Raw genomic sequence first — 457,027 nt, forward strand, 5'->3', positions numbered from 1 at the left:
TCTGTGGGCAATGATCACCTGACTAAAATGTTCCTGTTGGTTTCAGGGGTTTATTAATATTCCGTGTAGAAACCGGAAAGTGCTGCAGCAGGAAACAAAAGGAATAATGTGCCTCCCTCTTGTGGAGACATTAAGAACAGCACATAGGAAAAAACAACTGGAAATGTTTTGTTCAACTTTTTTTTCATAATTCCCCACAGTCAGTGTTCAGACTGAATATTACAACACGTTTTTACTGTTACTGTGTGTCCAACTCACTTGGATTTAACTACATAAAGGTGGAAAATAACTGTCAGTTACAGTGGAAGGAAAAGTATGTGAGCCCTTTCTAACCACTAAAGTATGATGTGACCTTCGTCTCAGTCACACAGACAGACGGTCTTCCATGCTTTTAGTGAATCTGCATCAGATTTTCAGGACGTCTGTTGTCAATGTCTCTGAGCTGGTAAAGCAGCTTCTCCGCTGGGGTATGGCCTTGGATTTGACTCTAAAAGGAGGAGCTTCTTTGTTTGGATGCCATTCTGTAGTAGACTAAGTTCAGTGTCCTGTTGCAGAAACCAGCTGGTTGACAGATACGCTTGCATCATCCTGTAGGAGACCTGAGGAAACCTGGGAGGTCTTTTTGGCTCCCTGATCTGTCCAGGGTAGGTTTCCATGTACATCCCATCACATTCAGTAGGTTCTTATTTTTCCATAGCTATGGTGCAGGTCTTTGTTGCTATGGTTACAACGATAAATATGTGCCTAGACGCACAAACTACCACACATTGCACCTCAAATTGTACCGAATCTGATTCCTCCTGTCTGTAAGTCCTGTGTTTTAAAGCCCATCCACCTCCTCATGGCCACTTTATTATTTAAACTGTGTCACCAGCACTAACCACTAGGTGTTTTGTGATCATCAGACTTATTCATGATAACCTACTGAGTATGACCATAATAATGATTAATATTGTCCCATCAGTAGAATGATGACATCAGAATTTTCCAAAGCCCCAAATCCTGCCTGTCCCTCCACTGAACTGCTTGGAGGATGTTAAACATGTTGTGGGTCATGTGCTGCATGTTCTTCACTAAGTAGTTTTAGTTTAATCGGTCCACTGAACCTTCTCTGTGCAGCGTTGTTGGGATTCAAGCCACTGGCTCTTTGCTCGGCTCGGTTGATTAAAATTTTTACAGATACAAGACAATTGCATATTGCATGATTATACTCAGTGAACATGAAGGAATTGGTTAGTTTTGAATCAATCTGCAGACATTCTGATGATTAATTGGTCACTGGAGTCATTTTGCAAGCAAATAATGAACATTTTTCATGTGTAAAATCAGACAGGACAGTTTTCAGGGTTTTTTTTTAGGTTTTTAGGTTCTTTTGGAAGTTTTGGCCTTTTCATTTCCACATCCACACATCTTGACAGGAGGCAAAGTTGTGTCAGAAGTTCCTGTTTTTAATTTTTTTGATTAATTGTTTGAAGTCATCCTAAAACCTACGGCCTCTGTCAGTGTAGACTGAACTGAAACAGGTGCTGGATCTGACTGCACCTCGGACTGATCTTATTGTGACGTGGTGTCAGCGGTGCAGAGCTAGAGGCCCATCCTTCCGACCGATCAGAGAACGTCATTCGTTTCTGCTTGATCACTATGTTTTGCAGTTTCTTACTTGTTGTTATTGGGGTGTGCAGGGTGTAGTTGCACATTATAGCTTTAAATAACATGAGTTTTATACTTCAGATTCACCACATTTCAGAGACAAAGACTCTTTACTCGACCAAGTGTCTCAGACAAACATTCATTACTCTGACAGCTTTAGTTACTTTACACACAGTTTGCAAACAGAAGAAAAAATGATCAAATGTTACATTTACAATCATTTTGTCATTTTATAAGTGATGTACAGTCAGGAGGAGCAGCTCAGGGTTCAGTTCGAGTTAAATCATGTCTTCTGGCTAAAAAGACTTTTCACAGAAAACACCAAAGAGTTCACTGTTCCAGCTCCTCAAATATCAGCATTTGTAGCCTCTTCTTGTGATTTTGTAAGCAGCTGTTGGTTTGTGCCTTCACTGAAATTAAAACATGTTTGGCTGATGTGAGCTGAGGTGTGAACATAAAGAAGGATGGACCCTCATCGTCTCCCCTTCCCCTCCCGTTCCCCTCCCCTCCCCTCCCCTCCCCTCCCCTCCCCTCCTCGCTTCCCTCTGTCCTCCCTCTCTCCTTCATTGATCTTCAGCTCCGCTCGGAGTCATGAGGTAAGAATCGACCGCTCCTTCTCTTTCTGCCTCTAACGCGCATTTTCCGCCTCTTCTCTCGGGTAGAATCCGGGTTAACCGGGTCCGTACTTACCGTCGTGGCCTGTCTCGGCCCGGTTCGTCTCGGCTCGGCTGGCGAACGGTGCGTTTAGAGCCAAAAAGATCGTGGTTGATTTGCACCAGCAGGGAGGAGGCTGATGAGTCCGGATTTCAGGTCAGATTTTTGCTTTAAATCCGTTTTTAAGGCTCAGAAATGCGGTTTATACCGTTTATGCGGGTTTTGGGGGGATGGGAGGATGCCACCTGCGTTTTCTCCTTGATGCAGGCAGAGGGACGGAGGATGGAAGATGGAGGAGCTGATGAATCATAGATGTCGTCAAAAAAAACAGCAGCAGGAGCAGCAGCTAAAAAACGTCTCTGAGGTCAAATCTAAACCCGAAAATAGATATTTACTGTCTCAATGCTGCAAAAGCAAGTTGTGCATCACAGAAATTCCTCACATCTGTGTCTGAAACTGAGCCGGGCTGTTTTTGTTTGCTGGCTCTGATTTGAATGTGAGTTTTTGTGTTCTGGCCTTGAACGTCTCATGCGGTCTGTCCCAGTCTGTGCTGGTTTCACTGGGTTCACTGCTTTGTTTTGCATTAGGAGAAAAGCTTGGACCCTGTTAAATATTCATGTGTTCACTGTGCCATCAGCCATTTGTGCTCTGTGTTGCATCATTTAACACGTTTCTGTGTGATGTTTGTGTCTTCATCAGGGATTTTATGTGTTACAGTAGAAACAGATGTTATTGAGGAGTCATCCTATTATATTGCTCTTTGCTGGATTAATTATTCGAATGTTGTCTGATCCCTGGTGGCTCTTGCAGCATTTTGACGTTGCGATTGCCTTGTTTGGCTCAGTCCTCCCTGGAAAGTGTTGATACTCGGAGACAAAGATTTGCCCCCAATGTGAGAAAAGTCTTCCGTCTTTAGTAGAAACCTTCATGGGACTAAACTGAGGGTTTTATGGATGGAAGTGGAAGCTATTGCAGCAAAAGACGTCACCTTTTCTAAGTTCAGGTGATGATCATTTTAAAACGCTGTAAATGTTCTAACAGCATCTGTGGCCTTTATTTATTTATTGTTGTTGTTGTTGTTTTTGTTGTTGTTATGTGGTTGCAGACAAAGACAACGACTGCTGACCTCAGCAGGAAGTTGTAAATATCAGTCATGAGTTGTTGACCTTGACAGATAATATTGGTTTGGATTTGGAAAGCTGCTGGTCCAGGTTTCAGGCCCCAGAAAGATTATAATCCAGTGGTTTTTAAAACCAGGTCCTCCAGGCCCCTGGTCTGCGTGTTTTCCAACTCTCCCTGAACTGCTCACTGCTGATTACCTGCACCAGGTGTGTTCAGCCAATCAGAAGCTGGAACGTACCACTTTGAGGTAGTGGGGAAGACAAAGTGCTCTAACAAACCCATGACCTGGAAGCACCAACTTTCAGCCGAGGTTAAGAGTCGACCATCTTTACTGTGTCTCACTCTTCTCACGGATGCGATGATACAACACGTGACTCGTACAAAAAAAACCCTGTTTCCTTTATTTGCCCACCAACTTGCTTTAGAACCAAAACAATCCAGTATTTAATTATCCAGCATCTTATTTAAATACACCTCAGTACATCTAATATTTTTCTACTTTGCACTGGTGTTAAATCCTCTGCATATTATAATATTTTTCATAATACAATAGGCAGAAATCGAAACACAATCTGTCAGCAGACAGTCACACTGATTCCTAACCACAGAAGAAGAACTGAAGTAGTTTCTGACTAAGGTGAGAGATGATGAATGTGTTTTGGGAAGGTTGCTAACCCATTATCCCCTCATATTGAGGAATTATTATAATGTATAGCATGAATAATACGATGTAACGCAGCCCTGATTCACTGTAGAATCACAGTTGTGTAGTTTGTTTTCAGTGCAGCTAATTAAATATCTGACTGATCAGTGTCATATGTCACGTTAAAATGTAAAGTAAAAAATCAGACAAAGCTTTTTTTGAATGAACTACTGCACCCTGTGATGTTAAAGCAGATTTTTCTTTGATTGTGTCTAAGAATCTTGATTAGTTTGGTTATGCCGCTTTAGGACCTCAGGCTGACGGCGTCTTTATTTCGGCCCATTTTTGTCATTTTGAATCTTTTTTGTGATTTATTTATTAATGTTTGTTTTTTTGTGCCTGTTGTCAGTTGCTGGTTGTCAGGTGTCTGTGTTTTGGTCCTTTTGTTTGTTGTTGTGGATGTTGTGCATCTCCCTTTGGATAGTTTGTGTCCTTTTGAGATTGTCTTTTTGCGACTTTGAAACGAGAATTAATTTACCATTTTACAGATGGGATGTTTTAGCTCAGAGATGCTCATCTGAACTGAAAAGAAAAGCTTCTCAAAGAAATTCAGCCTGTTTTAGACCATCATCTCCATCACTTGAACAGTTTCCATTAATTAGACTCTGTGACATTTCTAATATTTATTTCTCAGCAGCAAAGTGTCGACCTCCATAACTCACAGAAGCAGCAGATTTCTCACATTTCAACCCGTTAACAACAACAACGACGACATGTCGGGCGTGTGTGGAGTCAGAGCTGCGTGTTGTTTGCTGACAGGAAGTGCGAGTGCTGACTCACTCTGTGGTTTGTTGTTGTGGTGAATGAAGTGATGGTCAGGACAAAGCTTCATCCTCCTTCTCTTCCTCCTCTGCTGGATGCTCTGCTCCCGTCTTCAGGTGGCTTCAGGTTTTACTTGTGCTACAGCTGCAGATGAGATTTCCCACCGAATTACTGACAGGTCAGACTGACGGCTGCTGGATTTAAATGCTCTCACATGAAATCCAGCCAATACTAGAAGTGACACGATGCAGTATTTGATGTCTGCTGCAACAAACAATATTATTGACGCAGAATCGCTTTATGTGTATGACGTGTATAGATGCATCAATAAGCGACAAAAACAGATTGTTCTGCCTCCTCTGCAGGAGGTTTGCGACTGTTGAACAGGTGTGAATGCTTTCAGCTCAGGGCTGGTGTCGTACAGGAATGGTACAGTTCTGGATAGTTCCTGTTTCTGCAGACAAGTTCTTCATCAGATGTGTTGGCTCTGTCCTGCTATGTGAAAACTTTCCTTTCACATTGTAAGTATTTTTTTATTATCACGTTGTCTCTGTTTACCGTCACAGTGAATCTGAAATGATCAAAGACTCCTAGTGTTATGGGCTCCACAGTGAAAGCAACACCAGAAGTGGGACATTCTGCCCGGGTCAGACCCTTGACAGAATCTATCGGAGATCTTTTTTTAATCTCCTGAAGGTAGAACTGAAAAACTCAGGAGAGCTGGCAGAGCATCACTGCAGACGTCAGGCAAAAGATTTGCAGCCAAGTATAAAAACTGAGATTTTGATATGTCACTTTTTACTTTTAAGCTGTAATATTTGGTGGAGTATGATTACAAATGCTTCTAATTTCTCCACAGTTCATCCATTATTTTCATCAAACTGAAATTAAAGCTGACATTACGCATTATGAACAAACATAGTTATATTTCAGATCCATGGCTACAGAGCACTGTCCACGTACTTCCGACTAGAGTTGTATAAGGTAATGATGATGTAGGTGCTTTTGCTCATCTCAGACGCTTTAATAGACCCCATTAAATAATTCTAAAAACAAAGCTGTTATTAAATACACTGAGGGGGGGAGATGCCATTTTCTCCCTCTTTGCTCTGCAGCCTAGAGGATGCGGTTGCCACGGTAACCAGACAGTCTCACAGGAAAAGGGGGGAAGAGAATGTGGGGGAGGAGCAGGCGGTGGGAGTGATCGACAGTGTCTTTGTTCAGAGACACAGTTTAACACATGAACATTTATTATGAAGAAGATTAAGCAGGTGTCCAACATGAACCGGTCATGAATGAATTTGAGGCTCTAAACTGACCCAGATAATTAAGGCAGAGATGCACTGACATGAACAAACCTCAAATGTCTCACCAGTCCTAGAGCTTTTGCTGCCTTCTTTACAGAGACGAGCAATTTTTAATTTTATTTTTTAATGATCCTCGATCTTTTTTTTTTTTTTTGATTGTCACTGGTTTCGCTTTGTCTTTCCTTCCTTCTCTGTCTCTCCTGTCTACTTTCATTCTTTCCTTGCTTCCTTTGATCTTCCTCTTACATCTCTTCTAACACTCAGCTCATATTTGGGTCACACACATCGAATCTTTGGTTTCCATAGCAACTGCACCATTAACCAACTCAGTTTACGCTCGTTAAGTCTGGTTCGTTATCCTCTCGGGAGCTGCAAATTATCTTTGCAGCACCCTTTGCTGTCACTGCAGGTGTGTGTGTGTGTGTGTGTGTGTGTGTGTGTGTCTGTGAGAGAAACGGAGTGAAAGAGATGACAGGGATGCAAAAAGAGCCATCCCTTGATGTAGAGATACATCACGATGGTGATGGTGTGACACAATCTCACACACACACACACACACACACACACACCAGGTCTGCAGTATCAAGGGACCTATACAAACAGGATGTCTATACTTGTGAGGACCATTGTTATTTTAGCGCACTGACCTCTAACCTGAAGTGATGCTTACTCCACCCTGAACACACCTGATCTCAGGTCTGTCGTAACATCCTGAACCCTGAGGATTTGCTCCTCAAACAGTTGTTCCTGTACGTTCTGATGTCAAATCGAGTGCTGTTTTTGTGACTAAATGAAGGGGCACATGAATTCACAACGTGTTGTGGTTAGCTGAGGTCCTTTGGGCACATCGTGTCTCCTCTCTGCTGTGCTCTAATAAATTTGTAGCACCTGAGTGACTGGAGCTCTTCATGTGTCCTATAGCCCGGTTTAGACAGATTGTGGCATTTTGTCGTTAAGTCGACTCTTCCTTATTGTGTTATTCACACTGTTTACTGTTCTTTTTACACTGCTTGCAGTGTCTTGTTGCTTAATGTGAAGTCTGAGTTGCATGTCACCTTCAAAACAATATTGTTGAATTTAACTGTAACTTGATTCAGACAGTCATTCATGGTCCTTTTTTACTCGACACACATTTACCTTTGTCTTAGTATCAATCTTTGTGTGCATGTGTCGGCCTCGTGAGGCCCGTTTGGACTTGGAGCATCAGTTGTGCACATGTTCAGAAATAACTATTAAAGGACCAGAAAATTATTGTGCAGATATTTTGATAATCCGTGAAGAGTATTAGTTGTTCGGAGACACTGGTGGAGAGTGTGAGCTCTGCAGTCTGTAGCCTGACAGCACGTCCAATAATAATCATCAGACCAGATTCGGGATTGTCCTCCTGCCCACAAGCCCCCGGGTCACCGCCTAGTAATGATGCAGCAGTGACATTTGGTCCACTGACGCCAGATGTGCTGTGCTGAGCAGAAACCCGACAAGAGCAGTTTGTGGTTCTGTGCAGCTCGACGTTCACACGTCATCTCTGCAGTGAAGGTCACAGGCTGAGCACGTGTAACTTTGACCTCCCAACAACAACCTTTCTGTGTCACAGAGACTGAAATGTACCAGGGACACAGTCCATAACTGTTTAAACTCAGTTGTCTTCTTCATTTAACGGCAGACTATTGAGTGGAAAATGCAATGTCCTCTCCGACTGAGCCTGGAAAGAGCCGCGGGAGAAACTGCGATAACGTGTTATCTAACGCAGACCGTCTGCCACTGAGCTTCCTGTCAGGCTGCTCATGCTGAAAGACATCGATCCAAACTGAAAGTGATCTGACAGATGATTATAGTTCCCTCCCTGAGAGCCATCTGCTGCTGGAGGAGGAGGAGGAAGAAGAGAGGCAGACATGTTGTTACCTCTCAAACACGATGGAGAGCAGAAAATGGAGCAGATGGATGCTGCTGCTTGTGTGGAAATACGCTGGCTTTGCTGTACAGTATGTCTTTATTGCAGGGCTGCACCTAATGATTATGATTTGGTTGATTTTGAGGAAAGATTATTTTACCATTAAGCCCCTTTTTCAATTAGTGTGACAATAATTTACTAAAAATACAAATTAAAATTCATCAATCATTTATATTTAAACATTTTGTCCAATCATCTTCTCTTCAAACAAATATGACACAGTATGAACTACAGGACTTTATTCCCCATAGAAAAACTAGGCTGCTTCAAATACTCCCACACCTTTAGATGATCGCGGTCAAGTTTTTTTGGGCTCGCTGATCAGTGGACACACCAGCCGTCTTACTTCTTACTTGCCCTGCATCAACACACCCTATTTATCGGCCTATATTTACGACACAGTGTTGACACTGTGTTGGTGTAGCGCTTAATAGCGACATCTGCTGGATGACAACACAACGTTTTGGATAAGACAGAGGCTTTTCCAGGGATGAAAATGAAAGCGGAAGTTGCTTCTATTGTTATAAAAATATTAAAACAGTTGTCAGATAAATACACATCCATCCATTATCTTTCAGTCAACAAACAATTTTGAAATTTCAGTTTCTTCACACACATGTCAAGTTTCATCATAAAATCATGAAATGATAAAACAAGCTGCTCCGTTTGTGTTTGTGCTTGAATCATTTGTCAAAGCTGCAGTTGCAAACATTTACAGTTGGATCACCTGCCACCTCATCTGACTTGCTGCTTTTATTATGCGAAATGTGAACAGTTTTAATAAGAAAATCTACGTCAGAAAAAATAGAATGTGTTAACAGTAGTTTCTTTTTCTTTTCATTACAAGCAGAAGCAGCAGCAGCTTCAATTACTAATTTTTCTATTCTGCTGCTTTTTATTTCCATGTTTCCTTTGATTTAAATAATGACTTACAACTTGTTTTGTATCATTGGACGGTTGTTTGTTATCCACTTGCAGGAACAGTTTCTGCATAAATACTACAAAGGGTAGGTCTAGGGGGTGACCGGAGGGGCTTGTTACAGTAAAGCCTGGCCCCCGACTCGCCCTCTCCCCCCTACAGCACAATATTTTAGTTGGTCATTTTGGTGCAGCAACTCTTGAAAATGTTTCCATGAACTAATAGATTTTTAGGCCTTTTAGACCTTTTGTAAATGGATAATGAATGCTCCTAAAAAAAAAATCTGAGCTTTTCCAGATCGGATGGTGGTGGTGTGGACATTCAAACCTCATTTGCACATTGGAGCCAAGTTACTTCATTTTCAGTTTATTCTTATTTTTATTATGTCAAGTTTGCTTTTCACAGAATCCACTTTTTACATTCCGTCATATTTCCAAGCCTGTAATTTTTTTACTTACGTAGGGAAGTTGAGTCAGCGCTTCTACTTGAATAAATGTTTGTGCTTTTGCCTCCTCTGTCGAAGTCCTCACTGCTGTTACAGTGCAGCTAAGATGGGTCGTTGAATATTTGTGTTCTTAGGGTTTGATCAACCACCATTGAAATTCCCAAACTGGTCCAGTACCTGCTGCTGGTTCTGGCTGTGTGTTCTCTAACACACTCCGCCCTTAGAACTCTGAGTCAAACTGTTTGACTAGTAACCAGCTGACGGTTTGTGTCTCTTCTGTGTGTTTCCTACAGGTGGTGCTGCTGAGTGTAAACATGGCCAACGCCGTGGCTTCCTACGACCAGCTGGCCCACCAGGTGGAGGTGCTCCGTAAGGAGAACTCCCACCTGAGGAGGGAGCTGGAGGACAACTCCAACCACCTATCCAAACTGGAGACAGAGACCTTCGGCATGAAGGTCAGTGTGGACTGTGGGGTTACTTTTCTCTAAGGTGTGACAATTACAAATCATGTCATCATGTGTAAGAAAAGTTTCATGGAACGTGTCAGTTCATTTACCTTCTTGGTGGAGGTTGTCAAGGTATCTGCACAACCAATGTTGTCAACTTCTCTCTTTTTTTTTTTTGGCATTATTATCACTGTTTGACTCATGATCATTAGTCTTTGCTTGTTACACCTTCCCTAAACTTTCAGCCATCTTTAAATACATTTTAATTGCATTATTCTTTACAAAAAGGTGATTTTGTGAATAAGGTTTTGATTGATTGATCGTGAGGAAGCCTGCAGATACTCAGGGCTGAACATCATCCCCAGGCAATAGAATAATTCTTACAGGTATGAAGATTAAAAAATAATAATTTCGGTGAATAATAACTGAAAACAATCGCCAGTAACTTTTCTGTGCAGGTTCAGTTTATCAGATTAATAATGTATTAAATTTACTAAACTATAAAAGCAAATGTTGGTTTGGGCCTTTAATGAGTTTACAATTTAAAAAGATTTACCTGAAAATATCAAATATACATGTTTATATTGTGCAGTTCTGGAATCTGAGAAGTGTAACTTTCATTTTCTGTTTTATGGAAAAACTGTTAAAAAAAATATTTATTTCACTCTTTAGTGTGGAGACATTTTAACTCAGTTTGTCAAACTGCATCTGAAATCAGCAGTAAGAGAAATGAAGCTGTAAAAGCAGGGCAAGAGCTGCTGCTGAGCATCACACACACACACACTCACACGTGATGAGACTCTGAATCATGATCACGTGTCCAGATGCATAGAACAGCTGGATTATCCCACTGAGCTCAGCCAGTTTTATCAAAATCAGGACATCTGAGAGTTCACATCAGCGCTGACATGATTCACCTGCAGCAGGTGAGTCTGCACAAAGAGATTTGACCTTTTTCAAAGTGTCTTCGAGCAGCTTCATTCTTCAGACGCTGATGAGGTTGGGAGTAGCTTGTCTCTTGATTTTTGATTCTCCGTCGACTACAGTCAAGTCCAGTAACCTGCGAGTCAAGGTTGTTTATTTCCATTATGATCAGTAATGTAACATGTGCTGTAAATGTCTACACATTTGAAGTACAGTTTGTCTTTATTTTGTCTGGGATGAGTTGATGCTTTATTCTCTGCATCTGGATTTGACCTGTTTTTATGGGATTATTCTCTTTTTCTCCCTCAGCATGTCACCTCAGTCTGTGACGGTGATGAGCTGCTGGATTTTTTGGGTTTAAATTATTATTTTCATTATTATTATAAGTGGAAAAAGAAGCAGGACTTTTTGCGAAATTTCCTCATCAGATAGTGTGTGTGTGTGTGTGTATATCATACAGTATATAATATACAATTAGGTCCGTATATATTTGGATTGTGACACGCTTTGTCATCACCCCAGTGGATTTGAGATGAAACAATTAAGATGTTTCCGAAGTGTCGGCTGTCAGCCTTAATTTAAAAGACGATTTGATGTACTACTTTCATTTTTATTAATGAAACATGAATTTCAGCTGCTCAATAATACATTATCATTAAACAATTGTTCAGTTGTAATATTTGCTCTAAATACTGAAGGAAATATAGCAGAATGCAATGGTTTCCACAGGAACCTGTGTTTTATTGTCAAGATATCAAATGTTGAAATGGAGAAATTGGAAATATTATTTGCTTCTTTATGATTTGAGTTTAATTCTACACTGTGTTTGGTTCAGGACTCTGAACCAGACTTAGCAGCAGGACGTTGCCTGTGCGTTCTGACTCTGTTGTTTCTCCTCTGTGATGCAGGAGGTGTTGAAGCAGCTGCAGAGTAAGCTGGATCAGGAGGCGGGAACTCTCGCTTCGTCAGGGAGGAGCGACGTGCTGCACCAACTAAAAGGTCGGGTTCTGTGTGTTTACAGCGTCTCGCTGTGACCAATCACATTTACAGAGCTAACGTAATTGGCTGTAACTGGTTCTGCCTTGTTATGACTCAATTTAACTAACACAGCAATTAATAATAATGAATTTGTCTGAACCAGAATTGAATTACCTCCAAGTGAGATTAACAGCATGTTTGTACAGCTGTGTGTCTCGTGGGGCCAACACAGAAAGACATACACAGACACTCGCAGTCAAACCAAAGTGCAAATTAGAGTCACCAAATACCGTAACATGCATGTCTTTGGACTGTGGGACAAAGCTGGAGGACCCACAGAAAACCAAACAAGCACAGGGAGAACACGCAAAGTCCCTACAGAAAGGCTGAAGTCAACATGTGCAGCCCATATCCACATTTCTATAATATAATGAAAATATTCATACTTAAAAAAAAAAAAATAATAAAAAATGATACAAAACTTGAAGCTACATTTGTGAAAAACAGAGCCAGTCCTGCGGAAAAGCCTCCTTGATCAGACACATGGAGGTGAATAATTCTCCCTGTTTTCATCCCTCAGAGCTCCACATGGACCTGACCAACTACTATGAACTCAAACACCAGCCTCACAACCTGCGGCTGCTGTTGGACAGCAGTGTCGGCAGCGGCGTGCCAGAGATGGAGGACCGTCTGGCTCTGCCTCCTTCCTCTTGCTCTTCTTCCTCCTCTGTGGCAGCGGTGAGCAGAGCCAGGAGTCCGCTCAGGCCGTTGTCCCGTCAGAGCGCAGCATCCGGCGGGGTGGAGACCGCCGCTGTCATGCTGCCGCCTCATTTCCTGGACGGAGCTCCACCCAAAACAGCAGTGATTACTGGAGCAGACGGACGACTGAGTGACCACCACATGGAGGAGCTGTACAAGGAGAGGTGAGCTGGTGCAGACCAAACAGAGAGTGAGACCTGGATGAACACATGAATCCTCCTGTTCCGCTGCACAGTTGAAAATGTTTTCATCTCCTCACAGTGAAATTGCACGTAGGGGGTTCAAACTGTGACCTTAACATAGTCACAATACATGTTCAGGTGGTACAAGTAACAAAAATGCTCAAAGGGTTTATACAAAAGCTATACTGGTGCAAAAGTTTGCATCCTGCTTAATAATGTAATTAAAAATTTATTCTAAATGTGCAATAAATATATAAAGGGAAGGAAACCTTTGCACCTAACTTTACCTACTGCAATAACACTTTAAGACTTTACGACCCCTGTTTTGTCATAAGGGAACAATTTCTTCTGGTTCGCTGTAAGATTTGTTATTGTAGCATTAGAACATGAGACTGACCCCTTGTGATGTGTCTGTATGAATGTCTGCAGGAACCTCCTGTTGGGGGAGATCGACCGGGAGGAGAGGGAGCGCTGCTGGTACTTCAGCCAGCTGGAGGCGCTGTCGCAGAAGCTGGCCCAGCTGCCTCGAATCGACACGGTGAGGACGCACACGGAAGCAAACGCGAGGGGATAATCTGTAGTGCTGTAAAATAAATAGTTACCAAATCCACAACATATATGAGAGACTGAAACCGGAGGATTGGTACAGTATATATTGTAGATTTTTCATCGAAATTTCTATTGATGTCGGCTCTAAATAAACGATCAGTCGCTGTGAAACTGAATCTCTTTGCAAAAAAAGGACAGTTAGGCATCACCGTGCTTTCTTAGTTTGGTTGGTCTTTTGTCCTCCTTTGTATCTGAGCATCAGATGAAGAGATGATCAAGCTCCTGTCGGTGTCTCTGTGGTTGTAGTTTACTCTGCAGATGGATCGGATCCGGCAGCAGCTGGAGTTTGAGGCCCAGCAGGTTCGATCTGTGATGGAGGAACGCTTTGGCACCAGCGACGAGATGGTTCAGAGGACACAGGTGAGATGGGGGCTTCTGATTGGTCATTTACATCTTCACATCACTTCATGGTAGTGTTACGTTAATCAGGAAAATGGTGTCTTGATTAATATTTGACAAAAGGATTGTGATTTCTGTCTTTGAAGACTCTGAATTAATTCACAGTAATAAAAATCTATTTTGTAAACTGTTAAGAAAGAAGGAAAAAAAAAAGCCAGTTTGCTTTTTTTGTGTGTAAGAAAATTGGCTGTCACGCACATATCAAACTATTAAATTGGCCTTTGTGAGTTAAATAAAGTAAAACCCTGCGTAGATAAAACATAATGCTAAAGAACTAAATAAACTGGAAAGATTTTGCGCATGAATACAACAAACAGCCATGAAATCAAAGAGTCAGTTTTTTTTTATTATCCATCTTTGCAAATGACAGGTTAAAAAGTAGGTTTTAAGTTTGCGTTTCTCATGATCTGCTCTCTGATCCTTTGATACAACCACAATAGTCCGTCTAGAAATTACGTAAGATATCTGATAAACTTCGCTCAAACAGAAATGTTGTAAATTTATAAATAATTACATCATAAATCAGACAGTGAGGGAGTTTTCCATGTTTTCTTTTTTCTTGTTGCAACAAGTATAAGGTTTATCAGAATAATGATTATTTTAATTGAATTGTAGCAGATGAGGTGTAACACAGACAGCTGCTGGTGGAAACATCTGGATGTGTTTTTTTTTTTGCAGATGCGTGTAGCTCGACTGGAGCAGCTGGAGAAAGAGCTGCAGGAAGCCCGAGGAAGTCAGGAGAGTCAGCTACAGGTCAGACAAACCTGTAGTGCACAACAATGCACACGTGCACATCATAAATACAAAAATTCATATAGAACAGAGATGGAGAGTAGACTTTGTGGTTTGAGGACAGATTCATTACGTTCAAAGACAATACAGTGCATCCAGAAAGTTTTCCACACTTTGTTATGTTACGGCTTTATTTCACAATGGATCAAATTCATTATTTTCCTCATAGTTCTACAGACAGTATCCTGTAATGACAACGCGAAAGAAGTTTGTTTGAAAGATTTCAAACAAAAAGCTTCTTTCTCATTTTTATTATGTGGTATTGTTTGTAAAACTTTGAGGAAAAAAAAAGGAATTTGATCCATTTTGGAATAAAGCTGTAACATAACAACATGTGGAAGTAGTTGATCGCTGTGAGGCTGATGTTCGAATAGATGCACTGTAAGTTAAACAACAGCAAACCAACATCTATAAATACATTTTAATGAAAGAAACTTATAACATTGTAATGAATGCAGGTTAAAGGTGGAGATTTGAAGTTTAACACCGAGACAATCTTAGCAGTTCTAATAATAATAATTGTAATAATGTAATAGTTCCAGGCTACAGAGATAATAAGCTCCTCTGCAATACTGCAGCAGGATGAGAGCTGTGCCGTGGACCAGGCCTAATGGTGCCTTTACAGTACAGTCTATTTAAGGGCTTTGCACATGACTGCACAGGCTACTTCATGTGCACATGCTCACGAAATGTGGCTATAGAGACTGTGTGGGGCCATGATTGGGTGGTTGGTTTGAACTCCAGGTGTTTTCTTAATGTGGCAGGTTGTTGAGGGAGAAGATGAAGATCACACAGATGATGTCATTATCAGCTGCTGGTAAATTGTTTTGTAATGAGCACAGAGCATCTTTTGTGCATCACAAATTCTTTTTATCTGTTCTGTCTAAAAAAAAAACCAAAAAACATTTAATCTGGAGGTTAGATTTGAAAGGCAGCTGCTTCGTTGGGTAGATGTTGCTGAGCCCGTTCCTGTTTCCATCTACACTACAGTTACACAGCAGACATACGATCAGTGTTCATGTTGATGCAGTTTCATGTTCTCTGAGCTATGGCTCCATCACAAACTGATCACTGATCACTCTGGATGTCTCGGCTCATTGTCCCGCTCACTAACTTGCTATATATCTGAGCGGAAATCATGCTAAGCCTCTTTTCTTGTTCTTGTAGTTATTGTTCCAAAGTACAGGTTTAGACACAGAGGAATTTTAAAGATCCCAGGCTTTGAAACTATTTGCCTTTCAAATCCTCTGCGTTTAGAAAGTTCTGGAGATGATTATTAAATCATTTTATTCCATTGAACGTGCCATTTCAGCGCAGGTCAGTTTGAGTCCAGTAAAAGCCAAAACCAGGTTTAATGACGTTGGCCAACAGTGCTCATGTTCACAGTCCAGCCTGCCCTCAGAGATTCACTGCAGTCGCTCCCAATCCAACTCTACCTGACGCAGTGAAACTGAGCCCTTGTAGGCCCAGATCCAGAAACCTGCATACAGAGGCTCTGTGAAGGTGGTGGTAAAGGTGTGGAGGGGAACCATGTTGTCCTGAGAGACACAGTAGAAAGACAAAGTTCCTGCAGACCAGTCCAGGTAAATTCCAACCCTGTGGGTGAAGGGTTCAGGTGCGGAGGACTTTAACCTCCTTCTGTTATAGCATGGTGTGTAGCTTCCCTCTGAGCACTCCAAACTCCAGGAGCACTCATTATGTCCCAGTAGGCAACTGGATGTGTCTCCATCTCTGGAGATGCTGTTGTAGGCAACGCCGATGTCAGCACCACCAATCCACTCTACCTCCCAGTACACAGAGTCCAGCAGCCCCTCTCTGCACAGTACCTGTGGGCAGTGCTGAAACCGCTCCGGGTGGTCCAAGTATCGATGGCCCAACCAGTATCGAGTCGCCGTCCGGTTTCCTTCCATCAGATGGAGCTCTGAGTTAGCAGTGTTGGGGTCAAAGGTCAAATAAGTGGCAACTGAGGGAAGCACAAGGAGGCGGAATCAATTACCATTTTCAATGTCATAATCTGTGTGACCAAGTTGGCTATAAGTCAAAGTCCGACTCTATGAGCAGGTGCGACTTGCTGCAGTCTGAAGCTTATTCTGCAAAATCCCAAAATAACTTTTTTAACCAATGCCAGCATTAATCGGCAAAATGCATGAATAAAAAATGATCTACCAAATTGAAATATAAAAATTATTTACAAATTATAAAATCTAATTAAACACAAAACCTGTAATCTTGTTAATGAGCTCTTCCTATAGAAACCTTAATACTATGAAAAATATATTCTACTTATCTCAGACTACGGTGTAAATATATAGGTAATGATCTAGCTATAGGGACGTTTATTTATTTTATTTTTTTTTTTGGACACAGGTTGCAGTTTTCATTTAGCAGTTTTCAGTAAATTTCTATGCAGATGATTCCGTAAAGTTCATTACAGATATTCTGGCACAGAGGAAGCAAATATTAGAGAAAAACTGTGAACTTACAGTTTTTTGGTGACCACAGGTCTCCTCCAGCTTGTCCCCTGCAGCACCAGAAACAAACAACAACTCAGATTATAACACGTCCTTTTGGTGTCGGCGCCTACTTTCTGTCATTCATCTCACCTCATGTTGCCTTTGTTGCCATATCTCAGGCTAAGTAGACTGATCTTAGAGGAGTCCCAGGAAAGAATCTCTGAAGGTCTATCTTCTTCATCCACGTTTATCTTCTCATCTTCTGTTGTATCTCCACCTGTTGAGATTCTTACTTTGAATACACAGGGCTTTAAAAAGTGGTTGAAAGCGTTGAAATCTGTGTGGCCAGAGCCTTTATGTCTAGATTTAGTTTTAAATATTTGTTTTAAGGGAACTGGATGTTGTCTCTGTCTCAGCTACATTTCAGGCCATTTTGCAACTGTGCAGGTTTGATATTAATCAAACTGGGAAATAACTCACTGTGCTGATTTAGTTTTTATATTCTTCTTAAGATGACGATTTATTTGATAGACGACAAATTCTTTACAATAATGTGTTTGCACATTTCCTCCAAAGAGCTCGGTTCACTCCTACAGGTATTTTAAGAACAGCAAAAGCAACTAAAGGCAATGACGGGCTCATAATCAACCTCTGCTGCACGTTCAGCGAATCGTCAAAGTGAGGGGTCCTTATCAGCAAATCTTAAACCCTGGTCTTTTTGACTGACAAAGAAGTTTAGAAGCAGTTTCTGTCACGTTTCAGATTGAGCCTATCAGTAGTTTCACAATTTGACTTTTGGTTGCTATGAAAATTCCTCTAAACCTACAATACCTGTGGTCAGCATGGACATTGTTTCCTCACTTTGCTGCACTTCAGAGAAACTTGTCTCCAATTCGTCCTCTGAAAATTTTAGAACCAGTTCACTGTCCTCTGGTGGATCCGTCCTGCCTTTAATGTCACTGTCCAGTTGTTCCTCCTTCTTAAAGGGTTCTTTAGTGTCTTTGACTTCTTGGACCTCAATTTGGGAGGAGTCTTGGTTGTTGTCTTCTTCTTTTGAAAGACTGATTCTGAATACATTAAATAAGTCGTCTTTAAAGTGACTAAAGTCCTCTTTGAGAAGGGTTAGGGTTCCTGTTGTCCTTTTCTCACTTTGATTTGTCTTGGGAAAATCTTGGACATTCACATCTTTCTCTTTATTCTCTTTTTGGTCACATTTGTGGGTTAAGTCGTCCTCTTGGAGATGTATTTCAGACTCTTTGTATTCCTTTTCTCCTGAATGTTCCTCTACAAGTAAAGTTGATTTTGATTCTGTGGGTTTCTGAGGCCCAAAACCTGTTGTTGAACTAGGAAAACCTTTGGGATGATCGGTCTTTATTGTGAACGTCACCTCACTTTGCTGCGTTTCAGAAAAAGTTGTCCAATCTGACAGATTTCTATCTGTTTCACTGTGCTTTGGCGGATTCCTCCTGTCTTTCACATTGTTGGGTTTGTTATTCTCTGTGATGTTTCCCATAAAACCACTGTGCAGTTGTTCCTCTTTTCTTTCTGTATCAACGTAGCTAACTTCCTGGGTGCCCTGTAATTTGTCTGCAGTCCTTAAAGCTTTTTTGTCTCTCCTTAACAATTTCCTAAACAATCCTCCAGGACTGCTTGTGTTCGATGTGCACATCATCTCGTCACTTTGCTGTTTCTCAGAGAAACCTATCTCAGATTTCTCCTCTGACACCTTTAGATCCAGTTTACTGTCCTCTGATTGATCTATTTGCTCCATGATGTTGTTAATTGTCTCAGCATAGACATTCTCCTCGTCCCTCTCTGTGAGGTTTCCTCTAAAACCACTGTCCAGGGGTTCCTCTTTCTTTCTGTCCTCTACATTTTCAGTCTTTACAAGCTTTTGGTCCCTAACAAACAGATTCTTAAAGGGCTCATTGGTTCTTTCAGTTGTCAGGTCCGTCATCTTGGAAGAGTTTTCCTTGGTGTCTTTCTCCTTTAAACAGTCAGTTCTGATCACGTTAGATGCGTCTTCTTTAAGAAGGCTCAGGTGGTTGTCTGATTTCTCTGCTGTCTGACTTGTGTTCGAATCTGAGGACTTCACATTTTTGTCCTTGGATAAGTGACTCAGGACTTCCTTCAATAGACTGGGCGTACTCCCTGTGGATAGATTTCCTGTCTGTCTTAATGGACGCTCATCAAGCTCTGATTCCGTGTGTTTATCTTTAAACACTTTAAACAAGTCCTCTTTGAGAAGAGTCAGGGGGTCGATCCTTTTCTCCCTTTGGTTTATCTTAAGGTCTTTCATCTTCACATCTGCATGTCCTTTTTGGTCAAGTTTGTGGGCTAACACGTCCTCTTGGAGACATGTTTCAGACTCTCTGTGGTTGTTTTCTTGTGAAGTTTCCCCTACAGTCAGAGCTGATTTTGACTTTCTTGGTTTCTGATCCCCCGAACCTGGTGCTGAACATGGAATACCTGTGGGTCCTCTTGTGTTTGACATGGACATCATCTCCTCACTTTGCTTTGTTTCAGAGAAAGGTGTCCTCTCAGATTTCTCCTCTGGCTGACTCATCCTGTCTTTTATGTTTTTGTCTTCGTTCTGCTCTGAGAAGATTCCCTTACCCCCACTGTCCTCTTGTTTGTCTGTCTTTTCTGGAACTGTGATTATAACTTGTGGTTTGTCCTTATTGTCAGAAGTCCTTAGAGTATTTTGGTCTCTTCTGAACAGATTCTTGAAAAATCCTCCAGGCCTGCTTGTGTTTGATGAGCACACGTTCTCATCACTTTGCCGTATTTCAGTGAAAGTTTTCTCAGATTTCTCCTTCAACACAGCTACACGTAGTCCACAGTCCTCCGGTTGATCTTTCCTTTCCTTAATGAGGTTCATTTTGTCAGCGTTAATTTCCTCCTCAAAATTCTCTTCAGAGTTTCCCCTAAAAGCACAGTCCAGGTGTTCATCTTTCCTTTCTGAAAGCATGTTCTTTACTTCTTGACCATCGTCTACCTTTAATCCATTTTGAAAAGGTTCATTGGTTGTTTCAGCTTTCAGGTCAGTTATCTTGGAACAATCTTCTTTGACCTCTTTCTCCTTTAAACCATCAATTACAGCAACATTAGAGGCATCACCTTTCAGAAGGTTCAAGTTGTCATTTGATTTCTCTGCTGTCCAACTTGTTTTGGAATCGTCGGATATGTCTCTGTCCGTGGATGAGCTAATGTTGACGTTATCTTCTTTGATGTTGACGTCATTTTGTGTCTGAATCACTAGACAACCCTCAGGCTCCAAGTCAGCATCTTTATCTTTGAAGACTTTCAACAATTCCTCTTTGAGAAATGTAAAGGGATTGATTGACCTCTTCTCTCTTTGATTTGTTTTCGTCTTCGCATTCATATCTTTGTCTTCTTGGTCAAACTTGTTAAAATCGTCCCTTTGCAGGTATGTGTCAGGCCCATTCTGGTCATCATTTGGTGAAGGTTCCTCTACAGTCAGAGCTGATTTTGACTCAGTTGGTTTCTGATCCTCCTCTGAACCTTTCGTTGGACATGAAAAACCTCTGGTCCTAGCTGTGTTCCATGTGTGCATTTCAGAGAAGCTCATCTCAGATACATTTCGCTCCACTTCACTGTCCTCTGATTGATTCACTCTGTCACTTATGCTGTGTGCCTTCTGCTTTAAGAGGTTTTTCCCAACCCCGCAGTCCAGTTGGCCCTCTTCCTTTTTCGAAAGCTTGTCTTCCTCTTGAGGACTGCCCCCTAGTTTTTCAGAAGTTGTTAAAGGTTTTTGGTCTTTCCTGAACAGGTTCTTGAAAAAATGTCCAGGCCTGTTGGTGTTTGATGTGCACATCATTTTATAATTTTGCTGTGTTTCAGATTTGTCCTCTGAAGCATTTAGATCCAGTTCACTGTCTTCAGGTTGATCTACCCAGTCTTTTATGGTGGTGTCCATTGTCTCAGTGTTGTTTTTCTTTGTTCTGTTTTCAGGCGATTGTCCTAAAAAAACATTTTCCAGTTGTTCCTCTTTCTTGAAAGCTTCTTCCTTTTTTTTTTTTGTTTTGTTTTGTTTTGAAGCTTTCAGGACTTTTATTTTGGAAGAGTCTTCCTCATTGCCACTTTCCTTAGAAAGACTAGTTGTGAGGACATTAGAGACGTCATCTCGTTTTGGGATTTGTGGACTTCACATCTTCATGATCTGTCTGTGTCCCATTTGAGTAGAGTTAGGAAGTCCATCCTCCTTCCTCCCTTTTGAAGGTGATCTTAGTTCTTCACATCTTTATCGTCTCCTCGGACAAATTCATTTGTTTCAGGTTCAGTCTGTTTGATTTCCTGGGAAGGTTCCTCTTAAAGACTCATTTTCACTTCTGTAATTCTTATTATTTCACTGCACTTTTTTTATCCTTAAGTATTTTTGAGCAAATTACTTATTGTCCACTGTGATCTTGCAGATTCCTCGAGTAAGTCGGTTAATTTCCTACTACACACTTCAAGGAGCACCTGTAAAATCATAAATGTGGAATTAGTGACCGAGTTTACTGTGTTGTTCTATCTACAGTTACGCTAGTTTAGGTTTTGCACAAAGAGCCAATCTCTGCGAGTGAATAACAATAAAAATGGAAACTAAAATAAAAATGGACATCAGTTCATTGGTTAACCAGTCTAATTAACGAATAAAGGGACAAAAAGACATCACTGACAAATACAAATATCCAATAACAATTAAATCGATGAATAAAGTGCAAACAGGACTTGTACTGTACAGTGATATACATGAGACACCCGGGTCTGATTAATTAAAAGCAGTGTTTGTAAAGCTGTTGTGTTCAGGCTTGTGCAAAGTGATCATCTGGTTTGAGTCTCACTGAAATACTTACAGCTCCTCTCTTGTCTGTGTCTGATCATGTAAAGACACGAATTCATCCTTCAACTATCAGATTTAAAACAAAAAGGGAAAAAAAAATCCAACCGTCCATTGGACCATTGTGTGTCCCCTGTAATCTCCGTCTGGCTGTGCTTTAAAAGGATTCAGCCTTCTTCCATTCAGCACAACACGTTTCTGGTTCGACCAGTTTGTCTCCATATTTGACTCCGACAGCAGTGAAGGTGATTGGCTGACGTGTTTCTGCTCTAAAGAAGAGAGAGGGAGTCTCCAGCTGATCTATCAGGGGTTTGGCCTCAAGTTCCAACATGATGGGAGTCATTTAATTATAATCATTTAGTTAATGTGAACAAACATAACGCAGATGAGCTTTTATTGGTGATAGTCAATTCTGTCCCTTATAATAGAAAAATAATAATAGTAAGACAGTGGGGTTTTTCCATACGGGGGGAAATTCAGGTCTTACAGCAACTGTGAAAATGTGAATAAAATAATCCCAACAATTGCGAAAAGTAGAGAGAGTGTTGGTAAAAGACGTGACAAGTCCCTTTGAACTGAACAATTATTATACATTATTAATATATTTAAAAATTATTCAGCGGGTTAAAAGGAAAAGTCATTAAAAATGTTTTAATCGTGTTTTAAAAGTGAGCCAGTCACGTGCACCACTGTTGGTAAAACTGGTTTTATGTGTCAGTCCGGTAAAAAGCCAGTTTTAGGAGGCGACACAAACTCAGGAGTACTGAGAAATCAATCTGCATGCGGCTGATTGGGTCCCAGCAGGACACCACAGCCAGGCAGAGCTCACATCTGCAAGTTAATCAAGTTTCACCTGAGCTCTCCGATTTCCCCCCCAAAGGTCTCCGGGGGGGGGGGGGGGGGAATGGTGAGAAAGCGTGAACTGTTTCTGCTTGTGAATGTTGTTTCCCATGGCTGCAGTCCAACTTTAACGATTGTTTTACCTTCGTTTTGCAATTCTGTTATCGATTGGTCGGCCTAAAGGTGGCACTGTACAGATGGGAATATGAAGTCAAGACTTACTGAGAAACAGGAAACCAAAAACTGCAGCTTGTTGAACTAAGGACCAAAAAGTGGGACCACAAACGCCTCTAGCACTAGGTCCACACGTCTTCCCTCTGGATTGTGTAATCAAACGCCAAGGGCACAAGGATTTCATCAAACTAAATATCTGATTAAATGATTATGTTACACAGCAAATTCCGTTAGTTCAAATCAAGCATAAGATTGTAGACGATTTACTAAAATATTTTAAAATGCTGAATAAAAATACACCAATCCACCACAAAATGGTTACAACCTGATGTTTTTTATATAAAAATATGATCTGGTTTTTGTAAAAATATGATGAACTAACCATGTGTTAAACACGTCAGCACATAAAGTGGTTCAAATCAGCTCCAGCGTTACCAATAGTGACCTTTGACCCTTATTTTTTAATCAATTAATGTTTGTTTTACCAAAATCAGTATTTTTTTAAAAATGCGTCATCTTCTTAGTTGAGTACTTTTACTTTAGGTCAAATGTGCTTGGTACTTTGTGTCTGTCTGTCTGTCTGTGTTGTCCTCGCTCCCCATGGCAACACAGGAACCACAAAGGGAAGTTCAGTTTTATGGCTGCATTTGCAAATCTCAGTTACAGATTTATAGTTTGCACAGATATTGTTGCGTCACCTTTTTGATCTTCCAAACCCAAACATTTTTTTTATGAAACATCTTTTTCAAACATCTTTTTCAGTTTGATGTGATTTATGATTTATTTTATTTATTTTTCGGGTGGTCCATGCTCTACATCAGTCGTCCAGACGAGCTGCTACACTATTCCAGGACAACAAAGTCCAGATTTGATTGAGATGATACACACAAGTACACGCAGTTGTACTTTCTGATGAACAACACTGTAATAACAGGTTGCAGGTTTCAGTTACTGTGCTCTCAGTCATCGGTTCCACATTTCACATTTGGAACAGTAACCTTTTGATGGCAGATGAGGAGAAATTATCCAGTATTTTCAGTACTGTTGTTTATTTTTTCCTCATGACCTTTTCATAATCATCTTTAGTTTCCATGAAGTGAACCTGCTGGTTCTGATTTGTCGGCTGATGTATTAAAATACTCTGCCATAATAAACAGTGTAATTTCTCGCTTTGAAAAGTGTCTTTTCCTAAAATAATATTTTTTTTCTTCAAGTAGGATTTTGAATGCAGGGCTTTTATCTTGCTACTGTTGGAGTTGATGGGGGACTGAGAACTGCCTGCAGTAGTGAACTATATCAGTCAGTATCAAATGCAAGTTGTGCATGTGCTTAAAGGTCGTTTTAAACAGATTTGTAAATCTTGGGGATTCTTTAGATGAAGGTTCTGCATTCCTTATTTAAATTCGCATCCCCCCCCCCCCCCCCATCCATCCTCTTTCTGTCTCGGCTCTGGGTCGTTGCTATGCAGAGAAACAAGGTTGGGTTTTTTTGGGTTTTTTTTTACCCTTTGCTGAGCTGTGCTGTGATTGGCTGTTTCCAGGCTGCAGGATTGGCACCGAGCTGGCGCTTCTGAAATAAAGGGAGCAAGTTTGTTCCTCCTTTCTGTGCTCTGCTTTCCTCTGAGAACAGCAACGGACAGCAGAGACGTGAAAACATCTCTGTCGGTGGGACAGGCAGAGCGTTAATTACCTCCTTAAAGGAGCAGTTCACCCATTTTTTTTTTTAAAGAAATCCCCTTACACACTCATCCATGACTGTTTTGTGTCTTTGTGTCTTTGTCCTGGTTCAGAGACATTTGTCTAACCTGCTCCCTGTTCCACAAATAACCAAGAACAAACCGTCTGCGTGGGAAACTTGTTCCAGTCAAACTTGGAACTGCTGTTTATTCTCAGCTGATTTTACGAGTCAGCACATTGTTCAGTAATAGGGCACTAAAAATGTGCATGTTGTGGGAAACAGTAACCTCACACTGGTATTTTATATCCTACATGGATGTTAACATTTCAGTCATTGATGATCATCTTTACAAGTAGAAGGTGTGTGTGTGTGTGTGTGTGTGTGTGTGTGTGTGTGTGTGTGTGTGTAATATCTTTTGATCGTTTTGTCTCCTAACAGAATAAGTCTTGGTATAATTCTTATAAATGTTAAACTAGGGCACTGTGAGTGTTACATAATGATTTAATAGTGTGTCAGATATGACTTCTTTACATTTGTTGAGGTTGGGGCTGCAGAAGACGACAGTATTTGTGTCCTCGTGAAGGCGCTAGAGAAAAGGCTTTTTAGTATCGATCCTGATTAACGTCTCGGCACATGTGCAGTGGTTGTAGAGTTGTCTCTCTGCAGAGCGGGACCTCCCCCAATGCAGCTGATGGAGGGTCCCTGATAAACTGAACTTATCAGGTTTGTCCATGCCTGCACAGATGCCCGCTGTCGTCCATTTTGTCGTTGTGCTGCAGCTGATTGCGTTTCAGTTCGACAACTCACACTCAGGAGCAGGAAAACATTCCGGTTCGCTTTGTTAACAGGATAGAATTGCACACACATCCCCACACCTCTTTGTCTGCAGACGGTCTTTGGCTGTCAAACACACACATCACACCCTGAGGCGTTGCCATGGAGACGGGGATGAAAGCTTTGATCGGACTCTCTGAGGATTTCAGACTGTGAATCCAAATGAGGCCGTGTGTGAGGATTAACGGGCTGAGAAGTGAAGGGTTTTGTTTCTCCAAAGATCTGGGAGAAGATGCTGATAAAGTTTTAAAAAAGGCATGATGGACTTTTCTTTACACACCTGTGAAGTGAACAGGAATGAGGCTAGATGACGACAGAGGGGCATCTCAGCTGTGACTCGCAACTGTATGGAAGAGGGTTTAGGCTGCAGTATTCCATAGGTCAATTTAACTTTGTGATAATTATGATTTGACAGAAAAATAATATGCAATGAAACCTTCCTGTAGTTTTCCAGCTGAACCACAGCCAGGACAAGAAAATCTTTTAAGAGCAGATTACGACAAATGGACTGAAATTAGTTCCGTTAGTGATGTGGGAAGGTTAAAAGTAGAAGCATCTGTAATGTGTTTTTTTTTTTATATTTAACTCATTGAAAACATAATTTAATTTTGATATAGTTCATTAACCTGCAGAACAAAACTTTGATGCAAATTTTCATTTATTTAAAAAAATCCTCAACATAATAATCTAATAACCCAAAAAGCAACAAATCTCACAATTTATTACTGAAAGTAAGTATTTATAATTATTTTGTGTCTGTGCTCAGACGTGTTCGTGTAAGACACTAAAAGGAAACAATAGGTCAGTGTTTACCTCCTGCTTCACTGGAGTTCAGCCAGATTTTAGACCAAAACCAGCAACTACACCCGCTGCACCCAGAGGCTGAAAACCACATGGAAATAGAACAAATCCCCATAAAGACGTGAACAGTATTAAACTGTTAGAAATACAATGGTTTTAATTACCCACTTATCATGACCCTAGAAAGTGAATTTAACATTAATATCCAATATTTGTAAAATATCCCAAGACAGAGGTACATTTTTAAAATAACCTGATCAGGACTCGGCTACTTTTAACCAGGAAATTAATAAGTACAAGACAATGAATTCGATAATAAAACCATTTACTGATCAGCCACAAAATTAACGCCACATGGTGGTTTAATGTAAAACTGTTTGGCTGAAATTGGTACTTTATCTCCATCTTTGCGAAGCAGCTGTTTTATATCGGTGTATCCTGATACATTCATTCATTAGAATGTCAGCACTGTCCTCATCCTCACGTCCTCCTGTGTGTGTCTGTGTGCAGCTGACTGGAGCAGAGAAGCCTCCTGCTGGAGAACCAGAGATCAACGTGTCATCAGCTGCAGCAGCAGCAGGAACAGAAGCTCCTGCAGACGGAGGCAGCAAGGTACCAACACGCTTAGAAAAGTCAGAGACCACCTGGAAACTCAAAACTCAAGGACACTGAGCTTTGTCCAACAGTTAAAATGCAACTAATGTTATAATATGATTATGAACTAGACAGAATTTTTTTTAAATTTTATTTTACAAGTCACAACTTGTTGTTTCTAAATCCTCACACTGGTCATTTCTTCACTGCATTTATGGAAACATTGTTTAAAAAACAGGGTTTCTATGTACATGTGACGTATGTTTGAGCTAGAGAACAGAACTGTGGGACACAGCAAAGAATCCAGCTTTTGACAGTTTTTCCCTCCTCAGGTGGAGATGGTGTTCTGGCTGCTCTCCATGCTCGCTAACAGAGACAAGGAGGAGATGTCTCGGACTCTGCTGGCTTTGTCCAGCTCTCAGGACAGCTGCATTGCCATGAGAAAGTCCGGCTGCGTACCCCTGCTGGTTCAGATCCTGCACGAAGCTCCAGAAGGGGGGGGTGGTCCCGGGGAGTCGACCCAAAGAAGCTGCAGCCGCGAGGCCAAGTCCAGAGCCAGTGCTGCACTTCACAACATCATCTACTCACAGCAGGATGAGGGCCAGGCACGCCGGGAAATGAGGGTGTTACACATGCTGGAGCAGATTCGTACTTACTGCGACAGTGGCTGGGACTGGATTGAGAGCCACGCTGGGACGCAGTCACCCGGAGGATCCAGAACCACAGGTGAGTCAAGTTCCATCCACAAAAAAAGGGTGACGCCAGGAATCAAGTGTGGAAAATATCACATTTTATTTAGTTTATTTACAGTAGTGCTGGATAAAAACACGTCGCTGAGATCAATATTAAAAACACACAACGAGAACTAAACATTTCTACACGTTTGCGCCTTTGCAGACATCCCTGAACCCGTGGACCCTCAGATCTGTCAGGCCATGTGTGCCACCATGAAGCTTTCCTTTGAGGAGGAGTACCGACGGGCCATGAATGAATTAGGTTTGTGGAAGAAAGCGCTTTAATGTTTCAAACCCCGGACACGTGCTGAGGTTCAGCTGGTGACTGCTTGGTGTTGTCTTCCAGGGGGACTGCAGGTGGTGGCTGATCTGATCCACCTGAACCAGGACATGCACGGCATGCAGAATGACCCCATCAACATGGCGCTGCGACGTTACGCAGGGATGGCTCTGACTAACCTCACGTTTGGCGATGTTGTCAACAAGGTACAGTCAGAGCAGGAGCTTTGGTGCTTTTTTCAGTCCTGCGGGGATCAAATCAAATTAGATTTTAGCTATAAACCCCACAAAATCACCGATCCTAAGACAAAACATGAGACTTCTGACACCTCTGAAAAGAGGTGATGTTTCCTCTGTACTCAGATACTTGCTTTTCATTCCAGATGTTACGTTTAGTCATTTGGCAAATGCTTCAATCCAAAGCAGCATGTAGGTGCAAAAACCTTGCATCTCTACATTTTTAAATGCTCAAACAGATAATGTTTTGTGTTTCATTAACATACTATTTAACCCACCTCCAGTTAGTGATCTTTCATCATTAGAAGTAACAAAATGTAGATGTGGTATGTAACAGCAGCTTTGAAAAAGAGCCTTTTGACGTATTATTATTATTATTATTATTGACTTACCAAATTGACCCAGTCCTGTCGGTTTTCCCGTAGGCCACTCTGTGCTCAAAGAAAAGCTGCCTTCGGGCTCTGGTGGCCCAGCTGGCCTCCGATAACGAGGAGCTTCATCAGGTGGTCTCCAGTATCCTGAGGAATCTGTCCTGGAGAGCAGACATCAACAGCAAAAGAGTCCTCCGAGACATCGACTGTGTGTCTGCACTGATGAGCTGCGCCCTGCAGGCTACTAAGGTAAAAGCCAGTTTGTCTTTTTATGAGATCGATTGTCCTTTAAGCATCAGGTAATCATGATTACATCTACCCGAGTCTCTCACAACACTTGGTGTCTTTCTTGTTTTTCAGGAGTCAACCTTGAAGAGCCTTCTGAGCGCTCTGTGGAACTTGTCAGCTCACAGCATAGAGAATAAGGTGGCGATCTGTTCGGTGGACAATGCTTTGGGTTTCCTGGTCAGCACACTGACGTACCGTTGTCAGACCAACTCGCTCGCCATCATTGAGAGTGGAGGAGGGATCCTCCGAAACGTGTCGAGTCTGGTCGCCACACGAGATGACTACAGGTAGGTTTCAAACGATGATGCTGGCATTAAATATAAAAAAATATTCTAGACCTGTGGTGTTTGGGTTTGACAAAAAAAAAAAAAGAAAGCTCTCAATTATATTTTACGGGAGCAAATGGGTTTTGCTTATGTCACATGATGGTAAGTCAGCAAATTCCTTCCACTAAGGAAGACAAGGAGATGCAGGTAAGTGAGCTGACTTTTTTTAAGTGACATTCTTTTCTCTAAAACATCCTGTAGTGCACTTTACAAGCTTTTTCACAAGCATGAATAGGAAAACAAAAGTCAAACTAACTACCATTAAAAACTGTATTTACTTCACTGGTACTGAAAAAACATAAGCACTAAACCTGGTGTATTTTTTACATCATTTGACAATTTTAGCTGTGCTAAACTGTTTCAGTGATTTGTGGGGGAATGGGGTGAAACAAAACCAGTGGAAGATCATTTGATAATGTCCGGGCATAAAATCTCTTTGGCTTTTTTCTTCACAGGCAAATCCTCAGGGACCACAACTGCCTCCAAACTCTGCTGCAGCACCTACGGTCCCACAGCTTGACCATAGTGAGCAACGCCTGTGGGACACTCTGGAATCTTTCAGCTCGATGTCCAAAAGATCAGGAGCTCCTGTGGGACCTTGGAGCTGTTGGAATGCTGCGGAACCTCATCCACTCCAAGCACAAGATGATAGCCATGGGCAGTGCTGCAGCTTTAAGGAATCTCCTCACCAACAGACCCCTGAAATATAAGGATACTGCAGTCGTATCTCCTGGGTCCTCCATGCCCTCACTCTACATGAGGAAACAGAGGGCTCTCGAAGCAGAGCTGGATGCCAAGCACCTAGCAGAGACCTTTGATACCCTCGAGAAACAGAGCCCCAAGCACCTAACCCTCAACAAGCCACTACGGCAAATTGAAAGTCTGGCAAAGGATTATGCATCAGATTCTGGTTGTTTTGATGATGACGAGGGCCCTAACATCTCCAGCAGCCTGGACACAGGGAGCTTCTCCATGCTCTCCATGTTTCTTACCAACTCTAACTTCCTTCAAAACCAGCCACGTAAAAAGGACAGTGAACCTGAGAGAGATATAGAACCACCTCAGATGGCGGAGAAGAGACATGCACCTACAGACGATGTATCTGCTGCTGCAGAGAAGCTAGCAAAGAAGATCACCAACACAGTTGCCAAGATTGACAGGCTAGTGGAAGACATCACGATGCATACATCCTCTGAAGACAGTTTGAGCCTCAGCTCTGAGGACCACCTGGCAGATTGGCCTTATGGACTAGATGAACTCAATGAAGCCCGTGCAAAGTCATGCTCCCCCTGCCGTCTCTCAGATGCAAGCAGCCTGGCTCACAGAGAACGCCTCAGCAGAGCCCATGCGCTATTACGTCTCAAAACTGCCCACACTAGTGTATCAACAGACAGCCTGAACAGTGGCAGCACCAGTGATGGCTACTGTGGCAGCAAAGATCAGGTGCGACCTGCTCCAAGAGCTCTAATGATGCAGCAGCAACGACCCAACCAGCTTGATCTCAAGGTGGCTCATCAAGAATATCTTAAAGGAGGACCCGCCGTCCTGAATAAGAATAGCCAACAAGATATTCCAGAGAGGGATTCTGTGGACAACAAGGATGTAAAAGCTCTAGAACTGAGCAACACAGAGGTAGAAAAGAGTCAGGACCAACCCATACAAAGCCCTGTCAGTGCTTCCACTAAAGTCTCCTCTGATGTCAGCATGACTTCAATAAAATTGTCTCCTACCTATCAACAGGTCCCGCTTATACAGAATGGGGCCAAGTTTGGTGTAACGAAAACTGCCATCAATGTCCAGGCTGCCCAAGCAATGAGGAGACAAGCATGGGCACCTACTGTGATGACAGGCGGAAGTATTACAAAGTTTTCTCCAATGGCGTCAACCAGGAGTCCCACCATAGGAACACTAGAGACAGTTCAGAAATACTCGGTAGAGAACACCCCAATCTGCTTCTCACGCTGCAGTTCACTGTCCTCCCTCTCTTCTGGAGATGGAGCCCTGGATGGACAAAGTGAAAATGAACTGGAGAGTGACTCCTCCTTAGAAATAATTGAAGTAGAAGATGGAGAGGTGGTCAAAAGGGCTGAAGAAGATGAAACTTTGGAGGATCTTAGTGACAGCCAGCTGCTGATGACTGATTCAAAAACCTTCCCCAGCAAAGAGACAAATCCCATTGAAATCCCCTGTCCTGCCAAAAGGGAGAAAGTGTTCCTTAGAGGAGCGTCTCCAGCCATACTTGAAGACCGATCTCCATCCAGTTCATCTGAGAACTACATCCACGAAACACCGCTGGTAATGAGTCGCTGTAGCTCGGTCAGTTCACTGGGCAGCTTTGAGTCTCCCTCTATTGCCAGTTCAATCCAAAGTGATCCATGCAGCGAGATGATTGATGGAACCATAAGCCCAAGTGATCTTCCTGACAGCCCGGGGCAAACCATGCCCCCCAGCCGAAGTAAAACTCCATGTTGTGTTGAGTCAAATGGAACAGAACCACAGGTTGCAGGACTAACTGGCCAGTGGGAAAACAGCCTGCGGAAATTCATGGAAATTGCAGATCCCAAGGACAGGTTCAATCTTCCTGCTGACCTGGACACCATGATCTACTTCACTGTTGAAAAGCCCACTGAGAACTTCTCCTGTGCTTCAAGCTTAAGTGCACTGCCTCTTCATGAGCATTACATCCAGAAAGATGTGGAGCTTAAATTGACCCCCCTGCTTCAGAAAAATGACAAAAACATCCCTTTCCCTGAAGAGGGTGAGCAAGGACTTGATCATGGTGAGAGATATAGTGAGGGCAACTCAGATGATGACATAGAAATCCTAAAGGAATGCATTAACTCAGCTATGCCCTCCAAGTTCAGAAAAGTAAGACCCTCACTGATGACCACCATCCCTCCTCATATTCTCAATTCCCAGATCCGAAAACCAATACATCTTCCAGTGTACATGATGCTTCCGAATGGTAAAACACAAATGTATCCTGGAAGGAGAATTGTCATCCCACAAAAGGACTTCAAATTTGATGATTCTTCTTTTACCGATTCTGCAGAGGGTACACCAGTTAACTTCTCCAGTACAACATCGCTAAGTGATGAAACGCTTCAGTACCCAGTGAAGGAGAGGGGGGCTAAAGACTGCACAGCTAAAGGAATGAACAAACAAGAACTGCTCAACGACGAGGCAAAGAGGATTGAAGACTTAAGGATATTCTCGCACTTCCACAAACCCAACAGGGTAAACCATCTGCCCGAGGTACAAATGAACCGAACAACAAAACATGTCATTCCCACTCAGAGGGTGCTGATGCAGAGCAAAGAGGTAGCTGATAGAGTGGCAAGTCAAAGAAATCGTGATCAGTCTCCTAACCAACAGAAGAAGAGGCAAAGTCAAGGCCCAGTACGGAGTCTGGAAACGCCAGCTACAAAGCAAAACACAGAGGTCAACCTTAACATGGGGTCTCAGAAAGGCAAAGCAGTTTTTCAACAAATACATTCCTCAGAAGACAGTAATGGCTACTATGATGATACAAATGAAATAGATGAAGCAATTAAACGAACAAGTAGAAAACAAAGCAGGGATGCAAGCAGAAACCCACTCTCCCGGAGCATGACAAATATTGGCAGGACTGACAATTCCCAGTCAAAGCCCAGAGGGTTTCACAGGATTAAACAGAATCTGATTAAGCATGAACCTGCAGCTTGCTATTCGCTGAGCTCCTCTCTTAGTTCACTGAGCGATGCCGAATTTGAGGATAATAAATCTAAAGCTCAGCAAATATGGTACAAAAACAGGCACAACAAAACCCTGAATATGGTGCAACAAACCAGGCAGCTAAACAGCCAATATGAAGAGCAAAGTTCCCCGAGCTCTGTCAGCATGGATTCTGAGGATGACCTCCTTCAGAAATGCATAACGTCTGCCATGCCCAAGCAGAGGAAGAAGCTTGCTGCCAGGAAGAAGAAGGCCGAAAATATGCAAAAACAAGTGGCTTCAGACGGGTGGACCATGGATGAGGCGATGGATAGTGATGACATGGCATGGGATAAAGATTCCGACCTCAATAGTGTTGAATGGAGAGCCATACAGGAAGGTGCCAATTGTGTGGTCACCGAGCTGCAGGCATCAAAGTCATCGTCTGAAGAGACTGAATCAGTCCTGTCTTTTATGACAACATCTAGCTTTACACCCAAAGAAAGAAAGTTTGCTAAAGACAAAAAGGCAAATAAACCTCTAGACTTTGCACAGCGCAAGCCAGTGCCAAACCTACCAGTGGTTTTCAGGGGCAGGACAGTCATCTACACACCGAAAAAAGAGACGGCTCCATCCCAAAGACCTCCTCCCAGAAAAGTACCAACTAAGACGGATGCCCCAAAGAACCCAAACCTTGCCCAGCACAGATCAAAGAGCCTTCATAGATTAGGCCACCCCCAGGACACAGATCTGTCTTTGCCAAAGAGGAGCTCTACCCCACCTCCAAGGATACCAAAAAGTTCATCCTCTGGATCTTCACAAAGCTCTACACCATCCAAACAGTCACAGAAGAAAATAACATCCCCAACTCAGACAAATAAATGTATCCAGAAAAACAATTCCACACCTTCTAGTAGCCCACCAGCAACTAGTCCCCCTGAAAGAAAAGGACGCTCTCCTGTTGTGAATCAAAATGAAAAATCCCCACCACCTAAAACTCAAAAGTCACCTGTTCGAATTCCTTTTATGCAAAGTTCAGTACGGCAACCCAGACCTCTGTCACCGCTGGTGATTAACCAAATAACTGGCAGACAAACCAATCAGGTCAATGGGAAAAAATTACTGCCCGCCAATCGTTTTGACCTGGTCAGGATGACGTCCGTTCATTCAAGTGGCGGCGAGTCTGATCGAAGTGGATTCTTGAGACAGCTGACTTTTATTAAGGAATCAAAGACTGGGCTGAGACGTGATGGCTCAGCACGCAACATGCCTGGATCTCAGAATGGATCTCCACGTAGAGCAGTTCCTGGAGCTTCGGCCGTCTTCCTTTGCTCATCACGCTGTCAGGAACTTAAAGCGGCCGTGCATCCCCCAAGAAAAGTGCAAGTAAAAAGTCCCGGACAAGCACAGGCAGTCCAGAAGCCAGAGCCTGTGCTGCAGAAGCAGGCTACATCCCTCTCTAGAGCAACCTCCAGTGAAAGAGACCCATCTTCAAGACGCCCAGAAAGAAGAACTAGCTCGGAAAGCCCCTGCAGGGTGGCTCGGCGAAATGGGCCTGGCAGAGTGTCTGCTGCCAGGCAGCAACAAGATAAAGATAACTTTAAACGTCATGCCTCATCACCGAGCATAAACATACTTAGCCGAGTGACCAGCCGCTCTTCCCTCCGGTCTTCATCTTCTGATTCCAGTGGAAGAGCAAAAAGCGAGGATGACACAAAGAAAAAAGGGCAGAGATCCACATCTCGGCTAAATGACAGAGTCACCTGGAGGAGGATCAGGGATGAAGACGTGCCTCAGATCTTGAAAACGACTCTACCAGCCAACGCATTGCCTCTGGTGCCTTCTCACAATGGGGAAAAGCCAAAGCTGAAACCTGCATCTCGACATCCAGGAAAACTGCCAACCATTCTGCTTGCATCTCGCAAGACAAGTGATGCAACAGTCCAAACAGAGGATTTTACAAATAAAAAGACCAACTCCAGCACATCTCCCGCTGTCGAAGCTGCACCGGTGATAACAGAGGAAGTGTCAAGACTCACTCTCCTCAGAAAGATTAGTGCCACTTCTGGGGTTAACTTCCAGGATGGAGATTCAGACATCTCCCTGAGGAGCTACAGCACTGTCTCCACAGGAACATCAGATACCCACGTGGGTGGAGCAGTTCATTTCCGCCAGGGATCCCCCAGCAATGCTGTTCGAGTCACTCCGTTCAATTACGTCCCGAGTCCCATGGTCTGCTGTCTGCAAGACTCAACAAGCCCAGCAGCGACGTTCAGTGAGAAGGCAGGAGAAAAAAGTGAGTCGTAGGATGCTTAGTGGATTACTCTACTGAAACCCAGCACTCAGGTGGACAGACAAGGGGTGTGCTGGTCCCTATACCTCGGGTATTGACCCTTTCCTTTTGCAAATCCACTGCATTTAAGTTCTCCCTCTGGACAATTGATCACAGCTTCCACCTTCCATTCCTGCCAAGTTGGATGTATGCAGACAGGTCTGACATGAACAGACCACCAATAACCTTTAGAGATGCACTTCAGAGAAAGATCGTACACAAAATGAAAGCGCATCTTTTTGTACTTTTTTTGTATTTGTAAAATATCCATTGCCTGGTAGAAATGTAGTGAGAACATGAAGCAAAAGACAATGAACTTGATTTGATCTCATAAATCAGAATTACGGAAAAAAAAAAAAAAAAAAAGAACTTTATGCAAACTTCTGAATGATATCTCAGCTGGATCGGTACAAACTGGGTGACTGTTGACAGACTCTCACCAACATCTCAAATACACTGACATGTAAAGTTTTTGTTTTTTTTTAAAACCTACCGTATATTAATGCTTTGGGTCTTCACTACTCAACATATGGTGCACTGTTAGCCTTTCCTGTTACATATGGAGCCCAGTAGTGTTGGATTAGGTGATTTTTGAAAAAGCACTTATTCACATTAAACTGGAGAAAGTTGGGTAAAGTTTGAGCAGCGACAGTTCTTATTAAGTGTGTTCAAACAAGATGGCTGTATTTTTAGTGGTGACAAGAGAAATATGGCTTTTCCTTTTAGTGAAGCACAACTGGAAATGGGGATAAGATTGGGCTCAATCTGTACAGTGTCGGCCCAGCTTATGTGTAGAAGTGGGCAATATGACATACATTTAAATAAATGTACTCAAATTATTAACACCAGAAGAGGTTTTATCACAAATTGTCACCACAACATCTACTGGGCTCTGTTTACATCACTGCTTCAGGAAATATTAGAGCAAACATTGTCATTTTTCAAGCTATCCGCCGATTATGGGTCACACTGTTTTGTAAATAATGCAAATATACAAAATCTTCAACGCTTCCTGGTGGGAAAAAGAATATCCGTTGCTCCCTGACAGCATGCTAATATAGTCCCTGACTGTACACGCTCCTGTGGACACTGGATGATGTTATTTGGTGATCAAATATTTCCGAAAGACAGACGAAAGCATTACTAGCCATCTGTATTCTTGTGCCGCTATGACCCATCATGATTTAAAAAAATAAATAAAAAAGTCAGCACCGAGGAACAAAGCAGCTACATACCTCTGTTAATCAACTGCGATGGCATATTTGTGTTTGCTACTAGATTCAGGTACTGTTGCTGTTGAGTATTTTCTGTCCGCAAACTAAAAGATGACTTGTTTCTATGATGAACAGCCAGGTGTGTGTGCGTACAGAACTTCTACTCTGGAGGTCTTTTTAAATGTGTTAATATCTGCTTAACTGTGTTGCTGTAACAGTAGTGATAGGTGGAGAAGTCTTCTAATATAAAGGCGAACGTTCTCTTAGTTTTACCGTCACTCCTCCACATGTACCTGGAGATCAAAAACACCAGAGTCATGAATGGGATGAAGATTAATCACTGAGGGGCTGTTTATGCCTGAAAAACATGGTTTTGTATCCACTGTTATCAGCCTACAGAATTTCCAAAGCATGTTTTTAGTATAAATACGTCCCAAGTAGCTTCTGACTGCAGGTCTTTCCCACTGGCGATTGTAAACTATTAAAGTATGACATGGACAACTATCTCTGAGCATCAAACACTCATCAATAATATATATTCCCTCAGGAGTAAAGCTTGAGTTTGTAAAATTGTGTTGAAAAATCATTTCAAAGCCTGTGTTTGTATCTGAAAGAAGTTACAGGAAAGATTTGTAGTTTCAGAAAAACAATATGGCTCCGAACTGACAAATTAATTGAGCAGTGTCCGATATGGAATATGTTTTGGTTGGGGATGTTCTTTTGTCAGCACTCAACCTCAGGTGTAAACCAAAAACACTTCAGCCACGTGGAAGTTACAAATACAAATTTAAAATTAATTCAGCTGCTTAGACACGGATAGTAGTTTTTGCTTAAATAGTTTGACAGCGTTTGCAACCAAAACTGCTATGGACTCCTGAGAAACTCATGAGCCAGAACAAGAGAAAATATAGAAGAAAAGTTTGTCATGTTTAAAAAAAAAATTAAACAATGGCAAATCAAAACTATGGCTTAATAATGACAAACTCAATGTTAATTTAAATCAAATTCGAGTGCGACTCCAGGTCAGTACCTGCAAAGATACATATCTAGATTTGCAATAAAAAAATAATTAAAAAATCATTCATCAATTGAAAAATTAATTACTTTGATTTCGTTGTACATTGCCAATAAAATATGTCTGAACTGTTCAGCTGAAGTATTTGGTACATGCAGTTCACATAATACCTAAACAATATGATGTTCTGATGAGAGTCTGGCTGTATTTTGCAATTAAGCATTTTTTTAAATGGAACTTCAGTTTCTCATGCAGCTTGTTCGAAGAATTTTAAAAAAATGACCAACCACAGGCTTTAAAAATAATCATTTTAAAAGCTCAAGCTATTTGTGCCCAATATAACTTTATAAATGAGTGTTTGATACTCACAAGGCAGATTTTGGATGGAGTGTGACTTTAACAGCCCCACAAGGTAAAAGAAGAAATGAGATTTGTCTAAATACATCCAAAGGTAAAATCTCAACCATCAGAAGGTCTTGAAGGATGTTTTCCGCCTGTGACTTTGTTAACGCTTGACTGGAGACTCAAAATCATGTACAAACGAATGAATGAAAATGATGAATTTAAATCCGAACTGAATGTTTAATTATTCTGAGTGAACCTGCAGGTGAGAGCATTTTATCAGGTCCTAGTCAATCAGTGTAAACGAGGCCACAGAGGCGTCGTGGAGCCGTGTGAGTTAGGAAAAGCAGCCGAGGTGTGTCGTCATATTTGTTTTCATCCAATAAAAAGTGACGTGTTTCATTAAACTGCTATATTAATTCATTCATACAGACGAGTGTGTCACTGTGTGGCATAAAACTACAGAGAAGACATGAAGATGCAACATCAAAATGATAATTATTGAAACAAATAAAAAGTATTTGTTCAGATTTAATAGGGAGAACATTTCAGAGAGTGAAGACATATTCAGTAATATGCTGGAAGCAGACAACTCAGCATAAGATCCACGTGTAAAGATGAACGGTGCTTTGGTTTAAGTTGGGTCAACTCCCTTTACACAATTTAATTACTGTTCAGACAAAATGGCCAATGACCATGATATGAAACTGACACAGATCATAAACAAATCCAGGACAAACCTTTAACAGGTTGAAGCAAATTTAAACAGCATTTTCACATCTTCACCTGTGTTGACAGAGAGAGAGTGTGGCAGCATCACACTGTGCAACTCACCTGTGAGCAGCAGGTCAAACAGCAGACAACAAACATCTCAACCTGCAGGAATCAAACCAGCCGACCAACAACCAAATCAAGCATCAGTCAGCTATTAATCAGGTGTTTGGACTCAAACTGAATGTCGCCAAGGCTTCTTAGAATTATACTGTTCAACTAAACCCAAACTAAATTACCACAGCAGCTGATCGACAATCCTGAACCTGACAGAAATGTTGTTTGTCGACAGTTCCACACTATATTTGTTAAATATCTTGTGCAACTTGTAGGAGCTTGTATAAATATGATTAAAATATTAACTTACAGGCTGTTACTGTAGAGAAATTGGAGGTTCTGGACAATTAAAGTGTGATGGAAAAACACATTTAAATTGTTAAAAATTGCTGAAAGGGGTTTTGGCTCCCTGGGAAAGTTGCTATGGTGATAAAACAAGCTCCAGTGGATGTTTCAGTAGAATTCACATGGAGCAGACAAACACCCCATGAAAGAACCGAGGTGATCGTTGAGTCCACATTCAGTCGGAACATTTTAAAGGACTTCAAATCTCATATGTTCGCACCAAATCCTCAGACAGGTAAAACTAACTTTCTCGAACCTGAAAATGTTTACCTTTCTATCATTTTATAAAATAATTATTATTTTTGTAACTGTAACAGCAATTTATAATTTTTTGTTGAAGTTCAGTGTATGATTAAATGTTTTTGAAACAATAACTTGATGCCTTATGGAAGGTATATTATGATGACATGTAATAATCTGTTGTGGGGTTTTGATTTTTAGAGATTACTTTGATTATTTACTATCGCCTCTTTCACTTTCAGTATTATTTGAGTTGTTACTGCTGCCCAAACGATACCTGCTGCTTTTGTTGCGCATTAAAAACGTTTATTGTGAAGCAGCTCATCAGCAACATCCCTCTTCTAAGTTGTGGGGTCAAAGGTCGAAGAATAGCAAGCACTGGGGCTCCTGAAGCCCCATCAGTGTCTGGCTCAAGGTCACTTCTGTAGGTCTTTCCAGGTCCAGCTGACTGCGAGTAAATTCTACACAAGAACATTAAGAAATCCAGGACAGAGAAGTCTGCTGTAAGAGCCGGTAGGTGAGTCAGAGTGATTGACCTTTGACCTCCGCCACATCTCTGTCTAGCTGCTCACCCACAGTCCTCAGCTCCTCCCTCTGTCTTAGCAGCTGTTCTTCAGCCCCCTGCAGCCGCTTGTTCAGCTCCAGATACCGACGGCACTGCTGGAACTTCAGCTCCACGTCGCCATCTGCAGGCTGGCTTGAGTCTAAGGGGGAGGGAAGCATCTTGTAACCCATCTATTTCCACCCCTAAGCATATGAGCATCCAGGCTGTGAGCCTCTCTCTGCAATTTTTGTTGTGAATTTGGGCAATTTATATAAAATTGCATTGCATTCAAAATCAATCTTTAAACTACAGGACAGTCAGTAAACTATATTCAAACTGCAGGAGAACCTCCAGAAAGAACCATGTAGTTGGAAGTTATGTAGATGGCTCTTTAAGAAAATGTCACTATTACTCCAACAGTGATGGGGTCACTAAATCTTTTAAAAAGAAAGAACTATTAATGATTAATTTATTAAACATGACTCCTAATTCATGCAAATCTGCAGAAAAACTCTACTGCTGTCCACTGAATACAAAAGTCTCAATGTTTTGCTACAGTAGGTTCAAATATAAAACTAACTAGAAGTTTAGTAACTGCTTTCTGTTTCATGTTGAATTAGTGCCACATTATACTGTTGTTTAGAAATAACTGACTTTACAGACTAGTATGAGAATATTCAGATCAACCATCCACAAATACAAGCTAAATTGTTACAAATGGTTAGAAAATGCTGCCAGCTACACTGTCTCTGCAGGTCTGTGCACAGTCACCTTGTCCAGTCTGATCCAGGATGCTGAAGACAGGGTCATTGGGAGCAGCTTGCTTGATGTCGTCCAGGATCTGGTCCACAGTGGGGGGATCGGGACGGCTGGGCAGCACGACCCGCTTCTTATTTTTCGAGCCGATATTCATTCTGCAGAACAAACCTGCACCTCAAACAAAAACACGTCCATTTGAACACTTTTTATTAAGAAAAAGCAAATAGCTATTAGAGGATTTAATAAACTGAGGCTATAAAGTCCAACCATTATCAATACATGATGTTATATTTACATTAAATGGCTCTATGACATCTCCCCCAGACCGCATTCACTTTTACCTATGAAGTTAAGATTAAATCAAACGTTGGCAAACATACACATCGTGTAGAATAAATATCGAAACATTTCCAAAACGGCGCGCGTTAAGACTTCATTTCGGCATAAAACAAATCGACCAACTAATATCAATAAAGACACAATTCTAGGAAATGTATCGTTGTGGCTTTTCTTCTGCCTCTGGTTACTGTCTGGCACAACAGACCACGGACGACGTCGCTAACTAGCCAGCGTTGACACGGTCATTAAGGAGCAGCACGGTGCATTATTTGTGAGCCGAATTTCACAGAAAGTCTTTAAGATTATTAAGAAATCATCGGATAAGGTGAAGGAGGGTGATACGTTTGCTGAGAACTCTTATAGTTTAACTTTCCGAAGTGTTTCATAAAACTCGGCATCATGGTTTAACAAGCCGATTTGAAACACTCCAGTTGCTTGTCCGCGTTTACCAGATTCAGTCGCCTCTTTCAAGAGTCCCCGGCGGCTTTCGAGCTCACGTCCAGGACGTTTGTCAGAAATTAAACCGGATAATAAACTATAACTAAACGAGAACCAGTTAGCAAACAGCGGAGCCAGTCAATGCTGCTGGATACGCTCTGCTGTTATGAGCGTCGACACGTCACCAAACACGTCAGTACGTCTACTTACAGCGTGTATCATCATCATCATCATCATCTTCTTCTTCTTATTCTTCTGTGGTTTAATGTGGCGGTTGACATCCAGCGCATACGCGCATCAGCGCCACCTACTGGATTGTTGAGCAGTCGGATGCAGAAAACAAATGAGATTTTCCGAAGTATCTTTCTTTAATATGTAATCGAAAAACTAATTTACATAAAGTTCTTCCCAACGCGGTCTTCTGTCTTTAGTTATCAGCAAAGCCTTTCGTTTTCGTCATTTATTGCATGAATATAACATTTTTGCTACTTGTTTCGCTTGTTTTTTTATGGAGTTTTTTTATGTTTTACTCTGATTCATGCTTTTATCATGTCATTTTTTATTGTAAATCGGGGTCATCATGTAATTTAGGTGTATAAACAAAACACACATTACAGACATGGAATAAAACAAAGCAGGACACAGTGGCACTGATGTGAACCAGCTGGAACCATAAAAGATCCAGGCAAAAAGTACAGCATCTCCCCAACAGTAAAGAACTTCTGCAGCTGGAGTTTTACACCACCTGCAGCCAAGGGTTGCAGATGAAGATAGTAGAGATAATAAATCCAACCTAAACATCACAGCAGCGATTTTGAAATGTCAGCTGCTGTTTCTTTGTCTGTAGGAACAGACTATGACATTTCATGTTTACGCCTGCGTTGACGTTTCCTGCAGGTGGTGCAGCTTTGCAGGTGCAGGTGTTCTGACAGTGAAGAAACAGCTCCACCCCGTGGAGGATCTGCAAACTGCAGAAATATTACTCCTGTGTCTTACTTCCACTTGGCAAAATTAATATAAAAAAAAACAGAGAATAAAGTCACAATGTTCTGAGGGAAACATTTAGAAGATAATAAATTCATTTTACATACATATGTGTACTAAAGTTACACATATTCACAAATACATAAAATGAACATGTGTTCTGAGCCCCCTGACAGAGCTGAGTATTCTGATTTTATTTATTTATTGTTCACTATCATTATTGTAAAGTGGTACTAAAATGCTGTTGTAAGATATAAACTGCTTCCAGCTTCCTCACATCTAAAAAGTATAAATAAATCAAAGGAAAATAACAATAGGACAGTTTTGCTCTCGTTTTTCTGTCTGGTACAGGAATATATCATGTTCGATATAAGAGTCCTTTTTTCCTGTCTGAGTGATGGGATCAGTCAGGATGGCTCCTCGTCCTCTCTGCTGCTACCTGCAGGACTGGAAAAACACGACAAATCAGGGAGATGCAATACTTTCATAATTTCATCCGATTTTCCTCCTTGAAAGAGGCCAAATAGAGACAGTTCCTATAATATGTTTCATATTATTAATTCCAAAAAATAATAATGACTGAGATGACTTTTATCAGAGCAGCTGGTTAGTTAGAAACTTATCTACAAGTAACTAGACAAATCCTATTAATTGTATTATTTGTAATAATTATATTTATTTACTTGAGTTTACAGGGAGAATAATTTTGTAAAGTTTGTACATTTTAACAACTTTCTAAACTGTTGAGAAGTCTGTCACACAAGATCCAAGTCTTAGTCAGAGTGTTGTGCAATGTTGACCTCTGTGATGAAATGAAGCTAAAGTTTAAAGACTCACACAGTGGAAAACCTAAAGCACATGTACCTCAGTACATCTGAGGTACATGGTTCGGCGATGGTGCTACTGGTCTACGTCCTAGAACTCCTGTTTTGGGCAAATCTGCATCACAACAACACAGAAGAAAAAAGCAGGTTTTCTACGTTCAGGCTAATCTTCCTCAAACATGGTCTGACTCCAGACCGGCGGACTCACCGTACTGGTTAACCCAGGAAAGGCTGGAACAGGTAACAGAACAGCTGAATTTGTGAGAGTTCACTCATTTCAGTGAATGAAGTTTATATAGACGTTGAGAGTTCAAGCTCTCCATTCATTGCTGAGTGTTTAAGACAAGTTAAGTTTCTTTTCATGATAATAAAAGTAGAACATGTTGAATTCAGAGCCTGTGGATTTTGGGAAAAAGCGGCTCCGTCTACAGAGTTTACACAAAATGCAACATTTTATCCACAAGTTGCATTTTCTGACTTGATATAAAATTGGAAAGCAGCCCTTTAAATTGAACTTGTGGTTTATTTAATTTTCATGCTTTACTCTATCAGTCTATGGACTAACAGGTGAAAGCAGAAGGGCTCAACGTACCGGTTGTTCTTCGCTCAATGGCACTGGAGCCGGTTTAGCTGCCGAAGTTTCTCCCGATGAACTTGGTAAACTCTTTGTTTCAGAATGAGCGACCAGCGATGCAGGAGTCACCAGAGCTTTATTCTTCACCAGGGTGGACAGGACTGAAGGAGGAGAAGCAAGAATGTATCTAATATTTCAACAATCTTTACACTCATGTGTTAGGGGGCTGGTCTGGTCCGTACCCTCTCTGGTGAGGTTCTCAGCAGCGCTCATGGCCTTCCCGCTCAGGTCGCTGACCATGTTGTCCACTGTGGCTTCATGGCGGAGGAAGATGGGCCGAACGACTCTGTTGTAGATGATCTGGGAGCCGTTCCACGACATCGGGGCCATGCACCACAACAGGAAGAGACACTGGAACCAGAGACCCAAGGATTACTGGACACAGTCTTCATTTAAAGATCAAATGTTTTTCACAGTGGTTGCTGGTTCCACACCTTAAAAGCGTAGTAAAATGGAAACCAGTAGAGGAAAATATCAGAGAAGAACTCGCCCAGACTGAAGACGCCGTACACCACCCAGTACGTCAGCCATTTTGTGTCGTCTTCTTTGCTCAGACTTTCGATGGCTTTGATTCTACAGAAATGAGTGGAAACAAACACAAGATAAGATAAGACAACCATGAAATAACCACAATGGGATGGAAATGTGAACAAAGAGACAAGAAAGAGAAATGTCCTCAAAAAGACGCTAATGTAATTACAAAATCATGTAAAACCAGGACACTAAATACTATCGTCTGTGCTGCAGCGGATCAGAGATTATCGTCCCATTTTAAAATGTATTTCGTGGTTCACGTGGCTGACACCATCTAGTCTTGTCCTCTGGGAATAATATGCACCGTTGCAAAACAACAAAAAGATAATAGACTTGAGTCTGGATGCAGGTCTGCGTTCAGGTGGATGGATGATGAAGCTAAAGCAGGTCACCATCACACGAAGAGATACTCACGAATAATAGGCTGGATAGACGAAACCAATCAGGTTGCAGAGGAGGGAGGCACCATATCCATACACCAGGTAGAGTCCAGTCAGTGAGACGGCACCTGGACACACACAGGAGACAGAGGAGAATTTACACATTATTTCTAATGTCTCTGTCTACTGATTGTTTAAACGTCTTATTCTGTGACATGATCAGTCACTTCATGTGATGCATATGGACACAGTGACTGTACATGCACTTCAGTAGACCTGGTTCCTGCAAATCCACATTTGCATTTCTCCTCCACCTCACAGCTCACAGCTTTTAACTGTACATTGACAGAAAACACTGCTTTCTATCTTTTCTTTTTTGTGTGTGTGTTCGTGTTGCAGCAGAGTGACAGCGCAGGGGGAGAGAAAGAAAAAAAAGAAAGACACACACACACACACACACACACACACACAGCTGACCCACAAAAGGAGCTCTCTGTATCTTAAAATGCTCTAAGGGAAAGCGACTTATTGGAGTTAGCTACATTTTCTCTCAGACCTTGTGTTAAAGATGAGGTGGCATCGCACAGCTAACGATCTCTCCTTTCATTCATTCTTTCACCGAGCTGCGTGTTGCAGCCTTTTGTCACACACAGTTGGACAAAGCCGATGAGTCACCTGGTTACACACTTACATGGCAGAGTGATCCGTGTTGTCTGACAGAAATCTAGCAGGTTAGGGAACCAGGTTTCCCCAATCAGGTGCCCCAACTTCAGAAAACCAGCTTTTCAAGAAACTGTTTACTGAACACAAACCAGGTGTGTAATGTGGCACATCTTCATGCAGTATATACAGTACATGTACTCAGAACTACTTGGTTACTTATTGTAACTACTGTTGCTAAAATGAGACAGGATGCGTGTACTGGAAGTGTGTTTTTATATTACTGTCCTCTTCTCTAAACCGTTTCTATAGGACAGAATGTTACCGGTTTAAACTTCCACATGTTTAAATAATCAACATCTGGTTGATTTTTGGTTTGTTTGTTTTGAACTGGAGACTAAATTTGACCAATTCCCATTTCATGATGCTTGCACCGTTTTTGCTGGGACTGAACAAGAACGACCAGTGAGAGGAACCATGACATTTACAAATTGTACGCTGAGGGGACCATGGGGACAGCAACATGTGGGGGGTAATCAAACCACAAAGCTGTTGGCTTTAATACTCTGCTGATCATATGTAAGAGATTCAGTGCGTAAAGTAACAGTCAGACGTCAAAACTCTGCAGATATTCCGACACAAACTGACAGAGACGGACAGTTCTGTAAAAAGTGTCCTACCTCTGATCAGCGTGTCCTGCTGTTCACTCATGGAAGCCGCTCTGCTCTCTGGGAATAATCTGCTCTAACGTTCCCGCAGTGTGTGTGTGTGTGTGTGTGAGACAATGAGCACCAGGCACTACCCTGACATCATGTCCTGCCTGTCAGCGTGTGTGTAAGAGTGTGTTAGTGATCCACTGTAGGACCATCAGTATGAATAGACTGCTGTTCCCTGCTGCTCTGCTCAAAGCTCCAGCTACCAAACTGGGCCGGGGGGGGGGAGACACATGAGTACCGATCACTTGTGAACACAGTGGGACCCAGATGGATGTGGTCCGACCATCTAAACCTGCTGTGAAGCTCGGTCGAAAACATCAGCTTCTTCTTTTGCATCGTGTGAATTTCTGCAATGGTTACTCAGCATTAATGCCACACGTGAAAGCTCAGAACATCTATGCTACACAGGATTCAGACTTTAAAAACGAACCACAGCACACGCGCTGACCCACAAACCTTCCAGGACACTTACAGACAGCAGCTCTGCGTAGCTGCCATTTGGGGGATTAACTGAATCCTCTTCAGTTTTCCACTGACATGCAACAGGTAGTAACGAAGCTTGTGAATTAAAAGAACAACACAATCACGGCAGGAACCTCCAGAACACATTTGTAAAGAACAGAGCAGAGCGAGGAGCAAGCAGAGACGAAGCTCACGTACCCACTGCGATGACCTTCTTCTTTATCCCGGTTTTCTCCTCCACCTTCCCCAGCAAGTCGGTCACCATATTTTTCTCATTCAGAAACTTTTCAGCTCGGTCTTTGATGGAGGAGAGGACGTCCAGCAGGCCCATGGTCCTCAGTCGCGTCCTCAGGTAACAGAGGAGCTGGGGGAATGTGGATCGTGCGCGAGAGAAACAGTAGCAGAGTGTAATCCTCAGACTGCTACAATCTGCTTTACTGAGGGGGAGAGGGGGAGGGGAGAGCGAGCGAGAGGTGAGTCGGAACCATTAGATCTGAATTTCAGGCCCACATCAGCAGAACTCAACTCATTTAAGGTGCATACGGGTTTTTTGATGCTGCCGTTTCGTTTCAGCAGGTTTTACAACAGCATGGCTCAGCAGTAAAAGAGTCCAGGTGCTACACTGACCTGTCTGCAGCCCAGACCTGTCACCTACGCATATATATGGAGGAGATCCTGAACTGCTGATCAGCCGAAATCATATATCAAGCTAGAATTGTAAAAGTGTCCTTTCAGAATTAAAGCGGTTGATCTTCCCAGCTTGCAAACACAGACCGTTGTTAAAAGACAAAGTAGATGCTGGAAACATGCACCTGTCACGTCGCCTCAAATTCAATATGAACATTACAATACTTTTCAGAAACAATTACATTTCTCAGTGCCAACATTTTATAGGTGTCTTTGTTCAAGCTACAAGAAGCTCAGCTTTCTGTAGTGTTTACATTTTACACAGTGTCCCAACTTTTGTGGAAACTGCCTGCTGCTAACCTGGGGTGTACTGTCTACCACAGGTTTGCTGTTGAACCAGAGGATGTGATGTGGTTTGACAGAGACAGGCCCAAACCTGGTCCCTGAGTGTGACGGCAGGACGACAGCTGCAGCAGAGGAGGGGATGAGCCTCTCTGGAGGAATGCACCCTGCAGGCCGACACACGTCTTCCCGCAGACGACAAACCTCCACCAGTCGGACTGAACGACACAGATCTGCTGAGAGGAGATGAGAGGATACCAAGGCATCAAGTACACATTATTCATCTGCTGCTACGTCTTCTGGGTGAGTGTCTCTGTCTGGGGACAGATTCAGAATCAAATGTGGGACTTTGCTCAGACGTTCATGTTCACACTCTCGGCAGCGCTCACTCTTCTTTCCCACTGTTGCACAATATGCTTTTACTACGAGTGATTTCAACATCCAGTTCCAGCGCTTCATAGGAAAAGGTGTGAAAACGGCAGCAGCTTTAACAACTGGAAATCATTTATTTCACATCAGAATTCACATCATAGAAATACTCCGCTACAAGTAAAAGTACTGCTTCATAAATGTCACTTACTGCTTTAAAAGTATTAGCATAGTTAAAGTAGCAAAAGTGAACGTACTCACGGAGAAACACATTCCGTGTGACATTTCATTAGCATTCACATGGTTTGACTATTTTACTGCAGTAGTTTTTGAAAGTTGCGTTAAATACCGTTATGTATAATATGCACCGTTTAGCCACAACATTACTACCGCCTGGTGGTTTGAATATAGAAATATTTCTTTTTTTATATATTAGAAACTAATAAATGTTGATGTAGACTGGAAAGAAAGCAACATGTCTCACATGACAGTCAGTCACATGTGCTTTAGCGAAAAAGCAAATCGCATGAAAAGTGAGGTCACTACATGTTCTCTGAGACCAGTAACTGAAGGTTACATTCATTCTGCAGCACAGTCCACAGATAGCTGTCATCTTTCTAGTTCTTGGAGTCGGGACAGGCATCAAAAACCCACTTTATGAATCCGTAAAGACCATCACTCAATTTCTGTACAGTATTTATTTATGTCCTGTAATGTAGTTCTCCATCCTGGAGACGGAGGTTGAGGAGCTCAGAACTAATATTCTGTCTTTGTCTGCAGGTTGTGAGCGCCGTCCTCATAGCGGTGGGGGTCTATGCTAAGATCGCCAAGGAGACAGGTTGGTCAAACAGTAACAGACTGATTGTGTGCATTAGCCCTTTACATCTGGAGGAACCGACCTATGACCTGGTTGTTGTCATGACCTGAACTGGTCAAAGTTTGCTCTTTATACTGAAAAGCCAAAAAAGGGTAAAGGGAAACTAACTTCTGTTACTCGTACTATATACTACATATAGATGTCAGGTTGGTCCATCCATGGTTGGACCTCCTCCCCAAACTAGTAAAACAAACTACAATGTGTGTGTTTGTGTGTGTGTGTGTGTGTGTATGTGCACGCATGCACAGATGTGGTCGACACTCTGGCATTGGATCCAGCTCTGCTGCTGATCATCGTGGGCTCGGTGATGTTCCTCATCACCTTCCTAGGATGTTTAGGAGCTCTGCGTAACGCCACCTACCTGCTGAAGACGGTACTCACTTATAAATACCAACACAAAAACATTTAAAAAGTACTCATTTACAGAATCCTACATGTATTATCAGTAAAATGGGCTTTGAAGTATCAGTAGTAGAAGTAGTTTATTGTGCGGTAAAGTTTGTCCTGATTTTAAAACATATAGAGTTTGCATAGTCCTTTGGTTCCCAAACTAGGGTTCGGGGGCCTCCTGGGGGTCACGGGATAAATGTGAGGGTTCGTCACATGATTAATGGGAGAAGAAAGACTCAAATGTCTGTCTTTGCTGAAGCCAATAACAATTCAGACATTGACCAGATAAAACAAAAAAACCTTAATTCTAATTGGATCTTATTATTACAAGTTTCTCTTATTTACAAGATCTGGACCACGTAGTTATGAGTTAGGTATGTCATACTTTTCAGGACCTGCCTTAGAATAATCAGATTTTTAGGATGTCTTCAGTCTTACAGTAGTTCAGTGACAGTTTTCAATACTTCCTAAACTCTGTAGTAAATCAGAACTGTCGAAAGATAATTGGACAGAATTAGCTTTTCAGAAAGTCAACTAAATTAGCTAACTGAGCTTTGCTTTAGGCAGTGTGGCTTTCAATTTTCCATGGCAACGCTGTACTTCCTGTTTCCTGTAGAAGTTGGTCACCAGTTTTTAACGATTAATGTTAATTAATGGACGTACAGATGACTCACTGATTTCTTCGTATCAATAAAGGAAACTTGAAAACGGGATGATTCTCAGGAAAGTTCTGAAGCGTCGCCTACGTTACTAAATGCTGCAAATCAAAGCTCACTTTATAGCCTATTTGTTGTCCACCAAATTATCTATCAGCATTTCTGTTTCACTTAAAGACTTTTTTTTTAGTATTGAAAATGCTGCAGACGTCCGAAAAACCTGATTATTCCAAGGCAGGTTCGGAAATGTTCTCATATTTAGAAGATCGTATCTTGTAATTCCGAGATAGGGTCTCAAACATTTTTGTCTTTGGTTAATGCAATGTGCACGAGTCTTACTTTGCCATAAAAGCATCAGCAAAACACACTTGTATCGACAAAAGTAAAAGTACTTATGAAGCCGCACATTAAATGCAGCTGAATGACGTAGTGTTTACATTTCTAACAAATCTGGCTGCTGGTGTTGCCGCGTTGCTCAGTTCTTACTCTTCAGGTCATCTAGTTGTGTCTTGTTTACTCCTGCAGTTTCTGGGGATCCTGGCAGTCGTCCTCTTCCTGCAGATCGCAGCTGGAATTGTGGGATATCTCTTCACTGATGTGGTAACATCACCTGTGGCGATTCTAGAGTCTGTTGGTGCCCTGGGCAAAAATCTATGTAGCATAAAACCGCTATGCATAAAATATGGGAAAATACAAAAAATACACACCACTCTGCACATAGCACAATAACTTACTACTGATGCAGTAATACACCAGTGATTTATAGTGCACCACATTTCTTTGCATCTAAATTTCATAACTTTCATTCATAACTTGACGTTTAGCTCAGTAGGACACAGCTTCCCTCAGTTACATACTGAAAGCAGCTGATTATCTGCTGCTATTCCTGCTCGCTAAGCTAACACATTGACTTCTGGTGACTCTGCTAACGTAGTTAGCGGAGTTAGCTCATGGTAAATGTCAAAGCGAACAAAAGAAACAACGTGACACTAGTGGAAGTTCTGTTATTCACCTGTGTCTTCACCACAGTTACAGCTCCACTAGCAGCATTTAGCTAACGCTGTTTAATTTATTATATTTATTATTTCAGTGGGTGTTTGTTTTGTAGTGTTGTGTTGCAAACTTTGCACACACAACTTTGTTTTACTATGTAGCGTCTACATAGTTTAAGTTTTGCCCTACTGGCCTGGGGGCTCAGCGTGCCGCTGGCCTTGCCTGCTAGAATGGAGAACCTCTGAAGGTCACACCGATCTGATGGGACGGAAAAGAGCAGGTGGGGGAGAAAGGACTATAATGCTAATATTATTGTTCAGAGTCTGCAAATTACCCCCAAAATGCAAAAAACAAGCTGACTCAGTTTCTTCCCACCACCACCTTAGTTCATGCAGCACTGCGACTTTCTCTGTAACCAAACCTGATGTTGTTGTTCAGGTGATGGAGAGGACGGACAGGCTGATGATGAAAGCCATCGTCCGATACAGGGAGGACCAGGACCTGGAGAATGTCATCGACTTCGTCCAGAAGAAGGTGAAGAAGAGAAAGATTTTTCCAGTCAATCTCAGGGCCAACGCGTAGAGACACACAGACAGACATCTATTCACACTCACATTCACACCTACCAGTACGCTAACATGGATGTCTTTGGACTGTGGGAGGACACCCATGCAAGCATGGGGAGAACATGCAAACTCCACACAGAAAGGCTGCAACCAGCTGGGGATTGGAATTGGGGACCATCTAGCTGTGAGGCAGCAGCGCAAACCACTCCTCCACCGTGCCGCCCACAACTGAAGATTTAAGATTTTATTTTAAGATGTATTATTGTAATGTTTCATTTGAAATTGGAAGTTTGCAGTAGTTTATGAGCAGGGGAAAAAGTTCCTTGATTCTCCAAGAGTTACGTTTTTTTTAAGGTATAAATGCTAAAGTGAGTTACACAAGTCCAACCACCCAAATCTGAAAAAACCCATCACTGTCTTTTGTGATCTGATGCACCTTTATACATAACGTGCAACTCTTGACAGAAGCATCACCAGAATGTGAGACTTGGAAAGTGCCATGAACAGAGAAAGCATGAATTAGCCTGATGGTTTGTTAGCTTTTGGATGCACAGATGCATTATGGGTACTTTCTGTGTCCTTGTGCAGCAACTGATGCACATGACTGGCGACTAAAATCGTGTCTGTTCTGAGCTGCTGTTCTAACAGTTTCAGTGCTGTGGTGTTGAGGGCTACAAGGACTGGTCCCAAAACGTCTACTTCCAGTGTTCAGAGACCAACCCCAGTCTGGAGGCCTGTGGAGTTCCCTTCTCCTGTTGTGTCCGTCTGCAGAACCAGGTCAGAACCAACAGCTGGTGCCCAACAGGCTTCAGAAGCAAAATGTGTTTTCTTTTTGTGGATTAGGATGAAAATGTGCTTTACAGACCTCTCACAGCCCTGATGTGTGTTGTCCCCTGCAGACAGTGTTGAACACCATGTGTGGTTATGGGAAACAGCGAGGGGACGAGCGTTTAGCTCGACAGAGGGTCTTCACCGTCGGCTGCCTGGAGAAAATCGTCTGGTGGGCTAAGAACAACCTGCTGCTGGTGGGCGGCCTGACCTGTGGCCTGCTGCTGCTCGAGGTGACACCAGCTCACATCCACCGTAAATCACGGTCACGCACGATATCGTTGTAGTTTTAATAGCGAGTTGCTGAAAACTGACGAGCGTCAATCTTAGGAGCAAAGGACGCTCTGTGGTTTTGTCTCCGTTAGCATAAAGTTAATGACAGAAAGTGAAAAACACTCATTTCTAATCTTTCCTCTGGCAGGTCGTCATGATCTTCCTGGCTGCTGCTCAGATCTCCTGGATAAACAAAGTCCAAAGGAACAAAAAACTAAATGCAACCAGGAGCAAATCGCAGAGGAAGGACAGCGTGTGGTTTCCTGCTTTCCCAAACTTAGACGAAGAATAGGATCATTTTTCTGACAGACCCGAAGCTGAGGGAGAGACGAGATCTGTTTACAGGGTGAATTCATCGTTTGGATACTTTAGTGAGGAGTGAATGTTTGTCCTGGTCAATTTTAATCTATTCCATCATGTGAAAGCCTTTATATTTTTATGTTAGAACTCGCTGATGTTTGCACACATATCATTAAAACTGAATGTCAATGTTTGAAGTGTTTTCCTGGTGCGACAAATGTTCTGTACTTATTGTGTGTCACCCTGACTAACTAACTAACTACTCGCTCAAACTCAACCCTCTCTGAGAAGATGGCGCTGAGGAGGCTTATGAGACAAGCATGCAAGGTACCAGGACCTTTGGGTGGTCAAACCGGCTGCAAGCCAGTGGACGTGGGCTGTGGGGCCTTTACTGAGCGTTCACTCGGTTTTCACACTGCTACAGGGGCTGGAGGGATCAGAGCCATCAGACACACCACAGAGGCTGCGGAACATCATCTCTGGCTGGTCAACGTGAAGTCTAATTTTAGGAATAAAATAAAAAGACATTAAACACTTTTAGCCAGTGCATGTTATAAAAGGTCAGTTATAAATTTTAGGTTAGTTTAAACTTTTCTTATCAGCCACATTCTGAGATAAAGTGTGAATTTCCCTGGAGGCTGCACTGTGACGAACACCAGAGTAAAACCGCAGAGATCTTCATGTCTCATTACCGTGATACTTTGCAGCTCGGTCTTATATGAGGAGTTTCACATGACACCACTTCATGTTCAGTTTTCCTTTAATGTCCTTGAGGACAGGAAGTCCCAGCAGGACAGGAGACCCCCATCTGTAAGCCTGGTTAATTAATCCCCGTTGTTCCTCTCTCACTCATCAAGTCGTCATTGTGACTTTAATCTGCGGTGGAGGATTAGCGGCAGAGGCACCTGCAGCTGCGTGTCGTTGCAGGGATTCGGTCCTGTGCGTCCTCACGCTCACTTTATTGGATTAACGACTACACGGCCTGTGAGGGGGTTAAAAATAGCTGCGGTGCAGAGACAGAGGAAGTGTCCTTTCTAACATCTCAGTATATTTACATGTTACCAATGTCTATGGAATGTCACCAGCATCATTTTTTCACGTCACCTCGTGCTAATGTGGAGGATTCAGCAACACAAAAGCAGCAGTTCCAAACATTTCCCTCATTCTGAGAGACACAATGTGTGGACGAGCCACCTTTGGGAATTAAAGCTGCAAACACTGCTCATGTGCTGCATTGCATCTCATAAGGAGGCAGCCATGGTGCAAACAAACCCACAGCCAAAACAGGTCAACTGTTTACATTAGGATCTTGATGGACTTGCTAATTACCAGTGCATATGCACAGGTGACGTCAATGTCAGCGTTGCCGTTTACTTTGTGCGTATTAGAAGATTTTGAAGGATGACGTGCTCAAGCAGTGCTCGATGATAAGCACAGTATCACTATGTACGTGCAAACATATAGTTAGGGGAAGCATACGCACGGCTTTAGCACCAGTTGGTGCCTCTTGTATTAGCTAATAGTTGTATCACATCTAGTACTACATTAACACAGCCTTTATTTTGAAATACAAATATATATCACACAAAGTCCAAAAACCCATCTTTCATATATAAAAAAAACAAGATGTGCTCTACGTTTATAATGCAGTTGGATGAAAAGTGTTGAGATAGTTGAAAATGTTGCAGTTTGCCGTTGTGCGTTGGCAGAGGAACAATGAGGTTTCTGGGTTCAGTCAAATTAAGGCAGGTTTTCACAATTAACTCCACTGAGACGATGCAAGTGAACATCAACATCGTAATGATGTCGTCATGTTTAAACTGTAGGTGAGCTTAGAGGAACATTACTGAACAATTATGGAATGTTAAGCTTTTCAAATAATACAAAAACACAAAATAATAAGCTTTAGATTTGCTGCAGGTGAGAAGTTAATATCCCGTCACGTCACACTTTTGGTTGAACCTTAATTGTTAGTAACTCCCAAATCTCAATGCATAAAAGAAGTTAAAGTAATGTACACAAGGTAGATTCTGAAACATTTCGTGGTTGAAACCTGGGAAAAGACCAGTTCATAACCTTTGAGCCCTTTAAACATACTGTTTATGGTTATTGGAGATTGATTTCCTTAATGAATCTGAGAAGATTAGATTGGTAACATTCCTCTCTCCGAGTAAAGTGTGAACTTTTCATGAAGTGACTTTAGTCCATCAGCATATCTGCAGCCTGTCAGCATGTCATTACGGTGTAGCTTGTGATCAGGATGTTAGAAACCTTTAGACCTGAACAGAGTCCAGCAGATGTAAGGAAGAAATAAATTCATAATGTAAAAAATGTAAATTGTACTGGTATAGCACTGCCAGATGTCTCACAGATGTGGATAAACTGTTGGTGACTTTACACAAAAGAAAGATGAAACCCACAATATTTGCTGAAAAACTTGAAAGGGACAAAAGTAATAAATGAAAATCTCACTTTTGATCTTTGATTCACATATTTTTAATAATATAACAATAAACATTGTCCAGATTTGTTTCATCCTTATATTTCTTGTACTTCATTAATTTCTTTAATACTTTAAAAGATCTTTCAAAGAAAACTGTGGGTTTCTTTCTTTTTACATGGAAGCCGACCAACTATTTCATCCACGTCTGAATGAAACAGCCAATAGTCCTAAACTGCCAAAATTTTCATCAATCTTCAACGATTGATCAAAATAGTTTGTAGATTTGTGAATATTTTAGCTCTGGTCTTGAATTTGTTGTGCACATGAACAAATAATATTGTCATTGTATCATATATACTACATTTTTTTCAATAAGTAGCTGACTGTTGTATTTTTAAGGAATGTCAAAGATAAAGTTTTTCCATAGTAGATTTATCTGATGATCTCCTGACCTAAATAATAATGGTTTAATCTATCGAGTGTTAAAAACACATTCACAATTCATGTAAAACCTTAAATTATGAAATTAAAACAGAAAATCATTAAACACGTGAAGCAGGTCGCAGGAATTTTTACAGCAAAATGATTAAAACTAATTACCAATAAAATATTCGTCGATTGACATGAACATTTTAAATTATGAAATAACTTCAGATCAGCACCAAGGTGAGACTCTGGAACATTCCTCTCTGCTCTGAAACAGCTTCACTTGTTATGCTTCGCCACACTCTGCGCTGCCCCTAAATAAAAAGCTGATCAACTTATTAATGAAGCAGAAGTTCTTTGGTGAGTATCTCTGTGTTATTTAATGAGCCTGTGTCACGGAAGGCTTCGACTGCACGTTCCCATGTTTAAGTGTTTGAGCATCTTATAGTAAAAAAATGTCAGAAATACTATCACACTATAACTTTAAAGTAGTTTGGATGGGGAGTATAAATATACGGATAACTATACAAGACCGCACATTAAAAAAAAGACAATATCTTTGACATCCCTTACACGTATTGTACATGTTTGTGTGTACAGACGAGATTGTGCTTTAGACATCTGACAGAACCTTTTACCAGTTTGTTTTTAGCAATGACAACTGCAGACTTGGACATTTTTAGACTTTTGTGAAGCTGGAGAGAAATGCTGCATAAAAGAGATTAAAAATACTGACAAACATAAATTGTGGATAAAAACTTTTTACGTGACACCGTTACGTTTACCAGACATGAATAAATCACTGAAAGCTTTCGCTTTGAAGGTTCATTTTGAAATGAGATCAGCTGAAACCCAAACTAGCATCTGTTCGCGTTACCTGCAAGAATCCCATAAATCCTGCAGCACTTTGTTTCAACAAGAGAAAAAAATAAAGCACGTCGACTTCAAATGAAGCCAGTTCGAGTGCATGCCAGCATGCTGTCAGATACTAAGGAGACAGAAGAAAAAAAAGGTTGAGCCTGGAAGATGAAGAGCACTTGGATTCGGACGCACTGTTGAGTCAGAGGTGGAAACACCGAGGGATGAAAACTGTTGTGAACATAGGAACAGAGAACATCAACTCAAAGATGTGCGTCCACTTGGTAGGTCCCAGATTAAAAAATCTTTAACATTATCTCTCAGGATTCAAATAATCCAAAGGGCCTGAAGCTTATTTCTTTCTTCTTAGGTAAAAAAAAAATGTCTATAGAGCTTATTTGTCCCTAAAGGGGACAAAGTAAAAATTCTGTCACTCAAACACCCTTTTGTAAATGGCAGTAGCTGGTCCCAGAAAGGCAGCACGTAGCCGTAATCCTCTGGATTAGATCAGCTTGATTTCCAAAATGCACATTCCTTATTCAGGATAGCTTGGTGGTTAGCACTGATGCCGCATTTCCACATCTTATGGTCCTTGTGCCCTTTGACCTCTTGGACTTTGTCCTTTGTGATCAGCAGGGCAAAGCTCCCAATGAAGCTTCGGTCCGCTCACACCAAACCATAGGAAGAAGACTCCTGCTCAGAGGGCCCCAGACTCTCCTGGTGTTCTGAGACGAGCTGCTCCATCTCGTCCTATCACACCTGACAGATGTTGTAGTACACAGTGTGCGCGCGTCTTCCGCCTGCTGAGTCGGCCAACACCTCAAACATGCCGTCTTTCTGTGTGTGGATCTCCGTCATTGGCACATCAACACTGTGCGAGTTGTTGTGAGCATGAGGAGTCTGTGTACCATAGGAGGGAACAGGCTGAAAAGGAAACAAAAAAACCATAGTCTCACTGTCAACAATCATGCTCATCAGTGCCCATAAGGAGCCGGGGATTGAACCAACAACTGCGAGACTGGTGGACAGTCCGCTCTACCTTCCTGCGCCACAGTCACCCAGCTCCAATATTTTGTTTTGTATTAATTTATTATGTATTTCTTTCCTCCCACTGCCCAAAGACATGCACGTTTGGTTAACTGGTGAATCTTAATTGCCCGTAGGTGTGAATGTGAGGGTGAATGGTTGTCTGTCTGTGTATGTGTCTCTGTCCAGGGTGGACCCCGCCTCTCGCCCTATGACAGCTGAAATGGGCTCCAGCCCCCCACAACCCTAAACAAGATAAATGTGTAGAGATAATGGAAAGATGACCCAAAGAAAGTGAAAATAGCCCTGTAATAATTCTAAATCAGTTATTAACAACATTTCTATTTCATAGCAATAATCAGAACCAATTTTAGGGCCAGAACTGCCACAAGTAAAAATGTTGTCGGTAATATGTTGAGGATTTTATCTTGGATGTAGTGACCCAGACTTTATGAAATACGGTGTTTGTTTCCCTGTTTTCTTTTCCTCTCTTTTACTGGTGGGAATTTCCTTCCATCTGCTTTTACTTTTGCCTCAAACGCCGCCTTTCATCCATGACTCTGTGGCCTGTGTGACGTCTGTTCTGCATATGATCAAAGCGTGAATTGCAGCGTCAGTGTTTTCACCTTTCCGGCTCCGCTGAGGGGGAAATCTTTTCGACAGAGGTGAGCAACAATTCCTGCTGCCAGGGCGTCACCAAGGACGTTGATCATGGTCCGGAACCTGTCACTGTAGAAACGGATGGGAGGAGAAGACGCCATCAGAGCAGAAACAGTCCAGACGTGGGTCTATGAGCTCTGAGTATGTTTTATACATCATTCAGGCCTTTTCTCCTGTTTTGTCCAGCAGTGTAAATAGTACTTATTCTTTGAGTATATTCATTTAATTTCTTTCTGTTTCTAGTTTCTGTCCAGTTTGACACTTAATAAATCCTGAATAATTATGTTCCATACATGAACGTGCAACACAAACAATGCAGTTACTCACAGGATCCAGTCAATGGCCACAATCAGTGTGATGTCATCTGGCGGTAACCCCACTGATGTCAGTACAATCACCATGGTAACCAGACCAGCCTGGGGGATTCCTGCTGCACCAATGCTGGCAGCTGTAGCAGTGATGCTGCAACGGGAAGAAAACAAATTGAACCTGATCTGTGATGAACTCCATTAATTTCTATCATTTAGCAGGTTTTACATTAGTCGTACAGGAAATAAACAGCGTTCAGCTGGATTTCTTTCCATAACCCGCAGACAAAGCACCAACCACTACAATTCTGGATGTTAGAAGTTAAAACTTTTTGTGATCTGAAACACCACAGCAAGTATTTAAAATATTGTATCATGGTTGGATTAATATCTACAAAACAGACCAGCAGTGTCTTCTAAAGGCGTCTTTTTGTCGCTTCTAAAGTGTTCAGTCCTCTCTGTCTTGATGTCCCGATCACTTTTGGACTTGAGGACATCTGGTCCAGCTCTCACTTGGCTCATGCCCTACTTATCTGGACAGTCAGTGCCTCACCACACGTGTGCTGCAGGACTCAGTCATCGACCCTCTTCTCTCCTCCATCTATACCTCATCCTTGGGTTCCACCAGCTACCAGTAGCACAATCAACCTCCTCCTCAGTTGTGATCAACCAAAAAGGTCATGTGACACCACCTTTCAGATCTCTGCAGTGGCTTTATCAGACTCAAAGCTCTGACTCTCACCTACAGAGGTCAACTCAGCAACACCTTCCCACCTGAACTCCCTCCTCCAGGTCTACAATCCTTCTTCTCCCTACACCACACAGCGATATATCCCAAAGCAAAGCTCTACAGCTCAGTGACCCCACTACCAGCTACCATCTGCAGGCTCAGCAGAGATTCTTCCCAATTGGGAAAATAAGAAAAAACAAAACAAAACTATTTGTTAATGTTCCAGGAGACCAGTCCTGTTCTTCTTGTCCTTTATACTCTGTATGTTCCCACAACCCTCCTGAATTGTCTCAAATACATTTAGAATGTGTGGATGTTGTTGTACCTGATGGTGACCAACTGGCCAAAGTCCAACTCGTAGTCGTTGACCTGAGCAATAAAGATGGTTGCCACAGCTTCGTACAGTGCTGTGCCGTCCATGTTGATGGTGGCTCCCACTGGAAGGACGAAGCGAGCAATCTGCCTCTCGATGCGGCAGTTCTCCAACAAACACTTCATGGTGATGGGAAGCGTGGCGGAGCTGAGGATAGAAATATTATATTCAAACGGACCTGAACAAACCCACAGAGCAGCTAGTAAACCAGGTCTCTGGTGGACTCTGACCTGGAGGAGGTAGCCAGAGCAATCACCATTGCCTGCAGCAGGCCACGTATGTATGTAAAGGGGTTTTTCCTGGTAAGGAGGAAGTAGAAGAGGGGCAGGAGGATGAGACCATGGATGAAGAGTCCAGCTAAGACAGTGATGCCATACCAGCCCAGCTTCTTCCCCAGAGTGCTTGGATCCTGCATGTCCAGGATCTTCCCGGCCACCAGGAAGATGATCCCAAATGGAAAGTACCTGAGGGGGCACAGCAGACAACATTCTGATGATTTTTATCAGACCAGTGTGTCCTGGAGGAAAGACCTTTAAAATGTGAAGGGATCATTGTCTTAAGATGACAAATGTTCTATCGTACTTTACTGTAGTGTTTCCATTTCAGACTACTTTCACTACACTACAATTCAGAGCTAAAAACTTTACTTTCAGTCCACGACATTTAGTTTACAGCTTTTTGGTTAGTAGCTACTTTTTTCAGATGAATCGAATTGACTAATAAATGATGATGTATTCATTTGGATTAACACCCATCAGTACATTAAGTGGTCAAAATCAGCTCAAACATTAACAGCTGGTCCGTTTTGGTTTTTACAACGAGTTGTTGAGTAACTTTAGCCCTAAATTTTCTTTAATTCTTACCATTTTTCTTTGCCATAATTTTCCCCTTTGAGGGTTTGTCTAATAAATGGAGATGAGACTTCAACATTTGTGTGATAAGCAGCACAATCAATATTTCTTTTGGGAATAAAATCTGTGTTATAGACTTGTATGTCCCTCTGTGGTTTGTTGTGTAAAAGTGTAAAAAAATTCACCAGTAAACACCAACATTAGTTTGTCTGCATAGCTGTGACACTTTCTGTGCTCAGGTTTAAAGTCTCGGTAACACAACAGAGGTTAATACACAAACGTGGCTACACATTTTTGACCCCTACGACTTTTGTTTTTGCACTGCAGCAAAACTTTGTGTGCATTTAGAGTACTGGGCTCACCATACAGCGGCGTTGATGATCTTCATCACACACTCGTTGATACACTGACAGACGTTGATCAGTGGAGCTCCTCGTTCTCCCATCCTCCCCAGCAACAGACCTAAAACCACATTCTCTAAAATTGAACACAAACTGAACTCTGCAAGTCTGAATTCAAAGTGTCCAGACAGTTGAGAGCACGTCCTACGTTAATTTAGAGTTTAGAACGTATGTCCAAAACCCCAAATTTACTAAATATAATTTAAGGTCAAAGGCTGGACGTGCACCCTTTGTTAAATGAGAACAAAACAGAACAGTTGAGAAACTTTCTACTATGAAAAGTGTCTGAAAAATGTTGCGGAGCATCCTGAGGGGGAATCTGTAGCAGTGCAGTGAGCTGGAAATAAAACAGGATGTGCTCTAAATGTAGACTGAGGGCTTTGGTCAAATGCATTAGATAATAACTGTAGGAATTAGAACCGTTGTACTCACAGTCCTTTCATTTTAAAGCTAAAAATTATTAATTATTATAAATGTTTATGTTGTATCTCATGAGGTTGTATTTTGTTTTTCACAGAGTTTTTTTTTTTTTGAGAATTAACAGATTCTAAATGCCACGACTCTGTATGTTTTATCTGCTGAGCTGCTGATTTTCCGCTCCTGAAATATAATAATATGACCTATGTATAAAATGAGTTGCCATTTCTTCAGTTAAAGCTGACAGTACACACATCTAGACTGTTCCATTACAGACCCACTTTGGGGCCTTATGGAGCCAAAATGACAAAGAAATGGGCTCATTGTCCAAATAAGAATGGATCTGACTGTATATCAGCCCACGGTTATAAAGACAGAACCAGAACAGCCAAGAACAACAAATTAAATCTGGAATTAACCCCAAAAGGGTGGTGCACTGTGGTCTGGAGGTGGTGAGGAGCCAAAAGCTCAGTGATTACGGGATGTAGAAGGAGGCGGATGCAGGTCCGATTTGGAAAACTGAGGTTTCAAAATTCCATAACTGACACCTCATCATGACAGGTTTAAAAAGATGTCTTAGAAAATGTTATTACACGTATTTAAGGAGATCCTGGACCTTCTCACCCATGGTTGCAGAGAAGATGACGATGCCCAGGACGTTCATCTGTTGGCTGCTGCCAGGACTCATTCTGTACGTGACCTCTGGAGCCGGAGTCAGCTCCAGATACACAGTCCGACCTTGAGGATCGCTCTCGTTGGGGACGACGTAGACAAAGTTTGGCTGGATGGTTCTGGTTGGGACTTTGAGGATGGGAATCAGGTCTGTTTTGTACTAAAAACACTTGATGAGTTAGTATGTGGAGAAATCAAGAGACACATTATTAACAACTGTCCTACATGTGTCTCTACCTTTATTTTTACATTATGTCCTACCTGCTGAAATGTGGCCTCGATCAGATTAGAGGGGACCATGTTTCTGTGGAGGAAAAAAAAAAATGCGATTGGAGTTTTTTAAAACATTGTCAACATGAAGTGACCACGAACTCAAACTCAAAGTTAAACTAAGATGAAATGTGTTTCTTTTAAGCCTCAGATATGTTAATGAAACCCATCCGAACGTGAGCTTAAGTGGAGTAAAACATTAGCTTAAAGAAATCAAAAATAGGAATCAGATTCGGAAACATTTCTGCTTCAGTTTACATGTCACAGCTGCTTGTTTCTGAATCCTCAAAGTTCCTGATCGTTTCCAGGTTTCTTTGCAGTAAAACATCAGGAACCTGCTGCACATTAAAAGAAATTAAAAACCTTTGCTATTGCTGAAAAGCAGCTAGATGTTGCCAGTGTGGACTTGAGCACTCGAAGCTCCTTGCAGCCTGTCCGGGTGACCACGATGGAAGATCCTGCAGAAACCAGAGACCTGGGCCAGGTCCACGCTGCCATTGGACAGCAGGAAGGTAAATAAAGAAGAATGAGGAGGGAAACGGTCCAGGTGACGTGATCGTCCACTGAGGTTAAAGGTCAACAGGATGATGATGCGTTCGTCCGGCTCGTGATCCACCTTCAGAAGTGGTCGTGGGTTTTAAAGGAGGCACAAGAGCACGGTCAGCCAACGTGCTGCAGCAGAGATCACTGACTCGGTTAATCTGTCACTCATCCCGGCAGGATTACTAAAAATACAGCGATCAGCCACGTGTGTAATGGGATTGATGAGTGTGAAACAGAGTGTGTGATGGTGTGTGTTTTCACAACGTGTTGATCTGAGTGACGTTCAGTCCGTTGGAGGCTCAGTCTGTCGAACTCTGTGTCTCACCAGTATGTTGAATATGTTCATTATTTTGTTTACTACAAATCTCTCTTTTAAAAATTAGGTTCCTGTACAACTAAACTGCATGTAAGAGCAAAACTGTAACCTCAAAGAATCAAGATCAAGTCCAGAGTCACCTCTGTGGTTTAAACAACAAAAATATTTTGGTTCATTCAGGCCACAATCTGTCTCTAACCTTCACCAACTGAACACAACCATAAAACAGTTTCACCACCGCAGTCAAACAAGCCCCCCATGACTCTGCTACTTTGTCTATCAGATATCCTGGTCATTACCTGAGGAAGTGAGCACTCCACCTTCTGCAGACAACCGACCAGACACTCAGGCCTCCCAGCTGACCTTTGATCAATCTCACCTGATGAGGTCGAGCAGGGCGTCGGCTGAGGTCATGACGGGCCCCGCTCCCAGCCGGTGGCTCTCCATCTCCGTCCCCACGCCGGGTTTGATGATGATGACGAGCACGATGCCGACCACCACGGCGATAAAGGTGGTCCACAGGTAGTAGGTGACGGTGAGGACGCCCATCCGACAGCAGGCCTTCGACTCCATCGATGAAAGACCCGACATCAAACTGGACACAGGACAGTGAAGGTGTTTAGCCTTTTAGCTTAGCACAAAGGCAGAGAGTAGGTCTGTAGGTTTATTCCAGAGCTGCTGCAGTTAAAGGTGGAGTCCTTCCAATTTACATCCATAAAGCCAAAAATTAGGAACATCTCTGAATCAACCAAGACTTTATACAGCACCTTTCAGTGTTTTACAGATTATTGACATTGAGAATAAATCTAAAGAGAGAATAGGACTAACACAAAGAATCCAATACTTTATGCAGAAAAATCAATGAATGAAATATAACATACATAAAACGCACATAAAATTAATGAAGTACAGTAACAAGAAGCCAGGCTGAAGAGGGTTTGATGTTTTGGAAAAATGTCAGACCAGTGGGCTGCAGCCAAGACTATAAAAACAAAAATATAATAACTCACATTTTACAATGACAGTAATAAAAAACATCATTTAATTTAGAGATTTCCAACTACTTCTGAATAAAGACAGATGTTATGGCATTTAACTGTACCTGTTGTAGCCAGTAGAGCGTATGAAAAGTTATCAAGCAGCTTTATGCTGATGAAAAGCAGTGTCTGAATATGAAAACAATAGAAATTGAATATGTGCCTAAAGGGAAACTGCAGCAGTTTTCTTTTTTAATGCATTTATTGGCATGTTTGTTGTTAACAGTGAGTTGTGAAGAGACGGACAGAATTCATGTAAAGAAAGCAAGAGCGGTCTCGCAACAAAGGTCTCAAGCTGGAACCGAAACATTGTGGTTTTGGAGCACGTGTTGCCACCAACCAAGGAGCTTCATCGCTGAAACGAGGCAGCGCAGATTCAGCTGCCGACATCAGTTAATGCAGAAAACAGACTGATGGTTTCATCAGCAAGCACAACATGAAAATACTAATCTGCACAATCAAATACTAAAGTGCATAAATAGCACTTAGTGGAGTTTAAATGAGCATCAACAAGTTTGTTTAAAGCAGCTCATCCTACATTCTCCCCTACTGATGTGCAGCAGGACATGAACCTACCTGGACGTGATGAGGGGAAGAATGAGCATCTTTAACATCCTCATCAGCAGCTCTCCAGGAAAAGAGAAGTAGATCTTGGCCTGTTGTGAAAAATGAAACATCATCATTTTAAATAATATAATAAGTAATCGTGTCAGTGATTGTTGATTGCAGTGAAATGGTTCAGCATTCAACTCGAAAGATTCCGATTATCCACAGTGAGTCCAGTTGTTTGTGTTTGTTCACAGAGAATTTTTAATGAATTCACTTTTGGAATATTTGAATCTCTACTTGGCGATTTTCAATTGGTCTTATTTTCACGTATTTGTACAATAGTCAACAGTGTCTCTTTACGGTCTTTGTTTGTCTGAGATTTTTCTGTGTCAGTGCCCATTTTATAGAAACACTGGGATGAAAACAGACTTACAAGTCCATACGACAGCTTTACAAAAGACTAAAAGAGACAAAATGACTAAAATGCAAACTATTAAAACACTTCACCATTTACAGTCATTTGGTCATAGTTGTGTCTGTTTTAATCATTAAATGTGTGAGTCACAGCTCATCACAGTTATTTCTAACTGAGAGGATGAAACACCCCGACACTTAGTGAATGGAAGGATTAATGAGTGTGGATTTGGACTGGCTGCAGTCCCTGTCTGTGGTTGGTAACAGTCTCTGACACTTTTCCACACAGGAAGAGGATGAACCTGAAATAAAAATAATGGGTCGGTTTAAGGAAGCTGTTGCTGTTGTAAACGGAAAAGTTCATTCACTATTTTTTGCTAACACTCATCATTTGCAGTGAGGACTGTGCTGAATATCTTCTTCCACTGTCTTTCTTGCCTTTTTAAGCACCTTGCTATTTTCACTTTCTCATTATGGACACAAAGCAATTAGCGAAGCAGCATGGAAATGTTGGTAGAACCAGGAATCACATTGTGTTGCATGCACAGCTCCCTGGTTAGATTATCTGGATGTTTTTTACCTGATGTTTTACTAATTAGGACTGACATTATGTTGCCCTCCAGCTTCCTGTCTGTGCTGGAAGTGGCAATGTGCCAAGCTGGGGACACTAATCTGCTGCTGGTCATCACCTTTTTTTTTAAAACGGCTCAATGTGAAGGAAGGTAAAAATGTAGTAGAAGCACCAGAGAGTCACTACAGTCCAACAAACACCTCTGTTTGTGCAGTGGTACTAATTATGGCAGTTACTGTCTACACAGCCTTGTAGACTGCTAAGCAAAAACACACGGTCTTGACTACCCATCCGAAGAGGTACACCGGAGAAGTTGGAGCCAGGAGAATAAACCAGTCATCAAAAAAGTGCAATCGCAGTAAAAGGTAACAACGTCAGAGCAGATACTGGAAAAGCAAATGAAGAGAAGAAAGCATCACATAAGAAAAATGCCCAGAGGACCAGAGAGCAGGACAACAACAACCTCCCTGAACAAGACCCAGTAACCATCCCAACGGCGTAGCAAGTGAACCCTGACGGGACTTTAAACAAAAAATTATCAACGTGAGAGGTCAGTGAGACATTTAAAGGAAAATTAATGTATCAACACCAAGCAAAGATGAGTCCTTATATATGTCCACATACACACATATATATATATATATATATGTTTAAATATTTCGCCCCAAGCAGCTGTATCCTAAAGGACCCAGTATAGCCGCTAACATTTAATCAGGTGACGCGTACCTGTGTGGACATCTGAGTTCCTCTCAGCATGAAGCCCAGCATGCAGCCGGTCGCTACAGAGATAACAGACAGTGTCAGCAGCCCGTTCCTCTTACAAAAATCCCTGACGTTTCTTATCAGGTCTCCATTCACCACCACCCAGAGAAAGGTTTTGAGTCTGTCCCCCATGGTCCTCCCTGAGGCACCTGGAGCATAGGATTTATGCTCAGACCGCAGGTCCTCTTTGACGGTCGGTAACAGAAGCTCCTCCATGCTCTCCAAGACTTCCTTCTGGTCTTCGGCTGTGTTTTTGTGCGAAGCTGGCAGGGTGACAAACCTGCAAGAGCCAAAGACAAGCTAACCTTTTCCACTGAGGGATTAAATCATCACAGCGCGATCAGAGCCTCTGCAGCTCTGCAGGCCGGCTGCAGGCAGGCAGGCAGACTTACAGGGACTAAGAGGCTTAAAGAGGTGGAATAAAACCTCACACGCCTTTGTTGTAGCATCAGGTCCTGCTGCTGGAGCGATCCTGTTGTTAACGTTTTACTCATTTTGGCTCAACTGCAGGGGTCACAAAGCCAGCAGAGGTCAAAGGATTCTGCAGGTTTAGACAGACCTGTTGGACTCCCTCTTTGAGGTTTATCTTGCAAAGCATTCAACAAGCAGCTATTAAGTGTTTAGAAATGCTACTGTGTAAACTGTTATAGGCTCAGTAACTATTTTGTCAGTGTTATTGCAGGTTTGAAGATCTTTTTTTAAATACCACATAGAACTACTTCAGTTTTATCAGAGAAAACATAAAGGATATCAAGAAAATTTATTTACTGACATCTGTATGATGAGTTATTGAATAAACACAAGCTACTACAGCAGAACATCTGATTTTGACATTTTATCTAGTGTAGAATAGAGGAAGTTATAAATGCATTGTACTATCCTGTGTTGAATAAAGACAGTAACACTTTGCAGGAGACTCAGAACATCTGGGAAAGGTAGGATGTCTGACATCACGCTGAAACCATGCCGACCTCGTCTTCTTCATATCATTCTGGCAGATATTACTTTGATGAAGTTAGTGAAAATGTATTTAAAGCGTCTAAAATAGAGCACGGAGTTCCCCAGGGATCAATTTTAGAACCACTACTATTAAACGTCTAAATGTTCTGCTGGTTGACCAGCAGCTTGTGCAGAGGATGCGAGCTGTTCTCCCTGATGTTCAACAGTTGTCCAGCATCTTCCTCTCCACTACTAACTCCAGAGTTTCCACAGTGGCCCCCAGGACAGAGCCAGCTGTCCTAATCTATTTATTCCATTTATTAGTGTCACTGGTTCTGATGCTGCTGCCCCAGCAGACAGCACCAAAGACATACTGCACTGGACACAACAGACTGGTAACATCTGGCTGCACAGATTAATGGATCTGAGCTTCCTCAGGAAGTTGAGTCTTCTCTGAGCTTTTCTGTAGACAGCTGCTGTGTTGCATGTCCAGTCCAGTCTGCTGTTAAGGTGAACTCCAATATATGTGTATCCCTCCACCACCTCACCCAGAATGGAGTTGGTGGATGGTGTTGACTCTGCTCCTAGTCCTCAACCATCTTGTTGGCTTTAGGCACATTCAAGATAAGGTGATTGTTTCCACACCAGTCCACAAAGCCGTCCACTAAGCCTCTGTACTCTGCCCCCTCACCCCCACCACTGCAGAGTCATCACATAACTTCAGCTGATCACAGGAGTCCGAGATGTACTGGAAATCAGAGGTGTACAGGTGAAGAGGAAGGGGGAGAGGTGCCCCTGAGGTGCTCCTATGTTGCTGATCACCTGCTCTAACATACATACCAGCCTCACAAATTGTGGTCTGTCAAGTAGTCAGCAACCCATGAGGTGATGGAGAGGTCGACCTGTATCTTCTTCAGCTTCTCTCTTAGCAGAACAGGCTGGGTTGTATTCAAAGCACTGGAGAAATCAAAGAACACGATCCTCACAGTGCTGCCTACTTTGTCCAGGTGAGAGAGAGCTCACTGCAGCAGGTAGATGATGGCATCATCCACTCCAACCTGGGGGCAATAAGCAAACTGCAGTGAGTCCAAAGAGTTTCTCAAATGAGGCCTCAAATGTAACAGTACCAGTCTCTCTAGACGTTTCATGATGTGTGATGTGGTCTGTAATCACTGAGGGCAGCGTCAACTAGCTTCTGGAGCTGCTGCTTCTCCTGGCTGCTGAAAACACACAGGTGGGTGAGGGGGGTGGGCATGGGGAAGAGCAGTAGAGGTATATGCTTCGTTCACGCTCGCGTTCAGTAATCTTGTCCGATGGGAAAGATGACAAACTGATAAAAAGTTGGAAGTGCAGAGGAAAGTGATGTGTAGTTATAACCGTGAAAGCGTTCGGATGCTGATTTTGTAGTTTAGCGGTAACTGTGTTGATGACGCCACGCGCTACGTCGGGAGAAGCTGATGGCAGATAATATGGATGCGTGCTCACAGATGGCAGTTCAATGTGCTATTTTATGTGCACTACACATTTATATATGGTTATTTCTCGTTGATGCGGCTTCTCTCATTTTATCCTTATTTTATCCACCAAATAAATTGTTTTTAATCGTTTCATTAATAAGCTTTTATTGTTCTGCGTGCAACGGTCTCACTATTTTACCGTTTTACTGCCCTTTAGTGTGACTTGTGGTAAAACACTTTGAATAGCATCACGCTCTACAAAAAGTGCTGTATAAATAAAGATTGATGGAAGGATTCAATGATTGAATTCACCTGGGAAACTATCAATCTGTGTGTTGGTGAGTGTTAAAAAAGCTGGTTCAGAAAAACATAATTGTTACACGTGCTGGAATCAAACTGCTTCTGCACCGCGGTCAACCTCCAAGTGGACAACATAACAGAGCCATCAGATCCAGTCTGATTGGAGAGAGTTTCGTAAAGGAGCAAATCCTCCTTTATACGAAGTTAAATCAACCAACTGACCAACTGCTGAGTTTCCTCTCTAATCTCAGATGGATCTCTGGTTGATCACATTACAGCCAACCTAAACTGTGGGATTAAACCAGGAGCCTGCACAGGTCCAGATTGTGACGCTGGACAAGCTTGGCCAAACTGTGTCAGTAAAAAAATTTAAATCTTGCGCTTCGGTCCTAATCCAATCAACAATCAGGAAGTGGAGCAGAAGGACGGGAAGCAACTGTCATGTAACAATTGTTAACCTACGGGCAAAGTCTGACATAAATCCTCACACGTCTTAGTAAATTCCCTAGATGTCCTTTAAAAATAGACAAAATTGTTCTTTTAGAAATATTCAAGGAACAGTTCAGACAAATCCTATAGTTAGTTAGTTATAGTCATGCGATGCACTGAGCTCCTTTCCTCCACCAGCAACAGTGTGTTCTTTCTCTCATAGTTGTCTTTGTCCCTCTCCGTCTCCCTCTCTCTGTCCCTTTCTGCAGGTGTCCCCGGCTTTGGAGCTGTGCGTTTTCCAGTGTGCAGCTACTGGTCCTACCAGCAGCACCTGCTGTCAGAAAAATCACAACAGGTTGTATGAGAAAAGACGATCGAATTCATTTTATACTTTGGTTTCAAAAAGACAAAACTGTGTAAAGCTTATCCAGAGGTTTCACTCATGAGGTGCTAGAGAGCAAAAACAGAAGAATGAAGGGAATGTAAAACCAAAAGCAAAAGGTAGCTGCTGCTATTTGCACACAATACATATTTGAAGCCAATTTTTGATTTATAATAATTTATATAACAATAATAATTTGTTTAATTACAACTAATACGACACAAAGCATCATAAATACAAAACTGATCATAATCATAAAGAATACAACAAACATAAATATGGAAATACATTATCTTGAATTATAATAAGAGGGGGGGGGTCTGTGCATTTATCTGAATGCAGAAAACCTTGTGGCAGGTTTACAGAGAACAGTTCTGCTGATTAGTAACAGCAGAAAAAACAGCTGGTCAGCAGGTGTTTGTTAGGTACAATTGCCACTGTTGTGCTATAAATCCTAAAGTGCAGTTCTCTGTGACACAGTGGAAAATGTGTTCATTCACCTCATGGTTAGTGAGGAGATGTTGATCCTCCCTGTAATCAGAATTTTAAAAATGCTTCAGTTCAGTCCCAAGGTTCAGAGGGCAGGTAAAGTATCAAGTCTCTTTTTGAAATGACATTTCAGTCAAGACCACATGTAAAATAAAGGTGCAGCTTCCCCAGGAACCAAGAATGACCACAACAAACCCCCGACAAAGAGAAATGACTCAAAACAATTACCACACTAAATTACTACAAGGGTTACTGGTTTTACATATAGGGGCCTGGTGGATCAATGGGGAGAGCATCGGGTTGGGATGCAGAAGGCCACAGGTTGGAATCCCACCCCCACCCCACCAGGCGTGACCCTGCCCATCCATCAAGGGCATTTTATCCTGAGCCTGGATAAAATGGGATGCAGCAGGAAATGCATCCGGCGTGCGAAATCGCTGTGCTGTGGCAACCACTGAAGGGACAAGCAGAAGCCGTTCTACTGATACTACAAATGATAACACAAAAGGATTGAAAGATTATTGTGACACCAAAGTGACTTCCAACACTCAGAGGTGCAAAATGATGATAAAGACACAGAACGACAGATGTAAAACACATTTGTGTCATTTGAACATTTTGTCTCTTCTCTGTTGTGACATGTCTATGCCAACTGCCTATCCACGAGAGCAGTACACCCCCACCCCCTATGACCTTTGTGTTACACAGAGTGAATTAACACAACTCCAAGGCAGTGTCAACAGGAGCTATATGAAAGTTGACTTAATAGCTGAACAGTTAGCCTGGACTGTTTCAGACTGAGTGCATATAAATGTAGCCTGAGGAGTATTACTTCTTGAAAATATTATACACTACTTCATGTATATTTGTAACCTACAACAGTTCATGTTTTGAAATACACCTGTTCATCACTGTAGCAAGGTGACGCATTTAAGGTCTTGACCAGCAGCAGCATCTCTGTAAAGCTGGTTTTAAAACATGCCATATTTTGGAATGAGCAATGAGGAATGAGTGTTAGAAATTCACTGACAAGTGACTGAGAGGATGAAGTGGAGTGGAAATCAAATAATGCAAATGTTGAATTCCAACAAATATAGGCATACAGTAGATTTTTAAGAATGATTATTTCATCCCCTTACCCCATTTAAGTGTTTTCTTGAGTTCTCATAAAATTTTTTGACAATAACAAAAGTATAGAAAATCGTCAGCCTTATAATTTTAACCACTGGAGATCAGCAAAAACAAGTTTTTCAAAATTTCAAATTAGCAAAACATCATCTCAGTAACTAACATTGATATTATATATTTTAGTGAGCTGAGGTTTCCTTCAGATGGGAATAAATAGTTTGTTCTCAGTAAAAATCTGAAGCAGAAACTAAACCAACAGCTGCTCCACAAGTTTACTTTAGTTTTGCTGAGCGCATCACTGACGTCCTGTCTGTCACCACTTGATAAGGACAAGGACAGCGAGTGCTGCATAGCCGAGGATGAGGAAAAGCACTTTGAGGAGTCGGTCCCGTTTGTCGTCCAGCTCTCGGGACAGGATCTCGAAGAAGGTGACAAAAAGAAAGGTGCCAGCAGCAAGTCCCTGCAGCACTACCGACGCCACACCACCCGCCAGGGTCTGAGCCGACTCGATGCCCATTCCCACCACAATGCCCAGCGGTATCATCAGGCTGACCGTGACGCCTAACTTGGCGGCGTCCTTCATGCCAAGCGATGCCTTGGCCATGCTGACACCGAGGGCGATAGCAGCCAGCGTCTCGTGGACGGCCACACCCAGAAACAGGTTGCCCAGCTTGGCCCCGTCCTCCTGCAGGCCGAGTGCCAGGCCCTCGAACACAGAGTGAGCCGAGAGAGCCAGGACCAGGCTCGCGAGGCGCAAAGGCCCCGCACCAGCCAGCTCAGCCGGGCTGAAGTGTCCGTGCTGGTGTCCATGGGAGTGTTGACTGCCACCTGGGGAGACCCGCGCTGATGAGATGAAGGGGGTTTCATATTCAGAGTCGCTACCAGCCTCTGAGCCACCGGCGTTGATGGTCTCCAGGTCGATGAAGGACGGCTTCTCTTTCCTGAAGGTGAGGACAGCCTGCTCCACGAAGACAGTGAGGAAGAAGCCGAGCATCATCATTGTCTCAGCCAGAGGATAATCGCTGCTGATGTTCAGCTGCTTGAAGACGTCACCCAGCTGAAGAGAGGGAAACAAATCAGTCGGCTGAGAATATATTTAACAAAAAGGATATTTGAGGGACATATCCAGTATCAACTTGTCCCACATTTCCTCAAATTCAACTTCCTGGAGCCTCATAGAGAAAGTGACTATTACCATTACAAAGATTTGATCAATTATACCATTGCATCGATGTGGTGTCTGGTTTAATCCATTTCGTTGTAGCTAGCTTTCTAGCAGGTACACTCAGGGTTCCACATACTGTTTCAGTTTTAGCCCAGTGCACCCAATATATTCAGAGGTCCAAACTGGTACAGATTCAGAAACATGACATGTTTTTCACCTCAAAGCAAAGACAATAAACAGTGCATGGCACCAAGGCTTACTGCAAATACTGTAAACCACCAGCTAAGCTTAAGAGAAAATAAGCTACAGAAAGTCCAGCAGTGGCTGATGACGACATGGCTTAATAAAAAAGACGACAGGTCATTTATTGCTGTTTATTGCTAAAGTGCTGTTATCAAATGTACGACACTGTTACACACCTGGCCCAGCTATAAAATCTCCTCAGCTACTGTCATCATGCTTTAATTTTACCTCCATCTGACCATAAAGAGGAGGATGAGTTCGTGCCATCTGTAAAGCAGCTATATGAGGTGAAAAAAACAAACAAGCCTCCACATACGCCACATGAAAACATGATGAGACTTTAGTCGAGGCTGTGCTTCATTTACCTTGGCTCTGACAGCAGGCAGCAGAGCATTGAAGCACGTTGCGAGGAACACGCCTCCTCCAAATGAGTTACAGAGCGACAGGGCTCTCCTGTATCTGTGCGCCTTCTCGTAGTCGACTAGTAGGAGGCGAACTGGGACCAGTACTCCGGCCAGCATGAGGCTGAACAATCCCAGCAGGCCGAGCAGCTTCGCCACCAGGATCTCCATCCTGAAGCAGCTCTACAGACGCTTAAAATGAAGACAGCGTCATCACACACTCAACCAGTCTGCTGCTTCTATGGTAATCTGCTGCTGCTGGACCGTCTTTGGCTGCTTCTGCTGCAGATGAGACATAGAAAATGTGAGCTGGATGTGAATTGTTAACAGGGAAGTAAGGGAAAAAAACTGAAAACAAGAATAAACCAGTACACTGTTCTAGTACCCCGCTTCCCACCTGGTCGAATGTTCCCTTTCAGGGATCGCCACAGCGAATCATGTGCCTCCATCTAACCGTGTCCTCTGCATCCTCTTCTCTCACACCAACTAACTTCATGTCCTCTCTCACTACATCCATAAATCTCCTCTTTGTTCTTCCTCTAGACCTCCTGCCTGGCAGCTCCAACCTCAGCATCCTTCTACCGATATATTCACAGTTTCTCCTCTGAACATGTCCAAACCACCTCAATCTGTCCTCTCTGACTTTATCTCCAACACATCTAACTTGAGCTGTCCCTCTGATGTCCGTTCCTGATCATGTCCATTATCGTCTTGTAAAAATGGCTCTAGCAGGTTTTACATACAATATGAACCACAGAACATTTGATGTGTATGTTTATGTTCTATGCCATAAAACTCAGTTATCTGGTTATTTGCAGGAGGGAACTTTAATCATGAAACCCCCTCCAACACTCTCCCCACCTTCACACAGTACGTGGACTTTCACACCGGGGGGGAAAAGACACTGGACCTAATGTACCCAAATGTTAAAGAGGCCTACAGCTCTCCTGTCCTTCCGCCCCTGGGCAGGTCTGACCACAACCTGATCGACTTCCTGAATGTGTACAAGCACCTGCTTCAAAGGCAGCTCTTACACTTTATGAAAAGTAATTAGCAGCAAAAATGGCAAATAAAGTAAAAAGTACAAAAATCGACAGTAGCAGAAGTACGATAAAAAGTACAGTACAAGTACCTCACAGTTTCTGTTAAGTGCAGTACTTGAGTAAATGCTATCAGTTACTTTCCTGATTGTATGTGCACAGTATCTTCTGTATGAACAGAGCACTTTGAACTCCATCACTACCGAGATAAAGTTACAAACCAGTAGTTTTGTTCACGTTAACGCAGCCGGAAACGACTTTACGTAACCAGCACAGCTTCCTGCGAGGGATTCAAAATAAAACATCGTCACGCCTCATAACTAACGTTAATGTAATTAACAGTTACGTTAGTCTTTTTGTCATATGTAGTGGTAACAAAACTATCTGCGGCGTATATTCGTACAGCTCCTGACTTTCATCGTTAGAATTGCAGACTAAAGTCGGTTCATGTTTCTGGCTAACAGTGGCTAACTTGACCGCTAGCACCTCTAGTTCTTGTTAGCTCATCAGCAGCCACGAAAGCTAACAGCAGCACACTCCGGTAACAGAGTAAAACACATGTTCACGTCTGTCTTACGCAGGCAAATTCACTACTTCAGCTCAATATAAACACATTAAGTTACAGATTTGAAACCAGAATGACCGTGTTTACCTGCAGTCCCCCACTTCTCGCTAGCAGGTGTATCAAAGTACTTCCTTGACTGCGTCATCGCACCTCCTGGCTGCTAATTGGTGGCTCCCCAATGACGTCAGGTTTGGAACAGAGTAAAGATTACGTTCTTAAAAACAAACTGGGAAACGTTAGTAAGGATGTGGAGAATGGAATAATATTTTAAAACGGCACGTTTTTAAATAAGGATGGATTTGATCAGAAATTAGACATTTTTATCTGGTAAATACCAGCTACAAAAAAGTGACGCATTTCTCCTTAGCTCAAATTATCTAAAAAACCAAACTCAGAACATAATGACAGGTCAGTAAAAACATTGTGTTTAATATCTGAGACATCAGAGGGTGATAAGTTACACAAGAGAACAGTCTGTCACAGTCTGTCACATTGATTCATATATACCTTCATTCAAAAACACCTTTTGTTTTGTGCAGCTGTATTCATTACTGTATGACAAAAATATGAGAACTAATGTACAGAGCAGCATCATTGCATAACATTAAATATGACTGAGGTTCACATAGGTTGGTATGATGTGATTGGTCACAGTAAATACACTCAGAGTGTCTCAGTGAGTGAGAGCCGGAGATGAGCAGATAAACTTGTGTTGAGTTTCGGCTGAGCATCTTGTGAGAATCCCTCTTTTTGGGGTTTGAACCAGTACACATCCTGAGCCGACGTCAGATTCCCTGTCGCCTAGAGGCACTTCCCTTAGTCTGGAGATGGGAACTGACCGACCATTAGCCCACATCCCCCGGCCCGGTTCTCCAGACAGACCTGAGGAGCATGGAGATGAGTTAACTGGTAAGCAGGTGTGTACAGAGGGGAAGGGAGGGGGATTCAGGTGGCTCAAGCCCAATTTCCAAAACTGACCAAAGGCTCTCTCAGATGTCGACTAAAGCCACTCACCAATCCAAAATGGTTTCCTTCCTGCAAACTTCCACAGCCAGGTCACATCCCTTCTGGACTGCACGCTGGGCAGGCTGCTGTTAAACCTGACAGTGGGTAAATATACTGAGATTGGTTTTAATGGAAAAACAGAGGAATTACAAGAAGAATATCCAAAAAAAAAGATCAACTGATAAATAGCTCAAGTTAAAAAGTGATTCATAAAAAAACAATACATACGTCATTTAAAGTACATTGAGTATTTTCTAAAAACTGAATAAGTGAGATGATTAAATGTATTGATTTACGATTATATTGTCCAATCATAAGTAACTAAATTAAATCCTGTATTGTTATTTCCATAACTGTTGTGCTATCTAGAATTCAGTGACAGCCATCAGTAATCGGATTTGGTTTTTAGTAATTTACTGATTGTTTGCATTACAGCCAGTGGGACATAAATAATAACTTAATAGCTAATTCGGTATACTTAATGTTTTAGCAGATCTTTTTTTTAACAATTTCTTTTTCTTTTGTGAATGCAACAATTATTTTGTAAAGCTGTAACCAGCTGTCTCAAACATTTCTCCTGTTCAGCTTGGTCATATAAATACATACATTATATAAATACAACCCCAATTAAAAAAAAGTTGGGATGATGTGTAAAACAAATAACAGAATGCAATGATTTGCAACTCGACCTGTTGATTAACCTAATTAGTTGTCGACTGCTCCTCCATTAGTTTTTGTTTTTTTTGCAGCAATCACTTTTCCAGCCTCTTGTTGCTCCTGTTCAAACTTTTCTGAGATGTGTTGCTGCCATCAAAATTAAAATGAGGCAATTTTCCATGAAATGGTAAAATGTCTCAGTTTCAAAATTTCATATGTTGTTTATTATTATTCTATTGTGAATAAAATATGGGTTGATGAGATTTGGAAATCATTGCATTCTGTTTTATTTAGGTTTTACACATGCTCCAAATTTTTTTGAACTGGGGTTGTACTTGTAAAATCGAATTCCTCCAAGACTTAAGATTTTGTAATTGTACTGTACATGTACAAATACATGTTGAATTTGCATTACTGTTAACAGAAATAAGGAGTGTGCTTCTGTTCTCCTTACAGAAGAGAGCAGGTTCTCTCGGCGCTGGCCCAGCTCGCCACAGATGAGCTGAGGATGTAACAGCGTCTCCTGTAGTGAGTCCAACCATCAAGACACGAGCTGTTGACTGACTTCCCCATCTAAAGCCACAAACAGAGTAGGAAGGGGTGATAAGTTAAAGCTAACAGTGTGGTTTCCCACTGTAGTCTTCTATGAGAGGGAAGGGTAAAACAGCCTTTATGGGGGTTTGGTTTGCAGACTTATAGTAACGTTAGTTCGGACTGAAGGTCAAGATGGAACTTTCTGTTTCACACCCAGAGTGACAGCATTAAAGCTTTGTAAACTTTGTGTTTGGTGTGTTTTGACCCAGAAAAGTCACATTTTCTGAACTGAACGAATCCTAGGAAAAAAAAAAAAAAAAAAGTGCTTAGTTACACCTTGCGCTGGCGAAGCTCTGGGTGGTGTCTGGGTGCTGGATGATCCATCTGAGAAGCGTCTCTGACTCTGAGCTCTTGTGGGAGGCGACTGTGAAGTGACCAGCTCCACGCTGCATCGCTCGGTTTCAGCTCCTCAAACCGAAGGGGAGTCAGACTGTGGAACTGATGGAGGAGAACCAGTCAAAATCAGCACAATGTAAGTGTTTTTATTTCACCGTGGAGAAACTGAGTCTTACCGTCCACACCTTCTCCTTAGGCTGCCTCTCTCCTGACAGACGCACCTGAAATAGGGGATTAAACAGATTCTCTGTGCAGCACATTCACAAAGAAACAATTTAGAATTCAGAATAACAATGTTGTTCCACGATGGAACATAGATTTTGAATGAGCTGCTTCCAGTTGGAAATACGTTTTATAAATTGTGACTGGTACTGTGATGGCTCCAAGGACAAAGAAAAAAATAGATATTGAATGGCAGATATTTAACTGTTTCAGCCCAGTAGCATGAGGGACATTTGCCTCTATCCTTTTCTTATTTGGCCACAGGTATTTGTGAATGTTAAGATAATAGTGCTAAGATCTATTACATACTGTCCTTCATCCTGATCAAACTATGATCAAACTATGAGACCAAGATGTAACACGATCTGTGACCCACTGACCTTCAGTCCTCTGTGTCCACTGCTTCCAGTCCGTGGCAGCTGCCTGCTTTGGTAGTGTGTGTGGCCGTAGCTTGGGGTCACCTGGTCCTGTGGTTCCCCCTCTACATACTCCTGGTAGGGCCGGCGGTTTGGGACGTCTCCTCTTGGGGGGTGAGGCTGAGTCTCCCACAGCAGCTCAGCCTCAATTTCAGTGATGGGGTCCTCCTCCTTCCCCTCTGGCCTGGGGGGGTCAGGGAGGCGAGGCAGAGGTAGGAGGGGTCTGTTCTCATCCTCGTCCACCTTCAAGTCGTCAGGGTCACACCTTCCTAAAAGACAGGAGAAGATACCACATTACTAGTTTATTATGTCAGTTTATTAGGAACACCAACAGTGCTGCAGTAAATCCTCCTCAACACATCCTCAGACTCTCAACCAGACTCCCACATCCCAGATGTTACGTGCCATGGTAGGTGGCTTTCTGTCTGTCGTTGTTTTTCTCTCGTCTTCTTTCCAGGTGATGCAGCTTTGCTGATTGGTCCACATCCATTGGCTGTCCTGAACCATTCTACTGCTACTCTGCCTTACAAAGAGGAGCAGCTCCTTTATCTGAGGCCTTCTTTTGTTGTTGTGAGGTTCTTGCCTGAACCATGCTGTGTTTTGGTCTGTGCGTTTTGATTATGTTGTGGTGGGAGGCTGGATGTAGGTAAGTGGAGGGACCCTTTACATGTGCAACACTTAGGAGAGACTTTGGCAGAGACACTAGGTTAAGAGGTTGGTGCCCTATAGTACTTCTCAACTGGAAGCTGTTTTTTGACAGCCAGGCTTTTGTTTTAACCCTGTTTCCTTACTCATGCAGACAGGCCCTGTTTTCTTTTATTCATTTCTTTGAGTTGGCAAAACCTCCTGGTTCTGTCCTCCCCCACTCATGCCTTCAGTAGTCTTTCTTTTCATACACTCGGAATAAATAAGTCTTGCATTTCTGCCATGGCCTTATTACTTTTTTGGTTGTCCTGTGTAACTGCCCCCTCTTCCCACAGCCCACTATGAAGTGGGGGGTGTAACACCAGGTATCCACCTTTACCTCTGCCACTTCCCATTCACTGATTTCTTCTGTGTTCCAGTTTCCTTGTTATTCTCTTTGTGTTCAACCCTTTAGTCTGGCTTACTTCCCTGTCCGACTCTGCCTACACTTTTGATAGTTTCTTCTGGACTTCACCTGCTTGGTGTTGGCTTGGCCTTAGTTTCAATCTTTCCAAACGAATTGTTGCCTGATATTGTTAGTCTAGACTTTCTGTGTAGGTCATTTTTATTACTTTGCCAACAAGGCTGCAGAGCAGCATTTTAAATACACCAGCCACTCAGCACCTGTACTTTTCATCATGATCATTTAGTTGAGAGGGAACATTTAGCAACGGAGCATAAATAAATTAATGGAAACACCAAGAAGTGTGAATAAGTGCAGAAAATTATATTAGGTCTTTTATACTAAAAGTGTTTTACCTCCTCTGGGGTCGATGATCTCAATAGTAGCACAAGTTCTCTGTCCTAAGATGGCATTTCTTGGGTTTGTCAGGGTGACATTAAATGTCTCATGGTTTTCCTCCAGGCCATCGTCTATCAGGTAAATGTTCCAGGTTTTCAAACTGACCCCTAAAGCAGAGCAGATAATACGTATGTGTCATATTTAGATGACTTCACCAGAGCTGCTGATACAACCAAACATTCAATTCAATAAGAATATTGTAATTTGGTTGGAAGGTTTCCTGTCTAACAGCGAGACAGACAGAGTAACCGTAAAAGTCCTGAACAGAGTAGAGTTTAGTAGAGTCTGACCTGGGTCAAACTGGATCAGACTGGCTGTGCTGTGAGTGAAATCTTTGCTCAGTTTGGCTGATCCTTCTTCCACCTGCACAAACAAGGACAGGAAACAGCAGCACTTTTTAAAATGAAATCCTTAACTTACAGACAGCAAGACTACTGCATGGAGACTGGCGTACCTGGATTGCTACGTAGGATGGGTCCATGCTCGTCCCCCTGCGTTGTATCTGGATCTGAAGTGTCCCCGCTGTCTCACAGGTTCTATAGCAGGTTGCAGAAAACTCGACCCAAGACCAGGACAGCTCCAGTCTGCGGGAGACACTCAGCTGAAACCTTGATGTACACTAAATGCTGCCATGTTTAAGCCGCTGTGAAAAGTTTGTGAATTATCTGGAGCAGAGCTTTTGGAGCTGTGAGGTGCAAGAGGAACAAGAAAGTTGAATGGTTCTAAAGAAAGAGACGTGAGGCTCATAACTCACAAACATCTACACTTCTAGATAGTCTTATTAAATTATTTTCCTTCCTAAATATCCAACGGCAAATCTGCTTAGAACTCTAATCCTGCAAACTGGATTGGATCATAGAGAAATAAGCAGCTTTTTTGATCTTTGATATGTCACGTGAACAAAACATATGAACAAACTCATATGAAATTTTCTGTGAGTTAAATGATACCTGGAGTTGGTTGAATAAATTCTAACTGGATGTTGGGAAGTCAGAATCCTTTGAACAAAAATATGGCTCAAGTCAAAGGCCAGAACTAATTCACCGAAAATACATTGAAACAGTATAGTTCTTGTTTGAAGCAGCGGAATTATGGAAACTGTAGTTCCACAACTTGAAGCACAATTATGCCACAAGTGAAATTAAAGCAAATAAAATTTATATTAATATGAACAGACATCATGCAACAGCGTGAAAATTAAGGCTCAGTTGATCCATTCGTATTTTTGTTTGCTTTGTGATAAACTGTGGACATACAGACAAAGACTCAAGACAAATTCCTGCTATGAGAGGTGGAGGGAAGAGTCTGCAGAAACCACAGATGAACTGGCATATTTTCGGAAATCTAATAAAATACATGAACAGATGAAAAAAGAAGGGAGAATTCTCCACTGCTCTGAGGTAAAGACAAATTTTAGGAAAAAAAAAACTGTTAACATTGTTCATTTATGACAAAGAATTTCAAAATAAAATCTGTTGTATCACAGTGCATGTACCAGAAACATGTGGACACTCGCATGAACTGACAAGAAAACACCTATACATTTATGTATTTTATATTATCTTAACACCTGGGAGAGACATACATGACCAATTTAGGAGCATCTGCACTTAAATTCCTGGAAAAAGGGATCAGCTCCAGCCCCCAGATTTGTCAGGCATTTATTGTTGAAAATAAAGTTTAACGTGCAAATTTGATTTGACTTTTATTTTGTGCTGAACTTTATTTTGTGAAGAACAACAGTCTAAAAATTAACTGTTGTTCTCTGTGTTTTTTGAACCATTTATTTGAATAAAGCTAACAATAATTAAAAAATCATAAGTGTGTTGGTGTTTTCAAATGTTGTCTTGCCGCTGTATAAGTTCTAGGTCATCTCTGACAAACCAGCGCCCTCAGTTTCAGGTGGATCTGGATATATCTGCTCTCTACTTGTTTCCACAAACCCACATTTCAGGCAGCATGGCGTTTCCTGCCGGGTCAGTGAGGATGAACTGGAAGCTGTCATTCGTCACTTCCATGTCTCCCGGGACGACAAACAGCACAGCGCGCTGGTCCACGTCCCACTGGGTGAAACGGCTTTTGATGTAGGCTCCTGGTAGGATGAAAGGACAGAGTCAAAAACCCACTTTCCTAATACATATGACGTGTAGGATGAATCACGACAAGGAAGAGAAAATAAAGAAGGAAAGGTTTCTCTGCAATTTGGGAAAAGATGCCAGTTCAGTGGTTTCTGCAGACTAAGTACAACATTGTACGAATTTAGCCACTGGTATGTGTGAGGTTATGGTTCCTCCTAAATCCTCAGAGTAGGAAGTTGTCTTGACTTTTTGTCTGTATTTCCACAGTTTTCATCACAGAGCAAACAAACAGGTGAAACTAAAAGATTCACAACAAGTTTTCCTCTGCTATGGTAAAACCGTGGACGACAGAAGGGTCGTGTTCCTCAGAGCTTCACTGACTGAATGCAGCCAATTGTTTACTACTTTTCTCTCCTAATCACCAGCAACTCAACATCACATTCACATCTGTTTCAAAATCTCGGAATCTTCTACAGAAATCAAACCAATACACAAACTAATTTTACATTTCTTGGTTGATTTTTAAGTTCAAACTTTTCTTTAAACCAATATAACAAATTTAAATAATGAGACAATTCCACTGAAATGAGTCGACCTCGCTGATTCCTGTTCTGGATGCTTTGTTCAGTCTGCTCCTCTGCTCACACCCTCAGTCTCCTTCTCTTTACCTGGTTCACCTGCTCATTTGCCCCTCCCCTAATGTTCTGTCCGTTTTCCTGCTAGTTCCACCCCCTGACTCTGCCCCATCTTAAACTAAGGAAGAGCTGCATATGTGGGGATTCTCAGAGGGTCTGTGATAAACTTATTACAGCAGATTGAACCTTCTGAGCAGAATTGTGTCTGGGGTTATTTGTCAGCTAGTCCACCTGTCACAGCATTCTCCAGGTATCCAAAGCGCGGAGCTCTGCTGAGGGAGAACTCCAGCTCCTCTGTGGGGCTGTCAGGGTCGGAGGCCTGCAGGTGTTTGTTTGTGATGAAGATGCCATAACGCCCCCCGCCCAGATTGACCACTGTGCTGGGACTCTGCCTGGTGGTGAGACTTGGAGGAGTCCTGTCCACAAGCTCCACCTGAACACAGCACGAGACTTTTATTACAACATGTAGCACGAGTGCTATTAATTAAATGTGTCTGTCACTGACAGTGAAATTGTAAGTCCTAACATCCGAACAGGCATTTGTTAATTCCACAACCTCTGCATCTTCGGTGGCCTCCACCTTTCTGCGGTACAGTCATTGTGTTGGGCATTGTGCCTATTAAATAAAGAATAGAATATAACTTGCAGTTTTCTCTTCCTGCCACTGGATGTTGCTGCTGTCATGTGTAATAATCAGCTGGGACTCAAACGTATCAACACACAGTGAAGAAAACTGTGAAAAAATCATCAACCGGGTTTTATACGGGTCATTTCTTATTTTATTTCCTTCTTCTGGTTAAATAATTTATATATGATATAAATATACTTTAGCTTCCTGTTCATTCTTCAGTATATTGGTGGGAAATCTTTTTTTTCCTTCTTTTCCTGGTTATTGTTTTTCTTTAAACTGATACTGAAACAGCAAAAGGCAGAAAATTAACCTTTTAATTATGTTCTGATTCCATATTGAAAGCTTCGTTGCTTAATTTCAGAATAAAAATCTTTGGCTGTTGGACAAAATCGATCAACTGAGGACGTCACTTTGGTTTAATGATATTTTAACTCTTAGTTTGTTTTAGATTTTACCATAATGTACCACATTAAAAGAAGTTTAACATCAAACCAATGATGTAATTCCAGCACACCGGTGTGATGATAGACTAAATAATAGATATTAGATAGATAATAGATAAGTTGAAATTGTAACTACTTTTCAATGTTCTCAAAGGTCAAGATATCGAACATAAAACTGTCAACAATTCACTGCTACACTGAGATCGTCCTGAGGTTTGTCTGCACACACACTCACTCTGTACAGTTAACACACGAAGCACACTCCCCACAAACACCGTCCAATCCGGACCAGCCTCCAGCCTCTCAGAGACCCAGGACAGTCGGTCAAGCCAGCACGTTAGCCACCTGGCTGCCCATTTGTGTGTGTGCATCCAGAGCGGAGGAGGGAGCATGCAAGTGGGGTAAGGATGGGGTGAGGTCTAGGGGGAGTTGGTCTTGGCTCAACTGCTGCGCTCAGTTTCAAATATTTATGTGTACTTCATCCATCTGAGAGTCGACAGCAGCTTCACATCCAGCAGCAAGCCCTGGGCTCAATGACGACAAGTTCAATACAGTGGGATTTAAATAAAGTGTTAGTTGCAAAGTGTGACAGCTCTATCTTCCAGTGTGGAAATTCAGAGGAGCTACAAACACTTTTCTGCGGTCAGAGGAGCACAGACAGAATGAGACCTTCGAGTAGATTGAAGCTGCTGGAGCTGCATTTGACACTTTATCACATTTGCTTCACTGCATTACTGTAGAGTGCACTTTGTTAGGTTTGGTCCACTGTGCAGGGACCAGCAGCTGATTATTAAACTGGTCCAATGTTTTAACAAATTAAGGTGCAAGGTAAGCTGCAGGTGAGACACTTTAACACCTCTGGTGCAGAAAAAGCTAAAGGACAAACTAAGGGACACTATTCTGCTGAAGCCCATAAGTGTAGTTACTGTCTCTGTGTGTGTTTGGTTCACCTTGAAGTTGAAGACAGCAGGTTCCTCTCTCAACTGTCCAAACTCCAGGTATCCTCTGTTGCTCCCATCAGTTGGCAGGAAGTAGAACCTATCGATCTCAGCCGGGCTGCCAAGGTTGTGTTGGTAAGCCAGGTTCAGCTCATCCACATCAGTCTGGGTGAACCTCAGAGGGGGTGTCAGTGGGACTCCTCTCAGCAGCAGTTTGCCGTAGCGCGGGGGCTGTGTGACCACAAAGCTCAGGTTGGCCGCAGCCGTGTCGGGGTCGTTGAGTTGCAGCTGCTCGGCCGTGATGTTGCCCGTCGAGCCGTCCTGCAGCCGGAGGCCCGTGTTGAGGGTGAGGGTGGGGGGGATGCGGTCGCTTTGCTCAATGGTGAAGCGGAGGGTGCCGCTGTGGGATGAGTCGCCGTTGGTGACGATAAAACTGTGAAGAAAAAAACACAATTTTGTGAGATTGTACACCTTAAAAACTACATTCAGCTGAGGTCAGTAGAAACTTAGCTTTCCTTTGTAGTAACACCATCATCCATCATACTCATGTTAGAAGAAGTGTTTTTTAAGTGCAGTGTTTTTGCTACAATATGAGCAATAAAATAACTAATTTGGCGAATCATCAAGTACATCTTAGTTTTTTGCTAACGAACAAAAGACTCATTCCTTATCAAATGGCAAGAATGTTTTTGCTTTACAAATCAAATTCAGAATCATGAATTTTAACAGAAATAATAAAAACAGTTTGAATAGTTTCAAAGACAGAATAAGTGTTTTATTTTCCCCATAATTAAACAAAGACATTTTACAAAGAAAAATTACATCTTGTTTTTACTTAATTTACTCATGTGTGAATATCTTTAAATCTATGAGCATTAGCTTTACAGATGCTCCTATGAACACTGGAAGGTGAGGTATAGCTTGCTGTAGTCAGTCAACCCGTTATTACAGGTCTGTAAGAGGTCACTTCCTAAAATGCTTTCGATGCAAGTCCAAATCAACAGTTCTTCGTATGAGGCTTCAACTTTCCAAATTATTCACAAGAGTTGTCTTCCAAAGCTTTAGCATTTTTAGCATTTCCTCCTTTTGTTACTTTGCTCGTCCTGCAGCTCCACAGAGGAACAAGGAACGATTACACTATAAAGATACCAGTTGATCTAGAAAACCCCATTTAGCTTTAGATCCAAACTTGAATCCATCTGTGCACAGAACAAGGATGGTGGGTTTTGTGCATGGTGACCTATGACAGGTGTACACAGTCTCAGTATTCATGTAAAAGTGCATGTACTAGCTTAAAGTACTTCACTTCACAAGTACCACTTACAATTCTTTACTGAATCTGAAGTATTAACTACATGCTGTAAAAGGTAAACAAGTACAACGAAGATTTGTTCGACAACTCAAATACATAAAAAAATACATGAGAAATATATTATAATATATATTATAAAATACTTAGCAGAAATACAAATATTAACTTTGTCCTCTGAGGGACACCGACAGCAGCTTTAGTCCTCGATCACTCTCATAAAGAACCATTTCCATCTGAACATCATAGCACACACACACACACACGTATGGTGACTACTGACAGTGCATTGGACCTGAAAGAGAGTGTGTGTATTTTGTCCTCCTCTAAGTCCTCTGCCAACACAATCTGCCTCTCAGCCCTGCAGCCCTGCAGCTGACAATCTGCCCCGGGGCTCAGGACACTCACCGTAACACACACACACACACACACACACACGGGCAGGTCCTGTTGTAACATCTGGCTCCAGTGTCGGGCCATATTTGCCCAGGGACGACCGTCTGTGGCCGGTGCGCTGGCCACCGCAGAGCCAGTGTTGTTGTTATTCTCCTAATAACGTCCATTCATCATCTGCTGTCATGACAAACACACATGAATGATGCACAGGTGTGTTATTTAGATATGGTCACACCTGAGTCAGCCCCCGTCCTAACAGAATACACAGACTCGAACTGTCTGATCTTTTCACTCAAAAAAAATAATTAAAAAATGTACCGTTTATTATCTGCTAATAAGCGTGAAAAAGCAAAGCTATCATCTCTCCTGGATATCCATCACTGAGAAAGTGCATGAGAAGCAAACAGACAGTTTCTTCTCACCTTTGGTTTGCTGTGATAAACAGGAATGATGTACTGAAATAACAGGAGGTGAAACCAAATCTGAGTATTGATCCAAATATCCCATGTTCTATCCCATGTTCTGGTTAAAATCTATAATGTTTATCACCACTTTTAGCTGAAGATTCTTGAAACTGACAAGATGGGATCCTCTACAGAAAAGGTAGTCAATGAGGATTTAAGGAGGCCTGGATAGAGAAAATATCCTCATGTACAGGTCGACAGCATCATGTTTAAGTTGTACTATTATTTAGTTATACTTTACAATAAATGTATATTTAGAAGTAGCATTGTCATTGTATCAACATCTGCACTGTGTGAAGTCAATGACAAATCAAATGACGAAAGATATAATTCAATGCTATTTCAATATTTATTTTCTGTGAAACTCTGAACTGTATTTGGCTTTAAGATCGTTTCGTTTCTGTAGGTGAATTTAGTGGGTAATTTTGTTTTTCGTAGTGGCCTTTCCCATTTCCACTTTTAACCAGTGCCACCGTCTCAGAGCAGAGGTGACAACAGTTTTCCCACAGGAAGGATGAACGTACGTCTCAGTCCAATCCGGATTACAAGCTCGGTTTTCTGTGTCAACCTTCTGCCGTTTAGCACAACCACAAAACACTAACTTACAACTTCACCACTTTTCTTTCACTTCGCACTTTATACATTTCTCTCCACGTCGCTGCTGCTGCTTTCACTCGGAACACAGGTTTTCTACGCCTCTATACAGTGAAGGCTTGTGATAGACTGACATTCTCACCTCGACCAATCTCAGCCCTCAGGCCCAAAGCAATGGCAGCAAGTACTGTCCAATCAGAGGCAGCTAGGATTGTCCCTGTGGCTGAGTAGTGGTGGATAAACTATGTCAGAAAAGAGTCAGCGGTTGAAAAGTAATCACAGCCAAAATGTAATAAAAACTCAGTGATATGTCGATTCCAGCTCTGGGTCCGGACCCGTACCACGGTCCACCTATTAGTGACCGCTGCTCTACAGAGAAAACGTATCACTCTGTTGGATTTTCGGGAACTACAGTCCACTCCAATGCATCAAAACGAAATTTAGGTAGAATTTAGTAAATCATTTGATTTGATCAGATGTAATGTTACAGATGCAATAAAAAAACAGCTCAGATCAGGCTGGAGACCAGATCAGAACTAATTACAGTATATGCATGAGTGAACCACATTTGAACAGGAGATTAATAAAAATTAAAAAGAGCCATCATACACAATCACTGAGGTGATTATTAAATAGTAAAATGAAAACTCATACAAAAATACAATATAAAAACACAACATTTTTGTTAACTGATTTAAAGTTTTAAAATTTAGACCTCAAAAATGTTAAACTACAGCCTCATAAATAACAGCTACAATTACTGCCTGGCGCATTATTCCTCCACTAAGACTCATATTCTGATCAGTTATGTCCTTAAAACCCAATTGTGCCAAATATGTAGAAATTCCCTTGAGGCCTGTCTGAGATATTGGTTTTAGGAATGTGACACCTGAAAACATAATGCATCCAGCCATGGCTGTTTATGGCACAGAGGCATATAAATCCAAGTCAATCTCAGTGAAAAACTAAGAGGTCAAAGGGGGCGAAACGGTGTCAAAATCATATCTATGCGACAAAAATATAGCTACAAAGTACAATGTTGGATCATCGTCGTCGTGTTGATTTGGCACAGTTTTTACACCGGATGCTCTTCCTGACACAACCCTCCACAGTTTCTACCGGGCTTGGACCAGCACTGCACAGCTGGGGAGGGGGAAAAGGGCTGTTGGGGGTTCAGTGTCTTGCCCGGAGACACTTCGACATATAGCCGGGACAGGGGATCGAACCACTGACTGCCTTACCAACTGAGCTACAGCCGCCGCTCAAAAGCTATAATGTAATTCATATAATTTATGATGGAATTCAAGTAGAAGAGGCAAAGAATCAGAGGTAAAACATGGCTGAGATTATGGATGGACAGACTGGGGACAACAAGAACTGTGAATTCTGCAGAGAGCTGGAGGAGAGACATCAGCGAGTTCCCCCCCCCCCTCCCCCCACCTCTCGGCTGTAATCTGACTGGTCTTTCTGGAGCCAGATCGCCAGCCGGTCGGGGCAGCAGAGGTCTGGGTGACAAACCCGGGGTCTGCACACTCTCCAGGTCACACACACGTCTCCTCTGCTGCTGCCAAATTGGCTGGAAGAGCAGATAAACACACTGCAGCAGCGAAAGCTTTCGTCTCCTGATGCTGACGTTTGTTTCCCTCTCATCTCGGTGCCCAGTTTTCTTTCGTCGGCCAAATGTTGTGTGTGATACATTTTTCGGGGCGCAATGCTGACAGAAATATCCTCCTTTCACGATATGTCGGCAGATAATTTGACATTTATGCTCCTGATGTGTGCAGAATTTCATGCTGTGAAGCAAAATAGATTCACTTAACTGAAAAGGCCAAAGTCAAACACAACAGCTGCTCGTAATCGACAGGAGCACTCAAAAAGGGTGTACTGCCTATTATCACGTTTTATGACCACTTCAAAAGTCTTAGGATCACACAGGATAAAACATTTCCTTCTTGATGAGTCCAGTTAAATTGGATCATATTCATTATGGACTCTATGACCTCACGGCTGTGTAGTGTTGGTACATACAGTACTACACACACAGTGACACTGATTTAGGGACCATTTTTAATATTAAGGTTAGCAGTTTAAATATCTGTCATCTAATACCCAACTTCTAACTTTACCACAACAAACGACCATCTAGGCACATGTGGGACATCATAAATGAGCTCATTCGCACAGTTTAGAAAGTTGTGGCCAGAGAATATATTTTTTCTCCTGAACGTCACTATAGTCTCCGTATCAACAGGTTTTCTACTTGTACTGTGCACGTGAGGAACTGAGCAGCTCAGTGTTGATGTTTTTACTGATTATATTTCCTGATCATAATTGTTTCTGTTAATTCATTCAGTGCCTCATATGTTTTGTCTACAGATAATGACAAAAGCAACTTTTCATGTTGATCTGATCGTTATTGTATGTGGTTACTGTGTCAAATAACTTGGATTTGCCAAACAATTTGTTCCTTGAAATTCTAGAAGTTGACATTCAAACGTGTTACTATTGTCTCTATACACTAATCGTACATTTCCTTCATTAAACTACTTTCAGCACTGTGTAATTTTAGTTATGTTTAATTTGCATATGAGAATAAAGAAACACTATATAAAAGCAAGTTAATTAAATTAATTAATTCACAAGGTAAGAACAACAAGTGTGCTGGCACAGCCAAAAAGTCAAAAGGTGATAAAACTCAGAAGCACATAACACAAGAGCAGATAGATCCACATTTTAAAATAAGAAAATTACTAAACAAAAACTAACTAACAACTAATCCTGGATTTTCAAAGACGTAAAATGCTAATAAAGATTGTGTCTGCCAGTGTGTGTACTCACCTGAAGGAGTCCGACTCAGTGTGGTGGCTGTTGTCATGGGTGTAACACACTCTGTGAGCGGCGACGTCCAGCTGTGTGAAGCTGATCAGAGGGACTCCGGGCTGCTGGACGCTGTGGACGAGGCCGTGGCGAGGAGGGAGCGACACAGTGAAGATCAGCTCTTCTGGACGGCTCGCTGAGTCCGACGCCAGTAGGATGTCTGTGTTAAGCACGACCCGCTGACCTTCCCTCAGATGCACGGCCTTGCTCAGCACCACAATGTCACCTGGAGGCCATCAGAGGGCAAAGGTCAAAGCATCAGAAGCAGGAGAAAGACCACATGACATTTGCTTTAGTTTTCAAACAAATCTCTGAATTTACTGTTTACATTTCTGTGTGAAAAAACACTATGTTCTCTTAAATCAACTTGCTCTTTTAAAATAATTACTATATATGGATTCAGTCCATCCTGAGTTATAATATATTAAGATTTTGACAACATTTTTGTGACTTTTTCCTGGAGCTCCTGGTTCGAACATGTCAACTTATCACTTTAAAATGAAATGAAATGCTGATACTGGACCTCAGGATGGGCTGGTGACACCTTAAATCTGCAGTAAACAGAGGACTGCAGACAGAAGTTATTTAAGTCTAGATTAAAGAAATACTGTCTCCACTATACTGATTGATGTTAAACGAGGAGGAAAACCCAAAGGAGAGGAGCCTACGCCCATCCACAGCTGCTCCACCTTCCCTCCGTTAATTATTCACCGGTTGAGGAGGTCGGTTGTTTCTCACCTCAGCTCCTCCAGGATCTGGCGGCTCGGAGCCAGAAGGACCGAGGCCTCACAGCACTGTGTTCACCCGACTGGCAAAGCTGGCACAGTGAGCTGAAGAGTGAGTGTGTGTGTGTGTGTGTGTGTGTGTGTGTGTGTGCGCGTCTGGCAGCTCAATAATATATGAACCACGAATGGCCACCGGGACCACAGAGGGCCAAGGTGTGTGTTTGGATTAGGACATTCTTCCTGTTGTTTGTGTGAAAACTGAAACTTTAGTCTCAAGCTTTAGGATTTCAGTAGTGTCTAATAACACATCACATTGATGTGCAGAGATTCAAATTTTATTTTGTGAACATATTTAACCTACAATAACTGAAAACAGTTGCTCATCTCATCAGAGTGATGATACATGCGGATTTATGTCTGTGTCTAACTAATCAATCCAACATTCTCTCTCTTAATTCGGTGTTTGGTCTCCACCACCTGCTGAGAAAAAGCTGACTCTCCTCACTATAAACCAGAACCATCTCTGACCTTTCTGCACAGTGTGGACGGAGATGAAGAAGCTCTGTGCTGGAGTCTCGTTGTCCAGGTCACTGAGAGTGAAGCGAAAGCTGTCGTGACCTTTGAACCCAGGGGTGTTGGTGGCGGCGGTGTGTTTGTACCACAAACGGTTCATCTCCACGTCATCCTGAGTGAAGTTCTGGCCGGCCCACAGCTCGCTCCAATCCAACTCCGTCTGCACACAAGTCGCACAGCTCAGCAGCATTGCAATGAATGGATCATTCACTCAGTAGTAAGACGTAGTATTTACTACTTTTATACCAGACGTATGATTATAGTGAAAACAATTATCTATAATAGACAAAGCACAAGACAGAGTAAAACTAAGCAAATCCTGGAATCTAAAGTGACCTCCCCACAAACTAAATAAGACACCAGACTCTTGCTCCTCCTGCACGCTGCCTCTGAAACTCAAGATGACCCAGATGCACAGGTTAGCTTCCTCACCTTGAGCTGCAGTTTTCCAAAGCGTGGTGCAGCATTGATGAAGTAATACACCTGCTGTGCAGGTGTATCCAGGTCCTCTGCCTCCAGAGCTACGCTGGAGATCACCCTTCGCTCACCAGAGTCCAAATCCAACCCAGCGTTCCTAAAATACCAACAAAGAAAAAACATGCGTCACAATATGTTCACCGTACATTTACAACTTGGAAGAGGTTTAGATTTAGTTTCTTTCAGTCAGTTTTCTGCACTTTCATCTCTGATTTTGAGACTAATTTGACATGAGCTTCAGTTTAAATTTTATTTGTTTCAGAGTTTACTAAAAAAAAAATACATATCTGCAAACACAACTTTATACACTCTAAGAAATTGAACTCAAAAAACAAAGATGAACTGAAACTAATGAAACCACTGCTGGAAGTAATGGAGGCAATGGAAATTCAGAAAGACTCCAAAAACAAAAATGATCCTATAAGCTGCCAGTGCTGGCTGCTTTTACTGTGATACAGTCATCGAGAAGTTTGTGTGACAGCAGGTTTCTCCAGTGGGACCAACTCCATAACCATGGAGATCTGGGGTGGTGGAGTTTGTGTTGGGGGAGTTGAACATCAGAAACCGTCTGGCTGCTTCCTCACTTGGAAGTAAAATCCACGTAGGAGAAAAACTGCACATCTATTCTGCAAGAACGCAAAAACAAGAAGGCCGGCATCTGCCAAGTCTCTGCATTACTTCTGCCCCGGTGCCCTTTACACTACTAGCTCGGCCTACGCCAGCCCCCCCACGCACACCAACTCCTGAACTGGGGACAGTAAGGTGGGGGGCTGTGGAGGATGTGACAGCATGAGCAGCCCAGTCAAGGATGCAAAATACCAATCACTCAAATGAAAACATTATGGAAGGGGGGGGGGGGGGTCACAGATTTCCTCTAACCACCCACTCATGCAAAACTGGCCACATGAGCACACAAGTCATCCCTCCTTACACCCCCCCTCCCCCCGACTAAGGACTCCCTGACCTAACCAGGACACATCATCATCCTGGGCTCCCAGCAGCACACTGACACTCTGCTACAGTGAGTGCAGGTCCCACACAGACTGAAGTTAAAGTCAAATTTATATCTAATTCTGCAGCTTGTTCAGCAGATGTGAGATTTTACAAATGGTGGTTGGGACATATTTCAACAAGTCTATGCTCTAATTCCAAATTTTAAAAACCTAACATTTAGCCTACTAATGGGGCACAAGTGCAGCTAGAATATTAGCACACCGCACATCAAAATGACAAGGCTGGTGTCTTTGTTGTAACAAGTCTTGTGATTTTACAACATTTTAAGTTTAAAGTTGTAAGTTTTAAGGCTGTTTTGAGATTGCTAAGAATCCTCCCTGGGTAGGTTTCTCCTAGAGACCAGGGATTTCCCTGTACGTGTAACCAGATTTCTAACCAGGACAAAAGTCAACAGACAGGGAAAGCAGCGGGGTGGAGGTCATCACATGGAGCAATGCCTGAACTCACCCTCAGCACCTTTTATCACGATACAGTTACAATCTGTAAGACGTAATCTGATTATTACTCTGCTGTTTTAATAAGTAATCTGAATACAAGTAAACACTGACAGATGTTGTTTTCAGATACATTGTGGCACAGATGGACACAATAGCAGGAGGTTCTGGTTGGACTCTGCACATGAAAAATCCGTGGAGGCAGAAAAATGCTGAAAATTGCCAGACTTTAAATTTCTTCTGATTTCAAATGTCGGCGAAACTTCTTTTGAGAAATTATGTGCAAATTACAAGATAAACAACACATTTTATAAAAATGGAACCAATGAAAATTAAAAGGTACCACTGAGGTTTGGGGTAACTATGGTGGATGTATGGATTTTCAATTCAATTAAAGAATTTAGTGCTGAACCGGGCCTCACACAGTCACATAGTCAATTAAATGCTTAATCCTCATGTTCATGCTTCTGTGTGTGCTTATAGTTATCGTGTGTATGTAGGGACCAGTTTAGAGGTTAGATGTGGGAACATTTTGAGTCAACTTTCTGTGTGTGTGTACTTGAGCAGTCGTGGTTTCTCATCATTGACCGGCAGCACGGTGACCTGAGCCGTCCCCAGGACTGTGTGGACACCATCTGTCAGCCGCAGAGACACAACGTCCTTCAGGGTTTCCGTGTCATCATGCATGTACATGATCTTCATGCCTGTAGAGGGGAGAGGGGGCAGAGGAGTGGAGAGAAACGGGCAGGAGGATGAAAAATACGAGATTCCTCGAAATCCTGTTTGATGTCCCCACGAAAAGTTCTTTCACTGGTCTTTAGAAATAACTAAATCCACAAGTACAAACTTGCATGTGATAGCTGAACCCTGATGCTGTCATTTGTTTACGTTAACAGTTACACCTGTCCTCCTCCCACCTTGTCGGACCTCCTGCAGGGTGAAGGAGGTGACAGGGAGGCTCCTCCGCAGGAGGTCTGCTCCCATCTCCTTGTAGCGGTTCATCTCAGAGCCATAGATGCCGTTGATCAGGCTGCCGTGGGCCGGGGGCTGCACCACCATGAAGGTTAGAAGGTCTGGAGGGGCATCCAGGTCCAGAGCATTTAGTATGGAGGGAGTCAGCTCCCTCATCCCACCCTCCTTCACCTGCAGGAAGAGGACAACAAGAGTTACTATCCAAATCAAGAAGCAACTCCAGGCAGATAATAATAAACATAAAATGTTGGAAAAGGAGTAAGATTAAGTTAGTGTTGACATGGTCGTACCGTGAAGTTGGCGAGCAGCAGAGAAGGTGTCTCATCATTCGTTGGGTTGATGATGATGTAGAGGGGGACGGGGGCAGAGCGGTGCAGCCCGTCGCTCACGCTGATGGACAGCTGGTCCACTGTTGGCTCCATCCCTTTGTGCTCTGACTGGACGTAGTTGATGAAGCCAGAGGTCATGTCAATAAGACCAAAGGATTCTGGGAATAAGGCAAACACTGTATGTTGTTGTCATCTGATGTTTGTTGAGAAACTATTTAGCCTTAAGTTACTCTTTAAACACCAACCACAACCCTGATCCTGACTTGAACCCTGAAAACCAGTGTAGACCTCCAACAGAAAACTAAAATCCTGTTCACACAACTATAGGAAGACATGCGCACAAACAACACACACACTGACCCAGTCGAACTCCTGCGTTGCTCTTCTCAGATCCAGGTGCTGGCAGCGTGTTCTCCAGAAAGCCGTGCATCGGGGGGGTCTCCAGGTGGAAGGTCAGCTGGTTGGAGGGGCTGTCCGGGTCTGACGCCCCAAGGATCCCCACACAGAGACATGCCGAGGAGCCCTCATCCACCACCAACATGGACTCACCTCAACCCACAAGAAAACCACTATCATGGAAACTTCATGAGGGATACTCAGTACAGTTACTCACAATTATTGTCAGTAAATATCTTCAACTTGACTTTAAAGTACTTTTAAGGTGAGGAGTCGCATTTTGACATCTTTGTGAACTTCTACCACCTCAGTTCAACACTCAGAAGCAACCTTAACACCACAGCCATCAGCGAACTCTCTTATCCTTCCCATCGCACAATTTGACAATGGCTTTATTTTATGTATAGTTATAATTAAGCTGTATTTACATATGCTAGTTTTTTTTCTCTTACTTCTCCAGGGATGTAAAGCTAATTTCATTTTAAGGGAAATGTGCCAGAATAATTTTCTTCTGTGCGTTCGTCCATCTCTTACTCGGCTGCTAATGAATCCATCATGTCATCTTCCTTCACGTTCTCGTTAATTAACACAAACCTGAATCTATGCAGCCAGAATGAAACAGTATTCAGTGTATCAGAGTGTGTGTGTGTGTGTGTGTGTGTGAGCATTAACAATGGACAGTCCTGGATCTCGCTGATAAATCTATCTAAAGAAACAAGGTAAAGCTGCATTCCTCTTGTTTCGCAGCGCTAATGCTCTTACTCTGCCTCTTTATTCACTGCTAATTAATTAGACCAAGAAACATACGCACCCCCCCCCCCAAAAAGCCCTGCACAGCTTGCTGCTGAATGAGTGGGGAGATACGCTGGCAGGATTAGAGAGTTATCCTGAAGCTAGTAGCACTGCAGTAATCCGGCCAGAGAGGCGGCGAGTTCACGTCCGCTATTGTAACCGAGGGATGTGCTTCTTTCTGCCGTGTTTTGTAAAGGCGTTCATTGTCCAACATCCATGCTCTCCCAGGAAACACACAGACACATAAGGATGATAATCTCCCCCAGCTGTGTGTGTGTGTGTGTGTGTGTGTACATATAATACCAGCAGACAATAGTGAGATTTCACTTAAACTTGTTGGCGCCAACCTCGTTAGCCGAGAGAAGCTCCCGCTAAATTGTTTGCATGACACTGCAGACACACATTCTGCATGTAAAAAAAACAAAAAAAAAACTATTTACGTCTGAGATTAAGCTTTTTACACCAACTTAAAATGTTGATTATTTGTCTAAAACTGAGAAACAATCAAATTCAGTTTTTATCATCGTGTCTTAATTATTATTTAGTTTAAAAGAGATTTAATATGAAATTAAATGGAAAACGTAACTTCAAAACTTTACTATTATTTAATAATAATGCTACATTATACTTTTTAGTCCACCACAATTCTCAGGGAAATCCCGAACATTTTCCCTCCACATGTATGTAATGACTTCAGATTAATACATATAATAATCAAAGATTAATTATTGACCTGTTATTAGAGTTTAAAAAAACACATTATTGCTGCCTGGGTGAGATACTGCTGTTTATATCAAAATTAGCCTCTTTAACAGATGCAACAATAATTTGTCAATAATTTTAATCCAAAAATTTAAAATGCAGTACATAGTACTTTTAGAGAGTACTTTTACTTCTGACATTTTAATGGAATTCAAATGTTAATCCTAAAGTTTTTTTGATTCTGTAAAATAAAGAAACTACATGAGAAACAAAATTTCAACTTTTCTTTCTGTAAATAGATTTTAGTAAATCTTCAATTAAAGTGTACAGTGAAGTGATAATACAGTAAAGTAACAAAATCTGAATGTATCATTGGTTTTGTTCATGTTTAAATTCAAATAATTTAAGTAGCAGAGATGGTTGAAATCAATTTTTTGATGCTTTTCATTCTGCCACAAGGCTTCGAAGAAACCGATTCACATTGAAACAAATGAAATTGTATTTTTTAAAGGAAAATCATGATTGTATGAACTTGGGAACAAACAAAATGAGCTATGGAGATTTGTTGCAGTTTGAATAAATGTGAATAAATCATCCCTTGTGATCTCTTTCTCTCTCTCCTTCACATACACACAAACACACACCTCTCCCAGTCTTCCCAGTGCATGTCCCAGTGGTCACTGGTCTCCGTTGATAACCACTGAGCTCTCTCCAATCCCTCTTCTTGGCTCTGACTGCAGCGAGAACTGTCATCCCCCCCATGGGGCAGTGTGAGCGTGTGAGAGTGTGTGGTGTACGTTTTGTATGTTCCCACTCCCCCTCCCAGTGCAGAGTGTGTGTTGTACTGATATGTGACAGCGTGCTGTTGGGGTCAGGGTTGCTCCGCTGCATTAAGAGGATTGTGAGCAGTGAAGAGCAGCAACAACACAACACTCACGTTTGTTTTTCTGTCATTGTGAGGACGTATTAACCCTTCCCCCGAACCTCTAACCCAAGTCTGAGTCTCAAACGACCCTTTAATGGAGCGAGAACCAGAAAAAAACCTGTCCTTGCAGTCAGTGTGTTTACCTGCACAGGAGTCGACTGACTCCGTGTACCAGTAAATTCATGTGTACATGCAGCAGATCAGTCATCAGAAACTAAGTTGAAGGGATGACTCACAGGTGTTAAATGGGTAGTGACAGAAGATACGGATTTCATTCTTAATTATTCCTTTTCACAGTTCAACCTGTCTAAATTTCACTAATACAAGAGAGGAAGTAACTTAATCAGACATTTCAGGTCATTTAATCCTCCTTCATCTGGACACTACACTCCAATACTTTCCCTGTCTGCAGACGTTTGTGCTGCATATGGTGTGAAAAGCAGGTCAGAAGTCTGGTTACATGTCTAAATGACAAAGAAGTCAGTGCCCACCAGGAGAAATGTACCTGAGGAAGCCAGGTTCCTCTGATCCCCCTCCCTGATTACAGATAGACAACACAGCAGAGAACAGCTAAAACTATGACAGTGTGAGGGCAGGGGGCCGAGCTGCAGCTACCCAGCTTTTATGTTCTGTCACCACAACAAAAAAAATTTGACACGTCTCATTGATGCTCTGTGCTTTGGGCTGTATCTCCAAATCTTGACGCCGATAATTAAACTAATTTAAATCAGCATCCAGGTGGCCGGGAAAACCTATTAAAATGTTTGAAATCAGCAGTTACTGTGTTTGACTGCTCAATCCAGCGTCACAACAACCCAACTGTTAGTCTGGAGTCTCCGAACAGCTGCAGAGCCAAAGTTCCTTTCTACAGCAGACTAGAGAAACCAAAAAGGTTTCGTGGCACATGATGGAGGTGATTGATTTCTCTTTCACGTTTGAGCTGTGAGATTGAAGAAAAAGAGATCTTACCCAGAGTGATGGAGGGGACTTTGTTGTTAATAGGAAGGACTGTGATGTTCAGGTCATAAACAGGAAGCATTCCATGGAGAGGGACAGGTGGTGGTGGGGCGTCTCCGTGGCAACAGCTGTCTATCCCCCCAGCATCACCATCAGAGATGATGAGGGTGACAGTGTCAAACACAGGGTCTGGTCCAATCTCTCCTCCTGAACACAGAGAGCGACCGAGACTTTTTTAACAAAGAGCTTCTGCAAGTTTTCGGTTTGTGTGAATCAGCAGTTATGACCACAAAAAGTTGAGATTCTTTAACTACAGTAGGATTAGAATGTGCATTTCCTAAAGATATCACTGCTTCAAAATATCAAGCTCTTCCTGATTGGGCACCTGTGCACAATATTTAAATTCTTTAGTGTGTACAGTGTCTGAGAAACTGGTTATTTTCGGCTATAAACACATTATGTCAAATTTACTGAAATTCACCTCTGGTCACCATCTTCCACTGGTGTCCATCATGTGTGCTCACACAAAAACTACAGGGTTTGTATCAAGTGCAGGCTTTGAACGTAGAAAAAGCTGCGGCTCATAACAGCTAACTACGGCCAAGCTGCATAAGGACAACACTTTAAAAAAGTCATGTCCAGAATCACCACACTACAAAGTAACTGACTTGTTTCTGTTTTAGAGGACGGAGTGCAGAACTAAAAGGGTTTGAGCCGAGGAACAAAAAGACCATTTAGACATTATTAATGATTTACAACTTGAGAATACCATGTCCCCTCAACACAGTCTGGTCTCCCATGAGGTTTCCTAACCTGTGTGGACATAGTAGATGTGTCCCTGCAGCAGGTCCTGCTGGGAGAACTTGTCCACAACCAGCCCGGCTCTCTGCAGCTCCCCTCCGCCTGGGCTGCGGGCCAGCATGTAGGTCAGTCTGGAGTCGTCGCTGTCCCGGTCCGTGGCCGACAGGTAGTCCACCGTCACCTGGACCCGGCCCCCTTCCTCGCACCTCAGCTCCCCCAGCAGACCTCCACCCAGCTGGGGAGGCTCATCATTCATTGGCGAGACCTGAGGAAAGCAGGAGAATTAGTCAGATCACACTGCAGTCACAGTTTGTGACTTCACGAGGGAACTGAGAAACTACAGAAATGTTACAACCATGTTTTCAGATTACATCCACCACTAAGAGGACGACCGTCACTCAGACCTTAGAAAATATTCCAGCTACAGTGGGACATTTTCCACTGTACTGTTAGGACGCAGGAAGATACTGGACATAGACTTGAAGAAAAAAGCCTGAGACTGGATTTCTACCTTTCTTTAGACTCTGCTAATGACATGGAGAAGCTGCTGGTTGAAACCATAGCAGCTCTGATGCTGCAGTGAACTAATTTCGCTATCACAGGAAGATGATTCATGAAGTTCTATATGCACCTGTATCAGCAGGACAACGTCGGCGGAGTTCAGACCATCCGTCACCTTCAGACCAAGTTCATCCTCAGTGGTCTCAGAGTCATCATGGATGTACCTGCAACACAGGCAGTCAGTCAATTAGACTTTATTACTACACACTAACTTTCACATAGGTTTGTGTAATTCAAAGTGATTTACACACGACAGATTTCAAACAGCAGAAAATTTAAGCGTCTTCCAACAATCTAAGCAGTTACTAGACGTCTTGCTCTGCATTAAAGAAGAGGGACCATGTTTAGTTTCGTGTACGGCTGAGACGATGAAATCTGAACCAGTTTGTCCAAACAAACAACCATGTTAGCACTGCCAACACTTTATATTCATTGGCACCAAGTGTAATATTTGGAACTGCTTTGTTTGGGTTTGTTTCGCATTACTGATTCTCCATGTGAGAACACCGAGACCAAAAGATTTGTGGTTTAAGAAAAGAAATAATGGACCACTCATTTACAACTCATTTAACTACCCACTTCCAAACGCCAGGTCTGATTGAATGTTTCCTCCTGAGGTTTCGCTTTACGTTTCTGCGGCTTCAGCTGCTGGATCAGCAAACACAATAACAAGGACTCTGTAAACACTAACTCTACTAAAATCCCATGAAAGCGGAGGCAGACTAACAGTTGACAGAGGAAACACTTCATGTGGGTCAATGTTTACATGTCTGCAGTGTGTAATCATGTAAGTGAGGTACCCTAGCATCTCATTAGTGTTGGCTCTCTGTAATATTCACACAACTTTGATCGTGTTTAGGCTCCATGTAACTGCAGCAACGATCCATCAAACAATCAGAACAAGAGCGCGGGTTTGTCATGTCATGTGACTGCAGAGTACTTCTTCTGTTCTTAAAGTAACCATTTATTAAAAGCTAGATGCTTTTTTACATTTTTCATCATTAACTCTTTCTGAAGATCCACATTGTCAGGGCTTTAAACTCAAGCAGGTCCTCAGAAAGAAAGAAATGCGGCTCATAATCACACTCACACTTCCTTTCTGACCTGAGTCGGAGTCCTCTCAGATCCTGCAGGGTGAACCAGTCTCCCTGATGCAGCATCCGGCCCTGGAGGTCCAGCCGGCCGTGACGAGGCGTCCTTTGAACCTCCACCCTCAGCACATCCACCTGGCTGTCCCGGTCTTGGACCAGTAAATGCTCCTCTGTCACGAAGGCACCTCCACCCTCCTCCACCCGCAGCAGGTTGGTGAAAGCCTGGGAACCACACAGAGAACCCCACAATAAGGACCAAACACCTGCATCCTAATTTTCTCTGCCAGCCTTCATGTACTCTGCACCAACTAATCTCACAGCTGGGAGAGCCGAGTCTCTGTTTGACCTCTGACCTCTGGCGCCTGGTCGTCCACAGGAGTGACGGTGATGTTGAAGAGGAGGCCGGAGACGGTGCCACCGTGGTGGTCGCCGACAGAGAAGATGAACTGAACAAACAGCGACTCTGGGCCGATGTCCTCCACAGGAGGCATGAAAGCCACTTTCATGTGGTTCACTGCATGCTGCAGGTAGGAGGAAGTAACATATGAACTTTCAATTGCCCATTACAACACAAATATTTTGGAATTTTTTAAAATGTTGATTTGTGCTGATCTACTTCAAGCTTAACTTGAGTGACACAAACTCTGACAATGATGAAGTTTCTTTGGTGATATCTTTCTCTTTTTAAACATCACTTCAACACCCACCTGCTGAGACTAATACGCTCTTTCAACCCTCAAAACAAGAAAAATCTGTCATTGCCTGTGTCACATTATGTAGGGTTGAAACTTTATTCGTTAATGTGCAGTGTATAGCCAGGTGCTAAGTTTTAAAGAAAGCATAAATATTTCTGCAATTAACATGAAAATGAGTAAAACTGCAGAAATATATAACAGCATAGACATTAAAATGAAAGTCTTTGGCAATGAGATCATCACAGCACAGATATAAGTCCCTATTTCACGAGGCGGTACATTTGTTTTTGTGTGGTTCAAACCTGTGTGAAAGACCTTAACACTGGCACCATGTGGTCTTTCTTCATGGTGGTGGTGCTGTCGGTGTAGAACAGGCGTCCTGCATCCATCAGCCTGGAGAAGAGAGAACATGCTTCAATTTCACTTCAGAGTCAACAGCTCTGAGTTGCTGCAGAACACAAATTAAAAGTCTAAATCAGGTGTATTTTTCTCTGTTGATGGATTTAGACCACGTGCTGCATCTATCAGGTTCAAGAAAGCCCATCCTTACCCAGGATGCAGGGGGCTGAAGCAGGGCTTGGTGATGACGTAGGTCAGGTCAGTGTCTGGATGCTCTCGGTCTGTGAAGTGGAGGTGAGCCTGAGTGATGTAAACCATCTCGGTCTCCTTCACTGTCAGAGAGCGAACGCTGCCGGAAACTTCCACCGGCAGTTGGTCTTTCACCGGGAAAACATGAACCACCACCGTCTGATAAACGGGAGTGGGGTGGGGGGAGGGGCTTATATATAGTATGCTTCAAGTGTACTTTAATATCAGCAAGTACCCGTTAACCACCCTGTCAGTTTCTTTTGGTCATAAATATAACTAATCACATTATGTTTCTTTGTACTACCATGCACTGCACTTACTCTACAATAAGTATCCAACCAGATGGTAACAAATAGAAAATAAAATAAATAAATAACTGTTCTCACACTTGCATCTCGTGAACTGTGAACACTTTTCTTATAGGACTTTGCTTTGATGTTTTTTCCTTGAATTAGATTTTTGCTGCCTTGTACCTCACTTGTAAGTCGCTTTGGATAAAAGCAACTGACAAATGACTAAATGTAAATTAGTTTAAATAAAAATAGTCTTTACTAGACTTAAGTACACTGAATTGTATTATTTTAAAAAACCATTAAGTTATAGTTCATGTATTCAAATACATGTTGCACGAATAAACTTCCATTCTCACTCAAAGTGTATTTTTTAACATTTTACTAATGTTTAATTTCAAGTATATTTTCTTACATATAGTAAATACAAACCACAATTTTAAGTAGTATAGAAATGCACTGAAGTATCTGCAAACGGTCTCTCAAAACAATATTTGCAGATGCAGCAGGATGTCACGTCTTTAACTCACGTATGTCTGGGAGAGGTTGGGGGGCTGGTGACTGTCAGACAGTGTGAAGTCGAAGGAGTCCTCAAACTGTTCCTCTCCTGAGTGCTGGTAGAAGATCTGACCCTGGATCAGGTCCCTCTGCAGGAAACTGTCCACTGGGACTCCTGCATGTGGGGCTATACAGCAGGGGCCACAATGTGATGAGGTACTGCAGATATATTTAGTAGATGTTGACCTGTTTGAGGTTGTTGTCTTAGTTTATTAGGTTTATCTGTCAGAATGTTGTATAGTACAAAATGCATCCATCTCAGACAAAAAGAAAAGTAGTTAAAGCTTTAGCGGGATCATAGGGCAGTTTAGGAAGTGGTGGAAAAATGTAAAGCTACATCAAATCGCGTTAACTTTCGAGGGACATAGTCTTTGTGTTTACCATTTGTCACCAGTTAAACAGCTCCACTCTCACCTGTCCCAAAGGTGGAGGTCTTTCTTAGCAGCTGCCCGGCCCGTGGTGTGTTGACTATCTGGTAGAGGATGTAGTCGTCGCTAGAGTCGAGGTCCGAGGCTGACAGCATGTACTCCTCCAGCCTCACGGTGCTGCCCTCCTGCACTTCGACTGCCACATTGTTGATGAGGAAGGGCGGAGAGTCATCTTTGGGCAGAATGTTAATTGGTAACTTGTGGCGGATGCTGTGGAGGCCATCGCTGATGCGAAAGATGATGTGGTCACGGGTAGTGTCGCTGTCAGAGTGATGGTAGACAACAGCGCCCTCCCTTAGGTCTCGCACATGAAACATAAAGGCCTTCCCACCTGGAAACACAACGTACAGGTAAAATAAAAACATGTAAAGGTCAAAAGAATTAAGTTCAGCTAATGTTAAGTTTATTCAACTTAGTTTTGATTCACAGAAAACTTTACAGCTCACAAAAAACAGGCTGAACTGACTTGAAATCACAGATCTGAAAGATTGAATTGAGAATTAACTTAACTGTTTAAGTTCTTTTAAACATTTTCTTTGTGTCTATTGTAAAAGGACAACATATCATCTATCACACATACAGCCGTGAACTTCATGAGTCTTTGGTACTTGCTGTAGCTGCTATCAAGGATTAAAAAGCTGTTCCATTTATTTAGCCATTAAAGGACTTCTGCCATCGTCCATGGCTGCAGAGGGCTGATCTTCATCTCCATATGCTTTACATTGTTGTCCAGTTTTAAGTGTTTCAAGAGGTTTGAGGTTGTGTTTTTCACAGTGGAAGGAATCCCACCACTTTTTGCAAACTAATTACATGTTACAATGATGTTTTTTTCACCTTTTTCTGCAAACAGAGTCATAGCAATGGGAATATTTCCAGCCACTGAATGTGGGCAGTTACTGCTGACAGTGATGTGCATTGGTTAAAGCATTTAACAAACTGGCTTCAACAACTCCAACTCAAATGCAGGACTGAACATTTCTGTTTCAAACAGAGTGCGGAGTGCGAACTCGCTAACAGTTTGAAGAGTTGGACTGAACATGAAAAACTTGTGCCCCACATTAATGAAATGTAGGGTGTTTCCATCTGTCAGCTCTCTGCTGCTGGCTGGCCTTTTTCTCACTCTCTACTACATGCTAATGCTAACAGTAGAGAGCCACAAGATTGGCGGCCGACTGGCGGACATGTGTTGTTGTCAGCGGACGGCTCTTTTTCCAGCCAACGCTTCGCACTTTGATTCAATTACCGTCTCCAACACATGCGCTGATTTTTTTCTCCCATTGTCACTTGGAAATAACAAGTTTCTCTTAGCGCCTGAAGGCACCGCGAGGCGCTGGCTGGGGTTTGTGCTGTGAACACCGGTGGGGTAAAACATGGCGTCCTTCCCGGTGGCCTGGCCGTTGCCAGGATGGGGGCTTCCTGTCTCCTCGCATGTGCCAGAGAGACAGAAGGGCAAGGTCAGCAGACAGATTGAGAGATGAGCGGTTCGCGAGCCCGAACCTCATTAGCAACTTTACCGAAGGGAACCGGCGACTGGTCCAAGTGATGGAAACAACTTGGTAATTGGGCCCAAAGGTGGCATTGGGCAACAGGCCCATAAAGGAAAAATGAGCTGGGAGGACTTTGCGTGCGTGTGTGTGTGTGTATCACAGAGAGAGAGGGAGTGTGTGGCAGGACAGGCTGCCATCCATTTGGCTGAAGGCGTTGGACGAAGCCTGCAGTGACTGTCCCCATGCTGCAGCATCGAGGGTCAGCAGCATCCCGCTCCTCAGAGACGCAGCTCCACCGCAGCATCTACTAAGGCCTTCCTACAGACTGGGCGCGTGTGCAGAGCCGAGCCAAACTTTGGTCGGCTTCTAAATACGCATCCAAATGGAGGAGATACAATAATGCAGGAGCAGGTGCTGCTGTCCAACATGGGAGGGGGGTGGAAACCTGCCCAGTGGGACAAAAGTTTCAACAACCATCCTACTAACATACTCTGTGGATTTACTGCATCCTCTCTGATGTTTCATGGCAAAAATCGAGTTGATAACAGTGAAAGAGGACAACAGTTCTGTTTACACTGTCCAATAATTTCTACATTCATAAATGAACTATTTATACACCTTCAACATCTTCACTCATTCAACTCTTTTCTGTTGGAGGAAGGTTTTGTCTACCTAAACCTTTTGTCAACTAAATAAGTCTGCAGATTCTTTTTTGTTGTTACATCATCATAAATCTAGTCTATGTCTGTCAAATATGTAGGTCAGATATTTCAGAAATGACTTTTTAACATTTCTTATTGTGTCTAATTGCACTAAGCCAAAAATACACAAAACTAAAATTCCTATATCATCTGCCTCTCACTCCAAACACAAGTACAACAGAAATATTGCTGTTCAATGAGTCACTGAAAGGTTCCACCACATGTCTCCAAATTAAGATAAGTGTATTTAAGCAGCTTTTAGTAGTAAATATGTAAAAAGGTAATCAAATTTAATATATTATCTATAGTTCCAACCACCCAATGCATTGCAATGAATCTGAGGGCCTCTGTATAGTTGTGAGAATGGAAATGCCTGGAAGGCATCACAGCTATTTGTAGAACAAAAAGTCTCAATCCAAAGTAAGAGCACCTTGCATGGCAGGTTAGTATTAACACCAAACTACATTTAAGCTAGTAATATCTAGTAATCCTGCAATAAATCCTCCAGTGCTTTTAGGCAGTGGCAGCTGAATATTTGAACACGAATTGGCCATTATCTCCTACATGAAGAAGTATTGAGCGCAGGACTGTTGGACTAGTTAGTTTGACTTTTGGCTTTGTATTGCAGCTGAATAATTCTAAGGCAGGTTCTGAAGCATTCGGATTACTGCATCATAAACTGATTATATATTCTTACAAGATGAGGTCTCTAGTTTCTTTGGTGAATGTAAGGCGTTTGCAAACCTTTCGAGCCTCTGGAATTACAATAATACATATATATATAAAATAAACTTGTTTTAAGCATCATAAGCAAAACCTCCGGCAAAACACATCAGATTAAATCCATAGTATTTGATATACAGTAGTCTCTAGTAGTAGCAGCAGAATGAGCAATAACAAAATTTAGGCAAGTTTTGAGACTTGAAGTGTATGAATTCCTGAATTATGATAAATTAATCTCTAAATACAGATGACCTTACTAAAAGCCCACTGCAAGTTGCATTTGCAGGTCATGAATGAAATTAGTGACTGTGTCCACATTCAAGAAAGACCACGTGAAAAATCGGCCTGACTGGGAAAAATGTGTTGAAACCAGAATCAATTCAAAACACATGACCTCTTCCTCTGCGGTTCCTTCTGTTTCTATACTTTTAAAACAGCCATGAAAGGTTAACTCCCTGCCCGAAACCCCCCGGGGGATCCCCGTACTCCTACCACATCACCACCCCCCTCAGTGACCCCTCCTCCTAGCTGGTAGCATGAAATCCTGTGGGGACAGTGCATCTGCTCCCTGTGCACGGTGGCATGAAGCAGCATAAGTCCCTCCAATCTGCTCAGCTGTCGCTCCCTGTACGACACAAAGAGGCCGTCTCCCGACATGCTCGGCTGGAAGGGACAGACGTGGACAGAGAGCGCGGCAGCGTCAGCTTCAGTGCTGCCACGGCCCCCTGGCGAAGTGGCCGCGGCCCCATTTTACACCTGATTAGGAAACACATGCAGGGCCACTGGACATATGCTTCCCCAGCCACACCACAGTCCCTGACGGATGGACAACACATGGAGGAAAAAGGGCGGAAAAGGCCAGATGACGTTGTCTAGGACTTCCCAGGGCAGTGTGTGTTGGAATACCAGCCGGGAATTAAAGGACAGAAGATAAAGACAGAGAATCCCTCTGAAGGTGTGCAGACTTTTTTAGTGAAGTAATGGGGAATCAGCAAAGTGCGTATAAATAAAGGTCCATGCTGCTACTTTCAGTCATCATCTACATACAGTTTATGTGCTGCATCCAATGATGATCATGCTGAGGTTTTTTTTTTTTTATTTTAGAAGTAAACAACGAGCTGCTACATACAGTGAATCCAGAAAGCATTCACAACTTCCACATTTTGGTATGTTACGGCCTTATTTCAAACTGGATTAAATTCAAGTTCTACAAACAATATCCTATAATGACAACATCAAAGCAGTTTTTTGTTACCTATTTTTGGGCAGTTCCTCCCATTCTTCTTTGCAGTACCTCTCAACCTCCATCAGGTTGGATGGAGAACATCGGTGCACAGCCAATGTTTCAGATCTCACCAGAGGTGTTTAATCAGGTTCAAGTCTGGACTCTGGCTGGGGCACTCAAGGAAATTTAGAGAGTTGTCCCATAGCCACTTCTTTGTTATCTTAGCTGTCCTGCTGAAAGATGAACCGTCGCATGATCCTGCCACGACCATGATTTATTGGTATTGTCCAGGTGGTGAGCGGTGCCTGGTTTTGGCATTCAGGCAAACAGTTCAATCTTTGTTTCTTCAGAAAAGAGAATTTTGTTTCTCGTGGTCTAAGAGTCCTTCAGACGGGCTGTCATGTGCCAGTTACTGAGAAGTGGTTTCCGTCTGACCACTCTATCATACAGGCCTGAGTGGTGGAGTGTTGCAGAGATTGTTCTTCTGGAGAGCTCTCCTCTCTCCACAGAGAAATGTTGGAGGTCTTTCAGAGTGACCATCAGGTTCTTGGTCACCTCCCTGACTAAGACCCTTCTCTCTCCATCCCTCAATTTGGCCAGCCAGCCCTCTCTAGAAAGAGTCCTGGTGGTTCCAGACTTCTTCCATTTACAGATGATGGAGGCCACTATGCTCATTCGGACCTTCAAAGCTGCAGACATTTTTCTGTACCCTTCCCCAGATCTGTGCCTTGGTAAAATCCTGTCTCTGAGGTCTACAGACAATTCCTTGGACTTCATGTCTTGGTTTGTGCTCTGACATGCACTGTGAACTATTATAGAGACAGGTGTATCCTTTTCTAAATCGTGTCCAATCAACTGAATTTCCCACAGGTGGACTCCAATCAAGTTGTAGAAACATCTCAAGGATGATCAGTGGAAATTTAGCTCAATTTAATGTCACGACAAAGGCCATGAATACTTATGTACATGTGATTTATTTTGTATTTGCTTTTCTTAATAAATTTGCAAAGATTTCAAACAAACATCTTTCACAATGTCATTATGTGATACTGTTTGTAAACGTTTGAGGCAAATAATGAATTTGATACATTTTAGAATAAGGCTGTAACATAACAACATACTTTCTGGAAACACAAATGTAAGCTGTGTTTTATCTATGCTACAAACCATCTAGATGAACCATTGACCTTTAACCCCTCACCTCTGACACTAAGACGTCCGTGTAGAGGTCCATCCACAGCCACCAGGTAGACAGCGTTAATGTTGTCTTTGTCAACTATCTGCAGCTCCTCCCAGGTGATGGGTCGGGACTGACCCTCCAACAGGTCCAGACCTGAAACCCCACAGTTTAAAGTCATTACCTCTTGAGGAGGAAATCTCCACTACATGGTCACAGCTTTCATACTTTAAAAATGAAGACTTCTGCAGACAAACCGGAAAACCTTGACCTTTAAATATAACATTTTCTTGTAAGTTTTCTTATAAACTTCACAGTAGATAAAATAAAAGACCACATGAACGCAATTATTTGTTTCTGATTTTATGGTTTATCAATCAAATCTGCAGATCAAGCCATGTTGAAAATAATCATTAATTTCATTTGTGTTCAACATAATAAAAAATGATGTTTACCACACTGATGCACTGGTAAACAAAATCTTATAAAACAGGGATAATATATATGTCAGAGAGGACATTTTTCTGCATCGAGTACTTTAACTTCAAATACATTTTCTCAGTTACACATATGCACGTCCTCCGCTGAACAGTTTAACAGTGAAAACGTGTTGTAATATTTCTTATTCACCCATGTTCCAGGAAACTCTGGGTGCGTTTGTTTCAGCCGCCCTGATGGAAATGTGGACCATGATGGGCGGGCTGGTCATGTAGGAACCATCTATAGCCTGGAACTCCACCTGAAACATGATAGATGAACAAGATATTTCAGGATATATGATTTGTATATCCTTAAATATTGGACTTGAATATGTTTGCGCAGCCAAATATTAATGTTTAATCACATAAACCAGCTCCTTTAGTTAACTTTGACTCAATTTAATACCAGCTACAATTATGATAAACTATTCCCAGGCTTTTAAACTTATACCAGGCCGTACAAACACTTTTATTTAAACAACTAGTTTAGTTCAGGCAATGCTACAGTTTAGATGTTTCTCATATTACTTTAATAGCAATATGCTGGAGCATTGATCTTACTGTGGTGGTAACTGTTGGGTTCGGCAGGTAATATATTCAAGCTAACGGTTTAGTTTAGCAGCTAAAACAGAACGGACCTGATTTTCTGAGCAGTAAATTGGTTCCGTTTCGTTAGCGGGCTGTGAGTTAGCTCACATTGGCAGCTATAAAGCCTCGGGTTCAGGTTAGCTAAGCTTTTACCAGTTACAACCGTTGAACCAGGTTAGAACAGGTTAAGCTTTCTGTTTGGTGTAGGTTAACTCACCGCTCAAGCTTCCAGATAACAGCACCTGAATGTTGGCTTTGGATTAGATAATGGCGTTAGCTGACTGTTTGGTTTAGCGGGAGAATAAGTCTGGTGGTGTCTATTCAATTTAAGCAACTAATTTAAAAATGTACCCGTCACCTTCACTTTGGCAACAAATACGAAGCTGTTTTTTACAACACTGATACCTTTTTACCTATTTACTTTTCGATCTGCCTTTAATTTGAAGCTCCAGTACCTCATAGTTCCGTCGCTGTGAATGACTGCTGTTGGGAGGCTGGTAGGCCACCTTCATCTCATGGAGGTCCAGCCAGGTAAAAGATTTGATAGGCTTGGTGTGGTCATCCAGGTGGGTGATGTAGCCTTCAGCAGGCTGGGCAGTGATATTAAAGACTAGCCTCGCCTGCGGCGTCTCATGGTCCTTGGCATCCAGGGTGGCAGTGGTGAGTGGGGTGAGGATGAACTGATCCACCTCCAGGATGAAGGAGGCCATGAAGGCAGCCTGGGGTGGCTGGTTCTGCATTGCACCGTGGATCAGAACAGGTAACCACACCGCCTCAGACTGCGAGTGGGGTAAAGGGGACAGAAAGTTGAAGTCTCATGTTTTTCTTGTACATCTTCTTTCCAATTAGTGTCAATCTGCATAACTTGTGTTATGCACATGTACATTTTAAGACAATATATAGCACATAGAAATCAACACATACTGACTCTACTTGTGCTGTTATTTGTAGCATTAAAGAGGAATCAAGTGTTGCTTCAGAAACGATAATCAGACGTGTTAAAAATGACAGGTCTTTGCTGTTTATGTGCTAATAAGAAGAAAAGAAATGACTTCAACGTTTAGGATTGTTGAAGCCTTTTAAACCCCTGCAGAACCTCCTGCTCCACATCCTTCCACATCTACAGAGCTGAGAAAAATACATGAAAGTGTGATGTCACCTTCTTACTGCCAGTAAACCTCTCATCACCTCAGATGCTAATCTCACCTGGATAACGTCCAACTTGTCTTCAGTTTATCAACTTTGTTAAACTAAAGCACTTCTGAGTGGCAACACTACAAGTCTTCTCAAAAAGTTGTTTTCTTCCAACACTGTTTTCTCCAATGTTAGATAAGAGTGATATTAGTTTCTCTTCTTTGGAAGAATAATTTCTTCCAGGGTATTTTCTGAATGTTTTCGTACCTCCAGCAAGGTCCTGGTGGCCTGCTCCCTCATCTCAACCATAATGGGTATGTAATCAATCTCTGGTGATGGAGGACTGAGGTGCTGGTACTTAAGGCCAGAGCGCAGAAAGTCCTGGCAGCTGGTTTTGAGGAAACGAACCTCTTTTGTGTCATAAAGACAGGGTTTGTTTCCAGGACAAATTGCTGCCGTCTCTCTGCCTGAAGGAGAAAAAAGACAGACAGATGCCGAGGATGTATGTTTACAATGAGTGTATAACATTTTGAATCTTTGGGTTTTCTCCCCATTTAGTTCAGGATTAGTATAGTTTAAAGAAACTGCAGCCAAACCAAGGTACATGTTTGAAAAGCCCTTTGTCTAAATAAACCTTGTACAATGTGCCGTAACCGTTTTGTTTGTGACATACCCCTTCTCTGCGAGGAGTCCTGCTCCATCACCACCTGGCCCAATGCAGGGACGTTGGTGTCGGTGGTGATCAGTCTGACAGTGCAGGCCAGGTCAGCTCTGGTTCTGATGTCCAGGGTGGAGCTGTCGATGGCATTGGACAGGCTGTAGAACTCAGGAACTACTAGTGGAATGCTGCCCAACATCACCAGAGTGGACTTTGAGTCCACCACCCGCACTTTCAGAACCATTGTCTCCACCAGCGTGTCTGAAGATGTGAACCTCCACACAGACAGCACACATGTTATAAGAATGTTTTTAGGGTATGAAAACAAAAAACTCCAAAGTTTCACCACCAGAAATAACTATCCGTCGGATTTAGCAACGTTTCTATGGCTTCTGCTATAAAATGAGTAGCGTGCGACTGCCCCCCGTAACGCCAGAGGAGCATATCATTCTCCAGTATTATAGGACATTAGGAACGACCCCTGGTCAATTTTCAGGACTGTAGCCAAGCTAACAAAGAATCATAGCTCTGCTGAGCCCAGTCCCACCTTAACTCTCTGCAGCAATGATTTTGTGACTTTCTTCAAAAAACTAGTCACAAACAAATCATTTATAGGACCCCAACCCTCCAACTATTGCTTTAACATAAACATGTATCTTAGTCTCAATAGCGCCTAGAGCGCTCAAAGATCCTTTAATCTTCATAGAAACATCCATATTAGATTTGAAAAATCATTTGCTAACTACAGTTTGCATGCAAGGCTTATGGCTTAGGTTTGCTGCATTGCAATTATTTCCAAAATCCTCGCAAAAGCAGTTGCAAATTCTGTGACCACCTGCAAAGGAATAACCTTTCTGAAGATGCCCCCTCAGGATTAAGGGTACATCATAGTACATAAACATCAATGGTGAAAGTCAAAAACGAGCAGTACGTTTCACTTTATACTTGGCTCCTTAATGCAGCAGTATTATGAAACACAATGCTAAATTTCTATTGCTATGCAGATAACACCAGGTTTTATTTAACTGTGAAACCAGAACTATAACCTATTTCTGTGGCCAAAGATGGTTTTCTGGTGGCTAAAATGTGAAGAACTGGTTTGAGATTAGGCACCAGCTCCCAACTGTGCCTCAAATAGCCTTGGTGAAAAGTTTTGCTCTGACAGAGAAATAAGAGCATTAAAAGGATTCAAACCATTTGCTGTTGCTAACTGACCTGTAGAGTCTCAGCATCACTGCGTCCTCCTCTAATAAAGGACTGCCATTGTGGACGTATTTCACTTCCTTCTCTAGGAAGCTGCAGTCAAACACCTGCAAACACACAATAAACCCAAGTACTTCCACTGTACTGCTACTGAAACTAAAGGCGGATTCATTTATAGACACTGTTAGCTGTTCTTTTGAACCTTGCGATGGCCATGAAACTGTCCTGTTTGACATTAAACACTTTACCACAGCAAGTGTGACCTCACCTGTGGAGTCAGCCTGCCCACCCTCTGAAAGATGGGTTCATTCGTCACCACCTCCACCTTACAGTCAGCAGTCAACTCCACAGCGATCTTCAGCTCTTTCTCTGTGATGAACACATAGTGACCTCTGGCAACTTCCACGCCCGAATTCACCAGGACCAGACTCCCACAACATGCGCCCATCATCACCACCAGCAGCAGGAACACGGGAGCCATTTTGGAACTGCCAGGGCCTCTTTGTTTACAGGCTCGGGAGTAAAGGTGATCCAGAGAACGATGTGGACCAGAGCTGAAGGAGAATGAAGGCTTGAGTCTTACAGTGTTTTATAGGCTTTCCGTTCAGTCTGAAACAGCCCACATGCATGGGACAGAAGTTTAAATTAATTCTATGAAAATGAATTGAGATAACTACTATTTTTTAGATTGTTTTCCTAAAAGGAAAGGGTGGATGGTACAGTCCGTAACCAGTAGGCCTGGTCAGTATTGAAAGGGCTCTGAATGTCAGATTATGACAGAGACTCAAAATAAGTAAAAATGGGAAAAACATTTTTTTTTAAATCACAAAAAAGTTGCATATTCTCACAACAGGATCACAAAGTTATTCAAAATGAAGTAAACTAAAGTAAAGTGGAGGCAAAACAAATAGAAACAGACAACTCCGTTGTCGAGGTGCTGTAGGGTCGGAGGGTGTCCCTGCCCAAAGTCTACACTTAAACAGTTACTCAAATGATGCTGTGTGTTCGTGAAGTGCCGTCGAGATGATTTTTTTGTGGGCCAACGCATAAGAGGCTAAAATGCAGACTGGCCACTAAATTGAGACATTTTCTCCTTTGCTTCCCCCTCTTCTAACTCTGTTGTTGGTCTCCACGGTCCCTCATCTGTCTGCTGTTTAATGCTGAGCAAGTAGGGCACAGTGGGATCCCTGCTACTACTGAAGACTACAGCGGACAGAAAACGTGCAGCAAAACTAAAACTTGCTAAATAGAGTAGATTTGACAGAGTTTGAGAGTTTGAAATCCTACTACAGTACAAACGGATCAAAAAAGGTGCAAGTTAAAAGAAAATGAGAAAACTCCAATGCTCAGCTTCACATCCTTGGCAGTCCTTGCAAATCAAATCCCTATGCAGGCAAAAGCTGTAACAGCTGTAAACATGACCTCTGACCTTACCTCAGGCATGAATGTGATGAGGTCAAAAACACTTCTGCTCCAACTCGTCTTTAGTGCTTTTGCGATTCCCTAAAATTCAGACTTTTTACTTCTAAATCACTCAGCTCTCAACCCCCTTGCCTGCCCTTTGATACCATCGGAACACCTCTAACTTCTGGCTGTAGCTAATTAGTCCAGCTTCTCCCTGCTGCTCCCTGCTACAGTCCTGTCCGGAAAACACTTTCACCCTCCATTTCACTTCAAACTAAAGCCCACTGCAGGAAACACGGGGTTAATCTGTGTCACCCTGCAGAGGTGCTGGAAATGGCATGGGACAGGCAAAGCGGGGGAGGACAAGGGGAAAGCCATGGAGGGGGGTGGGGTAGTTTCAGCATCAAAGCAGCCTCCAACTGGAGCTGGTGTGTCGCTTCCCATTGAGACAGACAGATGAGCCTTAGTTTGAGGTTTCTGCTCTGTGTGTGTGAAAGCAGACATGATGCTGAAGGATGGGAATATTATTGTGCTTTTACACTGAATCCGAAAATCAGGGAGAGCAGACCACAGTGCACATCTGAACAATCTGGGGTCTTATGCTAATATGTGACTCCCTAGTCAACTTTTTCCAGGTTGACACATCCAGCCAGTAAATGGGAAATTAGTGGTTTTTATTGTTTAGTTGACTTAATACTTTATCATCCAGATGGTTGGAAACGTATTCAGGGATTGCAGAGGTACTTACAAACCAGTACTACAGTTCGGAGACTCTAACAACAAAATAAACAAAAAGAGTTAAGTCAGTTCTGATTTGGAAATTGTGGATTGAAACTGGTTTGACATTGGTGTAGACGTTACATATACTTCTACATCGCATTTTGGGTTATTTAGTTGATTGTGCATTTCGGTCACAAAACTGAACTAATATCTTTGGATATTAGTTGAACAGTAGTGGAAAGAAACTCATGACCTTTAGAAGCTGGATTGTGCCGCCTGCAAACTGCATGGCCCTAGTGTTCACATCCTTTAGACCAGGTCTCCACATACATCCTGCACTGGGGATCCATGACAAAATAAATGTCCAGTCAAAGCCAGAGAGAAATTCTTGTGGCCCTAGACTGGCCCACTGGACTGTACAGGTACTGATGGAAGATAAATTAAATACAGTATCTACGTCAATGCATGATAGTCTGCTGTTTCTTATAGGTAATTAATGAAGGTGCTCAACTTGGTCTGGGTGCCGAATCCTCAAATATCAATAATATCTGGAATCATTTCTTCTTATATTGCCTTTACTCAGCAGTCAAACTTGTACCAGTGTTGCATCCAGGCAAAGGTAAACCATGTCAACCACTGAGCAACAATAAGGGAACTCATAGCCCACACACTGGAACAATCACAAGAGGAAAGGGCTTGAAACTAGACAAACCACGAGACACAGATTACAAAACCACATGGTGCTTCTTAGACCACAAAACCCCAAGTTAGAGCCCCCCAGCCTGACCATTAGCAAAGGGACTGTGCAGTTAAAAAAAAACAAAAAGAAAACACCAAATCAGATCATGGTACATCACCACAGGTAGCTAGTTCTGCGACATCTTGACTTTACTCAACGTAGGTTTTGTTGTAAATTGCAGTGGTGTTTAATAACTACATGTAATTACTGTAAGCAGTGTACTTAAGTACAATTTTGAGCTATTTATACTTTGAGTATTTCCATCTTCTGCTACTTCATACTTTGCTTTCACTACATTTCACATTGTGCTTTAACTCTACTACATGAACAAAAGTTACTAGTTAAATTTCAGATTAAAAACATTTTATTGACCCACTGTGTGAAGTTCACAGCTGCACCAACGCTGTTAGATTCAAAACGTGACCATCCAAACAGACTAAATCAGTAAAATCAGCGTAGACCCCTTTTGGATAAGCTGGGTTAAGACATTCATGGTCCCCAGAGGATGAGTAACCCTGGTTTTACCATAATAAAAACATTTCACAGACACTTTAATCGTATTAATTCTCATTACAGGATTATTTACCACCTAATTTGGTTTAGTTAGTTTGGTCATGGTTTACACAAGTTACCCCACAGTTTTAGCCAAATGTCATAAGAACAGAGAAATCCACTAAAAGGAAGCCATTTCCTACTCTCACCTGGACAGACGGTGGCCTGGTGCCTGGTCTCTGCAGAAACGACGTTGGACAGGAGAGAACGTCTGGTAAACGATCCACCAGCTGCTGCAGTGACTGGAAATGAGTCAGTGCTGCTGAATGGGGAACATGCACTGCAGCCGTGAGGTGGACTCACTGGGTCCTGAATGAAAGACCATAATTAAGTTCAGATCTGACCACAGACAGACCCACACAAGCCTTTGAACAGTGACGCTCACAGTTTTTGGCTCGAGCCGTCTTTAGCTGGTAACTGTGCCAGAGTTTCAAAAACATTATTGTTCACTAGTTTTATCCTGAACATACCAAATAGTCAGTGCTTCTGCTAGAGTCACATGTTCAGATGGTTAACAATGAAGCAGCACAGGACATTAAAGATACTGCTGTAACTGTTACAAATGCTCCTGAAGCTCGTGCTAGTGCTGTTGGGACTGTTACTACTGCTACTGCTGCGAATACTACTACATAAGAAGTAAACACAAAAGTGATGCACGCAGCTGCTTTTCATTGTGGTGATGCAACTGAATGTTGGCTCATGTCAAAGTAACACAATCCCTATGTTAGCAGCAAGGAGAGCAGCTCTGCCAAGTAAAGCATCGTCATCTCAAGTTCATTTTCACCACTTTAGGTCCAAATGATTTAACAAGCATCGACATCAATCAACTTGCCCACTCTGAACACGCTGCAGCTACTCAAGAACTTTTCTACTCAAGAAAAAAGTCAAAAATAGACATTAAATGACAAACAAAAATGACACGAGTGAATACAAATGACACAACAGAATGAGTCAAAGTAATTTAGTCTCTTTCAGTGTGGGGGTCCAATATATTTACCCGTATGTACCCAGGGACCTAAATTTATTCTTGAGTTTCTGAACTGGACATTTATTATCAATGTATTCGTGAAATCGTTTTATTTTTCTGTGCAACTTTGTATCTGTGATGAATTGTTGCAGCTAAACTTGCTCCATTAGCGGTGACAAAGGATTAACAGGCAAAAAAAAAATAAATAAATGAAACCCTTTGACTGTCCACACATTGGGTTCGGCTGCAGGTCTGCTGTACAGCGGGTAGCAGCCGCAGCTCTGCGGGAGCTCAGCCCTGCAGAGAAAGTTTCCACTGAACCCCTGTCGCTCTAATCACATCTGCAGCTTGTAACACTGAAGGCACAGGCTTCCATGAGCCACAAGCCAGTGTTTTAGATGAAAAATCCAAAAGCGTGAATGAAATGAGAGAACAGAAAGAAGGAAATGCCCTCATTTTTCCTCTCATTTGTTTCCATCCAAGGCCTAATAGAGGTGTGTGTGTGTGTGCACACGTTGTGTTAAAGTGTGTGAAGTCGGTTGGCTCTTACCCCCACTTGTTGGAACTTCTGTTTGTCTCCGTCGTCACCTTCTGCACACGCTCAGAGGAAGAGGAATCCTGTCTCTCTCTCTATCACACACACACACACACACACACACTTCACACTCACTGTATGCCACCACCACCCCCAATTCAGCAGCTCAGCGTCACCCCGAGACGTCAGGCATCCAACAACAGAGCAAGAGAGAGGAAGGCAAAGAAAGGGGGTAAACTGTGAGATAGGCAGAACAAAGGGCGAGCCAGTTCCTCTGCTGGTTGACTTTGTCCTAAAGCCAAAACCAGAGAGAGAGAGAGAGCGAGAGAGAGCAGACAGGAAGTATGCTGTGAGGTTTCCAGGACCCCCCCCCAATCTCTCTACATCTAAGTCTCTGCCTTTATTTCTCTCTGTGTGACACACACACATACACGTGAAAACCCACTTTGGTTTTAATTTTACACATCACAGACCTGTACCTGTGATTTAGAGGTGTCGGCTTTAGATTCATGCAGCGTTCTGTTGGCAAACACATGACGCACTAAAGAAAAGAAGGTGATAAAACTAAAATATGGCAGATAAATGAAAAGCGATTTATTTAGAAGTAAAGTTTAGTCCGTTCCTGAAAGGACCTGCTGACGGTGAAGGTGAAACATACAAAACTCTCCAGCATAAGAGAATTTAGCCAGACGTGTGTGAGAGGACAGGGATCTTTTTGTATTTTGTGTTGAATCTGATGTTTCACTCATGTGTCACTAGCACAAAGACTGGAATCAGGTTTTATTAAATAAGGAGTCCTTTGTATTTCCCACAGCACCGCTGCTGCTCTGTTGACCTCATTAATTCCCTGGTTCGCACACAAACATGTCTTTTCCCCACTGAGCTACTGACCTGTTCACCCATCATACCAACACACACACACACAAATCCAGCGTAATGGAAGCAGCAGAACCAGATTCCGATCAACAGTCCATAACAGAAACAGCTGCTTAATGAAGTACAAGTAACAAACTTTAAGTGAATGTCCATCATTTCAGGGACTTGTGTGTCGCCGTCTCTAAAACTCTGATAGTAAGTTAAAGCTTTTGCTCAGCCGGTAGAGGAAGCTAGTCTCGTCATGGCGAGGCCAGTATTTTACATTTAAAGCCTGTTTCCTACTCCAAATGTGGGATGGGTTGTGTTCATGGACACGTTCCACACGTGCAGAGCAACAAACCTGAAGGCAACCAGAACAAGAGGCAGCTCCTTTGTTGTGTGTGAATCCCTGCACAAGAGCAGTGTCAAGGAATTCAGTGCAACCGTCCCACAATAAATCCTCACTTCATGAGAAAGACACGGTCATGAAGTGAGGATTTGATAAAGTGGATTCATTTCAGCTTAAGTTGAATTAATCTGAATTAATTTACTTTGCTGGATACGTGTTTCTCCACATGTTGGTATCTATCAGCTGTTAGTTTAAGTTGAGCATGTTGGGTCTTTCGTTCATTACCAAATTGTACTTCAATGTAGCACGGAAAGAGAAAGGAAACGAAAGTATTCAGCATTATGTCGACTCCCTGCTCTCCAAAGATCAACATCAGCCATTAAAGAAACCGTTTGTTGGCAGGGCGCAGTGGGAGAGAGCTGCATCCTAAAGCATCTAATTTATACTCTATTGGGAAAGAGGTGTGATACAAGGCCACCTACAAAGTAACCATTGGGTCAGCGATTCACGTCTCTTAATGAGCTCACAATTGTGGTGTTTGGACTGCAGCTGAATGAGCATGGGATCGTTCTCTGCCCTGAGCAGTTTGCTGCCGTTTCAGAGTCTGAGCGTTTAAACACATGTTTGTCAGAAAACCAGAGACGAGCAGCAGCAGCAGCTCCGACTGTGGAGGGTCCCATCGCTGGGAAAACCATCCCGGAGGAAGGAAATCTGCTTTCTCTCCCGTCATTTCTCTTCTGACTCATCCACCACGAATGATACAGCTGAAGAATAACGGGAGGAAAACGTGGTAAAAGTAGTCGGACTCTCATCACTGGTCAGGGACTTAGGGTTGTGTGACTTGGTCCAAACGTTGCCACGTCTGATCTGAACTGATGGAATAAAATCATGTGTAGTTCAAGTTTCAATCTCCGGTTTTATTCAAGGACATTTTTATACATTTTGGTTTCACTATGTTGAAATTACAGTGGTGTTTATACAAGTAAAACATCTGTGTGATGAATGCTTCACTACTGGAATACAGACGCCAGAACGATACGACTTCTCCGTCACAAATATTTTGTAGTGTGCTGCAGAATCAGTGACATTTCCCTTTGAATTAACCCTCAGCTCCTCTCCTCCAGCCCAGCACAGATCCACAGACATGAATATTTTCCACTTCACTCAACCTGCTTAAAAAAACATTCATCTTAATTGCCATATAAACCAAACACCTCTTTAATTGACTTTAAATTTATTCAAAATCATTGCAATGCTAAAACGCCAAAGCTATTTATTTTGAAATTTACAAATTACAAAAAGTCAAAATTAAGTTACATACACAGCAAAATGTGACACACTGTGTACAGAGGTGGTACAAGTACATAAACGTAATACTAAAGTAAAGGTGCAAGTATTGGCATCAAAATAATTCTCCACTACCAGTATCACTTTCCCCAGAATCACAATCACAAATGTTTTACACTTAAAATGACTGGAGATTATTTAAAAGGATTACATTTCCTAAAAGAAAAAAAAGAAAAACAAAACAAAATCCACCTTGTGACCTCAGCAGCGAGGGGTCGGACAGTCAAAGTTGCGCAGAAGTTGAAGCGTGTCTGTCAGGATGGATTTGGGTTTATCTGGAGCCAGAAACGTCGCTGCAGCTCTGACTGACTTCCACTCCACTGTCCGGGGCTCTCTGATCACTTCTGACTGCTACCCTTTGCATGGTGACTTTAGACTTTGCCACGGCGTTTGGCCCTCTGCCCACCTCCTCGGCCCTAAGGCCCCTGTCAGCCTAACGCTGCGGCTCCTCCACAGCCTGAAATTAATTTCCCTTCCTCACTGACCCATAATTAAATCCTGGAATGGTCTGTGCTGACGAGTGGAGGCAGGAAAGAAGAAGAACTCAGTTTGACCGAGTTCTTTTATGGACCATGAACTTGATGAACATTTTGTCGTCTTCACGGAGCGTTGGATTCTCTGGGTGTTGAATCTGCAGAGGTGGAGCTGTGCATCGGAGGAAACCGGACTGCGGGCCCCCCTCTGTTGGTGCCAGACACCTTCTAACAGCTCTGTTGGCTGGTGAAGTGAGGATTGCTCCTCACCGCTTTGAAAGAGTTTTCTGGAGTTCAGTAATTATCAGGTAAGCAGTCGACACCCCTACAGTCCGAGCTGAGCCTTTCTGCAGAGCTCCTCTGCAGCCGCAAATAAAGCGAGAGATTAAAGCAGCTCGACTGAAGCTTCTCCACCTGCAATGTGTTGGCAGGAGACTCAGAGCGGCGGGCCGCTGCCAGCCTCGTGGCACCGGTTCAGCTCGATGGCACCGGCCCATGAAGAGACGGAGCTTTTTCCACAGGCTGCGTCCTCCCTCCCAGAGAGGGGAGGACGGCTTTATTAAGTAATTCAAAGGAAAACGCTGAATATTTCTGCCTGCTCAGGGCCTGTGTGGCCCATATGTCAGAGCTGACACAGTCCCATCATTATCAGACATGGAACGAATGCAGGAAAACAGATCCCTTCCCCTTCACACATCTAACATAAGATGTGTGGACAGGTTTGTTTGTCCATTGCATTTTTTTTTTTTTCTATTGCATGTTATTAGCTCAGTTACGCTGAAACAGCTTCAGAGCGAACTGAAACCTTCAGAAGATTAAAGAAGGAGTGTTAAATCTAAAAACCAGGGAAGAGAGACAGATTTAGAGTGACATCCTGGACAACATGGACTGTAGAGTCTACACAAAAATATGGAGGTGAAATAACTTTGTAAAACAAAGTGAACTTCAGGCACTAGTTACTATATATAACCCTTGTTAACATAGCATCAGGGGCAATTCAGGAGAAGTTTCACAAGTACACAAAGGCAGGATCTGGCCCTATGCCCGAAACTGGTATACACGGAGCTATTTCCAGACAGTAACGATCGACTTAATTCATATTTAGAGTTTTTCTCCAGGTTGAGGCATGCGAGTAATGTTTGGCTTAGAAGAACTGAACATGAACATTAGTGGAATAAGAGAATCACTGAGAGCTGCAGTTATATAGTAGAAAGGCATCATAATAAGTATGTTTTTAAAGTATGCGACACATTCAGACATTGGGAAGTGAAATACGCAGCTCAAATGAGGGCAGGTGTGTAGACACGCTGTCCTTGTGGTGGAGCTTCTTCTTCTGTCAGGCCCATTACTTCCATTAACGAGTCGCACTGGTTACACTGGGAACCTGTCAGCTTTAATATGTCAGAACCACTGACTGACTGACACCCACCTCCTCACCCCTCCTACCCCAGGAGAGGATTGAGCAATCTCACACACACACACACACACACACCACGGCCTGAAGCCTGGCCACCAGAGGCAGGTGAGGCAGGACTGAAGGAGGAATCAGACGAGTGGATAAGAAGAAATAGGGGGGGAGGAGGGAGATGGTGTGGGGGTGTCACCTCCTGACCTTCCCTGGCAGCAGTGAGGAGGGAGGGGCTCATCCTCAGATTATGTAAATCAGGCGTCGCTTTGAAACAAAACAAGCCAGACTGGCTGCTAATGTTTCTCCAGTCGTGAAAGGGCGAGACTCCCTGGGAGAAATACCAGGAGAAGGGGAGTAAAGGAGGGGGAGGGAGGAGCAGGGGAATCTGGGTAATGAGCGGGGCATTGCAGGCAGCTCCCCCAGCATTATACATTATCATATTTCCACGTAATTAGTTGGTTTTTCCACATGAAATGAGGAAGCGGCTCGACGGTGCGTTCACTGCCGTGAGGAAAGCCGGCCTTTCCTCCTCCTCCACTGTTACTGAGTGATGACCTTTGACCTTTACTCTCATAGCACTGACCCCCCGACCCGCACCACACACACACATCCTTTACCAGCCTGTAAACAATCACATGTATGGATCTGATTAATATGAGATCGGAAATTGGGAGAAAGAGTTCCCAAGAGCCTCCAGGGACCCCTGGAAGTATGCGTCCTGTATCACTGACATACTCAAAGACACACAGCAGGAAAACCTGGGCACGCAACCAACACAACACATGATTTTAAAGTGGATTCTGAGCTAAAGCTGCAGGCCTGAGAGACCTGCTGATACCCAGCAACAAGCCAAAACGGAATCTGATATTACTGCATCCCTGAAGGGATCCTGCTGCAGAATCTTTAGGTTTCTACTGATCAGAGGGTGAAAAAGTACAGACACAGAAGCAAAAGTGGAAAAACCACCGCTTCAAATTCCTTCAATGCCTTAAAATGCACTTTAAATACCAGTTCTTCACTAATAGGGTGAGAGAGAGGGAGCTTGGAGTAGAGCTGCTGCTCTTTTTTGCTGAAAGGAGCCAACTAAGGTGACGGCATCTGATCCAGGTGCTGCTGGGCACCTTCCACTGGAGGATTCCCAGGTACATCCAACTGATAGGAGGCCCTGACCTAAATCTGAGGCACTGGAGAGACTATAAATCTCAGCTGGCCTTGGAACCCACAAAAGGAGCAGGAAGAGGGACACATGCACATGCTTCTACTGAGACTCAATTCCACATAATCAGAAAAAGGACACACACACAAAAAGGTTCTTTAACCACAAGCTGAAAAACTTCAGCTTATTGACAGTTTGCTGGACCAGGACCAAGACTTTTTACCCTGAATGAACTCACTTTCAGACACACATGGCTCACTTTCTTAGATTTAAAACAAAAGCATTGACGTAGTTATAACTTAAATATGAACCACTGCAATGACATTGATTCAATCATAATTATCTAATTATTCTCCTGCTTTAACAAAATAAAACACACACACACACCTCAGACAGAGAAACAAATGCTGATCATAGTTCCAACTCAGTTCTATTCTGCCTTTGATTCAAAATAAGAGGGCTCTGGTATTGAAGATGACTTCATCCAGGTTTAACACAGTCTGCAAAATCTTTTCAAAGAACTGAATTATCTGCATGAGAAGAAACTGCGTTTTTTTAGTCTGATACTAGACTCAAAAAGGAAGCCAGTATAAGAAAATGGGATTCAATCCTGCTAAAACAACCGATTAGGACTGAACTGCTCTTTTGCAGCTTTTATTTTGCTAATAAACAGCCTTTCACCCTGTGTCACCTCTTCAGAATTATTATTCATCCATCCTACGTCAATATCAGCACAGCTTCACCACAAACTCCTTTAAACTGTTCTGACGTGACATCCCCATGCTCTCCATCCAGCCCTAGGGGTCCTGCTGAAACCATGCCATCAAGCATGTTGGAGGTGGCGCGGCTCAGGCGAACCCAGCCTGGACGGATTGGATGGTTGGACCAGAGGCTACGGGTTGGGTGAGGTGGAGCGGCAGCGGGCTGGATGGCGTGTTCCACAGAGCGCGCTCAGTGAAGCAGGAGGCGAGCAGTAGCTTCAGATTAGCCCGGCGAGGCTGGAGAGGAGTTGGCTGCATTCCGGACTTCATGCATCATCAGCCTGAGTCCTGGCTTGTCCTGCTGGGAGAGAGAGAGAGTGTGTGTGTGTGTGTGTGTGTGTGTGCAGCTCACAGTCTCTCTGCTTTGAACAAGAAGCCATCGCTCTCTCCCCACATGCCGCAAATCGGAATTTTATTAGACAAGTCAGTGTCAGCCACCTCTGATCTGTGATGAGTGATAATGTATTGACTGAATGTTAGATCAATGGCTCAGGTTATCAGCGGGAAGCTCTGAATCTGAACTGATGCTAAAGAGATGCTTTGGTCTCCTGGTTACACCGCAGTTTGATTTGACCTCAAATGTGAGATTTGAATTTTTGTTTATTTGTGAATCGTTCCGATTTAAGCAAGTTTGTACCCGACTTTGTTTTCTTTCTAACCTGCTGCGTTTCCCCTCACAGTGGGTGGAGTGACACTATAGCTGCTGCTGACTTTGCTCCATCTCTGTTGTAGAGGTTTGGGAAAACAAGAAATCGCATAAAATTGCAGATATCGGGGCAACTGTTCAGCATCAGAGAGGGCTCAGAATGAATGTGATTTCAGTCGAATCTGGGTCAGATTTAGTCGTCTGAAACAGATTTCCAGGGGGACTAAAAGCAGGGGAACATTTAAGCACAGCCTTGTCCACTCTCTCCTATATTACACGCTGACGCTTACGTTTGGGTCGGTGATCGACAAACATTTCTGAATGGAAAAAGTCTCATAGGGAGCGGGACAGGGTGGTGGATGGTACAAACATCACACAAGACTTTTCCACAGAAGACCAGAGTTTGACACGTCGTGCGCTTTAATGACTATCGGAACAAAAAGTGGGGCACAGGGTTAGTGAGCAGGTACCTGTGTGGCATTTTGGGTTTATGTCATTTATCTTGTAAAGCTTTTTTGTGCTTAACCGTAAAGCAGGTTTTGAGTCTCTAAAATGCTGTTCCTGTGAGGTAAAAAGCATCAGGAAGCATTATGTGACTCTATAAGAGCCTGTTGGGAACTGACACTGATGTGACACTGTGACACTGATGTATCGCAGCATCAAACCAAAGCAGCAAATGCAGCGTCTACATATAAATGTCTTTGGAAACAGCCGTGTGTGATGCAGCACCATCAGTAAAACTGCACTTTGTTCTTCCCTGTTCTTCTCGGGCACAAGTGTCAATCACATCCATGTTTACTGAGGGTTTCTATGTCTCTTCAGAAGCAGGCGCATGTGTGACTCAGTAAATTTAGTAAAGACAACGTGTGCCCACAGCTGATGCATCGACACAGTTGTTTGCATCTGGCTGCAGCAGTTTGAGGCACAAAGCTTCACTTTTGGGTGGTAAATATGAGGAGAGAAAATGCATTTTCAGATTTACCCAGCTTAGTGTGGACACGTCCGAGCAGGAGGAGGAGGAGGAGCAGGAGGAGAAGGATGTTGGCTGGTGGAGGAGCAGGACGGGGCAGCATGGCGAGGCTCCAGTCCGCTGGCCGGAGACCAGTTGGTGCTTAATCACAGCGAGTGGTCAGCCTCCGCCTTTCACAGCCAGCACGCAGAGAGTGTGTGTGTGTGCGTGTGTGCGTGTGTGTGTGAGATAGAGAGAGGGGGTTGTTAGGGGAGTTAGGGCATCCCCCCTCCCATCGTTCACCCCTCACCTCCCATCCAGCATGAAGGTGTGTAATCTGCAGCCAGGAGGAGGAAGAGGTGGAGGATTATATGGGCCTGCCGTAGATGAGTGTGTGTTGGGGGGGGGCTAGGGGTGGGGATGCAGCGTGACCTGCCAACACCATGAGTGCATGCAGACGGCGGTGGTGAGCCGAGCCAAGGCCGGAGCCGAGCTGCCAACTGAGCTGGGTGACCCGTCCGTCCACCGCTTCTCCCCAGACACTGTGCAGTAGCAAACAGCAGCACAGTGCCAGTGTGTGTGCGTGCATGCGTGCGTTGGAGGGGGGTCTTTAGGGGATGAAAACGTCACATGAAAACAATTTGGCCGGTAAAACACAGCTGCTGCACGGCGTCACATTTACATCCCAGTGAATGTGTTAAATCTTTAGTTTGGTTCCACACTGAACACGTTCAGGCTCAAAGTGGGACTGAATGTAAAACATGAGGCTTTTACTGGTCAGGAGACCAAGTCCAATCACTCAGACACCTTAAAACATTAAGACTGTTTAGCAGTTTTAACAACTTGGTGAAAGTTAGAGAACAGTTTTGATGCGGCTTCATGGAGAAAAACGTAACTTGCTCATTTGCCATCAGTCGTTGCTTGAACGTGCTTGATACAGTGACCATGGAACTAAACATTAGCTAAACTGTGAGGTGTTCAAGGACCCTGCCGAGCTACGTCACATTGAAAGGCCCTGAATGAATAATCTGAATCAATCAAAGAAGATGCTGAACCAGCCCACGTTGTCTAGGGTGTGACATCAGAGACATTAATGAACTGCTTTACTTTTGAGTCTGAAGAGTAAACTTTTACACGACAGCCTGTTTATTTCCTTTAAACAAAACCAGGATCTTTTCTCATTTTTCACTGGTCACAGAGTTTACGGCCAAATGTCCACAGGGACTGACAACAACCAAAAAGACACAAATGACAAGCAAATTCAACACTAAACAGCCAAAAATAGAACATGATACACACACATTAGAGAGGGAATCATAATTGAGAAGACATTGAGGTCTGAGACTGTCCTCCCATCAAATACGACTGTGGGTCATTTGTACAGTTCACCAAAAATGTTCACGTTAGTTCTTAACGTCAACATTAGACTGTTTAGTCGTATTTAGATTCTACAGAACTTTCACATAACAGACAAGAGTCCGACTCCAGTGTGAAACAACTGTTGCTGCAACACAACACAAAGGATGCACTGATTTTTGAGGCAGACAGTATTTATTCAGTACGTAACTAAAGTGTGTCAAATCACTGAAGAGACACACAGAACAATTCAGCTGCAAACAGAGGTTTTGTTCTTACAATCAGCGAAAAGAGGAAAACTAGTCTTCATCAACATAATATGCAGATTAAGCTGCACACGTTCCCTCCTCCTTATATTGGTGAACCCCCCTTGATGAAATAATGAATTTTAGGGGATGCAGAGTCTTGCACACTGTTGTATTTGATGCGGTTTTGGCATTTTTTTGTTAAATATTCATTTGTTTAATTTTTCTGCATTATGATAGTTTGTGTTTAAATGTTTTCATTGAACAGTACAACGAAGTCATTAGAAAAACATAAGACAAACACAATTTTACTATTAATTCATAATTAACAAAAGCTTGTGCAGAACAGAAAAGAAATGAAGAAATATAATATAAAAACTGCTCTCTCCTGCTTTTTGTGACATTCACGAGGCCAACGTGAAGGAGAAGCTGCCCCCTCTGGGCTCCACCTCTGCCTCACACAGGTGTGTGCGGAGGTGACAGATGTTACTGCACCTCTCCAGACATGTTGGATTATAAAAATGAAATCTTCAGTTTTAACTTTCCATGTTGTCTGGAGATTTTACCTCCATTATTGGGGAAATCGGGACTATAAAAGCTGAAAATCTGTCACTTTCCAACATGAACGCAGGGATCGAGGTTGTTGGAATTAAAACCAGCCACTAAATCAGTTTCATGCTGTTGTGCTGTTTGTCTTCAAAGTGAGCAGCGGCAGCAGAAGGGAGGAGGTTAAAAAAGCCGAGATTACACGAAGAAAAAAGAACTTTGATGTGCACATATGCAGATGAGTTTGGAAATGTCAAATTAGCATAGATCTGTGTTGACCCGAGCGGCGGCCTCCCTCGCAGCTACAGGCAGCCGGGATGCCTGACAGCTCGGCCCACGTCCAGACGGCCTGCTTTACATATTAGAGTGGCCTCCCATCACCGCGGGTTACCACCAGCATCCCGTCGCCACGGAGACTGATGGAGACTGACAGGGCGAACGGTCTGACTGATGGAAGGAGCGGATGGATTGATGATGGACAGTGCGTACGGAGAGGGACGTGTGTGTGGGTGGGGACGGGGGGGGGTATTAGCTCTGGGCCTCGCTCGCCAACAGAGGACAATATAAAAACACTTGATTATGTTAATGTGGCTGTTAATTTAATCAGTTACTGGTGGACTGTTCATCAGAAACACAGCAGCTCCGTGCCCCCGAGCCGAGCGGGGAGTTTCTTTGTTATTAATCCTGATTGAGGATCATTATTTAACCTTTAAACTCCGCAGATTTGCGCTGCTAAATCATCTCAATTTGCAAAGATTGATTAAGAAAAACACATCTGTGACTGCAGTGAAAGTAGCAGGAAATATCTGCCATTGTTACTTTTTCAATGTGATTTAAAACCATCATCAGGAGCAGACAGACGTGTCAAAACAACCAGTAAACATGTCTGTCTGCCCCTGATAATTACTATGAGGATATTACTAGTGTTCAATTCATAAATGAATTTTGTTTCATATAAGACTTTTTCAAACCTGAGGATAAACAAAAGGAAGAACAGGCCATAACTCTGAACTTTAATGATCATAATAAGATGAGCATCTAACTTGATCTTCAGACACGTTGATCTGCTGTGGAAACAAGTTAAAATATTTCACAGATCACAAGATCTTCATTTAATAAAATTCGACACATAGCCAGGAGGGACCAGGATTCGGACAACTGCTTTACCGTCTGAGCCACAGCCACAATTTAATATGAACATGCCCACAAAAGTCTGAATTTTACCACCGAGTCACACGACTTTGAAATCAGACCCACAGGTCATTTTCAGTGTCAAAGCGATTCTCAGTGTATTTTAATCCAAACCCTGACGCTTTCCTCTTCATCTTGGGCCAAAACGAAATCACATGGCACTGAGCTACATTGTTAAGGCAGGTACCAACTGGCCCATAGAAAAGCTGGGGATAACAGCAGATGTGGTCTGAATGACCGGCTGACGTTTTTGCCAATAAAAACTAGATTAAAAGCAGAATTAAGGTTTTTGGACTTTGATAATTCACCAAGTTTATAACAGTAAAATATCAAGTAACTTCTGTTTGCATTGGGAGCTGCTCAAAGCTTGATTACTGAACGGGTCTACTGGGGACGGGGGGCCCTGTGGACAGAAATGTGCTGAGTCAAACTACTGCAAAAATAAAGCGATGCAAAATAACCACATAATAATTCACACTACGTGGCCACAAGCTCAACCAAAACATGCAAACAACCAAAAGAACAACAAGAAAACAGGAAATGAACGTAATTAAATGCAACACAATATAAGTTATGCACATGTGCCACAACGAGGCCCCTTCCTCGTTAGTATAGAAATGTGAAACTATGCCAAAAGAATTTCAAATAACTTGAAATATTCCTATTCATCCCACAGAAATGAACCAATCAACACTTACTATTCACACATTTTGCAGTAAAACATTATTTAGTGTTTTCATGTGACAACACTGAGGTTGATGAGTTTTAGGTTTTTAAAGTGTAAAAATCTACAAAACAACAAATTAAAGACTAAATCTCCAGGTTTTAATTAAAATAAAATCCATCCAAATAGTAACACCTGATAAATTGGCCCTGCAGCATAATGAGCACAGCTCCCCCTGCTGGCGAAGCCTCAGATGACAGCAATGAGGAAAATGACCACACACACACACACACACACACACACACACACAGGTTCCCTCCGTTTCATTTGTAAGTTAGATTTTACACAAATCCAGTCCACATTCATTGTTGACAGTCAGATTAATCAGTGATTATTAACCCGCCCTTGATCCTGGTTTCATCAGTTTCTCTGTTAATGTAGGTCACACATCAGCCCGAGGCGGTTTGATCTGGGTCCTAAATAAAACCGCTGAACTGATGTGGAATTATTTTAGAGGAACACTGAACAACTGCCATGTGACAGAGCGGCTCAGATCTGCAACAACGCGTGAGGCAGACGTCAGCATCACAGGGAACACATCTACATTCATACATGGAATTACAATAAAGATTATAGTTCATTAGAAGTAAGAAAAGGATCACAGTGGACAGGAAATGCAGACATGCAGAAAAAAAAAAAACAGATCCTATGGGCTGCTCTGTGTTCTAAACATTATGTCCAAATTCAGATATTTTCTATTATGGCTCCATGTCTGTGATCACAGCAAGTAAATGTTTGTTCAGGTGATACACGTGCAAAGTTTGTTCCCACTAAATTACAGCAGTGAGACTCAGGTTCTGTGGCTCAACACTATAACAGTTTTTATTTCTATCAACAATGTAATAATTCTCAATGTAATGTGCAATGATTTTGTGCCAGTGTGAAATAATTTCATATATTATATAATGCAAACTGAGCAAATGCTGCAAAAAAAATCAGTCATCTCCCCTGATATAAAACATGCAGGTTTACTAACTTACCATCTTTAACTGACTAACACATGATCTCATTCATGCAAAAATGTAAATCACGAGAAAGAATTATTTGTTCCCTTCACTTGTGTTATACTCCACCTGTTTCATCCATCCATTATCTGTAACCTCTTAAGCTATTCAGCATCGGGGGTGGGGGGACTGGAGACCTCCATCTCAGGGCCAACACAGAGCGTTACCCACTCCACTGCCGTGCTGCCCAGTTAAAGGACATTTTTCTCCAACTGCTTTTTCAACTTCAAGGAACTAAAATTAATGTGTAATTGCCCATCTCTCAATGTTTATGCAGAACTGGGTCACAGTAGAAGTACTTGCCCCCCTCCCTGGGACTTGTGTTGTGGCCATAGGTGAAGGTGGGAACCTGACATGTAAACTCAGAGCGGAAGGCATTCAACCAGATTCTACATGCTGTGTTTGAGAACGTGAAACAATTTGGGGTTTGGGTGAAATTGGGTGAGATCAAACTAATATACTCTAATCCACTATCATCTCTACTCACTAATTCAAATGAATCCAAAGCTTGCGTCTTGGAACGTGCTGTTAGGCTTGGTCTTCTTCCCGCTTTGCTTTAGAGCATCTCACAATGGCATGAATGGGGCATCACGGTATTAATGAGGTCAAATTTAGAAGCTATGTCAATTTGTATGCTGATGATTGATTTACTTATCTGATCCAGTTGCTTCAGTACCCAGTCTTCTAATCCTTATGAGTTCATTTAGTCCTTTTTCAGGATGCACAAAGAATTTGGGCAGAAAAGAAATCGTGTGTTGAGGAATTTTTGCCATTTAAATTAGTCACCACACATATTAGCTAAATTGGATTTTAGATTCTCCAAAAGCCCAAATGCCTAATAAATTTAAACATCTAGGAGATGAAACAAACTGAATGTATTTAGCTGGAGGTTGCTGCTGCTTTCATTGATTACCTGCATCTATGCTATTAGAATGATTGCACTTCAGAGGTTCTGGTATTTTTTCCAAAACCTTCCTGAATACTGTACTGACCATTGACTTTTTCTGAACAACTGGATTCAATTATTCTTCCATTTCGCATTGCTAAAATCCACCTACTGAAGAATGTGAATGTGGGCATCCTTCCAGTGTTTAAGCCTTAATAATGGGGGTGCAAAGGCCTTCTGCTACAGGCAGCAGGGTGGGGACATCTCAGAAACTCAGTGATGGTCCTGAAGCATAGTTTTAAAAATCTTCACTGCCTAACATGAGTATACTCATTTACCGTACAACCATCTGTAAACTAGTGGCACTAGGTGCCAGGCAAAAATGAAAGGACACAAAACAGATACAACTTAAAGCTTGTTTTAATGATATAACAGACATATTTTTATTTGGTGTTTCACTTTCATTTTCATATGTCTTTGTAGAGTAAGACAAAATTAAACTGAGGAGATGAATGAGGAAAGAATTGGTATTTTAAAGGAGATCGGTCCTGGTGTTTAATGTAAATATCCGGAAGGCTTCTTGTCGTAGAAACTTTTCCAGATTGCTGCCTCTGCCCGGCAACGTCACATTGTTTATATCCACACGTCTACATTAGGAAACGACCGGAGAAGTGATATTTACACGTGTTATAGCCTAATTAGTGTGATTATTATTGTTATTATTATTGTTGTGGCCCACTATATAAAGTAAAGCTTTTACTTTAAGAGTAAAAACCCATAAATGTAATGCGATTGATACCAGCACAGTCGATGCTCGTTAGACAGCTGAAGGCTCAGGCTAATAATCATTGACTGCAGCATTAGGTATAATTCATATTGAACCTAATCATCAATAAAAACGAGTTTGACCAGGTGTTTGGAGGCAAATATAGGGTCAGAAAACCAGGAGCAACATTTCCAAAGATAAACCAAAGGGATGAGCCTGTTGTCGTGCTGCTGTGTGATGATATGGCTCCACAGTGGCTCTTTAGTCTGTGGAAAGGCAACGTAGTTCTTAGTGGGTTTGAAGTTGAACTAGAGCTGAACCATCCCAGGACTAGCACCGACTTCATGTTGGTTAAATAGAGGGTATGTGTTTATGCTCTATACGATGGACGTTTAATTCCGATGTAAAATGTGACTTTGAAAGTGGAAAGAGGATCAGACACTTCAAATTTATGCTCAGATTTCCTCCGAAACATTGTGAAGTGAAGTGTATATAAATGTCATTAGTAAGAGACAGAAGCGTTACATACTGAGCGATAGGTGTTTAACTCCAGCTACGCCGCAGGGTGAGAGGTCAGTAAAACTGTGAATGAACGAGCGAGCCGCCATCAGTGCATGTGACTTCTGTTTACAGCTGCTGATTGGCCTGTAGTGCAGCAGGGAAAACACTCTGTGACCTTTATCATTCATTAAGTCAACATTTGAAGAATCACACACACAATGGCCAAATGTATGAAGACACCTAAGTTCTGTGTGGTAGGTGAATGTGTCATGTGCAATTCTTCCTCAGGCCTCGTTTCTCTAAACCATAAATGATGGTGATAAAACCTTTATTACACTTTATTACAAACCTTTGGCTTAAAGCTACAAAATGCAACTTCAGTCAGTGCAAACAATAGTCATCCATCCCCTCTGCAGTCGTCCCTCTCTACCATCTGCTACACTTCACCACACTCTGCACAGTGCTTCAGGTATTGGCCACCATCAAACAACTTACGGATCAAATAGAAATCATTGAATTTCTAGGTCAGTTGGACAGAAAACACACACACGTATTTTTGAGCATATTTCTACTGATGAAAATGCACAGTGCAGCTTTAACACGTTTAACAGCGTGTTAAGTTTCTGAGCATCTTTCCACGGAACCTGAGCCTGAAGGAAGAGCCAAATACTCAAATTCATTTTGGTAACTTTGACTTTGTTAACTCTGTTCAACATAAAGTGCCACAGAAATACAAACACATCCGTCATAAGTCAGATTAACAGAAAGATTTACCTCGTCACGTAGAAAAAACAAAACAAAACAACGAATTCACAGGAGGAGCTTTTGCTGCTTTCTGTTACTGTTAAATACTTTTATACACACATTTTGGCTGCTTTTATGGAATAGTGTGCGGACGGGGCTAACTGCCCTGAGAGTGTGGGGGTGAAGGTGCGTGATATACATCTTCTATTTACGAACACTTTGCATGGAATTGTTTGTTATTTGGTCGGGTTCACTTTGATGGATCATTGCAGCCTTGATGTGGAAACAGGAGTGATGCAAGCCCAAGCTGCTGACACGAAGTTGGACGACCATTGCTGAACTTTTTTTTAGGTTTAACCTTTCTCTACGAATGAACTGGAAAATGTGTGTTAATGTTCCAGCTCTGTTACAAGAACCACGTACGGCCATTTAAAATGAGCTTGTCCCTCTGTGATGTTAGGACCCAAACCTGCAGAGTTTCTCACCTGAGGCCTCTCGACATGCCGCCTGTTCAGACTGCCAGCACATCTATTATACATACGTGATGGGGGGAGGGAGTGGGTGAGGGAGGGAGGTCCAGATGTTGCCAGTGAGGCTGGTTGCTTTTGTCACTTGAATGGACAACTCAGCTTAAACACCGTTCATTTATTCATTCTCCATTTTTAATTGATCGGCTGGTGACGTGGATCTCATCCTAACACACACACACACATTCCCATTAATCTAATCTCAAACCACCTTCACCTTAAAACCTAAAATGTTCTCATCTGATTCTACCTCAAACACTGAAACCCAATCTGAACAGTCAAAAAGACATTTGAAGCTGTGGGGACAAAACTGTCCATATAATGTTTACAACCATAGTTTCTCACTAAATCTACTCACAAAACCGTAGAGAAACATCTCCACACAAATCTGTATTTTTGTTAAAGTAAAGTCAATCAAACAACACAAATCCAAGAAGACAAAAAAAAAAACTAGTAAAATGTAAAACAATCAAAATGAGGAAACAAACTCGTGAACAAAACAAATGTCACAAAGAGACACGAAAGCACTAAAGAGAAACATTTAAAAGAAATGAAAAAATATGTTAGATTACAATTAAATGTAGATAGAAAACTGTGCAGTGTAGATACAGAAAATGCTCAAAGACTGTTCCAGTGCTTCTAGTATATATAGGAAGGATGAGGCCTTTGTATCTTTACCTATGGTCCTGATACCAAGTAGAAAAAACTCTAATCCACCACAGACTCCATTCCCTGACCTTATGACCTACAACCAGGTCTGAACAGGTTTTTGAAGCAGTGAGGAGCAGACAAGAGGGAGACACTGCTTCCGCAGTCCAACACCAAGACATACATCTACGGAGAAGCAGAGCCCATGTAGCTTCTGACCACAGCGCCATGTGATTTCCCACTGCGCACAGCTATTATATCATAGAACCTTAGTGTCCAAGCTGCAGAGACATTTCATGTGGGTTTGAGAGATGAATCACTGAATCCGACAAAATCACCATCCAACACAGTGCTACTGTGTTTTGTGGTCACAAAGCTGCAGATCAGAGGCTGCTCTGCAGGCTGAAACGCAGTGAAGAAAAAAGTTTTAAGACCCACAGTAAACGTCTCCTCTGTGATGGTAGTTGTACTAAACAGGACCACTGACTCTAATGTGAATGTGAAACATAACAGGCTGAGACAACACTACAAATGTCAAACATTTAGAGACCAGTAGTCATAGCTGAATATGTGCGAGGACTCACTCTCCGAGAGCAGACATGTCCCACAGCAACACAGCAAGATGAGATTTTCTTTTCTTTTTTTTTACTGAGTGAAGCCTCTGGTTTTCCTTTGTTTTGAATCCAGCTAACACCAGGTTGTAATCATGACATTTCTAAACTGGTTTCCAGTCAGACGTCACTGCTGGAATCTGCAGCACAGCTTGAAGCTACACTCTCATTCCTCAGACAGACTTTTACTGGCTTATATCAGTAATAATATTTGGGACTGTTTTAATTCCTGTTGTGTGTGAATTTTCATTTGTTTGCATCATCATGATCATACTCTAAACATGCGCACACACACACACAAACTGCATATTTACTGTACATTGTGCCAATTGCCGGTGGCTTCCAGCTGCCAACCAGGCTGCTGAAATCCATCTCGTTGTTGGTGCTTTTTTTGTTTTTCTATCATTCACAAATGGAACCCAGCTGTGTCCAGTGTGATGAGCATCCACACACAGACAACACACATCCACCCCCCCCACCCCCACATTACCAGGGCCAGGGGGTCAGCCATCTTCCCAGCACCTCCTATTCACTGAGACCTGCTGGAGAAGATCAGCAGCAACTGGGAGCAGTCTGCAGTAAAAAGGCTCTGTTATGTGCATTTCCCTCCCCATGTCTGTCCGCTCATAATAGAAACATCAGTCACTCATATTGTTCCAGACCAGACTGAGACAGTAGCTGTGACCTGCTGTCTGCAAACAGGCTGCACCGACAGCAGGGAACAAACTGACACTTTGCTTATTTTAAACCATAGCGTGGCTGTGGACACTTGGTCAACACAGCCAGGGTCTCTCTGGAGTTGACCTCTGCTTATTCGGATGATAAGTAATGTATAGAATAGGACCAGCAAAACTAATCAACTGAAAGTAACCAAGCGCTCGTACAGCAGCATGTGGGAGACGGACTGTTTATTGCTGTAAATAAAATCATTTTCACCAAAATCATATGAGCTGGACTAAGCCTCATTCCACAGCCACGAGGAGAAGGAGCACATTCAAACTCTCACCCACCATCATAATCATAATCAGTAATCCTTCAATAACTGATGCCCACACTGCGTCTGCCGAATCACTTTCACAACACGACACGTTCTCCTGCCAACACAGCCCGTCACCGCGAGTCCAAGCCTGATTGAGTTTTGGCTGCGGCTCTGTTTGGGACGAGGATGCTCTTTTGGGAACAAGATCCAACATGTTTCTTGCCCATCAATGGAAACACTTGGAAGCATGACCAAAGGCACCGTCCTGGTCCAAGTCGCTCCCAGCAGGGGGCCACAGGGGCCCCTCAGGATCCCCCGTAGCATCTCTAGCTGCCCTGCTGCTATTGTAAGAACACAACCCACACATGATGTTAGTGATACAGAAATAGAAGTTCAGCATTTCAACTGAACAAAAGATAGAATTATAATCTAGGGTAAAGGTTTTTTTTTAATAACCCACACTTATCCAAATTATTATGGGATGTGTTCAACATTACAATATAAGTGTGTTAAATTCAGGTACATCATCTATTCATGTCTTTATGATCTGGGGGATGGGGGGGTTAACTTGGTAACGTCCAAAGGCCTCAAAAAGTACTGCTTTGACCAGTCCTTTGAATTTACACGGGGTTTCCAGTCAATGAAAACCACAACATAGTATATAAAGCCTCTTCAGGGAATTGGTTGATGGGATTGGACTGGACTTTCCCACATGTGATCAGGGTTTGACTCCAGTGTAAGGAGGTGCTGGCTTTAATGCTGATAGTAAGGAAGCATGTGTGCAGCGTCGCTGTATGTAGGGTTGTAACATTTAGTTTTGACGTCATTCGTCGTATAACCTCATCAACCCTGCGGGTTCTCTGCCGAACCCTGATGCAGACGAGTGCGTTTACATAAAGTCATTCCTGTGGCGTCAAATTGTGATGTCATTGGGTCCAGATAAGACATCGAAGGAATTAAAAAGTTGTGGGACGAGACCTTGTTGGTATTGCTGGAATAATTTGGCATAATAATTTGGAAGGTCAGGTTATTTACTCATGCGATGCTGTAAACACTATTACCCCAAAAACATGGCGGAGATACTAAGTGGATGCAGTTTATATTTTTACTTTCTGTTAGCAGTGATTTAGCACATAGTGCAGTTTAAAACAAAAAACACTGCTAATTGTGGAGACTGTGTGGATTCAGTAGGAATAAAATCCCAAAAAGCAGGTTAGAAAAATTATGAAAGTGGGTCATTGGCACCTGCTACCCCCCCCCCCCCCGAAGATTAAAAAAAAGCATTTTTTGTTTATAGGTGGTCCTCTAATTTTGCTGTGGCATAGAGTTGCATTCTATCGTTTTGGGTGGAGCTTAAACCTGAGCTTAAGGAAAAGTTATGATGTAGTTTTATCAGTGTGCATCCCCACCTACGTAACGAGACACCTGTGTTATTTAAGCCTTTCCCACATTATATGATAAGCCAGTGTTCTGAATGTGCTGTCATTAGTGGAGAAAGTTTCAGCCTGATAATGAGTGCCATCAGTGTTAACAGAAGGAGGAGGAGTGGGGGGTGGGGGGGCTTTCAGCCCTAATACAGCTGACTGTGCTGGTTTGACAGCACTCGTTAATTATCTCATTTTAACACTTATTACCCAGCAGATGTCAACTTATATGAGCAACAGGGGGCTGAAGGAACAAAGACTTTGCTGCTGTGGATCTCTGAGAGCCACACTGCCTGAACCCCAGGGGCTGTCAGAACAGAGCGGGAGGTCTGCAGATAGAGACATGAAGTCCACCCGAACCCTTGGTGGACAAACCCAAACATGCAAGTGCAAGTATGCAATTAGCATATTTGACTGAAAGCTGATTCTTTGACTTGAAACATTAGACATTTTACATCTTAATAACTTTACTGAGCATTTTACTGAGCATGCACATGGACACAGTATGTTACTAGTCCTTCAGAAAGAACCATCTTCATGTTTGTACATTGTCTTGTGCTATAAATGTAATTTTCATACATTTGTACATTGATCTACAGTCATTACACATAACGGCAGAGTGACAGCACGTTTTAGATTTAGATTTTTATTATCATAAACTTTATAAAACTTTGGACAGGTGCATCCGATCTGCTTTATTTCTGCTTGAGATATGTAGAACCTAATAGAATGAGGGAGAAGCCTCAGGGGCATCAAAGCATCCAGAAACCATCCGGCTTGCGTGCGAGGGACTGATCAACGTAACCATTTAATAAGGCTCGTTTTCCTCGGTACCACTGACAGTAATGTCTTTCTAACAACACGTCTGAAGGGTTTTTCCTTCTTGGTGCTGCTCGGGGACACTTCTGTCACTGAGACGAGGGCCTGGGAAACAAACGGAGCTGTTTAGAAGAGGACAAACTCGGGCTAATGACGGTAATTAAAAGCACTTATTAATGAGTGTGTGTTGTGTGGCGACACAGTGGAAATTCCCCAGTGATATTAACTACTATTAATCTGCGCTAATCAGTCCTGTCGCCTTGCAGGATGTTGCCCCCTCCCCCTGTACGGGCCCACTGTCACAGCAGTTAGCGTGGGGCGCTAATCACGGAGGGCCTCCATATTGTCGTCTCCAGTGAGCAGGTGGTGCTGGTCACAGGCGATGACGGATGACTCTTACATGTACATTGAGCCCACAGGCAGGATGTCAGCGAGCCTCGCTGCCTTTAAGTGTTCAAATATAGACGATTTACATCCACTTTTACATTTTTGGAAATATTTGGCCTGAAGCTGCAGAGAATAGAAACTCAGGAACCTGCAGGGCAGACACCGATTTTAAAACAAGCACTCGTGGCTCTGTTCCAGATTCAATTTAAATATTTTAGGGAGCAGGTCCACCCAGTAGCCTTCAGCCAGGAATTGTTTAACATTACCACATGACATATTTTCTGCTTCCTCTCAGCCATGTGAAGCTGAGCAGGGACGGTGTCACCGTTTGGGTTTAATGTAGTCAGCTTCATCACAAAACATTCCTCTGACTGAGCGTGATGAACAAAATGGAAGCAGATTATGAAAATATGTTCATATACTGTAAATATTTAAATCTCCTTTTGAATCTTTAAAGGCCATAATTCCATTCTAAGACAGGAAAACCTGGTTTTACCACAAAAAGACATTTTACACTGTAAAAGTCACCGAATCTGCATGTTCCAGAAAAAGCCTCGCTGATACAGTCTGTATACAGCCATGTGCCACAGTACGTTCTCAGCCTCCTCTCTCTTGGTTTCAGCATTTCCACCAGATGATAAGCCAGCTGCAAAGATTTGTTACCAGTCACACAAGAATATTAGTGAGGTCCATCACTGAAACCATGGAGGGTGCTGCAAAATCCCACCCACCCTGCAGTTACAGCATCCTAGCAAGCGTGGGGGTCCTACCACATGCTCAATCATCGGAGTGACCCCTGATCTAATAACTTTGGACTCTGCCTCCTTCCAACACCCACACAAACAATAACTAATGTCTTTTTAAAGGCCAAACCAACATAAGGAAGAACTCGATGCACTTTACCCAAACTAAAGATTTGACAAAATATCCACAGCTTTAAATACATTACAGTGTTGTTGTCAACATGACGAACACAGTAATGTCCAGAATAACAATGTATGCTGAGCCTTTAAAATTCCTTCGTTACTGGAACTCGAAGAGGTTTCTCGTCTGATTAACAAGGTGCACGTACACCATCATGTGACCTTCCCTGTTGTTTCATGTTTACATGGGTAAAAACAAACCTGGCTGCTAACAACAGTCACACGATCAGATTTCGGGACCCGAGGGAGAAGGAGGAGTGGAGCTGGAGTGGGTTGAAGTCAGCTCTCAGCGAGCTTATGATTAGCCTCAATCACCAGCACCGTAGCCTCTGACCTAAGGGAACGAGACCATGAGGACGGAGCCAGGCGTCCCAGCCAAGCGTTTCCAGTGCAGTGACCCTCAGCATTGTCTCTTTGTGCTGCAGCCACCTCCTTATTGTCTCTGCTGTGAGCTGAAGGTTTGTACGTGTCAGGGTTTTAACTGTGGAGAGGTGACAGGCTCATGAGCAGCAGGAGAGACGAGATAAGGATGAAGAGGTACAATAAGGCTTGTAGGGGGCTGGATCTGTCCACGGCTCCCTGGCAGCAGGGACACTGGTGGAGATGGTCCTCTGAGCTGCAGTATTATTAGAATGCTGCCTTCCTCCTCTGGGTGTTTGCACATGAAAAGCTGTTTTGTTGGAGGAGCGGTGGTATCGGGGCCGGCAGAGGGGTGGGATAATTCTCCCTCTCTTGGGTAGGGGGTGTCTGCGACTGCCAGCCTGCTCAGCTTGTCTGTTAATCTGCCCTCACTGGAAACGGGAAAGGCTGATGGACACGATGCCAAGAGCGGGCCAGCAGGCTGCAGATGGCAACACTTCACCACCACACGTCACTGCATGTTCCTTCCACAACCCTGCGCTTCCAGCTCACTTGGTCTTTATTTTAGAATCCTAATCTCACTGAAATAGAAGCACTGTCCCCATTTTTGTCTCTCTTGTATCGGAGAAGTGACACTTTCAAATCACTCGATTCCTTAAATTCTTTATTCTTTGTGTGAGTTGTTGGAGTTCAGTTTTCTGCAGAAATGTCTTCACTTCAAGCAACATCCGTCCTACTCAATGATCTTGGGCAGTTGTGCATATTAGAGTTTCTCACAATCAGTCCATAGTCTTTACTACTGTAAGTGAATCTTATTGAGGTCAAAGGGGGCAGTGGAGTCATACTGGAGCGCATTATATTAAGAGGTGGCCAAGAAAAACCCACTTATTCTAGAAAATCACTCCAGTACAACTCCACCACCCACTTTGACCTCAATGATAAACAGGTAGAATTATTTCTGATAGTTATATATAAGGTCTTAAAAGTACAATTCACGGCAGAGCTGCTTTATTGCATTGCATTCTATTGCAATTGTGGTCGTAAAGTTGTGCCGGCTCGGTGTATGTTCCACACCAGCACCTCTGACAAAGATGAGAAAAGTTTCTTAATGTGTCAGCTTTAAAAACCAGTAAGACAACTGTCGAAATCAACAGCTCAAAGCTACAGAGCAGGAAACGCATGTTTGTGCTGCTGTAGATGTGCACGCTGAGTCTGTCCAGAACCTCATGAATCATTCGTGAACTTTTTGGCTATTGGAGTTTTGAAATTACTAAACCAAAAGGGGCAACTCCCTCTAGAATTGATAATATTTCCCCTTGTCCCTCATACAACCTGGTTGTACCCTGCGGACCCTGACTTACATGCAGATATTGCCTTGATCATCTTTCATTTATCTCAGAACTCAAAGAAAAGTCTGATTGAAACGTGCACAAGTCGTGTAAGAAACCAAGAACAGCCCTTTTATGGTACATTTAGTAATGTAGCAGATGCTTTTATCCAAAACGACTTACAAGTGATGTTACAATACAAAGTATTAAATAAAGAACTTGGAGCACATTTTATTTTATTTTATGCTGATAGCATCATCTGACAACATAAGATTTTTAATTCTATCCATCTATCCTTGTATCAGTTTAGTGATGTAAATATTTAAGCATCCTTTTCCATTCTGATCAGAATCAGTGAATGTTTACTTTAAAGAGCAGAATTCTGCTTAAAAAAAAAATTGAAATCAGTAGATGGGTTTTTTTGTGAACCCAGGAGAAAAAAAGCTGAGGCTGGATACACAGCAGCAGCAGCAGAAGTGGCATGTTGGAGCCTGGAGTCGGACATCTGCTGGGGGGTTGGTCAACATATGTTGCTACTGCGCCGTCTTCCCACAAAGATGACAATCTGATGTCCCACCAATTAAAAAAAACCTTGAATATAATTCAGCTTGGGGAAAAAAACAAAACCTTACAGCATTGATATGATGGCGTTTGTAGTTTGAACGGGGTAAAGGTGCTGCTGGGACGAGGAGTTTTGGCTCGAGCTCCGAGGTCACTCCATCAGTTTTTATTTATAACACCAACAGCCTCTCCATCAGAACTCTCCAGCTGTGGAAGAGCCCAGATTCTCCTCAACACGTCCTTTCTTGTCAAGGCAAAAGTTCTAACATTTGTGTTTTTTTAATGTCAAAAATGATGGTTAAATATTATGATCTTTATGTTTAAATACCAGAGCTGCCATTCGGAGTCCTTTAATACTGATCATCTGCTGTGTCTGATCTGATCCTTATATTCAGCACAAGTAAATGTACATTAAATCAATATCCGACAGTGAAATAATAGCTGTATGCTAACTAAACCGTTGTGGTAGAGATGCTCTATTTCCTACTACGTACATAACTTTTAAGCTTAAACTGCAAGAAAGGTGATAATTCTACTTTTATTAAGACCATAGTAAGTGGTGGAGTCGTACTGGAGCGCATTATATTTAGGTGGCTCTAATGTTTTGGCCACCCTTTTTAATATGAATGAGGGGCCAAAATAAATCAAAATAACCAGATATTTAACCCAGTTACTTAAGTATAGCCCAACACTGGTATCCACAACCCATGTGAGATCCTAAGCTGCAATGACTGATGTGTGGTATACAGTGACATGATGACGTGGCTCTACTGTGGCACTAACCTGTGGAAAAGCAAAGCGGCTCCTAGGTTCACATGTTAAAACCATATAGCATTGATAACAAGTCAAGGCTTAGTTTTGAGAGCATACTAATGTCACTTCCACTGGCTCTAACACAGTACTGGTAATCAGTCAATGCCAACAACATTTCATATTTCCGATGCTCTGGAAGGCATCAGCATGTAGTATCTGCAACATCCCTCCACAATATTTCTTTCAGTGAACACAGAGCTGCTCATGCACTGCACCGTTAAACCGGTTAACCCAGCAATGTGATTCCCAGTGGCAGGAGGTTCAAGCTCACTGGGCCTCGCTGTTGGCCGATCACATTAATTATGTTAAACAGCAGCTAAAGCGAAAGGGGAGGGGGGCAAACGAGCTGCATCGTATCCCTGAGAAATAAACGGACAGGCTGGTGGCATTCACCAGCCACAGCCTGCAGTCAGCAGACAACAGCAAGATGCAGTCAGTCATCACACCGGTGGAGTTTTTAAAAAAGGTTGGAGGGCATCAGTATAATAAATCGTAGCCTTTGGAGGTTCAATGAACTGTTGTGGCATGTTCCATCTTGTCACACGACAAAGCACCATGTCAAACAATGCGTTGGTGGTGAATGCACATACTGAGGCTGCTGCCGGTGAGAGAAAGAGCAACCTCAAAGCTTCCACTTTCCACTAACGATAAGAGATGGTGCCCTAGATGATTCTCTGGTGGAGTGTTCTAGTCAACACAGTTCGCAGAAATGTGAAAACACGTAAAAAGGGTTAAAGACCGAAGACAGATTCTTTAATTGCATGTTGGATACAAAACATATCTCCCCCACAATCGCATCCCAATACCCGAGGAATTATGTTCATGTTGGAAAAGACTGGATTCAACAACTTCTTCCACGGCATGAAGTAGTAAAACAAAGGTATTTTAAAAATATAAATAAAATTGGTTTAGCTGTAGCTTTGTTGGACTTTAACTGCCAACCACCACAGCACCTGACTAGTCAATTTGTTTTATTTGAAGGAACTTTAAATTTAATTTACTATGTTACTGTACTCATGTGTAAATTAACGGTATTTGTACTTTGCTTGACTGGGTAAAATTGTGTCTGACTTTTCAAACAAAATCCAATGAGCTGAATAATTATGATGCAGTGCAGTAGATCACACTGTCCAACAGTCTATAAAAAAGTTACAGTTCAATGTTTATGTCAGTGAAATCTATATCATTTTACAACCTTGTCCTTTCCTGGTATTGATACAAAGATGATGGGATATGGGGTAAAGATTGTCATATGAGCATCACGAGAGCGATTGTGTACATTAAACGTAAACCCTTAAACCAAACCTTAATGCTCTAAATGACCAAAACATGTACTGCTGATAACATACTGACAGTGATATGATAAATGCCATCACGCGCCATTTACAGGCTCAGCTAAATACTGTAAAAGTGAAACTTAGAAGAAGCCTATTAACAGATCACCTTCAATCCCCACATTGTCCTTTGTGTCCATGTCCTCCCCCCTCTGCACTGTAGTTCCCCCTCCCTCCCATTTTTCGCCTCGGCATCTAATTTTTCTTTCAGCACTTTATCTGGCTGGCACAGCTCTCCGCCTCATGTTGGGATCTCCTATAGTGACCATTTTCAATTAATGTCTTCATTCATCAGCAGGGAGCAGTCTAATTCTGGAAGGACCCGCTCTTCGGAGGAGGAGGCGAGACCACGGCCTCATTCTCCCCCATGTTATATTTTAGAGTGTCGTCTTTGGTTGTACAGAAAACACCAGCGCAGACACCTTAAATACATTTCATCATCAACTTATTTAGCATTTATTGGTGCAACAATTTGTCCGTCCAACAATTCTCACTGATAAATGATTAATGGAATCTCATTGTTTGACTTCATATTTAATGAGCCAAGCTGGACAATCCATTTTCTCTTCAGGGTACCAGGCCCCATGATGTATTAACAGCAATTGTATAGAGCTGTGCGAATCTCTAGGAGACTACTTGATGACCTCTAGACAACCTCATGCTGGTACTTTTAACTAAATGCTCACTTTTGCTGGTGTGAACCATCCATCCATCCTCTTTAACCACAAATCCTGTTCAGGTGGAACCAGATATGGGGGATTGCAGCCTATCCCAGCTGACATTGGGCAAGAAGTAGGGTCAGCCGGACAGGTCACCAGTCTCAGAGGGACCCAACTTGTCAACTTTAAATAAGCCACAAACACAAGGTCAGTGTCAGACATGGCAACAGGTACAAAAACAGGTATAGTTCTGCACAGTCTATAGGCTGCATACACAGGAACAGGGTTTAGAGTTGAAAGCCAGTCAAACAGAAAAGCATTATGGTCCCATGTGGGCTGGGCTGTGAAGTTCTGGCTGTGAAAGGCTGTGACCCCTTTAAATTCAACCTTGATGTGACAGCGAGGTCAAAAAGGCTCAACAAAAATTGCAGGTCTTCAAATCAGGAGCAGCAGGTTTGTTCAAACCTGAGCTTATTTTACAGGAATCACAGGCCAAAGTCTTCCTATAACGACAGCTGGACGATCGGATATCAAAGAAGATTCTGCAGTATTGTTGTCAAGACGGACAGGCTGATTCAGGTGGCCGAGTGCAAGGTGCAGCATTCGACCAAATCAGCAGATGAAAGTCACCTGGGCCGGGACGGCCGCCGAAGCCACCTTGAGAGGAACATTTCAAAGGTAGGAGGAATAAAAGTGAGCTTTCAGGCAGCCTACTCAGGGGAAAGCAGGTATTTTGTGAGCTTCAGTTCCAGTCTCTAATCTGCAGTCACAACAAAGGAGGCATTATACGAAGAAGAGGAAATCTAAGATCCAGCTTTCACCTAAACCTCCCAACACACACACACACTCACCCCAAACCACCATTTCAAAGTACTGGCCCTTACAGCCGATAGAAAGGAGCTCGGCTCCCATCCCTGCATTTGGAACAGTAAACAAGGGGGAAAGACGACGTCTTTTTTTCTTCGAAAGATGATTTAAGGTTTCCAAAATGTTTCTGACAAATGTTCCCAGCAGTCTGTAAACCAAAGTGACGCAGATGAGGTTCCACAACTCCAAGACGTTTGGCATTTACTTCCATAAACTTTGCAGCCATTTTGTGAGTCACTGTGTGCGGCTACAGTATTTTTCATATGGTCTTCTTGGTTGATGCTGCCACTCAGCATTTCCAAAGAGTTTAGTCTTTATGTTATTATCACGTGATGTATCCTGAAAATTCACCAGCTCGTGTGTTGATGTATAAGGTCTCATTCACAGGTACAAGGCAGCTCATACCATTAGTCATTCATCCAGTGTGTGAATATTAGAACATACTAAGAAATAAAATTTTGCCTTGTATTTGTTCCAAGTAATGTTATAAAAGCATAATTCAATGAATATCATTCTCCAATCACGTCACCTCTCAAATGTACCATGACTGTAAATTATGGCAAATTAAATCACATTTAATGGAATTTTATTAAATACATATAGGACAAAACTATTAAAGCAGTGAGTGTTTGTCAGTCAATTTTCGACACAAAGTGAAAACCTCAGACCTTGACACGGCTTCATTTGCTTCATCAGTTCTTGAAAACCAAAGAGAAAAGCTTGTTTCTGCATGTACTTACCATGAGTCTCTTTCCTTGACTTCAGACAAAAGGTTGGCAAGATGGCCGCCAAAACTATTTAAACTCCCTGGATCCACCATGTTTGATGAGCAAGGGGGAGTTATCTTCCTTCTCCCTGTCAGTCTCTTCGTGATAATGTTCTCCGTAAACCAATGGCTAAACCTATTTCATTTAAATGCTCTTTCAATTGAATTTGGTGTAAAAACTGAATACATTTTTTTATTTATTTATCCAGATGGTTAAATTATGTGTGTGTCCCCCGCTGTTGGTATAATCCACTCCTATTAGTTGCAGGCAGGGTATATAAGGCTTGTTAAAGGGACAGTTTCTCCTTGCTGCTCTGTTGCACTGAGAGCTGTCTTGGGAAACGGCTGCATGGTGGGTTTCTACTGTGTTGTTTTAGGAATCTAAAAGATGAAATAAGTACTGATGGTGTGATCAAGCTCCCTGAAGCTTGTCATTAAATTAGTTAACTCAAGGGCAAAGTTTCCTGAGGCTTCATCTACTGCTCTAAAAGAATTAAACATGTTAGGCTAATACAAGGGCAATTTTTCAACCGTTGTAGGACGTAGGCTATTTCCCATACTTTGAATGACGCGCCAAATCGCACATAACACGTATATCTAGACAAGCTCGGATGCTCGCTTCACAAAGAATTTCCTGTGTTAACCAACACGCTCAGAAGCCTCAGGTCACTATAAATAAGCAAATTCACACTGCAGTGGCCGAGTAGCATTTGCTCGTATATATTTTTCGGGACTGAAGATACTGAAGTTAATCACATTTCACTGAAGCCGCCCTTAACATTTAAACATTCCTCCACCCATTCTATCAACCTGTGCCCTGATGTGTTTATTCTGTGCTTGTCTTTAATGAACGAGCTGCTGATATATGTGTGTTTGATGAAGGTGAATGTTCCACTTTACATAGAAACTACGGAGTGTTTGTTTTGTTGCGCCTGGCTAAGACTGCACTGTGCTGGCTGAAGAAATTCTGCAGCGCTGCCAGGATAAGAGGAGCTGCCAGCTGCCGTGTCTCAGCCAAAAAGGTAGCTTCAGCCTCAAAAACCGCAATCAATATTGACTGGATAATATTGATTGATGTTTTATGCTCTCTTTGTGTCATTACAAAGTGTCCAGCAACATTTACTTTCACATGTCATCCACTGATGTCCTGGAACAAGCAGATACAGACTGAGTTAGTTCTGGTGATGTATAATTTTACAGAAGGGGCAACAGCACGACTGTTTCTAGTGTTATTGAAGAAAACCTTTAGGCTCTAAAAGTGTCAGATTGAAGATATGCAAACTTTTGATGGAAGCTCTTCTTTCCACAAAATGGAATTTCAATCATTTGCTTCTGTTTAGCTGATATTTCCTTTGCAGTGTGTGTGTCAAGAGCCACATCTAGAAAAGCTTTGTGGGGAGGTTGCTGGACGAGGTAGATGGTTTGACAAAGCGTGCGATTTAAAAACAGGAGATGTCTGTTTTCAAACTACAAATTACTAATTTGCACAGGCAAAAATATTTTGTGAAATGTAAAGTTAAATAGTATGTTTGAAACCTTTTTTGAAGAACGACAATATGACCTCAGGCCAACTTAGGAACGATATCTGGGGGCAGCGTTTAATATATTTGTGCACTGCGTTGGACCAAAATAATATAGAATATTTCTATTTTATGCTACTTTTACGCCACTTGAATTAGGAGGAAAAATTCAATAGTAAAATTGAAATGTAATAATCTTTTATGATGTTCGGTATTAACAACATCATTTGGCTGGATAACATTAGCTTTTTTGGTAACAACTCTGCTCTGCCATAAATTTCACATTTGAGTTTGTTGAATTAATCTAAATTAGACTTCTGCTCTAATATTAAGAGCATCAAATAGTTTTCTTAGTGGAGTACGTGTGCTTTAATGCTTTGATTTGAAAGCATATTTTGTACTTTCATTTAAGTAAAGGGGTTTTTCTACTGTTTTTTTTTTGTTCCTTAAACAAATACTTGCACTCTTAATTGAGTATTGTGTTTTTTTCTCCAGCCATTACAGCAAATGAACTCATTCTGGAAAAAGCTTTGAAAAATGTGTAATTTTTAATTAATGTCAAACATCTTTAGATTTGATTTGAAGGTGTGCAGATATCCTTGTAACCCCGTAAAAGATGATACCATATTTGATCCCAGATCTTTGAATTGAGTTGAAGTTGCATCAATGCACATCTTGTATCTCCAAACAGGAGATCGCTGGCTAACAGTAACGATATTAAATCAAATCTTGATAAAACTGAGTTACATCTGTTTACAGCCCCACCTACAGTTTCCTGCTCCCCGCTCCTGATTTTGTCCTCGCCACATGTAGATTTTCTCAGGTTGACTTGGTTGTGACTGCGTTTCAAACATGGTGCCAGTGCATTGGTATTCAATGATTAGACTCCAGGATAAGGAGGCAAAGGAGGGAGATTAGGGTGTTTTTTGGTTTTTGCTTTTTAGAGCAGGGTTCTGACAGTGGTTGGGGGGGTTGTTGTCACTGTGTGGGAGGATCCTGGCTGTCAGAAGACATGAGGATGACAGGCTTGGCTGCCACTCACCGCCGCTCTTCCTGATCGCCTATGATGTGCCAAGATGGACATCAGCACAGCCGGGGTGTCCCTGGCTAGCAGCCCCGCCTGTCGGCTCGCATGCCAACACAAACTGCACAATATCTTGTTTTCGGGGAAGAACCGCGGCACTTTTGGCATCAGACGTTGCCTCGGCGTCATTTGGCTGCCGCTCCAGTGTCTTCGGGGCCTGTTTGCAGGGAGCTGCAACGCCCCGTTGCGTGTTTTAACATGAAAAAGTGCCCAACAAATCTCTCCAAAACTTTAATGTTCAGTGCCAACGTGACCGTCAGCTCTCACCCAACAGAATTGATGAGTGCCTTCTGATAATCTATTAAGACACAGCTAAAGGTCACAGGGTAAAAATAGCCTTCAAGGACGCGGCATGGAGTCATCAGGGGGGATAAAGCTGAAAAGGACACACATGAAAGTCCTCATTAATCTGCACATGAAGGTGTTTGTCTGTTATTAAACATCTTTGTCAGTGGCCTGTAACATTTGGTTTTTTCTAGTGGGAATAAACAGGGGGTGGACAAAATAACAGCAACACCTGCGAAATGTATTTCTTTCCCAAGTTTTGTACATACCTAACCAAATATGGTGGGGATCCGAAAAGGAAGAAAAAAGCAATGGATAAGACACCAGCAACAAATCGAGTTTATCTATTGATATGTATTGTATTGAGTTTGTATCTTTAATCTGAGTCCGTTACCCATCCAATTTATAAAAGTTACAATAATTATAATAAACCTTGAGAAGAATTCTGCAGCTTAATTTTCACAGTCTGTAGCTAAACCCTGAATCACATTAAACTAATTTGTCCCCAGAAAACTCTTTGTCAAACATGCTCGTATACAGATACATAAGAAAAAACACTGTGTACCTTTACATTATATTTGCAAATTTACTCGATTGACGTGGGGAAATTTCACCAAAAGGTGATAATTCTGCAGCCGTACTGTAACTTCATTAACAACTCCTAAAATAAAGTCCAGTACGTAGAAGGATCAAGTAAGATTACAAGACTTTAGTTTTGTTTCCTGCTAAACCTCTTAAGAGCAGGAGTCTGAGCTAGAAAAAGAATTATTTCAATCTTAACTCGGCCTTTACAAACTTCATATCATATAAAAGCCCGTGATTTTCGCAGTGCGAAACATTTTGATGCCAGGATCAACATAAGTTCAATTTAATTTAACATGCAACATGAAATCCATAAAAAAGTCAATATGGGACTTTGCCTTTCAGAAGAGCCGAGGATCATGATTAAAAAGAAGTTAAATGATTAAAATATCAGCATCTTGAGGGGCTTGTTTTCTCTGCACCAACTGAGAAAATGACGTCTGACTTTCTCTCCTGCTTCATGCCATAATTACTCGTCTTGTGGGAAAAGAACAGCAGCTCACTTTTCTCAGCTCTTTTTTTTTTCTTTTGTTACACAACGGTTTGTCGCTGCCATGTCAGCAGCAGAGTGCAACACTTCCCAGAGACACTATTATAAAACATCTTAGATTATCCCCAAATTTACGCAGTCCGTCAGTTTCCACCTTCAGTCTGTCCTTTTAGAACAACTGTAAACACTTTAGATTTATTGGTCATATAAAGATCATGTGTTTCATACAATTGAGTCAAATACCCTAAAATGGAGGCTGACAATTAGCACTTCAGCCAGATGAGATTAGTTGTTTTTAAATTGAACATTTTAGAAAGGTGAAGTACGGAAACAGTTTGTCTCAAACATTATGGAGGATTCTTTATTTTCTACCTACTTGGCGTGAGGAAACAGGGTGGATTTAAATGTAGATACAGTCTAATAGACTACAGACAGCCCCAGACAGACCCCTCCAACTTTAACACCCCCTGATTTTATCTTTCGTACAGCCCACAGGTGCAGTGATGGAGGGGGAGGCAGGTCAGAAATATATTGAACCATACAGGGTCACTGTATGGTGCTCTGAGCTGGAGCTGCTCTGAGCTGGAGCTGCTCTGAGCTGGAGCTGCTCTGAGCTGGAGCTGCTCTGAGCTGGAGCTGCTCTGAGCTGGAGCTGCTCTGAGCTGGAGCTGCTCTGAGCTGGAGCTGCTCTGAGCTGGAGCTGCTCTGAGCTGGAGCTGCTCTGAGCTGGAGCTCTCTTCCCTTCCTTTGGTTTTAGCTGTATTTTAACATTAGTTTTGACTTCAGCCTGTGAAACCCAGCTCACCTGGATTCAGGTCAGGTGACTTGACCATTGCAGAACATTGTCTTGTGTTGTTGTTATGTGTCTATCTACACTGTGAAACATGTCCAATGACACTAGTCAATTGACACAGACGCACTAACCTCCTGGATGGCTTTTGTTTTACTGTTATAGAGAGTTTTTTTCACTTCTCCCATCTCTCACACTTGTTTTCTATGATGTTGCAGATGTTTGGTGTTCGTGATCTCACCGGTGCCTTGTTAAATAAAAACAAATGTACCAAATACTTGACTTGGCGGCACCTAATGTTCAGTTTGATTACAATACCCTTTGGCTGTCTCTACATTCAACAATCTCTAACGCTTTCATCTGTTGTGCAGTAAATGAACTGAAGAGGGAATAACACACACCTGGCTGTGGAGCGGATGAGCAGCCAACTGTCCAAATATTTATGACCCACCAAAATTGGGAGTCTGTGAATAAAAGTGAGTGAAATTTAGCAAATTTATTTTTTTCAAACTTTAAACCATTAAATTCAAGCGGACAGTTGACACGTTCATTAAAAATTCACTGTTTTTGTCTATAGAGCGAAAATGATGAAAACTATGTCACTGTTCAGAAATGTATGGACCTGACTGTACAAATGATCTAATCGCTCCACATTGATGGTCATGTCCCTTTGAATGCATTGTCCTAAGCTGTGTAATGATGTTGTTCAGCATAGTGCCATCAGAGAGGTGTTTATTCACTATTTTCTGCTTGTAGATTGTTCTTTGATGTACAGTGCACAGAGCTTTAGGCGCCCTATGAAATCATGAAGATACTAGTTTATTTAATAAAATAAAATGAATGCCTGAGTATCAGTTTGCTCAGCAGCCAACTCTCGAACGTTCAGGCCGTGTGGTGATAATCAAATGTGTTTTTAAAAAAATCGACCAGCAACACGACAGAATGAGCCGAGCTTCACCACCACGTCCAGGCTCGCTGTCAAGCGTTGTGACTGAACATATTGGATCTGAGTGACGGAGAGGCAGATGGTGCTCATGGCTAACGCTCAAAAGCCTCCACACACACCTCCACTCTGGTCCATGTTGCCTGCCAGCCCTTTGGGCTCTGTGGCTGCCTCTACATTCACCATTCAATATGTTTGGGCGACACACACAGTGTGTGTAGAGGCTGCAGCGTAGCAGCTGGTTGTACAGTGGAGGTGTCAGCTCTGGTGTTTGGAGACTCTGCAGTAGAATACATTAACCTCAGTGGTTCAGTGTATTCCACAGAGTCCTGCAGGGACAGACTGTTGGACCTCACTTCTCTATTGTGTTCAACCAAATTCACTGACCTTATGTGCTTCAGCAACAAGGAACAATTCTGTTTTTAACTTCCTGTCAACAGCAAAAGTGAAGTGCAAGAGAACACAATCCCAATCTTAGAGTAGTATAATGGATTTTGACAGATCTAACTGTGTGTTGATAACTGGCAGAAACTGGATAATGGAACTGGAAGTTATACTTTTGTGAGTTTGATTCAGAATCTGTGTTGGGCTGTATATTCAGGAAGATGGAATCTTTCTGATGTTGCAGGGAATAAATCAGTTTGTCATCAGTGATGATTCCTGGATTTCTGACACAGTCACACCTAAGTTGATGCTGATTTCTGTGTTGTGTTGAATGTCTGGTGGGGAGGATTAGAACTTCTTTCTTGGAGAGACTGAGTTGAAGGTGTCTCTCTCTCATCCAAGCAGAGATGTCAGGGAACCAGGCGGAAAGGGCAGAAGGAACTTTATATTCTCTGATCTTCTAAAGTAAAAAAGAGCTGAATATCCACTTTATGTTGCCAATGTGAAACTGCTAAAGGAAAAAGTGCACATGACTACATTAACAAATATATGATTATTATTGCAAAAAGAGGCTGAATCTTATTCCACTCTCACATTAACGGTGTCAGCATTGCTAAGATGCCTCTTCTCAACACCAGTCAAACAATCCAAGTTTATCAAGAGGAAGCAATTATCCCAACATCTTTATGATGAACAATTACAGACTGTAAAACATGCAGGACTTGAATTGATTGCATGCAGTGTGCGTGATAAATGATTCTACCAGGCTCAGGCAGAGTTGCAGACATGTAACGTCATCGCTTTTATGCAGCTTTTTGTTCCTGATCTTTCCGGAAATGATAAATTACATATTTACATATTAGCATCAGTCCCCACTGGATTGTCAATGAGAAGATTCTCTCAAAACCAAAGTCTAAGGAAAACATTTCCTACTTAATCTGCTCTGAGTCAGTGCTGTGAATCTTCTCAGATCCGATTCACTTTCTGAGTCAGATGGTCCTGATTCCTCACCAGCTCTTGTGAGTAATAAGTTCCTGTTTTGGATTTCAAAACCATTTGGACTATTTACACTTCATACTGAGTACAGTGTATACATTGACAGCAGAAAAAAGGAGGAGGGGTGATATTTATTTCTCTGTGTGGCTCTCCTTCTGCAGTCTCAACCACCTGGAACACAAAGGCATCTGACAGCAATCAGGACCAGGGAAAAAATGCATGAAAACAAACACTTTTGTTTGGAGCTCAGGCTTCCTGGCTTTTGTCAAATGTGCCGTTTGAGCAAACCTCTAATGTTCTGCAAGTGCAGATGCTGCAGAGCTAAACATTTAAAATGAGGGGAAGAACAACAATGAAACACACAGGAGATGAATCGAGCAATATCTATTGGACGGAGGGTGGAGGAGAAGAGGGTCATTTAATATGGTTGATGTGGTGGCTGCGGTGGTGGAAGGACAGCTGGTGAGCTACTTAGGGGAAGTGTCCCTGTTAATGTGGCTTCATACAGACACTTGAGTGAGCTTGGTGAGCTGGGAGGGATAGAGGGTCGGTGGGTGGGTGGGTGCTTGGTTGCAGTGCTGGGGGACAGGGTGCTTCTGATGTGCTGCCCAGGGGAACCCCGGTGCTCCCAAAAGAGGAGGTAAAAAGAAAACAGATGTTGACAATCAGGACTTTTTTCCCCTTCCTTTCCAGTTAGTGAGAGGAAGGAAGCAAAATGCACTTATTTGGCTAACTTATTGGATTTTAGGCATAAATTGGAGAAAGGTGTTGAGGCTCATTCTGCTGACAGGATCCTGCTGACAGGATCCTGCTGGCGTTTGGCTGACTGAGGCATCAGTGTGCTGACAGTGTGCTTGTTTGGTCGGTGGAGAGGATTTTACTAGCTTCTTGTTTATGCTGCACACATTTCAAAGTAAAGACATTTTGGATATGCATTCGGGTCACATGGTGGTTGAAAAGCTTGAGGCTTCTGACACCCAACGCAGGACTCCTCCAATAAGATAATGAGCCGAAACACTGGATCTTAACTCTCCTCATCATGTATGGAGTTGGGAGAGGCATCTAAGAAGCCCGCAAGTATCATGAAAGCTGCAAAATATTAAGTTAAGGTTCCAATATTTTTATATTTTGTACGCATTTTTCTATCGTGAAAAATGGAAAGCAGCATGGCATCTTTTAACTCTGACAGAAAATTACTCCGAATGTTTTTTTTGCCTCCTTTTCAATTTCTTTGAGGTTCAACTTTTTCCTTTGCAAACACTTGCAGCCACACCTCAAAATATAATGTAAATCATTTACATCAGTATCTCCGATCTGCACCTGGAATTCTTTATTTCAACTTATTTGCATAAGGATGCGGATAAGTCACAGCTGGACCGATGCCATACATTTTCTGTTATTAATGTAGACAGAAAACACGTGGAAATGGCAGCAGGAGGAGTGAGCGCTGCTCAGGTAACAGATGAGTAGCACGTTTCATTGGAATCGTACGGATTCAAAATAAAGTAGGTTCAACTTTAAAGAGCAAATACAACCCAGGAAGACAACACTGCCTCCTTCAGTCCTAATTTGGGATTTTGTAGAACATAATTACACATGGCCTATGTTAATAATAATTTCTGTGTAAATGTTAAACGTACATGAAAGAAAATGCATAGAGTGTCTTTATTTGTCCAAAGTCGCTCCTTAGGATCCTGTATTCACTTGTTCTTTACAATCTGCACACTACACTTTCACTTTTGGTTCAAGATGACAGAAATGTGAGCGATGTGACACAGAAATCAGCGGAAACATCCAGCATCACATGCTGAGTCTGCTCAGAAATACTGAGTGAGTAAATGAGGGGATGATCAGTAACGTCACACATGAACAGCGTTTTACTTTTTAAGCTTTTATTCATTTATTTAGCTGTGAATATAATACACAAGTACAGGATGGCAGCACACTGTACATGTTCACTTTCAACACAACATTATGAAAGGAAAAACATGTTTAAGGTATAATTGTAAAACATTTATGGTTTTTTGGTGGTTTTTGGGAACAGTGACAGAGCTCGTGGCTATGATCCGAGTTCATTAACCTATTAATAGATACAGTGCTACTCGTGCTTCCCGCGGGTGGAAAATCTCCCAGCCGATTAATCCGTTTAGGGAAAACGACGTCCCTGAACTTGCCTTACAATCATCGCGTTTTGGTGTTTTCTTCAGTAACAACCCGATTAACGGATATTTGTGAGTACACACAACAGTAGGAAGCGAACAGGAACAGTTTGACCCTGAATTCGAGTCAGTAGCTCAGATTTATTGCTAAAACTGTTGTCAGCAAGCTAAACGAGCAGTTGTAAGTTCAGTTGGCTAGTTGGTTTTATAGCATTAATATGGTACTTTATCAGCTCTGCTCTTCAAGTTAGCAATTTTTTTTATTTAAGGTGATAAAACTAAAACATTTACAATAGGTTAGATAACAACCGAGGGAAAGAAACGTTCCGTTAGTTTGCTAACTTTACCGCAGTAGTTCCGTAAACGCTAACTCAGCTAACAGTTGGCATCCTAGAAACTGGAATTCAGGTAAGCTAGCGTTAGCAATCATTTTAGCTATTCGCTATTCAATAAAATAGCTACGTATTTTAGTATTTATAACATTTACATTTGTATTACAGTAGGTGACAGTTGAACAGCTAAACAATGTTCATTTAATGCAATTCTTTTTTAGCTTAGCTAACGATACCATTAAGTTTATTTAACGCTAGCCGCTAAAGGCTAACATTTAGAATTAGCTAAAAATAGTTTTACTTGCCAAAATGTTTAGCTAATACTGTAAATGATCATTTCATATCTCACCTTGAACACTAAACGGGTTTGTGTGTAAAAATTAAGTTTAACAGCTAAAATTATGCAAAAAATGTCTAACATTTGCACCTGTTTACAAGTTAGATTAGCTTAAACAAGCTAGTTTGTTTTAGTTAGTTTGAAGCTTAAATAGCAGTTAAAGTTCATGTCACAGTATTAAAGTAATTAGTTGGTAAAACGGTTCTAATTCAGCTAATAAATTGAATAAAAATAGGTATAAGATAGTTACACTAATGTTTCAGGTGAACCAGTGAATTAGGGGTTATGTGTAAAGACCATTTTGAACAATGTAATACAGGTTAGCTATTTAATAATTCAATTTAACATCTAAAGTGATTTTCTTTTCATTTTATTTACATTTAACTGGAGTAATGATCTTTCCCTAGACATTTTTTAGTTTTAGTTTGAGCTGCTTGCCTGAGCTTAATAGCGAAATGTGCTTCTGTGAATAACATGTAGCGTAGTCGTCTCCACCAATGAGCTCGTTCAGTTTTCCCAAAACCTCTCAATCTCTTTAAAAGTCTGATCATTTACACCTGCTGCTCTGTCTATTTGTGTCACTACTTGCTTGATGGGCTTATTTTTTCAGATTTTCAAGACATCCCCCCCCCCCCTTCCCCACCTGGCCTGGTGTACCTTACCTCCCAACATCCCTCTGTATCTGCGGCTGAATCACATTCCTCCGTTTGGCCGCCACAATGGGACGACTGTTTGATGGCGGTTGTGCTCCGGTTCAGGTATTCCCCCTCTGATTAGGAACCGGAGCTTCACAGAGCCCTCGTACCTCGTTCTCAGTCTTTATAGTCAACCCCCACTCCAACTTAAACACAAACGAACTATGAAATGATCTTTCAAGTTTAATTGTGTTTGTTGGCGTGCGACACAATACGGTGCTGTTGCTTTATTGCTTTGTTAGTCCTGTAAAAAACAAACAGCAAAAAGAGAATAACTCCACTTTAGGTTCTAAAGGATCTTCTGCTTCTGTTTAGTAGAAAACCTTTTACCACAAATTCTGGAAGGAGTGTTTCAAAACCTGAGTCAATATCAAGACAGAGATAAATCTGCTCCGCATCTACAAGCTGAATTCTGTATGGGAAAATACAAGTGGCTGTATTGTAAGTGACATTTCAGGAAAAGGAACCACATTTTCATCTAGCTTAGATATTTTAATGTTGTAATGTAATGATGTAACAGGGCAGAATAAAATAAAAATGTTGCACTTTTTGCAACATTGCACAACACAGTCACATTTTTTTTTTGTATCTAACATAGTTCTGCCCATTTTCATATACAGTATATGAAAACACAAACACATTAAAATGAAAAAAAAAAAAAGATTATATGCCATGATGCCAATTTTACTAAATGTCTTGTGCATAATTTTCAAACACATTGTTGCAGATTTCTAGCCTGACATAGCTGGTAGGATCTTGCTGGTTTGAATGAAGTTGAAAATTGATCCTGTGGTGGGTAAACATGATTAGTTGTCAATCAAAAAGTGCTGAAATTTAAACTAGAGAAAGATGCTAATATGTAATCTGAGATAACAATAGTGGATTGTAAAAATGTACAACATTTTTATTTTAGTACAGTTTCGACTGTGTAAACCTTTTTATGCTACTTGATACATCTGTTTCACTACATTTCAGAGAAAAATATAAGAATATTCAAAACTGTAACTAGTATTTACTATTGTGCTACAAATCTGATAAGCCATCGATAAAAATCAAATATTTTGTTACCAGATTGTAGAAATTTTTACTTCATTAATGAACCATTTTTGTGCTTCATTAATGAAGTTAATGATGAACCCTTTCAGATTTATATTTATTGACCGTAAACGAGGTGTGGAGCAACTCATAAAACATGATATTTCACCAAAGTTTCTTTCACCTATAATAACATGTAACATAAATTTCCTGAAGTGAATAGTTTTAAAATGATGTTGACTTATCTTACTGTAATAGCACAATTAATTTAAACATGGATGGACAGCTTATAATGGCAGAATGACATATCCGGTTATGATTAATTAACCATTTGAAGAAATGCATACTTTTCGTGAGATGTACTTGACATGAAAGTGCCCCCAAATATTTCACTTATCTCCACTACAGTTATGTAACGACTACAAATCGGCTTAAAAAATACACACTGGTATTCATTCATGGTAAACAGTCTATAAAATGAGTTCCATCAGCAGCTACATTATTAGAATACAACTTTAAAGTTAATCCATGAAAAATATAAATTACATAACAATGGCATTTTTCGTAATTAAAAGTACTTTGTCTACTTTTAACTCAAGTAAACATTTAGATGCAATACCTGTAAAGACGTATTTCTACACTGATGTATTGCTACTTTAAGTTGCATGTAGATTTTGAAAACTGCAGTAAACTTACTGATAGAGCGGCGTCATGTGTTTCAGGCAGCGTCCACTCTTCATGGAGCGTGACAAGTCCCCGGCACAGGTCCGCCGTTTCCCTGGGCTTCCACGAGATCCTTCAGTCTGGAGGTATTTATGCCAAAACACTCGAGTTTTTCTGCTGAAGGAGGGATGGAGGGATATGGATGGAGGGATAAGGAAGGGGAGGAAGGATGGAAACCCAAAACAAAACATAGCATGATAGTCTGTAAGCAGTTCCATGTGTCCGGAGGAGTGATCGCCCTGTGGTGCTTCAGGCTTCTGCCCTCTCTCTCTCTGTCTTTCTCTCTCCCCCCCCCTCCCTACCTCCTACCCCTTTCTCTACCTGCCTCCGTCCCATTAAAGTGACCATAAAAAACCACTAGAAGTAGTTTGGAGTCAGTTCAGTTTAGCCCAGGCTGTCTCTTCTTCATCTTCGGCTCCTGCTCCTAGAGATGATGATAATGATAACGAAGAACAAGCCCTAATTAAACCCAAGGAAGGGGGGGGAAAAAAAAGGGAGAAGTGACCCGAGGCGCTCGGCGATGCGGAAAAAAGGCTCATCATTCTGCTCGGCTGTGTGTGTATGTGTGTGTGTGAAGGGGGTGTGTGTTTGTGTGTGGGTTTTTTTTTTTTTCTCTCTCTAAGCAGATGAATGCCGCTCACCTTGCCACGGGGTCTGCATGAGATTGGTTCATTGTCAAGGAGCTTTTTTTTTTTTTTTACCCATGATTCCATATGGTACTGAGCGGGCTACATGTTGCCCAACATGCCAGTGCAAATGTTTTCTCAATTAGGTGTCTTATCTCCGGTGAGCGCACTTGCATCAGATGAAGCTTGCTGACAGCGTAATGGCAGGGAAAACCTCGGAAGGCTCCATCAAATGGCAGCTCTGCTACGACATCTCAGCCAGGACCTGGTGGATGGTAAGTTGGCACAACTGCCCCATTTTCTTTTTTTTTTCTTTCTTTTGTCTTTCTTCTGCTTCCTTCCTTTTTATTCAACCAAAAGAACAACTCCTCCTCCTGCTTCTTCTACTTGTGCTAGAGCTTTCAGAAACATGGCACCACGCAGCAGCTTTGTGTTATTAATCCCAAAAGCCTTGTGGATTTGGGATCCGATCAGACTGTTTGTTGTTTTTAGATGACAGCGTCCCGTCTCTCCCCTCTCTTGTCTCTGCGTCGTCCCGTTAGAGGACGAGTGCCAGCTTAGGTCTGTGGCCGCGACCAGGGTTTGTTCTTTTCTTCTGCTGTCGTGACGCTGAGCTCTGCTCTCTTTCTCTGTTCAGTTTAATTAACAGGAAACTTCTGTGAAAACACAGAAAGTCCTGCTTTGTTTCTGCATGCTCCCCGAGAAAATGCCAGCACTGAACAGCGCGCTCGGCTCCTGAGCTCTGACACATCACTGCCGCCGCTGTGGCAATTACATCGCACCAGGGAACAAACACCCCACCTCCCTCACTCTCACACCCATCTCAGCGGTGGTGTCCCGGGACGAGCTCCGGCTGCAGCGCCGGGCCACATTAAGCAGCTTGTCATGGTCAGCGAGGCCAGCCGACCTTTGACACCCCTGTCACTGCTGTAATGGCTGAGGATGGAGGGGGGTTGAAGTCCGAACAGGCAGACGGGGTTTTAGGGGAGTTTGATGACTCTGCTGAGAGGCATGGATGGGGTGGGGGGGGAGGTCTGGGTGGCTCACAATAGACTATTGTGAACAGCTTGTCCAAATGAGCCAGAGACATGAAAGAGCTCCCAGCAGTAAGAGTTCATTAGAGGACAGCTCATTATTTCAGCCACCGTTATGTTTAGCACCACATCAGTACCATCAGCTCAGTCCAGACTGACACTGGTTCGTTTTGGTGGGTGGATGCAGAGTTTTGGTGCTACAGGTTCTTCTTCAGAGAAGAATTGTCTGCAGCCTAAGAAACAAAGGCGTCTTTATCCTCTTCGTAACAGGACCATGAACTTTGTAAATTCCTCTCAGTCAAACCAAAACTACCACCCCACCCCACCACCGTACCTAGAAAACACACACACACACACACACACACACACACACACACACACACACACACACACACACACACACACACACACACAGAGACACTGGATTTCAACGTTCAGCCCAGCAGCAGCAGCAGGATGGTGGCCGGCTGCTGTGGTGGTCTGACTGGGGTCTGAGGAGTGTGTGCGTGCGTGCGTGCGTGTGTAGACTCAGTTGGTGGGTGGGAAAGTTGTGTTCCCGTGTGTGTTGGTGTGTTTGTGTGTGTGCCAGTGCAGGCGGGGGGTCTTGATACACTGAGTGTCTCAAATGGAGAATTTTAAAAGGAAAATGCTTTGCTTGATTGTCTTTATTGTTTAAATTGTGTTGAAGTTATACATTTTAGTCACTTGCAAATTTTTTTTATTTACTAAGATATTAATATTTTAGTTATTATTAATTGAGCCACAACTAGAGGGTCATATTGTGTGTTTTCTTGCTCATTTGTTGTTGCTGTTAACATGTATCTCAAGTAGGACGTTAATCAAACTACAATTAAAGTTTTTTGTCTGCAGAATGTTACACACCAGGCTTTTATTTAAAAGTCGCTTTCAGTGATGATACTGGCCTTTATAATGTATGATTATTGTGCTACAATTTATAGTTCTTATGTTTAAAGGCATCACTTTTGTTTTTTATAACAATATACATAAAAAAAATGTACCTCTGTTTCTAGTTCAATTTTTATTCCAATCTTCACACATGGAATTAACACCTTTTAAGAATTTTAGTGATTATAAATAAAATAGAAAAATAGAAAAATTACTCTATTGTTTAAAATATAATCAGTTATAAGGAACTATATCCATATCATTTGGAAACAAAAGCTTAAATCTCCCTTTCCTTTCATTATTAATTATTTAAATGATTTAACTTTGAGCGGTCTTTCTTTTACGATTGTAATTATTCATACACCGCTGTCACGAGTAGAAAACTGCCCAATAAAATTCTTGTGCTAAGGCACATTAACACAGACTAAAAATCCCATTAGCAAATCCATGTCATATATTGCCATGTCTTTATTTTTTAGCTTTTATTTTTCCTTTTTCTAATGAAATATCTCTGTTGCTCCTCAACTAAATGATCTCAACGGATAATTAGTCGGATTTAAATCCGTTGCAGCTTCAGTAATTGAAGCAGCAGAAAAGGTTAAACTGGCCAAAAGCACAAAGAGGATTATCTGCCTAAAATGTAAAATAAAAAATCTGGTGTGATTAATCCAGATCATTTCAGTCAGGTCATTTCAGGGAAACAGATCGGTTTTTAATTTAGTGTTATAACAGATTACATTTTTTTTTAAATCTCGTTAATATACAACTAAAAAAACTGCTGTTTGTCGATTTAATTCGTTGTCCTCAGTTATTAAGTTAATGTTGTTGCCTTTGAATCCGTTTTCTCAAAGGACAGTTTTACATGCAGGGTTTTTTATATTTAGTTCCATTAAAATATATCAGAGTAGTGTTCTGTAATGTGACCATTGACTTAATTTCTCTGTGAGCCCTACAAGGGGCTTCTTAAATGTTAAAAATATGAAGGTTTTTTTATTGCACATTTATATTTTACAGATATATTTCTAATTACTTTGTTCAACTTTTATTTAGGATTTTCTTCAGTCAGTTATTTTGAACAATTAATTAACTGCCAGATCTGCTTGTATGAGCAAATCCTAACAATGACATTTAATCTGATATGAATGATATAGTTCTGCCTCTCCACATGACTGCACATCCAGTACAATTATATTAAAACTAAACCTGTTATAATTACAGTTGAATCATTGCCAGTTTGTATATGGTGCCTGTGCATTTTTAGGCTTACAGTAAATGACTGTGAAACCAATTTGCACACTGGTGTGTAGCAGAACTACAGTAAACACACAAGTGTAATCAGATCTTATTAATATTAACTGTTAATGCTGCGGTGTGCAGTTAGAGCCTTACACATGCATTTAAATATGGCAAACAACCACTAGACGACAAAGAAAATGCTTACAAAATTAGAAAAACAATAAGTTCACTTGTGGTTGTGTGAGCCTAAAAACATATGATTAATGTATTTTGTGTTTTAATGTATAAAATGTGTCAGTTAAAGCATTTGGAGCTCAGCAGAATAGGTTGTAAACACAACCTAGTCGAAGAATAAATTTAAAAGGTTGAACAAAATCAAGAACATCAATGATCTTAGACAACAAACCTGCTCCCGCTGACTGTGTGTGTGTGTGTGTGTGTGTGTGTGTGTGTGTGTGTGTGTGTGCGTGTACTCGTGCGTAAAGTGTAAGGACACTGCAGGGGTTAACAGGATTTCTGATGCGCAACAACTGATGTCCCCATAATCCATTTGTCAGTGAACAGGCCCCCCACAAGATACACACACTTTCCCTCATTCCATATACAGTACATATTTGTGCAGAAAGTGTGTGTGTGTGTCTTTGCACATTTAAAAAAACATAAACACCTAGTTTTTAAGACAGTCAAATTAATCTTTTTTTGGACAGTGTAAATCTCATTATCTCGGGTTCTATGTTTGACATTATATTTTTATATTACTCTGTGTACAGGTTTGATTTTGCATTTATGATGATTATAGGTCTGTTTTCCGTTATGTAAGTAATACATTTCCACATGCATGTCCACAAGTGCCATCTTAACCCTTTATAGTCTCTTGAAATGCTTAGAATTTAAAAATTTCAATCCCTGACATAAGACGACTTTTTTCTTTTTTGATTTAAAAAAAAAAAAGTGTGTGATTTAGACGGAAAATCAAAATCAAAGAAGTTACCATATACGGTTCCTCACTCACTCAGGGTAAAAAAAAAAAAAAATTGAATACTATGTGGATCAATTATTGTAGAAATCCACAAATTTAGACGCGATAAAATGCAAAAACAACTGCAACAAGTCAATGCATGTAACCGGAAAAAATTTGTAAACACTGTAAACCAATAAGTATAATTTTAAAAAATCCAGCTTGTAAACACAAACCTTCATAACATAGTAATGTAATCCTGTTAGAAGCCTGCTTTCAAACAGTGACTCTGGTCACCTGTCAAAGTCAATTACAGTCTATTCCTGCTTCATGGTACTTTATGAAGCCTGTGGAACTTAACATATATGGTTCCTTGCCCGATAAACTGTTAAAAACTATAAAATATAGGAGACTTTTTGTGTCTTCAGTAAACATAATTGTCCCGTATGAGCCACGGATAACCTACATAGTAATCAGGCATCTTGTCGACTAATAAGAATATTGAGAAGTTCACACTTGTCAACAAGACTAACAATTACTCATAAACAAAAAGCTACAGGCTGCAAAGGTTCAGTCGTAAAACTGAACCTTGTCTAATAAAACCAGCCATATTTCTGGATAAAAAAGATATCTTTTTTTCACATCCTGACGCTGATTATAGCTTAAATTGTTTGGGTGTAAAAATATCCAGCTTTATACAGTGCTGTTATTCATGGTGAAGAAAAGCATCAAATTCACACATTGAAGAAGCCTGGACCAACATATGTTTAGCATTTTTGCTTCAAAATAAACATACAGTATACACGTACCATTTTTTTTGCATGGACTAATTGTTATTCTTTTTATCCAAGTGTGTGTTTGTGTGTGTATTAGTTAGGGTCGTGATAGCATCAGTTGTTTGTTGAGCCATTTGAAACAAATTTAGTTCAAATTGTGGATTATGACTTGTCTTCCAGAAACTGTGTTTAACCTAAGAGGCAACGCGGCATTAACGAGGTGCATTTTTCTGCATTGCTGTGGCAAATGTACATCTTTAAAGAGCAATGTGACCTACTTTAGACCCACAGGGGAGGTGGTTTTGGTACATCAAGCACGAACATAGTGCACAGCTGTAACTCTAGCGACGTTCACATTCAGTCCCGTCTGTGGTTCAAACAACAAATCCCAAAAAATATAAAGAATAAAAAATATGGTTAAGATATGGGAACGATGGTGGTCCCTTGGTTAGAAGTAAACACGTTGTGTGTGAAGTCACTGTAGCTGTAATAAACCTGAGCAACATATTCATCCCCAATCAAGAGCTGAGAGTCTGAGCAGGACGAGAGAAACCGTTTAAAACGCTGATGTAACTACACTTGCAACATTTTGTATCTTGGCAGAAAAAAACATACTCTGTATCCAAATTTTTGTCGCTTGCCAAATGCGTAAAAATTTCATTATGTTAGGCCCCAATAGATTTAGTAATAGTAAACTAATAATTTGCGTTTTATTTCCATCCTAAATGTATTTGGGTTTGTAAACTTGTGTTTACTGTATGAATGTAAATTTTGTACCAGAGGATTTAGCTTTGACACCAAACTCTGCTGTTTCTTTTTACTGTGTGTGTGTGTGTGTGTGTGTGTGTGTGTGTGTGTGTGTGTGTGTGTGTGTGTGTGTGTGTCTTCAGGTGTTGTAGTACATATGTAAAATAAATTACTATAAAGCTTTTAGTGTCTCCAGACGGAGAAGACTGAAGACTTATCAATGTCCTCAACTGAAGCGACAAGAAAAGTTCAAAGATCTGCGGGTGTGGAGCAGAACCCTGTAGCTGCTCCTCTTCTCTTCTGCAGACTCCATCAGCTGCTACTAGTGTAACACATCAGAATCCCCTGACTTTTTCTGGTTGAGTCGCACCAGGTTTTTACTAAGGAAGTGTACTGTATGTTGGAAAATGGAGGATATCGCTGATTGTGCTGCATCAGGTTTGATGCTTTGTGTTTTAAATTGTCTACAGTGAGTCTGACTCGTAACTGACAAATCCATATTTGTCTGTTTGTTGAAAGCTGAACATACACAAGGATAAAACATATATGTAATAGCTTCAAAAGTAACAATTTGGATGCATGTTTTTCGTTTTGGAAGCTAATCAGATTGTTAAAATGTTGGACAGGTTATTTGTGAGGAAGCCATAGGGATTATTTGTTGTTGCGCTGTAGTATCAGAGTTCCCCACGAACAAGCGTGTGGTCACTGGTCAGGGGTTTGGACCCTGGGCTCAGGCAACACTCTGCTCTGTGAATCAGTGGACTGTAGCAAACTGAGCTCTGGTCTGTGTTTGTGGTTTGTGTGAGGTCCAGTCTGACCAACATACACACAGTTTGTAAACCAACATTAATGAGCTTGGGGGGGAAAACTGGGAGAAACGCATAAGAAATCGTCAGAGGACCCAGATTGAAACTTTAAAGATTACGCTGCATTGCCGTTAAACCCTTTTTGTCAGACTACAGTTGATTTAATTTAATGAGCTTGAAAACATGGAAACGTGAACTTGTGGACTAGTGACACTTTAATAAAAAGAGCCTATATATGTGAATAACAAAACTTACTGATGTCAGCAACAGACGAGTTATCACATTCCAACGATGTGAAGCATCATCTTTAAGTGTAGCCTGAGATAAGAGACATGGCAGGATTGTTTGGAGTCTCTACTTCACCACCATCACTGTGATGGTGGTGAAGTAGAGCCAGCTGATATTTTAATGGAACGACATCTGTAAATTTTAGAGGTGCGTGGGAAGAGGTAGGTTGCCAATAATAGTTTGGGATTTGGTCAGATGTGGAGATATCAGGATTGTGACTGAAGAGATTTAACTAGGTGGAATAGTTGAGCTGATGGTGAGATTTGTAGCTTTAGCCACAGCTTTATTAAGTTTGAATTCCTTGGGAAGAACATGCATAGAAAGAAGAAAACACCATTTGAAGCTTTGTTGCCTTTTGAGGGAAAATGAATTCCCAAGTTTATCAGAGTATGTCGCAGTGTAATGTCAGGATGAAGCAAGCTTCTGCAGCAGGACAATGACCCTAAACATGAATGGAAATCCACTACATAATGACTCAAAACAAAGTGAATCCTCTGTTGGAGTCAGAGCCCAGGCAGAGCCAACAGAACCTAGCTGCTGTCAAAAACGGTGGACTGCCGGAGTAGTGGACCAGAAGTTGGACCTTAAGATGAGGATGGTTAAAATTGGGCAGCAATCTCAAGTGGTTGGGGTTTGAGAAATTGGGCTAGATGTTAAGCTCCAGAAACAGTCCCAAAAGAAGAGCAGGACATGGGGTTTTAGAAATGTGAGTGTTTCTTTAATTTTGAAAAAGACACCACCTTGCTGTTATTTATAGTTTGATCAGTAGTCAGCCGATGGAAAAGACTCATGTTTTCACACTAATTTTATTTTTTTAGCACAGAGTCCACACTGAGACGACACATGGAGGCTATATCCATGTCTGTGTGTGTGTGTGTGTGTGTGTGTGTGTGTGTGTGTGTGTGTGTGTCTTACAGAGCTAGTGTCGCATTGAGCAGAAGATGTTTCCAATTTGGAGACGGCCATGAGCAGGGTAGAGATGATTAGAGAGGAGGAAATTGGGGGATTAGAGTTGTCTGCTTGAACTTCCTGAACACGGCATGTTTTCTCTCTCGCTCTTTCTATTGCTTGCTCTCTCTCTCTCTCGCTCTCTCTCGTAAGCTCTCCTTCTCTCCCTCGCTCCCTCGTTCTCTATATCTCTTGCTCTCTCTCAGTTCATTCATCCTGGCATTCTCTCTTCCTGCCTGTGGTGTGGAAAGTGAGGAGGACACATCGAGTCCTCGAGCTCCTGGTGTGTCTCAGGCTGTCACCCACCTACAGACATGACTCACTCCTCCACTCACCTTTTTACCTTTTCTGTCCCTTCTCTCTTCTGTTTCCTTTTCTCCTGTGTTTACCTTTCATTTCCTCTTTCCCTCATTTGACTTTCCTTTGTACTTGTTTCTCCTTTCCGTCTTTTTTATTGAATCTCCTTTCATCTGCACTGTCCCATCATCTTTCCTTTTTTGTTTTTCTTTCATTTCACTTTTTTTTTACTCTTTTGAGCTTCACTTGTTTTTTTTATTTAGCTTTTTTCTTTTCCTTCATTGTTTAAATTTCTTTACATTTCACTTACTTTCCTACTCAATTCTTTTTATCTTTACCTTTTCCAATCATCTTTACTTTTGTTCAATTTTCCTTCCTTTCTTTCTTGTCAATTTTCATTACTTTTGCTATTTTATGTTTTAACTCATTCCATTCCTACTTTTCTTTCACCTTTCTCCTTTTTTTTATCTTTATTTTGCATGATTTTATTCTTCCTTTCCCTTTTTGAATAATGTATATCTTTGTTTGTCAGTTTTTTTTTGTGCTTTCGGCTTTTCCTGTGAGTTCAGGGTCCACACAGCGGATCATTATTCCGCAAGTTGATTCGGCACCGTTTTTACACCGGTTCCCATTTCCTGACACAACACTCCTGAAGAGACAAGTAGAAGTTTTTGTACATTTCATAGATACACTTATAAAGTATTTACAGTTGACATTTCAGAGATCTGAGTTTTCATATTTTTCCCTTTGTTAGCATAAGTGGAGCGTGTTAAAGTCCGGTGCAGCAGGACGACCTGACCAGGTGCTGTGAGCTGTGATTCTCTATCTAATGCTGAAGAGAATGACTGGCTCTGCAGCTCAAATTTCTCTGTTTTTTTTTTTTTTTTTCTCTGTCCAATAAGTGAGCAGAGGCTCCAGGCTGTAATATCTGCTGCTGTGCTGCTGGTCTTAGTGATGGAAAGCTGAGCTTAAGGCGGCTGCAGGAAAACCCAGTTGACCCGAGAGAGCAAACTGATCACTAGTGCTGCCACAGCCCTAAGAAAGCGATTTTGTTCTTTTATTTCTTATAGTCTTTTTACAGTCATTTCTGTAATTCACTGGTGTGTTTAATTGTGATCCAAACTGACCATCAGTATTAGTAGGACACACAACAATAATTGACATTAAGTGAATGTATAACATGGGATAAGCATTATTCTGCTGCAGGATAATCTCATTAGTAAGATCCAACACTAATGTTGATGATAAGGACCAATTTGCATTTGGCGGGGAGACGATTTCTGTATGTTACTGGCTTTAAGAGCATTAGCATTGTCATGCTGAAACAGGTGAAAGCTGGAAGAACACTCTTATCAGTATCATATTAGAGAGTTAGGATTCTTCGCCACCTTATTGTACAAAGAGGGATTCTGGAGGAAATTAGGTGAGTTTCACCTTAACTAAATCTGAATCTTAGTTAATCCTAACTAACTAGTGGTACTTTATGACGTCGTAACTCTCGTCACTCACACCTGCTTCCAAGCCTTCGGAGAGTCGTGAACAAACGATAGTTGATGATGTGTTAAACCTCGCTCGACACCTGCATGAACCTGTGAGCAGGTGAATCCTTAGCAGTGAGGAGTTGTCCAGCTTCAGCAGTAGAGCAGGTTTTAATTCCTGCTGCTGTGTTTGGCAGCAGATTCGCTGTTTGGCTGCAAAACAGCAGAGACAGAGGAAGAGCTGGAGGAGCTTTGTGTGAGAAAACAAACAAACTGTCAAGGAGAGGCACAAAACACTCTTAGTTTTTTTACACTTTTGTACTCTTCATACATTTTACAGCGTGCACTCAGTAATTTATCTTGAGTAATGAGTTTGAAGGCATACGTCTACTAATAATGCAGTGTTTCATACTTTCACTTTTACTTGAGTATTGGGTTTGGGTACTTCTACCACCTCTTACAAGATGTTAATAAAAGTAAAGATGTTTTAACATGTTTAGAATTTTCCAGTTGTTACACAACAAAAGCAGAGGGCTTAGAGGGTTTTACAGCAGCTATGGAAGTCAACATTTTGCATCTATGCAAAAGTACTACAACCATATCTTAAAAAAAAGTTGTGACAATGTGAAAAACAAATAACAACAGAATGCACTGATGTGCAAATCTCATCAACCCATAATTTATTCACAATAGAACCTAAACAACACATCAGATGTTGAAACTGACACATTTTACCATTTCATGGAAAATATGAGCTCATTTTGGATTTGATGGCAGCTAAAGGTGGAGTAAAGCCATCTTAAAAAAATCAGTTCACCATTGTGTAGCATCCGCTCTTCTTTTAACAACTGTCTGTAAACGTCTCCTTCTTGTCTGATGCAGGATTCAAGCTGCTCAACAGTCCTGGGCCTTTGTTGCCGTATTTTTTGTTTTATGATGCACCAAATGTTTGCTGTTGTGATGGATGCAGCGTTTGGTTCAGCATTGTCTTGCTGAAATCTGCAAGGTCTTCCCTGAAAGAGACGTTGTCTGGATGGGAGCATATGTTGCTCTGAAACCTCTGTGTACTTTTCAGCATTGATGGAGGCTTTGCAGATGTGTAAGCTGCCCACACCATAGACCGTAATGCACATACCATCAGAGATGCAGGTCCACTGATAACAAGCTAGATGGTCCCTCTCCTTTACTCCACAGGACACGGTGTCCAAGCTCCTTGGGGGACGGATATGAAGCACATCAGATCTATTGAAGAAGGTGTTGTTTCCAACAACAATTTCAAATTTTGATTCCTCTGAACACTGAGCTTTGGCCCAGAGAATGTGGCAGCATTTCTGGATCATGTTCACATTTGGCTTCTTCTTTGCATGATACAGCTTTGACTAACATTTGACAGACAGTGGTTTCTGGAAGTGTTCCTGAGCCCATGAAGTGACGTGCAGTAGTGAATCCGGCCTGTTTTTAATGCAGTGCTGCCTCAGGGCCCAAAGATCACATGCATCCAGTTTTGACCTTCAGCCTTGTCCCTTGCTCACAGAGATTCCTCTGGATTCTCTGAATCTTTTGATGATATTATAACAATGGATAGTGGGTGCTTCAAAGTCTTCGCAGTTTATTGTTGAGAAACATTTTTCTGAAATTGTTTCACAATTTTAGATGCAGTTTGTCACAGATTGGTGAACCTCTGTCCATCTTTACATGTGATAAGCTCTGCCTCTCTGAAATGCTCCTTTTCTACCCAGTCATGTTAGTGACCTGTCGCCATTTAACCTAATTAGTTGTCAAATGCTCCTCCATTTATTTTTTTATTTTCAGCAATTACTTTTTTAGCTCTTTTTTGCCCCTATTCCAACTTTTTAAAATGTGTTGCTGCCATCAATTCAAAATGAGCTAATATTTTCCATGAAATGGTAAAATGTCTCAGTTTCAACATCATATATGTTGTTTATGTTCTACTGTGATTAAATTATGGGTTGCAAATAACTGTATTCTATTTTTATTTAGGCTTTCACATTGTCGCAGCTTTTTTTTTTTTTAATTGGGGTTGTAAATATTTTCCACACTTCTTAGTTTGCAGGAGTGTAGGTTTGTTTTGGGATAACCGGTAGAGACGAGGAAAGTACTATGCATACAGCAGCTTGTGTTTTCTGACAAACAAGCCGCGCTAACAGTGAGGACTGTGTTTACTGCTGATTGTGTGTTACTGTATCCAGAGGATCATCCATTTCTCTGGCCTCTGACCTGCTGCTGACGCCTTACCGTCAATTCCATTCACTGAGGCAAACAGACATATGATACCCACACACACACTGACTCAAAGACACACACATGCACTGCTGCATCATTAATTCAAGTGTATTGTTAGTCCAAATGAGCCACAATGAGCCTCTGTTCATTCCATGTTGTTGAGTTCTCACAAACCACTTATGTCATAATTTACATAAAGATGCACATTTTTGCTTTGTGCATACGAAACCTTGAGTAGAAATACAGAAAATGAGGAGTAAAATCCTCTTGTCTGACCTGTAACGGTTGCTGTGTGGATAAAAAGCAAAATGAAACACTTTATAAATGCCGACTTCCAGTGAAGACAGCATTAGACCTGTGTGGAATTATTTATTATTTTTGGCCTGCAATGTTAGCAGGAAACTGAACATTTAGCAATCTTGCTCCTGGTGATCCGACATGCCATTTCTGGCAAGTCTTAAACTTTGCTCAGCTATCTGCAGTGTGAGCGGTTCCACAGTCTGATTCTGCCGCTGGCAGAATATTTATATCTATTATAAATGAGGGTGAACTTGTTCTAATAATACTGGAGAGTATATTTCACATGTTATGGCTAATCCTGCATTATATATAGAGCTATAATGTAAAACAGCTCAGCTGGAAAACAGACACAATATTTGAATCCTGATTCAAATGTGGCACCTGGGTGCCTGGCACATAAGCTAAAACAATTTCTGGCTTCTGTGTTTACTTCCCCGTTTTGTGGGTACAGCCATCTTGTTTCAATAAACTTTATTGGTCACTGCACCAACCAAACAAAGAGCTCCGTTCAGACGTTTTGATCTTTGACTGGAGCTATTTTTACCTTATGGCATTGTGTCATCTTCTTCTTCACTGACTGAGGAATCTGCTCAACCTGCTGTTTTTCTTTTAGGGAGACTTTTGTTTTTCATATATTTTTTTTTAATTTCACACAAAGAAGCAATCTTTCTTTCCTTTGCTCAAATCGGTGCCATGAGAATCCTCCTTCTCCACATCTTTTCCTCTCTACTCCTTTTCTATCTTCTACTCTACTTTCTTTCTCTTGCCTCTCCCTCCTCGGCCTTATTTTTATTTCTTCATCTGTTTCTCTTCCTCGAACACCTGTCCTCCTTTCATTCTCCTCATCCAGTTCCTCTAACTCTTCACTACTCATCCTCCTCTTCCTCACCCCGTCTTTGTCCTCCTCCTCTACCACCTCCTGCTCCATGTCTGTTCCCCCCTGAAGAAACATGGCTACCAGCCAAGACAGCTGCTGCTTCTTCTTCAGGCCGCTTAGTTGGTGTTTGTGTGTGCATGTGTCCTGCTGGGTGGAGAAACAATAGGACAGAAATGATGAAAATGATGATGATGATAAAATCTGTAACAGACTTTTTCCCACCCCCTAAATAACTTTATCTTAGGTCATGCTCATCTTAACAGTTTCTGATTTCCCTGCTGTGACTGTGGCTCTCAGCTACAAATCCATCACTTTTGACTGATGCAGACCTTGATAATATATAGTTCTGTTTAACAACACATGTTCTTTGGAAAAGTAGAGCATCTTTTGAGTTGCACATTAATCCACATTTTAGATTTTGGTGAATATAAACGGTAATGACGGAGGAGCTAATAGAATAGTGCCAGGTGGCAGCCAGCTACAGCAGTGCCTTTTTGAATTTTTGGTATGTTTTGTAAAGTAATATGATTTCCTAAGGCGATGGGGAGACACACTAGGAACTTTTGTTTGAGTCAGGACTTTTGGTGAATGAAACACTTGTGGAACACTGCTGCAGGTCCCCTTTTTATGTTGTCATTACACTTTGGACTCCGTCACTTCCAGGAAACTCAAGTGATCTGGGTAACTCCATCATTTTTTGCCTAATTGCTCGGCATCGCTGTTGTTACAAACTCACATTTGTTTATCTATCCACTTCTCTGATTACCTATCCTCCTTATTATCAGCATTATCTTTATTTATTCTATAATGTAATTTTCCTTCTGCTGCTAATGCAGCTAAATGTCACTTTTGGTAGATCAAAAAAGTGTTGCCTCATGTTTTGAGGCTAGGTAAACATAAAGTAAGTCAAAAATAGCTGCGTTCCATTTTGCTGTGACAGTGGGCGACTTGTTCTGTAGCAGAAAAGGCTGGGAGACCCCCTTAAATGAGTGCTCCTAAACAGCTCATATGATTTTCTCAGCTGATCTACATAAAGGAAGAGCAGTTACCTAACGCCACATGTAAAACTTTTTTTTTGGGAACCACTGCTAGAGACTGAATCTAAATCCATGAATCTCAAACTGACCGAAACAAGCATGAGAAACTGTTTCACATACCATACTTAATTGCTGGAGACATTACGTGATGGCTTTGATCGGAGCACAGGATTTGTTGACATGAAGAGAGACAGTGGAAAATCACCAGAGTTAGAGAGGGACAGGTGTATGGACAGAGCAGCTCCAATTAATCAAGCCTTCCCCTGCTCTGTGAACCTGGATGTCTGTTAAACAAAGCGAGCTTTGTTGCTCTCTGCTCTCTGCTGTGGCTCTTTGTCAGCATCTCAGTATCAAACATGCTTACATGTGACTGGTTTCTACATATGCTGTCCTTCTCTCCGTGTGGATTTGATGTATAGTATCTCGTTCAGTTTTAGTAAGTAAATTTCCCTGCAGCTGCCGATAAACAGTCTCCATATATTTTAATTTCCTACATTACGTTTGGTTAAACTTTATTGAAGCGGAAATACGGTCAGTGTTTTTCAGCTTGTTGCAGTACTGTAAAATATGTACCGACTTTTGCCAGAGTAGTAAACTGGTTTCCACAGCTAAAAACAGCAGTGCAGCATTTGATGAAGCACTTAACTTGCTTATAGTCCACTTGCATGTTAATGTGATTTGGACACCTACAAAGAAATGCAAATTTCTCTCTGCAACAGGAAGCTGTGAAGCAGCAAAAGTTGAAGTCTGGTTGTCAGGAAAAACAGTGCGTTTACATGCACTTAAGTATCCAGGTTATAGTCGGCTGTCTCAGGAAAGCTGGTTTCTTAACTGGAATGTAAATGGGAAAGCTGGTTTCTGATATGGGGGACAGGGATTTGGGAAACTGGATTTCTCTTGGAGAAAGCAAATTTCTCTGCCATGTTTACACGTAACCAGGCTTCTAAACAGCTTTCTCCAATAGAGCATGAGCGTAACAAACGGCTGCAGACAGTAACATGCAGATGAATGAAAGGCTGAATGATAGAGACAGATTATTACAGAGCTTCCTTGTTTTTTAACTGTCCACCCAAAGTATGACTGATAAGAAAACTATCACAAAATGCCTCGCAGAACGCTACGTAAGCCTTTTTACACTGTGCATTTAAAAAAAAATCGGGCCTCTGGTACTGTGGATCAGCTGTCTCTCTCTCCCCCGTCTATCTCATGCTGTCAAAGTTGGTCTGAGGTGGAGAGGAAGGCAGATTCTACTCGTGTAGAATTTTCAGTAACCAGGTTTTAAAATGGTTCCCGGATTACCTGCTGAGCTCATTTCTCTGAGTAACCTAGTTACTTAAATCAGTGCTTTGATGGAGCAAAGCTGAATAGTATCAGAGTATGTGGGGGAGGTTGTGTGACAGTACCTATCTTGAATCCCCAGCTTTTATTGTGTGATGCTGTGAGTAGGACGCATGAATTTGGGCATAACTTATTACTTTTAATCAACAGTTTTTTTTGTTTGTTTGTTTTGTTTTTTTTTTTGTCCTTTCCGCTTATCCCAAGAGTTCAGCGTCACCACAGCAGATCATTGTCCACATGTTGATTTGGCACAGTTTTTTCTTATGCCGGATGCCCTTCCTGACACAACTCTCCCCAATTTCTACCGGGCTTAGACCGGCACTGCACAGCTGGGGAGGGGAAAAGGGCTGTTGGGGGTTCAGTGTCTTGGCCAGGGACACTTCGACATATATAGCCGGGACTGGGGATCATGACCGAAAAACCCTATAGGAACATTTTTTTGAATCATGCTTTTAAAGCTGGTTCGATGCTTTCATGTGTGTGTTTGGCCGGAAGTAGCTTGTATAATTCAAAGGAAGTTAGACCTGCGTCATGGCCTGACTGGATGGATTTCAGTCATTCATCACATTAAGGGCCAATCAGACCCAACTCCAGTTTAGTCCAGAGGTTTTACTCTTGAGGGGAAAAAAGACACAATTATGACCTGAATGCACAAATTCTAAGACAAAATCACACGATAATAACAATTTTGTTAAATGTTTCACTGCACAAATATAAGACAGAACCTTTGTATAAGATTGTAGCTCAAATCCACTGTTGATTTGTGTGTCTGTGCTTTTACACACTCACTCTTTTGTGATTTTAGCAGGAAAAAAAAATTGGAAACAGAATCCAGAAACACCATCTGGTATTTGGGAACTGTGTGTGTGTGTGTGTGTGTGTGTGTGTGTGTGTGTGTGTGTGTGTGTGTGTGTGTGTGTGTGTGTGTGTGTGTGTGTGTGTGTGTTGAAGTGCTCGTTTTCTGTGTGGCACACAGTTCTTGGTCTCCAGCCATTCGGTGTTTGACTGCCAGCAGAGGTGTCAGTCTTCAGTTAAAGGGAGGCAGTGCTGGGTGTTTGCTGTTTGCTCGATTGGCAGAAATGGATTTTTGCCATATTTTTTTTTCTCAGTAAATATCACCTGTTCTGTCACACAGCCGTCACCACTCTGGCCTGGAAACAGCCGAGGAGTTGCAGCAGCCATTAATTTAGAGGATTTGGCTTTTTGTCTGATATTTTCCTTCCCTTCCGCCTGTGTGTGTGTTTTTTTTCTTTTTCTTTTTCGACTCACACTTTGGTTTTGTGTAAACCATAAAACATCATTAATGTAAAATCCAAAAATAAGGTTTATGGATGAACTGTGCAGAAAGGATCAGTATTGATTTATACGGCGGTGAATTGCTTCCACCATATGTTGAGCTTCTCATTGTATCTAGACCCTTCTCTCGCTTTAACGAGATAATCTAATTAGAGTAATACTCTCACAAAGTATTTTCTTGTAGTTATGGTGCAATACAAGTGACTCAATTTTAATTTGAATAATTAGAACAAAACACCAGTTGTTGTTACATCAGATATTTCTGAAAACAACATTCTAATTAAAAATAACTTACCTCTTTTTAACACGTTTGTATGGAAGTTTTGTTCCCTTTATCTAGTTTCAGGACTAGTGTAAATATCTGACCATAAAGCGAAAAAAAAATTTTTTAAACAAGAATTGACTGGAACAGAAACTGAAATAGCATGTAAGGGGATGGAGACATAACTCCAGTTTAGTTTAGCTAGGACTAATGTTCTTTCATCATCCGATGCATCTAAAATGGCTTTGGCCTAATTATTTTCAATCAAAGCTGTGGCTCACACCAGCTGTGGGACACTGTGAAATGTTCCTTTAATCATATCAGCCCTTCCACACAACCACGACAGTGAGATGATCTTTTTTAACCTAATAATGCTTTAGTAGCAATCTGAATGATTAAACAATTAACCAAATGGAACAGCGCTTCCCGCAATTAAAACCAAGAGTGCTACTTAGTTTATTATGATTGGTGTTTGAGGGATTAATAAAAGCAGCCAGATGTTTGCATCTCCTCAGCAGACTGATTACGGAGCAGAGCTGAGCCCTCGTGTTGTGGTCAGTGTTAAGCTGTGTGGTGTCTGGCGAGAACAAGCACTGAAAAACAGAACTCCATCATTTCACAGAGCAGGAACAACAATGTAAGATACTACTCAAAGTCAAAGCTGCACCATGTTTAATGTTATATTAATGAATCACATGATCAGATGTGAGGAGACTTTGTGTGTGACTAACTCTGAAGCTTTGCAGAGTTTTGGTTTGTTGCAGATGTTCAGTCCTGTCTGGTACAGTCCCAGTATTTCACAAAGCAGCTGTTCGCTGCAACCACATCTCCTTAAGACTCTGTTAACGCATTGCACTGCACACATTGCCCGTGTCTCCATACTGAACATATCAATAATATGTTAATAGACAATATTTTTCTTTTCTATCAAAATGGCTGATCCTGCAGAACAACATCCAGTTTGTCTGACTACAGTGTTGTAGGAATATGTGGTTTGTAAACTCTTCTAGCACTTGATTAAAGTTAGAGAGTGATTGTGGCCTGATTTAACAGATTCATTGAACCATTTTCAGCCACCTATCCAAAGTCGGGGCACAGAGGCAGCAAGTTCATCAAGGTAATTCTAGATAGATGTCATTCTTCCCAGCAATACTTTCCAGCTCCTCCCAGGGGATCTCATAGCATTCCCAGGCCAGATAACACATGGTATCTAGCATGTTCTGTGTCTGCCCTGGGTCCTGGACGAGCACAAAATCTTCCACAGGAAGTGACCGAAAAGACACCTGAACCACTTCAGTTTTCACTAAATCTTATGATCATTTATAAGGGTTGAAACTTGTTTGCAGCTCAGCCTCCGTTTCACCGCTACGGTTTTGTACAGTGTCTCCATTGCTGCTGATGGTGCACCAGTCTGCCTGTCAAACTTCATTTGGGTACAAGACCCTGAGATAACTGGGGCAAATGGGGCAAAGCCTCACTCCCAACCTGATAAGAGCAATGGATTGATAAAGAAAAATGTATCCTTCACTTTACACTCTTACACTAATGGCCCCAGCAACCCCCTGTGACCCCACCAGTACAAGAGGTTAGATAATCGATAGATGGACAATCATTCTTCTCACCCAAAGTGGTTTTTGTTTTTTGTGGCCCCAAGTTTACCTACATATACGACTCTGGGTTTAAACAGTGTACTGTGACATTCCTGTTGTGTAAACCCATTAAAAAAAATTTAATTTCATGATTTTGGGACTTTTGCCTCATAGATTAATATATTACTGGACACACCAGTTCACCAACAACTCTAATAGTCTAAAGTACTTGTCCTTTATTCTTTTGACTTTATCTACAGTAGATCTGCTTCAGAGCACCAGTTAAGTCAGAATAGGATTTTAAAGCCTCCTTTGAGAGGGTCCACTGGCACAGAAACTCCTGAGTTTAAGAAGTAGAGGAAAGAGTGTGTGTGTGTGTGGGAGTGATCTGTGCAGTTATTAATTGAAGATACCCCAGCTACACTTTTAATCTCCATGTGAAGACACGATAATTAGTATCAAATTATTTTTAGAGGAGTAAGCTGCTGAAACAGTGTCACAGTAGCACCATATGTTTGGACATCAGAGAACCGTTTAACAGCATCCAAAAAAGCCCAAAAGCCGCAATGTGAAGGAGTGTTTGTCAGCATCTACCTCCAAGGACTCATTCATTAGCAGCAATGTGGAGTGATCACCTCTTTATCAGTGTGTGTGCAAACTCTCAGGTTTGTCCCTTGGCCAGCCCCCCTCCCCCCAATCTAATTAAGTTGATTCAGAGAGGTGCCTGTGTGCATGCAGGACCCCATTACTTACGGCTGTCCGGTTTGGGTGCTCGCCGACCCCGTAAGGCCTGTCGCCGTGTTCTGCTGATACCTCCGACAGGGGGAGCCGCTGACCCCACACCTCCCACTGTCCCACCCTGCCCAGGGGGTGCAAAGGACGAACAGCTGGTGGGGGGCATCTTGGGAAACCTCAGCCTGCTTCATCTCCCCCCCTGCCCCCAGCCCCCCATGCACAGAAATATACAGGAATCAGTTGCCCACAGTGGAATATGTTCTCTTCATTCCTTTACTCTAGTGGGGCTCAACATGGGGTCCCAGGACTCAGATGGTCCTTCAGAGGGGGGGTTTTGACATTACACCTCGGGCGCCCAATAATTGCTTATTTACCATAACTCTGCCATCTTCTCTGGCTCCAGACTTTGTCTTGTTACTGAAATTTTTCTAAACATTGCTGAGAGCTGAGGTCCACATTAGCTGCAAGTCCACACAATGTAACATAAGTATACTGGAAATAGAGCTGTGACATTTGACAAAAGGTAAAAAACAGACTCAGCCAACAGTGGAACCCTTTTACCCCAACACTGTATTGATTTCAAACTGATTTTAAATTGAAAAAGAAAACATTTGAAAAGATATGTATCTAATGTTATTGATTTATTGGATTCAGGAAATAAATTAACATTTTGCATTATTCTGTATCTTAAAATAAAATTAAAAGCACCTCCGTTTGTTGTATAATAACACGTATTTGTATTTTGTTGTAATACTGTTACTAATGAAGAGATCGTTTTGAACGTAAAACCACAAGACGCCTTGATGAATTTGAGCAACATGTGATGACACAGATTTTCATGTGCTGACCAATTCTCAATTTTTAATTTAATAGTTAGGAAGTTCTGGGCCAAACCTAACATAAAGGCTAATAATTCATTTGCATGTGCATCCACAGTAATAGTGTAAGGTTTTTGTTGATGTGATGTGAATGTTGGTGTTTTTAATCACATTATTAATTACTTGGTTGTGTTTACTTTGTGGTTTTTGCTATATGCAAGCTTTGTGCCAAGTTATGCCATTGACATTTGTAGACATTTTAAAGCCACATTTTTATTTTTTTTAATTTTAACATTTTTAAAAAATGTTAATTGAGGTGTGTAGTAGATGGCTGCTGTGTAGTAGGAGTTTACTGTGGAGACACAGATTTTTGTGCACTTTATTGTACAAACACTATATAAAGCTGCAGGTATCGTTGCTGGTTGAGTGCTCGTTACCCTTTTCCACATTCAGGTGCAACACACACAGATACTGTACAAAGAAAGAAATGTTAAAGTTTCGACATTTGGTGCTAAAACAAACATAAGCCTCATTTTCTTCCAATATCAACCTTCTAGGGTTGCTACTCTCCTAGTTCTCCCTCCTCTCACTTTTTCAGCAGGAGGCCCCCTCTCCCCTCCCTCTTAGCTGGGCAGTGTGGAGGGCAGTGAGGGCACAGAGGACCCTAGTGCTGCCTGATGGCGGTCAGGACGGGCCGGGCTCGGCTACAGATGTGATGCCAGCTTTTGCCAGGGGTCACCTTGGAGAGGCCGATGGCAGCATCCGCCCCCTCCCTCGGCCTCCACGCCACATCAGTACAGCTGGCTCCCTGCTTAATCTGCCGGGGGGGGGGTGGGTGGGGGCTAGGAAGCCACATGGATCGTTACATGCGTTCTACATAAAGTTATTGCGTGTTTGTGGAACAAAAACAGCAGAGGCAGTGGTAGAGGGATAAACTGGATGCTCTTGGATCCTCGTTGTTTCGGGTGTGTATGAAAGTCAACTGCGGAGAAATATGCGGCAGAAAATCTGCCACAGTAAACATGTGCCGTATGTTTGAATATTAACGTTCAGTCTGGACCTAATTCTTGATCGTTTATTCGGGGTAGTATGAGGTACGATTGTTAGAAGACCTACAGTGAAAGAACATGAAAAACCATTGCAGAAAAATGTTTCCTCATCGCTCACACACACATTTCCTCTCTACCGAATATGTACATTTACATGCAATATTTAACTCTGCACTATGCTTCAAGTATATCAATATTTTTATTTTGTGTTGTGGCATTTTGCTTTTATCAATAACGTTTCCCTCCACCAATGCTTTGTGCAATATATGATTTTTTTTTTTCGCTCAAAAATGCACATAAACACAGGTTGGTGAAAATTATGCTAATGGAAAACAGAACTCAGAAAAGTCTTGGATTGGCAACACATTTTCAATTTGGTTTCTTATTCAAGTTCGTGTCTGCCACTTTGTTTATTAGAATTGGTGCATCATCAGGCCAAGAAGATACTTTAAAGCACGAAGGAATATTTTCAATAGCTGCATTCAACTCTGAATACGTCTTGCACCACTGTCTAAAAGTCAGGAGAAATTAACTGACTGTATTTTCCACACACAGTCAGCCAGGCCTGGGTCCAGCTCTGGTGTGGCCTGCAGAAGGTGAAGCCGCAGATCTGCTTTTCCAAACTGGATCCATCCTCTCTGCTAATCAGCCGTACATCTGCACATTCCTAATTGTTTCCATCTCCCTTCCTGATTCTCTCCATTTACCATGCTGAGGGCTTTAAGAGGCTGATTCTGTTTTTAATGGAGAAACATTGCAGGGCTTTACTCTGTGGACGTGAAAAAATCCACTTAGGTTTCTGCCGGAGCTCACAAAACCTCCAGCCATTAACTGATCAACTGCAGGATATTACATTTCTTTGTTTCTGTGTGTGGGGGGCTGATATTTGTATTGATAAATCACGTTCACTCTGCTTATTTAGCAGTCGGTTCTCCTTAAAAACGGATTTGGATTGTTTGGAAATGCCTAAAAAAGTAGAAGAGGCATTTAAAAAAGTGAGGCACTGCTATTCGCAGAGTTTCCAGCGTGACTGTTGTCGTTGCAGTTCAGTGATCAGGCAGGTGCAGCTGCAGGTGAGCGAGGCCTCAAACAGGACGGGCTGAAACCAGAGAGGACTGTAGGAGCTCGGTGCTGATGGTCGACTGGGAGCATTAATGAAGCAGATTAGGTGTCCCTGCATGGCCCTGCAGGCCTGCAGAGGCTGGGCAGTCTGCTCCAGCTTCCACACTGTGAACAGAAATGCTCTTCACCGTGATCCAGCTCAGGGTTTTCTTTAGGCTGGGACCACAGTAGAGTTTCTGAGGTCGTGGGCAACTCGTTTTCGAAATGTCAGTCCAGCACCAGTACTGGACAAAGGATTTTATAAAGTTTTAAATTTACGTGTGGTAGAGACGGACGTGTGGTAAACCGTTAACACAGATATGCAGCTTAATTCTTTTTAATGGTCAGAAGCAGACTGAGTCCGACATGATTTCAAATGTATAGTGTCTAAACAGACCCAACATAGCAAACAGCAACATAAAGCTGTTTGCAAGGTCAAGAATAAATCTTAAAGGTATGTTTTAAACAATGTTTACAATAAATCCTTATAGCATCATCTTTGTATTTTTTGTAATGAATTGTATTGTTCAAATTCACAGACACAAAATCCCACATTGAATCTTCTCTACTCAAGTTTTATTGCTTGTCCGTCTGTAACCTAGATTGTCCAGAAACCATCAACATATTAGCCAGACTCACTGCTCAACTGGGTGACACATTTCTTCATTCATATCATATTTTGGGATGCATTTAAAAACAAAAACAAATTTAAGTGCAATGTGAACACTGTTTCCACTATTATCCCAGAATGTAGTAAAGCAAGAAGCACATGAACAGAAAGCATTGCAAATGTTCAACATTCAAGAGACATTTCAGAGCTGTAAATCCACCGAACCTTCCTTTCCTCCGCTCCGGACTGACAAGTTTCAGGCCCCACACTCTGAGCACCAGGATTTGTTTTAGGCTCGAGTCCATCTACTATAAAAGACCCTTTTTGGGGTGAATGGGGAGGTCTGTTAAAGAGGCTGGAGGACAATGAAATGGGAGCAGCAGATTTAATTAATCCAGTGAATGAGGACAAAACAGAAGAGGCAGAGACCCAGCTAGAGATTACAAACCCAGTTTAGTCTTGGCACCAAAACCAGCAGGTCAGCGGGCTTCAGTTTCAGACGGTCCAGCAGAGCTAGATCCGAACAATACCTTCAGTTTTTATAACACTCTGACCGCAGGAAGCTGGTCTGTAACCTTTGGCCTGTGGGTACAGGTGACTCATTGAAAGTGTCAGACCAGTCTCCGTGACAACCCCTGCTGATTTTATCATTTGTGACCAGAATTAAAGTTGTTGACATACACGTAAATGCCATTTAATGGATTGTTGTCTTGGCTGCCGAGGAAAGCGGAAAGTACTTTGATTATAAAAATCATGCCCCGAGCTTGTCCTGTGAGGTCTATTGATCTGTTTGTGACAGGTGATGATGGCTGCTGAGAGACACTCCACTGTGCACCTGCGTTCAAAAACCCCTCTAGGATGTTACAATGTTGCAATTGCAACAATTAACGCACAAGAAAATCCTTAAGTTCCGCTTTAGAATTGAATCTTTTTCAATCACTGCAACTTTTCTGCAGATTCAACCTAAACTTTGTACTATTCATGACACCTTGCACCAGAGCAGCTGATGAGCATTTGTAATGCTGCATGGTGCCACTTTCTTAAAGTAAAACCTGCACCTAAACACAGATTATTGGTCTACATGGAACGAAAGAAGAAATATCTCATCTACAGAATATTTTATAATTTACAGGCGTAGGCAATGTGCTCTCTGTGTTGGCCCTGAGACAGACTGTGCAACACTTAGCAGGTAACGTTAGGGTAGATAAAACATGATTACCTGTTTGCGTGACAATCAGTGGTATTTAGAAATCAGAAAGTCTTAAATCTTAAATGGACTAATAAAGAGTGGATCAAAGAAGTGAAATTGCAATTGAGAAAAGACACCATATCTACATCCATATAGTACTTGTAGCAGTATAAATAGAAACAAGCCTTTGAAAATGTAAGAAAACTTTACTCTGGCTGGTTTAATTTCTTTCACTATTTAAAAGATGCCTGAAATGGAGTCGTATCTTAAGGCAGGTCGATCTGTGCCTCTCTTATGACGTGAGTGATAATTCCCAGTTTGCAGTTGGTGTTAGCGCACAAAGATCACACCGTCTTACAGTTATATACATGAAAATGCTGCATCCAGGTGCAGCAACACACCTGAGGACTAGGTAGACTTGACAACACACTAAACAAAGTACTGCAGATGATTTCAGCTGCAGTGTGAACAGAGCGGCCTTCTTATTTCTGAGGTTGCTTGCTACTTTGAACTGCGAGCCCCTGTTTGCCTCCTACCCCTGTCCTCCTCCTCTTCTTCTTCCTCCTCTTCATCTCCCCTCTCTGAACTGGTGTCAGGTGGACGCTGTAAAAGCAGTGCAATGGATACCTCCTCACCTGCTCCTTCCGTGGGACCCCTGCTGAGAGCAAGCTGTTGTTCTGCAGACTCCTCCCCCTCCCCTTCTCCCTCCTCACCTCAAGCACACCTGTCTATCCCTCAAGAACCCCCACCCCCCTACGTCTACACTGCAAAACCGCCTCTGGCCTGGCACCTCAATTATTGACGAAGCTTAAAGAATGCATGCAGGAAGTTTAGCGGTTGATCTCTCTGGCATTTTACTCAATACTGAACTCATAGTAGAACATTTGAAGCACATAAATAACATTTTTAGTCCCTTTAATTTGAGCCAGCAAGCATCTTAGCTTTCTTTGCATGCATGTTTATTTGTATTAGCAATTAGGTAATTCACAGAGTAATGTGAGTGAGAAAGGAGAAGGGAATCACGTGCATATTGACTCGGCCATTCCTCTTTACAGATGCCTTTGATCTGCTAACACCTAAAGATTCATTGTCACCAAGAACATAAATGTAAACCTTCACACCACATTTTAAAATACTCTGAGTTTCTAAGAGACATTCCTTTATTTTGACTGAACAGAACTAAATCGTCTGCAAACATATGGAGTTTGCACTAGTACGCTATGTCGATGCTACTCGGGCTAAAAAAAATCCCATCTCTCTTCATTTTGACTCTCTTTTCAAGTGCGGAACATGCTTAATGTTGTAGCGTGTACAGGGAAAATGGAACGTTGTAAAAACACTGTCAGTGAAAGAAAACATGGAGGCAGTAGCAACATTTCACAGTGTTGCTAAATGCTGTTAGACTCTATTAATCGTTTTATTTCCCATAATGTTCACTGCTTGATCCGTGGTGAAGCAGCAACTTTATACAGTACAAGAGAATAAGAAAACGAAAAAGACGTACAATTTCTTCTTCTGTTGTTTGTTGTAGATGGCTTGCTTGTCTCTCTTTTTTGTTCTTTCGGGTTTTGGATTTCTGATGTAGGGAGAGGGAACTCTAGGAAAACTAAGAAACATGTCTTACGTGGAAATGCTGTTGTAGAATTTCCCTACACACACACACCTTCCAACATATGAACTTTTAGAAAGATTTAAAAATTGAGTGGGATTGAAGTTGCTAGCACTTTCTTTTCTTTTTTCATCAATTTTCATGTAAACAACCCAGGGCAACCCACTGCATCCAGGGAAAACAGTCTGTGTTCAATAGCTTTGTATTTAAATGATTATTACGCTTTCAGTCCTTCCTAATGCAATCAGATCACACTTTATATAAACTGGTTCTTTACTTAGCTAGTTATCTCTTTTTCTATAAGGCTTCCTGTGATGTGTTTATCAAACTTAAATTTTAGCTACACTGCTTATTATACTAAACGTAATGTCAACTAATGTGCTTATGAAGCCACATTTTACTAATAAGCTTCAAAAGTTCTGTTATGAGAATATAGATCGTAATATACAGGAAAGAAAGTCAGATTTAGAAACTGGTATGACACCAAACACCACAACCCAACCAATCTGTACTACTGTGTGTGAGATGAACCGTTTGTTCATCTTTTAAAAAAGACCTCCATGATTTCTGGTCTCAGAGTTTTTGTGACCTGGCGAAGCCAGAGAGCAGTGCAGGCAACAGCATACAAGCTTAGGAGGGGGGTGGGGGGGGGGCAGGTCTCATTGTTTGGTATCTCTGTAGGACTGTAGCTAATAAAACTAAACTGGGCCTGAGGGGAAGCGGCTGAACTTCCTGTAGCGGTGGTATTTATTTATTCGGAGGATCCGTTTCAGCTCTCTAGAGTCGGCCGTAAACAAAGAGCTCTCGTCCTCCGTCCACATCGGCTGTAGAACTCTGATTTATTTATAATTCCATGAAACCACTCTGCGTTGCAACCCGATCGCTACAAGCTTGTGAAAACGTCGCTTTTCTTCGAGATTTTCTAAAAAGGAAGTACTCCTCTGTACCTTTTTTCCCCCCTTTCTTCCTCCTTTTAATTCCAGCCCTCGGCCACTCAAGCAAATAAATACCTTACTACTTAAACATACATGGGCTAATTAATTTAGCCCATCTGTTCCCCTCTCCGCATCACTTCCATGACACACACGAGTTTCCCCAAACTCATTTGGCTCATGTTGCATCGATAACAGGGACACGGTCAAGGAAAGTGAGGCGTTTCCACACAAAACTGATATAAACAGATCTGACAGTGGAAACTGGAAAAATACTTTGCCAAATGTCTGATGATTCAACTCGTCTTTCACAGTAGACGAGTTGAATCATCAGACATTTGGATGTCCAGCAAAAAGAAGAAAGTATAGACAAATATGTTATGTAGAAGTTAACATATGTGAAGGAAAAGAAACATTTGGCATGTTGAGATTCTGTATGTAAAATAATTTATGATTTAAATTCTGATTAAAACACATCAGACTGAGATAATCTGAAGGCAGTTTTAAGTGTATTTGTTGAGAAGTGAGAAGAACTTAAATTGTCAGTTTCTTTAAAAAAAAAAACAGTATTCATAGTCATCTTAAAAATACAATAGCATCGGGAATGGAATAATTAGTGGATTATCAGAAATGTAATCAGGAACAACAATGGGAACATTTCCAGAATTGTTCAAACATAGTGGGCACAGTGGCATTTTTGTGTTAGATCTGCTTGTTGAATGATCCTGTTTCTGACTAGACTTGTACATTTGTTATCAGCATCAGGTTCACTAGCTTTCAAATACTTTAACTCTGAGAAATCACTTTCTTACCGCAGTAGATATTTTTGGACTCCAGCTTCAGCTTGAGTAAAGAATTTGAAGTGGTTTAATTTTTTTTGGTAGAGTACGTTTTTCTGCAATTACTAGTACTTACTTGAGTATTGACTTTGTTTACTTCCACCTGTAGTTGAAAAGCTCAGGAGAAGCCTACTACGTGAATAATGTATTTGTCTGATTTTTTTTTTATCATTTTGGAGTCATTTTCAAAGCCGACCTTTGTGTGGTTTGAAATAGCTGAGTTTTATAAACACAAAAAATGCACAGTACTGATAAATATGCACAAGTCTTCTGAAATACAAAAATATTGTTTTAATGGCTGCAGCTGCATTCACCACACATTAATAATGTAACTTTATGAATGTGGTAGATAATATTTCAGCAGCAACTTTCAGCAAATTCATGACCTGACACTAGCTGCCTCAAAGACAAAGAAATCTAATGCTAAGCAGCAAAGTGTGTGGTTAGTGGTAAATGTACTAAAACCTGCACTGATCAGAAGCAAGTTTATTGAGCGTCTCATCTGTTGTTGGTGTGTGACACGTGAAGGCCGTCTCTCCTGAGGACCAGACAGTTGCTGCATGTTGCTGAAACATCTGGATGGCCAACAGAGGATTTGCCTTGCTCCCCTCCCATCAATGGATGGAGGGACTAGTGCTGTAATTGTAATATTTTGGGGAAAAGTTTCGAAGGAACTTGATTTAACCCTAAAGAACTCAGTTTTGGAAACTGCCTTTAGGGCTGCTAAAAAATCATTCCCCCAACAGGACTCAAAGAAAGAAAGAGAGCAGGGATCAAACAGGAAATGACATCTGATTCTCTTTTAAGTTCTGAATTGAAAAAACATTTCACTGGCTTTACTTTTATTAAAGTTCTTATCTTAAATGAGTAATGAGAAAAGTACAAAGCAAGTTAAGTGTCGCAGTAGTATTGATAGTACTGTTAGCACTGTAGGTGAAACTTGGCAATAAGTCAAATTGTCAGTACTTTATCTTCTTCGATAGACAAATCAATGACATTTATTTGATTTGTCTGTAAAATATCAGATTTGTGAAAAAAGGTACTAAAGGCACTACTTTGAGTTACCTCACCTGTTCTGACAGCCTGAATCTCAAAGATATTCAGTTTACAATGATAAAAAAAAACAAAAAAACAGCTAATCTAAGTTAGGAGTAAGGAATGTTCCCCTTTGTTTGATGTTATCATGTTATTCTACCATGTAATTAATTGTAAACATCACCAGTTTCAATCAATCTTCTCTTAACCTCTTTCTCACATTTCCTGTCAACTCTTACTGACCACGGTTACATACCATTTATTTTAGAGAAGCTCCTTGTGCTCTCAGACCCTCACTACTACAGGCTTCTTTTGACAGAACTTTGCTAGGAGGGGGTTTGAGTTTTTTCATGCAGTAAACTCTGAATCTGTGAAGCAGCTTTTCTGTTTTTTATTTCATTTTGGATTAAACCGATTCAGCTTCCACCATTGTGTTAGAGCCATGTGTTGAGCCTTAAGGAGCCTTCATTTGTTGTGTTAGTTTGGTCTTGTTGCAGATCCTAAAAGGGCACTGTTCACCTCAGTGGTGTTTTTTAACATCACCTAGTGGACGTTAAAAGGACTGTGTAGGCTAAATGTAACATCATATTCACCCGCAGAGGTGAGTCTGTTTCCTATGTGTCAGTCATTATTCTGTAAAAAGTGAGATGACGGCAGGCTGACCTCGCTGTGTCAGCGCCACATGTTGGCGACATAGCTGTTGCCTTGTTGTTGAGCGTCTCCACTGGTAGCCTGAAGCAGACAAACAGACAGATTCGCCTCCACCTGCTGCAGCCAGGATTGTGTGTGTGTGTGTGTGTGTGTCGTCCCAAGCTGTGGTGAAACACAAGTTGTGATCAATAGTCTCCCAGCCGCATGTTTCTCTCTCTCTGGCAGCTGTTCCAACCAGAGGCTTCAGTATGAATATTCATGATGCTCCGATTCCCAAGATCCTCAGTCCGTCTGCAGCTGGACACACAGAAGAATTTGTTCTAACACAGGAATCTCAAACACCTCAGATGCAGCTTTATAGTTTTCTAGTACGTTGGTACTTGATCTTTTTTCACTTTTCTATAGCAAATGAAATGGCATCCAGCTTTGGTCACGTTTTTAATTTTATCAAAACTTTTATCAGAAACTAACAAAGTAACTTTTGACAACAAGCACAACAGAATGTATGAAAACTACGTAGTGTTTTAAAAAAACTGAACTGACTTGAAGTAATCAGCATCTTAAAACGTATTCATCCCCAACTGTAGCTCCTCATCAGCGAAACCAAAATATCTCTGGCTGAGAAGTTGGTTTAGCAGCTCGCACATTAAAAAGAAGTGTCTTACAATCGCTAACATTCTGTCTCTGTCAGCTAACGTTGCTTTACAATCCAGAGACTTAGACAAGATGACACAAAAGGGCTGGTGCCAGAATGAGAGAGTTCACTGACTATAGGTGAGTTTATGCTGAGACCACATTATACTCACTGTGCCGACTGCCAGCGTGCACTGACTGTATATTCTAGAAAAGTAGATGCATTCACAGTCTTATGTAGTATTATATAGTAGTATATAAGTAGATGATAGTTCCATGTTATTCCACTTTGTGCCTCCTCTCCTGTTCAAATTAGCATTTTGATCTGTGCTCTTTGTACTGGTGTGCAGTCTCTCCGTGCCTGACATATTCTTCACAGTACACGCCCAAGTAGTGTATCCACATAGGAAGATATTTTTTAGAATCTACGTGGTTGATCTTCTTCAGTTCAGTGTGCACCTGCAAATCTGTTGCTATGTTTCTTAGTGGAATCTCTGTTTGGAGGTCATCCTCTAAACGAGCCTCCAATCAGCAGTGACTCAGACTCCAGCTGTGACTCAGAGCAAACCTCATCTTAGACGTAGGCTCTGTTAGTGAGCCAAGATGAATAAGACAGAGGTAGATTCACAAGAAAGATGAGTAGCTGGTGGTTAAGGTGAACTTCTGTTGTGGTCAAAAGAGTTTGGATAGTATTAAAATGTGATGGGTGTTGTTAAGGTGGCGCAGATTATATATAGGGTCACATTAGCAGGTTTTAAGGTGACACGAGGAGGTGTTGGGGGGGGTTGCAGCACTTGATCCATCGTCATTATTCACCTCAGTGTGGGATGAGAGAAAGAAATGAGTAGTTATTGTAACTCCATGTTTACATGTAGGTTTATGGTAAAGTGTTTGGAGTCAGGAAGTGGATAATTAAACTGCTAAAGGCCCCAAAATAAGTTTATTATATATTAGATTCACTTTTTCATACATGACCTTAACAAAGCCATTCTTTGGAAATCCCCTCACCTCCACTCACCTCTTTCTCCCGAGGAGCATCCCACTCCTCCATCTTCCTAATGGGCTTCGGCCTCCCCTCTGGCCTCGGCCGGCCGGATGGGGAGGCCTTAAGGGAGCACAGAGAGGAGAAGAGGAGGAGGCGCTACCCAAATAGAGAACAGCAGCATGTGCTTCTCATTAAGTTCTGCGGAAATAAGTGCTGACCCGCTCGCTCAGGAGGGCACATCCATTTACTGGTTCAGAGCCGAGAATCACAGCTGGGCAGAGAACAGGAGAGGGACAGTGTGAGTCAAGTCAAGCCAGATTTAACTTATATAGCCTGATATCTCCAATCACACATTTGCCTTAAGGTCCTTCACAATCTGCTTCCAGCTTGGAATCAGATAAAACGGGAAAATATAATGTTGTCTAAAGAGACAGACATGCAATAGCACAGAGAAGCTTTACATTATGGACAATCAGGTTGAGAAAATGATGTTGAGCAAGTTCCAGGTACCAACAACAAACCTGAGCTCCACGACCTCCAGGACCTGGACAGATGACAGAAAACACAAACACACCAGAGGAAGAACCCAAGAATCATTCACACGTACCAGAGAAAAGAAAAAAACACACAGAACGAGAGAGAGACAAGGGAGATCAGGATCCAGAACATCTGGAACAAGGCACAGAGAGCCATGAGAGGGAGAGAGAGGTCCCAGGAAGAGGTCCTCCTCTGGGAAGTGGGGGGGGGGATTGATGGGGGGGGGGGATTGATGGGGGGAAGCAGAAGAACATGAGAGAGGAGAGGAAAGGAGTGGAAGGGACAAGAAGATTACTGAGCTGAAAATGCAACTGTGATATGTTTAAGGGGGTCTAGGAGGAATTTAAGGTGGTATTAGATTGTTGTGTGTTATTAGAAGGGAGCTGAGGTAGCAGGATGTGGTTTACAAAGTGGTTAAGGTGGAATGTGGTAGAGTAGAGATGAGCTCAGGTTATAGAAAGTTAGAGATTAGGTTTAGTGCAAATGTACAACATGATTGGTTTGTGACTGTGGTGAGTAGCTTACTAACATGTGGCCCTCTTGATACGATGGACTGTGTTAGTGTAAGAAGTAGTTGAGAGATTCTGTGGCAGCTTTCAGGCGTGATTGAAGTAAAGATGTGTGGAAATGGTTTAGTTGTAGGAGATCACTAAGGTGTTTCATGGGGATGTTTAAGGTGGCAAGGAGGTGTCTGACAAGTTGAAGAGCTCAATGAGGTGACCTTTGCTGTTGAAGGAGGTGGTTTGGATCATGTTTAAACGTGTCGGAGGTGGTTACTGTGATGTGAGGAGTTGTGGGGGTTTCTTAAGGTGGTATAAAGGCACTTAAGTGGATTTGCACAGTTGTATAAACAACACAGAGCAGTGTGTGGCATTGTAGAAGGTGGTTACATTCATATTCAGAAGTGTAGTGTGGTTTCGTAGGCTTCGATGTTTGGAGGGTCACACTAATCCAAGGCAGTTAAGGTGGTATAACACGCTGTAGGAGAACATTAGGGTGGACTGACAAGGTCATTAAGTATATTGGCACAAGCGTAAGCAGGTGAGTGGTTACGGTAGTAGGAGAAGGTGAATGCAGGTGTTAAGGTGGACTTATTTCCTGTAAGTTGATTAAAGATGCGAACAATGTGACAAGTGAAGGGACTGATCCAGATTTTAGGACAAACCTGTTTGGATGTGTGCCTGGGTTATTCCACAGGTACATGCATCATCCACAAACCCCAATCCATCTTCCTCTGCTCCCCATATGTGGGAAGGGGCAAGTGAGTGATGGCGTCCCTGCGTCCCACTTCCTCCTACAGCATCCTTCATCGTCCCCGCTCCCTGCTGTCACCCCCACCATGTTCATCACTCTACTCCACCCCCAGGTCACATGCCTCTATCCACCGAACCCCCCCCATACTAGAATTGGGTCTGTGCACTCGCAAACATTTCATACAGGCAAACATGATGGCAGCAGCAACAATAATGGACCTTTTCCCACTACTTTATAATAATCTATACACTAAACAATAAATTTGGAAAAATGGAAAACAAATCTCCCCAGAAGAATAAAAAGAATAAAATCACCTTTCACAAATCTTTTGTTAGTTACTTAAAACAATGAAAAACTTTCAGCGACAACCATTTCAAGAAGTGATAGTAATATAAATTGAAGACAGATATCCAGAAGATGGAGAATCCCTCAGACATTGTGTTATATTAAAGCGGAGCTAAACCCTCGCAAATATGTAATTTATAACATTATGTCCACCCAAGGCAGGCTCTGGACTTTGGCCTTTTGTGGTACACTCTCCACGTCCGGTTTGGTGGATACACGGAGCAACTTGGAGCTTGAGGAGCCCTGGTGTTTCAGCAAGAAGTTTTCAGCATCTGACTGTTAGAGGAACTGAAACCTTCAAACTTGTGCGATGTGTTGAAGGTGGTCTGAAGAGGAGGAAGTAGGAGGTAGTGAATGTGGTATGAGGAGGTGGTTCAGGTTGGTGGGATCATACGAAGGAGTTGTGGTAGGTGGGTAGAAGTTATTTCAGTGCCCAGAGTTCTGCAGTAAAAGTCCTTTTCATCTTCTCGTGAACCATGTTGGTGTTTTGTTTGTTGAAGTGTTGGATGAATGTGAAAATCTCCTGGTTGAATCATCAATACCAAAAGGTTATTTTGTTTTGCCACTGTAAGATCAATTGTCCACTTGGTGAGAACTTAATTAAACTTCCAGCTCTTTTAGTCTGTGGCCTATGTTTAGCTCAGTCTTGTTGTTTCTTGTGTGAAATATTTGGGTTGGGAAAGTTTAGCTGTGGTTCAGCTCAGGTCTGTGTTGCTGTGATTGTTCCTCTCGTTCATACTGACCAAGAAAAGATGATTTAATGTGAACTATGTGGGACTGAACAACCAGTCCTTTGTGCACGTTATCTGAAGCTAACAAGAACACTTTACTATATCATTAGTACAAAAATCCCTCTTTTTGTTATTACTATTTCAGTGAAGTCAACTGAGAAGCGATTTTACTACTAAACAAATAATTTTACCTTTTAATATCTAAACCCTGATAATAAATTTAAACACAGCTAGATGCATTTTTTGTACTAAAAGAAGACTGAATTTATTTGGGATTTCGATTTGTAATGGCCAAGCACAGTTTCTGTGGAACAGTGTTCGTGCGGGCACCTTCTTGACCTGAGCAGTAGTGAACCTGAATGGGAGCACAGGCTGAACTCTGTTTGAACCTTCTCTTTCTGTGGGCTCAGATGTCACGGATCAGAGTCCGTGGATTTCCACTCTGATGTATTACCATGGAGTCACCAGGAGAGGGAGACATTACATTGTGAATAGAGGCACTCCAGGCCCCGGTCCGCTCAGCTCGTGGTGTCTCATTAATGAATTTAATGCTTTAATCCTCTAGATGATACGAGCTCTTGTCTTTGTGTGTAATTATATATTCTCTCAGTGTTTGTTTTTAATTTAAACCGTGGGAGTCGAGGCCGTTATTAACGCAGACATATTTATTACTTTATCCATGCTCATTAGCAGGAATGTGACTCTTATTTATCTGTAAAACACTGTGCCAGCTGGTTGTAATTCCATGAAAATGTGTTTCTGCTGCTTTTCATAACTGTTGTAAATGTCTCCAATCAGCACCTGACAGCCTTCACAGCGGCTGCTGCACAGCCACAGCACATGTATCTAAAGTTCAGACACAATGCTTGTGTGAATTAGTCATCCGTTCCCACCCCCCTCCCACTTCAAATCACTACAAGGCCACTGGCTATAGTAGATGAAGACATTAAAGGGGAGCGCGCCAGCGCATCAAGAGGATTTGGGGGGAGCCTTCTCCCTAAAAAAGCAGATTTGGCTGCTCGGGCCCCTGACAGCAGCACATGTTGTGGGAAGATAGCGGGCGACGATGGTGTACAAAGGCGGCCCCGAGCCGAGTTGAGCGGCGTGAGGCTCCCTGGCAATCCGCCGCCGCCTTCCTCCACCTTGGCACTGTCTCCCTACGTTAGTCACACCACAGGAGACGGGGCCCGGCCTCCCGACCGCTGCTGAGGGCCACAAAAGGCCCACTGCCCCCTCCCTGACTCAGGAGACAGATATACAGCGTGAGATGAGACGACAGGGCGGTGGCAGCGTTCAATTAAAAAAGCATTAGAGAGGAAAAGACACCGGACACAGTTACGACTTTACATCTGTCGAGGCCCCAACTTTGTCCTTCTACGGGTTCATGGTGGAAAAATAATCTTTCATTAAAATATTCCAAATGTTTAGAATTGGAAAAATCCCTCATAGTTTTCTGACTTACTGCCTTTTTTTCCCTGTAACAACCACGTTTTTACAGACAAAAGATAAAAGATAAATCAAATAAACAGAAACAATCACAAGTTTAACAAAATACAAGTTTTATGTAAAATTGTGCATATGAACTGACAAAACTATTTAAAGTGATTATATGAGGTTTTGCAAAAGGTTTTAACTTACTCCACCAATATGTTTCTCCTTTGGTGAAACATCTCTAGTCATATTCACAATTCACTAATAGCAATTTTTAGTGAGATCAGATGTTGATTCCCTGATACCTCAAACTTAACAGATTGAGTCTCGTAAATGTGTCACAATACGTGAAAAAATTAAATGTTATAGGGCAAAGTGCAGAGCTGGTCCACACACAATCATCATATCAGAAACTGAGTGTCAGGATTTTACAGCAGTTTTTGAGTGAATCATGTTTTTATTTACGGCGCTGTAGGAACCTCCTTTATGGCCTCTGGTGGTTTCTGGACCACAGTTTGGTGACCACTGACTTTCCGCATGTTGGCATTTTAGGAAAACCTTTAGGCTCCAGGATAAAATACTGTTGTGCATCAGATTCAGTCAAATGCACAAGCAGGTGATGAACAGGTTCTCTTGCACCTTATTGTCTGTGATCATATAGAAAAATAGGTGTGGAAAATAGATTAGTGAAGTTAAACATTGCTTTGTCTTCCCTGTTTTTATTAAGAACAGGTTATTTTTAGGTTGACCCAATTCAGTCTGCCTGATGAAAGAGAATTATGCTGTTTCCTTGGTTGCAATTTAGTTACTCCTACAACCAAAAGTAATTTCATTAAACGATCAAATAAAACATGAGGATACAAAATTCAAACATTTATATTTAGTTCTAAAAGGTGTGTTCGGTTTGGTTTAATGAGCACTTTGGTGCTACATTGTGACTGGCTGGTGAAGCAGCTCAGATGTCTAACAAAGCGGCCTTTGGGAAAAAGGTGAAGTTCTGTTTCACAGAACAGTCCTTTACCACTTTAACAGGAAAGGAAGCAAAGGAGAGAAAATAAAGCACGTACACCTGTGATCAGGGGGAGGGGGGGAATCATTAAGTTGAGCAGCATGGAGGAGAAGACGAAGTAATGAGCGTCTGAAAGAGAAAATCATTTTACAAAGCCTCAATGTCGTTTCCGAGTCTTGATCTGCAAGAAGGGAAAAAAAAAAGTGGAGAAATGCATAAAATTTAAGAAGGGCAAAGTTTTCCATTACTGTCGTGTTACTTGGACATCAATTAAAAACTTTGGGCTGGAAGTGTGCTGATCCCTGGAGTTGGCTGGTTGAAGGTTACATTTTTCCCCTGCTTGGATGTAGCTGATGGCTTCCTGGTGTTTGAAGTTGCAAATGAAGCTACGTCTGCCTTTCTGCGCCCCTCAAGGCTTCTCTGCTTCTTATTCTAAATCATCCTCCCCTCAAACCTTCAGCCCACGGTCATCTACCATAGAATAGCATGAACCCATTAGGGCTGGGACACACCAGGCCTAACGCCGTCTCACTCAGCCTAGACTTCATGGTGTGTCCCACACACCACTCCCTCAGGAGAGACCCCCGGTTTGGACGGTGCCGGCACAAAGAGTTCTGTGGCTGTAACTTCTCAGAACCATCCGTGGTGAGGAAATTGTAAGCCACAGTTCAGCTTTGTCGTTCTCTCACACAAGTGCAGAAAGTGCTACGTGCTTATTGGCTTTCGTCTTTGCAGTGTGTTCTGGCCCCACTCGTCAGCCAAGAGGAAGCTGAAGTTACCTGTCACAGTGACTGTTGACTGACTTTGAATCAAGTCATTTCTGTTTGCTTTATTGTTATATGCTATATTGTATTGCAGTGAATGACCTTAAGAAACAAGGTTAATTAGAGAAGCTGAAGTGATTTTGGGTCGTTTGTTTCTTTTTCTCTTTCTGTTTCCATTTGTATCAAGTTACCTCTCAAATTCAGTCAAATGTCGTTTTTAAGTGACGGGTTTAAGCTTTACATTTGTTTCCTGTCCAGTGCCCAACATCTATTGTTCTAATGTGACTGTTTGGCCTTTACCCGTGCTACAGGCCAACGAGCTTCTGATCAATCATCCCGTCCTGTAATTAACTCCACGATCCCATTGGTTTCCCTCCTGCCTCACACCTGTCACAGAATGTGTGTGTGTCTCCAGCTGTGTGTGCAGACTCCCTCGTTTTATGTGAACAGCTGGCAGGTCTCCTCTGTTGTTTTCATATTGTGTTTAGGGTGTTGGGGGGGTGCTGCACATCTGTTTGTGTGTGTGTGTGTATTGAAGCTTTTCGTACCTTGTTACGTTCCAGTGTTGTTGTTGTTCAGGTGAATTCACTCCATTACAAACACAATGCAGCGATTAAAGCAGCTGTCTGTCAGTGCGCTGTTGATCGCAATCCTCACGCTATGTGTTAGATTCAGACAGATTAGAATTATTAGATTTTAAATAATGGATCAATATTAGATGAGATAAATCTGTAATATTCAATTATCAGTTCATTAGGTAAACCAGTCTAATTCCTGCACTAAATCCTCCTTCATGAAGGTAATAATGTGCCGTTTCTGTTCAGGCAGTTTCACAGAGGTGTCATTTGAACTGTGTCATCATTATAGAGGATGCAGTTTCTTGCCTTGTTACACTGAGAGATGCTTGTTATTTAGCCCAATCTTACTAATAGAAATACCTACAACTCAGCAAGAAAATCGAACAGCCTGTTTGGAGCAGAGCTGCCAACTCATTTATTCGTTTGTAGAATTTGTCTTTAATATTACAAACAAGGTGAAACTTTACATCCTTTTTAATCTCACAGAAAACTTTAAAAGAAGTAACTCAGTAGGAGCCACCCTTTAATTTAAATAGAAAAGATAATTTGTCACCTAAATCTGAAGCAGAATAGCTTAACTTTAATTAATTCTCATGTAACAATACACAGTGTGATGAGGCTGAAAATGTGTAATGTGTGTATTTTGTTTAGTTTTGTAATTGTGTTTTACCAGCTTTTGAGTTCAGGTTTTCTTACCGCAGCTCAAATTATAGGCAGAATATAGAGAAGCTGTTCAAAGCAACAAAGGCTGACCACAATAGAACAGCACAGTTCAGCTGCAGCTGAATTTTATTTTTTCTAAAACCTGAAGAAAAGGAAAAGAAACAGTGAATAACAATAAGCTAAAAGTGCAACTTGCATATCAGAAGGTCAGTAAAACTACACGAACATACTACAGCTTTGTCAGTAGAGGCCAAAGAGACTTTTTGCTTATCAGATGTTGAATACATGACATCAGAGACTGAAAGGTAGAATAATACTATAAATAATGGTCCAAAATAAATGGTCCAAAAAAGTCATAGATATAATTATTCTTAATTAAACAAATAAGATGAAAGTTTTGTAAAAATGTTGACTCTTGAATTTGTACAAAATCTGATTGAAATAAACACCTGACACAACACATCTACTGGTCATTTGAAGCAATTTTCAGGAGGCTTCAGACAGGTTTTGGTGTTCTGAGCTGCTAAACTGCACCAGCTCACATACCAGTACTGTAACCTGTATTTTAATTAGTGCTATATATGTAATTTGTTCTCAGGTCTCCTTTTTCTTCTAACCGTGACTGTCCAACCATATTGAGAGGTTTTTACTGTCTGGTTTACTGGTTTGCAGACTGGTTGCCTGGCAGAGAGGAAACAGAAGGAGGTCTGGTGAGGGAGGAGGTTTGGGTGGAGGTTGGAGGAGTCTTTTTTTTTTCAGGGGGTGGAGGGGCCCAGCATATGCCCGGCCCTACTGACAGCTTGCCTACGTTCCCCATCATCTCGCCTGCAGGCTTCCTTCTTCCTCTCAAAGAAGGCAGAATATTTTTTGGGCGCCCCGTCAGGTTGGGTCCTGGTGAAACCTGGTGTGCGTGGGCAATCTGCTGCCGAGGGAAGAGCGAAGGCATTATTAATGTGTGTGTGTGTGTGTGCGTGAGTGATCCTGGTTTAGATATGTAAGACAGAAAGAGGAAGAAGAGACGAGGAAGAATCTGAGGAGCTCGTCTCTTGTTAGGTCGACCTCCGACCCCTCGCTGCTTTCCCTTCAGCACTTAGCAGATATTTTCGTTAGCTTGTATAATGTGAAACGCTCCAACTTTCTCCTCGGCTGGATCCATAAACTGAACAGAGAGTTTGATATCACACTAACTCTCTCTCTCTCTCTCTCTCTCTCTCTCTCTCTCTCTCTCTGAGGGAGGCTGGAGGTGAGAGGAGATGGGAGGATTTTGTTGTTATTCGTATACTGATGAACCGCTGACTCGACTCGTCCTCCATCCCTCCCAGCAGTCGGTCCCTTTTACCTTGACCCCTCCCCTCCACCTCCCCTTGGTCCGTACGGAGATTGGGTCTGCGCCTTCTGATAGTTGCTCCGAAATCTGCTGCGTTTAGTACTGTTAGTTTTACCAGGTGGGAGGAGCTGCAACAAATTATGACATTGTTATTATGATTTAGTCGTTAAAAGCCGGTGAGTTTTCCACATAAGACAGACTGTGGGATTCAGCCAATGACTGTGAAAACCAGCTTCAAACGACCTCCAACGTTCTGACACTGGAGAAGGTTTTTGTTGCGTCTAAGAAAAAAAAAAAAAAGACCTTTTGAGAAACTGAAGATTTGAATATGTGCTTTGAAACATATTGTGTCCATGAATTTTGACAAGAATCTTTGGCAGGCAGCACATTTCCAATGTTGCATGATTTAATTTCCCTATGCCCTCGTCTACCACATGTGCATTAAGCAACTGTTAGTTTGAAATCCAGCAGCAGCAGTTTGATCAGTAGGAGAAAAACTTTGCGTCTTTGACCTTAGGCAGTTAGCAGAAACATGCCTCTCTCATCAGATTGAGCGAACATGAAGCGTTCGGCCCTTTGTGCTTGGGTTAACTGATGAGGGGCTTCAGCAATTTGAGATTTACACCCAGCCCAGCCAGCGTGGTGCCAACGCCGAGGATCAAAGGCCGAACTGCAATGGCTGCATGTGACGTGCACAAAATCTTTCAGAATCTCATTTTCTATTCAGTTTAAAAACTTTCTATATCAGAAACCGTAATTTACAGAAGCAATTACTTGTTTGCAAACTGGATCACTGGTATCAAGAAGACATCAGCACACCCATGTTTCCGTCCACAAGGCCTTGATACTAAATCTAAACTGCAGTGAATCTTTATTATCGTCAGAGCTCAGAAACATGAAACCAGATCCCTCAGGATCAGCACTGGCATATTTGGTGTAGTGGCCAACGTTGGCATCGCAACTTCAGTTTGTTATGACACACTGGATTTTTCACACAGAGAATCGCTGAAAAAGAAGCATCGAAAACCCCAACGACTTCACTCTTTGTTATCAGAATTAAAATGAAAGTCTAAAAGAGCCTGATCAGTATTTTATCCTCATTTGTGTGTGTGTGTTTTTTTTTTGGACTATGCACCACCGGGCAATTTTCAAAGGAGTGAGCAGCCGCCATTTTGATAATATAGCTGGGATTGGTGTTGCTGCGCATTGCATCGCTGAAGCAAAATGTAGTCGTGACCCAGGACCGTGACCCCATACAGCACAGTCTGTGTCACTCAGCTGCTCGTGACATCTGTTACAGGAAGAATGGGAGTTGTACAAGTCTTTGTATTTGATTTTGGATTTTTTGCTTCTATGAGTGGGTTGAGTGGAAGCTTTTTTTAAATAAAATATAAATATTTAAATAACACAGTATATCTGCCAGGATTTTACATACATTTATTGTGAAACAGACCTAATTTGTCATTTTTATTACTTAGCACCTACTTAGTTTTAACTTGTGAGTGGCCAAGACTGATGAGCCAGTCAAAGAACATTTTAGAAATGCTTGGGGAGACAAACAGGACTAATCACAACTCCATACAACATCATTAAATATGGTAAAGGAATATTTTTGCCACATTTGAACTTGTGGCTCTACTCTACTCTCACTATGAAAAAATAAATGGAATGGAATTTGGGATTTGCAGAATTGTCCAGTAATTTTCAGACCGTACCTGGTTTCTCTCATGTAGCTGTTGCATTTGGATGGAAGTGGTTCATTATTAAGCTATTTATTTGCTACTTTAGTGTTTGACCCACGTTGGCTGTGGTGTCTTTGGGTTTAAGTTGATCACTTACAAGCCAGGTTTGAGTTCTCCAGTTAAGAGCACATGAAAACAGCTGTGTTTGCAGCAGAAAAACATCCACTGCTTTCTGTTCTTTGTCTGGCTTGTGCGAGCACGTCGAATGTGACGGCGGACAGCAACAGAAACTCAGTTTGTGTTCAGTGTGTGGTTGTTGGCAGGTGGCTCAGTTTTTGTGTTTGTGGATAAACTTGAAGTAGTCGGGGTGGTGCTGTTCTAAATAATATTGTGCGATGGCATATGTGTCTAACACGTGCTGTACACACACTCGATCTCTCTCACACACACACACTGGCTCATCAATGAAAGTCGGTCAGAGGGTGGGGGGGTTCCGGCCTCTCCCCATGCTCTGCCAGGCCATCTGTTCCTCCTGCCTCGCTCTCACTACACAACTGCCTTCCTGTTTCATCCTCTTTTTCTGTTGTAGTCACACACACACACACACACCAGCCAGTTTAGAAGAGAAGAGTTCTGTAGCATCTGAGTGAGATGAGTTTAGTATCTGAGCGATGATATTCTGGCGCAGACATATATCGCACGTTTTCATGTTCTCAGATGCTGACGAGAACCTGAAACAAGCCACCAAGGTCATCACCGAATGGAGTCTCCAGTTTTTAGTTCTTCAGCAGCAAAAAGTGAGAGGTGACAGTTAACACAAGTGCTACAATAAGAGTGTATCTGTCTGTCATTTTCTCCAGGAGGCTACTTTACATTGTCCAACACAAGAAGACAGGACATCTGCAGGTCTTGACAAATTTCATCGGTAACGTTCAGTAGTTTGGAAGGAAGCTCATTAACTCGACTCTTTGGAGTTATTTGCTGTCTCTTCATCATTTTGTAGTCTCACTTTGGAGTCATTTGATGTGTCTTTGTAGTAGCTGTGCATCTCTTTGTGGACGTAGTCATTTAGCATCTCTGGCATCACATTGCTTTTATTTTGTACTTCCTTACTTACCTTGTTGTAGCTTGTGCTCTATGACTCTGGTGACTCAGGGGCCTTCTCATTCCTCTGGCCCTTGTGATTGTGCTTTTAGGGCTGAGATCCATATGAGGTGCTGCTCGCCATCTCTTTTACTTTAATCCTGGTTTTCCTCAACTCATTTGATATTTTTAATTCTCCTTATCTTTTCTGCTTTTCTGACCTCATCACTCTTTTCTCACGCTCTCCTTCTGGTTTCCCGTCTTTCCCTCCGTATCCCTCTCTCTTTCTGCCTTTCACTTCTTTTTTTTTGTTGTTCACTCTTTCTCTCTCTCTCTCTCTCTCTCTCTCTCTCTCTCTCTCTCTCTCTCTCTCGTAGTGCGAGCTTGGTGCACACTTGGTTTCAGGCCCGGTGCTGTTGGCTGATCTCCAGCCTGGCAGCAGCTCAGTGGGAGCAGGTGGAGCCCCCATCCCCCATCACACACACACTTTGTGGTCCCGCAGTATTTTTTAGCCCAAACCACCGTCGACATCAGCCCGTCTCCATGGTGACGTCCATGTTGGGTTTTTGAATTTCAGCTCACGTGTGATTGGTCGGTTGTTTGGAAGTGTTGTAGGATATAACTCGTATCTCCCACACTAACCTCAAATCCCTCAGATTTTTGTCTCCAGTTTGTTTTCCATCAAACATTAGGTCTTTGTCTCCAATGCTGCATTGACAGCACTTAACCTGTATTTGCTTTGGCATAAAAGCTCAACCTTCTTCTCTGATGCTTTAAAACCAACAGAGGTGGCGTTTGTAGATGTAGGAGTTTGACTTTAACGACTCGGTTTCATCAAATTCTCTGCAAATGCTTTGGTTTTCTTTTCTCCACATTTTCCGATGCTGCATTTGTGCAGCTTTGAAACATCACTAACATGTAAATGTCACAGCACTTCAGGCACACAGCACAAATGGAAGTTCCTCCCATAGCTCATGTTTCAAGGGTAAATCTTTTATGTCGATGAATAAGTCAATGTCCGTGGAAGATTTCATTTTGATAGCTTTGAGTAATTCGACTTCCTCTTGACTTGCACTTGTAACAAGTGCAGTAATGTGGGTAAACTGTTCCTGTAATATGTAAATTTAGCCCAGTTCCATTAAACGTAACATTAGGACAAAGCTGTATATTACAGAAATATGGTGGAGTTTCTCAGCAGGGACACTGGTCACATTTTACTGTATTACAGTCAATTTGTAACATGTTTTTACTTTGTCATTGTGGGTTATTTTGTGTAGATAGATTTAAAGTTTTTAAAGTGACTGTCTATGCACATGGGATTTATAACAGCTAATGGCTTGACAGGCAGTGGACTGTTGCATGAACTGACACTAATGCGATAGCTGATTGTAGATAACTGTACTTCATCACGTGCTGAAATATGTTAAACAGTTATTTGTAGGAAAAGAAGGAGGAAAGCTGTGGTAAAGCTCAAAAGACACTACGTTTGTAGGCAATATTTTGAAGTTTTAAACTAAATTTACATTTGTTAAGCCACATTATACACAAAACAAATCTAAATGATATTCCTCCCCCAAAAGCTTTAGCTCATGTTTCTCCTGTGTGCTCAGTGGATTTCCCAGCCTTACCAGGATCCTGCTTCTACAGCAGAAACACACACAGGATTCTGTACTGTAGATGTCTCTGAACCTGGACAAAGAAAATCTAAATTCCCAACAACATGTCAGCTTTTTATATTGTTATTTTCATAAACTGACTCTGATGTTCTTTATAACAATTATCTTTGGATGAAATGACCAGTAATAATTAATGTTCAATTTTTTGACAACCAGCACACAAACATGTAAATGTTAATTTTCTCCTTAAATTTCCCCTTTAAATGGCTTGATTTAATATTTCTGTTAGGTCAAACGTAAGACTGTCTTCAGTATAACACTGAATGTCTGCTGCCTAGATTTAGACACATTTTCCTAAAATTCACTTTTGGCATCTTTGCAAATGTCTTCACTAGAAATAAACAGAGTGTTCAGAGGGTTCGGACAAAGGGTAGTCAGCAGCATGAGTCTCCAAACCAAACAAACTGCACTGTATTTAAATGTCAATGTTTTACGAGTGTTCAACCAGACTTTAGTCAGAACATGAGCAATTTTACTCTGCAGGCTGTTAATTTGTACTCCTGTCTTACTTTATCCAGTGTGCCTATACTACGCTTATACTCCCAAACTATATTTTGTGTGAAACTAAGGCACAGGTGTAGGTGACACAGAGGATTCACCTGTTGTCATAGAAACAGCTGACATGATGAGATGCTGATAGATCCGGTCTGACTCTGTTTGTGCTTCCAGCTGTTGATGAATCTGAAGGGGAGTTTGCGCTTCAGTGTGAACACAGCCTGGTGTGTGTGAAGAGCCAACACCTGGAGGAGAGGACCAGGCGTGCGTGTGTGTGTGTGTGTGTGTGTGTGTGTGTGTGTGTGTGTGTGTGTGTGTGTGTGTGTGCTTACCATAACCCTGCACACAAACGCAACGGCATCATTTGTTTATTCATAAAGCGATGGCAGTGAAGGACCTCAGAGATGAGCCAACACCCCCCTTGGACATTATAATTACCCATGAGGCAATCACACACATTTATACAGTATTTCTGGACTTGAGAGGACTGTTGTTGACATCATATGTTCACTCACTGCTAATTTTGACCCGAACTGACTCTAACCTTAATCAAACCAAGTCTAAACCCTAAAATTTGAAGAAATGAGAAATAAACAAAAAACATCTTTATAAATAATTTCCCAGCAAACTTAAGATGAGACACACACACACACACACACACACGTATAAACTCAAACTGGTCCTCAAAAAGAAGTAAAGAACATAAACACATACTGTATAAAAATAAAAAATAAAAATCTCTATTTACTCATTAATTTTCGATTAATTATTGAATATTTGTTACAGTTAGAGTTTATGAAAATTGAGTGTTATAAAATAACTACAACTCAGTTCTCAGATTGTGTTTTAGTCTTTTCCCTCATTTAAATTTTAAATACATTTATTGTAAAGTTGATAAAATTATATTCGATGAAACATTTTTTAAACAAACAAACCTCAATAACTAAACTAGTTAGAGCAAATGTAAATTATTCAAATAAGGTTTATGATTTGGTTCCTCTTTGGGCAAATTTTCATTTAAGCAAGAATCAGTGGTTGAATCTTTTCATTTACTTTGTTTTAATGACTTTAATCATTTATTGTTGGATTATCTTAAATAAGAAAGTTTTTGTTGCATTTATATACAATCATCTGTGTACAGTCATCTATGTCATTTTAAAACTGTAATTTTACTGTGATATCAAAAACGGGAAAGGGTGTTTAAAATGGTACTAATGAATAATAGATTCTTTGCTAAAAGAATAAAATAGATTTTTGTAATAGGTCTTTAAGACTGAACACTATGTTTATCATAGTTCATCAATCATCATTTTCAGGATTATTGATGATGTTGGTTGGAATCTAATGAAACATTATATTTTATGTTCATCTTTTTTTACATATAAAATCAAAGTCACTTATCACTTTGCTCTTAGATTAATGTAGGTACAGTCCCGCTGTGTTGTAGTTTGAGTCTGTCTGCTCTAGATGGCGCCTCAGGCTCCTTTACTGACACACTGCTCTTTTCACTTTCAAGCAATTTAACAGTTCAGTTTATAGGAAAATGTGATGTGAGTGGATCGGTGGAGTCAGAGCCATAAAACACCCTTTTATCTACATAATTATAATATTGTACAAATCTAACACTCTGTAATACTCTTCAGTTTTGGAGTAAAACATTATCCCAGATTGCGTTGCATGGACATTAGTGCAGTATTCCAGTAGTGATCAGGCTTTTGGACCATCTTGTTTGTCTGTCTTCAGAAGCTTGAAGAATGTGGGTGACTGCTCCTCGGGTTAAAGGATAACTTCAGCAATCCCCACGCAGCATTGTCTCAACTCACATGAAGTCTCAGTCAGTCGGCAATCTGGATTACTTCACTCTGTGTCATAGACTGAGTCCAAAAACTAATAAAAATGCATGTGTCAGACACAAAATTCCAGTAAGTAATTTGAGCAACATGAGACCAGTAATTCACAATATGTTTGTAGCCTAAACATCCATCAGATACTCAATAAGTTACTGTTAGAGGAACAAGTTAGGCTTCTCATGCTGCACACCAGCTCCAAACTACAAATTAAATTCGATGGAAACTTTGATTCCAGTTGCATCTAATGGTCAAACTGGATCTGAACCAGATGACTGGGATCCAAACGTTGTCTGAAACCTGCTGTTGGAGCGAAATGGCCATAGACACAAACCTACAAATCCCCACTTCTTAGCGAATTTAGCAAACAAACGGAACCAGACGGCTCATTTTCTCAGTGATATAAGAACATGCAGGTTGTTGGATAATCAATATGATCAGTTTTGTGAAGATTAAAACTCAGACCTGACTTCACTGAAAACTGTTAGCAGTTTTAACTGAAGTCTTTTGTGCAGTTAGGTGCAAACGTTTGCATCCCCCTTGATAAATTAAAACTTTACTTTCATTTAGAATTAAGCAACATTAGTATTAGCCGAACATTTTACTATTTACTTTTTTTTATTTAAAAAAAAATGAAGGGATGCAAAATTGTGACCAAAAAACACAGGCAAAATGTCGCACACTGCCTCCTACAAGCAGCATTACTAACCCTTAAACTGGTGTTAACGGTTACACAAAAGACAGGTGGCTGTGGCTCAGGTCAGCCAGGGTTGGCGGGTTGATCCCCGCCTCTTCCTGCCCATATGTTGAAGTGTCCTTAGGCAAGACACCGAGCCTGCGTTGCTCCCAGTGGGTCAGTCCAGGGTTTGCATGGCAGCTGCCATCATTGGTTTGAGAGAGAGAGCGAGCGTGTGTGTGTGTGTGTGTGAAAAGCTACTGTAAAGTGCTTTGGGAACCAGTTCGGTAGAAACTAGCTTTAGAAGTGTGCACCATTCACAATGTAAATAACTTCGCCTGCCACGCATCTGTAATGAGTTGCAATGACTAACCCTTTATTTGCAGTGATCTGCAATCAAGCTTTTAACTTTCTGCTCCTTTTGCCTTTTTTAAAAATAACTTCATCCGGGATTTATAAAGTCAGTCATCTAACAACCAAATTAACTGGATTAGTCAGAGTCAATTGAGACACATAAGAAGAACTTTTTTTTCCCCCGTCTAATATTTACATCGGAGCTGAATATAATGAATTTGTGTTTTCACCCACACATAAAAGCAGAAATGGTAGCTTCTCACTGTGAACCATCGAAACCTCTGTGAAAGTCTTAGGACCTGCCCTTTGTTTCAGGAGTGACTAATCCATGATTACACATTAAGATTATTGATCATATCGAAAACCCGATTTAATTGCTGTAATCTAATTACCTTCTCTTTGTCTTGACCTTCATTGCTGAGACGTTGTTTAGCCAGCTAATAACGTGCAGCCGGAGCCTCAGATGTATTTGAGCGAAGTAAATCTGCAGATTGTCTTGTTAAATCACGCCGGCTGTCTTTCTATTAACATAAAAGCTTCTGTTCATTAACCTCGGACGACTCGCCGCTCTGCGCCTGCAGACAGAAAACCTGCAGAAGAAGAGATCAGCTCAGGTCAACACAAGTCTGCAGACTTTTTTAGAAAAAGCCTTTAACAAACAGGTGCTTCAAAGATAAGTGGGTCTGCTTTACAGCAAGGATTCTGTGGCACAAATTCATTTTAATGAAGACTTGAAATCATGAGTAGAAGCAGCTGCAGATGTTTTCCTGCTCTCTGCGGAGTCTTTCTATAATGTTTCAAAACACGTTTTGACTCAGAAAACACCAAATTTAACACAGCGTCTTTATCCACTGTACATCTTCAACACCACAACCTGCTTAGCTGTGTTAACTTCGTCCTCCCCCATCATCATGTCGGTGGCTGTTCGCTCTCTTTATTTCTTTCTTCTTGATCCTTATTCTTTCATTATGGTGCCTTCTGACTATGGTCCCGTTGTTTGTCCAACCAGAGGAAAAGCCAGATAAGATGTGGTCGGTGACAGGGACGTGGTATCACTCTGATGAAGTTCTTTGCACCAAAATGTAGATAAAGTGATACTTCAGTGACTTACAATTGCAAAGGCAAAAATAAGTCATGTTTCTATACAGCTGAAGTGCAAACGCAAACAGATGTTTTGTTTTGAGGAAATATGTTCATATCTAGTTAAATGTTCCCAGACATTTTTCTTCTTTCGACCAAATTACCCGATCTCTTACTATCTGAGGTCACTGAGCCACCCGATGTCAGTTTGTCTGACTACAGTGTAATTAACCTGTTGTTGGTTGTGTTCAGCCTCACAGCACTCGGTTACATTTAGTTTGTTCCTGGATTAATAGAGAAACATTTGCTTTACACACATAGTTTATTAACCTTTAATCCAAACCACCATCTTTATCAGACCTTAACCAGAGTGTTTTTGTTACCTGAACCACACACTCTGGTCTTTGGTGCGACAGTCCAACCACCTTCTGGTCAGCGGAAGACTTTCACTGAGGGTCAAACTGGAAAAAACTGCTTCAGTCTCCTACATTTGCTTTAATGAGCTGGTTGTTGCTCCGTTAGACTTGTCTATAGCTTGTATTTGTAGCTGAGGCATAACGTTGCACCTTAGTGTAGTGTTGACCGCAGTTTTTCCATGTTGAAATGTCAGACGTTGTTTCATGACAAATGAAAACCAAAAGGCTGAGAGACGAGCCCTTTCTCACCTCTGCAGCCCTGATGAGAACTTTAGTATTTTCTCCTTAACAGCCACAGACGACTAAAAAAGCCTCTAAGCCGTGCAGAGTGAAGCTCCCCCACCCCAGCATCCATTGTGGAGCTGCTCCAGAGTTTTTGATCAGATGACGCTGTCGTCCTCAGCAGATACAGTCGTTTGCCCTGTTACAAAGGATCAGACGTCACTGTTGTTTAGCTTGGTCTCATAGTTAGTATTATTTGATAAAAATGCCAAAATTTGGTCTTCTCTACATTAATGATGAATGCAATGGACACTGCACCTAAATCTCAATGTTGCCACAGTTCTTCACACAGACAGGTGTGTACGGGTGGTTTTACCTGTTGGTGCATATTCTCTTGATTAACTGATTTGTTTGGATGCTCTGACCTCAAAAACGTAAAGCAGTGGGAGCATGCAGATCAGTAACAGTCATTATCTGCACGGTTCCTGCCGCTGAAACATTATCATGTTCATAAAGGAGCATTTACTGCAGTTTTAGACAGATGTTCCTAATAAACTGGCTACTGAGAGGTTGCTGAGGAAGGTAACAGTTGCTAAAAGGGATGAGAGTTGCATGAGTTTATTTCAACACGTGCGGATCAGTCCTCGGCAGGTAACAAGCAGCAGAGTTCAGGTGTGTAACCTCGGGCTGTCTGCGCTGCTGCTGCAGCCGCTGCTGCTGCAGCAGCTCCTGCATGTAAAACCACCGGCGCTGCGTCCCGCTCGGTCCGCTGCAGAGCTCCAGCGTGTCCCCAAATATCTGCACCGACAGCACTTTGTTTTCTCTCTCCCCCCCACACACTCACATGCGCCGACACCACAGTGCAGCACCCGGTCAAACTCCAAGCGGGGTACGGAGCCATGTGTAGCGGCCACAGATCAGCATTAGCACCCGGTGCAGCGACTCCCCCCCTCTGAGGGTCCCGTCCGGCCGGGAGGGAGCGCTCACCGCCGGCTGCTGCAGGAGGCACGCAGGGCTGCTGGACTGAAGCAGCTCCCCGCTGCACGGAGCAGGCTGATCCACTGCTGCTGCTTCCGTGCCGCACCGGACCACGCCGGAACCGGGTTATGTGGATCCAGCGGACAGGAAGGACAAGAAGAGGAGGAGGAGGGGAATTAGGAGGAGAGGGAGGAGGAACTGCGGAGACAAACAAAACACAAACAACTGATGCAACTTCTGGAAAGTGTGTAAGCCGAGCCGAGCCGGGCCACGCCGAGCTAAACAGACAGACAGCAGCCGAGTCCGGACCGCAGTCCAACGTTTATTCTGTGGATTTAACTCAGACCTCCTGGTAACGGACTCTGCAGCCGGAGAGGCGACATGACGCGACCCGAGTAAAGTTTCTCACCTGCACCTCTCACGTTTAGCATGGTACGAAACTCTGAGTGTGTGTGTGTGTGTTTCTGCTGATGAAGGTGCAGCACAGAGAAACCTGCTCAGTCATTGCTGAACTCGCTGATGTTCATGTATCAAACATAGTCTCCGTGTTCGTAGTAGCAGTAGGAGCTCGTATATGTGAGCAGTGAAGGGGAGTGATTGCAGTGAACAAGCGCGCTCTCGTTGGCGCGCGTACACGACGGGACTTGTTTTTTTCGCTTTTGCTGTAATTTCTCATCCAATCAGACGCAACTCTTACGTTCAAATTCCTTAGTTTGGTACAATCATAGTGCAGATTCAGAGCGTGTCGTGACGTGGCATGTCCTGATTGGCTCTATGGGAAAAAGAGGCGGTGTAGAGAAGCGTGGAGTTAAACATTACGCTGATTAGGTCTGTGATATTTAATCTTTTTTGTTGTTGATTTAATATCCTATAGGGAATTTAAAATTATTGCACGTTTTTATTGCAAATATGAATAATAATGATAATAATGATGATGAAGATTTACAGTGTCTCTGCACTGTCCAGTATCTCCCTAACGCCCTGTGGACGTACATACAGGACACTTCTGTTTGTACACTTCACAAGATTCCATCCTAACACTACATCCCTGCAGTCATTTATAATGTGCCTGTTGCACTTATTAATCTCTTCATTTAACTTTATTGCCCTTTAATCTCCTGTAATGTCTATAGAGCATGTGTAGAATATCCCAGTATGGATGGTATAGATTTAATGATCCATTAGGCCTCGATACTCTATGATACTGCTGTGCTGTGTCTCTGGACTTGTGTATGTCTTACATCAGACTCCTTTTCTCAGTCTGTAGGGACGTCCACAGTGTCTGTGGCTTTACGGACGCTTCATTGCATTTAAAGTAACTCCTGTAGTATCTCCACAGACTAATTTTCCTCTTATACCTCTATAAAGACTTTTATAGACTTAATGATGCTTATTGAGGAATTTCCAGATTTGTCTGGACGCTTGTCGTCTAAATGTTATAATTCAAAAGCTCAAACAGTGTAACTGGTATTACAGTGATCAGCCACAGCATTAATACTACCAGTTAGTTTGACTATGAAAATAGGTTTTTAAAAAATATTCTAAACAAGGGGCCTGGTGATGTATCATTAAGGGTTAACTAGCTGTCATCCCACAAAGTGATTAAAATCAGCTCCACCTTTAGCAACAGTGAGCTTTGACCCTACCTTTTAGATTGCTGTACATGTTTTGCCATAATTACCCTAATCAATATATATTTTTAAATATTATTATAAATACAATGAGTTTCTAATAGTTTTTTACTCTTGTACTAGTTGCTGAGTACTTTTACTTGAGTAGAAGATTTCAAGTAGTACTTTTGTCTTTTTAGGCCAATACTAGCACTTTTACTAGAGTATTGTGTTGGTGTACTTCTACCACCTCCGCACACAAGGTATCATATTTTGCTGTGTATAGGGCTGTGTAGCTGCAGACTGCTCAGGGTGGCCATGCCTACCCGGGTCCTCCATGACATCATTAAGAGCATCAGTGCTAATTTAGGGGCTGATCGGTTTATGCTGGTGCATATTTCACTGAGAGCTTAACAGCAGCTGGCCTCTGTCAGGACCCTCTGTGTAGAGGGTGCTGTTAACTGGCTCCATTCACCTTCAGCTTCAGGAGTTCAGACACCTGCAGACACGAGTTCACACTGAACTGCAGGAGAAACACAAATGCACAACAGACGTGAAACACCAGGAACAGTTGCATGCAAAAGTGTGAAGTAAAGAAATGGATGTTTAGACTCTGACTTTTCTATTTTTCCTAAATACTGTTATTTTTTCAACCACCACATTTATCTCAAAACCTTCCTAAACCTCACAACTGAACAGGAGTGTGTGTATTAGCACTTATTAGAATAGTGCCCACTGTTGTGCATGGGCAACTTAATACTGTGAAATGGCCGCAAGTTGTAGAATACATTTTTGTCATTTTCATCTATAATGCTGAAGTTCTACTTTTAAAGTAGTATATCATGTTTTTTCTGTCAGATTGTCAAGTTATTTGCACACAGAAAACAAAACAGTGCAGAGATGCACGAGCACAGTAACAAATAGCATTGACATGTAACAAGTTGCTGGGAGTCTCCGAAAACATCCTGAAATAATAAACTGGATAATATCAGGCCATCAGAGATCAGGAGGTCACCGAGCTGCAGGTTTACATAAACTGAGCTGATTTCTCGATATTCCAATATGATCTCATGATGCCTCAGTGATATTATGTAAGAGTGTGTGAGTGTGTTATGTAAAGTTGATTTGGACTGCTCCAACAGAAAGTGACGGGCCCAGTAATAATTATTTTAAAATATGTGTATACTATAATAATGATAACACTACTACTACTAATAATAATAACAATAAGCCAGTGGTGGAGTCACACAGATTTAAACAGGTATATGGTAAAAAGCAATGCTAATTCAGTGTCCAGTGTCTCAAGCTGTGACTGGATCCTGTCGATCCTCGGAGATCACATGGATCTTTCTGTCAGCTTCTTACGAGTTACAGCTGGATTATAGCGCGCACACACACACACACACACACACGGGGACAGGAAAGTGAGCTCAGCAGGATACGGGAGTGGAGTGCCCGGCAGCGAGGCTGTGAGGGAGCGGAGCGTCAGACGGAACTTGATTCAGCGCAGGAAAATACTGAAAAAACTTGTGCAAAAAACACGCAGGAGTTTGTTGGAGACGCGGAGTCACACGTTCATTTGTTGCGTCCTGTCCGATTGTTTCCACTTCCTTCTCCATAATTGGTAGAAACTCAACCCCAAATATTGTTGCCGCTGCCTGCAGGACCCGTTTAAGTTTCAGAACCGCTCTGTCAAAGCATCAGGGCTGCGGTCAGATCTCCACCTCGCGTCTTCTAATCAATAGGGATCAATCAGCCCACAGTCCGATCAGTTTCATCTCAGTATCCTCCCGAGCGGTGGGATCCCGGAGCACAGTTGAACTCTGCTACACACGCGCGCGCGCGCGCGCACATCAGCGGCATCACCGGATTCCACATGTGAAACTGCGCGCGAAGGGATCGACGTTTCTCCGATCGATAATCGGAGCGTGTGATCAGTTTGTGCTCTGCGGGGTCAGTGCGCACGGTCTGCGGCCACACACACACACCGACGCAGGGAAGAGAGTTCAGGTCCCGGTGCTCGGAGCAGCAGACAGGCTGGGCAGAGGAGCGGAGAGGAGGTGGCGCTCCTCTCTGCGTCCGGGACAACACAGAGTCTCTCTCTCTCTCTCTCTCTCTCTCTCTCTCTCTCTCTCTCTCTCTCTCTCTCTCTCTCTCTCTCTCTCTCTCTCTCTGCTCTTCACCGTCTTCTCCTGTTGGAGATAAATTAACGGAAAGCAGCTGTCGGTTGTTTTAGAGGCGAGGCGGCCGTCTGGCAGCTCAGGGACCCCGTTTTTGCTTTTTTTCGTTCTCCATCGTCAGATCTTTTCTCGGGACTCCGCCGACACAGCTGCTGCACCGCGCCCTCCGTCCCGAGCACCGAGGAGCCGCACCGCCGCACGCGGCCGCAGCGCACCGCAGGACGGAGAGACATGTTGCTGAGGTCTGCCGGTGGCCGCGGCTCTCCGGCCGTTTGAAATGCAGCGTCGGGACGTTTTGGAGGTCTGCACCGTCCACCATCAACACCGGCCGCTCTCGCCTCACCCTCCAGCACCGACTCCACAACGGGCTCCTCTGTGATTTCTTTATTTTTACTAACGGGACTTTTCTCTTTTTGCTGGAGATGTTCTTCGCGTCTGGGTGGAAAGTTGTGCGCTCCCCGGTGGAGGGCCTCTAACAGGTCCGGACTGTAGCTCACCCGAGGCGGGGTCAAAGTTCAGCCCTGGTCGGAAATGTGAAAGCGAAGGGGGCAAAAGGAGGGCTCTAACTCCCCCCTCTCTCACTCTCTCTTCTTTTTTTCTGTTCTTTCCTTTTTACACACATAAACACACAAACTCTCTCTCACACACACAGCCACACACAGCCACACACACACAAACACACACACACACACATAGACACAGCCACTACACACTGCGCACATATACAGGCTGGAGTTACAGTAACCCCCCCACCACAGACACACTCTCTCACACACACACACACACATAAACACACACACACACACCTTTCAGATCTAAGATTAGATCGGACAGATATGTATTCTCCGCTATGTCTAACACAGGTGAGTCTGCTTCCAAACTTTCTAAATGCTCCTAACAGTGTTTGTTCGCAGCTCCTATACGCGGTTTACTGTACACTCAGGGCGGTATGGACTCTATAGACTGCGCCCTATAGTCTGCACACTGCTGCTCGGCTGCAGTTTCTCTTCTCACGCCGGAGCTGTCGTCTTCTCTCCGCTGCGGCACATGGCGGACGGCGCCTGCAAAGTTCTTTTATCCAAATTATTTAGCATAAGCAAAAGAAACGAGTCTGTCGACACATTGTGGGCAACTTTTGCTGCACAGTCTGCGTGTCGTTGTGCTGTTTCTGAGGTGGTTGGAGCCGCTGCTGCGGTTGTTTATCGGCGGGCTGCACGCACTCTCCGTCCCGGCTGCTCCGCTGGTTGAAGGTCCCGTCATGCAGACCGCAGCTCGGACTCTCGGTTTAGGGGGATGTCGGTCCTTTTTTTTTTTTTTTTTTAAAGGAGGTTTCTCTCTTGACTTGTCATTCAAAATTCGAGAGCCAAAATTTCCATACTTCAAGTGTGAACAGCCACAATCTAGAGGCGTAAACTTCTTTCTGTTTTCTTTGCCTTCAACTTTCCAACTCTGGCCGACAGGCTTTGACTTGAGCTCCAGAGAGAGAAACATGGATGTGCAGCACAGGGAAACGGTTTTGGCGGTGTTACTTTCTGGCACATACAGCACTGTTTGTGGGCGTATTGTCTGAAATGGTTTCACATTTGTGCGAAAATCAGGGAGTTGGCGCAGACAGAAGCAGGACCAGTATCAACGGGGTCTGCGGGGGTCTCTGTCCCGGGTTTGTTGCTGGTTGTGTTGAACGTTGATCCCGTTCTGTTAAATCCGAGTAAATCTGATCATTAATTGCTTCCTTCCTGCTGCCGAGGCCTCACAGAGGAACCTCAGGCCTGTCACAAATATGTTGCTCTGCACAAAAAACCGAAGTGTTTGTGTCAGACGTGACCTGACGTGACACAACAGACCTGCAGCAAGCAGCTCCAAAAAAATGTGACTGTGTACCTGCACATCAAAAACAGACTACGTGACATGTGATTTATTTCCGGCCCCACTCCTGCATTTAAATAAAAGCCCTTTGCATCTTTATCAGTAACTTAAATTTGACCTAATTTCCTACTTGAAAAATCCCCTTTCTTTACTGCAGGGTTACGGGTCAGAGGTTAAATAGGAATTAAGAGCTTTTTCTGGGTGTGACCTCGTGCAGATTTTAGCTGCAGATTTTGGCTTCCTCTGGTAGGAATTATCATCCTAATCTCCCTGAAATTACCACAGCTTCTTAAAAATACAGTTAAAATTAAAATCATAAAACTAGCCAAATCAAACCTGAATTAATTGACATATTTAAGATTTCAGCAAATATTTATATCCATCAGATGATTATCAGTAAATTGTATTGGCATGAAATTTAATTAAATGTTTTGTAATTTATTACCGAAATGTGTTCATCTTTATACTCTGATATTTAATTTGAATAATTTGTAAATAAGTAGGTTTTATTATTCCTGGCTGTTGGTAAATATTGAATAATAGTAATTGCTCTGGAACACGTATTTGTGTTATAATCTGCTGTTCAGATTTTTCTTGTCCCAGTTCTTCAGCTTTCTTTTTTCATTTTGCTGCAGCTCCTCTGAATCCAAAATTCCCTACGAAAAAAAGATTTGGCATCTTGATTTTCTGCCTGAAGCATGAGTCTGTTTTGAGACAATCTGAAAACTGCAGGAAGGGACACGAGCTTTAAGGTATAATCTGATTATCAGGCAGTAAAACCAATAATCAGCAGACAGAGTCGACTGACTGTTGGTTTTTACAAATCCTCCTCAGTGAAGGGTCAGAAAAAAAAAACAGTTTTATGGATTTAAACAGTTGTTGATTTTTTTTTTTATTTGTGTTATGGCAATTTTATATATTCTCATTTGTTAATTAATAGTTTTTTCCGATTGTATTAATTTTTGATATTTTTCCACCATTGAAATGATAGTGAGTGTGTTTGTGTGTGTGAGGAGCTCTTTCACACTCTGCTTATCCACCCTCAGATGCAGGAACCTGCCTCAACCAAAATCATTATTTTTATTTGGCAGTAAAACACTCAAATTTATTGTTTAAAGCTTCTTTTGAAGGGAAAACTGTCCCAAAACATCAAACACAGGCAATTTTAGAATTTTAAATCTTTTGAACCTGGACTCATGTTTGCTGATCTTCTGAATTTTGCTCAAATGTCAGATATAAAGTAAAATAAACTATATCGAAATGTGATGTTTCCTACATCACAATTTGATTCAAGACACCATTAAATTCTGCGAGGTTCCCCTCAGTGGGGGTGGGGGTGGGGGGGGCATCGTGAAACAAAAGCCACTGTTTAATTTGGGCAAAATTTAACCATATATAACATCCATCCTGTGGGAAGTTGTGGCAGAGTTTGAGGTGATTGTAAACAACATGTAAAGATGTGATTGATCGTGTTGTTGCAGATTTTGGTTTCTAGCACTTGAGCTTGTATTGATTTTAAATAAATATGGTGGAAGCATTTTGGTTATTACATCAAACTTGGTTTATTAAAACTGAGACCAGAGGAAGAGAAATGTCCACAGTAGGCTGGCAGCCACAGAGAGCCCCTTCTGTCTTTTAATCTGCCGTACGCAGCAAAATTAGTTTTTTTTTTTTTTCCCTTACAATCATAAATCAGGTCTCAAAGGAGCCGCTGAGTCGAATCGTCCAACCACGAATCCCCAGACCTCGACCACAAAGGCTTGAGTTTTACAAACAGTTCTTTGGTGTCATTTGATAATTTACTGTGTAAACTTCCCTTTCTATGAACAAAATATTGCCTGTTCAGCTGTTTTCTGCGTTTAAGCTCTTTGGGTTCTAGTTGTTAAGTCAGTTTTGGATGAAAGGGGTGGTCAGACCCTCCTCTGGCAGTCAAAAACCCCTGGTCCGGTTTTGATTTGTCTCTTGGTGCTTTGGTAAAGTCCTGGAATGCGTGTGTTCATCTCGTGTTTTTGTTTGGTGTCGCTGAAGCTGCTGCCATCCTCCTCCTCCTCATCCACCTACAGCCGTTAGCTGTGAAGCCTTGGCGGCTCATTCGGGCCTCGGCGGCGAGCTGCGGAGCCCGAGCAACATGCTGATAATTCCCTCAGTGTGTCGGTGTCAGTAGATGGGGAGGGAGGGAGGATTACCATTATTGCTGCTCTAAATGAATGTTATTCAGGGGGCTGTTGTTACAGGCCTGTTATTGGGAGCCCATTACATCTGTCTCCAAGGTGCGGGGGGGGGGGGGGGGCGTATAGACTGCCCTTGCAGGTTTAGAAACGCTGATTTCCTCAGAGGGAAAAAAAGAATGACCCCAAAACAGAGGAATAAAGAACCCTGTGGAGCCCCATCACTCGTCTTCACCACGGCGGCCTTTTATTCAGTCCAAGCTCTTTCCAGCTAGTGGAGGAAAAAAATCTGCCACCTGGTTTTAATAAAAACGAGTTTAAATTAAATATCATGTTCCTGACACAGATGCAGCATTAAGATACAGACTCATCGCTGATAAAACAAGGAACATGCACTGGAAACACTGGCATCATTTTAGACCAACTGGCAGAATTTGTTTTGTTTGAAAGACATATTTTTAAGGCCAGATGTGAGAAATTACTTGCTGACGAAGACGTGCACAGCTGAAGTCAACCCACAGCAAAAAGACACAATTTGGTTTTTGATCTAATTTTAAGGCTTCAAAAATCTCTTTGATTTTTAATTCAACAGTCTACGTCGTTGGATAACTTTCTTTAAAACTAGTGAAAAAACACTGGAAACAATTTGATTATTAAAACACATTGAAGGTTTTCAATGTGAACCAGCATGTGTAGCTCGGTGTGCAGGGCACAAATTCTTCAACTCAAGTCAATATGTTATTATAGTTTTTTAACTTGAGTAATGGCTATAAACAGCCTCGTCGAGAAAATGTCAGGTTCCCAGGTCAAATCAGCTTCTGAAAATGATTTTCTGGATTGTAGTGCAGCATTCAGCTTCTTATTTCCAGATATTGCCCCTCAGTTCTATAAAGTTCTATAACAGCTCTTGCACCTTGAGCATGGGCTTCCCTCAGGAGACGATATGATGTGTGCAGATAGATGCTGGCTGATATGCAAATGGTTTATATTTCCACGATGAATCAATAATGTGTCAATAATCTTTTGAAGCTGTCAGCTTTGCTTTTATTATTTGTAGATGCAGATCTGCAGAAGCTTCTATCTGACTAAAAGCTTAAAAAGGTTTCCAAACTCAAAATTGGAACAAAATGTTTGTACGACCAGTGGAGGAGTTTTTCTAAAATCTCAAAGTGCATATAGTTTGACATCATTTGTGTGACACAGGTGCAGAAACTGGATTATTTGTGCTTCAAGACACGTTTCAGAAAACCTTCCTGAGTGCAGGGAAGCCGGGAACAAGAGGGATTATCTCCCCTGGCTCGTTTTTAAGGCGGAATATGAGACTGAGCGACTTGTTGAGTGAGATCTGGTTTGCAGCAGACAGAGTGTGAAAGAGCAGCAGAGGAAGCGGCGGTGAAGGACGGTGTGAGTGGGTCAGGAAACGCTGCACTGGGCTGTGAGGAATGTTGGTATGTGGCTCCAATGAACATCCAGAGCCGGCGAGCTGCAGATCCACTGTGGAATGTGTGTGTGTGTGTGTGTGTGTGTGTGTGTGTGTGTGTGTGTGTGTGTGTGTGTGTTGGTGGGGAGACGAGGCTGAACACATCATCCGTCCAGCAGCCGCTCGTCGTTCTAATAACCGCCCGAGGACACACACACAAACAGAAACACATCTCCCTCCAAACAGAAAACACAAATAACAAAAGGCGGCGTTCTCGGCCGTCCTGCGGTGAGATTTCAGAGCTCAGAAAGCGGCTGCAGGTTGGCTGCAGAGCTGCTGGAGGCGCTTTTGGAGACAAACCCGTTCTCCTGGACCGTCTCCAAGAAGAAACAATGTGCTGTATTCAGACCCCTTGACAAGGGAGGGTGAACAATGTTATATAAAAAAAAGCATTGCAGCTGGTGCTCTAATGCACAGCCTGTAGATATAGTTTCCTCTTTAGTGTGGGAGCTGAGAGCTGGAGGTTTAATCTGAGAAACAAGAGTTGACACCCCAGCTGGAAAAACTCCTCCTGAACTTCCTGTATTGTTTGACACATTTAACCCCGAACCTCGCTGTGAACCCACAAGATTGTTTGGAAAATAAAACTGCGTCAAAGTGTGAAACTTCACACTGGTGATTTTTCTAGATTTTACTTAATGTGTTTCCTAAGAGCCATATTATTTCTAATAAGTACATATTATATCTGTCTGGCTCCTGCCTTATACGTTTAGTTCAAACCTGCTATGCTAATTCAAGTATTCTACTTAGCAGGTTGTTCTATTGTCTGCGTTGAGTTTATAAATTCTAAGTCAAATAATCCAACTTCCGATTTAAATCAGACAACAGCGTCTAAATAAAGGTGATTGCTGCACTAGCTTCGATAAAAATTGGGATTTGAGAAAATTCTTGGATTAAAATGATCTGGTGCATGTTGAAAATAAAAATGTCCAGTTAAAAAAAATTTAATTTATTTGTCACTAATTGTTCATGTGCAGACGTGCTGATGCCAAGTTTAAGTTGATTCCTGTTAGAAATAGATGAAAATGTCTGATGTCAAGATGGCGGCGGCTACGGACGCAGCAGCGTGGTGCCGCATTTTAGTGGTTTTTGTTTTTATCGTGTTTAATTGCTACAAGTAAAGCTTGTTTCCAAAGGGGCTTTGTGCACATTATGTATGAAAGGCTGAAGTTACTGGACATGGGTGTTTAACCCCAAGATTTAACCCACCTTCCCCGGGGAGCATACTAGAGGAGCTACTCCTCACCACAATACCTGCCTAGATTACAGGAAGGAGCAGCAAGAGGCGCAACGGGCGGCGGGAGAGGAAACAAAAGCAGGGCATGCGACCTGACATATGCGTTAGGCTACAGAACTCCCCACACAAGCCCGCTCTACCCAGCCTGTTCGTTGAAAATGTCCGGTCTATAAGATTGACGAGATAAAGCTGAAGATCCACCTGAAAAGCCAGAGAAGCTGTGCTTTCCTTCTCACCGAAACGTGGCTGAAGCCTAACATCCCAGACGCAGTTATCAAGCTATCAGGAAGGACTGTGCTTCGAGCAGACCAAACATCTGACTCTGGCCAAGGCAAAGGCGGCCGTGTGTGTATGTACCTGAGTAATTCCTGGTGAACATCGATCGAGACTGTGGGACGGTTTTGATCCCCAGACCTAGAGTTTATAACTGCAGAGCATAAATGCAGGTCCTTCTACCTACCGAGAGAGTTCAGCGTGGTGATTCTGACCGCTGTTTACATCCTACCGCAGGCTGACGCTAAGCTGGGACTGGCTAAACTCCACAGAATGGATCGGGATCTGGCCTAAGGGAGCAATGGACAGGCTACAAAACTGCTTTGTGCAGACTGATCTTAGGCTTATTCAGGCTGATGGCGACAAATAACAATCACACAGATTTAAACAGTTAGGCCTCATCAGCGCTGGACTACGTACATTTTTGGATAAGCACTGTAACCACAGAGAAGAAAATCCTTATACTGCCCAACCACAAACTATGGATGAATACTGCTGTGATTACGCTGGTGGGGGTCTGTGGTGCAGCCTTCCGGTCAGGGGACCAAAAGCCTCAGTTTGGCCCTGTAACAGCCAGGGCCAAACCGAGGAAAGGCATCAAGGATGCAAAGTGCTGCTACAGGAAGCTCATCTAGGAGCACTTAAACAACTCAGACTCCCCACGCATGTGGCAGGGCATCAGAACCATCACAGACTATGCGGGACACCACACCATCCCGACACACACACACGGCATCTCATCCCTCCCTGAGGAGCTGAACCACTTCTTTGGCAGCTTTGACCGGACAGCCACGCAGAACACAGGGACATTCACCAGGAGTGCTGGTGCTTAACCCCCATGAGGTCAGGTGGGTACTGAGGAACATCAACCCACACAAGAGTACTGGACCAGATGGAGTGGCAGGATGGGTCCGGAAAAACTGCGCAGGGGAGCTGACAGCAGTAATCACCGACCTGTACAACACCTTGCTGGAGCAGCCAATTATACCAGTGTCAGTCAGTCAGCCACAATTATTCCAATACAAAAGCAGACGGTAATCGAGATGCTGAATGACTATCGGCTAGTGGCTTTGACACCGGTGGTACTGAAGTGTTTTGAGCGGCTCATCCTGTCACACATAAAGAACAATATTACACCCTCCTTTGATCACTACCAGTTTGCTAATGGGGCAAACCGGTCAACAGAGGACACTGTATCACTGGTCCTCCACATTGCTCTGACAAACATGGAGTAGCGGGACACACATGCGTGGATGCTATTCATTGATTATAGCTACGCCTTCAACACCATTCCCACATATAACCCAGTCAGTAAACTGAACCACCTGGACCTCGACACTGAACACAGGAGTTCCACAGGGCTGTGTGTTAAGCCCCCTCCTCTTCTTCCTTTTTACATTCAACTCTAAACCGTCAGATGAAGGAGATGATCTTAGTCTCCAGGAAGCTGAAGCCCCCTGCCTATAATCCTATTCACATCAATAGTAAGAAGGTGGAGGCTGTGCAGAGCTACATATACCTCGGAGTGGTCGAGGGCCGAGACGTGAATTGGAATACTAATATGTTAGCGATAACCAAAAAAAGCACAACTCCCACAACAACTACTGGTGAACGTCTACAGGTCAGTCATTGAGTCTGTCATCACCTACTGCATCACGGTGTGGTAGTTAGGCTGTACCATAGAAAACAGGAAGTATCTCCAGCAAACTATCAAGAGTGAAGAGACTCCCGGCTCCAAGCTACCCAGGTAGAGGACATCTTCAGAGCACACTGCACCCAGAATGCCCTGGACAACAAAGATCTTATCTTATGTTCACATTGCATCACAACATGTTGTCGTCAGACAGTGAACATTTTAGGACTTGAACTGCGTCTACATTACTGTGTCTTCGTGCAAAAATGTCCACACCAGGTGTTACTTTTAGTTCAGCACTGAACTCAGTTCACATTTAAACTCCAAAATGGTTTATTCTCCTCGGACTGAGCAGCTAGACAAAAAAAAAAAAAAAAAAAAAAAAAAAAAAAACAAGAGAAGGAGAAATGGTCACTCTTTTAGTTTTTTTTAATTGTTTACAGCAGCAGATGACCGAAGTAAAAGTTTGCGGTTCGTCACAGAACCGAAGAAGAAGGCGGTAACAGGCGAAACGCAAGCCAAAACCTTTGAACCAACAGTTTCTGATTTTACCATTGAAACGCCAATGTTACTGCCATCTGTTGAGTCCCAGATACAACAGTGTTTTTACAAAGCTTCACTTTCCCTGAACGCACGAAGGCACTGAGCCGTTCTGAGATTTACACACTTTAGTGCTTTAGTCAGCACAGAAAGTTTAGCTTAGTGTGAACGTAGACAGTGACAGACATTGCAGTGCAAACATTTGTGGTGCACTGACAAAAAACCCTTATTTTAAACCGTTTTCCACAAAATCAACATTGTCATGATTTTGTTCAAGCGAGCAGAACCTGCTTTCTGTAAATTATTTGAAACAGGTTGATTTTCTGTAAAAACCTTAGAAACTGTATCAACATAACATTTAAATGAAAACACAGCATTTTTTGGACTCATTGAGTCTTTGATAAAAGAAACAGTGAAGATAATATGTGAATTAGGCAGTTTGGTTAAAAAAAAAGGGAAACTTTTTTTTAACTGGACTGTAAAATTTTTCATCTATAAGGAATCAAAATTCCGACAAAACTTGATACATTTTTGCAGTGCAGCCACGTACAAGGAGTACACCGGCTTGCAGCTGTGAGTGTGTGTGTGTGTGTGTGTGTGTGTGTGTGTGTGTGTGTGTGTGTGTGTGTGTGTGTGTGTGCACTGCCCAAAATGTAATATCCACATGCCACCCCAGTCAGAGGCATTTGCACGTATCAAACTGTGTGTGAGCCTCTTTGATCTATGAATAGTCAAGTGTGTTTTTATTCAATACGTGGCTCAGGGGGAGGGGAGGGCCTCCAGCCTCCCCTCCCTTCGTCTCCCCTCTCACAGGACCCCCCCACCCTCCCCATCCTGCTCAGCAACCCTCTGAGGGGTTTTATCCAAATAAGAAATGTTCCACGAAGATGTTTTCTGTCCGTCTGAGTTTTGGCGCTGGACGTTTTTCTTTTTCGTTGTCTTCGTTGTTTCTCAGTGATGCAACTCTCAACGTTTCTTCCTCTGTGTCTGTGTTTAGACTGAAAACAAACTGAAATGACATGTTTTCTGTGAGGTTTGCCACATGACAGCCATGCAAACCCTCAACACAACTTCCAATGCAAAGAAAGAAAACAAAAACAGACGAACCCGCACCAGAGAAAAATTTTCCAAAGTAGATACACGAATCTGTGTTTAACCCGACGGCCATAGTTTCTATTTATTTCATTATGTAATAAAAACGAGTTTTGCCCTTGAAACTTGTTATACAGTGACTGAAACTGTCTGCACTAAACACTTTAGTAAAAACAACAGACATATCAGTGTGATGATGCATCAGCCAGTTTTGAAAGTAAAAAAAAAAAAAAACCTCAATACTCAAGTAAATGTGCAAGTTTTTGCCTTTAACATACTCCACTACAAATAGAAGTACCACTTGAAATTCTTTGCTTCTGACATACATGTAGTACAACGTTGGGTGATTATTTGTGGGAAATCACAACATTTCCCAGAAATACTTCAGTAAAGTACATGTGTCAGTGACTTTAGGTCACGATTCAGGTTATAAATGTCACAGTAACAGCACAGTTTATCCAAAATTGAGCCTGAAAATCCAATTTATACAAACAAGTAGAAAAAATTTTAGATTAGATTAGCTTTAGATTTAGATTTTAAGCTACCAACACAAATGAAGAAAAAGTCTTACAGATTTCATGATGAAGTTTAATTCTTATTTTAATTCGTATTGAAAAAACAGCAGCAGTGGCTCACGTTATACCTGCAGGGTCGGCCGTTTGATCATCAGCATCATCGGGTTCACGTGTCTTGGTGGCCTTGGGCAAATACTGAATCCTAGGTTGCTCATGCTCTGCGTGACTGTAACTTGTTGCTTTTAAAAGCGTTAAATGCACTAAGAATGTTTTCAATCCTGAATTTCAGTTAAAGCCGTCATCATCTTCCCCCGTGTTGCTGTTTATTTCCACAGCTGAAGCAATTTTTCACTCCTAATATGCACCAGTAGAGAACCGGATCAACTTCCTGTGTTTACTTTTGCGTTCCTGCCTTAAATCCATTCAACCAACGAGCGGACAAGACATTTCTCTCAAGACTTGTAGTGATTTTTTTTTTTTGTCATGAAAGTCGAATCAGGTTTACAAACTGGTCCACGGATTCGATATCTAACTTTGCAGTGACAAGACATAACGTAATGTACAGGACGGTTTAACTTTCGGTGCAACATTTGCGCTGCAACAGAGTTTTTGAATAAATCAAGTGCAACACTTAAAAGTAGAGTTGCAACTAGGTGCCTGGGTGGCAGACGGTTATCCCACAGGCTTCAGTTTAACGCCAGAGAATTGGGTTTGGTTAAGTTTAGGCAACTAAAATACTGTGGTTAAGGTTAGAGAAAGACGGTTGGTTTCGTTTAAAGGTTAATAAATATGTGTGTGAAGGGAGAGATTTTCTTTCTTGTGTTAGCAGTTTACTTGTATAGAATAGTGGGATTTCCCTGTAATTAGTTCTAGTACAATCACCCATTTCAAGAAGTTGTTTCTAGAAAATTCCTGAAATGAATTGAATCAATTAAAAGTGAATTATATCACTGCACGGACAGGATGTTTCAGAATTTAAGGCTAAAGTCAGACTTTTGCAGGTGTGCGGATCTAAAAGTTAAACAATAAAAATCCATAATGAGCGGTTTTACAGCACAGCTGCTCACCTCAACACGCTGTAATAACGTTTTACTCACATCCTTTCTGTAGCCTATAATAATACCATGGTTAGCTGTGCATACTGCGTTAAATCCTGCTCCTGTGGATGTGGCTTTTCCTTTAGCCTCTCGTTGCTGCAGCACTAAATAAAGAGCCAGTTTTCTCTTTCGGTCTAAAATGGGTTTTTTCCTGGCTCGGGCTGGCCTGGATAAGTCTGGTTTTGTGGTGGTTTTGGGGGTTGCGAGGGGGAGAAGGGAGAGCAGGTGTAACCAACCCCCAAATTGGGCCTAATCCACGACATGCCGCCTAACCACATTCCCTCCCTAATAACTGCACAGCTCTCATCAGCCAAAGCTGCATAATGCACCTTTAAGTCTCCTTTAATCCTGCACATGATGCGATCTGAGCTGGAGAACAGAAACCAGTGCTGTGTTCAAGTTTGTTCCTCCCCTCACCTACTGCTCTTGTTTTTCCCCTTCGGTGGTTAGTTGGTTGTTTGGTGTAATTTTGGTTTGGTTGCTGTTTTCTTTTTCTTTTTTCAGCCCTGGCAGACCCCAAAGACCCCTACAGTCCCCTGAAACCTCTTGAAATACTCTACAACCATGTAAAGCTTATGGAGGTTCTCCCTTTGTGCCTTGTGCCTCTCACAGTGTGGGAGTCTTTTATATGCCTGTGCTGAAGAACTCAATGCATCATACATTAATTTGTCCATGCATAAACCACTCACTGTACCAAATTAAAAAAACCAGTGAGACCACTGAGCTGGAAAGCTTTTATTGGAATCTTGTGTAGTGTAGGGACCAGCAGACCCTGTTGGCAGACTGCAGTGGGAGAGAAGGAGTGTAGAACTGGAGGAGGGGGTTCGTGTAGGAAGGTGCTGTGGAGTTGACCACTTTACAGAAGAGAGTCACAGCTCCGAATCTGATGAAGCCAGTGCAAAAATCTAAATGGCGCCGTGCAGGTTTCAGAAACGGGACGCGCTTTTGGGTTTTCGATCATCTTGAGTGCTCACGCTGCAGTTGCCAGTAAATGATTGACACTGTCTGAGAAACAGTGAAATATTAACACAACTCTGTCATAGGAGATTAATTGTTGCATTAACCCATGTGTCCCTCACCTCCTCACACTGTGTGTCCTTTCTGTTTGTAGGATGAATTCCATCCTTTCATCGAAGCCCTGCTGCCCCACGTCCGGGCCTTCGCCTACACATGGTTCAACCTGCAGGCTCGCAAGAGGAAGTACTTCAAGAAGCACGAGAAGCGCATGTCCAAGGAGGAGGAGCGTGCCGTGAAGGACGAGCTGCTCAGCGAGAAGCCCGAGGTCAAACAGAAGTGGGCGTCCCGCCTCCTGGCCAAACTGCGCAAGGACATCCGGCCTGAGTTCAGGGAGGACTTTGTGCTGACGGTGACGGGGAAGAAGCCACCGTGCTGCGTGCTGTCGAACCCCGACCAGAAGGGCAAGATGAGGAGGATCGACTGCCTGCGCCAGGCAGACAAAGTGTGGAGGCTGGACCTGGTCATGGTGATTTTATTCAAAGGGATTCCCCTCGAAAGTACTGACGGGGAGAGGCTGGTAAAGTCTCCTCAGTGTTCGAACCCCAGCCTGTGTGTGCAGCCACATCACATTGGAGTTTCCGTCAAGGAGCTGGATCTCTACCTGGCCTACTTCGTGCATGCAGGTCAGTGACTCTGGGTGTGTGTGTGTGAGAGAGCTGCAGAACAGCCAGGTTCAGCTTTGAGCGTGAGCTTAGTAAAACTGCACGTGTGATGATGTTGGTGAACGTCAAACACTCTGAATATAACACAAACCACCTGCATCTCCACACTGTCTTTCAGTTTATGTAATTCGCAACATAAAACATCGGCTCGCTGCAGGTTCTGGTTCATGTACTTCCTAACTGCTCTGCTCTGGTGTTTGTAGCTTTTGTCAGGGTTCGAAGTTCATGGTTGATGGGTTCTTATCTTCAGAGCAGATTCCCACTGCAGTAACGAGACAAAGGACATTGTTCCATAATTGGTCAGATTCATGAGAGTTTTGACAAACATAATTTTCTGCACTTTGACACCTGTTTTCTGTGATGACGTTTCTTGTGTGTGTTACTGTGACATGAGCTTCTCACAGATATTATTGGTTTCGTTGACCTGCTTTTTCAATATTAATTCCACATTGAGCATATTCACGTTGTCTTTTCGTCCCCTTCAGGCTACAAGCAGCTCAGACATGGTTAAATATTTCTCGTCCTCGTGTGAATTATTTTATATTATTTACCAGAAAACGGGCGCAAATGATCAGGACTGGTATGTATTGTATCATACGCAGAGCAAAAGTAAGACGATACCACACAGACACAAAATAAACACGTCGAGTGGACGCTCGTCTTTAAATTTAAGATAAAAACTTTTTCACTTTTTCTTTCGCTGGACTTGTTTATCTGTTAGTTAAAGGGTGAACACCAACCTTCCCCCCAACATCCGCTCATAGTCTGTGCATCTGGGTGCAGACAAAGTGTTATCTGCTGCAGACAGCCATAATTTCATCAGCGGTCAGTAAAGCAGAAGTCTGAGGAGAAAGAACCATCTCTGCCAAGAACTCCTCACAGCGGCTGCCCTCGGCGAGCAGAGCAGGGCGGTGTGTTTTGGGTGAGACTGGCACACCTTTCAAGACAAAAGAAAAAACATTGTTATCTCCAGGAACGATTGCTCAGCATGTTTCCCGATTTCCGACTGATTCCACGGGAAAATAATTTGGCTGGTTGGAATATTTGAGAGTGGAGCAGTGAGCGGAGGCAGAGGCATGTAGAGAAGATTTGGCAGAGGGTTTGAATACTTGGCACCAAGCTCTTTCTAAGTTTGCTGGAGCTTTGGAGTTTTCTTGGAAAAGGAGGACAGCTTCCAGATAGATGGGTAAAATTATCCACCAGATCCTCCAGGACTCCTTCAGCTGTACAGCAGGTTGATTTTCTTCACTAATGTTAAAATACCATAAAACAGGTGAGAATATAATTCAGCCTGTTTTTAATAAAATACAATGATTTAAAGTTTTTTTCTCATTTATATTACATCTTTGGTGAGTTTCAAAGTTGATTCTTTAATTTGGAATCAGATGTGCACAAACCGCGTCACCTCAGAGTCCATTCAGTAGCTGTTGTAGATCTTTCAGTTGTATCTCGTAGTCATCTGCGGGTACAGAGGTTAAATGTTAATCCAGGTTTTAATCTAGCCCCATGTGTGTTACATACATTCAACTCTCCACATACAATTGAAATCTGTATCTGTATTCTTAATCCCCTGAGTGGTTTCGCAATCAAATTCCCTCAAAATAACATTTAGTTGCCTATTTTTGCCTACTGGTGGCAACAGGAAGTGATGTAATTTCACTAGTTTTGATCAAATGTCTATTTTGAGAGAAAAAAAATGAATGTTTCGATTTTCAAGGCTAAATAAAATGATAACTGACAACTATTAAAAGATAAAATTCTTGACATCATTTTCTGTTGCCATCTTAGTTTTTTTTTTTTTTTTTTTTTTGTGTAGATGAACTGGTGATTCCAGAGAAAATTGATTATTACTAGTCAGATCTGGGAGAGTCTGAGAATTTAGGAAATGCCCTCACTATTTGGGTGAGTGGTGTCAAACAGCTGTAAGGATTTAGTAATGGTCACCATGCACAAGGGTTTCTGGGGTATCCAGAGAATAAGTGCTGTGACTGGAATGAGTGTGATGCAAGAGAGGCTGAAGCTGCAGCTAGTTTTAAAGAAACCTGAACACAAATTTATAAAGGTCGTGAGGAAAGACTGAGTAGCTGATGGACACCATGTGATCTGAGCGTGAAAATACTATAGTAAAACTTGGACTCTCAGTAGACGTGCAGTCACATTATTTGATGAAGAGATGTCGTAGGAACAAAATGCTGGAATTAAGTGTTGTAACTGTGGATTTTCCTTCAGCTCTGATCATGTTGTGGCGGTAAAGTTTCAGCTGCGGTCGTCAGCACACGTAAACACCCCGTGTCCCTGAACCTTAATTACAATCACTTCCTCTCACAGAATAAAGGCTCTCTGAGCTCAAAGACTGCTCCCATTCTCCTCTCCTCCATCCAGATAGCCTCTCAGCCCTCATCTCTGTGCGTTTTCTCGGCTGCGCGCAGGTTCACACTGACCTCCCTTCAGTCCACAGGAAAAAGTTTGAAGGCTGAAACGCCTCTAACACTGCCAGAGTCATTGCTTTGTGGTTTTATTTTCAGGTGTATGAGTAGACGGGGGGTCTTTAGAAACCTTCAGTGGGTTTGAATAAACTCATTTTCACATGGGGATAATTTGTGGTGAAGACAGTGGCAGTTGTTGACAATCTGTTTATGTTTTAAGTTTCTCTCCTGCTAAATTTAGCTTTTAGTTTAAAAAAATGTGCTGCTTCTGCCACCCAGATCCAGTTTTGAAGCCTTTTCCACTAAAGAGAGTGGAGGATCTGCTATGGTTTAGTCTCTTTTGACAGAGGAGAGAGAGAGAAGGCTGAGGCTGAACGCCCACAGAGCTTTCCTCTCTTACCCTCCTGCCTCCCCCTGGTCTGAGCGCAGGAGGATCAGGTTTCGTCCTGCCTCTTATTTAAGACAGTGCAGCTTTTCTGGAGCGGCGGCATTGATTAAAAGCCGTGTGAAGGCAGACTGACCTCAGAGCGGGTCGGGCCAGAGGCGGGGTCTGTCAGGGCAGCCCCAGTCAGTAATTAAATTCATCCCCATACCACTGACTCAGGATGGGGAGGTGGCTAAAGACTAACAGTGTTGCCCGTAGAAACCACACCGCACGACCAACCATTTATTATTTAATCCTGTGTGTTGAGCAGTAGAAACCTCAAAGGGATAAAATCTGGAGCTGATTTAAACTTGAGATTAAGTGGATTATAGCTCGTGTTTGCCTTCATTTTTGCAGGAAAGTCTGAATGTCTGAAAGAATTTTTTTTTTGCGGCAAGTTAACGTACTCAAATATGTTTTCTGTTAATATTATTTTTACAGTTAACAAAAAGGATGCAAACGTTGGTAAACGGTATTCATGTACTTATATTTGTCCTGCACGTCTGCAACATCATTCATATTTAAGGAACATTGCAGAACCTGTTAGTGTTTAGTCACTGATTCACAAGTAATGTGTTCATCCAATAAGATGCCTTTGCAGGAGAAACTTTGTTGGTGATGACAGAAAATGGGCCTCAAGGAAACATACTTTTTATTTATTTTTTATTTTTTCCCAAGTGCAGAATAATGTTTCTAAAAGTCCACTATGAACCATATCACTGTGGTTCGTTATTGTAGTAGATTCACATCCAGACTAAACGTTGATGTGCAGTCATTTAACCTCTTTGAGTGTTGGTCTTCTGACCTAACACCCTATCATTGGGGGAATTCACTGTGTACAAGTTGAAATGTGAAAACCAGCTGGGCAGGAAGTAGCTGCTGTGTTTCTAACAGGTGGAGCTTTTCACATTAAAAGACTATCACCATGAGCACACAGACATGCAGCAAAACCTCCATTCACTGTGCAGTTGCTGTGAGACAGTGTGGGTGTGTTTCTACCCCTGGCTTCCACAGGAACAAGCTGGGGGGATCGAAGGTCAAACCTACCACCTAGCCCCCCCCCCCCACCTTCCTTCCCTCCTTGTCACTGATTTATGAGCTGCTTCGCTGTGGCGTTAGTGACGGCAGCATCACGATCACAAGAGCGTTCAACACGTGCTGCAAGGTCAAAGGTCCCCGCGCAGAGGTTGTGACCCCTATCATTGCACCATTTAACCTTTAGGATAAACATCCCCCCCACCTCATTAGTAGCCAGTCATGCACGCACACACACACACACACACACACACACACACACACACTCCCTCACATGGACACCAGAGGAGCGGCTGGTTGTTTTTGCAGTGTGCAGCCAGTCGGGAACAAAAGGTGGGAAGGGGTCGTCTCTTGTGTGATGTATCACCATCGCAACCTGGAATAAAGATGGTAACGTATATTATAGATGAGCTAGTATTTATGTGGGCAGTAAAGTCAATTAAACATAATTAGAGAGATGGAATCGTAAAAATTTGATATAATGAGAGTTGCATTAAAGTTAGTGGCTCTGCAGCAAAGGTGGATTCAGTGCACTGATGCCTTCGTATGATTATGTTTAACTTTAAGATTTAGGTTTACAGTGTTGAGCAATATACTCAATACCTCTTTCAGGACAGCACAGAGGAACATTTTGTTGGCTTTCCAACATGTCTACATAAAGGTAAAACCTTGTGTTTAAGTATTTGATTTTAGCAACGTTAGTGCTGACTCATTTAAATGAAAGTTGTCATTCCTTTTAATTATTGACATTGAAATTCCTGAAATTCCGTTTTTCTCACTGTTGTTATTACAAAAATGTATATGTAGGACGTGTAAGTGTTTGCGTGATTGCTCAGAAGTGCTGGGGACTTAACCTCGCTTGTTTCTGAAGAAGGCTCCTCTGTCGGCACAATGGGAGGATATCTGTGTGCTGGGAAGATAACGAGCTGCTGGTCCAACGTACAGAATGCGCAGGTCTCCGGAGCCCCCGTCAGATGTTTATTTTCCCGTCATCTAATGCGCCTCTCAAACAGCAGTCTGTGTTTGTGCGCGGAAAGACATGTGACCCAGTTCCCTCCATCCTTCTGAGCCCTTAAAGAGATTTCGAGCTTCATCTCTGAACTCTTTACTGTAGCTTTGACCACAACCGAGTCCATGTCGACTTCCCTCACCGTATAGGTCAAATATGCCCAATCACTTTTATCTACGCGCACAAACATTTCCACTTAAAACACAAGCTTCCCTTAAGCCCCGTCTGTCGTGGTTCCTAAAACAGGGTTAAAAATATAGTGAAGGCCTCGTTTTTTTAAACACACTAAAAATGCAGCTGAATTTGACCCGAATGGGTTAAAATGATGCACGAGACGTTTAAATTGTGATGGTGCAGTGCGAGAAGGTAATCACATTGTACCACGGATGAGTAAGACTGCTTTACATGAAATTAGGCAGATTATAGCAAGAAAATATACTTTTACCGAAAGTAAAACATCGGTTTGATGTTAGCGTGGTATAATTTATAGTAAACACTTTTAAATCTAAAGACGTGTTTTAACAGAGGTCATGGATTCAAGATTAGGAATTCAAACATTTATTGTCATGTGTGACATAAAAAAAGAAGAAATAAACACAAACACACAACCATTATACATTATATACAAATAAAACTGTATAATGAGTAGGCAGTAGAGAAATAGTGTGACATGTTGTGTAACTCAGCTGTTTACATGAGTTTATAGTAGTTGTGTATGTGCTGTATTTGCAGCAGAGGTGAAGGTGCAATTTTACTTACCTGCCAAAAACGACTGTGTATTTTTTACACCCAGCTGTAATCTCCAGCACCTTATTCATTTATCCTCAGTGGATCATTTTTTCCAACCTCTAAAATGACTTAAAAACAACAAGAAAACTAGATAATCACTCTTTGTTTATGTGAGTGAGTCACAGTGAGACGTAACTAGAGTCTGTATTTATGGATTTGCTAAACAGCAGGTCACAAGGTGACTTCCAGACAACTGCAGCAGCCTCATAATTTAGGAGCGTTTAATTTGTTCTGGAGTCTTAATCTGCAAAGTGGAAAGTCGGTAAGTTTGAAGTGTTCTCCAGTGAAGAACCAGAATTGTGGGGACCGTTGGAGCTCAGGTGGACAGCAGGTCGGCTGCTAGTTTCATAAACTCCCCACGTGTTGACGTGTCAATCAGGAAGATGCATGCAAGTGATTTAAAGTTGGGATCATCTGTGGATCTTGTTGGAAACAGGACGTTTTTCAGAGGTTTCGAGCACATTGAAAACTTTCCTAAAAACTTCTCTAAATGCAGGCGTTTGGACAGTTCCAGATGACAGATAACCAAAGGTGGAAATATCCTTGGTCATGGTCCAACATTTACAGTGTGAGAGATGTTCACACCTTTTCATAATGTCATAAGCTTTCTTTCCATCCCAGTTGTCCACTAATGTCTTGCCAAGTCAAGGCCTGTGTCCCAAATTATCCCACACTCACTATATAGAGTGACGACAGTAAATGTGAGAAAAAAATGCTTGACGTTCACTGAGCTTCACTGTTTATAGCAGAAGCACAACAGATGGATGTTTTATTCGTAACATATATTAACATATGTAGTAGCCCGCGAATCAGTTGGCGTTATCATTGTACACACGTGGCATCATCAAGCTAGTAAGATTACTTCGATCTCTGTCTGTGGGCTCGAGACTTGACTCAAACTCAAGAATGATGAATCACCGCATGAAAATTAAAATTGTTTTTCAAAACGTGCCACTGAACTTTTGATGGGTTTAAAGCCAGTTTGTGTTTTCATAGCCGTGTCTGGCTCATGAATACTCTGAAAGTCACGTTTCCCTCTTTTTCTGCAGATTCACAACATCTAACATAGAAAGGCTGAAGAGTTGTGCTTGATGTGTGGATGCTCAGAGGACTCGGTGTTGACCCACTATAAATGCTTATTAGTTGATGCACTGTGTACAGTTCAGAGAGACCACATGTAAACATCAGAGACTTGTCTTGGACTCTGATTTAATTAGTCGCATTTTGTGACTCGTGGGCATCGCTGCTCTGTTCCAGCCGAACAATAACATCCATCGTGTCCTGTCAGAAACTGTTTCTTTAAAGTGACATTTAACGACTGAATCAGGCTCAACAGGTTGGTGAGCACCTGTGTGTGTGTGTGTGTGTGTGTGTGTGTGTGTGTGTGTGTGTGTGAGAGAGAGGTTTTCCTTTTCACCAAGAGAAACCTAATCTGCCGACATGTCTGCGGCGAACGTCCTCTCCTCTTACAGATGCTTTGTTTCCTCTTCCTGCTGCTGCTGCTCACCACTCGTCATGTGGAGCTGTTTAAGGCGAGTGTGGTGTAAAACCACAGACTCTGTTGTGGTTCCTGAAGTAAGCACTGTGACCACGGGAACACCCCCAACCCACCCAACACCCACCACTCTGAATGTGACACATTGTGCCATTCGTGGTCAATGGGCTTCAGGCTTAATCATAAAAATCAACACTGCAGGAGCCAGGAGGTCGACCACAGTCTCACACAGAAGAATTTTTTTTTTGTAGCCAAAAAAAATGTTCAGAGAAAGTTTTGAGCAGCATAAAAAGTGTCTTGGTTTGGCCTGAAAATGTCCAGTTGAAGGGTTAAATCCTCCTCTGGTGCCAAAATTGCCACATTGGCAGAAACCGATGATTCCTGATCATGACCAGTCAGGATGGTTTGTGCCCCCCACCCCCATTCTCCCCTCACTGAGGCAGATATCAGCTGATCCCTCAGCCTGCAGCTCAGTAAAGTCAGGTAATCCGGTTTAAAGTGTATTGTCAACGCTGAGCCCTCAGTGGATTTGCCCGCAAATATTCCTGTTTGGAACATTTTCCATTTCCTCATTCACAAAGATCTACATTTAGTTAGTTTGTTCTGGAGGAATACATTTAACTGGGAGGGGGGAGTGGGGTTGGGGAGGTTGCATATGACGTGTTTATTGCTTCAGAATTGTAGATTCAAGGCAGAACTATCTGACTGTTTTAATAGATCTAAGAGATGCAGTAGAAGATGTTGATGGGACTGAACACACCTGAGAGTAAAGTGATCAACTAACAATTTTATACCTGCTCGAGAACCTATTAATGTGTTGGCTTAGTTGAGCAGCTAACACAAGTAAAGATGACAAATTATAAAAATCTTAAATAATGTTGCGTCCAATAACAACTAAACAACAACTGCTAAAATAACCCGATTCCTTCATTCACATCCTCCGCTTGCTTTTTACAGGGTCTGTGGTTTTACACACCGAATAAATTCACCTTGCTATGTCCTTCTTACACCATAAGGAGGCTGCGTCTCCTTCATCCAAACATTTCCCCCTGCTGTGTTGTGGAAAGTGGAGGTGGTTTTTGGAGAGCAGCAGCTTCCTCAGCGGTGTCCTGCCATGGATTAGTGTTTGGTAGACCCTCTTCCCAAGATGTAAACCAGCTCCATTGATTCCTCTAAGCCTGCAGGAGTTACTAGAAGGGTTATTTGACTTTTATTTCACTGAGCTCCTGTGTCTGTGTGTGCAGTTGAGTGTAGCCACGGATCTAAATCATCTCTATTTACAGACAGTTGGTCAAACTGTGGACTGATAAACGTCTGAACTCTGGAAGATCAGACTTTCATGCTCCATGCAAATCAGCAGTTCGTCATCCAGTCTCTGAATCATCTAACCCATTCCTCTAATTCAGAGGAAATCCTCTGAATCCTGACTCCCGTTAGGTTTAGCTGAAGAATTCACTCACTGTGAGTGTTTGAACGATGTGGTCGTTATGAACAGGAACAGTCCAATAATATGTGTATAATAGTTAAAAATGGCAAATACAGATGATTATAACGGGTTCACCTACTTTTTCTGCCAGTGTACAGTCGCGTTGTGGCCTGTGCTGCTGTTTGTTTGAGGCAACTTTGCACTTTCACCCCCCTCCCCCTCCTCCACCCCATGTTCTAAACTCTGTTTTCTGGTTTTGATTCTGGTTTCCCTGTCTCATCTCATTTATTCTTATGCTTTTTCATCTCTTTGTTTCCTGTATCTATCTTCTCTTTTTTTATTTCCGTCCTCTGTGTTTCTATTTCTTCTTCGCTCTGCACTAAAGGTCGTCCTGACTGTATTTTTGCGGCTGTCGTCTTGAAGGAATGTAGCTGATTTGTGCCGGCTGTTGAGAATCAGTCTCTGTTGCTAAGGACGAGCCCCCCTCCACTCACCCCCAACTCACCCTGGTGATGATGGAGGTGGGGGGGTGGACCTTAGCAACAGAGACCCCCCTCAACAGAGCCCCCTCAGCAGCACAGACTATGCCCATCTCTGTGCCAGCCGTGCCAACAAAATGGAGTCTGGCTTGTGTTCAGGGTTGTGTTGGCGGTGAGGGGACTCGGAAACCAAACACAAAAACCAAACTGTGATTTTTAGATTTGGTGTTGCCGTTTTTATCAAAATAGCATCATAACAGCCAAAGAAAAAATGCTCCATGGCAAGTGAAAAAGTGCTGCATTAAAAACATTACAGGCTCACTGCATTTAGTAAACATCAGTTAATGAGTCTACTGTTCATTGTTAAATATTAAATCCATCTTGTGGAACCACAATACTACAGTAGTGGAATATCACTTAGAAAGTAATGCAGAAGAGTTTAAACCTCTGTACATAAAGTCTAAAATGAACACAGTGTTTGATGCAAACATAAATAGAGGAGAAAAAATATTTTCCTGTTGAAATTAAGTCATCAGGTAAAAATTAAACATTGTCATGTGAAATGGAAATTTATTATCTTTTACCAGTTATACTGCTAAGGGTCTTGAGAGTGTTGGAGCCTTTCTCAGCTGTTATACATCAAGACAGTACTCAAGTTAAAGTGCAAGTACTAACCTGAGCAGTACTCCACTACATCTACGTTCTGTCATTTCAGTACTTTAGCACTGCAATTTTTTTCCCCTGATAAAAATAGTATGGAAATTTATGCTGTTCAAAACATGAATGTCTAGTCTTTGTGCCTCTGAAATAAGGTTGGAAAAATACTACTTGTTATCATGAAAGGAAAAGTGCGCTCTGCAGACTGTACTTAAGTAAAAGTATTAGCATTGAAATTAACAAAAAGTAAAAGTATAGTTTTGCAGAATTCTATGATATTATGCAGCAGGAGTGGTAATGATAATCGTCAAAATGTTGGAAAATTTCGCCCCTTTTTTTTAGACTCTGCAGCAAAACGAACATGTTGAGGATGTTTGCAGCTCAACCAGGTTTTATTTTTCCTGTTTCACAGAAACCGGGATTCAGAGCATTGTCTTTGTACTTACCTCTGTACACGACACTGAATGTGTAAACTGTTTGCGAGGGTGTTTCTGTCTGTCCGCACATCCGTCCATCTTGAAAGACGAAGTGCGTGAGCTATGTGCCAAATAAACCCCTCCAACCCTCTCTCACACACCCTCCCATTGTGTGTGTGAAGCAAACGTCGACATGAAGCAGGACAGCTGTCAGCGTCTGCAGGGAAAGTCTCCACAGATGGTGCAAGGAGAGAATCTCCAAAGTGCCGTATGGCTGCTGAAAAATAGAAGAAGAAGAAGAAGCGGGTCAGAGCGATGACACCACGCTGGCGCTCGACGTTCAGAACACATTTAGTCTGTTAGCCCTAAAAGCAAAAAGTGTGCTGCAGAGCTAAGAAAAGCACAGATGTCTAATATTTTATGTCGTGCAAATAATTTTTGGATAATTAAAAAAAAAAGCTACTCTTTGATAGTTTTTTATTTTTCAGAAATTAAATTTAGACTTTTTTTGCTATTTGTATTTTGCACTCACATAAAAATCTAAAATGCATAACAATTTAATCAAAAACATTTTAGCAATTATTTATTAATTTATTTCAGATATTTTATGGATTTGTCAAAATGTGTGGAAAATTAAATGTTACTCTAATTTTACGAATACTTTTTTAACTAATATTTTTTAGAAGAATCGTAGCAATAGCCATTTGTGAATAATTGCGATTAAGAGTAAAGAATTCACTTTACTTAAATCTTGTAGTTCAATAAACGATTTCATATGTAATTTCATTACTCCAACAAAATCCTGAAAGGACTGAAAGACGTAACACATCTTAATTTGAATATTACTGGATGTGATGAAACTTTCTCCTCACAAACAAATTTAACCTTAATGTTCTTATTTAAGACGTCTGATCTGAACGGCTGAATGTGATAAAAAAGGACAAATTACACGTCTAGATATTCAGCAGTTTTTTGGAAGACTTGGCAGCAGAGAGGCCGCTCACCCAAACACACCTACTGAAGCTGAAAGCCTGAGCTTCTTCAGATGAGAACTGGACAAAAAGTCAAACTTCGTCTGGGAGATGAATAGGACGAAAGAAATGTGGTAAACACCAAAAGAAGAGAAAATCAGGATGCACAGCTGTGAGGTTGGTCATCAGCAGGCTGACCAGACGCCTGAGAGAGCCAGCAGGCGGAGGCTCCAGCTCTTTGCATATTTGAGGAAAAACTGTCCAACTCTTTGGCCTGAGTCCAAGAGGTGAACTACACAAAGAGCTCATTCTGTGGAACCAGAATGCCTTTTCTCCCATTTGTCTTGTTTTCTGTGCATGTGTGTGCGTGAGCGCCTGCAGTCGACGCCGTCAGATGTTCATTTTTAATTATTGACAAGTGAAGGATTAGTGGAGGTGGAGTTTGGGGAGCTGATAACTGAATTATTGAACTGATTCTCTTCAGCGCTGCCCTCGGTCGCTCCGTCTGCGAGCCGAGTCGAGCCCATGTGCGCCAGGCTGAGGGGGGGGGGAGATAAAAGGCAGAGCGGAGAGGATAATGAGGCTGTGGCAGGCCATCGTGCCAAGCCACAAGGCGCTGGCAGCCGCCTGAATCCCTCGCTGTTTATCTCCGCAGAAGCTGCTGCGGTCAGGAAGGAAAACGTATAAGAATCAAAAGTCAGTGCTGATCCAGGACATGAGGAGGGATGTGTGTGTTGATCAGAGATGAGAGAGCTTAAGATGGATTGAGTTTATCTCTGTGGAGGACCCACACACACTTTTCAAAAGCAGAGTTGCTTGATTCGGTTACATTGCTGCTGTTTGTGTGATATTTAATGTTCCCAATGTTCCCCACAGTGACACTTTTCAGCCTCTGTGACTCTAAACATTTCAGATTTCTGCAGAAACCTTATTTGTGAAGGACATGTCAAAAACAAAATCTGGACTAGACTTTTACCTTCATGTTATCAACAGCATCTATGTCAATAGTGTTCAGTGCTTTGTTTTTAACAACTTTAGCAGCTCAAAAAAGTCACTTTCCAGTTTTGAACCTACACTGCATTTTAGAGAATTAGTACTTTTACTTGAATATTACTTTTTGACACAAAGTATCCAAAACGTTAAAAAAACAGAGCATTTCTGATTTAAATGAAAATCTGAGTGAATTTGAAGTAAATATGTCTTTGATATAGTTTTGAGATGATGGTATCGTTGTAGTGTCAGTATCAGTGCTTAGTTTCAGTTGGAATATTTCTGCTCAAACATTTCCTGATTTTAATCAGGAAATCAGAGGTCAAGCCTAAGAAATCTTAGTGCATCTTATGCTGCAGTTGGATGATGTCTTGAAGCTTGTTGGCACAGACTGAACAAATGTTGACACGGGCTGAATCCGAGCTGCGATCACACAAGTTTAGTTGTTTTCTTCCGTTTAGCTGCAGAGAAACTTGTTGTATTTTAACATTCAGCCCGTTTTTCGTCAGTCATTCAGGTTGTTCGTGTTGTTCTGTGACGTGCTGTTACAACACAGGCTTTGTATTGTTGTGTCCTGTTCCTCAGTAATGGATACCACACCTTTTGTGAGGAGCTGCTGCAAGCTCCCTGTGTGTGTGTGCGCGCGCGCTCGCCCAGGTCGTCAGCTCGTTAGTGTCGTGCTATCGGTGTGTCCGACTCCTCCACAGGCGGCCCCTCTGCGGGGCCCCCTGCTTTATTCACACACTTGAAGCAGAAAACTGTTTTCAGAGATGAGACAAAAGCTCCACTTGATTAAGCGGCGCAAGTGTCTGGGAACGTGGGCCCTGGTGACCGAGCTAATTGGTAAAACCCACCGCTCCCTCGACCCCCACCCCCACCACCCACCCCCCACCCCTCCCCCGGGCCCCACCCCGGGCTCTCCCACACTTTAAATAAAAAAAACTACAGTCACCCTCTATCCTCATTAGATGCTCTCATGTTTCTGCTCTGAACCGTGGCACAATCCAAGAACAGGACAGTCACTGTGTGAGGACTGAACTGTCATCTTCTTTCTTCCCTTAAGAAACATGTTTGAGTCTCTAAATATTCAAGTCTTCTTCCCTGTGACAAATGTCCTCACTGTCTGTGAGCTGGAAGTGATAATCCTTCATTCCACTCTTCTGTAATTCGAGCATTACACAGGAATCTACACATTGTGCTTGTACGTGCACATCATGTTTTAGCTGTGCTCCGAGAAACCAACACAACAAGTAGTAACAAGTGGTTTATACAAACGATTAGCTGACAACACACTGGGACATGACGCGTAATGTTAAAGAAATTGATACAAGTCGGTCCCCTAGAGACAACTTTTAGCAAATCGCGTTCCCTGTTTGGTTTTTGAATTGTTTCCTAAGTCATGGGCAGGTAAACAGAACAAGACTCGCAGGGTGGACGATGGGTTTACACACACCAGGGTTCACATCCTCACTCCTGTCTGTGGTTCAGGCAACAAAGGCACTTTTGTTAAGAGAAAGACGGTGGTTTAAGCTAAATGGTTTATACACTTAGTGACTTTTTTCTGCATTAAACCAGAGCAGCAGGTTGTCCTGTGTGTTATTTTGGAGTAACTTCACTCCTTTATGTGCTGAACAGATTCTGTGCACAGAAAGAAGCTGCCCACACACTGAGAAAACAGCCAAGCGTGTGTTAAGATGCCATGTGTAAAAAGGTGATGTAGTGAAAAATTGTGAATACAAATGTAGTTATTTTGAAAACCCGTTTTCTTAAAATGTCCTTACTTTACAACTAAACTACTGCTTCGGATACATTTTGTGGGGAACATAACTGCAACCAAATTCTGTTTTCTATCATCACAATGAGGATATGTTAGCAGTTATGCATAAAATATCTTTTGGCACCAAAATATCTGATCTTACTGAACAACATCCATCCACTTATCTGACTACAGAGCTGATTAACCTCTGAATTAAACCAATATCTTTCTCTGACCTTAACCAAGGTTGTTTGAGGACCTAAACCCAACCACAGACCAGATTCCAAGAATATGTTGCTGAATCCATCCAGCGATTGGCTCAAAACATAATCACGTTTGCAGTTGTAGTACATTCGTTTTTAGGAGGCTGATCAATAAATGAAATGTTTCTCAGCATGTTGATATCTGACGACTTCACATTTCCTCCAAAACAAATCCGCTTCTGCAGATTGGCAGAGTATAATTTCTAGGCGACATGGTTGCGTCGAGTAGGAAGATTAATTGGACATGACATCACCTGTGATTATGTGCATATATAAATCACACCCTCTTTAAATAATTCCACAATGTGGGCTGCATGACAGCAGACGTGAAGCCAGGATCAACTTTTTGTATTGCCTGCATCCTTTACGACCCCCCCACCCACTTCCCGACGCTGATGAACGCAGGTAAGCTGCATCAATCAGCTGTTTGCCCCCACTGACCTCTCAGTCATGCCCCCACAGCACCGCAGTGTCCTGGAGCAAGGCAGCGCTCTGTCTCCCTGTAGGACAGACAAGCAGGCTTGGATGATAAGAGAATACATCTTCCCACTGATGGACGGGGTGACAGCAGGAGTCGACCGTTCGATGGCCACACATACACACACAGGGGACCTTCCCTCTGCTGCTGCCTCCCTCTCTCTCCACACATATCCCTCACCCCACTGCCCACCCCCCCCCCGCCCATAACCCGCTCTGCGGCTTCCTGCTAATTAAATTCCTGCGCTGTCCATTAGACGGATAGAGTGAGCGGGACTGCTGACTCAACACAGGTAGGGCAGCTCCTCGGTGTAATGGCTCGGAGAGCTCGAGTGCCCGAGCAATTCATTTGGCCGCCCCGTTTTACACATCCCTGGGTCACCGCAGGCTTTCAAGGGTGCACAGAGGAGGGAGGGGGGTTATAAGCTAATACCGTCGAATCGCTTTAATTCTAAAACGGACACTCTGCAAAGCTGTGTCCTCTAAAATGTACTGACATGCTCTTTCTGTCAGCGCTCTGCTCACTGTTTGCCTGCAGGACTTGTTCCCTTCCTGTCTCATCACCTGGACATGGATCAGTGTTGTTTGAAAATGTCAGTGCAGTACCAGAGTTTTTAGCCTCAATAAGTCCTTTCACCCAAACAATATGATGGGTCATCTTCACCAGTGGTTTCTGATCTTTAAGGGTCTACGAAGTCCTTGTTGCACGTTGGCCAAGCTTCAGAAACCACCGTCTTCCCACACTTTCAGCATGTTTCTCAGGCTTTCTGAAACAGACGATTGATGATGTCGTCGCCATGTGGTCACAAACACAGACTGGAATAGTTTGCACTGTATCCACATTGTATCGCAAACCTGAACGAGCAAAGGTTGGAAACGTGAAGCAAACTTGTTCCGTGCACGACCTCATTCACAAACGCCATCAGCCAATTTAAGGGTCATTACGCCCCTGAGCCGTGAGTTACCAGTGCAGTAAATATCAAACCTCTTGGTATGAATTAGCAGGTTACCATCATTTCTTCAACAAAATGTGTGGGAAATTAGTGCCATTTAACCGCTGGAATGTGAAACTGTTTAAAAACCCTCAATGTTATTTTAATATTCCAAACTAAACTACAATGTTTCCCTGACACGGGATGCAAACAGTGGTCACACATATCAAAATCTGATGCTCCTCCTCAAAGGGTTGAAGATCTATAATAACACTGACCAACTCCCTTCCTCCTGATCTTCAGTGTTAATGCTTAATTCAGTTTAAGCTTCATAAACCACTTTGTTCAGGTCCACCTGAGTTCCTGTCTGGGATTTTGGGACGACAGCAACAATGTTGGCTTTTGGTCGGAGATTGGAGGAGATTGGTATCATACAAAAGTGACCAATAGTTTATATATTTCTTCAAAAACACTTGTGGTGACCTGAAAATACTTAAACTTCTCAGTTTAATGCTTCACCTTTACAGTAAGTCTGAAGCAAAACACCGGTTGTTGTTAGATAAGATGGATAAATTAATGTCATTACAAACATTTATTTCCTTTGCTCTATGTACAAAAAAGGAAATCGTTAGTTATAAAAAGCTTTTTTTAATGTGTAGAAATCCACTCAAACACGCTGGATTATGTTTTCATTGTGGAACACTTGTAAGTTCATCTCACAGGAAACACTCCATATGGTGGATTTATTGGATTTGTTTGGAATAAAACAGGATTTGAAGGATTTTGAATGTTGTCACGTAGGTGATTCTGCAGCTCCTGTCTGTCCCTGCTGTAACTCCACACCTCCCTCCCCCCCCCCCCCCCTTTCCTCCTGGGGGAGTTGGGGCCTGTATGCAAGACGCAGCAAGTACTATTTAGGAAGTGACAGCTAATAAACAATGAAGAATTTACGCGAGTGCTGTAGGACAGACGGACAGATAGAGGGGAGGGGGAGAGGAGCTGCTGACTGGACTATCTGATGCCTGATGTCACACAACAGAACAGGTTTATAGTCTCATCTCCACAGTCTGTAGAGCTGTACGGTCGCTCTAAAAATGACAGTTTATAGTTCAGTAAATCGTAAAGCTTTAATAAGGTGGCTTTCCTGCAGTCACACCTCAAACCGTGGAAAGACTTAGTGGGAATCTGACTTTTTTTTTTTTGGTTTCATGTTGTCAAATCAGCAGAAAAACATTATAGTACAGTAGTACTATAGTACAGAAATACACGTGTACTGTGAAAGAAAAGGAAGTTTTAAGAGGATATTTGATCAGAAAAGACAAAAATGGAGCGTGACTGAACTGGGAGGTGGTGGTAAAGTCAACAGGGCATCACAGTGATCTGATGACACAATATTACAGACATGCACACGTGTCACATTACTGTTTGTGAAATACATTTTGCATGACGCTCAGTCATGAAAGAAAGGTCTGTTTCGTTGGAAGTAGTCAAACAAGGACGGCGGACTTCAAATCCCAGCGAGCGTTGCAGTAAGAGCCAATTCTGTACCGTGTAGCTAAATTCAGAAGTTGTAGATCAGTTCCACAGCTGAGATGATGTCTTGTTTGTCACTGCAGCAGCAGCCGCTGAAGTTCACTGCTGCTGTGTTTCCTTTAAACGCTGATAATCTGTGTCGTTGGTGTTGACTCTCAGCAACCTTTAGGAGGTTCCCAGGCCTTTCCTCCTTCTCATCCTCAGCCTCTTCTATTATGTTGCTTGAGAACACCCCCCTCCCCCCACCCTCCCTGCCATACTTGAAGATACGCTCATTAAATCCTGCTTTTCCGTCCTCACCCCCCACCGGCCTTTCTGACTCGGAACAAACAAGAAATTAGAAAAAACAACAACAACAACATCCCGTCGCCTCCTCTCCTTCTTCATTAGCATGTCAATCGCTGCTCAGCCTCTCTGTTCCCCTGCTCCTTCCATCCATGGGTGGGGGTTTAATCTTTCTTTCTCCTCATCTTCATCATCGTTTCATCCCAAAAAAAAAAAGAAAAGAAAAGAGGAGACGGGAAACAGTGAATGGAAGGAACAAGGGAATAGTAAAGAGAGAGATTGATTTTAGGTAAAGATGTATAGAAGTGAGAATGGAGAGGGTGTCAGAAAAGAGAAGGACGAATGAGAAAGGAGAACGTTAAGATGGAAGGATGGAAAGAGAAAAGTAAAAAATAAATTAAAGCAGAGAAAGAAAAGAGAAATAAACAGAGGAAAGCAGAGGAGTGCAGCTGCCTCCTCATTCCCACACTGTTTTCCTCCAGGCTGGTTTGTTCTGGTCCAGACTTCATTCACTTTTCACCTAATTAACATCTCATCTGCATAACTTGTTGCTGCCCCCCTCTTCGTCCCCCCTCCCTGAAACAATGGCCGCCAGACCGAAGAGAGACTTAATCCAGAAAGCCTCTGTGGTGCAGATAAAAGCGATCTGTGCTGTCGAACCACTCGCCTTTCTCCTCGCCAATTAAAACCCTTCTCAGCAGCGGCGGCGGCATCAGCAGAGCTCGTGGGTCACGCCATCGACCTGCAGGATGTGTGTGTGTGTGTTTGAACGATGCTTCGCTCCTTGACCCCAGTTCGGAGGTTTTACCCACTGTGAGTTTTCCCAGTGAAGGTGTTTACCTGCAGTGTTGTGGAAATTCCTCTAAAAATCCTGCAGGTTTTGCAGCGTCTCTGAGGACGCTGAGGTCGTGTGAATCTGCAGGAAACAGGAGCAAAGTAGTGGTTTGTTTTCTTCGGCTTTAATCCTCTCGTTGATGCTTTGCAGTGGATTTATGAGTCAACACAAAAGAATAAATATGTTGGTTCAGTTTACGAGTCGGTGGAAGGTGAGTGGACTTTCAGAATCTCCTGGAGATCTGAGCCAGATGTTAGAGCGCCGGGGTTTAGTTGGCGAGCTGTCACAGCCCCTGTCTCGACGTGACACACACACACACGTATGCAGGCATGACCACAGCTCCCGACTGGCCTCAAGGTCAATGCACCAGCTTTCTCTGCCAACACACACACGCAGTTCCTTCTCACTTTAATAAACATGTGTCACAGTGCACAAACTTCTCTTCTTTGACCTGCTCACGTGAACATTTAGAACATTTTGCTAAATAAACTTTTATCAGGTATTTTCTATTTAGCATTTCAGCCGTGAAATTAGATGAGTCCAGTTTCTCAGAATTAGTACACCAGCATGATCTTATACCAGAAATGTCTCATTTTCATAGAGATCTTAATTACAGTTTATGTTTTACCATTAACATAATGAGGAAATTTAAATAATGTTGTAAGAAATGAAATGTTTTCAATACAAGCACAAATTCATTAACTCGAATGGTAAAACCCTTAATACTGATCTCGTTGCAGACTATTAGGACCCTGCAGGACTTTCACACAGCAGTTGCATATTTTTCCTCCCTCCTGCAGCTTTTCAGAGGAGAATGGCAAAAAAGATATGTTTTGTACATCAATATGGCCACAAGGGTCAAAAGGATGTGAGTGTTGTCAGCCTGCCCATGTGTGTGAGGGGCTGCGTGTCTGCAACTTGTCTACACGTTAAAGGCGTGTAGCAGGACAGGAGTCCTTCCTGATAGTACGTGGTGTGAGTGACAGCTGAGCTGTTTGTATTTAAGCAGTTTTGCTGCATAAAAAGCCACATTCCACTGGCCAGCAGTGATTTACAGTGAACAGTTTTTGCTTTAATTACTGAAAGGATCCACTTTTTCCAGTAACTGCAGCGCTCTTTGTTTTGTGTATAGTCAACGTTTCCTTCCTCGGACGCCTCGGAGCATCAGCGCTGCCTCCTCTGCAGAGCAGCGGCTTCACTCTGTGTGGCCGGTTATCGATAACAGATAAGACGCAATGCCACCGTCGTCCTCACCAACGGGACCCACTTGTTCTGAAGGAGCCTGTTCTTTTTCTCTTTTCCTCCTCCCTTTTCTCTCTCCCCCCCCCTCCCGCCACCCTCCTTGCTCCTTCTCTTGGGTGATTCAGCATTCAGAGGAGAGAGGAGTAGTTAGGGGAGAAGCGGGGAGGAGGAGATAAAGTGATATTTCTATTTTGTGGGCCGGTCCAGCGCCGGGCTGAACTGAAATGACAGGCTTAGGGGAGTGTTATTACCCCTCCAGCCTTCCCCTCCTCCCTCCTCCCCTCTGACTGCAGAGAGAGGGATGTAGGGGGGAGGAGTGGGGGGGCATAATTTGTGTGGCTGTATCCGAGCTGCTCTCTCCTGACCTGAGAAATAACTCACAGTGGCAGCGGCCTCAGTTTGTTTTCTGGTGCGTGAGGAGAAACTCAGCTCTTTTTCTTCTCCTGCCCACTTTTTATCCCGCTCCTCCTTTCCTCTCCCCTCTTTCTCCTCTTTTTCCCATTTCTCTCTCTCCTCCTATCCTTCCTTTGTCCCCCTCTCTCATCTTCCCCTCCTGTTTTATCATCCTTCCTTTCTTTTTCTCATTTTTTCTTCTCCTCTTCTTCCCTTCATTTAATTCTCTTCAATTCTCTTTTCTTCTGTTTTCCATCTTCTTCTCGAGTCTTCTCGCTCTTTCTTGTTTCCTTCTCCTTTTTTCATATCTTCTCTCTTTTTTTCCTCGGTTCCTGTCCCCTCGTTTCCTCTCCTCTCCTTGCTTTCTCCTCTCCTTCTGTGTCAGCAGCTCTTCTGTTAGCAGCACTATTCTGGCTCCAAGGGCTTTTGGGGGAGACGGGCTTTAAGATGCCACTGGAGCAATTAGCTGCAGGCTCTATTAAAGCCTCCCCACCCTCCCTCACACTCCTCCCTCCTTCCTCATACCCTCTTCATGCCCTGCTCTTAAATCACGCTCTCACTCAGTGTCTTTTAGGGTTGTTACAGCTCCCTCCTCCTTCCGCTGCATCTCTCTTCTGTCTCCAGTATCCTCACTGGTTGAAAGTTTTATATGTAGTATATATTATCACTTACTATACTACTTCATAAAAGTACTTTTTGGTTTACATAAAGAATGCAGACATTAGAAGTCAAGGCATTTATTTAACTTAAAACAATGCACATTGTTTTAGGCCCAAACTATTTAGTACTTCAGTTTGAAAGTACAAAAAATTTGTGCAGAAGAAGTTTTATCTTTTCCATCAGAGAATCATCTCAAGACCCCTCGGACTCCTCTTCAGTCTCCATGTTGGAATTAATTTGATTAATAAAGTTGTGATGACCAGCTGCTCCTCCACCTGCTGCAGAATTTAAATGCTACGTTTGCACTCATATTTACACTATGACAATCTATCAGTGACTTTTGTCTGTGCTATTGAACACATACGTTGACACAGTGGAGACCCAGGCCCCCACATGTCAAGCACAACGCCACAAGGTCAAGGAGTTTTTTCCATCACCATTAGTACAGTATAACTTGTTAGCAATAACACAACACATTTTGAATGCAAGACATTACCTGTATGGAGTATTTCTACAGTGTTGCTTAAGTACTTTAAATGAAGTATCTTGTCTGCCTATCGGCCAATGTCAGCTGAGATTGGCTTGACCTCCCCCCTCCCGTGTGACCCTCAAGGAGAAGTGGGGGGTATAGCTAATGGATGGGTGGTTGTTTCTGTGTGTTTGTACTGCAGCAAGCTGATCAATGAGATGACTGAACAGACACGTAATGTGAATTCATGTTTTCATTTATCAGAAGAGAGTCACAGCATTGATCTCCACACACACACACACACACACCTCTCTGAAGATGTATGGAGGGATGTTCTGTATTAATCAAACAATGCATGGACAAAAGTAAGATTACATTTTCTCTGGACTATTTTTATCTGAAAGGATTGTACGTGTTTGAAGGGTAAAAGAAAAACTAAAATAATGTCCTTTAATTTAAATTAACGTCCTAATCAGCATTTTAAAACGTGCGCAGTACTAGAGTTTGCAAAGTAGTGGAGTGAATTGTCTGGATAAAAGCAGAGATCATCAAATGGAGCAATGTGTCCTCCTATTTAAATAATGTCAGACTGAAACTAACTTAAAGTTGAAGGAAATCAAAACGGACCTCTGTTAAGTTTCGGATCCGTCAGTTGAAGCTTACTTTTCTGTCTCGATAATCGGCACAAAATATGAAGCTGATGCTGATTGACCAACGTAACCTCCGCACATTAATGACCCACACCACCTTTAGAGCTCTCTGTCTTTTTATGTGTGTTTTTAAACCGGTCGCCTGCCTTCCCGCCTGTCTGCTGCCCAAACCCGACTAATACTCCACGTTGTTCATCCCTCCATCTGAGCCTTCGGTGCGACGGCCCGCCCCGGCCAAATGCAATTGAGCCGTATTTTTACAGATTGCCTCGTTGTAAATAAGTAAATTGGGCTCATTAAGCATCCTGAAAGGAGCGCTGTGTGTGGAGGACGCTCACTCAGGCAGGGAAGGAGGGGGCGCAGAGGAGAGTCAGTGGAAATAAAGAGGAAGAAACGGAGATAGATGAGGTGGAGAGGACAGGTGTAAGAGGATTTTATCTTTGAAAGAAGTGATGGGTGATGGTCATTTGTTTCCTAAACTGTCAAACTTATCATAAGTGAAAGAAATGATTGACAAAAAACAAAGACCGGAATTTTCTTAACTCGTTGTTTCCTCCCTTAAGCTGATTTCAGCCATTATTAATATGACAAATAAACAATTAAAGGGCAACTTCACAACTTGCCAACTCACCTGGACTAAAGTGACTACATTCTAGTCCAGGTGATAGATTCATATCATTGCTATTACTGTAGAACAGCTGTTAATGTGGAGTTTTCCAGCTAGAATAAGGAGTGAAGTTACCATTTGAATGAATAAATGACATGAATACCTGTGTTTTGGTCTGTTGAATACACTTTTACCGTTTGTCTAGTGACTTCAGTGGGGTTCTGCTGGACAATTTGGATTTATGGCCTCGATATTTCCAAAATCCTTTTTTGTTATGTGGTTTTACTGAATGTAGTGTCAGAGTTTGTCTTGTGGATCATCAGCGTAGCTCCGTGCCGTCTTACTGTGGGAGTATGAGTGGCCGCTGATAATCAGGACCCTTACAGCATTATTATATATTATGCTAATGTACATCGTGTAATGCATCCCATAATACATTATAAGAAGGTAAACTGCTGATTGTAGGGTAATAGAGGAGGATGAGGAGGGATGGGAGCCAATCTTCATCACTAACAGCCCAACAACAGAGCAGATCTTCCTCCAAGTTCTCCATTATACCTAATAATGACCAATCATCTCCCTCACTCTATCCCTCTGCGTCCCTCCCTCGTTCCACCTCGCCACATGATATTTAATCCGTCATCTTTGTTTTCAGCGCACACAGTTCAAGCTGTTGCTGGCAGGGCCTGTTAGAGCTCAGCGCCCATCTGGAGAGTGGACACGCTCTTTGTGTGTGTGTTGTCTGTTGTTTGCACTAGGGAGTGTAAGCAGTGCGGCGTGAGTTGCGTTCACTGCCTCCGTCCTCAGCACGCCTGGTGGGTGCAGCTGCAGGGCGTCACAGCAGTGTGTCCAACAAATAAATGGACTGTCGAAAAAGCATCGGAGAGAAAACCAAGAAGAGCACAGGCTGAACTGCTGAGTTTCAACTTGTAACACATATTTTACAAGTTACTTAAAAATCATTTTATATTTGTACAAGTTGATGAATGTTCCGTCAGCATCGACTGCCTGGAAAACAGGAAGTTGTCCCTAAAAACCAATGAAATGACAGTGACAGTGTTATTATTTGTTGTTATTATACGTGTAACACATCTTACAAATAGGAAATTGATAAAAACGTCTTAAAGAAAGTCTTGAAGAAATTAGTGCCCGTTTAGGGACTAGATATTACTTATGAACATAGTGAATCTCTGGCTTTAGGCATAATCCAAATTTCATGTAAGAATACAACTGTTGATCAAATTCCAGAAAATGAATTTGCGTAATTGAAGAAATGTTTGATTTACTTTTCAAGACCAAATGTAAAAAACCTTCCATCTTCTTAACTGTGCAGATTCGCTGGTTTCGTCTGTTTCATGCCAGCATAGACCAAAAATTGTTTTAGGGTTTTGACATCTTAAAGCTATTTTATAAGAAAGTATTTTATCAACCAGCAGCGGCCATTTTTATACGGAAACATCAGAGCAGACTTGCGGAGTTCCTCAAGGCTCAACCCTTGAACCTCTTTTATTAAACCATAATTCCATTATTCCACAAGATCTACGGTAAAATCAGTCATTTTTATGCAGATAACATCCAAGTTTAGCTTTCTGCGTCGCTAAGTGATTATAGTACAATAGATACATAAAAAAACAAGAAATGAGTAGATGCATTTAAGCTTAATTTAGTAAACAAAACTGCAACAATATCTTTGGTGCAAGATGAAAAACTATCAAAGTTAGTGTTTAATTTCCTCAGAAATAATGGTGAACAGTCAAATTAAATGAATTAGAAAGTTGGCATTACCATTATACACAGCAAGAATTTCAGAATTCCTGTTCAAGCATCCCTGTAAACCAACAATAAATATAATAGACTCATTCGTAGCAGGTCAGATCACTGTGACAATCATTTCTCTGATAACCCACAGCTCCTTTTAAAATACTGCTACATCACATAATAAAACACCAACATACAGAAAAGCACCTTAAGCGTCACAAAAAACATGCGAATGGTTTTGTGGTTAAAAAGTCATTTCCCTCTGTGTCTGGTTCAGTTTGAGGTCTGACTGCTCCTTTATACAGTTAAGTGTGAAAGTTTTGCTGCTCTTTATGTTAATAAATAGGCTAAAGTTTTTAGCCTCTGAGTTTCTCAAAACTCTTTTAATATTTATGCCAAAAATGCAGCTTAAAGGAAAAGTGAGAAAACTATGGATATGAGGTTTTGCGTTCGACAAGTGGAGCTTGATTTCTTCTCTCAGCTTTTTTACGATGGGGTTTAAATTTCCACCTCTCTTTTCTTCCTCCTGCTCTCTCTCCACACGTTCTCACCTGTAATTAGTCTGACGTGTTAACGGCTGTCATCCTCGCTGCCACGCAAATTAAACTTGTGTCTTTACTGCTTACACACACACACTCTCACACTCCAGGTCCAGCAGTGACGGGCAGCCCTGAGCTGATTACGTTTTCAGTTTTTGTCACTATTGATTGAGGAGAAGGAACCAAAGTGATTGTGAGTCCATAATCACTTCAGGCTTTCAATTAAAAACCAGCAAAACCCACGTCTGTCTGAGAGCCCTTAATCAGGCTGTGTGTTTAGCTTTGAACATCTGTCCGTGTGTGTGTTGCTTTAAGTTGAGACGACTGAGGACGGCAGTAATGAAGCTGAAGAAGACAACAGGGACAATTAAAGCCAGGTTACACACACACATACACACTTAAATAATGTTTAAAGAGTCCCTGTGAATCAGGACTGAAGATAACTAAATTCCTGCAGGCTGGATTTCCTTTTTACGTATGTATTGTGTCTCAGTCTAATGCTTAAGCTTTTCTGTTTCTGGGTTAGTGAGTTGTTGAGTCTGCAGTCTAGAGATGCTTTTAACTGTTTTAACCTGGACCTCTTAAAGTTTCATTTGAGTTAAAGTTAATTAGTTGAGTTTGAGGACTGATCTCATTTCACCTCATCTCATGGCGGTGGTTAATTTGTTTTTGTTTTTGCAGAAAAGGGCCGTGATTGGTTGGAAAACTCACAGGCATTTGTCTGGTTTGACAGTTTCTGTGGAAGTAATCTGAGGAGGTTTGTGTCGCGTTTCTCTCCGGCTGTGTTCGGTCATTACAGAAACACACACTCAGGCTCATTATAAAGCAATGCCAGGTCTTTGTGAAATGTTTAGATAGCCATGCTTCATTCATCAGGCTTAATCACACACACAAACACACACACACACACACACTGACGACAATATCCTACTCGGTGCTTGTGTTTCACTTTGTACTTCTACTGTAAATGTGTGCATGTGTGTGTCTGATAGCCTTGGCGCCGCATGTGAGTGAGACCTCCCGGCTGCAGCCTCTCCTGCCGCGCCGTGAAACTTTAGAGGCATACGTGACGAAACACACACACATCACGTGTTTCCCAGTGCACATACAGTACAGTATACGGTACATGGTTAATGTCAGGACTCGCATGCACAGAAAGCTGGAACATCTACTAACATTTACTCCTGCTGTGTTTTCGTCATCCTCGCCCTCTTCTCTGTTTATTTTATCTTTAACTTTTCTATTGCTTCCTCCGCCTCCTTTACTCTTGCTTCCTCTTCCATCTCGTGTTTCTCCTCCTGCACGTGATTCCGTCTTGAGCTGGTTGATTTTGTTAAACAGCTGGAAGGAGGGAGGGAGGGAAGCAGAAAGAGGTGCCAATAGAGGATCATTATACTTTGCCTTAAGTTGCTATTTCTGACACTGGCTTTTTCTAAATCCCAGAAGAGAGTCATGTGCATGTAAAGGAACCAAAACTGTAAAACCATCAATACCTGCCGCTCGTTTTTGTTGTAGTCTGTTTGTGTTGGGCAGCTGTGGCTGATGCAGGTGAAGAGGTCGACCTGACTGTGTTCGGGTGACAGCAGCAGCTCAGCGTGTCTGTGTCTGTTCTTTAATTATCTGAACTCTGCTGGGAGTCCAAACCACACGTCAGTTTGCCCACTGTTTGGAGAGGAAGCGTTTTTTTTAATGTTTCAGTGTCTCAGAACTCAGAACATCCTGTGTCTTTAAAAACTGTTCTGGAGATTTGTTATGGGATTCTGTTAAACAAGCACCACTGTCCATGGTAATTTGTCCACATATCATGAACAACACCTACTGTAAATTGTCAAATAATAGCTGGCATGAGCACAGAGGGTCTGGATGAGAAACATTAAGGTAGTGGAATTTCTTATTCAGCACTTGATGCATTTTTCATTCACTAAGAACCAACCGCTTTAGTGTTGTTGTGTCTTTCAATAACTGTCACTGCTACCTGCCAGTTAGACTTTTCCTTCTCATGTTTGAAGTTAAAACACCACAAGGGGAAAAGCGATTCTGCTCTTTGTGCAGCATCTTGGATGCCACATGCAAACTGTGCAAGACGTTTGGGGGTTAACAACGGGAAAAAATCAGGTGAAGCAGATCAAAGTCATTAGAAAATAATTAAAGTAATATTGTGAAAGAACAAAATATATTTGAGCAGAGTAAGCAGCACAACAAAGCATTAGTTTGGAGTTTGCAATTAAAATGCATTTATTGAGAAAGAAATTGAGAAATGACATGTGTTTGAGTGGTTGGCTTGAGATGCCTCACTTGTTCCAGCTTCTGCAGCTCTTTTGTGTTTTACTGCTGCTGACCAGGAGCAGATATGAGTGCAGGGACACACAGAGAGAGAGAGAGAGAGAGAGAGAGAGAGAGCCTATAGCTTCTGACTTGTTGACATTCCACAGGCAATCACATGATACAGTATGTAGCATCTGAATTAGTGCTCACGCACACACTTGTGACGCTGGGGTCCGCGCTGCCCTTCACGGTGCAGCATTGCAGAGAGGAAGGGAGGTGTGTCCCTCTGTGTTTGTGTGTGCGTGTAGACTGTGCCCTCATAAATAATTCTACTCCATATTGCTTTTAAACGATAGCATCCCACGGCTGGCCTGTCCCGGCGTACAGCTCGCCCATAAATGATACTGTCAGGGCTAATACACGGCTTCCATTATTGAGGAGGCATGAAGCGGGTGCTGCTGCAGCGCTGCAGCCTCCACCTTCATGGGCAAAACACACCATTGGGGCAGCATTGGTTTGGCCAGTCTTTCAGGCTTTCATTTAAATCAGCAGCTCTGCAAGGGGACACGGGGACAAATCTACCCACAAGTCCCTGCAAAAAGCTGCTAGCTGGCTGACTGGCTGGTTAGATGGATGAGAGACTGGCTGGCTGCTGAGCTGAGCCCAGCTTTCCCACTGTTCCCCAGAGGAGCTGTGACTCTGCAGAATGTACACAGGCCAAACCCAAGGGAGCAGCGGGGCTGAGAAAGCTGCTGAGACGTGACCGACTGCTCACTTCACAATAGCTCAGAGTGTACCCCTACAACACAGTGCTACTGTACACGGCCCAGGAGCAGCCTAAATGTAGTAACAACCTTGTGATGAATGGCCGAGTGCACCACGTCTGAACCGGTGCACCATTCTGGGTGCCGACCAAAGCTGGCATGCTGCTAACTGGAGGTCCTCGTGAATCTGTTCAGCGACCAGTCACAAAGAGTAAAGGTCCTGTTACATTGCCACAGTCTCTTGTGTCTGTCAACACGTTTAATGCACAAGTGGATCCACGCAGACTTGTACAGCTTCTCATCAGTGGGTTTGTAATTCATGCGTCCCCCACTTTAGGTGCTTCTCTGTTGAACTATGCCAACGAATCAAAAGAAATTCTGGACAAGTCTGAACTTCAAAAGTCAGAACAAATCCTACCTGTACATTGATCAGAGGTGACACGAGTGGGGTTCTGTTTTGCCATAATACAGTGTGTCACAACCAGCTGTGAAACTGACTAATAACAGTTGCAGTTGGACTAAAATGCTCAACAGCATGTGAGCATATTATCGAAAAATAATCCAAATGAACACTAAAACATTTTTTGCGAGAGCGAGAAACAGAGCAGTAGAAGCATCAACAGGGAGGAGAGGGAGGGATATTTTTAGTCCAGGTCCATCACCGTTACCCACACCAGAAGGAACTTCCTTCTGCAGTTTTCTGTCCAAAAACTGCCCACAATATCAATTAATCCCTGTGTGCTTTGTTTTCTGAGCCTTTGTGGCAACCAGACGAATCTAAAACAGGAGGAGGAACTCTCCATCTTCACACACAACGGCCTCTTTTTCTCTCTGCTGAGAAGGAGCAAGAAAAAAGGAAAAGGTGGAAATAACAATCGAGTGTGGAGAAAATGTGGAAGATAAATAAATAAGCCGCTGAAGTGTTTAGAGAGAAGAGTGAGAGGAGACAGAGGAAAAATAAAGAAAAACGTCTGTCCTCGGGAGGCGTGCCCTCCTGCGACCTCTATGCATCGCCGCGGTCCAATTCTCCCCCACAACTGATGCATTAAGGAGCCTCAGTGCTTTATGTGAGCAGAGCCGCGAGCCACAGCGGCTAGTGAACCTCTGCTCTGCACCAGGAAATGCTTTGGGGATCTGTTCACTCTCTCTCTTTCTGCAGCCGTGGCCCTCGCTCTCCCACGAACTCTGGGAGACGGCTTTTTATCTCCAGTTGCTGGGATAACAACCGTTAAGCTTCGAGCAAACCAGGAAGGCCCTCAGTTTCCTCATATCACTCTTTTTGTTTCGTACAAAAACAGACCAGAACTCAAGCGGATCAGCGCTTTTTTTTTCTCTTTGTTTTATGTTTTGCTGTCTGTCTGTCCGTCTGTCTGTCCGTCTCTCTCCGCCATTCCCACCGCCGTGCCTTCTGTCTCCATTTAACTTATCTTAAAAAAAAAGAGTCATTCTGGGAAGTCCCTCTTTTTTTCAGGGGCTTGTTTAAGTGTCTCTTGAGCAAATATTCTCGCCCTCCTTCTCCTCTAAGCATTTCACTTCCTTTGTCCTTGGTATTGCGGTGTGATAAAAGGTTGCACTAGGTGGCCGGGCATTTGATTTCTCCATAAAAACTGCAGTTCAAAGTAATAAAGCCCCCCCTACATGCACCCTATCCTGCTTCGGCCCCTGCACGCATGTTTGATTGCGGGGATTAGTAAGACAAAGCCCCAGCAGCAGTTAGTGGCGTCTTAATGAAACGCTGCAACAGATAAATGAGCGCGCCGGTGTTTCCCTGCTCCGGAGTGACCGCCCCCCCACCGGGATTAAGTGGACTCCTCCTGTTTCTTTTGTGCCTCCATTTCCCAGCAGCACAATCGGGCCCCAAGCCAGTGGGCCAAATAGTGAAGAACCCCTCCACCCACCTCCTCACAGACCACTTTCTTTTTCCCTGGTATTTATCCTGTCCTGATTCTACAGGTCTACAAGTTGATGACAAAATTAATTCTGAATAAATCAGCGTGACGGTCACAGCATGGGAACCAATAAATCGGCAAGTCTCAGGACGTTAACTCCGCTTTATAGAAAGGCCTTCCACCAGTAACACAAATCTGTGTTTTTATCAAAGCTCTTCACAGTCACTTGCTTGGTTTCTACATTAAAAATGTTCTGACATTTTTGAAAGTGACCAACTTTGCCAAGTATTGAAAGAATTTATTTATTTTTTTTTTAATCTAGCGTGTTTGATACAACATCAGCAGAATGGACACCTGCACATGTTCCAAATGAGACTATTCCTGATCTGTTCCAGGACAATTACAATATACATCCACTATAGCAATTATCCTGCAGAGGGGTGGAGCGAACGGATGCAGCCAATTCTATCTGACAATACAGTAGGTACAGTCAACCCGGTTCAGGTTGCCAGTCCATGATGGGTCCATTCACACATGCAATTGTAGAATGACTGTTAGCTGGAGTACCCAGTGGAGACCCCCTCAGTGCGGTGAGATCATGCAAACTCTACACAGGACACGCCAATTACAAAATGAGTTTCCCCTGGTGGGTGTGTCGCCTCATCCTCAGAAATCAGGTACAGGGTGCAGAGTTCAGAGCCACTGCTTTATTAACGTCAAACTCAAACGTCAAAATGTGCCTGAAGGTCTAACTGTCCCAGAATGGACCCAAAACACACTCGAAATATCATATATCTCATTTGGCATCAGAACGCCCCAGAATCCCACCCGAGGGGCTGGAAAACCTTGCTGGTTTAAAGAAGTACCTTACTGAACCTGCTGGTACAGCTACAGACTCTAAGTAAGCAAGTGGATGAAAGTGGTGGGTGGGCTGGATACTGGTTTTTGTGGCCGTAGTGTCCTACAGCAACCAGCAGATTTTGGACCAGGAATGTTTGCTGCAGATGTCTGCTGGATTTCCCACATACGTTAGATGCTTGTGTATGACGGTTACCTGGAAAGTCCCTAACAAATGAAAGTAGGACTTAGTGAAACAAATAACTAACAAATAATCCAAGGATGTGAAACACACTCTTCTAAAAGTATCAGTTTTTATCTGATGCATTCATTCACTGCATAAATTAGCAGAATCAAGTAAAGTACAGTACACAATAAAACACAAATCTGATTAAAATTAAGGGTTGATTGTAGTTTAAACGTATCGTATTTAAATCACTAGATAATAATGACATATTCAGGTGTTTTATGTTGGTGTTAATGTTGTTTCATTGTGCAGCTTGAGCTAAAATGCCTCAGACCAGCTTCATATTTGCTCTGCTTCTGATGCTATTGACAGGTTAGATTTGTCGGGGGGAGCTGAGCTTTGCATGTTTGCTGTTCACCCAGTTTGTTTAGTTGTTTGTGTGTCTGTTAGGAAGTGTGTGGCTAGTGGCTGTAACCCACCACACACACACACACCCACATGCTCGCACAGTGACCCTAAGGGGAAATGGTGTTATCGATAGGAAAGAAGCATGCTGGGAGTTGAGAAGGGAGGTTAGTGTGCCAGCAGGCCTGACTGAGTGACCTACATACCAGAGCGCCTGGTCACGCCACTCACCTCAACTGACCCCTCATCTCTTACATCCTGTTCTTTCCACATTTACTGTATGCATCTGTTTCAGTGTTAACACCTGTGTGTAGGCCTCTGCTGTGTGATGACACAGTGTAGTGGGACTAGTGAGGACCAGTTCTGTTTTCACAACCATTTTATTCTTTCCTATCTTAAAAGTCTTCTCACTAGTGTCCAACAGAATCAATAATTAGTACTTTCCATTTGCAGAAATCAGGGTTCCTCTGGACTTTCTGAGACGATTAGTTTGGGGATGTGTTTCTCTCCAGCTAGGAATATAATGTTACAGATAACTTTTTTGTCCCATCGTAGATCTTTTTATTTTTTTATGTCTTTTGAATACGACTTGTCTCTGGCTGTCTAGTGGTTTCTCCAACTTGTGGGTGCAGTGTTTGGATTCAGTAAGAACTCATCTGTCCAATGTCTGACTCTTTTGTGCTCAATTAAGGAATTTCTGTCACTTTGGGGAATTTTTTACTTCGGATTTGAGACTCACTTCTGTTGCTTTAGGGACTCGTTTCCAATATCTGGATACTGTTTCTGTCCTTTATGGGACTTGTTGTCTCTGATTTGACCCTCTGACTTTATTTTATGCAGAAGCTGTTGACTGTCCTAACAAAGAAACCACTCCTTTCTTTGGACCTTCTTCTTGTCCTCCCTCTCTTCTTCCTCCCAGACCTAAACTTTGATCAGAACCACTGCAATTGGCAGCAGTGACCTCTTCACTCCTCACTTCAAATCTGACTTTGTCGTACTATAGCAGCCAAACTAGCTTATCTCACAGACTTGTAGAACGAGAGCCAGAGAGAGGAGGGGAGGAGGTATCACAGCAACATAATACTGTCTTTGTTAGGGCAGTGAGGAAAATGATCGTCCCATTGTGAAGTGTCTGTACAGATGGATCATATCTGCTACTTTCAGACTGACTTTCCGCCTGCCTGTCTGTCTTTCTGTCTGCCTGAGCGACTGTCTCTTTAGCCGCTGGGCTTCTGTTCTCTCCCCTTTCTGCCTTTTTCCTCTTTTTCTTCATTCCTCCAGTCTAAACGAAGCAGCAGCAGTCCTCTAGGGCCTACAGAGGCAGGGTGGGGTTGAATGGGAGGGGTGCAGGGGGGGGTCAGAGGGGAGGAACATGAAGTCCTATGCGGGGGTGGGATGTTGGGTGGGGGGACGGAGGGTAGTTTTTGTGGGGCATGAGGGCAAAGCCGGGGGAAGATGTAAGCCTCCGCCACAGGCCCTGACAGCCACACAGGAAGGAGATCACAGGAGATCAGCCCACCGCTGCTTCAACATCATACCCCCCTACTCCCCCAACCCTCAATCCCATCGCCCACAGCGCTCCCCCCACCCCCCCTCCTCCAAGACCTCCCCCCACTTCTCCCTGTGAGGCCTGTCTGCTTCCTCTGGAAAGAAAAAGGAGTGGTGGAAAAGGAAACCCACAAACTGTACTTACTTCAGATCTGTACTGTACTTTCCTCCAGGTCCTAAAACAAGGAAAAAACTCAAACTCTCCCTCAGTGTTCAGGTCTTAGGCTGTTGGCAGTGGGCTTATAGGTTTGTCTTAGTTTGGAAAGTTTAACTGAGCTATGCAGTGTTTCCTCCTTCACTTCTGGTTCTTTTTCATGGTGAACAATGAGTTAAAACTTAATCTGATTTGCCTGGAAAACTAAGCTCGATATCAAGTGTTTCTGTCACTCCTGTGCCCTGTTCCCCGAATGCTCCTGGTTGAATCATCAATCCAAAGCAGAACATTCCACCTGAGATCTAAGCCGAAAAAACTGTGACACTTGACTCTCCAAGGTGCTGGCTTGAGAAGCTTCTTTGGACTTTATGAAATCCCTAAAGAATGCTAGCTAAACATATAAATTACATCATCAGTGTCTTCAAAGGCAAAATTCAAATGTTTCAAACTTGCTGATGAAGACCTACTTTACGCTGACCTGCCCCAACGGCAATGAGACTTTCTATGAGACACAAACTGATATCATGATGAAACTGAAGATGTTTCAAACTGCCACATTTTAGAGATAAAGTGAAAACATTTAGATAGAAAGAGGGAAGATGTGGGGATGTTCTTCTTCATGTAGGGCTTTATATTTTATATTTTATCAGTCAACCTGATAAATATTGTTATATTTTGATAATGTAGGTATTAATGAAATGCATCCATTGTAATTTCCTGTCATTTGATGGACAAAAAGTATTGCAGTGTGTAAAGAGGGTGTGAATGGATGCAATCCATCTCTGTATGATTCTGTTTCTGTTGATGGGGAGAAGTTCAAAGTTTTGTACCTTTTTGGGTCATTTTTCAACCTCTGGTTTTGGCTCATCTGGCCCATGTGAAGCAAAAGTGTCCACTGTGATACGGAGCAAAGACAGAGAACCAGTGAGGAAGAGGTAGAGGAGGAGAAGGAGGCATGGATGAAGTAAAGTTTCTTCTATCTCTGAGAGTAAACAGCAGACTGGGAGCTTGAGTCTGTGCAATATCCAGATAAATCCCAGTCTGCCCAGTCGACCCCTGCAGCTACCAGCACAGTTTCCATGAAGAGCTTTCTGTTCAACCTTTAGCCTCCATGACTTTTTACTATCACACTTTTATTAAATTAATTTCCACATTTTCCTGCTACTGAAAAAAGTGAAGATCTGCTGTTCTGAGTCTTTATTATATTTGGTGTGTGTGTGTGTGTGGTTTTGCATTGTGATTCGTAAAGTTAAAAATAGCAGTGGGTTGTTGACAAGCTCTCAGTCGTTCACCATCGGGTGCAGTCCCATAATGCTCTGCAGCAGAGCAACACCCCCCACCCATATCTTTCCAAATCCCCCAGTCACCTACACAAAGTAAACATTAGAACCACCTCTTAACATAACACACTCTAGTGCAACGCCACCAATAAAAACATAGTAGAATCCAAAAATGGCCACATTCTAACCTTGTAAACGTAGAGTGTCGAGTCTGTGTTAAAGAGCATGATGGGACACTGAAAGTTTGTCAGTGACAGATGATAACATAATACTGTCACACAGTTCTGATCATTAATAACTTTATCGACTTATATTAAGTCATAAATGTTAACAACTTGCGTTTGTGAATGTAATACCAGGATTTGTCATTAGCAAATTGCAGTGATGCAGCCTGACCCCCAATTACTGTTAAGTAGGACGTTCACCGTGAGGGATCCTGGAGAACTAAGAATTCCTGAAATCACCGGAGAAAAATCTTTAAAACGTCTGTAGTTACACCTTGGATGTCTTTTTAGAAATGGGGAACCTCAGTTTGACTTGACTGGTCAAAGGTGAGACAAGTCAAATTCAGAGGCAAACCAACTGACAGAGGTGGGTTAATTCAGCTGCTGTGTGAGAGCAGTCGGTTTTTGTATGTTCAGGGTTAAAACAGATGTCACATGACTTTGGTGGACAAAAACCCTGTAGTGCTTCAGTTTGTGGTTTTGTTTTGAGTGTGTGTTTGTGTGGGAGGGAGCGAGGCAAGAGAGAGGCTAAATCTGTCACTTATAGCCTCAATTGCTCCAGCGGGCAGCCTTGGCCCAGAGAATGACAACAAAGGCAAGTGTTGGAAAAGCTCGCCGCTGCTCCAACATCCAGTCGAGCTCTAGTTGGCTCGACAGAGAGGGAGGGAGGCTCCGGGCTGGCGGCCATGTTGGCTCGCAGAGGAGGAAACAGCTGAGAGAGAGAGAAAAAGCAGAGACAGGCTGAAGACTCGGCAGCCATAACACGAATACAGATCAACCTCAGTCGTGGCAGGAAGTAGCAGCACCTTTTTCCTGCACAGTAGAAAAGTATTCTGTTTCACTGTTGACTGAAGACAAACTTTGCAGCACGGTGGTGGAGTGGTTAGCACTGGTGCCTCACAGTTTGACTCCCTGGCCAGCTGCCTCCTTTCTGTGTGGAGTTTGTGTGTTCTCACTGTGCTTGCGTGGGTTTCCTCCAGGTGCACTACTTTCCTCCCACAGGCCAGTAAAATGCATTCTGATGTAATTGGTGACTCTAAATTGTCCATAGGTGTGAGTGTGAATGGTTGTCTGTCTGTGTATGTCTCTGCGTGTTGGACCTGAGATAGACTGGAGATCTATCAAAGGTAGACCCCGACTCTTACTCAGTGACAGCTGGAATAAGCTCCAGCCTCCCTGCAAAACTGAACAAAATTAGAGATTAAACATTAAAAATAATCACGGCCTTTAGTATGTAATAGCAGAGTCATGTGAGGCCAGAGTGGCTCGCTCTTCTTAGGAAAACTCACCTGGTGTGTGTTCAGGAAAACTCCAACTGGGTTAATTTCACAATGTTTCACAGTAAAGCTGTTCAAAATGTGTCAGACCACCAGTTTTTTCTGTCACAACTCAAACATGGCCAAATGTGTATGGACACATACACAAACGTGTTGTCATGTAAATGTGATTATGCTTAGATGTAACATAGTCACATGCTTGTTGAGAGGTTTTTATTTTTTTAGATTAAGGCTTAGGTGTGTTTTCTTTTTCACAGAAACCAGGACTTGTTACACTGATGATTCATATTGGATATTAAACAGTTTTGATTTCCACAAACAAACAGATGCAAAACAATTTTAGAAGATGTCAGACTGGGCAGTGTATTGTCACTAATAACATGTATTTGTGTGGTTGTGAGGACTATTTTCAGCCTGACGCCATCATCATGAGGACACTTTTCAAAGAGCTCTATGGGCTCAGACACGGTTTTAGGCTGCAGGTGCAAACACGTGTGTGTGTGTGTGTGTGTATGTGTGTGTGTGTGTGTGTGTGTGTGTGTGTGCGCGTGTGTGAGCTGAATGCGTTTCCTGTCTGGACAGTGTGACTTCCAGCTAGTCGTCATTTTTGCTGCTGGAAGTGAACCACTGTTTTGTGTCATCATCCACTCACACACACACTGTCTTACGGTGTGTATATGTGTGTGTTTGTGTTTGATTTAACTGCAGTGTGCACACCAGCAGCCTTATTACCAGACAGAGGGCAGAGCAGGTTAATGAGACACTATTGACTGATTGTCCTGAGCCAGAGACCACACACACACACACACACACACAAGGACACTGAGTCAGCTGACTGTGGGCATCGAATCCCTGAATTCTGCTGCCGAACAACAGATTTTCTTTGAAATGATCAAAAAATGTTAACCTGTGAACTATGAACTAAATACAGGACAGTGATGTTTGATTATCAGTGATGCTGCGTTTACACATGCAGATACAAAGCAGTTATCAGGGTCTGACCTCTCATCAGTCTGTAGCTCTTTGTAGTGTTGAGCATTCATTTACATGAGTTGTTATCTGATGCATCCGCTACCAGATGCACCAACAATCACTGCGATTTCTTTCCAAGTCGCTTGATTATAGTACTGAAGTATTTTCTTTATGTATTCATGACATTAAACTTAAAAATCAAATGCACACATTTGAAAATGTTACATTCAGCTTTGCAAAGTTGTGGTTTTTAAGGTGTTGTTGACAAAATTATTAAAAAGTACTTATTGATCGTGAGACAAATAGTCTTTATGAGTGGAAATAAAATGTCTGTTTCATGATAAATGTGTAAAAAAGTTAAGTCATGAAAGACTTGATTTTATATGATCTTTTTATTTATTGTGTGGCTCTTCAGCATCATGTGCTTTATGACAACTTGATCAGCAGAAGTATTTGAAGGGGTTTGTGATTCGCTGTTTGTCAGTGAAAAACACCCTGGAAGTTAAATTCAGTTTTTATCCACAGACTTCCATCTTTTTTGTCACATCCAGTTCACAGTTGTTCTTTTGTACTTCAACCACAAGACTTTAATGTGTGAGTGATAATTTAAATGTAAAAGTGTGCTGGGGTTTGATGGAAGTTTGCCTTTAAAACGGTGTGTTGGTCTCGAGGTGTCAGCGTTTGTCTGAAAACCTGCAGTGTTTGATATTGCGGATGATGTGTGTATATGTGTGTGTGCGCGCGTGTGTGTTGGTGGTCTGAGCTGTATTCATTATTTAGTGTGGGCTATTACTGGGGATAAGAGGCTGCTCTCTCCTCTCTCTCAGGACCGTATCGATTGCTTTAATTGCCCCGAAAGATTGTCAACTCTTAAGATAGATATTAAAGCGCCGACGAGGCTCTGCCAGGATGCATGGCAAGTGGAGCTAACGGCCCTGTGTGTGTGTGTGTGTGTGTAAGTGAATGAGAGAGATAGGGGTGAGGATAGAGGACTAACTGAGCCCAGAGTGGGATGCAACATGTCCCAGGCTGCCTGTCGTGCAGCGAGCAAGGCCCCGATCGATAACATCCTTGTGAACACGCGAGGTGCTCTGCGGCATTCACGGACAGGAAGTAAGGAAAAAATGCAAGGGTAGAGAGGAGGGGAATGATGGGAGGAAAGCAAGAGGAGGGTGGTGGGGGGGGGGGGGGGGGGGGGTTAGCCGCCAGCTGGTTTGTCCTCCGTTTGCAGATCAATATATTTGTGAAAGAGCTGTTTGTTGTCTTGCTGCGTAGCTACATGTGACTCAACCGTACAGTGGTCATGGCTCACCTGCAAATACGCATTTTGCCCCCCCACCCCCCCCCACAACTTTCAAATATGTTAAAACAATTTTGAAAACGGTTGCACACATGCAGCATTAAAGTGAATCTGTAGGGTTCAGCTATATTCAAATAGAATTTCTCAGAAATGGTGGAAAGTTACGAAGCATAATTCTAAAGTGTTGCTAATTTACTTGAGTAGTTCCATGACTTCAATACATTATAAAGCCAACTCGCACTCTGACTCTACTACATTTCTCTGATAACTAAGATTACTTTCCAGATTGACACGATAGATTGATTTCAGCTGTAAAATTACATCGCAGCAAAACTGACACTAGTGTCTATTTGTACTTGAAACAACACCAGTATGAAATATAAATAAATCACAGAATAGCTTTGTTTTTTGGATGTTGCATGTTCACCAGTCTGCTCTTACTGTGTTGAGTTAAAATGTCCACATAACCCCACAAACCCTTGTACACACAAGGAAAGACACACATGTAACACACAGACTTGTGGGATCAGGTGGAGCAAGTGTGTAGTTGGAGGCTCAGATGAAGCTGTGTGTGTGTGTGTGTGTGTGTGTGTGTTTGTGTAACCTGCCATCCTGGGTAAAAGGGGTCATCTGAGGCGACTGACGGCAGCGACAAACTGCTGCAGCCAGTCCATCAGTCAGCAGGTTTATTTTCTAAGTAGCAAGTGAAAAGAGCAGAAGAAAAACGAAGCAAACTACTGAGATTAAAACTGGACTAAATATTAAAGGTGAAAGAAAGGTCTGAGAATGGAGGAGAAATCTGTGGAGAAGTTCTAACCTGTGCACATTCAGCATGCTTTAAATCAATATTTTTCTCCAGGCAACAATCTCTGAAATATTAAGAAGTATTATCTAAAAACATGACTTTATGTTAATGCAAAAAGCCAAACTTTGTTCTTATGTAAAGCAAAGTAACACGATGGAAAAGAAGGAAAGAAAGTGACTAAATACTAATGTGAATAAACACAGATGGAAAGATGGAGAGTGAAGAAAATATAAATAATTGAATAAACAGAACTACCTAATAATTCCATCTTCTGAATGTGTCTTTAAAGAAACCACCTGTTTGCTAAATTAGTTGTATTTTCCTGGCAGCCGAGAACCTTTCCAGCATTTGACCTGCTTACAGACGACCAACCGTGGCCTCGTGTTTCCTACCAGATTTCTCTAATCAAACATTTAATTGATTTAATTGATTACGTTAAGATCCATAAGTTGTTTCCCTGACGCAGTTTGTCTTGGCTGCTGCCGCCACTTTCCTCCCAGGATGTTTGTTGTCTCGACCTTTTTTCGTGGTTGGCAGTCGATACCAAGCGGGTGTTCCCGCTCATCTCATCCTGGAGAGGAAAATGTGGATGTGGAGAATCAAGCTAAAAGAAGAAACCAGGTCAGGGATTAACCTGCTGACTAACTTAGTTTTGTTCCACTGCTGCCTCAAAAAAATGTCCCGACTGTTTGATCTCAGGTGACTGATGTTACGACTCTGTGGTGACTTTTACCTGTTTAGAAATTCATGAAACTGAACTTCTGAAACATTTGTTTGATCTAACGTGAATCTAATGCTCTTCCAACCAACACTGAATTGAAGCTTTGAACAACACACTTCTCTGGAGCTGATGAGCTGGTTTGGGTTTCTAGTTTTCAAGTTTGTTAGTCTGGTTCAGAATTAACAGTCTGTTCCCTAAATATTTTTAGGGTTTTTTTTTTTAATTTAAAATATTAAGTGACCAGCAACCTCTCCAGGGTGTGTCCCACCTCTACCACCCAGTCACTGCTGGGATTTGTCCCAATCCCACGTGACCCCCAAAGAGGATACACAGGAGGTGGAGACCAAAAACAGAGTGGGATAACTGGACACAGACATCTCTAAAACGAGATACTCAAGTTGCCCTGTGTCCGCTGGACGTGGAGACAGTCTGTGTGTCTCAACTCTTTCAAATGCACACAACCTGTTTTGGTGGCTGTAATGATTCTTGCTCTTCCTCTGCTCTTACTGCAGGAAGCTCCACCAGTATTTACACAAAGACAGAAGAAGTGTAATTCGGAGACTTTGGCTCTGTGGGTCAGCTAACTCCCGTTTTGTGACATCAGCACATCCATCTGGTGCATGAGTTTACGAGAACAGGAAAATCCTGGTGCAGAAACACAAACTGGAGCTTTCTTTTTTGTCACTTTAATGCGTCTGACCTGAGGCTGCAGGAGTCGATTCTCCCGCCTCATGTTTCACTGTGGAGAGGAAACACAGCAGGCTCAGGGGGAACACTCCGACACAATTAGGAAGGAAATCCAGGCGTAATCCAAAAATCCTGCCTGATTTAAAGCCGTTAACCTGAGCGCTGACGGCTGTCCTGCAGCAAAGACAACATCTACCTTCACCTTCACCTTCTTTGCAGGTGCCGGGGAAGTGTGAGACTCAAAGTAAAACAGAGGAAGCAGAATAAAGACTCAGAGATTCATTTGGAGTGAAATCACATTGCGTTCACTGTCAAGTACCTGCGTCGTCAGATTAGATGATGGATCACACGATGCTCCACTGGTTCAATCAGAATGATGGTACCCTCTCATGCTGGGTTCATTCTATCTCGTTTCTCGACTCATTTGAACATTTTTACATGTATGAAGAAATACAGGAGATTGTAAGAGGTTTTTAGCTCCACTGTGGGTGTGTTCGAACCCGCAGGTTACAAGTGTGACCTCCTCGCTCAGTTTCACCTCCACCATCAGTTTGTAACATTAGTGACCATTTGATGTCAGGTGAGGTCAGGTGTGTTTTCAGGATGACGCCTGCAGCTGTTGGAGTGTGGCGAGGTCTCTGGTGGGGTCACAGCCTCAGCTTGTAGTTCTAATCAGAAGCCTGAAGTTGACTAAAGCCTCTTTGATCATCAAGCTGCTACAGGTTTCCATCTGTCGTTGATTATCAGTTTGTTGTTTTGTTGTTTTCTCCACCGTTACCTGAAGTAACCTGCGCTTCACCATCGTCCGCTGGGGTTTTGCGTTACTCTGCAATTTCTGTTGGAAACACTTTCCGCATCTATTGACAAGCTGTGGTTTCTCAAATACTAGTGCCTTTATGTTGTGGTGTGTGTGTATGTGGAGGGGGGTGGGGTGGGGTGGGGTGGGGGTGTTGCAAGAAGTGTGTATGATCCTCATCCAGGTGGTGAGGTGCAAGTTAAATCCCCCTCAGAGCTTGGAATTAGACCTGACCTGATCCTGCTCAGAGACTCTGATCTGTTCCCAGTCAACCTGTTCACACACACACACAGACACACACACAGTCTGAATGGTTCAGCCCTGTTCTGTCCTGCCTGTCTGCTCTATGTTGTGTTGCACTAAAGTTGAGGAAAATACTGTAAACAAAACCCCGCATTTAAATATATATTTAAAAGTACAAAAGTATTGGGAGGAAATGGACCTAAAGTATCAAAGGATGAATGGCAGCATCTAAGTGATGCCCATTTTTATGACATTAGCTCTAATGGCTCTAATCTTTTTGTTTTGTTGTTTTAATTATTTTCTTTGTGATCATTTGAACTCAAACAGTGGCTTAAACAAATCCATGTGAGGAGTTTAAAGAGGAAGCCGTGAAGTGTTTGCTGGATGCTCCAGCTACTCATAGACCTCTGAAATGGTGGCATCCACTGGATAAAGCTTTACCAAAGCTTTGTATGTACTGTAAGATTATTAGCTATGAAGTCTTAACTAAGTAGGTTAACTTGATGTAACTAGTTAGTATCTCTGCGAGATAATCGTAGTGGAGTAAAAAGGACGAGGTCTCCCGTTAAAATGTGGGGAATTAGATGTACAAAATAGCCTCTAGTGAAGTACCTCAAAAATGTGTTTGGAGCACAGTACCCGAGTAGTACTAATACTGTAGTACTTATGTTCCACCACTGGCTCTGTCTGGAGGGAAAAGTTTTGCTGCTAGCTTCACTTGCTCGCTGTCCTCTCCCTGCACTCCCATTAAAACTTGTCTCTTGATCCTGGCCGTCCAAAAGATTTGAGAATGACCTTGCAGCGTTCCTCCGGCAGCCTTCCCCCCTCATAAGTGCTTGAGGATAATTTATATATAAAATGTGCGTGTGTGTGTGGAGGGGGGCAGGGGGGTTGGGGGGTTGAAAAATGGCCATTTCCATCTTTAGGTGGCCGGGGCTCTCCATTACCAAAATGGGCTGAGTCACTGCACCGCAGGAATCTTAATGAGGAGCCTGAGCCCAGCTCTCTCTTTCTCTTTCATCCAGCCTCTTATCTCATGATGCAGCAGATTATTCCATTGACTTATTCAAGGGCTGCACTTTATGATCATGAATTTGACTGTGCGGGGGAGTTGTACGTGTCCTGCGCAACTACTCAGCTACACCACCACCTCCTCCTCCTCCTCCTCCTTCATTTTCCTCCACCACTCTGTCCTTTGGTGGAAGCTTCATCGTAAGAACCTCAAACTCTCAATGGCTCTTCTGCACCCAAACCTGTCCTGGGATTCATGTAGTGGCCCTCAATTTAAAGTTGCCTAGTTTTGATTTGTAAAAACTGATCATGGAAATTAGTTAATCAAACCAAGGTTTGTTTAAAATACAATGCATGTAAGTGGAAAGAGAAAGGGAAAAAAAACTACGCTTTTACTAATCCAGCAAGTTCATAATAACCTGATAAAGCTTACAGCTTAAAAAAAAACAAAAAAAAAGTATAACCGTAAAATTAGTGGTAGAATTTCTGGACAACGCACATTATATGTTTAAGACTAAGAAAGTGAAATGAAGACACAGAGCTGCCGTTTCTAATGGTAAATGATTCCAATGTAAGGAGCTGTGCTACATAAAAGCATCTTTTAGAACAAAGGCAACAATGACGAGGAGCTGAGCAGAGTAAATCGTTTAAGATTTCCAATCAAAAGAAGAAAAAGAATCGCTTTAAGCAATAAAAGGAGTTAAATACTTGCATTTAAAAATAATGTATCGTACAGTGTATCGAGCACTGTACAATGAGATGTAAAGACGAGCATCTCTCCCATGTTTAAATCGATTATTTTGTCCATGTTGGGTTCAGGTTCACTAAGTTTCCATGGCTTTATTTCAGCTTGTGTACAAGCCTGAGGACTGTGTCACAATCCAGCAGTTTCAGCCTCCACTTGAGGCTTCATGCTGCTGGATTGTGGTAGAGGCTGGTCTGGTTTGAATTAGGAACCCTCCACCAATCAAAACCATCACAGGCTTCAGTGTTTGGGGGAGAGGCACAGATGAGCAGCAGTAGCCATGTGTTGAACACCAGCTGTGGTTTCCTTCTCATCCCACTTTCTCTCCCTCCTCCTCCTCCTCCTCCTCCTCCTCCTCCTGCTGCTGGAGGTTTTTTTCTCCACCTGCTGTCTCCAGACTAACCAGAGTCAGGTCGACTGTCCCATCTCTCTCCATAGAAAAGTCGCTGCCTCGGCTGCATTTTCTGCTGATTTTTTGAAACTGTAGCTCTCACTTTATTGCCGAACATCTCACTGCAGCAGGTGTTTCAGCACCGAAGTCCAGCTGTCAAACATTTACACAAATTCAACAGAATCACTGCTGGCTCATTCATTTTTAAAGGCATTTAGTATAAACCAGTTCAACGCCATGTATTTTTAATGCTAATAAGTCACGGGGCAAAATGGTTGGCTGTCAGACTTTCAAACAGGAACACAAGCAAAAAAGTTGCAACATTTTTGACAATACAATACACTGTAACGAATGATGCGGTCTGTTGTTTGTGCTTGGTGTCGTAATACTTTTGTCAAAAAGTGACGGTACTCTTCCCCCTCTTTGTGCCATGTGCAGCCGCAAACGGCAAACGCCACAGGGACACAGCAGTTAGGAAAACCAAAGGAGAAAAAAAAGCAAAAATACATTGTTTTACATAAGTAGAGCATGAGAGTACTTCTTCCACCATTGCCTCAACCCCCCACCCTCCACCACAACCCTCCAACCAGACGGAAAAAAGCACCTCCAAATCCCCTCCAACAATAATGCGTCTTGCATTGGAGGATCAGCCATCTTATCCTCACTAAGGTTGTTAGCGCTCAAGTAACTCACCATCCACTGCTCCCCCCACCCCACCCAACCCCACCCCAACTGATTCTGTAAGTACTTTACAAAGCAGAACAGATGTTCCTGCTCACAAAGCACTGAAAGTATATATTTTTTTCTCTTAAAACCCCCCACTGATGAGATGAATGTGGTGTTATCTGAGTTATTAATAGGCTGAATACAGAGACAGAACAGCAGACCACTAGGTCACAATCATCACATACAATGAATGTGAGAGAGTTAGACCAGAGTGGCTCTAATACAAACAGTGGGACCTTTTACTGCAGTAAAACAGGGTAGAAACACATATACACAGATATATGTCCTGGGATTAAAAAAGGTGTTTGAAAGATGAGCTCCATAAAGTTTTAAAGAAATAGCTGTTAAGTTATTTAGACTTTATATAGATTTCCAATAAATACAGAACGCTTTCTTTTGCCCAGCTGTTGAATTGCAGTTTTAGCCACAGGTTAGAACTGGAGAAAAGGGGCAGCGATTGCTTTACGACGCTCCAGTGGTCGCCGAGGGGAAAGGCAACGTCCCTTTGTCACAACTTTTACAGTAGCTGTGAGTTGCTTTCGACATAACACCTGCTGTGGATCATCTACTTGCTTCTTTTTTCCTTTTTCTCTTTAAAACTATGTTTCTGACGGAAGCTGGAGAAGCACAAAGGGAACATTCACATCCACCACCTGTGTATTTAAGGATGTCTGTGGATGCACATGCAGCAAACTGTAGAACTATGTACATACTGTATCTAAACTCTGAGGCCACAATCAGAGCAAATAGGGTTAAATATCTATAATTTTTTTAAATTACTGATGTAATAGGTGGAGCTGTATTTTCATATGTTTTTTGTGCAGCAGTTTTGGAAATTAGAAGTGCAAGTATTCAGATACATGTACTGGAGTAAAATGTACAATAGGCAGGACTGTATACTGTATATTACTAAAGCGCATTCCTGCCATCAGAAGTCTTACAGCAGCAATGTAAAGTCAGAGTGAAATGAATCGAGCCACAAGAGACACATAACTGCCACTTTCAGATGTAAAAGGATCTGAACTCAGTCAGGTTTCAGAAAATCACATCAAGACGACAAAGACACAGCGTCTGTGAGAGTTTCTGGTGTCTGTCTCAGAGCAGCAGCTGCTGAGCCAGCCAGAGTCTGATCCCCAACCATAAACCATCCCTCATGACGTCAGCTTTTACCTGCTAATTTACAAGGGTTAAGTCTCAGGGCCCCGGCTCGTTAATTGAAATCTTAATTAAGTTAGAAAATGAGGGGGAGAAAGAAGTGGGGGGTCTTTTAACTGTAGTTCTGCAGGCAGTAATTTGAATATTGAGGAGACCTGCAGTAGCTCAGTTAGTGAGATGGGTAGTTAGTACTGTCTGTTGTTACACAGTGGTGTAAAAAATGAGTGTATTATTGCTGAAACACCCACTAGTGTGTAGCAACAGACGTTCACCATCGCGGGTACAGTCAGGCTCTAGCTGTGCTTCTCACATCCATGAACTACAAAGTTCTGTAATGATGTTTGAACATCTATGAAGTACTCTTGCATGTACAATGTACTTTAATTGTGTTTTGCACACATACAAAGTACATTGCTTATTAGTTTTCCATCTGTGAAGTACTTGTTTGGTGCATCATTTAGCACCAATAAAGTACTTTAATAGTTAGTTTTGCTTGGCTACAAAGTACTTTAGGGATGTTTTGTACTTTGACAATGTCATATACTTCACTGGAGGCTATATCTCGGTTCTGAACATGTACTTTACGTGCTCTGTAGTTGCTGCTACATCTGTATACTAACTTCTTGTACCTCCACTCACTTCTGTTCTATTTGACAACCAAGTACTTCAGTGTTGTTAGTGGTAACAGCAGTCTCCCCGCCCTGCCGGGCCCCGGGGCCCCTCCTGCCGTACAGATGCCAGTGCAGATGGGACCCTCGTACCTACCTGCATTGCTAATGGCATCATGCCTCCCCTGTCCTCCCCCCTCCCTTCCCCTCCTGGTCTTATAATCCATAAATATGTAATTTGTTCAGCTGTCTCTATTAAATATGCATATGAGAAGCAGGCGTTTGTTATTGTATTTTTGCGGGTCATTACCAACGCGCCGCGATGTATTAGCCGCCCTGTGCTGAGGTAGAAACAACAGGAAGAACAGGGAAGGCAAACAGAACATCTGACAAGATCAGAGGGGAGGAGGGGGGAGCACAGTGGAGCAGTGAGTCTGAGATCCTCTATCAGGATACAGAGATGACCCTGATGTCCTCCAACATGTCCAGAGTGACGCCGGCCAGTGAGAAACCTCAACACAAAGAGACTTTTCACGGCTGCTCCCCTCTCCTCCAGTCAGAAAATCTCTGAGGGAGGATGATGACGATGAAGAGGAGTTTTAATCAGGCCTGTTCTTTTGAAACAACGCTGTTCATTTGTTAGCCAGGGATTATCCACCTCTAAATGTTTGTGTTGACAGAACTTCACCCTGTGACTCCAGCTATTGAAAGTATAGACAAAATGAACTGAAACTCAAATAATACATGAAGATGATGAATCTATCATAGATAAAAGTAACTGATAAGAAAGTTCTCATATTAAAAAGATTAAAACACAAGCAAACTCTGAAAACTTCTTCACAGGAAAGTAGAACCAGATAGAGCAGCACAACAGGACATAGTTTGTTGATATGATATGATTTCACGTGTTTCTAAAGTTTTACATTTCTGTATGTGCTGTCCAACTAGTGATCATGATGATTTCTTAATTTGCTGTGTGTGTGTTGAGCATTCCGTAGTTACCAGATATTTGTTTTTCATTACATCAAGTCAGTAACATTAAACTGTGGTTTGTTTCTGACCTCTGACCTCATTATGAAACTGCGGTGGTCTGTGGAAACTGGCTTCAGTTTCCTCGCAGCGACTGTTTCTGACTCTGAGGCAATCAGCAGCCCACACCCTGTGACTTTTAAAAGAAACCGACAAACCAACGTTTACGGTCAGATAAATGCAATCGAGGGAATATTTAACAGAAATACCATTTTTATGAAGTACTTCTTTCCACTCTGCCTCCCACATGCAGCTCTTCCTGCTGACATTTCACATTAAAAGTCCCGCAAAGAGAGATGTATGTTTTGACAGAAAGAGTCATAAAAAAAAAAACTGCAGAGTAGAAGCAGCTAAAGTTAATTTGTGAATTAGTTTTGAGCAGTAGTGAGTATGAGCAGAATTGGAGCTGGTGAAATTAGTTCAGAACAGTTCATTTTCACCTCTGGATGTTTGTGTATGAAGCTCACAGCTGCAACTTTCAGCTGATGGATTATGGAGGCAGGAGAGCGAAAGAGGGGTGGAGGATGGGTGGTGGAGGTGCTGGTGGTGGTGGTGAGGGTTAATCTCATCATGTCTCCTGGCTTCTCTGTTCCAGTGAATCAGGAGGTAAAAGAGGATAACGCAGGAATGTTCTGTTCCCAGAGCAGAGGCCCAGAACCCACTCCGCATTACCTCCCCCCTGTAACTCTCCCTCCGTGTAGCCATCCTCCACATCCCCCACATGAGACGTGACTTGTTACCATTTCTATGCTCAAGGTGATTTTAAACTGGAGCTTTGAGTCCACCTGAGTTTCTTTCATTTATGCCAAATAAAAAACCAAAACACACATATGGTTTTCCTCGTGACTGAGGTGGCAAAAGTGTTCTGGCAGCAAAAGCAAGATGTGAAAAAGTGCAATGGAAACGTCAGAAAACATAAGGTCTGCATGGAGCGATTAGGAGATTGTGCTAGTCCTCACATTTATACATGAAATTAACAGAACTGTCACCAATTTTTCTATCATTGGCTTCTATATCACTGCATTGTGTCGTCGTCTTCTGCCCCAAGTGGAGACTCAGCTCCAGCAGCTGCTTTTCTCCATCACCCAACTCATTAGGGTCTCACCATCACTGAAGCTTTCTCTCCCAGAAGTGAAGCATAATTCAGTAAGGACGATCCAGTGGTGTCTCAGAGTTGTTCTCTTTTTGTATTTCTGTCTTTTTCATCATCATTGATGGCTGTTTTTCTTGGCTGCCAGTTGTCAGTAAAGACGTTGACAGAGGCTGTTAACTTGTGTTCACTCACAACTTAATTCATTCAAAACATATTTCAGCAGCTTTTAGGAAGTGCTGCAGACGAAAATGGGCAAACCCAAAAAGAGTAGATTCTTCCAATCAGGCCAAGAGTGTATCTGCAACTTGGCATTGAAAATTATCAACAATAATCCCCAATGAAAAGAAAATCTAGTTGTAGCTACTAACCCCAAGAAAACAAAACGTATTTGTTTCGTTAAATAGAAACGTAATTTTTAGGAGAAATCAGTTTAAATTCCAGTTTGGATAATGTCAGCTGCAACTAATTTTGGTTAAAACATATATTTCTCTTATTATTTTTATAGTAGGCTTAATGACTTAATATTAACCGAACAATATCTAAATGTGCGTGTTGAGAGCCACCTGTTGCAAACCACCATGGGGCTGAGAGTGACACCAAAGAAAGAGAGAGAGAGAGAGAGAGAGAGAGAGAGAGAGAGCACACGTGTATCATCTGCTGCACATATCCCCTGCAACCAGATCCCTCTGTCTGTGTGTGTGTGTGTGTGTGTGTGTGAGAGAGACACGACTTAACCCCCTCTGAGGTGCCAAGAACTCAATGACCTGCGAGAGAAAAGAAAGAAAGGTGGGAGTCTAATGTGTCTTAAGTCCAATGTCAGGTCTAATGAAGCTGATTCTTTTGGTCAGGACACTGTAAGCTCCTGATCTCAGCTCTGAGTGTGTGTGTGTGTGTGTGTGTGTGTGTGTGTGTGTGTGTGTGTGTGTGTGTGTGTGTGTGTGCGATGATTGTCTTTGCAACTTACAGTACAAAGGGGTGACATTTACGTACAGCAGTTATCATGGATTTGTAGAATGAAAAAGTACAAACCCTATTTTCAGAAAAGCTGCATATAATATAAATCAAAGACTAATGCTTTGCAAATCATTTTAAAAAATGTGTGAATGTAAATAGATCTATTTAATGTTTGCTCGTTTTAAATGTGATGCCAGCAACAGGTTTCAAATAAGCTCAAACAGAACAGGTTTCATAAGACAGACCAGCAAACAGCTGGAAAGGTTGTGTAATGCAACAACAAAAAACTTTGTGTAACATCTTATAACTGCATCCTAAATTAGTATAAATTAGTATAAAACAGCAGCTGGTGGTCAACATTTGAGGATTTCATCAGGATGAAAACATTCTGAGAATCTTTCTGGTGAGTGTCACAGAAAAAACGAGGCCAAAAACGAAATGATTGTGATCTTCGAGCTAAATTTCAAACCGCATTCTGCAACGTGTCTCAGTAGGGAAATAATCCAACTGCAAACCTTTTCTGCCTACAGTGCAGAGCTGTCACCTACTGCAAATATTTGGAGCATTACAAAGTACGAGAAAAATACCAACTGTTGAGCAGGTCAAATCATATATCGCTCGATAATGGAACATTTTCATTTTTAATATTATAGCAGTTGTACTCCTCACTTCCTACACGCGGTCTTGTTAAAAGAAGAGCTCAAGCAGCACAGTGGTAAACGTTTCCCCTTCCCAACTTTTGCTGGTATCATATTTGGCATAGTTGGCAAAAATGTGTTAAGAACAATAATTTGTTTTAAATATCTTTCAAATGATTTACAAAACAGAACATTTTCTTTTATTCACATTTTACACAGCGTCCCATCTTTACTGGAGATGGGGTTTGTACAGTTATTATGAAGTGTGTCATATACTCGCACACATATTTCAACAGACAGTTACACAAAAACTGGCGCAGGACAGATGAGCAGCTAAAAGCTTCTACAAGGACGTCCTCCAAGTCTTGACTGGGCCAAAGTACACAAATTCATAAAAAACATACTGAAAGGGGGAGAAAACACAACTGGGGATCCCTCAAAGTGAAGCGGTGAGTTTAGGTTTGCTGCCACGTACATGTGAAGATTACATTTACATTTAGTGATGAGGGCAAATGCTTTTATCCAAAGCTACTTACGAGTGAGGAACAAACCTGGGAGATTATTGTGCCCTCACCCCACAGGAGCCGCGGCCGTGACAGCTCACGTCTCCTTTGTTCTAAATATATGGTAATGTGACGCTCGGATCACTGCAGGGTTTTTACTGATCGTGGACAGAGAGACATGTCTGTGGTCCTGAACAGGGTAAACATCGGTGATTTCATTTGTTGGGTCGTTTAATCTCGACCCAGCGTCTCCACGTGTGCTCTGCTCATCTTCATGCAGCAGTTCACTCAGTCCGTCACAACTGGCTCCTCGTCAGCCTAAAGTCTGTGCGTGAAATGTCAAAAGACAAAAAAAAAGCGGCCGAGACACAAGTACAGATGTTATTTGCCATGAATGTCAAGCTGCCGGTTTGTGGAAACTGGACATTTCAGACATTTTTCTTTTTCACCAAAATCTCTGATCTGTCAGAACAACATGCAGGTTGTTCCGATTCCAAACTTGTTTATGGTCGTGTTTAGACTCCAGCTTCACAGACCAAAACTTTATTAATCTTTAAATCGCCATCTTTCTTTGATCTTAACTAAACGGCTTCTGTTGCCTGATGCACTCACAGGACTCTGTGTTGTGCCAACGGTCACCGGCTCACTTTGTAGCACTTTATTCAGAATCATATATAAACATAAACCTAAGACTACAGTTTTGTTGCATATGGTCATTTTAGGGGTTGAGAAGTTGGCAAACAGAGTTGCAGAGAGGCAGCAAAGGTGATAAAGTTTCAGTAGAATACAAACAGTATTACACTGAGTAAAAGTACCAGGTTGTGTTTAACAAAAATACTGCACATAAATCCACAGTGTAAAAAGTTGTTTTCATGTTGTCAGCGTGTGTCAGCTGATGGTAACGTGAAGCAGAGTCATTTTAAACGTGAGAGTTTGAGGACAGATTCAGACTTTTCTCACTCTGCTCTACTTCACATGCAGCCTGCGAAGATGTGGAAAATGTGAAGGCACCAGAAAATGCTGCGCATACGTCTGTAACTTCAGCCTGTGGGAAACATTTCTATTCATGTTTTGGAGCTTTTAACTGAACAAGGTGTGAACTGTGTGTGTGTGTGTGTGTGTGTGTGTGTGTGTGTGTGTGTGTGTGTGTGTGTGTGTGTGTGTGTGTGTGTGTGTGTGTGTAGTTAATGCTTTTTCCTGGGTTCACACACATCTGTTTCTACTCAACTTCCCCCCTAACACACACACACACACACACACACACCTCTCCTCATCTCCTCTTCCCTCATCTCCTTTCCACCCCTACTTGCTCTTGACCTCATCATACCTTATTTCTTTTCCCATTTCCTTTCATGTCCTCTTATATCCTTAACTCCTTTCCTTATCTCCCCCCATTACTGTCCCCTCCTCTTTCCTTCCCACATCAGCCCCCATTACGTCATGTCCTTCCTCATCTCCTCTCTCCTCTTGTTTCCTCCTTTTCTCTCCTCCTGTATCCTCTGTCCTCGCAGATCAGCAACAATGGAGGAAAACAATGTATTGAGGGAACTTATGGGTTGGGGGGGGTTGTACAGTGCATTGTGGGAAGGCTGCGTACGTGTGTGTATGTGGTGGGGGTGGGGGGGGTCATCTTCAATTTTCTGTTTGCTGCCTTTAATTCCAGTTGAAGCTTCGCCTGCTGCAAAGCCATTACCATTGATTTTCTTTTTCTTCAGCCGCTGCAAAATGGGATTGAAGTCACACTGTAGGACCTCGGACTCTTCATCATCTTCCTCCTCCTCTTCATCTGCATCCTCCTCATCCTTTTTGTCTTTCTTCTTTTGGGATTGATCCGACTCTGCACCGACTTTATTTAACATGTCGAAGAGAATCCTTTTTTTACATCTTTCTCCTCCTTCTCTTACCAATCATGTCTTCTCCTCATCCTACTCCTCCTCTTTTTCTCTGTCCTCCTTGACTCCTTTTTCTTCTGAAAACTTCTCGTCCTCATTTATGCCCCTGCCCTCTTGCAGCCTCCCTGGTCATTTGACCTCTTTCCTTTCTCATCTCCTCCCCTCTTGTCTCCTCTTACTGTTTCCTTAGCCACTTTCTTTCCCACATCCATGCTTGTATTTCTCTCCTTTCTCCAGAACTTGTTGCATGTGAACTCTGAACCCCCACCTCCCAACTCCCCGGTTATTTAGTTTAACATGGTGTCCGACCTGATGCTGTGTGTTGCCATGGATACTGTCAAACCCCTGCATCCTTGAGCACTTAACTGGTGGTGGTTTATTATCATAATAACTTGTTTCAAGCGTAACTCTGATGCTTTTTGTCTCTGGTCTGTTCATTCAGATTTGTTGAGGAAACAGGAGGACACAGCGTTTCTCTCTCGCTCTCTCACAAACACACACACACACATACACACACAGTAATTATTATTCCTTTCAATATCAAATAGTTTCCATTCTGCTCCACCCACCCACTCCAACCTTTGACCTTTCCACCCTGCAGCATGTGTGTGTGTGTGTGTGTGTATACACAGAAACACAGAAAGCTCTTGAGGCCAGCGAAGACTTTGTTTCAGGCATCTTTCAAATGTCTCTCTCTCTTCCTCCTCCTCCTCCTCTGTATTGTTGCTGTTCCCTCCATTCCCAGCATGCCTCTGTAATGAGAGCTCTGTAAAGCACCATTAGGAATTAAAATCCTCCAACTAAACCAGAAACACATGTAGAGTCAGACTCTGGAAGCCAGAGAGAACCAGAGCTGCTGATTTTTGTTCATTTATTCGCAGGTTGTATTTTTTTCGTACATTACACTTTTTTCTGAGTCTGGTTCAAACGTGCCAATAAGTTTGTGGGGTATTGATGTGGAATTTTTGTCTTTTCTGTTCGGACTTTGAGAGCATAGCTAGCTCCCTGTGATCGGGAACTGGCTTCACACGCTGGTGAAAACTTCATTTTAAATTGTGAAGTGGATAAAATGAACCAATCTCTGTTGTGTCCTGCTCAGTGGTTGGCAACAGGTGCATAGTCTGACAGAGTGGTGAGAGCTCGACGTAGCAGTGAAGTATGTACATACAAAACATATTGATGGAGGAGAAGAACATCCTCTTCCATACTAGTTTTTAGATGATTTCTGTTACAAACTTAGCACATAATGAAGAGAACGAGGAGGGGGACAAAGTGCACAAACAACAAACAAACGTATTGGCCACAATCTCATTCTTGTGTTTGGTATGTGCTGTTACAGAATGTGATCCAGTGCTTATGTTTCTCTTGGGTAAATGCTGATAGTGACACAGTGAAATAAGCTTTTTCCTACTGAATCTGACTCACTGTGTTTTCTTTGGAGCTCATGGTTCAAACGGTGTGAAACATTTATTTTAGAACATGAAATTATTGATATGATAGGAATGAAAAAATGCCTGGGAAGACGTGACTTTAATGCTCTTCTACAGTGAAGAGGTCTCGCTCGGTTAGATTTTCTGTGACCAAGACAGCTCTGTACGTCTCTTGGGCTTGTTGTTGTGTTGCAGAATGAATTTAGGACCAATCAGATGCCCAGTTGGTGGGTTATTGATCCATTAGAAATTTAAGGGCTGTGCACCAGCTACAACACGTGTCGTATCTGTGTCAGCACAGTTTAGTGGCAGTCAGAGACAAAACACACACTTGTTACACTCAATCGCCTCAGTGTTAATGTTAATCTACTGCATAAACACATATGGACGCCGGTAGTTTTAGCTCCTGATTCTGTTGATTTATTGTTTGGATGTTTTAATCTGGGTTTCAAAACATAACCTGCAGATTAGCGTTAGCCAAATGCTTTAAACGCGTTAGTAAATACAGCCCTGCGTCCATGGTGTCTAAAATGTGTATTTTCAACCTATCTTTGATTGTATATAGTGCAAAAACTGTATATGAAATATTGAAACTCATTTTGAACTTGGTGCCAACAATCTCAGGAAAGTTGGGACAGAGCCAATGTTTAAAACTTTATGTATATGGACAAAGGTTCCACCGTCTCTGAAAGACTACGAATGCTGCAACAACTTCATGGTAAATAAATGAATCTACTCACAACCATGTGCAGTCCATGGTTTTGGATTTGAACAATCAAACCTCCCACAATCCCTCTGTCTGACCTGCTTTCACATGTGAAGATCAGTGGTGGGGACAGGGGGGCTGGAGGGGTGAAAAAGCCATGTTCTGATCCGCTTCTTAAATAGGTTATCAGTAAACCAAGCAGGATTTGATATTGTTTTCACAGGAGCGAGAGGGACCTCAGCGTCGAGGCGTCGCCGTCTTTTAATACGTCGACACAATAAATAAATTAAAGCCATAATGTTCTTTCCTCCTCGCAGCACTATTAATAGTAAGGAGGACGCGCTGCGGATCCAGAAAGGATTAGCATCCGTGTTTGATGTGGTTCCACTCTTTTGCGCCCGAATGCGATTGCTTGTCTTGTTTGTTTGGAGTGAAGGAGGAGGTGGGAGTGATAGGGAAGGCGGCTGGTGTGTGTGTGTGTGTGTGTGTGTGTGTGTGTGTGTGTGTGTGTTTAGCTTTTTTCTTGCATTATTTTCATCTTGTTGCCTTTTGGGGCATCAGAGGAAGACAATGCCAAATTAAAACCGCAGAGACTGCTGGTTCCACGGCTGCTCTCTCGGTTTAGCTCTTTCTTTGTGGGGTTTGTGGAAGGCCCGGCTGGCCTGAGGCTAGAGCTGGGAGAGCAACGAGAGCTGCTGAGGATTTAGAGAGAAAACTCCAGTCAGGTATCAGAAAGACATTTTCTGCTTGCTTCCTGTTTCCAGAGGAAAAAAAAAAATAAAAGCAGGAAATGTGTTTGCCAATGATCAGCCTGACCCCAGTCTGCTGCTGCAGCAGAGCATGCTGGGAGTTCTGCAAACACACTGAGCCACTTCTATGACAAATTCAGTTTTATTTGTAGTCATATTTGTACCGGTTGAAGTGAAACCTCCACCCCCTCCTCCTCCTGTGTGGGGGAGAAGTGTGGAGCAGATTACCTCCACAGAGGCAGAAAAGAGGAACAAGTGTGTTGGACAAAAGCAAACGTCCAAACACTGAGCGCTCGGCGGGAGCTTCTATTCAGGCTGTGAAGAGCCCCCAAGTCACCTCCTCCTCCTGCCTCCACCTCCTCACAAGCAGCTTGACCTCTGCCTCACTCTGTCTGGACCCACCCTCTCTCCCACCCCTCCCTCACCTCCTTCTCTGTCCCAGCAGTGTTGTACTTTCTGCTACTCTGTGTGGTGATGCACTGTGGGCTTCTGTCGGCTTCTCTGGGTTTTTCTCACAAGGAAATGTTTTCAGGAAACCCCCCCCCCAGCAGGACCCCACTCCGCACCCCCACCTTTCACTGTAATGTCCAAAAGGATCCAACTTGTTTGTGTTGACAGGTGAGGTGTGATGGTATAAATTAGTGACTTCATGCACGATAGGTTTGCTTTACTGTCAGCAGCCACAACAATACGCTGCAGAAAGTTTGACAGAAGTAAATTATAAACAGTTTAATAGTTAACATGCTAATAAAATCAGCAAAATTAGTAAAGTAGTACTTTCATTGCTCTAGCTACTCAGATCATCGTCAGTTCAGTCAGGACCCTTACGTCAAGAACCATTTGTTGTGGTGACACTTAAACAAATATGCAGTTCCAGCCATCAACTTGTCCATCGTCTTTAAATCACTTTGAATGTCATTAAACTTTTAAAAATTGTCATACAAATATGGCTTTATTGTATTAAAAAAAATTTAATTGCTATTTAACTAAATGCAAAATCAGAAGGTGACATCTGTAGACATTTGCACCGTGTATGTAACCTCACCCTTTCTCAGAGAATGCAGGTTACACTGGTAATAGGGGACATGCACTGCAGTGCTGCAGATACTGTAAATACAAATACAAATATACATGCAGCAGATTAGAAAAGTAAAACATGGAGGCGTGTCTCTGTGTGTCATGATCTGCACATTCATACTTTCACTGTCTGCTGACTTTGGTCCTGTACATGTTGTAAACAGCTGATTAGAAACCTGGTTAAAGGTCTCCAAAAGGAAGCAGGCTTCTCTTCCCATCCCGTGGCTGCACACACCACAAACACCTTTCAGCTGTTTTAATGTTAATTAACTAACTGCCTCCTAACTGTGGTCCAGTGGTGTTTATTAATAGTGAAATCACCGTACCATAGTCCATAATACTGTGTGTGTGCGTGTGTGTGAGGGAGGCCTTGATCCTCCTCCTCCTCCTGCTCACGTTGAGGCACATGGTTTCCAGTGTGTGAACTGATCGATGTGCTGATTGTGAGCTGTAGGGCTCCTCGAGCCCCCACTGTTAAAACTGTAAGCCTCTTAAAGAATCTATAATTTGCATTTTCAAAAACATTTTATGAGCAGTTTTATTAACATCAGGTTCTAAATGTTGTGTCATTGTCTGCTCCACCAGGAATCATTTTTCTTACTCACAGACCAGCAGAAGTAGAATTTATTAAACAGTGAAGCATAAAACTGGGATTGGCTAAAAAATAAACAGTAAGTGGGAGATTTAATTGCAGTATTTAGAATCCGGGTGATAAAAGGCCTTATAATCTCAGTGGCAGCTACATGGCTTCCCACTGACAATGAATGGGAAGCTGTTGGAGTTGTAGGTGTCAGTGCCCTGTTAGCATTGGCTCTCAGACCTGGGACCTGAGTCTGCAGTTAGATCCTGGATGTTCGGGTGCAGTGGAAGAACCAGCAGCCCTGACTTAGTGTTTGTGGGACAGAAATACTCATGTGCTCTCTCTCTCTCTCTGTCTCTCTCTTTCTTTTTGCTGCAGTTTGGTGTAATTCATACAAGTGAGGGATGGACAAACTTTACACACAAACACACATGCACGTAAAATACACACTCATACAGACACACAGCGCTGTGATTAATGGCAGCAGAGTCAATAGCAGATTATGGTGAAATCACTACAGATAAAGTGGTGTGTGTGTGTGTGTGAGCGTGCGTGCGTGTGTGTGTGTGTGTGTTATCTGAGCCAGACATCCGTTGCTTGCTTGACCAGAGAGAGAGAGAAAAGGGGTGAGAAGAGGGAGAGAATGAGGGGAGGAACGTGAAGAAGAAAGAGAGATAGAAAATAGTGATAAAGTTTCCAAAACACAGAACGCAGCTAATCCCTTCATCCTCGTCATCTTCCTCTCTTCTTTTTATCCTTCCTTTCTCTCTTTAGAAATAAAAAAGTAATGGAATATGTGTCATTTGATTGGATGATGGTGATCTGGACTCTGATTGGACATTTTTTGTGATATTTAAAAGTGTTCAATCTCAGCAGCTCTGAGAGTGATCAATAATTTATCAGTATTGATCAACCCACAGGAGAAGAAGAGAGGAAGCAGGGGAGAAAGGAAAGAGAAAAACAGAAAGCAGGGAGGAGGGAGGAAAAAAGGCAGAAAGAAACAATGCAGCAAGGAACACTGGAGGAGGGAAATGTGATGGTGGAGGGATAAAGAAAGGATGCGTAAGTGAAGGAAGAAAAGTAGGAAGGAAGGGTGTTAGGGCGTAAGAGAGGAAGGGTGCAATGAGGAAAGGAATTAAGGGAGAGACAATGGATGAAAGAAGAAGGTAGTAAGGGGCAAAAGAGGCAAAGAAAGGACAAGAGTTGAGGAAGGATGCAACTTAAGTGTAGAGAATGGAAGAGACGGTGTGAGGTAAAAAGGAGCAATTCGAAGAGTGAGGATGCATGGGAGGAAGGAAGGAAGCAACACAAGGAAGTGAGGGAAACAAATTATTATAAAAACAGAAACATCTTCAGTTTGTGATATTGACTGTGTGTGTGTGTGTGTGGTCCATTACAGAGCTATAATTATGTAAAGTGAGGCAGAGCAATGATCAATACAGCAATTCATCAGTCTGACCCCGGCCACGTTACCACACATACATTTTTAGCTTTTCGTTGATTTAGTGTCACGCAACAGAAATAACACAACAAAAACTGACAATATTTTATGATTTTACTTTATGTATGTGATAACATAATATCACAAACTGTATTTTACTTCTTAAGGAGGGTCTGATCAGGGAGTTCATTAGTATCATCATTTACAGTTACAGACTTCCATAGTTTGAGGGTTTTTACATTAGAGGTCAAAATGAGAACATTTATCGTCCGGCTCGTTGTTTTTTATCAACAGGAACAGAGTAGAGCATCTTTCACATTTAGGATGTTTGAAGAGAGAAATAAAAGGCTAATCAATGCCTTCTTTGAAAATGTATGCTGCTGTTTCATCCTGTTTGCAGCTTTGCCTGATGATAATCACCAAGCAGAGGTCAGAGGTCAAACATATTTATATACCAGTCAACTGGCTGATTTCCAGTTCAAATCACTAGAGAATCCGAGGATGTGCAGACTTTACAGACCCTGACTGATTAGTTGCAGATTTAAACAGGTTTGGAAGGTTCCTGGAAGGTTTTTGTAGGGTTTCAGAGGTCTTGTTGTGAGTGTGTGTGTGTGTGTGTGCGCGTGTTAGTGTGTCTGTTACTGGTGATGGCGTCGGGCCTCTTTTGTTCTGGCAGAAGGTGGCAAATGGCAGCCGCTCAAAGAAAACAGACAGAAGCTTCAAAATGGTTGCCAATGCTTTAAGATGGCTGCCAGGCTGGAGAGAGAGAGAGGGCAACCACACACACACACACATACACACAGAGTGGCCGGGCCGTGGGGTAAGTGTCAGCATGTGTGACAGAACATGTTAAAAGTGTGTTTGTGTTTTGGACTATGCATGTGTGTGTGTTTGCGTGTCTGTGTTGCAGTTGGCAGTGGCTCCTTGGCAGCGGCGGCTGGTTGGGTGTCCAACAATGGAGTCGGCTAACGGGATTCTCTCTCTCTCGCTCTCTCTCTCTCTCTCGATCTCTCTGTTTTAAGCCTAGTCTGAGAGGAGAGACATAAACGATCACAGGGAGAAGGAGATTGGCTACACTTTTTAAATGTTGGCATCTCGCAGACACAAAGCCTCGTCTGTTTGTGCCATTTTATTTTATGATTAATGAACACAAACGCACGAAAACACACATATCTAGTGTCAGCCAACGCACACGCGTGTTGTTTTGTTTTTGCGTGTGCTGTGTAGAAATGAAAGGGCTTCCATAAAATGTCGGCCGGTGGTCGATGTCAAAATGGAGGCCATAGGGTGAAATTCAAAAATCATTTTGACGCGTAGAAATAAAAGGTTTTGTGTGTCTGTTGTTATTCAGCAGAATAGAGCTTTTATTGTGGCGAGGTGTGAAAAGAACAGTGTGTGTGTGTGTGTGTGTGTGTGTGTGCACGCTTGGCTGATGGACCTAGCCTTGCAGCCATGCCAAGGTTCACGATGCCAAGTCGGGGTCTTGATCCTCCAGCGCTGCCTGGAAACAAAAAACAAACGCACCCTCCTCCTCCTGCTGCTGCTGCTCTGACGGAAGCGTCTTCAGCGTTTAAGCCATGATTTCATATTTAGCTTCATGAATGTTTGATCCAACGTTTCTGACAGTTTAGACACTGTGTGTGTTCAGTGAACAGGCAGCAGGTTTCAACAGGAGGTGTTTATGAGGAAGTGAACTATGGAAATGTATTGATAAAGCTTCAATATTCCAACATCTGTCCTCAAATTGAAATGCTAAAACTATGACAGTTATTAATCCTAAAGGGAAAGAAAAAAGAAACTGAGTTGTACCAAAGATGGAGGTGAACAGTATGACACAGCTGATGATGCTTTGTGCAAATAATAACAGGAGGAATAAGCTAAGTTAATAAGTTTATTTTTCTGGACACAGCTATCAGTAATATGAGCTAATAATATCATCATTAGTTTTATTAAAGACAAATAAAAAAATTAATAGGACAGTGAACAGCAACAACACAACTACAATCACCAACGATTGATTAACATGCAGTGTTTACAATATGAATAATGGAAAAAACACAAAGTAAACACCTGAGTAGCTGCAGCATTTGTCAAGACACGAGTTATTTTGATAGGAACAAAGAGGAAATCCACAATTTGCTAATTTGCTCACGTGAATCTAAAAATTTAATTCTAATTTGTGTCGTTAAAACTATTTTTTATTTTTTTTTTTTACATTTAATATTAAATACAGTTGTGTTACTTAACTACTGACACTAATGAGCTGTGATAACAGAAAGTAATTGGTGCACAAACGATAAAATAAAATCTGAGACACATCAGGCTCTGATCCATCAGGTGAACACACCTGCTTCCTTACACTCACTGAAATGTATTCATATTAATATTTTGGCCTTTCTAAGATGCATTCAGTCCTTTACAATGGGTTTGTGTTTAAAGCTTGACTGAACCCACAGTAATAAATGAGTGTGTTACAGCAGCAACAGGGATGATGCAGCCTGAATACAGTACACATTTATTCATATTCCATCACTTTAAAGTGTGCACACACTGAAATATGATGGTTCCAACTGCTTCCCCCGATAATTTTGTAGAAAATAGAACAAATTCGTAACTTGACTCAACTGGTTCAGTAAAAGACTTTTTTTTTTTTTTTAAAGCTCTACAAATGTCCTAAATTCTAAAAGTTATTTATGATGATATATTTTAAAAGAAACTATTGCAACACTTTAAAAATCAAATATTCTTATAGAAACTAAAAAACAAAACGATGACATTTAAATGTGCAGGTGTTATTCACACACATACAGAATGTAGAAACATTACAGACGTAATGTTTCATCTCAGAACCACTAATGTATCTGAGACCTTTTAAAAAGTTGTATTAACAGCAGTAGAAGTACACGTGCTCAGTGTACACACACATGCAAAAGCTGATTGCTGCAAACTACAGGAACCTCAGTATCTATGTGTGCAAATATAAAAGTGCAAGTGCAATCCTGTGGTTTGGATATTGCTGGTGGGTGGGGTTTGTGTGTTTGTGTGTGTGTAGTAGAATATGGATAAACATAATTTATTCTCTGTGTGAGATGAAGGAGAGGCAGACGCAGCTGATTTGTGGCCTTTATAAAAATGAATTCATACAACTCCTCATTTCATTAAAAGCTAAATCAACGCCAATCGATACCAAGGTTGAGGGTGTGTTTGTTTGGTTTTTTTTATATTGTTCATTGCTGGGCAAGCAGGCGGGTGGGGAAACTGTGCATGTTTCCACTTTTAATTAAACGGATCCTTCCAGTAAAAACATCTCGTCTTCATACAGTAGTGTGTGAAGCTCTGATGCAGTTTGTAACACCCCCCATCTCTCGCTCGCTCTCGCTCTCATTGTGTCTCTGTGTATTTGGCATGTCTCTCGCCCCAGTTAACGGTCAGCATCTCGCAGCCAAACAGGGAGGGAACAAGAAAAAGATCTTGGCCGCCGAAACTGTTCACTGTTTCTTTTCTTTTCTCGCTGCTGTCACTCTGCCAAGACACGACAACACAATCCCAGTCTGACTCGACCAGAAAGACGTGTTGGTGTGGGGAGGGGGTGGGGGGGCCGATGTGTAAAAATGTAAAAATAAGCATCCGTGAGTTTTCTCCTGGATCATTTTCTTTGGGACAGAGTCACTGACAAAAGTACTGTGCTTAAGTGTTTTTCAGGTACTTTATGTAGTATGTGCTAATGTTTTACATTTTGAAACTTTACAGAGTAATGTATTTGTACTTTTTGTTTTAGAGCTGTGGTTACTTTACACAAATCACAACCTCGTACACACTATTGTTAAACTGACAAAGAGCTGGAGGTAAAAACACATCTAACCGTTTCAGACAGAGAGGTTCAGGTACATTGCTGCTATTTTGACCCTTGAACTTCTTTTTACAAAGCTGCTGGCATCCGAGTCATAAACACACGATGTCCATGATGTAAAACACAAATGGTAAAGGTACTGGTTCTGCTCGTTCTGCACATTTGCCACATGATTCCGACTCGTGCAAAAGTTGTTGAGCATCGTGTACAACACGTTTTATGGTCCCGGATGCAGATTTGTTCATGTGATAAAAATATTGGCATTTATGTAGTGTAACTAACTGTACTGCAAGAACACAAGTCAGGGTACATTTCATGATTGCATGAATTAGGATGTGTTGACTGTGGACATACATTTAGACTCTGAGATACTTCAGACACAACCTTCAGCCTTAACCACCGACCTGTTGTCACGTAAAATTAACTGCGTTCTGAACTCAGGTGTTGGTCTGTGGTGTGACGGTTCTTAACTTTTTTAGCTGCTTCTGTTAAAAAGAATTTGGAGCTTTGTTTATTCCAAAAGTATGTTGGACATTGTGTTTCCTACAGAAACACAATCAGATGCAGTTTGGTTGAATAGAAACTTCATTTTTTTGAGACAGCATTGGATACTAAGCAGAGAAGCATCCTCTCAGATTTGGACCTTTTAGACAAAACCGTGTGGTGGCAGATTGAACAAGGGCTGTGGACAGTGAGCTGGGAATAATTCTCCTCTCTGTGTCTGCCTTTCTGAGAATCATCCAGTGGCTCCCACCCTCTTCCCTCCCTGCCTTCCCCTCTCCCTTCTTCCTAGAAAAGCGGCAGTTCGTGTCAGAGAGTTAGAGAGAGAGGGCTGGGTGAGCGACCTCCAGGGCCACAGAGTTTGACTTTCCCACAGAGAGAGAGAGAGAGAGAGAGAGAGAGAGACCTCTGCCTCCGCCTCCCTCCCTCTACTCTCTCTCTCTTGCTTTCTTCTTGGTCTCATTATTTTGTTCTAAGTGCTGTAACGTGTTTGTGTGTTTGCACTGTGCACGAGGGAGATGACAGCAGAGGTACAACAACTACTGAACTGATGCAGACAAACGCGTTTATTGACAAACATGTTTTTATCGCCACGTTCACATTGTTTCAGTCCTTAGATAAAGTCCAAGGGAGCTGTAGGAAAAAAATCAGGCAACATCACTGCTGTTAAGTGTGTGGCTTTTTTCTTCTGTAGCCTGTGACAGAGACAATAAATACATAAAAATCCCTGAAAATAAGAGCTTTGGCATTCCATAAGCAGGCTTTTATTTTGAAGGGTTTGAAATGGCAACAAATGGAGAAAAGGAAGGAAGAGAGAGAGAGAGAGAGTCAAACAAAGATTGGTTAATTGAGTTTTTCACAATAAGAGCTTTTGGGCCATTTGGAACAGTCACTTTTATTTTGAAGCTTGTTACGTATAAAAATATATTATAGTTTGGTGATGAAGAGAGACACACAATAAAAAGGAAGAAGAAGGAAAACAGGATGATGAAGAAGAGATGGAGGAATGCATTTTAATGAAAGCATTGGAAACTTTTTTTAAGCCTCTGACTTGGACAAAGACAATAAAAAACAGTGACTTTTGTAAAAGGGACTTTTTTGAACTTCACAATAAAAAAAGGAGGAAACTAAACAGAGAAGAAAAAAGCTACAAGATCATTAGCATTAAAAGCATAAAAAAAATAAAAGCATGAATACAACAAGTTTTATGTAAAGTCTTTTACTTTGGAGCCTGTGTAGAAAAAAAGAAAAAAGCAGAGGAGGGAAAAAATCGGGGGGAAATCAAGGTGAAGCTTTTCAGTTATCAACACTTTTCGAAATAAAACCAAAGACTGCAGCAACTTTTTAAACTCGGACTTTAGCTGTGACAACGAGAGACAGTGACGTTCACTCCCACTTTGTGTTTAATGGTTTCACTGGTTTGTGGCTCTGTCTCGGTGTATACAGAGAGCTTTTATTTTGCCGTCTGTTTTGTAATGCGACCCCCCCCCCCAAACACTCACACTCACACACACACACACATAGCCAACCTTCTCCTCCCTTATCCCTCTCCGTTCTGTTGGGGTGTGGATGCAGACGGTCCGGTCTGCTCCCACGCCTTATTAGCATATTTAATTAACATGGGTAAAGGAGGGGGCCGATGGCTGAATGAAGGGGTGGTGGGGTGATGGGGGGCACTGTGTGAAAGCAGCACCCTTTACCCCCGCCCCTCCCCCCCCCTCCTGGTTGCCATGGTTTCAGCCTGATGCTCTTTGTTTTAAGCTGCTGAAGCAAACAGACACAGTGAACAGCATGCAAAGCAAGGCTGATAAATGCTGCATTTGTGTGTGTGTGTGTTAGTGGGTGTGCGTGGGGGGGTTTCAGTTAAAATTCAACTCAACAATTAAACTCATCACGTCTGGGTATTGAAGTCCATAACATTTATTAATCATTTATAATTACCAGAAAACGTATATAAGTTGATCTTTCTTCCAGACGTGATGCTGTCTCACAGGAATTTCAGTTTTACAGGAGAGAAAAGTAACTGTAAACACAAGAAAATGCAAAAAATGTAATCACAAAGGTCTTGTGATGATCTGTTGTTATTATAATGACTTATTATGTAAATATGTTTGTTTAAATATCTGTATGTGTTTGAGTATAAGGGACCCACTTAAAAGAAGTTGCTGCATCTCAAGGTTTTTCTTAAATACAAATTGATTAACTTCTTCTGTACAACAAATCGAACAAGATGATTAACCAAAAAAACAAAAACAAACAGTGTAAATCTGCTTTAAAAAGGATTTTCCAGAGTCTGTCATTCACACAAACCTGCTGCTGTCAAAAGTCAAAACACCTGAACTGGAAAAAGTGATTAAAGTGAACAGATTGATCCTGAAATGAAGACCACATCACGTCTTTCAGCCAAAAAAGCTGCTGTGCTTTTTGAAGCCTTTTCTCCTCACATGTTATTCTGCAACGAACATCGAGTCTGTGGTCCTTATTTTGCTCGTACATTTCCCCTATGCAAACAGCACGTCTCCTTACGTCATCTTTAATGAAGTTATGATGTTTAACACATATGTTTTTATGGCTGCACTGTTGCATCAGGTGGGAAAGCTCTGGCTGATTTGTGCCTCATTCACCATAATGGTTACGCTCAGAGCTCAGCTGCAAAACCTGCAGCCATGTCCCTTCATGTACAGTTGGATTATTAAATTTGATCATAATTAAAAAGTTTTCTGAACCCGGTTCGACTCCATCCGTCTCAGTCGGGTCCTGAGTCATGGCCCCGGCGGTCGGCTCCAGGGGGAGGATGGGTAATATTTCTTCCACTCCCCGCCTGTTTTATCTGCAGCGCGGCCGATCGATGCTCCTGAAGACGCTAAATCATTTGCAGGAGCGGACCTGCATCAGAGCAGAGTGCATGCTGGGAAAACAGAGGCAGAGACAGGCTGCGTTCACAAGCAGAGCCACAGTTCTGTGTTAGAGGATGTTACACGTGTTGGTATCAACCTCTGAGCTGACAGAGATGAGCACAGTTACAAATTCATCGTCTCTAGCAGTCGACCCAGTTGCAGATGTTCATGTTTAAGCTGTTGCTAGCTGTGTTGCTGCAGCAGGTAGCATCTGTCTGCTGTGCGCGTGAGGCCCAAGAAGTACTAAGATCAGTACACACACAGAGTAGTAGTACTGTAGTAGATTTGTGTCATTGAGTTTTTACAGCCTGTTTCAGTGGTAGCGGGTTTGAGTTTCTCTGTGAACAACAAAAACTCCCTGTGGTCAGTGAATATCCGTCCAATCAGGAAAAGATACACAGCAGAGAAGCATGTTGTGTTTTTGTGTGTCTTCTGTGTTTTTATGACATCATTGATGCGGTTGTATTACTCATCCCAATCCTTGTTTATCTGTTGTTTCCCTCCAGAGGGCGGCCAATCAGAGAGCCCGAGTCAGGCCAGCGAATCAGATATCAAGGAGCAGCCAGAGAACGGTGAGAGCTGCTCACACACACACTGTACACTGTAGTAGCAATAACTGCAGAAGAATCATATCAGTAACACCAGAACTGATAGTAGTACTGCAGTTCCAATATAAGCCATAAAACACATTAAGTACTTCAAAATTACACAGTACTGGAATAAACGTACTTAGTTACTTTACACAACTGATTGTTTCTGTCTCTCCTACAAACACACACACACACACACACACTCAAACTATCTGGTGGTCAGACAGAGAGAGGCGGTGGTCTTGCTGTACTTGGGAGGACACTTTGACTACTTCTGACCTTGACCCTGTTGTGCAGCTACTTGCCTGCAGACACACACACACACACACACACACACACACACACACACACACAGCTGTTAGAGATTATTCTGGTTGGAAAGAAGCTTCTGTACTTCCTCACTCATATTACTGACAGTATTAATACTCATACTGATTTACCTCCACAGGTCATATTTCTCCTAGTAGTACTGCTGTTGTCCTTACAACTGATACTGGCACTAGTCTGACTATTACAGCTACAGTACTTCTGGTACTGCTGCTACTAGATTTAATACTTCCTGGCAGTAACACAACAGCAACCTTTGCTGTCTATCTACAGTACAAGTGCTACTGTTACATACAGTATTTCTACTATAAAAATGTTACTTCTGTTGGTGCTTACAGTACTACTGTTGCTACTAGTATTTCTACTAATTCACTGATGCTGTTACGGTTACAGCTGATAGAGATGCTACTCTTGCAACTGCAGCCACGAGTTATTATAAACACAACCGTTAGCAGCTGCACAAAAAATTGTATCTATAGTAACAATATGTGCAGTACGTGTTGATATACTGTAATAGTGAAAATAACATCATTATCATTAGTAACAGAAGTACTACAACAATTACTGCTGCTACTACTATTTTTAATGCTTCTCATAGGCTTTTCTGCTATTGGTGCTAGTGATTGTACTGTATTGCTCTTGTGCTTCTGCCAGCACTGCTACTGGAACTGATATCACTATTACCAACACCTACACTGAAGTATTACTGATAATACTACTATTAACCCCAATACTGCTACTACTGATAATGATGGTAACAACACTTCATACTACTTGTACTTTTACTACTGTTACTACTAATCCTACTGCTGGTGTTGCTCCAATCTGCTACTGTACGTGTTAGCTTCATTGCTGCAAATACTACTACTCTGTCTACTTATACTTTAACTATTAGTGCTACAGTAGTAACACTCTGCGTTTCATAAGTGTTAATACTGGCACCACTGCTCCAGCTGCTGATACTACAGTTACTCTGACATTTACTGTGTTCTGCAGTAACAGTATGGTCCGTCTCTCTGTTTCTCTCTCAGGTCACCTGGGTTTTCAGGACAGCTTTGTGACACCCGGAGTCTTTACGGTGGCCGAGCTCGTACGAGTCTCTCAGAGTAAGTTTCTCCTCTCGTCCTCTTCTCTGCCTCTATTCTTCCTCTATGTCTCTCAGTACTAGAGGACGAGAGCAGTCGAGCTGTGATTGGATTGCAAATCTGTCATCGATAGCTGATCTAATGTAATTCCTGCAGACCAAATCAGATGCTGCTCAGCTTAATGAACACACACACACACACAGATCTATGAGGAATGTTCTGACTTTACATTGAAAAGCATCCAATTTAATGACCGATCACCCCACAATTTATTCACAATAGAACATAAACAATGTGTCAGATGTTGAAGCTGAGAATTTTTACGATTTCATGGAAAATATTAGCTCATTTTTATTTGGCAACAACACACAAAGTTGGAACAGGGTGATATTTATCATTGTGTAGCTTCCCCTCTTCTTTTGACAACTGTCTGTAAACATCTGGGAAGTGAGGAGACCAGTAGCTGGAGTTTAGCAGAGGAATGTTGTCCCATTCTTGTCTGATTTAGGATTCTAGCTGCTCAACAGTCCTGGGCCTTTTTATATTATTATATTATTATTTATATTATTAAATTATATTATTTATTTTATGATGAGCCATATGTTTTCTATTGGTGAAAGGTCTGGGTAGTAGACAGACCGGTTCAGCACCCGGACTCTTCTCTTGCGAACTAATGCTGTTGTGATGTTGCTCTAAAACCTCTGTCCTTTTTAGTATTGATGGAGCCTTTGCAGATGTGGAAGCTGCCCACACCATAAGCACTAATGTATCCACATACCATCAGAGATGCAGGCTTTAGAACTGTCCACTGATAACAAGCTGGATGGTCCCTCTCCTCTTTAGTCCACAGGACACGGCGTCCACAGTTTCCTTAAAGAATTCCAAATTTTCATTGCTCTGACCACAGAACAATTTTCCGTTTTGCCTCAGACCATTTTAAATTGGCTTTGGCCCAGAGATCACGGTGGTGTTTCTGGATCATGTTCACATTTGGCTTCTTCTTTGCATGATACAGCTTTAACTTATTTGTGGGTGATTTCTGGAAGTGTTCCTGAGCCCATGCAGTGATGTCCAGTAGAGAATCATTCCTGTTTTTAATGCAGTGCTGCCTGAGGACTCAAAGATCACATGCATCCAGTTTTCACCTTCGTTCTTGTCCCTTGCTCACAGAGATTCCTCCTGATTCTCTGAATCTTTTGATGATATTATATACTGTAGATTTACATTGAGAAACATTTTTCTGAAATTGTTCCACAATTTATAGATGCAGTTTGTCACAGATTGGTGAACCTCTATCTTTACATGTGATAAGCTCTGCCTCTCTGAAATGCTCCTTTTTCTACCCAGTCATGTTACTGACCTGTTGCTAATTAAGCTAATTAGTTGCCAAATGCTCCTCTATTTGTTTTGGATTTCTGGCAGTTACATTTCCAGCCTTTTGGGTCCTTTGGCCCAATCAATTAGAGGAGAGCAGATGAGCAAGTGCAAATGTTAGATCCCAACCTTTGGAAGCAGGCAGCAGTTTATGTTCAGGTTCAGCTTCAGGTTAAAGGAAATCTGTGGGAAACCAGGCCTCAATTCCTTCAGAATCATCTCCTCAGAATCTAACTCTGACTATAATGACAGCAACGTAAGTGAGAGACAGGCAACTTGCTGATTTCTCTGTACCTGGTTTCTAGTCCGGTTTTCACATCATGTGCAGGACAAAATGTGCGGACTGTCTGGATTAAAGTAGAGCTCATCATGCTGAACGATGGAGCTCAGTCAGACTGAAACGGACACAAAATCGACGGACAGTTTTCTCCAGGTATTCCCTAAATTTATTATAACATTAGAATATGTGAGCCATGTGCAGGGAGGAGGAGAAATGTGGCTACTGATTAGCTACATGTGACCAGGTTACTACAGGGCATTCAAACACTGACCGTGTCAGACAAACTAACCTAAGACTCTCTCTCTGTCATTTATTAATCTTTAATATCAGCAATGGGAGAGGAGGGGCTGTAAAGGCCAGAGATTTGAGGAGATAGAGAGGGATGAGATGGACAGAAATGACAGGAGAGAGAGGGAAGACAGAGGGTAAGGGATGAACGTGACCTTTAAAAAGTGCCGACATGCAGGAGAGAGAGAGAGAGAGAGAGAGAGTGACAGAGAGCGCAGTGGGATCTATATGAGTCTGTCGATCGCCCACCGCTAACAATAGGCAATGTAAAGTGCCTGTCAGCACACACAGAGACCCCTGATCAAAGAGCCATCGATCACACACACACACACACACACACACACACTTGTATCCCTGCTGGATCAGATGCACGCCTCTGTGCATGCAAACGCTATCTCATACCACAACTTAATCACACACACACACACACCCTAGAAAACAATGTGTGGAAGGAGGGCGCCATGCAGACCAGCAGGGCACCAGGAACACACAGCCAGTGGTGGGATGTAACTAAGTACTTTTACTCATGTACTGTACTTACGGTCAGAAATTATTCCGACTCTTTAAAGTTTTGCAGACTTTACTGTGTTGTACAGGTTACATACAAAAACTCATCTATTAAAATCTATGACAAATAATAATAACAATACATATCTGAGACACACTGACAGTTTTTGGTCACTGGTTACTTTTAAAATAATATTTCTACCAACAAAATATTTGATAATATAATAATAATAGTGCTTTGTTTAAATAAATAGTAAATATGTAATATGTGAAGCTGAAATAATGAGTTTGTTTATTGATTAGTTGGCTCAGTCTTTTATTTAATGTTTCCAGATTTCCTGATATGAGGATGAGATGCTTTTAAACTACAAAACTACTGGTTGGACATTACAAATGTTTAATCACTGGCTGCTGTACTGATTATTTTCTACAATCTGGGTTTGGAGCAGCCAGTTCCTGGTGCGGCTGTAGGATCAAATGTGAGACCTGTGTAAAATCGCATCCAGTATTCAACAGAGGAAATCGTTACTTTAGTGTAGATATGGAAGGTACAGCCATCCTCGGGGGGAAAGTCAACACAGCTGGTAACTCTTTAAAATATAGTCCTTGATCCTAGTGTTGATATTTGAACTCAGCCTCCAAACTAATCCCCCCTCCCTTCAGTGATCCTCGTTAAAGCCCCCAAATCTCATGCACGTCCACAGCAATGATAGTACTGCAGCTATTAATGCTGAAGAGTTGATGGGCGTTATCACATAAAAGGTCATTATGAAAGTGAATCAAATGGTAGGATGATAAAACACTAAGGGAGGTAACAGAAGACATCCAAAGCATTAACCACAACCTGACATCACAACAACTGCAAACATTTGCTGGAATTATTGGCCCCCTTTTAGGAGCCAGGACACAAGTTTTTTTTTTCCTCTGGGTCACACACACACATTGGACAGAGAGCTAGAAGAACATGAGGAGAATATCACTGAATTAAAGAAATACAGAAAGGAATTACAATCATAGACATCTTTACCTCCAGCTCAGCGTGTGGTCGTAGTGGACAGGTGTAAGGCATGTAACTGTGTTGTCCCCGTAAGGAAGAAGGAGTCATGTGAAACTACCGTGAATAAAGAAAGATTCAGAAATGTGGGGACCTGTAGGTGGAGTATATTTTCATACATAGACACAAATGTATTCACAGATGCACACACCCTACTCTCCATTCTGTGTGTGTGTTGTGTGTTGTGTTGGTCAGCAGATTTGCAGTGATGCAGCTCTGGAAGAAGAATCACTTATAGATTAGAGTGCAGGTGTGTGTGTGTGTGTGTGAGAGAGAGAGAGAGTGAGAGAGAGCTGCTGGATTTCAGGTTGTAAGCAAAAAGCTAATGTACCTGAATGGTGTGTGTGTATGTGTGTGTGTGTTGTGTATGATCACATGTAAAGTAGCTTACAATTATTATCAATATGTTTTGTCTATGAAATGTCAGAAAACAGAAAAAACATGGCCATTATCAAAGATGAAATGTATAACAATAAATACTGGGCAATAAACGAACCTGATCATCAACAATGTTTCAACATTAGAATGTAAAACATGGACAAAGACACAAAGCAACTACAAAGAGACGCAAGTATAGATGGACACAACACAGACAACCACATTTCTTTGCATCTAAATTTCATAACTTTCATTCATAACTTGACGTTTAGCTCAGTAGGACACAGCTTCCCTCAGTTACATACAGAAAGCAGCTGATTATCTGCTGCTATTCCTGCTCGCTAAGCTAACACATTGACTTCTGGTGACTCCAGCAAAGCTGCTCTGCTATTAGCCTATTAGCCCCCTACTGGCCTGGGGCCCCAAGCATTTGCCTCCCTTGCCTGCTGGCACGGAGACATGAAGCAACTACAGAGAGACACAATTAACTTAACTAACTATCATAAATAACAAATGTAAATCCACTAATTTCAGTAATTCGTAATTCACCTGTGCTACACCGTTATTCATATAAACTTCATATATAATATACTGCTTATTGACATGACAGAATACAAAGTTGCTCTGAATTCACAGAAACAGAACAAAACCTGTCAAAGAGAGGAACATACAGTAAGAAAATGTTTGTTTAATATTTCAGCAAAATACTGAAGGGAAACTGGGTTTGGCCCAGAGCAACTCAGGTCAGCATGGAAATATCATAGCAACAGCTTTTAATAAGCCACAGTACATCAGTCTAAGTTATTATGCGCTTAAAAGCATTTCCAGGCCGAATGGAGCTGATTTTGAAGGTATGCTTGTTTCTGAATATTCTTGCCAAGTACTAAAGGAAAAGAATAATTCATCTTCAAATATGAATTTACAATGAGGAGAAAATAGTCCAGGTGTTGCATCATACCTGTCCTCAAGGACCCCTGTCCTGCTTGTTTCTCAGCTTAAAACAAGACAGGTTTCAATTTCCTCTTGTATAAGAGAATGTGCGAAATAAAGTTTGGAATTAGTGTGTGTGTGTGTGTGTGTGTGTGTGTGTGTAAGAGACATTTCTCATGCAGGTGTTTGTGTGAGATCTTGTTTAAGAGAATGAATAGACTCACCCCACACAGACAGGGACCTGACTGAGGCCTATAGCTTACCAGAAGATGAGAAGTGGTCGGAGGGGGGGTGGGGGTGGTGGGTTGTGTATTGAACACACAAACATACACAGCGGGTGACCTTGGCATTGTGCAGCCATTACACAATTCACTGGCAGGCCAATCGAATCTCTCTGTGTCGATCAATATCCTATTAAAGCAGCACACAAAGAGAGAGAGAGGCCGTGTGGGAGAGAGACTACATGTTAGTGTAGCAGGCCTCTATTAAATGTAATTGGTCAGTTCAGTATATTTCTGAAGACTGGATTCTGACTTCTCCTCCTCAATTATCCCTAGTTCTACTCTCTCACTCTCTCCCCTCCTCCTATCCATCATTAAACTCTCTCACTCACTCTCTCACTCTCTGTCATTCATGCTCTCGTCCTCGTTTTTTTATTTTTTTTTATTTTCAACTGATATGCTCTCACAGCTTCCCTTTACTTTTGCTCCTTCTACATCCAGCTCTGTCCCCCATCTCTCACATTTCAGCTGTTGTCACATTTCACTGTCCTGCTTCTCTCTGTGTGCATCAGTCGAAAACAGGAAAAGTAACAAATAGTTAACAATAGTAACTAATTGCATGAACGCTCTTATTCATATCCACCTAAATGTGGATTAAATTTGCAACATGTCACGAACAGTACGCCAGCATTAGCATGACATTAGAAATCGATGCTGGGCTCCACCCAGACTCTGCTCTGCTGTGCTCTGCACTGCCCTCCAGGTATTACTCATTATGAAATGCGAATAAATATGAAACTGCAAAACTCACTGATCAAGCAGAAATGGTTAAAGTTCTCGGAGCCTCTGCAGTGTTGCCAGAGCCGTTCTGTGTGTCTCAGGAGGGCGTTGACAGCTCCTCTTAACGTTAAGATAAGTTTTGGAGAGTGTATCTACCAAATAAAGTTACAAACTGCAGCTTTAATTATCCCTGTGAGTCAGTTGCACTGGTTTGCTCTCTCGCCGAGCCCTGCGCGCTCACTCTTTCTCGCTCTCTTGACATCTCAGCTGTGTGCACACTCAGCTCTGCCTGCGCACTCACTTAACTTGGCTCCACTTGGCTTTCTAATATTTTGTCCAGCCCTTTATATAATTGAGGCTAAATGACAGAAACGGCTCCGTGTGCGCCTTCAAAACAGACACTTAAATTAACTCCTCTCTGAAGCAGAAACTGAACAGTCTCACCGTTATGAGGGAGGATTTACCGCAGCACTGTTGGATTGTACTTACTTCGATCTGGCTTGATGAACCTAATAAACTGACAACTGAGTGTATACATACTGTGGAGAATAAACATGCATCAGTGGTAGGTTTTAATTTGCACAGACTGAACTGAAGCTGCAAGTCTCTCTCTGTCTGAACCACTTTGATGTTTACAGACACTTTTAAGAAGCTCAATCTGCTCACACACACACTCGCACACACACAGATGCATGACTGGAGTGCCAGGGGCGCACCTTGGCACCGGCACAAATTTCTTTATACACAACATGCACACCTAACACAGATTTAGTGTGTACATGCAAACACACACTTTTCCTCGTGAGTGTCAGGAGAGCGGATATTAGACTTAAGGATCTGGGGATCAAGTTGATATGATGGCACAACATTCTGCATACACATGACCACACAGCAACACACACACACCCACACACACCCACATAAGAAGGCAGATGACCCACTTGGCAACTTCTAGTACCTTCGTCTGGAGCCATTCCCACCCAACACACACACACACACACACTCACTCAGCGATGCAGGATGAAAAGATGAATAAAGCTGGTGTGGTTCATCCATCCCTCCTGCCCTCTGTCGCTTCTGGCAACACACACATACACACACACCTGGTTGTGTGCCAACACCATATGGGCACCACAGCACAAGTGGCACATAGATGTGTTTCAGTTTTAATATAAATCACAATGATAGTAATAATAATAAAAATAAATGTTTACAGCAAATCATTGGTTGGAGAGCTACAGTGATCTAAGTGGGGATAAAATGTAAAAACTGTAAATGAAATGACCTAAAATCCTCATGAATACAAAGATGAAAGGTAAAGCTAGAAAGAAACAGCCACGTTACAGCACAGGGTCAAAAATCAGCTTCACAGGTCAAATACAAAGAAAAGAGTAAAAGGAAAGAGTAGATTTGCAATAACTTTATGAACTAAAAGTAAAACATCAGCAGGTGTTTTACAGGCTACAGTGTTGATGACAAAAATCTGTGATTATTTATCCTCTGTTGGGGTCTAGTGGAGCTAAGATACCTTTCTGCAGCGGATACATTTTATTAGCTTCATTTCATTTCCTGAAAGTCACTCAATGTCCGGAAGTCTTTTTTTTTTTTTTTTTTTTTAACCTTTTTTAACTTCTTGTCAATGTTAACCTGGTCAAGACGGCAGCATTACAGTTACTCACAAGAAAAACAGTTCTATGAAGTTTATCAACGCATCAGTTGATAGAAGTAAAAGAAGCTAAAGTACGAAAAGTAAAACCTACAGCATCAGCAGTTACAGTATAGTAATTGTACATGGAAGAGTTAGGTTAGTAGTACTGTAAATGCTTTATTAGTAGGTTTAGAACATGGAATAGGACAAACTCCTCCTTTTAAAGTCTGACACTCAAATTCGCTACACTTTGTTCACAGTTTGTAGGACATCTTTGGTATTATTTCAAGCTTTTAGCAGCTCCTGTCCTCCGTCTGCCTGTGGATTTACATGTTTTCTGCATTCTAAGCTGATTGACATTATGTTTTCATTTAAGATGCTATGGAAATAGCAATAATGAAGTTCACCAGAAAGTCAAAGTCCTCAATCTGAGGACATTAAAACTTCAAGTGAAATACACTGACATAAAGAACACACACATGCACCATATGTGGGTTCTTCAGTTGGATAGTCATATATTGAATGTACACTAAGAAACTAAGTGGACGTTGGGAAAGGTGTGTGTGTGTGTGTGTGTGTGTAGCTCTGTCAGGCCAGCACTATCTGCAGGGCCGAGAGAGAGAGTGATAGATACTGTAGACAGATAAATGGAGCGAGCGCACGGTGCTGAGCTCAGCAGAAAAACTACCCACCAGGTCCTGTCAGTCCTCCTCCTCCTTTCATCCCATCTCACCATCATGCTCTCTGTCAATAAAGCGATGAAGAGTAGGGATGGTGGGGGCTGGAGGCGAGGGGCTAGACGGATGTCCGGGTTTGAAGCTGATTGCTGCCTTTGTTCAGCAGGATTTTCAAATTGAAGCATTTGACAACAAAGAGCCCTCACTCCCTCTCTCTGTCTCTCTTCTTTGTGGAAAAGCTGCTCTCCCCAAGGAGGAGCAGAGGATGAGAGAGAGTAAATGGCAGAAGATGGACAGATCAGAGAAGAAGAGGAGTGTTTTTGTTTATAGAGGCACTAACTACTCCCATATACAATATTACATAATACTGTATGTACTAATACCATTAGAAGCCCTGTGCTAAGTTACTGTGAGTACAGAAATCAAACATGCTCATAATTATGAAATCCTGATGCCAGTTTTGGTGAAGTATTCAGATCATTTACTACTGTGAAATTAACATCATTACAGTGTAAAAATACAGTACAAAGTATAAAGTACAAAAGTACTTGCTCCAAAAATAAAGAAAGTACCAAAAGTAAGGGAACCCTTTCTGTAGGGTATCTGTCACATCATTGGATATGATGTTACTGGATTATAATCATTGATGTATTAATGCGTGTATCACTTTAACGTTGCAGCTGGTAACGTACGACTGGGCAGCTGCTACATTTCCAAGGAAAGTCTGTTAATTTGAAAAGTGATAAATGAAGTATATTCACCTCTGAAATGTGTGGATGTGTGAAACAGTAGAAAATAGAAATACTCAAGTAAATTTGAAAAATTCTACTTCAGTACGTGATGGAGGTGGTTTTCTTACTGACGCGTCTTTGAGGTGTGAGGAACACAGATTGTTTCTGACCTGGTGTCCGGACAGAGACGAGATGATGATCAGGGTGTTTGTGTTTTCTGAAGCCGATAGAGAAGAAAGACACATCCAGCAAAGTGTGTCTTCTGTTACCTATTATACCATTTTGTCCACGTCCCCACAAACTGAAACGTGTTGCTTCTGTCAGATGTGACAGTATGAAACGCCAGCAGGATCACAGACCTGCTGAAACCATGAGTTATTAGACACCTCGTAACATGGTCATCTGCTTTGGAGGCTCACTGGGAGGACGGACACACTGTATAGCATACAGCATACAAACTCATGCTTTCTGTCTCTTTGTCTGTGTGTCTCTATCAGCGCCCATCGCAGCCGGCACCGGTCCAAACTTCTCATTGGCTGATCTGGACAGCTCCTCCTACTACAGCATGAGTCCAGGAGCCATGAGGAGACCCCTGCCCAGCACCTCCTCCTCCAGGTATTCTTTTACTGACTCACAAACCTCCAAACCACCGTCTCATCTCTTAAAAATGCTGCTGCGAGATGTGGATGGTGCATTTACATTTTTCATTCCGTGCATCTCATCTATACAGAAAAAACTGCATGTGGTTTTGTATACTGCTCCTCTCTGCGTTGCATTTTCCATTACACTAATCAGACTGGGCCCAGTCCAGACTGTGGTTGCACCGGCTAATGAAATATAGCGGATCAATACTCTCTCCCACACAGATCATTCAGGGATCAGGGTTCATTTCATTTTTATGAAATTTTATTTAACTCAAGAACATAATTACATGGTGTCGGGTACAAACAACAAAACAGAACAGCAGCATAGAACAGGCGTAAAAGAAAAAGGGACCTAGTTTTGGCCAATCTGCACTGGGTCAAACTGTCAATCAGCACCTAAATTCTTATTAATGCAGCGGTAATGTCCACGTTTCACGGAGGAGCTGAACTGAGAGACTGAAGCCTCGTGTAAAAATGACTGAGTCAGGGTTTCATGTAGCAGCCATGAGTGGTGTCTCACTTTCAGACACTCCTGCACTGACTTTAGCCTCCAGTCATGGTGGTTTCTGCTTAATTCACACTGTCCTGTGTTGCAGAGCTGTGTGTCCTCAGCAGTACTTCTTCACAAAGCTATGCTACAGCAACACACTCCATCACACAACACACACACACACACACACATGCTTGCAGGGTTTGCCCTGACCTCTTCTGTTCAATCGATGCGGTCGCAAGAGTCGTCTATCTGTCTGCTGAGATACCTGCCCCGCAGCATGCGCACACACACACACACACACACATCCACAACACATTTGTTGTAAGGACCACACAAAAAGTCCTCACAGCGATGGTATTAAACTAACACACACATACACACGCACACACAAACAGAACCACAGAGAACAGTTGTTGTGTGTTTCTGTGTGTCCTTTGTCTTTTTACTATCCTTCTCTCTGACTCCACACACCTCCCCAAAGACTTCCCACACACACACACACACACACACATACACGCACGCACACACACATTAAATGCTGCAGGGCAGGCAGCACATCCATATGGAAATCGTTAAATCTGTCCTAATGTCAAAGACTCTTCATTCAGACATCTCACTGTACATGCAGGTCTCACTCACTCACACACACACAGACACACACACAAACACAAACACAAACACACTCCGACCTGCTGCAGCAGCTTTTGTTGTAACCCTTAGAACAATTACAAGTCTGAACCAGACCAGACCTTAGAGTTCTGCTGCTGCTGATTAAGGATTTGTTGTGTTGTTATGACAGTTCTGAAACTGGTAGCAGAGATCTGAGAGCACATGTGAGTCAAGTTAGTGTTTTCCCCTTCAGATTCCAGCCGCACGCAGCACGGTGGTAGGTGGGTTTACACTGCTCCACATAACCACAATTACATGCAAAACAACACAAAAAGATGCAAAATCACCCAAAATGCTAAACAGTGACCTGACACTATCCAAAAGAAGCACAAAATAACAGAAACGCACGAAACAACCACGAACAAATGTAAAATGATCGTTCACAAGCCTATTTTCTACGTACATGCCCAACTGACAAAATGTTATAGACAAGAAGCCTGGAAGTAGACTGTGTTGTAATGTTCGGAGTGAAATGCTGAGCCTGAAGCAGTGATGACACCCAGGTTTCTGACACAGTTCACAAACAGTGCTTCCGACTTTACCCAAAGTGCCTCTGTCCACCATGCGGGAGCTTTAACGATGCTGTGCTGATAGAAAACTTCAGTTTGCATTTTCTCCCACACACGTTTCTTCGGGCAGAGGTTTACATTGTCAGTTCAACAGTGGCTCAGTTTCTAATCAGCGTGAAGAGATACGACAGAACTTTAAGTTTACGATCCTTGATGGATGTCAGATCTTCTCAGAGACCTGTTTAATGTTAATCTCATTGGTTAGAGCACATCCACTCTTGCTTTGACCTCTAGTTGAGCAAACACATCTTGTTGTGTGGTTGCATGTTAATAACCCGTAATATTCCACCTCCGATTTTACATGACACTCCGAGAAAGCCTACAACAACAGCACGGTGAGGGTAAGTGAAGCATGCAGCAGGTCACATTGAGGCCAAACTGTATTACAATGCTGTTTACCATCATTATTAATGATGGAGACCACACGCAGCTTCTGCTGCTCGCTGGGTTTAAACACCCAGCCTGCTGTAAGCAGGTCTGACACCAGCTGGATTTTGTGAAGACGAAGCTCAGATGGAGGTCAGACACATCCATACAATGTATTGATTAAAGGTGGGATGTCAACCATCCTCTCCACCAGGTGCTATTGACTAGATTTCCCTGAGCATCTGTGCTTGAAGCAAGAAGTTATGCAAAATATGTCTCGGACTTCACTGAGACTTTGTGCTTATAAAATCAAATTTTCCCCAAAACTCTGCCTGCAGCTCGATGTTGAATAGTGTTGAACTATTGGACTAAATTAACTTTTCAGTCCACAGAAAGTTCCTGCTGCAGTAAGAACACTTTTCCATGATTCATGATTTTTTTATTTTATGTATTTATTTCCTTTATGTGTCAGACAGAGGCGGAGGGTGTCACATGCAGTTAGGAGGAGACGGATCAAACCGTGGACAGTTATGTGGCCTGACTCAACAGCATACTACGAGTGCAGCCCAGCCACACACACACTCACAAACCTCTGTGGACATGTGGACATAGTGTGCGCATCCTAAACAATATAAACAGATGTCCCTCCATGTCCCCGACGACATGTGATGGACTGTCACTGTTTGATCGAACACCCTCACCGTGGCAGTGTGCCGCAATTTTAGGACCACCGGTGAAAACTTCATGTCAGGTTTATATACTTAGGGTGGAAAGAAATTCATGGTTCTGGCTTTGTGACCACTCTTGCAGATTCAGACTGCAGAGCCAAGGGACATACTGTAATGTGTCCACCTGCACTGTTCTTAATTCTTTTTAATCATTAATCATGCAGCTGCACTTCATGGCATAATGTTTTGATATTTTATAACTTTACACTATCGAAAAATGAAGAGGCAGATTTAGGTTGGTTTATTTCTTGGACATGTTATATGATTTGTGGGCCTCAGGGAGCTACTGTCATAAAGCAGGTGATGTGTCTGTCAACATCCACTAACCACAGGAATCTGTTCTTCTTATTACCCGACAATAAGGACAAGCAAAGCTAACAGTGCTGCTCTCCTCCTCCTCCTCCTCCTCCTCCTCATCCTCTCTCTCTCTCTCTCTTCTGCGTTCAGCTCTGCCAAGAGGATAAAGTGCATGGAGGAGGACGTGGACAGTCCAGGAGAGGAGTCCTACTACCCCAGTCAGGGTCGGTCTCCGGGCAGCGGCAGCCAGCCCAGCAGCTGGCACGACGTGGAACCAGGTACCTGTGACACCTTCTCCAGAAAACCCCCAACCTCCTTTGATAACCCCACCTTCCCTACCACCAACACCAAGCCGAATAACCCCCCTACCCACCCTGCTCCCTCCTCCTCCTCCTCCACCTCCACCATACACACACTTCATACACATCACAACTTTAACCTGCGGCTCCATCGCAGCTTGGGAAACGTAACAATGCCTTCATGCAACAGTGTGTGGTGACGCTTACAGCGGGGGGGGCCGACTGTGAGACTGAGAGTGTGTGTGAGTAGAAATGTGTGTTGGACAGTTGGTAGTAATACTTACTATAAATAGTAACCACTACTTCTTTGACTGGCCAAAGTTTTCAGTAACACTTTATGTTATTTAATTGATCATTTCTACAACACTGTTTCTAACTGACATGTGCAAAGTGTCATTTACTACATGTATTTATGACCAGCTCATTATATTTGAGGGTTTTTTCTTTATTAGTAGTCAAAAGAAAAACCAGTTGATAATCAGACGTCAGGATCCATCAGAGATCCGCCCTGACTCCTGTGGGGACATTTTGTAGGGAACATAATCACTGGATGGATTACTTCCTGCTGCAGCCAGTTCTTTGAATGGACAAATGAAACACTACGTTCACTAACAGACTCCCGAGGTCGGTGCGAGCAAACGCACTTTGGCTAAGATGAGAGAAGCATGATGCTTCAGTTAAAAGGTCCATAGTCACTGTTGAATGTTTCTGTATTAAACCAGAGCCCAACTTTTCTCCAACCTTAACCACGATTTCAGCATCTGTGAGAGTCATCATGTGTTTTTGAGCACAGTTTGACAACTCACCATAAAAAGCTGAAGAAAGGAAGCTGACCTCTAATAATCAGCCCAGAGAAGTCGGCGGTTGATTTAAAGATCTCGAATTTGTCCGTGAAAAGAGAAAAAGTTGCATTAAAGTGTAAAAAATACATTTTAAGTCCTTTTAATTGGACGGGACCTTTAAATGCTGCGTCTTCGCACTAAATTTGACAAACCACAACATACACACACATCTGGTCTCGGTGTGTGTGAGCTCTGATGCAGGTGTGCAGAGATTTACTCTGGGTCTCAGCTGACTGGGGTAAGTGCAGCTCACCTGAAGAACTCCCACAACGGGCTAAGGTTACCCCCCCACACACACACACACACACACACACTGACACACTGTAAACCCCCCCTCTCTCTCCTTCTCTCAGACAGTTTATTCATGCTGCTTTTCTTTCTTTCGTTTCTTCTTTTCCTCCGTCTTGCGTTGGAAAGCTGGATATAAGCTGCGTGGCTCTCTAGCTAGCTCGTTCATCTCCCGACAAGGTAAAGATGTGAACACGCCTTTTTGTTTTCTGTGTTTGTGAAACCGTCTCCTTCTCCTCCTCCTCTCCCTTTACCTCCTCCTCCACCTCCTCCCGATCGGTAGATGATGCCTGGTTCGTTTGTTGGTTTGTGGTTTGTCGTGATGTGTCTGGTTTCGTCTGCTGGGTTTGTTTTTCAGTTTCTCCTCTTTCCCTTTCCCCCCGTCTTCCTTCCTTCTGCAGCCAATCTTCTCTTCTTCCTTCTGTCATCTTTTTTCTTTGTTCCTCCTTTCTCCCTTCTTTTGGTTAGTGCTTCCTTTCCTACTTCTCCTAATTCGTCTCTTGATCCTGTCGTCCTCCTTTCTGTTCTCCTCTTTCCTTTTCACTTCCTCCATTTGACTTCTCTCCCCTCTCTTTTACTTCCTTCTCCTCTCCTCTTTCTCTTTCACTCTTTTTTCCTCCACTTCTCTCATCCATTCTTATCATTTCCTGTGTTAACTTGGTTCCTTATCTTATTTTCCACCCTTCTTCTCTCCTTTCCTCTTCCCCTTTCTGTCTGTCCTTTCTTCTTTAATCTCTTCCTCCTCTTTCAATTCCTGCTTACTCCTGCTCTCCTCCCCTTTACTTTTCTTTTCTAATCCCCCTCTTTTTCTGTTAATCTCCGCACCTTCTTTTCCTCTTTCCTTTTATTCCGTCCTTTCTTTTTTCCCTCATTTCCTTCCCTCGCCTCTTGTATCTTTCTGTACTTTCCTTCCCTTGCTTGTTTCCTTTCTTTTTCTTGCCCCCTCAACTTATTTTAATTTTTTCTCTACCGTTTTTTCCCCTCTCGTCTTCCTCTTTGTTTTTCTTTTATTTCCTACTTTCCTTTCCTTTCTTTTTGTTATCTCTCCGTCCTTCGTCTACATCTTCTTTCCCTTTCTCCTTTCCTCTCCTTGCTTCCTGTCAGGGGTTTGGTCTCGAGGCACCTGTAGGTGCAGCACCTCACCTCACCCATCACTTCACCCTGACCCCACTCAGCTGGCAGCATGCTGTTTATTTATTATGACGCCGATGTCTGTGAGAATCAAGAAAAACACTTGCTGGTTGGAACGAAGCATGATCCTTTGTGTGTGTGTGTGTGTGTGTGTGTGTGCGTGTGTGTGTGTGTGTGGATAATTCCTACCTTCATACCCACCTACCCTAGAGGAAGGTGGGTGGGTGGGTTGAAAGGGTTAGGTAGGTAGGGAGGTAAAGTGCTGAGCAGACTCTGCCTCGATTGCACCTGACAAAACCTCTCCCACTGTTCATCACTCTCACACACAAGCAGCCACCTCCTCCTCCTCCTGCTGCACCTCCTCCTCCATCACCAGGTTCATCACTAGTCCTGATGGTTCACGTTGTCCACTTTGTCCCCAGATTACAGCACATCACATATCACATGTCAGATTTCTGCTTCCCTCACTGTAAAATGAGGGCAGGTTTCTGCATGAACTGGTCATAAAATGTGATCTGTTGTTAAATAATCTCTTAATAACAAACAGTGTGTTAAACCTCACTATTTAGTTAAAGACAGTAAGTGAACCCATGAATTGAAGCTCCTTTAAAGCAGCTTTCTATAGCTGGGGATCAGATTTCCTCACTGGGCTGCTTCACACTCTCAGGATGTCCGGAACTGAATTCTTTTAAATTTAAATTATTAAAGAATAATCCGTAACATATTTTTGTGGAAAAATGTTGAAGCATCTTATTTTAGTTTATTTTCAGTTTTAGAATTAGAATTGTTATTTAATATCTTATTTTTTAATTATTAAAAAAGAATTCTAAACAGATTTATTATTTTAGGATCTAAAAGACAGCACTCGAAAATCTAGGTTCTGGCCACAGAAAACCGAAACAGATGGCTGCACACTAAGGTTCCACAGTTTATTATATATTGTGTCATCAGTGTTTCAACCACAACTGACTTACTTTGTAAAAAAAAAATATTTCATCATGTTTTATTTAATTTTATTATTAATGCATTTTTATATATAAATGTGTAAAAAAAATTAAATAAATAATTTATAATGTTAAGCAGTTTAAAATCTGTATGATCAAATTTAGGAAACACACACTGTCATATTTACCCCCCGCTGCTGCCCCAAGCCTCAACCCCCCCCCCTTTGTCGGTGTTGTCAAAACCCCACCTACAGCAAACCCTCCCCCCTCTTACTCCCATTTTACCCCACTGGAGGTGCAGAAAAATGTAAAAACAAACGCTGCCATGACCCGCTCCTCATCCTCATCATCATGGTTCTTGGCAGGGATGCCGTCGCCCGCCGGCGCTCTGAAGAAGTCAGAGAAGTCTGGTTTCTGCGGCGCCGTGCCTCCACCCAGCGGCGCCTCCAACTCCTCCTCTTCTTCTTCCTCCTCTTCCCCCCGAACGGCTTTCACACACCATCACCGGCCTGTCATTACAGGGCCTCGAGGTGAGGTCCTCAACCAGTCAACCCCAAACCACCACCTAAACCTCCACCCTTTCACCTGCCTTACTCCTCCTCCTTCACACACACTCACCCTTCCTTCCCCATTAGTAGCTATGGGTTTTGTCAGGAAGAGGCACAGAAGGAGACACCTGTAGGCTTCAGACAGGGCTGTGTGTGTGTGTGTGTGTGTGTGTGTGTGTGTGTGTGTGTGTGTGTGTGTGTGTGCATATGTGATATAAATACATTCTCCTCACTCCCACCCACTTTCCCCCACTCCTCACCCATTCCCAATCTCCCTCCTCTTCCTCATGCTGTTTTTTTAAATCACCCACACAGAAACATACATTCACTGTGTTCATGTCTGTCTTTGTCTTTTGTGTCTCTCTGTTGTTGTGGGGACTCGTTTCAGTGGAACACCATCATTGTGAGGACATTTTGTGAAGTCCTCTAAACTTAAAAAAGCTGTTTGAGGGTTCAGACTTCAGGTTGGAGTCAGGTTTAGGTCAGGGTGGGGGCTGGGATGGTGAAGTTTGCGGTGGAGGAAAAGTGTTTTCAGTCCGGCTAAATATACTTATGACACATGAAGACAAAGTGAAATTACGTAAATCTGATAGAAAATCCAAAGGCCGTATGCATGAAAGTTCAAAATGCTCGGTGATGAATTCCTGATTTGCTGAAAAGGCTCCTGAAACATATTGTTGTACAAAACAAAGTTTTATTTCTTTGTCTATTTTTGTGCTCTTAAGCAGATTAAGAACATGTGAAATGACCACAAACAGAATAATTCCAGAGTCACACATTTGCTAATTGGCACCATATTTGTCAGTCTACAAAGCAACAGTGTAGTAAGGGGCACAGGTCAGAGGCTCCTGGGCCACAATGTGATGATGCTACCACTTCCTGAATCAAACAGCTACAAAACAAAGTGTAGGGAGGAACAAAATGAGTAAGAGAAAACCAGGAGATGCAAAATAACCACAGACACAAGTGATGAGTGATGAATACCAACAAGTAACAAAACCCTATGGTACAAAGCCATGTAAATGATCAACCAGCAAAATACCACCAAATGCCCCTGACTAAAATGAGACCGGAAATAAAGTAAAAGAGACGGTAAATTATATAAATCTACAGCTCTAGTGTAGGTGGTTTGGAGGCCTTCACACTCCTGTGTACACAGGCCTATTTTCTGATAATCCATCCAAGATGCTGTGGCTGCTGAGCCACCGCTCGTCTTCACCAGCCGTACTGCGCATCTGCTGGGTGTAAGACTACTTCATGATTGATTGGAACTATTTTTGTTTCTGTGATGTGATTGGCTGATGTGTGACATGTATTTCAACATTAGGTTCCAGCACAACAACACCCAAACCCATAAGTGGCCCCACCTCTGTGTTGTTAAAAAAAAAAACCTAAGCTTCATCTTTGAGGATTTAACTGAGACCGGGATCCACATGGACCCGTGCAGACCCCCCGACTGCAGCAGCCTGGTGGCTGACGTCGGTTTGTCACCCAGCTGCTGAAATGTTTTTGCCTCCAACAGTCTGTGGGAGGAAATCCTGCTCACGTTGGAGCAGATTAGAGGATTGGAAATGATTTGTGAGTTAATGGAGAACATCTGAACTCCCGCAGGGCTTAAACGCACAGCGGGCACACGTTTGACAACACGCCTGAATTAAAACAAAAATCCCACTATTAATCCTCATCAGAGACACGATGCGATGTGATCTGGATCTTCTCCAGGTTATTTTACTGGATTAGATTTTGATCTCAGCATCAGTGTCCTTTCACCTCCTCCATCAGTCCACCTCCATGTTTCTTGGTCTCATCTTCTTCCTCCTCCTCCTCGTCCTCCTAAAGGTCTTTATCACCAACCATCACTCCTCTAGCTCATCTCTTGTTGGAGGCTAAACACCAGCGAAATGAAACTTTTAATAGCTGATATTGTTGAGTTGGAGTTAACAGATTTTGAACAGCAGTTACTTCATAACATTGCAAGGCAGAAAAAAATGCAGATGTCATTTGTTGCAGCCCACTTTGGTGCAGTGTCTGGTTTCAGTTCTGGGGAGGTGCACGTCAGGCTACATCATTCGGGATCTGTAGAGTCCTTTGCGACATGCAGCATTTGTATAAATCCAGCCCTGGTGACATTATTTATGGAAAGTACAAAAAGCCAAAGTACGTATTATGCAGTGTCCTTATAATTAAGAGTTAGTGTTTACACATCAGTAATTCTGCAGCAGGTAAAGCTCGGGCTGATGTACTGACAACCGCTTCATCCACAATAAAACATCATTAGTTTCTGGATGAACTACAGCGTCCAATACATGGAGTGAAGTAGAAGTAAAAGTGATATAAAAATTAAAAAAGTACCTTAGAATTGTACTCAAGTACAGGACTTTTGTAAATGTGCTCACTTTCCACCACTGCTCCGGCCAGTGATGGATGGTAGGCTCCTCCTCCTCCTCTTCCTTCCCCCAGTCAGTGCAAAAGGCCCTCTGCAGTTTTAATTCCTCTCCTCCCTCTTATCGTTTATCAATCCACCTCTTGATGGCAAATATCTTGTTCAAGGAAAAGTTGGCAGGGAGGGGAGAGACAAAGAGGAGGAGGAGGGCAACCAAGGCAGTGAAGCGAGGCAATTTGCAAAGTGGAACTAATCCCAGCTCCTTTCTTCTGTGTTCAGCATGCAGGCCGCCGGTTCCTAAACACACACACACACACGCGCGCGCACACACACACAGTGTTGTGTTGTTAGAGGAAGACTCCGACATTCTGGGAAATCCTCCTGTTTGCTGTCGTGCCTGAAGACAGACGAGAAGATCAATATCAATTTTGGTGTCTGTACATTCAGCAGAGAGAAATTTACATTTTCAGCTCCAGCGTCAGTTTGTTGTTAAGCTCTGCAGCCTGTAGGAGGCGCTCGGAACGTTCAGAGAGTTTAAAACAATAACTAAGTAATTAGGAGAAAATTAGAAGTAAATGTGTACTGCAGACTTTTACTCCACTATCTGGCAGCTTGAGTTACTTTACAAATTAAGGCTTTCGCATAAAAATCATATGAGGAGCTTTACATTTTGACTCGAGGTGGAATGTAACTAAGTGCATTTACTCAGTTTGTGTACATATGTACAAATTTGAGATATTTTAAGTGTTGCTGTTGGAGACCCTACCTGGGCTTTCTCCCCCGTGCCCATCAATATGCTGAAACCCCTCCACTACATCGAGAGGGCTGCAACTCTGGATGCATAGAAGATCATGGATGGGTGTAATTTTCACACATAAATAGAAAAGATCTTCTTCCTTGAGCTTCTCCATAACTCGTTTCGGGGTTGTGACACTTTGATGTTTGGACAGACCAAACAACGTGGCCTCATTGATGAATCATCGAGCACATCACTGTGGAACAGATAGATTGTTTGTGTGGACTTTAAATTAAATAAAAATAAAAAACAAGGTGGCATCTCTACACAGAGATCTCTCCCTCATTCCGTCTGTCACTCAGCTGCTTGTTTCCATCTGCCTTTTGCCTGTTGTGCTCCACATGCTCTGTGGGAGAAAGATTATTAAGCAGCTGGTTACGCGCATCTGTGTAATCTACCTGAGGAAATCAGCTTTCCGAAAAAAGTCGACGCATGAACAGCGGGAATGTGACGTAAACAGTTTCAGAATCAGCTGCAGGAGGACAGAGAGGAATCTGGTCTGTTTGTAAAGATGGATTTAGAAAAAACTCAACAGGTTTTATGTGAAATACATTTGTAATAAATCAATATAAACTATATACCACACTCCATGTTAAATGGAAAAATGGGTCGGGGACCTCAGCCAGTCAAAATGTCCTCACAGCGATGGTTTCAACCCAAAACATGCCCACGCACCAACAGAGAGACACACACAGGTGGTTGTGCGTGCCGACACACTCAGCGAGACCACTCCTGTTAATGTGCACACAGAGTGTCGTCCTCTGGTATCTGTGTGTGTGTTTGAGAGAGAAAGAGAGAGGGCAGAGAAAGCCATCCATCCAATGATTACTGTAAATACATTGGCTGCAGGCTGTACACACACACACACACACACACATTGGGTCGGTGTGTATTGTCAGAGTGATAAATCACAGCAGACTTTAAGTGAATTAGTGCAGCAGCTTTAACTCTCCATCCATCCCTCGATCCCCCTCTCCTTCTCTCTCTAAATTTAAATGTCTCTCTATCCGCTCTCTCTGCCTTCCTCTCTCCCTATATCACTCACTTCTTCTCCTCCCCCTCTCTTCTCAGAGCTCTATACATCACAGTCCTTAACGAGGCCTCGTCCACTAACGAGCAATCAGAGAATATCAGACCAATTAGGGCCTTAATTAGTTTAGATGGGAGAGGAGGAAACCAAAGAGGAAAGAAGGAAACAAAGGAGTAGTGATCAAAAGAGAGAACAGGAGGAAACAAAGGAAGAGAGAAAAGAGAAAAAAACACATGTCCTCATGGAGGAGGAGAGCAAACAGGAGAAGAGAATAGGAGGAAACGAAATGGGAAAGGAGAGGAGGAAACTAGCAGGGAGAAATCAAATGAGCAGAGCGAGCAGGAAGAAATGAGACAGGAGAGGAGAAATAAGGAGGGGAGAGAGGATGTGGTAGTGGAGAGCAGGAAATGAAGGTGGAGGTAAGGAAAGGATAGTTATTGACTTCCAAACACACTTTCCTGTTGATTGACTGCAGGTGTCAAGAGGTGCATCATGGGCCGTTTCATCTGCTTCGCTGTGTGTCTGTCATTGTGTATTTTTGCATGTTAAGCCACGCCACCTGTAATCATCTTTAAATACCCCCCTTTACAACCCCCACCTTCAATTATCTCTCCCAACTCTTTTTCTCTCTTAATAACTTTCTCTTTTTCTCTCACCCCCCTTTCCACCCCCCACCCCGCCCCACAGCGAGCCCCCATGCCCCCCCTTCCAGCCTCCACTTCTCTTCCTCCCCCATCCTGCAGCAGCCCGGCTCCTACTTCTCCCACCCGGCCATCAGGTATCACCCACAGGAGACGCTCAAGGAGTTCGTCCAGCTGGTCTGTCCTGACTCCGCCCAGCAGGCCGGACAGGTGGGCTTCCTCAACGTAAGCACACACACACACACCCACACACACAGAAATATGCAGAAATACACAAAGGAAAATACACAGGAGGACTTTGTCAAAGTAATTACACACAAAATTACACAACTGTACACAGACATGAAAATCCAGCCTTTAGTACTGATGCCCTGCTCTACTACACCAAGTGTGCCCCCTCCTCTCTATCCCTCAGCGCCCATTGACAAATGAACACATTTTGCATAACCCAGCAAATTAATAAAAGTAAACTTTATGAATGAAATGTGTAAAAAAAAAAAAAAAAGTGTGAATCCTCAAACCCCTGTGTGAAGGAGTGAGGACCAGACGAACCATGATGGTGTCAAACTAAATAACACACCCAAAGAATGAGGAAGGGACACATCAGAGCTGGGTTTTCCAGCCTCTGCAAAGGTGGGATCAGTATCTGTTTGCAGGGGCAGAAAACACTGCAGAGTGTGTGTGTGTGTGTGTGTGTGTGTGTGTGTGTAAGGGGGGCCTTTGTCTGCAGTGAGATAGTTGATATATCTGCGTCTAGACATTGAATCAATACCCCCTCCACCACCCCTACCACACACACACACACACACACACACACACTACTAAAAAGTGGACATGCAGGGCGAGGTGCTGAACATCATGTCCTGAAACATGTCACAGATGGAATAAAACATGTCACCACCAAACAGCAGGAGATAAGATGAGCATTTTCTGCTGATCAACACTTTTAGGATTCGAAACTTTTTGTTATTGATCTGCCTGTTTCTGGGGGGAAAAAAAATAAAACATGGCCGGACAAACCTCCTGAGGGGGGACCAGAAATTTGGTATCAGGCTCCTACAAAAGTCAGAGATCACCTTCAAACCTGCAAACAATCGGAAGGTTTAAGGATTTAAAAACAGCTCATTTGTGTCACTGACCATGTTAATGCAAAGAAACTAACAAAGAACTTTCAATCTTAAATATCACAGTTTTCTGTCGGTTCCTTCTTTTACACTTCCCTGTGATTGTAGTGCAAATTCACACTGCCGTGTCCATGTGACAGGTGTTTTTGCTCATCCCTTTCTCTGACATGCACTTGATAACCGAGGGTCAACTTGTGTCTTTATACGTTACATACTATGCACCTGAAGAAGGTTTCCAAGAGGGAAATCACATACAAACAGGGCCCATAATGCATCGGGTTGGGGGATCAGGGCGCTTACCCAGGTGTGGAGGGAGTCAAAAGGAATGTGCTGATTGTCTGGATTTAATCCATCTGATTGTTCCAGTCAAATTCAGCATCACTGATCTGGCTGCAATGTTCTGTTCACGTGTTCTAACTGCTTGAGTTTCTAAATCCTCAGACTTTCTGATTATTTCCTGGTTGACATGAAATTTCACAGCTCTTTAATGTTTTGGACATGAAGACACGTTCAGGACGTCTTTATACCTGTGATTGTATGAATCTATATGCGAAAATGTGCAGGCTGAGAAGGAACAGAGAGCAGAGAGGTGAGGAGAGGTGCTGTGGTATTATGCTTATAGATTAGCAGGATAAAGTGCGAGCAGCAGCAGAATTCTTTATGACCAGCCAGGAAAAGTGCTGACACTCACACACTCAGAGGACGGCAGAGAGTTGAGCTGTTACAGGTTTTTCCTCCATCCGACCGACCTGTTGATGTTTTCTCTCTTTATAAAACAACGTGCACGTGTCCCCCCCCCCTCCTCTCCCCCTTCTTCAGCCAAACGGTAGCTCCCAGGGAAAGGTCCACAACCCCTTCCTGCCGACGCCCATGCTGCCTCCCCCTCCACCTCCCCCGATGGCCCGTCCTGTCCCGCTGCCCGTCGACGCCAAGCCGCCCTCCACCTCCTCTGCCGAGGGGGGAGGCAACTCACCCACCTCACCCAGTGAGTGCACACACACAACAAATGATATCATTTATTTAGCATTAAATCCGTTTTAAATCTGTGCATTATCTGTGCATTATAGCTCATGTGTGTAGTGAGCCCACAGTATCTGCAGTGTGCAGTTACATGTGCTATATAATATATTTTGTTAGAGGAGATTCTGTAATATTTACATTTCATTACAGTCATTTTAGTAACAGAAATTTAAATTGGTAATTATTGTTATAATACTTACAGAGTAGCCTGGTTTTATTATTTAATATATGTAGATTTCTTACCTGGAAACACAATAACAGCACTGAAACATACAAACTTACCTTTCTACTTAGAATTATAGTAATATCATCATTTGATGCCATTTAAAGTGTGGACATAATAGTAGACGATTGGGATATTTGGTTGGGAACTAATAACAAGGTAATATGAGGATAATAATTTTGGTAATAGAAATGTAGTGTTAAAGTTATATTATGGTAATTACCAAAGTAATAACCAGGTAATACTATGTTACTGTGGTCATGTCTAGATGAGTTACCTAAAGACACATATCATCATTTCTTTACAAAATTGCCTTTTTACACTAATATGTGATGAAACCAAACACCTACCTGTCGACAATTACCTGGAAAGATTAAGCGATTTCTAAACAATAACCACTGACTGTATAGAAAAGATGATCGACATTACAGCTGCCAGTATGTGTTCAGATATTTACATGTAACGCTACCTTATATTTCATGATTTACACATAATACTGTGGCTACCTGTCATTTTGTTGAACTACACACTTTGTTATGGTGTTTTGTATATGTTTCTTTCTAGTATTACAGTTTGCCATTTAGCATTTTTTGATTGTCTGTGTCTGAAGCCTATATCATCATTAATTTTTAAGTCATTCTCAACATGAATAAATTAAAAGAAACACCATGTTTTCCTTAAGGTAAATACGCCTCTGCAACAAAGGAAAAAATAAATCACAGTATTTTAATAATTAATCGAATATTTACTTCAAAATCTAAAGAAATGATTCATAATCAGTGAGAAGTCAATTGTGTTTGGATCATATTTCACTTCAGGGTTTAGTGGCGACTCCTGTCATTTGGCAAAAACAGACACAGGCTGTGCCAAAATATTTAATCCTTCTTAAAGTCGTCACCAGTACCTGAAAATATCTTTTTATTGCTTGTTAGTTGCTTTCATCCTGGAAACAAGAGTGAAATTCAGATGGGCTTAATTTCTACCAAGAAGGAATCTTTGTCATCACTTTGACCTAAATATTGTTAATAAATCTTTCTAAACTTTTATAACGTGTCAACTCTGCCTTGATCCTGACTTAACTTTGTAGTTGTTGAAATTGGATGAAATTGAAATGGATTTGCATTTTTTTCAGGATTACAAGCAGAAGTGAGATAAAGTCCGTTTACGTAAATATGGTGTATTAGTACAAATTGAAGATGGTTGTACTTTACAGACATATTTTCTTTATACTCCACTGCAATTCAGAGCGAAGTATTGTAGCCACTGATTTTATTGTAGACATCTAGTTACTTTACAAATTTTGCCTAAAAATCATCGACGAGCTTATTATATATGATGCGCAGTTACTCAGTTACTGAACATCACAGCAGTAAATACAAGTGAAGTTGAAATGATTTGTAATTAGTTTATTGAAGAAAAAAAGGCAACTAATTTGATTGTTGTTTTACTCATTTGCCTTCTTTTTTTTTTTAAAATCTTATGGGTTCTGCTTTTGAATGTGAAGATTTTTTTCAATTTTTATACATTTAATATTTGATAAAAACAACCCCTGTGAAGGTGTCACTGTTCACTAACTGTTCAGCTTTTCAATTTACTGTCAAAATAATGAGATGTCTGTATAATGCATACGCTATGATTTGTTAAACTGTGTGTGTGTGTGTGTGTGTTGGGCAGCCTACTCCACCCCTACCACGTCTCCAGCTCAGCGGTTCGTCAGCGTCGGACCCAGAGACCCCAGCTTTAACATCCCCCAGCAACCACAGGTAACACAGCAACCCCCAGTGACTAACAGTAGACTTCATCCAGTTCTGGTTTTTAAAGGCAGCTTGTAGCGGATTATGAGTGGACAATATCAATGTTGTTGTATAAAGGACGCTGGTTTCTATGAGTAGGACACATGAAAGTGGGGGTGGTTGCAGTTGACTGAAGTTGTGTTGTTGACCAGTCACAAAAAGTGCGAGTAACTACATAGCAAGGTCCCGGTGATATTCTGGGAGTATTTTGGTTATAGTTTTTTTTGGATAAAGCGGAGCAAACTTACTTTTATGACAGTGCTTGCGGTTTTCCGTCTTGTGGACCCAGAGATCTCACACCCGTCTCTACTGAACGGTCCATGAGCTGATGAATGTAAACTATTAAACTCCTTTTTTTTTTCAGGGGAACTCACTGGGTCTGAAAACAGGGTAACTGACAATGTCTGGGAGGTAGTGCACCAAGTCACATGGGTCTACCTCCATTTAATATTAATAATATTAATATTATACATTCACCCGGTCTCCATCTCTTCCCCTATCAGTCAAATTTAAAACATCTTACAAAACTTTGTAGTGAATTAAAAAGTATGCAGGTCACCACCATAGCAGGCACCGAGAAGTAAGTACATTTTGAGACGGTGACGGAAAATTTGGAAACATCAAGATGTTTTAGAATAAAGTTATGACTTTTCTTAGAAAATGAAGGAAAGTGAGTGACTTAAAAACCACCGTCCAGTTATTTTTCACATTTACTATGAAGCAGTAGGTCAGTGAATGCAACATCCGCATTTGAGTGTTGAGTGTGTGTGTTCAGGTCAGGCTGTGTTTGCCATCTGATTTATGAAGAGTGTAACGATTGGGCAGCCTTGACTTACCTCACACACACACACACACACACGGGGTGGGAGTCCTCTGTTGACAGTCGAGACATGTTTGATTGCTCTTGTGTGTGTGTGTGTGTGTGTGTGTGTGGTGGCCTGCAGTGAACGAAGCTGTCAATTTATTGACTCTGTCACAGGCCAGCACACACACACACACACACACACACACACACACACACTCCTGAGGACGTGAGCCAGGTGTTTTTCAGCAGTGCCAGAAACAGACTCCTATTTATTTTCCTTCTGTCTCAGTGGGACCGTGTTGTGTTGTCTTACCTTTCTCTGTCTTGGACTAATGAGGACTTTTCTAGAATTGTACATTTACAGAGACGTCATTATCCTTCTGGGAATCACTATAAGCCCTCTTTATACAGATGTCCCAGTATATTGGCATTAAGTTGATCCTAATTCTTTATTGCCTATTCACACTACATAGAGCCAAAGTCCTTGCGTCACGACCGGGCCAGCGTCCGTGCTACTAGCATCAGCGACTCAATTCAATCCCTCCTTAAGCTTTTCTTTAATTGTTCTTTGTGACAAAGGCTGCGTTCCAAGGCTGGATTTGGTGTTATCAGTGATGTTAGAAACCTTAATGGGGTTTTCTATAGGTGTTCCTACCTACTCCTGGAACGCAACCAGGTTCACTTCCTTTACGTGCACTTAAGTAACCCGATTATAGTCTTTCTGTGGAAAGCTGATTTCTTAACTGTCATGTAAATGTAAAGCTGGTTTCTGAAATCGGGGTGGGGGATTAGGAAAACCTGATTTCCCCGGGTAGATTTCTCTGCCATGTATACACGTAACCAGGTTTCTAATCAGCTTTCTCCAACGGCACATGTGCATAACACAAGGCTGCAGATGGGGCAGTGGGAGGCTGGAGGACGGAGACACCATCGTGTAGCAGCGCCTCGTTTTCAAATCAAAGTCCGTCCAACGGAAAATTAAATTAACTCAAAGCTCCGGGTGCAAGTTTAAATAAGTCACTTTCCACCGTGGATTGGTTTTAGCTGTAGCTCCCCTGTCCTCTCGTCTCCTCTCGTCTCCCGCCGAACTGTGAATCTGCAGCAACACAAAAACACTGTCACTATACACTTAAAGTCTGTAAAATGGGCACAAACACAAACACACACACGGGAACAAAAGTCACCCTGGGTGCTCGACATTAGGCTTCTGTTAGAGACAGAGTGCAGGGGACAGTAGAGTAACCCCCCCCCCTTCCTCTGTCATTGCTATGGTGACCAACTGGACAGTCTGTGTGTGTGGGTGTGTGTGTGTGTGTGTGTGTGTGCCTGAGCTTGGATGACTGATGTTGTGTGTTGTTGATCTGTGTGTGTAATTGTTCCTCTCGTTCGTGCAGCCTTTTAAATAATTCCTTCTGAATGTGAAATAAATGTTTTCAAAGGTTTATTTTTGCAGTCTCAGCTACTAAACATAAAATCTCTAAAAGAGCTTTTAGAACAATATTCTACTTTCTATTTTCATTTATTTATTTCTTTTATAATGCATATTAAAATAAAATATTACAATTGTGACCCTCCACCTTACAGTAGAGCCGGGTTTGTTTATTTTGGCCTCATGGTTTTAGAGCTTTATTGATTTATTTGGGTCTAAATTGTTTGACTCTTTCATGAGGAGATTTCAGAAAACAGCCTAAATCCAAGCACATTTTCCCATAGCTCTCGTTCAGCATGTTCAGCTCCTCAGCAGGTCCTCACTTGTCAGTATGAAGGTCCAGGCATTGTTTGTCTTCACTTTCAGGCTCACATGCTTCACACCTTGATCTTTCACTACATTAACATGGATTTAATTGGCTGACATTAACCAATTAAACGGTAAACAAAATAACTTGATGAATGCAGATCTGCATATGTGCATGGAGATCTGTCCCTGTTCAAGTTTTACAACCTCAATTCTCAAAAATTCTGGATGATGTGCACCTAAATAAAGACAGAATGCAATGATTTGCAAATCTCATCAGCCCATAATTTATTCACAATAGAACATAACCAACATATCAAATGTTAAAACTGAGACATTTTACCATTTCATGGAAAATATGAGCTCATTTTGAATTTGATGGCAGAAACACATCTTTAAAAAGTTGGAGATGGGTGATGTTTGCCATTGTGTATCATCCCCTAATCTTTTAACAACTCTCTGTAAATGTCTGGGAAGGGAGGAGCTCAGCTGCTGGAGTTTTAGCAGAGGAATGTTGTCCCATTCTCGTGTGATGGAGGATTCTAGCTGCTCAACAGTCCTGGGCCTTTGGTGCCTGAATTTTTGTTTTATGACATATTAAATGTTTTCTACTGATGAAAGATCTGGACTGCAGACCGGCCAGTTCAGCACCCAGACTCTTCTCCTGTGAAGCCATGTTGTTGTGATGGATGCAGTATGTGGTTTAGCATTTTCTTGCTGAAATATGCGAGGTTGTGATGTATTTTGGTCTAAGACCTCTATGTACTCTTCAGAATTGATGTTGCTTTTCCAGATGTGGAAGTTGCCCACAACATAGGCACTAATGCACCTAATGGAGACTTCAGTGTCTTCTGGATTTTACATTGAGGAACATTTTTCTGAAATCGTCCCACAATTTTTAGATGCAGTTTTTGACAGATGAACAGGTGAAACTCTTCCCATCTTACATTCGAGAGGCTCTGCCTCTGTGAAATGCTCCTTTTACTTACATGTTGCCAATTAACCTAATTACTTTTCCAGCCTTTTGTTATGTTGCAGCCGGCAAAATGTTTCAGTTTCAACATCTGATATGTTGTTTATGTTCTATTGTGAATAAATTATGGGTAAATGAGATTTGCAAATCATTGCATTATATTATTATTTAGGTTTTTATAATAGACACCTTAAATGGGGTGTTTGAGGGTTAATCACTTAGTTCTCATGCTTAAGCTTAGGGTGTAAATGGGGGGACAGGGGAGACATTATTTCTACAGGGGTCCTTCAAAACACAGAAGTACAAACGAGTGTGTGTGTGTGTGTGTGTACAGGTGTTTGGGGTGTGGGGGCAGATGGCACTGGCTTTGTCTGGAAGTGGGCACCATGCCACATGGGTCAGCATGGTGGTTGCTGTGAGCGACTGTGGCGGTTGCCCATGGAGACGAAGATGGAGGGAGGGAGTTGGCACATTGACATGGCAACCAACACACACATTCAGTACTATATAACCAGCCGTGACCTGATCGATAAGTGTGTGTGTGCGTGTGGTTAGGTTTCATCTGAGGAGCAGATGCTGCAGTGAGGGTGATTTCCACTGTGTTCCAGGGCTTCGACAGGCTTTTAGCGTTCAGGTTAAAAGCAGGTTTACGTTGGGTTGAGGAATGTGTCCTCCATAAAAAGACAGCTCACTTCAGTCATACAGTATTAAAACTCTTGTTCCGCTTCAGTCACAACAGTGCAGTTTTCCTCCTCTGAACCTTCTGGCTTAGCTACAGTGCTAATGCTGCAAGCTGCATCATGATGTTTAGAGGCTAAAGCTGAGTTTTTCAACAGTCTTTGTACAGTCGTAACCTGGGGGGTAGTTACTGAGCAGATTGGGAAAATGAACAAAAACAAACGGGCAAGCATTAGCTTGTTTGCCTGCTCCCGGAGAGCTCGGCAGTGATTGGCAGTGCTCACACAGCTAGGGTCAAAGTTCAACAATGCGCACACTTGATTAATATTACTGATGTTATCCGTTTGCTCTGTGTCTGCTAACGTTTGTTCTGTTTTTCTCCATTAAATAGAATGAAAACTGAAAGATTAGTATTTAAAATGAGAATTACCATAACAAAATCTAAAACTTAATAATCAACCTGCAGCATGTGTGGAATCACAGACAGGCCCCCGATCAGTAAAACACAAAATATCTCTGGTTCAGGAGTTGATCCTGTCAGTGAGTGTCCTCACGTTAGCTAAAGATAGAAGCAAAGATGCAAGTGTGTGTGGATTCTCTTTACACACAGTCTTCAAGGTGACGCTCACACACACACATGCAGGAAAAACACCACACCTACCCCATGACTCACTGGCACTGTGTGTTAAAGTGTGTGTAAGTGCACTGCTGACTCAGGACGAGACACAGTGTAGAAACACCACCGGAGAGAGAGAGAAAACATAATTGTACTGGTCCTGTGACGGGACATGTAGCAGCTGTCACCTGGTATTCAGACAGCAAACTTTGCCCGGTGTAGGTTGGTATAGATCAACGAAGCAAAGACCAGAGTTCGAGTCCAGCATATAACAACAAGTCACATGACAGGAGGCGTGTGACATATGATATGTGATGAACTGAGGCAAAAAGCACATTTACCTCCTCGCTCAGCAGGGCAGTGAGGAAGAGGAGGAAGAGATTCATAGAACATTTTAACAACATCTAACCCTGATTGTTTAGTACGCGTCTCTAACCAGAATTCAACATATGGTTCTGCTGGTTGCATGAGAGGTTAAGGATAAATGAACTCTGTGGGCTTCAAGGTTGGAGGACGGGCTGAGCTTTCGCTCTGAGCAAATAAAAACTGATCCTCACCTCAAAAGTCTTTCTTTTTACAAGAACACATATTAAATGATTATTACTTTCGCTCGCTGTCGCGTGAAGAGGTTCCATGAATGTTGTTTAGGGACAAAGCACAGATTCTTTTTCATTTGTGACATTAACCGACAGTTCTTTAAGTGTTTTTGACAAGAAATTAGACACAGCAGTAACAACAGTGTTTAGGGAGATGCACACATTCACACAATACAGCAAGAAAAATAACAACAGTGAGTAAATAAATGAAAAATGGTATTTGATTCGATAGCAAGACAAAAATGCGGTGCTAATACTTTAAATAGATTTTGCTGATTCTAACAATACTTATAAATTACTTTGAAACGGTGCCATTGGTACATTTGAGTACTTCTTCCACCACAGTGATTTAAAAAAAAAAATCTTATGTGAATTCTCAATATGAAAAACCGTAAAGTCAGGGATGGATATTACTCTGGTTTTTTAAAAAGATAGTGTCCAACTTAACAATCAGTGGAAGAAGTAAATATGCAAAGAGTATCCGTCGAGCATTCGTCCTTTTATGAACCTCTTCTCTAGATCTGTGCAGAGCGATAAGACTGTGAAAGAGGCATTGGTGCCATATTTCCATCATGTTTTCTACATCCTTCTCCATCATTTGTGGCGGTTCTTCTGCAGCACGTAGCTGCAGAACTAGCTCCTCCAGCTGGTTATCTTGACAAATTAGCTCTGTATAACATGGATGGAATTATTCATACACGGCCTTTTACTTTTGCAGAATTTAACAGAGTTCTGTAAAATTGTGCTCAACATTTGGATGGAAACTACCTTAAAATTCTCCGTTTTCTTTCCCGTTCTCTTTCTGTGTGATGAGTATCTAGAGTCTGAATCCCAGCTGTCAGCATCAACCCTCTGTGTGGTAACATTACCCCACATACACACACACACAAACACACAGTGTCTGGCCTGTGAGAGTTTCATCTTCTCTGAGTCTTCTCAGGACAGAGGGAGGAGCTGCAGTGCAGGGAGCGAGCGAGAGGCCGAGAGACACAGGGAGACACAGGGGGAGAGAGAGGGAGCGAGCGAGCGAGGTAGAAAAGTCCAAGCGTCAGCAAGTTGTATTGATTAAAAACTAACCTTCCAGTCTTCTCCTCTATCACTACTGCACACACACACACACACACACACACACACACACACACACACACACACACACAGCAGTAGAATTACAACGAGTCAGGAGCAGCTGAGGTCTGAGTGTAGAAAAACCCTGCAACACACACACACACACACACACACACACAGAAACTACTCACCTCCATGTGTTTTATTTAAACTTCCACTTTACATTTTCTAAATTGCGTCTAAATTTTTTAAGAGCGTGTGTGTGAGGGGTGGGTGCGTGGATGTTTGTGGGTGTGTGAGGAAGTGCAGAGCGGGACGGGTGGAGGGGGAAAGAGATTGAGAGAGGATGAATGTAAAGAAAGAACAGGAGGAAGAGGAGGGAGGGCTGGGGTGTAAAAGGGTGTGTGTGATGGGGGGGACGATGCGGTTGCCTTGGCGATGGTAGTCACGTCCCAGGCCGTCTGGTTGTCCCTAGCAACCAGACATGATGTAAGGCAAGGATGAACTTGAACTCAGCGGGGCAGTGAGGAAGAGGAGGGAGAATTATGAAACGCTCCAGCTTTGGAGATTGATATCAGATTCATAGATGAATTATATCTTGGTAGAATTTCTTCACTGACACCCACCATAACCATAACCATTACATGATATTTAACCCAAACCCCAAACCAGTGGTATAAGGAGTACCCAGACTATTTACTTACGTAAAAGTATAACTACCACAGCACAGAAATGTTCCTGCATTCACAAAATTACTTTAGTCAAGTACTCAAGCATTAACTTACAAAAATACTGAAAAGTACCAAAAGTAAAAGTGTTCTTTATGCAGAATAAATTATTGGATTATATATATTGATGCATTAATGTATCCATCACTTTAATGTTTCTGTGACTTTAAAGAACTCATACACTGTTTTGAAAAGTAACTATAGTTATTAAATGTTGTGGTGTAAAAGTACATTCTTTTCTGAAATGTGGTAAAGTTAACGTAATAAGCACTATAGCAGAAAATGGAGACAAGCAACCAAAGTAGAAATACTTAAAATGGTATTTATTGTACAGCTACATGAGTAAATGTACACCACTAACTCTAACCTAAGCCTGATTCTAACTTGAACCCTCAAATAAACCCCGTGAGCCATAAATGTAACGTGAGCATTAAAAGTCTCAGGTTAGAGTTCACAGAGAATGGACCCCCATCATCACTGTCTGCACTCTGAGGTAGATGAGAAACACCATCTTTTCCAAACATAAGATGCTCTAACTGCAGGTTCATGATGTGCGTAGAACAGAGTCGATCTGGACCTGAGGGGAAGTAGACAGGTTGGACAGCAGCCCCGATCCGGCTCTGGTACTTGGGTCTTAGTGACATTGTAACACGTCTCTCTCTTTCTCCACAGTGGTACCTGGGATAAGATCTCCAGAGGCCCCTCCAACTTCCACCCACCTGTACGACAGATCGCTGCAGTCTCCTCCTCGACTTTTAACCTTTGACGCCAGCTGCAACAGAGAGCCCTGTCTTGCCCGACTCCTACGGCCCCCCCTCCCCCCTGTGCGCCTGACTCAACCCCCACCAGCGCCATAGAGAGACTCAGCAGCATCAGCATGGCTACAGCGGATCAAACGCACCCCAACCCCGGTGTTAACCCCCCCCCCTCTGTAAACTGTGACATAGAACTTCCTTTAGACATATGGTTCATATGTCAATGTCCGTGTATAGTGCCAGACCCCGCCCCCACACCCCCCTACCCAAGAAATTTGTGGGGGGAATGAGTCTTTGGTTTTTGGGAATGCTGCAAGACTGAATCACAGAGCTTCCCTTCTCAAGAAACTACATACACACTCCCATCATCCCATCACTCCCCCTCATCTGTTTGGATCTGGGGTCAGTTTGGTTGGTGATACAGGTGGGAATACACCATGGGTGGAGGGAGTGGTGGCGTTACCTGGCTCAGATACCACCAGCTAATACCCCCACCCCCCTGCCTGAGCCCTCACACACCTCCTCAGATGGACTCCACCCCCACTTGACCCCACCCCTGGTTGGTGGCAGGTCAGAGAGGGAGGAAGTCGACGAGGCTTTCCAGGGACATGGACCAGTGCTTAATGGAAAGACCTGACGTGGAGGTGGTGCGGACGCAAACAGACGCCCCGCCCGTTTCACATAAACTACTCATGGCGGGGTGGGGGTCGGGTGGAGGGGGTGATAAACGTGGGGAAACAAGGGTTTGTTGATGTGAAGTGTTGCAACCAGCCACTGGTGGATCCAAGCTCGTTTATTTAGGAGGCTCTGGCTTCATGGCTCATTGATTTTTCTCTCTTAGCTGTCATTTCAGCTGGTCCTCTCCTCTTCCTCCTCTATCCATCCACCAGTTTGGGTGAAGCTACAGCATGATGAGAGTGGGCAGGAAACTCTGGTGTCCGAACCGAGGCAGGCAGACAGGAGAGAGATGTGTGACTAAAACTTAACCAGTGGAATATTGATCACGAGGAAAGTGCAATTTTGTTGGCTAGCTGTTGGATAGTTAAATATCTTTGTAAGATAGCTCGTTGAAAAGTATATATAAAAATATATTTTTCTTCCTAGTCCGCTCACACCTCTGGGACTCTAAAATATTGGGGTACAAAAGACAACAACAGAGCGAACTAGAAACCATAGCCTTGTGAGAAATAAGGGGAGCTGTATTCACTTCTATTGTATATTATTTGTTGTTTGTTCATCTTGTGAAGCTGATAGCATGGTAGAACAACAATCCCTTTAAGAACTGTCATCATTTTGAACAATCAATTTTTTAAGCATTTCTTGCAGCGGAAGTCTGCTTTTCATTTAGCTTAAAAAACAAAACACTATAAGTGAATAATTTATTTTAACAAGCACATTGTTTTACTTTTTAAAAAAAAAGCAATTAGAATTTCTCATGAGGCAAAATCAGGAGGAAATGACTGAATTTAAGCTTAAATGTAATTACGGTCTCTTCCGGTTTCGGTTTGTATAACAGGTACCGCCTGGCGACGGGCTGCCCAGTGATTGGCTGGGTCTTAGAGGTCCCATCCAATCAAAAGCACTTATTCCTGCAGTTGGCCAATGGGCCGCGAGTGTGTTATCAGGGGGTGTGGTTTAGTGACACAGAGGCAGAGCAGAGGGTAACTCTCTGGAAGCTTTTGTCCACAAATAGACAAGATAGCTGAGCGCTTCACATGCAACTTAAAGTTTTATTGAACTTCAGTTTAGTTTTTCCTTTCCTATACTATATATATATATAAATATATACACACACACAAACACACACACCCAGTGTCGAACAAAAGTGAATTTAAGTGAAAAAGTTACAAAAACGAACAAAAAAAAATCTGCATGTTTTAGTGTTAGTGACAAATTTTTCCATAGATGATGTAGTTAGTGAGATAAAGACACTATATTGTAAACCCAACATCAGGCACTTGCCAGCAGCCGTCTATTTGTTTGGCCCCGTCAAGGCCTTTTTCTATCGCTCAAACGACCAGCTCTCTTCGCTTCTCAGCATCCCTCCATTCTTTTTCTTCCTCCTCACTAACCTTCCCCCTTCCTCCATTTTGCTTTAACAACTGATCTCTTTTCATCCACACTTTATCAAATTGCACGAAAACAATTGTTCCCCATCAATGTGCCTTTGAACTAAGGTCCAGTCCTGAGAGGGTGCGCAGGATCCAATGTGGAGAGTCTCGTTTTAGTTTTAGTTTCCTTTTATTTTTTTACCTTTTCCTTTCTTTATTTGTCCCCAACCCTCCACACCTGAAATTTTGTATGTAACAGGCGCAATGACCCTCGAAGCGTTAAAGCTGAAGAAGAAGAATTCAATTGTTAACTCTCAGTATTATGGGGTCACGGGACAGCGCTGCACTGATTTCTGCCCAACCCCCCCACCTCCCCCACCTCACAGGTGAAATCTACACCAGCTACAGTCAGCAGCTAACTGGATGACCTCCATGCTAACTGAAGGCAATACACGGAAATTTTGTGAAATGAGCACTTTTGTGTTTTTCTAACGCAGTGAGAGAGAAACGATGTTAATCTAAAAAAAAATGTCCACATAAAAACAGCACAAAGTGAACAGGACATCTTCAGCTTTAGTGCCACCTCGCTAACAGTCTAGTTCAGGTAAGATAATTGTTGTTGTTTTTTTTTTTTTTTTAAAAAAAAAACAGTTTATTGTTCATTCATGTTTTACCAACTTAAATTGGCTGGAGGCAGAAATTTGTCCAAAGGTCATAATCTTCTGGCTCAGTTTACCAACCAGTTAGTAAAATATTTTGAGTCAGGTAAAAACTATTTCTCTTAACATCTGCCACATCTGCAAAAACCTGATGGGCTCAGGCTCGTCCAGGAGCGACTGTCCCTTCCTGGAACACTCATTGGGATTGACAATCTGCTGTCAATCATCGGGCCTCTCAGTTAATCGGATTTGATCATTTAAAAATGCTAACGACGTCAGTCGTTTCTTAGTTTAGAGTTTAACTTTTTCCAACTGCATGTGTTCAGGGAGCTACTGCAACAAATGCAGGGCACACTGCAAAACGAAAGCAGGCCATAAAACGCCTCAGTCTGATTAGGGCCTCGTACTTCCTGGGAGCAGACAATTTACCCTAATCCTAAACTCTTCAGATTAACACAACTGCTTGCTCCCTAATAGCTAACAGTTCAGGTAAAGGTTTAGTGAAATGTGGCTATTGAGTTTAGTGATGAAAACCTTGATAAGTGTTCAGATTCAGTTTAATTCGGGGTTAATTTACCGCAGCAAAAGAAAAAACAGAAACTTTGAATCAGCTGAGCTGACGGCTAAACCAGATTGGATGACAATTTTATTTCATTGAATTTGAATCAGTGCGTTGGGTGGAATTGGACAACAAAGTGTTAAATTCAATTAAAACCCAATTTCTGCTGCAGGCAGGTGAAGAAATCATGCTCATTTCACTCAGTCTTGCTTGGCCAGTCAATGTGCAGGCAGTTCTTACCTGCTCTTTACCTGAAAGATCGGTTGAGTTATAACCACGTCTATCCCCACCCATCGTCTTTATCCTGTCCTTCGACTGATGGGACAATGATTTCAGCTTGAAGTCTTCCCTCTTCTTTTTCAAGATGTTTGTTCTTTTCATCTCTCACATGAGTAAAAAAAAACGCCTGATCGCACTCACTAAGATGCACTGTATCCTTCTTCCTTCTCTTTATTTTCCGCCAAAGTTAGCCTGCACCGGACTGGCATTGTGCTCTGTGGTGGGTCTTTAAACCGATGAAGCCACGCCGATGAGCCGCTGTTGCTTGGGGATCCCTTCCTTCCTTTCCTCCATCCTTCCTTCCTGTTTCGATAATCTACCCGACGGCCACAATACTAGAATTGGGTCTCTTTCTAAATCGCAGAAAACCGTTCTTCTAAAACATCTTTTAACAGCGTCCAACATTCGGCAGAGATTTTAGTGAATGAATTGTTCAGCCCTTCTGTGTTCAGTCTGCCTATTGATCAGAACAGAGCCATCGTCAGTTGCGATGGTTTAGTAGATTCACTTGTGTGGGTTGTGTGTTTCCTCTTAGTGTGACATGTTTGTCGGGTCTCTGTTCTTGCCCACCCTTTAGCCATGAGTTGGGCGTTACTTCCTTAATTATCTGCACTAAATATAAAATTAATGACAATAGTGAAAAAGTATAAAATGAAAAAAAAAAAACAGCTTCCAGGACTTAAAAAAGAGCGAAGGGAATAAAAAAAAAAAAAATTATAATTGCACGGACATTTTTTTTAAGTGTCACAAAAACCTTGTGAAGCAGCCTAGCATCTAATCAGTGACTTTTGGCTGTGTGTGTAAGATAACGACAAAATTGCACCCTTTTTAAAGAAAGAAAAAAAAAGAATATAAAAGCAATAGTTTGGGGCAGTGTGGTTTTATTGTTTGTTTTTATTTTTTTTGTTCTTGTTCTTGTGTTGTGTGTGTAATTTAGTTCTGGTACAGCAGCGAAGAGACGCAGAGAAGAGTTAGCTCTTAGCGGACGGGAGGGCGAAGCAGCAGGGCCACTGGGCCTGACTGGGAGATGTGTTTGTATGTTGTATAGTTTTATTAATTACACTGATTTTAAAGCTGCCCTATTTTATAATGCAGGACTTTTGTAACATTGATTAAATGAGGAAAAACTAGTGTTGTGAATTTTCTGATTGTTTGTATTGAGGCCACATTACTAGAACTGGTTTGGTTTGTTTTCTGGGAACTGGAGTTGAAAAACCTTCCTGTTTCCTTATATTCGTTATTTTCCTTTTATTTGCTTTCCTTTTTTTGTATGTATTTAAGGACATTTCCTCTGTTGATGGTAAAGCATATTCCTGTACTTAAAAAGTACAGGGCGCTGTGGTGATAAGACCATTGTAAATGGATGTTACAGTATGCTGTAAGTTTTGAAGGTTATTTGTTGCATCAGTGTTGATGAAGCTAAATCTAGGTAATTCTGAGGAAACTGGTAAGAAAAGTGAGCGTTTTTTATGCATTTTAAAATTTTAGTTTTAGGCAGGAGACAATGACATAGCCAGCCAAAGGATGCCCCTACTATAAATGCATCTAGGCATCTTTTTTTGTGTTCACCATTCCATGCAGGAAAATAAACAGCTTGATTATGCAACATGATTCTTTTTCTTTTCCATCTGTTTCTTTCCTCACCCCGTCCTCCTCTTCCTCCTCGTCCGTCTCTTCCTCTTCGTCCTCACCCGGCCCTGAGCCTGGAGGTCCACTCTGATCTCCGTCCATCCACACATTCACTGCTGCTCATCACAGCATCGCATACACGCAGCAGAAATCGGCCGCGGAGCGACAAGTCGCTACGATACAGGACGGTTCCAGCGTGATCGGAGTTTCTGCTCATTTTCTACGTCATCGGCCACTTTTACGGCTCTTATCACAGTCAGAGACTGAATTTACTTCCATAGATATTCTGTTGGATGTTCTTATGCATAAAAATGCTGAAAAGTCCTCTTTTATATCAGAAGATTTAGGCTGTTTGTTCTTGTACATGTCACAATCACAAAGACTTTTCTACAATTTGAGTTTCCAGTTTTATTCTTGACCCTGGAAGCAGCAACATCCCAAAACAATCTCACTTCAATCTCGTGTATTTATTTATCTACGATTATCTTTTCCATGGTCAACAATGAACTTTTAATGAGTGTAAACACTTCAGTTCAGTTACATGCACTGAGGCTATAAATATAGCTGAAGATGGACTGAACTCTTTGTGCGTTTGTTCAGAGAATTGGTTTATAAAGGTTCACAGTAACAACAACCTACAGTAAACCTCTGGATGCAAAGATTGGTCTAACTTTGCACATCCACCATAACTTAAATACAAACTGTGGATCCAATGCAAACAGGAAAACGTGCAGAAAAATGATAACAAATATATTTTTCAGTAGTTTAGGGGAACCATTTGGACCAAGCAACAAACAAACCAATCAAAAAAAAAAAACGCATTTAAGTGTCGTAGTGTGTAGCTGCCAACATTTGGAGCATTGTAGGCCTAGTTCATTAATACTGTTTCAATTCAGGATGACACAAATTCTAAATGACAACGTGGGCAAAAACGTATTTAAAGACCAATCTGATTTAATGAGTTCAGGGGCTAATTGGCTGGAGAGGGATTTGCTTTTGTTTGTGCCTGGAAGACTCATTTCGGGGATAAGTTGAGACACATGCACCCAAATCGAACACCGGTGAACAACTGCAGAGAAATGAGCAGCAACTCGAATCACACTGGAATTAGCTTTCTAGAAGTTGGGGAAGAGTCCCACTTCCCTGGGTTGCAGTGGAGGGGCTGATTGGGAAGCTCACAACAACATACTCTCACCCGACACACACATCAAGGATGAGGCTGAGAGAGTGATGAGCCTGTAAGGCCAGAGGCCCCATCCAACAAGCTCCACACGCTAACCCGCAGCAGCAGGGACACATGAATCTTTCCCCTGCAGTATCTTCCTCCACTCACCCTGAAGTCTGAAACCACTCATTCAAAGCTTGTTCAACCAACAATATGAGCAAGTGAGACGGTGTTAAAAACAAAAACCTCCAGCCCCTTCCCTCCCTCCCTCCCTCCCTCCTTCCTCCATCCTCTTGCTTCACCCCCCCTCCCGCTCCGCACCAAGAGTTGATTTGTGGATTTTGACTTCGAGGAATTCTGCCGCTCCTTCAGGAAACAGGGTTGAATGAAGGCTGAGCTTTTTTATGCTAAAGCCTTTGTTGTCTTCACGTTTGTCCAAATTCTCCTGGGCAGAGATTATCCCCAAATCCAACCCTCCCCTCCCCCTTCCCTCACCACCACCACCACCACCTGAGAAACAAACCCATCAGACCGGTCCGCTGTGCAAGGTTTGAAGGGGTCAGAAATGATTGAATTTGAATGGCCGGATGTGACGAGGGGCAGAATTCTTCAGGCTTACACCAGGGTATTTTTAATCCACCCAACACTTCCAGTATATGAATCATAGCAACGCTGAGCAAACAGTACTCGTAGAACAATCGTTTATGGAATTGGGGGGGGGGAGCTTCAGTGACACCTGAAATCCACCTCCAGCAGCTTTTTTTTTTTTTACATTTTTTTTTATTTATTATTTTTTTGGGGAACAAAAATTCCGCCTTTTGTCCTGTTGATGTCGCCGGCACGAAATCCGAGCCAAGAACAGAGCAGAAGGAAGACATCCTTCACCGTGTCGGCTGTGCCGGAGCGCGAGCCGGGAAATGAGTACAAATGGCTCCACTTTAGAGGGATGAAGGAAAGTCGTTGGACAAGGAGGCAGGTAACACTGAAGCTGCTCTCCGGCGCTCAACTGTAATGAATTACAGTGTCACTGCTCCTTTGCAAAGATATTTATTTATCCTGTTGGAAAAGCATTACATGGTGCTAAGTGTTAAATCAAGCCAGAGAAGGGGAGGTAAGCTGGAAAATGTGACAATGTGAACTCACCATCATGCTTCCTGACAGCGTATCAAAGCATAGCAGTCTAATCTGCATGAGAACTATGCACTGACTAAAAACAGACGTCCACGCGTGCTCGCTACGCGGCGCACGCGTGGATTTTGGTATCTACTCTTGTGAAAAGTTTCAGCCTCTGCCTTCTTTTACGATCGATCCTTCCAGATCCGAGCTTATACGGACCGATAAATCTGAAAAAAAAGGAAAAAAAAGAAAAAGAAAAACAAACCAGCATATTACACGATATATTGAAAAAGATCAAATGTAGTGCCTGTGAAAACCTGTATTATAATGCTCTTCTGAATACTGAATACAATAACTGTTTGTAACTGTTGAAATTTCTGAACACCAGTAGCCTTTGCTGTCTGTCAGGCCCCTCTGATTATAGCTAATATACAATAATCATAAAATATAACTGCATGCTCTTCCATAATCGCCTATAAGCTGTTATGAAGACGACAAATGAGAAAAACGGTTACAAAAACCAGATTGTTCTGTTCGTTTTGGTTCCTCTCTTTTGTTTCTTACCTCTCCCTCCTGTAAATGCCTCAACCTGTCTCACCTCCTCCATCCTTTATCTCCATCTCCTCACTCTCGCACCCACTCCCACCAACGCACACGTGTGATTTCTAGTGTGTCGGTTGTCATTGACCTGTGCCACCCCAGGCCATCAGCCGACTGCCGAAGCCTCGCGGGGTTTTAATCCGACAATCTCCAGCTAACTTTTACCATCAGCAAACACCTGGCCGGTCTGTACTAACCCCCACCACCCCTCCCTCCCTCATGTGCATTGACCAAGTAGCCTGAGAAATCTCTGTGTGGCTCCGGGTGAATCCCCCCCCCAGGCACTTTCCTGCAGGAGACCAAATCGATGGTCTGGGCCTTTTTTCTGCAGTGCTCGGCACTATCTGGGACAGAATTCCCCTCCTCCCTCACAGAGTCTCCTCTGCGTCTCCCTCAGCAGGACTTCAAACGAGCCGCTTCTCCTCCAGGATGAGACGGATCTAGAAAGAGGTAGCAAACACCTGGGAGACCCCCCCTCCCCCTCTCCCCCCTCGCCGTCCTCCTATGCCGGTCCCAGGCCCGTTGGGGTCGATCGGCTTGTCTAGTTCACCTCCAGTGGCTCCTCTCTGTTTTCGACTCTGCCTGTCGATGCAGCTCAGCTCTTTGAAACTGAACAGTTTCTTTGACTTGTTCATGTCTTTTAAGAGGAGAAAACTTGGCTTGAACAACTTTCTTGATGACCACACGGTTTTGTTAAGGGACAATGCCGGTGCATTTGAAAGTTGTGTAAAGATTCTCCCACACATGCTCCAGTGTTTTTCAGGCTTTGTGGAGGAACCTCCCTTCTTAGTTTGCTGATCGATTACTCTGTCGACCAAAGTTTGACAGTTAGCTTGTGAGTAAAGTTAATGTGGAGCTTCGGCGTTTAGCTAGAGCTTCTAAACCTGGACAAGACCACATTTAGCACCTTTTCCTGCGTCAAAGGGTCAAAAGAACATTTATTCAAGTAAGAACAACTTTATTGTCCGGTGCTTTTCAGCTTGTGTTTCAAACTCTGTGATCCTTTTGGAATTTTCTGAAAATTAATGTGGAAGTGAATGTGAGAGAGGAGGGAAGAAAAACTGCACTAAACACATAACACATGAGCCTGACGTGACTTATGGAGTCAGCACTAGCATGGTCCTTTAAGAAACCGAACAGATGTGTGAACCTTTGGCCCAGAACTGCCCACACTAATTGGTTTTCCAGCTCACAAAATATTTGAGCCAATCACCAGTAATCAATGAAGCTTTTCTCGTTGCCTTTCGCCCAGCCGCCTGAAGGTGGTGGTAACCGTAGCTAAGCCAGGACAATCTCGAGTAAGGAGCTTTATCTTACCCCAAGCAGGGCTGTGCCGACTGCGACCTGGAGCAGTCTGAGTCTCCCATTCGCCTCCCGCTGTCCATCCTTCTCACTAGCCAAGTCCACACAGAGTCCAGACCACCACTGTTGGCTTCCTCCATCCTCATCCAACCATCACCGCCTCACCTCCATCCTCACCCAGAACTGACTTAAACCTTGTGCCTCTACAACTCTTTTATGGAACAGGGCGGTGCTTTCTGCCGCCGTCGCTCCGGGCCCTCCACCCGGCCTTTTGTTTAGTGTTAACTAGTTTCCATTAGTTGTGTCCGGTGCCATCGTTTGTCCACCCTGTGTCTTCTGAAGCTGTGAGTTTGCACTGACGTCTCCGTTGTCCTCTCTGACTTACTGCTGTCACTTCTTTTGTTGTTGTTCCCTTTTTCCAACTGTTGTTTCTGTTGAACTGGTGAACTGTAGAAGCCATCCCTCTCAGCCCCATTAGTGACTCCATGTCCACACAGACTCCATTTACTGGAAGCAAGATGTGCATTTCCTATGCAACAACGACAAAAAATAAAGATGCTAATGCTCTATCGACCGTCTCTCCGGGTGTTTTTCTCGTGTATTTATGTGTACGTTTCTGTATGTGTTGTGTATTTGTATAAACTGCAGATACCAGGGAAAAATAATGAGGTTGAGTCTTTCTGCAGCAGAGGTCTCTGGACAGTCTCCAGCCCCGCGTGGTATAAACCCACCCACCTCTCTATGGAGGGTTTGGTTTTATACGATGTTCCCTGAAACCTGGGCAGAGTGAGACCTCTGTTTCTGGCTCCTTCCAATCTGTGGGAGATCTGCGCTCTAACTGAAACACTCTCGCTCTAATCCAGCCTTTCTGTGGTCAGATCTGCTGATTTCAGCAGACTCTGTGTGTGTGTGTGTGTGTGTGTGTGTGTGTGTGGTATTGAATACCACTAACACTGTTTCACAGCACTAAGATTTCTGGGATTTCACCGTCTCTTGTGGTTAAAAGAGAGAATCGAGGTATAAACGCGTGAGTTAGTTTTCAACAGATTCATTTCCCCTTGAAAGTAGAGAGAGAGGAAGTCTTTTGACATTTGCACTGAAATAATTTGCATTTTGATCTTTCTTGTGTACGTGGGGACAGTTTGTCCTGATGTCAATTTGTGTTTCATTGGGGTTGTTGCAACAGCTTCACCTCGTAGCATCGGCAGCAGCAGCAGCAGCATCAGTTCCTCTGTCACTGTATCTTTACAGCTGTGTGCAGAAGAGGCTCAACGCTCGGCTCAACGCTCGGCTCAACGCTCGGCTCAGCAGCATCACTTGCCATCCACACAGACACACTACAGGAGATAAAGTCATCATATTGGATCATATTTTCAACCCCGACGCCCAGCGACTGACTACACACAGCACAATAACAGCCTATACTGACTAACAGTGGTATTAACACAAAGCAGATGTAGTCAGCTAATTTCCCAATCTTCATTTTCGTTGTGTTTTATGCTCCTGTGCTTTATCTGCAGACTTAAGTTGGTTTCTCATCGTTCTGTGTGACGGTGTCCATCTGTTGCGTCAGCTCTTGGCCCAGCCGCTGGTCCTGTGATTCATCATCCCAAAAATCCCATTAACCAGAGAAATCTCTCCTGCGGAGTTTCCACACATCTTCCAGTGTGTGTTGTGTTGTTGTCAGCTGAGCTCAGATTGTTCCCTCCACCCCCCCGGTGGCGGGTGGAGGGTGGGAGCTGCGTCACCTTCTCCTCTCAGGTTTCAGGGAGGTAGACGACCGCAGAGGAGTGTGAATAATTTAGGCAGCTGCCGACACTGGGCGTCGCCTTTCCACAACATACACACACACACACACACACACACACACACAGCCATGCCCTGATATGCCCCCACAGCAAACAAAGGTCAGGAGGTCGGATTGTGAACCTGAGCCTGAACCAAACCCTGGTCCTCTGCAGACACATCAGAGTAACAAAAAGGTTGAACTTGGATTTTAAGATAAGGAAGAAAACAAGACGACCTTTGCTGAAGATAAAGGTAAAGGTTCATTTCTAGCCCCGCCCTCTTTTACACCTTACACCTGAGCTTCCTGATAGGAGGATGAAGAAGCAAGAGACAGGAAGTGGGAAGCAAAAAGAGAACTAAAACTGAATGTCTGTGGTTATAGTTAAAGGGAGGCTGCAGGATTTAAGGTGGACGGAGCAGGTGAAGGGTTCTTTGGAGCCCATTGGTCTTTTTGTTCATCTAATGTGAGGAGCATGTGCAGCAGGTTGTAGAACAGGTTGTTTGATTTATTTTGTTCATTTATTTCAACAGGCACAACACATGAATTCACAAAAAGCTCTACATTTTTATGGGGTTTGATATTAAACGTTAAGAAAAATTAACATGGATGATGATGATGATGATGATGAAAATCACAAATCAAATAAAGCTGCACATGCACACAGCAGTGCCACTACCAACACATTTTTTTACTAAAAGTAAAAAAAGTATTTCAAATATACTTTTGTGTCTCCGTTACCACGTTCCATTGGCCAATTATACTTTTCCTAGTTTGCACAATGCACTCGCCTCCTGAAAGCTCCTGTTTCCTGCACTGTCTTCTGGAGTGTGACATCTGACAATGCGGAAAACTGAAACTTTGTGGAAATTTAGACTTTTTATTCCGTCCAGACAAAGATTCTGATTTGCTTTTTGTCCTCCACTATTTCTGTGACAAAATCACATTTAGAAACTTTCTGTGAAATTCTCATCACGTGCACAACATGACTGATTCATCTGCGTTGAGTTTCTGAGGCTGGATCCTCATGGAAATGTATTCGAAAATGTGGCCGACTTAATGGAGACTAAATGTGTGTTTCCACCAAAGGGTTTCTGCTACGTTTCTTTACCAGGAACTAAAGGTGAAGATCATTTCCTGGGGTTATAGTTGCATTTGGTTTGCATTAGTTCAGTGATGAATTAAAAACCTGTTTTACATCCCAATATGCTCCAACAAAAGGTGTGAAATACCTGTTGCAGCTCCTTGAAAGGTTCCTGGTTCAAAGGAGAAGTTCCTCTGGTGGAAGCCAGTCTTTAGTTTAAACTGGAATCGGGCTCTTGCTGTTAAGATGTGGCTCCGTTGTTTTATAAATGGTAGGACAGAGGACAGAGGACAGAGGACAGAGGGCCTCCTTGTCTGCCCGCAAACACCAGAATCAGCTGGTGAGACGGTGTGGACAGGACTCTCAGGGTTAATGAGGGGACTGCTGCTGCTGAGAGACGATCGGCCCCAGCTGAGGACACGCCTGACGGACACATGGCTGCAGGCGGTGCTGTGGGCCATCGTGTGGGAAATTATAGAGGACACACACACACTAACAGGAAGGATATGTGTGATGCTCACACGGGTTGAAAGAAATGTGCAACAGACTGATCATCAACGTGAAACATGTCGTGAGACTTTTTTAACGGGCAGCACAGCGGTGGAGTAGTTAGTGCTGCCGCTTCACACCCAGATGGTTGTAGGTTCGCATCCCTGACTGACCAAAGACGTGTGTTAGGTTCATTGGTGTGAATGTCTGTCTGTGTGTCTCTCTGTGTTGGCCCTGAGATAGACTGGAGACCTGTCCAAAGTTGGACCCTGAGCAGGTTCTTATCATATAGGAGATGCATTAATAATAATTATAATAATAATTAATAAATAACATTTTCTGCAGTTATACAAACGGAACAAACGTGCACCTGCACAACCGCACACTGCAGCTGCTCATCATTAGGTGGCGCTTGTGGACCAGAGGAACCTTCTAACTATAACCAGTAGTTAAAGTTCTACTCTTGTTAGAACACTGCTGTGAAGAACCAGTTAAGATGTTACTCCAGATTAGGTTCCTCCTCAGCTGAATGGGAACCGTGTTCACATGTGTGAGCCAGTGCAGCACAGACTGGAGGCTCCAGCTGTCGTTTTTTTTCTTGCAATGACGTTGAAAATTGAGGGAAATTATCTGTTTTTAAAATGTATTTTGGTAACAATTTATTTTGATCCATTCCATAAATTCAAATGTATCTCCAGAAAACCTCTGAAGAAGTTTCCTGTAAAGAAGAAGAAGAAGAAGAATTCAGGATAACGAAGAATAACATTTCCAATATTAATTAATTAACAAGTGAGTGAATGGAACAAATTCTTTTATGTAAATTCATCACAAAGTCAGTGTGAAACTCAAATATGTAACTGAACCTTTTCTGTATTTTCTTTCTTTAATAAGCAGATGATGCAGATGATTTTATCAAAGAACCTTTGAGGCCTGAGAGCATGAAACGAACGATCTGACAAATCAGGACAGGCCGACTTCTCTGTGCGGTCGTGTTAGTCCAGATCACTTCTGCAGCTCGTGAGCAGGTGGTTTTCGTTCACCTGAAGCAAATGACTTACTGCAGGTTGGGTAATGAGGAACAAACCTCAGAGAAAGTCCGAGAGATTTCAGTGAAAGTGAGAAACGAACGTAAAAGCAACGAAACGAGTTAGTTCACATGGTTTGTGATCGTCTTGTGTCTGTCAGTCTAAGTTGGTAATTTAATGTCTTCTATCTCTGGTCATTTTGTTTTTTATTTATTTATTTTGTCTTTTCAGGCACCGCGTCTCATGTCTCTTTGTGGTTGTATTTTATGTCTATGTTGTCATTTCACGTCTTGTAACTAAACACTTTGCCTTTCAAACTCGAAATATTGACTCTGGTTTGATGCAGAAGCTCCAGGGAACCTCTGACCTCTCTGGCCCCTGTTCAGTAATCCATCCCAGCTGGGTAGAGACTGATCAGCAGAACCTGCTCTGCACAGGAGAGGTTCACCTCATTGTTTCCAGTCTGGATCTTTAGGAGAAGCAGCTCTGAAACTCCTGTGTTTACTACCGGACAGCAAACTTTCTGCTGCTTCAGTTTAGTCTGTGTTCGGGACCTTTCTGTGCTGCGGCGTCCCCCCCCTCATCCATTCACGCAGAGCCACAGGAAGCACAGTGACAGCACCTTAACGAAGGGCCGCAGACACGCCCCCTCAGCCATAATAAAAGACCAATTAGAGAAGAGGATTAAAGCGCCCCACGTCCACGCACAAATTAGCATAAATCAAAGAGCCACTGTGCTGTGTGTGTGTGTGTGTGTGTCCATGGTGAATAGTGATGAGCTCCAGGCTCAGTGTGAAGTCGGATAATTGCTGCTGGTGTTTCTGATCGATACCACACCCACCGCCAGGCTCAGCCAATGGCAGCAGGCTTCCAGCAGGAGAGAGAGTGTGTGTGTGGTGGGTGATCAATGGAAACAAAGACCCAGGAAAAGTTGCTCCAAACTCACAAAACACAATAAATGCAAGACGCAAAACTTTGCTGGGTTCCAAACCAACACATTAGTGCAGGTTTCCCTCTGCTCCTGCTGAGAGGATGTGAGCTGGACAAAGCTCAGACGGTGAATATGATATTTCTGTCTGTTTCATTTCTCTTAAAAAAAGAGACCAAATGGAAGTGATGGAATCTATTGACGCACAGTCCTGCAGTCCATCAGCTGGTGGACAATCCACTCGCTAATACAGGAAGAGGTGGTGGAGGAGTCAGATGCTGAGGAGGAAGCCAGAGGTTTGGCCTCAGAAATGACTTGATTATTCTGCTCTGTGACGACCTGAAGCATCGTTACTGTGAAAACCTGCACAGTGTTTTGTGCTCCTGTCTGTCCCGCGCGTCTTCTTCTGACGTGTCTGTCCTCTTTGTTGTGGGAAATTAAGTACAGTCTTCAATTTCTCAAAAACGTTTTTCTCCTTCTGCTTCCAAGCATCGATTTCGCATCAGCACATTCACGCCAGACTCTGCTCTGGAGACAGTGCTCGGTTTGTCCATCCTGAGCTACTCTAGGGACATGGTGATCTCAGTCAAAAGAAGACCTGCTCCCTGTCGACAAAAGGATCCTTCCAAGCTAAAGAAAATGCAAAGATTCCTGATTTTGTTCTCCCATTGTCCAGGTGTCTCCTGATCACTTGTCAGGGGGACTTTGTTCATTTAGAGCCCCCACCTCCCCCTCGTCCTCCTCCCTCTCCTCATACAGGGTTCTTCAAACACAGAGCTGTTAAGATGTAAAACATCTGATCTTTAAATATGATTTTAGGTCCCTGCAGAGGAGACATTTACTCTGACAGGTCAACGTCTCCCCCAAGGAGGAAACTTACCCTCCTCCTCCTCCTCTTCTTCTTCTTTCCTCTTTATCTGGCATCATCTCTTCTTCCTCACCTCATTTCTCCTCTGATGCCTTCTCTGACTTCCTGTGTGAGTTTGAGCGACCTTCTTATGTCTTTTGCAGCAGAGAGTCCCAGTTTGTCCATCACATTAACGTACTGTCTCTGTTACCTTTGTCCCAACCTAGTGTTCAACATTGATTTTATTTACAAATTGCAATGAAGTTTTGTTTTGGGTTTTTTGGTGAAAAAGGTGTTTTCTGGTTTGAGACATTCAGCTCGAATGTTAGATTTTAATGCATTTTAGAAAAAGATCTTTTGTGTATTTGTTTTGCAGCTATTGTTTTCTGTCTTTTGCTTCTCTTCTCCTTTCAGTCCTTCCTCTTTCATTTCTACGTGAACCGACTTTATATGGAGACTTCACCTCCACCCTGAACCTCATTCTAACGTGGACAGTGAAACCAGGTCTGTGAAGTCCTTTAGTCCTTTGGTGGTGAGCTGACAATTGTGCACAGAGAGACAAACTCTGACATTGGTGCAGCTGAGCCCTGAGTTCCCCCCAGTGCCAGGCCGAGTGTGACTACTGGGCCGAGTTATCTGTTGACACACCAGGCCCCACTGTCCAAATTAAAACACACACACACACACACACACACACACACACACACAGGGATTATACAGAGAGAAAGACCAGAGCGCTGGGATTTCTTTATTTAGTACACTCTCCACAACCCCCCGTACACGGGAGTGCACACACACACACACAGTTTGATGAAGGTTTGCATACAGCCTCTTTCTTATCTGTGAAGTTTCTTCCTGCGCTTCGTTCCAACTGACACAACTGTAATTTCATGCTTTCTGTGTTTCCCATGCAGATGCTGTGTGTGGTGTGTGGGGGTGGGGGGGGGGTCTAGCCCCCTATCAAGCACCAAGAATGTAAACTGGTTTGATTATTATTCAAATGTTTTGTGTGAACTGCTCCACGACAACACGACAGATCCCACTGCAGCAAAACATTAACACCAGTTTTTACACACGTTCACATTTTCAGAATCACAACGATGTAATGAAGGTAAAGGACAAGTTCAGCTGTTCATACACTCCAAACAGGCTTGAAGACAAAATGAGGCGTCAACCTTCCAAATTAGTCATGTTAAGTAGAGATAATCAGACTTTTAGGATTTTTTTGAACATTTGGCACAAGTGTCCTGTTGGACTCAAGGATTAACTGATTAGAACACATGGTAAAGATGACAAAGACCTGTAGCACTGCACAAGAGGAAGACGAAGCAAAAGACCTGCGACTGCAGACACACAAACTGGTAAAATAGCAGCATCTCACTCCCCTCTGACTCACCACATACAGTTTATAGCTGCTTTTAGGAGAGAGACGTCTGAGAAGAACGATTAGATTCAAAAATAGAGAAAAAAAATAACATTAATGTAAAAAGTGAATCATACAATCGAACAGACGGTGCAGGATTATTGGTGTGCAGCTTTGAAAAGATGTTAGAAAAAGCTCCAACACCAAAGCAGCTAAACGTAGATCACAGCACGAACACCAACAAAGAGCCAGTGCGGCTGCACCAGCAGAGGACGTGTTCAGATGGTTTTGGTGGATTGATGACTCTTGTTGCAGAATTCTGAACAACCTGAAGCCAATAATTAAGGAATAGGCTTCACTTGTAAGTCACTGTGGATAAAGGCGTCCTGCATCCTTCACTGGAGAAGTGAAGGATGCAGCTTGAGAAGAATCTGTGCAAAGGAAGAAAACTGCATGACAAGTGTAATTAATAAAAGGATGATGTGCAAAATAAAACCTGTACAGAGCAAAGCAGGACCAGAGTTCAACTGAGTGGAAACACAAACCGGAACTGTTGCTGCAGCTCCTGAGTTCATGTGTCGATGTGTTTGATGGAACAGGCCTTAGAGGAGAACCAGCCTGGAGCTGTTGGAGGTTCTCCTGGACCACGTGTGTGTGAGCAGTGAAGCTTGAAACAGTATGATATTTGAATTCTGACACAAAACACACACACAAAGTCAGTTTGTGGGTCTGTGCACTTCAGCATAATCATCACATTTAAGTCCTTTCAGGAAGTAGTCAGACTTTGAGCCTTTGCTTTTTACATGTGGACTCCCACCTTTAGGCCTCTCCACAGAGGTTTGTCCTCAGTCCCTTGCTGGATGGTTACAGCCTCTTCACAGTCTTCACTCTGAGCCGCCTGTCTTCCTGGTTATGACTGCTGCCGGTCTCCTGACACGGGGAAAAATCACTGGGCTGTTCAGTGATGAAACGCAGTTAGCGACCGTCTGCGTCCTGAGATTCATACTGTCTGAACTCCTGCTAGGGTGAGTGTTGAGGGTCCAAGGTTCTTCCTGTTGGGTGACTCAGTTGGTCTGGACAGATTCAGGAAGAGTCCTGGTGGTTCCAGACTTCTTCCTCTTGACAACTGTTGATGCTCCTGGGAAATCAGAGCTGTACAAACGCTTTTACACACTCAGTTCACCACTATATGTGATTGTTGGAGTCTCTGCACAATTTCCTGGACATTTTCACTTTTCTTTTTTATACATGTCGCTCACTGAGTGTAAATTAATGGGCAAAATGGCCGTTTCATCCATTTTAAATTAACAACACAACACAGTTGCGGAGAAGTGAAGGGGATTGGACAGTTTCTGAAGCTCGGTAAACGGTTTGACAGCCTCATTTAGCCTCGTTACATCGGTCCACGACACTTTAGCATAACTGCAAAAGTCTGTAACTGATGAGAACAAGTAACATATCGTTTAATAATGTGAAATGTGGATTTACACATAAAGAAACTTTATTTACAGAGTCATAAATTAAACAAAATCAGCAGCAACACATAAAAATATTACATCAAAATAGTATAAAACTAAAACAGAACAGCTGGACAGATGTGATGATGGTCCAATGTGACATTTCTTCAATTTTAATAATTTAACTTCTGCAGTCTCCAAAAGAGGAAGAAACAGCTGCTGGAGGAAAAGATGTAAAAGTATAAACCGATGTACAGACAGGATGACGCACGTTTGAATCACTGTCAACAGCCACAATTAGGTTTCAGTGTTCTGGTTCGGTTCTGGTTCGTCACGTAGACAGTCGGCGTCTCAACGAACGTCACCTCGGCGTTTTCCATTGGGAAGCTGTGAGCTGCGTTTCCAGGACTCATGGAGAGACCTGAGGGACAAAGATGGACAGCGAGTTACCTGTGTGACACAGTGGAGCATCTCCCCTCACAAACAGACCCCAGCTACAGAGACAATCTAAGCTTCATTGGTGAAGCTGAAACCACCTGCTATCAAAATGAAATTATAAATAAACAGGCCTGTTTCCCCCTGTGGGGTCACAGAATAATAACTCAAAGCCTGAAGAAGTAAAAGTATTTTGGTAATTCGGGTGAACTTCAGCATTGGTTACGTTCCAGCCGGTGTCAAGTCTCTATTCACACAGGAACCTGCAGCACGTTCACTTTACTCTCTGATATTTAACCAGTCATTTCCCAAGTGGAGGAAGGTGTGTGTGACCTTGTACTGGGAAGTTTCACCCTGCAATTCATATTAGAGCACATTCATTCACAGCACATTTTCAAAGATATGGAAAGAGACAGAATCTGTGTCTCCGTTGTTTGAGTTTTGTCCTTTTTCTGTCCTGAACAGCTTCGTGTTCAAATGAAAACGAGCTGCAGTCACATCAGGTAAAAACATCAGAAGTCGTGGAGTCAGTGCAGTAAGAGTCTGACTGATCCTGGTACCAGACTGATTCAGAAATGATCACTTAGCTCAGAAAAATATCATTTTCAGACCCTTTTAAATTAGAGCAGAACTTTCGCGTCTCGTCAGCACTGACCTTACAGCGGGGGTGTCCAGGTGTGTTCACAGAGACAGGTGGGGCTTCCTGTAGGTCTGGTTGGTGATGGAGATGCGGGTCAGCCTGGCGCCGTAGTAATCCACAATGTAGTTGGAGCCGTCTGCTGGACCCACGATCTGCAGGGGGAGACAAACCACAGCGAAGCTGGGAAATAATTCTACTATGTCGAGAACTCGTGTTTGTCTCACAATCACTAGAAGTTATTAATGAAGCCTCCTGCTCTGACTTTGAGCACGACTACGACTTCGCACTGGTGTTTTTCTGGGAATTAATGTTTGTGGTTTTAATGCTGCGATAATGTTTTTGAGTCGCATTCTTGGCTTCATCACTTGCGCCGCGATTTGCACAAAGTGTCCTGGAAGTCAAACCTGCTTAAATCACTCGCTCCTTTTCGTGAAACTGATCAGATTTTGTTTCACATTTGTTTCCACCAGGTGGGGAAATTAAATCTCTCAGTAATTTGAGGTTTCACGGCTACAATTAATGATTACATTAGCTGCTGTCAAGCCCAGTTTAAAATCTGCAATCCGTCAAACATCATGTTCCAGTTTAAACGCCCCATTAGTCCGACCATCCATCCATCCACCGCTAGTCCCCTTCACACCATGCTGTGATGGATTTCCAGGTTCTATTATCTAAAACACTTCAAGAGGAGGGAGTGATTCGTCCCTTCACCTCCCGTTTGCCTCTCTCCATCCGTCTGTCTCTGTTCTCCCCGAGTCCATTAGAAACTTCAGGAAGCATCATTCATCCTGAAGGCCTCCGAGCGACGCGGCACTGCACGATAAATCGGTGTAAATAATAATCAGAAGGCCGACGCCTGTTTATTCATCAAGCTCGCCAGCCCGCCCCCCCGATGGGCAGTTAACCACTAAAATATGAGGCTCGAGCGCCGCGTGCCACGCTAAAATGGATCCTCTGGGAAACGTGGAACTCTTCATCACAGGTGTCACTCATGAAGAGGATGTTAAACAAAAGCCTGAACGTGTTTCTGGGGTTTAAAGCTCTGATTTCCGATCAGTCTGGACACAGTCGGGACAGTCTAATAATAAAAACATCATCTTGCTGCATGATCCATTTTGTGTTGAGCTTCAGTTCACACTTCGATACTGCGACATTCACGGCATAATCTGCCTGTACAACTCAGAATTCATAGCTCGCTCGATGATGGCAGGTCGTCCTGGTCCAGATCACAGCTGGACAATTTAGGAAAATAATTGAGCTCCGATTTTCTTTTAACATGCAATTTTTTTTAGATTCTCTGCTTCTGTAATATTCAGTGAAAACATGCCAGAAATTATAAGAATGTCCTCGAAAACATCAATTAGACTTCTTCTTCCAGCCTTTTCCTAATAAACCGAAAATACCACCCAACAATTACATGCACGTCTGTCGTCAACGTTCTCCAGACGGTGAATTTAAGCTGTAAACTTGATGTTAAGGTTTTTCAACCCCCACTAAGAAGAGGTGGTTCTAATGTTTTGGCCACTCAAGGTACAAAATGAATGAGGGGGCCAAAACTTTGGAACCAGCTCTACTTAAAGGCAACTTCACCACATTTCAACTTGCTCCCCGTGGCTTTAGTTTAGGGTGTAAATATGCATTAAGGCTTTTAAACTCCTCTCTGACTTATTTCTCTTCCTCTGGCTGAAAAACGCCTCCAGATGACATCACCGGGAAAGGTTTTATATCATTAGGCGTGATGTCACCTGGAGTCGTTTTTCAGCCAGAAGAAGGAAGTTATTTAAATATAGGGAAGTGAGACAGAAGTTTAAAAGCATTATTGCATATTTACACCCTAAACTAAAGCCACTGTGAGCAAGTTGAAAGTTGGTGAAGTTGCCTTTTATGTTGCACTGCAGTACGACTCCTCCACCCACTACAACCTCAACAGTAAACACACAGTAGAATTATGTTCCCTTAGAGATCTGAACCTTATACAGTAATCAGGTGGGTTTTTAGACTATCTGACTGCAAGTATTACTCACCTGCATGGCGATCAGTATGAAGTCGATTAAGGTGCCGATTCCACAGAAACCCACAGTGCAGAACTTCAAAAGTCCTGAGAGAGAGTAAATATGAACTGATTTTAAAAACGACGCTCATCTTCAACAAATACACAAGTGAATAATAACTGCTCTTCTGTGGACACTGTGATCACACAGTTCCAACAGGTTTTAGGAGTCATGGCAAAATCACAAGCAAACATTCATGATCTTCAGGGATGGGCGGGTCAATTCTCCAGTACGGATACTTGAGACACCGGGCCGATGATGTTTTGGATTCGATAGGTTTTAAATATCGTGCTAATACAAAACGTGGCAGCAGCCTATCAGCTGCCAGAGCCTCAGTCGAGCTCCGAGTGAGCAGCTCCGCGGCAGCATGGACGACCAAGAGACAATGAGAAGCGTAGCCTGGTGCTATTTTTCACCCAAAGCCAAAGTCATGTGCTCCGTCTGCCACAAAGCAGCAATCTGCCCGGATGTCAGAGTAAAACAAGTGAAATGATCATTTTCCATTGTGTTGATGATGACGATGACGTTACTGCTGCTGCTGCTGATGTTTTACTGGTTTAATCTCTCAATTTAAGAAGTGTCATTCATTTTGAAGTTATCTACTGTCAAATTATTTTTATTATAATTAAAAACTGACGAATTTTCATCTGATTTTTATTTAATTTACTCATTGATGTATTTTATTACCATTTTAGGAGCATTTCTTTCAAGTTTTTATGTTCATGAGTTTGATTCATATTTCATATTGCCTTTGCAATCAAGTTACTAATCATGTGATTTTCCTGGTATCGATGATAAAGTACCATAAACTAATAGTATCGTATCGAAAGGGAAAATGTGGGTATCGCTTCTCCCTAGAAGCATATTGGTGTCTGTTCCCACTTCATCACTGCATGATTTTTCCATTCTGCTTTATGCGCTTCAGAGGTTTATGTCACACCAAACTACCCACTGAGGAAGAAACCTGATCTGAGACGGGTCAAAAACTAGACGAGAGCCAGACCTGATCCAAAACGTAGCTGACCAGGAGAAACCATAAACATCATCGTCACAATGAAGATAGTCGACCAATTAACAAGTAGATGCAGCCGAAAGGAGCAGAATTAATGATAAAGTCACAGAATTTATTACAAAATGTTTCAAATCAAACTTATATAATAAATATACCTCAAAACAGACAACAACCACAAACCATGTCTGCTCATTTTCTGTGAGTTTTAGTCTGGTGAGTTTTTTTGTGCTGGTTTTCGTGTCTATAATTGTTTTACTTCTCTTTAAATATATTTTGGCTCTAATGCTGTTTTGATATTTACAGTGTTTGCATCTCCACCGACATTTCACATATTTTCTGTCTCTGTGTCGTTGGTTTCGTGTCATTTTGCAGGTGAAGTCCAGGGTTCATTGACTCTTTTGTCCTTTAAAAATTAGCAGCTCATACTCAGTGTATTTATGTATCTATGAAATGAATGAACAAATTCATACAAATATTTGAAACTATAGTCCAACACTACTAATTCTAATACTTTTACATAATTTAATTTAACTAATTTAACTAATTTATCGAACCAGCAATGATTGTTCTTCATCACTATTAACTACAAACAAATGAAACGTATTTCTTTACATGGGCTCGCTGGATTTCTCAGCAGCTGCAGTTGAGCTTAAACATGGCATCAGGCCAAAAGCAGCACATCGTGCAAATCCTGCTCCTCAGAGGATGAACCCTCTGCCTGACGTTTCCTCAGGATGTGCAGGTAAAACTCTAATAACGGACATTTTAGTCTGTGGAAACTTCTCATCCAGTTGTTCTGTGTTTGTTCGGTGAAGCTCTTCAACAAAGCTCCCTGCAAAATTAATTTTTCGAAATGAATCTGACTTGGCTCGGGTCGGGCCGACCTGTGCCAAACCGGGCCGGGTGTTCGTCAGTGCAGCTGTCCTCCATCCAAATCCCCCCACGCCACCCCTCCGGTACCACACACACAAAAACACACAGAGCCTTTCAGCTTTTGTCATGTTGCAGGTGTCTCATTAAGAGAAGGATGAGAGGAGATTCAGTCTGCTGATAACTCGTCCTTGTTGTGCTAATTGTAACTGTTATTCTTTGGCTTATTATGGTCCATTGTGTGTAGATCAGTGACAAACAAAGACTAATTGAATTTCATTTAAATTCAGGCTGGAAAAAACATAAAACAGCCAAAAAGATAAGCAGAAAAGGGGCAATGCCGCCCAGTTTAATGAGAATATTCAGAGCTCCAGAGAGTTCAGCTCTGAAAAATGATGTTTACCCCAAAAATATAAAGTTTATATTTTTTAAATTTAAGTTCGCTTTTGATTCTTCTATTTTTACTTGCTCACAGTTTTGTGTCCCTACATAACTTTTTTCCTTGTTTTCACGTAGTGCACTGTTAAAGAAAACTGCAGTGTGACGGAACTAAAGCGGCAGATCAAAGGACCATTTTCAACTCAAACCAGTTTAATCAGCCTTCACTTTCTGTAGATCATCATTTAGCGGTTTATTGACACCAGCAAACAAAACAGAATTTGCATCATCATCCTTACTACAGATGTGGGAAATAAAAATTAACAAACACACACACTTGCACACTAATACAACAAAATATTGGAATATGTGACTGGCAGGTGTGTTTAGGTGCCCAGTTGTGTCCTACGACATTGATTATTCGAACAATAAATAGAACTGAATGTTTCTGCTCCGTTTCAGATTTGGGTTTTGTCTGTTCAGACTGCATTTATAGTTAAGAGGTGTAACCAACATGAAAAGCAGAGAGCTGCCTATAGTTAAAAAAAAAAAACAAGCGACTGTGAAGCTGACAGAAGATGGAAAATCAACCAGAGCCATTGCACAAACATTGGCCATAGCAACCATTTGGAATATCCTGAAGAAGAAACAAACCACTGTGAGAGCATTAAAGAACCAACTGTTAGTGACATCAGCAACAACCTCCAGAGGGCAAGAGTGAAGGTAACACAATCTACTGTTCACAGAAGACTTCCTGAACAAAATTACAGAGGCCACACCAGAAGATGCAAAGCACTCATTACCGAGAAGAATAGGAGAATAGGAAGGCCAGGCTGGAATTCACCATAAAGTACAGAGATGAGCCTCACAAATTCTGGGACAAAGTTTTATGAACTGACACAAAGATTAACCTTTACTAAAGTGATGATCCCAAACATACAAGCTCATCTGTGAAACCCAGTGGAGGTAATGTCATGGCTTGGACTGCATGGCCTTTTCTGGGACAAGCTCATTAATGTTAATTGATAATGTAACACATGAGGGCAGCAGCAAAATGAACTCAGAAGTCTACAGAAACGTTTTGTCTGCCAATTTAGAGGAAGGTGCAGCCAAACTGATTGGGAGATCTTTCATCATGCAGCGAGAGAATGACCCAAAACAACAAAGGAGAAGTGGAAGGTTGTAAACTGGGCAAGTCGATCTCCAGACTTAAACCCTAAAGTTATGTATCAGGTCTAGATGTAAATACCTGCAAATAAAAGCTGAAATGTTGATCTCGTGTCTCACATTCATCTTTTGATGTCAGACTCAAATGTTTTCAGTCTACAGCAACAATACAGGGATTTCCCTCACTGTTCCAATACTTTTGATGGGGAGTGTAAATGGTGCGTGAAACTAGCGTCCACTTTATTCGTCTCTTGCACCGTGTGGACACAAACCTGTTCTTCCCACTTCTGTCCTGTTGAAACTGAAACCCTTCCTCTCATTGACTTTCCTATTTTGCTGCGTTGTTCTCCACCAGCAGGTTATTGTCCCAAGGCCCTAGAAGGTCGTGACCTTACTGGACAGGAGTTTACATAGACAAGTGCCCAGTTCTAAACCAACACAGTGGGCTGTTGGTGGGGGGTGTTGTATCATGTACCAAAGCCACAATACTCTTTGCCTGAGACAATCTCCAGGTAATCCACCAGGAAAGGGGCCTGGGGTTTACCTGATGGTGGGTGAGTGTCAGATGTGAGGGAATGCACTGTGTCAGCGAGTGTCCTGCTGTGTTTGTGTACCTAGAGCAGGGTATCCGAGGTAGAAGCGGTCTGCTCCGAGCCAGCCCAGAAACAGAGATAAAGCCACTGCTACTTTGTAGGAATAACCACTCCTGAAAAAAAAACAGGAAAAGATGTAAAAAATTAACGTATCGTTAATTATAATTACAAAGAGCAAAAAATACAATTTTCATCTAGGGTCAAATAATAAAAGTGCTAACAGTAAATTAATCTGTTCTGGACCCGGCGATCAAACAAGTTAGAATCTGTGTAACTTTCTTTTACTACACCAAACTGTCACAAGCCCAACGTCAGTTTGTCTTCTCTGAACAACACATTTTAGTAACAAAGACTCCACGACAAACATAAGAGAAAACAGTGCTTCAGAAAATTCACAAGTTTTAGTCAATTCTACCACAGCTGTGAATTACCGGCAGTCGGATAATGTGATAATGTGTGTGTGTGTGTTGTGAGCACTCACACGTTCCTGCAGGGGATGGTTTTGTTGAAGCCCACTTCTTCCCCGGTGAACCTGAACTCCGTCCCGTTGGAGAGTCGACAGCTGATGTTTGGAGCTGGGAGACACTCCACTGCTCATGCACACACACACACACACACACACACACACACACACACAAATTTCCTGTCAATATTTTATTCTTTTTAAATCCCATTTACTGTTTATGTCTATGCATCCTGCTTTGTTTCTAAATCCTTTCTTAAAACCTTTTATATCTTACGTTAAACAGTTGGACTGGGCTCCCATCTTTAAATACTGAAGCCCCTTTGCTCTTTATAACCTCGTCCTGAGCAGTGCTTCAGCACTAAATGTTATTGTAGAGAGTTTTAATAGACTTGATGTCTTGGCTTTGTTACTACATGTAGTGTCAACCTGTATAAAGATCTGTGTCTTTCTAAACTATGTCCACCGTGTTCAGTTTACCACTGGTGGACTACAGTCAAGCTCTACCCTCATCTCCAGAGTAAAATGTAAGCAAACTCTAATGTATTACTGAGTTAAGATTGCTATTTAATCCATTGCCAAAAAAGAGCATAAAGGAAAGAAGTCTGAATATTTTATCATATTGGTATCCGCCCCCACCCCCACATAGTCCGTCCATCCAATAATGTAATACATTAATATTTCAATAAATGTCCATAGTAATTGCTGAAGTTACAGGATAAAAAAAATACGAAATTTTGGTCTTTTGGTCAGTGCTTTGCAAACTTAGACCCACCCCAGGCGATCTTGTCCCTGCAGTTTTCTGGCTCCTGAGTGGCTTCATCAATCTTGGGATCTTTACAGAGATACATGAGGAGAGTGAAGGAATCCAAACTGTCTGCTCAGCACATTTCCTTATTGTTCCTTTACCAGAGCAAAGAAACAAGTGCAGGACTTTTACAGTGTTTCATAGTTATTTACGCCTAGAAGCCTTTTAAATATATAAAACTTCTCATTCATTAAATTTGGGGAATATCTGAGAAACTTTAGCTTGTGTCGTATCGAGTCATAAGCACTTAACATCACAGGTTTAAAACGTGGTAATGTGACGCTTACACAGTATATACAGAGTCTTGCGTTTACAGTTGACACTTAATCCTAAATATGAACCGTAATAACTATAACTTCATTTTACCAGGACAAATGTTTATGTGACAAGTAATGTCAACGTTAGCCTACTTAAGCTAGCTGCCAGCTTCTTGTACATTATCTTCCTCTAGATGGGAGCTACGTTATCAATCCGGGGTTGAAGGATATTGTCCGAGTCTTAGGTTTCCGCAGCTGTCCGCATCTTGAGCCAGAACCACCATGAAATGAGAATAAACACAATAAAATAACAGACTCCAGATCCAGGAGCGTAAACAAACCAACCACCTCCGAGAGGACGCCATGACTCTGGGTGTCACGTGAGAAGGTGATACCTTCACAACGCGGCGAAAAACTGTAACGCAGAACTCGCTAGGACACGGAGGCAGGCATAACCAGCCGCTCCATCTTTATTGTATGTTATTTTACTTGCAAATATGAGTCACCAGTTTACTTCATTTTTACGCCCAATCGTTGTAAAGGACTTTTATCTTCCATCTACCAATAGCTTTATCGATAAAGTTAATCAATTAACTACGGAGCCGCAAAATGACTTCAAAGACAGACAAAACAAATACATAAAGACGTAATACAAGCACAAATAAATGTAAATAATTGAGGTAACGCATAAGAAGTAAAAACATGCAAAATAAAACGAAGTATGACTTCATACAACATTACTAAAAGCACCGCAGACAGATGTCACACAAAAATAGACTAAGGGCGCCTAAAAGGAGATAGAAACGAATACAAATAAATGCACAGTAATGAAAAAGAGGCACAATGAGGCACCAAATAAATGAACAGAGATATAGAATATCTTACAGAAAAATAGAGACTTTTGAGATGGAGACATTTTCAAATTGTTCAACGAGTAGTGGGATTATTTCCGATAGCACCCGAATGCAGCATTAAAGCGACACTGGTACCAAACCAGATCCAGTTCATGTGAGTTTTACACCAGTTCAAAATCCTTTTCAGTCTCTCTCTTTCCTGTGAATTCGTCACTTAAAGGCGGCCACAGGTTCCGGCTGTCTGTCCGCTTTGACTTTAAAGAATCTACACTTTTGGGCGCTAGTTACGAGGCTAGTTTAGCATGCTAACGGCTAGCGGGCTGTTATTAGACGGACGGTTGTGTTGCTGGGAACTTATGAAGCGGACGGAAGAAAAGTTGCTTTAACGTGGTTTTTGTGACGTTAACAACCATAAAGTCACGGAGACACTAATGTGATGCTGTGGCACATTTTATACTGCGTGTGTTTTTATGCGTCACGGCTGTTTGAAGCGTTTGCTCCACTTTTAAAGTTCAGTGCACCTGTTGCGACGTGAACCTGCCGCTGATGGTTTTAACAGATTCAAAGGCTCCTGCTTAAAACTGTAAATGTTGAAAACGAGCTTAACACTAATTACATGCAGACTAGACATTATTCCGCGATAAAATCCATTATGTAGTTTCACCCCTCCCTCCCGAGCTGTTGAGTTTCACTTCCTGCTTTCACAGGTGAGGTTACAGGTGAGTTTACCTGCTCGCAGTCACAGATTTAAAAGATAAAAGCAGATACTAAGGTTTCTTTCTTTTTATTTGGGTTAAAAACTGTGGGGGGGTGTGTGTGCTGAGAACGTCTCTCTGTAGCCCGGCTCAGCTCGGCTCTGGCTGTGTAAACAAGCCGTGCTAATAAACGGTGAGCTAACAGCCTGATAACACCTGTGATATAGATACAGACACCTGGGAACAGAACGCTGACTGGCTCACACGGCTGGAAACGGTGCACGGTGCGGTCGAAGTTTAATGTACTTCTATAGTTTTAAACGAAGTAGAAATACAGAAATAACCAACTTGAAAACAAATGGTGTAAGACACAGGTCAGTTTGATTTGAGACTAAAACACTTAAATTAAAGCTCTGACTTTTAAAACTAGACTGTACATGATTAGTAGCCAATGTTTTAATCAATTAATAGAAGCCGTGAGGTCTAAATATTATTCAGGTATAGACAGATCATGGGAAAATGGAATCCTGGAGACGGACATGTCAGAGCCCCCAACCTTTCTACATGGAAGAAGGGTCACTGGCACAAGAGAAACAGTTTTAGGGTCGACTTCTCTTTGTGGTCATTTTATGTCACTTTGTGGTTGTTTTAGGTCTGTGGTCATTTGGGGTCTTTGTTTTTGGTGGGGTTTTTTGCATCTCTTTTGTGTCTCTTTATAGCACAATTTGTAGTTTTTTGTGTCCTTTTATGATTGTTTGTTGATATTCTGAGGTTTTATTTCTTCATAGTTGTTATATTTCTCTGTATGTATTTCATGTTTTCCTGTGGTTGTTTTGAATCTCTGTGGTTACTGTACATTTCTTTATGGTTGTGCTTAGAATCAGAAGCAGGTTTATTAAAAGTAGGTTTTAACATACAAGAGGGGGAATTGGTGCGAAAAGTTGTACTAATATATAGATTGAGATTAAAGGCAACAAACACCCAAATATATAATATATAATAAATCACAACTAGACAGTGTAATGTGTGTCCTAAGATCTGCTAATAAAAGAGAGCAGCACTGCAAGAGTTGCATTAATGTGGCGCATTAGTAGAAAACTGTGCAGCCTCTTATTCTGAGCTGTTATAGTACAGATAACTTACATTTCTTATTCAGGAAGGCCAGTCTTTAAAACTCATAGTCATAAAGTTTGTTGTTTTGCATCATTCAGATTATTCCAGAACAACAGACTGAGCGAGAGAAAGGGAAACAACAATGTTTGAAAATGTTCCAGGTAAATCATCTCTTCTCTTTCATATTTGACAAAATGAATGTTAGTGTGTGAACAGTGTCAGGCTGTTGGTGGGACATGTTCACACTCTGTTTACACACACGCTGGTGGTTGCTTCTATATTATGGTGTGTGTGTGTGTGTGTGTGTGTGTGTGTGTGTGTGTGTGTGTGTGTGTGTGTGTGTGTGTGTGTGTGTGTGTGTGTGTGTGTGTGTGTGTGTGTGTGTGTGTGTGTGTGTGTGTGTGTGTGTGTGTGTGTGTGTGTGTGTGTGTGTGTGTGTCTTCAGTCTCTTTGGTGGAGCGTCAGCAGGTACTGGGAGCTCTGGAGCGTCTGCAGACCAAACTGGTCCAGAGGGAGGAGTGGACCCACAGTGACACTCTGGGGAACCTGAAGGAGACCCTGCAGAGTCCACTGTTCAACCACATCCTGACACTGCAGCACTCCATTAAACAGCTCCGAAGCCAGGTCAGAAACCAAAGAACACCGGTAGAACTAGTGAACTTTTTGTTCAGGTGAGCTAAACATGCTATAGGTAGAAGAACATATTTCTAATTGAGAACTTAAAAATTTAGAAAAAAGTTACATACTGTATCTTTAAGAAAAGTACAGTATGAAAGTGTTAACAGTAGTCATTGCAGAATAAAATCATACTGGATGGATAATATGTCACTAAGCAGCCATTTTAATCCATAATAATGGGAAACATTTATCTTATTGTGCAAAGTAAGAAAGTAAAGCTGACAGATAAATGTGTAAAAACTACAATATTTCCCACCGAATTTTAGTGACGAAAAGTAACACAAAATCCCAATAGACATTTTAACTATACTCAAGTGTAGGAGTGAAGTAAGTGCACTTACTTTTTATTCTACAACTTGCTTCAGACTCCTAAAGCACCACCACTAAACAGAAATATCAGGTATGACTGATAAAAATGCAGGCATGTCTGTTGGGAAACTAATAAATAAGAAATGCACACACAGTAACGCAATAAAAATAAAGTCTGCCTCTGAATTTTTCGTTGGAGATTTGTTTTTATTGCAGCGTTCCAACACATCAGCAGGTGTTTTTCTTCCTCTGCTCACGCACCGTAATAGCTGTTAGTGTTTTAGCAGCTGTATTAAACATGTTTCCCATCAGGTCTGACAGGTGCTGACAGCCTTTTAGGTCTCCCCTCTCTGCCGCCTTCTGTCCAACACTGTGACCCGTCGGTGGGGCTGAGGGGGGACGTTACATCCCTTCTGCATTGCCATCTGTATTCAGCTCCAGCTCGCACTGAGGCCGAGCCTTTACAATAAACAATCTGCAGGCCAAATTAAGATAATGGCAATAACTGACACCGGGCTTCATATTCTAAGTGCTGCGAAGGTCAGAGCTGAGTCTATGAATGCGTCGGTGGAAGCCATGGAGGGTATATGAAGCGGGGACTTCTCACTCTCTTTCTTTATTTATTTCCCCTCCCTCCCCCGGCTCTCTGCGGATCTATCAAGCTTTAATATCTAGTGTCTTGGTTTGAGTAACGGCCTTGTCGAGGTGGTATTGATGAAATGGCTTGGGATCCTGCTCCGTCAGCCTGGCCTAAATAAGCCGCAGACTGATAAGTTTCCACAATGTGAGTGTAAAGGTCATTAATACATTACCTGTTTAGAGAGAGAGAGAGCCTGCAGAGGAATCTATTGATTTTTTTTTTCCTTTTTTTCCCCCTCTCTCTCCTCCCCACTTACCCCCCAGCCTCTTTGCTTCATTTTTTTCCCTCTACGTCTTTCTTTGTTGTCAACAATGTCCTTGCATATAAGGGCATTTCTCTCTCTCTCTCGCATGCACTCTTGCTCTCTCTCTCTCTCTCTCTCTCTCTCTGTCTCTCCCCCCCTCCCCCCATCTGTCCATTTTGTAGGGATTCCTGTGCAAAGTCTGTTGCACAGGAACAAAATCCATCACATGCTCAAAAGAAACCTTCACCTCACTGATGTCGCTTTAGAAGCCTCCATTCTTTTAGGTTTCGTCATTCACCTGATGCTGAACCTGGCTGCATTTGGATTTGCTCCCACTTAGACGCATCAGTGAGGATGAATTTTGAATGATTTATTGAAAAACTGAGATTGGAGTAGCTGAAAACAGAGTTTGAGAATACGTTTCAGAAAATGATGTCTTCCCTCAGCTGGGCTTTGAACGCATCTTCAGACAAACACAAAAATAGTTTCATGTGGGACTTTATCAAATAATATACTAATATATGTGGTCAACATTTCCACAACTACATGATCTACCTTTTTTTTTTTTAAACTTCTCAAACCTGAATTTATGATTCAGAGTTTCTCAAAAGTTTACAAAAAAGTAATTTAGCTGACACGTTTTCACATTTTTAACTTGGACTGATTCATTTTTAGTCCATTGAGAATTATTATTGTTTTGTATCAAAAAGCTCATCTATCAGATGGGAACTTTCCCAGGACCTGAAACCTTTTGAGGAACCTTTTGTTCCTCTACTTTGTGTTCCCTGGTGGAACAACAGTCTAAATTTGGCTCCTGGGCTTCAGCTCTACACCACCTAAAGAGCCCCTAAGTACTTTCTGAAGGTCCAGGCATTGCAGGGTTGAATGTTGCTGACTGTCCAGCAGTCTATTCACGTGGAATTTTAAAAAAACAAAAAACCCACTGAACGTTGGGGTTGTTTGGTTTTTTTTGTCTTTGTTTGCCACAGAAATCACGATAGCGCACATGAGAGTTCAATGAATTGACAATCAAATGCATGCGTGTTTTTGGACTGTGGAAGGAAATTTAAGTACCTTTCAATGCGTCGAAACCCATTGAAAGAATATAAGTCACGACACCGTGCAGAACTTCGTGGCACAATCTCACAACAGAGATGTTGGTATCAGCTAAACCGAGTAAAGAAAGACTTATGTTCTAATGAAATGATTTTCAGCCTTAATCTGCGTGTGTGTCTATCTCACTTGTAAGTTGCTTTGGGTAAAAGCATTAGTCAGATGACTGCATTTAAACGTCCTCCTCCTCCTTTTCCTCTCTAGCTGAACAGCATGCCTCCTGATTCCTGCAGTGAGTTCAGTTTTTCCAGAAAGGGTCAGCTGATCATGAGCGCTGTCAGTCCCGCCAGCAGTGCCACACCAACACTGTCCACTTCCTCCATCCTGACCAATGGCTTGTCTCTGCCCATCCATCCGACTCCACCCTCATCCGACCTCCTCCAGCGATGGATCCTTGCCACCGCCAAGGTGGGTGGACTCACAACACATGCACAGATACACACCTGTATGTGTATACATCATGCAGCAACACAGCATGAACATCATCTGACCGAACCTTCTGTATGTACAGGGCCGTCAAACCGAGCTGGTCAGTCTGACTCGACCTCTGTCTGGAGGTCTGGGTTTCAGCGTGGTCGGTCTGAATCCTGAGGGAACCAGCAGTCAGGGAGTCATCGTCAAACATATCCAGCCTGGAGGAATCGCACACAGGTTCAGCTATTCAGTATTGTTTTCATACAATGAAAATAAACGGTGATCTCAACACTGATAGTGGATTTAACTTTTTATCCCAGGTTTTACCAGTATTAAAACTAAAGTCTTACCAAATTTTTCTGTAATGATTATATTGCTGCTAAGTCATTGAGAGGACTGACTGATGCTGTATTGGGTCTACAGGGACGGCCGTCTGCAAGAGCGGGACCAGATCCTTGTGATAAATGGCAGTCCTCTCGAGCCGGGGATCAGCCAGCAGCAGGCCCTGTCCCTCCTGCAGCAGCCTGGAGACACAGTGGATCTGGTGGTGGCCAGGGAGTCTACATCCAGTTCATTATCAGCACCCACCACGACACCCGTCACTACGGTAAGAAACGCATGGGATTCTCTCCAGAAGACTAAACCTTTATGGCGTGTAGATGCAAAGTTTTTTTTTATGCATGAAATGTATGAAACACTCTAACACTGAATCGGACTCACTCAGTATCTCTGGGTAATTTAGACTGAGGCTTCGTGATCTGGTCTTTAACCTTGTATTTATGTTGTTTGATTTGGTTAAAGTCTTTGTCATCTCAATATTGTTTAAATTATACTTTTGAGAAAACTGAGGCACATCTGAAGAGTTTGTCAGCTGTTAGTAGTAGTTTTTGATTGTCTAAATTGTTTTAATCCACCAGTTTAAACTTTACACAATTTTTTCATCTGTGAGTGAAGCACACGTTTGGCTCTGTGGCATCGTCAGGTTCACGTGTACATTGACTGGATTTCAAACATTGATAACGGAGCAATAAGAATAGTACTTTTTTAGTGTTTTGGTAAATGGACATTTAGACTTCTAGCATGAAACCACAGTATTTATAACCTGCAAATGAATATTACCTTTGTGGGAATTCTTTAAATATTTCTTTTATATGAATTTGTAGTGGGTCTTGTATGGTGGTAAAAGCTAGTGCATTTGATATTTGTCAAATTTTAAATTTCCTCAGTGACCTTTAATCCTTATATATTCTAAGTAGAATTCCCTATAATGAATGTTGAGCAGCAAATTTTCTGTGAGCTTTTTCGTTTTGGAACAAAACTAACAGAAACAGAAGCTGCAATCTGCATGTGCACATTGGTTCATCGTTGAGTTTCATCAAATAATTTTTAAAGCCTGATCCCAAACAATCAGAAGCATCACTGAAATCTGCTGTATTCATACTGTGTGTGTTCATACACACACACACCATCCAACCGTTTGGCTGTCACTCAAAACAAGCATTGCTGAGAGGGCGTCAATCATGACTGGAGGTCACTTTGAGGCCACGCCTCTGTATCAGAGCGAGGCCTCCTGTTTATGATGAGCTATAAGTCTGCTGACATTGACTTGGATGATTTTTATGACCTTAACGGCTAAAGGAAATCAAGTTAGTTGATAGCTGTTGCAGCATCACCACTGACAATATATATTTAAGTCTGCGAGGAGGTGCAATCAATGAATGTCGACATAACGGGGAGTCAAAGACTGGCAGCGAGCTGGGAGAGAGTAAATACCTGTGAAAGGCAGAGAGACCGTAGGCCTCATTCACGAGTGCATTAGTTGGTCTTTAACTACACAAACCTGACATCAATAACTTGATGTGAACCGATCTGGTTAGTGTTTCTAGAACTTGATTATTAGCACATTCCGCACCCCTAAAATCAATATGAGGCTCTTGTTTTGGTTCAATTGTCGGAATGTTTCATTCACAAAATAGTAAAACAAGACAAACGTGAATTGGAATCTGCAAACTAAAACGCAAGTAACAGTCAAACAGCAGCTGATTTTAAATTTGTGGGGTTTTATTGTGTTGGTGATGGAGCTGATAGAGGCAGATACATTTAGATGATAAATATGGATGGTTACTCACCTTAGCCTCCAACTCTATTTCTTTTTATCTAACCATCTATCTATGCCAAATTAGAAAGGAAAAAGTAAACATTTTAAAAACCAAAAGATTTCAGTAGGAAGAAACATGTTGACAGAGTGGAGCAGGTCTGGATTGTTAATGTGAGCTTGGGATCACAGGTTAGCTGCAGCAGTAATGGTTCTGCCCTGCTCCATTGTTGGGTCATTATCACACAGAATTACACTGTCCCTCTTGTTTGTCCCTCCTCCTCCTCCTCCTGGATCGTTGGATTGTGGCCACATTGTGCAAACCAGGCCTCTGATCCTCCTGCTTTTGTTTTATTCATGTCCTGTTTCTGTCGAGGTCACGTTTAATGGAGCTGTGGGTATAAAAAAACACTTTCGATGGGGGTTTATTGCTGTTCTCCCAGCCTGGCTAACCATCGGTCTCCTACAGCCAAGACTCCACTGCTGAACCGATACAGGCATCTCTGCCCTGCAGTCACAGGCTCATCTGCTGTCATACTTCTTAGCTCCAGGTTCTGGGCTGCAGAGACAGAAAACTTGTTACTGTAAAGTACCTCATAAAGACAGACATTAATCAGCCTGTCAGATATGATTTTACAGCTTTTGTCTATTTAGTGAATATTGTCCCTGCATTGATTAGGACAGTGTGTCAGTGGACACACTTAGAAGTTAATTTATGATCTCCTAAAAATAATGAAAAGCAGAAAGAACAAGGATTAAAAAAAAACAGATTGGGCAATTAAACAAACCTAAAGGGGGCTTTAAAATTACCTCAACTTTGATGATATGAACCTGCAGTAAGCTTCCCTTAAGTGGGTAAAGTTGGTAAACTTCTCCTTAAAGTCGTCTCCGCCAAGGGAAATGTAGAGTCACATATGAGAAACTGGCTTTGTTTACTTGTTTGGTAAGATTTTACAGTAAAAAGTACTATAATAGTATTTAATTATAACTTCACTAGTGCACATGCAGCTCCTACATTCAAAGTACTAATGTGTTCAGCAAAATGTCTGAAAAGTATAAAAAGTGGTTTAGGTGCAGTAAAATGTTATTCATCATCTAGTTTCAATGGAAGAAGACTAAGACACATGTTTAGTCCTATGCTTCCTAATCTAGGTGCTCGGTCCCTCCATGGAGTCTTAAGACAAATCTGAGGGGTTGTGGACCATTAATGGGAAAGCAAATAAGGAAAAACAAAGTTCAGATGAACACAGACTTGTGCAGTTTGGACCTTTCTCTGGTTTCTGTGCAGCATAAAGCTACAAATGTGTAAAAAAAATCTGACAAAGTTTTCTTTTTCTTTTTTTCATTAAATGGACACATAGAAAGTAAAATGGACGTCCATGTGCATAACCTGTTGAGGTGGGGGGTCAGGCTTGTTCTTGGAGACAAGGTTCAGACATCTGGTGAGAGCTGTGGACGCTTTACTGTGTGTGGTCTCAGTCCAGTTTCACACTTGTTTGTATGAGAATGAGATCTGAGCATGTTTCACCTGAACAGCCAGGTGACAGCCCATCACCTTTACCGAGTGTGAAGTGGTGGTGTATTTGCAGGATGATTTTTTATTTTATTTTATTTTTTCCTTTTGAAGTGCGTCCAGCATCTGCTACAGAGTTTTGTTTGGTTTATTGCCCAGAAAATGCCAGTGGTGCCGTTGTTCTATATTGCAGAGCTATTTTTCACTCATAGGAATATTCAACGCCAAACAACAGGATCGTTTTCCCTGTATGTACTTTCTTGTTCCCTCCCAAGACCCATTTAACTAACGCGTGGACGTGAATACTCTCACGTGACTTTTAGTGACTCTTGCATTTTTCTCTTTGTGACGGTTACAAACTGGTCACTAATAAGTACAATAAGCAAACACAAAAACAGGTTTGAAAACCCGAACGCCACAGGATCCTCTCTGAGCATTGCAGGGAAGACAGACGTCTAGACTTTTATAGATGGATGGATGGATGGCAAGCAATGCAAATATATACATTTGAGTTCTTAGAAACTGGCATTCTTTAATAACATTAAAAGGTACATGAAACTGCACAAAAGCTAACACAAAGTATCTTTTACTGTGGTTACAAGTCACACGGCACTTGAGAGAAGGACAATCCGAACATATGCTCATGTGCAGAACAAGCTGGCGTTGTTATGGGTCAGTGCTGTATTTCAACTTCAAATCCTGCTTCGTGGAGGTCAAAACAATTTTAGACGTAGTGAGCTTCTGCTTCTATGGCCAAAACTAGACTAAATCACATTTAAACTGATGTTACTCCTGTAAAGAGGAGATCTACCTAATTGCAAATTGAGCAAGGTGACAAAGACAGATAGGACTGATTAGAGGCCAACAGCATTTAAAGAGCTTGAGGTTGCACAAGATTTTGTTTTTTTTCCCCCTATACTTTCTCATGTGTTTATTTCATTTCACAGACAGGGTTCTAGCAGATAAGACTGCAGCCTGCACCTTACCAATCATTCAGTCTCTGCAGGGGTCGAGCTATAGAGCTGGATCTCACTTCATCTGTAACACTTCTAGGTTGCTATAAACTCAGAGGGAAACTCTGATCAAATTGATCAAATACATTGAGGTGAAACTGACTATTGATTTTTAATGCAGCACTGATTTATCTGTCTGAATTCTCTCACTTTAAAAATGACACAGAACTATGAAAAGAAAAAGTGGAGAAACACAAAAACCGTTTCAGGTGCAGAATCCGGGAAATTCAACACGTAAAAACCATCTGCAGCAACTTCTCTTCTGAGAAGGGAGTGAACTTCTGTTGGAAAGCAAAACATTAAACACATTCAGTGTGATCAGACTTTATCAGGCAAACACCTCGCTCCAGCATCCTGGGATTAGCTGAGGAGGAGGTTGGTTTCATTAGAGGAGGAAGACCTCCTCTATCAGATCACAGCTGTAATGAGAGACCAGAGCCACCTCTGATTACAGCCACTTCATAAAGACAGCGCCTGTGTGTGTGTGTGCCAGATATTACTCATTACATTATGGGGACTTAAATCTAACGACACAGTCAGAACGCTGGTCCATGTCCCCACAGCTTGTCCCCATGAGGACAATCATTGAATTTTACTGTGATTACTTGTTTAGGCTTAGATGTTACATTAGAGGGTAAGTCTCCAGGAAATGAATGAAAGTCAGTGTAATGTCCCCTGAAGTTGTGGAAACCAGACTGTGTGTGTGTGTGTGTGTGTGTGTGTGTTAGCGGGTATCTGCTGCAGCCTCGCATTGATCAGCAGCTGGTATCAGAGGGGAGGAAATGCTCTCAGCTGGTAATTACCTGCTGAGGTTCAGTTTAACAACCTTTCACCTCAGGACAGATAGTCACTCAGCTGCTCTGTGAGGCTGCTGCCCTGCTACCAACATCCAAACCCAGGCAAAAAAATGAAATCATTAGGAGTTTAGTGATTAATTCCCTCATAAATCTGTTATATTTTTTGCCTTTTCGACTTCATTAATCTGCTAAGAAGACTTTAATTTTGAATAGTTTTCCGTTCGCTGGTAATTGAAAGCAAACACTTTTAATTCATTTACATTCCTGAGATGCAGACTGTTTGCTTTTGTTGAATGAATTTGTAGAAAAACTTACAAAGGGTTGCATTTCACAAACGAGGCAGAAAAATAAACCGGAATATTTATATGCAATGCTCAGATGTGTGTTGGTTTTTTAAAAGGGCTGATTATAATCCACAAATAATACTGCAGATTAACGTTTGAGAGCTAATCATCAGTCTTTATAAAAATGTGCAAATAAACCTGCATTCAGACAATAACTGTATAAGATTTACAACTTTATTGAGCATACATGAAAGTTAACGGTGTAGTAAAAGTTAAAATGTACTTTTGTGGCTTTGGCATGGCCACAGCTCCAGAGGCCTTACAGGTCACCTGACCCTAACTAAGAGCATTTTTATGAAGTTACAGTTCATCATTGTGGTTTGAAAGTTATAAAACACATTTAAACGTGCAAAATGTAATGTCATGCAAAACAAAAATGACACATGATCTCGTCTAACAAACAGGACACTAACAAGACAAGCAGATCGCAAATGACTAAAAGAGACGTAAAATGACCAAGAGCAGGCCAGAACTGCCCAAAAGAGACAGTAAATGACAAAATAAAAACTCTCAGTCTTGTAATCTTATAGTGAAGACTGTAGAGAGATGGGAGACGGTGCTCTGTCTGTGTCTAGGGGCTCATTTTTGTGCCATCCATCCAAGGGCCTCGGTTGTTAAAACATAACTGATTGTTATCTTTAATTTCTTGTTGACCTGTCAGTTTCAGAAAGCTTTATCTCAGCAGCAGTGCTGGATCCACGCACCCTCTAAAACCAGTGGATTTCTTTTTTTACCCCCAAATTGATTCTTTGTATTTCCTGTCTGATGCTGCAGGACCTGTGGGGTCATGAGGAGGAGATTGAGCTGCTGAACGATGGATCGGGTTTGGGTTTCGGCATTGTTGGAGGGAAGATGACCGGAGTGGTGGTCAGGACGATTGTTCCAAACAGCGTAGCTGATAGGGTAAGTCTGACTCAGCCGACACGTGTTATTTCAAAATATCCAAACCTGATGCTTGGGAGTTTGGGTTTTTGAATAAATGGTTTAATAATTGCAGAAACTAAATGATTGACCTAAAAACAATGATTGTGTATTTTATCCAACTGCAAGGGTTGGAAATAGTTTTTAGTCTAATTTTAGTCTCGTTGTTCAAGGTGAGATTCAGGTGGGATTAATGCAGCATATTTTAAAGTGACAAGACTTCAATAGATAAACCTCCAGGTGTCCAGTTTTGCAGGGGGTGTTAAAGGCATCGCATGCAGCTTCCCAGAATTCCGGGTATTTGTAGACACTGTTTTATCCCAGTGTATCTTAAGTGCTCCCTGGATTTCTCCTCCAATCAGGATGGGCGTCTCCACACAGGGGACCACATCCTTCGCATTGGGACGACGCCCACCACCGGCCTCACCAGTGACCAGGTTGTCAAGGTGTTGCAGGGCTGTGGGAGTCGTGTGACCATGCTAATTGCCAGGGATCCTCGAGGTCAGAAGACAGCAGCCCCACCTCCACCACCTCCCCCAGACTCTGCACCTGTGGCCTCCTTACCCCCCAGAGCCCCTGACCTACCTGCCCAGCAGTGGGTCAGCAAAACAGTGAGTCAGAAGAACGAACAATCCTCATATTGAAGTTTTCTCAGATTATCAAGTTTTGTTTGGACACACAAACAAACTCATGACAGTCAGAGTTGCTGTCTTCTTGCTGGACAAGAGAAGAGTTTGTTTTCTACTTGTGTTGTGCATCTTGTGCTACTGGCACTGGAAGTGGTACAGTCCAAAGTAAAACATGTGGAATCTGTTTGTGTTTCAGCCCAACCTGGAAGGATATGAGATCCACGAGGTTCCTCTAACCAAAAATAATGGCCAGAGTCTTGGCATCTCCATCGTCGGCAACAATCCTCTGACCAGCCAAGGTAGTAGTGAAAGAAATACACTGATAAAACTTCATCTACTCACTCATTCAAACAATGGAAACCTGAAAAAAACTGGAACCAGACTATAAGCATCACTGTTTATGATGTGCGTGTACAGTAACTTCACACTGCCTGGCATCAGTAGAAAAGCTCTGGTGAGCTATCGCTGTCAAACCTTCTGCAGGGCTTTTACTTTGAAGCTGTTACGATGAGCAGCTCCAGGGTTTTTTCCGTGATGCAGTATCACATCAGTTGAAATGTATTTGTTTAGTACTTTCAGTACTTTTAAGTGCTTCAGATCATCATAGAGCTTTTACGGTGAATCATAGATGTAAGGTATCAAGCAGCTTCAGTTCTTGTATTTCTAAGCTTTTGCCGTGAAGCAGTTCGTATTCACATATTTTTCCCCTGTGTTTTGTTTGAACCACGACAGCATTGTAAGGATTTGATTATTCTGCTTGTGATTATATTATTTTATCATTTGTGTAGAGGTGTTCTTTACTAAACATAGTCTTAATTTATTAGACTTTATGCAGCTAGTTCATTATCACAATATACAGCTCTGTTTTTAATCCTCCTCTGCTCTTAACTCTCTCATCCTGATCAGATGCAGTGGGTGTGTTTGTAAAAACTGTGGTTCCAGGCAGCCCAGCAGATCAGAGTGGAAACATCCGGGTCCATGACAGACTGATAGCTGTAAGAGAGTGTGTGTGTTGGGTTTGTGTAACCCAGGAGTGTTGGGCCTGAACAAGACTGAACTCCTTCAGCCTTAAACCTGATTAACACCTGAATTGTTTACTGAATCTTTGTCTGTACATGCATCATTTACCTCATTGATTTTTTTTTTTCCTGCAACTTTTCTACTGCTGCCACTACCTGTCCTACACCTTTCTCTCGTTGTCTCTATTCTTTTTTTTTTCTTTTCTTTTTATTTCTTTCTGTCTTTAACAGTTGGACGGCATCAGTCTCCACGGGATGACCAATCAGGAGGTGCTGGAAGTCATGAAGCAAACCGGTCCCACTGTTGTATTCACTCTGATCAGGAAGAAAGCCAGAGCACTGGAGAGATCCCTGGACAAAGGTAGATAGACAGTGTGACAGTGTCTGAAGATGTTCTGTATCCCTGTGTGTTTTGCTAAATTCTTACTTTGTAGTTCAGCCTTGAAACAAAGCTCATAACTCTGGAACTATTGTTTTTTTACACTCTGCACATTTAGTGTGTGTTCCTATCCACCGTGTCTGAAAACTGACAAATGTCAGAATTACGTGACCTTTATTTCAGCATCTTTGACACTGTCCACACTGAAATTCACTTCTTCCTGCCATTGTTACTGTCCTAATTTGCCACCATGTTATATATTGTGAGTGTGGAATGTGTCTGTGTCTCTAACTGTAGCATAATTAGAAGGGCTTGGAAGTACAGATCGCCGGGAGGCACAAAAAGTGTGTATTGGCCGAAAACAATGAGCAACAAGAAAAATTACCACGCATTGATTCTGGAGGACTGGGCTCCAGGACACCTGCCCATTTTACCTGGTTAATAGTATAATTTTGGCCCTGTAAGAAAATCCAAGGCTGCTGAAGATATTTTAAGTCTTAAACCAGATATCAAACAAATTTTTGTTCTTTTTGTTTTGTTGTTTTTGTTACCTTTACCATTACCGTGGTCCTTCCATGGTTCTGAGACCATGATAGCAGAGAGAACACAGCTTAGTGACTTTCTGTGTTTATGATTATGTTGTAATAAACCAATAATCTGCTCCTGTGAGAAAAGTTAACTCTGACTTAAAACTTATCAGAGCATTTCTTCCTATTTCCTGTCTGAAGCCTCTATGCTTCTGTCCTCTCACCCAGATTAAGATGACAAATTTGTTTACAACTTGGTGTAATTTTCCCAAACTCTCTGCAGAAGGTCTGCTATTCCTCCTCTACCCGCTTCCAGAGAGATTAATTCGCTCGGTTCAGGGTCATTTTTTTGTGTCTTGCGATCGGCCAGCGGCCTGCACCGGTCAGCCTCCAGGCCAGAGAGAAACAAGTGATTTTTAAAAAAGCAGAGGAGTGCGGGGTCCTTATCTCCTCCAGACGTCTTTTATTTCATTACTGAGAAAACACAGAACTGGAAACCAGCTGAGTTCAGTCTGAAGTTTGTTATATTCTGGTCATTTCTGTGGCTTTCTTATCTTCAAAGGCTTACAATGAATTATGATGTGTCTGACAGGAAAATAAACTTCAGTTTTAAATAAGTCCAACAGAAAGACCAATCAGTAGGTCAAGCCTCAGTGAACCCTCCTTGAGTTAACATGCGCTTAGCCAGGGTTTCAGAAATATTTGCTGCAAATTTTCACCAACAGAAGTAATTAATTGCTCATTTATAACTGGGTTCAGCATAATTATCTCAGAAAAGTTCATCCATGGCCTAAATGAATGGAACAAAGGGGAAGATTGAGCAGACTGTCAGACATTCATGAGATAAAGGGATTTAAAAAATGTGTTATTATGTCTATTCATTTTGTGTGTGTGTGTGTCAGTGGAGAGGGGATCGTCTCGAATGTCGCTGAGGAGGTCACTGGAGGTGAAGGGTCGCTCACCTGGTTTTGGCCCTACAGAGATGAAACTAGAACCAATGTGCCCCAGCACAGCAGAGCTAACAAGGGGTGAGCACGCGCACACACACACACACACACACACACACACACACACACACACACACACACACACACACACACACACAAAGACTGAAAGTGTTTAGACAGTTACACAGGTTTTGTTCTTCAGTCTCAAACACATACTGTTTTTAATAAAATAATAATAAGTAATAATAAGTGTCAGGTCTCGGCTTTGTTTATCCAGATTCAATACTGATGGGAAACTGGTTACAAATGATAGATTTATAGGACTTTATTTAGCTGCAGTTATTTGTGTATTTTGCATGCTTACTTAGGGATTTTCCAAAATTTAAAAAGGAATTAGGTAAAAAAAACAACATCCTGATGATTGAGGTCCACTCTGCTAATTTGGTAGTTACATTTTTTTATTTGAACTGCTGTTTCTCACAGTATGACAACTTAAGTGTCAATGTCTTGCCCAACAACTGTTTGACATGAACAGGATGGGACGGGCTCGAACCACAGACCGTGGAATTGGGGAGTGACCTGCTTTACAGTTTGAAACGGTTCATGGTTTTGAACAAAGAAAAGTGTCATCATTTATTTTTCTGTAAAATATATAATCAGATAATCTGCTAATTGTCCCATGTTCCTGTGGAAATGACCTTAACAATCTTGGTAAATTGGTAAATGGTCACTTGTATAACGCTTTTATCCAAAGCGCTTTACAGTGTTGCTTCTCTTTCACCCATTCAAACACACACACACACACACACACCCACCCACATCGATGGCCGTGGCTGCCATGCAAGGTGATCAAACCGACTGCCTCACCAACTGAGCTACAGCCGCCCCAAGCTCATTATTTTGGTCTTGTAGTTGCATTGAAAACAACTCTACAACTCCTCAGTCCAAAAACTGCATTACCTTGTGCCATTAACTGCTGCATTTACAAATTAATGTTTCGGCCAAAAATGTAACTTTTTCAACCATTGCCAGACTGTTTTTGGAGATACAGGCTTTTTTTCTCAGTACGGAGTAAACTTACACAAACTGCTTACAGTTTAGATGATTTACTTAAAAAACTGAATAAACTATTCTTTGTAAAATGTAAAACAGGATGAGCACAAATGTAATTCCCTGAATGTCAGTAAATAAATAATGTCCAGTGCAGCTCCTGCAGGTGTGTCAACGCAGTCCTTGAAAGGCGCTTCTCTCTGAATTATTTCCTCTCTTTTTATTCCTCATTAGCTTTGCTAAGTGGCCAACACACCACGCTAACACTTAGCAGGCTGCCTGCTTTCTCCCAAGCAGCAGATGTAAAGTGTCCGAGCTGTCTGACAGCCTTGCAGCGATGTATTACCCTGTTTATTCAGCCAAACGCTGCAGATTAATTGTGCCGTGAGGGCCGGGGTTAGCAATGCTAATTTAATCACAGGCTGTTTTTGTAGCACCGCCAGACCTGCTGCAAAGTACCTTAACATGTAAGGAGGTTTGTGTGAACACGGAGGGGTTTTTCTTTAGCTCAGCACAAGCAGTTTGCTTGTTGAGACCGGCGTGATGGTTTAGAGAGCAGACTGACGGCGGTTCGGTTGGACTATAATCCTCTCTAATCTCAGTGTTCAAAGTGCTGCAGTCTCTCTGCTATGTAAAACTCATACATATATACATCTGAGATCTGAGAAGGTATTGTTGCTGAGACATTTGTGTGTGTCCTTGCCAGTGCATTAAACACACAAATGCACAGAGGAAGTTGCTTATAGTTTTAGATTTGAGTCATTTAGATTTTTGCTTCTAACCAGTGAATTCCAATGAGGTGATGGTCGCCGTGAAATGTTTCTGCTGCAGCAGAAACCTTGCCACCGCAGTACTAGCAGCTGTGTAACATCAAATAGCGTTTTGTTAGTGCTGTATGTGCAGTCCTGTTGCAGTGTGGTTGGCTGTAATTCACCAACTCATACTGATACTACTCTGAGAGCTCAGTGAAAGAAAACACAAATTCAGTTCTCTTCACTAACATGCAGTATCTCAGTGTGTTTATAGCATCTGTTGGTTGTCCCTGAGATGGACGGGTGACCTGTCCAGAATGTAACCCACCTTTTGCCCAATGGCACCTGACTCTAGCCCCCTGTCGCCCTGAACAGGATAAGTAGTTAAAGATAATGGATATTGTAGATGAATGGACATTGGTTTCCTCCAATGCCATGAATGCAACAAAGTGTAATTTAGTGGGAAATTGGAGAAACCTGATTTCCCAGTTTATAAACTCTCCTAGGATTAAACCTCATTCAGGCAAAGGTGAAAAGTAAAAGGACTTTATCTCCCACAATATATGTCTTCTGTACAAGTACCACTAAAGAAGCCCCCCTCGTATTTTTGCTGCAGTAGTACATGTTCATTTGCAGTATGAGTTGTGTTACAGTACTGAAGGTTGTAGTTGATGAGCTGTTTTTTTTTTAATGGCTGAATTGTTATTTTGCATCTGTTCCACTGCTTACACAGGCTGTTTTCTCTCCGTGTGTGTGTGTGTGTGTGTGTGTGTGTGTGTGTGTGTGTGTGTGTGTGTGTGTGTGTGTGTGTGTGTGTGTGTGTGCAGCCACAGAGTCAGAACTGAGGGCTAAATGGGAGCAGGCTCTGGGACCACAGTACCAAGTCCTGGTAAGACCACACACACAGTTTGACTGATAATTTGGATTTACAGTTAAAGCGTTTTAGACAAAAACAAATTCCGTTATTTGTTTCTGATGTCAGTGAACCTCATACAAAGTGCAGAAAAGAGAAAAACCGTCATAGATGCTGGATTAAAGACAAACGCTGCTCAATACTGCTCTTCTTGATACACTCGCACAGTGTTTTTCAGACAGCAGGCAGGTAACTTGTTCCAGCATCTTGGAGGTCTTGCCACAGTACTGTGAATTTAGTCTTGATCAGTGCTTTTACATGGACCTAAGTAACCAGATTCCAGTCTGCTTTCTCCACAACTGTTAGGGAAAAGTAAATAAGTTGCTATAAGTTTCGCTGTAAGAAAAAGCTGTGTATGGCTGTATGTCCTCTCGCTTCCCAGTCACACCTCTCACACACACACACACACACACACACACACACACACACACACACACACACACTCAAAAATAAGTCAGTGATGGAGGATAAATCTGATTACTGCTGCATGTATACACAGATTTCCAGTAACCAGGTTTCTTAAGTGCATGTAAACTCGTTCCCCAATTACCCGAAAAACCTGATTTTTCTCAGTAACCGGGTTACTTAAGTGCATGTAAACACATTCACTGTTATCTGTCTGTTCATGTCGCTCCAGACCAACTCCATCATGTTGAGATCAGTGCAGGATGGATGTTTAGACTTGTTGTTGTGCGGTAAAATGAATTTGGTACTAATGAGACACCTCAATGATGGCATTGATGACTGATAAGGATCTAAACATGTAAAGTGCTTAAAGCACCGCACAGCATTATAAAGCCGGATTCAGTGATCCAGACTGTGATGTGTACTGTGTGTGTGTGTGTGTGTGTGTGTGTGTGTTTAGGTGGTGAATTTGGATCCTGTCATTGAAGATGATGCAGAGCTGCAGAAGTCCTCTAAGGTGAGAGACTTTGTTTTAATGACAACAGGCTAAATGCTAGAAACACACTTTATTATTACCTATGATGGAGGATTTATTGCTTGACTGCAAATTAAAAAGCAACAATTTGAGCTCAGTGCAGTTTATCTTTTGTATGTCTGTTTATGCCTTGTATTGTTGTGTACAGCTCCTGCCCATCCACACTCTGCGTTTTGGTGTCGAGTTGGACTCATTTGATGGACACCACTACATCTCCTCTGTGGCCCCTGGTGGCCCTGTGGACAAACATGGACTCCTGAGACCTGAAGACGAGCTCTTGGAGGTAGAATCAGGTCGTAGTCAGGGAGTCATCCTGGATGACTGAATGCTGTGAGCTGTTCCTGCTCCCTGTTGATCCCTCGGTCATCAACAAAAAGCTCCAGAGTTATTGTCACAAAAACAATTATACATTTCTATTGAAAAAACCTTTAGCATATAGCAATAAATTACACAGACCTGGAATAAAAATATTATGTTCTTGTTCTTTAAAAGAGCCGGGCAGGTGGACCTCCCCCTGTGTTGGGCCTGTTGCTCAGAAATCATCTCTCGGTGTCATTCGATGATTCTGGGTCCACTACTGTTCAATTATGAGTCAACCAGTTAATATTTTATCCTCATGAACTTTAAACTGCCTTGAAGATTTGTCTCTATAAACACATGACCAAGATCTGGTTGAAAAAATGAAAACAAATCTAAATTTAGATTTGTTGTTGACCTTATTAATGATACATAAAATTGTGCCAGTAAATGTATGTCGTAATATACAGACATCAATATGCAGTATGATGAACGTTGGGACAGAGAGGCCAGAGAGTACAAGCAGAACAGTACAAAAGCTAGTTTGAACTATGTGAACTATTGTCTTCCTCTCCCAGTGTAGACATGAAGATACTGCAGTTATGTTGAGAGCAAAGATAAAGAAAAACTTTGGTTTATGTTGTGTTTGTCTGCCTTGACAGAAATAATTATTACTAAAGGCAGCTTTGCATAGTTTTCCTTTTTTTTTGCTTTGAGCTACACATGAGGACAAAACACAACTTGCACATATTTTGTGGGAAATGGATAAATGGATCATTGTTTTATTTGATTTGTCCCCTCATAACCTAATATGAGATCAGTGCAGAAAACGGCCCATAGTGTGCTGAAAAGATTGATATCAGTTATTTACTTGTACTGAATTTACACGTTGAAAGAGTTGAGGCAAGAGGCCTAGAGGATCAATTCATGTTGAGGGGTGCAGCTTTGATGGTTTAGAAAGGCCCCTCACAGCCCCACTCTCTGCACAGACCTGCTGTACATGTCGATGCCACAGTTTACAGGACTCTCATTAATCAAGACAGACATATTATTTTTGACTAATAAGCCAAGTTGTAAACACGTTTAACATGGGGCAAAACATACATTTTTAAAAGGTTTAAAAAAAGTCTGGAAGCATAGTTTTAGTTCTGTAGGAGATGGGAGCATGTACTTTATTACTCTTTCTTTACTTATTTAACTAAACTTGTGTTTTGTGTGTGTAGGTAAATGACGTTCAGCTATATGGCAAGTCTCGTCGAGAGGCGGTGTCTTTCCTCAAGGAGGTGCCTCCTCCCTTCACCTTGGTCTGCTGTCGACACCCAAGGTCTGACCTGGACGAAGAATCAGAACCAGAATCTGAACCCGAACCAGTCTTACATCCAACACTGGGACCAGCAAGACCATTACAACCCAGTGTGGAGGAGGTGAGAGACCCTCAAGGAACACAGAGAATATTTCTCCAGTATTAATAATCCATGTCCCTTAATGCATGAAACATAATGAAACTGCGTTCTGAAGGATCTAACTTGTGTAAAATGTATCTTGGTTTTTAAAAAAATCAATTTGCTTTAAATTATTCATTTTACCATGATGTCGTCATATTACTGCGAAATGGTTTCAATGGGAGGTAATAGATTTAGTGAATTATCTTCCGTCCTCCACACACAGAGTATCTAGTATAACCCCGCTGTGCTGTGTTTGTTCAGATCGAACTAAAGCTGTCCTCGATGCTCTGCGGTCCCACGGTCCAGAGGGATGAAGGCAGCGAACAGCAGCAGGTGGTTGAACAGGTAACCTGTCTGACTGTGTACAGATGCACCAATTACAGATTAGACATTATGAAAGTGAAAATACTTTGATCTAAGCACTTAAGTAAAATAACTCTACAATTATCTATATGTCCCTCATAGTCAACAATTAAGATCTTGTCCCATTTAACCTGAACCTGAAAGAGACTCATTGCAAATGACACATTGCTATCATATAATATGTCTGTCATTTTATTTTTATTTAGCCAGTCTGTTAACGTTTAAAACTTTTAATAAAGATTCGAGTATTAATGGTTGGTCTTTAAAAAAAAAAAAAAAAAAAAAAAGGTTCTCAAACCATCTTTTTGACATTGATGGAAAAATGCACAGGACAGTTATCTGGTGTCTTATGTCATACTAGAAAACTGCATACTGAGCATTTGTGTGTGTGTGTGTGAATAATATTAATAAACATTGTGATTAACAATGATGACAATAAGTAAAAATGTAAATTCAATTTTTTTTTAAAATCCAAACAGTCAGAATATTCAGGAGTCTCCTTTGAATATTTACATTTGTCTTTGTATCAGGAGCAGTTATCCCCTGTGCAGGAGGTGCCGGATAAAGAGGAGAACAGCTGGGAGGAGGACGAAGAGGAGGATGAAGATGAGGGAGAGCTGGCCTTATGGTCTCCGGACATTCAGATGTTGGAGCTGCAGAAGGACAGAGACAAAGGCCTCGGTTTCAGCATCCTCGACTACCAGGTAACAGAAACATCTCCTCCAACAGCATCTCCTGTCTCTTTCTTTCTTTCTTCTGTTTTACAATGATTCGTTTTTACGTTTTAGAGACAGCGAGCAACAAGCTGTTCAACTCTGCCTGCTGGATATTAACCAAAGTTATCAGATGGTGAAAATATGTCAAAATAAACAATCTAACTTGAGGATGACAGGATTTAGAAATTCTGACATGTTTTTCCCAAAATGTGATCTCTTCCTTTCTGAAACAATAAGCTTGTTGCCAAGTGTTTGCTCTGTGTTTGAGCAGCCAGCAAAAAGCTTTATCCACATATGGTTTCGATCCAGAGGAAAGACATTTGTAGAATTGGGGGAAAAAAATGTTCAGATCCAAAGTTTGTTCCAGTCTGTGAAAATGCTCCGGAGGGAGAGATTCACAGAGAACTTCTGCCATCTGAAAATGGCTTATAAAGTCATTGCAGTTGCTTTAAACTGTTTGTGTGTGTGTGTGTGTGTGTGCGTCAGTATTCAAGAGTATTTTAGAAGGATGGAGGATGTTGGTTGACAGAAAGGTTGGCTTGCTTCTTTCTGAGATTTTGTGAAAGCCGTGAGAAAAAGCACCAAGTAAACACAAAATGAATCTTTTTATAATTTTTGTTATCAGCTTTTGTCTGTGTTCACTTGGGTCCAAACTGAGGTTACGGGAATCTTACATCTTAAAATTAGTTTTTATTTTGTCCGTCCTTCACATTCTTATCAACATAGTAACTCAGGAACTCCAGCAGGATATTTTATCACAACTGACACAAACCTTCACTTGAACCCATGAGTGAACGGATTTGTTTGTCAAAAGCCACTATGTCACAAAACATCTTCAATCTTGACCACATTTCACCCAAATAACGAGCTAAAATGAAATCATGACAATGTAAATCTAAAGGTAAAAGCCTTTACTTCAGGCCCAGTTCTGCACAGACACAAAAATGTGTCTTTGAAGGTTTGTCTCTAATAATGGGATTTATCTGCCAGTCTTCATTTGATATAGCTACAGAATTTTCCATCTTGAACAGAACAATACTATTCACACAAAGGGAGCAACAGTTGTTCATTTTGTTTTTTTGTCTTTTTCTTTTAGTCCATTTTATTACCATTGTGTATAAATGTACTTTTTTAAAATGAACCATTATTTTCTTCCAGTTAGTAAAAATGTTTCAGAGCCGTTAGTTTTTGTTTAGTGCTTGATAATAATCCAGGTCATTTCGTTGTTGTTGTCCTCTTTGATAGGACATGATAAAATATTGTTTATCCTATCATTTGCATTTGCTGTTTTCTCTGCTCTTTCCATATTATCTAACAACATGCCTTGAATGCTGTTGACTGTTATCCTAATCTTTATTTACTGTGAATGCATTTACAGTAGATGGGTTATACTTTTTAAAATATTCTGCTTTTTTCAGCAATTTTTTTTTCTCCTTCACGTGAATGGAAAGACTTTTCAGCTACGTTTTGGCTTTGTCCCCTTTCAGCTTTAACTAGTCGGGCACACTTCAGCCTAGAGAGACCATTCAAGCTTTCAGCTAATCACAAGACCTTCAGCTACCAGCCTTGGATTCCGCTTTTTAATATCTTTAATGTTTTTTGGATAATTGCAGTTTTAGTCTGAGGTACTTTTTGGTGAATATTCAACTTCTCCACTAGTGTGTATTGCAGAACGTTGGCCCAGCTACAGCCGGTGACATCACTCTAACGTCTAGCTTCAACTTTTATCGCAGTTAAACGGTAAAATGAGTTGTTCCAGTCTACCTGCAGTAATAGGTGCAGGTTCGCTAGAACCGTTAGAATTCGTTAGAATCTCTTCAACTTTATTCACATTGAAATGCAAATGATTCTGCATAATTTGATCTAATGAGATTTTAACGTTTAATGTGATGTATTGAAATGCGTTTTTCACATTTTAATAGTAAACGTTTCAGCTATTTCAGTAAAAGCAAAAATTTCAGTTCTTTCAGCAAAAACGCTTCAGCTTTTTTTCAGCTTTGCTTGGATTTTGCTGTGTAGTACAAACTTCTTGAACTGGCTCAAGGTGAAAAAAAGTCTTTAGGATTCCTTCTAGTGGAAGCATAAATGTTGCCTTCTGCATAGCTGGGTCATAAACACAGATGAATAAATGTAATTTATTGTAAAGGGCTACAGTGCAACATAGAACACACAATAAATTTAAAAGTATGAAGTGAAAATTTTTAATTAATACCAAACTCGGTAAGAAACACACATCCTGAACCTCAGTGGAGTCCAGGCTGATGCACAGCAGATCGCTCTGTGTCTGACATGAATAAATTTCTCTTTCCTGGTGCCTCTGCAGACGCAGAAACACACTCCCACAGAGTTAATTACCTCCCTGCAGTTGGTTCATGGGGGACACAGGGTGAAGCTGGTGTGACTCAGCTCACCTCTCTGTGGTTTGTTGATGGGTAGAACAACGGCAAAACGTCTCTACAGTGACGTTTCTGAGGGTAGGAGTGGACAGCAGGACAGTTACTACTGTCCCCGCACCAACGGCATGTCTGTTCATGATGGGTTTTAGTCTAACATTACTTCACATTCTCCATGTTGTGTGAATCTTGTCTTCATGAACATCATGAAGTGAAATAAAATCAGCCTTAGGTTGTTACTGTCCTAGTAAGGTAAGTCACCAAACAACAGAGAAGCTGTGGCTTCTTTTGCTTAATTTATTTAGCTGATTCTGACATTAAAAAAAGGTAAATCCACCCCCTGCAATGAGCAGGCAATTAAACGAGCCTTTTTAAAACATGTACTGTTAAATAATATGGCTAATAATTAAGCAGTAATGGTTGTATGTACAAATGTCTTGGCACTTAGTTCCTTTGGCAGAAACAGTATGACAGCTTGCAAGAAGTCCTTCCATTGTTGATTGATACATTTTCAGCCTCTTCCTAGAGAACTTTACTGTTTACTGTTACTGAGGCTGATCCAGAACACAGGATGTACACATCCTTTCTGGACCTGGAACTACCCAGGATGAGGGGGGCAAGGGATGGAAAGGATGCTCTCCTTAGTGTGCAGCTGCTGCTTGGAGAGGCCATAGATGGACATTTTTAAAGCACTAATCTGTCCTTTATACTCATATTAAATGACGGTCTCTACTGACCTGACTTACAAACAATTGCTGCAGTCTAACGCACAAATGGATTGTGATTGAATTAGAGCTACAGCTACAGCTCAAAGCTTAGAAATATGTACGTCCTTGATTAATGAAGCCTTTCTCTTTTTTAGGGCAGGCTACATCTGTCTATGTCTAGTTTAGTAGAATTCTTCAAACCTAAACATTTGTTTCTCAGATTTTTGTGGCAGCTGAAAGAGTTTATGTTCAGAATCGTTGTCGTCTGGGGAGTAAATTTGGGAAACCTTGGTCTATTGTGTTTTCCTTCCCCTCCCTGCACTTTATCTCTAGGCACAGCTTCACCTCCAAGACCTCTGCCTCCTCCTCTTCTCTTCCTCCCCCCTTCTCCTCCTTAGTCAGATACAGCTGAGGCAGTGGAGGGGGCTCCAGGTTAACTCCCTGTTGGTCCACATGCATGTCAGCCTGCACATACAGTATCTGCCCAGGAGGCCTGTGGATGTGTTTGCATGTGTGTTGTGGTTGTGGGGTCATCGTGTATTTTTCCATTACAAGAGAACATTTGAACAACATGATAAGAGATGAAAAATTAGCATTTTATCAGATGGAATAAGACGTCTTGCCCAGGACCTCGTGTGTTTGTTAATCACTCACTGTCTCTTCCTTGTTTCTTAGCTTGTTGTTGCAGAAATGGGGAAAAAAAAAGATGTGAGGACTGAATATTTTATTTACCAGATGGGACGTCCTCGCTCACTCCTTCGTTAAGTCCTTAGCTTAACTTCCCTTTGTTTCTTTCTGCTTCTGTTGCCTCTTTCTGAAAGAGACAATCAGTATCCAGCAATCAGACTGAGTGTTGCTGCTGTCTATCTGACCTCTAAACTGGGTTGTAGGAGCAAGTACAGCTCACGAGACAATGGGTCCCCCAGCGCCGGGAAGGGGGGACAGGCAAAGATGCCCGTATTGTAAGCGAACCTTCTGGGTTGTTTTGTGTCTCTGGGCTTGTTTTAAGATCAGTGGACCACAATCCATACAGACCGGTGATCCCCTTAATCTGTGGGTCATGTGATGAACCTCAGATTAAAAAGGTACAATATGCCAGATTAAGATTCTCTTGTCCTCCTGTCTGTTATGCTGCTCCACTTTTTATGATCCACCATGCTCTGCACAGCACTCCAGGTATGTGCCGTTATCAAATCCAAATAGATAGGAACGCTACAGAATGTCCTAACCTCACATCGCCATGATGGCCAAAACCTATCTTACTGTGTCTGGCATTTGAGGTCGTAGTAAGAAGGTGCTTCTCTCCAGCAGTGTGTCTTTATTTAAGTCACACTGCTGGGGAGGCCTGTGGGCATGTCCATCCATGTGTGGGAGGATCATGCAGTATCACACAGGTCAGGAGCAGTGTTTTGGCGGCAGTCAGTCTGGCAGACTGAGCAGCAGAGTTGGGCGGCCTCCTGGTGGAGATAAATGAAGTGAGACCCTGTTGGTTTTGCAGCTCTTGATCATCCAAGCTGGACAAATTCTTTTTAACTACAGCTTCCAGTGTAAACCAGTGTCTTGTATCACTGGAAACATGAACTGGATAGTCGACGCAGGAAACAAATGTTACAGTCAGACAATCATCAGACCACAACAAAGTTGTGTCTAAAAATAAATGAGGCTGAAGTGTCTGTGATGTCGCCCAGAAATTCTTACCAGAAAATTCTCCCTGTTTGTGTTTCACCTCTTAAACCATCATGACTGTAACAGAAGCTTGATTTATTCACAGGGATGAAGCTAAAGGATGGAGAAGGACACAGGTTTTTCCCCCTTTTTTCCGTTTTGAATTTTGATCTGAGCAGCCTCACTCACTTCAGTGAACATTACACTTCAAGCTTTGACATGTATCACAGCTATGATTCATCGGAATATAAATGGGGGGACTTGCAGATCCAAAGTCATAATCATGTTTGGGACAGTGGGTCCTTCATTTCCAACAGTAATGGAAAAAAATCAGGTTTTAACAGATTTTATCAGCCTCTAAAGTTTTCTGGAAGTTTAAAGATGTTATAGTTAAGAAAAATATTTTTGCATCTCCTTATATCAAAATAATGAGTAAAAAAATTTTCATCAATATAATATTTAGTTTTACATTAAGTCATTTAGCAGAATTTTTTACCCAAAGAGACTTACAAGTAAAGTACAAGGTACAATGTTTTTTTTATTTTTTATGTGCATAGGAACGTGCTGAAGAGTTATGTTTTCAGCAGTTTTTTAAATATTGGGAGTGAGTTTGCTGAGTGTGCAGAGATTGGTAGCTCGTTCCATCATCGTAGGATTATTGCACTGAAGAGTTTTGCAAAACATCTGTCCAGTGCTGGGACCACCGGACAGAAGTCGTTCCTTGGCGGACCGCAGTGGACGGGAGGGATTGTAGACCTGAATGAAGGAGTTGAGATACAGGAGCTGTTAAGTTAACCACCCTGTGAGCAAGAGACAGAGCTTTGAGAGATCTAAAGGTTGGTGTGACGTGAATCCTTTTTGTCTGATTAAAAATGAGGCGAGCTGCTGCAATTTGGATCATCAAGACAAGATACGACCAGCGCCTGTACAATGAGTTGGGTTGTATATTCAGTAAAGTAGGGTCTGATCTTGATGCTGTACAGGGCAAGTCTGCATGTTCCAGAGACTGAGGACATATGGTCCTAAAATGCTGCCAGAAACATGGATACAGCTGTAGATTACCTGTGGAATTGTAGTGGAGTAAAACAAAATATGAAAAGTACAATAAAGTTCCTTACTGTAGCTACTTAACCCCTCTGGCTATTTAATGAATGACATAATATGAGAAAATATGAAGTGGGAACATAAAATGTTTTTACCTTTTCAGGATTCATCTTAATTTTTTAAGACTGAAAATGACCAATATGCCCTCAATGTTCTTCTTTTCAGTTATCTTCTGAAAATGTTGTCATTTGCCAAAACCTCTGTTTCAAATCTTATTATACTATAGCCATAGTATTACCATAAATTATTTTCAATGTTCTTCTAGAATGTGGATCTACACAATTATACAGAACACTCATCACATCCCTTGCTCTAATTTCATTTATTTTGTGTTCTTTATTTTATCTACATTATTAGTATATACTTTACAACAAATGAATGCATTTTATTGTCCTTGGAATATTATGTTGAAATGAAATGAAAACATGAAATCAAATGTAGTAGTTTGACGCAGCATATTTAAAATCAATTACACGTTACTGAAAATCAGCAAAAACAAAGTGGCCAAAAAAATGAGTGTTTAGTTGAGATAATTAGAGCTAAATAAATACAGAACTTAAAAAAAAAAAGAACTTAGAAATATCTTCCTCAGTAGTTAAATTGCAAAGGGTTATGAAAGAGCCAGTCTGCAGCAGTAAAACTCAGAACCAATCTTAACTTCTGTAACGAATCTTCACATCTCCTCTATCTCTTTTTCTTTCCTCCACATCTCTCGCCCAAGGGCACGTCGGTCCGGTGTTTCTGCCAAAGTGTTTCCTGTTACTGACTCCAGCTGTCAGAGTTGAGTGAAAGATGGTTGGAGGCAATAAGAGAAGAGCTGATCTGAACTGTCTGTCTGGACTCAGCCTGATAGTTTCCACTAAAACCTGACACCTTTTAAGATGTGACCAGTTTCTGTTTTCCTCTAAGATTTGCCTCTTTTCTTAGTGGATACAAACCTCCTCAAGTAGCTGTTGACCATGAACGAAACAAGTTCAGGTCTGTCCACACAGGAAAACCATAATATAACTATTGATTCCTTATTCCTGATCTGAACTGAAATCTCAGACCTCCGTCCTCTTCCCTGTCCAGAAAACACATTCAAGTGCTGTTCATGTTGCTTGGAGAATGAGAAACAGCTCTGGTTATTGGTCACTTTTATTGTATAGAAGAAATCTTTTCCCATTGAACCTTTTTTTTTCAGTAGTAGGGCTGAGCATCAAACTTCAATATTTTTATGGCACTGACCAAACTGCTTCGACCTTACTGTGTACTGAAAAATGCCACTTGATCACTCTAAACCAAAATTTAAGATAAATGTGATCTACACCATTTATTGGTTTAGGTAAAGTCCTGTACTTCCTGGCCAGAGCAGGTTAAGCAGGGCAGGGGGCTCACATGGACCAGGGAATGAAATTCTTGCATATTTCCCTGATATCATGCATATTTGATTTCATCTTTTAATGTGACATCCAAACGGGATTGATTAAAAATCACTTGCTCTTGAGGTGGACAACACGATAATAAAATAAAATAACTTATAACACTGGAAATAGACTTTAGTCATTCAGATCACTCTCATCCTTTACTTTCCAATACGCCAACTCTACTGGGTCCTGTTAGGTTTCAGTATTTGCTCCCAGAGCATAAGAGGAGTCATTCTCTAAACCAGTGAAGGGGAACATCACTGGTGTTTAAACAGAAATTATTGGTACCTTCTGAAACTACTTTTTTATTCATTGTATTGGGTTGGACAATTACTAGAAAGCTGCTGGAAAGTGCAGCCCTTTTTCTCAATTTATTAATGTGCTGGTCCACTATTCTGGTGAAGAAGAAGCACCACAAGGTGCTGGTCTCACCGATGAGATGTTAAGTCCGAAGTCAAAGGTCGAGGTTCTGTGCAGGCCTGAGGATACCATCTCTTTATGGAGCTGGCTTTGTGGACGGGGTAGTCTGTCATGGTAAAACATGGTAAAACACGCAAACTTGAAGGAAAAATACTGCTTAAAATATAATGGTATGCATTTACATTTGGCTTTATTGGAACCAAGGGGCAATTCCAGGAAGGGCGGGGCCAAAATTATGTGGACAACATAAAGCTCCAAAGGTTTTTGTTTTTTTTTTGTTTTGTTTTTCATAATGTGAACAATGGAAAAAAAAATGTAATGGTTTTGTTCATTTTACCAAACCTTAGAGGCTCTGAAAGGCCTAGAGTGTATTTAGTGTAAAACAAAAATGTAAAATCTAAAGTTCACTGTCAGAGCGCCAAAAATATTTTATTTCAGCAGAAAAATCATTGAGTTTTCATCTAACTGGCTTCATAAAGGTCTTTAAAAAGTTTAACTTTGTGTAGACACCCTGCAACCTACATATCCAAAAAAAAAAAACCTCCTCATTGTTATCTGTGCATGACCAACAACAACCATGGAAACATTTCACTACTTTTGGCAAAGTACATTTTTAATTTCTTTTTATTTTCACACTTTCTCCTACCTTTTTCTGATTTCTCCACTTTTTGACAGCAGAGGCCTTTCTTTTTCCGGAGGATCTTGTAGGAGTGGAGGACTTGAGTTCTGACTCTTCACCACCTGTAGCCATGTTGTTAGGTCTAAAAATACAACCGTCTTTGTTCTGGCAGCTTGAAACTTGGCAAAGCAGCTCGTACTGCAGCGCGGGCGATGCCCAGGGTTCAGCACGGGGGAATTTACAGAATGTGCGTCCTCTCCCACCAGGAGAAGGTTTTAAAGCTGGTATTTGAGTCTCTGAGGGGTTTGGATTGTAGCAGGACCAGGTCGACCTCCTGGTTAACGCGGTTAACTGAGCTGATGAAGTTTATTTTGGTTTAATGTATAAACAATGACAATCGAATCACTCCCTCTGAATCTTTGGCTGAAGGGAGGAGATGGTTATTTACCTTCTTACCTCCTGTACTATTTAAATACTAAAGTTAAAAATCAGGAAGGATACTGTAAACCTTTCATGATAGCTGAAGCTCATGTTCATGTTTTTAAGCTGAGACCTATAGAACTACGTGAATTTGTAACACAGTAAATAGTTTGCAGGGAGAAGTGATCAATACAAGCCAAGCTAGTGAATGTCAGTCCAGGTGAACATCAACAATAACCTTTAAACCATCCATAATTAAGTAAATGTCTTATAATAACTCACAATTTATGTACTTTTTTTCATATAACTTAAGAAAATGGGAAAATAATGGGCCCTTATTTTAAAAAAGATTCAGCTAGCAGTACATTATAAATACAGGTGGATTTATTTACTCATAACAAGAACTAAGTAAATGATGTAAAATATTCTGAAGAGGTAAAATTTCTCTTAGTTACTGATTAAAAAACTTACTCTGTTGATCTTCATGCTGTTGGTGACATGAATGTACAAGTCTAGTCCAGATTTGTTCCACGTGTGCCTCATAAATCAAGTGTCTGCAGAAATCTGACATATTGTAGTCTTTACTTATTTTTTTTTTTTTAGATGAATTTATGTTCAGATTCAAGGAGAGAAGCATTGTTACTGTGGAAATCCATCACCATTTCATTACTTCTACTCACTAATTAACCATTTAATTAGTGGCCATTAAAGAATAATGTTGGGAGCTACACAGCAGACACATAGTTTATTGTGACTCCTCAGAATTGTGCTCTGAACTGCATCCAAACATTTTTTTTTTAACCACTTTCTTTATACGTGGCAGGACATAATCTACATCTACAAACTAACTACAGTGCGAGTATTTCCCCACTGTTCAAGTAACTCAAAATGGTACTTAAATTCAATACTTGAGTAAATGTAGTTACTTTCCACCATTGTCTTTTCCTACCCTTCCACTCTGCTGCAACCCCCGGGGGAGGCTTTAGTCTTTGTCTTGCTGGAGTCAATAGTAAATTGTCACTAGTAAAATGATGCCAGAACACGTACTCAGAGACAACGTTCATGACCTTTACACATGTACTGTATGATGCACACTACATTTAATATCTCAGCTTTATTTTCTACATTTGCCTCATTTTACTTCCTTTTGCCGTTGTGATTTACAAAAGAAAACACTCTTAGAACAAGTTGAGCCAAACAAGTGATTCCAACAGGTCAGATTTCAGATTTTGCATAGCCTGAAACTTGAGACTGTCGTGATGCTATAGTACATGTTATTTTAGCTTCTGACCGTTGGCTGGAAACCAGGTACTGTAGTTAAAGTTGTTGTGCTGCGTTCATGCGTGTTTGTAATAAATTTACATATGAGCTGTTGACCTAAGTTTATTTTCATCCTCCTGCTGCTGCTGATTTCACTGATTTACATGCTCCACTCGCTGTTTTTCACCACAGTATTAACGTCTCCAGCTGTACTGCAGACAGCATGTTCAGTTCTTGTGCAGCTCCTGTTTTTAAGCTCATCAGCTTAGTTTTTGTTGTGTTGACCTCATTGCTGTTCTATGTGAAGTTGAGGTTGCATGAGTAGAAAGTGTTGCCTCTCTTCTGTGTGTGTTTGTGGATTGTTGTGTGGATTTTCTGTCACTTCTCTGGTCTTTGTCTCCCCCTACCTGTCTCCTCACTTCTCTGCTTGTCTCCGTCTTGGCCGTGATCCTCTCTCTGAATGTAGGAGAAGCAGAATGAGAGCAACAGGAGTTTAGGCACTTTGAAGCAAACTCTTTATTGCATCTGCGGAGGAAGTGATGTCAATCTTTTTGATCCAGTTTCTGCTTGGAAAGTCTGTATAAGCCTGGACAGGTGACCTGCAGTTTAAGGGAATATGGAGACTGGAGAGGCTTTAATACTTGAGGAAGAATGCTATCGAGAAGTTAACATAGACACCACACATGTGATTTCTGGTTTATTTACAAGTTAAAATGGTCTTGAGTCTGAGTCTAGCTTCATAAAATAATAAGTAATAACATTCAATCACTTTTTTGCAGGTGTTGTTTTGCTGAAAATAACTGCAGTTATTATTACCACTGGTCTTGGAATGTTGTTTTGGACAAAAGTCTCTCTCTTACTCTATGAAGGACCCGCTGGATCCTGGTCGCTGTGTTATGGTGATACGTTCTCTGGTTCCTGGTGGTTCAGCAGAGCGCCACAGTGGCCTTCTACCTGGAGACCAGCTGGTGTCAGTCAACAGGACCCAGCTGGACCTGCTGACACTGGCCCAGGCTGTAGAAGTCCTGAAGTCTGCACCACCTGGCACTGTCCGCCTCGGTATCCGGAAGCCTCTGGTAAGTGTAGACCTGCTAGTCTTACATTGCGTAGGTTTAATGTGTGGGTCTCAGACCACAAGCCTTCCTGTTCTTTGTCAAGGAACAGGTGTAGACCTAGTTTTAGGTTCAGATAATGTTTTTTTTTTTTTTTCCAAGTCAAGATGGTTATGCCTATTCTTTTTTTTCTTCTCCAAACCTTCTTGTAGTAGATCCAGATCCTTTATTTGTAGGTCTAGATATCTTGACGGTCTACATTTAGGCCCAGGTATTCTTGTTATATATCCATAGATTTTGGGTGAGGATGATGACCTTCTTATTTTGCATCCAGACACGAGCTGACATTCTAGTTTAAAGATGTTCTAGTAGCAGATCCAGACTTTTTGGTTTTAGATCCAGACATTCCTGTTTTGAACGCAAACCTTTTAATAAATAATCTAGACATTTTACTTTGAGTTTGAAATCAAAATATTCTTGGATCCAGACATCCAGACCTTTTAAGTATGGGTCCAGACCCTCCAGGAGGGGATTCCTTAAACATCGTCATTACCCTTAGGGTCCAAACCCTAGAGGTTTGGTTCTAAATATTCTAGAAGTAGATCCAGCCTTTGGGCATTAGGTGTAGACATTGTAGCTGTAGGTCTAGGTCTTTTGAGTGTAGACTTAACTGTTTAGAATTTCACATCCAAAACTGGTTGTTACAGGCCAAGCTTTATAATCTTAGATCCAGTTGTTCCAGTTTACATCCGGATTTTATACTTCTCGCTCCAAACCATCTAAAAGTAGATGATGAACATTAGGATTTATTTGCAGATTTATTTAAGGTTTAAACCCTCCAAGGGTGGATTCAGTTCAAGTTTCTCTCTAGCAGTTTGAAACCTTTTATTTGCTGTTGTTACTGCTCCTCTATTTGAAGTGAGTGTTCTGTGGCTCAAAGGTCCATTCATCTATTTTTAGGTCCACTGTGTTTCAGGGACAGTGAACCATGTTCCGTGGAAAGGCATTAGTCTGCAGGTCTTTATTCCAAAGTGTCACGTAGTAGTAGTAGTAGTAGTAGTAGTAGTAGTAGTAGTAGTAGTAGTAGTAGTAGCAGTAGTAGTAGTAGTAGTAGTAGTAGTAGTAGTAGTAGTAGTAGTAGTAGTAGCAGTAGCAGACCACCTGCTGCAGTGCAGTGTTGAAAATAAACCCTGCAGACCCCTTCATGGCTCACAGCTTTCCAGGTCTCCTGTGTGTTCACCTCAAGCCCTTCTGGAGTAGCAGCAGTTTCAGTCTGGTCTAGAGAAGTTGAACCTACAGCCACATGTATTGATTTTACTCTGATCTGCATCATGTGTAGGTGGAAGGACCGGAGAGGAGGACGGACAGCCAGGTGTCTCTCAACAGCACAACAAAGGTAACGCACACATTACACTGGTTCATACGTATGACTCCATTTCACTCTGAGACAATAACCCATTCAGCCCGGACTACTGGGACCATTACAATATTCAACTCTTTGACAATATTCACTTCTTCCATCTCTGCTCCTCTATTCGTTCTCTTTCTCCTTGCTGCCTCCACCCTTCATCTCTTTGCATCTTCTGCTGTTAAATCTTTTCTCGATCTTTATTGCCTTTCACTTCAGCCTGGTTTATTGGTGAAGATATCAGATGAACAGCACTGCCAGTGAGCATTTGACTATAAAGAAAAAACAAATGGAGAAATAATTTAAGAAATAATAATAAACAAGCGCCAGGAATGACAAATAAATGAATGTGAATGAAGAGAAGTGGATGAAGAGAGCAGAGCAGCTCCAGTTTGAATTTACACTGCTGTAAAACAACAGGATCCAGAAACTGATCATCATGTTGCCACTTTATGTTCACTAGGTGAAAACGAATTCAGTGTCAACGCTCTCGCAAATTAATTCTTTCTTTTAATGGAATTAATCTTTTCTTTTAATGGATTCCTCCACTAAAACCACAAGCTGAAGATCAGTCATGAAATTAAGCTGTAATAAGATGCAAACAACACCACTTTGGTTCTGCATAGTGTCTTTGTCTCAGTTCCACCAGCTCTGTTAGTTGGTTCCACTGTTTCCCTCTTTCATTATACCAGGAACCACTGGCCAACAAAACCCTTTTAAATGAAAGGACTTGGTTACTGCTGTGGCTTCAATGTCTGCCACCCTCTCCTCCTCCACGTGGTGAAGTTTGTGCTTTAGGTCGTGGGAGAAATTCAGTACCTGTTTCCGTCCTTTTTGTAGGTTCAGGTTTCTGACACAAATTACAAATGACAATGTTGCTTACACACTTCGAACTTGCCAGCTCAACCTCCATGTTTGTAGTAAACATGCCATCACGTAGCTGCAGTACCGTTTACCATCAGAATCACAATATGACAGATTTAGCTTACAGTAAATTATGGTCAATGTGAGAGGCCTCCACCACCCACTGACTCTTTTCACTCAGTTCAGAGAATGAAATATGGTGAATGTGTCTGGTGTATATTGCTTTTATTTTGCAAATTTTAGTACTTTGTTGGAATTCGAATTTGACAGCAACTAAAATACATCTCCAAACACAATCCAGCCAAAGAGGTTTGGACTTTATTTAAAGAAAACCAAACAGTCTCTAAACCCACAGACATGCAGTGAGTGAGTGAGTGAGGAGAAAAATGCAACGGAAAAATCTAAATGACGTACTGTAGAGTCTGTTTAGGTAGAAATGGACATGGTGTCTTCTGTGTCTCATCGTTCAGGACTTTTTAGCATTGGATGATCTGTATGTGTCTACTGTAATGGTTCGTTCTGCAACAAAGCTAATTGAACTAGTTGAGCTCATAGCCGAACTGTACATGTCCCCCCCCCCCCCCCCCCCCCCCCCCCCCAACAGAAATCTGTTGCTGCTACTGAGCAGAAATCACAGTCTTTGTGGTGGTGATAAATCAGTGTTTCTTCTTCAGTTGGAACTGCGGGTCACGATACAGGAAGACATGCTTTCTGTCTCTGGAGCTTTTTCTGTTATCTTTCATCACACTTGTCTTTTCCCTTCTCTTTCTCTTCATCTCTCTCTCTCTTTCACCTCATCCCTTCACTTCACTCTATCATCTTTCCTTCTCCTCTCTCCTCTTTCACCTTCCTTCACCCTCCCTGCCTCACTCTCCCACTCTCTCCCTCTCCTCTCCCCCTCCTCGCTGTGAAGCTGCTGACTCAGCTGGATGATATAAAGTGCTCTATCAGCTCAGCCAGCAGCGTCTCTCTCTTAAGTGAGTTGGGGGATGAAGGTGGAGGGGGTTGGGGGGCGGGGTACTCTAAGGACACTCTGGTGCAGTACTCACAGCAAATACTACTGCAGTACTGGTGAGTTGAGCTACACTAATATATCTGCTGTTTTTTATTAAAATGTCTTTATTAAATTAGACCCGAAAAAATAAAAATAAAAATTTATGCAAATATGAAAAACAACAACTGTACAGCCACAGATATGATTCTTATTCAGATTGACAAAAGAAACCATTTTTTCATGCTTGTGGGCAAGTTTTGGTTGGACACCATGAAACGTGTTTTGAGCCATTTGTGCCTTAGCTTCATTAAACACAACAGTGTCTCCATTCATTGTGCTCCTAACATCTCTGTAAATAGTAGTTTTATCTATCTAATCTGTTAACTGCAGAGCTCTTGAAGTCCTGGATGATTTTCTTTCTTTTCACACGAGATTCAAAACTTCTACACACAAAGGAGCGATGATTGTAAAGGATTATGTCCAACAATTTCCACAATCGTGGAGCATGTCTGTAGGTTTTCCTCTACAGAATCCGTCACAGTCCTGCAGCTACAAATGTGCATCGTGACTAAACAGGTTGTAGGGTCCCATTTTCTCCCTGCTCTTCTCTCCTTTAGCCTTCAGACTCATGCTATGATTGGCATCCTGACTAATGTCATATAGCTCACCTCTCTCCTGTGCCATTCAGTAGTTGATATGCACTTCTGGAGTCCTTTGTCTTACTGGGAGCTGTTTGTAAGTTTTTTTCCTGTTGGTGGTTACAGAATTAACTGGGCTACAACACCAAGCCTTTTAACTGACGATCAGCTCTTGCTACATCCTGGCACATCATCCTCTAAACTGTCTGGTTACTAAAAGTTAATCCCTAGCCCCTAACCAATGCAATTTTTAGTGGCTACGCAATAATGTCTTTATTTTTTACTCCGGAAAGACAACTTGACACAAGCTCCTTATCTTGTGTCTTCAAAGATGTGTTAATACGCTTACAGGGTAATAGCTTATTAATCACACAACAATTTGTTAATAAAATTCTTATCTTATGTGCACAAAAGAACCTTAAAGAGGTTCGTGTGCTCTGCGCAAAATTTTGTGTCCATATTTTACACACACTATGATTTCTCTGCAGCCAATAATTTGAGATCATAACTTGTACTATCTGTACCATAAAACAAAAAAAGGTTAGTAAATGGTAAATGGACATTTGGAATAATTTTACAGCAACAAAAGTGAATGAACACGTTATACCTTTATCCTCATTATAAACAAAACTGTCTGTAGTTTTACTAGAGTTTTAGCATCTCACCTGTGTACTCTACAGAGTTCCATTGTGCTTGTCTTCATGCTGTATCTGCTGTGACCATCCTCTGCGCTGCTTTTTTATTTCCTGTTTTATATGCAGCCCATTTGGCTGAAGAGGTTTTTTCACAGCTCACAGGTCTCTGATGGGTTTCCATAAAGACAGCCAGGTCGGTACTGTCACTTCACCACCAGATCATTCTCTGTCAAACCAACCCGCTGACCAGAGAGAGACCCCCGTTACACACTCACACCTCGTTAACTTTTAGAGGTCATACTGTATGTAGAAAAGGGCTGCAGGAATGAGCTGCTGCTGCTGTTGTTATATGCTGTCATAATTCAGATCGTTTCTGTGGGGATAAACAGCTCCTGTGAGCACAGGTCAAATGGATTCAAACGTGAATGCAAGAGTAAAAACTACAAGCTTTACAGTCGGCAAACGGCTCTGAGGTAGAGCGTGAGCCAAATGAAAAGGATCATCCCAAAAGGACAAACGTCACACCGCTGTTCAGGTGTCTGCACTGGCTTCATGAGGTTCAAAGCTCTTTCACCTACAGAGTCTGAAACTCAACAGCACCTTCCTACCTGAAGCTCTAACATCCACGTCTACAACGCCTCTCTTCTAAACAGCAAAAGAGGCCAAGCAAAGCTCCTCAGCTCAAGCTACAGATCTCTTCTAGCTTGCTTCTTCATGCGTTTTAAGAAAACGTTATGCCTCCGAATCTGACACTTAAATCCAGTGAAACTGAAACATTTCTTCTCCCCTGTCGCATTAACACCACCACATAGTATTAATGTTGTGGCTGATTGTGGTGTTTTGTTTCTTGTCCTTTCGGCTTATCCCGTGAGTTCAGGATCACCACAACTGATCGTTGTCCGCACGTCTATTTGAGTTTTTACGCCGGATGCCCTTCCTGACACGTAATCTGCAAAAAAATATAGAAAGTGAGGATTCAGAATCAAGTTTCATGGTCAGTGAATATATTTCAGTCAAGGCTGCAAGATGGGTACAAGTGCAAATTCAGTAGTAGATTTGTTGAAGGATTGTTCCCGTTTTGGAGAGTGTGATGTACGATGGTGCAGTAAACTTGCTAACTAGCATTTTTGAGAAGGTAATCAGATCCAGCAGAGCCTTTAAAGCACAGTACATTGTATCATCACCTTGGACTCTCACCTGTAGCTTTTACTTTGACAGGCATCTTTAAATAGCAGTAAGGGGCTGAGTTAGGTGGCTTTCCACTCGTTAGGTTAACTGATTTACAGTTTTAAGGATTAGAAAATGAAATGTCCCTCTGCACAGATGATCTGCCTTTTTCTGTTTAATATTAGTGCAAAGTAAAAATGATGGTCAGACTCAACAAACTTTTGCACACAAAGGTTGTCGACATTTTATCGAATTTAAAGAATACAACCGCGTGATTTAGGCACGATATGCCCATTGCACATGTTGCAGATCATGTTTAACCCATGTCCAGACACAACAGGTACAGTTATTAATCAAGTCTAATATAAACACTGGAGATTCAGACGTTTACATCTGCACTAAAAAGCATCTGCTGTGTAACACAGATGCTCAGGTCCGAATCCTTCAGCTCTACCGGCAGTGTGGTTTGAGTTCGAACCCCCAGATGAACCAGCACATATTGCCTCTCTGCTGCAGCCCAGATCAGAAAGTCTGAACCAGCCGAGTCGTCATCTCAACTGTCCTCATCGTCTAATGGCAGAGATATTAAATGACAACGTCTTTAAATCTTATGAATATGAGGCCAGGCAGTCACGGCCAATACACATCAGTCTGCAGAACATCCTGTTAGCGTTATGAGCTCTCTGCTGCTGCCGCCGTCTGCTCCTCACCTCCATTATATGGCTGTGATGGGCCGGCTTCCCAGGCCCAAATTAAAAGAAGAGGAACAGAGTCCTTGACGATGAAGCTTTGTCGATGGAAATTAGCCTAAGTGTTGTCATTAATATTTCCCGGCGTGGGCTAATGTCTGCATCGTAATGTTAAGAACAGGATATCCCTCCAGTATCTGCTGAGGAAGGCTCTTTGGGGAGTTGGAGAAAACCTTTATGTGTTCAGAGATGAAGGCTAATGTTCAAAGTAAGTCAAGTTTTAGATTTAGTGTGAGCTGCGGTTTTTCAGTTTCCTCACTGAGGACACGAGGTGAAGGCAGATCGGTCAGAGCGGCTGGATACTTTGGTTTTACTGATTTACCGAGCAGATTCTTTTGATTTAGCTTTCATGCAGGTTACTGAAACCACTTGGAGTAGCGACAGCTCTTGTTCTTCATTTCATCTTTTTAGGCTGCCAAATCATTTATTGTGAAATAGAAATAGAATCCTTTTGGATAATTTCTTAGTAGACAGAGGAGGACAGAAACAATGTGGACTAATGGTTAAAGAAGGTTGCAGCTTCATTCCCCAGACCAACAGGAAGTGACAGTGTAAAGGCCCTTAAAGCTGCCCGGTGGCCAACAGATGAAAAAAGTAGCCTGGTACAGTTACAGGAGAAAAGCGACTGAATGAAGATAAAGTGGTTTAAATCAGCTCCGATTTTCCCTGCTACTGTTTTTGTTCAACACAAAGTCTTAACAGCGTCGTAATTAATTACTATGCATTTTTCACCATCCTTTTACCTTTTGGTTTAAGTTTTTGTATACATCTGCACTTGACTACACCGATTATTTTATCAACAACATCAGATTCAGCTTCATGAGTTGATATCAGGGGTAGCTGGGCTCGGCCTCAGACAGAGGGAACAAAGCTGGTCCATCTGGAGGGAGCTTGGCGCCAAGCTGTTGCTCCTCATGCTGAAAGAGGCCAGTTGAAATGTTTCAGGCATTTCAAGATCCTCCTGGGCGTCTTCCACTGCAGTAAATGTGTTTTTTGTTTTTGGGCACTTCCAGCTGGAAGGAGACCCCAAAGCGGAACCAGCACATGCTGGGGAGATTGACATTTCATCTGGCTTGGGAACATCTCGAGATCCCCCAGGAAGAGCTGGAAAACGCTAGAGAGGAAGGTCTCTGACTGGACCTGCCCCCGCCATGACCCGAATAAGCAGCAGAACATGGATTAATGAATATCATTCTTGATTATGAGTACTTTTTTCATTTGGTACTTCTGTAACATTTTAAATGTTGACCTGTCAGGGTTAATAGGTCACACTGGGTCACTTGACAGGTGCTAATTTTGTCTTTAGTTTGTCATATTTTTTACCCTTTGGAAGTTTGTTTGCATATTACTGCACAAATGTGAAATGAGTTGACAACAAAGAAAATAAAACCTCATCAAGTTCAGTGTTGGTTCAAATGTGTTTTGTTTTTGTCAGATTTTTGTTTTGGTCGGTCAGATTGATGCAGAGAGAAATCACGTTCTTGCTGCTGCTTTTAGTCTCTGTTTTAGCATTTTGACATGCTTAGTACTTTAGATTTTTAACTTGTTCTCTATGGCTTTAGTTTGGGCTTTAAATGTACATCAATGCTTTGAAACTTCCCTATATTAAATTATGTTTCTGTTTCTAGCTAGAAAACCGCAGATGACATCACCTTTAGACATTGGGAAGTCAATGGGCAGTTCAATGGCAATTATGTACATGTATTTCCCAAAAATACCAAACCAGAACTAAAAGAAGCAAAGTCAAAATCAGTGAATGCATCCTTTAACTTGACTAAAGAAATTAGTGATACTTCTACTTACAGGGAAGTTGAATATTGAGTTTGTGTATTTCTGTTACCTGTAGTGGCTGAAAAAATGTGTAACATTGCACTAGAAAAACTGTACAACTTCAAATAAAGCAAGTTAATTATAATTGTAATAGAAAAAAACAAATCTCTGCAGTTACACAAATTTTAAAACAGGTGGTGAAGTAGAACAAAAAACAAAACTAATTGCTACTGTATCCTGTATAGAAACATTTTGTGGTTAACATCTTGTAGTTTTTTTTTGTTCAATGATCAGAAGCAGCTTTTCCTTCTCAACTATTAATATTTTTCCTCATTTTGTCATAGTTCCCCCTTTTTCAGCAGGACTCTGAACTGTTGGAGAAAGTTGTAACTTTTTGTTTATGTCGCAGAGATTTGGTGACTGCTCCATCCTGCCAGAAGACCTACGACAAGAGGAAGAAGAGGTGGAAGAGGAGGAACCGGAGCTGATCCTGGATGGAGGGCTCCCTCGCTATACCACTTCCTCTCTGACCACTGACCTCCTGCCTCTAGAGGAGGGCATGGAGATGGCTGTGGATGAAGAGAAGGAAGAGGACGAGGAAGAGGTGAAGACACAGGAGGGAGCAGAGGAGAGGGTTGCCTCCCTTCCCAAGAAACCTCCCCCGTCGTGGGAGGAGTGGAAACTCTCCTCCTCCAGGCGTGCCGAACCAGAAGAGGTGAGGACTGAGTACTTTTTTTCATGTGAATATACAAGAAAACATTATCAAACATTTCATGTTTGATAAATATAATCAAGCTTAATTACTTTATTTTGATGCTGAAACATTTTCCCATGAAACAAGTAAAAGTCCTGCATTCAAATCTTGGCTTAAGTATAAAGCTGTTCGACTCCTGAGCAGAAACTGAAAAGCAACCTGACATCATACCTACAAAATGACAATTAAACGCCTCCCACCAGCTCGAAGCACTTTGTTTTGGTGGGTTTTGGTGTGTAACTTCTGCAGAAAGTGAGTAAGCGTCAGCGAGGGGGAAAAATGGGATAAGGTAGAAGCAACTGGAAATAACTAGAAAAAGTGTTGAACAGAGGAATTTGCGACATAATTCATTCATGTAATTTGAAAATATGATGTATTGTTATAAATCTGGATCTGCATCGTGTTTTAAACGGCAAAATGTCTCCTTTCAGACATGGAGGAAGAAGCAGGACGAGCTCGGAGGGAAAGAGGAGGAGGAGGAAGACCTGCAGACATCCGACCAGGAAAGTGTCGGGTCTGTGGGAAAACTCATTCTGGGTGAGAGACACAGACAGTCTGAGGTTAGAGACACATTTGTAGGTTTAGGGACAGTTTATCTGACATACAGTAAATATTCAGCTGCTTACTTTATTTTACTTGATTGTTTTAGAATATTTACCTCAGATAATTGTTCAATAGCATAGAACATAAAATTCCTCACATAGCGACTATTTGAAGGTATCAACAAGTTTTGAATTTAATGGATTTTCTTGTCTCAAAGTAAAACTCAGTTATCATGAGAAATTTGTATTTTAGACACTGTGATCAGAGGGAAAAATGTCTCATGTTAACGTAAGAAGACAAAAAAACACTATAATTAACTAGGCGATAAAACTCTAAAAAGAAAAATGAAAACAGGTGAAGGTTAGTGTACACACAGGCCAGATGGTGTAAAGTACAACCCACATATCCAATGTCCAATCACACCAGCAGCAGTTTCATCACATTCACTCCCAAGATCATACCTGTACAACTATGTCACTGTGGGGTAACGTGATAGTAGCTGCATTTAAAAAACTGACAAATGCAGAGAGGGAGCTGTAGATTTGACTGGACGGTTTCAATGGGCTGTTCAGTTTGTCTTAAAACAAGTCAGGTGTCGGTATGAAGACTGAAAAACATTTTACTTGCCGTTTTTCAGTGTCTCCCATTCAGACAGCCATCCTTGATGCTTGTTGTGTAAGTGATGAGGACAAAATCCACCGTCTCCGTCTTCTAACTTCTTATCAGTCACATTAAGCTGAGATCTTCCAAAGCTACAACAGTTTATATGAACATTTTTTCTCTGTGTTTCTTTTCTTCCACTGCAGCTCAGCATAGAAACATAGAATTTCAAACAAAAAAACTTTGGAAGATATTTAGCACATTTAACACCTGACTGCTGAAGCCTCATTTTCACTTTAGATACACATATGAAGACATTTTTGTACAGAACAAGGACTGTGGCTGAGTCCTTATCACTTCCATGGGAAGAGCTTTAAGAGGACATTACCATGCGGAGTCATTATGTTATCAGGTTATCTGTCTGCATTATTGTAAACACGAAACCACAGGAAGCCTTGAAGAAATCTCTTTAAAGATGACACATGTCCCCTAGACTGAGCATATTTTGGTGGTTAAAGGTCTCTGTGACCTCGCATTTGTCCCATTCTCATTAACACAAGCTTCCACTTGGACTCGTTCGGACTCGTTTGGACAGACATGCATTAAAACTCCAACTTGGGGAGCAGCCATTTTGGTCTCGATGTACAAGTTATGTTCAGCTGCGTCCTCAGGCCCGTGTGGGGGATTGGATTATGTTTGAGCTGTAATTTATTCAGGTTCTTTATTGAGATTATTTTGTTATTTCAAACAGGCAATATCAGCTCCCTCCTATGTTTCAGCAGTACTCACAGTCACTGTCGCATGGCCCCTTTACGAGGCGATGACTCGATGCCCAGTGTGAACGGAAAGAAATTATTTCAGTATCTCAGTAGTGTTCATACGGGCACCTGAGTGTGGTGTTAGGACGCACTTGAAAAAATGTGAACCGCCCACCCTCTAGTCAGACTGGTCAGCTCATTAAACAGTTTCAGTATCTGGGTGTTGTCACTCGTAGAAAGCTCTTACAGGGAGAATGGCACAGCAATCTGTAGAAAAACAGTCCAGCAACCACTGCACATCCTTGGGATGTTAAAATAGTTGGTCTAGAAAACTGATGACATTGTGGTGTGTGTGTGTGTGTGTGTGTGTGTGTGTGTGTGTGTGTGTGCAGGTCTTCCAGTGTCCAGAGACAGTGAGGCAGACTCTGAGCTCACTCTGACTGACACCGACACAGAGTCAGTATCTACTGCACCTCCACCATCTCTTCCTCTTCCTCCATTCATTCCTTCTGTCTCTTCATCCTCCGCTGCTCCTGGTTTTGCACAGTTTAACAGTCCTGTATCGCCCCCTGCAGGTCACTCGTTTGTTAGCACGTAGCTGATTGTTTCAACTTTCATGCTTTGTGTCTGTCTTTGTCCTTCTCAGTCTTTTTCTTTCTGCTTTTTTCTTTCTCTCTCTCTTTCTGTTTGTCCTCTTCCTTTTTTATTTCAGTTTGTAGTTCTGCCATCTCTGCAGTAAACTGTACCTTAAAAGGTGATCACTGAGTCTATGCTTTCCAGAGTCTTGAAGGGGCATATAAGTGTTAGGTTGCAGGTGTTTAATCTTTAATGTGAAAAAGGTTTTGAGTGTTTTTTTTTTTTTTTTTATCATCCTGTGGAGGTCTATCAGGATGAGGAACTCAGAGAGAAGAAAGAGGAGGAGCCACAAAGGAGCGTATTTACCAATTAGAGGAGGCCACAGGTACGAGACCGGCTTCATCAACGCCTAGTTTCTGCAACTTGTAGCTAACTTACTGTAGCCCACTGTGTGTTGTTTACAGTGAACTTCCTGAAAGAGAGGAGGGAGAGGGAGAAGAAACTCCTGCCTTTAGTCACTGGGGACCCCCCCGCAGGTAACATGCAGACCTACTGTATGAACAACATTTCACATTAATGCACAGCCTTCCATGCAGGCAGGTCGAATGCGTTCACATAAGGTCTCAGAGCCCCCACCAGTGATGAGCGTTTCCACAGTTCCATAGCCATAGTTCCCCATTCTTGCTCATTGTATTTGTATTCAGGAGCTCTGTTGTTGTTCTAGAAGCCTCTATTTTATAAAGTTCTTCAGGAGAACCAGTGGATCTGGATTATTACCTATGAGGAGAATGTGCAGTGGATCATCCCCATGCTGTGCAGAATACTGTCTATCTAGTGCTGCTGGAAATATTTTGGTGGTTCAGTGTGAGAAATTCTAAAACTGAAATTAGATTTTTCTTTCACCTCATTGTTTATTGAAAATGTTTCTGAAGTCATCATTAAGAGAAAAAATGTTTTGACATTTTTCATGGCTGCAAATGAAACACAAATCTACCTATCGCCACCATTTCCCCCAAAATGAATAACTTTGGGGTACTTATGTTTACCTACGTCGAAAGGTGTGGGAGGAGAAGGGATGTGAAACGGAATAGCAGTAGTCTCTGGAGTAAAAGGAGAAGGGTTCTTTCGAGCCATCTCCATCCTTTTATTTTCTAGTTGGTATTGACACTGAGATTTTTCCCGGGCTTCCATTTGAAGGTAGGCAACCCTGACTTTCAGTCGTGCCTCAGCCCGAGACCCAGTGCTGGCCACAGGTGAAGGATCATAACGAGTGAATAGTGTTTTTTTTTTTTTTTCCCTCATCTTCCTCCATGTCCATTTCCCAAGATTTTGCAGTGGCTGGAGGATCATCCTCCGGGTCTTTGTGTACCAGTCCCATTGTCTGACTCAGAAGCCTCAGCACATGGCAACATAACTACTCCCATTCCACCAACTCATGAATAATTTAAGCCTTGAGTTCAGCCTTTACTAATTGCTTCTGGAATCCAATTTAAATGTGACCAGCAATTGCTACTATATCCTTTTTCTTACAATACTAAATATAATCAAGAGAAGGACGCGCTATGAGGTTGCTAGTGCCACTCTAAACCAACAATTATAATCAATGACCGATATGGGAAACAATTTGAAGTTTTCAGTCTCCCAGACAGGCCCCCCACTTTATGTTACGTCCCCAGACACCAGGGGTGAGGGAAACAACATAAATGACCAGATGTAGGTAGCAATTCTGCCAGATTTATTATGGCAGGATTTTTAAAGGATAATAAACAACAAAAGAAAAGAAAAGGCCAAATTAGCATCAGTAATTAACTAAGGCCTAACAAATGCTTGGGAGTGCAGGAAAAAGGAAAAACCAACAAACAAAAGAGAGTCTACACCAGAAAGTGGTAGTCTGTCAGTTCATGACAGTAACACAGAAGAGCTCATTCTTCACAAACTAAACCAAAAGGCTTCACCAGTGACAGCACCCAAAAACCCAAACACAGGCTTACAAAGTATCAAAGACAGCCCCAGCACCTACAGCACCTGGCATCAACCTCTAGGTTAAAGGGCCTATAAAGCTCATGAGAAGCAAGCACAGCAGCGTGAAAGAGTAAAGACTTTATATTTTCAAAAGCATCCTGACATTTTGGTGTCTGTGAGAATTTAGCTTTTGGGCTGATCAAACTTGAGAATGGCTGGACAACGGATGAGAAGTTTGGCAGAAACTCCTGTGGTATCTAGCCACACCGAGAAATCTGCGCAGGTTCATCTTTGAAAGTGACCCAGAGTCACAAATGGATCTCTGAAGCCTGGTCAGTGTCTTTTGAGCAGATCCATTTTTTGGTGCCTGGGTTATCAACACAGACGTCCATTCTGGGAGAAAGGTACGAGTCTTTTACAGTCACAACATTTACTTTACGGGAGACGGTGATCAATCGAGGTGACCCATCAAGGATGTGGTTTAATGGGTTTTCTAGTTGAAGTGGTAAAGCTGTCAGCCTCTGAGTTTGAGAGTGTGGCGTCTTGACGGGAAGCTGAAGGCATCATCAGACCATCATCATTGCTGGTGCTACCTGCAATGATTAGTGCAGAGCTATGTTGGATGGTTTCTGTCGACTGTGTCAGACTCTGCTGTTTGCTGCAGTTTCAGCATGTTAATGTGACAGATACCTGACTTATGCCTACGATCAGGTGTTTAAAACTTTAAATAAGACTAACTGTTAAAACTATGCCAGATCAACATGCGGACTAATAATCTGCTGTGGCAACCCTGAAAAATGGGATAAGCTGAAAGGACAAAAAACCCAGCATTCCACTCTGAATTATCATCTGCAGGAGGCCGTCTGCACATCAATATTTCAGCGTAATACATGACCTTCCTTTCTTTGGCTCTGTCAATACTTACTGTGCTCACAAAAGATTCTTGTAATGTTGCGTCTGACCTCTGGTCTGTACACAGGTGCTCCCTGGTTACTGGGAGAGCCAAATAGCGGTGAGGTGACCTTAGCAGCCCTGTTGGCAGGAGCTTTGGATTTGGCCTTAACAGTTTGCTCAATCTCAGTTTCACCTGAAAAAAGTGCCATAAGCAATATCAACAGCAATAGAAATGTCATAATTCTTTTTGGCTGTGCATGAGGGCAGTTGATTTGAGACTTTTCCTTAGTTTCCGAGCATTGTGAGGTGTCCAACACTCACTCACCCAAATGCTGGGGTCACATTTTCTGCAACTTGCTACTAACAGCAGTCAGGAAGAACCAAGTAACAAGCTCTGATTGTATGTGGATGCGATGCATTGGTTTAAGACTATAACTCATCTTTAATCCTCACAGTAACGAATCTCAAGCACACGCTGGCTGGGCACTGGCTAAAATTATGGACGGGGATCCACCTGTGTCACATAACATGGCAATTGGACGCTGGTCCACTTCTTCACCTGTTAGTGGCACCAAGGCATTTAGAGACCTTTAGGCTTGGTTCAGTTTTAATGCACCTCATGTTGTGCTCTGTGAAGGCAGCTTCTGTTCCTTTATTTTTACTGAAAGAATTTGCAATCACATGTCTTATGGCAGTAATAACATTCTCTTTTCTCCCTCCGAACGTCTGGCTTTGCACTTTCACCTATAGAAGCTTGGACAGGGCGAGTCTTATCAGCTGGAACAGGTAACAGAGTAGGCTTTTGAGTTAACACATATCATCAGCAAATACAGCAGCAGCAGCACGTGCTTCTACCTTTCGCTCATTTAAATGCACAACAATATGTTCAGGGACCTTCTGGGAAAATGAGCTCCCACAATGCTTTGAAATCAGTGACCTTGGATAATATCTAAAAGACCTAGTGAATTCTACGTGTGTTTGATGAGGGGTTTTCGAAGCGTTTCTAAACCTCTGCCCACATGACTCAGGTACCTATTCCCCTTTCATTGTTTCACAATCGCACAGCTACAAAAATGTAACGTAGTAATAGTGGCCATACTTCAGCTGGGCATTGTAACACTAGAGCAAAACTCTCCAAACTATAAAAAGAGGTGTCAACGTCAGTTTCTCAACATTGCCGTACCAATGCAATGTATTTACTCCCATCGAAAGGTATGTGAGGAGAAGAGGCGTGAAACAGAATGGCAGTAGTCTCTGCAGCAGGATTCCTGCCAATGCTGAAATCCACTCTCATTTAGTGGGTGTTAATATCAAACCCTGGATACAAGCCTGGTTTGTTCAGGGGAAGGAAGTTAAACCTACAGAAATCCAAATGTTTTAACTTTTTTTTTTCAGTGGTTATCTGTGCCAGAGCAGGCTACACAGGCTGCATCTGCAGCAGTAATAAACTGTATTTGTGCCCTCCAGGGTGGAGGTGTGGGCAGAGGAGGGTCAGTCTCTGGGTCTGAGCATCGTGGGAGGTCGTCATGTTATCAAGCGCCTAAGGAACGGAGAGGAACTGAAGGGAATATTCATCAAGCAGGTTGTAACAAACAGTCCTGCTGACAAAACACAATGTCTAAAAACTGGAGACAAGATTCTGGAGGTGAGGCTGCGTCTGTTACCTTGGTGACTATATGAAGTTACAGCTCAAATACATGCTTTCTTTTCCTGTAAGTGAACTGTACATTGTTACTGAACTCAGTCCCAGCAGCAAAATGTTTCCCCAAAACAATATTGCGTTTTTTTTTCATGGAAAGTCGAAGCAGCAAAGCTTGAAAACTGTAGCAAGTTCGAAGATGATTCAATAAAACGACAACTGCCGAGTAGCTGATACGTTTTTTAAATATGATTCAGAAACACTGGATTTTCAAACACCTGAATTGCTGATGACGGGACCTTAGATAGAGAATCAGGTTTTTTGTTTTATCTTAATCCTGTGTGTGTGTGTTTGTGTGTCAGGTGTCAGGTGTTGACCTACAAGCTGCCAGTCATGAGGAAGCAGTCAGTGCCATTAAATCAGCTCCGAGCCCTGTTGTCTTCATCGTCCAGAGCCTGTCTTCTACACCACGGGTACTAACACGCATACTGACCCTGAATCCCCATTCAGACTGGATCAACATCACAGGAACGTCTCTCTGTAATCTAAACTTATCATTGTAGGATCTGGTCAGTGTTAGACACGGACAGTCTGCAGGACAAGGGCCTATCAGAAAGACGGTAGCCTCGGCAGTAGAGGTACTGCCGAGCTGTAACGGAGACAAAGAAACAGTGTGTGTGAGGTGAATTTAAATCGAAATTGTCGTAAGTCAGTAAAACTAAATGCAGACGTTCAAGTATTCCACTTCCAGAGGATGTCTTTATCTCTGTCCATTAGAATAAAAACCTGTAAATCAGAAAAAAGCTGCAGAACCTTTCTTCAGTAATGCAGTGAAACCAGTGCCAGTACATCCATGATTTCACTGCAAACAGGAGCTGCTAATTGCTAATTCAGCTGTTTTTAATGAGGAAACCTGGACAAAATGGAGTCGAAAAAATGCTAAACATAGCTTGGAGTCTGCTGTAGCTGCAGAGAACATTGACCTCCTGCTTACGGTGGCCTCCCAGACAGACTCATATATTGATATTGGTATGTTTCCATATGTCACATTAGCACATTTGACACCAAGCTGAAAAAACAGGGCAGAATTTAAAGAGTCAAACACTTTCAAATGCTTAGAAATGATGATGTGGATTTGAGCAGGAGCTGTAAACCGGGACATTACATTTAGTAATGTCCATGTTAAAATGACCCGCACCTACTGTACTGTTCAGTCTAAAGGGGCCTTAATTCAAACACACAGATATGTGCAGATTATACACTGGTCAGATACCAGAAAAACACATCATGTAAACGTGTTCTCACAATGTGTGTGTGTGTTTCAGCCTGTGTCTCTGTCAGCTTCCAGCTACAGCAAACACAAAGCAAAGAAGACACAGTCGCCGGTAAGAACAGGAACAAACGCTCATTTACAAGTTACAAGTCGGTTATGCTGTTCAGCTGTTAAACATGGACATGTTTACTCGTAGATCCAGAAATACGGTCCAGCAGAGAGCAGCATAGTCTCCGCACACAGGACTAAAGACATTCTCTTTGGACAGGAGATAGTGCTTTGTTGAATACTGCAAACAGTATATGAATACAGGTTGAATTCCAAGTAAAGTGACCCTCTGTAACATATGTTTGGCTGATTTGCACAAAGCAGATTTAATTGAAATGACTGGAAATATTCACTTAACGTTGAATTTGCTGATGTGATGCTTGTTATGCTTTGTGTGTGAGACTGTTTAGAACATGTCTGACGTGCGATCAGTTCATCATTTCATCTTGACACCACGACTCCATCCTAAATAAATGTATTCAAGCTTTGAATAAACACATTAACATAATTTCTTTACCCCCTCTTCAGAACCCAGGACACATTCCACCCACTCTGAGGCAGCCCCCACCCTACAGACCTCCCAGCCAATCACAGCAGGAGCTGAACTCTGACCTGGAGCAGGCCAAAGGTCGGTAAAACACCAGCTCCGAGGGAGCAACAACCAAACTACTGAGCTTTAATATTTCAAAGAGACATGAATATCACAGAAGAAATATGGAGAGTAGCAGCTTCACCCTCAGGCTTTGTCTGAAGACAGAAACAGATACAATAAAGTATTAAACACCGAAAATAATGCAAATACAAATATTGCACTTAATTCAGCTCAGTTCTGCTGCATTTTTATCAAATGTCTGAGCCTGGTGCTCTTCATTAAAAAGCTTTAGCCTTTAACAGTCTCTATGAATTTTTAATTGTCAGTTAATTCAATTCAGTGATTAATGCTTATTAAAGGGTTAATTTTTAATAACACCAATTTACATATTAAACTTCTGCCCCTTCTCAAACACATTAGGTTAAAACCCTCTGCACAACCTGCAGGTACATGACACTGTCATTAAGAATAACTACTGACTGAGTCATGCAGCCAGAAACATCTTTCAGAAACAGGAGCCGACAAAGCTGAAAGTTTATCGTCTCAGGACAAAGTTGCTCAGTGTCTGTCCTGATTCCTGATCATCTCCCCAATAAACTGCAGTAAGTACAGGTAGCAAAGACTTCATGGCTCAGTCCTGTTTTTGGTAACACCAGATATGTATTTGTACATTAGCACTGTGTGTTTGTAATGACGTAGAGCCATTATAGTAATAATCAGCTCCTCACTACACAGGACAGGATGAAAGATGAACTCTATGTATGTTACTGTGTCCACTACCTTGTTATATTGTGTGTAAACGCACTGCAGTCTGTAGGGGGAGCTAACACCATGACGGGCTGTTGAAATTCATATTTCCACTCATAACTGTGATGTTACATTGATCAATGAGCAGATGTAACTGTGGTCGCTTCTCTGCTGGGACGACTGGGCAGCACATCAGCATCAGGTGGATGGAGGTTCTGGCAGCACTCATTACTAAACATTATTCCTGCTCTGACAGCTCACTCTCTCACTCACACACACACACACACACACACACATAGAGTTAGGTTAATTTACCTAACACAGTGTCTTTATAAAATAATAATTAAGCCGATAGGACAAAAAAAAAAAATATTATAATTACACAAACAAATACTTAAACTACCTAAAATTACTAATATGTCATATTTAAATATTTGCATTAAGAAAAAACGGAACCTCTTGAATAACTTTTATTTACATTATAACTGTGCTTTACACACAATATTACATTTGTAATACAACATGGTATTAAGTGCATGTGCAGTTTTACTCTCTGTACCAGCAGCAAGAAGAAAACTATTAATAATGTTTTGTTCTGCACCTCAGGACTAAAACTCTGTGCGGGGAGGGGAGGGGTGGGGTTTATTTAACATGGAAGGATGCTGGATAACACTGCCAGTCGATCGTTTCACAGTTTGGTTCAAGGAAAAAGACAAAGTGACAATAAAAGCACAATTACACTCGTTAGACTCTGATAAATATGAAACTAGGATAGTTTTCAGGTCAACGAACTAAGAATAAGTTCCCTTATAGACCACCATGTTTTGGAGCTCTGTGGCAGCACACAGAAAGGACATGAAGACGTGTGACTGTGCTTGCTCCTATTTGACTGACTTTGTTCAGATGATTGACGTTCAGTATCAAAGACTCAGTTGTTTTAAGTGTCTTTTGACAAATGGAGCCAAGGCTGGTTTTCTCTGACTGTGCATGTTGTTTGTGGGCTGATTCTTCTGAATGTGACCATCTGCCATGTTGGAGGGGGAGGTCTGTTTGGTGGTTGGTAAATGGACCTGCTCTTTCTGTTTGTGTGTGTTTAGTGGTTTCCTGCCAAATAGCACTCAGTGCTGCTGCAATTAGTTGGAGCTTTTTTTGCTCTGCCTGAGCTCGCTCACTCTCTCTTTGGCTACTTTCGCAATGTAATGACCTGAAAACTTCACTTTGATGTTAAAGTGATGAAGAAGTCAATTTAAAGTCCTGATATCCCCTGCAGATCTGGTTTATACTGGACCAGTGTTGATTTCTTTGACATTTAATACAGCGTTGTGTTGTACATGTTGTAAACTCACAGTAAACAGCAGCCAGGCACATATCAGGGGAACAACACTGGGGTGAAGTAAGGGCAAAGGCACTCGAGTTTAGCAGAGGAAATAAAAAGTAGAATCCAACACCATTGGGTAGAAGATTGTAAAGATGAAAGTAGGTGTGGACCAACAGAGCCAGGTTTGTTTCATTTCAATGCCAATGAACTGGCTCGATATTGAATATATAATCATCAAAATATCACAATGTATTGTTTTTTAATACAAAAGTTACATTTTATTCCTATTGTAATAGATGTCTTTTCAATTTTCTGCTGGAGCTGTATCTCAGTTTATCAGAATATCTCAGTTTATCCATAGAATATCTTAGTTTAACTCAATGTGTCACTTTAGCATCTTAGTATCTTTGTTTTCTAATTTTATCTAACTGTATCAGTTTATTGGAGATTATCTCCTTTGCTTTATTGTGTGTCTTAGTTTGTATCTCGGTTTATCTCAGTTTATCCCAGAGCATCTCAGTTTACAGCAGACGGACTGGCAGTGCCGCAGTGTGATGATGTTTCTGTTTGTGTCTTTGCAGGGCTTGTTTGAACCAGCAGTCCCTCCGTCCCATCCATAGGCCCGTTACAGCACAGGGTGGAGGACGTCTTTTTATTATCATTGTCTTATTCCCTTTGGCTCCCTCTGGTCTGTCTTTCGGTGGGTTGTTTTTTTTTTGTTTGTTTGTTTTTTGCTGCCTCTGCTTTGCTCTGGTTCTTGGTGCATTTGGTTTGGTGTTTGTAAAACGGGCGGATGGGACTGTCAGGGTTCTTTTTTAATTCTTCCTGGCTGCTGGTTTGATGGTTGAGCTGCTTTCATGGGAGAAGCTTATTTGCTGCTGATTTCACTAGGACCTGGTGTTTTTAGCTGAGAGAAATGCATCTGTGTCCTTGTTGGATTGATTGGAATTAAAACTAGGTTTTCACATCGTTCCTTTTGAAGCTACAGAGGCTAAAATCTAACAAGTTGTCTGTAACTTTCTGACAGTTGTCAGTCAGAAATTTGATTGTCTATTTTTTTTTTTTTGCTTGGCAGTCTTCTGTTCTTTTTTCCTTTTACTTCTCTATATCATTCACATTTACTGTCCAAATAGGCAAAATAATGTCGAGGCTGCTGGACACTGCACCTCAATGTTTGCACATTCAGTCAACAAACGATGGTGACTTTTGTATTAAATATGGTCTGAACAAAGTGTAATGCTTTATATTTACATTTCTTGGATAAAACTAAATGGCATTTTATATTCCTTAAATGTATTTCAAAAGAATAAATGTGATCTGTGTATTAGTATGTTTTTTTTTTTTTATTTGTTTAAAGGTTTTTTTTCCTATAACATGTTTGATAGAGTAGACATTATGAAAGTGCCAATATAAATATGATAACTTGTTTTAACTGAATAAAACTTTTTTTTAAACCAAAATGACCTGAAGTTTCCAACAGATTAATTTTAGCGACACATTGAAACATGGAAAAATTGAACTCCGTTCCAGTGCTAAGTTGGAGCCGTGGAGGAGAGACTGTCTTGGTCGTTAGCCTTCATTCTGGGAAAACCAAGTGTTAGTTGCCTTCTGTGATTTGCTTGGACTCTGGAACAGCTAAAGCTCTGTCCCCCGTGGTCTTCAGCCCGTGTTCTGGAAGAGGGACGGCGTACCCTCCCTGTGAAATGTAGAACAGGACAAGTACCAAAAACCTTGTTGGTCTTCGGACTGGAATTGCAAACCGTGGAGTTTAAGCTGGCTTGGTCTTCACTCTGGGACAACCAAGTTTTAGTCCTTACTTGTCTTTAGACTTGCTCAGTTCTTCCTGCTCAACTCAAATGTTAACTAATGTTTAGTTTATTTGGTTTTAGCCTGAACTGTGTATAAAGGTAGAACAGGAAAAAGCGTTGTAGTGTCTGACGGTGGCTCAGTTTTGGCCAAACTGATGCTTGTCTAGAGCTTTTTCGTTAATTGTGTTTAGAGTTTAATGTGGATAATTGGATTGAATCACAGCTGATTAAACTCCAGCCAAACATATTACGCTTGGCATCATGTGAGAGGGAGCATCTGGTTGGATGTTTGGTGCCAAAAAGAGATTTTTATAAGGTGTTTCCTTTTCTGCCAACTGTCAAATTTGTTAGTTGATGGAAAACAGCAAACACATGTTTATAGATGCGTGAGGCTGAAATTGAGTAAAATGTGTTTAACAGACATTAAGTTTTTTTTTTTTTTTTTTATGGCCTGAGGAATTTTTTTCTCTGCAGTTGCACATGAGTCTGACACAAGTACAATACGGTGCCTTGACTGTCAGCGTGTGGATCATCAAGAGGAAATAGAAGCGCTCATTTTTCTGTTGGTGATAAATTTGTTTTGGTTATTAGCTTCTTCTCTCTCAGGTTGTTGTCTTATTTGTATTCTAGGTGAAAAAGTACATCGCCTGCTGCAGCAGTAATAAATGATTCAATTCAATCCCTAATGCTGTTTCAGGTTGTTTTTTTTGTTTTTTCAGAAAATCCTCCGTGTCTCCAGCTGCAAGATGCTTCTCTGCATCTGCCTCATGATGTGTAGGTTGTAGGCTTCACATTTCCTGACTTGCCTGTGAATGAATTAAGGCACAGTTAAAACATGTTGCATTGCTTGAGACAATTTAAGAGAGAAATAAAGGTCATGCAGCTACTGTAGGTGGAAATATTTCCATTTATCAGCTAGAAGACACAGGTTGATAAGAAGGTGGTGTGTGTGTGTGTGTGTGTGTGTGTGTTTGTTTTGGAGAGATGGCTTTGCGCTTTTGCTCACACACACTGATGGATAATTGACAGCTCAGTGAGGGGAGAAAACAGGGGGAGTGAAGTTTTTTAGGTTAAATTTAAATGAAGAGGATGAATAAGCAAGAATAGAAGTTGACATGGACTGTGTGTGTGTGTGTTCTTGCTTTATGCGTGTCTGGGAACATGAATGTGTTTACGCAGTCACATTGTGGACTTATTTTTGGCGGCTGACAGACAAACCCTAAATTAAAGGTCAGGGTTAGTCTCCAGGAAAATGAGGAGAATTCAGTGTAGTCTCACAGCTTCGTTTGTTTTCTGGCTGGTGTCAGCTTAGGTGAACAGTTTTATCTCAGTGTGTTGCTGATGGATGAATCCATCTGCTGCTCCATTAATACCCCAGCTCTTCTTCACTTCAAAGACTTGATAAACCTCTTTAGACGGTGCAGTTTGGGCTTCACCACGACCAGTGTTGACTGTTGTGTTGTTGTTGTTTGCCAAAGACGATTTTATGCTTTGCAAAGTTATTAGACTGTTTGGCAAAAATAAATACCCTGTTATTGACTTATTATTTTACCTTGATGATGTATTGTGAAATTGATAATGGCCTTTGCTGTAGGAAAACAATAGCATAGGCTGCAATATAACGTTTTGTGTAACTGTCATGGATTTATTAATAAATGGCCTTGTGGGCACAGGTCAGGGCAGCCTGGGCCTGAGATTTAGTTTGAAATGCCTTAATGTATTTAGTTTGAAAGTTAAATAGCTCCTTTAAAAACACAAAAGTGTCCCTACAATATTGCAAAACGCAAAGAGACAGTGGGCTATCAGACAGTCAGCAAATCCCCAAGAGACAGAACGACCACAAAACAAGAACAAAAAGACCAAAAACAACCGTAAAAAACTGAAACTGACGAGAAGAGAACCTAAAAAGGTGCCTTCACTCACTGAACTTGCTTTTAGTAGTAGTAGTAGTAGTAGTAGTAGTAGTACGTGTAAACAAATGCCATTAAACTTACATTAACATGTCAAAACCTCCAGATGACATCACTTGGAGGAATGTTCAGTTCAGATTATGTTATCTTGTTGCTCACATTGTGGAATTTGTAATCATAGTCAACCTGCTTTTTCAGAGCTCCCCCAGATGACATCATCTAAACTCCCAATGATGAAAAACTCCTCTGGGTGATGTCATGTGGAGGAGTTTTTCAGGTACAAGCGGAGACATATTTTAAATGGGGGAAGTCAGAGGGGAAAGCATCAAGGGACATTTACACCCCAAACTAAAGCCAAGCAAGTTTAAATTTGGTGAAGTCGCCCTTGTTATATAATCTCATGATTAAGACTCAATAAACATTCAATGACTAGTTACACGAAAATGGAAACACAAGAGATGTAAGGTTCACTGTGCCCAGAGGGAAAGAGCTCAGTGACACGTCACTTTACCGTCAGCATGCAGGAATGCAAACGTGAGGATTTACTGCAGGTTATTTTAAGCAAAGTAGATTTAGGTTTGGATGTCACAACACTCCATGTTGTGGATCTTGGAATTTCTAGAAAGTTTCACCATCCAAAACACTTCAGAGACGGATCAGTCTCAACAACTACTGAACCAGGCTTCAGTAAAACGTATGGATCATGTTCCTGTTTCCCAGAGGACGAACCTTTTATATTTGTAACAGGCCAACAAGTCATGACTGCTTCACTGAAACATACTGTGTTCGTGTGAACATGCACAGTATGTGTTTAATATTGAATTTTCATTTTATTATAAATGATGCTGGGGCAGATGCTGCTGCTTGTGGCTTCTGAATCCCACACTGATGACCTCTGACTCTCCAGTTGTGGCTAATGTGACATCTCATCCCTCCTACCACTGTAGGCTTTGAACCTCAATCTAATGTCTTTTTGGTTTTTATTATATATATAAATCCGCTTTTCTCTGTGGTGTCCATCCAGTTTGTTTAAACTGCTCTGCGAATGTAAATCTGTACTCACAGTTATCACTACGCTAATTAAAGAAGATGAACGTTGATTGAGCCTGCGGGGAAACTGGGTCTTTGCAGCAGCTGCAGCCTCAGTCGGTCTGAAACAGCCCACGTTTCAGCTCTACACACCGATTTCACACAGCTGTTTGTTGGCCACCACATACGAACAGATGTGCAGCAGATCTAGACTAAAAACTAAAAACTAAACTACATTTGTTATTATGTACTGGAGTCTTTTTTACTACATACACACCAATACTCTTACATCTACAATAAGCTTGATGTTGGCTGTTACATATTTTATATCTATTTTACAAACTATTTTAGAACATAAAAGTCTGACTCTTACTGTAAGAGTTTGAATAATTGTGTCTCTCAGGAATTATTCTGATGAGACGTTTGAACGAAGCATCTTTAAATGTCTGACTTTAACTTCACAACCAGACTGATGAGCAGTTTCTTAATCAGGCTCTTCAGAGATTACACCCAACTCCTTAGAGACCCCTTTCTTCTCCCCACCTCTCCCTCCTTCACTGTCCCTTCCTCGTCCTCCTCCACCTTCTCTTCCTCTCCATATCTGCGGTATCTCTGCCGACCGGCTGCAGGTTTCAGCCTCCGCTTTGAAAATTAAATTACACCAGAGTCTCATCCGCCTCATATTTTACATTTTAATATTCAGTTTTATCTCTACTGTGGTCATTTTTCTCTTCCCTCTGATTTTAAGAGCCTCCGATAAGGTCAGTGCAGCCAATCAGGCCATGTTCAGGTTTTAGGTGTTTATCATCTGAGGGAGATAACTAGGCCTGCATCCAATGATTTTTTTTTTTTGCCATTAAGCTCTTTATTTTTCAATTGTGTTGTGATAATAATAACATGATATGGTAACAGCTTCCAATAAAATGGATTCATTTTTATTTAATAAATTCATCAATCATTTATGTCAATATAATTATTCAAAGTTCACTGCAGGGCATTGCGATGTCCTTTGACTTCTGCAGACGGGGACACTTGGGTGAGCTCCGTCCTTGCTTAGACTCAGAGAGAAGAAGCTGCTCCACAAGTTCATTTACGTATTTGCTGCTGTCAGTGGTGTCTTGAAGGATTCATATCAGGTGATTTCAGAACACAGATATTTATATTTTCACCCTCTCGCTCACCTTTGACAATTAAATATGCGCATTAAGATGTCATTGTCTTTCTAATCGATTCTAATCGATCGCCCCACCCCTAGAAAGAATTTACTGGTGGCAAGATCAAGAATCAAGAAGATGAAGTGACACATTTCCTGTTTCTGTCACTGGATTGTCAGTGGTTCTCTAATCATGTTTAGGCACAGAAACATCAGGGTTGGGTTTAGGGAAGCTGGTGGGTTAAAAAACTCTGGGCTCTGAACACTCTTCACTGCATTGGATCACATACACTATGCTGCTCTTGTGTTTAGTGTCCAGTCTTTTGTGTGGACAAGTTTCTGCCTCAGTTCCCTCAGTGGGTTTGAACTAGGTATGTGCTGTTTTTTTCTTTAAAGCTTTTTGGAAACTGCAGCCATGTAGTGAATCGCCAGGTTTTTCCTTTGAATTTGAGTTTCTGCTCTGTCGCTCGTCCTGCCACTGGATCCTCATGCTGTCCAGGAAGGCTGGTCTCTTGTCCTTAAAGTCTTCATTAATGAATTCCACTGAATGTATGTGGTCTGTGAAAGCCTGCAAATCTAGATCATAATCTTCACCCAGGTGTTGTCTGCCGTGTCTGTAAGTGAACTGTGTGGTATTCGGACACAAGTTCTGGAGGGAGCAGATCTGATCCCGTTTGGGTTGTCCTCTTCTGTCAGGGTATCGGTTGTGGGGATGCTGGTGAGGAGAGACGTGACACTGAATGATACCATGCAAATTGTGGATACGTCAGTCAGTGACAGGATGGTGGCTTTCTTTTGTATCATGGGGAGTCCATAAAGGTGGGGGGTGTCTTTTCCACGATATAGGTAGTGTTGGTTCCACCTGGTAGTGATGTGGTCATTTTTAGGCATTGTAAACATTCTTAGCACCATTTCTTTTTCACACGAATGTTACAACCCAATGATGCTCTGACTCTTGTCCTATTCAGGCCAGGTGAAAAATGAAAGTCCCCCCCTGGAGGATACAACTGGGTCCAACTGCTTCTAACTGAGACCACTTTTTGTAACTTTAGTTAAAGTTTTTTTTAACTTAACCGTACTTTTGTTTTTTCACATGATGGTTTTAGCTTACGACTTCAACAAGTCTTCAACAACACCCACCACACTACAAAATGGTGGATACAGTACACTCTTGTTTTTTTGTTTTTTTTTTTTTGCTCTAAACATTCAAAGGTGTGTTTTAAATGTGCAACACAGTGGTTTGGTTTGGGTGAGGCACAAACACTGCTTAAAGATGGATTAGTAAAACACTCATGTTTTGCCCTAAAAAGCTGAACTTCCTTAATGTTTTGTCATGTGACTGCTGCATTAAGAAAGTACCAATGTCATGTGACAACAACAACAGCAGTTGTGTTGCATTAGACCTGGATTCCTGTCTCCTGTGTCAAAGTGCTGTTTTACTGAACCTCCTGACAAATTCTGAAGGCCATAATTATTAGTCCAAGGTGTCACGTTGACTACTGGTCTGATTTTACCCAGTGATACTGCAAAGCAGTTCAACATTCACCAGCCTGCATCCAGCAGTAATACATAACAGTGGAGTATGACTGTATGTAGAGAGCTGTGTTAAAAATGGCAGTAATCAAGGCTGCAGGCTCCACTCACACACTGTGATGCTTGGGTTGTGTTTGATTTGTGACTCGTGTTGGGGCAGAGGGGGGATGCTGATCTACGTGGTGATGAGGGAACAATCAGAACCCCCATGAGAGTGTGTGAGTGTGTGTCTACAAGGTATCAACCAAATATTCTGACTACACAGTCCCTTGTGGGGACGTTGTTTTTCTGGTCGCCATCTACAAATCATTGGATTTTGTGATAACTTGGTTTAAGATTATGGGATATTTGGGGTGAGGTTGGGGTTGGACACATGGCGGATACGGAAATTAATGTAATGTCCCCTCAGGTTATGAAAACTAGATTGTGTGTCTGTGTGTACATAGAAACTCAACATGCAATTGATGCATAAAACATGCATTAATTAAATGTTGATGGGTTTTCTGCCTCTGTGTGCACGTGTGCACATCATTAAATGAGTGATAAAACAAGATGTGCACGTCTTTGAGTGTGTACCACACAAGCATTTGTGTGTGTGTGTGTGTGTGTGTGTGTGTGTGTGTGTGTGTGTGTGTGTGTGTGTGTGTGTGTGTTGGATCAATAAGCTATCATAACAGTTGCCTGCACCAGCCTCCCCATGGATTGAACATAACACACAGCTCCAAATTAATGCATGACTCATTGTGTGTGTGCTGCAGCTGTTGGTGCAGATTACGTTCCATTTCTTTTCCTGTCCTCATCCATCCTGCAGCCTTCATATTTGACTGCAGCAACCCACACATACACATCGTGTGTGTACCGAGTGCATGGGTTACAGTGTGTGTGCACTTAATATGCAAATCTTCAGAGCAGTAAAACAGGAAGACGAGGTCTTGTAGGACCAACAGCCATTCTTGAGAAGGTTCCAGGGAAATCTGAGGAGCTCCTTGAAGTTTTCATAGAGGTTAACACTTTTGAAGAAGTTGATGAGTGGTGGGAGGAGCAGGCAAGAATCTTGGATGAGGTCACAGACACTGAAGAGGTTTTAAGCTGCCCTTAAGGAGGCTCCAGAGATCCTGGAGACTTTGAACGGTTCTGGAGCAGATCTAGGAGAACGAGGCTTACTTTAGGTCCGGATATCCTTCCTGCCACGGGAAGGGCCTGGGACCGGCACTAAGATGGCCCCCGGGATCGGGTGGAATTCAAACCTGCGGCCTTCTACATCCTAACCCGATGCTAACACTGAGCCCCCAGGCCCCATGAAACAAAAACTATCAGGAGTCCGAGGAAACAAATGAGGAAAAAAAACCCGTGTTCAATGACCGAAACGTGGGATTATACAAATGTTATCCAGACATGTTTGACCAGATGAAAACCAAGAAGAAGACGTTCCTGAGAGCCACTCAGTTATCAATGATCTTTAAGCACGATCCAATCGTTTAGCAGGCTCTTACACTGTGGTAGACTCTAAGGGACCTGGGGGTGCCCACGAGTTTTATCCCCAGTGGCCTTGAGGATTTCAGTAGTCTGGTGCTTTCTTGACAGATACTCCGGCATCTCGAATCTTGGAGATTTCTACGTGGGTTAAGAACATTAAAATGTTCTTAGGACCAAATCAGACCTGCATGAGGCGACGGGGAGTTTTTAGACACGACGTGCAGCATTAGGGAAGTTCTTAAAGCAGAGGTCACAGTCCTTTGGTAAAGAATCTTCTAAACGATGTGTTTTCACTGTTCGTCAGGGCACAAAATTAGCCGCTTGTGTTTTTTGAACAGTCGAGCTTCTAAGCAGGACGTGCTTGTAATGAAGTGGCCCTTTAAGTCAGAGGGGAAAATTAATGGTATTTATGGATTTGTTTTCTTTACACTGAAGCTGTTAGTTTCCGAGCGAGGAGAAAAAATAGGTTTTGATGGAGAGAGAAAGAAGGGACGGCTGAGCTGCAGGAGGGGGAGGATGGAGAGGAAGAGATGATGGTGATGAGAGGGGGAAAGATGACAGAGGAGGCTCGCTGGTGGAGAGAGAGAGTAATCGAGGTTGGAGAGTATAACAGAGCTGTTCGTTTCTCTCTGCCTCAGTATCGCAGCAGCCGACTGAAACACACACACACACACATACACACACGTCTCGTTTTCTGGATCTCAGAGCGTTACGGCGAATTTTAAACTGAGACGACACACACACTCAGTGCTACATGTGGATTTACCTCACTGTGCGTGAAGACTGAAGTATGGACGATGCTGCCACTGGGTTTGTACGCTCTCTCACTCTTTGTGTGTGTGTGTGTGTGTGTTTAAGTGGATGTTCTGTGGGTTTCTCGAACACGTAAACCAACGGCTTCGGGATGGCAGCCGAGTTATGAGACGGCTGACTGTGTGTTCCTGTCAATATATTGAGCCAAGCTAGAGGTCACCTTTAAGTTGTGTCTGCGTGTGTCTGCATGTGTCTGCTGGTCTCAAGACACACAAATGATGATCGTGACGACATTTATTGACGTGGGATTCCGTAGCTTCATACCCCAAACCAAACCTTTACAGCTACATATCCAGCACCAAGCCCAAAGTGAACCGGATTCTGCCACACAACCATGGAAAGACATAAACAGGTGGGTTCAGATCTCTACACTTCGGGGACGTGCCGCATTGTTTCTGTGCAGCGAGACAACAAACAGCATGTCATGACTCATTCAGCTCTGCGGGTCAATGGAGTTTGTGTGTGTGTGTGTTGTGATGACTAGTGCCGCTTGACTTGGCGGCTTCCCTAGGTGACACTGCATTACTCATTCAGTCTCCTGTCTCTCAGTCAAATGCAGATTTTTGCCAAACGTGCGCACATGTTGTGTTTTTCTGCCAACTTCAAAGTGAAACATTTGCACGAGTCAAAACACTCTGTATTACAAAAATCAAGAGGGAATCATTTTCAGAAGAACCAAATACTGGGTTTTGTTTTTCTTTTTGCCTCTGTGCTGCACAAAATAGTGACGTGTTTAACTTTTAATTGTGCTGCAGATGAAAGTGAACGATAATGTGAAGGTGATTTTTACACAGTGAAGAGTTCAGACACTGAGGTTGGTAAAATACACACATTCACTAGCTTGACAAATGTTACCTCAGTTTGACTAATAAGTATGAATTCTGTGAGGAACTTGCTGGTTACTGTGTTTGTGCAGTTCCAGAAAATCCAACAGAGTGATGCATCCTCTCTTTAGAGTCATGTCAGTGTCATTATTCAGATCACATCGATGTTGATAAAGTTCATAAGTTTGAAGCAGGACTTTCAGGATTTGGATCAAGTAGCTGCTGAGAAACACGGACAAACACAGATATTGATTTGATCAACATTTACAGCTGGTGAATGAAGCATGAGGTTGGACCCTGTGCTGGCAGATACTCACTATTAATAGACTCAGATCAGAGGTATAAAATTGATGGAGGTGCCCAAATAGTCTTCTGTGGCCCTTCATTACCAGCAGGACATGTCCTGCAGCTGTCACAGCCTCTAACAACCTTTTGTGTGGACGGGCAGTTATCTGTTCTGTAATTCGTCAGGACAGAATAACTGCTATGACCAAGTCGTCCAGAAATGAACCAACTAGAACAGAAGCCACAGTGACTCGCCCAAGGACACAATCGGTGCGTGGGCTCGTATTTGAACCAGGAAACTTCTACTTTCCAGCCTGATGCCCTCCCCACTGAGTCAGCAGGCTGCCTTCTAATAAGCAGCTGGCACAGTTAATTACGTCCAGATGTGGTGTCACAGTAGGACTTACGGAGAGCAGACGACGAGCTATCGGCTAATACTTGTAGCTATACTCATTTTCCACTAGCACTGACAGCACTGGCTATAATATCATGTCTGTTATCACTGTCTCATGTGGTCAAAGTCACAGTTGGTTACGCGGAGGCACAAAAAACGAATTGGTTAGTTTTAGTAAAAAGACTGAAATGTCGTATGACCTTTGACATCACATTTAAAAAAAACGAAACGAACAAACATGGGTCACTGTGGGAAAGTCCAGTGTTTTCTGAGACGTCCGTCCACCCTGACCTTTCTCTGCCACTCGTGCCACAATTTGTACGTCCACAGGTCTTGAACTAACACGTTATTGTTGGTGGTGTGAACCTGCTGCTCAGACTTTACAGGACAGCAGCCTCTGCTGTTCACACTGGAGCTCGTCCCGTTTTTCTGCACAGTAACTCTGCTGCTGCAGGCTTCGGTCTGTTGGCGCTAACGGTCCAGGCAGTGTTGGTAGTAGATTAATGCCAGCTCCTCCGGGAATCTTTGTGTGCGTGCGTGTGTGTGTGTGTGTGTAGGGGGGGGCTGCAGGCTGAGCTACTGTTGCATTGCAGTGACCTCCAGGAGCTACTGCAGCACTGCTACACACTGCGATGGAGGATAACACAAGCTGCTTGTTTCTGCTCTGCTGTTTTTTCACATATTCGTATTTTTTCATTCCTATTATTCATCTTTCTTCACAATCTTAACAAACCACAATCTGATGAAATGTATATTTTAAGTGGGTGACACAGCTTCTTCTCACAGATCCCAAACACAACACAGTCTTATTTTTCTTTGAATAAACCTTTTGTTTTTCCAAACTGTGGCTGTTTCTGAAAACATATGGATTTTCTATCACCGTGTGATAGAAAATAGAACAGGCAGAAACAGGAGAGTACAGGGTTTGGACTGTTGTAAAATGTTATTAACATCAGCTTTTCTGCTTGTTCATGGTTAAAAAGCTTCTTCCAGGAGATCAGAGGACACACACACACACACACACGTTACCCCTTTCTGCCAGTTACACTGGCAGCACAAACACACTGTCACGGTGTGTGTGACCATGTGTCAGATGTAATCCCAGGAGTAAATATTCCATCAGAAGCAGCAGCTGTCTGCTCCTCATGCTGCAGAACTCAAGTCACATATTTCAGATTTTATTTGTCTATGTCATCCAGTATCACAAATCACACACTGACCTCAAGGGGCTTTAAAATCTGTACAACGTATCACATTCTCTGTCCTGAGATCCTCACAATGAGGATGAGATGAGGAAATCAGCATCTTTGATTTTGACCGTTCACACTGTGCTTCATATGCTGTCTCCTGAAAGACGAGGAGACGACGAGCTGTTGGCCATTTTGAATTCTGCATCTTAAAGGCAGAGCCTGCACAAACTGCCAGTTGTTGTAATGGTTAAAACCATGAGCATTGAGGGTTTTATCAGCCATGTAGCACAAAGTGTTGTTTGTATGATACAGTTCTCACTCGAAACTCCATTAGGAGGAATAATGAGTTGTGTTGCAGGACATTTGAGCTTTTTACATTTAGTTCTCATAAAAGCAGAGTCCAGGCTAAGACACAGTAAAGTTTCTTTCCTCCGATACAAACGAGAAGCATTTGGAATCCTTCATATCCAGGTGAGGATGCAGATTCTGTTTCACAGAGCTTCCACTCTGGCTGTAGCACTTCAGCGACTGTCCGAACACAGTTCAATGTATGAAACGCAACAAACAGAGCTGCACACGCTGCAGCGTCACCGCCTTCGATCTGACTTACTGCATTTAATGTAGGACTGTGAGAATGTTGCGAAATTAAAACCTTCCTTACCAACCTGTAGAGATGCAGTCATCCAACCTGCAATTCTCCGCTCAGCCACCAGGCTGTCGCGACGTCTCGTCCTCCTCCTCAGTCAGCGATACTGAATCCTCCTGTCTGTGGCTGCATTAATAGATTCTTGGTGAACACTAGTTTAGTTACCTGTCCCTCTCTGCAGGTGTCCTCGGCTTTGGGGCTGTGTGTTTTCCAGTGTGCTGCTGCTGGTTCTACCAACCTGCCCGAAGTTCTGTTGTTGCTCCTTGTTGCTCTTTGCTTTTCTCTCTCCACTTTCCACTCACCCACCCGGTCGAGGCAGGTGGCCTCCTCTAATTTTTCTAGTTGTAACCGCAGGTCTACAGCTCACCAGTGTCTTACTGGACAAAGGACACAGATGCTTGTGGGTGGAAATTCTGCCCACTGGAGCAGATTGTGTGTAAATATTGTGTGAATCACTTGGATTTGTAAGATTAGTTCTTGTAGTTACTTGCTGTAAGTCAGACAGAGTCACCGATTCATGCAGCACAGTCAGACGCTGCACAGCAAGTTGTTCCCTGCAGCTAAAGTTAGTCTGACTGCTGGAATCACCTGTCTATGACGGAGACACATTATTTAGCAACACAGAGTCAAATGTTTGGGTCCGGTATCCAGCTCTAGCAATACACCCATGATCCTGCAGTCACGGTTGGCAAAGGCAGGCGAGCTCTAGACAAAATGATGTCTTGGCGTGACGCCGCTACCTTTTTGATGAATCCACTCGCTCACACTAATTAGCACTAAACAAATCCATCTGCAGCTGATGTTATTACTCAGGTCTGCAGGACTGACGATGCACTGAAAAGGCCGATGGTCGCTAAAGTTATTAGAATTTATCCTGAAGGGAATATGAATGTTCGACCCACATCACATCACGATCTATCCAACAGTTGTGGAGATATTTCGGGACTAACGTGTTGAACTGGGTCGCGCTGCCATCGATGAGGCCGTCCTGCACAGCTAAAAATAAAATCCACTGAAACCAAAATAGAACGGCTCCAAAATTGCAGCCAGCTTCAAAACTGGGCACGAATTAAAGAAACTTGCTGTTTTGTCTGTTGGGAACTTGGATGAGCATGTGTCACCTTGTTGGCGACTTGTTCCACAATCATCATCCCACAAACACACATCTGTATGACTCAACTAGTGAGGACCCTCGCTGCAGTGATGCTCTCTGAAACCTTAAAACCACGTACGAAACAACATCCCTTTGGTGATTTTAATGATGTTATTACACCACGGTCCTGCCCATCACTTTCCTGATCCTCCAGCAGATATGTTCATAACGCTGATTATTCAATTAATAAACAGAACAATGAACCTGCAGCTACTGCATGTTAATGCTTCATCATTTCCAGAGGAAAAAAAATATGTAACAAGTCAAGTTGCATTAAAATTTAATATGTCAGCATTTTGTGATGTACGAGGAAACGTCTCTTTAATTCAAAAGGACAAAGACAAAGAGGCAAAGACACAGTAAATAATTACAATATGTCTCTTTAAGCTAATAAAACTGTTATTTACTCACTTAGTCAAATGCTGTAGTCTTTTTTTTTTTTTACCAACCTGATTTTACAGCGTCTCTACCTGCAGCTTCTAAGTGGAAAGATTTAGTAACAACTTGCACAAAGCCTCTAAGTTCAGGAGTAACACTGTGGCAGCACAACGTCACCGTGTTCCCACCTGGAACAGCTCTGTAAAAAGGGCTTTTGAAGATGTGAAGAGACTCTGTCTGTGCTGTATAGAATAGTTGTGCATTGACCGAGCTCACACACACACACACACACACACACACACACACACACACACACACACACACACACACACACACTGTGTAGCTTAAGGGAAGCTACAATCTGTGCAGCAGTATTCAGAATAGGAGGCTGTTCAGCCAAATTCATCAGGTGTGTGCATGTGATTTATTGTGACAAGTCACCTTGCTAAGAGCACAGCACATAAACACACACATTCCATTTTCAGGGAAGGGCTGAGGGCAAACACTCTATCAGAGAGGTGTGTGTGTGTGCACCGTGCCCCCCTCCCCCCCACGTCCCACTGCAGCTTTTTTCTGGAATAACAGTGTTTGACAGACAGATCCCGCTGCTGTCAAACACACAGCAGGGTGTGTATGTTTAATTCACATGCGTGTTCCTCCACAGTCCTTTGGAATCGTGTTTTTTTAGCTCCTGTCCTCTGAGCAGCATGTTGTACCCTGTGGAAATGTCTCCACGCTGAGACAGAAGTCCTTCCCTGTTCTACACTTGTGAGTTCTCTCACCGCTCTGTTTTCTCCCCGATCTGCTCCCACTTCAACATGTTTCATCAGATTCTGCACGAGTTGTGATTTATTCATCCTGTAAAATTCTGCTGTAACTTCTCAACCGCCCAAATTAGCAGCGGTCATTAATAGTTCATGGCAAATGTGCACCTGCTCCAGCGATTGTCGCTGCCGTTCACCACCTGAACACCAGAACGTCTCCTGTTCCTCCTCCCATGATCACTAACTCACCTGTTTCTCATTCCACAATCGTCCCCTCGATATTTAGAGCAGCCATTTGCACCTGCTCCCTCCAGATTGTCTGCATTGATTATGTGTCGAGCTTCTTGTTGCGCTGTCCTGCCTGCAACACGTGTTCCTGGACCCTGTTCAGCTGAGCAGTATCTGGCCCTAGTTTATCCTCGGTTTGCTGTAAATCAAGCTCCCACATCCTCTGCTCGTAGACAGACCGTGACCTAAAATGGCCATTAAGGCCTCAGTATGCTGCAAACACCAAACCTGCTGCTTAAACCCAATGTCTTCCAGGACAGACTTTCTGAATATATCCTCCACTGTGGATGAAGACAGAGGTCATGGATGCAGTCCAACCAGCAGGATTCTCAGACTTTCTACTTTTGGGGACATTGAAACAGAAAGGAAGCTTAGGAATCTTTGAATCTTAGGACACAGCTTGAGGACACACGGCAGAAACAGACTTGGCACAAATTTGCAACAGACCATCCGATAAGTCTGTTGGACGTTCCATTTCCCTTCAGACTGAACATTTACAGCCAGTCCCCTGATTTGCACATGAGTCCCGGGAATGATGAGCTTTTTATTGTAACACTGTTCACATTTGCAGTGAGCACATGTTAATGTTAAAGCATAGAATCACAATGCAATGAACTCTAACAGCAGTATGAGAATATGAATGTGAAAGTGCACCAATAGAACTAAATGGACATCATTAAAATACTGAGAAAGCCTTTGGTTATCTTCTTAAATTGCACTCCTCTTGCAGTCAGACCACACCATGAAGATAAATGGGCTCTATAGAGTCTCTGGGCATCTTGTGAAACTTAATTTTTTTATAATGCATGCCGGCCTTTGAAATATCGCCCCAGTGTCAAACTCTGTCGGATTATTAGTCACCAAAGCGTAAGCTGGCTGCAGGAATGAGCAGTCAGGGTTTTTGGCACTGGTGTGTGACAAATGCTCATCGCTACACTAAACCAAACAGCTGCTTGAATAGTTCTCTGGATGGATTATTCCTCCTTCCTCTCTCCTTGTCTTAAGTCAACGTCTCATTTCCCCTGTGTCTTAAAAAAGAAGGTGCCACTACTTGTAAAAGCGTAACATTGTGTACTGTGGGCCTTCATCTCTATGAAGCCGATGCTCTGCTCCTGATGCGTTCAGGGACAGTACAAAGTATAGGTCATCCTCGTGTCCGAAACAGTAAAAGCTATTTTCCATGAAAACCCACCCGACAAACCAATGTATGAATAGATGAACGTAAGAGCTTCATGTGCCAGAGCAGCTGATTTGAGGGTTATCATGCTGTTGAATGGTGCGTTAACAGTCACGGTGTTTGTGACGCCCACAGTTATGGTCCAGTTGATCACACCCCGTATGCAGATGTGTGGCAAAATTCGACATGGGAACAGCAGTGGCAGTTGAAGTGCTTAAAGTTGGTATTTTTAAAATTATTAGGAAGCCGTGTTACTCTGTTAAAACTCTGTTACCACCACTTTCCCAAACTCTAACCTTAAGTGTTGGCCAAGTGGTTGAGGACACACGTGCAGGAGGCCGGACATTTCTTCACCCAGTGTGAGTTTATTTGCAGTGGACCAGACAAACAAAAGGTTCTCACTGGATTTGGCGTATGTGTGGAAACTCTGTACAAAAATACTGAAAGAAACAACAAAATGAAAAGCAAACTGAAGCTCAACAGAAAGGAGAAACTCTGTCATGGCACATCTGCACTACTGCTCCCATCCTGCTCTCTACAGTGCATGAGCTGGTCCCAGGTCACTAACCATAGAAACAAATGACACTCGTGAAATAGCACAGTAACATCCAATATGTTTGGTTCAGGCCAAACTGGGACTCGTGCTGCTGCTAGTTGTAAGATTTCAGAGTTCGTCAGCAGCTGCTAATAATTTAAACTGGATTAAAACAGATGTGAAAGAGTTTAGTGGTTTCATGTGGATCGTGTGCACAAAACCCAGGAATGCGATGTCATTTTTGTTCCTTTAGTATTTTCCCCCAAACTGAGCAGTTTTGTGCCTTAAACCAGGTCTTAACCCCGTGTTTGCCGGAAACATGACAACAAAGGTCAGAGAAGTTGGTGCCGACTGAGAACCTACTAACCCACATCTACAACCTCATTAGTATCAGATAGCATCAGGTACTTTCTCTCTGTAAATAAATTAGTTAATTAAATGAACTGTCTTTAGGGCATTTTGTCAGTGAGAAAAGTGAAAATGTGTATAACTAGTCAGGGAAACATAATCTTTAGGAGCAAGTGATGAATACATGTTTGCTCCTCTTGCTCCTCCACATCCATCATGGTTGCTGCAGCCAGATGTTTCAGACTCTGTCCTTCAACCACCTTGTCTCAGCGGAAAGACCTCCCCAGAGACGCATTAATGCCTGCAACACACACACACACACACACACACACACACACACACACACACACACACACACACACACACACACACACACACTGCCAGCTGCCAGTCTCACTCAAACAATTAATTGCCCATTAGGCTGAGTACAGAAATGCATGGACGTACACACACAGCTGCTCCGCCCTAAAGCGATGAAGCTCTAATTAAACAATGTGGACAAAATGTGTTTATGTGTGTGGAAAGGTGTTGACCACATGAGTTTTTTTTTTTCCCTACATGTGCATATTTAATCTCACTCGGTTCTTTCCAGTAACAGATCACAGAAACAGTCCTGTCGGCCTTTATTTTGTTCTTTACGTTTTTGAAGCTTAAAGTTAAAGTTAAATGTGTCGAATCCGCCTACTTATGTAATGTGAGGAGATGCGGTGGAAAGCTCCAGTGCTGCAGAGATTTTCTCTTCTGGTGTCTGTTCAAAGCTTGGCCCAAATGAGAAGAGCAATCAGAGAAGAGCAATGGTTTCTGCTTAATTAGTACGTTTAGTATGTTTTTTGGCTTCTTGTTTATTGTGATGAGGTAACTGAGCATTTGAAGAGCTGTGCAGTGGATACAGGGAGGTTTTTTTTGTTTTGTTTTATTCTCCTGATTTCTAACTGTGCTCCTTCCTGATTAAGGTCCTGACCTCAGCCCCGTCTCTCTCAGCCTTAATGAAGCTTTCTCTTTCACAGGGTGGGCTGCTTCGTCACGCTGGATTGTAACATCGACTTGTGCATTTCAGTTAGTGTCTGCTTCTTATTCAGATCCTTCGTTCTCTAGCCACTGCTAGTTTATGCTTTTTCTGGTAACTGGTGCAACGTACTGGTAAATGTTGCAGTGTGCTGCAGTTGAATGGAGGAGGGGGGTCTGTCCTCCCTCCATCAATCTCACTCTCTTTCTCTCCTCTGTCTTTTGCTCTCGGTACATTTGTCATCATTATCTCACCTCACAGAACATTTCTCTTCCTCCTCATTTTTTTTCACTTGCTACTATAGTACAGCCACAGTCTGAGCTGTGGTTGCACCGGGCAGCTTCCAGGTGTGATTGACATCAGGGGCTTTCATTTTATTTCAGCGGAACATTCCTCGTGCATATCGGTGCATCTCTGTTCGATTTACAGTCGGTCTTCTACTACATGATACCTGACGTCCTCTCACAGGAGACCAAAAGGGAACCGGCTCAAACCAAAGCTAATTTATAATGTCCAAACATTTTTTTAACAAGGGCCAGATTCCCCCATAGGAAAATGTGAGGGTCTCCCTGAGGCTAACAAATGTCCTATAGACATTACACCATTGTCAACAACTAAAGGTGAATTGTACTCGGAACTTAAAGTCCAAGTGGACAGTTCTGACCACGTTTTGAGTAAAATTAGTGACAAATGTTGAACCAAGAGATTCACTTTGAGGATGTGACTCTTGACATTGACATGAGAGGATCTTCTGAAGTGAAGATGTATCACTCTGTTGGATTTTCTGGAACTGCAGAAACGGTCATTGTTACAATGTGGAATATTTTCCCTCACCAACAATCTTTGTCTGAATACAGACACTTTAACCAACAAGTTCTTCACAGAATTATTGGTCATTAGTGAAGCTGAGACCGGGTTTGTCATTTGAAGCAGTAAATGCAGCGTCAGCTCTGATTAAACTCGAGAAGCTGCTGCTGAATGTTTTGAGCAGAAGTTAGTGAACCCTTCATTTTTATGTTGACACACAGTGTAATTCCCACTGGTTTGAACCACAAACAGGACTCCTCTGGTTTGGACCGGATCATCTGGGTCTCTTTTAGTTTGAGGCACTGGTTTCCTTCGTTCACCATGTAAACCTGTTCATCTTAGTCCTGTGTGAAGGCCGTGTCCTCAGAAAACTGCGGTGACCTTTGAATCTCGCAGCACTGCTTATTAGCACAGATGTGTTGGGGTTCGTATCTTAGGAGCCGTGGAAACAGAAAGTGAGTTAAACATGGGTCTTTACTGTTTTTAGCTGGACTGAATGATCACTCACTGACATCCATTTCACATTTATTCACTTTTTCTCTGTTTGCTCTTAATTTCACAGGCCGCGTTTGATGCGACACCATATTTGATTTCCTGCTCGTCACCTCATAAATCCTCCTCTTCTTCATTCTCATATCCACTTACGTCATCCTCCACATCTTTTTTTTCTCCACTTACATTTATCTCCTCTTTTCCTCCTGCTTTTTTCTTTTTCGTCCTCACTTTTCTTTTTTGCCTTTTTGCTTTTAATCCTCTTGTCCCTCCTTGTCTCATCCTTCTTTTTGCTCTTCTTCAGCTGTCCTCTTCCTTGATTCATTGATTTGTGTTGTACGACTTAGACCAAAGGAGAAACAAATGACACATTTAGGTTATTTACTGAAAAAACTACTTGAATGAACGAATGACACGATCAAAACGATCTGAACATTAAGCTCACTGTTAAAATCAAATTAGTTTGAAATCTGCAGGTGCAGATACGTCCAGTCCTCCATCTTCTGGGACATAGTCCTAGTACGTTATAGCTGTCCCGCTGTAATGGGGACAGTAAAAATAGCACATGGGACACAGGGATACAGCATATCATTTTAGGGCAAGAACAAAAAGTGCCCTGATAAATAATAAATTATGTTTCTTTAGAACAGAAACTGATTTTTCCCAGGATCTGTTTTAAATGTCCATCAGCGTGTCAGTCAGAAGGTCTGAGTGTATTTCTGCAGTGATAATGATAAAGGATTATCAAAGCATTGATGTGGCCAAAGCTGATGATTTGTAGTTGGATTTACTCAATATCAGAAAGTAGACGTGAGTTTTTTTTAAGTACAATGGTGTGAAAATTGGGGCCGTGGTTGTTAAGTTTGGGTCGGTTCACTTGTTAGAACACTGAGGGGGAAAATTAAATTTTGTTCTGTGTGTCAAATAAACAGTTTACAGACTGACAAACTTCTTTCATCACTCAACACAATTCTCTGAACCGAGTTCTAAACATTTGCTCCACGGTGTCTCCTGCATGGTGAAATTTGGAATCACCACTAAACAAAGTGCACACGTCTTTTGACCCACATCCACTGATTCATGTATCGCAAGTACAAATCTGGTTTCTTCCATATGAAGCAGCTGATTCAGTAACGGAGTTGCTGCTTCCTTCTTTGAGTCAGGAACCATTTTTACCCTAAGCTGGAGGGGGGGGGCCCTCACCCCCCGCCCTGACTCCTTCCCGTCCTCTCTTTGCTGCAGAGCGTTGGTGTGAGCGTTATGGAGACCTGCGGGGGGAGCTGCTGTGCGTGGAGCTGGAGAAGGAGCGGCAGGGCTTGGGGCTCAGTCTGGCGGGAAACAGGGACCGTTCCCGTCTCAGCATCTTCGTGGTGGGACTCCACGCCGGGGGACCGGCCGCTCTAGATGGACGCATTCGTGTGGGAGACGAGCTGCTGGAGGTGAGACCTCTGACAGAGTCTATCACACTTTACACTCACTTTATTGGGTACAGCTGAGCAGCAGCTGGAGGCTGAATCAGTGCAGACGTACTGACAGCTGATGGATCCTCAACTTCCCTCTGGAAACACAGAGTCAGTCATTCCAGTCATTTAATTCTCATCTCCTAATACGTCAGAGTGCTGCTGGTGAAGTTACTGCTCCATTAATTAGATTTTAAGGCTTTTAGAGGACTTCCACTATTTTTCAGGACAGTCTTACGGGGGCCACGGGGTTTTAAATGTTTTACAGCATGATGTTGGTGCAGAACACTGGTGTTATTGTGTCCAGCACTTAATTGAGGAGCTGATGACACCTCTGATGTTTGAAGTTTAAAGTCTCCACGTTTAGCAACAGAACATTTGCTAGTTCTCTAGACAGCAGGAGCAAAGTGTCTCTGTGTCCAGTGAGCTCATGTTTGGATGGAATCTGTAAATCATCACTGACCTCAGTCTGTTTTCGATATTAATTAAATCATCCACCAACTTCCATTATCAGTTTTTTAATTTTTGAAAACATTTTCCACCCACCAGTAATATAACACACTGCTTCATACGTTGTTGTGCAATGGGAGGACGGAGACATGACAATAAAATAAACAAATAAAAGCTTTTGCACTGTTGAGAATGTTTCTTGCCTCTGCAGATCACAGGTGGTAGTTTGCACAGTGGTCAGAAATGTCTTGCAGCTTCGTCCATAAGTATTTGAACAATAAAACATTTTCAACATTTTGACTCTGTACGTCACCACGCAAAATTTGAGATTAAATAATCCACAATTGCCTCATAGGGGGATTGTTTTAATTTTCCTGTATTTCATGTCAAAGTTCATTCGAGTTGTGAATCATCCAGAAGCTTGAAAAAAAAAAAAAAACAGATTTTAATTTACAGTACACTGCATCACATCATCTGCAAAAGCAGAAACCAGTGAATGTGTTTGTGAGAGAGAGAGAGAGAGAGAGAGAGAGGGATTTCTAATTTATTGATATCAATATTAAACCGAGAAACACAGTCTCTCTCCATATGCCTCTCTGGCTCGCTCGCCCCCTCCTTCTCATTACAGCAGTGGCTCCATGAAAAATGAATGTTCAGCCGAGGAAGCCTGGACAATTACCCCTCCCACACACACATTTATGTAGCTGAAAGACACATGAGTGCAAAAAGCCATTAAACGAATGAAGACGAAGCAGAAACACACACTGTTTGGTGTGTGTGGACATGTTTCAGCTCTGTACCGTGGCTGGGACTTCAGACTATTCTTCTGGAGTGTAGAGGAATGAGAGAGTCCAAATCAGTGACCAGTGGAGACATTAGAGAGGTTCCTACTGTATGACAGTGGTGGAGCTTAGACATTTAGGAGTCGGGAGTTGTGTCTGTGGCCTGTCGTGGGCCATAAAGACTAACCCACTTTTTGCAAAGCTCCATAAACTGCAGACTCATCAGTGCTAAACACTAATGCAGAGAACACTGCAGGAAACTAATCAAACATAATCAAAATGTTCATTTCACAGAAGTTCTTTTAATTCCTGATTGCTCCCATGTGTTTCTCTGTTTAATGTTGCAACAGGTGGATCATTTGCATTTATATACAGTTTATAAAGGTGCAGAAAATGTGGCAAACTACAACAACCTATGAATAAAATTAGTATCATTACATTCCCTGCTAATCACAGCAGCGACGTCACACCAGTCTGTTGACCGTATTTCTGTTTTTTTGTTAGGTTAACAACCAGATCCTTTACGGCCGGAGTCACCAGAATGCTTCAGCCATCATTAAGAGCACCGGCTCCAAGGTGAAGCTCATCCTGCTCAGGTAGGACTCCAATGCATGCTGGGAAATGAGAATACGCGTATACGTTAGGCCTGTGAGAGGAGTGGCCACTTAGCCATGCAGTATAGGAGGTGGGAAGGTGGTGAGTGTGGGGGGCTTTTGGTAGCAGTGTCTTTCGGTTCCCCTCTGTTCCCCTCAGGCAGATAATATTGTTCATTTTGTTAAAAAATAAAAAGGTTTGGGTTTATGCCTGAAGTGAATGATATGACCAAAGAGAATTCACATGAGAGAAAAGACTGGAGCAAACTTGTTCCCACGCCACCGAGTCTTCAAGACCGATTCGCTTCACAAAACCTTTAGATGCATTTTCAACCTCCCTCAATGTCCCCGATCGCCTCACGAAACCCACTTTCATTTATCAAATGTGTTCTTTTTAACTGAGCAGTAATGTCTGTCGGGAGCTCTAATCCATAAATGTGGATCTGGCTCCTGGTGCCAGTGAACTTCTGGGTTTTATTTAATCTGCAATCTATAAAACCTCTCAATCTGTACTTCCAGAATATGTTCCTGCTGATCCTTTCTAGTATGATAGTCTGCAGAGACTCTGAACAAAGGTCAGAATAGCTGTCGGTTGAGCTGATCCAGTGTCTCACCTTAAGTCATGAGGCAAACTCTGAATTAGGACATATTTTTTATAGGGTAGAAGGTGAAACAAGAATTCAGACTTTGTTGAACAGTTCATCCAAGGGTTGGCTCATACAGCCTTGGATTGACCAGGTGATATCGTCACTGCATAAAAGATCCCGACAGAAAAGCATCACAGCTGTTACAGAACTAAAGGCTAAAAGCTACTGACTGACTGAATTGAGTTTAACAGTCTTTAACTACGAGAACAAACACAGTCTGACAAAGTCCTTTAATCAAATAGTGCATCTCATTATTTAAGTTCTTGTCCATCCCAGTCTGCTGCATCTTTTGTCATGTGTTTGCAGCTATTTTCTGCCATCAGACGGCAGGCATGTTGGCTCTGTCTGTTAGTTTTCTTCAGAAAGTGTCCAGCTGCTACAGCATCAGGAAATTTGGCTGGAGCTTCTTCTGGAACATGTGGTTTTACCTGATTCATTGTTTTCAACGCTCTGTGATTCATTCCACTCTACCCCAGGCTCTGCTGCTGCTGCTGCTGCTGCTGCTGCTGAAGTGACCTAATTCCTGCATGAGCATCAGTACAGTTTAATTTAATCAAATTCAAAGAATCAGTGAAAATAAAGGCAAGAGGAGTCACAGCGGAAATGAAGTCCAGGCTGGTGTCTGGCACCTCTCTGCTGGCTGAAATGCACACTTGAAGTGGTGTAAACACTTCTCCCGCCTTCAGCGTAGTGTAAAAGACTAAAAACATGGTTGTATCCAGAGAGAAGGAGGCTTCTGAGCAAGTAAAAGTCAAATCACTGTGGAAGAAAAAGGCACAAATCTCCTCAGCTCCTGTTCTGCAGGTCAGCTCCACAGGCTCAGGGACTTTAGGTGATGGCAGCAGGTCAGGCAGCATAACAAATGAAAAGAGTTTCTGTTTAAGAAACACTTCACGTTCTCTTCCCCCTGAACACATCGCTGCCCGTCTGCCTCTACCTGCTTAGAAAATCACTAACACCAGCTCTCGTCCTTCGCTCTTTAACAATCATCTTTATTTCAGCATCACAACATTGATAGTTTTCCTGCAAGTGTCCTGTTTGTGTCTTATTATTCCACAGATATAAATCTGTGGAAGCTTTATTCTAAAGCTAATAGAAATTGGTGTAAATGGATTTAGTTTTGGTTTAGTGGGAGCAGGAGAGGAGCCTTAGTCAGAAAGGTGACCAGGAACCCGATGGTCACTCTGAGTTTCAGGGCTCCTGTGTGGAGATGGGACAAAGTTCCAGTAGGACAACTATAACTGCAGCCCTCCACCCATCTGGGCTTTAGGCAGAGTGGACAGACAGAATCCTCCCTTCAGTCCAAACACATGAAAGCCACACTTGGAGTTTGTAAAAAAAAAAAGCACCTAGGGAACTGTCAGACTGTGAGGAACAAAAGTCTCTGGTCTTATGAAACCAAGACTGAACCTTTTGGCCTCAATTCTAAACATCATGTCTGGAGGAAACTAGGCACTGCTCATCTTCTGCCCCGTACCATCCCTACAGTGCAGCATGGCGGTGGCAGCATCGTGCTCCAAGCACTGGGAGACTGGTTAGGGTTCAGGCAAAGCTGAATGGAGTAAAGTACGGAGCCATTGTCAATGAAAAACTGTTCCACAGTGCTCGGGACCTCCTAGAGTGGTCCAACCAGAGCCCTGTCCCCAGAGCCCTCATCCGACTGTCCCCATCCAACCCTACTGACCTTAAGAGGATTTGCAAAGAAGAATGGCAGAAAATCCCCCAATCCAGGTGTTCAAGGGCCTCGTCATACCCCAAAAGACTCATTGCCCCCAAAGGTGCTTTAACAAAGTAGTAACAGTTCTGAATACTTATGTACATGTGATATATATATATATATTTTTTTTTTTTAATTGACAGATATTTCTAGAAATCTCTTTTCACTCTGTGTGTGTCTAAATATTCTGTGCTCACTACAGCCACGAGACATCACCCAGTTTCATTATGTCTGTATTAGCTCAGTTGTTAGAGCAGTTGTCCATGAACCACAGGGTCAGTGGTTCGACTCCCAGTCCTCCTGGCTACATGTAGTGTCTCTGAGCAAGACAATGAGCCCCAAAGTTGTCCCTAGTGGCTGCTACTGGATTGTAATTTGCTCTGGATAAAACCATCTGCTAAATAACTAATCAGAACTGGTCAATTTCACCGAATGTTGACTCTTCCACTCTGTCTCACTGCTTATGGTCCTGCTAATGGCAACGTGTGCATGTGTGACAACTATGAATATTAAATGTTGGACTTTAAATCAATCGTTGCCATGGTGACAACAAAAGGAGCGTAATGAGTTGTATTGGAAGGACTCACTTTAATTCTTACTGTAACTTTTTAAACTGCTTATTACTGGGAAAAGTAATATTATTTCAATAATTCCTTATGGGTAATGTGTTATAGTCCGACACTGGTGGAGAAGCAAAGCAGAAGGTTCTGTGTTCAGATGATGTGAGGCTCCAGGTTGCAGGTCTGTTTAGTTCTGTCACGTAAAAGCAGCTGCACAGCCACAAAGAACAGACGCAAACAGCTGCATTAACCGTGTGATTACGTCTCAGTCTGTCACCTTCATTCTTCTTTCACTGGAGCCTCTGGACAGCACTGTTTGCTGCACACATACAGGCTTCTCCATCCTAACATCGTTTAGTTTGACTCAGGGCACAGACAGGGACGCTCTGCTACAGACAGCCACTTCCTGGAACTTCAAAGTTCAAATTAAAAGCTGGTGTGTGGTGTAAAGGCTGAATCCCAGGCAGCTGAGACACAGCTCTTTGTTCTGCATCAAACTGTCACAACGCTTGGGTTTTAAGGCGCAGCTGAATGTGGAGCTGATGAAAGGCAACAGGAGGAGGGCGGCACTTTGAGACCGGAGTGGATTCGAAGACGGGGAATCTCTGCAACGAGAGATTAAACTCTCGCAGCCCTCCTCCTCCTCCTCCTCCTCCTCAGCTGCAGAAATGAGATTTCCACTGCAGCTTTGATGCGAGCAGGTGTGGTGTATTTTACCAAGTTCTCATTAAGAGCAAAGCCTGACACATCAGGCCGAGTTAGCCTCTTTGTCAGCTGGGATTGAAACCAGAACTGCTACTCTGCTGCAAAACCCGATGCTGGAGAAGATGATCGTTTTATCTGCAGAGTAAAGAAAACATGAAATCTTTAACCCTTTTCAAGGCAGAGGAACGAAGCGACGTAGAGCAGTGATTCAATAACCTTCACAGAGACACGACACAGGGTGAAAAACTGAGTCTTACATCCACCACAGGATCCTGTGAGAACATGTAGGTTGTCCTATCTGCAGTATAGCAGTTTGATGCAGATCATCTTCATGCATATTGTTGCAGTTGACAACAAAACTGCACAGAGAGTAGAAAACATATTGATCAGGCAGCTGGATTTATTTATTTATATACTTTGTCTTAACCCAGAGCATAGGTTTCTTTTGCTGCTTTGTCAGTGTGCAGGCAGTTTTTGTATGAGATACATGGAAGGAGGGTGAAAATGTCCAAACTAAGATCCCGTGGGACGTCCAGATACTGTACAGACTGACTGACTGGTCATGGCTAACAGAACGTAGTATTGGTTGGACACAGAGAAAAAGGAGGACGTAGCAAGAGATTTGGAAAAGATGTGGAATGTGGAGTGAAGGCAACAGTGGTCGCCGTGGCAATCGAAACACTGGAGGCTGTGACCCCACAAAACTGAGAGAGTGGCTCCAGCAAATTCCAGGATCAACACCTGAGATGTTTGTGTGTGTTTTGTGGATACAAAGGCGTCATAATGTCACTGCACATAGAGATTGTTTATGATAATTGTTGATGGCATCTGGGAAGAAACAGTTTTGTGTCTGGTTGTTTTGGTGCAGAGTGTTGACCAGCGAGGGAAGAATTATGTTTGCAGGCATGAAATAATATCTAAATAAGAAAGTAAGTACATCTGACACTTGTATTTGGGTCAACAGTACTGTAGATACCTGCCGTGTCTGATGCTAAAGAAAACTACTGCATTCACCATGAACGGAAAGAAGAGGAGTGATGCGTCTGGCTGATGTGACAAAAACAGAGGCCTGTGCTACAGATGATCAGAGCTAATCCAGACTCTCGGCTGGCAGGTCATGTTTGATCAGACGGGAAACTGTTTGTTTTAGTGGCCACGTAGTTAGAGTTAGAAACAGGTTTCATGTAAAAATCCTTTTAAGACGTCTGTCTTTTGGTACGTGTTCTTTTCCGTTGGCCTGCTTGACGTCATGCTGAGGCCATTAGATCTGTAGTTGTGCAGATGGCAAAAAAAAAAAAAAAGCTGACAGTAAAAGTATGTCTCTGCGCAGAATTCCAGTCGCTTCACCTAAATTATATGTGCAGAATATTCCCAAAAGCAAAAATAAGAAAAAATAAAGCCACAACTCTAAAGGCTGTTTTGGCTCGACAACACAAAAATTAATGCTTTTTGAGTTATGCCAACGTCTGGTGAAATGAAGTAAAAGCCACAAACCACATTTCATAGAGGGAATTAGCGTTTCTGCTGTAGAAATAAATACATTTTTCTTTACCATCCACTTAATTACCGACATTACTGTATAAACAAATGTTTTTGTGTTGAGTACTCAAATAATTTTTTTTCCATAGAAGAAAAAATATAACCTGCTTTACCTCCTGCTGGCACCAATACAAAGCCTTCTCTAGATTAGTTTTATGTTAAGTGGGTGAAGGAGGGGACTTAAAATCCTGCAAGTCCATTTTATTAAGTTACCACAACTTCAGTTGTATTTGACATCAATGAATCCAGAAATTACACGCGACATATTATCATTTCACCACCACTTGGAAAGTACATTTTCAAATTAAAAAGACTATTTAATGCAGTAAATGAGCATTTTTATCTTGAAACATGGATGGTAACAGTGCTTTCCATAACTCCGTGTTTTAAACTAGCACATTTCTACTGTGTACAGCACGAATTCTCCTATTCAGCCTAGTTCTGTTGAACGATGTCATGCTTTTTCAGGAGCACTTCCACATGTCACGCAACATGTTGTATCAGGGTTGAACTCTGACTGACTGAGCAGGATCAGGGGGATCTTTCCGGTCGCCGATCATCTGTCTCGTCAGGGTGATGCTCCCATCATTCCCTCTGTGTCAGAGTCCTGCAGCTCTTGCAAAGAGTTCGCATCACTGCCCTAAGGTGCCTGCTGCTCTGATTAAACGTGATCAGTGTGTTAGAGCAGGGGGACATCTTGCTGGTGTTCGACCTGCTGACAAAATCTTGTTAAAGCCGTGTCCGTGTGCCTCTGCTGAGTGATTGGTGCCTGGATAAAGGTGCCACAGCAGTGAGCAATGAGGCAACACCATGGAAACACAAACCCCTAACTATCACTTGCCAGCCTGGGTGGATATTCAGCATGTCTGCAGGTCTCAGTGAGGGATAATGCTCCGGAGAAACTGGAATTTTAATGATCTAACAAGGTGCAGGGATTCAGATACAGCACTATTTTGTTAAAGTGGGTTTTTTCCCACTTTAAACTTCATTTAGCTGATAGGTTGGTGAACTTCTTCCATGATGAGATCAGACCCCCCAGTTTTCAGATGTTTGACATGCTTAAACAATTCTGGCAGAACCAGCAGCGACAGGATGCAGGCGTCTTAATTAGACCACCTCTCTAAAGCCAAATATCACAGAGGTTTTATACATAGATCCGCTTAGTTTTACTTTCTCTTTGCACTAAAGAACTTTACATGAAAAATGTCCTGGCTTTTTCTGCCGCCATACGATCTTTACTTTGAAGAGGTGTCTTCTCATATGTCCTCTTTCAGTCTCTAAAAGAAAATAAAATGTTTTGTATTCTTATGCAAGTCTTTTTCTTCCTTGGACCCAAAATAAAGTTAAATGTCTAATTTGCTCCTTTCCCTCCTGATTTAGCCAAATCCTGGTTCTGTGATCAGGACCTTCAGTAAGTCACTTGAACTCTTCTAGGACAAGGATCAAAACACATAAATACACTAAACACAATATATTCAGCCTGATTTCCAGGACTTTAAAAAGTTGAAAATGGGTGGAAGTGTCTCCCCTCAAGGCGAGGAATTTGTATTAAGGGTAGATGTAAATCACCTGCTCAGGTGGTTGGTGGAATGAACCTGTCTGTGCTGCATGACTGAAGTGACACAAAGACCCATAAATCCTGTTTCCTGATGGCCTCACCTTTACCGAGGAGACAAAAACACATTAACAGTAATTGGAACTTGGTCAGTACCTGGGCAAAAACAATTTTGGGAAATGGAGAGAGGGAGGGAGGTCAAACAAAGAGTGAGACTGTGAGGGAGGGGAGGGATTATGGATTTCATTTAGTTTTTTGTGTTTGTGGAACTTGTCAGAAACAGCGGGTTCACACGATGTTATCGATCAGCTCCTGCCTCCTAAAAGTTACATATCTAAAATGCAAACTCAGCAACATTAATAGAATTCGGTGGATTTTGTTCCAATACATTTTTGAAAGGTCGTTTAGGTAAATGCTGAGTGAAGACTCTTCAATTCCAGGGTCCTGCATGTTGTTCACAGTTATCATCAATATAAGCAGTTTGGTTAAGGTGAGAGACAGATCGTGTTTGTTTTCGACGTAAATAGTCTTAAGTTACGTTAAACCTCAGCGCTGTCCACAGCTGTGACTAGAGGCTTTTAAATTCTTTTAAAATAAGCAAAAGCATCCACTTGCACTCAAGGGTGAACTGATTCGTTTTCGGTGGTCAAAGATCAAGGTCATCGTGACCTTGCGTCTGTCCCATTCTGTGAAAGGTCGAAAGGTCTGGAGGGAATTTTATTACATTTGACATACGTCCACTTGGACTCATCGATGAACTGATTAGAATAGCACTTTATTTACATACACTCATCATGGACTTTACCTTTTTTTTGATAGAGGCAGAATAAGAGCAACCTTGGTGCCGGTCCCGAGCCTGGATAGTAATGGGAGGGTTGTGGCAGGAAGGGCATCGGGCATAAAAACTGGTGGAGCTCTGTCGAATTTGTGTTCGCATTTTTAAACACTTGAAGGTCCTTCAGCCCGTTTTATCCATTCCACAACCAGCTTGGATGTGTCCTTGGGGTCATTGTCATTATGTCTATCTGATAGTTTCAGGTTATGCTGAAGACTTCTGAGTTAGTGCAGCAGGTCCACAGCTTCAGAGCATGATGGTGTCAGTACTGCGTTTAAAAGTAGGCTCCGGGTTTTTGGGGGGTTGAATGATTCACCTTTACTCCTCCAAAATACTGCACCTCTGGTCGCTGTGCTCAAACACTGACCATAAACCTTTCATCCAGAAACTGTTTCTTTGCCCGTGTGCTCAGCTCAAAACATTAGTCGAGCATGAAGGTGTGGACTTTGGAGCAGGACCTTGTTGCTTGGCCTTTCACTCCATGGTTTATTAAGTGGTTTATTAGCGTAGACAGTGACGGGGAGCGAGCGTCATCACTAACAGGAAGTCAAGAAGTACTTAACTTTCAGTACTTAATTAATAATCTGAGTGGGTGTATGTTTAGTTTTGTTCTGAAGGTCGAATTTTAAACCTGCAAAGTGTTTCATTTCTGTGGGTTTCCACTAGAATCTTTCTGCATAATAATAAAAAAAGAGTTTAGAGAAATAAAGCCCAGAATTGTGTGTGCAAGTTCTGTAAACCTCAGTCCTTCTCCAAACCTTCACCAGTAGCTCGTTTAGTTTTGTTAGATGTTTAAGCGCAAAAAGAACAATTGTGATGGCAGTGACATGAACACACAAGACATATTTCATGAGGAAGAAATTCTGTTAGTTTTCAGACGAAAATGGACATTTAAGGTGCAGATAAATGATCTAAATCAGGTTCAACATGCACAGTTTTAGAGAATCCAAACATTTACAAACCACATTTCCTGAACTCAGACTGACTCTACAATGTGTCCGAATCCTTTTTCACATTCCTACTGTAGCAGCTGCAGCAGGTTGAGACTAAAAACAGCAGATTTTAATAAAAACACAGTTTGGCCGTGACAGTAATCAGGCTTTACTGAAATGTAATTAAAATCCAAACCTGCAAGATGATACTGCTTCCACTGTCATTCCAGTTTTCATTAAGTGACAGATCCGAGGGCTCAAGGCCGGAGGATTATAGCTGTTTGAATGAATTATTTAAAACAGTAGAAAGAGCAAAAGCACAGAAATGTCCACAACAAACACATTCAGTCAACTGAATCCTGCTGAGTTCTGGTCTTCTTTCGCATTTAAATCCTGTTTCTGTCTCATCGTGTGCTCTCAGGCTTTTATTTTTGACATTTTCAGGAGTTAAAACACAGCTTCTATCTGCTTCTTGTTTTTCTTCCTTCTCCGTCTTTACTCCAGTTTAATGTTTGTATTATAATGGATTTGATGTAAATTGAAGACGAGGAGATAATTGTCAAATCATAGAGGAGGTTTAATCATTGCAGACGGCCTCTTTTGACAGAATGATAGATTATAGTAATTATAGGGTCTTTTGATGGCGAGAATAGCTGGTAATTATTCTCTTTGACAAAGTTTCAGTCCATGATTTCAGTCCATCCTTTTTAGGCGACAGACATTGCACAATGTGTCACAAAATGTTTAGACTATTCTTGTGTCTTCTTTTTGTTCGGAGAATGACCTCGTACTGAAAAACTAGGAAGAACTGGGATGTAGTACTTTGAGTTGCTGCTAAGTGAAATCCTCGTAAGTCCACCGCAAAAAAGCAAAACGCATGACAACGCAAATTCTCAAGTTGCTGCTGCCAAAACAAGTACGTCTTTGACTGAAAAGAACCAAAAGAAAAGAGACGAAAAAAGGACAGATTTAGGGCGAGAGCCTGGATGGAAAGGTCGACACAGGAATATGAAGGTAAAATAATATTTTGTTAAACGTATTTAAAATATTCTTGAGAAACATGAATATGACTGTTAGTCACTAGACCAGCACAGTTTGTATTCAGCTTTACTTTTGTCCTCATCAACGGCTTTAAATCAGCTCTGAACCACAGACTTGTTTCCACCTCCACCTACCTGCAGAGGTTAACGTGGTAGAAGTACACAAAACGCGTATCGTGTATTGTAAGGTTAGTTAGATTAAGACGTGATGATGTCATCAATGGCGTCACACGGCTGCCTTTGAAGTCTCTGCCTTTTAAGTTTGCCCGACCAGTTGTTAAGGAAACAACGTTTTGTTGACTGACGTGGCTTCTAGGTATTGGAGCTACAAGGTAGGAGCTGTTGGTACTACAAGGTACAGGGGGAAGTGGAGTGTGTAGCTGTGGATATGGATAATCTTTGGACCACCGGACACACGTAAGTCTGCCTCTACAAAGCACGAGAAATCGATTGAAATCCATCCATCTCTTGTCTTCACATCCCTTCATTTAGGGTTGTGGGGCTGCTGTCAAGGGGTGTTGTCCACGCTGGACAGGTCTTCTGACTCGTAGTTTGAATAGTTTCAACAAAGTAAATCCAATCTATTGTTTTCCACTGAAGAATTTAGCAAATGACTATTTTTTAAGACTCCTAAACTATTGTTTTAAAATATCTTTATATCATAATATTATAAGTTAAATGTGCCCAAAATGCTAGTTTAACTCTTTAAAAAATCCTAAATATCCTTAATGAGACAATGGTGACTGGTGACCCTTTGTCCCCCTCCCAAACAGGAAACGGCACCCAGTGTCCGATCTGTCCCTACACTGTAGCAGCTCTTCACATCACCCACCCTCAGCCACCACAACAAGCTCTTTGAAACTTTCACAGTGACCTAACAAAAGCAGCAAAGGTCGAGTTACCGTGTGGTGGAGTCCACAAACTTTACATAGTACTTTACACAGCATCGAGGTTTGGTTGACGTTACGTTACAACGCTTGTAATTTCATTTCCAGTTATTAATACACATGTCCAATTAATTAACGACTATTAAACTGTCCCTTCAGCCAGGCAGTGGATGAATATTAATGTGAACAGATAGCTCGACCTGTGTCTCTGTCTTTGGATGTCAAGGAGTCGGCATCATTATTTGTTTGGAAGGTGCCGTTTCCTCCTGATTTGTGTTTGGAAGCTTGTCTGAATCACACGTTTGCTCTGGAAATGTTTAGTGATGCTGTGAAGCTGAAACTGTCAACTGTCCCTCAGAGTCACTCGTCGTTTTCTGGTGTCACGTTTTGACGGACTTGGACTCAGCACAATAAGTGAAAACGGGACGATGATGTCATATCAGATTTTTTTGTTTCTTTCTCTGGCTCGGCTGATGTTATCTGGGAGTTCACCAGATGGCTCCATTTAATGTTGATGCCTCAGATCAAACGAGCCGGGTTCAAACAGCTCCACCCTGGCTGTGAAATGCCCTCATGCTGGATTCGTACCATATGTCGTCATGTAGCAGATGTCGTCGGTGCTCAGCTGCAGGTATTGTCCCCCCCCCACCCCCCCCCCCCCCCCCCCCTTCCTGTCTGTCAGCACACTTTGGGGACGTGTTGTTGGTTTAGTCATTTTCCGCTCCGTCACCCAGGAGGCCCTTCGTCGTTGTCGCTGTCGAGATGCTGATATAATAAAGGAGATTTTTCCCACAATCCCCCTCTCGGCCCTTTAGAGCTGTTTCCATCCGTGTGGCTGATGTTTGACTGTTAGTATGAGTTTAGATCACAGTGATGTTCCCATCAACAGTGTTTAGTGATTCACTGGCTGCTGGGAGGGAGAGAAGCAGGCGAAGGCTGAAATCACATCCTCCTCACTTCAGTGTTAAAAACGTGGTGTGTTGCTGTCGCTTAGACTTAGTCAGAAACTGAGAAGAACCTCAGCGTATTATCACTGAAATGATTCCGAACTGTTGTGTCTTAAAAGCGTTTTAGTTGATTCAAAGACAAAACATTTAAGACAGACATCACAGCTACAAACTCAACAAAAGTGAGAGCTGGACGTGTGACACGCTTTGCTGCAGCGAGCATCAGTTGCCGTCACTGCAGATATCACCTGCGCTGATTAACCCCCTCGTCTCTCTCTCTGTAGAAACGAGGATGCGATAAACCAGCTGGCCGTCCCCCCCTTCCAGTCTCCCTCTCCTCCCCCTGCAGCCAGCCCAGAGGTAACATCACACACACTTCAACACACGTGTAAACCTACATGTATTGTTTATTGGTAAAGTGAGTTTGTTCTTGCAGCAATATAAAAACAATTTAATGTTTTACTCCAAGTTAATCTGCGTATTTGTGTTCATGTGTCTTTATTAGTAGTATTGTAGTTTGTTAGAGCCTCTGCAGATTAATTGTGCTTTAAAGATGCTCTTAAACTCACTTGTGTGTTTCTCAGTGTGTCTCTCCAGCTCCTGTTGGTGTCCCTGCTTCCACAGACGTGCTGCGTCCCCCCGATAGTTTGACACTCCACCCATCGTCGGACACCCTGGTCAGTCTGGAACCTGCTTGATGGTTCAAAATAATCCCAGTTCCAGCTGACGTCCATTTCAAAACTGTTAACTTAGAAATCCGTGTCAGTAGACTTATTGCTGCTGGATGCAGTTACAGACAATCCAAACTTTTATTCGGCAGCTTTTTTACATACTAATGACATTTAAAGTACATCTTTAAATACATGTTCAAGAGTTGAACATCAGAGATAAAAACAGTTGAAACAGTGATAATATTTCCAAAAAGAGAGACGCTGATAACACGGCACAGCAAACACCACACACCAAATTATACTAACAGACTAACAGACGACGACATTAATGGGCATTAAAATAATAATGTATAATGTGGTAACTAACAGACATCTCTCTCTTTAATGCTGGGGGGGTGAGTGTGGGGGGACAATCTGCAACCTCATCACTAGACACCACTAAATCTGAAATCAGGTCCTTTAAAAAGTGAACAGCTGGATGTTTGGATAGAAGCTTTGTTGACTGATGTTGGCTGACTGATCCAAGACTGGTCTGATCCAGACTTTCAGAGCCTCAGTTTCTCTAATAAAAACTCTGCTCAGAATCGATACCGCTCAAGTGAGAACCTTCAGTGGTGTCATTTGTAATCTGTTGAACAGGATGATGTGGACGACGACGCAGAGCAGAACAACAGGAAGAGAAACGGCAACAACGTCCCCAAGAGTGTGCGAGAGGCCGACACCTTCAAAAAGGTACAAAGCTCCCACAGGTCAGTGATCAAGGCCACATGACACTGTCCATCACGGTGTCTGTGACTTAGACGTCGTCACCGTCAACACTCCGTGCAGCTGGCAGACAGCAGACGTCTGGACCCGACTGCACATGAGCCAGAAATGTAAATGTAGCTGCTTGTGTCAGACATCAAAGCTTTGTGATGTCCATTTGGACGTCCTGTTTGATGTGTTGTTCAGTCAAATGCCACAAACAAAGGAGCACTTCTTCTTCTCTCTGCTGCTGCTGTCCACAGATGCCACCATGTTTTTAATGTGTATGTGTGGAAACTGAAACTAAGACTAAGACATTGTTTTCTGTTGCTGCGCTGTCAGAAGGAAGAAAACTGTCTCTGAAACTTCAAACAAACAAGCAAAAGCTAATTAATTTCACTAATGAATTATACATCAGTGTATTATTCACCTCAGACAGTCATTTTATTAAATTATTGAAGAAAATGTAGCAAACATATTTTTTGTGGAATATGTGTTTAAAAGGAAAAACTGTCCTCTGTGATCAGTGAGACAATAAATAGCTTCACCTCCAGTGTTTTGGTTCCAAATATCCCAGAAACCTGCTTCTACTGACTGAATTAGGACACGTCTCCTTGACCCAGTCTGTTGTGTGTTTGTGTGTCCTGCAGAGGATGAAAGGTGCAGAGTCTCCAGAAAGCGAGCTGCAGGCTTCAAGGGCCTCACTGGAGCAGCAGGTAACAACCAAATCACTGAAACTACATCTTGAGAGAAGAGTTTGATCTTTCTGCTGCTTCCCTGAGCTGATCAATAAATTTCATGTGGTCTGTGTGTGTGTGTGTGTGTGTGCGTGCGTGCGTGTGTGTGTGCGTGTGTTTAGTCGTGTAAATCATACTCCAGCTCCAGTAAGCAGACGGCAGCATCTCCTCCTCTGATCAGCCCCGACCTGCAGACCGTCAACAGAGGTACAGACATGTTTGTCTTTCTATCGTTCTGAGGACACTCACCATCACTTAGCATGTATAGATAATATAATATAGAGAAACCAGGCCGTGTCTGTTAAAGTGCTGTCCCATCAAACCTGCCCTCTGGAAAGGTGTGGCCTAGAGCAGATGGCGTGTGCAGGGTTGTGAGCGTGACCTGCAGGAACTAGATGTGTGATAGCAGTAACAGTCCGCAAAGGGCGACGGGAAGCGAATGTGTCTCGTTTCATATACAGCACAGTACATCGTACTCCTCTGAAACGATCAGGAACTGAGCATCTACTGTAGGACTGTTTCTGACAGACTGACATCACTTCAGCATTTTAGGTGTTCCTAATAAACTGACAGTTGAGTGTATACCGTCCTGTCCTCTTCAGACCCTTCTTGCTGTGCAGTGGTTCCTGGTCAGGAGACGATACTGGAGATCTGTAAAGGTCGCTCAGGACTGGGACTCAGTATAGTGGGAGGAAGAGACACACAGCTGGTAAAACACACACACACACACACACACACACACACACACACACACCTTCCATTTATGTGCGTTTAATGTAAATAAGACCCAAACTCTTCGTGACAACAATGTCTCATTCTGTCTCTGGCACACTGTCCAACTTCAGAAGCAAACTGTTTGCAGCTGCTTCACAGTAACACATCAAACGTTTATTAGTTCATGACTTTTTTTTTTTTAAATGTTGGCAAAATTTAAACTTAAAATAATGAAACTTTTATTTTCATGTAGCCAAAGTGAGATTGTGGGTGGATTTTCAGATTTCTAGTTTACCGTTTCACATTTACTTGAAGCTGAGGCAATTTTTCTTATAACCCATCGCAAGGCCCTGAGTAAGCGCGGAAATCTTAAAACAAGAAGAAAAACCGAGGGACGGAACCAAAGAATGTGTGAATGCTGTGTTATATGTTGCATCGTAGTCCCAGACCAACCACAGCTGGTGCAGTGCGTGTGAAACAAAAGCTGTGAAGTGTGTGTGAGTGTGTGTTGTTCAAGAGTTTCTGCTGATAATTAAACAGCAGCTTAGTAACAAATCTCTCTCTCACACACACACACACACACACACACACACTCTGTCCTTCTCACACACACACACTCTCACTCGTTGTGTCCGTGTCACTCCTCCAGGACGCCATCATGATCCATGAGGTTTATGAGGAAGGGGCTGCAGCTAGAGATGGACGGCTGTGGGCAGGAGACCAAATACTCGAGGTACTCGCACGCAGTTCTGTTAACTGTAGCTAAGTACTGCTGTTAAGTACAGTTTATTCCCATTTTGTGTTTATTTTACTTTTACTGCTCCACAGTTCAGTGGAAAATGCTCGACTAATTACTAAGTCCGCTGCTCTGCATGGAGGTGGTGGGGGTGGAAGGGGGGCTTACAAAGCTCAAACCTGAGTACATGCTTACTTTGTACTTTACTACACACTACCAACATCCTGTTTTACTACTCAGCTGGAGCTGTGTACGAAGGTCATGTTGGTGTATGGACAGGGTCTCCCTCTGCTGGACAAAGGCTGATTATACCGTGTGTGTGTGTGTGTTTGTGTTTGTGTTCGTTCAGGTGAACGGTGTTGACCTTCGAGGTGCGTCCCACGAGGAGGCGATTGCCGCCCTGCGTCAGACACCGGCAAAGGTCTGTCTGATGGTGCTGAGGGACGAGGCTCAGTACAGAGACGAGGAGAACCTGGACATGTTTAAGGTGGAGCTACAGAAGAAGAGCGGCAGAGGACTGGGACTCAGCATCGTCGGAAAGAGGTCTGTCTTTAAACACACACAGCAGAACTTCCTGTTGCTGGATGTGAATGGATATGTATATTACAACCGTGTGTGTGTGTATGTGTGTGTGTGTGTGTGTGTGTGTGTGTGTGTGTGTGTCAGAAGTGGCAGTGGTGTGTTTATCTCTGAAGTGGTCCGAGGGGGGGCTGCAGAGCTGGATGGTCGCCTAATGCAGGGTGACCAGATCCTGTCAGTCAACGGAGATGACACAAGGCATGCGTCCCAGGAAACTGTCGCTGCCATTTTAAAGGTCTCTCTCACACACACACACACACACACACACAGGGTCAGAGCTGCTACAGGAACAGTAGCAGTTTTCACCTTTACGCCACCACACTGCCAGCTTTAACTTACAGTTGAGGGAAGAGTTTTAGATCCAGGTTACTTAAATGTAATGTAAGACTTACTGTTGTTACTGTTGTTACTGTTGTTACTGTTGACTAGTTCAGTTACTAATGTAAAATTTCTAAAACATCAGTGGAGAGCATTTGATATTAGCCTGTATTTTATCCGAATAAATGTGTGTGTGTGTGTGTGTGTCCTGCAGTGTGCGCGGGGCCCAGTCGCGTTGGAGCTTGGCCGACTCAAAGCCGCATCCTGGATCTCGTCCAGACACAGCTCACAGGGAAGTCAGGTGTGTGCGTCGAAATTACACACGATCAAATTTTTATGCAGCTGCTAAAACCAGACAAAAGGAGCCTAATTAAACCAATGAGACTAAAACATTTGTTACTCATTAATGCAGACGATGATCCAGTCTAAAGGATTATCAAAGTTCATTTAAAGAGGAAAATAGAGTGGGGTGTTTGAATAAAGGGGTCAACAATCGGTGTGAGTCATTAAAGCTCTGCATTATTTAAAGAAGACAAATCTGCGTCCTCACTATTAAAGAAAAGGTAAACAGTCATTCTGTAAAAGCAGCCATTGTTTGTAAAAAAACTGACAGACTGACTGTCAGTTGATTGCAAATAAATGTCCATAAAAGACATGTGAAGCACCAGGTTTTACTGTATTTGTCATTGGCAGCAGCAACTATTCAGCAAACAGCAACAGAAACAGGAAAATCAGCCTGTTCAAATAGATGCTAATAGATGCTAACATGGCTGATGGGAATCAATCCCTCATAGTCTCATAGATGCACACACGCTACCCTTTCACGTCAGCATGTTGCAAATGTTGTTTTTACAGCAATTTTGAGCAATTACAAAGTTCTGGAGAATTTTTCTATTAAAATGTTGCATGCGGAAGCTTTAAATGTCAGGATCAGAATCAAATCAACTGGAAACGATGTCAACGCTCTCTGTTTGTCTCAGATGAGTCACGTCAGTGGGTGCAGCTCAGGTGTTGTGGCTCCGCCCCTCACACACACTCTAACCTCACCTGAACCCCCCACCGCCGACCCCCTGACGCCCTCCTCCTCTGTGCTCTCGGCCCTCAACAACAACAACAGCATGAAGTCCACCGCTGACGTCACTTCCTCCTCTGCCAACATCACCGGTAAACACACACACAGTAATAATAACTGTGGAGTTTGTACCACACAGAAATCAGCTTTTAATTCTCTTGTTAAACGTTAATTTGCTTGTGTGTGTGTGTGTGTGTGTGTGTGTGTGTGTGTGTGTGTGTGTGTGTGTGTGTGCGCGCGCGTAGGGGCAGATGCTGACATCCGTACTGTGGAGTTCACGAGGGTAAATTCCTCACACACAAGCACACACATCTCAGATTAATCTTCTCCCTAAGTGGACTCAGCTGCTGTGACCTCTGACCTCTGGAGCTGATGATGTCAGCTACAATAAAGTTAATACAGAAAGCAGCTGAATCCACCTTGTAGTTATTCACATTTACATGTTTTTCTGCCAGAAACTGAACGAGCATGAGAAGTGATCCAAGCTAAAGTTCCAGTAATGTGGACTAACGATGAACACATCATTCAAACAGTCACAGTGTAATTCGGGGGAGGGGTTGTATGTGAAACCCTTCAACAGACAGTGAGATAAGACTGGACAATGTTGGGTTAGAGAAACTTTGACTTATAAAAATGCTCAAACCAGTAAAGGAACCTGCTGATGGCATAAGAGGTGAAGAGAGTTTAGACATCCATCACTTGAGGTAAATTAGAGCTCGTTAATGTTTCTGTTCTAAAACACACGTGGACGAAATGGAGGAAACTCCCAGTAAATTTAGCACAATGCTACAGGGAAATGGTTCCGAAAGAACACGCAGCTTTATGTATGATGCAAAAAACACATCATCCCACAGTGAAGCTTTGGGGCTTTGGTGCCTCAGGACATGGACATTGTGGAAGAAAAATGAATGAAGTTTATCCATATGAGGTACAGGACGGTGACGGGGCATCTGTCCTCCACATGGTTTCTGCAGCAGGACAATGACCCCAGACACTGAAAAAAAGCCTCTTTTCGAGTCAGAAAGTAGAACTGAACCCAGCAGAGAAGCTGTGGGTGAGCTCTGAGATGCTGACGTCAGTTCTGTGAAGAAATGTTGTGCAGGTCTGATCCGCAGCAACAGGAGCTTCCATGCAACTCACTTTGTTGTAAATTGGCGCTAAATAAATAAAGTTGAATTGAATGTGAGGTTTCATGTGTGTTTTCAATAAACACATGGAGCATGACATTTTGAGATCAATGCAGAAAACCACGTCACTGTACAACGGGATATTAATATACAAGATTGTTTAAAATAAACTTGCACATTAAGAGAGAATTTCATTATCTAACTAGTGGGATCATCTAACGATCATGAGATTATGATCCTGATGAACCATCAGCTGGGTTATTTACTGGGACTCTGTTTCTGTCCATCTCCGTCCTCTTACTTTGCTTTGTCTTCCTTATTCGCTCCTTGTCCCTCCCCTCTTAGGGCGTCACTGACTCCCTTGGGGTGAGTATAGCGGGGGGGAAGGGCAGCCCACTGGGCGACATCCCCATCTTCATCGCCATGATTCAGGCCAATGGAGTTGCCGCCAAGACGCACCGGCTCAAGGTAACCTGAGAAACACCGTGTTAGATTCAGGGGTCTGGGCAGTTCGTAGGTTTTTTATGTAAACAGAAGTACAAATACCATGAGCAATGTTAGAAACCTGCTTTCACAGGTGTTTGCTCAGGTGTGTTTAATCACCTGCTTAATGTTGGTTCTGTATACAGTTAGAGCTCTCAGCTCTCAGCTCTCGGCCGTAGCTCTAAGGCAAACCCCAAATACCTGAAGGGCCCCTGATGATTTCTTTGGTTCAAGTAACTTCAAGTTACCCAGTTACAGTACAACTGTAGTCCTCAAATAAATGTAATGAAGTAAGAAGTAAAATATTCCAATAGTTTGTGTCTGTTGTTGAACTGTGTGTGTGTGTGTTTGTGTGTGTTCAGGTGGGGGACAGAATCGTCAGTATTAACGGTCAGTCTGTGGACGGTCTGTCCCACAGCGAGGTAGTGACCATTCTAAAAAACAGCTACGGGAACATCAGCTTGCAGGTAACACACACACACACACACACACACACACCTTTGTCTTTCTATAGTTGTGAGGACAATCCCTGATGTTCCCTGGTCTCGATTCATAATTTCCATTATTGGTGCTGCATGTCCACCAGCCCTGACCCCCTGCAGTGAAAAGCAGTAACAGAGGCTCATCAGCACCACAGAATCATCATGTGGACTGGATGAAGCTTAGTATTTCCTTGCCTTCTTGTATGACGCTGATGCTGCAGCTGCTGAGTAGTTCTACTACATATACTCAGCTCTTCATCTGCTGTAACATGTTTGATTAGGCCTTATATGATGTTTATTTAACACAGCTGCTTTCTGCTGTTGTGTTGTGTGCGAATGTGTAATTACTGTTTTCAGCGAACAGCTGGAACGTGCAGCCTCATCTCATGAACACCAACGGTGTTTATTGTACCTTAAGTACTTAAGTATTTGGCATAGAATATATACTAGTACACATGTCCTTGGCCACGGAGTCCTAAGTTGCCCCTGGTCTGTGCTTGTCAGTGGCTTTACATAAAAGCATGAAATAGGTTGATGAGCACCTGGACTACGATGGGCAGCAGCTGGACCCTCCTGATTCTGTGAAGGAGCTAAATTCAGACTTGAGTAAAATACATGACACATCATAGATTAAGTGAACAGTGATGTTTAAGTGTAATTGCCATAAATTAGTGTCCACCTGTAGTTTCATGATGTGAGATTTATCTGTTTAGATTGTTTACAGCTTATTAATAACGTCAAATATTCTCATTGTCTCTGCACCTCAGTTCAGTGTTACTGCTGAACACACCTTCCCCTGTGTGTGTTATCAGTGTAGTCCAGCCAACTGTCTGTTGCATGCTGGGAGTGTGAGAGCAGCAGGCAGGGACAGACCTTTATGCTAATAAAGTTCTTATCAGCCTGCAGCAAATCCAGTGTCTGACTGAGATAACGGTTTATATTTGGCCGTTCAGCTTTGTGCCGTGTCTGCTCAGGTTTGAGCCTTTAGTTCAGTAAGTTTAAAACCACTTCAACACTAAGTAATGTTTCTTTCTCTGCAGTTTGAACAACATCAAGTTTCCTTACGTTATTTCCGATCTGCTTTGTGGCTCACGCTCACATTCATGTAGTTTAATTAGGTCCCACGTCTCGGCATGTATCACCTGTTGTCATCAGTGTCTGCTCCTCACAGCCTGTAAAAAAATAAAAAACACATGGAGGAGAGCATTAACACAGACGGGGGTTAATGCGGAGACCAGGACGTCAACATTTGTTAGACATTTATGGAGGAACATATTGTAACTGAGCAGTTTCTGAAAGAGTTAATTTGACCGTTATTATTCACGTGCAACATCTGGAAAAAAATCCAAACAAAATAAGTGAACTGAAATCCAGTAAAGTGGCCAACACTTAATGTGTGTGTGTGTGTGTGTGTGTGTGTGTGTGTGTGTGTGTGTGTGTCAGGTGGTCGCAGACACCAACATCAGCGCTATCGCCACTCAGGTAGAGAGTTTATCCAGCAGCTGCAGTGTGTCAGCCAACACGGACACACACACAGCAGAGGCAGAGTGAGTACAGATACTCACACTAACACAGATGCACTGTGTGTAAAGACAGATGTTACTCTGATCACCCACCACCCTCCTCCTCCTCCTCCTCGTCCTCAGGGGTCCGAAGCCCCACAGCATCAGTCTGGAGAAAGGCCTGGAGGGACTCGGCTTCAGCATTGTCGGGGGCTTCGGTAGTCCCCACGGAGACCTGCCAATCTACGTCAAGACCGTCTTCAGCAAGGTCAGCACCTGTCGGCCCGTCTCTCTCTCTGTATCCGTCTGTCTGTGTCTTGGCTGACGCTGTACAAGTCAATTTAGAAAATAGCGAAGACCGTGAGGCTGAAACTCCTGGGTGTAACAAATGTAACAAACGAGTCAATGCAGAGGAAAACAGCAGCAAAGTCCTGGCTCAAATTAGAGTAAACATAATGAATTATGGCTCAGTTGGTAGAGTGGCTGCCTACCAACCATAGGGTCGGAGGTTCAAGCCCCACCTGAGCAGGACACTGAAACCCCGACAGCCCAGCCGCGCAGTACCAAGCCCGGTAAAAATTGGGGAGGGTGACGTCAGCAAGGGCATCCGGCCTACAATCTGAGCCAAATAAACCCTGAACTCACAGGATAACACGAAAGGACACGAAATAAAAAACTAAATCGTGAATTATGGAGATAAAGCAGGAAATTGAGAGTGTGTGTTCTACTATCAAGAACCACAGCAATGTGCAACACTTAGTCCTGTGAAAGTCAACCAGTAGCACGTTCTCTGCAGTAAATCTGAATTCGACTGGGTTTTATTGATAAAAGTTATCCAAATATTCTTCATGCTTCAGAGTGTGTGGGCCCATAGAGCATGTGCAGCAGCATCCATCCCCAGTCGCACCTCTTGGCTCCCTGCATGAATGGGGATCAAATCCACGACTTTACAAATGGTAGTGGATGAAATGGTTGCAATTGTCATGGTTGGGTTTTTGTCACGGATTGCTGAATGGTTCAGGACAAGTCGTCGCTGGTCCACTGGGGCCTTAATGTAAAGTGCTGTGCGTCGGGTTGTGTGTTTCAGGGTGCAGCTGCGGTGGACGGGCGACTGAAACGAGGCGACCAGATCCTAAAGGTGAACGGGGAAAGTCTACAGGGAGCAACCCATGAGCAGGCAGTCGCCATCCTGAAGAAACAGAAAGGAACTGTCACACTGGACATCCTGTCATAACACACACACACACACACAGATACCAATCAGTCGCACACACACAGATGCTCCTGCTGTGGTGTGTTCAGGTACATTGACTGTTGGACATAACGTCATTGTAGATCAAGAGCTTTGAACTTCCCGATGTGCAAAAAACAAGAAGAAACAGGAGCATATGATGCAGACACATACACACATTTGTGCTTCTGGCTTTGGGAGGACCCTTGTTGACGTAATGCAGTCCTAAACCCTAATCTAATCTAAACCCTAAAACCGAGTCTTAACCCCTACACCTTCCAAAATAAACCTCAATTTGGTCCCCACAAAGATAATATACCACACACACTTGCTGTGGGCAGACTGGTGGGAAACCAGTAGCTACACACTGATCTTTGGTTGGCAGCAGCATGGAAGATGTTTCACTGCTTTTTACATCCAACAGAGTTTCTCAACCTTGGGTTCAGGGGCACAGCTGGGGTCATGTGATATGCAGACGGGATCATGGGAGATTTTGGAAGTTTGCAATTTGTTTGAGTCAAATTATGTTGATCTTGGTTGCTCGGCTTGTGATACCCCCACAAATGTGAAAAACATTTCCATTAAATTTGCAGTTTATATTCCTGCCAAGTCCCGGCTACATGTCGAAGTGTCTCTGGGCAAGACACTGAACCCCTAACAGCCCGTTCCCCTCCCCAGCTGTGCAGTCCCGGTCCAAGCCTGGTAGAAATTGCGGTGGGTTGCGTCAGGAAGGACATCCGACGTAAAAACTGTGCTGAATCACCATGCGGACGATGATCCGCTGTGGCGACACTGAACTCACGGGATAAGCCGAAAGGTCAAAGTAGATAAATAAAATTATATTGTGATATAATTTTTAAAGGAAGGTCCCCAAAAGCTTCAAAATAAGCCGAGATGTTTAACTGGCCTCAAATGTAAAGTCGTAAAGTTAAAGTTAGAGGACTCGTCATCCAACAGATATTTTACAGCGTGAGGCTGTAAATCTGTAGCTGGAAACGGTTCAGAAACTCTGTTGGTGGATTTGATACCAAGTGAGAATATGGATACCTGGTCGTATCTGTTGAAAATTACAGATTCAAACAACTGTGTTGAAAATTGGTTCAAAGTCTACAAAAAAAAACGATTTTTGCAACTTCCTTGTTACTTCGACGCACCTGAACCTGTCGTCATACAACGACAAACCACACTTCTGTAGTAAAACCCATCAGAGGCCAGTTAGCTACTCTCGAAGTATTTTAGACTCCGCAAAGCAATGAAGAGACACTGGAGAAAAGACCGGCGTGAAAAATATGCTCGTTTTAACGTTATCGGTAGTAAGAAGCATCGCTACTCAAGTGGGAAGGCAACAAACCAAAAAACTCAGACGGTCACGGCAAAGGAAATCGTCGGCTGTAGGCAGCTGCCATTAGCCGTGCTAACAGTGCTAGCAGCTAATGTCAGAGCACAATAGCTGAAAACTGGCAGGAACTGAAGTTATAAGCTAACATTATACACAAAGTCATGTGTGTTTAGTCTGTAACATGTTGGGGTCATGATACCGTAACACATCTGCAGCTACATCATATAATGAGGTGAGTTACCGCAGCATAGTAAGAAACATTTGCTTTAAATCCTTCTTAAATGAGCCTACTAACAGTGTTGTAGAATATTCTATTTCATAATGGTATTTATGATTCTAGAGCTGGTTGAAAGTACTTTATATAACGTGTACTTTGACTGGAAGCTAAATTAAAATTGACACCTGTTGAACTGAATTGATTTGGCTCGGGCCTGAAGCTAAGTGTTAGCTTAGCATCTCCACTGTCCAAAAGACCGGGCAGGTGGTGTTAAGGTGGAGATGTTCGAATCCGTCGTCCTGTCCCTCATCAACACAAGCTGCCATCAGAACCAGCACAGCTGTTACTACTAAGATCACATTTGTGTGAAGTCCGTCCCGTTTAGAAAAAGTGCCATCACTGGGAAAAACTGGGTGGATTTCTGTTTTCTTTTGATGTTGAGGATGAAAAAACGTTTCTCCCAGAAATGAATAAATATGTGATGTATAAAGGAAAATGATATAAATAAATCAGTAGAGATGACTCTCAGGACTTGGTGGCCCTGTCGCCCCTGGCAACAGATAGTGTCTTCCACATGACCCTGTATCATAGAGAGAAAGCATAAAAACTAATATCTAGAACACAGAAATAAATAAAAGCAACACACTGACATTTTGTGAAACCCTCTTGTGCCGTCGGTTGAAATTCTGTGGCACGTTTAGCACAAAGACTGAAATCCGAGGGAAACAAAACAAAAAGCACCTTCCAACATCTCCAACTCTGACTTATATGTTTAATGCTGCTGATTAACAAGTCAGACGTCCGTCCTGTAGTCAGCAGGTCCCCAGAGGGTCCAGCTTGTCTACAAAAGCTTCAAAAGTCTGTCTTATGCAGGGAAAAGCGGATTACGTGTAACTGCAGACGCCATGTCTACGGATTCCTGCTCCGGAAGCTGAAGGCTGAAGAGAGATTGGAAGCCATCTTTCTTTCTCTTGACTTAAACATTTAGTCCCAGATGTTGACAGCTAACCTACACAGGGTTGAGACTGGACTCAGGATTTACCAAGATGTCAGTCTGTTGCTTTCACTCCTGATTTTTCCATAGTGTAGGTGTTAGCACAGTTTTGCTAACATGTAGCATGATACCACAGTAGTCTGTTACGCTTTTTAGGTTTCTAATTGAAGTAATTAGCAGCACGGATAAATTCGTTTTTGTTCCGAGAACCTGTACTTACACATATCAGTCAAGTGGAAAATGTGTTTTTTATATCACGATAGCATCTTAAATTTTGGTACTTTATATGTAGATGAACTGTAATTTATTTTTTGATCTTACTGGAAATTAACTGTATTTTATGTTGTAATTATTATTATTATGATATGCTTTGCCAATATTTGGAAGTCTTGTCTAACAGGAAGTCTGAATTACAATTTATCCCATTGCATTTAGAGTCAAAAGTAAAAACCAGCTGGGGTTACGCTTTACATAGTTTCCTAATCATTTCATTAACACAAATTATTATGAATTAATGCATTCACTACACTACATGAACAATATTAAAGAAGTGTCTCATGCAAGAACATTAAAGCAACAGCAAAGGGATTTAATCACAATTTAAGATTTATTAATGATTTTCATGTCGTCTTCATAGATCTGATGAAATCACAACCTCGTAAATACAATAAATTACACCTTATTTCATGGCAATATAAATTCTTTATTATTTTTTATTTTTTTGTTAACAAAAGCAAAGTTTGCCATCTGTAGAAACATGTCTTTTTTAAACACGAGTAAACGTCAGACTGACCACTTTCATATATCTATTGGTTCTGCTTCACTTTATGTTGGGAAGGTGTCAGACAGGGACAGAAAGGTTTGACCTTCGTTGGCTGATCACAGATGCTTTTGTGAATTCTGCCTTAGACCAGTGAGCTGATATAAGACATTTAGATTATTACTGGATGTTGTGTTTGGAGACAAGAACATACGAATGGTCAGTTTCAGCTTGTGTTTCCTGACATTTCTATTTTCTGTACTTTTGCTTCTGACAACATGGTCTCAGTTTTTGCTGTAAACTGGCTGATGTTCTATCTTACAGTCTAACATTCACCTGTTACCATCTAGTATGTTCCCCCATTCATCCATATATAATACAATATTAGCAGTCTGTTCTTTTTTTCTGCCCCTCCCCTCCCCTGTGGGTACCGAGTATTAGTACTGGAAAACAAACCTGTCAGGTGGCTTCTGTAAATTTATGGCGGATTAATTCGGCTGCGTCTGAATATTTTCCTAAGGAAGAAGACGTTTTGGGTTAATATTTGGCTAAATTATGACTTTATGACTTTCTTCATACTGTGCAATCCTCCCTGGGGAGAAATGTCTATACACTATTATGTATCATCAGTAACACCCCCCCACCCCCCACCGTGATCTTCATCCTGTTAACTGTTAACATTCTTCTTTAAATAAATTTTAGGAGCCGGTGGTAAAAAGTGCTACAAATGTATGTTTCCTATAACCTGGACAAAGCTGCCACACAATGAAAACATGCAGCAGCTGTTTGATTATTGATTGATTATTGATTATTTTCTCATCTTCCAGTGCAGCGACACACGATGCTCAAATAAAACCCTTTAACAAAAATCCATCAGTCTTTCAGAAATCTGGCCTGTCCCTCCTCCGCTGTCATTCTGTTAACAGGTTGCTGACCTTTACAGGTTTTGTGGTTTTGTATACGAGCTTCTCATTTATAACATTTTCACACCCAAAACTTGTAGTGTTTTAGTGCCAGGTCACAAAAAAGTGAACAAGAT

General features: G+C 42.2%; 11 protein-coding genes and 2 long non-coding RNA genes across 35 annotated transcripts; 4 read left to right on the forward strand and 9 right to left on the reverse strand.

Annotated features, from left to right (window-relative positions):
- Positions 1–2,310: 2,310 nt before the first annotated feature.
- On the forward strand, positions 2,311–36,799 carry apc2 (APC regulator of WNT signaling pathway 2). The gene is made up of 14 exons (XM_067512489.1): positions 2,311–2,668; positions 9,807–9,968; positions 11,792–11,882; positions 12,442–12,784; positions 13,232–13,340; positions 13,658–13,771; positions 14,489–14,563; positions 26,738–26,839; positions 27,154–27,547; positions 27,719–27,817; positions 27,902–28,041; positions 28,497–28,691; positions 28,803–29,017; positions 29,512–36,799. Exons 1-14 carry the CDS (start codon positions 2,594–2,596, stop codon positions 35,054–35,056), a joined length of 7,659 nt encoding a protein of 2,552 aa, XP_067368590.1. The 5' UTR covers positions 2,311–2,593; the 3' UTR covers positions 35,057–36,799.
- On the reverse strand, positions 14,358–22,180 carry LOC137131360 (enolase-phosphatase E1-like). 2 transcript variants are annotated; one of them, XM_067512490.1, is made up of 5 exons: positions 21,918–22,180; positions 17,887–21,540; positions 17,203–17,332; positions 17,086–17,129; positions 14,358–16,565 (listed from the first exon to the last, which is right to left on the reverse strand). In XM_067512490.1, the coding sequence occupies exons 2-5, from the start codon at positions 20,993–20,995 to the stop codon at positions 16,009–16,011; spliced, it is 3,840 nt and encodes a 1,279-aa protein (XP_067368591.1). In that variant the 5' UTR covers positions 20,996–21,540; positions 21,918–22,180; the 3' UTR covers positions 14,358–16,008. The 2 variants fall into 2 exon arrangements, with proteins under 2 accessions (XP_067368591.1, XP_067368592.1); XM_067512491.1 differs by having other exon boundaries at positions 17,086–17,123; positions 17,206–17,332; positions 21,918–22,178.
- On the reverse strand, positions 27,595–28,603 carry LOC137131362 (uncharacterized). The gene is made up of 2 exons (XR_010914987.1): positions 28,464–28,603; positions 27,595–28,079 (listed from the first exon to the last, which is right to left on the reverse strand). It is a non-coding gene; the product is annotated as an uncharacterized lncRNA (long non-coding RNA).
- Positions 36,800–38,147: 1,348 nt separating the features above from the next.
- On the reverse strand, positions 38,148–41,330 carry c8h19orf25 (chromosome 8 C19orf25 homolog). 2 transcript variants are annotated; one of them, XM_067512493.1, is made up of 4 exons: positions 41,157–41,330; positions 40,664–40,709; positions 40,381–40,536; positions 38,148–39,769 (listed from the first exon to the last, which is right to left on the reverse strand). In XM_067512493.1, exons 3-4 carry the CDS (start codon positions 40,520–40,522, stop codon positions 39,588–39,590), a joined length of 324 nt encoding a protein of 107 aa, XP_067368594.1. In that variant the 5' UTR covers positions 40,523–40,536; positions 40,664–40,709; positions 41,157–41,330; the 3' UTR covers positions 38,148–39,587. The 2 variants fall into 2 exon arrangements, with proteins under 2 accessions (XP_067368594.1, XP_067368593.1); XM_067512492.1 differs by lacking the exon at positions 40,664–40,709 and having other exon boundaries at positions 41,157–41,329.
- Positions 41,331–41,534: 204 nt separating this feature from the next.
- Positions 41,535–47,462, reverse strand: reep6 (receptor accessory protein 6). 4 transcript variants are annotated; one of them, XM_067513226.1, is made up of 8 exons: positions 47,327–47,462; positions 46,538–46,776; positions 44,536–44,629; positions 44,022–44,160; positions 43,770–43,938; positions 43,546–43,688; positions 42,967–43,068; positions 41,535–42,576 (listed from the first exon to the last, which is right to left on the reverse strand). In XM_067513226.1, the coding sequence occupies exons 2-7, from the start codon at positions 46,668–46,670 to the stop codon at positions 43,045–43,047; spliced, it is 702 nt and encodes a 233-aa protein (XP_067369327.1). In that variant the 5' UTR covers positions 46,671–46,776; positions 47,327–47,462; the 3' UTR covers positions 41,535–42,576; positions 42,967–43,044. The 4 variants fall into 4 exon arrangements, with proteins under 4 accessions (XP_067369327.1, XP_067369326.1, XP_067369328.1 ...); XM_067513225.1 differs by lacking the exon at positions 42,967–43,068 and having other exon boundaries at positions 41,537–42,568; XM_067513227.1 differs by lacking the exon at positions 42,967–43,068 and having other exon boundaries at positions 41,540–42,576.
- Positions 47,463–47,472: 10 nt separating this feature from the next.
- Positions 47,473–52,751, forward strand: zgc:113223 (uncharacterized protein LOC541424 homolog). The gene is made up of 8 exons (XM_067513224.1): positions 47,473–47,611; positions 48,458–48,515; positions 48,803–48,927; positions 50,126–50,200; positions 51,032–51,127; positions 51,808–51,936; positions 52,059–52,220; positions 52,409–52,751. Exons 1-8 carry the CDS (start codon positions 47,555–47,557, stop codon positions 52,550–52,552), a joined length of 846 nt encoding a protein of 281 aa, XP_067369325.1. The 5' UTR covers positions 47,473–47,554; the 3' UTR covers positions 52,553–52,751.
- Positions 52,752–54,194: 1,443 nt separating this feature from the next.
- slc1a8a (solute carrier family 1 member 8a) lies at positions 54,195–69,737 on the reverse strand. The gene is made up of 11 exons (XM_067513231.1): positions 66,152–69,737; positions 64,468–64,547; positions 63,234–63,449; positions 61,987–62,029; positions 61,678–61,885; positions 60,598–60,697; positions 59,615–59,848; positions 59,337–59,531; positions 58,301–58,435; positions 57,940–58,042; positions 54,195–57,211 (listed from the first exon to the last, which is right to left on the reverse strand). The coding sequence occupies exons 1-11, from the start codon at positions 66,401–66,403 to the stop codon at positions 57,041–57,043; spliced, it is 1,737 nt and encodes a 578-aa protein (XP_067369332.1). The 5' UTR covers positions 66,404–69,737; the 3' UTR covers positions 54,195–57,040.
- Positions 69,738–70,153: 416 nt separating this feature from the next.
- Positions 70,154–74,943, reverse strand: LOC137131661 (zinc transporter ZIP3-like). Of its 2 annotated transcripts, XM_067513233.1 has the most exons (4): positions 74,813–74,943; positions 73,085–73,402; positions 71,588–72,368; positions 70,154–70,670 (listed from the first exon to the last, which is right to left on the reverse strand). In XM_067513233.1, exons 2-3 carry the CDS (start codon positions 73,289–73,291, stop codon positions 71,625–71,627), a joined length of 951 nt encoding a protein of 316 aa, XP_067369334.1. In that variant the 5' UTR covers positions 73,292–73,402; positions 74,813–74,943; the 3' UTR covers positions 70,154–70,670; positions 71,588–71,624. The 2 variants fall into 2 exon arrangements, with proteins under 2 accessions (XP_067369334.1, XP_067369333.1); XM_067513232.1 differs by having other exon boundaries at positions 70,154–72,368.
- Positions 74,944–75,096: 153 nt separating this feature from the next.
- On the reverse strand, positions 75,097–117,688 carry frem1b (Fras1 related extracellular matrix 1b). The gene is made up of 37 exons (XM_067513230.1): positions 117,422–117,688; positions 116,054–116,213; positions 112,758–113,043; positions 112,502–112,596; positions 111,302–111,561; positions 110,896–111,095; positions 109,950–110,273; positions 109,058–109,166; positions 108,452–108,583; positions 103,101–103,445; positions 102,659–102,813; positions 101,801–101,997; positions 101,553–101,643; positions 100,909–101,076; positions 100,569–100,777; positions 99,535–99,628; positions 98,916–99,168; positions 98,115–98,309; positions 94,691–94,879; positions 94,292–94,488; positions 93,947–94,172; positions 93,589–93,733; positions 91,537–91,678; positions 91,060–91,264; positions 89,768–90,032; positions 84,179–84,599; positions 82,386–82,587; positions 81,389–81,533; positions 79,896–80,025; positions 79,732–79,804; positions 79,399–79,548; positions 77,920–78,224; positions 77,494–77,538; positions 77,258–77,419; positions 76,842–76,960; positions 75,740–75,825; positions 75,097–75,607 (listed from the first exon to the last, which is right to left on the reverse strand). The coding sequence occupies exons 3-37, from the start codon at positions 112,968–112,970 to the stop codon at positions 75,399–75,401; spliced, it is 6,456 nt and encodes a 2,151-aa protein (XP_067369331.1). The 5' UTR covers positions 112,971–113,043; positions 116,054–116,213; positions 117,422–117,688; the 3' UTR covers positions 75,097–75,398.
- A 41,630-nt stretch (positions 117,689–159,318) lies between these two features.
- Positions 159,319–332,075, forward strand: nfia (nuclear factor I/A). 10 transcript variants are annotated; one of them, XM_067512256.1, is made up of 12 exons: positions 159,319–159,575; positions 225,854–226,382; positions 291,774–291,839; positions 293,216–293,290; positions 302,635–302,752; positions 306,054–306,181; positions 307,462–307,512; positions 309,773–309,937; positions 314,852–315,030; positions 316,749–316,914; positions 318,847–318,935; positions 326,834–332,075. In XM_067512256.1, the coding sequence occupies exons 1-12, from the start codon at positions 159,480–159,482 to the stop codon at positions 326,846–326,848; spliced, it is 1,677 nt and encodes a 558-aa protein (XP_067368357.1). In that variant the 5' UTR covers positions 159,319–159,479; the 3' UTR covers positions 326,849–332,075. The 10 variants fall into 10 exon arrangements, with proteins under 10 accessions (XP_067368357.1, XP_067368362.1, XP_067368364.1 ...); XM_067512255.1 differs by lacking the exon at positions 159,319–159,575 and adding an exon at positions 200,898–201,021 and having other exon boundaries at positions 314,852–315,015; XM_067512254.1 differs by lacking the exon at positions 159,319–159,575 and adding an exon at positions 200,917–201,021.
- A 13,206-nt stretch (positions 332,076–345,281) lies between these two features.
- Positions 345,282–354,320, reverse strand: tm2d1 (TM2 domain containing 1). The gene is made up of 7 exons (XM_067514267.1): positions 354,161–354,320; positions 353,640–353,713; positions 352,883–352,991; positions 352,423–352,514; positions 348,355–348,428; positions 346,346–346,482; positions 345,282–345,676 (listed from the first exon to the last, which is right to left on the reverse strand). The coding sequence occupies exons 1-6, from the start codon at positions 354,292–354,294 to the stop codon at positions 346,372–346,374; spliced, it is 594 nt and encodes a 197-aa protein (XP_067370368.1). The 5' UTR covers positions 354,295–354,320; the 3' UTR covers positions 345,282–345,676; positions 346,346–346,371.
- A 530-nt stretch (positions 354,321–354,850) lies between these two features.
- On the forward strand, positions 354,851–455,698 carry patj (PATJ crumbs cell polarity complex component). 8 transcript variants are annotated; one of them, XM_067512164.1, is made up of 48 exons: positions 354,851–354,937; positions 356,690–356,752; positions 357,037–357,215; positions 359,780–359,983; positions 360,087–360,226; positions 360,413–360,596; positions 366,526–366,654; positions 367,035–367,283; positions 367,498–367,600; positions 368,208–368,296; positions 368,552–368,681; positions 370,129–370,254; positions 372,809–372,864; positions 373,754–373,810; positions 373,977–374,111; positions 375,349–375,549; positions 375,832–375,915; positions 376,464–376,637; positions 387,513–387,721; positions 389,034–389,091; positions 396,330–396,635; positions 397,106–397,211; positions 398,968–399,031; positions 399,456–399,536; positions 399,616–399,687; positions 403,475–403,652; positions 404,009–404,119; positions 404,972–405,031; positions 405,496–405,595; positions 428,876–429,072; positions 430,830–430,921; positions 442,567–442,642; positions 442,867–442,959; positions 443,593–443,685; positions 444,348–444,413; positions 444,557–444,641; positions 445,037–445,143; positions 445,798–445,881; positions 446,234–446,427; positions 446,551–446,698; positions 446,996–447,082; positions 447,762–447,945; positions 448,099–448,136; positions 449,326–449,448; positions 449,826–449,930; positions 451,389–451,492; positions 451,592–451,715; positions 452,535–455,698. In XM_067512164.1, exons 2-48 carry the CDS (start codon positions 356,734–356,736, stop codon positions 452,679–452,681), a joined length of 5,751 nt encoding a protein of 1,916 aa, XP_067368265.1. In that variant the 5' UTR covers positions 354,851–354,937; positions 356,690–356,733; the 3' UTR covers positions 452,682–455,698. The 8 variants fall into 8 exon arrangements, with proteins under 8 accessions (XP_067368265.1, XP_067368267.1, XP_067368264.1 ...); XM_067512163.1 differs by having other exon boundaries at positions 354,858–354,937; positions 372,803–372,864; positions 387,513–387,719; positions 389,035–389,091; XM_067512160.1 differs by lacking the exon at positions 354,851–354,937 and adding an exon at positions 355,001–355,502 and having other exon boundaries at positions 372,803–372,864.
- Positions 381,943–385,294, reverse strand: LOC137131220 (uncharacterized). The gene is made up of 3 exons (XR_010914972.1): positions 384,991–385,294; positions 384,357–384,450; positions 381,943–382,170 (listed from the first exon to the last, which is right to left on the reverse strand). It is a non-coding gene; the product is annotated as an uncharacterized lncRNA (long non-coding RNA).
- Positions 455,699–457,027: the final 1,329 nt, after the last annotated feature.

The sequence above is a fragment of the Channa argus genome, chromosome 8, assembly GCF_033026475.1.
Source record: "Channa argus isolate prfri chromosome 8, Channa argus male v1.0, whole genome shotgun sequence".
Lineage (NCBI taxonomy): Eukaryota > Metazoa > Chordata > Actinopteri > Anabantiformes > Channidae > Channa > Channa argus.

Excerpts from the sequence above, each read along its gene's own strand:
- apc2 (XM_067512489.1), top strand. The coding sequence starts at position 2,594 with ATGGAGGAGCTGATGAATCATAGATGTCGTCAAAAAAAACAGCAGCAG. Across the intron at positions 2,669-9,806 it reads AGCTAAAAAACGTCTCTGAG|GTGGTGCTGCTGAGTGTAAA; the intron begins GTCAAATCTAAA and ends TGTTTCCTACAG. Across the intron at positions 27,548-27,718 it reads CGGAGGATCCAGAACCACAG|ACATCCCTGAACCCGTGGAC; the intron begins GTGAGTCAAGTT and ends GCGCCTTTGCAG.
- LOC137131360 (XM_067512490.1), bottom strand. The coding sequence starts at position 20,995 with ATGGACACCACCATAAAAGACTGGGTAGATCAACCTGAAGACAGTGAA. Across the intron at positions 17,130-17,202 it reads AACAAAGGCAACATGAGGTG|CTGCAGGGGACAAGCTGGAG; the intron begins AGATGAATGACA and ends TTGTTTCTGGTG. Across the intron at positions 16,566-17,085 it reads CCTGTGGTCACCAAAAAACT|TTGCCACTTATTTGACCTTT; the intron begins GTAAGTTCACAG and ends TGCTTCCCTCAG.
- c8h19orf25 (XM_067512493.1), bottom strand. The coding sequence starts at position 40,522 with ATGAATATCGGCTCGAAAAATAAGAAGCGGGTCGTGCTGCCCAGCCGT. Across the intron at positions 39,770-40,380 it reads CCTGGATCAGACTGGACAAG|ACTCAAGCCAGCCTGCAGAT; the intron begins GTGACTGTGCAC and ends CCTCCCCCTTAG.
- reep6 (XM_067513225.1), bottom strand. The coding sequence starts at position 46,670 with ATGGGCCTGCTGGACGTCCTCTCCTCCATCAAAGACCGAGCTGAAAAG. Across the intron at positions 43,939-44,021 it reads CATTTTACTACGCTTTTAAG|TGTCTCTTCCTGTTGTGGTG; the intron begins GTGTGGAACCAG and ends CTCTGGTTCCAG. Across the intron at positions 42,569-43,545 it reads CATTGAGCGAAGAACAACCG|GTAGCAGCAGAGAGGACGAG; the intron begins GTACGTTGAGCC and ends CCAGTCCTGCAG.
- zgc:113223 (XM_067513224.1), top strand. The coding sequence starts at position 47,555 with ATGAGAGGATACCAAGGCATCAAGTACACATTATTCATCTGCTGCTAC. Across the intron at positions 48,928-50,125 it reads CCACCTACCTGCTGAAGACG|TTTCTGGGGATCCTGGCAGT; the intron begins GTACTCACTTAT and ends TTACTCCTGCAG. Across the intron at positions 51,128-51,807 it reads TCGACTTCGTCCAGAAGAAG|TTTCAGTGCTGTGGTGTTGA; the intron begins GTGAAGAAGAGA and ends CTGTTCTAACAG.
- slc1a8a (XM_067513231.1), bottom strand. The coding sequence starts at position 66,403 with ATGGAGGAGCTTCTGTTACCGACCGTCAAAGAGGACCTGCGGTCTGAG. Across the intron at positions 60,698-61,677 it reads CATCTTCTCTGCAACCATGG|GTCTGTTGCTGGGGAGGATG; the intron begins GTGAGAAGGTCC and ends ATGTGGTTTTAG. Across the intron at positions 59,849-60,597 it reads ATCATCAACGCCGCTGTATG|GTACTTTCCATTTGGGATCA; the intron begins GTGAGCCCAGTA and ends GTGCCCCCTCAG.
- LOC137131661 (XM_067513233.1), bottom strand. The coding sequence starts at position 73,291 with ATGGAGATCCTGGTGGCGAAGCTGCTCGGCCTGCTGGGATTGTTCAGC. Across the intron at positions 72,369-73,084 it reads TGCCTGCTGTCAGAGCCAAG|CTGGGTGACGTCTTCAAGCA; the intron begins GTAAATGAAGCA and ends CCCTCTCTTCAG.
- frem1b (XM_067513230.1), bottom strand. The coding sequence starts at position 112,970 with ATGGCTCCCGTGTTCCTGCTGCTGGTGGTGATGATGGGCGCATGTTGT. Across the intron at positions 111,096-111,301 it reads GGACTCCTCGCAGAGAAGGG|GCAGAGAGACGGCAGCAATT; the intron begins GTATGTCACAAA and ends TTTCTCCTTCAG. Across the intron at positions 98,310-98,915 it reads CATCTACTATGTCCACACAG|GAGGAGAGATTGGACCAGAC; the intron begins GTTAGGAAACCT and ends CTCTGTGTTCAG.
- nfia (XM_067512256.1), top strand. The coding sequence starts at position 159,480 with ATGAAGCTTGCTGACAGCGTAATGGCAGGGAAAACCTCGGAAGGCTCC. Across the intron at positions 226,383-291,773 it reads GGCCTACTTCGTGCATGCAG|AGGGCGGCCAATCAGAGAGC; the intron begins GTCAGTGACTCT and ends GTTTCCCTCCAG. Across the intron at positions 306,182-307,461 it reads CTGGCACGACGTGGAACCAG|CTGGATATAAGCTGCGTGGC; the intron begins GTACCTGTGACA and ends TGCGTTGGAAAG.
- tm2d1 (XM_067514267.1), bottom strand. The coding sequence starts at position 354,294 with ATGGCGTCCTCTCGGAGGTGGTTGGTTTGTTTACGCTCCTGGATCTGG. Across the intron at positions 353,714-354,160 it reads GGAAACCTAAGACTCGGACA|GTATCTCTGTAAAGATCCCA; the intron begins ATATCCTTCAAC and ends CACTCTCCTCAT. Across the intron at positions 352,515-352,882 it reads ACCATCCCCTGCAGGAACGT|GAGTGGTTATTCCTACAAAG; the intron begins GTGAGTGCTCAC and ends TTTTTTTTTCAG.
- patj (XM_067512160.1), top strand. Across the intron at positions 368,682-370,128 it reads GGAGAGATCCCTGGACAAAG|TGGAGAGGGGATCGTCTCGA; the intron begins GTAGATAGACAG and ends TGTGTGTGTCAG. Across the intron at positions 374,112-375,348 it reads CTGAAGACGAGCTCTTGGAG|GTAAATGACGTTCAGCTATA; the intron begins GTAGAATCAGGT and ends TTGTGTGTGTAG.